Source organism: Bos indicus x Bos taurus, chromosome 24, assembly GCF_003369695.1.
Source record: "Bos indicus x Bos taurus breed Angus x Brahman F1 hybrid chromosome 24, Bos_hybrid_MaternalHap_v2.0, whole genome shotgun sequence".
Classification (NCBI taxonomy): Eukaryota; Metazoa; Chordata; class Mammalia; order Artiodactyla; family Bovidae; genus Bos; species Bos indicus x Bos taurus.
The window spans coordinates 29,804,053-30,361,550 of record NC_040099.1 but is presented as its reverse complement, the minus strand read 5'-3'; the positions used below and the strand labels follow the sequence as shown (position 1 = coordinate 30,361,550).

The following is a 557,498-nucleotide window of genomic DNA, read 5'->3' as shown; positions in this document are numbered from 1 at the left end:
CAGTGTTCTTGCCTGGAGAATCCCAGGGACAGAAGAGCCTGGTGAGCTGCCGTCTATGGGGTCGCACAGAGTCGGACACGACTGAAGTGACTTAGCAGGGTTTCACCAGTTCTCTTATTGAGCACCACTGAATACCAGTAACAATAATGATGATGACAACTTTCTAGTGGCCTAATCTGGCAGACCAGGTAATAAGCATGCTCACAAAATAGTATCTTTACTGCTGTTTAGAGATGTTATATTATATATTTTCAAGTGTGTTATATCATTTAACTATCCTATGCCTGTGAAGTTGGTTTTATTTTTAGCCTCATGGCCTTAGGATCTTGAAAAATATAAAAGTGTTAGTCTCTCAGCAATGTCTGACTCTGTGCAACCACATGGACTGTAGCCCGACAGGCTCCTCTGTCTATGGAATTCTCCAGGCAAGAATACTGGAGTGGGTAGCCATTCCCCTCCCCATGGGATCTTCCTGACCCAGGGATCGAACCCAGGTCTCCCGAATTGCAGGCAGATTCTTTATATCTTGACACATGGACAATACCAGTTGAATGCTTCATTGTGTGTGAAATGAGTTTCCACAACAGAGATTTGTTGTTTGCCCAGTATCCACTTTTTTAAAAAAAAAATTTATATTTATTTATTTGACTGTGCCAGGTCTTAGTTGCAGGATGTGAAATCTAGTCTCCTGACTAGGGATAGAAACCAGGCCCCTACATTGGGAGTTTTGAGTCTTAGCCACTGGACTACAGGAAAGTCCCTCCACTTACTATTTTTACAGCAAAATGATATCCCAAATTCCCTTTGGGAAACCACCATTCTCAGGTCACATATTTTTGTTGTTTAGTCACTAAGTTGTGTCCTACTCTTTGTGACCTCATGGGCTGCAACAGCATGCCAGGCCTCCCTATCCTTCACTATCTTCCGGAGTTTGCTCAAACTCATTTCCATTGAGTTGGTGATGCCATCCAACCATTTCATCTTCTATTGTCCCCTTCTCCTCCTGCCTTCAATCTTTTCCAGCATCAGGGTCTCTTCCAATGAGTCAGTTCTTCGCATTAGGTGGCCAAAGTATTGAAGCTTCAGCTTCAGCACCAGTCCTTCCAATGAAATTCAGGATTGATTGCCTTTAGGATTAACTGGTTTGATCTCCTTGTGGTCCAAGGGACCCTCAGGAGTCTTCTCCAGCACCACAAAGCGTCAACTCTTTGGCGCTCAGTCTTCTTTATGGTCCAACTCTCACATCCTTACACACTTTTAAAAGTTGTCAAATCCACCCCTAGCAGCAGAAATGAGTGTTGATCGGTCTAAAGAGATCCACATGCTCCTTTCTCCTTGGCTATACTGATTGGTTCAGCCATTGTCTGTGTGACCCAGTCACAGCAATGCACAGTGAGACTGTTGTTCTTTTCCAAGGGACTTGAACCTGGAAACATCTGGCCTGGTGCTTTGCTGCTACCTTGCTACCACTCGTAGATCAAGAATTAGTCCAGTGAAGTGGAAGAATGCAGAGTCCACTTGAGAGAAGGGCAAAAATGTGTCTTGATGACCTCAATGGAGCCTAAAGCAAAACATTCTGGAAGAGGGTTCCATTTTGGACTTCTTCCATAAGTGAGCCTATAAATTCCCTTATCACTTAAGCCAGTTTTCATGGAGTGTTTTTTCATATTCAACAGAAAAGCATCCTAATGAGGCAAGAATCTCTATCTACCCTTCTATGCTAGGGGAATTATAGACAGAACTTGTCCATCAAGAGGTTTTTACGCAAAACAAAGGCAAAAATAGAAAACTGGCACATTATGGGCCATTTTATACTTTGAGAAAATTTAAAGACTATCTCTCCAACAAGCACATTCTGGAGAAGTTGCTAGTCACCTATTCTGATATTTGTTCTTGCCTCTTAAAATCCTGACTGTAGCTGGCACATGACCAACTTTTTTAAGAGAGACTTTGTGAGATGCCTTTGGGATTGTGTGGCTTTGTTCCGGCCAATGGGGCTAAGTTCCGGCCAGTGGGTTTTAATTTCAGCAGCTCCTCCAGGTAATTTTCTTAAAAGGTAGCTGGCAAGTAACCTCTGCTTTTCTGTCTTCTGTATTCATCCTACTGCCTGGAACGTGATGTGATAGCTGGAACGTGATGTGATAGCTGGAATGTGATGTGATAGCTGGAACTCTACCATCTTTGTGTCATGAGGTCAGGGCTCAAGTAGCAGAGCTATGAGCTGAAAAGAGCCTGAGTCCCTAACAACTTCAGGAAGCAAGTTATTTTACAGAACTCGTTAGCTTACACCTGAATTTTTACTTGAGAAAGAAATAAACCTGTCTTATTTGAGTTACCATTAGTGTCAAGCCTACTCTTAACTATTATTCCCTGATGGTAGTTCTAAGAATGTGTTTTATAGGAAAGTAAATTATCTTTTCAATCTCTTTTTGATTATCCATGAAACTGAAAACGAGTACAGTCAAGGTATGAAAAGTTCACAAGATGTTGGTATAGTCTTTCCATACAGATTATGTAAATAATTATAATAATATTCAGGTTAAGTTCAGTGTAAGCCGAAAGGATTCAATTCTTCCTACCTGCCCAGTGCTGTGCTAGGCTAATGGGATTTGTCAATGACAAAGTTGTGAATGTAACACACACATTTTATTTAGAGTCACAAACCAATTAAATCACATGTTTGAAGAGAAATTTTGGAGTATTTTAGGAAGGGAGTGAGAAGCAAAATGTTATGCACATTGTAGTTTGGATAAATGTTGTTTATAATGGTATAAACACTGCCTGAGAACCCCTGTCTCATAATAGCTGTGATTCAGATTCTGCAGGTATTTGTCAGGGCTGAAATTAATAAATTACATGGAAATCAATGGATTCAATTCTATTTGCCTCACAGAGGTACTTTACATTGCTGGGTGAATTTGAACAAGAGTAAATATTTTTTGGCATTAAAATTGGGAAGCTTAATGGATGTCATGTAATTTATGAAGAATTTTGAAAAAAAATTTTTTTTTTAGTAATCTCTCCATAATACGTACATAACATCTCAAGTCCCATGTTGAAGAATACTGAGGTAGAAAAAGAAATTGAAAAGGCCATGGGGATTTGTGGTAGGAGAATTTGGGAATGTCATCTGTATCATTTTGGCTTGGAGACCATCATCTTGGTGACTACTACACCTTCAAGGAGACCAAATCAGTCAATCTTAAGGAAAATCAACCCTGAATACTCTTTGGAAGGACGGACTCTGAAGTTGAAACTCCAGTATTTTGGTCATCTGATGAGCAAACAGCTGACTCATTGGAAAAGTCCCTGGTGCTAGGAAAGATTGACGGTAGGAGGAGAAGAGGGTGTCAGACGATGAGATGGCTGGATGTCATCACTGATGCAACAGACATGAACTTAGGCAAGCTCCGGAAGGTGGTGAGGGACAGGGAGGCCTGGAGTGCTGCAGTCCACAGGGTCTCGAAGAGTTGGACATGACTGGGCAACTGAACAGGAGAAAGCAATGGCACCCCACTCCAGTACTCTTGCCTGGAAAATCCCATGGATGGAGGAGCCTGGTAGGCTGCAGTCCATGGGGTCGCCAAGAGTCGGACACGACTGAGGGACTTCACTTTCACTTTCCACTTTCATGCATTGGAGAAGGAAATGGCAACCCACTCCAGTGTTCTTGCCTGGAGAATCCCATGGACAGAGAAGTCTGGTGGGCTGCCGTCTGTGGGGTCGCACAGAGTCGGACACGACTGAAGCGACTTAGCAGCAGCAGCACGGCAACTGAACAACGAACAACACCACCACCTTCATCAATGGGAGTTAGTGGTGGGTATGATTTGTTTGGTTGGTGAGTGTCATTTTCCAAGGTGTGCTGGAATTTCTGGAAGTGTTAGGTATATATACTGTCAGGTGTAAGTAATGCAGAGACATAAGAGAAAAACAAAATAATATAGATATATCTATTTGCCATTGCTGTATAACAAACCAGCCTAAAACTCAGAGGCTTAAAACAATGACTATCTATTTAGCATATGATTTTGAGGCTTAAAACAGTGACCATCTATTTAGCATACGATTCTGGGAGTTGGTAATTTAGGCTGGACTAAGTGTTCGTTATGGAACACTGATGATGGAAGCAAGGTCCGATGCTGTAAAGAGCAATATTGCATAGGAACCTGGAATGTCAGGTCCATTATTCAAGGCAAATTGGAAGTGGTCATTCAGGAGATGCCAAGAGTGAACGTCGACATTTTAGGAATCAGCGAACTAAAATGGACTGGAATGGGTGAATTTAACTCAGATGACCATTATATCTACTACTGTGGGTAAGAATCCCTTAGAAGAAATGGAGTAGCCCTCATAGTCAACAAGAGACCAAAATGCAGTATTTGGATGCAATCTCAAAAATGACAGAATGATCTCTGTTCATTTCCAAGGCAAACCATTCAATATCACAGTAATCCAAGTCTATGCCCCAACCAGTAATGCTGAAGAAGCGGAAGTTGAACAGTTCTATGGACCTACAAGACCTTTTAGAACTAACACCCAAAAAAGATGTCCTTTTCATTATAGGGGACTGGAATGCAAAAATAGGAAGTCAAGAAACACCTGGAGTAATAGGCATATTTGACCTCAGAGTACAGATTGTAGCAGGGCAAAGGCTAATAGAGTTTTGCCAAGAGAATGCACTGGTCATAACAAACCCTCTTCCCACAACACAAGAGAAGACTCTACACATGGACATCACCAGATGGTCAACACCGAAATCAGATTGATTATATTCTTTGCAGCCAAAGATGGAGAAGCTCTATACAGTCAGCAAAAACAAGACCAGGAGCTGACTATGGCACAGACCATGAACTCCTTAATGCCAAATTCAGACTTAAATTGAAGAAAGTAGGGAAAACCACTAGACCATTCAGGTATGACCTAAATCAAATCCCTTATTATTACACAGTGGAAGTGACAAATAGATTTAAGGGACTAGATCTGATAGAGTGCCTGATGAACTATGGACAGAAGTTCGTGACATTGTACAGAAGACAGGGATCAAGACCATCCCCAAGAAAAGGAAATGCAAAAAAGCAAAGTGGCTGTCTGAGGAGTCCTTACAAATAGCTGAGAAAAGAAGAGAAGTGAAAAACAAAGGAGGAAAGGAAAGCTATACCCATTTGAATGCAGAGTTCTAAAGAATAACAAGGAGAGATAAGAAAGACTTCCTCAGTGATCAGTGCAAAAAAATAGGGGAAAGCAATAGAATGAGAAAGAGTAAAGATCTTTTCAAGAAAATTAGACATACCAAGGGAACATTTCATGCAAAGATGAGCACAATAAAGGACAAAAATAGTATGGACCTAACAGAAGCAGAAGATATTAAGCAGAGGTGGCAAGAATACACAGAAGAACTGTACAAAAAAGATCTTCACGACCTAGATAATCACGATGGTGTGATCACTCACCTAGAGCCAGACATCCTGGAATGTGAAGTCCCGTGGGCCTTAGGAAGCATCACTATGAACAAAGCTAGTATAGGTGATGGAATTCCAGTGGAGCTATTTCAAATCCTGAAAGATGATGCTGTGAAAGTGCTGCACTCAATATGCCAGCAAATTTGGAAAACTCAGCAGTGGCCACAGGACTGGAAAAGGTCAGTTTTCATTCCAATCTCAAAGAAAGGCGATGCCAAAGAATGCTCAAACTACCACACAATTGCACTCATTTCACACGCTAGTAAAGTAATGCTCAAAATTCTCCAAGTCAGGCTTCAACAATATGTGAACCATGAACTTCCAGATGTCCAAGCTGGTTTTAGAAAAGGCAGAGGAACCAGAGATCAAATTGCCAACATCTGTTGGATCATTGAAAAAACAAGAGAGTTCCAGAAAAACATCAATTTCTGCTTTATTGACTATGCCAAAGTCTTTGACTATGTGGATCACAATAAACTGTGGAAAATTCTGAAAGAGATGGGAATACCAGACCACCTGACCTGCCTCTTGAGAAATCTGTTTGTCATGAAGCAATAGTTAGAAGTGGACATGGAACAACAGACTGGTTCCAAATAGGAAAAGGAGTTCATCAAGGCTGTCTATTGTCACCCTACTTATCTAAACTTATATGCAGATAACATTATGAGAAATGCTGGGCTGGAAGAAGCACAAGCTGGAATGAAGATTGCCAGGAGAAATATCAATAACCTCAGATATGCAAATGACACCACCCTTGTGGCAGAAAGTGAAGAGGAACTAGAAAGCCTCTTGATGAAAGTGAAAGAGGAGAGTGAAAAAGTTGGCTTAAAGCTCAACATTCAGAAAACAAAAATCATGGCATCCGGTTTCATCACTTCATGGGAAATAGATGGGGAAACAGTGGAAACAGTGTCAGACTTTATTTTTGGGGGCTCCAAAATCACTGCAGATGATAACTGCAGCCATGAAATTAAAAGACGCTTACTCCTTGGAAGGAAAGTTATGACCAATCTAGACAGCATATTCAAAAGCAGAGACAGTACTTTGCCAACAAAGGTCCATCTAGTCAAGACTATGGTTTTTCCAGTGGTCATGTATGGATGTGAGAGTTGGACTGTGAAGAAAGCTGAGTGCTGAAGAATTGATGCTTTTGAACTGTGGTGTTGGAGAAGACTCTTGAGAGTCCCTTGGACTGCAAAGAGATCAATCCTGAGTGTTCACTGAAAGGACTGACATTGAAGCTGAAACTCCATTACTTTGGCCACCTGATATGAAGAGCTGACTCATTTGAAAAGATCCTGATTCTGGGAAAGATTGAAGGCAGGAAAAAAAGGGGAAGACAGAGGATGAGATGTTTGGATGGCATCACCAACTCAATGGACATGAGTTTGGGTAGACTCTGGAAGATGGTGATGGACAAGGAGGCCTGGTATGCTGCAGTCCATGGGGTTGCAAAGAGTCGGACACGACTGAGCACCTGAACTGAACTGACTGAAGTGTTCGTTGTCTTGATTTACTCTTCCTTGTGTATCTATTGCAACCCCTGGGTTGACCAGGCTGATCTTCTGGAGGTTGGATGACTCTCCTTCCTCCATGTGTTCTCATCCCCTCGAAGGTTATTGTGAGCTGATTCCCGCAACAATGGCAGCGTTTCAGGCCCACACACTGGGCCTCCTGTGAATCCATCTTGGTCTAGTCCTCTGTTACAAGCACTGGGTGCTGTTGGGCCTAGTTGATGACAAGGCTAGCCTGTTTGATGACAGAGGCTGCGAGGTCACATTTCAAAATGCAAGGATACAGGGGAGGGAGGATCATGGCCCCTTCTCAATCAACTTACCAGAATGGAGTGTTTTGAGGAGCTGAGGGAAGATAGACTTGATTTGTTGTTGAGCGAGTGAGCAGAGAAGTAAGAAGAAATTAAAAAGGACACATGTAAGAAAGAAAGAAGGGCATCAAAGAACAATGAGTGGTTAAAATGTGATACAAATAACAACAGGGAATGCCAGAAGAAATTTAAGCAAGACAGAAATGTAGATGATGCAAAGGGCATATCTTAACATCTGCAGAGTTATAGGGGTCTTCTGGCTGAGGGCCTAGCAGGGTAATCAGAGCGTTGGTATCTCTGAGTTTCTGAGTTAACAATGCCAGCAGTCTCTGGACCAGCCAAATTGTGGTGGATTTATTATTTACATTACAACTGAACTTAAAAATGAAAACATATGTCTACATTTTCAGTGCTTTGAAAATACCACTGAACATGCTGTAGAATTTTATATACAGTAACAGGATGCAATTTCCCTATCAAATAAAATTGCTGTTTGTTTTCTGTACTCTCTGTTATTATGGAAATTTCACAGTTTATCGGCTACAGTGAAATGAGGAGGCCACTTACATGAGCTACTTTCTCCCAGCCCTAAAAATCCCAGTCCTCCTGTTTACATATTTATGCTAACATTGTTTTATGCTAATGATGTACTTTTGTTTGGTGCTGTTTCAATGCTACACAGCCTGGTGACTCAGTGATAAGGAATCTGCCTGCAATGTTGGAGACTCAGGTTCAATCCTGGGGTGGGGAAGATGCCCTGGAGAAGGAAATGGCACCCCACTCCAGTACTCTTGCCTGGAAAATCCCATGGACAGAGGAGCCTGGTGGGCTGCAGTCCCTAGGGTCGCAAAAGAATCAGAGGTGGCTGAGTGACTAGACAACAACCACCACCACCACCACCTGTGATTAAGAGGAGAAAGGCAAATGTTCTGAAAACTCTTTGATGGAATTGACGGTGAACTGAGATAACTCCAGCAAGAGAACATTTTGGTGGCATCCTACAGTCTCATTTTCCTCCTCTTTCCTCAGTTGACAGTGTACTTCTGAAATGAACAAATAAGCAGTTGCTTAGGGCCCAGTTAATTTTGCTGACTTCTGCAGAGTATGCCTGATTTTGTTCCTAGTGATTGTAAGAGTAATGGTTCTGTATGGTGCAACTGGGCAATTTTGTGAGATACCCTCTCTTCCAAGAGCAATTTAAAGATGCTTCTTCTGCACCCCGCCCCCCTTTTTATTGCAGTGTGACAACAGCCAGTATCCAAATCTTGTTAGCCAATAATGTGATTTCTGAACTTGGCTTCTGGACTAACAATGTTACAGGGTATGTGCCACCAGAGATGAAGTTAATAGTCGCATGTTTTAAAAAATATCCAGTATTCAGGTCTAGCAGTTTCTTTTTTCTTTAAAAGTAGTCTTCAATCTTGTCCTCATTTTCTTATTTGAATTTGTCGTCTCGAGCTTGAGCAGGAGCAGAATCCAAGGCAAGGGGAAATACGGTGGGCAAGTTCTTCCCTGGTTAGGGACCCGGAGGTTGGTTATTTAAACCTATAAGACAGTGCGTAGGGCTTCCCCGGTAGCTCAGCTGATAAAGAATCCACCTCCAATGCAAGAGACCCGGGTTCAATTCCTGAGTTGGGAAGATCCCCTGGAGAAGGGATAGGCTTCCCACTCCAGTATTCTTGGGCTTTGCTGGTGGCTCATAGGGTAAAGAATCAGCCTGCAATGTGGGAGACCTGGGTTTGATCCCCAGGTTAGGAAAATCTCCTGGAGGAGGGCATGGCAACCCACTCCAGTATTCTTGCCTAGAGAATCCCAGGGACAGAGGCTCTAGTCCATGGGGTCACAAAGAGTTGGACTGGACTGAACAATCGAGCACACACTTGTCAATTAATCTTTGTGACTCATGACGTAACCTTTGAGATTAGTTTCTGCCTCTCTCTAGCTGCATGACTTTGGGCAGATATCTTATACCTCTATCAGGCTTAGTTTAATAGTATCTCATAACATTGTGGTAAAGATTAGATAATTACACCGTACACAGTCCTTGGGACATAGAAAGTGCTTAGTGGCATCATCATCATGGTCATTGGCATCACCATTATTTTCATGAATCAGACTACTCTAGAAAGTGAAAGTGAAAGTCGCTTAGTTGAGTCCAACTCTTTGGGATCCCATCGACTATATAGTCCATGGAATTCTCCAGGTCAGAATACTGGATTGGGTAGCCTTTCCCTTCTCCAGGGGATCTTCCTGACCCAGGGATTGAACTCAGGTCTCCCACATTGCAGGGATTCTTTACCAGCTGTGCCCCAAGGGAAGCCCAAGAATACCGGAGAGAGTAGCCTATCCATCTCCAGGGGATCTTCCAGACCCAGGAATCGAACCTGGGTATCCTGTATTGCAGGCGAGTCTTTACCAACTGAGCTACAAGGGAAGCCCCATAAGCCTTCTCATATCTGTGTCCTTATCCTTTCATTCCACTGATCTGGCTTCACCTCTTGTGTGATGTTGACCAGTAGTAGGTGCCAAGTACACAGTATGTACTCAAGTTCTTGAGAAACAAGGTAATAAATCCATCAATCCTAATTACAGTGTGAGTTTTCTTAAAATAACTTAACCCCAATACATTGATAAGTACTTCTGATGACACACAAATGACTGGGAATCAAAGATTTCTTTGCAGAGATTTATTTATGTGTTTGTTTGAAAATCCTAAATAGAAACCAGATAACAAGTGGATCAAAGCCTGATTGCTCTCAGGCCCCCAGGCCTCCATTGCCTTATCTCTGTCTCATCTCCCAGGGCTGTCCTAGAGGGGGCCTCCCTGTGGAATCCGAAGACTCAGAGGAGCCAGGGTGAAAACAATTGCCCTAAAGAATCGTCAAAATGAATGTCTTTACGCTTTTCAGTTTGATTGTTTCAATAATGCTTTTCTTTTTTTAAAGGGCTGTGTTTATAGTTCTAAATGGAATCTCAGGTAAAGTGTTTATCACATCGTTTCTGAAATCTCAGCCACCGCAACGCAGTGGTAATATCCCTGGTTTTCCAGGGAAAGAATCTAAGGGAAAATTTAAAATTATGAAGTGCAGAAAGCACCAAGTTTGTGCTCAGTTGGACTGAAGTCTCTGACTTTTCACACTCTGGTCTCTAATCACTCTATTTCCCAGGACTTCCTGGGGTGTTATCTTATTCCTAATTGGTGCAATCTCCTTAGCACCCCTAATTATACCATCTCTTCTTGCTTTTGGTGATCTCTCTCCTCTCCTTGTTTAAACCCTGGATATCTTTCAAGTCCTAAGACAAATTTTGTCTCCTCTAAGATATAGTTTCCTACTACTCTCTCCCTTATTTAGATCCATGAGGTGTAGCATTTAATTGTTTTGTGTTAGCTTTTTCTTCCTAAATAGGTCACGATCTCCTTGAGGGCAAAGATTATGCTTTTGCCCTTCTAGTTTCTCACTCTGGAGCCTCTCTAAGTGATAGATACATAGTAGGTGCTGATTAAATATTTGTTGATTGATTTCCTGCAGAGGGGTAGATGCAAACTAAAGTGAAAGCATAAACCAAAGCTGTGATCGGAATCTCCCTTTGGGAAGATGCTCTTATGAGAATGGAAAACATTCTACCAAGAACCCTGTCAGCTAATGCTCTTCCTTGAGTGCCCTACTAATGTGGGGGGTGGGGTGGGGTGGGGCAGGGTTGCAGGAGGGGCCATTCTCTCCTGGAGGTTATGGGGCTGGCTATTGAGGGCTTCCAGAGGCATAGAGACTCTGGGGCTCCCGGCATTTGAGTAGGATGTAACAGAAAAAAGACTTGTATATTTATACCTGCACCCAGGTTTGGGGAATGTACATCCCTCACCCACAAACCAGAATGAAGAAGGGTTTAATTCTGATGACTTGCAGCTAGAGCTGAAAAGGGAGGGGATGAGAGAGAGAGGGAGAAAGAGAGCGAGAGAGAGGAGGAGGAAGTGAGTCCTTCTTTGGGGTTAATAATGTTCTCTTCAGTGATTGAGCTTGGCCAGCGGTGAAAGGAGAAAAGTCACAGAATTAGCTCCAATCCCCTATGCATGGCCTCTTCACAATTTACTGAAAGTTTAGAAACTTCTTTCTGGGGCAGACACTGGGGAAGCTGTCCCTAAGCAATTCCTTGTTAAGATTCAAGTTTCCTGGTTCTAAAGAAAAGGAAGCAAATGAGAGACATTTGAGCAGGATTGGGATGAATGGGTGCAGGTGGGGAAAAGCTACTTCTTCCTCTTCTTTGGAGAGAGCAAGGGTGTGCGGGGCTGGAGGTCTGGGTGGGCACACATACTTCAAAGTTTGATTGTGGTAAGAGGCTGAATCATTAAAACCACCACTACAGGCTGGTGCACATGTCCTTCTGCTAGTTCTACATCATATCAATACTGTATAGGGAACTTGAGAATTTGAGGCAAGGGCTGATTGCTTTGTTCGAGACATATGAACAAGTATCTTTTAGTCATTCAATGAAAAGGGGAAACCAAGTATCTTCACGTCTTTGGAAGCTTCCCTGGTGGCTCAGATGGTAAAGAATCTGCCAGCAATGTGGGAGACTCTGGGTTCAATCCCTGGGTTGGGAAGATCCCCTGGAGAAGGGCATGGCAACCCATTCCAGTATTCTTGCCTGGAGAATCCCATGGACAGAGGAGCCTGGAGGTATACAGTCCATGGGGTTGCAAAGAGTCAGACAAGACTGAGTGATTAACATACTTTCAGGTCTATGGAAATTAGTAATAACCTCCCACAGACATAGACACCCACTGTAGTGTTAGGAGAGGCTGGTGAAAAAGCCACATGACTTGGTTGTCCATTGGCTCACTTTCGGTAACTGTTATCTGGAAAGCAAATGCAGATTGCTTATTTATAAGACGAAATGGCCACTGCTGTGGAAAATATAATTCTTAAGTGAAATCTTATTACCATTCTGGGCCCAATATGTTTCCTTTTATAGAATTAATATTTTCAAAATAACTCCTTTGAAATTATAATGGAATACATGGAAAATTTACACACACACAAAGGGCTTCTTTCCTTTATTACTTCTCCTGGATCCTTGATTTTTGCCTCTGCTTAACATCTCATAGGATGATTTCTGTATCTCTTTCTGGACCTCTTCAGATGAGTCTCCTCCAGGGGGTTCTTAGATGTTGTAAAATCACATGTTCCATGGGCACATCTTGGGAGACTGTTGGGTGATACTAAGAGGTGAAGAGCAAATGAGGAAAGAAATGACATTTTTCTTTTTAGCCACATAGCCCAGCATGTGAGATCTTAGTTCCCTGACCAGGGATTGAACCCATGTCCCTTGCAGTGGAAGTGTGGAGTCTTAACCACTGGACCACCAAAAAAGTCCTAGAAATGACATGTTTGGTGGAAAGACAGAGACTGTGAGTGGATATGCAATGAGTTGATGGCTGTTGCCCCTGGTTCCCAGGAGATGTTCAAGGCAGAGAAAATTTCAGGCAAAGTCCTGGTATAGTTTTACCCATGCTCTGCTTGGCAGTCCAGCAGTGGGTGGGTTAGGAGGATCTCAAAGTGGAAAACACTGTCTGATGTGACTTTACCTCATTACCTACGTTTGAGAAGGAAGAAGGCAAAGGAGAAAAGGATGGAGCTCAAAGAGTATAGTGCAGAGGAGAGATAATGAGAGAGAGAAAAGCCTGCCTCAGTCCTCTGTTCATGACTTCAAAAGTCCTCTGGTTTCAGGGTTCTCAAGTGTGGTCTGGAGACTCTGAAGGTCCCTAAGACCCTTTTGGGGATCTATGAGGGACCTACCTTTTTCAGTGACCGGTGTGAGGATGGATTTTCTTCAAATACATTAATTAAAACAACATATTGCATCAAACTGGGGGCTTCCTAGGTGTTGCAGTGGTTTAAAAAAATCCACCACCAATGCAGGAGATGCAAGTTCAATTCCTGGATTGGGAAGATCTCCTGGAGTAGGAAATGCAACCCGTCCCAGTTATTCTTGCCCGGAATATCTCATGGACAGAGGAGCCTGGCAGGCTACAGTCCATAGGGTCACAAAGAGGTGGACATGACTGGAAGACTGAATATGCATGCAACAAATTGAATGCTGAAACAGATATCAGAATCTAGTTTTCTTTTCTTCAGACAGACATTAAAGAGATTTGTAAAAATGTAAAACGGAAGTATTCTTCTTATTAGTTTTTGTTTTGGAAAATATATTCTTTAAAATAAAATTTTATTTAATGTAGTTTATATTAACATGTCATGGGCTTATTGTTTTTTTTAAATAAATGACTACATGAATATTTTTAAATTTTCTGTCTTAATTTCTAATACAGTCTGAATAGCTGGATATCACTCACATAAGCCAAAGCTTTTTGGAGTTCTTATTGTGAAGAATGGAAAGGAGCTCTAAGACCAAAGAGTCTGAGAACCACTTTTCCAGGAAGTAGGATTGCTGCAGGGGCAGTGATCCTTACAGAAGGCAAATACATGTCAGGGACATATTAAGTCTATTAATAGAAAGATCAGTCCTTTTCTAAACCAACACCAGGATTGTACTGCCAAACACAAATGTCCCAGGTAAGTTGCAAGAGGTACTTGTTACAGGTACCTCCAATACTTTTTTCAATACTGAAGCTCCAATACTTTGGCCACCTGATGTGAAGAGCTGACTCATAAGAAAAGATCGTGATGCTGGCAAAGACTGAGGGCAGGAGGAGAAGGGGCTGCAGAGGATGAGATGGTTAGATAGCATCACCAACTCAATGGACATGAGTTTGAGCACACTCTGGGAGATAGTGGAGGACAGGGAAGCCTGAAGTGCTGCAGTCCATGTGGGTTGCAAAGAGTCGGACACGACTTAGCGACTGAACAACAAAAACTTGTTACAAGTAGTTTACTTTCCAGGTTTTGCAGCCCTGTTTGATCCCATCACATTCTTCCTTATTGACTTGAACACAGTGGCACTACCTTCCTCTTGTCTTCCTTCCCCTCTTGCCATCTACATGAAGCGCTCCATTCCACTGTACTATATAAACAGGGAGGTCGTGTACTTGGTCCAGAGGCTTAATCAAGAAATGAAAGCCAAGAGACTCATGTTTTGGACCCCCAACTGACATCGGAAAGCACGTAGCTAATGTAATTAGCAGATGAAGTCATCCCTTAAAAATGAATAATAGTAGTCATTCTGCCATGACGTTATTAATATAAAGAAAAAGAGCTCCCTTTGTATGTCTGTACATTCCTGGCCACTATAGTTTTCAGAGTGAAGCTGGTGAATTCCTCCTTCTCTTGACTGCTGAGTACGTTGGGATGCAGACGAAGCTGACTTTGGAGGGCGTGACCTTACTCTGTGGGCAAATGGGCTTGCAAATCCTGAAATCCAGGGTTTTCCAAACGTACACACTCAGCACAGGCATCTCCGGAAGAAAGCAGGCCCTGCTTCCACGGGTAGACCATTTCACCAGATGGCAGAGACTGAGGGGCTGAGTCACCATTGCCAAGTGATTTCCCCTGAGTTTCCCGGTGAGATGCTTTAGTTATTCTTTCCCAGTGAAGATGGGGACCTCTCTGGTGGCTCAGACGGTAACGAATCTGCCTGCGATGCAAGAGACCCGAGTTCGACCCCTGGGCTGGGAAGACCCCCCTGGAAAAGGGAATGGCTGCCCACTCCAGTATTCTTGCCTGGAATGAGCCCTGGCGGGCCCCCGTCCATGAGGTCGCAAAGAGTCAGACACGACAGAGTCACTAATATTTTCACTTTTCCTGGTGAGGATGAGAGTGAGCAAGCAGGAAGGTGAAGTGTGTTACTGCCCATGTAGCCCCCTCTGCATGGGTGGAAGCTCAGGATACAGGTCTAAGTGTTACTCTCAAACACATGTTCCCTCCAGAGATACCGAGTGCCTTCTCTGTGACGGCTCGTTACCGCGCTACTTGTGTGCTACTTGCTGCTTCTCAGAGATCAGCCATAATCAGGGAATTTCTATTGGGCAGCAGAGGAGCTGAAAGATAAAGGGCCAGTTCATGTGCAGTCTAGAGAAATCCAAGGCCTGCTATACAAGGATGACACACGCGTGTGAGAGCTAAGCCGCTTCAGTCATGTCCTACTCTGTGTGACCGAATGGACTGTAGCCCACCAGGCTCCTCTGTCTATGGGGTTCTCCAGGCAAGAATACTAGAGCGGGTTGCCATGCCCTCCTCCAGGGGATCTTCCCGACCCAGGGTCGAACCTGTGCCTCTTTCATCTCTTGCATTGGCAGGCGGGTTCTTTAGCATTAGCGCCACCTGGGAAGCCGGAAGGGTGAAGGGTGACATCAAGATCCAGCTTACAGACCTGTGAGCTCAGAGTCAGGTCAACAGATCAGCACCTCAGTGTTCTAGACACTGGTCCAGATATTGGTCTTGCCCCCTGGCTACATACTTGTAGGAACCAAAAGGTTAAGTAGCTTGTCTCAGTTTCTATAGCTGGTAAGTAGCAGTCAAGATGTGAACCTAGGAGCCCAGATTCTGGGCATGCAAACATGCACCATCCTGCCTTCACCCTGCAGCCTCATCATTTCATCTAATCCACTTTTATCAAGGGCTTTCCAGGTGCCGGGAGGTGGGTTGGGTACAGTGGAGTCAAGTATCATGTCTGCTTATGGTTCAGAGAGGATCGCTCAGGCCCACCATTGAACTTGGCCCATAATATACAGGGTCTCCACTAGAGAGGGCCCGTGACACCATCATTAACATGCAGCATTATATTCAGCCTGCAAGTCACCTATCTGGTTGGCAACCTCAAGCTACCTCATTCTCAGTTCTCAGACTCCTTTATTATGGGCCGTCCTTTGAAACCATAATCAGAATCCTTCAATCAGAGGCAGTGGTCTTAAAGCAATGTGCACTATTTATGAAACTGCCAAGGGAATGTTCTTACCAGGCAAGGAGGATTAATCAGAGCTTGCTGGTGGCTTTATGTATGATTGCCAGCATACGACAGAATTTCTTGCTTTGCAGGGGTGGGAGACATGGGGGAGGTGGGGCTCTGCAGAAGGAAGGATGGCAACAGAGTCTCCAGGGACAGCATTTTTCTCAATATAGTTCCTCAAAAAATGTAATATATATATGATGACTGTATACAGTTTGGACTACCTTGATTATGGTTTCCTCCAAGAATTCATTATGTTGAAACACAGGCATTCGAGTAAAACGAGAAGAAGGTTTAAACTTGGCATGGTATAAAGGGTTTTTTTTTTTTGGCAGGAGCATAGTTGTGAGAAACAGAGCACTTATTGTTTAGCAAGTCAGGGCCGTGTGCTGGCCAAGGAAATGCTGATGAAGTAGTTACTCTGGAGGGGTGAGGGGTGGAGGGTCTTCAGATAAAAAGAAGAGAGAGAATGGATAACCGTGCTGTGCTTAGCCTGCCCTTCAAGACATCCTTCCAACAGTTGAAGGCAATGGTATGCATGTGCCTGTGTGTGTGGTTAAAACTGGAAACACTGCAAAACCAACAAGGAACGCTAGTGCCCCAACCGCTCCCGGCTTGATGGTATTGTTCTATCTGCTTTGATTGCTATAGTGCTGTGCTATGTACAAGGCATATGGACATTCCTTCTCCTCTGAGTCCCACACTGCCGCCAGACTGCTGCACCTGGAGCGCTCTGAAGGAACCTCAGATGTTAAAACAGTGTGCTTCCAAATAGGGTATTTCTCAAGCATAGATCTCTCTACATGAAGATCTCTCTAGAATGTTTAAAAAAATTAATTAATGTATTATTTTTTGGCTGTGCTGGGTCTTCGTTGTGGCACCTGGTCATTCTCTTGATGCAGTGCACAGGCTTCTCCTTGCGGTGCCTTCTCATGCTGCAGAGCACCAGCCCTAGAGTGTGCGGGTTTCATTAGTTGTGGCACACAAGCTATGTGGAATCTTCACAGAGCAGGAAATTGGTGAATTCACAGAGCATTGGCAGGTGGATTCCCAACCACTGGACCACCAGCGATGTCCTATCTAATATGCTGAAGGTAATGGACTGGTTCCACCAGAAAAGGAGTACGACAAGGCTGTATACTGTCACCCTGCTTATTTAACTTATATGCAGGGTACATCGTGCAAAATGCTGGGCTGGATGAAGCACAAGCTGGAATCAAGATTGCCGGGAGAAATATCAATAACCTCAGACACACAGATGACACCACGCTTATGGCAGAAAGTGAAGAGGAACTAAAGAGCTTCTTGATGAAAGTGAAAGAGGAGACTGAAAAAGCTCGCTTACAACTCAACATTCAAAATATGAAGATCATGGCATCTGGTCCCATCACTTCATGGCAAATAGATAGGGAAACAATGGAAACAGTGAGAGACTTTATTTTCTTGGGCTCCCAAATCACTGCAGATGGTGACTACAGCCATGAAATTAAAAGACACTTGCTCCTTGGAAGAAAAGCTATGATAAACCTAGACAGCATATTAAAAAGCAGAGACATTACTTTGCCAACAAAGGTCCATCTAATCAAAGCTATAGTTTTCCAGTAGTCATGTATGGATGTGAGTGTTGGACCATAAAGAAAGCTGAGGGCTGAAGAATTAATGCTTTTGAACTGTGGTGTTGGAGAAGGCTCTTGAGAGTCCCTTGGACTGCAAGGAGATCCAACCAGTCCATCCTAAAGGAAATCAGTCTTGAATATTCAGTGGAAGGACTGAGGCTGAAGCTGAAGTCCAATACTTTGGCCACCTGATGTGAATAACTGACTAATTGGAAAAGACTCTGATGCTGGGAAAGGTTGAAGGCAGGAGGAGAAGGGGACGACAGGATGAGATGGTTGGATGGTATCACTGACTCGATGGACATGAGTTTGAGCAAGCTCTGGGAGTTGGTGAATGTCAGGGAAACCTGGTGTGCTGCAGTCCATGGGGTCGAAAAGAGTTGGACACGACTGAGTGACTGAACTGAACTGAACTGAACCTGTCATCAAACTAACTTGAACATTGCTGTTAAGCAGCCAGCCACATGAGAGGTCCATATGCTGAGCACTTCGTAGGGGCTAGGGGCTGGTTGATGCTGTACATGGTCCTCTTTGACCCTCATCCCAACTTGCACAGCTGGGTGATGATGAGCCATTTTATAGATGGGAAGAGAACTTTGATGACTTCTTCGAAGTGGGATTTCTAGGACACAAGATCAAGCTGGTCAGATGGCACCACCCTGCTGCTGGGGCCACCCTACTTCCTCCTGTGCAAGCTCACAGGATCCTCAGAGTTCCAAATTAGTGACTTTTACCCCTGGGTTTGGAGAATCCTAGAACACAAGATACTTTGTGTGTGAAAGAGAAGGCGAGATTTGCTAATAAGGATTGGGCATTCTCAAAGGATTTGCCTCCCATGTTTTATTATGAGGTTTTCTTTATTACAGGGAACTTGAAAGAATTTTATAGCAATCACTTGTATACTTATCACCTACATCCTGCCATTAGTATTTTATTATATTTGTTTTATTATCTATCTATCTATCATCTATCCATCCTTCTTTGTCTATGCGTATCTGAATCTGAGGCATTTCAAAGTAAACTGTAGCCCTCAGTGTGCGTGTGTGTGTGTGTGTGTGTGTGTGTGTGTACGCTAAGTCCCTTCAGTCGTGTCCGACTCTGTGTGACTCTACGGGCTGTAACCCACCAGGCTCCTCTATCCATGGGATTCTTCAGGCAAGAATACTGAAGTGGGTTGCCATGTCCTCCTCTAGGGGATCTTCCGACCTAGGGATTGAACCTGTGCCTCTTACATGTCCTGCATTGGCAGGCAGGTTCTTTACCACTAGCACCCACCCAGGAAACCCAGACATCAGTATACTCCTCCCTAAATACTTCATGACACACATATTTAACTAAAGTTTAATTTTGTTTACATCTCTTTCCTTTTGATGTAAGATTTACATGCCATGAATTGCCTGGATCCTAAGTGTGCATTTGCTGCATTTTGATAAATAGGGATATCTGTGTAATTCAACCCCCCCTCAAGATATGAAATATTACCACCGCCTCAAAAAGTTCCTTCATACCATTTCCTGTCCCCCTCACCCCCACCCCCAGAGACAACCCCTATTTAGATTTTCCCACCAGTGTACTCTTGTGTGAGGCTTCTTCCACTTAGTATAATGTATTTGAAAGTCATTCATCCATGTTGTCTTGGGGCTTTCCCGGTGGATCAGTGGTAAAGAATCCGCCTGCAATACAGGATCCACAGGAGACACAGATTCGATCCCTGGGTTGGGAAGGGAGGAGGGCATGGCAACCCACTCCAGTATTCTTCCCTGGAGAATCCCATGGACAAAGGAGTTTGGCAGGCTACAATCCAAAATATTGCAAAGAGTCGGAAATGACTGAAATGACTTAGCACATGTGCATGTCGTCATGCATGGCAGTAGTTTGCTCTTTTTTATAATTGAGTGGTATTCCTTGTATGACTATTTTAATGTTTATCCATTTTTCCATGGGTGGCTTTTTCTCAGTTTCCAGATTTCATGAAGAAAGCTGCTCTGAAGATTCTTGTACAGGTCTTTTTATAAATGTTTTTGTTGCTCTCAGGTAAATGCTTGGGAGAGGCATTCCTGGGCCACAGGGTAGATGTGCTGCTGTGTCGCTTCAGTCGTGCCCGACTCTGTGTGACCCCACAGACGGCAGCCCACCAAGCCCCGCCGTCTCTGGGATTCTCCAGGCAAGAACACTGGAGTGGGTTGCCATTTCCTCCTCCAATGCATGAAAGTGAAAAGTGAAAGTGAAAAGTGAAAGTGAAGTCGCTCAGTCGTGTCCGACTCTTAGCGATCCCATGGACTGCAGCCTACCAGGCTCCTCCGTCCATGGGATTTTCCAGGCAAGAGTACTGGAGTGGGGTGCCATTGCCCTGTACATAAGGTCTTTTTTCAAAGTGGTTGCCTCTTTTTACTGTTTCACCAACAATGCATGATGATTCCGGTCATTTCACCAACAATGCATGATAATTCTGTTTGCTCCATTTTCTTTCTAGTGTTTGGTGTTATCTGTCTTTTTAAATGTAACCATTCATTTTGGTGGGTGTTGGGGAGTACAGTGACTTTGAAGCAGAGATGATGGTTATAATGGAGTGATGGATCACACGCTAGCACAACTAATAGTAGATCTCCTTAGAGTTCACTTAGAAACTCATTGCTTCAGCTCTCTAAGTTCCCGCCAGCCTGTTTTCTGATTGACAGATGGAAGAGCCGGGGTAGTACCGATTTTTAGGGTCATGCTCCTAGGACAATAAGCTCACTTAAGGCTTCTTTGTATAATCTGGATGCTCAGCTTTAACCCTTGTGACATTTCTTAGCTTTGTCAAACTTCTCAGGCTGGATTGCAATTTCTCTTCCTTTACAGAGTTTTCACTCAGAGAAAGGTTGATGGTTTGAATGTCAAAAGAGGCAGGCTTCCAATAAAATGCAGAAAAAACAGTTTTGAAGACCTAGACCTCTCTTTTCCGTTATGGTTACGTCTCCAGCCTCTTCTGAATCAGAACAATATGGAAAAAAAAAAAAAAAAAAAGCAAAAACAACAAAAAGAACAAAAAACAAGCTGGGTGTGAGGAGATCTGCCCTTTGTGCTCAGCTGCGGGGCTGGGTTGTGGGGGGTCATTTCACTCATCTTGATTGGCTGCCTGGACTTCTGGGGACCCTTGGTTTCCTGGACTTTTGGGGGAGGGGCTTGATTTCCTCCCGTGTAGAAGGACCTGGCTGAAACAAATGACATTGAAGGTCTTACTTCTTTTTGAAATTTCAGAAAGACAAATTGGTTCTGAACAAATTTCTCTTTTATTTAAACATTAAGAAATGTTAAAATTTTAAGGTAAAGATGCCACTTAAAATTTTTTTCAAGAGACCGAATACTATTTCCTACATCCCTTCCTGCACCTTAATGATACCCGTATACATTCATGGAAGCAGGTCTCTCTTTTATATTTTGACTTAAAGATTTCCTTAATGATTCTGTGGACTCTTAACAGATGTAGCAGCTGACACTGCTAGAAGGATTCTACCTAAAACTATACAAGTGCTGGGTGAGCTGGTATTTATTTAATATTGGCTCTGGGATCTTTTTCAACAGATGAGGTGTTTGAGGTGGATTCGTTGATTTCCCCCCAACTTTTGTTATTCTATACTGTTCAGTATTATTCTTTTTTAAATTTTTTAATTTTAATTTTCTGACCGTGCTGCATGTGGGATCTTAGTTCCCGGTCCAGGGATTAAACCCACTCCCTGCATTGGAAGCACTGCACCACCAGGGAGGTTCCTGTCTAGTTTTATTCCATTTTATCAAAGTATAATTGACATACAACATTATGTTAGTTTCAAGTGTGCAACTTAATGATTCAATATATCTGTGCGTGCATGCTAAGTCACTCTAATTGTGTCCGACTCTGTGCGACCCCATGGACAGTAGCCTGCCCGCCAGGCTCCTCTGTCCATGGGATTCTTCAGGCAAGAATTCTGAAGTGGGTTTCCATGCCCTCCTCCAGGGGAATTTTCCCAACCCAGGGATCGAACTCCTGTCTCTTGTGGCTCCTGCATTGCAGGCAGATTTTTTTACCGCTGAGCCACCAGGGAAGCACTGCAAAATGATCACCATAATAAGTCTAGTTCCCACCTGTCACCAAAGTTATAAAAAAAAGTTTTTTTTTCTTGTGAGAACTTTTAAGATTGACTGTCTCAGCAACTTTCTCAGTTGTATTTTGGAATTGGGTGGTGGTGGTGGTGAAGAGAGTGTGAGGAGGATGTTTGGGTCATGTTCTGTCTGCAGGCAATCATTTTGGAACAGGAAGGAAGAGAGAGGAGGATATCTAGAGAGGATTGGCTTCAGGGGAAACCGGCAGCCTGAATTTCAGTTTAAACAAGATAAGGGTCGAAGAGATAGAATCTGCCGATAAAGGTGTTTTTTCTTGGCTGCTGTTACTGCCTGAAAGGGCTGGGAGGTTTTCCTGGGTGTTCATTCCCTAGAGGCCCAGGAAGAGAAAGGATCCTGATCACCGAGGGAAACTTCAACTACAGACACACCGCAGTCCCTCAATTTTCCCTTGCTGCAAGGTTTCAAAGCCCCCAGTTCTTGAGCAAACACACCAGGTGTCTCTGTGCATTGGTTGAGATTTTTGGTACTGTAGCAGAGAGCACCGCAGACGATGCTGAAGGTCAAATGAAGGTAGAGAAACCACAAAACAGCAGGACACACCACCCAACTGCAAGCTAATTGGGAAGGAAATGGTTTCAAACTGACAGACTGTGGCCAGATAACTGAAATCTCATCGGGACAAAAGGTTCATGTCACTTAAAGGGGTAGCTTTGCCGACTTAAATTGTGCAAACAAAAGAAATGAAAACCCCCGATGGGATGGGGAGTTCTATTAGCCGATATTACCATCCTTGCTTTTATGCCCTCCTGTGTCACAAACCCTGAACATGTGCTGCGTGTCCTCAGGCATCCATTGGTTAATTTCTTTATTCAAAGTAAGGCAACAAGAACAAAAAGCAACAGCAAACCCCAAACAAATTACATACTGGGGCACAGACGGCATTAAGATGCAGTGCACAATTTTGATGTGTGGGTTTTTAGGAGAAATGTGTTTGGTCTGAAATCGTACATATGTTAAACACTAGAGAAAGTAAGAAGCCGACACTGACTCTTCTGGGAACTAAAAAACACAAAACAAAACAAGAAAATTCTTTAAAGGCATCACCATGTTGAGAACCAGGGATCCTTGATAAAATGTCAGGTGATCCTCTGTAGCCAACAATAGCCATTTGGGGCTCGACTTTAATCAATGTCCCAATAAAGGTGACTGGAGGAGGCTAATTTTTCTATCCTATGGATGTGGTAAAAGTTAATTATATACTTAAGTATATCCTCTGGTTTTGAAGTCCTTATAGAGTGCCTACAAAAGTAACCTTGTATATATTCCCTTATATTTTAAAGCTGAATTGTAATGAGTGAAATAATATGAAATAATTAATGCTTTCAACACTGTGTTTAGTTGGGTTTTCAAAAAAGAAGTCATTAGAATAGTACTCTGTGGTTGACTGAGACTTATCTACATTTTCCATGATGTTAAGGGAAATAGTAAAGTCCAGAAACATTAAGAACTTACTCATGTCACAAAAGAAGTTGAGATAGAGTCCAAGCCAACTGTTTTCTCTTGTCTTAAAAATTAGTTCATGTGTTCTTGTCATGAACTCTGAGAGTTCAGAGTGTTTTGTGGGTCATCAGTGTATTTCGATTAGTATCAGTGATATCTTAATGTTTAATTCTGGTTTGATGACCAGCACCTATGTTTAAAAGAAACAAATATGAGCTAGTATAAGAAAATTATAATCAGTTACTTTTCATTTTATCTTCTGGATAAAACAGTCTTTTCAGAGAGATGTTACAACTATTACTTAAAAAAAAAAAAAAACAGAAAGAAAAAGAAAGTTAAAGTAAAATACTTTTAGCTATTTATACATTTAATTATTAAAAAGATTTCCTTTGTGATTCATATTTATTACTTAGTCACTACTCCACAAGATTTCCCAAACTTAAGAGGATTTAGAATCAAGAACTTTCAAAGCAACATGTTATATTTATAGTGTTCCCAAGTAATCAAGGGACTTTCCCATCTTGTCGAACAAGGATGACAAGTCCACGGCACAAAGCACAATTCTGGCTGTTACAAAGTTTTCATTCATCCTATGGAATGTTCAGGAAAATACCAGGGGCTTGTGAGTGAACTTTCCTTACATAGCTATACTTCAGGTGCCTGACACATGAACACTGGTATTCCCATGAGCAATGTGACTTACCAGTCAAAGTGGATTTTATTAAACTCTAAATGCTGAAATGAGCACCCGCTGTACATGTAAAAGAGTGATTTGAAGGAAAATTACTTACCTGCTCTATATTTTCTTCCCTACCAATTCATCATAGCACCAGAAATGGCCAGTCTTTATAGCCATTTCTCTGGTTTAAGGCCCTGTGTCCAGAAGGTCCTTATTAAAATGCAAATATGCAACTCATCAATCCATTTGTACCTTAGCAAGGATTAGCTTATCAGATCAGAGGAAAGAGATTAGGGCCCCAAGGAATGGGAGATAGGAGGCCTAGTTTGATTGAAAAGGGGGTTAGAGAAAAGTATTTTCAATAGGCCCTCTGCTGTCTTGACCGTGTGACTTTGTGAAGGTATGTTCTATTGCTTTAAATGTACCCTCACTGCCATTGACATTCAACTCTATCTCACTGTCCACTTCAATTCTTATCATTTTCCTGCAGGACTTTCCGGGCTACCTGGGAAGAGGTGAACTCTTCCTATCTGAATTCCTAACATTCATGAGCTGTATTATTTATTTATCAAGTCTTGTCTTTGTTGTAATTATTTTTATTTATGCACATCTTTTTTTCTAAAATAAAGCATTTCTAATTTATTTATGGCTGCCATGGGTCTTTGTTGCTTTCTCTAGTTGCAGCGAGCAGGAGCTACTCTCGATGTAGTGTGTGGGTTTCTCACTGTGGTGGCTTCTCTTGTTACCAGAGCACAGGTTCTAGGTACGCAGGCTCAGTAGATGCCCTGCGGCATGTGGGATCTTCCTGGACCAGGGACTGAACCCGTGTCCCCTGCCTTAGCAGGCAGATTCTTAACCACTGGACAACCAGGGAAGTGTATTTATACACATCTCATTTACCAACTTTGGTGTCAGCTGTGCTCAGAAGCCAGGTTAGTGACCCAGAGGAAGAGAGAGGCTATTTTGGCTGGGGGTGGATGAGAAGCAGCAGGTGCTACCGGTCCATCCAGCACCCCAGCTTCTGTTGTGACACTTTTACGTGGATTCTCTGGATTCTGTCCTCTGCTTCTTCCCTTTAGTATGATGACTCCCTGGCTTTGGTTTTGGTTTTATTGTCCAGATAGTCTTCAATCTCTCGATTTGAGAGATAACAGGCCATATAACTTGTATCCATCAAGCCCTGAATCATTGCTGGGCCATTCTGGCAGGTGGGGTCATTGTGCTTTTGTTCTGATAGGCAGGTCTGCACAACAGATAAAGGTACCACTCTGGGAGTCACTATGGCTCTGCTTCCTTGGTCATAAAAAGATAGGTTGTGGTTCTGTCAGAACACAAGGTATCAGGTTCTGGCCTGATTGAGACTCTGAGAGAATCAGGTCAGTGGAGAATGAGCCAATGTGTGGATGGCAAGTCTAGCTACTCAACCAGTCCAAGACCTAGTCCCCAAAGAAATTGATGCAGGGTAGCCAAAAAAGTAACAGATGTCCAGCTCACCACATAAGTATGTTCACATGATGGGTATTCTACCAATGTCTATTGACTATGAAGTGTTTCCAGGAGATGGAATACAAGGAGGAGAATTCTGGGCATCCAGGGGGCAACATGGGGTCACTAGTTTGGGTATGGAATGGTCAAGGCTATTGAAAGGTGAGAAAATTTGCTCAAAAGGAGATTGGGGTAAAAAGTGTTGCTAATAGTGAAGATCCCACTTCATTTTCCCTGGGGCTGACTCTGACTAACACGAATGTATTCGCTGAGCCAAATGACTCTATAAAAATAATGTGTTTTCCAGCAATTTCCTCTTTTTGGGGGTGACACAGCACACTTTCTGGCTTTGATGAATCATCCAGATAGCAGGAGGCTTTAGTCTGCTTTCATACTAGATCAATTCCAAGCTCTCAAACTGGGTATTATAATTAGCAACGCAAACCTCCAGAGAATCATCTCTGAATATAAAGAAAATATTGCGTGGACCTTATAGAGGATTCTTGTGAGCTTATTCTTCTCCTTTTTTAACTAGTTTTTTGGTTAAAGGTGAGTGAGGAAGTCACTCTTGAGAAGCTTCAGTCTGAAGAGTCATCGTTATTAACAAACATAGGCCAAATGGTAGCAGAATTCTTTTCCCTGTTTAATGGTCCTTTATTAATTAGTTTGCAGTATTACGGAGACGGGGCTTCCCTGATGGCTCAGATGGTAAAGAACTTGCCTACCAGGGCAGGAGACACAGGTTTGAGCCCTCTCATTGTATGAGGGATACATGTATGTATCCCCTGGAGAAGGAAAATTACAACCTACTTCAGTATTTCTGCCTGGAGAATCCCATGGATAGAAGAGCCTGGCAGGCTACAGTCCATGGGGTTGCAAAAGAGTTGGACATGACTTAGCTACTAAACAACAACAACAATCACAGAGAGAGAAAATAAGGCAATATTTCTATGGAAGCAGAAAAATCATCTTTCGGGCCATTTAGAGGCAGTGAGACTCAGTTTGCTGGAGCACTCGGGGAAATGAATGTCTACTCTTCTATACTGGTCTTGAATGTAGTGTGAACACCCTCCAGGGGATCTTTCCAACCCAGGGATCAAACCTGTGTCTCCTGCATTGCAGGTGAATTCTTTACCCGGTGAGCCACAGGGGAAGCCCCACTAACCAGACTGGTCTTGAACACAGAGTGAATAAGTTCTGGAATGGGATGAGTTTCCATGAGGATGGAGCCAAGATGGAAGAAGGCAGAGTCAGGAACTAGAGAAAGGGATGTGGAATTTTTGGTGACATTTTGGAAGCCTGGATCAAACCTTGCCTAAAGGCTACCTCTGTGCACTAATAAGTTTTCTTTTTTTCATAAGCAAGTTTGAAGTGGGTTTTTTTCACATTCAGTTAAGATTTCTAATATTCATAGCATTTAAAAAACATTTATTTATTTATTTATTCAGCTGCACTGGATCTTACTTGTGGCATGTGGGATCCTCAATCTTAGTTGCAGCATGCAGGATGTTTTTTGTGGCATGCAGGATCTAGTTTCCTGACCAGAGACTGAACCCGGGGCCTCCTGCATTGGGAGCACAGAGTCTTAGCCACTGGACCCCTAGGGAAGTCCCACTCACAGTATTTTCTTTTTTTTTTTTTTAAGAACAGGCTTAACCCATGAAACAGATGCTATGATGAGAGCAATACTTTCAAGGATTAAGACTCTCGAAATTAAAATTTTAGGGGCAGCATTTATTTTCTCTTGAGTGATAGCCTTGCTTTTCTTGACTTTCATATAATCAGAGTCCTACTCTGTTTGAACCTGCAAACAAGCTCTAAATGAATGAAATTTCATGTCTGGGCTACTGCGGGTTGAGAGAGGGTTGGGTTTGATGCAGGTGTTAGGACAGATGTATTTTGGCCATCTTGGGCTCAGGATTTCTACAAATAAGAGATGACTCTAGAGAAGCAAGCAGTGTGTTGGGTAAGAAGAGCCCCAGGCAGGAGGCAGGAGAGAATGGGGTTGTGCCTCTATTAGCTTGTGGCTTGGGGGTGAGGACTTGAAGTGCCCACGGCTCAGCTTTCTCATTTGTAAAATGAGGGGCCTAAACTAAATGATCTGGAAGGCCACGGCAGCTCAGAAGATCTATGACTTAATGAATTGAAGCACCCAACCGGCCCTTCTGGGAGGGTGAGAGTTTCTTCCAGGAGTACCCTGATGAAGATGCATTTCCTTGGCAGGAGATTTCTAGGTCTGTGGCTGTCCCATCTTAGAACAGGCATGTTGAGTGCCAATGAACTTTCATTCACATCCAGTGACTGCTTGATTTTTAATCTTAGCCAGGGTCACATTTGCAGCTGCCATTGTATGAGAGGAGAAAAACCATGGATAAAGATAATCCCCCTACCTTTCCATTCATTTATTTAAAGCAAAAAATTGGAAGGATGAGCCGATTCAAATAGGCACTAAGACTTGTCTCAAGTCAAAAGCAAGTTGGTGGCTGGGCTGAGACCAGGGCCAGAGTCTGCTGACACTCAGTCAACTCAGCTAGAGTCAGTCAGCTCAGGAAAAGGACAGCTGAGAGCCCGCGAAAAATGTCACCTGCTTTGGAGACTTGCCAGAGGTTGCTCCCTCCCCCACCACAGTCTCTGCATTGGGAATGGGGAAGTTCCCCCTCAAAGTGACTTCTGTCCCCCGCTGTGAGCAGCTGAAGCAGCAGGAGCTGGCAGAGGGGCCTTTTGCAAAGTTCTTGGGCCGAGAGGGGAGGAGGAATCAGAATCCTCACCAACATCTTGACTCCTTACTTGACTACTCTCTCTATCTGCTCTGTCTCTCGCTCTCTTTCAATTGAGATGTCATTTATGTATCATCAGTTCAGTTCAGTTCAGTTCAGTTGCTCAGTCGTGTCCGACTCTTTGCGATACCATGAATTGCAGCACACCAGGCCTCCCTGCCCATCATCATCTCCGGGAGTTCACTCAAACTCACGTCCGTCGAGTCGGTGATGCCATCCAGCCATCTCATCCTCTGTCATCCCCTTTTCCTCCTGCCCCCAATCCCTCCCAGCATCAGAGTCTTTTCTAATGAGTCAACTCTTCGCATGAGGTGGCCAAAGTACTGGAGTTTCAGCTTTAGCATCATTCCTTCCAAAGAACACCCAGGGCTGATCTTTAGAATGGACTGGTTGGATCTCCTTGCAGTCCAAGGGACTCTCAAGAGTCTTCTCCAACACCACAGTTCAAAAGCATCAATTCTTCAGCGCTCAGCTTTCTTCACAGTCCAACTCTCACATCCATACATGACCACTGGGAAAACCATAGCCTTGACTAAATGGACCTTTGTTGGCAAAGTAATGTCTCTGCTTTTCAATATGCTATCCAGGTAGGTCATATCCAGATGCTTTCCTTCCAAGGAGTAAGCGTCTTTTAATTTCATGGCTGCAGTCACCATCTGCAGTGATTTTGGAGCCCAAAAAGATAAAGTCTGACACTGTTTCCACTGCTTCCTCATCTATTTCCCATGAAGTGATGGGACCAGATGCCATGATCTTCGTTTTCTGACCCAGGTCAGTAGGTGCCCAATATGCTACTGGAGATCAGTGGAGAAATAACTCCAGAAAGAATGAAAGGATGGAGCCAAAGCAAAAACAATACCCAGTTGTGGATGTGACTGGTGATAGAAGCAAGGTCCGATGCTATAAAGAGCAATATTGCATAGGAACCTGGAATGTTAGGTCCATGAATCAAGGCAAATTGGAAGTGGTCAAACAGGAGATGGCAAGAGTGAACATCGACATTCTAGGAATCAGTGAACTAAAATGGACTGGAATGGGTGAATTTAAATCAGATGATCATTATATTTACTACTGCGGGGAGGAATCCCTCAGAAGAAATGGAGTAGCCATCATGGTCAACAAAAGAGTCTGAAATGCAGTACTTGGACACAATCTCAAAAATGACAGAATGATCTCTGTTTTGTTTCCAAGGCAAACCATTCAATATCACAGTAATCCAAGTCCATGCCCCAACCAGTAATGCTGAAGAAGCTGAAGTTGAATGGTTCTATGAAGACCTACAAGACCTTTTAAAACTAACACCCAAAAAAGATGTCCTTTTCATTATAAGGGACTGTAATGCAAAAGTAGGAAGTCAAGAAACACTTGGAGAAACAGGCAAATTTGGCCTTGGAATATGGAATGAAGCAGGGCAAAGGCTAATAGAGTTTTGCCAAGAGAACACACTGGTCATAGCAAACACCCTCTTCCAACAACACAAGAGAAGACTCTACACATGGACATCACCAGATGGTCAACACCGAAATCAGATTGATTATATTCTTTGCAGCCAAAGATGGAGAAGCTCTATACAGTCAGCAAAAACAAGACTGGGAGCTGACTATGGCTCAGACTTAAATTGAAGGAAGTAGGGAAAACCACTAGACCATTCAGGTATGACCTAAATCAAATCCCTTATGATTATACAGTGGAAGTGAGAAATAGATTTAAGGGACTAGATCTGATAGATAGAGTGCCTGATGAACTATGGACAGAGGTTATGTATCATAGAAGCTACCATTTAAAAGTGTACAATTCAGTGGCTTTCAGTGTGTTCCTGAGACTGTGCAACCAAAACCGTGAATTGTAGAGCACTTTCATGACCTCCAAAGAAACCCTACACGCCATGGCAGTTACGCTTCTCTGCTCCCTCCTCCCAGCCCCCGGGAACCACTAATCTACTTTCTGTCTTTACCGATGATTTGCCCTACTCTGGATATTTTATGTAAATAGAATCAGACATTACCTGGCCTTTTGTATCTGGCTTCTTTCACCCAGCAGAGTGTTTTCAATGTTCATCTTTCTTGTGGGATGTATCAGTACTTCATTCATTCTTTTTTTTTAGTATTTATTTATTTTTGGTTGCTCTGGGTCTTCACTGCTGAGAGGGCTTTTCTCTAGTTTTGGTGAGCGGGGGCTACTCTCTAGCTGCGATGCTCGGGCTTCTCATTGCAGTGGCTTCTCTTGTTGCAGAGCGTGGGCTCTGGGGTGCTCAGGCTTCTGTAGATGTGGTGCACGGGCTTTAGTTGCCCATGGCATATGGAATCTTTCCGGACCAGGGATCCAATCCTGCATCAGCAGGTGGATTCCTATCCACTGTACCACCAAGCAAATCCCTTCATTCTTTTTTACGGATGAAAAAATATTCCATTGGATAAACATATCACATTTTATATCTGTTCGGCATTTGATGAACGTTTGGGTTGTTTTTACTTTGGGGCTGTTATGAATAGTGATGCTATGGATATTTACAGGCACTTCTTTATATAAAGAAATACATTCTGGACATACTTCTAGGAGTGGGGTTGCTGGGTCATTTGAAAATTATGTTTAACTTTTTGATAAATCACCAAATCTATTCCCACATAATTTATCTCTTTGTAACCACATGTCATCTTTATTTTTGGCTGGGTTTGTCCTTCCCTTATACATATGTGTGTGTATGTATATATTATACACACATATTTACTTATTTTTAGTTTTATTGGAGTATAGTTGATTTACAATTGTTGTGTTAGTGTCAAGTGTACAACAAAGTGATTCAGTTATACATATACACATATTCATCTTTTTTAGATTTTTCTCCATATAGATTATTACAGAATATTGAGTAGAATTCCCTCTGGTATCGAGTAGCTCCTTGTTGGTTATCTATTTAATCCATAGTAGTATCTATCTATTTGTAAGGCATCCTCAGACAGTCATTTTCCTTTTTTGCATTTCTTTTTCTTGGGGATGGTCTTGATCCCTGTCTCCTGTACAATGTCATGAACCTTTGTCCATAGTTCATCAGGTACTCTGTCTATTGGATCTAGTCCCTTAAATCTATTTCTCACTTCCACTGTATAATCATAAGGGATTTGATTTAGGTCATACCTGAATGGTCTAGTGGTTTTCCCTACTTTCTTAAATTTAAGTCTGAATTTGGCAATAAGGAGTTCATGATCTGAGCCACAGTTAGCTCCCGGTCTTATTTTTGCTGACTGTATAGAGCTTCTCCATCTTTGGCCACAAAGAATATAATCAACCTGATTTCGGTGTTGACCATGTGTAGAGTCTTCTCTTGTGTTGTTGGAAGAGGGTGTTTGCTAAGACCAGTGCGTTCTCTTAGCAAAACTCTATTAGCCTTTGGCCTTACAAATAGCTATGAAAAGAACAGAAGCGAAAAGCAAAGGAGAAAAGGAAAGATATACCCATTTGAATGCAGAGTTCCAAAGAATTGTAAGGAGAGATAGAAAGCCTTCCTCAGCGATCAGTGCAAAGAAATAGAGGAAAACAACAGAATGGAAAAGACTAGAAATCTCTTCAAGAAAATCAGAGATACCAAGGGAACATTTCATGCAAAGATGGGCTCGATAAAGGACAGAAATGGTAGGGACCTAACAGAAGCAGAAGATATTAAGAAGAGACAGCGAGAATACACAGAAGAACTGTACAAAAAAGATCTTCACGACCTGGATAATAATGATGGTGATCACTCACCTAGAGCCAGACATCCTGGAATGTGAAGTCAAGGGGGCCTTAGGAAGCATCACTACGGATAAAGCTAGTGGAGGTGATGGAATTCCAGTCGAGCTATTTCAAATCCTGGAAGATGATGCTGTGAAAGTGCTGCACTCAATATGCCAGCAAATTTGAAAAACTCAGCAGTGGCCACAGGACTGGAAAAGGGCAGTTTTCATTCCAATCCCAAAGAAAGGCGATGCCAAAGAATGCTCAAGCTACCACACAATTGCACTCATCTCACACCCTAGTAAAGTAATGCTCAAAGTTCTCCAAGCCAGGCTTCAGCAATACATGAACCGTGAAATTCCTGATGTTCAAGCTGGTTTTAGGAAAGGCAGAGGAACCAGAGATCAAATTGCCAACATCTGCTGGATCATCGAAAAAGCAAGAAAGCCTCAGAAAAACATCTATTTCTGCTTTATTGACTAGGTCAAAGCCTTTGACTGTGTGGATTACAATAAACTGTGGAAAATTCTGAAAGAGATGGGAATACCAGACCACCTGACCTGCCTCTTGAGAAACCTATATGCAGGTCAGGAAGCAACAGTTAGAAGTGGACATGGAACAACAGACTGGTTCCAAATAGGAAAAGGAGTATGACAAGGCTGTATATTGTCACCCTGCCTGTTTAACATATGCAGAGTACATCATGAGAAATGCTGGGCTGGAAGAAGCACAAGCTGGAATCAAGATTGCCAGGAGAAATATCAATAACCTCAGATGTGCAGATGACACCACCCTTATGGTAGAAAGTGAAGAGGAACTAGAAAGCCTCTTGATGAAAGTGAAAGTGGAGAGTGAAAAAGTTGGCTTAAAGCTCAACATTCAGAAAACGAAGATCATGGCATCTGGTCCCATCACTACACGGGAAATAGATGAGGAAACAGTGGAAACAGTGTCAGACTTTATTTTTCTGGGCTCCAAAATCACTGCAGATGGTGATTGTAGCCATGAAATTAAAAGACATTTACTCCTTGGAAGGAAAGTTATGACCAACCTAGGCAGCATATTGAAAAGCAGAGACATTACTTTGCCAACAAAGGTCCATTTAGTCAAGGCTATGGTTTTCCCAGTGGTCATGTATGGATGTGAGAGTTGGACTGTGAAGAAAGGTGAGAGCTGAAGAATTGATGCTTTTGAACTGTGGTGTTGGAGAAGACTCTTGAGAGTCCCTTGGACTGCAAGGAGATCCAACCAGTCCATTCTAAAGGAGATCAGCCCTGGGTGTTCATTGGAAGGACTGATGCTGAGGGTAAAACTGCAATACTTTGGCCACCTCGTGTGAAGAGTTGACTCATTGGAAAAGACCCTGATGCTGGGAGGGATTGGGGCAGGAGGAGAAGGGGACAACAGAGGATGAGATGGTTGGATGGCATCACTGACTCGATGCACATGAGTTTGGGTGAACTCTGGGAGTTGGTGATGGACAGGGAGGCCTGGCGTGCTGTGATTCATGGGTTTGCAAAGAGTCGGACACGACTGAGCGACTGAACTGAACTGAGTATCTATCTGTTAATCCCAAGTTCCTGATTTATCCGTTTGTCATGCCTCCCTTTTGTGTTTTTTATATCTGTGAGTCTGTTTATAAATAAGTTCATTTGTATCATTTTTTTTATTTATTTTTTTATTATTTATTTATTTTTTAATTTAATAATTTTAAAACATGTGTTCCCCATGTGTGTATCATTTTTTGAGTTAGATTTCACATATGAATGATATCATGTGATAACCACACGCAGTCTTTGGATGGAAAAAACAGTGCTACAATGCTTTTCTTTATATATCTCTCTTAGAGTATGCTCGTTTTCCTTTTGTGCTCTAGTCATTATTGAGTTGGAAGGAATTTCAGCTTTGAAATTAGAAAGTCCACAGATGGTGCCTTCAATTTTCTGGGTCCTTAGTTTTCTCATCTGTAAAATGGGCCCAGGAGTGCTGTGAACCAGGAATGAAACAATGGTCATAGAACTTTTGGCAAAATCTTGGCACTTAGCAGACATTGGCTCTGCACTAATGCCCTTGACCTTGTCTAGGAGAGGTACAATGTCTCTGCGCTCTGTCCCTAGCACCTGGCAGGGTTCGTGACAGTAATATTTGTTCGGTACTTGGATGTTAGTCTTCCCAGGTGGTGCAGGGGTGATTTGCCTGCAGTACAGAAAATTAGGGCTTGATCCCCGGGTAAGGAAGATCCCCTGGAGTAGGAAATGGCAACCCACTCCAGCGTTCTTGCCTGGGAAACCCCAGGGACAGAGGAGCCTGGAGGGCTGCATTCCATGCGGTTGCAAAAGAGTAGGACATGGCTGAGCGTCTGAGTACACATACACTTGGTCACTAAATGAGTGAATGAGGGAATGAGTAAAAGCACACAGGAGCACAAGGATGCTTGCATATAGGTGGTATTCAATAGATGTCAGGTGATGGACTGAATGGATAAAAAAAAGGGGAAAAAAAAGAGGGTTACAAAGGCAGGAAAATCGCTATTCTTAAAAAAGAAGTTTTCAACAGATATATTTTCCCTGGTATTTGGGAGGCTCTGCCTAAGATCACTCACAGGCAACATATGTGCAGCTGTCTCTTCCTTTTTGAAATTAATAGGTCTGTGCTCAGGCTGCTGTCTGTCTCTGTATAGGGGGAAACAGCCTTCTTATTTTTAGAGTAATGATCACGTGACCTTTGCCTGTCTGTCATCACTGGGATCCCAGGAGTGGGAAAGCCAGAGAGTGCCTGTCTGTCTTGCTTGAATGCTCCTGTTTGCTGCTTCTATGCACTGGCATCCCAGGCCATGGCAGGATGCAGTTTCAGACATGCCAGGGACAGCCTGGCACACAAGGAGATAAGACAGTTTAGCTGAACACAAATTGAATGAGTCCCAATCAAAGAGATTTACTGTGTTTTTAAAAAGACACTGATGTTGACTTGACTGGTGGAAAGGTGCATGGCGACTGTGCTGAGTGAGGGCCTTCTGTGAACCATTAAAGAAATGGGGTTTGGTATCTCAGTCATGATTGCCCAGGAATATGGATCAACCTTGTACTCCAAGATTAAGATAGGTTTTCTGGATAGCTGGCACTTTTTAAGAATGGTGCAAGTTTTTGTGACAAGACTTTAAAATGAACAGAAGACAGAGAGGAATCTGAGATGTCTGTTCATGAACAGGAATGATATTTTCGGCTGCGTCTGTGGAACGTCAGGCAAAGTGCAATCATATAGATAACTGGGGCCTCAGAGTCCTGTTGCGGGGAGGGTGGGAAGGAATGGAGGCAGTAGATTCTTACAGATGGTCTGTCCATATTGATCGAGTTCAAATGCTTGCCTCCTCAAATCTTCTTCCTTAGGAAGGCACGCGCATGTGCTTAGTGGATTAGTCATGTCTGACTCTTTTGTGACCGACCCCATAAACTGTAGCCCACCAGGCTCCTCTGTCTATGGGATTTTCCAGAAAGAATACTGGAGTGGGTTGCTATTTCATCCTCCAGGGGATCTTCCTGATGCAGGAATCAAACCCAAGTCTCCTGCCTGTCCTGAATTGACTGGTGGATTTTTATCACTGAGCCATCAGGGAAGCCTTGGGAAGCCGAGACCTGCTTATAAATTCGCCACAGAATTTGTAGCACGGGCTCTATGTGTGCCCTCTTGTTGGCTCACAGCTGGAAGGCTGGGCAGGTGGTAAGGTTAAGGTGTCTTTCTGAGGGGCTGGGCAAGCTGTGCTGGGTGGTGGGTATGTTGTATCGTCTCGATAGGGACCCCATTCTGTACATATGAGAGAACTCAGAGCTGAGGATGAACTGAATTGCTCTCTGACTGAGAAGGTTGCTGCTCTTTTGCTAGCAGCCCTTCTGAGTCTGTGGCTCAGTATGGAGCACTGCCTGGCAGGAGAGGGAAATGGCATCACAGATCATGATGTTTTTTTGCTGGGACCCCATTTCCTGACTACAGTAAGAGCATCTCTGATGAGTTCTCCAAATTGCACTTTGAGCAGACCTGGGTTTTCCCTTGAGTGTTCTCCTGTTGCCTCCTAGGCCCTGGGCCCTGAACTCTCCTTCAAAAGAATCTTGCTTTTCCTCTTCTGTACATGGCACTCACTCAAAGATGTTATTTGCTAATGAATTATGCTACCCAAACACATTTGAAAAACTACTAGCCTGGTGCATCTCTTAAGTTCTCTTCTCACTTTAGTTCCTGAAAAAAACAAACTAAAAATAGAACTACCATATAGCCCAACAGCTCCACTTCTGGGTATATCTGTAGAAGAAAACCATAATTCAAAAAGATACATGCACCCCAATGTTCATTACAGCACTATTTACAATAGTCAAGATATGGAAGCAACCTAAATGTCCATCAACAGTGGAATGAATGAAGATGAAGTACATATATACAATGGAATATTTCAGTTCAGTTCAGTTCAGTTGCTCAGTGGTGTCCGACTCTTTGCGACCCCATGAATCACAGCACGCCAGGCCTCCCTGTCCATCACCAACTCCCGGAGTTCACCCAGACTCATGTCCATCGAGTCAGTGATGCCATCCAGCCATCTCATCCTCTGTCATCCCCTTCTCCTCCTGCCCCCAATCCCTCCCAGCATCAGGGTCTTTTCCAATGAGTCAACTCTTCGCATGAGGTGGCCAAAGTACTGGAGTTTCAGCTTTAGCATCATTCCTTCCAAAGAACACTCAGGGCTGATCTCCTTTAGAATGGACTGGTTGGCTCTCCTGGCAGTCCAAGGGACTCTCAAGAGTCTTCTCCAACACCACAGTTCAAAAGCATCAGTTCTTCGGTGCTCAGCTTTCTTCACAGTCCAACTCTCACATCTATACATGACTACTGGAAAAACCATAGCCTTGACTAGACGAACCTTTGTTGGCAAAGTAATGTCTCTGCTTTTGAATATGCTATCTAGGTTGGGCATAACTTTCCTTCCAAGGAGTAAGCATCTTTTAATTTCATGGCTGCAGTCACCATTTTACTCAGCCATAAAAAGGAATGAAATAATGTCATTTTCAGAGACGTGGATGGACCTAGAGACTGTCATACAGTGTGAAGTAAGTCAGAAAGAGAAAAACAAATATCATGTAGTATTGTTTATATGTAGAATCTAGAAAAATGGTACAAATGAACTTACTTGCAAAACAGAAATAGAGACACAGATGTAGAGAACAAATGTATGACTACCAAGTGGAAAAGAGAAGGGTGGGATGAACTGGGAGATTGGGATTGACATATACACACTGCTATGTATTAAATAGATAACTGTTGAGAACCACTATTAGCTCAGGGAACTCTGTTCAATGCTCTGTGATGACCTAAATGGGAAGGAAATCCTAAAAAGGGAATATATGTATAATATAAATGATTCACTTTGCTGTACAGCAGAAACTAACACAACATTGTAAAGCAACTATGAAAGTGAAAGTGTTAGTCACGCAGTCCTGTCTGGCTTTTTATGACCCTATGGACTGTAGCCCACCAGGTTCCTCTGTCCAAGAAATTCTCCAGGCAAGATTACCAGAATAGGTTGCGATTTCCTTCTCTAGGGGATCTTCCTGACCCAGGGATTGTACCTGGATCTCCTGTGTTTGCAGGTGGATTCTTTACTGCTGAACCATCAGGTAGTCCAATTGGGGAAAAAAAAAAAAAAAATTGGAGATCCAAGTCCCCCAGCTGTTCTGGAAACCCTGATTTTCCTTTTTTGTCCTGATGAGTTTTTGAAATGAATCTTAGTTCCCTGTTATAATGAAGGCCCATTTCTACAACTTCAGAATCTGCTATGCTTCATATGGTCTAAACCCATGGGACTGGGGCTAAGAATCCTACCTGCTTCGATGAGAGGTTTCACGCACATGATGACCTCCTTCAGGAATGGGTGAGCCTCAGATTTGCATCTGACTCTGAAGTCACACAAACCCAGACACTTGTAATTATTCTGGGGTTTCCTGAAATGCCTCTGCCTATCTCACGACATAAGCCTCCAGGGCGATGAGAGAGACTTTTCTTTACTTAAAATATATTGCCTGAGAACTTGTGCAGGAGGAGGGGCTGGTAGGCGCAGCGACACCCTGTGACGGGCTGCCTGGCGTATATGCGAATGAAGTGACCATCTGCATCAAATAATTAGAAGCCGTCTTCCCTGACTGCTCTCCATGTGCCGGCACAGAGGGAGGGGAGGCACCCCTTTACGGCCGCTGCAGCCCGCGGAGGAGAGGCTGGGGTGGAATCACGCATCTTCTCCCACTTTAGGGCACACAACCTGCTGAGCGGACAGGTGCTGGCAGTGTGATGTCCCTGGGCATGGAAGCCGGCCTGTCCTCGGCGCTGACATCTATATCTCCGTCTCGCTGGATTTGAAAACTGACACAACATAAGGACTGTCACTCTCTATTAGATGATCTCCGCGTGCGTCTCTATTGCATTGGAAGCCCTGTGAGCAAATGTCTTGATCACAGCTGCCCTCTCGCTTCCGCTTGAGGGGCTCACCCCCGGAAGTGGAGCAGACCCGGAAGTGGGGCAGAGGTCTGAGTTGGTGACTGGGTTTTGTCTCCTGGTTGTGGGCGCTGTCCCGCATCTGCTGGCCTGTTGAAATGATAGTGAATTGGTTTTTCCTGTTTGATAATTCTGCCCAAGTCCCACCTTCCCTTTGTTAGCTAAATACGGTTGGCACTGAGACCTGATTTTTGCCTGTTTTTGTGCGTGAGGAGCTTTACTTGTTAACATTTGCAATGGTTTGCGGCCCTTGGGAACCCAGATTTCAGCACCCTGCAAGGGTGACTCGGGCCGCCCACATGGTCACTCATGGCTCCAGTGTCTGACGTTGGCCCCCTGCCAGTCCTCTCCCCTCTGGCACCGTTCTCTTGTCTGAGAAAACCTCTGGCAGGGCGACTTCTGGCCTGACTAAGCAGACATCATCAGGTGAGTGTTCTGGTGCAATTTTGTGTAGCTGGGAGCCGAGCACCCACTTCTATTTGAGAGAAGCTAAGAGAGCATCTAAGAATTTTGAATGTGTGTTGTACGGTGGAGAAAAGATGACAGATGCATTTCCATTTGTGCTTTGAGGCAGAATTTTAGAAGGTCACTCGGGGAAAGGGGAAGGACTTCCATTTCATCATTTTAAAATAATGACACATTCAAGTGTGGTTAATGCTTCTGTAAAAACATTGGGAAATAAACAACTTTTTCTATCCATGCATCTATTTATCTATCATCTGTCTTTGTCTGTCTATCTATCATCTATATCCATCATCTATCAATCTATTTATCAATCTGTCTTTCTAAAAATGCAGCACTAATTTAATTTGTCTTTCTGGGTCACTACCTTGTAGGATTTTCCTGGGAAAAGTGGGGGACCTCAAGCAGAACATACGTAGACAAGAAAAATTTATTAGTAAAAAAAGAGTTACATTCTTAATGGGAAATCTGATGTTTGACTTTCAACTCGCTTTAGAGAACACATTAGCTTTTATTATAAGCCTTTTGTTGGCTTTCTGTTTACACAGTTCTTTTACATCATTATGTTATTTGGTTCTTCCAACAAAATTGAGAGAAGACTATATTATAATTTTTAGGTCAGGAGACTGAGCTCTGAGAGATACAAGAAGGTAAACTAAACACGCAAAATATACATATGCATTCAAAGACAAGAGTAGGAATCTTCTTAGTGACCATGAACTATGAGGAATCCTGGACAGGTGGAAGATGGAAAGTGGAAGAAAGGAAACCCGATGTGCAATGCTCACAGAGAGGCACCATGTGGAGGTAGGAGGTTCTTGAAGCGGGGATGCTGGGAAAGATACCACATACCCGTCTGGTGGTAGGTGATAGTTACAGGAGCGAGATCAGGCCTTTTCTCTCGAATGCCTGAAGTGTTCCTGTCACAACTTCTGAAACAAGCTCAGGACACTTTGGGCTTGGCTCCACCTACACAGCACAAACTGAATAGAGATTTGGCAGCCTTTTGTTAATTTGAGCACTGTGCATCAGTGAAGTGTGTGATTCAGGATTAATTACAATTTTTTTTCTGGTTGGTCCCAATTCTTTTCTTTCTTGCTTGAGAAATAAGCGTTATGGCATTGTAATTTACATAATTATAAATTATGTAATAAAACTGACCACACAAGTGTCCAATTCGATGAGTTCTGACAAATGTATACAGTGCGTAACCACCACTGTGATCATGACATAGATATAGTTCCTCAAAAAGTTAAACAGAGAGCTATCATAAAGCCCAGCAATTCTACTCACAGGGACATACCCAAGAGAAATGAAAACATGTTCACACAAAAATTGTGATACAGATGTCTGTAGTAGCATCACCCCAAAAGTTTCCTTTTAATCACCCCCTAGATTTCCCTTGTTTAGCTTTGTAAGCATTCCTCTTTCCCTACCTCTTACATGACAATCACTAATTTGTTTTTTGTCTCTAGTTTTATCTTTTTTAGAGTTTCATATAAACAGAATCATACAGTATGCAGTCTTCTGTGATTGATTTCTTTTGTTTCTCTTATACTTTTGAATTTTATCCATATTGTGTTTTGTATCACTAGTTTGTTCATTTTATTGATGAGTAATGTTCTATTAAATGAATATACTGCAATTTGTTTATCCATTCAACACTTGGTGGACATTTGTATTGTTTCTAGCTTTTGGTTATTATGAAAAAAACTGCTATGAACTTTTTGAGTATGAGACTTGGTACAAATGTATATTTTCATTTCTTTTCAGTAAATATCTGAGGAATTGAGTGATATGGTAGAAATATCAACAACCTCAGATATGTAGATGATATGGCAGAAAGTGAAGAGGAACTAAAAAACCTCTTGATGAGGGTGAAAGAGGAGAGGGAAAAATGTGGCTCAAAATTCAACATTCAAAAAATGAAGATCATGGCATCTGGTCCCATCACGTCATGGCAGATAGAAGGGGAAAAAGTGGAAGTAATGACAATGACAGATTTTCTTTTCTTGGGTTCCAAAATCACCGTGGACAGCACCTGCAGTCATGAAATTAAAAGATACTTGCTCCTTGGAAGGAAAGTTATTACAAACCTAGACAGTGTATTAAAAAGCTTTGTATAGTCAAAGCTATGCTTTTTCCAGTAGTCATGTACGGATGTGAGAGTTGGACCATAAGGAAGGCTGAGTGCCTAAGATTTGATGCTTTTGAATTGTGGTGCTGGAGAAGACTCTTGAGAGTCCCTTGGACTGCAAGGAGATCAAACCAGTCAGTCCTAAAGGAAATCAACCCTGAATATTCATTGGAAGGACTGATGCTGGAGCTCCAATACTTTGGCTATCTGATGTGAAGAGCTGACTCATTGGAAAAGACTGAGATGCTAGAAAGATTGAAGGCAAAAGGAGAATGGGGTGGCAGAGGATGAAATAGATAGCAGCATCAACTCAATGGACATGAATTTGTGCAAACTCTGGGAGGTAGTGGAGGACAGAGGAGCCTGACATGCTGCAGTCCATGGGTTGGAAAGAGTCAGACATGACTTAGAGACTGAACAATAGCAACAAATGGTATGTGTATTTTTAACTTTATAAAAAACTGTTAATCTGTTTTCCAGTGGTGCTCTACTAGTTTGCCTTCCCATCAACAATGAATGAGGGCTCTTGTTTTTCCACATCCTTCTTGGCATTCTATACAGCATAGTTTAACATTTTTAACCATTTTATGGGAATGTAATGGTATCTCACTGTGGGTTTAATGAGCATTTCCTTAAAGATTAATGCTATTAATCATCTTTTCCTGTGTTTATTTGCCATTTGTTTATCTTCTTTTACTGAACTGTCTAACAATTTTTTGTCCTGTTTCTCAGCTGGTTTGTTTTTCTTATTATTGAGTTTCAAAAAACTCATTCAAAAACATTAAAAAAATGAAGGTCATGGCATCCGGTTCCATCACTTCATGGCATATAGATGGGGAAACAAAACAATGAGAGACTTTATTTTCTTGGGCTCCCAAATCACTGCAGATGGTGACTGCAGCCATGAAATTAAAAGACACTTTCTCCTTGGAAGAAAAGCTATGACAAACCTAGACAACACATTAGAAAGCAGGGACATTACTTTGTCAACAAAGGTCCGTCTAGTCTAAGCTATGGTTTTTCCAGTAGTCATGTATGGATGTGAGAGTTGGACCATAAAGAAAGCTGAGCACTGAAGAACTGATGCTTTTGAACTGTGGTGTTGGAGAAGACTCTTGAGACTTCCTTGGACTTCAAGGAAATCCAACCAATCAATCCTAAAGGAAATCAATCCTGAATATTCTTTAGAAGGATTGATTCTGAAGCTCCAATATTTGGCCACCTGATGTGAAGAATTGACTCACTGGAAAAGACCCTGATGCTGGGAAAGATTGAAGGCAGGGGGAGAAGGGAACAACAGAGAATGAGATGGTTGGCTGGCATCACTGACTCAATGGACAAGATTTTGAGCAAGCTCTGGGAGAAACCTGTATGCAGGTCAGGAAGCAACAGTTAGAACTGGACATGGAACAAAAGACTGGTTTCAAGTAGGAAAAGGAGTACGTCAAAGCTGTATATTGTCACCCTGCTTATTTAACTTACATGCAGAGTACATCATGAGAAACGCTGGGCTGGAGGAAGCACATGCTGGAATCAAGATTGCTGGGAGAAATATCAATAAACTCAGATATGCAGATGACACTGCCCTTATGGCAGAAGGTGAAGAAGAACTAAAGAGCCTCTTGATGAAAGTGAAAGAGGAGAGTGAAAAAGTTGGCTTAAAGCTCAACATTCAGAAAACAAAGATCATGGCATCTGGTCGCATCACTTCATGGGAAATAGATGGGGAAACAGTGGAAACAGTGGCTAACTTTATTTTTCTGGGCTCCAAAATCATTGCAGATGGTGACTGCAGCCATGAAATGAAAAGACGCTTACTCCTTGGAAGGAAAGTTATGACCAACCTAGATAGCTTATTCAAAAGCAGAGACATTACTTTGCCAACAAAGGTCTGTCTAGTCAAGGCTATGGCTTTTCCTGTGGTCATGTATGGATGTGAGAGTTGGACTGTGAAGAAGGCTGAGCACCGAAGAATTGATGCTTTTGAACTGTGGTGTTGGAGAAGACTCTTGAGAGTCCCTTGGACTGCAAGGAGATCCAACCAGTCCCTTCTGAAGGAGATCAGCCCTGGGATTTCTTTGGAAGGAATGATGCTAAAGCTGAAACTCCAGCACTTTGGCCACCTCATGCGAAGAGTTGACTCATTGGAAAAGACTCTGATGCTGGGAGGGATTGGGGGCAGGAGGAGAAGGGGATGACAGAGGGTGAGATGGCTGGATGGCATCACTGACTCAATGGACGTGAGTCTGAATGAACTCCGGGAGTTGGTGATGGACAGGGAGGCCTGGCATGCTGCGATTCATGGGGTCGCAAAGAGTCGGACACGACTGAGCGACTGATCTGATCTGATTAAGAATTCACTGATTTCAGTTCACTACTTTTTCCAGTTGAGTCTTGCTGTGCAATCACTGCCTCTCTCCTTGAGTTAGATGGGTAGGCAGGAGGAGGAGGAATGTTAGGGGATGGGGTGGGTAGTCTATGTTCCTTGTGTGGCTAAGACCGAGGAATGAGTCAAACTCGTATTTCTGTAGGCATCTAAATGTCTTTGTGTGGTAGAGAAGAGCTGGAGTCATTACATTCAATTTACTAATGGGAAACAGAGACCCAGAGGGGTTAAGCGCTTAGTCCATGGTTATTTGGGGAGGGTTCAGAGATAGAGAAGACCACAGTCCCCCTAATCCCACTGCTCTTACCGTTGTACTTCCTGTGTGGTCCAACGACTCAACTAAATGACATCTGCTCTTAAAAAAAAAAAATACAGATTTGCCTTTCTAAAGTGAATACATCTCATGAAGTGGATAAATCAATTTAAGATATTTAGTCAAATTAAAAAAACAGGGAGCCATAAAGTTAGTCCTCAAAGCGGAATACAACAGTAGTTCACAATAGCTTCCTCATTCCTCCTGTTCTTGAACTTTCTCTCTGTGGGGGAAAAAATCTCAAAGTGCATTTATCCCAGGGTAGGAAATAATTCATGCCTTTGCAAGATTTGTTACCAGAAGTGTGTATGGAAAGAGTTAACCTTTATTTTCTCAACATTTTGAAGGTGTCACTTTGAAAATTATATATAATCTTCACTGCAAGATAAACTTCTGGGATTGTATAGAGTACAACCATTTCAGACTCGAAACTCGTCTGCCAATGGGGCCTTAGAAACCTGAGAAGCACACTGCTTGGTGTTTTATGATTTTTACAAGTCTCCTGTCATTTAATGAAAGGCAGGAAGAGCAGCTAAATCCTTAAAAAGATCCTTTGATTCAAGACTCCTCATGTGGTTAGTCTTTTCCATGTTATTTTGATCCATACCCAATTTGCAATTAATCAAGTTATATGCCTCTGAATTCTTCAAGGGTTGAAATGCATCATCTGGTAACTAGCAGCAAATTCAATATTAAGTTGCTTCCTCTTAGACTGTGTATCTGTCTGCTTTGTAAACCTACTAAGGGACAAACACTTCTCGTTGACAGGCCAACTCCAAACGATTGAATAGAGGCCATATTTAAATAAAGGTGATTGTAACCTATAAAAATGTAGAGTTTGATTAGGATTAAGGGACAAGCTTGAGATTAGTCCTCTTGAAGAGGCTAAATGTTGTTTTGATGATTCACTCCAATTATTATACTCAAGGAAATACAGTATATATATAATATATAGAATAATATACAATATAATATTATTGCTGTTGTTGTTTAGTCTCTAAGACGTGTCTGACTCCTTGTGACCCCGTGGACTGTAACCCACTAGGCTCCTCTGTCTATGGGATTCTCCAGGCAAGAATACTGGAGGGGGTTACCATTTCCTTCTCCAGGGGATTTTCCCCACCCACGGATCAAACTCTTGTCTCCTGCATTGACAGGCAGATTCCTTACTGTTGAGCCACCAGGGAAGCCACATAATATAATATAGTATAGGAATTATACTTTGCAGCTCATCTGTGCAATAGACTAGTCGTTAGTCTAGTGACCACATGAGTCTGTGGTCACTGATTACTGTCGATGTGGCTCATCTAGACTGAGAGACAGCACTGCTTAGGGCTTCTTTTGGAGTGGTCATTTACTTGTCATCATCAGAAATAGGGATAGAAAGGGAGGGGTCAGCTGCACCAGAGGCAAAGCACTCTTGTTTTTTATTTTTTAAATTAAAAAAAATTTTTGGCCATGATACACAGCATGTGGGAACTTAGTTCCCTAACCAGGGATCGAACCCACACCCCTTGCATGGGAAGCTAGGAGTCTTAACCACTGGACCACCAGAGAAGTCTCACAAAGCACTTTTGGGGATATGTGAGTGCCACAGATGTTTGAAGCAAATAAATATATGGGCCCTGAATTCTTTGAGTTTGTCCCTGAGGATGTTGGTGCGCTTGGTAAACCACTCACCTTTTGTGATCCTTTGAGTTATCTCTGGGTCTTTATCCTCTACATGAATACTGTCCCATAGAAATATAAAGTGGAACACATATATAATTTAAAATTTTCCTGCAGCCACATTAAAAAGGGGGAAAAACACCCAGGTCTATTTTAATAATCTATTTTAACTCAACATACAAAATATTATCATTTGAGGGGCATCAAATGTCTGAAATATGATTTGTATTTATACTTATAGCATCCCTCAAATTATACAAGCTATTTTTATTTTTAAAAAAATATTTATTTACTTAGCTGTCTTGGGTTTTAGTTGTGGCATTCAGGATTTTCAGTCTTCATTGTAGCATTCAGGGTCTTTAATTGCAGCATGAGAACCCTGAGTTGGGGCATGTGGGATCTAGTTCCTAGACCAGGGATCAAACCCAGGCTCCCTGCATTGGGAGCACAGAGTCTTAGCCACTGGACCACCAGGGAAGTCCCCAAGCTACTTTTGAAGTGCTCAATGGCTTGAGTGCTCGTGGCTACTGTCACGATGGTATGGACATTTTGGCCTTGGTCCTCCAGTGAGCAAGAAGAAAGTGTAAACTGGCCTCTAGAGTAAAGAGAAACATTTCATAGTTATGTTCAAGTTTATTACAGATCATATTAAAATGTAAGGATGGACTTCTAAGAACTTTATAAACCTGGATTGATGTGTGTCTCTGGAGATCTAATGGCAGGTAGAAGGGAGAAAATCTAATATTATTGATCACCTAAAATGTACCAAAACTGTGTTAGTTGCTTTGCATGTATTATTCATTAAATCCTCTCAATAACCTATGAGTGTTATAATTGGCCCGGTGAAAATGAATGAAACAGAAATGCAGTGGGATTAGGAAGCCTGTCCAAAATTAACCCAGTGATAAATCAATAGTGGAGTTGGGATTCTTCCTGAGCCAGGTTAACATAATTTCATTCGTCCCAAGATTTTAGATTACCCTGTACCCAAGTAGATTTAACCTCAAATGTGTCCAAAATACCTGACTACAAAGCCCTCTAATACAAATCAAGAAACCATGCACATCATACAATTTCCAATCATAGTTCTTATTGTCTAAGTTTTATTGCCTTTGTTATACATTGATGCTGAAGCTGAGCTCCAATACTTTGGCCACCTGATGGGGTGCAAAGAGCCGACTAAATGGAAAAGACCCTGATGCTGGGAAAGATTGAAGGCAAAAGGAGAAGGGGATGGCAGAGGATGAGTTGGTTAGATAGCATCACTGACTCAGTGGATATGAATCTGAGCAAACTCTGGGAGATGGTGACGGATAGGAGAGCCTGGAGTGCTCCTTGGGGTTGCAAAGTGTTGGACATGACTGAGTGACTGAAAAATAACAACAAAACAACAAATACATTCAGGAAAATGTATTTGAAGAAAAACAGAGATATTCATCTTATAAATAACTAGATAAATAGATAGATAGATGTAGATAAATAAATCACATTTAATGAATGGGGGACACTGCTGACACAAGCCAGTTCTTGTCCTTGAATGACATCAGGCAAGCCTGACATTTGTCTTCTGGTGTCTCCCTGTCCTTTATCAATTAATCTTCTTATCAAACAGCTTTACAGTTTCTTGTATGTTTATTGGTTTCTGAATCTCCTACCAACTGTTTAACAGAGGCTAGAAAACACAGTTCTGACATTTGATCCAGGTTTGTTTGCCAGGATGCTGAACCTGGCTTTCTTTTCCAAATGGCTTGATGTCTGGCATGGTAATCAGAGTCATTTCCCTAGTTGGAAATACCTAGGTAAGATGCATAAAGGAGAATTGGTATGGCCGTGGCTCCTGAGAAGAAAGCATGATGACTGAGGACCTCTGGTCTTTGAAGGGCTTGGGGAGAGAGCAGAGCCTACTGAGAGAAAAACTATAAATCGAGCATATTCAAAATAACATGCAAATGAACGCCAGGTCATTTTGCTATGGAAGGTCAGGTACTGTAAGTGGTGAGCAGACATGCCCTAATTAGTTCAAGATCTTCAAAGGACAGCACTGCGTACAGCCACAACCTAACCCGCAGGCTTTTTTACTAATTCAGAGAGCAGCTACCCAAAGCGCCTTCTCCAGTACTTCCCTGAAAATTCAAAGGATACAAAGATTAAAAGCCCAGGTTGCATTTGAAAATTAAATGTAAAGGAATGCAAACTATTTTTTCTGGTGACAGAAAGTGTGTCTCTGAATTATATTGGTCAGGCTGGACCCCTCACTTCTAGAGATATGAATAAACCCATTCTGGGGCTTCCCAGGTGGCGCTAGTGGTAAAGAACCCACCTGCCAATGCAGGAGATGTAAGAATCATGGGTTTGATCCCTGGGTCAGGAAGATCCCCTGGAGAAGGGCATGGCAACCCACTCTAGTATTTTTGCCTGGAGAACCCCATGGACAGAGGAGCCTGGTTGGCTACAGTCCATGGGGTCACAAAGAGTTGGACGTGATTGAAGGGACTTAGCACGCTTGCATGCTCACACAGACTTTCAAGACTACGTTAGTGCAAAATGTGGTATGCTTTCTAAAGATAGCGCATTTAACTCTGAGACTAGTTTGAAAAGATTACAAGGTGCCACATTTTTAGAATGTTTTCAAAATTGAGAGAGAATAATCAAAAGATGGCTGTGTGTGCTGTGTGTACAGTCGTGCCTGACTCTGAGACTCCATGGACTGTAGTCCCCCAGGCTCCTCTGTCCATGAGATTTCCCAGGCAGGAATACTGGAGGAGTGGGTTGTCATTTCCTCCTCCAGGGGATCTTCCCAACCCAGGGATTGAACCCTTGTCTCTTGCATCTCAGGCACTGGTAGGCAGATTCTTTACTACGGTGCCACCTGGGAAACCAGGATTGATATCTGGTCAGATAATCTGTTGATAATCTAACCAGCAGGACAAGCTTATTTGTTCTAGATATGGTTGTCTTTTTGTATGGTAAGCACTGCTGCTTTTGTAATCTTTGATTAGGAAAAATAAAAACCCAGATAGAATGACCCTCCCAGTTCAAACCAAATTGCCATAGTCTTTTGATGTATAAATGGAATCACATTCTTTAAAGCAGTGATTTTGAGTCACGTGCACCAGGTTAGATTGATTGTCAAATTTGGGGAAGGAAAAGAATTTCCCTCTGGGGTCTACTGGCAATTATTTTTCAGTTGTTTTTGCCCTGCCCTGGAGCATGAAGCCAATATCATTTTTAGGATCAGGTGAGTTTACCCAACATGATCAATTTCCTGTGATTGTCTGCCGCTGTCACTGCGGAGAGGGGAAAGCAGCTCTCCTTGATCACTTTGACACTAAGAGCTGTCATTTGGAAATTGACCAGGACGTAAAACTCTGAGCCTCTAATGACAACCACAAAGAGATCCGGAGACTAATGAAACCGTGGAGAGAGTCAGGGTTGTACAAAGTGAGTTACTACTGACTTATGTTGCCTCCGTTCCCTCTAATGAACCAGGGCGCTGGGTGCCTGGTGTCAACCATTGTGTGTCATGCAACTAGAGTGTTCTGTCAGGACCTGAAGAGTAACACGACAGGACAGACACAGTGAGGATAATGAGTCAGTTCTCCCTGGTGCAGAACATCGCTTGATAGGGATGGAGGCGCAGAAGAAGGCTGCATGTTTACCGTTTGGAGGAGCCATGCAGGTGCTCTATGGGCACGTTCAGACAGGGCTCCTTATCTGATAATTTCCTGGATTTGCAGAGAACTAGGCCCAATCTCATGGGTGAAGTTGTCTTCTTGCTAATTCCTAAGTGCTTCTTATCTTTTTCTCGGAGTCTTGTTCCTTGGTTTTATTTCTGTCCTCCAGTCGTGTCTGTTTACTGGTGTCTTCTGTCCTTCTTCCTGATTTAACATGAGACAGCAAACACTTATTTGGAATTTATGAGATTTCTAATTGTCATCCAAAATCCTACTCTCACGCCTATGCAGTGCACTTTCCACCGACAGCCGGTATGACCTGTAAAAACCTAAGTTACGAGCATGTTGATTAAAATCCCCTACTGCTGCTGCTGCTAAATCGCTTCAGTCGTGTCTGACTCTGTGCGACCCCATAGATGGCAGCCCACCAGGCTCCCCCGTCCCTGGGATTCTGCAGGCAAGAACACTGGAGTGGGTTGCCATTTCCTTCTCCAATGCATGAAAGTGAAAAGTGAAAGTGAAGTTGCTCAGTCGTGTCTGACTCTTCTCGACCCCATGGACTGCAGCCTACCAGGCTCCTTCATCCATGGGATTTTCCAGGCAAGAGTACTGGAGTGGGTTGCCATTGCCTTCTCCATAAAATCCCCTAAAAATCTTCCAAATTCCTTCCTCTCTAAAAGATCTTACAAGATGCAGCGTCCCCTCGGCATTCCAACTTCAGGTCGTCCTCTGCTGCCGTCACTCACTACACTCCAGCCACACTGGTTTTCTTTCCTGCTTTTTGAATCCCTGCCTAGGTACACGAGGGTTTGGAATCATGGAAGTTAGAAGAGTGTTTTAAGAAGGAGGATTCGGCCAGCTGTGCCAAGGTTATTGAGAGCGTGAGTACGTTGTTTAAGAGAATCACACACTAACTTCGGGAACATGGAGGTCACTGGAGCCTCAGCAGTTTCCCTGATGAGAGTAGAAGCTTCATTGTAGTGGGTGGAGGAGAGAAGGCGAGCAGAGGCAACTCTTTTGATGCATTTTGCTATGGAGGCAAGCGGAGAGCTGGGGCAACAGCTGAAGGGGGATGTGTGGGAAAGAGCCGTGATGCTATTTTACTTGCTATAGATGATGGATAACAGAGCACGTTTCTCTGCTGATGGGCTGCTTTGGCAGACAGTCTTTGAGATGCACAGGGATGTGGTGATTAAGAACAAATTCCTCCAGAAGTGGAGATGGGTGATGGAGGGTCTGTTCCTGCACAAGAGCAGTCTCTGTGGGTAACAGGAGAGAGGGCAGATATCAGTGGCAGAGATGTGAGTGGGCTGCCATGTTTGTTTGGGGGAGACAATGGATTTCCTTTCTGATGGCTTTCATTTTCCCAAAGAAGCCTGAGGCAAAGTCACTTGTTATAAGAGAAGGGATGGGAAGGGGTTACTGGACATTAGAGGAGCAAGAAAAGAGAGTCAAGTCCTCTTTCTGGAAAGTGGGAGTGTGAACTACATATAGGAGTGTAGCAGCATTTCCCCGAAGAGTTGAGCACCCGCTGAGGATTTGCGGTCAGGAATTTAAAGCGGAAACAGGAATGTGAGCTCTTTCTGGTGATAGCCAGCAGCTGGGTGTCACACCCAGTCAGCTGGGTGTCACCAGAGTGTGACCTCAGTGGTTGTGGTTGCACAGGCTTAGTTGCTCCATGGCATGTGGGATCTTCCCAGATCAGGGATCGAACCTGTGTCCCCTGCATTGGCAGGTCGATTCCTATCCACTGCCCCACCAGGGAGGTTTCCCAGAAACAATTTTAATCCTTATTATTATTTCCATTCAGAGTGACTGAGGTTAGTCCTCTGAAACTTGCCTCTGGCATTTATTTTCCTTAATGAACTGTTGGTACCCCAGGGGAATTGGGAGATAAGTTCTAGAAGAGCAGTGAAAGGCATGGTAATGTTCCTCCATGTTTTGACCACTAGAGTTTGTAGAATTAATGTTTTGCCAGATGGATAGAAGACATTTTAGGGCTCTCTTAGGCTCTATGATGGTCAACGCTTTTTTTTTTCTCCTAAGTGTTGAAGACCAGTAATAAGTAATAAGTTCCTTAGAAAGTGAAAAATAAACCAGTTGTTTTACTATTGCTCCAGGCCCCAAACAACATGTATAATTGACTTCCTTTCTAATTGCTGTCTAACTTAGTCCTTTTTACTCATATTCAATCTGACTCCCCATGAGTAGAAGAGGAGGATGTAAATCTGTGACAAGAAACCTATGAAAACTCACTTACAAGCAAGAGAATTTAGTATCTTAATTTGCAAAGAGATGGGAAGAGAGTTTTCTCAAGAAAAACACTGCTGAACTACAAGCCAAGTTAGGTCAGACTCTCCAATAATTTAAATACTTCAAACACAGGCAAAGCTAGACTGATTAGTACCATTAACATCTTATAGACTGATTGTCCAAATCCAACACCTGCTTCCTCCACTTGTGCAGCATTTTTAAGAAAATCACAGATATCATGTCATTTTATGGAAAAATACTTTTGTATAGTTTTCAAAAAGATAAAGGCTTTTAAAAAATACAACCAGAATATCATTATCATACCAAGGAATTTAGTATTAATTCCTTAATATTATCAACTATCCAGTGTTTTTATTTCTAATTGTCTCAATAGTTTTTTTTACAGCCTTTTTGTTTATACTAAATTTATACTGTTACTTCTAATTCAGCTTTAGGACAGGCAGGATTTCTAGTCCACCTGTTTGATCTAGTCCTTCTGTCATTCTTGATGATAGACGTTTTCTTGGTAAGAGAGAAATGTTAAAATGGAAAATGAACAAGTCCAGTTTACTCTGAATGCCATCTTTTGAGTGACATGAAGTTTCTGATGGTGCAGGGGCTTCATGGAATTAAAATTTTGATAACTGAAGCAAAGACTTTATGGTTCATGGCATGATAAAACTAACTAGAGACAGAGGTACACTGTTGTCACAAGGAAACAAAAATATATTTTAGGAGCCCTGGAAAATTGAGTTGTAACAAATTCATAGTTTGCACCATTCTGCATTTTTGGTTAACAGGAGATCAATGTATTTATAAAAACATAAGTTACCTCTGTCCTCATGAGAATGATCCCCTTGTCATTTGGGTATTTGGTTTTGATCACTGAGGTCATTTAGTTTTAGTAATTAGTCCTTTGTATAGCCTTCCCTTGTGGGAATAATCTGTCTGCAATCCAGGAGACCTGGGTTTGATCTCCAGGAAGATCCCCTGGAGAAGGGAATGGTTACCCACTCCACTATTCTTACCTGGAGAATTCCATTGACACAGAAGCCTAGTGGGCTACAGTCCATGGGGTCACAAAGAGTCAGACAGGACTGTATGAGTAACATTTTCACTGTCCATGGAGAATTCAAATGAGTCAAGTGTCTAAGTAACATTTTAACCAGATTGAAATCAATAAAAGATATTTACAGGGGAAAAATGGATTTTTGGAAATAATCGGCTTCTAATCTAAATTGATTTCATTGCTAAGGTTATTCAAAAATTATCAGACTATCCCATCGGTTTTTATCAGCCTTCAGGACCGTATGGTCATACATTTAGCTGTCAGTACTATGACTTAAATGAAAAATTATATGGAAATTAAGAAATATGAGGAGTATTCATGGTAAGAAAGAAAAGTGTTCACCTGATCTACTTTCTGTCCTTCGTATTCCTTCAGTTTTTGTCTGCTGAACCCCTAAACTGCAGACTCAGCCTCAATCTGACCTTTAGTACTCACACAGTACTCAGTACTGCATGAGCTGTTAGTCATCAGTCCTCACACAACCTTAGGCTGGAAAGGAAAATTGTCAGAAAATTGTTGTTCAGCACTCAGAATGATTCAGTATGAGGGGACCTGTATACATACTCCACATCCACTGACTATGACCTTGAGCATACTATAATGCCAGGTCTTTGGCTTGAGATTAGATAACTGGAACCCACCGAACAGTCTGGGGCATGAGCCAGGCTGTGTGGGGGACATGATGGCAGGGACGGGACACAGGGGACTTGTGGGGGACAGGACAAGGGGTTTCCTTTGCCTTTCAGGATTCTATTTTTTTTTAATTAAAAATATATGTCTTTATTTGAAAAACATATAAGTTGATTTTCATAATGTATTTACCATAAATATTCAAGTCAGATCAAGCTTAAAAAGGAAAAAAATATATCATTTTTTCATGTGACTTTTTAAATTAAAAAAGCTTTAAATTTAAGTATAGTTAATTTACAATGTTTTAGGTGTATAACAAAGTGATCCAGTGATTATATATGTACATACACACACAAACACACACATACATATATATGTACATATATATTTTTTTCGGATTCTTTTCCATTATAGGTTATTACAAGATGTTGAGTATAGTTCCCTGTGATATATAGTAGATCCTTGTTGTTTATATATTTATATATAGTAGTGTATACCTGTTAATCCCCAATTCCTTATTTATCCCTCCCCCAACCCCACCTACCCCAGGAGCCGATGATTTTGTGTTCTGTTCACTGCTCCTTATTTTCAATTTTTATAACCTGCTTAAAAATCTTTTTTAGTGTTACTGTCTTGCTTTGTTTTCCCACTTCCTTCTTCAGGGATAAGATCTCTACCCTTGAACTCCAACCTCATGTCTGAGTCTCTGCAACCCTCCAATTTCCCCCTCAGCCTTTAATGAGAGCAGCAGCCAGTGCTGAGGTTTCCTTCTGCCCTGCTCAGGGAACCTTGGGCATCTCGAATGTTGATGGCCACCCACAGACCTCCTGTTTGCTGCGTGCCTGTCCTGGCTCCTATGACTGGCACTCTGCCCCTCAGGCTATAGGTGAGGACACCGGGGCCTGAGCTAGGCCAGTAACATGGGGAAGCAAAGTAGTGTGGGGACCTTTCCAAGAACCTGACCTTCTTTTTAAAAATTTATTATTAATTTTTATTGACGTGAGTTCGTGCGTGTGTGCTGAGTAGCTTCAGTCATGTCCGACTCTTTGCTACCCTGTGGTCAGTAGCCCACCAGGCTCCTCTGTCCATGGGATTCTCCAGGCAAGAATACTGGAGTGGGTTGCCATTTCTTTCTCCAGGGGATCTTCCTGACCCAGAGATTGAACCCGGATCTCCTGCACTGCAGGCAAATTCTTTACCATCTGAGCCACCAGGGACACCCTGGACTACATGAAGCCCATGGTAAATGCTCAACAGTGTGAGATATTACTGTTGTAATCAGTCTTATTAGTTCAGTTATTGGATGAATTATTTTCCTTTAGCTGGTTGACATTCATTCAGAGGCGCTGAATATCTGAAAAATGAAAACTTTTGGAAAAGAACATAAAAGATGAGCAATGTCACTATTGAAGTAAGAGGAGAGCTGACATTTCTCAACACAGAAGTCACCGGTGACTGTCACAAGAGCAGTTTAGGTGGAATGATGGAAATGCAAGCCAGATTAGAGCAAGACCCAAGAAAGAAAGAGCCAGAACTCACTGAGTTCTATATAGAGTCAGAGGATGTTCCAGTCAATTGTCACCCAAGCTTCAAGTAGTTCTGCTTGTCCCTGTGGTGACTTGCACCCTGCCTCTCCATGGGCACTGAGCTAGAGGGTATGTCTGGACAGAGGAAGCATCTGTCTTCTGATAAGTCCTTCCCTCTTCTGGTGCCTTCTCTGCTTCTAGTTGCCTTCTCTACTTATAGGTGCCTACTCAGAAAACATCTTCTAGAATGTTTCTTTCTGTTGAACTCAAATCAATTTGTACAGATCATTGCCTGGAGATCAGTTCACCAGGCATACCCAGACACATGCCACCTTTATAGGAATCAGAAATTCCTGTAATTCTCTAGGCAAGAATACTGGAGTGGGTTGCCATAACCTCCTCTAGGGGATCTTCTCAACCCGGGGATTGAACCCACATCTCTTACGTCTCCTGCATTGGCAAGTAGGTTTTTTACTAATCATGTCACCTGGGAAGCCCTGATCCCTTATAGTAACAAATCTAAATCAGTCATAAAATTTGACCAAGGGCTGAGGTTGCTCTTCAGGGGACTACATGGATTGGTTGAAGTCTTTCAACCCAACTGTCCCATAATAGAAGTAAAGTACTTGGCATAATGTTCATTACACATTAATTTCCCTTTCCCCATCCATTGCCTTAGGTTCAGAATAATCTCTGCAAGCTGAGAACTGGGGGCCAATTTCCAGGACAATTTATGCCATGAATTTCATACTCCTTTTAAACTTGGACCACCTCCACCCCTGCTTCCTTGGGTTTGTTTGCCACTAAAGGGACATTATTCCTGCATTTCTTAGTATTTCCACTTCAGGGGGTCACCATTAAAGGCATGAGGACATTTCAGTTAGTACAAAGCTTGGAATTTATTTGTTTGATTTATTAAAAATACACCCTAGCCTCAGGGTCTCAGGGTGTGCATACAAAATACTTCAATTAGATTCAAACCAGCAGCTAAAATTTCCTGTTAAGAAATTGAAATATCAAAAAACAAAAACAAAAAAAACCAATGCCAATAGAGAATGTAGCAAAAGTAGAAGGATAGGCCTGGTGCCATTTTTTCAAGGTCAACAAGCTGGCAGCCTGGTGACCAGGAATGGGTAAGAGCTGCCAAACGGGACTGGCCTCATGTGAGCTGAGTGTCTGCTCAGGAACTTGTAATTTAAAGGGCACTGGTCATCCATTCCTCAAACCCACCCTCAAAAATAAGTAAAACAGATTTTTGTTTTATTTATACATTGTGCTTTTCCAACTAGAGTTCTGCCCAAACAGAGTTCTTTTGTGTGAAATATCACCTTTAAAATAAAATCAGGCAACCTAGGCTAGTTAAAGAAGAAGGACATGGAACTGGAGGAATCAACCTGCCTGACTTCAGGCTCTACTACAGAGTCACAGTCGTCAAGACAGTATGGTACTGGCACAAAGACAGAAATATAGATCAATGGAACAAAATAGAAAGCCCAGAGATAAATCCACACACCTTATCTATGGACACCCTATCTTTGACAAAGGAGGCAAAAATATACAATGGAGAAAAGACAATCTCTTTAACAAGTGGTGCTGGGAAAATTGGTCAACCAGTAGAACACTTTCTAATACCATACACAAAAATAAACTCAAAATGGATTAAAGATCTAAACGTAAGACCAGAAACTATAAAACTCCTAGAGGAGAACATAGGCAAAACAGTCTCTGACATAAATCACAGCAGGATCCTCTACGACCCACCTCCCAGAATATTGGAAATGAAAGCAAAAATAAACAAATGAGACCTAGTTAAAATTAAAAGCTTCTGTGCAACAAAGGAAACTATAAGCTAGGTGAAAAGACAGCTTTTAGAATGGGAGAAAACAATAGCAAATGAAGCAACAGACGAACTAATCTCAAAAATATACAAGCAACTCCTGCAGCTCAATTCCAGAAAAATAAACGACCCAATCAGAAAATGGGCCAAAGAACTAAACAGACATTTCTCCAAAGAAGACATACAGATAGTTAACAAACACATGAAAAGATGCTCAACATCACTCATTATCAGAGAAATGCAAATTAAAACCACAATGAGGTACCACTTCACGCCAGTCAGAATGGCTGCTATCCAAAAGTCTATAAGCAATAAATGCTGGAGAGGGTGTGGAGAAAAGGGAACCCTCTTACACTGTTGGTGGGAATGCAAACTAGTACAGCCACTATGGAGAACAGTGTGGAGATTCCTTAAAAAACTGGAAATAGAACTGCCTTATGACCCAGCAATCCCACTACTGGGCATACACACTGAGGAAACCAGAATTGAAAGAGACACGTATACCCCAATGTTCATCACAGCACTGTTTATAATAGCCAGGACAAGGAAGAAAGCTAGATGTCCATCAGCAAATGAATGGATAAGAAACCTGTGGTACATATACACAATGGAGTATTACTCAGCCATTAAAAAGAATACATTTGAATCAGTTCTAATGAGGTGGATGAAACTGGAGCCTATTATACAGAGTGAAGTAAGCCAGAAAGAAAAACACCAATACAGTATACTAACGCATATATATGGAATTTAGAAAGATGGTAATGATAACCCTGTATGCGAGACAGCAAAAGAGACACTGATGTATAGAACAGTCTTTTGGACTCTGTGGGAGAGGGAGAGAGTGGGATGATTTGGGAGAATGGCATTGAAACATGTATAACATCATATATGAAATGAATCGCCAGTCCAGGTTCAATGCATGATACAGGATGCTTGGGGCTGGTGCACTGGGATGACCCAGAGGGATGGTACGGGGAGGGAGGTGGGAAAGGGGTTCAGGATGGGGAACACGTGGACACCCGTGGCAGATTCATGTTGATGTACGGCAAAACCAATACAATACTGTAAAGTAATTAGCCTCCAATTAAATAAATCTAGAAAAAAATGAATGAATCCACAATTTCCTCTACATTGTTGACTCCAGTCTTCTGAGTGAATGGGCACTTTCTGGAGGAGGAGAGAGAAGGAGATTTGGGAGCTGGGATATCACAGGGAAAGGTAGGGTTGGATGGGGTGGTCTGCTGAATTTGATGTAGGTGAGGGTCCTGGGTATCAGGGCACCTGGGATTCCAGTTCCAACTATGGGAGAAAATTACAAAAATCTCTACACATTATTCACTTGCCAGTTTTGTCTATCACAGAATTAAAGAATCTTCCAAAGAAAATCTGTAGGGTGTTTGCAGGTTCAGTTGGGAGAAAGTCATATGAAAGCTGGAGCTTATTTTTACTCTTGTGATATTTCAGAAGATGAGAATAAATACTTAATAATCTTTAATACTTGGAACAGAATATGATTAACGGGCAAGTGAGATTGGCTGGCACATGCAATAGAGCAGTGGTTCTCAAGCCACATTCACCCTGATGGCTTGCTCTAAGTTTCTGATTTTCATAGATCTAGGGTGGAACCAGCATTTCTTTCTTTTTTTTCTCCTTCCTGCCTGCCTCCCTCCCTCCCTCCCTTCCTCCCTTCCTTCCTTTCTTTCTTAATTGGAGGATAATTGCTTTCCAATGTTGTGTTATTTTCTGCTGTACAACAACGTGAATCACTTATAAGTATACACATATCCCCTCTCTCTTGAGCCTTCCCCACCCCACATCCCACCCATCTCGGACATCACAGAGCACTGGGCTGAGCTCCCTGTGCTATACAGCTGCTTCTCACTAACAATCTATTCTATACATGATAATGCATATATGTCAACGGGGACCAGCAGTTCTTAACAAGTTCCCTGCTGATGCTCTTTGCTGCTGATCCAGAGATGGTACTTTGAGAACCACTGCAGTAGAGACATTTACCTGGAGGCTAGCTTTGAGCAGAGAATGTGCCGAGGATGACAGAGCTGAGGTTTATTTTCGGAAAAGAGATTATAAACTTACTCTGAAATGGAGGACATGTGTGTGTCAGTTTCCTAGGGCTGCTGTAGCAGGAACCCCAAACTGGGCAGCTCAAAACCACAGAAACTTACTGCCTCACAGTCCTGGAGGCTGGGGGTCTGAGATCAAGGTGTCAGCAGGGCCGGGCTCTGTCGGATGGCTCTAGAAGGGATGCCTGCAACCTTTAGTGTTACTCGTAAATGGGTCGCTCCAGTCCCATTATGGCCTTCTCCCAGTTTCTTTTCCAATTATTTTTCCTTTTTGTGGGTTGGTGTCCACAGTTCCCCCTTTTATAGGAACACCAGTCATGTTAGGTTGTTGTTGTTGCTCAGTCGCTCAGTCGTGTCCAAATCTGTGACTTCATATCTTCTGGAGTTTGCTCAAAGTCATGTCCACTGAGTTGATGATGCCATCCAACCATCTCATCCTCTACTACACCCTTCTCCTCTTGCCCTCAATCTTTTTCAGCATCAGGCTCTTTTCCAGTGAATTGGCTCTTCATATCAGGTGGCCAGAGTATTGGAGCTTCAGCTTCAGCCTCAGTCCTTCCAATGAATATTCCAGGTTGCTTTCCTTGAGGATTGACTGGTTTGATCTCCTTGCAGTCCAAGGGATTCTCAAGAGTCTTCTCCAACACCACAGTTCAATATTAGGTTCAGTTCAGTTCAGTTCAGTCCCTCAGTCGTGTCCAACTCTTTGCGACCCCATGAATTGCAGCATGCCAAGCCTTCCTGTCCATCACCAACTCCCAGAGTTCACTGAGACTCATGTGCATCAAGTCAGTGATCCCAACCAACCATCTCATCCTCTGTCGTCCCCTTGTCCTCCTGCTCCCAAATCCCTCCCAGCATCAGGGTCTTTTCCAATGAGTCAACTCTTCGCATGAGGAGGCCAAAGTATTGGAGTTTCAGCCTCAGCATTAGTCCTTCCAAAGAACACCCAGGACTGGTCTCCTTTAGAATGGACTGGTTGGATCTCCTTGCAGTCCAAGGGACTCTCAAGAGTCTTCTCCAACACCACAGTTCAAAAGCATCAATTCTTCAGCGCTCAGCTTTCTTCACAGTCCAACTCTCACATCTATACATGACCACTGGAAAAACCATAGACGGACCTTTGTTGGCAAAGTAATGTCTCTGCTTTTTAATATGCTATCTAGGTTGGTCATGACTTTCCTTCCAAGAAATAAGCGTCTTTTAATTTCATGGCTGCAATCACCATCTGCAGTGATTTTGGAGCCCAGAAAAATAAAGTCTGACACTTTTTGCACTGTTTCCTCATCTATTTCCCATGAAGTGATGGGACCAGATGCCATGATTTTAGTATTCTGAATGTTGAGCTTTAAGCCAACTTTTTCACTCTCCTCTTTCACTTTCATCAAGAGACTTTCTAGTTCCTCTTCACTTTCTGCCATAAAGGTGGTGTCATCTGCATATCTGAGGTTATTGATATTTCTCCCGGCAATCTTGATTCCAAAGTGTGCATCTTCCAGCCCAGCGTTTCTCATGATGTACTCTGCATATGTTAAATAGGCAGGGTGACAATATACAGCCTTGACGTACTCCTTTTCCTATTTGGAACCAGTCTGTTGCTCTATGTCCAGTTCTAACTGTTGCTTCATGACATATAGATTTCTCAAGAGGCAGGTCAGGTGGTCTGGTATTCCCATCTCTTTCAGAATTTTCCACAGTTGATTGTGATCCACACAGTCAAAGGCTTTGGCATAGTCAATAAAGCAGAAATAGATGTTTTTCTGGAACTCTCTGGCTTTTTTTGATGATCCAGTGGATGTTGGCAATTTGATCTCTGGTTCCTCTGCCTTTTCTAAAACCAGCTTGAACATCTGGAAGTTCACGGTTGATGTATTGCTGAAGCCTGGCTTGGAGAATTTTGAGCATTACTTTATAGTGTGTGAGATGAGTGCAATTGTGCGGTAGTTTGAGCATTCTTTGGCATTGCCTTTCTTTGGGATTGGAATGAAAACTGACCTTTTCCAGTCCTGTGGCCACTGCTGAATTTTCCAAATTTGCTGGCATATTGAGTGCAGCACTTTCACAGCATCATCTTTCAGAATTTGAAATAGCTCAACTGGAATTCCATCACTTCCACTAGCTTTGTTTGTAGTGATGCTTCCTAAGGCCCACTTGACTTCACATTCCAGGATGTCTGGCTCTAGGTCAGTGATCACACCATCGTGATTATCTGGGTCGTGAAGATCTTTTTTGTACAGTTCTTCTGTGTATTCTTGCCACCTCTGCTTAATATCTTCTGCTTATGTTAGGTCTATACCATTTCTGTCCTTTATCGAGCCCATCTTTGCATGAAGTGTTCCTTTGGTATCTCTAATTTTCTTGAAGAGATCTCTAGTCTTTCCCATTCTGTTGTTTTCCTCTATTTCTTTGCATTGATCACTGAGGAAGCCTTTCTTATCTCTCCTTGCTATTCTTTGGAACTCTGCATTCAAATGGGTATGTCTTTCCTTTTCTCCTTTGCTTTTCGCTTCTGTTCTTTCACAGCTACTTGTAAGGCCTCCTCAGATAGCCATTTTGCTTTTTTGCATTTCTTTTCCATGGGGATGATCTTGATCCCTGTCTCCTGTACAATGTCATGAACGTCCATCCATAGTTCATCAGGCTCTCTGTCTGTCAAATCTAGTCCCTTAAATCTATTTTTCACTTCCACTGTATAATCATAAGGGATTTTATTTAGGTCATACATGAATGGTCTAGTGGTTTTCCCTACTTTCTTCAATTTAAGTCTGAATTTAGTAATAAGGAGCTCATGATCTGAGCCACAGTCAGCTCCCAGTCTTGTTTTTGCTGACTGTCTAGAGCTTCTCCATCTTTGGCTGCAAAGAATATAATCAATCGGATTTTGGTGTTGACCATCTGGTGATGTCCATGTGTAGAGTCTTCTCTTGTGTTGTTGGAAGAGGGTGTTTGCTATGACCAGTGATTTTCTTAGCAAAACTTTATTAGCCTTTGCCCTGCTTCATTCTGTACTCCAAGGCCAAATTTACCTGCTACTCCAGGTGTTTCTTGACTTCCTACTTTTGCATTCTAGTCCCCTATAATGAAAAGGACATCTTTTTTGGGTGTTAGTTCTAAAAGGTCTTGTAGGTCTTCATAGAACTGTTCAACTTCAGCTTCTTCAGTGTTACTGTTTGGGGCATAGGCTTGGATCACCGTGATATTGAATGGTTTGGCTTGGAAACGAACAGAGATCATTTTGTCGTTTTTGAGATTGCGTCCAAGTACTGCATTTCAGACTCTTTTGTTGACCATTGTGGCCACTCCATTTCTTCTAAGGGATTCCTGCCCACAGTATTATTAGTAATAATAGGTTAGGGTTATTCTAAAGACCTCATTTTACCTTGCTTCCCTTCTGTGAAGACCCTATTTCTGGATAAAGCCATATTCTGAGACACTGGGGGTTAGAACTGAAGCCTATCTTTCTTTGGGGGAATGCAATTCAACCTGTAATATTGTGTTTAACCAATACCATTTCATAGCATCAAAATAATACATTAAGGCCCATATGCATTGGGTACTATTGGAAAATAAATTAACTAGACACAGAAATGTAATGCCTAAGGCAGGCTTTGCTGATAATAGGAGATGTAGTAGAGAAATATGCACAGTTTAAGTATACACACAGATGGCCAGACTTTGAACTCTTCTTTGATTCTGTCCAAAATGGTGAATTGCCACCTTATGTGTGATACTATGGCTTTTGGACATACCTTTATTATAAGTATGTCCTATAAAATCTACATTCTGTACTTCCTTGGCAGTCCAGTGGTTAAGAGTCCACCTGCCAGTGCAGGGGGCTTGGGTTTGATCCCTGCTCCAGGAAGATTCCACAGGCCCCAGGACAAGTGAGCTTGTGCACCACAACTACTGCGCCCTGTGCTACAACTGCTGAAGCCCACACCCTAGAGCCCATACTGCTCAACAAGTGAAGCCACTACAATGAGAGAGGAGTCCTTGCTCGCTGCAATTAGAGAACGCCCGTGCACAGCAATGAAGACCCAGTGCAGCCAAACATAAATAAATGAATGAATGAATATACTCTGTTTCTTAAAAAGTTATGACATTCTATCATAGCTACTTAATTATGTTAGTCTCTCTGAAGTACAAGCTACTTCAAGGTAGGGCTGTGTTTAAATGTATTTATAGTCCTGCACTCTGGCACATAGTAGGCTCTCAAGGCGTTGAATGAAGTCCATAATAAGCTGAGAGCAGTCTGGGATTTGGGCAGATGTTTCCAGGTGCCCTTGCTCACACGGCAGGTAGAGGAAAGTGAGAATAGATGAGCAGAGAGTCTGCTGCTGCAGCCAGGAGCCACCCTCCACAGATGCTAAAGTTCTTTGAAGTCTCCCTTTCACTTTAAAAATTAATGTGGTTTTTGCATGCGAATCCATAACACATCCGTGTTTGTTTTAATACAGAACTAGTGTTTCAAATTACTTAGGTGAATAGTTGAATTTCTCCCCCCTCATTCAACCCATCTTCAGTTGGAGACACGTTGTATCCTGTGGGAGACATGCCATGTTTCTCTTAGGAATGTAGAGACCCCACCCCCACACTCCACTAGGCACCTGCTAAACAGCTGAAGGGGGCTTCCCAGGGGGTTCAGTGGGTAAAGAATCCATCTGTGATGCAAGAAACACAGGAAACCTGGATTCAGTCCCTGAGTCCAGAAGATCCCCTGGAGGAGGGCATGGCAACCCACTCCACTGTTCTTGCATGGACAGAGGAGCCTGGTGGGCTAAAGTCCATGGGGTCACAAAGAGTCGGACATGACTGAGTGACTGAGTACAGCACAAACAGCTGTGAAAAGAACAGGGAAAGCCAGTGGAGTGGGAATTCTATGGGAATGAAACAGGGGACAAGGAAGTATATGGCAGAGCTGCATAAACTCTCGGGGAGTTGACAAAAGAATGCATAAAGGACAGAAAGGATTTGGAAACTATCTTTGGAGAGGGTTGGGCCAGCCTAAAAGCTGGTGGTTCCAGATTCGATTTTCCCTCACATTGGAGATGGCTTCTCAGCAGGTATCATCCCACCCCTTTAAGGCAGTCATGCACATTAGTGTAGGTCTCTAGGCTAGGAATTCAAAAGCAATCAATCTAGTTGCAAAGAAAAAAAAAAACCCCACAACTTGAGGAAGAGTGAGGATGCAGGAGAAATTTGCAACCCATCACATGACATCTGCTGGCAGACTCGGCTCTTACTGTTAGAAGTGATTCTGACACTGTTCTGTGGCAAGAGCTGGTTAGAACTTAAAGTATTTTATGGGTCATAAGACTCTGTGGCTCTATCTGCATGGCTGCCCTAAGGAATTGTCCATTCAGGCCTTCCCCTGTCCCTTCCAAAGCTTGCTTTTCACGAAGAGTGGGCAACCAGAGAAGTCTTCGTCCAAAAACATTATATAATGCCTCCAGGAAATGCCATGACAGTGTACAGCTCATGAAATGGAAACCCTAGCACAGTGACCTTTCTCCCAGATATCCTAGGACACACTTCACACTTCACTGGGCAAACATCTCTCCTTCCAAATGGATTCAGCTCTAAAGATTTCTGCCCTCACTGGGGGCCAGGAGACACAATAGGTTGCAGAAGTGGCAAAGAGTTTTTTCCTTTAATAAAATGATCATCTAATATTTCTACAAGCTGGAAGTATACATGCATTTCATGGTTAAATAGAAATGTGCTGAAAAAAATATAACAACCTAGTGTTTGCCCTGAGGAGGTAATGGTATAAATGATGCACTGCAGAAAGAAAGGAAGATATTCACAATCCTGGTACCCACCTATCATGTTGCTCTATTTTGATTCTTGTTTCACATTAGTATACTAGTTAAGAAGGGCTTCTCTGGTGGCTCAGATGGTAAAGAATCTGCCCACAATGCAGGGGACCTGTGTTCGATCCCTGGGTCAGGAAGATCCCCTGGAGAAGGGAATGGCTACCCACCCCAGTATTCTTGCCTGGGAAGTCCCATGGACAGAGGCGCCTGGCGGACTACAGTCCACTGGGTTGCAAAGCATCAGACATGACTGAGTGACTGAGCACACATACATGCGTGCACATACTAGTCAAGAAAGATGAAAAGTGAAAGTCGTTCAGTCATGCCTGACTCTTTGTGAACCCGTGAACTGTAGTGCCAGGCCTCTCTATCCATGGGATTTCCCAGGTGAGGATACTGGAATGGGTAACCATTCTCTCTTCCAGGGGATCTTCATGACCAAGGAATCGAACCTAGGTCTCTGGCATTGCAGGCTGATTCTTTACCATCTGAACCACCAGGGAAGCCGATTAAGAAAGACAGACAGATATCACGATTTTTGAACATCATCTTGACCAGGTAAATGTCCAGGTGTTACACTTGTTAACCTACTTCGTTTTGAGAGAGGCATATAAAATGTACGATCCGATTCATGCAAAATTTATTTAAGCATGTCAACTTTGTGTTTATTTACTTATGAAGCCTCAGGGTTGATGAGCAACACCAGGAAGAAGGAAAAAATAAAAAAACCTTCTTGCTTCTGGGGACTGTTCCTTTAAGAGTAATTATCCTGCTAGAAATGATGACAATGAATCCTGCATGAGTGTTTATTTTGAAATGACAATAGAATCTATGTGTCCTTGAAAATTTGAATTCCTGTAAGAGTTGTTCAAAATAGATAAAACTAAGAGCCTGGGTGTAGATGTTTCTTTGTGGCTAATTAGTGAACTATCTTTTCTTCTAAACACAAAGAAGACAGGCTGTCTCCAGCAGATTAAAGGGTCAGAAAGTTCTAAGCCAGTTTTTGTCACACTTGGGCAATGCACCTGCTCTTTTTTCAGCTCTATGATATTGACTTAAATTATTGTCTTTTATAATATTGCTCAAATTTATACAGACAGTTCCTGTGCAATTAAAAATGTGTATTTTTAAAAAATAATTGACTAAGGGACTGCACAGATGCCCATTAGACAAAAATCACTAATTACAGTGTTTAAGTCTTTTATATATTTGTATTATTTTTTGTCTGCTTAATCTGACAGCTATTGATAGAGGTATATGTATTGGTTTTCTAGGGCTATGGTAACAAATACCCATAAATTTGATGGCTCAAAAAAACAGAAATTTATTCTCTTATTGTTCTGGAGGCCAGAGGTCTGAAATCAAGGTGATGGCAGGGCTCTGGGTCCTCCAAACCTGTAGGGAAGAATCTGTCCTCTTCCAGCTTCTGGTGGCGCCCAGCTTTGCCTAGCTTGCGGCTGCATCACTTGGACCACTGTGTCCATCTTCACACGGCTGTCTTCTCTGTGTCTGTGTCTTCTCTCTTGTCTTTCACAAGAAGATGTCTTATTGAATTTATTATCAGGGCCCACCCAGATAATCCGGAATGGTTTCATCCGTGATTTCGACTGCAAAGACACTTTTTCCAAATAAGGTCACATGAACAAAGTTTGGAGGGGAGGCAGGAGGGGGCCACTCTTTTGGAAATCTCAATTTAACCCATTACAGCGTAATAAAATTTCCCACTCTGCCCATCGCTTTTCAACTTCTTGTGCCTCTGCCAATATTTATTTCATGTATTTTGTGGGTGCTGTTATTAGGTACTCGCCGGTTCAGGATCTCTCTCCATTAATTGTTTTTTGTTGTTGTTTATTTAAAAATTTTTTTGGTCATACCATGTGACATGTGAGACTTTAGTTCCCTGGCCAGGGATCAAACTCATGTCTCCTGCATTGGAGGCATGAAGTCTTAACCACTGGATTGCTAGGTAAGTCCCTAATTTTTCTTTTTATTATTATGAAAGATCTTCTTTATGCTCTTGCTCACCCCCCCCTTTTTTTTTTGCTTTAAGATCTAGTTTTCTGATATGAATACAGTTTTTCTAGCTTTCTTTAGGTGAGTGTTAATAAATGTTGTATCATTTTCTATGATTTCATTTAACTTTTTGTGTTTTATTAACTTTTAGAAGTGTTTTCTGAGAACAGCTTAGAGTTGAACTAAAACTTTATAAAAACATATTCAAAGTGGAGAATGTGGTACAATGAACCCCCATGCACCCATTAACCAGATTCATTAATTATCAAAATTATATCACATTTGGGCTTCCCTGGTGGCTCAGATAGTAAAGAATCTGCCTGCAGTGCTGGAGACCCAGGTTCGATCCCTGGGTTGGGAAGATGCCCTGGTGAAGGGAGTATCACATTACTTCCCCAATCCTTTAAAAATGTATCTTTTATTTTCTTTTCAAAACTATTTTAAAGCACTTGCTATATATCATATCATTTCACCTTATGTATTTCATATGTACCTCTAAATAATGTGAATATTTTCATTCTTACATAATGGAATACCATTATTCCATCCAAGGAAACTAATAATAATTCTTGGGTATCATCTATACCCAATATACAGTTTAATTCCTCCAGTTTTCTCCTGATTTCTTACAGTTGATCATTTAAATCAGGATCTAAACAAGGTCCGTGTTTAAGCTGTTTGTTACATCTCTTAGCTCCCTTAATATTGAGTGTTCATTTTTCTTTCATGCTCTGGACTTATTTCAGAAACAAGTTAGCTTCCTATAGAATGCCTTGTATTCTGCATTTATGAGGTCTGTGTTTCCTTTGTGATATCATTTATCTTGTTCTACAATCCCTTGCATTTTCTTTGAGTGAAAATGATCCAATATTAGAATTTCTGTCTTTTAACTGGTGAGTTTGATCCATTTATATTAATTAGTAAATGATATTTACTATGTGGATGATATTACTGATATTTAAAATTTATTTTTACCATCTCCTTTTATGCTTTCTATCTGCTTTTTCTTTATTTTTTTTACTAGCTTTTCTATTTTTAAAAATTCCTCACTTTATTCTTTGTTACATATTTGATTTCTATTTGTTTAGTGGCTATCCTTAAAATTTTAAAATAACTCTTTGACCAGACCATATCTACAAGCAATCAATATATTTACCATTTTCTGTACAATCCTTCCTTTCTGGAAACTATAAGCAAGGTGAAAAGACAACCCTCAGGATGGGAGAAAATATTAGCAAATGATAATATTGACAAAGGATTAATTTCCAAAATATGCAAACAGCTCATACAACTCAATGGCAGAAAAACAAAGAACCCAATCAAAAAGTGGGAAAAAGACTTCAACAGACATTTCTCCAAAGAAGGCATACCGATGGCTAAGAAACACATGAAAAGATGCTCAACATTGCTCATTATTAGAGAAATGCAAATCAAAACTACAATGAGATATCACTTCCCACCAGTCAGAATGGCCATCATCAAGAAGTCTACAAACAATAAATGCTGGAGAGGGTGTGGAGAAAAAGGAACACTCTTGCACTGTTGGTGGGAATGTAAATTGATGCAGCCACTACAGAAGATGGTATGGAGATTCCTTAAAAAACTAGGAATAAAATCACCATATGACCCAGCAATCCCACTCCTGGGCATATACCCTGAGGAAACCAAAAGTGAAATAGACACACGTATCCCACTGTTCATTGCAGCACTATCTACAACAGCTAGAACATGGAAGCAACCTAGATGTCCATCGACAGATGAATGGATAAAGAAATTGTACTACATGTACACAATGGAATAATACTCAGCCATAAAAAGAAATGCATTTGAGTCAGCTCTGATGAGGCGGATGAACCTAGAACCTATTATACAGAGTGAAGTGAGTCAGAAAGGGAAACATAAATATTGTATTCTAACACATATATATGGAATCTAGAAGAATGGTACTGAAGAATTTATTTACAGGACAGCAATGGAGAAATAGACATAGAGAATAGACTTATGGACATGGGGAGAGGGGAGGAGAGGGTGAGATGTATGGAAAGAGTAACATGGAAACTTACATTACCATATGTGAAATAGATAGCTAATGGGAAATGGCAACCCACTCCAGTATTCTTGCCTGGAGAATCCCAGGGACGGAGGAGCCTGGTGGGCTGCCGTCTATGGGGTCACACAGAGTCGGACACGACTGAAGTGACTTAGCAGTAGCAGGGAATTTCCTGTATGGCTCAGGAAACTCAAACAGGGGCTCTGTATCAATCTAGAAGGATGGGATGGTGTGAGAGATGGGAGGGAGTTCAAAAGGGAGGGGATATATGTATACCTATCACTGATTCATGTTCATGTTTGACAGAAAACAACAAAATTCTGTAAAGCAATTATCCTTCAATAAAAAAAAACAAATCCTTCCTTTCCTTTCCTTCCTTCCTTCTTCCCTCTCTTTTTTCTTTCTTCTTCTTTCAAAGCTCAACTATGCAATTTTCTAGCATTACTTCTAGGTTGTAAACCATTTCTGTTTTAGTTTAATCTACTATTTTCTAGACTTATTGAAATATCAAAGTAATTAAAAAAAACAAGTGAATGAATATGTGTATTTATATGCACGTACCTCTGCTTTCTTTGGATCTGACTACTGGGCAAAGCAGTGCGGGGTGTGCCATGTGGTGTTTAAATTCTCCTATCATGTCACTTATAGATCCAGTTTTAATGTTATTTCTTGCAAAGTTTTTATAGACATAAACGTGATTGGAGATGCTAAAACTGTATGAAAGTGCTCTATTATATTACACAGCTTTCCCAGTGATACCAAGAATGCTCACATTAATATTTATAAAGAGTATCAAAATAGAAACTTAAAATTAGAAACAATCTTTTATAGAGATCCTTGGATTCCAGAATATTTGGCTGGTTTATGGAAACTGGTTTTAGAAATACTACTGCTTGGCTTAGTCCACAATCAAATTTATAACTAGCTGGTTTTAGAAAGTATTCTCTTCTGCAGATCTAACTCAGATCTTAGTTCCTCTGTGAAACTGTGTGTAATTTGGGAGGGTGTTTAAAAAAATTAAGCCTACCGTATTAGTCAGGATTCTCCAAAGAAAGAGATCAATTGCAAGCAATTGACTCACACCACTGTGGAGGCTGATAAGCTCCAAATCTGATGGATAGGACTGTAGGTTAGAGACTCAGAGAAGAATTGCACTTTGAATCAAAGACCATTTGCTGGAAGAATTCCTTTTTGTGGCTCTGGGAGGTGGGGGAGGTCCTCTATGTTCTGTTCAGGCTTTCAACTGATAGGATGAGGCCGATCCATGTTATGGAAAGTAATCTGTGTTACTTAAATGACTTAAATGTTAATTCCATCCCCAAAATACCTTCACAGAAAGATCCAGAATAATGTTTGACTCACTATATGGACACTGTGGCCCAGCCAAGCTGACATAAAAGTAACTGTCACACTTACCTTATAGTTTTTGTCTATGGCTGGATTACCCATGTGTTTTGCTGTCTGCACTAGACATTCAGGTATGACCTAAATCAAATCCTTTATGACTATACAGTGGAAGTGAAAAATAGATTTAAGGGACTAGATCTGATAGACAGAGACCTGATGATCTATGGATGGAGGTTCATGACACTGTACAGGAGACAGGAATCAAGACCATCCCCAAGAAAAAGAAATGCAAAAAAGCAAAATGGCTGTCTGAGGAGGCCTTACAAATAGCTGTGAAAAGAAGGGAAGTGAAAAGCAAAGCAGAAAAGGAGAGATATACCCATTTGAATGCAGAGTTCTAAAGAATAGCAAGGAAAGATAAGAAATCCTTCCTTAGTGATCAGTGCAAAGAAATAGAGGAAAACAACAGAATGGGAAAGACTAGGGATCCCTTCAAGAAAATTAGAGATACCAAGGGAACATGTGATGCAAAGATGGGCTCGATAAAGGACAGAAATGGTATGGACATAACAGAAGCAGAAGATATTAAGAAGAGATGGCAAGAATATACAGAAGAACTGTACAAAAAAAATCTTCATGACCCAGATAATCACGATGGTGTGATCACTGACCTAGAGCCAGACCTCCTGGAATGTGAGGTCAAGTGGGCCTTAGAAAGCATCACTATGAACAAAGCTAGTGGAGGTGATGGAATTCCAGCTGAGCTATTCCAAATCCTGAAAGATGATGCTGTGAAAGTGCTGCACTCAATATGCCAGCAAATTTGGAAAACTCAGCAGTGGCCACAGGACTGGAAAAGGTCAGTTTTCATTCCAATCCCAAAGAAAGGCAATGCCAAAAATGCTCAAGCTACCACACAATTGCACTCATCTTACACGCTAGTAAAGTAATGCTCAAAATTCTCCAAGCCAGGCTTCAGCAATACATGAACCGTGAACTTCCTGATGTTCAAGCTGGTTTTAGAAAAGGCAGAGGAACCAGAGATCAAATTGCCAACATCTGCTGGATCATCGAAAAAACAAGAGAGTTCCAGAAAAACATCTACTTCTGCTTTATTGACTATGCCAAAGCCTTTGACTGTGTGGATCACAATAAACTGTGGAAAATTCTGAAAGAGATGGGAATACCAGATCACCTGACCTGCCTCTTGAGAAATCTGTATGCAGGTCAGGAAGCAACAGTTAGAACTGGACATGCAACAACAGACTGGTTCCAAATAGGAAAAGGAGTACGTCAAGGCTGTATATTGTCACCCTGCCTATTTAACATATGCAGAGTACATCATGAGAAATGCTGGGCTGGAAGATGCACACTTTGGAATCAAGATTGGCGGGAGAAATATCAATAACCTCAGATATGCAGATGACACCACCCTCATGGCAGAAAGTGAATAAAGAGCCTCTTGATGAAAGTGAAAGAGGAGAGTGAAAAAGTTGGCTTAAAGCTCTACATTCAGAAAACTAAGATCATGGCATCTGGTCCCATCATTTCATGGCAAATAGATGGGGAAACAGTGGAAACAGTGGCTGACTTTATTTTTCTGGGCTCCAAAATCACTGCAGATGGTGACTGCAGCCATGAAAGTAAAAGACAGTTACTCCTTGGAAGGAAAGTTATATCCACCTAGATGGCATATTAAAAAGCAGAGACATTACTTTGCCAACAAAGGTCCATCTAGTCAAGGCTATGGTTTTTCCAGTGGTCATGTATGGATGTGAGAGTTGAACTATAAAGAAAGCTGAGTGCAGAAGAATTGATACTTTTGAACTGTGGTGTTGGAGAAGGCTCTTGAGAGTCCCTTGGACTGCAAGGAAATCCAACCAGTCCATCCTAAAGGAGACCAGTCCTGGGTGTTCATTGGATGGACTGATGTTGAAGCTGCAATTCCAATACTTTGGCCACCTCATGCAAAGAGCTGACTCATTGGAAAAGACCCTGATGTTAGGAAAGATTGAGGGCAGGAGGAGAAGGGGATGACAGAGGATGAGATGGTTGGATGGCATCACCGACTCAATGGACATGGGTTTGGGTGGACTCTGGGAGTTGGTGATGGACAGGGAGGCCTGGAGTGCTGTGGTTCATGGGGTTGCAGAGTCGGACACTACTGAGTGACTGAACTGGACTGTCTCCCGCCAGGGTAGTTTTTGGAATTTAGTAGATGCTGGATACATGTTTATTTAGTAAATTAATATTGTGAAAGGGGAAGCAGGGAAAGAAACTGAAATGTGTTTCAGTCATCTGATCTTCAGATCAGATCAGTCGCTCAGTCGTGTCCGACTCTTTGCGACCCCATGAACCACAGCTCTCCAGGCCTCCCTGTCCATCACCAACTCCCGGAGTTCACTGAGACTCATGTCCATCGAATCAGTGATGCCATCCAACCATCTCATCCTCTGTCGTCCCCTTCTCCTCCTGCCCCCAATCCCTCCCAGCATCAGAGTCTTTTCCAATGAGTCAACTCTTCGCATGAGGTGGCCAAAGTGCTGGAGTTTCAGCTTTAGCATCATTCCTTCCAAAGAAATCCCAGGGTTGATCTCCTTCAGAATGGCCTGGTTGGATCTCCTTGCAGTCCAAGGGACTCTCAAGAGTCTTCTCCAACACCACAGTTCAAAAGCATCAATTCTTCGGTGCTCAGCCTTCTTCACAGTCCAACTCTTACATCCATACATGACCACAGGAAAAACCATAGCCTTGACTAGACGAACCTTTGTTGGCAAAGTAATGTCTCTGCTTTTGAATATGCTATCTAGGTTGGTCATAACTTTCCTTCCAAGGAGTAAGCGTCTTTTCATTTCATGGCTGCAGTCACCATCTGTAGTGATTTTGGAGCCCAGAAAAATAAAGCCTGACACTGTTCCACTGTTTCCCCATCTATTTCCCATGAAGTGGTGGGACCAGATGCCATGATCTTCATTTTCTGAATGTTGAGCTTTAAGCCAACTTTTCACTCTCCACTTTCACTTTCATCAAGAGGCTTTTGAGTTCCTCTTCACTTTCTGCCCTAAGGGTGGTGTCATCTGCGTATCTGAGGTGATTGATATTTCTCCCGGCAATTTTGATTCCAGCTTGTGTTTCTTCCAGTCCAGCGTTTCTCATGATGTACTCTGCATATAAGTTAAATAAACAGGGTGACAATATACAGCCTTGACGTACTCCTTTTCCTATTTGGAACCAGTCTGTTGTTGCATGTCCAGTTCTAACTGTTGCTTCCTGACCTGCATACAGATTTCTCAAGAGGCAGGTCAGGTGATCTGGTATTCCCATCTCTTTCAGAATTTTCCACAGTTTATTGTGATCCACACAGTCAAAGGCTTTGGCATAGTCAATAAAGCAGAAATAGATGTTTTTCTGGAACTCTCTTGCTTTTTCGATGATCCAGCAGATGTTGGCAATTTGATCTCTGGTTCCTCTGCCTTTTCTAAAACCAGCTTGAACATCAGGAAGTTCACAGTTCACATATTGTTGAAGCCTGGCTTGGAGAATTTTGAGCATTACTTTACTAGTGTGTGAGATGAGTGCAATTGTGCGGTAGTTTGAGCATTCTTTGGCATTGCCTTTCTTTGGGATTGGAATGAAAACTGACCTTTTCCAGTCCTGTGGCCACTGCTGAGTTTTCCAAATTCGCTGGCATATTGAGTGCAGCACTTTCACAGCATCATCTTTCAGGATTTGGAATAGCTCGACTGGAATTCCACCACCTCCACTAGCTTTGTTCATAGTGATGGCCCACTAAGGCCCACTTGACTTCACATTCCAAGATGTCTGACTCTAGGTCAGTGATCATACCATCCTGATTATCTGGGTCGTGAAGATCTTTTTTGTACAGTTCTTCTGTGCATTCTTGCCACCTCTGCTTAATATCTTCTGCTTCTGTTATGTCCATACCATTTCTGTCCTTTATCGAGCTCATCTTTGCATCAAATGTTCCTTTGGTATCTCTGATTTTCTTGAAGAGATCCCTAGTCTTTCCCATTCTGTTGTTTTCCTCTATTTCTTTGCATTGATCGCTGAAGAAGGCTTTCTGATCTCTCCGTGCTGTTCTTTCGAACTCTGCATTCAGATGTTTATATCTTTCCTTTGCTCCTTTGCTTTTCACTTCTCTTCTTTTCATAGCTATTTGTAAGTTCTCCCCAGACAGCCATTTTGCTTTTTTGCATTTCTTTTCTATGGGAATGGTCTTGATCCCTGTCTCCTGTACAGTGTCACGAACCTCATTCCATAGTTCATCAGGCACTCTATCTATCAGATCTAGTCCCTTAAATCTATTTCTCACTTCCATTGTATAATCATAAGGGATTTGATTTAGGTCATACCTGAATGGTAGGGAGGCATAGATTTTCTGAGTTCTTAGAAATAATTTATTTGTAATATTGGTGATTACAAAACTCATGGTTTGTTTCAAAGCATGTAATTTTGATACAATTAACTTATACTGAGGGGGCCTGCTACACATTGTATATTATGGTAGGTGTCATTCATGTTTCTCAACAGCCATACTAAGGTATCTGTGTTGATCAACAAATTCTTACTCCCTTTTCCTGGAGAAAGCATGGAATATTCCTTTTTTTTTTTTTTGCCATGCCACATAGCATGTAGGATCTTAGTTCACCCTCCAGGAATGGAACATGTGCCCCCTGCAGTGGAAGTGTGGAGTCCTAACCTCTGGACTTCCAGAGAAGTCTTCTGGAGCATGCTTCTTTGTGCCCTTCCTTGTTTCATTCTGAAAAACCTCTAATATAATTTTAGGGATTGATTTAAGGCTTTTGGGGGGATGGGGTGGAGGAAGCAGTGCTCTTGAATTTTTCCATCTCAAATGCAGGCATATTGAATTGTTTCAAAGAAATCTCATGCAGTTTCCCAAGTTCCTGTGTATGTGATTCTTTGTCTTCCTCGCAGTAGTCCCCGGTGGAGACATTCGAGTATTTAACTAAGGTTCTGAGCTGAATTGCGTCCACTCCAAATGTATGTGCTGAAGCCTTCAAACCCAGTATTTCAGAATGTGATTGCTGGAGTTAAGGTCTTTAAAGAGCTAGTTAAGTTAAAGGGAACTCATTTCAGTTCAGTTCAGTCACTCAGTCGTGTCCGACTCTGCAACCCCGTGAATCGCAGCACGCCAGGCCTCCCTGTCCATCACCAATTCCCGGAGTTCACTCAGACTCATGTCCATTGAGTCAGTGATGCCATCCAGCCATCTCATCCTTTGTCGTCCCCTTCTCTTTCTGCCCCCAATCCCTCCCAGCATCAGAGTCTTTTCCAATGAGTCAGCTCTTCCCAACTCATTAGGGTAGCCTTGATCCAGTACGCATGGGGTCCTTATAAGAAAAGAAGGTTAGGACACAGACACTTAGAGAGAAGACCAAGTGAAGACCCAGGGAGAGGACTGACATCAAGGAAGTATGGCTCGGAAGGAACCAACCCAGCAGACACCTTGATCTTGAACTTCCAGCCTCCAGAAATGAGAGAAAGTCAACTTTTGTTGTTTAAGCCACCAGTCTGTGTTACAGCAACCTTGGCCAATGAAATGACCATGGATTTTTCAAAGATATTGTTTCTTATCACAATCAGATTCTTCTTTTTTATTTTTTCATTCCTTTTGCTGCCAAAACTTGCTCTCCTGCCTGGCTTCTGCAGTCAGAGGCCTTGCAAAACTTGCTATTTGGAGCAGAACATACAAAGCTGAAACAACTCTGAGAGTGAGATGAATCTTGGCTTTGAATCTTTTCTTACCACTGTAAATGGCTACAGGGTTTAGGCTAAAGTATTTAAGAAGGTCCTGGCAGTGCTTTGCATTTGATCAGCAAAAACCATATGCAGTGGTTGGGGTGGGGGGCGGTGTGCCCTGCTCTGTTTTGCTGGATGACTCTGGTGTAATTAAGGATGCCGGTGAAAACCAATCTAATGTTTTGGATCTGGGCAGGGGCCAGTTAGCCGCAGTCTCTATCTGTAGATTGTAGCCAACTTTGCAGTCATTCTTAGGGAAAAAAAAAAAGCACAGGCAGGTCAATGTAGTTTCATTGTTGCACCTGGAAATCTAAAGGAAAATAGCCTACTGGGGCAGTATCTTTGACCTTCTTCTAAGCTTAATAACTTTATTATTGTTAGCAATTTCATGTGAACCACAAGAGACTCCCTTTCTTCTTTCTCCATGGATTCTTTTACTTCAGAAAACATGCAAAAAGTATACATAATCACATGTTTGTGTGTTAGTCACTTAGTCATACCCGACTCTTTTCAATCCCATGGACTGTAGTCCACCAGGCTCCTCTGTCCATGGAATTCTCCAGGCAAGAATACTGGAGTGGGTTGCCATTTCCTTCTCCAGGGGGATCACATGTTTAAGATATATAATTTTAGTGTTTTTCAATACTGACATATGGGGGGGGAAAAATCTTAAGATATCTTCCTTCTTTCTCCAAACATTGATGCTATCTTTAGTTCAGATGATTAGATAATGAACATGTTGCATGAAGAGGGTTATGTGGTCACTGCTGAAATTCTTATGTGTAGTCATAAGACTACTTTTGGATATCTTTTTCAACTTCCTGGATCCTCTTAAAGTTCAATGAAAATGTATCTCTTTCTATCCTTGATCAAACAGCTTAATCTTCCCCTGTCTACGATTTTCAATTATACTGGCTTTGAAAGGTCTGAGGACATTGTATTAAAGACATCGCAAACAGTCTGGCATTATTGTAAGCTGTGCAGACTCAAATCCCGCATGAAACCTAGATCTCAATTTATCATCACCCCCAGGCATGTCTGCATTTTCTATAAACAAATTGGAATTATTTCCCCTTTTGATCTGGATATACTAAAAAATAAATTTCTCATTTTGGGATAGAAGCTTGGCTTTTTTTTTTTTTTTTTTTAAGTTAGTGAAGCTTATTCCTGATAGAACAGTGGAATTGGGAGTCCACCAGCCCTGCAAGTTTCCCACCTCTTTCTTTTAAAGAAATTTTTTTTTATTAGAGTATAGTTGCTTTACAATGTTGTATTAGTTTCTATTGTACAGCAAAGTGAATCAGCTATATGCATACATATATCCCCTCTTCTTTGGATCCTTCCCATTTAGGTCACCACAGGGCACTGAGTAGAGTTCCCGGTGCTATACAGTAGGTTCTCATTAGTTACCTCTTTTATATATAGTATCAATAGTGTATATATGTCAATCCCAATCTCCCAATTCAATCCCCTCCCCTTTTCCCTTGGTATCCATACATTTGTTCTCTACACCTGTGTCTCCTATTCCTGCTTTGTAAACAAAGTCATCTATATAATTTTTTTCAGATTCCACATATATGTGTTAATATACTGTATCTGTTTTTCTCCCTACCTCTTTCTTTAGCTAAAGGAAGGACTTGAGGAAGGAAATTAACCTCAAGCCTCTTTCAGCTTAAATCCAATAGACATCTCCCATGCTGGCAAAGGCAGGTGATAGGGAATCAGAGAGGAGACAATATTAAGTGTTATCCAGGGGACTCCTCGGTTTAAGTAGAGAACCCATCACCTTTAGCCTATCTTTCCTCCATCTTTGAAACCGACATTGTCAGTTTCAGACCAGAGCACATGCAGAGTGGCAGCTTGTGAGCGTATCTGTTCCTTTTCCTTGTTCAGGTTTCATTATCTTTTTCATCCAAGGTGAGCATGAGCTTTTAGGCAGGGCTCAGAAAACAACTGTTTGGCTTGAATACAAGAATTTTCTTACATTCTTGCAGGACTGATTTTCTCCATGCAAAGCACAAAAATTTGTTGTTCAATAAATTTCCATCTCTTCCCCAAGTACAATAAATTTGGTTATTTATCCAAAGTTTTGTTACACTCTCAGAGAGCACTGCATTGAGGTGATGCTTCAAAGGGAGCAGCTTTGACACAAAGAAGTAACATGTTTTTGTTTCCTGGGTTTATTAAAAGATACCTCCTTTAGATCAGAGTCTGAATGCCTGTATGTGGTAAATAAAAACCTGAAATTTTAAAAAGTGAAATTATTTTTTATCCAGTAGAATTCTCTGTGTAGGTCAAAGAAATGCCAGACTTAACAGATGTCTTACACTGTGCCCTGAAGGTCAATAAATTAGAGTTTTGTTGAACCAGGAAGAGGAAGGAATTCCAGAACTTCAGGTCCCCAAATGGAAATGCCCCTTAGGACAAGTCTAAACTAGGGAAATAGCACTGGAGCTCTTCCAAGGCAGTTGGCCCAGTGCAGTGTAACTCATTTCTGGGCCCCCTGAAGCTGTTTGTTGAACTCTGCAGTCTACAACATTACAGTGTCAAAGGGAGTTAATCATTAGCAAGTGTGAATAATGTCAGTGTAACAAGGCATGATTGCAATTCTCTCTGCCTTGACAATGTTTTGCGCGTTTGTCAGAATAAAAAAAACAAAAACAGAGCCACCATACACACATCATGTGACCACATGTGAATGTGAAATGTTGCATGGAATCTGGGGAGCTGTTAACTCACTTTCTAGCATTTTAAATCACCCCTCTCATTTTCCTGGAGGAGAGGATGGTGTGGTATTCTCCAGATGAAATAAGGGTTCCTGACTGGCCTGGGATGGTCCGATCTAGCTCAGGTAACTGATGTTCAGAGAACTGGTCTTTGGAGAAGGAGCTAAAGATGTAGATGTATGACCCTCAGCCTCGCCATTCTCCCTCTCCTATGCCAAAGCCACCACATTATGCTTGAGAAGTAATGTGGACCCAGCTGTGATCCAGAGCCTCATATGCCTCCTGCGTGTGTCCTGGGCTGGGGCATCACAGTGAATCCAAGACCTCTCTCTGAATGAGAATCATAAGTGCCTTGGGTTCTGGAATTCTGAGGTTAGGGACAGGATGAAAAGCAACATTCCAGCAGCACTGAAGGACTGATTTTTATTTTTTGGCTCATCTGAATTCTGATTGAAAAAAGGATAGTCATCCTAAAACACAATCAAGAATTCCAGTAGCCGCTCAACATGGCTCTGCGGTTTGGTTTCAGAGTCAAGGGGATGAAGAAGCACTCAACCAAGCTCACCAAGGTAACAGCTGCGTCCCTCACTCTGGGGAGTTGCTGAACATCAGTTACATGTTATATCTTGGATAGTCATAAAGTTCTTCCAAGAAGATGCACAGGCTTCATCTCTTCCTCAGACCAGTGCCCCTCAGAGATGCCCTTCTTCACTTAATACAGCTTCACGGATTCCTTTTGTTGCTCAGTCCAGAAAGTCAGGGTACAATGAGTCAGCTGCAAATCCCAGGATCTCAAGGTACCTTTCTCCTCTTTCTTCCTGCTGCCATGGGCTTAGTTCAACCCTTGTAATTTCTCTCTTGCTAACTTTCATGATCCTCAAACTCTAACAGGATGCTACTAGAATCACCTCTTTAAAATCAAGACTTGATCCCGGCACTCCCCTGCACATTCTGTATACCCTTTTCCTATGGATAAAGTCCAGCCCTTGGGTTGTTGTTTAGTCTCTCAGTTGTATCCGACTGTTTATGACCTCACGGACTGCAGCACTCCAGGCTTCCCTGTCCTTCACTATCTCCTGGAGTTTGCTCAAACTCATGGCCCTTGGGTACAGTCTGCCATTTACTTTCTAACTAGGGCTTTGCCGCCCACTCTGGTCCCATATTTGTTCTCTGTAGCTTTAAACCACATTCTCAAAGTTTATGTATCATGAACTTCCATACCTCCTGTCTCCTTCAAGCTGTTCCCTCTACCTAGGACACCCTCTATGCATGGCCAGCTTGAAAAAAAGAAGTCTCGAAGAAGCTAAATCTATTCGTAGGTGTATATACATACATACATATACATATACATATATATATATATATATATATATAAACCAAAACACGTGTATTTGAAAAGATACACACATCCCAACGTTAATTGCAGCATTATTTATGATTGCCAAGATATGGAAGCAACCTAAGTGTCTATCAAACAGATGAATGGATAAAGAAGATGAGGTATATACACACAATGGAATAATACTACTCAGCCACAAAGAAGAACGAAATTTTGCCATTAGCAGTGACATGGGTGGATTTGGAAGGGGTTATGCTAAGTGAAAGAAGTCAAACAGAGAAATAAAAATACTGTATGATCACTTATATGTAGAATCTAAAAAATACAATAAAGTAGAGAATGAAAAAAAATGCAGACTGACAGATATAGGGAACAAACTAGTGGTTACCAGTTTGGGGGCAACACTGGGGGAGGGGTGGTAGTGACAAGCTATCGGGCGTAGGTCAGGCTCAAGTGTGCATTGTCCAACGTGGGGAATGTAGCCAATATTTTGTGTATGTGCTCAGTCACATACATGGCTGTGTGCTCAGTCGTGTCCGACTCTTTGCGACCCCAAGGACTATAACCCACCAGGCTCCTCTGTCCATGGAGATTCTCCAGGCAGGAATACTGGAGTGGGTTGACACACCCTCCTACAATATTTTATAATAACTGTAAATGGAAAGTAACCTTTAAAAATTGTATAAAAAATTTAAAAGTTGTTCTTTTACTGCCATTCTCTTTGTCCCCTCTCTTACTACCACCACCTTAAACTGAGTACACCCTCTATATTCCCTAAGTCCCTGTTAATTGCCTATCAGAGCATTTACCACAATGTACTTATGTCTGTCTCCTTTTAGACTATAAGGGTCTGGAAGGTAGAGGTTGTAATCACTTTTTCATCCCCATCTCCTGACACACTGGTTCTGAGTCCTGCAGAAGTTTGTTGAAGGCTAGCTGAAGAGAGCTGAAGGCTAGCTAGCCAGTTGTTAGTGTTTATGTTCAAGTAGATAGACTTAATTAAAAATGTCATGCTCGGGCTTCCCTGGTGGCTCAGTGTTAAAGAATCCTCCTGCCAGGTCAGGAGACACAGGTTTGAACCCTGATCCAGGAAGATCTTGCATGCTGCGGAACAACTAAGCCTGTATGCCACAACTACTGAGTCTGTGCATTTCAGCCCAGGGCCCAAAATTCCTGAGCCCATGTACCACAACTTCTGAGGTCTGCCTGGCCTAGAATCCGTGCTCTGCAAGAAGAGACACCACTGAAGTAAGAAGCCCATGCATTGCACCTAGAGTAGCCCCTGCTCTTCACAACTAGAGAAAAGCCCATGCAGCTACGCCATAAATAAATAAAATTTTAAAAATGTCATGCTTGGTTAGATTGCAAAGTGAAATGGTCCTCACTTAGTAATTCTCAGCCTTGCTGCACTTTGCAATCACCTGGAGATCATTAAAAAATACCAAGGGCAAGTTGGTCTCAGGGGAAGAGGAACAGGTCTGTTTGGGAGCCGTAAATCCAGGTCCCCTTTCCTAAGATTCCCACCAAAGGGCCTGGGGTAGGACGGGACATCAGTACTGAAGACACTCCCAAAGTGATACTAACACGTGCCAAGTTTGACATTCATAATTCTCACTGAACCCACTGTATTAAGGATACATTGGTATTGCTGGTGTCTTTCTGACATTCGTAGCTTTTTCTTCTTTCTACTCTTCCAAATACAGAGACCAAACACAGAGAGTCGGACCAAGTATGGGAGTTGCTCTCAACCCTGGCCTCACAAGAGAATCATTACTCAGGAAACTTAAAAAATACCTATTTCCCAAAAAGAAAGAAGAAAATAAAAAAAACAATACTGATTCCTGGACGTATACCTTTGCTCTTAAAGGACACATTGACTTCTCTGTATTGCTCTGGATGGCAGCCTCCCAGTAGACCCATTATTGCTCTCTGGGGAGAATGATACTTTGTTTTAAAGATTGTCAGGAGTCAAGGAAGGAGAGAGACTGGGAGAACAGAAAGGGGAGAAAAGGAAGGAGAAAAATAATTACATATGACCCTTCATGGGAATGTTACCAATAATAGATTTAGGTTTCATTTAGAGACACTAAAAATAAGCCATGGAAAACTGTTTTCTCTGCATGTTTCTTCGCCACTGACCCTTGTATTGAATGGTAAATTGTTGCAATGTGAACGGATGGTCAAGACTTTACAAGCATTATTTAACATGCTCTGAAATACATTAATTCTTCAAGAGATGGGAATACCAGACCACCTTACCTGCCTCCTGAGAAATTTGTATGCAGGTCAAGAAGCAACAGTTAGAACTGGACATGGAACAACAGACTGGTTCCAAATTGGGAAAGGAGTATATCAAGGCTGTATATTGTCACCCTGCTTATTTAACTTATATGTGAAATGCCAGACTGGATGAAGTGCAAGCTGGAATCGAGATTGCCAGGAGAAATATAAATAACCTCAGATATGCAGATGACATCACCCTTATGGCAGAAAGTGAAGAGGAACTAAAGAGCCTCTTGATGAAAGTGAAAGAGGAGAGTGAAAAAGCTGGCTTAAAACTCAACATTCAAAAAATGAAGATCATGGTATCCGGTCCCATCACTTCCTGGCAAATAGATGGGGAAACAATGGAAACAGAGACAGACTATTTTCTTAGGCTCCCAAATCACTGCAGATGGTGACTACAGCCATGAAATTAAAAGACCCTGATCCTTGGAAGAAAAGCTATGATCAACCTAGACAGCATATTAAAAAGCAGAGACATTACTTTACCAACAACGGTCCGTCTAGTCAAAGCTTTGTTTTTTCCAGTAGTCATGTATGGATGTGAGAGTTGGACTATTAAGAAAGCTGAGCACCGAAGAATTGATGCTTTTGAGCTATGGTGTTGGAGAAGACTCTTGAGAGTCCCTTGGACTGCAAGGAGATCCAACCAGTCCATCCTAAAGGAAGTCAGTACTGAATATTCTTTGGAAGGACTGATCCTGAAGCTGAAACTCCAATACTTTGGCCACCTGATATGAAGAACTGACTCGTTGGAAAAGACCCTGATACTGGGAAAGATTGAAAGTGGGAAAAGAAGGGGACGACACAGGATGAGGTGGTTGGATGACATCACCGACTTGAGGGACATGAGTTTAAGGAAGATCTGGGAGTTGGTGATGGACAGGGAAGCCTGACATGCTATACAGTCCATGGGGTTGCAAAGAGCTGGACACGGAGAGCAACTGAACTGAAATACAATTCTTCTATTGCTACAGATGTTTGATTTTATTTTACCTCTAAGAAAATATTTTACAATTCTGCAAAAGAAGAAAGATTTCTTATATGCCTTGGGATCCCCCTCAAAATATTTAGTGATGAATTTTGCATATCGTGTGTGTGCGCTTAGTCGCTCAGTTGAGTCAGACTCTTTGTGAGCTCATGGACTCTAGCCTGCCGAGCTCCTCTGTCTATGGGATTTTCCAGGCAAGAACATGGGAGTGGGTTGCCACTTCTTCCTCCAGGGTATCTTCTGGGATCCCCTGGTATCAAACCAGTGTCTCCTGCAGCTCCTCCATTTCAGGTGGATTCTTCACCACTGAGTCATCAGGAAAGTCCCTTTGCATGTAGCAAATGCCCATTAAATACTTATTGAATGAATGAACAAAGGTATGTTTGTTCTTGATATTTTCAAAAAGTGGTTTGGGTTCATGCTTTCTGATATTTGGCATCTATAATTCTATGTTTGTGTAGTTGAAAGATTCATGCTTATTTCTTCTTAGTTAATAAAGAGAAATTGATTTTTTTCCCCATAAAACATTGCAAATTTTTTGTCTAGGAGAAAAATTTGGAGAATGGTTCTACATTTTTCAGGTTTAATTAAGAGCCAAATTGGATGTGCTATAGAAAGTGGGGTAAAATATATTTGAGCTACAAATTCTGGGTCCTGATCATTTTCTTACTGTCTTTGCTCACATTTTTCATACTACTCACCCTAAATGGTCATCAGAGCTGGCCACCTAAGAAGAAGATGTATCTGTAGTATGTTAAATCTTTAATTTCTCAAACAGTAGAAAAGTGTTCTAGTCTTTTTCTTTGGCTGCTAATATCTTTGTTAGCAAAGACATATATCAATGATTAACCAGTATTATCTAGTCAATGTGGGAAAATCAATAATTACTAGTCGCTGCCCCCACACCCCCACCCCAGCCCATTTCTCAGGTTTTAGATGCATCTTTTTTAGAGACTGAGGACCAGGAAGGTCAGATTAAAAGTAGCCTTCCCACCCTCTTCTCCAGAGGAAGCAATCTTTCCCTTTCTCTTTCCTTCCTTATAGTGCAAGATGTTTTCAAAAGATACTAATAGTGCAAGATATTTTCAAAAGATACTACTGACTTACCTGAATGGTTTCCCTATTTTTACTCCATTATAGTAGCATTTTGGGGTTCAGACTTTGAAGTTTATAACTGCCTGTGTTCTTGCTCTGGCAGAAAGACATTCTGTCCCTTGGGCACCTTGCTGCTTCACTCACTGTTTTGAACTACAGCCATATGGGTGTGTGATAAATCTGTCCTGCTCAAGAAATCCAACCAGAGCAAGCAGGGGGATCCATCTGGATGCTCTGTGGCTCTCTGAGGGGTGGGCAAGCACCGTTCAGCATCAAGCAGACCATGATCGCTTCCAGGTGTCACCAGAGAACCTCTTAGTGAGGATAGCTCATGTGTGCGCACCTGTCTGCGTAGGTGCTCAGTTGTGTCTGACTGTTAGCGACCTCGTGGACTGTATAGTCCACCAGGCTCTCTGTCCATGGGATTTCCCAGGCAAGAATACTGGAGTGGATTGATTGCCCTTTCCTTCTCCAGGGGATCTTCCCAACCCAGGGAATTTGCCTTTCTTGAATCTCCTGCATTAGCGGGCGGATTCTTTGTCACTAGCCTGAGCTCAGGACACCCTATTCTGAACCTTGATCTCTGGCCACATTCTTTCCTAGTGGGTAGAAGGGAGTAAAGTTAATGGCGGCCCCAGTTCTCACGGGACTGAAAATTTCCAGTTCTAATTGTGCTGCTGCATGTGGGGTACGAGAACTAACTACATGGGCAAACAAACTACTCCATCTCAGTAAGACACTTGGGAGTTGGGAATTTGAGGGGTCATGTGGATTGGATGATCCAGTGTTTAGGCAGTATTGATGGAACCACGAATTCCTGGATTGCCAATTAGTCATCTTCATCCTGGTTCTGTCTTTAATCTGCCCTGTTCAGCATCAGTTATCAGTGATCTGATGAGATCATTCGTGGCACACTGATGGTTTTAGTTGGTTATGGGAAGCAGGATGAATTTAGCAAATACATTCAATGACAGAATAAAAATTAAAAAATACTGTATCAGTGGGTGGAATCTAGCCAGATAGATTTCAATAGGGGTAAATGTAAAGTCTCATGCTTGGGTTCAGCACACATACACACACACACACACACACACACTTGTACTATCGGTGGTTCTTGTCTTCTAAAAGGTGAGGGAGATGTGTTCTAAAGCCTGGACTTGGGTGTGGCATTCAGGCGTGGGGGCTGGGAGTGTAGACGGCAGGTGGCGTTGTCCCAGGGAGATGCTGAATGAAAAACTGGCCAAGGGACTGCCCTGGTGGTCCAGTGCCTAAGACTCTGCATTCCCAATGCAGAGGGGCCCGTGTTCCATCCCTGATCAGGGAACTAGATCCCACGTGCTGCAACTAAGGCCTGGTGTAGCCAAATTAATTAAATATGTTTTTTTTTAAAAAAGGCTGGCCAAGCCACTCAACAGTAATATCCAAAGAGGTTGACGGTGGGGTGGGGAGGGAGCATCAGCCAACAAAGGCAGCCAGATAGAGATCTGTGACGGAGACTCCTTGAAGAGGGAGCAGGAGGCAGGTTGCAGGCAGAGCCCGGGGCAGTTCCTGTGCCGATCCTCGCTTTTATCTGTTGCAATGACCTTAGGCAAGGGTGGCGAGGGAACAGGTAAGGCACCTGTCAGGTGTGGACAAGCATAATTACAGAAAAGGGCAACTGTCTCTAGGAGTAGTGTATAGAAAAAAGGCTCAGGCATTTGAGTTGAAAGCATGACGTGAGTGAAGCTTAGAATGCGGTTGCTGAAATAGCTCATTTGCTGTTAGGCTGCACTGATAAATGGGGAAAGTATTTACAAGAAATCCTGCTCTGATATCACCTAGTGAACTGACCCAGTCCTGGGTAACACACTCTGCAAAGACCATTGACACCCCAGAAAGTACCCAGGAGAGAGGCTTCATTCACTCATTTATTCAGTTAACAATGACTTTAATGTGCAGCTCTCCAGGACTAGGGACGGGGCTTGGTGCTGTGTATTGAGAGATGAATGAAATGGGTGACTCTCTAGAGTCATCCTCTCTAGAGGATGTCTAGAGACAGATGATAAACAAGATACAAACAAATATCCATGTAATTTCAAATTTTATTAAATGCTAAGGATGCAGTGAAATGCGTTTTTGTTATCTATTGTTGAATTACAGTTCACACTAAAATTTAGTGGCTTCAAACAACCACAGTCATTTATTTTGCTCACAAATCTGCCATTTGTAGGCAGGACTACAGTGGGAATAGCTTATCTCTGCTGAAGATGACACTAGTGGTAAAGAACCCTCCTGCCAATCAATACAGAAGACATAAGAGACATGGGTTTTATTCCCGGGTCAGGAAGATTCTTTAGAGTAGGAAATGGCAACTCACTGTAGTATTCTTGCTGGGATAATCCCATGGACAGAGGAGCCTCACAGGCTATAGTCCGTGGGGTTGCAAAGAGTCAGGCACGACTAAAGTGACTTAGTGCATACATACTCTGAGCACAGCATCTGCTGAGGTGGCTTGATGGGGTTGAAGCACCACTTCTGAGACAACTGACACATACTTGACACTGGCTGTTCTTTGGGAGCTCAGCTGGGGTTGTGGCTGAGGACCTCATCTCTATTCTACCTGAGGCTCTTCATGGGACTGCTTGGGCTTCCTCACAGCATGGTGACTAGGTTTCAAGAAACTGCTGGGCTTTTAAGGTCTGGGTGAGAAATGGCAAGAGTCACTTCTACCATATTCTATTGATCAAGCAGTCAAGTCCACTTAGATTCAAGGGCATTTAGTTCAAGAGTGGTCAAAAGCCCAACTCTTGATGAGAAGAATGTTAATTTTTTTTTAAGTAGCCATCTTTGATGTATCACATGCCGTCATTTTATAATTTTCTATCTTTAAGTCCAGTGTCCTAGAGAAGGTTGATTATTGCCTGCAGATTTTTCCTATTATTAGTATGTATTGACATTAGAGGTCATGGGATGTGCTGACTTAGTTGTGAATTTATGGCTTGACTAACTCAAGGGGGTTATTAACAGATTATATGTTTCTCCCTTGCTTATATATTTTCTTTAAGAAACAACATCTTTATTAAATAAGAATAAAACTTCAGGTATCAAATAAATATTTGATAAATCCAAAATTACATATGGATCCTGTATATTTAAAACTTAAAAAAAAAAATCAATAGCCCTATAGTTAACCTTGTTCTTTCATCAGGTACTGAATCATAGGAGGATTTTTTTATGCCCTTGTGGTGGTGATATAATCACTATGTCGTGTCTGACTCTCAACCCCATGGACTGTAGCCCTTCAGGCTCCTCTTTCTGTGGGATTCTCCAAGCAAGAATGCTGGAGCGGGCTGCCATTTCCTCCCTCAGGAGATCTTCCAGACCCAGGGATTGAATCCGGGTCTCCTGATTTATAGGCAGATTCTTTATCCACCGAATGACCAGGGAAGCCATTTTATGTTCTGGTAGATTGTAATCATGTCAGACTTCATATCCAGAGCCCTTGGAAGTGCTTTCTTTGACTATCATGATTGTCAAAGGCATATTAAAAAAAATCATGCTTGCTCAGTTGTTAGCCAAGGACCGGAGGTCTTTTTTGGCTTTCTCATTCTTCCTGTTTAGTTAGCTTCCCCCTGCTGGGTGAAGGAGGAAGCACCTGGTTTAAATTCCTTCTAAAGCAGCTTACTTTCCAGGGATTGCTGGGTAAGTTAACCTTGCTGGGATTCTTTTTTCACAACCAGAAAATGGAGATAACAATACTAACTGGAAAGATGTTTTGGAGGATGTAATACGTTACCTTAAGTGAATCACCTGTGCACGTAGAAAGTACTCAATGAAGTCTGGTCTCCTTTCTCTTCTCCAGGCTCTGACTGGTTGGTGTCTTTCATGGCAAAGTTGTAAGAAAGCCATGTGGGAATGCTAGCATATTTTCAATAGTCCTCACTTCACTATCACCGCCAGTGACTGGCGACCTTTGAAACCTTTGGGGCTGAAACACGATTTTGCTGGTTAAAAAAATTCCGTGCATGGTGACATGCATACACACACTGCACTATTTCTCTCTCTGTTCTCTTAGTGGTGAGACGCAAAGTCTAGTTCACTTAAAATCTTGTTGCAGAGTTCTACTACAATAGAAAACCGGGGCTTCCCTGATGGACCAGTGGTTAAGAATCTGCCTTACAATGCAAAGGACACCGGTTCAATCCCAGATCTGGGAAGATCCTACAGACTGTGGAGCAACGAAGGCCCTGCGTCACAACTACTGAGCCAGTGCTCTAGAGTCTGAAAGCTGCAACTACTCAAGCCCGCGCAGCTTAGAGCTTGTGCTCCGCAATAAGAGAAACCACCTCATGAGAAGCCCCTGCACCACAATGAAGAATAGCTCCCGCTAGAGAAAAGCCCGAGCAGCAACGAAGACTCAGCACAGCCAAAACTAAAAATACATAAACCTTTAAGACAAAACAAAAACTAACCAGAACCAAGTACTTAAACCAAATTTGAACAGAAAGAAGATTGTGAAGCACGTAGAAGCTTTTTCTCCACAGTAGCAAATGTTTCCTTTATTTTCTTCCTTTCGCTGGTGACCTTGTGTTTCCTGCTCTCAACCGTGCACAGGGGAAGGCAGCCCCCTCTCAAGGTCAAGCTCTGACCTTAGCAGACACTTGCCACATGGATCTCAGAGAGCAGCCTGGTTTAGCCATTCCCAAAGGTTTGTTTATTCCTTGGATAGATTCTGTTTGCAACCGGCAGCTCAGGAGAGAAGAGAGGAAGGAATTACCTCGGATGGCTGGAGCGGAGAACTAATGAGGGGAAGGCTCCGGGGCTTTGCCAGTGGGGCATCTGGCTGGAAAATCTGTGGATGAATCAGCACAAGTGGATGCTCGCTGTTACAAAAATGACCAGAATCACATATTCTAGTCATCACTGCTGATGGTATCACATTAGGAGTGAAAAGCTGCTGTGAAAGAATGCTCACTTTTCTTGGTGGTGAGAGGTAGGAATTCAGAAACCTTGGACCAAATCTTTTGAAAGCAAAAGGCCAGTCTTCAGACATCTTTTAAAGCCAGCATTCTGACTTCCAAATGGTAGGCTAGCTCTATAAGCATTATAAATGGATGTCATTATAAAGATGTTAATACCTATCTTTTCTCCTAGAATCATGAAAAGCACTACCCTTAATATAGAATTGGATATTAAAAGCCGTTTCTTATCCATGTGTCCTAAAGCAATCAGTGACATCCATGATTAATTAGCAGGGGTGATTCCTGGAATGCTAATTGTCATTCTCTGATACAGAATCACAACCTGGGGATTCTCTTTTCTTTTTTCTATTTGACTCTGGGTATCCAAATCTAAACATTGTTTGCTCAAGACGACTCATATAATTTACACGCCCAGCAATTACGACTGCCAAATATTTTGTATTTTGTATAGCCAAATGGCAACTCAAAGTCACATTTAAAGGGTATGAAAAAAGAAATCACATTTAGAGCATGATCTTATAAGTTCAGTAGGGAATAGGAATTAAGGGCACAGGCTGTGCAGTGGGACAGACTTTGGAGAAGAATCCAGCTTTCTCATTTCTGCTGTGTGCCTCATTTAACTTCACCAAACCTCTTTTTCCTCATCTGCAGTGTAGGATAGTGATAACAACAACTTAGACAGGTTCTAATGTGGGATAAATGAGATAATCTATAGAAACAGTTCAGCACAGTCCCTGGCATAGGACAGATTTAATAAATAATAGATATTATTTGGGCAAAAATATATACAGTGCACATAATCTTGCTATATGACCTTGCAGAAGATATTTAGCTCCCCCCATTTTATTTTTATTTTTTTTAAAGATTTTTTTGATGTGGACCATTTTTTAAGTCTTGACTGAATTAGTTACAATATTGCTTCTGTTTTAAGTGCGGTTTTTTGGCTGCCAGGCATGTGGAATCTTAGCTCTCCAACCAGGGGTCATACCTGCACCCCCTGCAGTGGAAGGTGAAGCCTTAACCCACTGGACTGCCGGGGAGGTCCTGGCCCCTATTGCATAAATTTTTATTTTCTTATTTCTCAGAGTTGCTTAACTGATTCGGGCTTACTATATGCTATCCTTTATTGGTATTTATCATTTCACATGCCTCTCATTGTCTTAAGTGCTGTGTTATGTCTTAGAAGGAGGGACTGTATTTCACGTTGGTTTGTAATTTCCACTGTGATTAAACTGGTGGCTTGTATACTGTAGGTGCTCATTCAGTGCTGCTTGATGGAAATGGTGGTTGAATAGTAGTATGTGGTGCAAAGAAGCCAAAGGTCAGAGATTCAGGCTTCATGTGCATGAGAACGCTTGAAGTTTGCTGGAGGAAAGAATTCTGTTGTCTTCTAAATTTTTTGGGCACACGGAACAGCATAGCATGTGGGATCTTAGTTCTCCGAGGAGGCATCAAACCTGTGCCGCCTGCATTGGAAGGTGAAGGCTTAACCACTGGGCCACCGGGGAAGTCCTTCATTTTCCCTTTATGGTCAGAGACTTCATTGTCCATCCTGTTCGGTTGTTTCACCCCTTCTTACCCTCATTGTATGAAAACATGCAGATGAATAGATACAAATACATCATTGCTACTGGCAATACATCATTATCACTGATGACTGTCTTTGTTTACAGAAATCTTCATGGTCAAGGAACTTATTACTCTAACTTTGGATAAAGATGTTCAATGACTATCACGCTTTATTTTTATTGTGGCAAAAGATAAAATTTACCATTTTAATTATGTTACATGTTCAATTCTGTGGCATTAAAAAAAAACCCAATCCATTTTTATTTATTTTTGGCACCAGGGATTGAACGGGCCCCCTATAATGGTAATGCAGGGGTCTAACCACTGGGCATCCAGGGAATTCCCTCTGTAACATTAAGTGTCTTAATGCTTCCCAAGTGGTAATAGTGGTAAAGAACCTCCCTGGCAACACAGAGACAGGTTTGATTCCTGGGCTAGGAAGAGCCCCTGGAGGAGGACATGGCAACCCACTCCAGTATTCTTGCCTGGAGAATCCCATGGACAGAGGAGCCTGGCAGGCTACAGTCCCTAGGGTCTCAGAGTCAGACATGACCGAAGTGACTTAGCACACAGGTAGCACACACATGTTGTTGTGCAAACTTCACTATCATCTCCAGAACTTTATCTTTACCAACTGAAACTCTGTTCCCATTAAAAAATAACTGCATTCTTCCCTCCCCTGGCAAACACCATTCTACCTTCTATCTCCATGAATTTAAATACTCTAAGCATCTTATGTAATCTTCTCTGGTGTCTCACATGGTAAAGAATCTGCCTGCAATGCAGCTGCTGCTGCTGCTAAGTCGCTTCAGTCGTGTCCGACTCTGTGCAACCCCATAGATGGCAGCCCACCAGGCTCCGCCATCCCTGGGATTCTCCAGGCAAGAACACTGGAGTGGGTTGCCATTTCCTTCTCCAATGCGTGAAAGTGAAAAGTGAAAGTGAAGTCGTTCAGTCGTGTCTGACTCTTCGAGACCCCATGGATTGCAGCCTACCAGGCTCCTCCGTCCATGGCATTTTCCAGGCAAGAGTACTGCAGTGCAGCAGATGTGGGTTTAATCCCTTGGTTGGGAAGATCCCCTGGAAAGGGAAATGGCAACCCACTCCAGTATTCTTGCCTGGAGAATCCCATGGACAGAGGAGCCTGGTGGGCTACAGTCCATGGCGTCACAACTGGCGAGTTGGACACAACTGGCGACTGACACTTTCACTTTCAAGCATCTTATGTAAGTGGAATTATACAGCATTTGTCCTTTTGTGACTGGCTTATTTTACTTAGCGTAATGTCCTCAAGTTTCAACCATATTTTAGCATATGTTAGAACTTCCTGCCTTTTCAGGACTGAATAATATTCCAGTGTATGTCTATACCACACTTTGTTTATCCATCTATCTATCTGTTGATGGACACTTAGGTTGCCTCCGCCTTTCGGCTGTTGTGAACAATGCTGTTTGAACACGGATGTATACATTTTGTTTTTGAGTAGTATAGACTGTTATTATGTGCTTGCATAACTGTCAGCTCAGTTCTTTTCATGTAAGGATTCATGCTGGTCACCATCCTGTAGTTGGAGAAGGCAATGGCACCCCACTCCAGTACTCTTGCCTGGAAAATCCCATGGACGGAGGAGCCTGGTAGGCTGCAGTCCATGGGGTTGCTAAGAGTCGGGTACGACTGAGCGACTTCACTTTCACTTTTCACTTTCATGCATTGGAGAAGGAAATGGCAACCCACTCCAGTATTCTTGCCTGGAGAATCCCAGGGATGGGGGAGCCTGGTGGGCTGCCGTCTGTGGGGTCACACAGAGTCGGACACGACTGAAGCGACTTAGCAGCAGCATCGTGTAGTGATCCCTTTTCGTTTCTCCCTGAATCACTCCATGAAGTCTTTTCTGCTTATAAGGACTGGTGTCCACAAGACGGGCTTTCCAGGTGGCTCAGTGGTAAAGAACCCGCCTGCCAATGCAGAAGATGCAGGAGACTTGAGTTTAATCCCTGCATTGGGAAGATCTCCTGGAGGAGAAAAAGGCAACCCATTCCAGTGTTCTTGCCTGGAAAATCCCATGGACAGAGAAGCCTGGAGGGCCACAGCCCACGGGGTCACAATGAGTCAGCCATGACCTATCGACTAAGCATGAAGCACATCCGTAACACCTGTGAGTTTGGCCATTCTACCTCTATTCCAGTTCCCTTATTCAGAGAAACACTTAGGAAGAGTCCTTGTTGCTTAAAAATTAAAGCTTGGCAATTGTCTGCTTGGGTTGGGTTTGTCCAAAGAAAGAAAAATGTGAAAAATCAGACAAACTTTAGACAAGCCACAGTCCTACTTGCTTCAGACACATCCTGGAAATGTAACATCCCCCACCCTGGGCCAGCAACGTGCCACCTTCTGAACTGGTATCCAACTTCCACGTTGTTTACAAGGAGAGGGTTCTGGCTTCTCTGATGCTCTGACTCAGAGAGCATATGGTGACCCCAGCTCTGTTGTAAAGAATTCAGAGATCCCAGAATTGATTTTTTTTTTCTTTCTTAAATCTGAAGACCAGGGTTCCTTTGAGCTATGAAGTCACAGGCTCTAGCATTTGCAGACGTCTGGTGCCGGCATCCTCTTGTGCGGCTGAGCCTCCGGAGGAGGAGAACAAACCTGCTCATCTCCCGCTGGTGAGACCAGGGAAGCAGTTCTAACATTTTTGAAAAGAAGCCAAATCGTTCCTCTTTTGACCCTGCTGCAGCTTTCGGGGGTCATCTTTTTGTTTACCGTATGTTTGCTTTTGATTTAGGTAAGTCCTGGTGTTAGTCGTTCAGTTGTGTCCGACTCCTTGCGACCCCATGGACTGTAGCCAGGCTCCTCTGTCCATGGGATTCTCTAGGCAAGAATACTGGAGTGGGTCACCATTTTCTTCTCCAAGGGAATGTAGTAGGTCCTGGAGACATAGCCAAAACAAAGACGAGGAAGTCAAACAAACAAATGGATGCGAAACAAAAGAAGGACTTTAATCATTTCCAGGTATGATCACCCTGATGGTAAGATGACTCTCAGCTTTTTGGGTGACGTTCTGAGAAGCTAACCGTGTTCTACCTAACAAGAGTCATCTGTCGCCTTATCACACACCCAGCAAGTGCCAGGCGCCTTCTGTGCTTTTCTCCCAAGTCCCCCTTCCTCTTCCATTTCCATCTTGGTGGCCTAAGGGACAGGCAGTGTGAGCACAGGCTTAGTGGGGGCCCAGGCATCCTCAGGCGGCCAGTCTGCGGGGACTGAGGAATGTTGGATACCTGGGGGCCTGGAGGATGAATGCCTGGCATGTTGAAAACTGTCAATCTATGGTTCTTGGAAGGATAAATGAATGGAAGAGAAATGTCTCTGACCAGAGATACAAATTGCCAATCTACATCTAACATGAATTTCACTCTGCAGATGGAGAGACTGAGTTATGGAGAGATTAATTGATTTACACGGGCTCAGCCAGCCAGCTACTTAACATCAGAAACAAGACCAGACTTTATGTTTCCAGGCTCAGAGCTGAAAGTGTTTGTACTAGATTTATGCTCTTGCTGACCCGTCCTGCTGATGGCCACTTTGATAAATCATCTCAATTAGAAGCAGATGTTATCATGGTATATCCAGAGACAGGTCTTCCTGGGGTTCCAAACAGGGAGGTCGTGTCTTTTAATGGTTTCCTGTCCCCGTGTGCGGCTGTGTTTGTGCAACTCTCACAAACATACAAATAAGCAGACAATAGTAACAACAATAAAAGCAACAAAACTAGTTCCAGTGGCATTGCAGATTGCAGAAGAACCTGAGGATAAAGTCGTATTCTTTTCCCTAGACTAGACTGTGGTCAGCTTTGCTCGGAAAATGAGCAGTAAGATGAAGAGCCTTGTTGTTGTACAGGGGAGTCAGAAATCACTTACCCAGGAATGGAAGTATCTGGGAATCTTGGTCTGGAAAACAATAATTACAACAACCTTTCTTGCCTTTATGGCATCTGGTACTAACCATCCCATTCTGAGAATCTTGACTTTCGTGCAACCATTTTCTTAAATTATTTCTTTCTCATTTTAGTATTCACACGGCTTTTATTTTCTTGTAATAGCTTCCCTTTTGATTATAAATTTAATACATGCAAATTTTGCAGGAATTTGGGGAAGATGTTTAAAGGTATAAAGATAAAATAAAAATCAATGATCATTCATTACCCAGAAATAATTGTTATTGACATTCTGGGGTATACTCTCCCATTCTTTTATATATATATATTTAAAATTGGGATGTGTTATATATTTTGTTGTACAATCTTTTTTTTTTCTGCTTAAGATACATTTTGAGAATTTTTCCATGCAATTGAATACACTTCTAAAACACAGTTTTGTTTTTTTTTTAAGGGATGCAGTGCTCTCCTGTACATATTTACTCAACCATTTTTTATGATGGAATTAAAACAGAATTCTGACTTATATAGTTCATATGCATATGGATAATATAGCATCTATTTTTATATCTGTAGACTTTCTTTTAGAAATGCATTTATTTTGAGCAATCAAGCATTTGATCTTACTTTTGACTCACTCTTTCCCCTTGGGAAACTGGAATTGGAGCAAAAATGAGAAAAGAAACAAGATAATGACTAAAGTTGAAGCAGTTAATGTTAATTAAACTGTAAAACTTTTCCTTCCTCCCTTCTCTCCTCTCTCCCTTTTCTTCCTTCCCTCCCCTCTTTAATCAACACCAACTGTGTCAGGCAGCGCACTCGCCCACAGAATATCAGTAAGCAAGGGCTAGTCCCCACTTTAATAAACACATGACAGAAGGAGAGGACCGCAGCCTACCTAGTTTCAGCGATAGAGTGGAGGTGGTGGCTACCTGGGATTATTAGCCTCGCAGCAAAGGTAAATTAGGTCACCATTGACCTGAGGTGGTCGTGGAGTGTAGCTGAAAGAGGAGAATATGCACGTGTGTGAGTGTATGTGCGTATGTGTGCACACATTTTCATGGTCCGCATGTGGTAGAGAGGAAGAGGTTCGGATGAGCTGAGTGCCTTTGACTCAGATACGAGAGACTCAGGGCTTCCAATTTCAGTTCCATCCTGAAAATAATAACATAAAATTCCTACTCAAGAGTCCAGAGTTTCTTTACTAGATCAGTCGTGTCCGACTCTTTGCGATCCCATGGACTGTAGCCTGCCAGGCTCCTCTGTCCATGGGATTCTCCAGGCAAGAAAACTGGAGTGGGTTGCCATGTCCTTCTCCAGGGATCTTTCCGACCCAGGGCTTGAACCCAGGTCTTCTACACTGCAAGCAGATTCTTTACCATCTGAGCCACCAGGGAAGCTGTGGTGGGTATGAGCCAAATTGCAAAGTGTTGGTACCAGACAAGAAAATGAAAAAGAAGAGGGCTTGCCGACAGCGATCCCCCAGTTTCTTGCTTTGCTCCCAGGGTCAGACTCTCTTCTCTCTTGAGTGTGCTCCCTCTTGGGGTAGATGTGGCTGAGGCTCACGGCCGGTCATTAAAGAGTCTCTGCTAACAAAGCAATGGGGTGGATGGGGTCTCGGGGTGCTGGCTGATGGGGCAGGCTGCCCACACCGTGGCAGTCTGGCCTTGGTATGGTCGGGATGCGGGCTCCTACAGTGCCCACGTCCCCTCACCTTCTTGCCTGCCCCCAGGCTTCTATCAGAACCAGGCAAGCTTCCCAGTGGCCTGCCAAAATTCTGATTCCATTGAGACCTCTCTTTTGTTGACTTTGGCTCTTAGAAGCCTCATCAAGGACCTTTTCCATTATGGAGCAGCTGATTTTCTCATTTAGTTATATTTGGGGACAGAAATATTTTTGCGGCCATGACTTACCGGCCAGTACAGTGTTGTCTTTGATTCAGTCGCTCCAAATAAATACTCCTCCTAAAAAAGAACTGGATAACTAAACATATTTTTAAAGCAAATTCCCCATAAACCAGTAAAGCAAATATTTTGAGATAGAGATATACACATATTAATAGAAAAATGTTATAATTATCTTTATAAATCTGAAAGTGGTTTAAAATAATGTTTTCCAAAATTATGACTTTTTCAGTAGTTAGAATTTGCCGTATGCAGTGAGATAAATTTTGAATTCCTTTTGAATATTTTGGAAAAACCTGGGGTTTAAAAAGGTTAAATAACTTGTCCAAGGTTACCTTGCCAGTGAGTTCCAAAGATGGAAGTTGAAATCTAAAGGCTTCACTTTTAAACAATTTGCATGTTTTAAAGACACTATTTTGTGAACAATATGCCATGGAACCACAAAATTTCATTTAATACTCATTGTGCCCCTCTGAGTTGTTCTTCTTTTACTCACAGGGAAACTAAGGCCTAAAGAGATCAAGGGAACTGCTCCAGGTGCATGGTCATTGTTTGACTGATCAAGAATCTAACCTTTATTTATCTGGAGGAAAACAACAACAACAACAAAAATTGACTTTTTGAAAAGATACATGCACCCCAATGTTCATATTAGCATTGTTTGCAATTGCCAAGTTATGGAAGCAAACATCTGTTGACGTTTATGTCCATCAACAGATGAGGATAAAGAAGATGTGGTGTATATGTGTCTGTGTATATATATACACAGGAATACCACTCAGACATAAAAAAGAATGAAATTTTTCTATTTGCGGCAACATGAATGGACTCGGAGAGTATTATGCTAGATGAAATAAGTCAGACAAAGAAAGACAAACACTGTGTGATATCACTCACATGCAGAATCTAAAAAAATAAGACACACTAGCAAATGTAACAATAAGGAAACAGTCACAGATATAGAGAACAAATTTTAACCAGTGTGGAAAGGGAAGGGGAGGAGCAGGGTAGGGGGAGGGAATTAGAGGCACAAACTATTATGTGTAAAATAAATCAGCTCCAAGGGTATGTTGCACAACACAGGGAATATCATCAACATTTTACACAAACTTCGAGTGGAGTATAACCTTTAAAAATTATGAGTCGCTATGTTGTTCACCTGTAACTGATATAACATTGTACATCAGCTATATCTCATTTTCCTAAACAAGTAAATACAGTGCCGATACAGGGCCAGGAGATAGGGAAGGGTAGGGAAACCTGGCATGCTGCAGTCCATGGGGTCGAAAAGGCTCAGACACGACTCAGCGACTGAAAAACAGCCTTGCCTGTAACAGCACCTAAAGTGTGTGGGGCAGTCTACTTTAGTGGATCTTGATGCCACAGCTGTATTTCCTGGCAAACTAAAAGAAATGAAGACAGTTAATGGAAAAACATTTCAAAAAGGAGCCTCATCCTCAGTCTAACTCTAATGCTCAGTTGCTTAGTCGTGTCTGACTCTTTGTGACCCCATAGACTGTAGCCTGCCAGGCTCCTCTGTCCATGGAATTTTCCAGGCAAAAATACTGGAGTGGGCTGCCATTCCCTATTCCAGGGGATCTTCCTGACCCAGGGATTGAACTCATGTCTCTTGGCATCTCCTGCATTGGCAGGCAGATTCTTTGAGCCCACAAAATTCCAGTGCACCACAGTTTCTTCTGGAGCCTGTACAGTTTGGAATATTTTTGGTTTCTCAAAACCTACTTTCACCGTTGTTAGTTCTCAGACTTATGGACCCACTGGAAGCAGAAATAAGCTGCATTTGGATGGGGAGAAAAGAAAGAAACCATGAAAAAAAATCTGGGCAGAGTCAGAGAAAGGATATTTTTTTCCCCCCAACCCAATTTTCAAATGATTTTTGAATCCTTTTTTTTTTTTTTTCCTCTTTCGATCAAATTCAGAACATGCTCCATTTATTTTCAAACCTGGCTGGTATAATTTTGTCACGCTAATTCAGATTTTCATAATCTTCACTTAAAATCACCAAATGCGTGTGCCTGGTGTTTGCAACAGCAGCCTGGAGTCGTTTCTCTGGGAAGGGCTGAGGTGATGGCAGGGGCACTTTTCTCCTAAAGGACAGAAAGATGAAGCTACCGGGAGCTCTGACTCAGGACAAGATCCAGAAAAGTAGGACAGCCTGGAGGGTATTTGGCATATAACAAGGTTGAGTTAGATCCCAAACGAAGCGAAATCAAAGCAGGCTGGCCTCCCACTGGAGATGGGAGTCTGCCTGGAGCTGACAAAGCCCAAGCTATAGAGGGGCTTCAGGACAGGAAAGGAAATGAAGACATTCCTCAGCTCCCCACCCAACCTTCCTTCCCCCAGACCCAAAGATGCTCGATCGCATTTCACGCTAGGTGAAAACAACACACAGGCTGCCTGAAGATGCCTCCGTCCACAGGTCATTTGGGCTTGGCCCAAAGTCAGTGCTTTAAATGCACCCTCAAAGGAAATCCTAAAGGAAGTCTCTCCCCTGCCAAGATACATATGTGTGCAGAGCGCATAGATGTGCATTCTGGAGACGAGGAGGCCGGCGAGGAGAGGTTTTGCTTGGAGCACCCCAAAAAAGCTCCTGGCCATGGGACCGGAGAGGGAAAATCTGCGTGTGTGAATGAAGTCTTTGCCAACTGGTTGCTGTGGGGGAACAGAAAATGCTTCCTGGCCCAGAGTAGAATCTTGCAGCCAATGTGGGAAGGGTTGGCCAAGGTTTGCTATGGGAGTTTGCATCCTTCAGGCTGGCAACGTCCTTGGCACCTAGGCAATGAAAGCATCCATAGTGTGAAGCTGCATCTTTACTTATTTGATGGCTGGGTGCTTCTCTGTGTCCAGGTTGCCCCTGGACACAGAGTTTTTATCAACTAAGGCAACTTTGTGAACACAAGCAAATAGATGAAAGAACGGTAATATTAGGGAATGTGTGCTGTGCTTAGTTGCTTAGTCCTGTCCGACTTTTTGTGACCCCATGGACTGCAGCCGGCCAGGCTCCTCTGTCCATGGGATTCTCTAGGCAAGAATACTGGAGTGGGTTGCCATGCCCTCCTCCAAGGGATCTTCCCAACCCAGGGATTGAATCCAGGTCTCCCACATTTCAGGAAGATTCTTTATTGTCTGAGCAACCAGGGAAGCCCAAGAATACTGGAGTGGGTTGTCATGCCCTCCTCCAGGGGATCTTCCCGACCTGGGAATCGAACCTGGGCCTCCTGCATTGTAGGTGGATTCTTTACCAGCTGAGCCACCAGGGAAGCCCATTAGGGAACATGTTATTGTATAAAACGTATATACACATGCACACGCCTACCTACCTTGGTGGTGGTTTAGTGCTAAGTCATGTCAGATTCTTGCAACCCCATGGACTGCAGCCCACCAGGCTCCTCAGTCTATAAAATTTCTCAGACAAGAACACTGGAGTGGGTTGTCATTTCCTCCTCCAGGGGATCTTCCCGACCTGTAGACTGAACCTGCGTGTCTTGTATTGCAGGTGGATTCTTTACCACTGAGCCGCCGGGGAAGGCCACTACCTACCTTGGGATCACAGCTAATATCCCAACAACTAGTATCTTAATAACTTAAGATGGTCCTTGCGTTCAGAAAGATTTTTATCTTTGACTAATCACATTTTAAAATGAAGATAAGCCAGTGACTGTTAGGCCGAGATTTGGGTTTGATTGTTCTGGAGCAGGTCTGGGGTTTGGGTTGTTATTTACCTGTTCCTCTAGTGGTTCCAACATTCAGGTGGGGCTGAGACATCTGTGGAGAAGCACTTACAGGTCATTCTCAGTTACTTCCTGCCTCATTCCTACTGAGCTTAGGGGTGAGTATGGGGGTGGAACTCTGAGTTCAAGCCAGGTTATCATATGCTCTTATGACAGTATTGAGGATTTCTTGTGTATTTTAACATCACACTTTTCAGATACAGGAAATCAGTTTGACCTACTGATTTTGTGGAGCAGGTCTCTAAATATGTTTAAGAGGCTCCACAGCCCTACGTGGCCATGTGGAAACCTTTGGGTTCATGGGTGATGCCAGTTCTTGCTGTAACATTGATGCCAACTCTCCTGTCAGGAGACATACCTCAGATAAAACATACTGGCATCTTTTTTTTCACCTGTGAAATGAAGAGAAAACCAAATATAATCAATATTTGGTGGGTTTTACTCTCTGAGAGAATTCCATGGGTCAGTAATTACCCTTTTCAAATGACCACAATTATATTGTGCTTCCTGTATCTATATTTGTTTGTTTCTATTTCTTTTTTTTAGCAGAGGATGTGGAAGTACATGGGTAACTTGGTCAGAGTTACCTGGCTATGACTGGACCAGCCAAGTCAGTTTCAGATCACAGTGAGTCCTTCTCCCTGGTTCCACGTGGCTCTTTGCTCAAGCCTCAAGAGAAAGACTTATTGACACACAGACTGAGAAAACTCCAAATGTCTTCAAATATTAGGGCATTATTTCTGGCTCATTTGTACAATTCGAGGAGTCTGAATTTATTAAGCTATGTTGCATAATACAGTAGAATCCCACATTTTAGAAGTTATATATGTAATATATAATACATATCATATAAAATAGAATAAAAATATTTATAATTGCCTTTCCTAGGATTAGTGAGTAGATAATAACATTGCATACATGGTCTGGATCCTATAAATTTGAGAAAAACCAATACAGATTTCCCCTATGACATCCTAAAAATTAATCATAGTACAGTTTGGACATTTTAGGTAAGTAGTATTTGATTTCAAAATATTATTTACTTATTTACAAATATGCACATGGTTCAAAATTTGAAAGATGTAAATGATTAACAGTAAAAAGCCTTTCTTCCATTCCTCTCCCAGCTGCCCGTTTCTTCTTCCTGGATTTGCTCAGTGCTACTAGTCATGTCCAACCTAGATAGCATATTCAAAAGCAGAGACATTACTTTGCCAACAAAGGTCCGTCTAGTCAAGGCTATGGTTTTTCCAGTGGTCATGTATGTATGTGAGAGTTGGACTGTGAAGAAGGCTGAGCGCTGAAGAATTGATGCTTTTGAACTGTGGTGTTGGAGAAGACTCTTGAGAGTCCCTTGGACTGCAAGGAGATCCAACCAGTCCATTCTGAAGGAGATCAGCCCTGGGATTTCTTTGGAGAGAATGATGCTGAAGCTGAAACTCCAGTACTTTGGCCACCTCACGTGAAGAGTTGACTCATTGGAAAAGACTCTGATGCTGGGAGGGATTGGGGGCAGGAGGAAAAGGGGACGACAGAGGATGAGATGGCTGGAAGGCATCACTGACTCAATGGATGTGAGTCTGAGTGAACTCCGGGAGTTTGTGATGGACAGGGAGGCCTGGCGTGCTGCAATTCATGGGGTTGCAAAGAGTCAGACACGACTAAGCGACTGAACTGACTGAACTGAACTAGTCTCTTGTAAAGAGAACTTTTATTTATAGTATATTTAAGTAGAAATGGAGGATAAAAAGTCTTATTCTCATTGAAAGCCAAAAAAAAAAAAAGTACTTAGTGACAAATGGAGGGAGAAAATGGCATAATCTTTTTTTTTCCTTCTTGTTTCATTAAGGCAAAATTAACATACAGCACTGTATAATTTTAAGGTATATAGAATAGCCTTCCCAAGTGGTAAAGAACCTGTCTACTAATGTAGGAGATGCAGGGTCAGGCAGATCCCCCTGGAGGAGGGCATGGCAACCCACTCCTATAATCTTGCCTGGAGAATCCAATGGACAGAGGATCCTGGTGGACTATGGTCCACAGGGTTGCAAAGAGTCGGACACGACTGAAGTGACTTAGCACACACACATACAGTATAGTGATTCGATTTACATATATCATGATGTGATTATCACATATTTAGTGAACATCTATCATCTCATATAGACACACAATTAAAGAAATAGAAAAAAATGATTTTCCTTGTGATGAGAACGCAGGGTTATTCTCTTAACAACTTTCATATGGAACATACAACAGTGTCAATTATATTCCTCATGTTGTACAGTCCATCCTTGGTACTTATTTATCTTATAACTGAAAGTTCTTATAAGCTTTTGACAGTCTTTCTCCAATTCCCCCTCCCTGCACCCCTCAGGGACATCATCTCTGACTATGAGTACTGCAATATTTATCACCAAATGACTTTTTTGTTTTTGACTGTGTTGTGTGTCATGTGGGGATCTTAGTTCTCCCACCAGGAATTGAACCCCTGCCCCTTACATTGGTAGCGCAGAGTCTTTAATCATTGGACCACCAGGGAAGTCCTGCCAAGTTACTTAAAAAAAACAAACTTTTAATTTTATATTGGAGTTAACCAATTAACAATGTTGTGATAGTTTCAGATGGACAGCAAAGGGATTCAGTCATACATATATATTATCCATTCTTCCCCAAACTCCCTTCCCAGCCAGGCTGCCACATAACATTGAGCAGAATTCCCTGTGCTATACAGTAGGTCCTTGTTGGTTATCCATTTTAAATATAGCAGTGTATACCTCCAAATGACTCTTTTCAATCTCTATCAATGGCTACTCCACTATCGTGCCTTGTCAGGAGATGCTAAAGAAATAGTTGCTCATTTAATTGGCTGGTGGTAGGATGCTGTCTTTCTTATATATCACACCTTCTGTGTACTTTCTCCTGTTTCTACATCCTCTGTAGAGGGTCTAGTATTAGGCAAGTTGGGCCTCCTGACCTTTGATTTCCCTGCTCCCTGAACACCCACCCTACCTTGACTTGGAGAATCTGGAGTTGCTTGCCTGCATCTCACCACGTGTGCAGTCCGGATGCTGCTTCCGCTCGGGTTGTACTCATGGTGGCACTTTCTCCTGAGATGTGGGGCAGGTGAGGGCTGAGGCGCTTCTCCTGCTGGGTTAAGAGTTGCCTCCTACTTTCCCAGCAGGAAAGAAAGCCCGGTTGCGGTGAGGAAGCAGTTTTTTAGCCACTGCTGCATGTCAAATAGGGCTTCCTATTGTTTTGTTTACCTTCTTGTCTAATTCTGTGATTTGAGTTCCAGGAGGGTTTTGCCAGGTGGCAAATATTCTAAGTGACTGGGAAAGAGGGGAGAAGGGAGAAAGGGCACGAGGGCTCTATCTCCACTGGCAGAACCCTGACTTTCATTCCCTCTCATCTTTTCCTTCTTTGATTTCCTTATTTTCAAAAACCCTGAAGAATATGTGAAACGGGCTGGGCTGGACAGGTTGAAGCTAAAAAAGCTGTTTCCTTAGCAACTGTAGCCGTATGAAAGGCTGGCAAGGATTCCTTGTCTCATTTTTCATTTCATTTTCTGCAGTTCCTGAAAGGAGGTCAGATGCTCTGTGTTAAGTTCACATTGCAGTTTTGCTTTGCGGTACCTTCTGTCTCATAGCTGGGGAAGGCAGAGCTTGTGCAAGTCACTGACTGCTTTTGTTTACTTCAGTGAGAAATGATACATCTACACACATAGTCACATTTTGCAGCCAGTTCTCAAAGAATCATAACATATTCATTGTATTTGTGAAGAGTTCAGAAAGTGTCAGAAGCAACGGATGCATCAGCTGCACACATATTTGCAGGTCATCAGTCTCGAATGAGAGCTATTCTGATTTCAAAGTCATATCAGAATATTTTTGGTAATGGCAAAGGGCACCTTTTTAAAAAAAATTTTTGGATTAGTTCCTCACTAATCGATTCCTCTTCTAAAATTATATGCGAGATATAAAATTGAAGTTTATGGTTAATTTCCAGTTTCCAAATTCAATTCAACAATATTTATTGCCTCTCTGTTTCACTAAGAACTGCAGGGGATAAGCAGATGTGGTAAGATGGTCTGTGCCCTCAAGGAGTTTCAAATTTAGTAGTGGGAATAAGACAAATACGGCGTAATTACAACTACAAGGGAGAAAGTGATAAATGGTGCAATGCGGTGGTTATCGACCTCGACTGCAGATTGGAATCACCCGAGGAGCTATAAAAACACCAGAGGTTCCTCCCCAGAGGTTCTGATTTAATTGGTCTGAGGGGGATGTGCAGCCGGGAGACGGGGATTTCAGAATAGCTTGCCAGGTGATTCAAAGACACAGCCAAGGTTAAGAAGTACTGGCAAAGAGCGTCCAAGAGATGTCTCAGAGGACACATTTTGGCTTGGTTGGGAGCGGAGAAGGCTCAAATGTAGCACTTGAGAAGAACCCTTGAAACGTGGGTGTGATTTCAGTATGTAGAGGAATTGGGGTGTGAAAGGTGATGTCTGAGAAGAGGAGAAACATGAGAACAGTCACTGAAGTGTGAAACCCGGAACCGGAAGTAGGTCTCTATGATCGGAGCGCATCACCTGCGCATGCACGAGCATCCCAAGTACGGAGAACTCAAGCTAAGTGATTTCAGTATGTAGAGGAATTGGGGTGTGAAAGGTGATGTCTGAGGAGAAGAGGAGAAACATGAGAACACTCACGGAAGTGTGAAACCCGGAACCGGAAGTAAGTCTCTATGATCAGAGCACATCACCTGCGCATGCACGAGCATCCCAAGTACGGGAGAACTGAAGCTAAGAGGCCGACAGAAGAGACGGAGGAATAGAGACGTGAGGTAAGTAAGGCAAGAAGGACCCTGAACTCAAGGTGGCACCTGGTTCAAGTTTGGTCTTTCTGCTTTTAGTTGTTCCTCGAACTCTTTGGGACTTTGAGTCTACTTGTGATGGAAGAGGAGTCTAGCGGAAGACGAGAAAAAGAGCTAATTGTGGGAGAAAGTGTGAATTAAATATCTGACAATATCGCCATCTTTTAGATTCAGGAGGAACGTTGAAGATAATTCAGTTATGTTTGTTTTCCAGTAGAGGAGGCCCTAAAGGAACCGACCTGTGACAACTACCTGATTAGTTAGTGAGCTGTCGTGATTCTGAGGTCAGCGGGGTGTCCAGGTGCAGATGTCCAGCGGGCAGTTTACAGGCAGGTTTGAGGCTGAGGAGAGAGGTCAGGGAGAGAAGTCCAGTTCTGAGAATAATTTGCAATGAGGACTCGAGGGCGAGGGAGGCATGTGGAAAGGAAAGGGAGAGTGATATTTAGATGAAAAGAAAATTTGAAACCAACAAAAGAGGCATAGAATTAGCATCTGAGAAATAAAAGGAGATTGAGAAGAACTCAGTGGTACAAAAACCAAGAAAGAGTGTTTTGGGGAGGAGGGGTGCAAGATGCTGTGCAAAGTGCTGTGGGTGGAGAGGCTGGAGCTTCCAGGCTGAGTGGACTCCCCTGTGCTTGGCTTGTCTGTGTAGTGGCTGGTGGGTCATGAATGAATGGCACTGTTGAAGTTACCGCAAGCTCTTTTCCTGGGCTGGAGAACCCTTCTCCAGGTCTCACTTGAGTCATTTTTCATCTATCAAAACACAAAATGGTTGCAGTGAAAACCAGATAGACTCATGTGTTTTTGAGGAGAAGAACAGCCTCAGATTCTCCAATTTCAAGTCAGATCCATGAAAAAATGACATTCCATAATACAACCTTGAAAAAGAAAATGAATAACTTATAAATGAGGCCGTAATTAGCCGTCTTTGCATTGTTTAAGTCATTTACAAGTATAAGCCAACCAATGGGGGTTGTGAGTCTGTGGATAGATTATGGGTATCATAGTTGCTATACAGGTCAAGAGAAAGAGGATGACTGAGGTGCTGGGGGTGGAAAAAAAGGCAAGGACTCTGGATTTTCCTCTTGGGGAATGGAGGCAGCCTGCTCTAAGCTGTTTAGTAGTTTTGCTCAGCAGTGAGAATACCAAAGGGATCAAGGCCCCCACAATCCCCACGGCTGCCCAGAAAGAGAGAGTTTATGAACTGGGACAGAAGCTATCAACAAAAGGAGAAATGCTTTATTTATTATTCACAGCCTGTTGATGTGGGTGGAAGAAGAGAGTGAAAAAGCTGGCTTAAAACTTAACATTCAAAAAACTAAGATCATGGCATCTGGTTCCATCACTTCCTGGCAAATAAATATGGAAAAAGTGGAAACAGCGGCAGATTTTCTTTTCTTGGGCTCTAAAATCACTGTGGACGGTCTGCAGTCACAAAATTAAAAGATGCTTGCTCCTTGGAAGAAGAGCTGTGACAAACCTAGACAGTATATTAAAAAGCAGAGACATCACTTTGCCAACAAAGGTCTATCTAGTCAAAGCTATGGTTTTTCCAGTAGTCATATACGGATGTGAGAGTCGGACCATAAAGTAGGCTGAGCATGGAAGAATTAATGTTTTTGAATTGTGGTGCTGGAGAAGACTCTTGAGAATCTCTTGAACAGCAAGGAGATCAAACCAGTCAATGCTAAAGGAAATCAACCCTGAATATTCATTAGAAGGGCTGATGGTGAAGCTGAAGCTCCAGTACTTTGGCCACCTGATGTGAAGAGCCAACTCACTGGAAAAGACCTTGATGTTGGGAAAGACTGAGGGCTGGAGGAGAAGGGGACGACAAAGGATGAGATAGTTGTATGGCATCACTAACTCAGTGGACATGAGTTTGAGCAGACTCCGGGAGATAGTGAAGGACAGGGAAACCTGGTGTGCTGCAGTCCAGGGGGTCTCAAAGAGTTAGACATGACTTAGTGACTGAACAGAAGCAGTAATTATTCACTAATCTCCAAGGTCCTTGTGCTATTCAGAATCAACATATTCTCTGTAATAAAGGTTTAACAACTTCTGGTTTGACATAGCTGTGCTCATCCACACATGTACAACATCTTTCTAAAGGCCAGGAAGGAGAAATATACCAGAGCCACATCCCCTCCAGTCCTTAGAGTCATCTGGTACACCTCCCACCCCAATGTACGAATTACCTCATGGATCCCTGACAAGGGCTGCCTAATCTTGTGTGTTTCTAATGATGAAGAGTTCATCATCTAATAAAGCACCTCATTTTGTTTTTAAGCGATTTTTATAGTCTCCAGGAAATTTTGCCACATGTTGAATTCTACCTTTCTATAGCATAAGTCTTGCACCTTGTCCTAGGTCTTATCTCTTTTAGAGTCTGTCATTCACCTCAAGCTCTTTCTCTATTAACTATTGAATGTGTATTCTACAAGTGGAGTCATTTTCATTTGCTTTATAATTTTAAAAACAGAAACAAAAATTTGCAGCTTATGTACTCAAACTAAAATTCTTTGATAGGATGTCTATGTCCATTGGGGGCCCTCCAGCCCTTTAAAAGGGACTTTGAAGTCAATACAACATTGGTCACTTGCTTTCCTAGTTAAGCTTAAACAGTCTAGGCTACTCATAGTAGTTTTCCTGAATTAAAAAAATCTAGTGTCTTTGACAAATGTCTGTCTGTGCAAGGACTTCCATTCCTGTGCTAGACCTATTGAATGGAGCCAGTCTACATCATGAAGTAATGGCACCACTTTTTTCAGTGGTGAACTTAGGAGACGTCTGAGCTCTCAGAAAACTTAACAGTTGTCACTTATGGAGGTCCATTTGCACTCAAATCTCTGAACTCTTTTTTCATCATCATCTTAGAGAGAAGGGACCATGCTAAATACTTTTTTCCAGATAGTAAGGTACCTGGTAGTCACAAGTGAGTACTTGGCAAATTCCTGCTGAGTTGACTTGAATGGAATCTGCTTCAGTAGGTTTCCCCTTTTCCCTGAAGTCACATTTTCCTGTGGGAGTACCGGTGGGGTTCCTTTCCATAAAATAAGAAAGACATCTTTTGATAATCTCTAATTCTGTGGGATGTATTTGGATTCTCCAGCAGTTCTTTGCAAGACTAGGTCAAGAATGCTGAGAGATGTTATTCAAAAACATTATTTTTTGAAATTGATAATTCAAAAGGGAGAAAAGATGGGATAAGTAGCTAACGAGCAGACACAGTAGATCAGGAATCTATGTTAGCATGTTCCTCAGGGTAGCAGAAACTCAATCTCTCAATTTCCAAAATGTTTACATTTTTTTTTTTCCAATCTGGGTTCTTCTGGATGTTTAGTATACCTGGATGACTGTTTTCACCCATTCATTTATCAGATAAATTTATCAGATAATTAACACTTTTTTTCCTTTTGGTGACAAGGACGAAGAGATATGAAAATAAGTTGCAAATGACTTTTTTCATGTGTAGTTTTTCAGGGCATTTTTCCTGATTCTCTGACATAAGTATAAATGTAATATGACTTGATATGCGAGACCAATATAAATTAGATGCTACTGTTTGTTTTTAAAGCTTTATTTATTTATTTTTGGCTGTACTTCATCTTCGTTTCTTTGCATGGGCTTTCTCTAGTTGTAGTGAGCAGGGGCCACTCTTTGGTGTGGTGCACAAGCTTCTCATTGCAGTGATTTCTTTTGTTTTGGAGCACAGGCTCTAGGCATGTGGGCTTCAGCAGTTGTGGCTCCTGGGCTCTAGAGCACAGGCTCAGTAGTTGGGCTCATGAGCTCAGTTGCGCCGTGACAGGTGGTATGTCACAGACCAGGGACTGAACCAGTATCCCCTGCATTGGCAGATGGATTCTTATCTTCTGCACCAGGGAAGTCTGACCCTGCTCTTTTTATTTTAACAAATATCTTGATCATATTCAGCTCTGTTACACTGATCCCAATAGGCAGTTCTTGCTAGTATCCCTTGGCTGGTATGGATTCATGAGCAGTACCACCACCACCCGAGTTCCCGGGAACCGGATGCATCTGTAAGTCCCTCTCTGTCCATTCTCGGCAGCCACTCTGTCAATTTACTTAATGATTGTTCCTCTTGGCTTTTTTAGTAGGCATTGATGTACATTAACAGAGAAGGCAATGGCACCCCACTCCAGTACTCTTGCCTGGAAAATCCCATGGACAGAGGAGCCTGGTAGGCTGCAGTCCATGAGGTCGCTAAGAGTCGGACACGACTGAGTGACTTCACTTTGACTTTTCACTTTATGCATTGGAGAAGGAAATGGCAACCCACTCCAGTATTCTTGCCTGGAGAATCCCAGGGATGGGGGAGCCTGGTGGGCTGCTGTCTACGGGGTCGCACAGAGTCGGACACGACTGAAGCTACTTAGCAGCAGCAGCAGCAGCAAATGTACATTAATGGTAGAAGTTTTATGTACAAATAAAATTTGACATGATTTTAAAATGTTGGGTTGGCATTTAGTGGATACTTCTGTGCTTCCTCTGTAAATTGTAGGGCTGTTAATTTTATTGGAAGGCCAGTCCTTGGAAGGAAAGCCAGTGACAAAGTACCTCTCCTGGTCCCCTTAACTTTTTTCCGAGGCATGACTTTTCCTACCATTTCAAAGAAAGGACAGCTTAGTCAATGGCTATCATCTGGGTGTCAGGATTTTGGAGAGGTGAACAAAAGGAAAGAGTGTGAAAAAGAATGCAGGGGTTGTTTAAACAGAAGACTGTAGAGTCTATGACTGTGTAAGAGAGGAGAGGCAGGTTTGGAAAGCAGACATATGAGTTGTGTCTGACTCTTTGTGACCTTATGGATCGTAGCCTGTCAGGTTCCTCTGTCCAAGGGATTCTTCAGTCAACAGTGTTGGAGTGGGTTGCTGTGCCCTCCTCCTGGGATTCTTCCTGACCCAGGGGTCAAACCCATGTCTCTTGCATCTCCTGCATTGGGAGGTGGGTTCTTTACCATTAGCACCACCTGGGAAGCCCAGACATCTGAGGCTTTTAGACAAATTAACAAAACATCCTCTCTCTGGCACATGTTGTGGTGAAGACTTCTTGCGTACAGTGGAGTGTGGCTTGAATCCAGATGTTCTTGAATTTTCATGTGTAGATTTAGATGAGTTTGGGGGAGAGCCAAGGCCTTTTTTTCAAGGTCTATTTCCAATGTCTTTTTTTTTGCCCCCCAAACAAAGCCTTCTCCAATTCTCCTGAAGATGGCCCCTGTCTTTGAATGTCCTAGAGCATTCAGTATCTCATTTTGTTTAGACATTCTCCCTCATTACTCTTCATCGCCTTTGGAATGGATGCCCCCTGAGGGCAGGGCTGACCTCTCATCAGCTGTGTGTCTTCTGCTGGTCTTCGTGCAGGAGGCACCCTCCAGACGCTGGAGTTGAGTTGTGTAGACTGGGATTGAAAGGGTGGGAAAGAAAGCAGGTCAACTCTGAAAGCCTCTTGCATTTTTAAGAGCTGGAGAGCACTCCGGAGGCCACCCCGGGAAGGAGCCGGCTGTGTCATGATGCGAAGGAGCTGCCTTCTTGGATGGCTGTGAAACCCTGCCAGGGCATCTTTAAGCGCATGACTCCTCAGAATCCTCAGTGCTCTTGGGCACAGCTAGACTCTGAGGAAGAAGGTGACTCTGTAGAGTAGTTAGCAAACATTTAACCTCCAAGTGCTGAGGGTAGGAAAGGAGAAAGCCTGGGGGATGAGGCCAGCTCAGGGTCCCCGGAAAATAGGTCAGAATTCTGAGTGGCATCTTGGATGTTTAAAGAGAGTGACATCCTTCTCTAGGTAAAGTCTAGCAGATTGAGTGGGTGTCCTGTCTCTGCTTTATTTCCCAAACCCTTTCAACTATGCTGATCTGTGGAATCCTCCAATAGAAGGATTTTATCTTATTCATCCCTGGGTGCCTGACACTGTGGGAGTGGAGTGGGCAGATCCATCCACTCCAGTTACTACAATAATGTCCATGTTCCTGCTTCTGCTTTGATGTTGTCATTCTGTTAATAAATGCTGACTCTTTAAGGACTGCTCTTGTTTTTGAATTTCTAAACTGCCTAGCACGATGCCTTATGCCAGTTAGGTTTTTAAAAAAAAAAAAAAAAAACACTATAACAATACATTTTCAGTAAAACTATTATTTCACAAATGCTTTAATTTTATATACTAATTAAAAATCAAGAGCTTTCATTTTTGACATTGTACTTAATTTTATTCCATTATTTGATATTTATAAAACATTAATGTGTAAAATGATGATAGTTTAAAAATCATGAACCACCACTTAATCTAAGAGCTATAATGTTATTAAAAACTTCCATTTTGCTGTATATTTTTCTCCTCCCCCAAACTCTGCTTCTGTTCCATAGATAACAATTCCCTTAACACTCCTGTTTATCAGTCCATTGCATTTTATCTTAAGTACAGTTTTATCTCAATGTGTATATGCTTACACAATGTACTATTTAGTTGCATTTGTTTTTAAGTTTTATTTAAAAAAAAAAACTGTCATCTTACATTTAGGTTTCTGAAATTTTCTTTTCTCTACTTGAAGTTACATTTCCAAAATGTATTCATGCTTTGGGAGGTAGTTATAATTCATTAATTTTCATTGCTACATTATATTCTGTGGTATGAAAACACTGTGGTTGTTTCATCTTCTTGTTGATGGGCCTTTGGCTTGTTTATTGTTTTTGCTATTATACTTTATGGATGTGAACCAAGAGCAGTAATTTGGGGGCATATCCACTTAGGAATGAGAGCTTCCTGGTGGCTCAGATGGTAAAGAATCTGCCTGCAATGCAGGAGGCCTGGATTTGATCCCTGGGTTGGGAAGATCCCCTGGAAAAGGGAATGGCAATCTACCCCAGTATTCTTGCCTGGAGAAGCCCATGGACAGAGGAGCCTGGTGGCCTGAGTCTGTGGGGTCGCAAAGTCGGACACGACTGAGTGACTAACACTAACTAACTAACCACTTAGGAATAGGGTCTGTTAAGTGTTTGACCTGGCCAGACACTGCCAAACTGTTTTCCAAAGTGGATTAGCACTTATTCTTCCACCAGCCCGCTATGAGATTCCCCGTGTCTGCTTTTTCCACAGCCCTTACTACTGGCAGTCTTAGCTTTTCTTCCTTTTTCTGTTTCTGTGCTTTATCATGCAGATGAGATTCAGGGTAGATTTTGCAACTTTGCTTGTTGAACTGCATTGATCAGAAGTTCCACAGATGTCAGAGCAACAAAATTTTAGAGCTTGATGGGATTTTGTAGAATAGATTGTCTGAGAGAGCCAAGGACCAGAATACAGGAGGCTTGCGTTCTCTCTCTGTGTGCGTATATACACATCCATCTCTCTGTATCTATATTATCTGTATCTTTATCATCTATAAGGGCTTCCCTGACAGCTCTGTTGGTCAAGAATTTGCCTGTAATGCAGGAGACCCCGGTTCGATTCCTTGGTCAGGAAGATCTGCTGGAGAAGGGATAGACTACCCACTTCAGTATTCTTGGGCTTCCCTTGTGACTCAGCTGGTAAAGAACCCGCCTGCAATGTGGGAGACCTGGGTTCGATTCCTGGGTTGGGAAGATCCCCTGGAGAAGGGAAAGGCTACCCACCCCAGTATTCTGGCCTGGAGAATTCCATGGACTGTATAGTCCATGGGGTCACAAAGAGTTGGACACGATTGAACGAGTTTCACTTACTTATCATCTGTATCTATATATTTAATCTATGCCTATATATTTAATATACATCCATATATATATATATGGATATATATATATATAAGAAGAAGGGAAATGGCAGCCTACTCCAGTATTCTTGCCTGGAGAATCCCATGGACAGAGGAGCCTGGCGGGCTACAGTCCATGGAATCTTAAGAGTTGGACACAACTTAGTGACTAAACCATCCATATATATTTAATCTATCTATTATATCTATATCATTTATTTCTATCTGTATCTCACAATTGTTTGTGTATGTTATGTATTATAAAGAACAAACATATTGATGTGTTAATATTATTGCAGTTACCATGCAGGGAAGGAGGGGAACAGGAAAGGAAAAGACAGATGAAAGTGGTGCAGGCTGGCAGATTTACTAGTCTTTGCTCCACTAAAGGGATTGTGGGTTGTGGGGTCATTACCAATTGGTGAACATCATGCAAGGGGACCCGTGTGTGTGCATGTATTTGTGTGTGTGTATACATGTGAGTGTGTGTACATGTGTGTGAGGAAGATGTGTCTGTGAAAGAAGAGTACAGATGAGAGAAATTTCTGGAGTTTATCAATAATCACAGATTTGGGAAGCTAGAGAAGGCAATGGCACCCCACTCCAGTACTCTTGCCTGGAAAATCCCATGGATGGAGGAGCCTGGTAGGCTGCAGTCCACGGGGTCGCTAAGAGTCAGACACGACTGAGCGACTTCACTTTCACTTTTCACTTTCATGCATTGGAGAGGGAAATGGCAACCCACTCCAGTATTCTTGCCTGGAGAATCCCAGGGATGGGGGAGCCTGTTGGGCTGCCGTCTCTGGGGTTGCACAGAGTCGGACACGACTGAAGCGACTTAGCAGCAGCAGCAGCAGAGAACTGAAGAGAGAAGAATCTAGTGATACTGTCATTGCCCATGCATTCTTTTATGGGTCACTGAGAAATATAATAAAGGACTTGAGTCATCTCTGAAGTCCTGTTGGAGACCTTGACGTGTTTTCTTGAACTTGACAAAACTTTGTGATGGAACCAAATGGAATGCAGAAAATTTCATTATTGTATTTACACATATCCTAAAAACTGGGCTCCCCAGGTGGCGCTTGTGGTTAAGGATCTGCCTGCCAATGCAGGAGACACAAGTGGAGTGGGTTCAGTCCCTCGGTCGGGAAGATCCCCTGCAGAAGGAAATGGCAACCCACTCCGGTATTCTTGCCTGGGAAATTCCCTGGACAGAGGAGCCTGGTGGGCTGCAGTCCATGGGGCCATAGAGAGTAGGACATGACTGAGCGACTGAGCACAGCACATATCCTAAAAACTCTAAGCACAATAGGTTGAAAAAAACCAACTTGTCATGATGATCATTGCCTTGTTCTCACTTAAAAAATAAAATATAAATGCTGTATGCACAAAATATAAGGGAGAGTTGCCTTTTCAAGTACCACTATCTCCTTATAACCAACAGTTCCCTTTTAAAACATTTTTTTAATATAAAAATATAGTATCCACTGAATCCTGGATGTATGTCAACTAAAAAAAGACAGATAAGTAGAAATACTCTTCTACTGAATCTCAATATTAGCTTTTGGTTTCAGGTGTAATAGTGTCATTGTGATCGGCAACATCATTTGAATTTATTTTCACTTCTGTGCATTTTGGAATTCTCCTGTGCCTTGTGAATTAGAGCTCAGTTGTATTTAGCTGGGCTGACACGTCCCTTGTCAAATCCACTAACTCAAGCCAAGTTGTAACAACATTTCTTGATACTCCTCTTAGGGACTATATATCTGTTTACTTATTTAATGTGACACTTCTTTAGCGGCTACTCTTTCTATTTCTGGTTGTAACCGGAAATCCTTCTTTTGTACAGTGAGCAATAAAAAAAAAATCTACTCCTTGGATATTTAAACCACTGCATTCACTTAATACATGTCTCTTTTAACCTATAATAGAGGTATAAAAATATGGGCCCCTGGAGTTTGGGGGAGAATGGATACATGTATATGTATGGCTGAGTCCCTTTGCTGTTCACCTGAAACCATCACAACATTGTTAGTCGGCTATACTTCAATACAAAATAAAAACTTCAAAAAGTGCCATCAGGTTTTTTGGGGCTTCCCATCTGGCACCCCTTGAGAAGCATCATCTTAGATAATGCTCTCAGGGCGACTGGTCCTGTTCCAAGATCTCCCTTTTCATTTATAAAATGTCAGGTGCTGTAACAGAGAGAATCCCTTACCAAACTCAATTTCTGACCTCCACTTACCCTAGAATTCCCTGGCTTGAGAAACTCCATTTTGCACTGGCAATCCCCTTGTTTCTCTTCACAGACGGTTTCTCTGTTGCCTCTCCTTCCACCAATCTGTCAGACAGTCACCGATTTTTCTTCCCTGGCACTGCACTGTTACCAGTAATTGCAGAAACCATTAATAACATGGGTGGGAGGGGGCCAGAGGGAGAGGGAGGCGAGCCACAAAGGGAGTCAGCAGTGTACAAAGCCCACAGGCTTTTCCCTCCCACACATATGATTCACTGTTGTTCCCGCCTCACGTGGGAAAATGTTGTCCTGCTGAAAATACACCTGGAAGGCAGCTCTGCCTCAAAGATATCACATATGCATATTAATAACACACACTTTGTCGTGCCTAGAGTTGTTTTTAACCAAGAGAGCTGAAATACACCAGCCACTTTCTCAGCTCCTTCTGTGCGCTGCTGGATCCCTGAGTATGGGCTCGGGTGGCTCCTGCCTCCAAAAGAGGAGGCACAAGGAGGAGTTCCTTAGGACCGAAATGGAGAGGGAAGGAAGCTTCGCTGGATGAAATTAGTCCATCTTCCAGGAAGATTGAAGGAAGAGTTTCAGCACAGGAAATGTCCCCATGTGTCAACAAGAGGGAGTGCAGGCACAGGAGTGGAGAAGGACCTGGAAAGGAAAGTCAGAGGCAGACAAGAGAACATATGAGAAAAGGTCTTTAAAGATGCACAGTGTTAGTTGCTCCATTGTGTCTGACTCTTTGTGACCCCACCAGACTGTAGCCCACCAGATTCCTCTGTCCTTGGGATTTCCCAGGCAAGAATACTGGAGTGAGTTGCCATTTCCTTCTCCAGGGGATCCTCCCGACCAAGGGATGGAACTCTGGTCTCCTCCATTGTTGGCAGAGTCTTTACTGTCTGAGCCATCAGAGAAGCCCAGAGGTGCACAGGGAAGTCTTAAACCCTGAGATGAGTTTCCACCATCCTGTCTGCCATCTCCCAGTTTGCTGAAGGACTTTGCAGTTTGCTTATATGAGAACAGTTTACCTATTTTAACTGGGATGAGTGGAAGGTTGAATTTCTCAGAACAATTTAGTGTTGTCTACCAATCCAGTTCCCACCCCCTGGGGTCCGTTGCTGCAGAAGCTCAGGTGATGCTTTGGGCTCGGCAGTGAGCCACACTGGCTAATGGATATTTGGCTTCCCTTTGTTAGACCAGCCCAAGATGCTGGTATAGTCTTCCTCAATGGCTTGTTAGTTGGTTGGAACATGCTGCTAATGAGACCATAGTTAATGTCTCTGAAATCTGGTGGTTTAACTTTATGTAGAAGAAAATCTCTTCCATGTTCACAGGATTTACTCACAAGGAGAAGAGCATGATGGATTGCTCAAGAGAGGGCCAGCCTCAGTGGAAAACCATGGACAAAGCCTAAGCTGGTCCTGTGTTTCCTAACACCTATTTCTTTTTTCCATTTTGGAAATAAAGACCCTGTGACCCGTCACTTCTTCCTTCAGCAGTCTTCTAATATTCTCAGTGTTTTTAGACTCTTCCCACCCTAATCAGTGTACACAAGATGGCCAATTGGAGTTCTACTCAGGTCTCTTAAATCAGTGGCCCCGAGATTAAAACCCAGTGCTTTTGTACTTAACATCTTCTGGGTTTGATCCTGGGTTTTGCTTCTAATTTTGACCGTTAATCCTTCTTATCACTGAATGCTTCAATCAAATTGGACAATCCATTAGCCCTCAGACTATTTTCCATTTTTCTTACCTCTGCATCCCTTCTGCTGATGTTACCCCTGGTGGGAACACCTCTCCCCATTTCTGTCTCTGAACATTCTTCCATTTCAGGGCACTGTTCAAATGTCACCAGTTCCAAGAAAAAGTTTCTGTTCTCACAAATGAAGACAAACTCTAAGTGTCTCTTGTGCTTGGTTTGTATCTCTTTTAGGACATGTATGATTTTTATTCCTTCAGTAAATATTAATTAAATATCTAGAAGTGCTAAACACTATGGTACATGGAAAGTCAAATATGAACATATGTAACCTCCTCACGTTAGTTAAGGATATGCTGGTTGCTCCTCTGGGAAACAGACCCCCAAAGCTTAGTGATTTAACATGACAGTCCAACCTGGTGCTACTGGTTGAGTGGAGGCTCTTCTGTCTCTGGTGATTTAAGGACTTTGTTAGTTTTGTCTGTTGACTTTTATCTATTTTCTCTATTATCTGTAATATACACAATAAGTTAGTTGCATTACAAATTAGCCCCCAAACTGTTGGCTTAAGAAAATATTTACTATTTCACAAATGCTGTAGGTCAGGCATTTAGGAGAAGTTTAGCTGAGTAGTTCAGACTTCGGGGTTTCTCATGAGCTTATAGTCAAGCTGTTGTCTGGGGCTGCAGTCACCTGAAGGCTTGACTGGGGCTGGTGGATCCATTTCCAATGACTCATTCATCATCCTCACCAACTGCCCATTGAGTGTACTTATGGCTACAGACTCCAGTAGTCCTGCCTGGTAATCCCATGGACAGAGGAGCCTGGCAGGCTACAGTCCATGGGGTTGCAAAGAATCAGACATAGCTTAGTGACTAAACAACAACAACAATGGCCTGATAGCTGGCTTCCCCCAGAGAAAGAAACCCCAGAGAACACAAGAAAGAGTCTGATTCGATTCCAGAAGTGAGTCCCTAAGTTCAGCTCACCCTCAAGGGGGTGAGAACCAGGCTCTGACTTTCAAGGCAAGGGTATAAAGAACCTATGGACCTATTTTTCTCTTTTGCACTAAGGGCTTGTGGGATCTTAGTTCCCTGGTCAGGGATAGAACCCGGGCTCTTGACAATGAAAGCGTGGAGTCATAACCACTGGTGTGTGTGTGCGTGCTCAGTTGCTTCAGTCGTGTCCAATTTTTGTGACCCTATGGGCCATAGCCTTCCAGGCTTCTCTGTTCGTTGGATTCTCCAGGCAAGAATACTGGAGTGGGTTTCCATTTCCTCCTCCAGGGGATCTTCCTGACCTAGGGATCGAACCTGCATTTCCTGTGTCTCTTGCATTGGCAAGCAGATTCTTCACCACTGAGCCACCAGGGAAGCCCCCATAACCACTGGACCACCAGGGAATTCCCTGTGGACCAGAGCATGGGACCCATGCTCCTTCAATTCTGTGGGGCTCTGTCATCTCCTAGAGCCTAGATCCTTCAGCTTCCAGCAGATGGAAGTTGAAAGCATGGAGAAGGCACTCCAGCTTCTTAAAAGCACTGATCTGATAGTGACACATATGATGACTATTCTCCTTTAAGTGGGGAGTAGTACATGGCCACCTCTGGATTCAAGGCTGACTGAAAAATGCCATCTGGGCTGGGCAATCATTTCCCAGTGACAGCCCTCTGTACCTGCCACCCTTCCCAAATGTTAGCTTCTTCCAGGCAGGAACTGTCTTGTCCTTTGTGTTCCTTATTATACAAATAGCACAGACCTTGTGTGGAAGAGGTGCTCTTTAAATATTTCATGAACAAATGAATCCATGAAGGATGGGATGGTAGCATTATTTTTCTGTATATTTCAAAAGGTAAACCTAGGCTACCTTCTGTCTGGAATCCACATCAACTCTGCTACTTAAATCCTCTTTACAGCTGAGCTGTGGCATATGTGTCTACGTTCAGAACTATGTAGGCATCATGGTTCTCTTGTTATTTCTTATGAATTATTTATCTTCCCTCCTCTGAACTTTCTTCAAATGGCACATTGCAAAGGACTAGTTCTTTACTAAAGAATATTATATAAAGGCAAGAATGTTCAAAGCTTCTCTGCATCACTACACAAACAATTCAAGTAAGATGCTGCCAGATACTGAAGAGATGGGATCACAGGGTAGCAGAGATAAGAAATAAATTGTCATAGCAACCAGAAGACCTGAGTTGGGAGGACTGTACTTCAACTTAAAAGGTAGTTCTAAGAGCTTAAATATACACAAAGAAATGGCTAATTGCATAAAGATGTCATTCAAATACAGAAGAATCTATTTAAACTTTTCTGAGTGAATATAATTTGGAAACATAATGTGGGAAAGTATCAAATAAGAGCATGAATGAGCCTTCACCATAATGTTTAATAAGAACAATAATTTATGATAATTGTTGAATTCTATTTATTTACCAAAAAATAAGATATTGTTCATTTGGGAATTACAATGATGTTGCATGGTTGGTGTAGAAAAATTGAGGTGGGAGGCAGGCTCAAGAGGAAGGGCATATATATATGTATACATATGGTTGATTTACTTTGCTATACAGCAGAAACTAACACAACATTGTAAAGCAATTATAGAAAAAAGAAAATTTTAAAAATGCAGAAAACAAGAAAGGGGATGAAAAAATCACCCTACCACTCCGAGTAATTTTAAAAATATGTTTAATGTATATATAAATATGTACAAGCATGCTATGTCGCTTCAGTTCAGTTCAGTTCAGTCGCTCAGTCGTGTCTGACTCTTTGCGACCCCATGAATTGCAGCACGCCAGGCCTCCCTGTCCATCACCAACTCCCGGAGTTTACTCAAACTCACATCCATCGAGTCAGTGATGCCATCCAGCCATCTCATCCTCTATCGTCCCCTTTTCCTCCTGCCCCCAATCCCTCCCAGCATCAGAGTCTTTTCCAATGAGTCCACTCTTCGCATGAGGTGGCCAAAGTACTGGAGTTTCAGCTTTAGCATCATTCCTTCCAAAGAACACCCAGGGCTGATCTCCTTCCGAATGGACTGGTTGGATCTCCTTGCAGTCCAAGGGACTCTCAAAAGTCTTCTCCAACACCACAGTTCCAAAGCATCAATTCTTCGGCGCTCAGCCTTCTTCACAGTCCAACTCTCACATCCATACATGACCACTGGAAAAACCATAGCCTTGACTAGACGGACCTTTGTTGGCAAAGTAATGTCTCTGCTTTTGAATATGCTATCTAGGTTGGTCATAACTTTCCTTCCAAGGAGTAAGAGTCTTTTAATTTCATGGCTGCAATCACCATCTGCAGTGATTTTGGAGCCCCCCAAAATAAAGTCTTACACTGCTTCCACTATTTCCCCATCTATTTCCCATGAAGTGATGGGACCGGATGCCATGATCTTCATTTTCTGAATGTTGAGTTTTAAGCCAACTTTTTCACTCTCCTCTTTCACTTTCATCAAGAGGCTTTTGAGTTCCTCTTCACTTTCTGCCATAAGGGTGGTGTCATCTGCGTATCTGAGGTTATTGATTATTTTTCCCGGCAATCTTGATTCCAGCTTGTGCTTCTTCCAGCCCAGCATTTCTCATGATGTACTCGGCATATAAGTTAAATAGGCAGGGTGACAGTATACAGCCTTGACGTACTCCTTTTCCTATTTGGAACCAGTCTGTTGTTCCATGTCCAGTTCTAACTGTTGCTTCCTGACCTGCATATAGATTTCTCAAGAGGCAAGTCAGGTGGTGTGGTATTCCCATCTCTTTCAGAATTTTCCACAGTTTATTGTGATCCACACAGTCAAAGGCTTTGGCATAGTCAGTAAAGCAGAAATGTTGCTTCAGTTGTGTCCAGTTCTTTGCAACCCGATGGACTGTAGCCCACCAGGTTCTTCTGTCCCTGGGATTCTCCAGGCAAGAATTCTGGAGTGGGTTGTCATGCCCTCCTCCACAGGACCTTCCTGACCCAGGGATGGAACTCGTGTCTCTTATGTCTCCTGCATTGGCAGGCAGGTTCTTTACCACTAGAGCCACCTGGGAAGCCCATGTATATATATCTATATATCTGTTTCAATCATATGTATATTAAAAATTGAGATTATATATTTTTCATTTAGTACTTTGATTTTACTTACATTATCTCATAACATTTCCCCATTTCTTTCATATTCTTTAAAACATTTAGAATTACTGCATAATGTTTCATAATTTAGATATATCATAATTTTATCTAACTATTGCTATAATGTTTGACATCTCAATTATTTCCATACTTTTGGTATCATAAATAATTCTATAACTAACGTTGTGGTGTAAGCAATATTTGTCACAGAGTGGTTGTTGGATAAGGGTTTGATGAATAAACTACAAGATACAAATCTTTTGGCACATTTCTGATAACTGATATTATGTTCCTAAAAAAGTGAATTATTATCAATTATCTAGAAGATTCGGAGAAGGCAATGGCACCCCAGTCCAGTACTCTTGCCTGGAGAATCCCATGGATGGAGGAGACTGGTGGGCTGCAGTCCATGGGGTCACTAAGAGTCGGACACGACTGAGCGACTTCACTTTCACTTTTCACTTTCATGCATTGGAGAAGGAAATGGTAACCCTCTCCAGTGTTCTTGCCTGGAGAATCCCAGGGACGGTGGAGCCTGGCGGGCTGCTGTCTATGGGTTCGCACAAAGTCGGACATGACTGAAGCAACTTAGCAGCAGCAGAAGATTTATTAAGCTTCATTTTGACTATTTGGAATAAACTTAGCTTCTAATACTTGTGTTGTAGACTCTCCTATGTGTATAAGTAATAGTTTGCAAAACATAGGTGAGGGAGCTGGAACCATCCCGGGTACAGAGTCTGATCGGTCAGAGGCATCTGCTGGTGTCTGGTGTCTTTTCTTACTGCCCACAGGAAAGTCTTCCATGTGTGGGGGGCCTCAGATTTGATCAGGTTGTGATCCGCACAACCATCCTGCAAGGCCAGCAGGCCAATCTCCCCCCACCCCCACCCCACCCCCAGCCCATTTTGCAGCAAAGGAAAGGAGACTCAGTTTGTGAGTTAAAATTCAGCCCAAGGATCTGAAGCTCATCTGGTCTCTTGTTTCTAGAACACACGCCAAAGACCCAAGACCCTTATGTATTGGCTCCTGTTTCTCAAGACAGTCCTCCAAAAATAAATTGGACCAGCATAGAAGGCTAATCTTTTAATTTTATTTTTAAAGGTTTTTTTTAATGTGGACTGCTTTTTAAAGTCTGTATTGAATTTGTTACAATGTCGTTTCTGTTTTATGTTTTTTGGCCACTAGGCAGGAGGCATGTAGGCTCTTAGCTCCCAGACCAGGGATCAAACCTGCGCCCCCTGCACTGGAAGACTAAGTCTTAACCACTAGACCACCAGGGAAGTCCCAGATCTTTTAAATTGTGTGGCCTGTTTCTCATTATTAGGAGTCTTGAGGGACTTGCTATTATGATTATTAACATGTAAGGCTTTTCTTATGACAGTAGAAGTTGTAGCTTTTTCAGTTTTCATCCTCAAACTCTGGAAATGACTGTGACACCTGGTTTCCTTTTGCTATAAGGATGAGAGGGAGAAATAGGCATATAGCAAACAATTCAAAAAAAATCCTTTTTAAAGGCTTCGGCTTAATAGAAAATAGAGCAAAATTTCACAAAACTATTATGGAGGCAGGTTAGCATAATGAGGTCTCAGTGCCTGAAGGAATGCAGCCTTCCTCTGCCAGCCACGTGGCAACCTCAGAGCGGTAGGGAGGCGGGGGAGACTTGTGACCACTCCCAGGTTCATTTTAGGGGAAAACAGGCCGCTTTTGGACTTCCCCATTAGTAACACCTGATTGAACCCTCAGGTTAGGCTTAGAAGATGTCAAAAGTGTGTGTGAATTAGGCGTTTAAAATTAGGTGTCACCACTCTGACTGCACAGTAGAAATGTCTGGGGAGATTAGAAAAATGTATGGGTGTCTGGCCCCACCCTTGATAATTAAAATCAGCATCTCTCGGAGTAGGAGCAATTGTCAGTAGTTTGCGAAAGCTCTCATGTGATTTTGATGTGCAGCGGGGATTGAGATTCAGTATTTTAAACTTTGTGAGCATCTTCTCGCAGGGTAGAGGTGGATGGATAAGAAGATTCAACAGGTGGGCAGATGGGAGGTGAGTGGATGAGAACAGTTCCCCAAAAGTTTCTCTGAATTATTGGGGACAATGAATTTTAAGTATTTTAAAAATTGTGTTAACCCCTCCCTCTGCCTCATTACCTGCCATCACAGGGCCATCTTTTATATCAAGAGGATGGTGTGAGTCTCCATTGAAGATATTTAGGGGACCCTGGGGAAGTAACACAGGCCCCCTCCAAATTACTAACCTCCTCATCTAGACTTCAGACATCCCGTTAGACTGTTTCCCTTGAGGTGCCATTCTTCCCCTGCATTACAGAAAGCTTTTCTAGTGACTAAATTATAATGATTGGTTTACCAAGTACCAACCAAAAAGTTTTGAAATCTAAAAGTCAGACAATTAAGGGTTGAAAAGGCAAATATTTCCAAGCTAGACCTAGGCTTGGAAGCAACTGACAATTGAAATTCTCAAAAATGTCTTTATAAAATAATGTCACAAGTAAGTAGATTGCAAGTCTCATCACCTTTAAACCCAGCGCCATCCACATACAAAGCCTTCCTGAGCTCACGGAAGACACACCTTAGGCTCCAATGGTCTACATTTCACAACTGGAACGGCAAGAAAATAAGCTGTGACTTGAAAAGGTACATAGTGACTCCCTCCCCAGCCTCTGGATCTCAGCACTATGGGCTCAGCAGCCTAGCCTTCTTTGTTTCTGGAAAATGGGGAACAAATGTGACCTGGGCTGCAGCAGCTCCCACCCCTCCCCTGGCTTCCCCACCCTCTCCCCTCCTGGGCTTGTTCTCCATTGTTTTCAATCAGGGCATTATTTTTCTTAAATATCATTTCTCCCGTCTCTGGGGATATTGCATAGAAACTTACTAATGAGAGTCTTATGTGATGTCACCATGGCTCTTGCACGTGTTGGGTGATTTGCTTAGTTTATCAGACATCCAGAAGCGAACAAGTGACAGGCATGTGTGCGAGTATTTAGCATTTGCCAGCATGGCAAGAAATCTTCCAAAGTGCCAGGAGGAAAAGCCAGCTTGTGCCTCAGTTGCTCGATTTTAGCACCTCTTGACCTCATCATCTCACTGTTTTGAGGCACCTAACTTAGTGTCATTGCAATTGCTGTGAAAACAACTCTACAGGAAGTCACACCACGAAAAGGAACACACCAGGTGGCCCCTTCCACAGTGTTGCTGTGGTGATCCCTTAACTGAAAAAAAAAAAAAAAAAAAGCTTCACTACCCTGTTATTCATCCTCCATCCCCAGAAACTTTGAATTTTATACACACACACACCACACAGACACATCTGATATTAAAAAAAAAAAAAAAATCAGAGTTGTTGATGCAGAAATGACTTACTTTCAACACCTGCCAAGGGGTGGAGCTGCAGAACCACAGACCACGGTGGTACTGCGTGTTCTATCCCGTCAGGACTGCTTTCATCCAGGATCTAGGCTGCTGCTGCTGCTGCTGCTAAGTCGTGTCAGTCGTGTCCGAGTCTGTGTGACCCCATAGACGGCAGCCCACCAGGATCCCCCGTCTCTGGGATTCTCCAGGCAAGAACACTGGAGTGGGTTGCCATTTCCTTCTCCAATGCATGAAAGTGAGATGTGAAAGTGAAGTCGCTCAGTCGTGTCCGACTCTTTGTGACCCCATGGACTGCAGCCTACCAGGCTCCTCCATTCATGGGGTTCTCCAGGCAAGAGTGCTGGAGTGGGTTGCCACTGCCTTCTCCGAGGATCTAGGCAGATTCACCTCTTTCTTTTCAAATTGGAGTATAGTTGATTTACAATGTTTTGTTGGTTTCATGTGTACAGCACAGTGGTTCAGTTAAACATATACCTATACACACACACACACACATATATATATATACTTTTTCAAATTCTTTGCCCTTATCAGTTCAGTTTAGTCGCTCAGTCATGTCTGACTCTTTGTGACCCCATGGACTGCAGCACATCAGGCTTCCCTGTCCATCACCAATTCCCAGAGCTTACTCAGACTCATGTCCATTGAGTTGGTGATGCCATCCAACCATCTCATCCTCTGTCATCCCCTTCTCCTCCCGCCTTCAAAAATTTGTGCTTATAAGTTATTACAGAATATTGAGTATAATTCTTGGTGCTATATAGTAGGTCCTTATTGGTTATCTATTTTACATATAAATATATCTACTTTATTATAGATATATCTTTTTCCATCCCATCAGTACTGTGTTTATCCATGATCCCTTGTGGTTCAGATGATAAAAAATCTGCCTGCCAGGCAGGAGATCTGGGTTTGATCCCTGGGTTGGAAAGACCCCCTGGAGAAAGGAATGGCAACCCACTGCAGTATTCTTGCCTGGGAAATGGGGAAACAGTCCATGGGGTCGCAAAGAGTTGGACACAACTAACACTTTCACTTTTAAACAGATCTACCTTTTATCTCTTTTCCTTACTTAGTTTTAGGTTCTTAGCCTTTTTCTTTCCTGGTGCATTTACCCTGATTATAAATGGGTGTGAATCCCTTCACAATTCATCCCTGTGATAAGATCTGAGGGGGAACAGGTGCTTAAGGACTCAGCCCTCAGAGAATCCATCTTGTTAAGACAGGTACATGAAATGTAGAGAACTAAGTGGTTAGGGAAAACGGTGATGCAGAAATTGTGCATCAGTTTGTTCACTTTAACAAGTTTGGTTTTAAACTTTTGTGCAGGGTTGCTGCTGAGTTTAAAATACAGGGCGATGGGGAAATTAAAGGTGTCTGGAAATTTAGCCTAAAATTCCTGGATTTGAAGGGACACAGGCAAGCCCAGACTTTTCTTGTTTTTGTTTACTAAGCATATAGCAATGTTACGTGCTTTTTAGCTGTCATCACATCTAGTTGGTCCTTAATCTGGATTTTAAAATTTAGAAGCATACTCAAGATCTTCACTACAGGGACCCCTCTGGTGGTCCAATGTTTAGGAGTCTGAGCTTCCACTGCTGGGGACTAGGGTTTGATCCTTGGTCATTGAACTGAGATCCTGTTGGCCAAAAAAACCCAAACAAATAAAACCGAAAAATGATCTTTACTAGAGCCATAAAAAATGAAAGCAAGGGTAATCTTTGTAACTGTGATGAAGGTATTTATGCTCTTATTGCATTAAATTAAAGAAGCAACGTGAGATTTTTTTGTGTGATAAAATCAGAAGCAATTGGTGTCACCATTAGGTGGCGCACTCCAGCCACCGATTGCTTAGGCTTTATGGAAGCAAGCGGTGCCACCTAGGCGGAAATTCCTGGACCCTTCCACCTTTCCTTTAACCATTTAAGATTGCAAGAAGACAATCTGTGTGGAAACCGGCAGCAGGCATATTTTATGCTCCTCTGACACTTTTTGTTTTAACATTTGGCTTCTAGCTGCACCGACTGCTTCTCTTTGGCCCCACGCGGTTTCCAAGCCGGCTGCCTCCGCTGCCTTCGTTTTCCTTTCTGCTGCAGCAGCATTTGCACCGGCAACGGCACAGTGCATGTCAAACCTGCATTCAATTTGGATTGAAGTCTCTATTTTTTTTTTTTTTTTGTATTTGCAACATTTGCAGTGGGTTGAGAGAATGAGTCTGATGGGAATTGAGTCTGGTGAAGAGAATGAGTCTGGTGAACAGTGTTCTAGCATCCCATCCCTGCCTGTCAACGTTAGGCAAAAATAGAAAAGAATAGTTAAAAGGAGAAATCATGGCAATTATTAGGAGTCTCAGCATCTGCTAATGGAACACTTTTCCTTTAATCATGTTCTATAATGTGCAACCTTTACTTTCCCGGGTCACACTGGCTACAAGGACCAATTCCCCAGTGCAGTTAATAATAATCAGGGTGGAGATCACTGTCTTTGAGTTGCCTGCCTTCCTCCTGGAGGTTTCTGGTCACACTGGCTCCTTTCCTTGGCGGGCTTTTCTCTTCACCTGGCATTCTTTACTCCAGCGTCTCACTCAAAGTAGAGACTTTAAAAAAAAATTGGAATATAATTGCTTTACAATGTTCTGTTAGTTTCTGCTGTACAACGAGGTGAATCAGCTGTGTGTATGCATATATCCCCTTTCCCTTGGCCCTCCCTCCCATACCCCTGCCGTGACTCTCTAGGTCATCACAGAGCACCGGAAGAGACTTCTCTGCTGCCAATAATCCGCCTGCTGCTCCTGTTTTTTTTTTTTAAATTAATTAATTTATTTTTATTGAAGGGTAATTGCTTTATACTATTGCATTGGTTTCTGCCATACATCAGCATGTATCAGTCACACGTACATGTATGTTCCCTCCCTCTGGAACCTCCCTCCCACCTCCTGCCCCTTTCCACTCCTCTAGATTGTTCCAGAGCTCCGATTTGAGTTCCCTGAGTCATACAGCGAATTGCCACTGGCTATCTATTTTACATATAGTAGTGTATATGCTGCTCTCTCCATTCATCCCACCCTCTCCTTCCACCCACCCACCTGTGTCCATAAGTCTCTTTTCTGTCTGCGTCTCCATTGAAAGTGAAAGTGTTAGTTGCTCAGTTGTGTCCGACTCTTTGTGGTCCCGTGGACTGTAGCCCATTAGGCTCCTCTGTCCATGGGATTCTCCTCTGTCCACGTAAGAATACCGGAGTGGGTTGCCATTTCCTCCTCCAGGGGATCTTCCCAATCCAGGGATTGAACCTGGGTTTCCTGCACTGCAGGCAGGTTTTTTACCATCTGACCCACTTGGGCAAGAAGCTGTTGCATCTCCATTGCTGCCTGCAAATTTAGGTTCATCAGTACCGTCTTTTTAGATTCCATCTCTATACATTAATATATTTGTTTTTCTGTTTCTGACTTACTTCACTCTGCTTCTGTTGTTTTTGTGGATCCGTCGCTTGTATCATTGAAGGTGCTTTTCCTGGGCTCCCAGAAGGTTGACCCTGGGCTTTCAGGATCTTATATCCCTCTTACTCTAGGAACTTGGAGCACATGCCCCAAGGCTGGATTGGAGAAGATTTATTTCAGTGGCAGCACCAATTATCAAACTCAGAAGTGTCCCTTGTCACCAGCAGGCAAGAATAAAGCCCTGGCTTCTTGAGTCATGACTTCTTCCTGTAGCCATATGGCCCAAGTTCAAGGATCTTAGGTAAGTTACTAAGCTCTCTCTGCCTCGCTTTCCTCAATTATAATATAATATTATAATAATATGGAGAAGGAAACAGCAACCCACTCCATTACTCTTGCCTGGAGAATCCTGTGGAGGAAGGAGTCTGGTAGGCTAGAGTCCATGGGGTCGCAAAGAGTCGGACACGACTGAGCGACTTCACTCACTCACTATTTATAATAATAATATAATAATTCCTCATTTAATTCCTCATAAATAATATAATTTCCTCACATAATAATATAAAAAAAGTTCATCACGGGATCAGCTTTTCAGTTGTTGTGAGGATTAAATGATTCAGTGCATGTGATGGCTCCTCTGTCCATTGGATTCTCCAGGCACGAATCCTGGAATGGGTTGCCATGTCCTCCTCCAGGGGATCTTCCCGACCCAATTTTACAGTGCCTCAGGAATTGACCCTGGGTCTCCTGCACTGCAGGTGGATTCTTTACCGCTGAGCCACTGGGGAAGCCTTGCAGCTCTAAATTTCCTTTGTTAAATCAATCTGAGTTGAGCTTTTGGTCACTTGCATCGTAAAAGTCTGTCTCTATTGTTATGATGCAACCTAGTGAAAACATTCCTATGATAGGAACACATCATGGTTTCTTAACATCAAATTGGAAAATTATTACTGTTTCATTGGTATTTGCTGCTGCTGCTGCCAAGTCGCTTCAGTCGTGTCCAACTCTGTGCGACCCCACAGACGGCAGCCCACCAGGCTCCCCCGTCCCTGGGATTCTCCAGGCAAGAATACTGGAGTGGGTTGCCATTTCCTTCTCCAATGCATGAAGGTGAAAAGTGAAAGTGAAGTCACTCAGTCCTGTCAGACTCTGGGGGACCCATGGACTGCAGCCTACCCGGCTCCTCTGTCCATGGGATTTTCCAGGCAAGAGTACTGGAGTGGGGTGCCATCACCCTCTCTGTCATTGGTATTTAGATGCCCTGGAATATCTAAACATTGTAAAGCTTTGTGTATTTACATATGACCTCTCTTGATATGCAAATCTAGAGAGGAGTCATTTGTTAAATTGTGTTTCCAGAAAGACGTTCATCTATCAATTAGAAAATGGCCTTGAACGTTTCTAAAGTAATTCGCCGCACATAGATAAAGCTCGTGAAATGTTTAAGAAATTAGGTTTTCTGGATAAATGAATTTCTGATTAATTGAAATTAATTAAAGCTCTCCCCCTCCAACACACGTGACCTACTAGTTCGTCTCTGTAGAAAATCTTTGTGAAATGTATAAATGCACTTTCTTTCATTAGTAATTACAGTATAGTGAGCATAATTGCATTTTTGATGATTAAGAATTTTACAGTGCCTCAGGGTTATGAGAGTATAAATTCTCATTGTACAGTATTTTACATAGAGAAATTCAGGGAACTGGGCTAAATATGGATTGATCCTGGGATATTTACTAGACGTTTATTTTTCCAAACCTCCAATATCTACTTACTAGATTTCATTATCTTTCATTTTTTTCTATAAAAAATAAACATGTGCAAAAAGTTTAATAGAGATTTTGGTTAGCTGGGCTCTTGTTAAGGAAAATTTTGTTTTATTTTTTCAATAAGCCATTTAAGCACAGAAAATTTTGTTATATTTTTTCAATAAGCCATTTAAACACAGTAATTGCACACTAATTTATTAATGTGGAACAAGATGGAAAATGGAAAATGTGGGACAAAAGGGGCCTGACATTGACAATAGGAGCTTCAGTGATGAAGTTACACTGGGGGTTGAGTTTAACTGTGTAGAGTCTCAGAAATGACCCAGGATGTTCAGTGACTGTGAGTTCAGGATCCCAGGGCATCCAGCATGTAGGGATAATGGTTCATTCTTGTCAAGCGTTTTTTGTAGAGTGGAGGCCCAGCGGTTCCAGATCTTTACATATCCTGTGGCTCAGCCACAGTCAGGATGTATAACCAACTCACGGTTGGTTATATAGGGAGTTTGACATGGAGGGACCACATCCAGGAAAAACTTACTGTTCGTGGCAGTCTTTTCTCCAGGTTCATTCTTTCTAGTTCCTTTTCATCACTAGACTGGTAAGCTGTAGAAGATTCAGAGATTTGGAACCAAGGCCAGTAGTTCCTTTATTCCCATCGGAGGTATGATTAATAGTCAGAGTCAGAGATCAGACGTTGCCATAACATCATGTGGAGTCTTAAGGGTTGAATTGTGTCTCCCCACCCCCTTCTGTTTTCATATGTTGAGGTTCTCATTGCCAACACCTTAGAATGTGACTATATGTGGAGATAGGGTCTTTAAAGACATAATTAAATCAAAATCAAGCCATTGGGGTGAACCTTAATCCTATATGAAGGGCATTTTTTTTTTTTAATAAGAAAAGATTAGGACATCCAAGTACAGAAGGAAGATTATGTAAAAATCAAGAAAGAAGACAGCTGTCTATAGCCAAGGAAAGAGACCCCAAGAGAAACAACCTTACAGACATTTTGGTTTCAGACTTTTAGCTTTCAGATATCCTTAAGGCATCCTCGTATATGTATACGTATATCTTTAAATAAAGACCTTTTCTCAGATATTCTCTTGTCTGCCTCTGATTTTCTTTTCTAGATCCTTCTCTCACTTGTGTGTGTAGTCACTTCAGTCATGTCCGACTCTGTGTGGTCTTAGGACTGCAGCCTGCCAGGCTCCTCTGTCCACGGGATTCTCCTGGTGGGAATATTGGAGTGGGTTACCACGCCCTCCTCCAAGGCATCTGTGTGCCTTTGTTTCCTCTCTTATTGATACATGGACCATTTCCTGTGCTGAAACTCTTCCTACAGCTTTGGTCTTCCTGGAAGATGGACTAATTTCATCCAGCAAAGCTTCCTTCCCTCTCTGTTTCATTCCTAAGGAATTCCTCCCCATGACTCTTCTGTGTCTCTGCTAGGGGCAGGAGCCATCAAAGTCCATGCTCGGGAATCCTGCTACATACAGAAGGAGGTGAGGAAGTTGCTGGTCCATTTCAGCTTGTTTGGTTAAAAACAACTCTAGGCACTACAAATCATTTCTGTGGTTTAAACCATTCGTCTGTGGCACTTTCTTATGGCAGCTTAAGCAAACTAATACATGGAGTTATTCAAGAAAGGAGCAGGCCAACCATCAGTGTGTGTATTCAAGGATGGGATGGAGAAATTGTACATCAAGGCAGAAGGATATGAAGACCTGTCGTATCATCCAAGAAGCAAATGTCAGGTTGCACGACATGGAATGTTGCTGGCTGGGGATCAGAGGTGGTTGTGGGTCCTCCCCTTTGTCTCCATCCCCTTGAGGTTGCAATTCTCCTCTTTCTACTCCCATTCCAAATCCAGTTATCAAGAGGCCATATTCTGCCACAGTTCAGAAGCTGGCATTGAACACGTTTTCAGTTTGTTTTCATATATTTTTTTTCCCCCAGCCTAGTCTGTCCTTTGCTAGGGTCATCTTTCATGTGAGTTGATGTTATTGACCTACCATCTGCAGGGCATGTACGTTGAGTTTTATTTACAGTAGCGATGATGAATTAAGCTTGAGTTAGTGAACTCACCAGCCTCCCTTGGGAAGATGGCTTTGCATTTGTGGAGAAATAACAGAGGTTTCCTGGAAGAGAATGTATTTGCTGGAGGACTGGTAAGATTGAGACACAACCTATAATTGGGGGGACTAACTTCTCTTCATGCAAAGCTGCTGCTTTTCTCCTTTAAAAAAATCAGATTTAACCTCAGTCATGCCTCAACAGCACCATGCAATGCTCATTTCGGTTCTAGACAAAACCTTTTACTTCCTGAGTCAATCAGCCACCACTGAGCTGAGCACTACAGGGATTATAAAGATGAGTTCAACAGGGTTGGCAATCTCAACATCCCACAGGGGAGACAGATAGGAGTGATTCTAACATGAGAAAGACTATGAAATGAGCTATAATAAAAGTATGAATGGATTTCGTTAAGAGGAACAAAGGAGGGAGAGGATGTTTCCAACTTAGAAGGCATCTGGAGGAGGAAGGGATATCAGTTGGGCCTTGGAGGAGTTAGAGATGTGTAATAGACACAGACTAGGGAGGCGAGAACAGCGTGCACACACACACACACAGGCTGGAGAGAGCAAGGCCTGCTCCAAAGCAGAGAAAAATCCAGTGAGACCGTGTGTGGGTATGTAGTGGTCAGGTAGGATGGGAGGGGCTGTCTTAAGGGAGACTGGAGCTGGAGGCTGGGCTTGGCTGTGGATGGCTCTGACTGCCAGATCAGAAGAAGGTGGGGAACCAATCAACATCTTTGGAAAAAGGAGTTGGTATGGTTATACTGATTTTAGGAAGATCATTTTGGAGATAGAGTGGGTGGTATGGGTGGGAGTTGGGGAGCATGACAGACTGAAACTGGAGGACCCTGACTGGCAGCTACTGCAATCCTTCAGATGAGAACTGCTAAGTCATGACCTAGGAAGATGGTGGGAAGGACAAAGAGATATGGACTCAGGAGTTGTGGGGACCCCAGGGAGAAGGTGGTGCTAATGACACTCAGGGTTAAACGCAATGAGGAACCAAGAGGAAGGAAGGAAAGGGGACAAGATTTATTTTAATAAGATGATAAAGAACTTGTTTTTGAGTATGTTTAATTTTGTATGTGTACATGTTCAGCAGGAAAACGATGCTTGTTCCTTGAAGACTAGGTTATGTCTCATTCACCTCAGCCTCAGCCAGAGGCCAAGTTTTCATTTATTTGCTCATTCATTCATTCATCCATTCAACCAATACTGAGTAAATGCTCATTTTGTACTAAGCTCAGAACGTGGCATATAGTAGAAGTAAACAGTTGTTTTTTTAGCTGAACTAAACTGACTCTGGGAGTTGGTGATGGACTGGGAGGCCTGGCATGCTGCAATTCATGGGGTCGCAAAAAGTTGGACACGACTGAGCAACTGAACTGAACTGAAGCTGATTTTTATGGATTCTCATGCAGTTGAGTTGTCATTATATCGAGAACTTCTAATCGGTTGGTTTAGTAAGACTGTTGGTTCCATGGGGAAGGGATATAGGGGTGGAAATAGAAGGGAGAGTGGAGTTCATAGCCTCCATCTATAAAAGTCACACACGGAAGTGCCATGGGTGTCCACCTGCCCTCTGCTGGATCTCTCAGCCCAGAAGTGGACAATGAACACAAAGTCTTAGAGATCTTATATACAGACATTTTCCAAAAGCAGGGGGAGGGATGGAATTAGAGTTGAGTCAGTCACTTAGGTATTTATGCCTATGTCAGAAACCTGTAATTTTAAAGATTACCTGTATTTATACCTCTTGTGTTTTCTTTGTACTTGAAAGCTACCTTTTTTCTTAGGTGTTGGCATTTCTCAAATTCCGTCTGTCTTTGTTTGGTGAGAGACAGAAAAGAAGACCCCCTTTAGATTGTTTTCTTTCTTGGGTTGGAAGTTTATATGGAGAGCATCGTACTGCAGGGGCTCAGCGGGGCGGTAGCCGGGATCAGAAAGGAAACAAGCACAGTGGGAAGGCAGAGCCTGGGGGAGCAGTCAGCGTCTGTTGCACAGAATCCTTTTCTACCTGGGGTTCCTGTTGCAAAGGCATTGGGGGTTTGTGTAGCGCATTGGATAAGAATGTGGGTGTGGGAATCAGAGCCCTAGGTTGGAATAATCCCAATACAGATCATGTGTACTTGTGCCAATTATTTACTCTCTTTAGGCTTCTACTTTCTCATTTAAGATAAAGATAATAATCATATCTTCCTTGTCTTCTAACATGAAATACTTTGCTTAATGTCTGTGTTCATTTCTGTTTCCCCCTTGAATGTGAACTTCACGGGGACAGAGATTTCTATTTGCATTGTTCTCTGTTGTCTCTCACGTACTGAACACATAGTTACTTGGAGGAATCTCCAAGGTAAAAGAAGCAGGAATGGTGGGCAGGAATGATTAGAAATGTAGAAAAAGAATAAGTTGGGAGATGGTTCTGGAAGCCAGTGTAGGAAAGGGTTCCAGCAAGGGGATGTTGAGCAAGGCTTAATCTTAGGAATCTGAGGAAAGATAGAAAGAGGTAGGCCCCAAAGGAAAAATCACTGGATTTGATAACTAGAAAGATATTGGTGGCTTAGGGAGTCTGAATGTCATTGGAAAGTGGCAGAAACACCTGATAGTCAGTGATGAGAAGTTAGAACTTAGGGCATGGTGACAATGAATTACACCTCCTGTTTGCAGAAGGTTGGTAAAGAAGAGAGGCAGGATGGGCTTGATCTTCAGGGCAAAAAGTGTTCAAGGGAGAAGCTGTATTTTTAGACCAAGGAAGGAAGATGCCCAAGGTGAAGGAGAGACAGAAGATGTGAACAGAGGCAATGACCCATAGATTAAATCTTGGGAGGGAAGGAGGTGGATAAAACCCTGTGGGGGAGGGGATAGAAATTAGCCTTAGAGGACACTTCTGGTTAAACGAGGATAAAAAAGGAAAACTATGAAAAGAAAGGAAATTTGAGGCTTAAGGGAGGATAGTTGAAAGAGTTCAAATGGGAGTCACCTATCATCTCAGTGACTTAGTAGCAAGCAAAGTCTGATTGCTGAAGAACTAATGCTTTTGAATTGTAGTACTGGAGAAGACACTTGAGAGTTCCTTGAACAGCAAGGAGATCAAACCAGTCAGTCCTAAAGGAGATCAACACTAAATATTCATCGGAAGGACTGATGCTGGAGCTGAAGCTCCAATAGTTTGGCCACCTGATGTGAAGGACTGACTCATTGGAAAATACCCTGATGCTGGGAAAGATTGAGGGCAGGAGAAGAGGGTTACAGAGGATGAGATGGGTGGTATAATCAACTCAATGGACATGGGTTTGAGCAAACTCTGGGAGATAATGAAGGACAGGGAATACTGGTGTGCTGCAGTCCATGGAGTTGCAAAGAGTCAGACACGACTTAGCGACTGAACAACAATAACAACAACCTCGAGGTGGATTAGTGGGAGCCTGAGGAAGGTGGGAAAGAGCTGGAAACTCACTAGGGGTCAGTAGAGACATCGATAAGATTGCTCAGTGGACTCGGGCCAGGTGGAATTAGAAGGCAGGGATGTGTCTCGATCTGATCTACTCAGTAATGTGACTCCCTCTCCCCAACCCCCACCAAGGCCCCAAATGGGGATTAAAAGCAAAATGGTAACTGGAATCATGTGAGATGACAAATTGGAAGGAGAATGGAGAGATGGATAAAGGATTAATGACTTCCTGAAAACCAGCCTCCTGAAAGTATGTCTGAAGCAATGGAGCAAGAGTAATAAGGGATTGAGTCACACTGGAAAGAGGCAGGAATTGAAAACCTTGAAAATAAAGACCAGATTCAGCAGCAGGTAGAGAACATGGAAGAGGTGGAAAGTTTGGTGTGCTCATCAGGTCCAGTCTTTCTTCTTATTTTCTCCCCAGAAAAAAGTGTGGAAGTCATGAAGCTGGATGTTTTCATGGATTAACCTAATAAATAACACCCTTTGTACTTTTTGGTGCACAAGTACACATGACTGTTGCCTGCTGATAATAACTCATGGTTAGAGTAGAAAGAGCTGAAGATCTATCTGTAACAAGGAGATGGGAGGGGGCATTATCCCTCATCTCAATCACGATGTTCTTTGAAGTTAACCTGGGAAATAGAATCTCAGTTTGAATTTTCCTTCAAGTTCTTTTTCATACACATGCTAAGTTATGGCAGGTTTGTTTTTTTTTTTTAACCCCCTTAAGTTTTTATTTCTTCTTTCCTTGGCTGTACGGAAGTCAAAAGTGGTGTCTTTCAACAGAACACAAGAGGTAGTCTTATGAGTTGAGGTGCCCTGAGTTTATGGGCTTCGGGTTGGCTGAGTGTTACCGTTGATTCGTAGTAGGTCAGAGTCCAGCTACCTTTCTATCTGCATTTAAGGAGCTGGTCCAGGTAGTAAGTCTCTTTTCACCTTGGCCCAGATAATAAGGTCGCTGTCCATGCTGCTCATATCTAAAAGCCATCAAGGACAAAGAGACACAGAAGCCCACGTTCTCAAGATGGAGGACACAGGCCCTGTCCAGAAGCCACTGGGTGATGCTGCTGGACCAAGACTGCCCACGTTTTTGGGATGCTGATATGAGTCCTTTCTCTTAATGTGGGTACTGCTGCTGCAAGTCGCTTCAGTCGTGTCTGACCCTGTGCGACCCCAGAGATGGCAGCCCACCAGGCTCCCCTGGCCCTGGGATTCTCCAGGCAAGAACACTGGAGTGGGTTGCCATTTCCTTCTCCAATGCATGAAAGTGAGACGTGAAAGTCGCTCAGTCATGTCCGACTCCAGTGACCCCATGGACTGCAGCCTACCAGGCTTCTCCATCCATGGGATTTTCTAGGCAAAAGTACTGGAGTGGGGTGCCATTGCCTTCTTATATAATAATCGTTTTAAGGGTGGAAGTGGCTGAGGTTTCTCTATCACCTCTCTGAAACTTACCAGGTTCTCTCTCTCTCTCTCTCTCTCTCTAGAGTGGCCAGTAACTGCTCTGAGAAAATAGTAGACTAAGAGTGACTGAAGTGAAGCCGCTCGGTCGTGTCCGACTCTGTGACCCCGTGGACTGCAGCCCACCAGGCTCTTCCCTCCATGGGATTCTCCAGGCAAGAATACTGGAGTGGGTTGCCATTCTAGGGGATCTTCCCGACCCAGTGATCGAACCTGGGTCTCCCACATTGCAGGCAGACGCTTTAACCTCTGAGCCACCAGGGAAACTGCTCGGGCTGAAAGGCACCATTGGTATTTGAATAATAGTTTCCATGTTACAAAGAATTTTCACATGTCAAGTAACAACAAACTCATACTGTAGAGCACTGGGAACTATATTCAATATCCTGTGTGATAAACCATAATGGAAAAGAATATATATATAAAGAGTGTTTATGTATGTATAACTGAGTCACTTTGCTGTACAGCAGAAATTAGCACATCATTATAGATCAACTATACTTCAAAAAAAGATAAATTAAAAACAAGCAAACAAATAAGAATAAAACCCAAAGACTTTTCACATAGCAGTGACTTCACATAGCAGTGACTTGTAGTGTAAGCCAAGACATCACATTGCTTACAAAAGTCCATATAGTCAAAATTATCTTTTTTCCAGTAGTTATGTGTGGATGTGAGAGTTGGACCATAAAGGCTGAGCGCTGAGGAATTGATACTTTTGAATTGTGGTACCGGAGAAGACTCTTGAGAGTCCCTTGGACAGCAAGGAGATCAAACCAATCAATCATAAAGGCAATCAACCCTGAATAATCACTGGAAGGACTTAGGCTGAAGCTAAAGCTCTAATACTTTGGCCACCTGATGTGAAGAACCAACTCATTGGAAAAGACCCTGATGCTGGGAAAGATTGAGGGCAGGAGAAGAAGAGGGCAACAGAGGGTGACTGACTCAACGGACATGAGTTTGAGCAAACTCGGGGAGACAGTGAAAGACAGGGAAGCCTGGCGCCATGCAGTCTATGCAGTTGCAAAGAGTTGGACATGACTCAGTGACTGAACAGCAACAACAATAGTTCCTTGTACAACTCTGCTAAGACAGTGATGATTGTGTCTAACGGGAGGAAGCTGTGGGGATCCCAGAAATGAGCCTCTTAGTGGTGTGATTGTAAGGTGGCTCGTCCTTTCTTAGAATCTAAAGGGAGAGTAGTATGAGCAAGACTGTAAAGTTAAAAATGGATGCAGGAATCATTGCTGATTAAATAGAACCAGAGGGATATGAGTATGAAAAGAGAGGATGAAGCCTGAGATGGAGGTAAGGAAAAGTAGGTTATATTACAGAATTCACACTTGGCAGATGTTTGCAGGGGGTGTGGTTTAACCTGGCTATTCCTAAGCATATCATAATAGAAGTTTATTCTATTTATTGGGAAAAAGTTATAAAATGATTAGTTACCTAACATATTTTTTTTCCGATGTGTTATAGAACATATGTGTGACATAGGCAGCTGATGTTCGAACAAAGATATCAACTTTCTCTTTGATGAGTAACTGATCAGATCACATATAGCTGACATACCCCAGTCACCTTCATACAACAGAACAAGGTTTGTTTCAGTTGTTTCGTCATTGAAGGTGGCCCATTAGGACTGGCTACTTGGAAATCAACTTGCAATGGGAGCATTTTTCACTGTGACAGCCAGACGACCTCAGAACTGTAAGCTGCCAGTCTCTGATCTTCTACATAGAAATAGTCACGGCTTCTCCAAATGAAGACGGAGAGGGAAGCATGTTGCTGTGTTTTGTTTCTCAGCTTCTAAGATGTAATAGATTAAACCAAAGCAAGAGTCAGTGTTCCTGATCCTGTCTGTGGTTTGCCTTTATTGTTCAGCAAAAGGAAGCTTCACACATGGAAAACCATATGTTCTATCACTTTTCAACTTGGGATGTCTCATCTGGGGGTGGTTTGAGCCCCCATCCCTCAAGACTTTTTTATGACTCCAAGATTAAAAGACCATACTCCATCTTATTTTATCGTATCTTTTGTGAGAGGCATGGAAATGTAACTCTTAGCGGAGGAGGGAATTGTATGCCATCTGAGCTGGAAACAGATGCTAATGTTAACCTCTTGGCAAGATCACTGGCAAGAATATACACAGTATTTTTGTATCTTTCAAAGTGAGGACGCCCCTGACAATAAAAGCAAGTATAGATTACCTCAATATAACCCCCCCAAATACCATTTTCATGTGTAATATCATAACATTCCTCTTCTTTTACCAAAATCAAACCTTTAGTTGGTTGCTCAAGCAAAAAAAAAAAAAAAAAAAAGCCAATTAAAGTAGGGGATCATAAAAAAAAATATGTTAAACAAATCTTATAGGCATTATTTAAACTTGAAACTCATAATTGTACACTAATTCGCCAACCTTGTGAAGTAGGTCATGACCTTGTCCTTGAGTTGGGACCTGCTGATGGCTGTTCTTCCTTGGAGCTTAAGGACTAGTGATACCCACACAGCATCATTTACAATTTTCAGCTTCAGTTTTTTTCTCTTTTTTTAAATATTTTTTTTCTGCTTGCAGACTTACAGTACCCCCTCTTTTTTTTTTTTTTTTCTTATCTGTGTCTATTTACTTGTTTATTAGTTTTATTTCTGCCTGCACTGGGCTTTCATTGCTGTGCACGGCTTTATCTAATTGCACTGAGCAGGGCTCCTCTCTACTTGCAGCAAGCGGGGCTTCTCCTTGCAGTGGCTTCTCTTGTTGCAGAGCATGGTCTCCAGAGCACACGGGCTTCGGTATTTGTGGCTCATGGGCTTAGCTGCTCTGAGGCATGTGGGATCTTAGTCCGAAGACCAGGGATGGAAACCATGTCCGCTGTATTGGCAGGCAGATTCTTAATTACTGGACCATCAGGGAGGACCCCAGCTTCAGTTTTTTAAGTGAAGGGAGAAATTATAGAAATTCACAAGACAATCTGGTATCAGGATTCTTCTAGTTATTTATGATAACTCGCCTCAATCTCTTACAGTTGTCTTGCTCACATTTAATACAAATGCCTTGTTTTTACTGTTTCTTTGCAACACACTTGATGTGATTTTGCTGCAAGAGATCTTTCGCTCTTTGTATTCATATTAATTCCTTTTAAGAATCTTCAATTAAATTGCGTAATTACAGTAGCAAGTACAAGTGGGAACCCTGGATTTAGGAACAGCCTCTTGCCAAGCATCCAATGCAGGGGTCCAGACAGACTTGTAAGGGTACACTGATGAGGCTACTAGTTGTGAGGATTTGATATTCAGCGGGCACCAAGCAGTATGTTTTACCAAGGGCAATGAGTGCCTCAATTAGTCTTTCCTGATGGGATGGAGGCTGGTGAAGAGAGCGTTTTTAAAAAGCATTCCCATTAAGTATGTGGGCTTCCCTTGTGGCTCAGCTGGTAAAGAATCCACCTGCAATGTGGGAGACCTGGGTTTGATCCCTGGGCTGGGAAGATCCCCTGGAGAAGGGAAAGGCTACCCACTCCAGTATTCTGGCCTAGAGAATTTCATGGACTGTATAGTCCATGGGGTTGCAAAGAGTCAGACACGACTGAGCAACTTTCACTTTCATTACGTAGGTCCCTATAGGTCCATGGACTGGCTAAGAGTCAGACACGACTGAGCGATTTCACTTTCACTTTTCACTTTCATGCATTGGAGAAGGAAATGGCAACCCACTCCAGTGTTCTTGCCTGGAGGATCCCAGGGAAGGGGGAGCCTGGTGGGCTGCCGTCTATGGGGTCGAACAGAGTCGGACACGACTGAATCGACTTAGCAGCAGCAGCAGCAGCATAGGTCCATGGTCAACTCTTTCATATTCTTTTATTGCATCAACATGCAGAATGGCTGCTCTTAGCTCACTCCTTTTACCTTTAAACAATTACAATATAGTATCCTTTAAAATCTGGTCTTGCCTTCAGGAGTTAGTGTGTCTTTATTCAGGCAATAGAACTGTGTAAGTTAATGAAGTCTGTGACACTTCTGAGTGCAGGGTATCTCACATTCCTTTTAGTTTTTTCCTAAAACACATCTGCATTATAAACAATGGGAAATCTCTGTATGCAACCATAAAAGTAAAAAAAGAAAGCCAGAGTGTAATTTAATGTTGGAAATCAATACTGTAAGCCTCTGATTGAATTGAGAGGTAAAGATGACATATATGTCCCTGGGTGGACTAGAAAATGTTGGTGCCTGCAGTCGGTCACAGAATATCCAGTCACACGTGTTTCATTGCCTCTAGTATTTGCCAGCTCTAGACTACACCTGTTCTGACTAATGAGAGGGCCACCTTGACTGGGAGCCCTCTGAACCTTCCCATGGGGCCCCTTGTGCTTATTCATCTCTTGACATCAGCCTTCAGAGTACATGATACAGAAATCTTAAGGAAAGAAAGAGGACTGAAAGGATGTTGTGTGCTCATCTGGCTAAACTCTTAATGTCTGATGATTATATCTGATTTTTAAGTCATTCTGAACTCTATCTGCAACCCTGCTCCCTTTTATCTTTCCTCGGCATCACAACCTTTACTACAAAGCTTATTTCAAGGGAAAACCTCTTAGAATTCAAATCACTCCTGCTTTGTGCCAGCCTGTTTGTTTGGGATACCAGCTTACAAGGTGTCCTTTGAATGATTGCTTTTAGTGAAATCAAAGTGATTCAAGGAGTAAGACTTTGATAACAGAATATGTGTTTTTCACTACTTCATGGGTTCCTTTTGCAACTTGATGGAGTCGCAAATGTGAAAACTGAAATGAATCATTACAGGTAAGAGGATTGAGGCTTGTGACCGGCAGTGTGAACAGATTTCTAAAGGAGCACCAGCAAGGCCAGAGGAAGTGGTCATTTTGTGAGACTTCAGAAGCAACCTGGAGTCAGATCTGTGACTCTAGAATGTTCTCAAATTGGGGTGATGGGTGTTCTTTGTTGTCAGATGCCCTGGGCTACAGCAGGAAGAGTGCTTCATGTCCTTAGGGGGCGTTTGCTTGCTTTTGGAGGGATTCTTAAAGTGGTGGTGACTTTGGGGAGTTAACTAGGGGTTAAGTGGGATGGATAGAAGACCGTCCCCTTCCATGCTGGGTTGGTACCATGGATGCAGGACCCCTTACCTCCATCTGCAAGCCCTCTGGAGCTGGTCCACCTGTGATGGATGTACTTCCTCTTGGTTAGAAAAGGCATCTTCAGCTCAAAACCTACATAATGAAGTAGCCTTACCATTCTTTGCATCAGAGTGAACACATTGTCTTCCCATGACTTAAAAGCAGAAAAAGTCACTGGATGTCCATTTATCACCTCTAATAAAACATCAGATCAGATCAGATAAGTCGTTCAGTCGTGTCCGACTCTTTGCGACCCCATGAATCGCAGCACGCCAGGCCTCCCTGTCCATCACAAACTCCCGGAGTTCACTCAGACTCACGTCCATCGAGTCAGTGATGCCATCCAGCCATCTCATCCTCTGTCGTCCCCTTCTCCTCTTGCCCCCAATCCCTCCCAGCATCAGAGTCTTTTCCAATGAGTCCACTCTTCGCATGAGGTGGCCAAAGTACTGGAGTTTCAGCTTTAGCATCATTCCTTCCAAAGAAATCCCAGGGCTGATCTTCAGAATGGACAGGTTGGATCTCCTTGCAGTCCAAGGGACTCTCAAGAGTCTTCTCCAACACCACAGTTCAAAAGCATCAATTCTTTGGCGCTCAGCCTCCTTCACAGTCCAACTCTCACATCCATACATGACCACAGGAAAAACCATAGCCTTGACTAGACGGACCTTTGTTGGCAAAGTAATGTCTCTGCTTTTGAATATGCTATCTAGGTTGGTCATAACTTTCCTTCCAAGGAGTAAGTTCCTTTTATTTTCATGGCTGCAGTCACCATCTGCAGTGATTTTGGAGCCCAGAAAAATAAAGTTAGCCACTGTTTCCACTGTTTCCCCATCTATTTCCCATGAAATGATGGGACTGGATGCCATGATCTTCTTTTTCTGAATGTTGAGCTTTAAGCCAACTTTTTCACTCTCCACTTTCACTTTCATCAAGAGGCTTTTGAGTTCCTCTTCACTTTCTGCCAAAAGGGTGGAGGACTTATTATGGACAAGGCAAGGCACATGCACGTTTCCATGAACCTTTCATGTATCTTTAGTGATTTAATCATCCCCTTTCTACAAAGGAGGAAGATGAGGTTTAGAAAGATAATGGCCCCACAGCTGGTAAATGGTGAAGCTGGGACTTGCAGTTCTATCTAGTTTTAAAAATAGTGATCTTAACTAGGGGCATTCTGGGGTTTTCCCGAGTATCATAAGATTTACTCAGTATTATTCAAGTTAGAGAAATGAAAGCACATAGTGTTCCATCGAACTTCTTCAGTTCTTGGAAAGGAGAGCAAAATGAAAAGGCGGATACTTTCCCTGATCATATATGAAGATTGTCTTCTATGCTGCCAAACAGATGACATATCATCACCATGTATTTATTCAGCATAAGGACAAGGAAGATAAATTAGTAGCTATTGTCTCACAGATAGGAAAGAGAATGGAGAATGGAGAACATTCTAGAATAATATGAAGTGTAAACTCAACTGAAAGAAGACTGTTCTTGCTTGCACAATAACTGGCACCCACCCTGGTCATCGCAAATGTCAGTTGCTGGGTGCTAATGGTGAACCATGCTTGTCCAGATCCCCATGCCCAGTGAGCTTTCCTTTGGTCCCCTTTGGCTCCATGTTTGGCAGGGGCTGGCACAGCTTCTGTGGTCCAGTTTCTCCATGGCCTTGTTTTCTGAAGCTCTCTCACAGCCCACATTTGGACAGGACGGCCATCCCGAGAAATGAGAGCAATTTCCTTTGCACATATTTGCCAGGGTGTGGCTTAACACAAAGAACGATTTTGTAAATAATTGGACAACATTGTGATGAATGTTTTTAAACAAAACAAAATGAAAAAATACCTGGAAGACAGAATTGCCAAGCTCAAAAGAAATCCAGATGGGTTTTCTGACCTCTTTCTGCACCAACATTTCCTTTATGTTCTTGGAAATAGCTGGAGAGAGTTTTATATCTGTTCACATTTCAATCCTGGGACTTGGAAAGTTTCTCTCTTGTGCCTCAAAGAGCAGCGCGTGTCGCTATTAAACCTGAACTGTCTGGACAGCTGTGAAGATGGAAAAGAAATACCATGCCTGGAACATTTTCATTTTGTTGTGTGTATTGCTTATTGTGCAGCTGGTCTGAATTCTCTCTGCAAAGATGTTATGCAGCTGTTTCTCTGAGGCACAACCTGAGGGCAAGTATCAACTCATCACCTCTCACGTTTCTGATCTCAGCAAGCCAGTTTGGCTTTAACTCTGCTGTGTATAATCACAAAAGATCACAATTTATTGGAATCTTCTTTAGGATACAATATACGAACTCACTCTCAGAAGTTGCTGGAACACAGCATTCCATTCTAAGAGATTTTCTATGCCCCGCCTCCCCCCATGCCATTTTCACAGTTGCCATGGTGACACTTTTGCTCTGATGACACCTCCAGGATTATTGCACCATCACAGTTATTTTTTCTGATAACTATTGTTGCTTCTTGTCATCAACATCATTTTGCCTGTCGGTTCATCACACTCTGATCCTCAACACCTGACCTCTGGGGAACATCTTCCCAAAACAGTTACCAGAAGAGCAATTACCCTACATCAGGTTTATTTATTTTTTCTTTTCTTTTCAAGTTTCCCACCATGTCAATCTAGTCCTTTCAGAATATATGCGTATCAAGTTTGTCCTAATACCAATATGTATGTGGTTTGTTGCCAGCACTTCTTGCTTTTAGAGAAGGAATGTATGCATGCATTCCTGCATGTGTGCATGGGGGGTGTTATACATCTAAAGCTTTCTAATATTACTAAAGGAAATTTTCATTAGACACTGGAAACGAGTTATTTAGGGAACAAGTTTTAACAGACAATTATCTATCAATAATTATCTGCCTCCAGCACTGTGACTCTCCTCGAGGCTTTCTTAGGGTGACATGTCAGTGAGACTCCAGTTCTGCTGTGACACCCTGAGCCTTTGAGATCTTTCTAAAGTTGGATTGAAACCCTACCGCCTCAGGTCTTGAGAGTCTAGAACCCTCATTTTTAAGTCCCCACAAGTCCCACAGCTGTCTTTTTTGTGCTTTCCACCTCTGGGCCCCTGTGTTGATACCAGTTGCTCCTGCTGGATCTAGGAAAACACTGGAGGCAAATTCAGTGTCTTCATCACTTTCTAGGGGAAACTCCCAAGGAGAAAGCTTGCCCTCTTGCCCTCTCTCTCTCCTTCCACCCCTCCCTCTCTCCTTTCTCCTTTACTCTTTCTTCTTTCTGGCTTTCCCCCTCTTTCACTCCCCCTTTCCTGTCTCTTTTGATAGGAGGCAAGGCTTTGAGGATCTGGGGAGTTGCTAGGAGTCACTTCCTAGGGGAGCAGGTTTCCACCATCTGGTTCCCAGCTCCACCCTCTCACCTCCTTTCTTCGTCTCTGCTTGTTACCTTGCCACAAGGCACACTTAAGAATGTCTTCCCCTTGTCTCCTGTGAGGCAGCAGTCCCCAAAAGGAATTCAGTTTTTTCCACTTGGTTTCATTTTGCCCATAGATACATTCATAGCAGGCTTCCCAGGTGGAGTAGGGTAAAGAATCTGCCTCCCAGTGGAGGAGATGTGGGTTCAATCCCTGGCTATAAAATTCATCACAAAGTGTCCATTCTTATCACAAACTACAGCATTTCCACCCATGGGTCCCAGACAGGTTTTTGTCCTTTGTAATTCTTGCCCTTCACACACTGCAAGGATGGGGAGGGGACAGGGTCTTGGTGTGCCTGGCCCCAACGTGAGGTGCACACTGGTGGGTATGTCCTCTCAGCTTTGATCAGAGTCTGGAGTTTGGACCATGAGCCTTCTGACCAGAGCCTTTTAGAAGGATTGGGATCGTTCCTGGCTGGGACAAGGAAGCTCATTGTCTATGTGCCTAGTGCTGTCAAAGCTGCTCTCTCTGGCCCATGTGAAGACAGTGAATCTCCTGGATAAAACAGTTGATCAATGTAAACACATTTTTATTCATCAATTCCCCAACATTTCATCAATTCCCAAAAACGTATTGAAGACTTACCTGTCTCCTGGGCATCAGGGAGACACACATCTGTCACCAAAGCACTGTCAGAATCCTCAAAGAATCCTCAAGGCGTGTGGTGGTGGTTTAGTTGTAAAGTCGTGTCTGACTCTTGTGGACCCCATGGACTGTAACCCACCAGCTTCCTCTGTCCATGGGATTTCCCAGTCAAGAATACTGGAGCGGGTAGACAATTTTCTCCTCTAGCAGATCTTCCTGACCCAGGGATAGAATCCAGGTCCCCTGCATAGGCAGGTGGGTTCTATACCAACAGAGCCACCAGAGAATCTCAAGGTATCATGGGGAACAAATGTGAAACCCAGAAACTTTGTGCAGCCTGATGATGGCGCACCATGGACAGTGCAGAGAAGAGGGCTTCAGAGCAGAAGATCAGGGAGTCTGCTGGGCTGCAGGATGGGAGTGGGCAGTCCAGGTAGAGGACATCGACTCTGCAGTTTGGCCTGGAGGTGGGAAGAGCGTGCGTGTTCAGGAAACGAGGCTTATGATTAGGAAAGAGATGGCAGTGTGAGTGGAAACTCCAGAGCCCTGGTTCTCATGCGAGAACTCATGGAGGAAAGCTGCTTGGATGAGCTGATTCAAACGGACTTATCCTAGGGACAAACTTTCCTTGGATGTAGATTCCTAGTGAGGAATGCTGGCTGCAAGAGTGTTTACTGCTAAATATATATTTGTCCTATGTTTTTATTTTAGTGGTGGGGCTTCCCTGGTGGCTCAGATGGTAAAGAATGTGCATGCAATGCAGGAGACCTGGATTTGATCCCTGGGTTGGGGAGATCCTCTGGAGAAGGAAATGGCTAATCATTCCAGTATTCTTGCCTGGAAAATCCCATGGACAGAGGAGACTAATGGACTCAGGCCATGGGGTCACAAAGAGTCGGACACCACTGAGTGACAAACCCTTTATTTTAGTGCCAAGGCTTATAGTTGACTTTGTGAAGATTAAAGGGAAGAATGATGCAGCTCTAATGGAAAGATCTTTTTCAAATACCTGCGAAACACCTACAGTTTGTACTTTTGGTGTTCCCTAAGATCTCAGTTTTGGGCTGACTGCTATTTTAGTTCTCAAAGTTTTTAGTTTAGTGGCTTAGTTGTGTCTGACACAAAGAGTACCTAAGAAATATACCTTCAGAGTTGAAAGCTTTGTAATGTAGGGTTAATAGTGTGAACTCAGATGTAACAAACACTAGATATGAATTCAGTCTCTCTCTCTCTTAATTCTTAATGTGGGGCAAGTTAAGTCTCACTTTCTCTTTCTTTTTCTCTTGATCTCTCTGGATTTTCTCATGTTTCCTCATGCCACAGAGCCCTTTCTCCTCCTCTTTCACCCAATTAATTCCGATATAACCTTCTGATCTCATTTCAAATGACACTTCCACTGGGGAGCCCTCCTAGATTAGGTCAAATCTCCTTGTAAATGATGTCACAATATGCTGTATCCTTTATTTACTGAATTTCTGTTTGTAGTTGTTTGTTTATTTCTGATTATTTAATTCACGTAAACCTCCAATTTTATACTATTGCTCACCGTGGTGGCCCACTGTTTATCATAGTGTCTGTCACATAAGAGGTATATGATCAACATTTTTGAGCAAATAGGTAAATAAATACCTCTGTAAGAATGAGGACTACATTTTATAATGCATCTAAGTAGTTTGGCACAGTATCTGGTATATCCCTGCTGGCTCAGTGGTAAAGAACCCTCCTGCTGATGCGTGTTTGACTCTTTTGTGACCCCATGGACTGTAACCCACCAGGCTCCTCTGTCCATAGGGTTTTCCAGGCAAGAATACTGGAGTGGGCTGCCATTTCCTTCTCCAGGGCATCTTCCCAACCCAGAGATCAAACCTGCATCTCCTGTGTTGGCAGGTGGATTCTTTACCACTGAGCTACCAGGGAAGCCCAAGAGCATTTGTTAGTTAATAATAAAATAAACCCTTCAGTGAAAAAAAAAAAAAAGTATCGGTTATCAGAATTATTCTTAATCCTGTAGTTTTACAATTCTTTACTCCTAGAGTAAACTGGATAATGAACAATTTGCATGTCTTCAGCTAATTTGGGACTTCCCTGGTGGCTCAGTGATGAAGAATTCACTTGTAATGCAGGAGATGCGGGTTTGATCCCTGGCTTGGGAAGATCCCCTGGAGAAGGAACTGGCAATGCACTCCAGTATTCTTGACTGGAGAATGTCATGGACAGAGGAGCCTGGCAGGCTATAGCCCATGGGGTTGCAAAGAGCTGGACACAACTGAGCAACTGAGCATGAGCAGCTAAGTTCCAATAGTTCTGTTTGCTAAGTTTTGGTAGTACAAATGCTTTCTTTAAGTTCAATATTATGCCCCAGATTTCGATTGAGTGTTGGTTTAAGAAATGGAGATTTTTGAGGTCATTTGTGAAACCACGGACAAAGATTTTCTGCAGTATGGCCATCAGGAGCAGGAGTTTTGGGGGTCTGGATTGTGGTCTTTTCTTTTTAGCTGTAGCCATGGGCAGCTTATCTCTCTGTGCCTTTATTTTCCAACCTGAAAAGCAAGGATGATTGTCTTTCTCACAGTGCCATTATGACGATTAAATTATGATTCATAAAAAGTTTAGGAGAATGCCTGGCACATAAAAAACATTTGATACACGTTAGCCATTATTTTATAAGGACTTATAGGGTAAAGTATTCCTGGAATTTAGTACAAAACTAAAAACTAAAGTAGTAACCCCTAAAGAGTTAGTATTTTTCCTTTTACAACATGGCAGGTTTAATACAGTCCATAGCATTTCCTCTTTTGACTTGATATCAGAAATTTTAGAGCTGTTAATAAATTTAGTATTTATGTGTAGCAAATATCTCATCTCTAAATCGATATACTAAGTACCATTATGTCTATGGTTTCCCTGATGATTCAGTGGGTAAAAAATCTGGTTGTAATGCAGGAGACATGGGTTTGATCCCTGGGCTGGGAATATCCCCTGGAGAAGGGCATGGCAACCCACTTGCCCTGAAAAATCCCATGGGCAAAGTAGCCTGGCAGGCTATAGTCCATGGAGTGATAAAGAGTTGGATATGACTAAGTCTATGTATGAGTGTATATATTAATACATTACTGTCTTAGTTATCTATCCTGTGTCCCTGGATATCTTTTTTTAAAAGTTAAAATCCACCTCAAATTCTTTGTGGGGATTACAAATGATGAATTCTTGAGTTTTATAATAAGAGGTTAGAAAGAAAACATGTTAGATGATATTTATGTCAGATATATTTTGTGTGATCCAAAATTTATTTATAACCCTGCATAAACTTCTCCGCTCCTCTGTGAATAACTAAAAGCAAATTAAGTATTATTGTGGGGATGATTCAGTACATAAATTCTAATTTAATATGTTGTGAATGCTTATGACCATAAATTGCATAATGATTACTGGCAGTATTTGAAAAGTCCAAATTATTTTCCACTGTTTATATCATAGAATCATAGAAATTTAGAACAGCATATTATTTACTTTTCATATTTTGCTTGACCAAACTGGCCAACTTAATTTTCTGTTAATATAGTTTCAATTTCTTCTTAGAAATAAGACAAAGCTACTGTCTTTTCATAGAATTATGGTGCTGAAAGGTCTCTCCAGTTGGGTATTTCATTTGACTCCCTATCAAGGTCAACCTCCCAACCACTTGAAATAGAAGGATAGCATGTTAAAATCTTTTGAAAAAGAAATGTATTTTAAAGATCTTCACCCATAACATCTGTCAAGATTTAGCATTTCTGTTCTTCCTGCAAATTGAATCTAAAAGTCATACCTCTTCTGGGTAGAGAGCAGAGAAAGAATTGGTGACCATTTGTTGTGTAACAGCTCATTGCAGAAAGCCAGTAATGGCCAATTTATTCATTCAATCATCAGCCAGCAAATATTTACAGATTGTTGTTTCAGTGCCACGTGGGTGCCACATTTTCTTGGGAAATCTAGAAGTTGACAGAAAGAGTGGTGAGCTGCTTTGATGCCACAGAGAGAGCATTTCTCTATGTGGCATTTTATTTGCATATTATATATAGAGAGAATTTATTGACTATGCCAAAGCCTTTGACTATGTGGATCACAACAAACTGTGGAAAATTCTGAAAGAGGTGGGAATACCAGACTACTTTACCTGCCTCCTGAGAAATCTGTATGCAGGTCAAGAAGCAACAGTTAGAACTGGACATGGAACAATAGACTGGTTCCAGATTGGGAAAGGAGTACATCAAGGCTGTATATTATCACCCGGATTATTTAACTTATATGCAGAGTGCATCATGGCAAATGCCAGGCTGGATGAAGCACAAGCTGGAATCAAGATTGCTGGGAGAAACATCAATAACCTCAGGTACGCTGATGACACCTCCCTTATGGCAAAAAGTGAAGAGGAACTAAAGAGCCTCTTGATTAAAGTGAAAGAGGAGAGCGAAAAAGCTGGTTTAAAACTCAACATTCAGAAAACAAAGATCATGGCATCCGGTCCCAGCACTTCCTGGCAAATAGATGGGGAAACAATGGAAGCAATGAGAGACTTTATTTTTTGGGGCTCCAAAATCACTGAAGACGGTGACTGCAGCCATGAAATTAAAAGACACTTGCTCCTTGGAAGAAAGCTATGACCAACCTAGACAGCATTTAAAAAGCAGAGGCATTATTTTGCCAACAAAGGCCTGTGTGGCGATGGTTTTTCCAGTAGTCATGTATGGATGTGAGAGTTGGACTATAAAGAAAGCTGAGCACCAAAGAATAGATGCTTTTGAGCTGTGGTGTTGAAGACTCTTGAGATTCCCTTAAACAGCAAGGAGATCCAACCAGTCAATCCTAAAGGAAATCAGTCCTGAATATTCATTGGAAAGACTGATGCTGAAGCTGAAACTCCAATACTTTGGCCACCTGATGTGAAGAACTGAGTCATTGGAAAAGACTGATGCTGGGAAAAATTGAAGGCGGGAGGAGAAGGGGATGACAGAGGATGAGATGGTTGGATGTCATCACCGACTCAATGGACATGAGTTTGAGTAAGCTCCGGGAGTGTGGTGATGGACAGGGGGCCTGGTGTGCTGCAGTCCATGGGGTTGTAAAGAGTTGGACATGACTGAGTGACTGAACTGAACTGGACTGAGAGAGCATTTGCCTGGGGAGAAAGGGCCAGGCTGCACCATGTTAATTCCTACTGACCCAGGCAGATTTCTCGGTGGTAATGAATCCTCCTGTCAGTGCAGGAGACACAGGAGATGTGGGTTTGATCTCTGGGTGGGGAAGATCCTCTGGATAAGGAAATGGCAACCCGCTTCAGTATTCTTCCCTGGGAAATCCCATGGACAGAGGAACCTGGCAAGGTACAGTCGATGGGTTTGCAAAAGAGTTGGACACAACTTAGTGACTGAGTAAGCACACACAGGCAGGGCAGAAGACTGAGCGAAACACTGAAAGCCGGAATACATCCCCTTCAGTTCAATTACAGATGAGGAGTTCCTAGAGATGGCGATTCCAAAGAATTAAACAACCAAAGAAAACTAGAATACAGCCCAGGAGGGGAAAAAAATCAGAAGTCATCATTTACCAGAATCAGAGAAACCAAAGCTACCTAACAGTATTTTATTTGTTGAATTTGGTAGCTCTGTTGGCTTACTTTCTCCTGTGCCTACAGCTTAATGAGCCACTGTCCAAAGGGAAAAGGGTGAACAGAGAAGGACAGAGCCGAAACTAGTGCACCTCCTTTTTGTAAGTCAGGGAGCTGCCAACCACAGACTTTATTGAGGTGGAGAGCGAGTCCTCTTAACTTGGAAGAAAAATTGAGGAACTGCTTAATATGTTGAGCAGGATACTTTCTATATTTGTGGCTCTGGTTTTGTGAATTAAAATGATCATATGATCGTCTTCATGTAAGTCAGCAGAAAGTCAAGGGAATCTGCCAAATTTCCTTCCAGGAACAGGGGATGCATATCGTCACTAAATAAAATAAAGGGACAGAAAAAAGACAGTAATAAAATTGTGTTTTGGTCCCATCAGCACCCACGAGTCTAATGGGTTTGTTAACATGGGAGTTACAGCAGAGACATTTAATGTAGGCTCCAGGGGGTTCTCTGAGGAAGTAACATTAAACAGAGAGCAGAAATCTGTGCCAAGATGGCAAATTAAAGTGTTTTTTTTTTTCAGATTCAAGATTTTAAAGGGGATTTTAATGGGGAATCTCCCAAAATCCCCATAAAACAATTCTAAAGTGATTAAAAAAAAAAGTATTACCCCCAGGGCTTCCCAGGTAGTAGTGGTAAAGAGCCTGCCTGCCAGTGGAGGAGATGCGGGAGACCCAGGTTCAATCCTCTGGAGGAGGGCATGGCAACCCACTCCAGTATGCTTGCCTGGGAAATACAATGGACAGAGGAGCCTGGTGGGCTGCAATCCATGGGGCTGCAAAGAGTCAGACACAACTGAGCACACACATCTGTCATGTTCTTGTGTTAAACCCCAAAGCGTAAGAACAATAGAGGAAGCACTATCTACAAAATTTTGGAACTTGGGAAACAGATGGATGAGTGAGAAAGGACCAGAGAGAATTGAAAGTTAAGTTCTAGGACAGAAAGAAGAAACCCAGCTTCATTACTCAGACTCCACAGCTTAGAAAGGGGTACCACCTGGAACTTCCAGAAGTGGGGTGGTTAGGACGACTAAAATGAGAAGGATTGATTGAAAGCTAGTTTTTGAAGTAGTAAGACTTTCAGATCACCTTTCCAGCTCACTGACCAACAACACTGGCAAGAGGAGGAGGATTAACTTTTTCCAGAGAAAGAAGCTGGGTTAAGTTAAGGGTGGAGATACATCCTGAGAACAGGGGAATAAAGTGAATGTATACAATTCTGGAAGGACTGATGCTGAAGCGGAAACTCCAATACTTTGGCCACCTGATTCGGAGAGCTGACTCATTAGAAAAGACTGTGATGCTGGGAAAGATGGAAGGCAGAAGGAGAAAGGGGAGGCAGAGGATGAAATGGTTAGATAGCATCGCTGACTCAGTGGACATGAGTCTGAGGAAGCTCCGGGAGATGGTGAAGGACAGGGAAGCCTGATATACTGCAGTCCATGGGGTTGCAAAGAGTCAGACATGACTGAGTGACTGAACAACAGCAATGCGATTGAGACCAGCCCCCTGCCTTCCTCCCGTGTTCAGTTTCCAGACTCTATTGTCCTAAAGCAATCAATATGAACTCATGGCTGGGAGTTGGGGCTTTGGGTTGGACTAGCTGAGCAGCTCTGAGCTCTCTCCAGGACTCCAAATTCACTTGTAATGAATCAGTTTCTGGCTTAACTGGGGCTGGATGGTCTAAGATAACCTCACTTACATGTCTGGGGCCTTAGCCAGGATGGCTGGAAGAGCTGACCTTCTGTTGCCAGTGGTTCTTCATCTCCCAGTTTACTAGAATGGGCTTTACACTGTGGTCTCAAGGCAGTGTCCCAAGGAATTGGGGGCTGAAGCTCGAGGCATCTTGAGGCCTAGTCTCAAAAGTCACACAATAGTTGCATTATGCTGGTAAAGCAAGTTATAGGAACAGACCAAATTCAAGGGATGAGAAATAGATTTCACCCCATGTTGGGACGGTTCACATAAATAGAAATGGTATGAGTTCTTATGGCCATCTTTGGAAATAAATCTATCACAGCTTCTTTTTAAGAATAGAGATTATTTTCTCAGATGAGATTAAACAAATTGTTCTCAGACCCTTTCCTAAACCAGTCACTGAAGAAGGTGATTAAATTACCCTGATTGGGTAAGCCTAAAAAAGGTTGACTTCCTAGACCTGAAGACCCATTATTTTCTGATTCTTACTGAAAAATATGTGTAGGGAGTTTGATAGAAAAATAATCAATATCTCTTAGATTTTACTAAAGAAATATAATTTCATTTTTAGAAGATAACCTTTGAAGATAATGATTTAATTTAGAAGATAACCTCTACAAGATGAAAGATATGATTTCATTTAAAAAAGATAACCTTGAAATATGATTTCATTTTTAAAAGAAGTTTATTATTCTCACTTGGAGGGAAGCAAGACTGAATGTAAGTAGACTACATATAGCGTTTCTCAGTCTCAGTTCTATTGAAATATTGAGCCAGATAATTATTTGTTAGAGAGTGGAGGAATGTTCTTTGCATTGTGGGATGTTTAAAATAACCCTGGCATCTACTCATTAGGTGTCAGAAGTTCATCTCCAGTGTAACAGCGAAAAATATCTCCAGACATTGACAAGTATTATCTGGGGATCAAAGTCACCCCTGGTTGGAATCCATTGGGTTCAGAGGCTAATACAATTATGTAGGTGATGATTTCATTGGTCTGAACCAAAGTAGAGGCAGTAGGGCTGGAGGCAAGAAGGATTTAAGAGATCTTAGATTTGGCAGATCATTGAATGGGAAGGGGGGACCACATGCGATGACTGCCATGTTTTGGCTTAAATAACTCTACAGTTTGGCACACACAAGAGGAGAAACAGGCTGGAAGAAATCAAGGCAATGAGTTCAGCTTGGAAGAGGCTCCATTTGAGGTGTCTGAAGAACATGAATGAAGATGTTCAAGAGGCTGTGGAGTAAAGATCTTGAGCCTGGCCCAGCCTCAGATGTACTTTTCTTTGCTTCTGTGATTTTAGAAAAATACATGTGAACTTACATTTAAAAAAATTTGGAGACTTCATATTCAAGTTTGAATTTCCAGTTTGTCTAAAATATTAGAAGCTCTGGCTGCACTTGGTCCAAGGTCTTAGATGACAGAAATCTACAAGCCAAGTTTACTGCAGCAGGTCCCAGACTCCCCAGAACCTTCTTGACTCCTTTCTATCACTTGCTCACTTACCATTTTAAAAATTTGAGTGTAGGACCCTCTTGCCTTGGGGGACATTTCTGCTCTTGGACATCAACACAGATGTCCAAGATGTGTCCCTTGCCATCCCCAGGAAGAAGTTCTGTCTCAATTAAGATAAACTTGCTCCCACTTCTCAGCCTAGATCCAAGGAGTGCGTCACAACTGAAGCAGAATTATTTTTTTAAAATGGCAATGGAAGAAAATAAAATGAGTTTGTTGTATTCAACCTCTCTGCTTTTGTGCTTTTATTTTATTTTTTATTTATTTTTTTTGCTTTTGTTCTTTTAAAAATATATATTTATTTTAAATGGATTGATTGCTTTACAATGTTGGTTTGATTTCTGTCATATAGCAACATGAATTAACTATAGGTGTACATATGTCCCCTCCTTCTTGAATCTCCTTCCCACCTCCCACCCCTCTAGATTATTCCAGAGCCCCTGTTTGAGTTCCTTGAGTCATACAGCAAATTTCCACTGTCTATCTATTTACATGTGTTAGTGTATATGCTTCCACGCTGCTCTCTCCATCCATCTCACCCTCTCTTGCCTCTCTCCTGCCCTTGTCCGCAAGCCTGTTCTCTATGCCTGCATCTCCATTGCTGCCCGGTGCTTTTAAAAAATATATATATATATTTTGGCTAAGCCACGTGGCATATGGGATCTTAGTTCCCCGACCAAGGATCAAACCTCTTCCCTCTGCATTGGAAGTGTAGACTCCCAACCACTGGACCAAAAGGGAGCTCCCTCTGCTTTTGTACATTTTAAGCCAAAATTTGTGCATTCTGAAGGTTACTAAGAAAAGAAAATGAAACAATCAAGAATTCAGGCAATTAAGTGTTTTCCCAACATTAGGAATTCAGTAGTCATAATTTATCACCCCTCATTCTCTCAGTGTTTCAAGGAAACATTTTCCATTTATGTTCATTTGTTTTTCCAAATGCTTCTTAAAATAGCCTTAAATGTACTATTTGTAGGTCAGTGACAATGCTCTTTTAAAACTGCTTGAATAATAGAACAAAATGACATACCTCTTACAGAACAAAATGGGCCATAATAATGTGAGAGAGACCATGTACGAAGGGATGTAATGGTTAGAATTAAAATGACGTCTGACAATTACTTTCAATTTGAACGGAGGTGAAGAAAATCAGAATTACAATACTCTTGTGATTAAACTTGGATGAGATGAAAATGTCATATTGTTTGATGAGAATTTTTTATTAGAGTTCAAAGAATATGAATGATTTAACTACAATGTACCAACACCACAGGGCTGAATACTCTTTATCAGTTTTCCTGACTTTTCCTTACAGCAGATCACTAGAGAAGTGCCAGCCTCTCTCCTTCTTCTGTTCTTCTGCCACCGTTTTCAGAAGATTGGTTTGTGAAACAGCAAGATCCTTTGTGATAAGTTTTGACACTGAAATCCTGTGCCTGCATGCTCAATCGCTTCCGTCGTGTCCGACTCTTTGGGGCACTGTGAACCATAGCCTGCCAGGCTCCTCTCTCCATGGGATTCTCCAGGCAAGAATACTGGAGTGAGTTGCCATTTCCTCCTCCAGGGGATTTTCCTGACTCAGGGATCAAACCTGTATCTACTGCATTGGCAGGTGGATTCTTTACCACTGAGCCACCAGGGAAGCCCCACCAAAATCTTGGAGAAGCTTAATATGGTAAGTCATCTCCAAGATCCTTGTGCTGAGATGAGGCTCATCATTTTTCCTTTTGAAAGAAATACATTATAAAGGCAAGGTTTCTTGTGTGAGATGTGGGGAGATCCTGCTCTCACCCTGCATTTGTTGCTAAAAATCAAAATTCGGTGAGTCCTTTTATTCCATGGGAGGAGTCTAGGTATTTCCCTTTAGCTTGAAATGGCAGCACTGGGATCACAGGTTTGATAGTCACTCTGTTGTGTCCGACTTGTTTTGACCCCATAGACTGTCTCCTCCCAGGCTCCTCTATCCATGGGATTCTTCAAGCAAGAATACTGGAGGGGATTGACAGTTCCTCCTCCACGTTGTCTTCCCATCACAGGAACTGAATCTTCGTCTCCTGCATCGGCTGGCAGGTTCTTTACCGTCTGAGCCGCCAGGGAAGCATGAGGTTTTGACTATTAAAATTGTTGAAGACGATGCTTGTTCAGTTCTCTTTCCAGTACTGATTCCATCATAGGATGATAACTCAGCACAGGGACTCACCTCTGTCTGCACAGGGGCAGAGGCTGTCCTGACAATTCCCACACTGTGGGAGCAAGAAAATAGGAGCCCCTGTCCTCTGACTTTGCTCTTAGTGAGGGACTCCTGTCTCCCCTCCCTCCCCCATGATCATCCTTTTTCTTATCTTTCCCCTTTGGGATCCCTAAATCAATTAACTAATGTTTTTTTATTGGAATATAGTTGCTTTCCAATGTGTTCGTTTCTACTGTACAAAGTGAATCAGTTATATATATCATATTTGTCCTCCCTTTTGGATTTCTTTTCCATTCAGGTCACCATTTGGGAGCCCCAGATTTAAACAAATAGTTCCCCAGTCACTGGTAGTACATCTCTATCCTGTATTTTAAAAGATTTTTGTCTTCTGAAAGTCTGAGTCAAATTAGGTGGGAACTGAAGCTACAGTTCTGAGGCTTGAGCACAAAGAGGTAAGGACTTACTGATGACAGTCATTCTACTCATTCATTTCCCAAAGCTGTTGCCGTTGTAACAGTGTTAGTACTTGGCTCACTCATTGTTATATTTATCTATTTATTTTTGGCTGTATAGCACAGTGTGTAGGATCTTAGTTCCCTGACCAAGGCCTGAACCTGAGCCCTGGCAGTGAAAGCTCTGAGTCCTAAGTGCTGGACTCCCAGGGAATCCCCACCTTTATTATTATTATTTTTTTGCAAATAAAATCGATCCACTTTATAAGCCAATATATAGGATAAGTTATCACATACTATTAGTTCAATTTATTGTCAAACAACATTTTATTGCTTCCTTTTTAAAAATTGTATGTTAAATAAAATTAATAAATAAATTATAATTTATTAAAGCTTTCTATAGGATCCTGAACAAAATAGGTGTGTTAGCATACATATTGATTGGGTGATTAGTAGGTAAAGAAGAACTAAGATATATATTAATTATCTTAATGAAGGGCAGAGAGAAATTGTCAGATTAGGTAAATTAAAGACCAGTTAGGAAATCTGGGCTATTGATAAAAAGTGAGCAGTATCTGTCATACCCCTGTTCAAGAAAAGAAAGTGGGTTTTTGGCTATTCAGTCCCTTTCAAAAACACTTTAAAGTTCAGCTGATTTATTTTTGTAGCATTTGCATTGGAGGGTTTCAGTCTTCCTTCAGAGGTGGTCAGAATGATAACCAGCCGTCAAGTTGTGAACAGCGGAGAGATTCAAACATGCTGAAGTCTAGCATGTAAGAATCAAAGGCTTGGAAAAAGCAGATATGAATGTTGACATGACTGGCGGCCTGAAAACCCCAACCTCAGGTAAGAGACAGTACAGGACAGCTACTAAGAGTTGAGTCTGTGGGACAGACTGCCTGGGTTCAGATCTCACTTCCCCCACTTGGCAGCTGACTTTGAACTATTTACTTACCCATCTTAGACCTCAGTTTCCTCACCTATAAAATGAGAATAATAGCAGTATCTACTTTGTAAGGTTTCTTTACATAGTGTTAAATATATGTCTAGTGCACACTACATGTTGTCATCATTATTGAATTGTGGAAGACCTAATCAGTACCTTTGCAATCAATCCTCATCTCTTTTTTCTGGACCAAATGAAAATCATCTTTAGTGGTCTTTATAATATTTTTGTAAATAAAAATCAATCAAAAAATTTTAAATTACCCAATCTAATGAAACACATTGTAGCAGTCAACTCTATTCTCTTATTTGGGATCTTGTCTAAGATTTGTAATAGGTACTCCAGATCTATAGTACTTAACTTACTATCCCTCACTGATGCTGTATATAAAGATTTCCCCTAGTGTGGAGAAGGTGTTTCTTGCCACTTGATGGCTGATGGGAAATTAGGCTGATGGTTGGAAGAGAGAACTTTGTGTGACTTAGGGAAACAACATGAGGGATTGGGATTAATAGGGATGTGAGTTCCTGGTTTTGCTTTAGCACTAGGTACAATTCTGAGTAGTTTGCTTAACCTCTTTGACACTCATCTTGGGAAATGGGAAAGATAGTAATGCTTGCCCCACAATGAGTTTTGAAGAGTGACAGATTGAGACCAATATTTAGAAAATCGGACACCCCATGTATGCTCATAATTGATAGTTATTCTAATCTGTGCATTTCTCCTCTACCATTTTGATCCTTGGCCAATATTTTTTTTAAAGGAAGAAGCATACAGGCTCTGATTTCCATCTATTCTCAGATTAACTTACTTCTTCCAGACTGGAGAGTTTCTTTCACTCATCCATCCATTCATCCATCTATCCATCCACCCCTCCATCTTTCCATCCAATCATCCATCTTGCATTTACAGAGCACTGTGCTGGGGGCTGTGCTTAGCCACTCAGTCATGTCTGACTCTTTTGTGACCCCATGGACTGTAGCCTGCCATGTTCCTCTGTCCATGGGGATTCTCCAGGCAAGAATACTGGAGTGGGTTGGCATGCCCTCTTCCGGAAGATCTTCCCAACCCAGGGATTGAACCCAGGACTCCCACATTGCAGGCAGATTCTTTACTGTCTGAATCACCAGGGAACCCCTTGTTGAGCACTAGCTATGTGCTATCACTATTCTGTGCTCAGAGGTTGCAAACATTATGCTCATGGTTTCTCAGAGACCTCTGAACATGTGGAGGCAGCAGAACTCAACTAGCTTTTTGGGGTCTTTAATGTCTTCTTGAAACCCAAGGAATGAAGATGTAGAAAAAAACTAAAAAATATTAAGAATTAATTCAGGTGACATACTGCTTTGGACATTTTCCAAGCAGGATAATTATCTAAAATCAAGCTGACATTTATTTTCTAGCTTCCCATGCTTGTTAAAATACTTTTCTTGCTGAAATACTCATAGAGCTAAATTTCATCTAACATCTGGCCATCATATAAATATAGCAATTAAAACATGTCTCGTTGCTTACACATTAGGTATACATTTTAGAAATCCAGTTAGTGTTTTATTCTTTCTAAAGTGCATTTTTCCCTTTTATTTTCTTTAGTGTTTGAGCTAGTTTTGGACTCCTAACTGGAACTATATGCATTCAAATATTTTGCACACACCTATACAGTAAAAACCAACTAGATCAAGGTATAGTGCTTTGTGGTATTTCCTAATGATTGAGATATTCTTTAAGTTATTTATTCATTTATGCAACAAGCATTTATTGAGAGAAATGTCAAGCCTAGTTCTCAGTGCTGAGAATAAGACATAGTCTTAGCCCTTAAGGAGTTTAAAACCTAGTAGGAGAGACAGAAACCTACACAAATGATTTCACTACAATGTGACAAATGCAATAAGAGGTTCACATCCACCTGGCTCTTAAAGGCAGCATTCACCACTCTTCCGATGGGTTGCATGTTACATAAATGATTGTCCTCAATCCTTCCCTGAAGGTCTGTAACCTCTCAAAATTGAGAGGTTCCAACCGAGAACCCAAGGGAGTAAACTGATACTCACTGAGGCTACGTTATCCATCTGGGTAGGCAGAATTTGCCAAATGCCCTGAGGATGGATCGTCTATTTTGCAATACCAGCCTCATTTGAGTCACAGTTGTTTAAGTCTTCACTCTTTGACTCTCTATAATGATAGCTGATATTCAATGGTCTGTTTTGCACAGATGTGAACATTTAGAATTAAGCCCACAAAAACATTTTCACTATCTATATGAGTACCTAACATACTGTGTACTCTGTAGGCTCTCAGAAATATATTTTATTATATGGATTCCACAACCATTTCATTTGGTGTTGATTGTACTCAAATATCTAAACCTCCCGGTCCTTCTCAATGATGCTTCAAGATGAAATGAGCAAAAGCTGTGGATGAATTTTCAAAATCATCAAACACAATGCTTACCTTTTAAAATATTAAACACTTTATTTGCACAAGCTTAGTAATATGAGATCAACATAATTCATGGAAATCAACCACAGTGCTAACACTTTAATAGATTATTCCAAATATTAGACATTACAGTTTCAATCTCCTTAACATTAGCTCTAACACTGGAATAACATTTCAGTTAATGAATAATTGTGAATATAACCATATGTTCAGTTTATTCTCACCAGTTTATCATGAATTACAATTTTATTGTGATTTGAGTCATAAAAGTGATAAACAATTGTTTATATAGTTTTATAAATTGCATGTTTATTTAATTAATCCTGAAGAGAATCTAGAAAGACATTCTGATGGGTTATATAAATTCAGTGTATTTTTTAGCTCTTGAGTTTTAACATGCATAGGTAATGCTATAACTGCTTTAAAGTTTAATGTTAATCGTACATGTTGCATAACATTTATTTGATCTGTATTTTCATAGGTTATTGTCATTTGACAAAGTGAGCAGCCACAGTTTTAAAGCCCTGGATTACATATCTTGCATGTACTTTAGGGAAGAGGGTTTCAAAAGTTACAGCTGTTTTGGAGTGATCTGTAAAGTACTATGAAAGCAATGCAAATGTACACAATTTGGGGTAAAGAGAGTGTTACATTACACTTTCCAGAGAGTAAACACACTTTTCTAATAATTTTGATGCCATCAACGTATTGGGAAAGACAGAATGACTTTCAGGTATCAAATAGCCTGAGTTTGCATATTCTATAGTGCTTATGATGAGAGTTTATATCAGCTTTCTCTTGTCTGATAAGTTGGTCTGTTGGGCTCGCGTTGTCATTCTTAGCTGTCACAAAGGCAATTTATCTGTCACATGTTCACAGCATGTGGAAACAGTGTCAACAGGCTGCAACAGAGAGCTTCACTGGGATCAATTCTAGTATTTGAATGTGCTATTCTATTTTGGAATATTTTGGTTCATTATGGAGTTTAAATCAGTAAGTGAGTTGCCTGGTTTCATGGTCTAAGAAGAATATTCTGTGCTATCTAGAATCAGACCTCTAATAATTAGATGGCTTAATTCCGTCATGTGCTGGGTGCTGTGCTTAGTTGCTCAGTCGTGTCCGACTCTTTGCAACCCCAGGGACTGTAGCCCACCAGGCTCCTCTGTCCATGGGATTCTCCAAGCAAGAATACTGGAGTGGATTGCCATGCCCTCCTCCAGGGGATCTTCCCAGCCCAGGGATCGAACCCAGGCCTTCCGCAATGCAGGCGGATTCTTTACCATCTGAGCCACCAGGGAAGCGTGTTAGCAAAATACTTCTAATCTTGTAAAATCTTCAAGACTGAGCCAGCACCTACCAACTGCATCAGTAAAAGGATCAAAAGGGGGAAAATACAAGAATATAGGAAAAACATCAAATGGCAGAAATGAAGTGTAAGAATGTTACATTTAAGCAACTATTTAGATACCAGAAAATACTTCCTTCCAGTATAAAAGTTGAGAACTCTTTGAAGAAAATGTCATCTTCTACAATGAAAACATACTTTCAAACTCTGGACCCCCAATTTTAAAGAAAGCCCTGGAAACTTAAAAAATAACTCTTACCCTTTGTACTCCTTTGGCAAACTATATACATTTGCGATGTAGGGACCACCTTACAATTGGGGCGGGGGGCGCTTGTTGTACTTTTCCTTAGGGAAGAGGCGGCTGGCATCGTTTCCTGGCTGGGTATAATTCATTTATGTCCTTCCAGTTTTTTCTCTCTGATCTCTTTTCTGTATATCTGTCAGCAGCACTCTCCTGGGAGCAGCACGATGCACTTCATTAATAAGAAGGGATTAAAGGAAAAAGCCCCAGTCTCTTAATACACTTGGATAATTTGGTGTCATCCACAAGGCAAAAGACCCCTGCTGCATAGATGTCATTAGAAAGGTACAATTTCATTACTTTTTACTGGTAGAGCCTTGAGTGAAATACAAAATATGTTGTCTCATATGCGGGGAAAGGAAAGTGCAGAAGCTTTCATTCGCTGCATGCCCCTAAAATAGTAGAAGGCAAAAATATATTCGATGGTTTTTACATTTATATGGCCTTCCCTTAGTACTCCTTGAACTCATGCTTCTATAAAATATTGAACAAAATAAAGATGAAAAGAAAATTATTTATATCCTTAAATCACAAATGAAATGTATATATATATTTTCTCAACTAACACACTTGTTTTGAATACCTACTATGTGCCAGGTACTCTGCTTGTTGCTGGAAAACAAATGACCAAAATATAATTCATGAGGGTTTTTTTTTTTTTCCAGTGATAGCTTATCAAATGCTCTAACTGGAAGTAAGTGTAAAATTGACTGTATAAGAAGTAAACCATATGGCTGAATAAAAATGATCCTACACCAGTAAACTTGAAGTGTATTCAAAATGTTTCCTTTTTTCCCTTGATGTGTGTGTTAGTTGCTTAGTTGTGTCCAACTCTTTGCAGCCAGGCTCCTCTGTCCATGGAATTCTCCAGGCCAGAATACTGGAGTGGGTTGCCATTCTCTTCTCCAAGGGATCTTCCTGACCCAGGGATCAAACCTGTGTCTCCTCCATTGCAATCAGATTCTTTATCATCTGAGCCACCAGGGAAGACCCTTTCCCTTGCTAACCTAACTTATTTTTGAACTGGCATGTTTGCCTATGGTTGATAGCATTATCTTTTGAGCTAAACCACTCCTAGTTTTAAGCCTTTAATGATATATTGAGCAAACATGAAAAGATGGGCATAAACCATCCTTAGAAATACACCCTAGTTCCTATAGATGCTGTCCCAAGCAGGAAGCAGCGTGCCTCGATGATGGAGGGTGTGGACAGCCACCAAAGGGACCTGGGATTTAGGCACCTGCCAAAAAGATGACAATGGGACTTCTGGGGACTCCCCTGGTGTGATGTCTCTCTTGGAACCTTATGCATTCCTTTCCTAGCACCGAAGAGCATCAGATTTAATAGTGGTCCATTATCTCACTGCAACAGACACACAACTGCCATTAACACTGAAAAGTGACACGCAGTTGGAACTGTGTGTGGGAGAAGAAAGCCCTTGATTATCAGCTATTTACAAGCCACTCTTTGCAGTGATAGGTTTTTGCTTTACTATTAGCTTTTGTTCAGTGAAATCGACTTTTGCAGCTCTTTGTCTAAAACAAAGGCTAGAACAGACTGGGGTTTAGATGACAGCAACTGGCATTTCTAGAGACAATTTTACTGACATAAGGCAAAGCAGTACAGAAAAAAAAAAAAAAAAAAAAAAAACAACCCAAGTTATTTTGACAAACAAATGAGTCAATAATGAAAATTCTTAAAAACCACATTGGGTTACATACAGTATCTCTACAAATGAAAGACTGTCATCTAGTCAGCTTGGAATACAGAGGATTTTGATGTCCTCACCCTTTTATTTTGCAGTCTTGTTGTTCTTGTCCTTCGTGCATTTTAGTTCATTAAAATATCATTACGTGTACAATGAAGATGATCAACAAAGGCACAGTGAAGATTATCAATAAATGTCATGAGAAGTGGGAGGGTAGCAGCGATTGGGGCTGGCAGGACCAGTGTGTACACCTTCTAGAATGAGCAGAGCTTAATAATTAACAAAAACTCAGAACTCAACTAGTTATGTTCTTGTTATCAAAAATATGTCTCAGCTAATGTTTAAGTACAGTTAACCAAAATTACAAACAAAAAAAAAAACCCCAGTTTTGCCAATAAATTAAAAAAAAAAAAGCAAACGGTTAAGTGGTTACAAGTTTAGATTGTTAAACTCATGTGGTGTATTTGAGGACATGCACTGAAAACAGATCATCTGAAACCATCCTACAGATTGCCTTTTTCCACAGGATTTTTGTATGATGGGAAGTTTCCACCCACCCCCATATAATTTTTCAGGTCTGTTTGTCCTGAGTCTCAATAGGTACCTTATGATGTAGATGTTTTATTAGGTGAATAAACATAAAGAATTTTATGAACATTATTCAAATTTCTGGGCTTTAGATCCATATTTACCCTAGAGACAGTGAGGAGGAGGAAGAAATATTATGAACTGAGTTTGGGTTGAAAGTTGGGTATTTGAAATATAAATGAAAACAACTCATTAGCAACGACTCATTAATATTCATTTGCCGAGGTAGTTTAAACATAAGGGATTGCATGTAAAAGAGTTTGTTATATTTTCTCTCTCGAATGTGCAAGACTCTGTGACATACTCTGCATTTTGCCATTGACAAACTGGATTTAAAAGAATAAATACTCAGATGAGGATTGGCAATACCAGTTACAAGGAAGAGGAAATAAGCTGATAGGTTATGTCTGTGTGATAGATATGTCAGGCAAGCCTTAACAAAATCTTGATAGCATTTTAAATTGATTATCAATTAATGTCAAATAGATAAACTAGATACACATTTGCTTTGGGGATACTTCAAAAAGATTTTTTTTTTTTTAGATTTGAAATTCATGATAGGTTTCTTCCAGTCCTCCTTGGTAAATAATGAAATATTTACTGTCTAGACTGAGTAATATGACATGAAACAACAAACCTGCACATGTCTAATTTATAACAAATCTGTTTCCTTAATGGGTGGAAGGAGATCTGAGGACAGTTCTAAGGGCTCTTGTCTGCTTTCAGTGCTGCCTGCTAGTCATACTGAAGACAACACCTCTCCAGATGGGTCTTTCCCTTTCTTCTCCTCCCCCCGGTCAATGTCGATCACGTGCACCACTCCGGGTTTTAGAATCAAGTCGTCGGTCTCTACCTGACTCCTGTTGTCCTCCACCTCCATGTAGCTCCCTTTTGTTTGCTGGGCAGCTTTGCTGAAGGCTTCTTTAAATCGACGTTTGAGTTCAACATCTGGACAGAAGACATACTCATAGAGGCCACCAGCAAGGACAGCTCCTATGATTGGTCCAACCCAATATATCTGGGAGAAAGATGGAAGAGTTATAGAGCGTAAGTAGAGTAAAACTATTTCTCTGAACAATGCATGAATATAGAACTTTGCTGATTTAAATTGAGAGCAAATATGGCATGCATAAAAAGAGACCCTTGGAAACAAAATAAGAAAGCACGTTAAATCTACGTCTGAGATCCATATATTACTAAATAACATTTTGAACAGAAAATAAGAAGACTGTTTCCTCTTTTCTTTTCCTGCTTTCATTATGTTCTTTCCATTTTCAGATAATCCTGAAAGATAGGTCCTCTTTGGTGGTACTATAAATTAAAAAGACACTAAAACTTATTTAACTAAAATAGAGAAAAAATTTTCTGGAAAGTATCAATACTTGTTTTCTTAATATTGCCATCTTATATTGGTTTTCTACATAATCACAATCATGGTACAGATCGTACCACTTGGGGCTTTAATTATTCAGTACAGCATGATAAATGGCATCTGAGGTCTACCACTTAGCAATTTTGTGACTGCTTGCATCCATTACATAACCTCATGAACACTTAATTCCATCAGATGCAAAACAGGAATAATAATAATACACACCTCACCGTTGTCAGGATTAAATTGAAATACTTGTAAAGTACTTAAGAGTTCCAGTTTCATAGTAACTTGCTCCTTTCCATGTTTCCTAGACAATTTAAAGATGTATGGGTCTAGGCTGGCTATAAGTCACTTTCCTTATGTTACATGTTTTTTTTCTCTGAAATTTGGTGATTTGTTTTAAGAGAAAACCTCAAGGTTTATCCATTGATCTTCTTGCAGAGTGCGTTTATCCTCATGGTTCTTATACTGATGACTTGGTGGAAAAATCTGTGCTGAGTTTATGGATGATGGTGAGTAGAGGATTTGCCATCCCATAGGATTTTAATTCAATAACTAGAAGTTTCTATCATATTAGTTATGTGTCTAGAATAAACTAAGTTTTGAGATTGGATAAACTCTAACATTTGCTTTAGAGTACATGTAGACTATAGGATCTCAGACAGTAAAAATCTGCCTGCAATGCGAGAGACCTGGCTCAGGAAGACTCCCTGGAGAAGGGAATGGCTAACCACTTCAGTATTCTTGCCTGGAGAATTCCAGGCAAGAGGAGGAGCTTGGTAGCTAGGTTACAGTCCATGGGGTTGCAAAGAATCAGACAAGACTGAGAAACTAAGACTTTCACTTTCAGATTGTGGAGCATTAGACGTTCATTCAGCAGATGGACTTGAGCAACAGTTGTTCAGTCACTAAGTTGTGTTCGACTCTTTGTGACCCCACGGACTGCAGCATGCCAAACACTGTTTATTGAGTACTTTCTCTGGGCTGGCTGTATTCAGTGCTTAACTTGTATTAACTCATTTTATTCTAACTGATCTTTGAGATAGATATTATTATTATCCCATTTTATGGGTATGAAAATGGATATGCAGAGAGGGTGAGAAGCTTGCTTAAAAATTTATGCTTAGCAAGTGGTTGAGCTGGGATTTCAGGTCTGTCTGATTTCAAAGCTCTTTCGAACCATTATGCTGTTTTCTATTATACTCGCTAATGGTAAAGAACCTGCCTGCCAATGCAGGAGACATAAGAGACAGGAGTTCGTTCTCTGGGTCAGGACGATCCCCTGGAGAAGGGAACGGAAACCCACTCCAGTGTTCTTTCCTGGAGAAGCCCATGGACAGAGAAGCCTGGTGGGCTACAGTCAATGGGGTCGTGAAGAGTTGGACACGACTGAAGAGCTTAGCACAGATACACACACACATGCTACACTTCTCTCATTTGGAAAAAAAAAATCAGATGAATACTTCTGGGTTAAAACACTCTGTGGAAATTAAATTCATTTAGCACCCTCATTGCACAGTCTAAAGAAAATTCAAACTTAAGCTGAAGCGGAACACATACACTTTACAGGGAAATTGTTGACAAAGTGGCTGCAAGAACCAAGTTCCTTATCTTGAACATGAAAGAAATCATGTCAGAGTTGACCTTCTTAATGCCCTTTCAAAGGGGAAATGAGAGCCCTCCTCTAAATGTCTTTGTGCTACATTCCTTTGGTAAGATCTCATTTGGTATGCTCTATTCCATAAGCTCCAAATTCCACAAGAGAGACAAAGGACTGCTAAATAATTACAGTTCCTTCAAAACACTTATTCAGAAGACATCTGGCTGCATGCTCTCAAAACAAATCTCAGTTTCAAGTTGCTATTTCCAAAGTTATAATGCCCCTTAACTTTTAAAATTCATAAAGGTAAAGAATTTTTACTGCTAAAAATCCAGAAAATCCAGAAAAGAAGACTAAAAAATATTATTATACCACACGCAAAATTCATCATTAATATCTTGCTATTTTCATCTATCAGTCTACCTATTTACAGATATACTTTAATTGTTAATTTTACACAACCATTGTCACAAAACGGACATTAGTTTTCAGTAGGATTAAGTGTTATAGCAACAAGGGGAACCTTAGATTCAGTCAACAAGCTAAGGATTTTTTTTTGCCACTCAAATTTTAACTAGTGTATCACAACTCAAATAATTAATAAAAACACATGTTTTCATCTACATTTTAAAGTCCTCATGGATTAAAATTTTTCATTTTTCTAAATTTCAAATAGAAAAATTGTTTGAGTGTATAAGTTGAACTAAAAGTTGTACTTTTATCATAAGATCTATATACTGTGTTCCGTTGCTCAGTTGTGTCCAACTCTTTGTGACCCCATGACACCAGGCTCCTCTGTCCATGGGATTCTCTAGGCAAGAATACTCGAGTGGGTTGCCATTTCCTCCTCCAGGGGATTGTCTCGACCCAGGGATCGAACCGGTGTCTCTTGCATCTCCCAGATTGGCAGGTGGCTTACCACTAGTGCCACCTGGGAAGCCCTGAGATCTATATACTGCGTTTCCATTCCTGTTAATGTGGCAAGTCCTTAGAGACATACATGGGAATTTCAGTGGCAAAATGACCAATTGCATGGATAGTATTGCTGACTAAGCTTTTTCATGGCCGGGTCCAAATCCTTGCTTTTGATCACTGATGTTCATGCTTTTATTTAATGGGATAGATTACTCATAAAGACTTGGTACACTTTTCTTAGAAGTGAAAGCACATAGCAGTGGGGCAGTTTCTTCTCATTTGCAACATAGATCACGGATGAATGCATGTGACTGGGTTAATAACCCCTGTATGCATGACATTAAAACATAAGCGACATCTATTACAGAAAAGAATCTAAAAAGAATATATATATACATTCATACACTTGTGTGTGTAACTAAATCACTTTGCTGTACACCTGAAACTAACACAGAATTGTGTATCAACTATACAGCAATAAAACAAAAAACATTACATTCGTGAATTAAAAATAAAAGGTGTAAAAGAGCATTCACAACATATACATGAAGATAAAAGTTAGCCCCATTTGAAGCTGGCTTATATACACCTATTTTTATTGGTTGTTGTAAGTCAGTATGTAAAAGATCTTCAGAACTGTCACATTATTCATTTAAGGGATTTACATTTCTTTTTGGTAAGAAACAATTGAAAAGAAATCGACTGTGGTATCAATGGATACCGCTGCTCTCTAGAAGCACTGCCCCCACATTAAGTAGGGTAGGCATGAGGTGTGAGAATTGTGTCTTTCCTGAAAGTCACTTATTCTTCCAGCTATGGATATGGTGATAATAGCATAAGCTCTGGCACTATCCATTCCTCACCATCTGCAGTTCACATGCTCCCAGCTCCTATACTGTTAATTGGGTTCATGCTTTTGTAAACAAGAAGGGTAAATATTTTTGCTACGTGCTTTTAAGCATTTCTCTTTTTCTTCTTTTTATTGTTTCGCAAGCATATTATGTATCATTGCTGGGAAGGGTTTACTTTCAATTATTTAAGCATCATATTCACTTCACCACCCTGATTTTAATTTGTTACAGCCAGGCAACCTCCATATACAATATATTCTGCCAAAGTCTATCAGAATACAGTGTGCAGAGCAGCGGTTAAAAAAAAAAGACTATCACTAAAGGCTCAAAAGAGATATGAAATGTTTTACAGCAGATAAAATCTGTCCCAGTCTGTCCCTAGTCTTTATGAAAGATGTAATAAAGTGGTGGTGGTGGGGTTACAGTTGGGTGAAAGAGAAACTAGTGAGCAAAATAATGGGAAAAAAAGCTCTATGGCTCATTGTCCTCAACTTTAGGAAAATAGGAACAATGAACATGATGGTTACCCAGTGGTTCTCCCAATTTCCCATGATAACTGCAGGTCCAAAGGATCGGGCGGGGTTCATGCTGGCACCAGTGTAATTGATCTACAGGGGAAAAGAACACAACTTCAGACATTGCTGAAACAGGGCTACTAACAGGTAGCCTTCATGGCATTATGTCACTGTTGGCCAAGTCAGTTAGAGGAAGGTTAGCAGCCTTAGCAACATTCTCATCACAAAGTTAGCAAAACAATAACCTAAAATGGACAGAAGAGGCTGGATACTAAAGAACTACAGCTGTGAAACGCAACATCTTCAGGCCAGCTGAAGGGCGAGGCTAAACAACGTGGATCCGTTATTTAAAGGAACTTGGAAACTTACTGCAAATAAATGTCCAATTGCAACAGAGATCCCAATGGCTAAAGCTATGGAACCGGTGACATCAGTCCGTTTGGAATCACAGCTGGCAAAAATAGTAAACACCAACTGAAATGTGATTATCAACTCCACCAGGAGACCGTGTCCAGCGCTAAGATTTCCGTGAACCTGGAGACAGAAAAATACTCCATCTGAATTGACAAGAGAACCTTTTCTGTGATAACATATCATTGTGAAAGGCACATTTTATTCCTATAAAAACTGATGGTCAGTTTGAGTCTTCTGTTCCACCCCTGATTGAGAGATGCATCTCCCCCCTCAAAAATAAATACTTATTTTGGGCCAGCACAGATAATTAATTAATCTTATAATGACCAAGTGGGAGTTTGTGCTGAATGTTCTTTTCTACAAAGAAAGCAAAATATGCTACTGCTGCACTTAAGTTATAAAAGAGTTTCTTGAGAGCCTTGTAATTTTATAAGGCAAAGATTAAATTTATTAATTAGGTTTAAATTAATTAATATATACTTCAATTAAAATTTAACTGTGTGTGGTTTTTTAATCAACGCCTGTGCTGAGCTAACAAATGATATACTTAATCAGCTAAGAACAAAACCAGGATCAAATGCCAATTCATTTTTTTGAGTGTGACCCTTGATGTTTTAAACCTCATGTTCATGGTAACAAATAAAACTGTTCCTTCTGCTAGTGAACCAACAAATAATTGTAATAAAAATGTCTTATGTTATATATATAGTCAATGCAGTCACTGGGATGGAGAGAAAGAGGAAAAAAGAACCCAACACAATTTTTGTGCTGCCCAGACTTAGTGCTATTCAAGTCATTCAACAGCAAATAATGACTCTATATGATATATTCAGTGTGGCTGGAATCAGTTTGCACCCCTATCAAGAGTTATCAGACAACCCCTGGGAATAAATTAGCAATTTTAGGAAAGACTCTAAGGTCACCAGGGTGTCATTTAGCACTCCATATAAGCTGCCTGGAGTCCGAGACTGAAAACAACAGCTAAAGATGGTACCGTGGTGACTCCAAGGCCCCCTACCACACTGGGAGGCGTGACCAGGTAGAGAATTCCGGCTCCAATGATGGCGCCCAGGCACTGAGCTGCAATGTAGAAGACAGACTTGGCGATGCTAATCCTCCTGGTGCACACCATGGCCACCGTCACAGCGGGGTTGATGTGGCCACCACTGATGTGGCCAAAGCACTGGACCATAGTCGCGATGCTGAGTCCAAAGCAGAGGGAGATGAGAACCATGTCGACAGGTAGTGGCTTTTCTGCTCCACCCCAGTTGATGGTGGATCCCAGGCTGAGCAGGACAAAAATAAGCATGGCCAGAAATTCCGCAGTGACTGCCTTCCAGAAAGTTTGTGTCCAGACCCCTTTGAAGGCCACCATGATACTCTCTCTTGTACACAAAGGTCCACACTTACTGAAAAGAAAAAGCAAAATTGGCATCAGAAGCTACTGAATCAGAGTCTCCTGAGATGATGGCCAGGCCCTCGGGCTCCCAGGTGGCTCAGTGGTAAAGAATCTGCCTGCCAATGCAGGAGATGTGGGTTCGATCCCTGGGTCATGACGATCCTGTGGAGAGGGAAGTGACAACCCACTCCAGTGTTCTTGCCTGGGAAATTCCATGGACAGAGGAGCCTGGCGGGCTACAGTCCATGGGGTCTCAAAGAGTCTGACACAACTGAGCCACCAAACAGCAGCAGCAGGCCCTCAGTCTTGCCTATTGTGGGGCACCTCCCACCAAAGTTTATTTGCATATAAAGCCTCCCTCAAGGTCATCTGCATACAAAGAAAGGATGCTTCGGGAAAATCTCCTTAGCTACTTAATTATCTCCTTAATTAATAATCAAGAGATTGTCATTCTGATCCCCTTTGATTTAATATCCAAAGATCATCCAGTTTCACTGAAAAATTATCTGAATTGTCCCTAGAAAGGAAAATATCTGGATCAAGTTCCTTAAAGAATTAAGTATATTTACCTTGTAGTTAATTCCCTCTGAGCAACTTTTTACATTTTCAATGTACTTTTTACACGTCATTTCTATTTGGAACCTACGGCCATAAGAAAGAGAGGTCTTTTCCAGTTTTGCACTTTCTGGTTCAAATGGCATTCTGGAAATGGATTTTGAGAGCTGATTGTCCCTTCTCTCCTCCAGTGGAGACTCTGATGAAGGGGTGTTCTGTGAGGAAGCCAGGAAGGCTATCTTTTGAGAATGTCTTTTGACTGATACGGGCAGTGGGGACTCGCACAGCAGAGCTGGGACCCAGAACTGGGACGAGGATGCTGCCGTGCTCTCCTGGCCAGCGTGGGGAGAAGTCCTAGAGCCCGCCTGGTCCGGAGGTCCAGTGCAGGCCGCCCGGGACCAGGAGCGCCCGGGCGGGGCGGCTCCGGGAAGCCCACCCACCCCTGGGTCCCAGGCATCTCGTCCGACACGGGGGATAGATTAGAAGTGCATTCTGGCCTCTGCGGTACTTCTGCAGGGTTGAGGGACTGTCCCTTCTTGGGCTTGACTCCCCATCCCTTGATGTTCACCTCTGATAAAATCCTCCCAGAGGGATCCTGGAGGCCAGTGTGTGCGGGCAGCACCCCCGGCACCCTAGCCGCCAACTGCGAGGGACAGCGACTTGGGGAGAGGGGCGGAAGGCCGCTGGGCGAGGGGAGGGTGGTCAGGAAGACCATGGGCCTCAAAGCAGGAGGCTCTGGAAAGCGGTTTTTCTCTAGTGTCTTCTTGATGGCATTCTCTAAATCTGCCGGTACCTCTTCTGCGGGAGCTTGCTGTGCCTTGAGTGGGTGGGGAGGACTGGTGGGGGGGGACGTGAAGGCTGGGGGGGGCAGCAAGGCAGCCTTTGGGAAGGAAGACCCTCTCTTCCTCCACTGTTTCCCTGCTAATACCTTGGGATCTTCACAGCTGAGAAGGGATGCGCTTTGAGGATATTAATGGCAAGAAATGACTAGGATTCCTCTTGGGGGACAATCATCCCAGTGACCCCGTTTTTCAAGACATTTGCCCTTATCCTTGGTCTGTGATGGGGTAGGAGAGAGTGATGGAATGTGGAAAGCATTTAGTGAGACTCATCCCAGGGGACTATGAAAAGGGTAATGCGAGAAGGTGGGCTTCCCAGGTGGTGCTAGTGGTAAAGAACCCACCTGCTAATACAGGAGACTTGGGTTCCATCCTTGGATTGGGAAGATCCCCTGGAGAAGGGCACAGCAACCCACTCCAGTATTCTTGCCTAGAGAATCCCATGGACAGAGGAGCCTGATGGGCTACGGTCCATGGTGTTGAAAAGAGTCGGAAACGACCGAAGCAACTTAACACACCCAAAGGCAGGCAAGAAAGCCAGGTATTTTAACAGATTAGAGTTATTGCAGTTCTTCTGAGCATGGGCGCTTCCCTCCCCCATCGAGTCCCCAGGATCCTAGTCTGGTTGAGCCAGTGGGTGAGAACTGTGCCTATAAGTGCCAGGGGAACCCTGCCTTGACCTTTAGGATCTTGACTCAGCCCCTGGTTTGACATGGGGCTTTGCTACAGGGCTGGAAAGCGAAACCCATTTTCTGCCCAAGCCTAGGTGGCTCCAGAAGGGGACCAGCCAACTCCGTCTGTCTGGAGCATCCCCCATCCCAGTGAACAACTCTAAGCAAATCATGCAATTAGGAGAAACCCCAGCTGGGAGGACACTGACATCACACTCCCTAGAGAAACAGAAAATAAAGAGACCAAAACAGTGCTTGGAGCCAGGCAGCCAGTGAGGGTGCCCTGGGGGAGAAATGACAATATCCCAAAAGGGGAGAAATTCACAAATTGAAAAAAGAAGTTTCAAAAGTGGCTTTAGAACTTACCAGCAGCCCACGGCTGTAGCCAGGATGGCAGAGGGCTAGGTGCTATGTCAGGGGCTGGTCCTCTGTGGCCAGATTTAGTGGGAAAAAAGGGAGAGGCAGGAAGCTAAGGCAGCCAGGTGGGCAGGACTCGGCAGGTCCCATTCAGCAGCCACACAGGGAGCCCAGGGAGAGGCATGCCCTGGGGACAGGCCGCCTCCTCCCTGCACCCTCTCCCTCACCTTCCCTGCTCATTCTCTGCACCTTCTCCAGAGACCCAATCTCAGAAGCTCAGTTGCTCTTTCAGCTTCAAGACTTTATCAGCCAGAGGAATAAAAACAACCCCCCTCCAACCTCCGAAGTAAACAAATAGACACCTTGAGCATGCCTTTAGTTTTCTTTGAAAATCCGCAGAATCTGATCTCTTTCCAGGGCAGAATGACCAACCTCAGAGGGCTGTGAACCCCAGGGTCCCCTGGCGGCACATACATACCTCTGTCTTGACAAGTGCTCAGCTCAGCTCTTTCGCAGCCCCTCTGAGTTATCTACCGTCAATGTTCCCTTCCCTGTTCACACTCCCTGGAAATGCATCAATACCATTTGTTGTGCTTTTTCCCCTTTTGCTCCAGAACAAAGGGGGTTTGTTGATGTGACCGGGTTATAGAGAGCCCGACAACATTACTTACTAGCCGAACCCCCAGCCTGATCCACTTCTGGACAGCTGAGCCCCTAGATAAGTGATTTTTCTGATGAAAAATACTAGATGATAGATTTACCTCCATAGACTCCATAGAGGCATTTTCTTGGGCTATAGGTCTCCAATATATGGAGGATTTTTGCTGTAAATCATCCCCCTTTTTCTTCTGCCCTCTCTCTGCCTCTCTTATGAGTATGCCCATACCCAGCCCTGGAAGAACCACCTGCCCTACAGTTTCCTTCTAGATTCTGCCTGAGCAGCACACGTATCTGTAATAAAAGAGTCCCAAGTTTCATCTTTCATCCGAGCCTCAGCATTGTTCCCTTAAGGCAAAGAAGGACTTACCCCCACCGCCTCGCTGCGGGTCTGTCACTCATGCCTCCCCCGGCCAGAGTGCAGCGCTCACATTGCCAGCCCCACGGCTCCCAGTGCGCCGGGAGTCAGATTACGGCCACTTGTCTGATTGGGTTTTTGAAGTCTTAGGGGTGGAAAGATTCGGCACCATGTGGCAATCGCCAAGTTATATTTGAACTTGAAATGACTTTCTCTACCTGATCGTTATAGACACAGGACATTTCAGGAACACAAAATGCTGGCTCACCTAATCCTTGAAAATGAGGCTTTCCCCAAATCTTTATTTGAAATCCTCCCACCACAGGGAACTGCTGAGAAATTTTGTTGTTGTTGTTCTGTGTGCAGTCGAATTTGGGCGACTATTAAGAGCACGGATTTGCATTATCCAGCAGTTGAGATGAACGGAATGAGATTCAGGCTTCGGTGCATTTGTTTTTGAGTGGCGACATAGCCAGTGGGTTCTCTGCGAAGTTTTTGCTCACAGAAGCAGTTTTCAAAGTACTGCAGATCACTTCAGGTCCCTTGGAGCCTGTGCAGCACTGATTTGAGTAACAGGATATAAGACTGCTTTAGAGTCTCACCTGACTGTTATGTTAACAATTGTTGGTAAGAAGTAGCAAATTTTAAACAGATAAACGTTGGGTGGCACAAAATTATTGGGAACTAGCTGCTTCTTGTTGTTCAGTTGCTAAATCGTGTCTGACTCTTTGTGACTCCATGGACTGCAGGATGCCAGGCTCCTCTGTCTTCCATTATCTCCCCAAATTTGCTCAAATTCACGTCTGTTGATTCAGTGATGCTATCTAACCATCTCATGCACTGCTGCCCGTGTCTCCTTTTGCCTTCAATCTTTCCCAGCATTAAAGTCTTTTCCAGTAAGGTGGGAACTAGAAGTAAATTTAATATCTAGAAACCCAAGGACAGGACTGACTTGACTGCACCATTTTTGGGGTCCAGTGAAAAGTGAATGCAGGACTCCTTGTTGAAAAATTATTAAGAATTTCCAGTTTGCAGCAGTAGGATATGAAAGGAAGTACGGGACCCTTCTAAATGCACAGGTTGTGTGCCGGTGAGGCAGGCCCGGCTAAAGAGTTTGGTGAGCTCTGGAAGGTCTGACAGTTAGTGCCTGCATTACCATCTCATTTTTTTCTTTCTTAAAATGGACCACAGGTACCTAGGACTGAAATAATCATCATCCTTGATACAGGGCACTCTGTCATCACTGGTACATTTATGGCCCTCTTTTATTTTATATTATTTTAATTAGTTACTTTTTAATAGTATAATGATCATCATACTGGCAACTAGACCTGTGATAATAACTCACTATGGGACCCTCTTTATCCCCGCCCTGCTTCTCTACCTACCATCTCATTTCACATAGGAGCTTCCTTTTTTCCCCCAGAATGGACTGTGGCAAGAAAGAAATACAGGAGAGAGAAGAAAACGGTTATGTTTTCACATCATGGTTACAATTTCTTGTTTTCTTGTCTCTTTTGGATACTTGAGAACTGGGAATGGTTGAAAAGCTCTCATGAGAAAGAGGGATTACAATTTTGAGTGTGAATTTCAGAGGAGCTCTTTATTTCTGTTTCCAGCATTCTCAGATAACAAAGATTGAATTTATATCCTTTAAGAATGTGGCTGCATACTGATGGCTGTTCATCAGGGGTTTCAGCCTTTGAAAACACATGCAAGTCAGAACAAACTCTGGTAAGAGGGCAACAGAGAATTTATGGCAATCTGCAAAGAACACTTAAAATATTTCCTGTTCATCCACCTTATTAGGACTGACTAGAATGCATTCTTTTTTTTATATAGCTGAGTAATATTCCATTGTATATATGTGCAACAATTTCTGTATCCATTCATCTGTTGATGGACATCTAGGTTGCTTCCATGTCCTATTGCGAAGTTGGTTGTGAAGTTGCTCAGTCGTGTCCGACTTTTTGCAACCCCAGGGACTGTAGCCTGCCAGGCTCCTCCGTCCATGGGATTTTCCAGGCAAGAATATTGGAGTGGGTTGCCATTTTCTTCTCCATGTCCTATAGCTATTGTAAAAAGTGCTTCCATGAAGATTGGGGTACAGGTGCCTCTTTCAGTTATGGTTTTCTTAGGGTATATGCCCAGTAGTGGGATTGCTGGGTCATATGACACAGTATTGTAAAACAATTATCCTCCAATTAAAAAAAGAACAACAACAACAAAAATTATTTCCTGTTGATTGTTACAGCTGTTTACTATTCAGATTTTTGAATGAGATTTTTTAAAGGTGCAAAATGTTCTTTTTTTTTTTTAATTTGAAAACTTTGATTTGGACAATGGGTCAGAAGTGCTTGTGAGGTCTTTGAGTCCAAGGAACAGTGCTGTGAGGTTTAAGTTCTTCCTTGAGAATGAGGCCTGTGGTGCTAGCCACAGAAACCTACCAAATGTGGCATTGTGTAGGGCTGCTGGTCAGCAGGAGGACATTTTTCAGGTCCACCCTTTGTAAGTTGCACTCGGCTCATTAGCATTCACTCCATGGTGGTGGCAGTTCCCGGCACCATTTTACAAAGTGCCAACAGAACTTGGTTACCACAGTTTCTCAGACCCTTTCCCTTTCTTCTGGCTGGCTGATCACTGCCCTGGTAGAATGTGTTGACAGTCCAGTTCCTAAGCGATGGCTGTTCCCATCAAGGGAAGGGCCACCCTAATTGGCATCAACTCACACTTATTAGTACTCTCAGCAGAGAGGTTCAGAATTGACCAGGGATTAACCCTTCACTTCCTGGAGGTAGTTTTTCTTTTCAGATATTCTTTATTATCCTTTCTATATTTGAGATGGTAATATTGACCTTCCTATGCTACATTCAGTCTACCTACTTCCCTGGCTTTTCTTTAAACTAGGGATAGAAACTTCCAATAGGACTGTTTATGGCAATGCATGCAGGATACAATAATGAAAGAAATCAGCTGTATTGGACTTACGATCGTGCAAAAAGTATGAGGTGGGAGCCCTGGTGAATATAAGTAATAGCCTCTAAGTTGACCTGTTTTGAACTGGCTTAGGACTAGAATCAAAGATTTGAAATCTAAACTTTTTTCCCCCACTGGTAACCTTAAAAAGGCCTAAATTCATTTAAAGATGGAATAACAATTTATTGATGAAGTTTTCTTGACTTTCTTACCTTTAGGAAAAGGATGGTAACCTGGGACATTGATTTAAAATCAGTCTTGTATGTCAAGCAAACTTGTGAGTTTTTAGTTAAATAGCTTTGTGAAGTTGTGAGTCAGTAACATATGAAAAAAATGAAGGCATGATAAATGTAAATTACAAGTACTTGACAAAAACTAGTGGATGAATGCACTTTGTTCCTAATTTTTAATCTCTTACATCATGTTGTTATCCTTGGGTGCTGATGTATATCTGTGGGATTTGTAGACCCCTTTCCCCACCCTGGCCCTCAGAACTTTTAGTATTTCTTCATGTGTTCAGAGATAGAAGACTAACACAAACATACTAAAAACGCCAGCAAGGCCTCAGGATCAGATAGGAAGTGTCTCCAGGCTGGCAGGGACAAGACTCAGTAGCAACTCACAAATCTCATCTTCCTTTTCATGAATCTCAGCGATAGGAATCCCTGCAGAGCACTTATGTATCAGCAAGTTCATTAAAAACAAACAAAACAACAGCAGCAGCAGGGCAACCGCAGGCACAGGCACCACAACACAGGACTTCAGTGGAGCTTTGTTCGCTTTTCAAAGAGGTGTTACCTTATTATTGTTACAGTAAGGCAGAGTGGTTGCTGGAAATATGGCTCACCACCCAAAGAGAAAAATAAAGATAGCAATCAAAAAACATAAAAGAATCAAAGAAAGTTTGACTTGCCTCCCTTTCTCGGTGAGGTGAAACTGACAAACCCTGGGTCTTTGCACCGGTGTGGACCCTTCCGCTCTATCGCTGCCCCTCCCCCATCACCCCTTCAGTCCAAGTTTTCCCGTTCATGATAGCCGGTGCTGTTTCCTTGATTCAGGTCCAGGCCGACCCTGCTTTGGCTGGTGAGTTGTACTCTGCTGACATTTAAGGCAGGAATTCCCTGGGAAAATAGTCAAGAGATTCTTTTGGTGCCACTGGCAGGGTTCCAAAAGGTTTAGGGTTCCCCTGTCTAGGCAAATGGGCAGAGAGAACGGGAGGGATGGAGAGAGAAACAGAAGGACTTTATTGAGTGACTGTGTTTCATCCGAAGCTTGTACAAAAAAGCAGAAAGGTGGTTGGATGACAATGCTTTTCTTAGCCCTTATCCTTTACCCAGCTTCTATGAGAGTTCAGAGTTTGGTTTGGGCGTTTTAAAGGCTGCTCAGACATCCACAGTGGGAAGTCAGTTTTCTCGGAAGCAAAGGACTTTGGGATCTAATGGGTTGGATCAGAATGTTTGGAATGGTTAATAATCTGTAAAGTGTAGTCTGTAGTAGTAATTGTTCCAAAATGTAAATTAAATTTGAAGGTTTTAAGAGCCAAAACAGCATTTTGGCAGTTATCACTTATACAGAGAGATTCAGAATCCTCATGTTTTTAATAAACTAAGAAAGATAATCCCAGTTTCAAGGAAAGAGCAAAATGCTTAAAATTCAAGGGGCTCTCACAGGAGGAGTAGACCAAAAAACAAGAAAAATAAAAGAAATGCTTTTAGAATAATACTAGAAACAGAACATTTTCTAAGAAAGGAGAAGAAAAGGTCATAATCTGTGACCATAAAAAATACAATAGACTCTCAACAGTTTAGTTACTTAAGAATTTTCTCGGATGAACCTTATGATTCAAACAAAGTTTTCTGTTTCTTTCCTGAATGATCATTCATACTACTCTTTAACCTCTGTACTTCCTACTTCGTTTTCTCATATAGTCAGAAGAAGTCTATGTGTGAAGAAATTCACAGGGCCTCTTAGAGGAGTCAGGTATCACTGATGGTTTCACCACTGCCTAGGAATATCCAGTGCTACCCCTCGGCCCATATGCCTGTTGTGGGGGACCGTGCCGTGGCCACACCTTGTCAGCTCCTCTAGGGAGCCACCTGAGGTGACCCTTCCATCTTTAATCCCTTTCCCTTCTCTCTGCCACATGATTCTCTGTTTCTTCTTTAAAAATTCCTCAGTATTTATTCCCTCCAGGAAACCTGCCCTTTGCAGACACACTGGCTCTCATCACTTGAAATATAGCAACCTATGAACCTATGTGAAACCCTACAGTTTTTAATAGGCAATGTGTCTGTATTATTCAGCGGTGTTTTGACGCAAGTTTACCCTCTCTTCTTGATACGAACTGAAGCTGTGGGCTATATGCTGTGCTTAGTTTTCAGTCGTGTCCGACTTTTTGCAACCCCAGGGACTGTAGCCCTCCAGGCTCCTTTGTCCATGGGGATTCTCCAGGCAAGAATATTGGAGTGGGTTGCCATGCCCTCCTCCAGGGGATCTCCCCAACCCAGGGACTGAACACAGGTCTCCTGCATCACAGGCAGATTCTTTACCATCTGAGCCACCAGGGAAGCCCAAGAATACTGGAGTGGCTAGCCTATCCCTTCTCCAGGGAAATTTCCTGACCCAGGAATCGAACTGGAGTCTCCAGCATTGCAGGTGGATTCTTTACCAGCTGAGCTACCTGGGAAGCCTTGTGGGCTATATATATCATATTAATTTCTTACAGTGATGATGATTATGATGGATGGACAGTAATGATTTTGGTGATGATACCATTGTGCAGTGGAAGGATAAGGGGTAAGAGCTGCCAGTCATAACTCAGTCACTTAATTCTTATTGGCTGTACGCCACTTGATGTTTCTGAACCCTGGTTCTTCATCTGTGAAATGGAACAAAGCATTTTATGTCCTCTCTTTTTGTAAAGTTGTTTTAAGTCCAGATGCCCTCCTGACCCATTCTAGTTTTAGACCACCTCATGTGTGCTTGCTTGGGAATTCCATTTAGGAATTTCCCAAATTCCATCACAGAATTGTCCCCACCATACCAGAATCATCTGTTTACTTGTCTGTAATTGAAATCAGGGCAGAGAACACTCTCAATAATCATAGTAATTAATTAGACTTGGTAATTAATTGCTGTATCCTCAGCCTGTAGTATATCTCCAAGACACCCTTTAAAGACTGAAATCATTGTGGAATAAATAAATAAGTGAATGAGGCTCAAATAGGGTGATACTAGCAGGAGAGTTTTGCCAACAGAATTGATAAGTATAAATAATGATCATAAGGATGTTTACGATAAAAAGGCATTGAGTTATGTCAAGAAATTTATCTGTGTCAAACCTTGAAAAAGTAATTTTTCTTGACCTAATTTCCCCATTTATAGAATGAAATGGTAACTCTTTTCTAACTCAAGTGAAGGCTTCCCTAGTGGCTCTCCGGTAAAGAATCCACCTGCCAATGCAGGAGATATGGTTAGATCCCTGGGTTGGGAAGATCCCCTGGAGAAGGAAATGATGACCCACTCCAGTATTCTTGCCTGGGAAATCCCATGGAGAGGAGCCTGGTGAGCTATGGTCCATAGGGTCATAAAAGAGCTGGACGTGACTAAGTTGAACAGGACAACAACAACAACTCAGGTAAAAACCTAGAAACAGTAAGTTTTTAATGTATGTACAGTGCTAAAAGTATTAACATCAGTGTTAACATTTTATGAACTTTATATGGGCATAAATTATTCCAAGACCACATTTTGGAGTTTAAATCAGAAGTAATATTTTAAAAAACCTCTATCTTATGGATAAATCCAAAATATCTCAGTGAATTTTATTTAAAAAAGAAGAAACTGCCTTTATGTTATCTGCTTATTAGCTTAGTAACTCTTCAGGGATGATACTGACATTTATAACTCTCACATTTCCACCGAGGCTGAGTATTGCTGGAAAAATAATACTGCTGGTATTGGTCATTTTACAAATTTATCATTTCCAGAGTAAACTTGGGCTTCCCTGGTGTAGCAGTGGTAAAGAATCTGCCTGCCGATGCAGGAGATGTGAGTTTGATTCTTTGTTGGGAAGATCCCCTGGAGAAGGAAATGGCAACCCACTCCAGTATTCTTGCCTGGAGAACCCCATGGACAGGGGAGCCAGGCAGGCTGCAGTCCATGGAGTCACAAAAGAGTTCAACACAACTTCGTGTCTAACAACACCACCAACAGAGTAAACTTGCTCCTCAGTGTCACTCAGCAATCCTATTGGTTCAGAGGTATCTGACTCTCATTCTCCTGTCAGGAAAGAGATGAAAATTGTTTGCAACCAGGGACTTTAGCAGAAACAGGAAATGACTCTGGCTTTCCTAAGCAAAGTGGACTTCATTGAAGGGATGGGTGCGTGCATGCTAAGTCGCTTCAGTCGTGTCTGTCTCCTTTTGACTCCCATGGACCATAGCCTGCTAGGCTCCTCAGTCCATGGTTTCTCCAGGTAAGAATACTGGAGTGGGTTGCCACTTCCTTCTCTAGGGCATCTTCCCAACCCAGGAATTGAACCTGAGTCTCTTACGTCTCCTGCACCAGGAAGCAGATTCTTTACTACTAGCGCCACCTGGGAAGCCCAAGGCAGGGCCAGAAGCTGGGGCAACACCTGCACCTCAGCCGCTGGGATGTCTGCTGTCCTGTGTTCTTTTCTTCGTGCATAACTGCCCCAAGGTATAAAGTCCCAGGACCCAGCCCTGGATATGAGTCAGGGAGAGAGATGGCTTCTGTAGAGGGAAGAGTCACCAGCAATGATCCTGCTACCAAGGCCACACACAGTGAGAAGAAATCATGGTGGCAGCTAACACTTCTATAGATACTCGTTTGGGCCTCACTTTTTTTTTTTTTCTGTGCAAGGTAGGATCTTAGTTCTCCCACCAGGGATCGAACCCGTGTCCCCTGTGTCGGAAGCGTGGAGTCTTAACCACTGGACCACCAGGGAAGTCCCCGAGCCTCAGTTTCTACCATCCCTGACATCCTCTCTTCTTTCTGGTCATATGAGACTGTATTAGTCTGTTAGAGTTGCCATAGCAAAGAACCACAGACTGGGTTGTTTAAACGACAGACATTTATTTATTTTCTCACAGGCTAGAAGTCCCTGCCTAGATAATTCAGACTTTGTTCTTTAAAATTCAAGTTTTACTTTCTCTATTAAACCTTCCCTGTTCCTATAGTTTTGTCTAGATGCCATTTCTCTTATATTTCACAGCACCTTCTAAAATAGCTTTGTACTTCTCCGACTTCCAAGCATGTGAATACAAATTCCCTTTACATCCCTCCCTAAGAGACGCGGGTTGCCCCAGTAAGAACGCATGAAAACCAAAGGCTTTATAACCAGTACTTGACAAAAGATACTAGGAATTGTGCTTGGGGTTTCCAAACAGGGTTGCATTAGTTATAATTACTGGGCTCAGTGGTAAAGAATCCGCCTGCACTGCAGGAGAAGCAGAAGACTTGGTTTGATCCCTGTGTCGGGAAGATCCCCTGGAGAAGGAAATGGCAACCCACTCCAGTATTCTTGCCTGGGAAATCTCATGGACAGAGGAGCCTGGTGGGCTACAGTCCACGAGGTTGCAAAAGAGTCAGACACGACTTAGTGACTAAACAACAACAAGTTATAATTACACAGCTGGATAGTTCGTGGCTTACAGCTCTGTCTCTAACTCAAGAAATAAATTCCTTGGGGCAGAGATTATGTGTTAGTTGTTTTTGCAACCCTGGAAAATAGAAGACGGTCAATACATTTTGGTTGGTTGGATGAATAAATAAATGAATGAGGAGTTTACAAAAATGGTTTCACACATTTTTCAGTATGTTTATGAAATAAGCAGAGTGTTACTTCTCTAGTTTCGGTCTAAGTTAGTGGAGAATTTAAGTGACCCAGAAGGTCAGAAGTTAATCAAACCAGATTTGTCCTATTATATATATTATACAAGTGTATTTTTTAGCTACTGTGGGGCTGTTGGCTGCTCTTTAAGCATATTCATTCTGTCAGGGTACAAGTGTACCTTTTGATTTATTTAAGAGATTTAAATGGAAATTTATGTTTTGATTTTCTTTTGAAAATAGAATAGTTTGTGGGAAAATTGGCTAATTTTGGGATCATTTGACAAAGTATTTTAATAAACATAGAGTTATATCCTTGTTAACTGGTTAGATTATTATTTTTTTTTACTATACAGTTTTTTAGATTATTAGTTTTTAAAATAACATGTTTATTTCTAATTGTAGTGACTTTTAAAGGTTTAGGGAACCAGGAACACCCTGACATAAAGAACTATGTTACCCATTGATATCTGAGAGGGATTAGTCCAACAAAGTGTTGTAACAAGGACTAAACAGTTTTATAGACATACTCAATATATAGTTTATAGTTTTGTTGTGATATTTTTCCACGTACAAGTCTTTATCATCACCCAAGGGGGCATATGAAAATCAGTTTATGAACTTTCAAGAGCAATACAATTCTTCTTTATTATTATTATTGCTAATAATCCCATTTAAAAAATAGAGCTTGTTGAGTAAATGGAAGAGCTCTATGATGCCCTGGTAATACCAACATTATTCCACCTCCATTAGTGGGTCCTGTCGCACACCTCACAGAATAAGTATGCAGACTTCATATACCCTTCTCACTCTGCACAACATTTTGAGTAGAAAAAGACAAAAGGCCCATTGGGTTGTCAGAATATCTCTTTCTATTTGGAAAAAGCTCACCAAAATCAACCCTCCGTCAACCGCAATTACCTACCAGAGACCATTAACCCTACTTTCCCCTGTGTAGCCAAATACCCTTAAAAAGATCGTTTCCATTTGTTGTCTCTTTTCTCATGCTTTATCCTTTGCAATCTAATTTTCTGTTCCTGTCGCTCCCTGTGAACTGCTCTCCTCGTGTTCTGGGGCCTCCTCTGTTGTGTGACTCTAGAGGAAATGCTCCCATCCTTACCTCCCTTGACTCTCTGCAGTTCTGACCCTGCCCACCACTCATCCATCATCATAATGTGCCAGGTCTATGCTAAGTGCTTGACACGAGATGGTTTATTTAATCTGGGTGGCATCCTGATGATGGAGCTCTGATTATTATTCCATGTTACAGATTAAAACAAAAACAAAAACCAAAAAAACAAGTACCTGAAGTCATACAGCTCACAAGTAGAAGTGTAGAGTCTCAAACCCAGGTCTCCATGACCCCAAAGCTACAGGTCTTACGCACCACAATCTACCCCCTTCTAGAAACACCTGCATCTCTTTCCCATGACATCATTATTCAGGTTTGTTGTTATCAATTTCTCAAACCTTTATCATTTCTGTTGTACATTCACTATTTTTTTTCCATATTGAAATCAACTTTTCACTGCATATATATATATACATATACACACAGTTGACCCTTGAACAATGTGGGTTTGAACTCCATAGCTCCACAAACATGGATTTTTTTTTCAATAGTTAACATTACAGTTCTACATGATCTGAGGCTGGTTGAATCCATGAATATGGAACTGTGGATCCGGAGGGTGAACTGTAAGTTATATGTCCACTGATTTTCGACTGCTTTGAGGGTAGATGGCCTTAATTCCTGAGTTTTTGAAGGGCCAGCTCAGATTTTTGCTCAGAACCAATCTGTGCAACAATACCATCCATCTGATACACTGGCTAGATTTTTTAAATGTGTATGAATTTCAGTATATAACTTTCAGGAAAGTCCATTCTGTGTATCACCTCAAGCCGTCTTGCTCACCATCAGCATATGTATGCCACCTCCATTGTGAGCAGTGACACTATTTTTGAGAAAAGAGGTAAGGAAGAGAGGATTCAGGAGGAAGTGCCTTCTGTCAAGATGGAATGAAAAGAGGAGGAAAATGAAGATTTGTGTGCATCTCAATTGATGGTGGTAAAAAATGGTTGGCCCTTCAGGCCACAGAGGTTGAGGAATGTTTGATAGAACAGCACAGAAATCATTACAGAATTAATTACTTCGGGATAAAGGATGGTGTTTTTCAAGTGAAAGGTGCGGGCCCTACTGTCCTTGGGTATCTGTTATGCAGATCAGAGAGCAACTGAAGTGGCAGCGGTACTGGCCTCAGACCCTGCCAATAGGGCCCTGCCCTGGACCCCTGATTTAGAAGGCTCTGCCCCAACTCTGTGGAGAAGGCAATGGCAACCCTCTCCACTGCTCTTGCCTGGAAAATCCCATGGATAGAGGAGCCTGGTAGGCTGCAATCCATGGGGTCGCTGAGGGTTGGACACGACTGAGCGACTTTACTTTCACTTTTCACTTTCATGCATTGGAGAAGGAAATGGCAGCCCACTCCAGTGTTCTTGCCTGGAGAGTCCCAGGGATGGGTGAGCCTGGTGGGCTGCCGTCTATGGGGTTGCACAGAGTCGGACACGACTGAAGTAACTTAGCAGTAGCAGCCCCAACTCTGAGTGCATTGTCCTCCTCTGTACAAAAAACTTCTCTAGACCACAGGGTCCATGACTGGGACTCTGGAATTCTCTGCTCTCAGGGTTTGGGCTGGCCTGGCATCCCTCCCCTGACCTGGATCCCACTGCTGATGTGCACAACCTTGGTCCCAATTGTGCCCAATGAATGGCTGATTGTAGGTATGTGTGTATGGAGCTTGAACAGTGGGGTCCAAACTCATGCATATGATGCTTCTTATGGTATAGCATAGCACTATGGCTGGGAAGATTATGGGGGACCCTGTCATGCAACTATCGGGGGTAGACTTGATTACCCCAGAGTCAGAGAACTGAGCCAAGGAGAGAGAAGTGATCCTCAGAGAACAGGAGCATCAGTCCAAAGGGAACATGTCCTGCAAATTCCACCATGAGCACCTTTATTTATCAGTCTCTGGAAGGAAGAGAATTAGCTGGCATTGTGCCAAACATCATAATGCAGACTCTACTTAAAGTAGGAACTTGTCTACTTAAAAAAGACCAAGAGATGGAGTGTTACATACGATTAGTACCAAGACAAGATTCACTTCATGATGGAAGTCACCTTCATGACCATTTTAATACAGAACCAATTGAAACATGCTAAATGGGACATGGAGCGACAGCAAAAGTAGTGCAAACAGGGTGACAAAAAGGGGCCTGACTGGGATGAACCTAGAAAATCTTCCCTCACCTGCGTCTGGCTAAGATTTCCCCCAATTTTTTAGAAAAAAGAAAATAGAAGTTCACATAGAAACTATACTAAATGTTGTTGCTCTTTGTTTCAATCAGATACAGATATATTGAACAGACTCCATTTTTCATGTCTTTTGCAAGGTGCTGATATACATAAAATAGTATGAAAATCAGTTCCTGAGGGAACTGAGTGGGAGAAGAGACTTCAGGTGGAAAAGACTTAAGACAGCCAAGATCTGGATTAATTTGTCTAGGAAATTTGCTAGGGAAGGGAAATGAGATAAATAATAAGCTTTGGGTCAGTTGGGAGTGCATTATAAGTTAGCATGAATTTGTAGGGAGGCCAGCAAGATTCTGTGATTTTCTTTAGCAGTGATCTGCTGTCAGGGAAGGAGCAGGAAAACTGAGTGGAGGTGGGTATGTCAAGTTTGGCACAGAGATAGCTTAAAAAAATAATCCAGGTTCAGTGAGAACAGCACAGAAGAGGCTGCCATGCCACTTGGGCTAACTGTCATCATCATAATCACTAACTTTTTTTTTTAAACTATATAATACTTCCTGTTCTTAAGTCTTTATTTTGTTCTATTTTTTATTTTTTAAATTAAAAAAAAAAACCTTTTTTGCAGTGTGGCATGTGGAATCTTAGTTCCCTAGTCAGGGGTGGGACCCATGCCCCCTGCCTTGGAAGAGCAGAGTATTAATCTCTGTTACGTCTTTAAATGCATCATTTCTGGACTTGGTAGAAGTCATGTGACCACAAGAAGGTTAGTAAGCTGGGAAGAGTGGAACGGCAAAGTGATTCCAGGGCTTGATGAAGATTCCAGAAGTTTGTGTCCAATTGCTTCAACTTACTCTGGAGATGAATGGAAATTTCAGTGTGAGGAATTTAAAGATTTGATGATCCCAGAATGAACGTCTGAAATAGAGTATAGTGATCTTCTCAGAGAGACTTCCCTGGTGGCTCAGTGGGTAAAGTATCCACCTGGAAAGCAACAGGAGACTCAGAAGATGTGGGTTCGATCCCCAGGTTGGGAGGATTCCCTGGAGGAGGAAATGACAACCTACTCCAGCATTCTTGCCTAGAAAATCCCATGGACAGAGGAGCCTGGTGGGCTACAGTCCATAGAGTCTCAAAGGAGTTGGGCATGACTGAAGGGACTGAGCACGCATATACTATCTTCTCTGAAGGTTGTTTAAAAACTGAATGCATCATTTTGGCTGTTTTGGAGTATTTTAGATGTGGCCTTGTTTGGAAGTAGGTTATAAACAAGGTGATCATCCCAGATCCCTTCCCATCTTTAGGGATGTGAAATTAAGCTGGCACCTTTTTGTTTTGTTTGGATTTAGGCTTCTACTGATAGAGAAAAAAGTGATTTATTTAGAATTGAGAAGATAGATTTTCAAACAGAATAGTTTGGCTACCTGTGCTGTGGTTGAGAGCTGTAGCTGTCTGTGAAAGTATTTCCTTTATCATGTGAAAAAAAACAAAAAACAAAAAAACAACCCAGTCCAGATCAGGTTCATCTTTTATTTGGTTAAGATTTGGTAACATGGCCATATTTGAGGGGAATTTGCTATCCTGTGCAGAAGATCTTAATTGGCATTGATCATAACTAACTTTCTGACTTTTGTTATAAAGCACATGGGAAAAAAGAAAGAGTTGAGCCTACCTGGCTGGTTTGCTTGTTTGTGACTATGGAACAGTCCTAATTCAGATACCATGAAAGTCAGCGGACCGTGCAGGCAGAATCATCTGTGAAGTCAATTGTTCATGCACAGCAAAACTTGCTTTCAATTACTGAAATCAATTTTTCCCAATGCCTCAAAGCAGGGACCATTCTGAGGCCTTTGAAAGCAATTTTTCATATTATTTCTTTGCAGACTGACACATCACTCTGCTTTGTAACAGAAGAGCTGACTTAAAGCGGTTGGTTTGCTGCTATGGCTAGCTACCTCTGCCCAGGATCCCATGATCCTCTAGACCAGCAGTCCCCAACTTTTTGGCACTCAGAACTGATTTCACGGGAGATAATTTTTTAATGGAAGGCTGGGGAGGGGATAGTTCAGGCAGTAATGCAAGCGAGGGGGATCGGATATAAATACAGAGGAAGCGTCACCCACTTGTCCACCACTCACCTGCTGTGCAGCATAAATTCTAACAAGCCAGTACCCATCTATGGCCTGGAGACTGGGGACCCCTGCTCTAGACTGTTCTGTGCCATATGGTGGTACCTACCCCAAGACGGCTCTCTAAATAGATGTGGGTGATTAAAACTTAAGTGAATTTATGATTTGAACCAAGGAAATTTCTTTCCCCAATATTGGTGCCCATGTAACTGCGCTGATTCCTTAGTCAGTGTGACTGCTTGGAAGATTGTAAGAACCGAGCAAATGACTTTTAAAGAATTTTCATGTTTTACATGTGTAGGTCACCTACTTGAAACCTTTTTTTCCCGGTTTAAATTGTTTTCTAACTAATGTGTTATGTGTCCATGGATAATCTTGAAACTGTGAGAAAATTATTTTTTTCTCCTAGTGATAAATACTGAGTTCACTGCATTTCTCAGAATACAACATTGATCATTGGTAGCCAATGCTCATCTCTCTAGTCCTCTTGTCTAGAAAGATTAGCTTAATATGGAAAGGAGTATGTGTGTGTGTGTGTATGTTTGTGAAATAAAAGGGAAATCCACTGTGCTGTATGGTTAGTTTCTAGATAAGTTTTGTCTTGCAAGTGATAGTTTGAAAGTACTTGGAATTCTTGGATTTACTACAATTTAAAATCTGTATTCAGGCACACTGCTGTTAATACTGAAACTTTACAGTCTCAAGTTTGAACTCCAATAAGCCCATATCTCAGAGCTTATAAAACTGTATGAAAGATGCCCTGAAAGATATTTCTTGGCCAACCATGGTGTGAAATGGAGAGCTGGAGGTGGGGGAATTGGGGATGGTTGGGAGGAGGGGGTCCCAGAAGACAGTGTTTCCTGAACATAGGAAGGTCAGCAGGGCTCATGTAAATGATGCCACTTTCTCCTTGTTCACATAATATCCAGAAGCTGTGCTGGTTAGTCAGAACTACTACCTTGGTTTTCAGAGTGCTCAGGGGTATATGTACACTGCCATAGAGAAAAACTTTCTTGAATATATAGTATGTGCCTGGTACTGTTATCCCTTCTTAGTTTTTTCTTGCTTTCCTTCCATGTGTATTAGCCATTTTTCGCTCCACCCCAGATGAGATCTTATTTTCTACCTGCGCATGAATTGGCCCTGTTTGTTTCCCCAACATGCTAGGAGCTGTTAGATAAGCTCTTTCTTAAGCAACAATCATTAAATAAGTATCATTAAATAATCTGTGAGCCATGATTCCTGCTCATGAGTTGAGATAAATACATGTCAAACAATGAATAACATCATTTTTCAAATTACTATTATATGATGGCATAACAGAAGCAAGGTTGCATATTATAGACAATGAGTAAGAAGGATGTATCTGTGTTGATTTGTTATCAGATCAGAATCTGGTGATGTGTTAATTGAACACTTTCTTGGTTTATCCATTTGGACTACTTCTACTGAGGAAATAAAGACAGAAAAGATGAATGGGCTTCATTTTACACTGATACTGTGGAATAGAGAGCCCGGGCTGTGTAGCATGCTAAAAATTACGGATGAACCATTTTTAGATCAATTTGGATGGCTGCGTTAGAGCATCCAAGATCCAACCAATATCTGTCACTATCTTTACAGCATATGAGTGACTTTTGTTGAGGTGTGTCGTTGCAAACACTGCCTACAAGGCAATTCATGGACAGGGTTAAAGAGAAGGTACATGTTAAGAAGCTAAGTTGCCCTTGGAGAGAAGTGGTGAAGTGATGTTGTGAGGCTTACTGGTCACAGTCCCAAATTTAGGATAAAAAAATTCCCCTTTTGTTCAGCATTCAAGTTGGGTATTTGCCCTGCAAGAGACAGTCAACTGCTGACTTTACTTGAATGTACTTGGAAAGAGAAGGACTTAAACTAGCCATGAACAGAGAAGAATGCCAGGTTTTCTGGAAACATCGCCAAACCCCAACAATTTCTCAGAATTTTCAGAGGCGCCAGAGGAGTGTTTGCATTTCAATGGAAAAAGTTCTGAAGCTCTGAAAACTATTGTCAGTTTAGTTTTGCATTGAAAGGCAAAACCATTGCTGTGAATAAGGCACAGAAGCACTTGCTAGAGCTTTGTCGAGAATTATAAAGGGGACCTCTGGGAAATTTTAATTGTTCAACCCTTTGCCACAAACCAAGTCAAAGAGGATTAAGTCATAATGACAAATAGAAAATAAAAGTACTGTTAACTTTATACAGAAGTGCCCAAAGTTTGGAGTCGCTTTCCACTAGCCTGGGTTAGAAAGAAAGGCAGAAATTTCTAGGTTTAATTAAATGTCATAGCAACAACATTGCAATAATATAATAATACTTCTCATAAGTACATACTCATCGTAAGTATTTCATCTTCTCACACCTACAGGTACCTGGTTAGGTGGCTTGGAGGTGATAGCATTTATGAGAGATCATTTTTGAGAAAATATAATACTATTTCCAGTTGAAATATGGGAGGGTTTTTAAGTAGACCTATAGTAACAATAAAAAGTAAACAAAACTATTTTATGTCTAATTCTACCTCAACAAGCTTGAAGGTCGCACTGTCCAGTAGAAATATAATGTCAGCCAATAAAATTAAACATTTCTAGTAGCTACCAAAAAAGTAAAAACAAACAGGCAAACTATACCACTGTACTTAATCCAATACATGTAAAATAGTATCATTGCAATATGAAATGAATATAAAAATTAGTAATGAAACACTACATTTTTTCGTTCTGTTTAAATTTTGTATGCATTGAATGCTTACAGTCACTTTCCATTTGGAAGCTAAATAGTCATTGGAAATACAGTTGACCCTTGAACAATTCAAGTCGGAATGGCCCAAGTCCATTTATAGACAAGTTTTTTTTTTTTTTTTTTAAATAAAAACCTACGGTACTGGACGAGCCCAGGTTGGTTGAATTCCCCAGTGTGAAACTGTGGATACGGAGGGCCAGATATGAGCATCCATGGACTTTGGTGTCCATGGCGGGTCCTGAAACCAATCTCCAGCAGATGCTTAGGGATGACTGTCCTTGGCTGGTGTTCAGATGTCTAATACTCATATTTGAAAGAGTAGATGAACAACTATACTTGAAAAATTTCCTGAATCGAGTAACAGTTTTTATTTTAAACTGATTAAAATGAAATAAAATTGAGAAATCCTTTTCTCAGTGTTACCAGCCCCATTTCAGGTACTCAGGAGCCCACATGTGGTTAAGTGACTACTTATTAAATGATGCAGCTCTAAGAAGTTGCTCAGTTTTTAAAAAGTTATTATGCTGCAGTTTTATTGTTTCAAACATTAGCTAGTCAAGTGAGCATCTGAAATTGACTTGCTATCTTTTTACCTAAAAATATTTGGGAGGTAATACAAACGTTGTATGAGCTTTGACCTATTCTTTGTTTAAGGAATTTGTTTCTCTGTTTAATATTAAGTGTGCATATATTGCGAGCAATTTCCAAAACCTTGAGCAAACTTGGCCTGTGGGGCCCAGGGAGTCACGTGGCTGTGAGGTGCAGTAGCTGTGGGAGGAAGATGAGGAGGTAAGGCAGGTTAGAAAGAGGGACGTTCTCCCACCAGTCTCAGGAATGTGAACATTGCCTTTCAGGTAATGTGACATCACCACGTTTTATGAGTATTAAAATAATGCTTCTTTATTATAAAAATTAACAACATTCAGATAAGCCTGAGAAGATTACAGAAGCCATCCATAATTCCACCACCATGAGGTAACCTCTGGTAGCAATGAACATACTTCTTGGTAGCTTTATGAATCTGTTTAGACAATGACTGTTTTCTAGAGGGTATTTTACAATCCAGGGGTCCCCAGCCTCCGGGATCTAGTGCCCAGTGATGTGAGGTGGAGCTGATGAAGTAACAGAAATAAAGTGTGCAATAAGTGTAATGTACTTGAATCATCCCCAAACCATCCCCTCCACCCTGGTCCACGGAAGGATTGTCTTCCATGGAACTAGACCCAGGTGCCAAAAAGGTCGGGGAGCAATGAGGTCCTGTCCTGATGGCTCGTTGGGAAACTGCTCAATCATGAGTTATATCTCTGTCTTATAAATACTTTCTGTTTTAGTATTCAATCTTTTCAGATTTAAGACTCTATCAAGGCTAGTTTAAATAGTTTCTTTGAATAAGACGACTCTAGTTAAATACTCAGTCTTCCAGATTTCTGCTCCTTTCCTTCCTCTTTCCAAAATGACAACTGACTGACTCTATGAAGCAAGTCACTTACCCTTCTGGCAGTGAGCCTGAGCTCTGCCTCAGAGGGACTGTTCGTATCTACTTACTAGTGACTTCAAGATGCCCCCGGTTCCTCTGGTTTCTTTTTTCTTTTTTTCTAATTTTACCTTCATTTACTCCTTTATAAAAAAAAAATTTTTTTATGGAAATATAGATGGGAATACCGAACCACCTGACCTGCCTCTTGAGAAATCTGTATGCAGGTTAGGAAGCAACAGTTAGAACTGGACATGGAACAACAGACTGGTTCCAAATAGGAAAAGGAGTACGTCAAGGCTGTACATTGTCACCTTGCTTATTTAAGTTATATGCAGAGTACATCATGAGAAACGCTGGACTGGAAGAAACACAAGCTGGAATCAAGATTGCTGGGAGAAATATCAATAACCTCAGATATGCAGATGACACCACCCTTATGGCAGAAACTGAAGAGGAACTAAAAAGCCTCTTGATTAAACTGAAGGTGGAGAGTGAAAAAGTTGGCTTAAAGCTCAACATTCAGAAAATGAAGATCATGGCATCCGGTCCCATCACTTCATGGGAAACAGATGGGGAAACAGTGTCAGACTTTATTTTTCTGGGCTCCAAAATCACTGCAGATGGTGACTGCAGCCATGAAATGAAAAGACGCTTACTCCTTGGAAGGAAAGTTATGACCAACCTAGATAGCATATTCCAAAGCAGAGACATTACTTTGCCAACAAAGGTCTGTCTAGTCAAGGCTATGGTTTTTCCTGTGGTCATGTATGGATGTGAGAGTTGGACTGTGGAGAAGGCTGAGTGCTGAAGAATTGATGCTTTTGAACTGTGGTGTTGGAGAAGACTCTTGAGAGTCCCTTGGACTGCAAGGAGATCCAACCAGTCCATTCTGAAGGAGATCAGCCCTGGGATTTCTTTGGAAGGAATGATGCTAAAGCTGAAACTCCAGTACTTTGGCCACCTCATGCGAAGAGTGGACTCATTGGAAAAGACTCTGATGCTGGGAGGGATTGGGGGCAGGAGGAGAAGGGGACGACAGAGGATGAGATGGCTGGATGGCATCACTGACTCGATGGATGTGAGTCTGAGTGAACTCCAGGAGTTGGTGATGGACAGGGAGGCCTGGCGTGCTGCGATTCGTGGGTCGCAAAGAGTCGGACATGAATGAGCGACTGAACTGAACTGATAGATTTACAATGTTGTGTTAATTTCTGCTGTATGCACAGTGATTCAGTTATACGTGTATATACATTTGTTCACATCCTTTTCCATTACGGTTTATCACCGGATGTTGAATACAGTTCCTTTGTTACACAGTAGCCGTCTCTTCTTCTGAATCATGTATTGGTACCCATGCTGGAGTGCCTAGTCCTTCCCATTTGTTTCCAATAATAAGTCTGTGTTTCCTAGTGGTTTCTTCATCTCAAGTCTGATAGTCCATTTATCCTCTCAGCATCCTTGTGGCCCCCTCTGGATTCCCTCTAGGTGTCACATAGGCTATAGCGAGCCAGAAATGCTCCCTCAGACACACCTACTATCCACCTTCCCCTGCTGCTTGGCTGTCGCCCATGTCCTGCTGGAGATTGCTAAAAGAAAGGCATTTCCAGGAGACCTATTGCCTCCTCCCCAAGTTCCCAGGTCTAGGCGACTAACTTCTGGCTCATTCTACCTCTCTCTGCTATTTGTGCCCTTAAGCCTTTGGGCAAGAAAGAGTGGGCTTAGTTCCTCTATGTCAGCAGTTCTCAAAGTGTGATTCACAGATCCCTGCGAGTCCTTGAAACCTTTTCCAGGGGCTCAGAGGATCAACACTATTTCCATAAAAATATTGAGAAATGACTTCCGCTTTTCACCGTGTGACATTTCCACTCATGATGCAAAGCAATGTAGGTAAAACTGCTGGCTCCTTAGCACAAATTGAACTTGAACTTAGCACAAATTGAGGCAATGGCATTGAACTCTATTGGTATCATTGTATTCTTAACATCACACAGTAAACACACACACACACAACCTCAAGAGACAAAAAAAAATTAAAGATAATCTGCTAATTTATTTCCCTTAGGAATGTCCTTGATATATATATATATATATATAATTTCAACTTTCAATTACACATTTTTGGAATTTTCTATGTGGCTAACTAGCAAGTACAAATAAAATATTTCTGATTTATGTTGAAACATGATGGGTGTTCTGAGAAAACACACATGTAATTATTTGAGTTGTGAACTGAATTATCAGTTTTTTTTCCCCCATGGAACCATTTTTACTTGAAAGAACAACTGATAGACAAACTCTGAGTAGTCAGAGTTGCATTTCTGGTGGACATTTTCTCAAAAATGAATGAAGTGAGTCTGTCATTTCAAGGAAAGTAATTGGAAGTATTTGCTGCCACTTTGAACTTTCAGCCAAAAAGTAGTTTAGAAAATGTGTATCACCACCAGTGAACCTGACTGCTTCCCCGCACTTCAACATTTTTCTGATGAGATGTGTGATGATGGTGATTTTTGATATTGTACAATGAAATATGTCAATGGTAGAAAAAAACTCCGTAACTCGGCAAACTAATATTCTCCAAGTGATCAATGCACGATGTTTAAAATCATGCATAGGTTAAAGATTCATTCGGAGTTCAAGATGAATGAATGAACTCTAACGTAGCAGTGTGAATGTTCATTGATATGGGATCAAATTCCAAATTGTAGCTCGCATTTAAGAAAGTATTAGCTGTTGAGTTTTGACATAGTATTAAAAAAGAATATCCATGCAAAGGTCATTAAAATACTCCTTATTCTAGATACATATGTATGTGAAGCTGGATTTATTTTCTTGTACATTAACCAAAACAATATGCCACAACAGATCAGAAACAGAAGAATCCAGCTGCCTTCCTTTAAGCCAAACATGAAATAGATTGTCAAAATATAAATAACTTCCTACGCATTCTTTTGAAGTTGGAAAGGTTTTTTTTTTTTTTTCCCCCATGAAATATGTAGTCTATTTAGTGTGGTAGATTTATTATATCTTAGGTGAATTAATAAATATTTTACAATGCTCTCAGTTTTAATCACTAATATGATATCTAAGCTTGGGCTACTATAACAAAACATCAGAGACTGAGTGGCTTAAACAACAGACATATATTTCTCACAGTTCTGGAGGCTGGAAGTCCAAGAGCAAGGTGGCAGTGTTTGGTAAGAACGCTCTTCCTGGTTTGCAGATGGGCATCTTCCTGCTGTATACTTACATGACAGAAAGTTCTCACATTACTCTTATCATGAGAGCCTTGCCCCCATGACCTAATCTAACCCTAGTCACCTCCCAGTGACGTTACTCCAAACACCATTGCATTGGAAATTAGGTCTTAGCATAGGAATTTTGGGAGAACACATTCAGTCTATAGCATATGGTTACTATCAATAGATGTAATTCACATGGTCTTCTCAAGTGGAGCCAGTGGTAAAGAACCCTCCTGCCAATGCAGGAGATATAAGAGGTGTGAGTTCAATCCCTGGGTTGGGAAGATCCACTGGAGAAGGAAATGGCAGCCCACTGCATTATTCTTCCCTGGAGAATCCCATGAGCAGAGGAGCCTGGCGGGCTACAGTCCATAGGGTCACAAAGAGTCAGACGTGACGGAAGCAATGTAGTACACACGCAATCCACATAAACAAATAACTGTCAGTAGTTAAAACAGCAGAAATGATTAGGGTCCTCAATAATTTTAAAGAATTGTGAAAGTGCTCTGAGACCAAAAGTTCGAGAACCACTGCTCTCTCTTTGACCTTGTTTTTATTCATTTTGAGGCAATTCTGTGATCTAGTCACCAATCTGGTTTCTTATACTTAGAGGCTGGTTGGGAGCCATAGGGGACTTCCTTGGTGGCTCAGATGGTAAAGAATCTGCCTGCAATGTAGGAGACCCAGGTTTGATCCCTGGATCAAGAAGATCACCTGGAGAAGGTAATGGCTACGCATGCCAGCATTCCTGCCTGGAGAATTCCATAGACAGAGGAGTCTGGCAAGCTACAGTCCATGGGGTAGCAAAGAGTCGGATACAACTGAGTGTAACACACTTGGGAACTAAAGAACTTTTAAAAGTTAATCCTTGTCTTGGCAAAGAGTAGATTTCAAGACTATTTCAAAAATTCTGCTTTAATAACCAAAAGCTGAATATTGCCTTTGTATTTCTCTTCCTGTTTGCTTTTCTTCTTTCAGCCAGAACAGGTCTCATCCTAGGTACTCAGCTCCAGTCCTGACTGTGGACAGGTTCCAGACACAAAAATGTAAGGAAAAAGGATCTGACTGTGTTTCAAAAACATTACCTCAGTAATACACATTCAAAAACATACACACAATATTGAAAAACTTAAACCCTATTATGCAGACTCATTGATGATTCGCCCCTCTCCTTTGTCATGAGCACATTTTCATATCATGAATATTCCTCAAAAGTGTGATTTGTGGGCTTCCCTGATAGCTCAGTTGGTAAAGAATCTTCCTGCAAGGCAGGATACCCCAGTTTGATTCCTGGGTCAGGAAGATCCCCTGGAGAAGGGATAGGCTACCCATTTCAGTATTCTTGGTCTTCCCTTGTGGCTCAGCTGGGAAAGAATCTGCCTGCAATGCGGGAGACCTGGGTTCAATCCCTGGGTTGGGAAGATCCCCTGGAGAAGGGAAAGGCTACCGACTCCAGTATTCATGAATATTCCTCAAAAGTGTGGTTTGTGGAGCTTGTACAGTATTCTACTGTAAGATCAGTTCATTAGTTGTGTCTCCTGCCACCAGCAAGGTTTAGACAGAGGGATGATGTTTATGTTCTAAGAAGGTAACTCTAATGACAATACTGAGACATCCAGGGAAACCTGTCAGAAATCTAGAGTCTACACTTGCTCCCCAAGGGAGAAGTTATAAATTTAATCACACACAACATGGTCTACAAAACCAAGATTTCTAAAAGAATGAAAACAAGAAGGCTGTCTCCTCTGATACACCTTTTTTTTTTTTTCAAGATCATAAGAGATATTTGCTGTTTGCTTATACGACTGTTTCTGTTCTCACCAGGCCTGAAAGCGTTAAGTGATGTTCCAAGAGTCCACTGGATTCTAGACTTCCTCCTCCTGCCTGTAGTGGGCAGTAGCATCTCTAGTTTTTTATGATGTGTGTGCTCAATCACTTGGTCATGTCTGACTCTTTGTGAACCCATGGACTGTAGCCCACTAGGCTCCTCTTTCATGGAATAATCCCAGAAAGAATACTGGGGTGGGTAACCATTTCCTCCTCCAGGGATCTTCCCAACCCAGAGATCGAACCCATGTCTCCTGCATTGGCAGGCATATTCTTTACCACTGAGCCACTTGGCAAGCCCAGTTTCTTATGGAATCAGAGTCAAATCCCGTTGCCAGTGGAATGACTCCTTTCTTTGCCTTTTCCTCCACAGTGACAGGAGGAATTCAAGTGTTCCGAAACTTCATGGGACTTATAATTTCTCCTTACTGAAGATTTCCTCTCTGGGAACCAGTAAATCCAGCCCAGCTGTCTAAATTTCCAGGAAATGGGAAACACAAATTCTGCAAATCATTCACTGTGACTAATAAAGAGAGGAACAATCCTTTTTCCACCCAGAGCCTCGTATTTCAGTTACTAGGACACAGCTTTGTCATTCAGTATATACGCTGTAGGACCCAAGGGCAAGGGCTAGAACCCACCTAGACAGGTGCCCTTCTCAAGCCAGTGCCTCAGCTGAGTCTCTTGTAGGCCATTTCATCTTCTCTTGACTATTTCTGGGGAAAGCAATACACGATCAGTCTAGTGGATTTCACGGTTGTGCATACACACCTTCATACCTCACTGGCCATAAATGAATCTCTTGATTGGAGGCAGTGTTGGGTGGGACACATTAGTAGATCAGCCTTTTTGAGTGCCCTGGATGATGGTGCAGTGATGGCATAAAAGACAAACCTACATTTGGAATAGACAGGTGGTGCAGGAGCCACTGGAGACCCAGGATCCATCCCTGGGCCTAGAAGATCCCCTGGAGTAGGAAATGGCAACCCACTACAATATTCTTGCCTAGAAAATTCCATGAACAGAGGAGTCTGATGGGCTACAGTTCATAGGGCCACAAAGAGTTGGATGTGGCTGAGCAACTGAACATACACACATAGATTCCAGGAGCTCAAATTGTTGCTCCCTCCAGAGTGGAACAGGACCAGTACAATCAATGGATGACAAGTAGCTGCCCGGTCTTTGCTGCAAGCAGAGAGGGCCATCAGCAGTGGAAGGAACTAGGTCTATTTTGGTAATAGAGAGTCAGGCTGTGGGACCCACGCATTGCTTCCATCCTTGCTATCATGGTCACTCTGCTCATGGGCCTGTTGTACAAGCTTTGAGGAGGCAAAGCTGAAAGGCAAACTGACAGCCCTTCTGACCACGCTGTTGTTGAGAGCTTCCCTTGGGGTGAATGCTCCTGAGACGAAGATCTTCACGCATTAATTAGCATTGTTTGTGCTGTTCCCATATATCCACCTATCTTCTCTGCACATCTCACTTTCCTTATTCTTTCAGCCTTATTGCTTTTTTTTTCAGGCCTTCTTTAAACAGAGTTGAGCTACTTAGTGGTCTCTTCTTAGAACTGATGGAGCAGCATCCATGCAATAGAGACAGGTGGCATGGGAACAGAAATCACTGGTTTACCACCCATTCACATGATGTGATTTACTCACACCTAGATCTGCCAGATTAAAAACAGAACATTTCTGTTGTATATTGGATCACTGCTGCACATATCTGATCTTACAACCCTGTGCATCTGATAACACCCCATTTTTTGATAGGAAGCGCCAGTTACTGGAGTTCCCCAGGGGTCCCATGGCCAGGTAGAGCTTCTATTAGGTGCTGTAACCAGTTTCCAAATGGAAAGTAGTCTTAAACTGGCGAAGGCACGGATTTGCTCCAGAAACCCAAGAGGTATGTAGTACAGCTCTTCTGTTGGGACTTTCCAGAAATTCTCTACAGCATCTTTATCCATTGTGGATACATAGGTACCATCAGATACACTGAGTCACGTGGCAAGTGGAAGAGCAGCTTTTGCCCAAGCCCAGGGTTGCTTCCAAGTTTTCTGTTGGTCTGAGCTTCAGCTGAACTGACAGTCTCCTGGGTATCTCCCAACATGGACCATACCAGTGTCCCAAATTACAGGACTGGCTGCCTCTAGAATCCAGAAAGTCTGTCTGTGAACTCAACCTCTTTCTTAATGGTGGGAGATGCAAGGTGCAACCACTTTTCATTTCCACAGATGGAATGCCCCGTATCTGTCAGACTGTTATACCCCCACCCCAACCTTTTATTGAAGTGGGATACTCCTAAATTTTCATGGGGCTTATCTCTCTATTGCACACACATATCTTCTTTGCAACCCCATGGACTGTAGCCTACCAGGCTCCTCTGTTCATGAGATTTCCCAGGCAAGAAAATTGGAGCGGGTTACCTTTTCCTCCTCCAGGGGATCTTCCTGACCCAGGGATCGAACTTGTGTCTCCTGTATTAACAAGTGGATTCTTTATCACTGAGCCACCAGAGAAGCCCACGACATCCAGAGAACTTGCCATTTCCTGTTCTATTGGGCAAGTTAAGCTGATGATATCAGTGTAAGTGAGCCAATATGATGATTTGCAGAATGCCAAGTTAATCAAAGTCTCTGCGGAGCATACTACAATGAAAGACAACAGAATTAACACAGCCCTGGAGCAAGACAGTGAATATTCTCTCTCTTCTGTGTGAAGGTGATCTGTGTTTGATCTTTTCTATTGAAGGAGAAGAATGCTTTCCCTAGATCAGAGTCTACAAAGCATGTGTCAGAGGCAGTGCTGATTTGTTGCAGTAAAGATACCATGTCTGGCCAGCGATCATCTGGTTCAGATTACAGTAGCCTTTGAATAGGGAGGTGATGGAGGGCATCACCCTTGCACCCTTTAGGTCTCTGAGGGCTAATCTAAAACTCCTCTTGGGATGTGGTGGTGGTTTTGGTTTAGCATGTTGGTCAGGGATGGAAGCGATTTTAGGGGATTCCACTCATTTTTTCCTATCATAATGGACAGGACCACACAGCTAAGGGGACCAGTGTGAGACATTATGCCACTTCTAAGGATATCTATTCCAATTACAAACTTGGAGACAGAAAACACAAACACAGGGTAGGTCTGTGAACCCGTTGGACTCACTGGAAATTAGATACAGGTTGAATTTCCATTCATCGCTAGATCTCCATAAGCCTCTACTCTTACTGGAGGAGCATAATGGGATTTGGGGTCCTTAAGTATCAGTGTCACTTCAGACCCTGTATCTTACAGATGTGGAAAAGTCTGGATATTTTCCTAATGGGTACTTGTCTTAACAAATGGTGGCAAGTCACTTTTTGAAGATTAGGGGAATATTTACCATGTATTCTTATCATAGCTTTGCAAGGCCCTTTCTCGAGGGGATAAGAGTTTTGTTTGGACCAAAAAGCTCTGTCTGTAAACCAACATAGGTCTGGAAACTGCACGAACATCCATGATTTTTCATTGGGGCAAAGGTATCACCATCTGTTCTCTTGGTGTCAAGTTTTTTGACTACATAAACTGAGCAACATTGTGATCAGTTGGCCATCTACCTTACCTCTACATTCAAATGACCTATCTATCTATTAACCATTGCTGCAGATCACTGCAAATCAAGCCCCCTGATGACCACCCCAGTCTTCTTGTCCATTATGGAACCACATCTACTTGTTTCAGAAAGTCCAGTGTATACCTAGCTTCTACAACCCTCCACACCATCATCCCCAGCCGTATTATAGAGTCTGGTTCTCTCACAGCATCTTCAACTGTCAATCCTACCTTATGGAAGATTTTCTTGAGCTTCTAAAAAATGCTGGCATCTACTCACTAGGGCGTTCCATATCACCTTAGAAAAAGGAGTGTTTTTTGATTGGTCCTGGTTAACACAGTCCAGTGGTGAGTTCCATGGTTTTACACATTAAGTCCATTTTAACAATTTCCCATCTGGAGGTGTCTGACCCCTTCCTTGGTGCTGTGCCAACAGTTCTGGGATCTCCATTGTATTTTCTGTAGGCCATCAGCATACTCAGCATTCAAGGAACCATACCAACCAACTATTAGGATTAGCTCAAGGAGCCTTTGCCAGACAGCCTGGGGAGTTCCAGCATGTGCATAAGTTACCCTATCCGACTTTGTCTTTTCTCTTGTCCCCACCTATCCAGCACCCTCAAATTTCACTCTCACATGTGTTCCCCTGATTCCTGCTGATAGATATTGGTGATGCTTTCAGCATGCAAACTGTTTTGTACCAGAATGTCCCCTCTTGGGCTGTGTTGACTTTAGTATCAGCTGGAGGTAACAAGGGAGTAATGAAAGTTCTTGAGAGAAACAGGCTTCATCTTATCCCTGCCTTCAGTGTGTTTCCGTGTGATCCTCATGGAAGGTGAGGCTGTTGTCTGGCTGGGTGTTCAAGGCTCTCCAACTCTCCCATGTTAAGAACTCCCATCCCAGATCTTAGTGTCCCAAACAGGGCCTTCACCTTGATATAGAGGAACAATTGAGGATGTGTGTTCAGCTCAGCCACCATCAAGACTTGATCTTGGGCTGATTTCTCAGCAGAATCTACCTTGATGCTTCAGGAATTGAAAGTTTTCTTCAAAACTTCCACAGGCTCTCTGGCTTTGAAAGAACACCCTGAATTGGTAGTAGGCCACCCAGAGTCTATCATCTTTTCTCTTCGAGGTTTCAAACGCTGTTGAAAGAAGCCAGCCTCCTCCACAAACCCTTATACTTATCATTTATTTCAGTGACTCTCCTTCCACTTGAACCTCATCTAACCACTAACTATCCACAGGTAAAAGACTTAGCAATGGTCTTCAGGCCACCTGAAGAGACAGGCACCCAGGGAAGAACCATTTGATGATGGAGGCAGAGATTGGAGGGATGAAGCTGCAAGATTAGAAACGCCGAAGTTTGGTGGCAATTGCCAGAACCTAGGAAAAAGTCATGGGACAATTCTCCTTCAGAGTCTCCATAAGGAACCAATTCTGCAGAAACCTTGATTTCAGACTTCTGCCCTCCTGCACCTTGAGTGACTAAATCCCTGTTGCTTTAAGCCACGCAGGTACTTTGTTACAGCAGCTGTGGGGAACTAAAATACATCCAGGTTCCTAAGAAAGCAGCATCTGAGGCAGAGGTTTTATATGCTCATCCTGGGCTTCCCCAGTGGCTCAATGGTAAAGAACCCATCTGCAAATGTAGGAGACACAGGAGACGTGGGTTTGATCTCTGGGTCAGGAAGATCCCCTGGAGAAGGAAGTGGCAACCCACTCCTGTATTCTTGCCTGGGAAATCCCATGGACAGAGGAGCCTGGTGGGCTACAGTCCATGGGATTGCAAAAGAGTCAGACACGATTGAGACACACCAAACAACAACTACCCTGTATCAATACAGTCAGTACAATCCCAGGGAGCTGAAGTGAGGGCCAGCACAGGGAATCAGGGATGGGATCATGGCCAGTTCAGGATATGATGTCTAGCTGGTTGCCAGGAGAACCACTGGAAAGAAAATGTATAAATAATGTCTCAGTACTGCCTGTTGAGGAAATAAAGGGAGAATCATATGTCCACTTGGACACACTTCCCACTGATCAAAAGCTCTTTCCATCTGGTATTTCTTTTTATGATTTTTTCTTGATGTGGACCATTTTTAAAGTCTTTGTTGAATTTGTTACAATACTGTTTCTGTTTTATGGTTTGGTCTTTTGGCCATGAAGCATATGGGCTCTTAGCATCCCCAGCAGGGATTGAACCCACACCCCCTGCGTTGGAAGGCAAAGTCTTAACCACTGCACGGCCAGGGAAGTCCCCTCATTTGGTATTAATTCTACTTCTCAGGCGGTGCTAGTGGTAAAGAACCCGCCTGCCAATGCAGGAGACATAAGAGACACAGGTTCGATTCCTGGGTCAGCAAGATCCTCTGGAGGAGGGTGTGGCGACCCACTGAAGTATTCTTGGTGGGAGGATCCCCCGGACAGAGGAGCCGGGTGGGCTACGGTCCATGGGGTCGCAAAGAGTCGGATGCGACTGAAACAGCTGAGCACTCACGCACGCACAGACGCCTCCACGTAAAGGCTGCGTATGCATTGGTGCCCGCTGTTCAGAAAGGCTTGCAGAGAGGAGCAGCGTGCTTATCTGAGAAGATCGAGGCTCAGCCCGCTCAGGGTGCGGAGTTAACGGAAAGAAAGGGGCTGAAGATGATGGATAGAATAGGTTTTCCTTATTTGCTTCAACACTGTGGTTAGGAAGCCCACTATTTTAAATGATTATTCTTATTGAAAAGAACCAACCCTTGAAAGTCTTCTGAACTTCAGTTACGTGTACATTGAGCAAGACATGGTTTCTGCCCTCAGGTAACTTAGAATCTAACAGACTGAAGGCCCATTTTCATATTGTTATAATACAAGTCATGATACGCTGTAAGGGAAAGGGCACAGTGCGATGCTAACAGAAGGGTAGTGTGCGAGATTCGTTCCTGCAATCATTTCTGCAACAAATATTTAATGAGTGCCTTCTCTGGGGTTACAGAGATGAACAGGATAAGGAATTCAGTGTACTGGGGGAACCAGACACATACAGAAATGATTAAAATTCTGCGAGTGCAAAGATAGAGATACACATAGGATCTAATGGGACAATAACAGTAGTTAAAGTTTATTGAGCACTTATCAAACACTTTACACAAGTTTCCCACTTATTTCTCACATTGACTTTATAAGGAAGGTATTACAGTCCTCATTTTTCATATGAGAAAACTAACATTCAGATAAGTTAAATAAATTGAAGAGATCCAAAAGTTTGAAAGTTGAAGACATGGGATTCAAAACCAGTTCTTAAGGATGACAAGCCCCAGGCTCTTAACCATCATAGCATCATAACCATGTTGCCCAGTAACACAGGCGCAGAGCATCTCCTCCAAGCCAAGGGATGGGGGGGGGGGGGAATGCCTCCCTGAGCTGAGGTCAGGGATCAGGAGGTGAGTGATCCTCCAGAGAGGGACAGGATGAGTAAAGACCCAGGAGGCAGGACACCACTCACTGTCAGGGGGCCACAGCCATTCTAGGTTGTTGAAGAGGAATCGGGAGGCGGGAGTTGGCAGAAAATGTGGCTGGAGAAGAACTGGGACCGTGGAAGACACTGCGCATGTGTTAGGAGACAAAACTGGATGATTGAAGCCACTAAGGAGCTTTAAGTGGAGAAATGCCAGGCTTGGGTTTACTTCTCTGAATGAATACAGCAAAATAGAGGATGGCGTTGAGAAGAACAAGAGTGGGAGACCATTTAGAATGTACTGCAGTGTTGCAGGCAAGAGAGGGTGAGGGCTTGAGCTAGGAGAGTGGCAGAATGGCTGGGAGGAGAGGAGAAGCTGGAGAAGCATGTAGATGGTGAAGTTAGTGCGCTTTCTCCTGGCTAGGGGGCGTCAGCGCAGGGAGAAATCTGATTTGACTCCTGGATTCCCCTCGTGAGAGAGGAGATGGATGATGATTACATCAAATAAGGAAAAAGCAGATTTGGGGGCTAGATGATGAGTCTAACTTTAGTCCCGTTGAGTTGAGAGTGCTAACAGGCCATCTAGGTGAAGAGGTCTAGTGGGAAGTTGGAAATCTGAGTCAAGGATCACTCCAGACGTATGGACTGAAGATGGGGATATGGGAGCCATCAGTCTAGAGGTGGAGTTACAGCAGGGGGAAGAGAGATTCCCCAGGCAGAGTGGGTAAAGCAGCTAACTGAGGGATGGTAATGAGGGAAGGAAGGCGTGGGCTCAGAATGGGGGGATGGGAGGCAGCATCGGGTTGGAGGGGGCATGTGAGGAGGCCATTGAAGACAGAGAGGAATGTAGTGACGTGGATGGACCTAGAGTCTGTCACACAAAGTGAATGAAGTCAGAAAGAGAAAAACAAATACTGTATATTGATGCATTTATGGGGCTTCTCTCAGAGCCCAGTTGGTAAATATTCTGCCTGCAATGCAGCAGACCCAGGTTTGATTCCTGGGTCGGGAAGATCCCCTGGAGAAGGAAATGGCAACCTACTCCGGTATTCTTGCCTGGAAAATCCCATGGACACAGGAGCCTGGCAGGCTACAGTCCACAGGACCTCAAGAGTCAGACATGACTTACCAACTAAACCACCACCATCAACGCATATATATGGGATCTAGAAAAATGGTACAGTTGAACCTATTTGCAGGGCAGGTACAGAGATGCAGGTATAGACAAGCAGACATAGAAAGTGGACATGTGGATACAGATAGGAAGGGGAGGGTGGGATGAATTGGGAGATTAGGATTGACATACATATACTACCGATCAATGCAAAGAAATAGAGGAAAACAATAGAATGGGAAAGACTAGAGGTCTCTTCAAGAAAATTAGAGATACCAGGGGAACATTTCATGCAAAGATAGGCTCAATAAAGGACAGAAATGGTAGGGACATAACAGAAGCAGAAGATATTAAGAAGAGGTGGCAAGAATACACAGAAGAACTGTACAAAAAAGATCTTCACAACCCAGATAATCACGATGGTGTGATCACTCACCTAGAGCCAGACATCCTGGAATGTGAAGTCAAGTGGGCCTTAGGAAGCATCACTACAAACAAAGCTAGTGGAGAATTCCAGTTGAGCTATTTCAAATCCTGAAAGATGTGCTGTGAAAGTGCTGCACTCAATATGCCAGCAAATTTGGAAAACTGAGCAGTGGCCACAGGACTGGAACAGGTCAATTTTCATTCCAATCCCAAAGAAAGGCAATGCCAAAGAATGCTCAAACTACACACAATTGCACTCACCTCACATGCTAGTAAAGGGATGCTTAAAATTCTCCAAGCCAGGCTTCAGCAATATGTGAACCATGAACTTCCAGATGTTCAAGCTGGTTTTAGGAAAGGCAGAGGAACCAGAGATCAAATTGCCAACATCCACTGGATCATGGAAAAAGCAAGAGAGTTCCAGAAAAACATCTATTTCTGCTTTATTGACTATGCCAAAGCCTCTGACTGTGTGGATCACAGTAAACTGTGGAAAATTCTGAAAGAGATGGGCATATCAGACTACCTGACCTGCCTCTTGAGAAACTTATATGCAGGTCAGGAAGCAACAGTTAGAACTGGACATGGAACAACAGACTGGTTCCAAATAGGAGAAGGAGTACATCAAGGCTGTATACTGTCACCCTGCTTATTTAACTTACATGCAGAGTACATCATGAGAAACGCTGGTCTGGAAGAAGCACAACCTGGAATCAAGATTGCTGGGAGAAATATCAATAACCTCAGATATGCAGATGACACCACCCTTATGGCAGAAAGTGAAGAAGAACTAAAGAGCGTCTTGATGAAAGTGAAAGAGGAGAGTGAAAAAGTTGGCTTAAAGCTCAACATTCAGAAAACTAAGATCATGGCATCCGGTCCCATCACTTCATGGCAAATAGACGGTTAAACAGTGGAAACAGTAACTGACTTTATTTTTCTGGGCTCCAAAATCACTGAAGATGGTGATTGCAGCCATGAAATTAAAAGACGCTCTCTCCTTGGAAGGAAAGTTACGACCAACCTAGATAGCATATTAAAAAGCAGAGACATTACTTTGCCAACAAAGGTCCATCTAGTCAAGGCTATGGTTTTTCCAGTGGTCATGTATGGATGTGAGAGTTGGACTATAAGGAAAGCTGAGTGCCAAAGAATTGATGCTTTTGAACTGTGGTGTTGGATAAGACTCCTGAGAGTCCCTTGGACTGCAAGGAGATCCAACCAGTCCATCCTAAAGGAGATCAGTCCTGGGTATTCATTGGAAGGACTGATGTTGAAGCTGAAACTCCAATGCTTTGGCCACCTGATGCGAAGAGCTGACTCACTTGAAAAGACCCTGATGCTGGGAAAGATTGAGGGCAGGAGGAGAAGGGGATGACAGAGGTTAAGATGGTTGGATGGCATCACCGACTCAATGGACATGGGTTTGGTTGTACTCTGGGAGTTGGTGATGGACAGGGAGGCCTGGCGTGCTGTGGTTCATGGGGTTGCAAAGAGTCGGACACACCGGAGTGACTGAACTGAACTGAACTGAACCATGTGTAAAACAGCTAGTGGGAAGCTCTTATGAAGCATAGGAAACTCAGCCTGGTGCACTGTGATGACCTTGATGGGTGGGGTTGGGAGGGAGGGAGATACCAGAGAGAGGGGATATATGGATACATAAAGCTGATTCACTTGTACAGCAGAGGACTAACACAACATTGTAAAGCAATTATACTTCAATAAAAAAGCAGAGAGACAGAGAAGAATGGATTCTTCAGACACTGCAAATAGTACGAACAAAATTAGGAGAGGAGCAAGGAATGTAGTTTGGCTGGATAATAATGGGTCTGATGCCTTTATCAGGTCATACTGGATAAAAATTGTATTGTTGAGGGTCTTAAAGCCATGGAATGAGAAGCTGGGAGCAGAATGATGTTGTGGGAAGTTTATTTTCAAAGTGTGTAGAGTAGATTAAAAAGAGAAGCTCTATGTACAAAGGACATTATTCAGTTTTAAAAGAAAGGCAATTCTGACATGTCTATAGCATGGGTAAGCCTTGGGGACATTTTACTAAGTGAAAGAAATCAGTCACAAAAAGACAAATATTCTATGATTCCGATTATATGAGGGACTTAGAGTAGTCAAGAAAAGGTAGGGATTCCCTGGTGGGCTCAGATGGTAAAGAGCCCATCTTGCAATGCAGGAGACCCAGGTTTGATCCCTGGGTTAGGAAAATCTCCTTGAGAAGGGAATGGCTATTTACTCCAGTATTCTTTTTTATTAATTTTTAAATTTCTCATAATGGTATATATTTAATGGTGTTTATCATTAGTTACTGTAATTAAAAAAATAATTTTTAAAAATTGGAGGCTAATTATAATATTGTAATGTTTTTTTGCCATATATTGACATGAATCAGCCATGGGTGCACACGTGTTCCCCATCCTGAACCCCCCTCCCAACCCCCTCCCCATCCCATCCCTTTGGGTTGTCCCAGTGCACTGGCTTTGAGTGCCCTGTTTCATGCATCGAACTTGGACTGGTCATCTATTTCACATATGGTAATATCCAAAATCACTGCAGATGGTGACTGCAGCCATGAAATTAAAAGACGCTTACTCCTTGGAAGGAAAGTTATGACCAACCTAGATAGCATATTCAAAAGCAGAGACATTACTTTGCCAACAAAGGTCCGTCTAGTCAAGGCTATGGTTTTTCCTGTGGTCATGTATGGATGTGAGAGTTGGACTGTGAAGAAGGCTGAGCGCCAAATAATTGATGCTTTGGAACTGTGGTGTTGGATAAGACTCCTGAGAGTCCCTTGGACTGCAAGGAGATCCAACCAGTCCATTCTAAAGGAGATCAGCCCTGGGGTTTCTTTGGAAGGAATGATGCTAAAGCTGAAACTCCAGTACTTTGGCCACCTCATGTGAAGAGTTGACTCATTGGAAAAGACTCTGATGCTGGGAGGGATTGGGGGCAAGAGGAGAAGGGGACGACAGAGGATGAGATGGCTGGATGGCATCACTGACTCGATGGATGTGAGTGTGAGTGAACTCCGGGAGTTGGTGATGGACCAGGAGGCCTGGCGTGCTTCGATTCATGGGGTCACAAAGAGTCAGACACAACTGAGTGACTGATCTGATCTGATCTGAATATACATGTTTCAATGCTTTTCTCTCAAATCATCCCACCCTCACCTTCTCCCACAGAGTCCAAAAGTCTGTTCTTTATATCTGTGTCTATTTTGCTGTCTTGGAAATAGAGTCATTGTTACCATCTTTCTAAACTCCATATATATGTATTAATATACTGTATTGGTGTTTTTCTTTCTGACTTACTTCACTCTGTATAATAGGCTCCAGTTTCATCCACCTCATTAGAACTGATTCAAATGTGTTCTTTTTAATAGCTGAGTAATATTCCATTGTGTATATGTACCACAGCTTTCTTAGCCATTCATGTGCCGATGGACATCTAGGTTGCTTTCATGTCCTGGCTATTATAAACAGTGCTGTGATGAACATTGGGATACACGTGTTTCTTTTAATTCTGGTTTCCTTGGTGTGTATGCCCAGCAATGGGACTGCTGGGTTGTATGGCAGTTCTATTTCTAGTTTTTTAAGGAATCTCCACACTGTTCTCCATAGTGGCTGTACTAGTTTGCATTCCCACCAACAGTGTAAGAGGGTTCCCTTTTCTCCACAACATCTCCGGCATTTATTGTTAGTAGACTTTTGGATCGCAGCCATTCTGATTGGCCTGAAATGGTACCTCATTGTGGTTTGATTTGCATTTCTCTGACAATGAATGATGTTGAGCATCTTTTCATGTGTTTGTTAGCCATCTGTATGTCTTCTTTGGAGAAATGTCTGTTTGGTTCTTTGGCCACTTTTTGATTGGGTCATTTGTTTTTCTGGTATTGAGCTGCATGAGCTGCTTGTATATTTTTGAGATTAATTCTTTGTCAGTTGCTTTGTTTGCTATTATTTTCTCCCATTCTGAAGGCTGTCTTTTCACTTTGCTTATAGTTTCCTTCGTTGTGCAAAAGCTTTTAAGTTTAATTAGGTCCCATTTGTTTATTTTTGCTTTTATTTCCATTACTCTGGGAGCTGTGTCATAGAGGATCTTGCTTTGATTTATGTCAGAGAGGGTTTTGCCTATGTTTTCCTCTAGGAGTTTTGTAGTTTCTGGTCTGACGTTTAGATCTTTAATCCATTTTGATTATTTTTGTGTATGGTGTTAGAAAGTGTTCTAGTTTCATTCTTTTACAGGTGGTTGACCAGTTTTCCCAGCACCACTCCAGTATTCTTGCCTGGAGAATCCCATGGACAGAGGAACCTGGCAGGCTACAGTCCATGGAGCCGGATATGACTAAGCAACTAACGCTTTCACAGAGTAGTCAAATTCAGAGAGACAGAAAGTAGAATGTGGATACCAGGGGCTGGGGAAGGGGAGAGGGAGTTATTTAAATACTAATGGGTAGGAGGTTTCAACTTTGCAAGAGGAACAAAATTCTGGACAGATGGTTGTGATGGTTGTATAACAACTGGATATACTTAATGCCACTTAAAAATGATTAAGATGGTAAATTTTAGATTATGTGTATTTCACCACAATTAAGAATTAAAAGAGAAAAATAGAGAAAAAAAGAAAAGAGAAGAGTGGTGAGGGGTGGGGATTTTTCTAGGGGCAGTTTCTAATGCTAGTGTGACTAGAATTGCATAGGGAGCAGTAGAACTCATAGTGGGAACATTAAAAGGCTAGGATTGTACGTCAGAAATGGTCAGATGTTGACAATGTCATGTGGTTCAACCTCACAGAGAGGAAAGGAGAGACATGCTTTAACGAAGTCATGAAATGTACATTCTTAACCATTTAAGTTAAATTGCAAAAAATTTCCTGAGGCACTTGCTTTCAAACTAATAACATAAATAGCAAATATTTTCCATTTTCTATTATCTTAGGTTGATTTGAAAGAGGCTTTTTAGTTTTTATTGGAGAAACTCAGAGTGCCTTTGCATAGGTCAGTGTGAAGTTGAGTTGCCAAAACTGCCCTCAGTACACATTTGTCTTTTTTGTCTCAAAAGGAGAAAATTTCCATCTCCCCATTTGATCCTGAAAGCCTTCAAAAGTCTGGGCAGTGCCAGGCTGTCCCCATAACTCACTCATTTCAGCTCTAGTTCTTGCAGTTGGCAGCCTTGGATGCCAAGTTTCTGCTTCAGCGCTGGTCACAATCCCATGCCGGACTTCGGTACCAACACCTGCTGATGCGTCTCTCAGTAGAGAGTTTTAAACTTTTCAACAGAGCAGCGCAATGAAAGAAGCAGACTTTATTATCACCTGTAATCAATCAGGATATGAAAAAAAGAATCACACACATATAAGTGGTGCTCCAACTTTGCTGTATATAAGGCTGATCCCAGGAGATTGTTAAAAAATTTTCCAAGTGAATTTCAGGAGATTCTGATTTAATGCATTCTGGGTGTGCAGTGCGGGAGACCTGGGTTTGATCCCTGAGTTGGGAAGATCCCCGGGAGGAGGTCATGTCAACCCACTCCAGTATTCTTGCCTGGAGAATCCCCATGGACAGAAGAGCTTGGCGGGCTACAGTCCACGGGGTCACAAAGAGTCGGACACGACTGACTGAGTCACGGAGAATGCATGCATGCACACACTAAATAGGTTGCCAGATTTTTTCAAAATAGGAGGAATTTTTGCAGGAAGGTCAGGGACTGACAGTCTGGGCGCATCAGTGTGAGCCACTTTTTGTCCCTAGATGCCCAGCTTCTGGGGACATGGGAGAATGACTCATCTCTGAAGGGGATGGGAAGGACTGCTGTGGCCAGGGGGACCCAGTGGTTAATACAGAAGGATGCCAAAGAAAGGCACCGGACTTCTCCCAACATCTTGTTGTCAATCAAAAGTAGCTTATTTGAACAATGAAATATTGTTTGGTCATCCCACTGTGTAGAAGACCAAAGGACAGACAGCATTTTGAGTGAGGATAAGGAAATCCAGAATATGATGGCCTCCCAGAGTGCAAAGCACAACTATAGACAAAGAAAACGTTCAGAAATTCCTTTGGAAGCTTAGTGGACAAAAGAACACACATTTTCAAGCAGGGGTTAAAAAGTGGGACACTTAGGGGTCGGTCAGGTGAGGTAAGTGAGTGATGATGGTTGGGTCGTAAGCATGAGCAAGAGAGACCTCCAGGTTTGTCAAAAGGACTGACCTGGATTCTGCATGTTTTCAGGCAGGCAGGTAGGCTGCAGGGCAACAGAAATTACCTACCATTGATGAAAAAGTCCCAATTTTAAAATGTTGCAGCTAATTCAAATATTAAATCAAATGCACTGTAGGTCAAACCAAACATATCTGTGGCCGGATCTGGACTGGAGGTGGTCAGTATGTGGTCTTAGCAAGTGAGCCAGATCGTGGTGGGAAGCTGGCTCTGGGGCCAGTCATTAATCCCCTGTGACTCTCAGTTTCCTCATTTACAACAGGATGAGTGGGATAACACCTATTTTTCATATTTGAGGGGATGGATGAACATACTCTTCATGTAGTTAAAGTGAAGGTGTTAGTTGCTCAGTCGTGTCTGACTCTTTGACCCCATGGACTGTAGCCTGCCAGGCTCCTCTGTCCATGGGATTCTCCAGGCGAGAATACTAGAATGGGTTGCCATGCTGTCCTTCAGGGGATCTTCCCCACCCGTGGATCGAGCCTGGGTGTCCTGCATTGCAGGCAGATTCTTTACCATCTGAACCACCAGAGAAGCGCATAGTTAAGTTAATGTACATATTTTTCCAGGGTCTGCTATCCAGTAAATGGCTGTAAATGGCTCTTATATTGACCAACATCATACATTTTTTTTTCAAAATTTCCTCTGCAAAACTTCATAAATATATAATCTTAGAAATGTACAAGACTGCTGTATGCACAGCTATACTTTATGTTAGGATGTGACTGTTAGCATAGAAAAGGCATGTGGCTTGGGTCGCTTCCCCCAGTTGCCCAACTCTGGACCCTTCTCTTTAATCCATTGGTCCTACAGATAACTGAAACTTGTAAGGCAGAAATGTACACATTAAACACTAAGAGAAGCGGTAGGTGAACCTTTACACGACATCACAAAAACATTTATTAAAGGAGCTCTTTCCATGCAGCGCTTTGCTGGAAACTATGTGAAGTGAATTAAACAGACACACTCTTGGAAGACTAAGACACATACCAATGACGACAGAGACTCTGTATGCATATAAAGAGGGATATAGCAAGTGAACAAATTAATGAGGCAAAAAACAAAAAGGGAAGGAATACCTGCATTCATTGGTAAAATAAGAATCTGATGCATATCAGGAGAAAATCGTTCTTTTTCTGTTGATAAGAGTGCTCATAAAGAGATAAGATTTGAAAACTGAATAATCTAAAAAGATTCCTTGGTGAGTGAATATGAAATAAATGCCCAGAGAGAGAGAGAGAGAGAGAGAGTATTTCAAATAGAGGGGAAGACCTGAGCAGAGGCTTAGAGATGTGAAAAGAATGGGATTCTCTGGTGGCTCAGGCAGTAAAGAATCTGCCTGCAATGTGGGAGGATCGGGTTCAATCCCTGGGTAGGGAAGATTCTCTGGAGAAGAGAATGGCTACCTGCTCCAGTATTCTTGCCTGGAGAGTCCCATGGATAGAGGAGCCTGGCAGGCTACAGTCCACGGGGTTGCAAAAAGTTGGACACGACTGAACGACTAACATGTTGACTTTAAGTGGATTTGAAGAAATTTACCTGGAAGAATAAGATCCTGGTGAAGAACCAAGATGGGAGCACGGAGGCAATTCTGAGAGTTTAATGATGCGGGACAATAGCCTTCTGCTGAACTGAGAGCTGGACTTCCTCAGGTAGAGTGCCCCACAGACCCAGGGAAAGTCTACCTTCATCTAGCTGAGCACTTATTTAACTTGACTTTTTCATGGTGGTTTTCAGTTGGTTTAAGTCAAACTGCTCCTCTGTTCTTTTGTACAGTCTTCCTGAGTCAGTTTAGGGTTATCGAAGCTAAACTATTTTTGGGGATAGGCAATCAGAATGGCCCAGCAGGTGAAGAATCCACCTGCAATGCAGGAAATATAGGAGTCATGGGTTCCATCCCTGGGTTGGGAAGATCCCCTGGAGGAGGAAAATTGCAACCCATTCCAGTATACTTGCCTGAAAAATCCCACGGACAGAGGAGCCTGGCAGGTCCATAGGGTTGTAAAGAGTCACACATGACTGAGCACCGAAGCATACACACACAACTACCAAACTAGTATCTGGGGATAGGCACTCAGGAAAGAGACCAGCATCGTTGATCAGTTTTTAACAGTAGTTGTGGAACTTTCACTTGACCGACTTGCTGAGCAAGGCCATCTTCAAAGGCCATCAAGTGCCGACCTATGTAAAATTGGCTGAATTCCCTCCCTCTTGGACTATATTCCCCTTGACCTTACCTACTTCTGGAGCTGTTTGGATTTTCATGTCAAAATTACATTTTGTTTGTGTTAGGCTAAATTTGTTTCAAGGACTTTTTTTCCCCCCTCTTTATAAAACATTGTGACTCATGATCAGCTAGGAATAAAAAAAAGGGAGGGATAGGAAGCCTAAATTTTTATAAAATCTTTGAATCTGTTAGCTTAACTTAGCAGGAATAAAGAAATAAGCTGATTTGAAATGTCAAAAAAGTTTCTGGGTGCCAATATATATTTCTTGCCTTTGGCTGTTCTGAATATAGGTAAGAGAACACAATCAATCAGCTACATAGTACTGTACTATAGGTTTATAATACTTTTCACATAAATAATACATGAAACATAAACACAAAAATAAAGCATTTTTAATCTTACAGTACAGTACTTTGAAAAGTATAGTAGTACAGTACAACAGCTGACATACAGGGGCTGGCATTGAGTGAACAAGCAAGAAGAGTTACTGACTGGGGGAGAGGGAGGAGGTGGGAGATGGTAGAGCTGAAGGGTTGTCAGCAACAGGAAATGGAGGGCAAACAGCAATTTCACTCATGCCTGATGTTGATAGAATGCACGTTTGGAGTTTTGAAAATTCACACTTGAAAGCTGTATGTAGGGGACTTACTGTCTACTATTTTAAGAAGCATGTTTGGTAGTGGTATTTTCTGGTTGAAATCATTCTCTCACCCTACCTAATTACCAGTCATGCCTCTTTAAAGCATACCCTATTTTAGTTTCCTTTATTATATATGGGAAGGGGGTGCATATAACAACATCTATATTAGATAGGTAGCTCAGCTGGTAAAGAATCTGCCTGCAATGCAGGAGACCCTGGTTTAATTCCTGGGTCAGGAAGCTCCCCTAGAGAAGGAATAGGCTACCCACTCCAATATTCTTGGGCTTCCCTGGTGGCAAAGATGGTAAAGAATCTGCCTGCAAGGCGGGAGACCTGGGTTTGATCCCTGGGTTGGGAAGATCCGCTGGAGGAGGGTGTGGCAACACACTCTAGCATTCTTGCCTGGAGAATCCCCATGAACAGAGGAGCCTGGCAGGCTAGTCCATGGAGTTGCAAAGAGTCAGACATGACTGAGCGACTAAGCACAGCACAACTTAGATTGACTATGGAGATTAAGTTAATGCATGAAAAGCACTTAAGTATTGAATAACTATTAGCTATGATTATGAATATTATTATTAACAATTATGATTAAGATTGAGACCCTAACGGTACGATCCTAACAGTAGGACTAAATTATGTTAGCCATGGTCTGAGGTGGTTGCATGCATGCTAAGTCACTTCAGTCATGTCTGATTCTTTGTGACCCTATGAACCACAGTCTGCCAGGCTCCTCTGTCCATGCGATTCTCAAGAATACTGGAGTGGGTAGCCATGTCCTCCAGGAAATCTTCCCGACCAAGGGACTGAACTCCCAGTCTCCTGCATTGGTAGGTGGGTTCTTTACCGCTAGCGCTACCTATCTACCATTAAATGCCTTGGTCAACCATTCTTCAAATATCAGAACACTTTGGGGATGTTAGCCAGGGGCAAAAATTTCTGCTTCACCATATTCTATAAGACCTAGAGTTTTAAAGATGCCCCAAGGGGCCAGATGAGCATTCAGAGTAGGGAGATGTTTACCGTAACCCAGCCTACTAATTCCAACTTCTACTAATTCAGCAAGCGATCTTTTCAAAGAGAAGTCTAGTATTCAAAAATTCTCTGTGTCTGCTTATAAATTCCCTGCAGCTAAACACTAATACACAGTGTTTGGGAGATAACACCTTTTTGAAGAATAATTATTCCTGAAAAAGTGTAAGTCTTTTTTTGCACTCTGTAATTATAAATGATGTACAACTAGTTCTTGAATTGCTGGATAGTTATAGACTGTGAAGTTCAATAACAAGTTGAGTGTCAGAGTGTTGGGTGTCCTGTGTGTACATCTCCATTGAAGTTGGTGGCAGTTTCTGGGCACAGTCACATCAATAATGCCCATCCATAGGTAGTTTCGGAGAAGGCAATGGCACCCCACTCCAGTACTCTTGCCTGGAAAATCCCATGGATGGAGGAACCTGGTAGGCTGTAGTCCATGGGGTCACTAAGAGTCGGACACAACTGAGTGACTTCCCTTTCACTTTTCACTTTCATGCATTGGAGAAGGAAATGGCAACCCACTCGTGTTCTTGCCTGGAGAATCCCAAGGACGGGGGAGCCTGGTGGGCTTCTGTCTATGGGGTCACACAGAGTCGGACACGACTGAAGCGACTTAGCAGCAGCATAGGTAGTTTACCAGGTTAAATAACTGTGATTCTGGGTGTAATTGCCCACTTGTTACCCTAAGAGTAATTCCAGACAGGAGAATAACAGAGTGAAGGGGCCTGTGTTACTGCTGCCCATAAAAATAAATAAGATCCTTAGGGTTTAATTAGAGGACTAACAGTTACACCTAAAGCATGCTAATGTTCGCATGGGAACATTGGACATCTGGAAGATGAGTCCAGATTTGGTCACTTGCCTGTAGGAAACTACATCCAAGAAATGGTGAGTGTCCAGTGCAGCAGCGATGCTCACATTTGGCATTTTTACACAGGCAGATATGACAAAGGTGAACATAAGCTGGTCTGAGAGATACAGCAATTCAGGGGAGATAAATGGGACTGCAAGGAGATCCAACCAGTCCATTCTGAAGGAGATCAGCCCTGGGATTTCTTTGGAAGGAATGATGCTAAAGCTGAAACTCCAGTACTTTGGCCACCTCATGTGAAGAGTTGATCATTGGAAAAGACCCTGATGCTGGGAGGGATTGGGGGCAGGAGGAGAAGGGGACGACAGAGGATGAGATGGCTGGATGGCATCACTGACTCGATGGACATGAGTCTGAGTGAACTCCGGGAGTTGGTGATGGACAGGGAGGCCTGGCGTGCTGCGATTCATGGGGTCGCAAAGAGTCGGACTCAACTGAGCAACTAACACGCACGAAAACACAAATGGGAAATGTATTTAAAATCCCAGGATTATGGCAGCTTCTTTGACCCTAACACAAAAAGATGTCATTTAGAAGGAAGAACAGGTACATAAAAGTGTTCTTCCTTCATAATAACACACATGGCCCCAGGAACTCAACCACACAAGATGCCGGCTGGCATCAGAGAGTCCACTGAAGAAAAGAATGTCTACGGGGCCTCTAATGGTTACAGAGGCTCTATAGAAAGGGCCAGGAAAGGAACTTTTACAGCATAACAGCTTTTTTTTTTTGGCCATACCTCTTGGCGTGGGGGATCCAGCTCCCCAACCAGGCATTGAACCCACGTCCCCTGCAGTGGAAGCGTGGAGTCCTACCCACTGGACTACCAGGGAATTCTCAGAAGAGCTTTGATACAGAGCACTGTGTATCATTTTCTTCCTTTCACCCCTCTGCTCTACCACCAATGCCAAACAATCATATATATATATATATATATATATATATATATATATACACACACACACACACACATAAATGATTGTGCATATATATATGATTGCATATGTATATTATATGATTGTGTGTATATACACAGAGTATATTCCATAGTTTCAAGCGCATTAGAGATGCTAATAAGAGACAGGATCCTCATTTCCACCTTCTTTCCAAGTTATGAACAGAAAGGTTTTTTGTTCTTTATATGGTTTCAAGAGTAACTTTGAGAAAACTGCCTCTCCCCTTTATATCAAACCCATGTAAAACAAGTTTTGTGTAGTTTAGGCATAAAATGTTAGGCTTCTTGGCATATTTTCTATTCTTTCGCTCTTTTCCTCCATAAAAAGCTAAGCTCAGTGTCTCTAAGTGACTGGGAATCCTCTCTACACGGTATAGCAAAATCTAAATGATACCATTTAGATGACTCGAGTAAAACTCCTCAAAGACAGAGAGCACAGCTTAAGTGCATGGTTTAGAGGCAAGAGTAAATGGAGTGGAAAAGTAGTAAAAGTTGGGTTTTAGAAGGTTTAGTACTTACGATCTGGCGGCCCATTGCAGTTCCCCTCTCCTCAGGAGACAGATGGAATGGGGCACGCGAGTGTTAAGAGGGAATCAATTCATGAAAACTCAGCCATGAAATGGAAAGTCAAAATGAAATAAGCATGAGTGTAGCTATATTGGTCTATTAATATTCAAATATTAATACCTCCTTTTCTTTGAGAGACATTGCTCAATATTTACTGACAAGAAAGAAAGATAGTTGGAGGAGAGGAATGTATTCAAGAAAAGTGTTTAAACAGGGTTTGAATGTGTGGTTTGCTTAACTCTGTGTAATTGTCGGCCAATTAGATTTCCCATCCAAGTGCATCTACCACTTCAGGGTCTCTTGGAAAAAAATTTCCAAAATGCATTACAGCTTTTCATAGGGGTGACACACAGTCTTATTTTCCTAAGACTCTGACTATTTGAATACAATAGTATTTGATTCTGTTAGAGAATAAACATGAAAAATATTTTGTTTATGCATAAGCCTATTAAAAAAACGTTTCTAGGGGCTCTCCTGTTTATTCTGTAGAATGTAATCTATCTTTGAAGTGGTATATTAGTTTTTAAAAAATCATTCCCAAGCTGAATAATTAGACAAAAGCTATTCTTAGAGTACATTCCCATCTAAAGCTATGCACATGATGCTTTGATTCAAGTAATATTCTTATAAAACTTTGTTATTGTTTGAGGTCTATATTCAGAGTGGCAACTTTTGTTTTTGATGCTATTCTTATAAAACTTTATTATCATTTGAGATCTATATTCAGAGTGGCAACTTTTGTTTTTGATGATTATTCCATCCTGAAACAATTTCTCTTCTGCCCAATTAAACCAGAATAAGGAGCACATTTGTATCTGATGAAGGTTAAACTTCTCCATCTTGGGCTTCAAAAGGGAAGACCTTTAGTGATGCCATTCATTTTGTCTCTGCAAAAGGGCTCAAAAGAAAACAGAATCAGTTCCCTTAAGTTTTTCTGGAAGAGGAAGGTTGCTTTTGTTGCTTTGATCTTAGCATGTTGTGCATTTTTTATTGGCTGTCGAATATAAAAAGCCATCGCCTCATCTGGTTTTTCTGCTATATTCTCATATTGTAAATCACATAATGCCTTCCAATTTAAGTAAAACATTCTGGTCCAAAATGCCATTTCAGAATTGATTTATCATTACAGTTGATGGAAACATTTCCAGGGGTGTAAGAAAACTATCCAATGTTTGATTCATATGCCACAGACTGCTAAAAATATCTCCATGCGCTTTAGACAACAGATTCCAGGATGGAGACATACACTCATGCTATTTTCGATCGTTTTTCCTACCCTTGAAAGAGACAGTTGTAGCTTATGTAGCAGCTGGCTGGGTTATTGCTTCTATAATATAATCCATAATGCAAAAGCAGCTCTTTTCCAAACATTCTAGAGTAACTGAAGTTGTTTACATGTCTCTGTTAGGTAATTTTCCTATAACTTTGTGCCAATTGGTTTCATACTATTTGGTAAAAATCTTCATTCAATCAAGACAACTGCACTTAGTTAAATTTTTTTCATAGAGAGAATTATAGGAAAGTTACAGCTAGCTGATTTGAGGCCATCGGCATAAAGTCAATACAGAGTTTTAGAAAAAGAAAGCAGACTACAAAAATGGAGTTGTATAATTAAACATCAAATAGTCTAAGTAATAAAAGTCATAGATTAACTGTCTCTCAGTTCTAGTCAGATCCTTTAAATACTGTCCCACCACCTGAGCGTTGGTTCTTTTATCAGAAGAGTGCCTGTCTTTAAAGTTGGGAAATTTCAGTTCTTTTGGAGCTCCGATCAGCTGTAAAAAGTAATTGGCGTCTTCTTCCAAAGTTTCAAATTTCCCTACAAAATCGTAGTGGATCAAACAGGGATAGCAGAGTTTGCTGACCTTTTCCCAGTGAATGTCCATTCCTACTGGACGATGCGAGTCCAGCAAATAATGGATGAACTCTCTGAACTTGACTCCAGATCCATTATTTAATGCTTCTTCACAGGCATTCGGCCGATATTTCTTTATAATTGCCTTTCCAAATACTGGATGGTAATAACTATTGGGGTGTTCAAATTTGTCCCTAAATGCTGACACTAATCTTTCCATGGGATCACGAACAAACACAGCTTTGGTGTAGGTGTTTAAACGACTATAAATCCCCTTTAAGTCAAAGCTGTCTAGCTTTTTCAAGTGCTTCCCGTAGTGAACAGCATCATGGGAGATGTTGTACGCAGAGGGGGCCAAGCCGTTGAGCACCATCAGAATTCTCTTCCAGTTGGAGCAGCCAGCCTTGGGTACTTCACAATACAAGATCTTGTGTTTATCCTCTACGTAGATCCTGGAGACCATGTGAAAAACATGGGATTGAGGACGACTCACCCCACCATATTTCTTGCAAAATTCCTGAAGGAAAGACCTACGTTTTTCTTGAGTTGCATCGATTCTCTTCCATTTGCTGTCTGTGACTAAGCTTTTATTTAAAGGCTGAATGTCTACCGACCAATTCGTTTCGCTGAACTTCCTGAAGAGGATCTTTGTCCCTTGCTGTTTTTCAATCAACTGAATTGTTGGTGACCCTGGGTTCCTGCTCAAAGCTGGAGCCTCTCCTTGGGAGTGGTTGGTCTCCGTGAAGACCCTAGTAGGGCTCTTGGAGTTGAGTAGATTTGCCAGTTTATCCTTGGGATCCTTGAGCATGTGGGACTTGGGGTTCTGTTAAAATAGAGAATGAGAAATGTTGAAAGAACATTCACAAATATGGGTATATTGATAAGGAGCTTAACATTATTGTTTTAAAATGCTATCCAGGGGGTCACATTTCATGTAAGCTGCCAGAACAGTTTAGCAAAGCATGAAGAATATATGGTTCATAAGCTTCTTAATAGAAAATGTAACAAGGAAAAATGGTATCCGGGCATCGCTTTGAACCAAAGTTTCATATTGTACAGTGTATTTATTTGGGTTATTATTATGTTATTCATTTAATATTCATGTGGTGTATTACTTTAATAGATTTTCTCATGCACAATTATCTGTACATTATTGGGATAAAACTATTAGTTGTTTAGAATGTATTTATTTGGCTATGACAGGTTTCAGTTGCAGCATGGAGGACCTTGTTCCATCATGCAGGCTCAGTAGATGCGGCATGGACTTAGTCTCCCCATGGCATGTGAGATATTAGTTCCCTGACTGGGGATTGAACCTGCATCCTCTGCACTGCACGGTGAATGCTTAACCACTGGATCACCAGGGAAGTCCTCAAACTACTGGTTATTGATTTGAATCTATGGTCACAGTAAGTTTGTTATTATTTTTGTACCATCTTTGTATTCGTGGCTGTCAATTATATAATCTTGTGCATGTATGAGTCTTAAGTCACTTCTGTTGTGTCCAACTCTTTGTGAACCTAAGGACTGTAGCCCGCCAGGCTCCTCTGTCCATGGGATTCTTCAGGCTAGAATACTGGAGTGGGTTGCCATTTACTCCTCCAGGGGATCTTGCTGACTAAGGGATCAAACCTGCATCTCTTTGTGTCTCCTGCATTGCAGACGGATTCTTTACTGCTGAGCCACCAGAGAAACCCTCATACAATCTTACAAAATGCAGAAAAAGTATACACAAGATAGAAAGGAAAAAGCCCTGAATTTTCTATCTTAACTTTGCCTGTAATGCAATAAAATATAACTCCATCATTTTGTAGGTCAATGATTCTTGAGCTATTGAAGTGTGTGACCTTCAGGCATTGACTTAGTGCATCTGAATGTAGATACAAAATGTAGCTGCATTTGGATTGAGATTTTTGTTATTTTTTGGGGGGGGGACATTCTATAATGTGCAGAATATAGCAAGGCCAATTAAAAAAGTCTAACGGCCACTTCAGTTTTCCAGGCACTTGCAAAAACTGATATATAATTTTTTCCCTTTGGAAAATGTTTTATTTTTCTAAAATTCATTTATCACAATAATTTCATAGTATCATACAGTTCCATTCATGTATGAGACCTTCCCTCTTTCCTAAGTGAAGAAAGACTAGGGAATCCAGAAATGTCTACTCGATGTCCTGCGATACAAAACTGTATCAAAAGTAGGATGAGAATTTAGTTCTTTTGGTGGGATGGTTCAGCCCACTTACCGTCTGTTCTTCATCTGAATATATCCTTCCTACAACTCTCAGAAGTGACTTGATAAAAGAAGTCTTGGGAGACAGGGTTTACAAGGTGGCTTCCTCTGATAGTGACACAAATTTTAAGAACCTTGACTTTTACCCTGGGTAAACTACAGAGGCTTTGGAGAGTTCTGAGCAAAGAAGTAACATGATCTCACTTGGACTAGAAAAGGATGGCTGAGGAGACTGAACTGAAGCTATACACGTGGGGTTGTCAGCAGGGTATTAGAAAGATGAATGAAAAAAATGATGTGTTGGGGGACTGAAGCATGGGACTGCCAGCCTAGGGGGAGGAGGGAGTGGCGGGGAAAGTTTCCTAGCAGACTTGTGTATCTATACCTAGAGGGAGACAGCTACTGATATAGATGGATTTAGCATTTTGTTCTCAGGGTCGAGAACAGTCTATAGTCTCTAGTAATTATTTGTTACATGGAGGAAGGAAATGTATGACTTGGCAGATTAGGTCTTCAAGGATGATTAGGAATTTTCCAGCAAATGGAGCAAAAGAGCAGAGGAATGAAGCACTGTATATGGGAGCCACCTCCAGGCATCACAGTCCTTCCATTGGCTGAGCTTCAAGGAGATATGCTTCTTTCTGGTGGAAGAAGGTTGACTGAGTAAGCCCTGACCACCATACACCAACTTATGGAACTCCATAAATTAGTTGCCAAGACCCACCACATCACTGAGCCAACTATGTGGAGTTTCAACTCTAAAAGCATTTGTCTGCCATCTTCTCAGAGACTGCCAGGGTGACCTGAAAGCTTTGAGTCCCTCTTTACCCTGATCAACAACTTGTAGTCCACAAAGTTTTCACTATAACATAAAAGTTGACTTGAGGTTTTGAAATGGAGCACGACCCCATGGTTCTTGCCTCCCATGTCCTCTGCTGGCCTTTTGTCTGTGGAAAAAATTTTTGCCAACAAGTAAGTTTAATCAGGGAAGTAAGAACATGAAGAAGGAAAAGAAAACAGTCAAAGGTGACCAAGCAATAATAGTTTAGTCAGTAAGCAAAGCCAAGGACTTTTAGATCCTCCTCAAGGGCTACCCAGGCAGCCTGGGTTCGACCCCTGATATGGGAACTAAAAGTATTGTTTGGGCTTCCCTGATAGCACAGTTGGTAAAGAATCCTTCTGCAATGCAGGAGACCCTGGTTCGATTCCTGGGTCAGGAAGATCTGCTGGAGAAGGGATAGGGTACCCACTCCAGTATTCTTGGGTTTCCCTTGTGGCTCAGCTAGTAAAGAATCTGCCTGCAATGCGGGAGACCTGGGTTTGATCCTTGGGTTGGGAAGATGCCCTGGAGAAGGGAAAGGCTACCCACTCCAGTATTCTGGCCTGGAGGATTCCATGGACTGTATAGTCCTTGGGGTTGCAAAGAGTTGGACACGACTGAGCGACTTTCACTTTCAAGGGCTACAGATAATATTCTGAGCCATAACCTGTGAGCTGTCTTATAGATACTGAAACCCCCAGTTTCAGTAGGGTTTCACTGAAGTGAAGAAGTCAACCACATGATGACCAGACTGCAGCCATGATGTAAGCTGCCACAATTCTGAGAACTGGCCTCAAGGAATTGGAAACAACCTGACCCTGGAACTGAAGATTAACTGTACCTAAAACAATCAAGATGACGCTAGTCAGACCATTGATGACCAGTTTCAAGATGACTGTCAAAGCTGACTATGCTGTTTCTGCATATATTCCCCCCATCTATAAAAGTTCTTGCCACCTGATTGTCTTGGAGGGGGGCGGTCGACCTTTGGACAGACACCTGCCCACCCCCCAGTCCCTGTTCCCAGCATCCAAAATAAAGCAAACTTTCCTTTCCATCAGCCTGGCCTCTTTAATGGCATTTGAGTATCGAGCAGTCAGTCCCCACTTTTGGTAACAGTCTGAAAGATCACAGGGTCATTCACGGTGGCACGGGAAGTACTGAGCATAGCCCTGAGATCAAACTGCCGCTACATTTCTGCTACTACTGCTTCAACTCCAAGGATAAGCAATAATCGCTCTTATTATTGTTTTACTATTCATCATTGTTGTAATAGTATTTCATCCCAGTGACCTAGTGAATTTCAAGGCTCCCCAGTTGTCCATTATTATCCAGGCTGTAATTTGTGTGTCTACAGATGGCCCAATTAATTCTCTCCCTGCCCCATTAACAAAAACAAAAATGAAATCAGCCCTCTGATCGCCCTCTGGACCTTCTGCTTGTGGTCATCAGATTTCCCTTTATTCTTCAGGGACTTCTGGAATGTTTGCTTTCCATGACTTTTTCTGATGACTCTTGCACTTTTTCAAGTAGATGAAACTTCACTTCTTTATGCCACTTGTCTCTCAGGCCAGAAGATGGGGAGCTGTTTGCTTGTCCTTTCTTGTAGCTTCCAGGACACGCCCCCAGCCTGCCCTCCTGCTTCTGGGAAGCACCTGGGTCCTGCTCCACCCCCTTTTCCTCTCCCTATCTGGTCACCTGCTTTTTCCACTGACCTTTCCACTTCGTGCACTGAAGACTTCAGCTCCAGGCTCAGACTCTGCTTCTTCATCCCCACTTTGTCATCATGTGTAGTGACTCCGACACCCAATAAACTCTCTGCTCCTTGACCATCTCGCCTTTCACAGAAGCGTCTCCACTTTACATGGACCTTGCTATTGCCAGAGTCTGCACCACCTCCATCACGTCTCTGACCCCTGGCATCTAACCATCCAGTTAGTTCATCAGGGCTTCCAGTTCTGCAATTCTATGAACACTTATCACTATCTTATTCAAGCTCTTAGCAGCCAGCACGCCTGGTGACTCTCAGAAGTCATCTCTGTAGGGAGGTGTTCCTTGTACACCTTGTTTAATTTGTGTTCCTCTCTGAGATTTTCTCTCACTGAACCCTGCTTATTTTTCTCATACTACTTATCATGATATGAAATGATTTTACTTACTCCTATGCTATTTCCACCCCATCCATCTCTCTTGCCCTAGAATATGACTGCAGAAGTCTCATCTTTCTTGTTCTTTGTTGGATCACTGGTATCTAGCATGTTACCTGATGCATAGATGACCAATAAATAATTGTTGAATGAGTAAATGTGATTATAATTTAACAATGGGCTTCTAAGGAGTCATTTTTTGACCTTGTTGAAGAAAACCAGAGCTAATCAGAAGATCAAGGTTAACTTAGATAAATAATTGACTGATTCTTGTTAAGGGGCCGAAAATCTGTATTCAAACAAATCTTTGGCAGAAGAGAAAACAAATAAAAGAGGCACAAGGAGAGCTGCTCATGCTAAAGTAGGTGTGGAGGTGGGACCCTTACCGGCCTGCCAGATCAGATTGGTTCAAAGTCACTCAGTACTGCCTGGGAACTCCTGGCGGCTGGCCAGCCATCTGGACTCCCAGGCCTCACTGTGACGCCCTGAAACAGAATCTGGGGAGGAGGCTCTTGATTCTAATTTACTCTACATACAGGTGTGCTTTCCTGCTAAGTCGCTTCAGTCATTTCCAACTCTGTGTGACTCTATGGATCATAGCCTGCCAGTCTCCTATCTCCATGGGATTCTCCAGGCAAGCATACTAGAGTGGGTTGCCACGCCCTCCTCCAGGGGATCTTTCCAACCTAGGGATCGAACCCTTGTCTCTTACAGTCTTCAGAAGACTACTGGTTCTTTACCAGTACTGCCACCTGAGAAGCCCAACACAAGCAATAATGGCAGTTGGGGTGCACTGTACTGGACCATAGCAGTGGAAGGTGAGGAAAAAAAAAAAGAGTTCATCTCATACCATTCAGGAGAGAGATTCCCAAATATGCCAAATGCGAGTATTTCAGTAAGCAGAGGTAAATGCTTTACTGTAGGCAAGGTGTCATGTCGGCCCTAACATGGACCAGTTGAAATACCCTTCACAGATACCCACTTCCCTTTGCTGGAGGTCCGTATTTCTCCAGACACTTTCCAATCACCAGTATGGCTGGGGAGATGACTGCACAAAGGAAAATTTCAGTGCTCATATTGACTTCAGTCTCCTACTGGTTTACTGAGTATCAATCTGTTTCCTTAGCTCTGATCAAATCAAGGTATGAACAAAGGCTTCACTCCAGGCACCCCATGAGGCTTCTGGGTGAATGGACATGAGACCCTCTCCCAGCAACGCCTCATTTCACTATCACTCACCTTTATAAAAATAATTACTAGGATCTTGTGACATCCCTCCTCTCCCCTCCCACCCCTGCCCTGCCTCACTCTACTTGCCTTTAAATCACAGCAAAGACTGAGGGGTTTGGACCACTAACAGAAAGGTTAATAGTATTTTTTTTTTTTTTTTTTGGCTGTGCTGGGTCTTCACTGTGGTTTGCAGGCTTAGTTTCCCTGCAGCAATTGGAATTCGAATTGCCCAACCAGAGACTGAACCTGAGTACCCTGCATTGGAAGGTGGATTCTTAACCACTGGACCACGAGGAAGTCCCAAGGTTAATGGAATTTTAAATTGGAGGCTTAAACCAATGAATTTCCATCATGATGGTGATAATAACAACAGTAACAGTAATAATAAGAGGAAACTTACATTCCCATTTTCCTTCAGGGCACTTGGTTCAGACTGTCCCTAAAGCAAATGCATATAAAGTCAAACTTATCCTGTTCCTCCCCAAATTAGCTCCTCCTGCACTATCTTCTATTTCTGAAATGGTTCTAGTACATTCTGGTCCCCACTGACAGAATCTGAGAGATGCTTTGACAATCAGAAAGTAAATTGGTTAATTTACATCTCATAAAGTATTTCAAAAAAACTTTTCTTTTGTACTTATTATTTCTTAATTGGAGATATTCTTTAGTAGCCTCCTAATTGGTTTTCCTGAAAATTACTGCCAAATTAGTCTTCTTAAAATATTTTATTTTTCATCCCTTAAAATCTGGAACTGGTTCAACTACAGATATGGGGTAGGAAATGGCAACCCACTCTAGTATTCTTGTTTGGGAAATCTCATGGACAGAGGAGCCTGGTGGGCTACAGTCCATGGGGTTGCAAAAGAATCATATATGACTGAGGGACTGAGCACACACCAACATATAAATAAAAGTCTTATTTCCTTAGTTGGCATTGGCAGCCTGTCACCACTGGATCTCTGCTCACTTAGTGGTCTGCTCCTTTCCTGATGTGTTCTGTCCTTTACTTGTTTCTAGCAGTCTCTCAGCATCCCCTATCCATGCTCTCCCCCTTTATTGGGACTTTCTGAATCTCCTAAGCTGAAAGTCCCACTTTCCTCATTAAAACCACCCAGGTCTCTAGAGAGGGATTCCACTCTCTTTGAAACAACTTCAGCACTTAGTCTGTACCACCTGTAAGGAAAATAACTTTATTCCAGCCTACACTGAGATTTGATCGTCTCACTGGAGAAACTCTTTTCAGACACAACTAAATTGTAAACTCTGACATAAAGCTAGGGTTTTCCAAGTGTGCCTTTAAAGAGTGGATATTACTGTAAAATTAGCTGAAAGACATGTAACCACAGATGAAAAAAAGAGTATTAAAAGAAGTGGAACAAAAATTGTGGAATATACGTGAACTCTGCAGTAAATGTGAAAGCCTCACTCTCCTTAATTTTTAAGGTCTACTGTACCTCTATGAAGTCTTCTCTGATCTCCAACATTTAAATTAATTGCTCTTCCTCTTTCCCTCTCAAAGTCATGGAACCCCTACTATACATCAGGCACTGTGCTAGATGACAGTGATGCAGTGGTAGAGAAGACAAATGTGGTCCTTGACCCTGTGGAGCTGATATCCTTATAGGAAAAAAAAATCAGATAATTACACACTTAATTAATATATTGCCACAGTGGCAAAGGCTCCAGCAGGAAGCTGTTGGAGGCTGGGAGAGCAGAAATGTGAGTGCAGGGTACTAAGATAAGTCTGCTCAGTCTTTGAGTCGGGTCCTCTGTTTAGCACTTTTTGTTTCTTGCCTGGAGAATCCCAGGGACGGGGGAGCCTGGTGGCTGCCGTCTATGGGGTCGCACAGAGTCGGACACGACTGAAGCGACTTAGCAGCAGCACCAGCAGCCGTTGGTTGTTATAGTTGGTTATTTAGGTGACTAGCTTTCCAATTTATTTAAGTTTATTAAAGGTCAGAGTACAGTCTAATTTTTTTACCTCTCCTTTCTGTTTGCACCCATTCCCACTAGTGCCTTTTTATTTTAGATTTTTCATATTACATTTTCTAAGTCACTTTCCTGAATATATGGACATTCTATTATGTGATTGAACTGCTTTTTTAAAAATTTATTTTTAATTGGAGGATAATTGCTTTACAATATTGTGTTGGTTTCTGCCATATAACAACGTGAATCAGCCATAGGAACTACTTTTGCCTTACTTTGTCCTTTTAAAATTTATTTTATATTGGAGTATAGTTGATTAACAATGCTGTGATAGTTCCCGGTGCTCAGCAGAGCAACTCAGCCATACATATACATGTATCCCTTCTCCCCCAAACTCCCCTCTCATCCAGGCTTCCACATAAAATTATACAGAGTACATTCTTATAAATCTGTATTATTGCCATAAGTATCTGGAATAGTATTTTGCATAAACATATGTTTTGATTCAATGGAAGCAAAAGCAATATCATTCCTGTACTTTCCGTTTTTCAGGCAACTAACTTACATTGGCTTTATGCTGTCATGAGTTTCAGTTCTGCAATACTTTATCTGCTATTGTGAGGCTGATGGAAACTATGTGCTCAAGGATTTTGAGCATTCATTTGATACACATTGAACTTTTGCTGTATGTTGTTCTTGGCATTGTAGAAATGGATGAAGGAGATAAAATTTATAGTCCTGTGAGGAAGCCAAAGTTTAACTGGGTTGATTAAAAAAAGCAGCTTGTGAAAAAGTCGTGACAATTGCCATAATGAAAGGATGCATAGGGTATTTGGGGAACAAAGAAAATAGTACTTAATTTTTCTCAAGAGCTGTTTTGTGGGGCAAATCTCACAGAGGAGGTGGATGCCTGAGAGTCTAGGAGGATGACTGGGAAGCTGACAGGTGGACCAGCCAGGATGGGAAGGTACCATCAGGGGGACTCTTGGGGGACCAGATTCAGATAGGAGGAGAGGCAAGCAGGTTGGAGTCATCCCAGGAAGGCCTTGGGCCCATATAGAATCTAGACTTTGCCATGTAGGTGACAGGGATTTTTGAAGGCAGGGACTTAGAATGAATATTCTGTAAACAGCAGTGGCAAGAAGGCATGCCTGGAGAAAGGGGATCGTCTAGAAGACAACTGAGACTGTCCATCAGGAATTCTTAGGAGAACTCAAACAATGGGGTCAAAATGAAGAAGAAGGAATTATTTGGGGCCAATTTAGGAAACTGATCAGACTGGGAGAGTGGCGGTAAAGGAAGTAGAGAGAATGGATTCCCATCTCCCAGAGAGAGGACACAGAAGCAGAGGGTTATGGGAGGCTGGGGTGTGGGTGTGGTGGGTACTTTAACTATCTTCAAGTTCAGGCCTCTGGAGTTGGAGGTGCCTTGGGAAATCTGTCAGTATCGGGACTCCAAAGCTGGGTGTACAGATTCGGGAAGTGTTGGCTGGTGGAGGTGCTAGCTGAATGTATGGGCTTTGAAAGTATTTCCTAGATAGAGGGGCAGATGATCACAGTGTCTGCTGTTTACTAAGTGCCTGCTATGTGCAGACCCATTGCACACACCACCCCCTACTGCCATGAGAATCTTCCACTTCCGCTTTTCAACTGAAGAAACGGAGCCTCTTCACTGAACCTGTTTAAGGCACACAGGGCTTTAGCACAGGTAAGAGCCCTGTCCCAGGAAGCAGTCAAGGCCCTGTTTCCTCGCCATCCGCTGCCTAGTAGCCCGAAGCTACGTGAGCCCTGGCAACAGCCACGCCGACTGTGACGGCAGCAGTGACTCTGGCAGGACACATTCCATTTGTCCTATTTGGCTAAGCATCTGCCAGACCCAGATCAGATTTGTCCATGTCAGCATCTTTGAGTGACACACACGCCCCGCTGGCTGAGTCGCCGGCAATATTTGACAACTCAGCTTTACTCAGGGATGCCTCTTCAAAGCCCGCTCCAACCCTCTCAGTCCAGAGCGGGCGACCCACACTTTGGTGGTACCGTGGGCTAATAGGGCCCTGTGTTAGAGGGTGGCCTGGGGCACTGGATCTTGCCCGGGGGAATCTGGGGGTGTGCCAAGAGGGATTTCTTTTCAGGATTTCAGGCTGAGAAAGAATGCAAAGGAAGACTGTAAGCCATAAACTCACAGCAAAGCAGGACAGAGAAACAAGAGAATAGAGTGGGTTACCTAAGGAGGGGGTCAGAGTGAACAAATCACGGACAAAACAAAGTGATGATCGATCTGTTTCAGTGGACGGTGGTATGGATGGTCTTCTCTCTCCACGCGTTGTGCTTATGCGCATGCTCGGTCGCCTCCGATTCTTCACAACCTCAAGGAGTGTATCCCTCCAGGCTCCTCTGTCCATGGAAGTCTCCAGGCAAGAATACTGGAGTGGGTTGCCATTTCCTCCTCTAGGAGATCTTCCTGACTCAGGGATGGAACCTGAGTCGCTTACATTGGAAGCAGTGTTCTTTACCACTGTGCCACCGGGGAAGCCCTGATCTCTTCAGGTATTAAGATAAACTTTATCACCTTCATTTTAAGAATATTATTTCATTAATGATAATATTTGAAGCTTTTTTGGAGGTTTCCAAAAGACGTAGTTTCTCCTGAGTATGACAATTTGATTCAAGATGTCATTGAAATGGCTGCTACGACGTATCAATGGCCATAGACAACTCCTTTGGTCTCCCTTTCTTCTCAAGGCCAGGTGTGAGCGGCACTAGTCCGGATCATTTAGTCTGAGGCTGGGGGCTTTCAGTCGGAAATACTTCATCCTCCAGAGCTGGTACGGAATGAGCTCCTGCTGGACTGCGAGGATCACGGAGGGGCGCCTGCCCCCTACAGCCCAGCCTTGGTAACTGCAACTGTTCGAACGGAGCCGTGGGGAGTGAAGAGGTGGGGAAGGAGGAACTGGGGACAGTCCAACCCTTCCTGTTCCTTTCTTTAGGCAGAGCCCCAGACCAGGGAAGCAGCATTTACCTGGGGAACTGTTTCTTCTCCACCCACTACAGAGTCACTTGAGCCCCTGGGACAGCAATGCCCACTGGCAAATAGCAGTGACACCAGCAGGGCTGGTGATGACGTCCAACCACACTCCTCTTATATGGAGACACTGATGGACAGGATTCTGCCTAACCTACTTACAGAGACACCGCTCTCATCAAGCAAACAGGCGAGCATAATTCTCTAAAGGTCCTTCAGACACTGCATCCTTGCCCCCCTCCCCTTGCTATGATTCTATAATCTGTTTCTTGGAAGGAATAAACACGTGTTGACATACCTTGTTCAGAAACAACATCACAGTCTATAACTCCATTATTCCCCATGCCAGAGAATACTGCTCAGGGCAGGAGGAAGGAGGTCTCAGGCTTCACACTGGGGATTTTCTTGGGCCCTCCCATAACTGTAGCCACTAACAACTAGACTATAGCCAATACTGTAACAGGATGAAAGTGGATGGATGAGCATCACTCACTTGTGAAACCCACAGAAAAGGCGGGCACTTCTGGACCAGTTATCAGACCCAGGGGAAGACTCCCTTGCATTACCTGAGACTCATATATTGAGATTCCTAGGTCCAGACCATGCTCCCTCTTGAGCAAGGGAGCACGATATATCTATATATTTGATATATTTATACCAAGTGGCAGGGAGACTGTGAGAGCTCCAGTCTCCTTTAGCTACACTGTACCTGCTAGACCAAGGGAAAGGATGGGTGGGGAGGGTGGTTTGGGGATGAATATTGTCAGAGGGCTTCACCTGTGTCACGTGCTGCTCAAACAAGTGTATCCTCCCCCAACTCTGTCAGGTGGTTATGCTCACATTCCCATGAGACTTACTCAGTATCTTACAGCTGGCAACTCCTAGAGCTAAGGTTAAGATCCAGGCTTGTCTGACTCTTCCGTTTGTCATCATACAGCACATGTTTACCCCACAAGGCTCTCAGTGCCACCACGTCTTTATTTAGAAGATGATGGAATTTCCTTGCTCTGAGATTCAACTGAATATTATCTTTTGTACTGAGCTACCCTGAGGTGGCTAGATGTATCTATGTCAGCTTCAAATAGACTGAACAGTGGACATCGCCAAGCCTTTGATTGCTTCTCTTCTCCAATTTGAATTAGATAAGTTGGGTACCAAGAACTGATGCTCTACTGGACAGTCCCAAATAATTAGCTTGATTGAGCGGGTCCTGGGCTCTTGCTTCTAGAATATCACGATGTAACCATGATGCTGCCTGGACTTTGGGGTTTCCTTTTATGCTGCATAAAGCACACAGAGATATTGATCATCTGCTTAGCTTTTATGTCTCAGAACGAAGCTTCTTATCTTCACAGCATCTTTATTTCCTTTTCTGCTTCTACACTCCTGTTAGACACACCTATCCAGGCTTGGTGGTTTTGGAGGGGTTATGTCTTCACTCCATCCCTGGTGGCCTTGTTAAGAAAACTTATTTTATATTATTACAGCATTTCAGCGACTGTAAGTCTGGGAAAACTGTAAGTCTGGGAAAACTCATCATGGGCACTGCTGAGCTGTGTGCCTGGATCAGGGATGAAAGGAGGAAAACAGAAGGTATCTTTCAATTCCTGGTAGACTCCCAGTGACAAGTGAACCTGGTCCCCATGGTTTTTATTGAGACACTGGCTCTATGATGCCGTCTCCATTAGGATTTATACGTTGGGGATAAATGTCCACTTCTTGCCACGAGTAAAGGGATGCCTGAGTGTTGAGCTGCAGCATCTTCTACCTCCCCAGACCCATTAGCAGGATCGTCTCTACTCCGGACCCCAGCATAGAACTCATTTTCAGTAAAGTCTAGTTTCCATGTTCTAAGTTGGTAATTTATCAGATGGTTGGCCCCAAAGACAGAAACCGTAAGAGTTTTGTGTATTGCATTTTGGTTATTTCCTGGGGGTCCTATTGCCCTCCAGGCGGTGGTCTGCAAGGTAACTGCTATCATTCTGCTCTACTAATCTCCTCTCTTACCTACATCCAATTACTTTCCTGTTGGATGTCTTCTTTAAGGTATTTCCAGCTCCCAGCCCCGCGTGGTTACAGAATGAGGAAGATAACCATGGAGGCCCACAGGGCCCCAGAGCACTTTGCACAAAACCCCTGAGAGCCAAGGTAGGTTGTGAGACACACATTTCACACCCCTTCAGCCAGACAACTTGTGAAATGGGACGGAGACCAGACTTAGTAAATTTTTATCCTTTTCATGCTTTACTGGTAACTTTCAGTTGACCTTAAACCAGTACTTTCTACCAAATCAATCTCCCTCACTGGAATAGGACAGCTAACCAATCAACCTGGGATAGTTGACTCAGCCTCCCCAGAGTAAGAGAGATAATGACGCTGATTTTATGGAGTTATGAAAAATAAATGGGACAAATACACAATGCTTGCCATGTACATATTAGACAAAAGGCTGAGAAGTGATCTGGCGTGTGGTATATACTCATTAAATGTGATTTTTAACCACGAATCGTCTTCCTGCAGTAACCCTGGGGACCTTGCATGAATCCCTGTCTCAGGTTGTTAATTTGCTTCCCACTCCCAGACACCAAACTCTTCATTTTTTCTCTAAACTGTTCATCCCACTATCAGTGTATCACCTGTGTGTGTGTGCTCAGTTGTGTATGACTCTTGCAACCTCATGGACTGTGGCCCACCAGGCTCCTCTGTCCATGGGATTTCCCAGGCAAGAATACTGGAGTGGGTTGCCATTTCCTCCTCCAAGGGATCCTTCTGACCCAAGAATCAAACCTGTGTCTCCTGTGTCTCTTGCACTGGAAGGCAAATTCTTTACCTTGGCCATATATTTTTTTTTCCACACCCAGACTATCGGCATAGCCTGCTGGCAGAATTAAGTGATGCATTCATTTGATGAATACTTATTATAATCATTTAATATGTGCCCTGTTTAATGGCACTGGGGACAGAGGACCAGACAACTCTGACAAGGGTCCTGTTCTTAGGATACTTATATTCTTGTGAGTGAAGGCAGATAATGAACAGATAAATGAGCAAAAGTTTTGATGACGATATGCGTGATGTAAAATAAACACTGAAACAGAGATTGTGGTAGAGCATGGGAGGCAGTAGAGTGGAGAGACCCCATGAACTAGGGCTCTAGGGTCTGGATCTATTTGTGGAGAAGCTGCTCGAGGTGGGATCTGAATGACAAGAAGAAACCCCAGATCTGGGAGTCGAGCACTGCAGGCAGGGTCAGTGAGGGCAAAGGTCCTCCAAAAGGTCCTCCAAATAGGAACGAGCCTGGTCAGGCAAAGGGACAGAGGGCAGGCCAGCGTGTTGTTGTGTAAGTGAGAAGGGCCCAGGCTTCCCTGGTGGCTCAGTGGGAAAGAACCCGCTCCACCAATGCAGGAGACCCGGGTTCGATCCCCAGTCCCGGAAGATCCCACATGCTGAGGAGCAACTGAGCGCACGTGCCACAGCTATTGAGCTTGTACTGTAGAGCCCAGGAGCTGCAACTACTGAAGCCTGACCCCCTAGAGCCTGTGCTCCTGCAACAAGAGGAGCCACCGGGATGAGAAGCCCTCACACTGTAATTAGAGCGTAGCCCCCCTTGCCACAACTGGAGATAAGCCTGCACAGCAACGAAGACCCAGCTCAGACACAAATAAATAAATAAATATATTTTAAATTAAGGGCTCAAGAACACAAGATAAAATCAAAGAGGAAGGCAGGATCACATGCCATAGGAGCACCAGGTCAAGGAGAATTTAGGATTTAGGTCATGGAAAGGAAGTAGGATTTTATCAGAGGTGTACTATGAGCCATTGGAAGTTTTAGATAGGAGGATAACATGATGTGATGGACAGTGCATGAAGCTCAGTCTGCTGGCCAAGTGGAGAATGGACTGGGGGCTGCAGAGTGGAAGCAGAGAAGCTTGGAGAAAGGTTGGTAGCTGCTCAGAGCTGATGGAGTCAAAAGGAAAATACAGGATATAGTTTCAAAATCCTACATTGATTTTCCTAATTTTCTCAACTCCAAAATTTTCAGTGTCACCACATTATATTTCCTGCTGAATCAAACCTGAGAAACTTTGGTTTTCAAGGTTCTCCCCGATCCTTCCCTGGCCACTTTTCATGGCTTGTTGACTTCACCAAACTCTCACGCTGCCTGCTTTGTGTAGTTAATAAGCAAGGGAGTAATAACACACTCTCTGTGCAGCATTGATGGTGTGTTCATCTTCTCTTTCAAGGCATAAGTTCCCTTTAGAACAGGCTCTCTGCTGATCCTTCCCTCTACATCCTCCATCATATTTAGCACTGCTCTAAATGCAGGGTATGTGTGGAAACTGCTTACTGATTGATGAAAAACACACATCACAAGCATTCGTTTCTTCAGGATTTCTCTCGTATGAACAGGGGTGATTATCTGTCAATATTCATTGCACCATTGAGCCAATATGCAACACATGAATCATCTCGGAGATCAGCAGATGAAGCTTTCTTGTAATCTTTCCATTTTGCTGAGATAATTTCACTTGCTTCGGAGTTTATGAGGCCATAAGTGGCTCCCATCTGTTGATGAACATATTTCTAAGAGTCATTTAGTCTCAAGTATGAAATACTTGAGGGGAATTAAATAGTAACTTTTATATAAAGTGTCATCTCAGTAACAGAACCAAGATTGGAAGCATGTGTTCAATTTTGGTCTTTCATTTTCAAAGCTTTCGGTCAGGCAAAGAATTAATTTCATTTGTTTACAAAGCAGATTATGCCTAATAAAATCTATTTTGTTTATGGTCACATTTTAGACAATCCATTGCCTTAGCAAATGAGAGAAATCTGATTGGCTAATTAGTCAACATAGTAAATTTCATTATTCCACATACACAGAACATTGGCCTAATTGAATTATCCAGTAATAGTATGAAGGATATATTTCCTTTTAATACATTTTGAGCAAGGCTCATACCAGTGATGAAATAGTGAAGAATCTTGTTTATTCCATCCTTGTTTTGATGATCAACCACAGAATATAACATAAGACTTCTGTGGATAATAACTTTTTCCATATTAAGGAAAATAAAGCAAGGTAGCAGCTTTCACTGGGATCCTTACTGGTACTCTGAATTTTCACCAATTGTCTGTGCATCTTTTCTTTCCTGGAAACTTGTTCTTTGGTAAGTGCTACTTTACAAAAGAAAGTTTCAATAGAATTAGTTTTAATTTATGCATTATCAAAGAGATAGTTTTGATCACGTGCTCTAGTTATAGGTAGAAAAACTATCTCAGATACTTTCTTTCACTCCTGAGGTTCTGATGAGGACTATCTCCTCAGCAAAATACAGAGACCCATAAAAGTCTATAAACAATATCAGAGTTGCACATGGGATATGCCGTGAGGGGCCAAAACCATTTATATAACATGGATTCTACAGAATTTGCATTGTATTAATGACACTACTAATTATTTTTTTCTTTCTGGGCTTATAGAAATATTTATTGTGGTCAAATGTTGTAAATAGTGAAGTTCAAACTGATAAAGACAAAAAAGGATCATAATTTGTAAATACAAAGGAAATAGCCATTTTAGCATCATTATAGAGAACAGAGCTCAACTTAAGCTATCTATAAACATTATCTTTAATCTATATACATTATAGAAAATTTCTGATTCCTTGATCACTATTTATTTCTTAAAATACATCTTTATGTACACAAACATTTTATTCAAAATGATGACTACTTAAGTGCCTCTTTCACACAATTTCAGAATATATCAAGTTTTCACTTGAGTCCTTCATTCAGTGGTTTATCATGAGAAGAAAGAATAATATGGATAACATAGTTTAAAGGTAGATTTAAAAAATGTTGTATATGAGAATGTATACTCAAACATGATGACAGATAGACTCTTTGGCCCATCTGATCCTAGTTTTAACCCAAGAAGTAAGAGACTTTCTGCAGGGAGGAGGTGTTTTGAGTTTCTGAATGTTGATGGGTCTCCACTACCTGCTCCTGACTTGTAGAACGTGGTTACGGAGGTTAGTTGCTATGTGTTGAGGAAAATCCCAAATGATGGTGCAGACCATTTGGCTCATAACATCTGCTGAGCTGAAAAACTGCAGTTACCCAGTAAAACTCATCTTCAGGTATGTGTGTGCATGCTCAGTCGCTTTAGTTGTGTCCAACTCTTTGTGACCCCATGGACTGTAGCCTGCCAGGCTCCTCGTCCATGGGATTTCCCAGGCAAGAATACTGGAGTGGGTTGGCATGACCTCCTCCAGGGGATCTTCCCTACCCAGGGATTGAACTCGAGTGTCCTGTGTCTCTGACATTGCAGGCAGATTCTTTACCCAGTGAGTCATCTGGGAAGCCCCCATCTTCAGGTGCTAACAAATAGGAGGGGGTATGATTAGAAAACTCAAAACAGAGGAGGAAAAACAGGAGAAACAGATTGACTAGAAATCCCTTGTGGAATCAGTTTCCCTGGACTGCTTAGTGATAGCAACTTAGGTGGTAAGATTAATTTACACTAGATGGTAAACTCACTGTTTTCATCCTTTTTAATAGGAGCAACATTTCCAGCAGTTTAAGAATCCATATTTTCTCACATGATTACATAGACAGTAACACATTATGACTAGCAGTGAAAACCTTATGAAAGAGTTTTCAGAAGTAAAGTACTTTTCTGGAAAACTGAAGAGTAAGAGAAGATTTCATAGTTGTTAAGAATACACGCTTCTATTTTAATTCTTGTTTTATGTCCATGATAGTTTGGTCTGGGCTCCGCTGAGGAAAATTGCCAATGGGCAACAGATTATCCCAATGTACACCTTTCTTTTTTTTTAGCTTTAATCTCTTTTCAGGTGACAAATAACTTTTCTCTTAGACTAGATCATTTGATTTTTTCACTTAATTAAAAAAGTAATTTAATGCTCATCAGGAGTCCCAGAGTATGTGCTCATCTTGATAGTTAAAGCATTTAAAAAGAAGCTTTTTAAAAAAGATCTACCACACCATAAATATCTGTGTTCTAGAATCTCACAACCAATTGCTTCAGTACTGGTGTTAAAATTGGAGTACTGCTTAGGGTGGTCATACGTGGAATCATCTAATTAATAGAACTTTCAGAACAAGTAATAGGACAGCACAATAGCAAAAAGAAAGGATTTCAGAATGCGATCCATCCACATAGATTCAGACTCCAGCTCTACCACTCATCATCTGTGTGCTTTTAACTAAAGACACTTAAAGCAGCAGAGAACAGCGGCTGGTGCTTACATGGTTGGGTTGGATTGCCAGCTCCCATCCTTGATCTCAGGCAAGCCTCTCAAGTTCACTAATTTTGACTCCTTGAATTTGTACCTGCCTTCCAAGGTCACTGCTGTGAGGTTTAAATGAGAGAATTTTATGTATAATACCTATGCATAGGAAGTTCATTAAACACTTGGTAATCATATTACTAACTAACACTGTCTTCAATTGTGTCCAACTCTCTGTGATTCCACGGACTGTAGCCCACCAGGTGCCTCTGTCCATGGGATTCTTCAAGCAAGAATACTGGAGTGGGCTGCCATTTCTTCCTCCAGTGGATCTTCCTGACTTCCACATCTCTTGCATCTCCTGCATTGCCAGGCAAATTTTTTTTTACCACTATCACTACCCGGGAAGCCTAATAATTATGTTAACCATTGTTATTATTCATTTAGTGCTAAGCATGGCAGGACCTGAAAAAGTACTAAATCTTTCAAGGGTGTTTCCACCTGTCGAGAAAGGAGATTAAAATACTCATCATCCTAGGCTTGCTATGACAAATAAACAAGTTACTGGAGCAATTCTTGGTCACAATTATACAGAAACAATCTAAGTGTGAATGATCTCGAGTGAGAACAGGTGAGTGAGAATTATCTCATGTCTGAATTGCTAATAGTTCTCGCAGTGTCGCTAATAAACTGTTTTCCTTGTTCCAATCAGTATTTTTTCTATGGGTTTTCATGCTTTTAAAACACCTGAGGGCTGTCTTCTCCTCCCTCTGTTTGTCTTGACAATATAGTTCCAAAGACTATGTTGTCTTTTTCCACTAGACATCCTTACTTAGTGCGTTAACTTTCTCGGCTTCCAATAAAAGAGGTGAGTGCAAGCCCTTTGACATTTACACCTGGGTATCTTCCTGATGTGAAGCCTTGTGACCTTTCGTACAGCATGTCTTTCATAAATGCCTCTTTGTTAACCATTAGTGCACCACTTTTGGATAATTTCAGTCTTGCTTTCAGGTATTTTAAAAAAGACTCATACATTGAATGGTTTTTTAAAAGCACAACTTCCAATTCTAGAAGGCAATCTTAGAAGAGAATGAGGGGAATGGGATCTTTACCTGTTGCATTAGCACTGAACCTGCCAAGAGAGACGCTCTGTAGGTCAAAGTTGTCTCCTTGAGTGCATGGCCATTTTGATAAGAATAGTGCAAGGTAATGTAATCCCACTTTAAATTTAGAAGTTGTAAAGTTCACACGACACTGAAAAGAAACAGCAGTGAATGACGGTGCCGTGCTTACAGTCGAGAAAAAAATCTCAGGGGCCAAGTCTTGATTCAAGCAAATGTTCAGTGTTCTCCAGGCGGTTATGGGATGTGGAAATAAAGGTGGGGTCCCCTTGCTCTTTGATTCTTGTATTCCCCGACTGTGTGACCATCATTTGTAGAGACTATGGGCAGCCTTAGCTGCGCCTTCTGTTTTTGGTTTAGAGTCCTGACATGGGAGGCAAAGGACAATGCCTGGTTTCTGCCTTATAAGAGTCAGTGTAGTCTGCCTGCATCCAGCAGTCCCTCTGGTTTCTAGGATAATAAATTACTGAGTGAAAGAATTGACATTCAACCAGCAATTGGTCAGCAATTGTTCAAGTTCTAATCGTGAGCACAGAAATGAGCCAAACATGATTTCTTTCCTTTGGTGCAATACTGTTTCATTACAAAATCACATAGGAATATCCATAATTAGAATATAGAGTAGAAAATGCAAGGACCTATGCCAAAGGGGCAGAAAAATAACAGGAACACGGAAGAAGGAAAGATTACTCTAAGCCCTGAGATGAGGAAAGCTTCATGGAAGAGATGATACGGGTATGAGGTGCTGGAATATGAGTAAATGTTGTACCTGCAAAGAAAAGGGTGGGTATATTGGTGGAACAACTTTAAATAGGGCACGTTAGCCTGGCGGGTTATAGTCCATGGGTTCACAAAAAGTTGGACATGACTGAAGCAACCTAGGACACACGCATGCACATTAGCTCTATACACAGGAGAAGAAGCTCTATACACAGGGAAGTAAGTCCAGGGAGGCAAGGGGCATGCTCTCCAAAGCAGATCACAGGGCCATGGATAGGATTTTATCCTATAGATGACAGGTGAGTGGGTTTCATCTTGGCTTTTTATTGGAATAACATGTTGAGTTTTAAGTTGTAGATGTCTGATTGATATCATATCAATAACATTTATGGGGCCTAGAGCGGGAGGATGAATGGAGGCCCATGCACTGTATGTCTAAATATTCAAAAGTTTTAAAGTAAGTGATACTCAAGACCCTGCCTTTGTTTTTATCCAGGGTCTGCAGTCTGTCCCAAAAGATCACTTGGGCTTGGAGGCTAAAGAAGCTCCCTCTCCCTGAGGACTACCCTTCCACAGGGGTCTGAGTGGTCCTTCAGGAGGAGAGTGGGGCAGAAACTGGACTCAGCTGGGGACTCCTAGGCAGCGTCTGGATCTGTTCCCACCAAGGACAGGATGACGCAGGAAAGCTCATTAGGTTCTGGGAAGGGCAAGTTCCCTCACTTCATGTCTCACTTTTCTGACCTGGGAGTGTCAGGCAGCTCTAAGTACCACCCAGAACTATACCGCCCACTGCACCCACCTCCCAAGCAGAGGCGAGGGCGGAAGTACCATTATGGGAGGATCGCTGTCTGCCTATACATCCTCCCACTTCTGGGGGGTTGGGGGTGGGGTGGCTACCTGGAAACCGAACCAGCCTTTCTGTTTCTCTGGTTTCAAAGGGCACAGGCTAGACATTGTCATACTGAGTGAAGCAAGTCAAACAGAGAAAGACAAACATCATATGACATTACTTATATGTGGAATCTAAAAAAATGGTACAAGTGAACTTATTTACAAAAGCAGAAACCGAGTCTCAGATGTAGACCACAAACTAATGGTTGTCAGGCGGGTAAGGGGAGGGAAGGGGTAAATTAGGAGACTGGGACTGCCACATACACTCTGCTATGTATAAAACAGGTAAGTAATAGGACCTATTGTAGCACAGGGAACTTGACTCAATACTCTGTAATGACCTATATGGAAAAACAATCTAAAAAAGAGGGGATATATGTATACCTATAGCTGATTCACTTTGTCGTACAGCTGAAACTAACACGACATTGTAAACCAACTATACTTCAGTAGAAGTAAGAATCTGCCTGCAACGCAGGAGACCCAGGTTCGATTCCTGGGTCGGGTTTGATCCCTGGGAGAAGGGAATGGCAACCCACTCCAGTATTCTTGTTGGGAGAATTCTATGGATAGAGGTGACTGGGAGGCTACAGTCCATGGGGTCAAAAAGACTCTGACACAACTGAGAAACAAAGCAAAATAAAAAAAAAAGTATTAATTCGCCAAAGGTTCTAATGATCTACTATCCAAAAGGCACAAACAGAAAGTATTCTATTTACTACAAGTTTCAATTGCCTACTAAATAAAAAGGCAATTTTTAAATCTTAAGTCAAAAGGTTTTATTATTCCCATTCTGGTACTGACCATTTGCTACTTTGATTTGGAAGGTATTCTGGGTAGTATTCTAAGGTATTATCTTTAATCTACCATATTATGGTAGACTACCAAAATTATGGGGAAATCTACAGATTTCATCTCTACAGGGCGCATTTTTCAGAGAGAAAATCATGGTATCATTGAACTGCCAAAGGGACAGCTGAAAAAAAAAAAATGGGTCATGCATTCATCTCATTCTGCCAAGCGGTTCACTGCTCATTTTTGTCCTCTTCTCGTAAACAAGCTGCGTTAACAAGTTACTTGAAAAAAGCATACTAATTTCCCCAGTGAATTACACAGGAAAGAATCCAGCGTTCCCTCCAGAGAACTCAAATAGTTGTTTGTTCTCTGAGCTCAGGTGTGGTAAAATAGCCATGGGCTAAAAATGCATGCTGGATATTAGCCAGCAGGCTAGAACTTTCCCTCTGCTCCAGTCCTGATTTCTCACGTTGGTGTGCAGCTTGGAGATTGCTTAATGGGGAAAAAAAATAAAAAACAAAAAACCAACAACAGGACTTGATTTTCAATTTCAATTTAATTACACAATCTATAGTGCCTAGTGGGGAAGGATTTCGGGGCAAGATTAACGCACACCAGTGTTCCATTTTACATTCCTTTCTGATAAAGAACTCTGTATTGATTAGCCAAAGTGAGTATATAGACATGTTTTACAAGAGTCAAATTCTTTGGGTATCAGAAGGGGAGTGTGGATGAAGAAGGACAAACTTCCAGTTATAAAGCAAATAAGTCTTGGGCTGCAATGGACAGCACAGTGATTATAGTCAATCCTATCATACCGTGTGTTTGAAAGTTGCTAAGAGAGTAAACTCTGGGAGTTGGTGATGGATAGGGAAGCCTGGCGTGCTGCAGTCCATGGGGTCACAAAGAGTCAGACACAACTGAGCGACTGAACTGAAGAGCATAAATTTTAAAAGTCATCACAAGAAAAAAAAATGGTTTGTAACTTTGGATGGTGACAGATGGGAACTAGACTTACTATGGAGATCACTTCAGAGAATAAACAAATATAGAATAATTATGTTTTGTATATACTATACAGACTAATGTATGTAATCAGTATATTGTTAATATACTAATTATAACTAATATATGTAACTAATATAATGTTATATATCAATTATACCTCAATTTAAAAATAATTAAAAAGGAAGTGACTTCATTTTACCCCAAGGATACTGGATTGAGTAGACTATCCCTTCTCCAGCGGATCTTCCCGACCCAGGAATGGAGCCAGGCAGGGTCTCCTGTGTTGCAGGCAGATTCTTTAACAGCTGAGCTACCAGGGAAGCCCAACTAATATAATATACCTAACTAATATAATGTTATATGTCAATTATACCTCAATTTAAAAATAATTTTTAAAAAAGTGATTTCATTTTGTGGCTCTTTGCCAGACTTTAGATAAATTAAAGGTATAAGATGGCTTTTATAAGAGGTATAAGATAAATTAGAGGTATAAGGCCTTCCTTGATAGCTCAGTTGGTAAAGAATCTGCCCGAAATGCAGGAGACCCCTTGCTAGGTTGGGAAGATCCCCTGGAGAAGGTAAAGGCTACCCACTCCAGTATTCTGGCCTGGAGAATTCCATGGACTGTATAGTCCATGGGGTTGCAAAGAGTCGGACACGACTGAGTGACTTTCACTTTTCAAGATGCCTTTTAGAATTATATTCCCAGTGCATTCTTTTTTGTTGTTTATTTTGTTCTTTTTTTTTAAATTACTTTTAATTGGAGAATAATCGCTTTACAATGTTATGTTGGTTTCTGCCATACAACATCGTGAATCAGCCATAAGTACACATACAACCCCTCTCTCATGAGCCTCCTTCCCACCTCTGACTCCACTCCTCTATATGGTCACAGAGCACTCCTGGTGTATTCTTGAGAGTGGGGAGCACCTCCCTATGTGCAAGAAGAAAGAACAGAAATTCCATTGTAGCATCAGAAATACCAGCTGGCAGACACTGATTGAACAATACACCTATCTGTCCTGAAAATGACTACATAACTAATACACTCAAGACCCTTACCTCTGAAGACTAAAGAATTTCACTCTTTTACTGGAACCGGGAGACATGATGCTTTTATCTGGCACCAAATCCATGTTTAAGATTATGAGTAAATATTTGATGTTCTATTCTAGTATCTACATCCTCGATTAGTTTAGCCAAGGGTACAAAAGAAAGAAAATACAGGAAATGAAAATCTACCCCTGAGAAGTAGTCTTAATATATTTCTTGACCAACTGTTTTACCTTGTTAATAAAGAAAACAGTTCTCTTTATAAGGAAAAATGTTCCCTCTGTGACTTAAATAAACAAAACGGTAATAATGAACTTGACTGGTTAACTGTTGCTCAACCTCACCAAGCCACTTGAGTATATACAAACAACTGAAATACAATGCTAAAGACACTAAGCTCAATAGGCAAATAAATATTTGAAACGACTAACTGACTTTAACATTACATGGGGATGGCATTTTCAAGTTTTTAAGATGGCTGAGACTGAGTCAGTATTTACAGCTCTATTCAAAAGCAAAATGGTGCCCAATAAGCATTACATTTTGCCTACTGAATTTGCAAGATAGGAGGTCAGTCACAAGGAAGGACAATTTTTAAAGCCTGGTGAATTACAGGACGTCTGGCACAGATTAGGTAGAGCTAGGGAGAAGGCAATGGCACCCCACTCCAGTACTCTTGCCTGGAAAATCCCATGGATGGAGGAGCCTAGTAGGCTGCAGTCTATGGGGTCGCTAAGAGTCAGACATGACTGAGCAACTTCACTTTCACTTTCCACTTTCATGCATTGGAGAAGGAAATGGCAACCCACTCCAGTGTTCTTGCCTGGAGAATCCCATGGATGGAGAAGCCTGGTAGGCTGCAGTCCAGGGGTCGCACAGAGTCGGACACGACTGAAGCGACTTAGCAGCAGCAGCAGCAGCAGGTAGAGCTAGAACTTAATTTGGTTGGAATGCCAATGGGAACCAGAATTGGAATTTATTTTGAAGTCCGTTAGGAGGAGACGTTGAAAAATGTACCCTTGACTGGTATAAATGCAGATGAACCATTCTTCCCCTTGACAAGGATGAGGTGACAACAACAAGACTTGGAGATGTGTGTCTATGAATGAAAGCTGTGCGTGTTTTGCCGCAGGCCAGTGGCTGCGTCCCCTGGGTCTAGTGGCAGCACTGGGAAACACTGCAGCCAGATTGGCCCATGGGAAGAGGGTGAGGGGGGGCAAGCCTGGCCACACTTGGTTTGGATCTATGGCTGCATGTCTTAAACCCCTTAAGCTGTTGTACAGAATGACTCCATCTCCTGGTAAATATAAAAAAATTAATCAAAAAAAGACTGGATAAGAAAACAGTGAAGCAGGCAGGAGGACACTAGCTACATGTGGGTAGAAATCAGAGACCAGATAGAAAACCAACTTGTACGTTTCTGCGGCTAAGGCTTTAGTTCTTAACTGTTGGGGAGGGAATGACTGGATGAATTAGAACTTGAGAAAATCACTGAGGACAGTCACCTTAGTTAAGGGAGAAGTAGATAAAAGTATCTCTTTGCAGCCATGATAGAATCAATGCAGAGGTCATGACATGCTCTGAGGGCTGCTTACATCAGAGCTGGCAGAGTCCATCCTTGGGAAAGATGGTGTGGAGGGGAGGAGCGAGGTGGGGGAGACAGGAAAGTGCACGATCACCCATATATGATCAATTTATTTGTTCTCAGAACCAATAAGGTGTATTGCTCATACCCAATAACTAGCAATGCCTCCTTTTAAAAATATTTACAAACGCTTAATTAATTAGTAACATTTGAAGCAAAATTCTACATCCTGGTTTATGAGAAGTGAGGAAATACCTGGTTGGTGATATGTTCCTGGATTTTTTCTCTAGTCACTGAAAAAGAAAGCAAAAAGAAAGTCAGCATTAGTACTGGTCTTGCTCTGTTCTCACTCAAAATTCAGAAAATGAAAAAACAATTAAAAAAAAAAAAAAAGTAGGCTCTTCAATCCAGCCACTGTCACAAAATACCAGGGCCAATTTTGGAGTTTCTAGATAATAATTACCAATTTTCTTCATTTTTAATGGTACTGCCCAATTGGACACTCTTGATATGTTTCGGTATTTAGATGTCTTTTGTCAGATAATATGCAGTGTATAAGAAGAGTGTATAAAGAAGAGTGTTTTTTGGAGGGGGGACTTGCCTTTTGAATTAGATCACCAATGTGGACAAGAAGAGAGGGAAGAACATTCAGGAAGGAGAGAGCATTTTGGGTCCAAAGCAGGGAAAGGAAGCCAGCACGGCCAAAGTGAAATAAGGGGAGGTGGGGTGGTGTGAGATGAAGCTGGACAGACAGGCAAGAAACATTTAGCAAGAAAGCTCATGTAGACCATTTTGGGGAGATTGATGACCTTCCCCAAAGTAGTGGGAAGTCAGTTATGAAGGGAGTGTAGCCCAGGGTGTGAGTAGGCCCACTGGAATGCCTGGGTCAGCTGTGCATTTTCAGAGGACCACTCAGGGCTGGTTGCTACCTGGAGGATAGACCAGAGGTGGTGTCAGGGGCGGCAGCAGCACCAGGAAATCTTAGTTTTATTTCCTTAGGAACAAACTGAAATCTGAAGGAATTCCAGTGAAAAGTAAGAGGCCAAACAATCAGATAATCATAAACTAATCACAATGTCCCCTGGACTCTAGAAAATGGAGTAGATAGTAACCTGACATCTAATTTACAGCTCTGTCATTTATTAGATTTAGGGCCCGTTATGCCTGGAAAATCCCATGGATGGAGGAGCCTGGTAGGCTGCAGTCCATGGGGTCGCTGGGAGTCGGACACGACTGAGCGACTTCACTTCACTTTTCACATTCATGCATTGGAGAAGGAAATGGCAACCCACTCCAGTGTTCTTTCCTCGAGAATCCCAGGGACTGGGGAGCCTGGTGGGCTGCCGTCTATGGGATCGCACAGAGTTGGACCCGACTGAAGCGACTCAGCAGCAGCAGCAGCAGCATTCAATGTTCTGGTCCTGTCTGGTCATGTATACCAAAGAGTTACTAGTGTTTACCCCTCACCAGATTTGGGAGGATTAAATAAGTATGATTTTTGCACACAAAGGATAAGAGAAAGATATTCCAGGGAGTGGGACTGAAAGAATAAAGTCTCAGAGGCAAGGAAAGGGTGTATTTGGGTGAATCATGAGACATTTTGAAAATCTGAAAGTCTGCCCAGCCAAACTGGAGAGACAACAGTAAGTGCAAAAGACCAGAGGTCAAAAGGACCAGATATTCACATGAGACCAAAGTGACTGGAGGGTAGAAAGGGAGAGGAAATGACTCAAGCACAGTACATCTGTTGTGTGCTTTATTTCTAATCTAATGGCTGCTGATCTGACAGGCTCTTTCAAATGTTCAGGTTTTAGTTTAATATTAAGGCCTCATACTAGTCAAATGGGCTTCCCTGGTGGCTCAGAGGTTAAAGCATCCACCTGCAATGCTGGAGACCTGGGTTCGATCCCTGGGTCAGGAAGATCCCCTGGAGATGGAAACGGCAACCCACTCCAGTATTCTTGCCTGGAGAATCCCATGGGTAGAGGAGCCTGGTGGGCTACAGTCCACAGGGTCGCAGGGTTGGACACGACTGAATGACCTCACTTTCTAGTCAAATGGCCATCATTGAAAAAAAAAATCTACAAACAATAAATGCTGGAGAGGGTGTGGAAAAAAGGAACTCTCTTGCACTGTTGTTGGGAATGTAAATTGATTCAGCCAAAATGGGGAACAGTATGGAGGTTCCTTAAAAAACTAAAAATAGAGCTACCCTATGACCCAGTAATCCCATGCCTGGGCATAAACCCTGAGGAAAGCATAACTCAGAAAGACACATGCACTTCAGTGTTCACTGTAGCATTATTTATAGTAGACAGGGCATGGAAGCACCCTAGATGACCATCAACAGACGAATGGGTAAAGAAGTTGTGGTACGTATATACAATGGAATATTACTCAGCCATAAAAAGAAACAAAATTAAGTCATTTGTAGAGATGTGGATGGAGAAGGCAATGGCACCCCACTCCAGTACTCTTGCCCGGAAAATCCCATGGACGGAGGAGCCTGGTGGGCTGCAGTCCATGGGGTCACTAAGAGTCGGACACGACTGAGCGACTTCACTTTCACTTTTCACTTTCATGCATTGGAGAAGGAAATGGCAACCCACTCCAGTGTTCTTGCCTGGAGAATCCCAGGGATGGAGGAGTCTGGTGGGCTGCCGTTTATGGGGTCACACAGAGTCTGACACAACTGAAGTGACTTAGCAGCAGCAGCAGCAGCAGAGATGTGGATGGACCTAGAGACTGTCACACAGAGTGAAGTAAGTCAGAAAAAACAAGTATCATATATTAACACATGTATGTGGGATCTAGAAAAATAGTGCAGATGAACCTAGATCCAGGGCAAGAATGGAGACAGACGTAGAGAATAGATATGTGGACACAGGGGCAAGGGGGAGGGTGGGATGAATTGTGAGGTTAGGTTTGACGTATATACCCTACCATGAATAAAACAGAATGCTAGTGGGAAGCCGCTATATAGCCCAAGGGAGCTCAGCTCAGTGCTCTGTGATGACCTAGATGGGTGGGATTGAGGGGTGGTGGGAGGGAGGCTCAAGAGAGAGGGGATATAGGTATATATAGGGCTGATTAATTTCGTCATAGCAGAAACTAACACAAGACTCTAAAGCAATTATACTCCAATGTAAAAAAAGACCTTAGGGGCTCTTCTCTGGCCGGCCCACCTCTGATGATTCTTGTTTATTTCTTTCCCAGCATTTATCACAACTTGCATTTATTTTGTCATTTGTACGTGTGTTGCTTCTTTGCGCATCTCCTTCTACACTATAAGCATCCTGTGGTCAGGGACCCTGCCTATCTTGGTTTATTTCTTTTTTGTCTTTCTATTTTCTGATTTGAGACTATACTACACAAATTCTGGCAATAACATTTTATTAACAAGACGAGATCTCTTATCAAGAAACCACGTTTAAAAATAGAGCAAGAAAAAGTAATAATGATTTTTATGAGGGGGCTGGTTTTATTACAAGTTGAAGAGCACTAAAAAAAGGTTTAATTTCCTACATTTTACAGCAGTGGTTACTAACATTGAAAGAATGTGGGTCCCTTTAAAATATCATGACAATTGCTTATAATTTTGTTATTTATTAAAATTCTTTTATGTACATGCGTGCTAAGTCGCTTCAGTCGTGTCTGACTCTTTGCGACCCCCATGGACTATAGGCCACCAGGCTCATCTGTCCATGGGATTCTCCAGGCAAGAATACTGCAGTGGGTTGCCATGCCCTTCTCCAGGGGATCTTCTCAATCCAGGAATGGAACCCATGTCTCCTAGGTCTCCTACACTGGCAGGTGAGTTCTTTACCACTAGCCCCACCTGAGAAGCCCCAATGTTTTATGAAGTGTCTATAAATTCAACACCACCTAAAAATGAGTCTGTACCTTTTAAAGAGATCGATTTTCTTCCTGTATTTTATTTCTTTTTTAGATTAATTTTTTGGGGAGTCTAGTTGATCCATCTTATTTACTGCTGTATCGAGGGCCCGGTGCTGGCACACTTGAGGTATTCAATGCAAATTTACAGAATGATTGACAGCGTTTTCAGTCAGGGCTGGTTTGTATCAGTTCTCACATTTTAAAGGCAGCCGTTCCTGGCTCTTGCTCTTTAGTGAAAGGAAAGATTCAGGGGTTAAAACTCATTAGATGAACCGTATGAATGCCTGAAGTTGACTACTAATAAATTCTAGCCCATACCAAACACTTGGTTTTGTGATAGCCACCATTTTTGTCTTAGTTCCCAGTTGATTTCCCAAGGATTTTAAAGTATCCTAGTAATAGTGATATGTCTAATCTTCCTTTCCCCCTCCTTTAAAATATAACATTTATAGTAGCCTTAGGGCTTCCCAGGTGGCTCTAGTGGTAAAGAATCTGCCTGCCAATGCAGAAGCCACAAGAAATGAGGGTTCGATCCCTGGGTCAGGAAGATCCCCTGGAGGAGGGCATGGCTCCCCACTCCAGTATTCTTGCCTGGAGAATACCATGGACAGAGGAGCCTGGTGGGCCGCAGTCCACGGGACCAAAAAGAGTCGGATACACCTGAGTGACTGAGTACGCAGTAGCTTAGTTTTGTATTCCTAACATGAAAGTGAAAGTCACTCAGTCATGTCTGACTCTTTTCGACCCCATGGACTGTAATCCATGGAATTCTCCAGGCTAGAATAGTGGAGTGGGTAGCCATTCCCTTCTCCAGGGGATATTCCCAACCCAGGGATTGAACCCAGGTCTCCTGCATTGCAGGAGGATTCTTTCCCAGCTCAGCTACCAGGGAAGCCATACATGTTCAAGACTGTGGGAACTGAAGTGAAGGACAGAGAGTTAATTCTAGATAACTCATAACACCAGGTTTTATGCTTTTCCTGAAGGCTAACAGTATTTTAACTGTTCCTTTAGTTTGAATTTACCCAAATTTCCACCATTCTCTTTCACTAAGCTGCTATTTACCAAAATAAGGCTTCTCAGCATAGCTACCCAGAAGACTCAGGCTTCTCTTTAATTGCATTGTGGAATCAGGGGCTTTGAGGAGGGTGGCAACCCCAGGGCAGATTTGACCCAAGGCCCCCAATTACAGGCAGGAACCCAAGACACAAACCTGGGCTGTGTGTCTTGGGATGTCAAGACAGACAGGCTGGATGTAAGTTTCCCAAGCAAAATGTCACAATGAGTCCAGGATTCAGGGCTTCTATGCAAATATGGAAGAGGTGGATGATAGCAGGTGACGTACATGGCAGGGAACACATCCGTGTTTCAGAGGGACTTAGTTCCACGTCATGAACAACTCAGGCAACAAGGCAGGAGCCACGCTGGGGACTGAGGGATAAGGCAAGGACTGATTCAGAAGGCAACAGAGTAAGGTTCCAGTTACTAAGGTCAGAAAGTCAGTTGAGGATCATGGGGACTAGAGCCAGACAGACCATTACTTGAGATACAGCTATTTAAATATGAGAAAAATGATCTCCTCCCTTGAGCTGTTAAGACTCTAATAAATTAAAATATATAATTACATTATTATTTTGTGACTGTAGTGGTTATGATTGCAACTCATGATAATTTTTTCTCTTGCTCACAGATAGTCTTAGCCTGGTGGAGATGTAAATGTTCCCTGACCGAGACAAGAAAAAAGGAGGGAATCCCACTTAAGGAAAACTGAAGTCGTTCCCCAGTTTATTCAAATCGTATTTGAGAGAGAGGAATGGAATTCAGGGGATAAATTGTAACTGCATAAGCTTTTGCTAATAAAAGATTAAGAAGTATGTGGTTTAGCATCTTTTAATTATTTTTTTCTAGCATCTTGAATATACAATGTTTGAAATCTCTGGTTGGATCAACATTATTTTGCTCAGAGGTTTGTGGACTTTGCATACTGATTCTTTCCTGTTTCCAAGTACATTTGCTTTTAGGCTATTTTTATTCACTTTAAAGGAATTTTAATAACTTTCTGTTGACAGCATGGACAGCTGGTCTTGAGAATTAAAGAAAATTCACTTGCTGACTGAGGAAGGAAGTGACATCAATGAGCTTCTAAAGTCAGCCCAGAGGGGGAAATTGGCTTGTGAGAGAGTAGCCTTGCATGGCACTGTATTTATCGAGCGATGCCTTGAGATGCAAATTGGTGTATCAATCAAACCTATGGTGCCTACCTCCAACCAACTGAGTGCAAAGAGAAGGAACATTGCCCCGCAACACTGAGGAGGAAAAGGATGAGGGATATGGGAACCCAGGGGCGAAGTGAATTATGGGAACTCACAATCCCCTCTCTGGGCGGATGCTTCACTCACTGTCAAGCCTCAGTTTCTTTGTCTAGAAAATGAGTTTGATGTAAGCTGATGGTTGAAGTCAGTCCATTTCTGTGACAGATGGCTAATGAGACCGTGTACTAATATATACGGTAGAGATATTATCTCACCACTTTGTCCCAAAGAGTGCTATCAATCACTTTTTATCTCTCACTAAGAGCAACCTAGAAAGAGAAATCTTTAAGTGTCATTTGTAGCTACTGGGCTTCCCTTATGGCTCAGCTGGTAAGGAATCTGCCTGCAGTGTGGGAAACCTGGGTTTGATCCCTGGGTGGGGAAGATCCCCTGGAGAAGGGAATGGCTACCCACTCTAGTATTCTGGCCTGGAGAATTCCATGGACTGTATGGTCCACAGGGTGGCAAAGAGTCGGACACGACTGAGCAACTTTCACTTTGTAGCTACTACCTTCGTTCCTTGGTATTTTTAAAATTGGCATTCATTGTGTATTCTACTGCAGAAAAAGGCACCAAATCTGGAAGACACCAAACCTGGACTTTAAAGACTAATGACAACGGTAATAGCAATTATCATTGTCGTCATAATGAATGACTTAATTCTTCACCCTTTTAGAGACCTGCCCTCTGGAGCTGCAGTATCCATTTTTCAAAGGTCACTGCGGTGCAAGTGGAATGTGTGTGTGTGTATGTGAGGTTTGCATCATGTGGGTGTACAGGTACGTGTATATACATACACACACCTGTGCAAAAGACAGGCAGAAAAGTACCTTAATACATTTTATGGTTATGAGCTGAAAAATAAAATCTGCTGATTATTTCTTAGCTCAGTTTATAAAGTGCTTGAGTGCTGGTTCAATAAGAGTTAAATAATATGAGTTTGATTTTGCAATCTAGAGTCAATGGGAATTTTATTCATCCCAAGAGATAGATGCATTCAGGCTGCCTTCTTTTCCTTGTCTATAAACATATTTGGGGTATTAAGCTAAATTTTCAAATTTTACAAGTATAAATAGGTAACTTGAACCATTCAAAAAATATTGGTTAAGTAGAGAAAAGAAAGGATGGGCTTTCAACAGCCATAGTCTTCAGGCTAAAGGATTTTCAGCTTATCCTCAAGCAAACTAATCCTACAGCAATATTTTAATGAGCATCTATTATGGAAATGGTGTTCCAGAAGTATAGAAGAAAAGTAGAGAAAGCAAGATGATCACCCCACAAAATGACAGCATGTAATCATGGAGCTGTAAAGGATTTATCAGTAATTGTATAGGTAGTCAGATCAAAAGGTATTTAAATCTTGATGTAGTAGTAACGGCAATGGATTCACCTTCAGACTTTTCTAGTCTTGGTTTTGCCCCTATCAAGCTGTATAGTGAAAGTGAAAGTCACTCAGTCGTGTCCGACTCCTTGTGAGGCCATGGACTACATAGTCCATGGAATTCTCCAGGCCAGAATACTGGAGTGGGTAGACGTTCCCTTCTCCAGGGGATATTCCCAGCCCAAGAATAGAACCCAGGTCTCCTGCATTGCGGGCGGATTCTTTACCAGCTGAGCCACAAGGGAAGCTGTTGGCATTTAGTAAATAACTTCACTCCTGTAGTTCTTGCTTTTTCTTCAGAACAGTAATCACAATGTTGCAAGTATTGATGGTCTCTAAATTTGTCTCTAGTTACTTAAATTCTTTGACCTTAAAAAGAATGAGGGAGATTGAAAATTTCCATAGAATTGGCACAAACAGAAGACAGCTCAAGAGGGAGGGGATACATGTGTACTTATGGCTGAGTCACATGGTTGAATAGCAGAACCTAACACAACACTGTAAAGCAATTATTTTCCAATTAAAAAAAAGTAAAGGATCATTTATTAAAGTCAAAAAGAAAAAAGAAAAGAGGTCATGTTTGGTGGAGGAACCTGAGGAGGCTTCATAGAGGAGACAGCATTTGATCTGGGTAGTTCTATTAATAAAAATAGATTGGAGGAAAGGTTTTTCACCTGAAAGGAAAATCACAAGCAAAAGCGCAGAACCAGGAAATGTATGGGGTGTGTACAGGGTAGTGAATAGGACTTTTTGACTTTAGTGAAGTCTGTATATTAGCAAGTAGTCAGAAGCAAGGCAAAATGTGTGTGATGGATCAATATTAAGGAGGGTCCTAAAAACTTCAGGAGAAATTTTGACCTTTATTTGGTAGGAGAGCCCTAAAAGATTTTTGAGCCAGAGAATGATCAAAACTGTTTGAAGAAGATGAATCTAACAGTGCTATCACTTGAGGATGGGAGACATTGGTAAGGAGATGGCATGCTAAGTCGTCTCAGTTGTGTCTAACTCTTTGCGACCCTATGGACTGTAGTCCGCCAGGCCCCTTTGTCCATGGGATTCTCCAGGCAGGACTACTAGAGTGGGTTGCCCTGCCCTCCTCCAGAGGATCTTCCCAACCCAGGGATTGAACCCGTGTGTCCTGTGTCTCCTGCACTGCAGGCAGGTTCTTTACTCCTGACCCACTGGGGCATAATGTGGGTGAAAGTGAGATACTCTGTGTGACTAGAATGGACTTCCTTCTGCTGGGGGCTGGGCAGCAGGGCAGTGGAAAGAAAAGAACTAAAGATGATCAAGATCTTGAGCTCGGGTGCTTGGGAGAAAATGCTCTTAATGCAAAGGTGGAAACAAGGAAATAGGGACAGTTTAAAGAAGCAAATTTGGTGAGTAATGGTGGAGGTGGGATGATTAGCTCAGTTTGACCTTTGTTAGGTTTAAAAACACCAGGAAGACATCCTGGAGGAGGCAGTAAGTGAGATCAGGAAAGAGGTCAGTTTCCAGGCCATCTTCCACAGAGAAATGCCAGGGGGAGCTACTAGATGCAAGACTCTTTTTAAAATTTACACAGAGAAATAATGACCAAATTAGAACTTTGGGAAACAGTTGTGATTTATTTATATTTGATTATGCCTCCTTAAGTAATGGAATGCAAATTTGACATCATCTGTGCTGTGCATAAGAGATGCTGTCTCTGAGCTAACCCAAAACTTAGTGTCAGGAACTAGCAAGTTCCAGGTCCAGAGCTTAAGTCCTCACTGGTCCCGGATTTGAGTCAAAGGCTTTGATTCGGACACCAATTCTGATGTGTTTCTCCTTTAATACAACAAACAATGAACTGAATTCTCCACAGATACTGACTGGTAGGGTTTCCCAAGTGGTGCTAGGGGTGAAGAACCCACCTGCCAATGCAGGAGATGTAAGAGAGGTCGGTTCGATACCTGGGTTGGGAAGATCCCTTGGAGGAGGGCATGGAAACCCACTCCTGTATTCTTGCCTGGAGAATCCTATGGGCTGAGGGCTTGATGGGCTATAGTTCATGGAGTTGCAAAGAGTTGGACACGACTGAAGCGACTTGGCATACATGTACATACTGACTGACTAGTTCACAAATTTAACTCAATTCTGACATTACCTCCCTGAAGATAGAGTCAGATTCTGCAGGTTAAGGGCTCAGTCCCAGATGCCTGTATCCACACACCAGTCCCACGACACACACGTGTGAGTGCACATACACACACACCTCACTTCAGATGCCAGCTGCAAGTCTAGCTTGTCCATTGGGCTTCTGACCTGCCAGCTATAGATCAGAGATCCTTACAACCCCTCCCTGAAGTTTGATCAGTTTTGTTAGAGTGGGGCTCATAACTCAAAGAAACAACTTACTAGATCACTAGTTTGTTACAGAAGGATATAACTTGTGCATGCATGTGTGCTCAGTTGCTCAGCTCTGTCCAGCTCTTTTTGACCCCATGAACTGTAGCCTGCCAGGCTCCTCTGTCCATAGGATTTCCCAGGCAAGAGTAGTGGGATAGGTTGTCATTTCCTACTCCAGGGGATCTTCCCGACACAGGGATCGAAACTGCATCTCCTGCACTGACAGATTCCTTACCACTGCGCCACCTGGGAAACCTTGATATAACTCAGGAGCAGCCAATGGGAGAGATGTACAGGGTGAGGTATGTGGAAGGGGCACAGACCCTCTCCGGGGGCACAATTCTCCCTGAACTTCCACTCCTTCTCCAACCAGGAAGTTCTCTGAACCACATCCCTTTGGGCTTTTCTGGGGGTTTCAGCACATAGGCACCATTGATTAAATCACTGGTCATTAGTGATTATACTCAATCTCCAGGTCTTCTCCCCTCCCTGGAGTTCAGATGTGGGACTGAAAGTTCCAACCCTCTCATCACATGGTTGGTTCTCCTGGCAACCGGCCTCCACCCTTAATTCAGTTCAGTCGCTCAGTCGTGTCCGATTCTTTGTGACCCCACGGACTGCAGCACACCAGGCCTCCCTGTCCATCATCAACTCCTGGAGTTTACTCAAACTCATGTCCATTGAGTCGATGATGCCATACAACCACCTCATCCTCTGCTGTCCCCTTCTCTTGCCCTTCAATCTTTCCCAGCAACAGGATCTTTTCAAATGAGTCAGCTCTTCGCATCAGGTGGCCAAAGTACTGGAGTTTCAGCTTCAACATCTGTACTTTCAATGAATATTCAGAACTGATTTCCTTTAGGATTGACTGGTTGGATCTCCTTGCAGTCCAAGGGACTCTTAAGAGTCTTCTCCAACACCACAGTTCAAAAGCATCAATTTTTCAGCACTCAGCTTTCTTTATAGTTCACTCTCACATGCATACGTGACTGCTGGAAAAACCACAGCCTTGACTAGACGGACCTTGGTGGAGGGAGGGGTCCAAAAATCACCTCATTAATATAATAAAAGACATCTTTATCACTCTCATCATTTAGGAAATTCCAAGGGTTTGGGGAGCTCTGTGCCAGAAAGTAGGGACAAAGACCAAATACATCTATTTCTATTATACATCACAACATCGGCAAATTGTAAGTTCTAGGAAAAGAAACTCAGGATTATTCCCTTTTTTATAAACTGAGACTTAATGAAAGTTTAGGATTTTTCTAAGGACACCAAACTTAGTGATGGTCAAGAGTGAGGCTTAGCAGTCAGAATTTCTGGGCTTGATTCTCAATTTCTCTACTTTCTGTCTAGTTGGCCTTGGGGAAAAAACAACCTCTTTGAGTTTTCTCATCTATAAAATAAGGATAACACCTATAGTATATAATCATTTTTTGTAATTCAGCAGGTTAATATAAAGGCCTTAGCACACTACCTGGTATCTGTCATGACTCACATCACAGGAGACTCCAGCTAAGGATAATAAAACCAGATTGTTTAAAGCCAAGATGGAGTAACAAGAATTTTCAAGAGAGCCAAGTATCCTATTCTGGAATAACCAAGGAGTATGGGAGAAAACTAGGGTTAATAAGTATTTTCAGTGTCAAAAAAAGAGATGAAAGAAAAATTTAGTCAAATTTAAATGATTAACAAGTAGTCAAACATCTAAGAGTTTCAGCTTGGCCAATGCAAATGCGTGCAATCCTATTTTCACCTTAAGGCATAATTGCATAGGCAGATATCCAAGTCCTGCCCTTGGCCTCCAGTCCCCAGCCTGCCACACAGAGGCACAGGACAAAGAAGCCTGCAGCCTTGCCCCTGGTGTGGGTGGAGGGGCCAGCCGACACAAGGACTTCCCTGGAGAACTGAGGGGTGGGGGCGTTGGTGCTCCTAGTGAACTGATTCTGGTTCTCCAGCGATACGAGCTTTGAGAAGAAGAATGTGCACAATTTCCTAGGTACCTTTTACCACTTCTTCGAGTGAACTATGATATGGCTCCTGAAAAGACTCTCTCCTTGATTAGACTTGAATCAGGTTCCTCTGACCGTGACCTGTGTCGTCTTCTGCCAGCCTTGCCCAGTCTTAGCAATAATCCTACTGAGTCCCCTGAAACCTTGATCCGTGATCAAGTTCCTCACCTGTAACTTTGAGGTGTAAGTCCTTGGCTGGCCTTTAGCTAGAATCCTGTTCGGTCGGTTTAGCAAGAATCCTCCTACCCTTAAGGTCGCCTCTTAGTAATTTTCCATCCATTGACCCCATACTCTGCTCACTGGCTGTAAGTCCCTACTTGTCTTTTGAGCCCATCCCTCTCTTCTCTTACATACCCTTATTGCAACAGTCCTGAATAGAGTCTTCCTTGCCATCTTAACAAGTGTCGGAAATATTTTTTCCTTCAACACACCTAACATTTTATCATTAAATTCATTTTTTTCCTTTATATCCATCTCGCTTGTCCAAAAATGACTTTTTATTAATTTCTTGTTAAGTTTGCAGATCCCGTGTGCTCGCTAATTCTAATTACTCCTGGTGGTATCTTAAAGCCTTAGTATACAATCAGGGAAACTGTAAATCACACAATCCATCAATGCCAGACCCTGGACTTCACAATGTCATTTACAGTAGGATCTATAATCTTATTAAAAGTAAGGTCTCCTCCTGCTACCTTTGAAAGCGGTAAGAAATATGAGCTTAGGTTTCAAAAGTCAAATATAGATGTTTGAAATGGGGTTCTTTTTTTCTTTCAAATTCAAGCATGATTTTTTGTTTAAATGCTGAATTGGGATAGCTGATTTTTTAAAGGTAATTTTTAGAGTATTAGAGACTACAGACATTATGTGAATTATATGAATTATATGACTACAGACAGTATATATGAATGTTTTCCGATTACCTTTTCTATACATCAACACTTAACCAGTCTAGGCTGGAACTAGTTGAAGGGATTGTCAATAGGCTGTAATAGTTAGTTTATCTCCCAGCTCTTGGTACACAACGCAAACATATCTGAGGAGGGGCGGTTTGGATAGAGCAGATTACAGTTCTGCGGAGAGAAAAAGGGAAGCTGTGCCTTTGTCAGTGGCCCCTCTGTGTGATCAGTGGGTCGTGCCGTGCGGACGGCCTGTGGTTCAGGCAGCAGAGACCACACGTCAACAGGCAGCTCTTGGTGGCTCCACGTGACATCATTATCCCCAGGATCAATCTACTAGACATGATCCTATATCATATCCATAGGAGGGGGTAGACTTGTGATGCTTATGTTTTTATTTCATCTCCTTTACATTTTGGTATTTTTTTTGGCATTTTAGGGAATTTTGTCATGTTTATTTATACATTTCAGAGGTTCTAAGTATATTATCACACTTCCACATGCAGGGTAGGGAACAAGGGAGTAAGGGGGAGTGGGGACGGTAGTAGGCTAGCATAGGGAGGTGTCATAAATTCAATTCTGTGGTGAGAACTTTTTAACACCCAGTTAAAAAGTAGAAATAACAAAGGTGAACACAATCTATGGTTGTATCATAGCCATTTCTTCTTTAATCAGATATTTATTTCACACCATTAAAATCAACTAGGGGGAAATAATTGAATAGTCATTTAAATTATAATTGATTCCCAGCTTCTTGCCTTTTGTAAAAAAGGATTTGGGGGGCTTTAAAGCTCACCATGTTTTTTCACTTAGCAGGGAAATATGTTGCTTATTCTGTTACAATGGTGACAGAATAATTTTCTTTTGCTTTGCAATTTTTCCTTTCTATTTGGAAAATATATGTGTCTGATTGAATTTGGTTGGTCCCATAAAAGTAGTAATTTAAGGAAGTAACTTAAACTCATGAATCCCTAAACCATTTTATACACTAATTGTCATATAATTTTTTATTTTAAAATCTCCCATTCTTTTTTTTTTTTTTCTGGAAAGAACAGACAGCATAATTCAGAGTTTTATGCTAAAAGCAAATCATACTCATTCTTGTAGAATGAGAGTGCAATGCTGAATGCTTGCATCACTATAATTCTTCTTACATTTAAACATGCCCAAGTGGCTTAAGTAAGAATTTAAGGTGCCAATTTCTCTCTCTCACTGTTTTGCCCATTCCATCCTTTTCTGTTAACCAAGTTAGGGTCAATACTATTTTGGTAGTTTGAATCACCAATCACAGTCTTATACAATTAGAAAATTCTTTCTCCTTGACTTGGATTAAATTCACTACTTGTGAACATTTTTTTCTTATGTTAGACAATATTTACATAAAAACATGATGATGATTCTTGGCTCCAAGAGCTGAATCAGGTTGTATTTCTTTTGTAATAGCCCTGACATTGGGAAGGGTCCATTTCATTATTTATCTTTATGGTTTATATTCCAAGAACAAAAAGCATCACAAAGAAATTATAAGCCTGACACTCAGCAGATTTACTGTCATTAGTAACAGTGGCATTATAATCTTGAAACTACTGAAAGTATATTGTAGGAAAAAGACAGTAAGTAAGTATATTCTTAGGAACTCAAGTTTTCAGTGTAATTTTCAGAGAAGGGACAAAGGAAGAGGGATTCTAAATTTGAGTTGAAAATATATGAAGCCATCATTTAGGGAAAGCAAGCATCCTTAGCAGCTTGTTTAACACCCAGGTCTTAATTTCTATGTGCTGTGAAGTGAGTGAGTGAAGTCGCTCAGTTGTGTCCGATTCTGCGACCCCATGGCCTGTAGCCTACCAGGCTCCTTTGTCCATGGGATTCTCCAGGCAATAGTCCTGGAGTGGATTGCCATTTCCTTCTCCAGGGGATCTTCCCGAGCCAGGGCTCGAACCCCGGTCTCCTGCATTGTAGACAGACCCTTTACCGTCTGAGCCATCAGGGACGCCCTATGTGCTAGTCCTCATTAAAAGGAACCAGGGCTCCTTGTAGAAGCTGATTTCAGGGTTGCGGCAGGGAAAAGATAGCTTTTTGCTAGCAATTAGGAGAAGTACTCAAAACAAATGAAAGTGAAAGTGAAAGTGGCTCAGTTGTGTCTGACTTTTTGCGACTGTATAGTCCATGGAACTCTCCAGGCCAGAATACTGCAATGGGTAGTCTTTCCCTTCTCCAGGGGATCGTCCCAACCCAGGGATTGAACCCACGTCTCCCACACTGCAGGCAGATTCTTTACCAGCTAAGCCACAAGGGAAGCTCAAAACAAATGAGGTCGTACCAAAAAGACTCAGGAACTAGCTGAAACAGTGTTTTGCTGTCCACATTAGGAAAAATGCACACCAAAAAGCAGAATGAATAGAACCGACTGTAATAGACTGCATGGGAAAAAATCAATGAGTTCATAGTTGTCCTCCAGCCTAAGGAAAAGGGAGAGAAAGTGAAAAAAGGGAAAGTTTCTTTATTAAATAATGTCATCTAATAAATGTGGAAGAAGTGACAGAATTAAGGAAAGATGTTTAAAATTTCCGTGTCAAGAATATTACTGCCATGAACATATTATTCCATGGATCTTTCAGTAACTGAGAAGGAAAAATGTACTTTTAAAATAGAGAAATCTACTGTCTGTACTTTTAACAAAGTGATCAAACGTGGCATCACTAATAGTGAGAAAAGTGACAACACAGCACGAAATAGAACACTTCCCCACGAGGTATCAATGCCCCAAACCTTCAATCTGGTTTGGGCTAACTGCCAGTTTACTGAGGAAAGGAAAAATGTAAACTATTTTATGAGAAATGCTCAGAATGCAGGCCATCCTAGAGACAATGGACCTGGAATCCTAAACAACTCATACATACTTGGGGTTAAAAAAGAAGGCAATTGAATTTAGTGCTAAGCATGGCACAGAAAAGATCTGAAAACTAATGTTATTGATCAGAGTGTCTTTCTTCTTCTTGTGGCCGCACTGGTCTTAGTTGTGGCACGTGGGCTTAGTTGCTCCACGGCAGGTGGGATTTTAGTTCCCAGACCAGAGATTGAACCTGTGACCTCTGCACTAGAATGGGAATTCTCAGCCACTGGACCACCTGGGAAATCCCAAGGAGAGTTTCTTAAGAATGGTGGGAGCTGAGGCCAAATATCAGTGACTTTGGACGTGAGAAAATGAAAATGGGAAGGATGGGCTCCACAGACAAGAACTTTGAATGAAAATGAAAGTCATAAGATTGAGTCAATGCAGAAATATTAATGGAACCAAAGGACTTGAAAACAGCTTTGACTGAGACCCAGGAACTGGCCGTAAAGAAGAGGTTGGACATATTGGAGACAGTACAGGAAAATTTGAGCAACAGGTCCTGGGTGGGCAAGTGGGCAATACACCCATCCAAGGCACAGACTTGGCCTTGAGCAGGAGGATGAATGCACATCCCCTGATACCGAAGGAAGGGAGTATGCAGGGTGTACACTGAGTCTGCAGGGACAGTGAGAAGCTGAGAGAGTGCATGCCTGTGGCTTCCATTTCCTCTGAAAATCTGGTAAGGCAGTCCGCAAAAAAATGAGAAGAGTGAGGATTTAAAGGTGGCGGGGAAGGGTGAGGATCATCATGAGTAGGAATCGGGACACTGGGACACTGGGTGGTGTACAGACCTTCCTCATGTTGGAGAACATGATTTCCAAGTGACACTCAGCCTCCCTGTGGGATGTTCTCCATCTTTCAAGCAGATGACATGAAAAGAGTGTTCAAGGACTACACGTTTCTGAAGAAGGGGAGATCTGAAGATGAATGTGAAGGCTCAGGCTAGGTTATGAACGAAGGGGGATGAAGAAAGAAAAAAAAAACTGCAGAGAATGGCAGCAAAATGGCAGAGATATCTAAGAGGTCAAAGAACAGTTAGGTGGGCAAGGAGTGCCCTGAGATAATAATCACAAGATGAAATCAGAGATCCTTGTTTCTGATTTTTGAAGCAGAGCAGTTACAAGTCAAGATCAAAGTTGTAGCCATGGGAGCTGATGACTGAAGCTGAGCAGAGATTTAGCTCATGGTAGCAACGAAGTGTCCCCAGAACCACAGAATGTAAGAGTTACATGAGCAGGGCCTTTATTCCAATTTCCACCAGAAGAACTTTGAAAGCACTTTTGTCAGTGAAGGATCCAATTTTGGTTTAGTGCCACTTTAAAAAGTTTGCTTTACTCACCCATGACTGATACAGGCAAAAACCACCAAAATATTGTAAAAGTAATTATCCTCCAATTGAAATCAATAAATCCATTTTTAAAAGTTTGCTTTACTCAAATTTTAATTGTTTTCCTTAATTTATTTTTATCCAAGTAAGACAACTGGGAAAGAGTCAACAGTGAAACATGAATTCCCCTTACAGGGTTTATTCTAAAGAAATCCTCAGGGCAATATATGAAACTGGGTCAGCTTGTGGGCTCCAGGCTGGGCAGGAATGAACTTGAGAACAACTAAGGAGAAACTCAGACAGAACTGGCAAAAGAAGTTCTGGTAAAAGCTTTCAGGGGACTCTTAGATAGCCAGTCAAAAAACGATGAAATGGATATAGTTGCTGCTGCTGCTGTTTAGTCGCTTCAGTTGTGTCCGACTCTGTGCAACCCCAGAGACGGCAGCCCACCAGGCTCCCCTGTCCCCGGGATTCTCCAGGCAAGAACACTGGAGTGGGTTGCCATTTCCTTCTCCAATGCATGAAAGTGAAAAGTGAAAGTGAAGTCGCTCAGTCGTGTCTGACTCTTAGCGACCCCATGGACTGCAGCCTACCAGGCTCTTCCTTCCATGGGATTTTCCAGGCAAGAGTACTGGAGTGGGTTGCCTTTTCCTTCTCCAGGGGATCTTCCCAACCCAGGGATCGAACTCATGCCTGCTGCATTGCAGGAGGATTCTTTACTGCTGAGCCACCAGGGAAGCCCTCCTTTCTAAACAGTTTCTCTTGACCTTCTCTCAACCTGAGTGTGGCCTCTGCTTCCTTTGGGACACTGACTGATACATGGTGGCTTTGGCCTGCGGGCTGCATTCCAGCTGGGCACTCACAGCGCTGAGGACAGGAGCATAGCTTGGGGTTGCCGGCAGATCCTCGGGGCACTGGGATCAAGGCCACGGTGGCAAATACCTGGAGAGGTGTCTGATGGAGTGAGGAGAAAACTGGCAGGTGGCAAGTGATAGATGGTAGTGTGTTTATATCAGGTAGGACAAACTCTGAAGACTTCTAGAAATCATTATTGAGATGGAGTGGAGTCAGAGAAACATAATTGGTTTTACGATGATAAAGCTTTTGGTTTGTCTGTTTGTTTTAAACTCTCATGCTGATGTTTTTAGGGAAAGACCCATCATCACTTAGATGAGAAAAATCAAGGCTTCAAAAAGTTGATTTGCTCATTTATTCATTCAGCAAATACTGAGGGCATAATAAGTACCAGGCAGTGGGCTGAGAACAAAGAGTGAACAAAATGAACTGAAGCCCCTTCCCTGAATGAGCTAGGTGCATTCGAACCCAGGCTTGCTGCTGTTCAGTTGCAAAGTCATGCTCCCACTCTTTGTGACCCCATGGACCGCAGCATGCCAGGCTTCTCTGTCTTTCACCATCTCCCAGAGTTGGCTCAAACTCATGTCCACTGAGTCTGTGATGCCGTCCAACCATTGCATCCTCTCTTGTCTCCTTCTCCTTTTGCCTTTCTCAGCATCAGGGTCTTTTCCAATGAGTTGCCTCTTCACATCAGGTGGCCAAAGTATTGGAGCTTCAGCTTCAGCATCAGTCCTTCCAATGAATATTTAGGGTTGATTTCTTTTAGGATTGACTGGTTTGATCTCTTTGTGGTCCAAGGGACTCAGGCTGTCCGACCTCTAAACACAGTATACTGCTGCTGACTCAGGCTGCCTCCTTTTTAAGTATTTGACAAAGTCTCGCTTTGTTGAAACATTACTTTAAAGACCCCCTCCTCCACCACTTCTTGGGACACCACAGACCACGGAGCCAATTCTGCCTCTTGTCTTCCTTCAGACTCATACTTTTAGTTAAGCCTGGCAGTATCTCCAAGCCCCTAGAACTCTGCAGCTTGGTTAAGTCATTACTGGGACTATCTGTAAAAGCTGACACTCATGCTTACGACTGAGTCATTGGGTCTATTTGTAAGAACACAGAGAATGAAAAGATTTGCTGCCTACAAGCTCCCCCAGCTGTTCAAATGGAAAAACTTCACAGAGCCCTTGGGTTGAGTGGCACAGATTCAAGCTTATATTTTTAAAGAGGATTAAAACAAAAAATTTAGTGAAACAACTCTTTGTCTCGTCATCCAGAAGCACCTATTACAACTTAAGGAATATCCTGTAGCCCTAGAATACAATGACGACAGGCACAGACCCGCGTGTCAGACAGATCTGGGCTCCAGTATCAGTGCTTCTATTTACCAGCTGTGTGACCTCAGATGCTTACCTAGCATCTCTAAACCTTTATTTTTTTCCCTCCAAAACAGGATTATCTGAGTAATATCTCCCTTAGGAGGCTTTCCTGAGGACTGACTGATATAACGCATGGCACATACTTGGCACAGCTCCTGTCACATAGCAATTCCTCAATAAATGTAGCCACTTCTATGAAGTGGGCTTACCCAGTGGCTCAGTGGTAAAGAATCTGCTTGCAGTGCAGGAGCTGAAGGAGATCTGGGTTCGATCCCTGGGTTGGGAAGATCCCTTGGATAAGGGGATGGCAACCCACTCCAGTATTCTTGCCTGGAGAATCCCATGGACAGAGGAGCCTGGAGGGCTACAGTCCATGGGGTTGCAAAGAGTCAGACACGACTGAAGCGACTTAGGAGCATTATTAAGTGCCTTATCTCTTTGACTTGCTACCACATTAGGGAGGGAGTGGGGAAATGGTAACACAATCCAAGTATTTTTTTTTAATTTATTTATTTTCAATTGAAGGATAATTGCTTTACAGTACTGTGTGAAGTTGCTCAGTCGTGTCCAACTCTCTGTGACCCCATGAACTATATATATAGCCCACCAGGCTCCTCCGTCCATGGGATTCTCCAGGCAGGAATACTGGATTGGGGTTGCCATGTCCTTCTCCAGGGGATCTTCCCAACCCAGGGATCGAACCTGGGTCTCCAGTATTGCAGGCAGACACGTTACCCTCTGAGCCACCAAGGAAGCCCAACAGTACTGTGTTGGTTTCTGCCAAACATCAAACATATGTCCCCTCCCTCTTGAACCTCCCTCCCACCTCCTTCCCCATCCCACCCCTCTAGGTTGTTACAGAGCCCTGGTTTGAGTTCCCCGAGTCATACAGCAAATTCCCATTGGCTGTCTATTTTACACATGGTAACGTATGTTTCCGTGTTCCTTTCTCCATACATCCCACCCTCTCCTTCCTCCCCCTGCACTGTGTCCATAAGTCTGTTCTCTAGATCTGTGTCCCACTGCACGCATGGTAAGTTGCTCCAGTCGTGTCTGACTCTTCGTGACACTATGGGCTGTAGCCCGACAGGCTCTGTCCATGGGACTTCCCAGGCAAGAATACTGGAGTATGTTGCTATTCCCTTCTCTAGAGGATCTTCTCCACCCAGGGATCAAACTTGGGCCTCTGGCACCACCTCATTGCAGACAAATTCTTTACCACTGAGCCATCGGGGAAGCCTGTGTCTCCATTGCTGCCCTGCAAATAATTTTATCAGTACCATCGTTCTAGATTCCATATATATGTGTTAGTATATAATACAATCCAAGTATTTGAAGCCAGTGCAGCAAAGTTCTAGTTTTATAAGAGGAAAATTTAAGTAAATTGAGCAAGAAACCATAAACTACATTAACATAAGAGAAATGAGATGTTGATGCAACTAATACAAGTTTGACATTTATTAAAGTTGCAAAGCTTTATAAAAAGTGGAGAGTGAATCTAAGTCCATATCATGTACTTTTATGCCATTGCTCACATTTAATATAGCCATTAAATGTAATAATTTATGGATATACTTAGAGGCAGCTCTTTTCTTATACCCTTCAGTTAACCCCCTAAACATGACATTGTTAGAAACATTGTACATTCCTTCTCAAGCTCCCATCTGGTTACTGGACTGGAGTTTGAGGAAGGACAAGCTCCTTGTGCTTTGGTGTATTTTGATCTGTTTGTGCCAGTCCCAGGCAGGGAGAGGGGAGAAAGAACATTTTCTTCCTCCAGAAACAAATATGCTCCTTTTAGACTTCAAATTTCTTCTTCCCATTTAGTGCACATTACTTATAGGTGTTTTATGTTTCTTGATGCATTTGCTGTAAGCAAGAAAATCAAAGCCAGGAGGAGAGCCATGGAAAATCTGGTGCCCCTTATGGCAGGGCTTTCTGGGTGGTACCAGTGCACGGGGAGGAGGAAACAGGTGTGCCAGGATGCTGGCGCCGCCCCCTCCCTCCATGGGTCCCAGGTTTCTGGGCCCTTTGCGTGCCCCCTCCAGCAGCATGTGTACTGCACACCAGTACCACCATTATCAGACTTCCGTGGTGGCTTAGCGGTAAAGAACCCTCCTGCCACTGCAGGAGACGCAGGTTCAATCCCTGGCTTGGAAAGATCCCCAGGAGAAGGAAATAGCCACCTTCTCAAATATGCTTGCCTGGGAAATCCCATGGACAGAGGAGCTTGGCAGACTACAGTCCATGGGGTTGCAAAGACTCGGACACGACTTAGCGACTAAACAATAACAACCGCCATCGTACCAGGTGTGTGGTGTTGGGCATAGGATGGAAAGCCCTGTCTCGGAAAAGGGGAAGCTTTGAGCAGTGCCCTTTCAGAACAAGGTCAAAGGAATTGTGCGGGTTGATTCAGTAGTTCCCAGTACGGTACAAACAACCGCCACGGGAAAGACGACGCAATGAACAAACGTGCAAGAAGAGTCGTAATAATGGGAGGCCATTTCCTTACTGGTTGACGGGCAAGGCCAGGTCAAGATGGTGGAGCTTTAGTATAGAAAATAAGAGCATACTATGCGAAGTCACCTCAGTCATGTCCGAGTTTGCAACCCCATGGACTGTAGTCCACCAGGCTCGTCTGTCCATGGGATTCTACAGGCAAGGATACTGGAGTGGGTTGCCATTTCCTCCTCCAAAGGAATATTCCTGACGCAGGGATCAAACCTGTGTCTCCTGCATCTTCTGCATTGCAGGTGGATTCTTTACCGCTGGGTCTCCGGGGAAGCCCAGAGAATAAGAGACATACCTCCTTTTCTGTTGTCTCCCTTCATTACCCCCAGTTGACCAAAGTCAACACCTTCTTGGGAAATTTATTAAACAGTGTAAAATGTAATACAAGGGCTCACTCTTGGTTAATAGCACTGGCCAGGCATTTGTTTGGGTTTAGAACTTTTCCCATATGCAGCAACACAGATGAACCTAGAGAGTGTCATGAGTAAAGTAAGTCAAGACAAAGAAGGAGAAATATCGTATGACATCTCTTGTATGTGGAATGTGGAAAGAAGTGATACAGATGACCTTGCTTGCAATACAGAAAGAGACTCACAAACTTAGAAAACATGGTTGCCAGGGAAAGGGATCGTTAGGGAGTTTGGGATGGGTATGTACACACTGCTGTATTCAAAATGGATAACTAACAAGGACCTTACTGTATAGCACAGAGAACTCTGCTCAATGTTAGGTGCCAGCCTGGCTGGGAGGGGGGTTTGGGAGAGAATGGATACGGGGGTACGTAAGGCTGAGTCCCTCTGCTGTTCACCTGAAACTATCACAGCACTGTTAATCGGTTATACCCTAATATAAAACAAAAAGTTTAAAGTTTGAAAGAAAAAAGAATTTTCGGTGTGGCTGGACTATGACCCTCAAGTACTGCTGCCTGGGTGGCGGGTCACAGCCTGTAGAGGCGCTGTGCCACTTGCCATGGGTTCACAAAAATCCTCGTCTGAGGTAGCATGTCCTGGTGCCTAGGGGGTGTTATTTCCACTTGCAAGAGCGGCCTGCTTTGGCGGGAGGGCACCCAACTTATAATTACGTGAAGATTTGTGAGTGGAAACACGAGAGAACTGGCAGCACGTTACCCGCCCACTCCAGTGGCATCCGTGCTTTTTATAGGCTGGCATCCCCAGGCAGAGGGCCACCTGGCTCGCCCTTTCATTTGACCTTGGCCTGCAGCATGTGCTTTGGCACCCACAGACCCGAGTTCAAGTTTGAGCACTGCCATTCATTAGCTGTGCCACCTTGGGCATGTTATTTAACATCTCTAAGCCACGGACTGCAGGTCAGAGGGACGTGGATAATAATAGAACTGATTTCATGATATTGCTGTGAAGAGTAAATGAATAATATGTACCAAGTGCCTGGAAGAGCTTAAAATAGGCTCACTCTTTCTTTAGTCCTATAACGGCAGCAGTGCTATCAGAGATGGCTCTTCTATCAGTATAAGCAGATGCAGATGTTGAATAAGGACCCCTGAATCCCAATGCTGAATTCAGATCCCTGAATAAAGTCAGGGATCAGAAGGCCTCGTGACCTAGTGGCAGGTCTGCCGAAGGACCCAAAAAAGAAACATCTCTTAGTAGAAAAAAATGACATGGAAGGAATAGGCAAAGGACAAAACCCCTATGGAATCCTGATCTATCAGCCAGTGACAAGAGATTGGCAATGAAAACAGAACAGATCAGTAGATGGTCTATCTTTTTCCATATGTCGAACATTATATGGACTGGCAAAAATATATTCTAGTTTATTCAAAATGCCTCTTTTATCCTTCTCAACTAATTGTCTGGTTTCTTTCTAAAGTTTCTGGCATTCCCAACTGATCTTTTAGGGTGGGAAGTGTAAGTTAAAAAAATTGAATATTGTTAATCATTTTGAATAAGGATTTTGTTGCTGAGATGCTTTATAAAATACTGCTGTGACAGCTATTACAAAAAAAAATCAAAGAAAAACTGTAATTGATAGGATACTTTCATTTTTGTTTTTCTAAAGAAATTTCTTTTAAGTCCTTGGAAAAGACCAGGCACAGCAAAAGTGAGTCAAACCTTGAAAAGTCTGTTCTTCTTGTAGGGCACTCTAAAATCAGAAATACACATTCATTTTAAGTTACAAGAATAGTAATCTAGGACTTTGGGGATTTAAGACAACTCATTTCCCTGCTTTAAATTCTTTTGAAATAACAAGGCAAGAATATATTATAAATATTGCATATAGTACTTCTTGATTTGAATCAAATCCTTGATAAAACGGTGACACTGGTTTAGAATCTCCCTCTTTCACCAAATGTGTTCACTCATACACACATGTATGTGGATGCACACATACACCCACATATAGCTGTTCATTACTATTTCCACTGAATTAACCACAAATCTTTCTGTATGTCATCGTTTCCTCAGCTGTCTCATGAGTTTCCTAGTTTCCTTGGTAATGTTGGAAATGATCCTGCCTCAGTATCAACTGGACAAGTGAAGGCCAGCTGGCTATCCTGAGGCATATGAATTATTTTCGTATATTAGGTTCTCCCTGGCTGACTTTAGATGATAAAAGAAGACTTTAATTTTTCCTCTCTGAATAAGATTCCTAGAAGTTATTGCATAAGTTTAAAAGATTCTGGAAATGTAAACAAATCTTTTGATGTTCCAGTTGGCAGATGCCTTGCACTGGTCTAGGATTCACATAATTTTAATCCAGGAATAATCAAGCACATCAAAAGTGAGTCACACCTTGAAAAGCACATTCTTCTTGTGATGCACCCTAAACCAGAAATATGCATTTGTTTTAAGTTGCAAGAACAATAATCTAGCACTTTGGAGACTTAAAACAATTCATTTCTCTGCTTTAAATTCTAGTGAAACAACAAGAATTTGAGGGATAGGTCATAAGGGCAGAGTGACCTAAGTATTGAGGGCTTTATCCTTTCTCTTACAAAATTCTAGAGGTGGTCGTATTCACTGTGAAAAAATTTCCAATATTGAGAAAAAACGAAGTGAAAATTAAAGAGTGTCACCTCATCCTCAGTATTATTCATTCCCCATGGGCAGCCGGGGTTACCAGCTTCCTGTATAGTATTCTGAAAGTTTTTGTTGTATATTCAAGGATTTTTATGCTTGTCTTTTTGCTTTTAAGAAATGGGTCATGCAACATGTGTGGTTAAGCAAATTATATCTTTCTTTTATTTAGCAGTATATTGTAAACATATACTGTCAGTCCACACAAACATACTCCATTTTTAATAACTGCAATTTTAATAATTGCATTGGTGTCTACTAAATAGAAGTCCTGTCACTTTTTGGCAGGAAACTATTGTACATGTCAAGAAATTTCTTAATCGCAAGCAATTTGCCAATGAACTTTCATCTTCATGTGCTCATTTAAGTATATTCTGTAGGTTAAGTTCTTAGAATGAGAACTGCTTGGCCAAAGGGCGTAGATTAAAATTTTTGGCTGCTATTGTCAAGTGACCATAAAAAAGGTTAACAAATTTACATTCCCACGAACAGTGTATGATAATGTGTCTTTCCCATATCCTTAGTCTATAAGGTTATCAAACTTTGAAATTATTGTCACTGCTATTTTGTGGCTTTAATTGGCATTTAAAAATTTAGGAGTCAGATTAATTTTTTTAATGTAGACTAATCATTTCTGATTACTTTCTTGTGAATTTTCCATGCATTTACTTTTCATGTACAGTAGTCCATTGTGGGACTTTCCTGGCGGTCCCATGGTTAAGACTTCATGCTCCTATTTCTAGGGGCATGGACTTGCTCCTTGGTTGGAGAACTAAGATCCTGCATGCCATGTGGTGTGGCTAAAAAGAAAAAGAAAATCAAACCCTATAATAGTTCATTGGACATTAAAGAAATCAGATATTTGTGTGACAAACTCTGAAGGACTTGTAACTTTCTCTGTCTTTTAACTTGGATCATGGAAAATATTTTGTGCGTGGATATTTTTACTATTTGTGAAGTTAACTTATTAAATGTTCCACTATACTGCATGCATTTCATGCCATTCTTAGAAAAGTTTTTCCTAATTCATAGCTGTTCTTAAAAAATCAGCTATTTTTTCCCAGTATTTTCATGATTTTTTAATTTTTAGATTCTTTACATTTAAAATTTTGATATGTTTGAAACTAATTTTGGTGCAATGCTTTACGAAAAGACCTCAATATATTTTTCCTTTCAGATGGCTAGCTAGTTTTGCCCAAATGATTGAAGAATGCATCTTTCCTCCACTGATTTGAAATGCCACCTTTACTTATACAAAATTGTTGCTGCAGTCGCTAAGTCATGTTTGACTCTTTGCGACCCCATGGACTGCAGCACTCCAGGTTCCCTGTCCTTCACTATCTCCCAGAGTTTGCTCAAATTCATGTCCATTGAGTAGGTGATGCTATTTAACCATCTCATCCTCTGCTGTCCCTTTCTGCTTCTGCCTTCAATCTTTCCCAGCAAAATATCCACATGAATTCAAGCCTCCTCTCAAATCTGCTCTGTTGATTCCTTTGTCTATTGTTCAAATTCACACAGCTTTATTTTGTAATGCTACTCTCTCCTTTTTTGGCTGCTCTGGGTCTTCGTTGCTGTATGAAGCCTTTCCCTTGTTTCGGCCTGCGGGCTCTAGAGTGTGGGCTTCAGCAGTTGCGGTGCTCAGGCATAGTTGCCCCCCTGCATGTGGGATCTTCCCAGACCAGGAATCGAACCCATGTCCCCTGCCATGGCAGGTGGATTCTTATCCATTGGACTGCCAGGGAAGCTCTAGTCATCCTTTCTTATTCCTTCTTTTTCCCCCTGTTAATTCCAAAATAATATCAGGGTGGGAGTCTCTACACAGACTGAAGGTGACCTCTGGTTGTTAGTGTATATTTGGCAGTTGGGCTCACACATAAAAAAAATTTTTTTTTCCAAAATAGTTTCCAAAAGACGACAGGGTCAGGCACTGTCCTAGGCTCTGAGGACAGCAGTGGAGAAGAATGAAAAGGTCCCTGTTCTTACTGAGCTGACGTTAGAGAAAGTGGAAGGAAATAAACAGTAAGCAAATCAACAAATATGCAATGTAATATTGTGCCATGAAGTGGAATGAAGAAAATAAATTAGGTGATGAGATAGTGAGGGGAGGAGGGAGATATATGAGATCAGCTATTTGGGGAAGGTTTTCAGAGTGATATTTGAGCAGAGCCCTGAGTTAGTTAAGCTTCAGTTTATCATATCTAATTTCATTCTAACTAGCTTGACCCTGATGCTTCAGTGTCTAAAATAGAACCTGCCATCTTTACCTTAAAACCGGCTTCCCTTTGGTCTTTACCATTTGGACCAGTGTTATCATTTAAGTCACCAGACCCTGAAACCTTCGAGGCCTTTCTGCTTTTCTTCTTTTTCCAAGACTGTCTGTTGGTAGGACAAGAGCACCTTCTCCAGAGCGTCTTCAATGTTGGTCTCTTCTTTGTCGTGGCCGTGACTGGAGCACGTGTTTCCAGTTTCCCACAATGAGATGAGGCATCTGCCTTCCCTGGTGGCGCAGATGGTAAAGAATCTACCTGCAATGCAGGAGACTGGGGTTCGATCCCTGGGTCGGGAAGATCCCCTGGAGAAGGAAATGGCTACCCACTCCAGTATTCTTGCCTGCAGAATCCCATGAACAGAGGAGCCTGGTGGGCTACAGTCCAGGGGCTCATGACTGTAAGAGTAATACACGGCCGAATCACCAACACACACTATCTGCCTCCAAACCGGTCTTCCTGCCTCCACTTTTCAGCTACTATCACCTGGCTGAAATATTAACATCTATGGCTCTCTGATAAAAGCCATTGATCTGCTGGTGGAAAGTATTCTGCCTTCAGAATGACACAACAGCCATCTGCACCTCAGCCTCAAGATCCTGCAAAATTCTTGAGGGCTGCACAATTCTCAACTCTTCTTTCCAAATCAACATTCACTCTATGACAGGGACTATTCTAAACACTGCATGTTTGACTCATTTAATCCTCAGAACTCATTGAGTTAGGGACTATTATGATTGTCATTTTACAGACAAGGAAGTAGAGGGGCAGAGAAGTTAAATGACTTGTCAGAGTCAATTAAGATACCTCATGGGAAGCCAGGACTTCAATCAAGGAAGTCTAACCCTACAGTCTGGCTTCTAACCATAGTGGTATATGCTACCTTCTAATATTTCAAAACAGGATCCTGCTTGTGTGTGATTGATACTGTTCCTCTAGGCAGGAATACTCTCTCCTGGTGCTATTTCTGCTTGTCCAAGTCCTCATGAAATTAAAAGTCGCTTGTTTCTTGGAAAAAAGCTATGACAAACCTAGACATCATATTAAAAATCAGAGACATCACTTTTCCAACAAAGGTCTGTATAGTCAAAGCTATGGTTTCTCCAGTAGTCAGGTACACATGTGAGAGCTGGACCATAAAGAAGGCTGAGTGCAGAAGAACTAATGCTTTCAAACTGTGGTGCTGGAGAAAACTCTTGAGAGTCCTTTGGACAGCAAGGAGATCAAACCAGTCAATCCTAAAGGAAATCGAACCTGAATATTCATTGGAAGGACTGATGCTGAAGATGAAGCTCCAATACTTTGGCCACCTGATGCGAAGAGCCAACTCATTAGAAGAGACCCTGATGCTGGGAAAGGCTGAAGGCAGGAGGAGAAGGGAGTGACAGAGGATGAGATGGTTGGACAGCATCATTGACTCAATGGACATGAGTTTGAGCAAACTCTGGGAGACAGAGAAGGACGGGGAAGCCTGGTGTGCTGCAGTCCATGGGGTCGCAAAGAGTCACACATGACTGAGAGACTTAACAAAAAGTCCTCAAGGCCCAGCTCAGGTAGCCTCCCACCCCCACCTGTAACCAGTTTACTTTCAGTGGCTGTCTCCACCTCTGAATTCCCAGAATTATAATTTTAACTAATTAAATAAAAATGAAACTTCAATTTTATTCAACAGCTGTGGTGGAGGTGGCGGCAGGGCTGCAATGTACACTGGAGTGTCGGGGAGGCAATTGCATTGAATAAGGACTTGAAGGGGGTAAAGGAGTTAGTAGCGGCTATGTGGGAAGGAGGGTTCTAACCAGAAAGATACCAGCAGGAGCCCTAAAGTGACAGCATCTCTGCATGTTTGAAGAACATCAAGGAAGCTAGTTGGGGCAGGTGAGGTGGCTGGGGCAGGTGAGGACAAAGGGACTTGGAATTGAGGCCACATGGTGCCTTCCACTATTCTTGCTTTTACTCTGAATGACCCAGGGAGCCATGGCAGGGCTCTGAGCAGAAAAATGACATGATTTCTCTTAAGTTTAAGAAGGATCTGTGTTAAGAATGAACTGTTGAAGGGTGAGAGGGCTGCCATGATCACCCAGGTGAGAGCTGCTGGTGGCTCACTCAGGCTGATGTCACTTTTTCTTGCCATGGACTCTTGATTTCAGACTTCCTTTGCGGGGGATATGTGTGTGTATGTCTGTGTGTGTCCGTGTGTGTGTGTGCACACACTCGCACTCAGTCATGTTTGACTCTTGCAACCCCAGGGACTATAGCTGACCAGGCTCCTCTGTTCATGGGATTATCCAAGCAAGAATATTGGAATGGGTTGCCATTTCCTTCTCCACTTTTCCAGTTTTCATTTCAAAGGTTGCATAGGGACTGAGAATGAAATCTGATTTCTTCTCATGACTCCCATGATGGCCTCTGCCTTCCTCCAGCTCCACCCTTTGCTACCTGCTTTTTGCTCATGAACTCTAGACTCCACTGGCCTCCTTCTGCTCACTTGATGACCTCAAATTATTTCCAGCCTTGCTGCATATCTCCTTCACCTGAAACACATACTGTCTCTCCTTCTTCATGTCTCAGTTCAAATGTCTCATGTGAAAGAAGCCTTCCCTGACCAGGGAGCATAAGGCACCCTCTTCTAGTTTTTCTTGGTCCCTGTCCATTTACTTCCTTCGTGGCTCTCATTACAATCTGCCCTTCTATCGCTTATTGAATTCCTTGTTCATCACCTGCTGCTGACCACTGGAATGTAAGCTCTGTGACCAAACAGCTGGGAGTGGTCTGTCCTGTTCCAAGTGTAATTTCCAGTGTCCACAAGAGTATTTGGCAGAATTAGCTACTTGACAACAAACGAATGAAGAGTCCCAAGGGGTAAGTTGGAGTCAGTGAGGCAAGGATGCAGGTCAATGGATACATGGTCCCAGGGGAATTCAAAGAGATTTTTGAAATAACTCATAAAAACTTGAGGAGGTGATGCTTTAGATGGTGAATTGCTTTTTGAACCCCAGACTGGCTCTGAGCATGCTGGGCACTTAACATATTCTATTTTAATGATCTGTTTTTGTATCTGTTTCCTCTACCAGGGGCTATGTACTAGTCTTTCTTTTATGCCTGATGCCTAAGTGCTCGACAAATACTTTTTGTACCAAACTGTACTGACTGCTCATGTCTTCTAACTCTCTCGTGCTGAGTTCTCTAATTAGATCCTTATTAAAAATAAAATCTTATGAATCTTGTTGGGTCTTTGTGGAAAAAATGGTTTACACGCATGCCATGATCTTTGGGATACATCGAGATGTTTCTAATCAAGCCACCATCTGGACCACACATTATATTAACTCAGTTTTGTTGTGTTCCATCAATTCATGACAACATTACTAAATCTGAAGTATAGGATTTGAACTACAGTCTGTGACCTAGAGTTCCCTGAGATGTCTATTTCCTTTTTGAAGTTTTAAAGCCAATATGTTTTGAAATGAAAGAAATAAGGAACTAGTACAATGAAATCAGGGTTTAGGAACAGGTAGTGGACATTGGTAGGCATTAGGAGGCATGGCAAATTTCTCTGACCAGTGGAGCATGGTTAGTAACTGAGACACAGTTACCCTCCATTTTCTCCATTGACATCGTGCAGCCTGATGGGCTACTGAAAAGAAGAGCAAACATCTTGACAGGGGCAGGAAGGTGGGGAGGAGATGGAGGTGTGAAACGTTTTCTGATTGCTCAGACTGAGGTTGAGTTGGTTCCTCTGAACATGTGTTAAAGACTTTAGTACTGGCTTGAGCTTTTGTTTTAGCTTAAAACTTTATGTCCTATGTTTGAATGGTTTATGAAGGCTCTCAAACACTCCCCAAATCCTCTGTCTCATCTGATCCTTCCAACAACCCATCAGCAGGTGGAACTAGAATTCACTTCAGTTCAGTTCAGTCACTCAGTCGTGTCTGACTCTTTGCAACCCCATGAATTGCAGCACGCCAGACCTCCCTGTTTATCACCAACTCTCAGAGTCCACCCAAACCCATGTCCATTGAGTCGGGGATGCCATCCAACCATCTCATCCTCTATCATCCCCTTCTCTTTCTGCCCTCAATCCTTCCCAGAATCAGGGTCTTTTCAAATGAGTTAGCTCTTCACATCAGGTGGCCAAAGTATTGGAGTTTCAGCTTCAACATCAGTCCTACCAATGACACCCAGGACTGGTCTCCTTTAGGATGGATCTCCTTGCAATCCAAGGGACTCTCAAGAGTCTTCTCCAACACCACAGTTCAAAAGTATCAGTTCTTCAGCTCTCAGCCTTCTTCACAGTCCAACTCTCACATCCATACATGACCACTGGAAAAACCATAGCCTTGACTAGATGGACCTTTGTTGACAAAGTAATGTCCCTGCTTTTTAATATGCTGTCTAGGTTGGTCATAACTTTCCTTCCAAGGAGTAAGCATCTTTTAATTTCATGGCTGCAGTCACCATCTGAAGTGATTTTGGAGCACAGAAAAATAAAGTCAGCCATTGTTTCCACTGTTTCCCCATTTATTTGCCATGACGTGATGGGACCGGATGCCATGATCTTAGTTTTCTGAATGTTGAGCTTTAAGCTGACTTTTTCACTCTCTTCTATCACTTTCATCAAGAGGATCTTTAGTTCTTCTTCCCTTTCTGCCATAAGGGTGGTGTCATCTGCATATCTGCGGTTATTGATATTTCTCCTGGCAATCTTGATTCCAGCTTGTGCTTCTTCCAGCCCAGCGTTTCTCATGATGTACTCTGCATATAAGTTAAATAAGCAGGGTGACAATATACAGCCTTGACGTACTCCTTTTCCTATTTGGAACCAGTCTGCTGTTCCATGTCCAGTTCTAACTATTGCTTCCTGACCTGCATACAGGTTTCTCAAGAGGCAGGTCAGGTGATCTGGTATTCCCATCTCTTTCAGAATTTTCCACAGTTTATTGTGATCTGCACAGTCAAAGGCTTTGGCACAGTCAGTAAAGCAGAAATAGATGTTTTTCTGGAACTCTCTTTCTTTTTCAATGATCCAGCAGATGTTGGCAATCTGATCTCTGGGAACTGGAATTATTCTTTCCCTTTTATTAATACAGAGGAGGATAGGGAAGCTCTGAGCTTCAGGACAGAGCTGTAAGGTGGCAGAGGTGCCAACACGAGCCTTTGAATAGCACATCTATTGGGTCCCGTCAACCTGATTTTTCTATTTAAATCCATTGTTTTATTAGATCAGGTTCTCCGGAGCCAAGGTTTCAGGTGCAAGTGATATAGTGAAGATGGGCTCCCAAGAGAAGCCAATAAGGGGTGGGGGAGGAAGATGGGGAAAGGTGATTCCAGAAGGGCCAGACTCAGGTTGTTTCTTGGGGGAGGAGCATCATAGGGCATAAGTAACATCTCAGGATTTATTGCACCTTGATCTTTTTATTGGACTATAGTTATTCTACAGTGTTGGGTTAGTTTATGCTGTACAGCAAAGTGAATAAACTATATATATATACACATATCCGGGCTTCTCTGCTGGCTCAGCAGTAAAGAATCTGCCTGCAATGCAGGACATGCAGGTTTGATCCCTGAGTCAGGAAGATCCCCTGGAGGAGAGCATGGCAACCCACTCCCGTATTCTTTCCTAGAGAATTCCATGGTCTAGGGAGCCTGGTGGGCTACAGTCCATAGGGTCACAGATCAGATAGGACTGAAGCAACTGAGCATGCACGCATACATGTATCCCCTCTGTTTTGGATTTCCTTTGGCAAAGGAGCTGGCCTTCTCTATTCCCAGTGACTTCCATGATGGACATCAGTGGGTGCCCCCCACCTCCTTAGAAGAGCACCCAGTGACTGGGAGCAACCTTCTAAAGGGGGTTTGTTAGCAGTCAAGCATACTAAAGGGGGTCCAATAGTGTACCCTAAACTATGCCAACCAGGATGATTAAATGAGCTGCTGTAAGTGAGATCCATGAAAGCAACCCAGCATTTTTCAAACGCTACACAGATATAAGAAATCATTTAATTCTGATGCATTCCTAGGGCAGACTGATCATATGGATTCTTTCTTTGAATCAGAATCAGAGCCGCAGGAGGAGCATGGTAGGCTGCAGTCCATGGGGTCGCTAAGAGTTGGGGACGATTGAGCGACTTCACTTTCACTTTTCACTTTCACGCATTGGAGAAGGAAATGGCAACCCACTCCAATGTTGTTGCCTGGAGAATCCCAGGGACAGAGGAGCCTGGTGGGCTGCCATCTACGGGGTCGCACAGAGTTGGACACGACTGAAGCGACTTAGCAGCAGCAGCAGCCGTAGTCATCCAACTCTCCTCCCAAGGAATCTGATACAAAGATGCTTATTTAGAACAAGTGGGTGTGGAAAAGGTGGATGTTGTCTCACCGAATATACAGAAATTAATTTTATTCACTCATCCCACTCTGACAAAAGATCAAGCATAGAGACCAAGTGGTAGTGATGTGGTGACTTAGTTGCTAAATCGTGTCAGACTCTTGTGACCACAAGGACTGTAGCCTGCCAGGCTCCTCTGTCCATGGGATTTCCCAGGCAAGAATAGTAGAATGGGTAGCCATTCCCTTCTCTGGGGGATCTTCTCGACCCAGGGATTGAACCTGAGTCTCTGGCACTGCAGGCAGATTCTTTACTGCTGAGCTACCTGGGAAGTCCCAGAAACCAGGTGATTTAGCCCCAAGTCACAAAACTGGTAAGTGGCAGACCCTGAATGGGAAGCCAGGTCTCCTGACTGTTAGTCCAGGGTCCCTTCCAGGTCCCCACATGCCACGAAATCAGAAGCAACCTTGCTTTCCAGCTGGGCAGGGTTGAGGTGAGGACCTGGGAGGCCGGGGGTATTCTCTCCCTGGACTCTGGTTGTCAGCAGCCCTAGAGCCTGTCCAGACACAGATAGAAGACTCTTGCACATATTTTTAAGTCCTCCACCATAGACAGGCTCTCATAGGACCAGAAGAGAAGCGCTGCTGTGACTCAAAGTCAGAGGCTGCCTGGCACGGCAGTCACAGGTACACAATCCACATCTCACTGGAATGGGAAACCATCCGATCTGTAGGCAGGAGGAATGGGCATTGATCATGAGTTTAGAAGAGGAAAAAAAATCCATCTCCTCTATTCTCCACCATGCAGCCCTATGAAGTGTTACTGCTAGTTGCCTGGGTTAGAGGCTTTATTCCACGTACCCTTCCCCTCCTTATAAGGGAGATCTTATTTGAAGGGGAGAATGAGAGGGAGATGAGAGATCTGCGGAGCCCTGTGCTTCAGAGCATGTTCTCCAGGCCCTTTCAGTCAGTGTGACATGGTGGGCCTGAACCATGAACATTCCCCCTGGGAAGTCACAGAATCATCTTAGGAGAAGTCCAACATGCATAAATTTCGTGAATTTCTATGGGAAATGTGCAACTCTACAGAATATACGTTACTTGTTAATATATAAAGCCAGTGAATTTGTACTGAAGTTAAAAAAAAGAAGGTTAAACTGAACCCAGATGGACACTGTCTAGACGCTCGGGTTAGAGAGATTGGGTCAAATACGGTAGCAGGCCCTAAAGCAGTAGCTTGCTGCAGGGAGTACAAATCTATCTGCATTTAGTCTAAATGTAGAGTGACCTTTCACTACCAAGCCTTGAGCTTCAAGTTGGCTGCAGTTATTGGAAATCACTTCCAAAGGTCATTTGCAAAAAAACCCCATAAAAAACAGTAATATAGATTTAAAGATGCCTCCCATATATGCAGAAAACCAGGTCTGCAATGCTGGTCAGAAGTAATACAGGGGAATCATTGTTGCAGTGATGAGTTTGGAAAATAATCTAAAAGGTCTAGGGCGACACAGATTGGGCAATTTCATTTTCTCTCTTTATCCATCAGTAGAATTGTTCCTGTGTGTATCACTATGCTATTTACCAACACTTTATGGATGGCAGAAAAATAATATGCAGCATTATTTAGGAGGGAGTTATGGAAAACCGTTTTGCTTTCATCAGATGAGGAATAATCTTACCCTGTAGCCAAGCAGAGAACATTACAATGAGTAAAATTCCTCTTTTCATTCCAAAGGGTGATATTTATATGCAAGATGTCCAACATGTCATTAGAAAATTTTCAAAGGGCATAAAGAGCTGAAGTCACTAGGGCATGATTACATGTGCCACCTTAATAAGTTTTTTAAAAAATCTTCATTGGGTCTGCAGGAGCTCAAATACACTCTCCCGTTCATCAGTGATGCTAAATGAGGCCCCTTTTCAGACATAGCTAAAGGAGAGCAGGTATGTGCATGTGTTAGAAATAACACACACTTTGATGATTCTCAAAGACATCCTCTTTTCTCATGCTTTTTTTTTTCAGTGAAAAATGATGTTTAATGTGTAATATCAAATTATTTTTCTTGAAGTCAAAGCAGAACTGAATAATAAATTACTCTGCTGTATTTAATTAGGCATCTCTTTGTCTCAAAGATTTCCTTTCCCCTCTTCCTAACCAACCCCTCTTTCTTTCCCATTTCTCTGATGTTTCTGTGTTAATATTTTTTTTTTGCTTTCTTGTGCTCCAGAATAATTCCTTAAGGACAATGACAGCATCTATTCAGATGATTTATTCAGGATGCATATGTTTATTAAGTATTAAATCAGAGTATTAATAATCTTTTTGTTCTTTGCCCCAACAAAAATGTATGGAGCATTTATTGTATGCCAGAACCCTCCTAGACACTAGCGCCCACATAGGAAATGGCAACCCACTCCACTATTCTCTGGGAAATCACATGGGAAATCCCATCGACAGAGGAGCCTGACGGGCTACAGTTCACGGGGTCGCAAAGAGTCGGACACGACTGAACCCGCACGCACACACAAATTAAAAATAAACCTCCTTCTCTTCCCTCACGAATGTTGGTCTGCTTTTGTTAGTTGAGAGCTGCCTTCCATTTGGTATTTGTGACCTGGAATAACACGCACTATATTCAGAAGAAATCTGGGTTCCAAGGTTGCTTCCAACAGTCACCAGCCTTGTAACCGGAGGCAAGAAACCATCTAAGTCTTACTTTCTTCAACTGTAAAATGAGAAAAATAATAGCGGTCCTATCTACCTCACAGGGCTGTGGAGAAAATAAAAAGAAAAAACTTAATGAAAATGCCTCATAAATTTTAAAGTGTTATGCAAATTTAAGGCACTAATGCATTTAGTAAATGGCAGATTCAATGGCTGCTCAGTGCTAAGTAAGGTGGATTCTCTACAAAGAGATGAATCTAAGAGAGGACAAGAATTTTCTAGGTGGCTTATGTAACACACCCTATGTGTGTGTGTGTGTGTGTGTGTGTTTTAAAGTATGGGCCATTATGTCAGGGTACAGAAAGGTCTTTCATTCTTGAGAATGTTATCCTGTGCAGTTGTGTCCTGGACAAATGGCCATTCTGTTTTGTTGTGAGAGTTGGACCATGAATCATTCTCCTATATAATGTGAACACTTGGTGCCCTTTATCTTCCTGAATGACAACTTCTTGCATCTTTTTTTCATTATAAAAGCAATATGTTCATAATTGAATACTTGAGAAAGACCAAAAGGGGGAAGTGATGAAAACACCACCTTCCCAGGTGGTAGTAGTGGTAATAGATCCACCGGCCAATGCAGGAGATGCAGGTTTGATCCCTGAGTCAGGAAGATTCCCTGGAGGAGGAGATGGCAACCTGCTCCAATATTCTTGCCTGGAAAACTCCATGGATAGAGGAGCTAGTGGGCAATAGTCCACGGGACTGCAAAGAGTTGAACATGGCTGAACGACTGAGCACGGCATCACTATCCTTAGAAAACCATGACTAACACTTTATTTCTTTGCTGTCTCTCTCTCCTTCTTTTTTTCCCTATGCATGTATTTTTTTGGTTGGTTGGTTTTATATAATTGTGGTCAAATTGCATATCCAATGTCACAGACTGTTTTTATTTCACACATAACATTATAAAATAAGAAATTTTCTCTGCTTCCATTTTCTTTCTCCCCTCTTGTCATTCAAAACTCAAGTTCTGCACCATCCTTTTTTGGCAGCTTAACATGTTTGGCTAGTTTCTTGTTTGTTTTGTTATTTAAAAGTTTATTTTATTGAAGTATGATTGATTTACAGTGTTAATATATGCTGTACAGCAAAATGATTGAGTTATACATACATATACATTCTTTCTTGTATTCTTTTCCATTATGGTTTATCACAGGATACTGACCATAGTTTCCTGTGCTATTCAGTAGGACTTTATTGTTAACATGCCCTGCTAATTTGATTTATGTGGATCTCAGTTACATTCTAATAATGTGTTTAGACCACCACTGGAGACCATTTCCTACCTGTAAGATAATTCAGTCATCTGTATTCCCCAGTTTACCATGAACTACTTTGAGGAGGATTTGTGTATACCTGACTTTGTGTACACAGACCCTAGCTCAGTGCCTGGCATAGGTTGTTCTATAAATATTTGTAGACTAAACTACTGAATGTTGAAATAAAGTCTTGGCAAAATCATGAGTGTCTGCTCTTTAGTCCTTTAGTAGATAAACTATAGTTTCCTTTAAAATCCCTCTGTTGCTAGTTTTAAGACTGTAACTACAAATAACTATGTCACTGACGTTCTTAAATATATTTTTTCATACTTCGTATTTTTTTAAAACTAAAGCTTCAAAGAAGGTAAATTTCAGGTGTAAACATTTTTTTTACTTTCGACGTATATTTTCTGATTACTTTTGAAGAGGTGGCATCTGTTTTCACCATTTCTAGTCTATCTTAATTTCAAGTGATTGCAGCCATGAAATTAAAAGACGCTTACTCCTTGGAAGGAAAGTTATGACCAACCTAGATAGCATATTAAAAAGCAGAGATATTACTTTGCCAACTAAGGTCTGTCTAGTCAAGGCTATGGTTTTTCCAGTGGTCATGTACAGGTGTAAGAGTTGGACTGTGAAGAAAGCTGAGTGCGAAAGAATTGATGCTTTTGAACTGTGGTGTTGGAGAAGACTCTTGAGAGTCCCTTGGAGTGCAAGGAGATCCAACCAGTCCATCCTAAAGGAGACCGGTCCTGTGTGTTCACTGGAAGGACTGATGCTGAAGCTGAAACTCCAATACTTTGGCCACCTGATGCAAAGAGCTGACTCATCGGAAAATACCCCAATGCTGGGAAAGATTGAGGGCAGGAGGAGAAGGGGACGATTTCCGGGAGCCAGCGTGAGGAACTCCGCCCGTGGCAAAGGTCATGAGGAAGGAGGCTCGGCATACGCAAAGGCGGGATCGAGCCTCAGGAGTCCCCCTGGAAATTCTCGAGCATCTACCCCCAAAACCAGAGCCTGCCTACTTTACTGCTTTGTGCTCTCACCTACACCTCTGACTTTATGGGGGGCTGTCCCCCACCACCTTCTCTCTGAAAAAGAGTTAACTTACAGCTCCAGTTAATAAAGTTCCTGGGCATGCCAAGGGTGTTTCAACCTACAAACTCCTTTGGAAGTCCTCTAGCCTGCCTGAATAGGTTCTTCCGGCCACATGTGATTGTTCAGAGCCTCCCAACCGTGAGAGGCATGAGATGTTCTAAACTGTCTAAATACAGATTCCTTTGAGCAGTTAAAAGATTGATTAGAAATTGTATTGGTGAAGGGTTTTTCACTTCTTGGGCCAATGTTTGCTGCTAAGTTTCCATATCCCTTACCTACTGTGTCCCTGGCAGTGTATTGATTGATATAATTGGTGTATAGGAATGTAAGTAATAGCTTTAATGTTTGTAATCTTGGACCCTTGAGTTAATTCTTTTCTTGTTATAGCACACCACACCTTTGCCCTATAGGAATGCAACTTTATCTAATGCTTTTGGAGGGTGGCACCTGACTTTAGAATAATCACCTTTAGAGAAAAATAAGTTTTCTGAAAAAAGGATCTTAAAATGTTGACAGGCCTCCTGGCCAGAAGATGATGTAAATCACCTAAACTTTTGCATATGATAAGTTTGCAGGAAGAAAGCCTGGCTTGCTGCTGACTCTACCTCTTCCCCTATTATCCTCTATGCACAACTTAAGGTATAAAAACTACTTTGGAAAATAAAGTGTGGGCTTTGTTGACCGAAACTTGGTCTCCCCATGTCGTTCTTTCTCTCACCTTCTGGCTGAATTCCCATATGGGGCGGGGAGGCTCGTCAAGCCTACTAATTCTGCCTGGGCTTCTAAGATCTGATCGGGGAGGCCTTAGTGTCTCCTCTCCTTCGGGAGAATGGGAGGACGCCTGCGGATTACGTAGGTGACGCAAATTCCTTATTTTGGAATTTTATTATTTTTCCACGTAAACCAAGTTATTCAGCCTCTTTTCTCCACTGAATTTCCTCACTGAGCTATCCTTATTTAACCACTCTTTATATCCTTAATTAACGTTTAATTAAGCAGTTGTTTCCTGATCCTTGCCGACGCCGTCCCCGCTTCGAATTCCCTGGATCCACTGGGGCTGGACCCTGGCAGACGACAGAGGATGAGATGGTTCGATGGCATCACCGACTCAATGGACATGGGTTTGGGCGGACTCCGGGAATTGGTGATGGACAGGAAAGCCTGGTGTGCTGCAATTCATGAGGTCGCAGAGTCGAACACGACTGAGCGACTGAACTGAACTGAGTCTATCTTAGCATCTATTAAGACTTCATTAAGGGACTCCCTGGTGGTCCAGTGGTAAAGAATCTGCCTTCCAATGCAGGGCGATGAGGGTTTGACCCCTGACTGGGGAACTGAGATCCTACATGCTGTGGTGCAACTAACCCTGAGTGCCACAGCAAGAGAACTCTGTGTACTGAGCCTGAACACTCAGCACAGGAAAGGAAAAAAAAAAAAAGACTTCATTAAGACAGCACAGATATTTCTTCCTCCAGGAAGCCTTCTCTATTTCCCTACCACTTTGACCTATGCAGCTTAGGTTAGCCTTCTCTGTACTTCTATATAACCCTCCACTGTATATTTATAATACTTGAATACAGTTATGTATTTACTCCTCTATCTTCCAGATAAGACTATAAGCTCTTTGAGAGCAAGAAGCAAGTTATACTAATTTTTACAGTCCTCAGTGCCTGGGAGAATAGTATATTCTCAATATATTCTTGTTGACTGCAAGTGGCTAGTGTTTAATCCAATTATATAATAACAGTGATCTATAAATAAAGATAATAATGACAATGATTATTATGTACTAAACATAAGGTGGAGGGCAGAGAGATAGAGAATTAGTGGAATTCTTCACTTCGGAAATCTTGACAGAATTCATGTTCAATACAGACTCTAATGTCTGGTTATTCAACAATTAACACACTGGAGTCAGGAAGTTTCACAATAATGACTTTTCCCTTCTCCATCAACCTGCCTTTATTCTGTTTCATACATCAGACTTCCTTCCTCTAAACATTCCGAGGGTTTACTGCTTCAGCATGCAGATTCAATTACTGGTAGAACTGCCTAAGGCAAGCAGCCCCATCAGGTCCAAATCTGTTAAAAAAGAAAGTCCACACTTCTCTTGAGAAGAAAAAAGGATCTTATAATTTATAACAGTTAATAATGAATATTTTATCAAGGGCAGAAAATGAGCAAAGCGGTATAAAAGAAGTTATAGAATTATCTCGTAGCGACCCATTGGCCAAAACAGGAGCCTGGATATTCTATGTCTTAAATCCGAGTGCAGAAAAGATACACAAGATGAAGGGATCTTAAAGAATATATGAAGTGCCCTTCACTTTTTTTTGGTCATTCTTCAAAATGCTGATCAATCCTCATCTATATAAAAATGATCCTTCCATATTTAAGGAAAATTCTGTGCTATTGATAGCAATAGACTAAGGCCAGGAGGCCCTTTTTTCCTTCATTTCTACACACATGTTCATAGCTAAGTTGGAATACTGGATTTTTTTCTAGTTTCCCAAATTAAGAAGTGGATTGGAAATTAGAATTGGTTGCAGACTGAATTTTATATGTTAAAGAAAAGCTTTTGGTTTAGGAGAGAAAAGGATTGGGAGTTTGGGATTAGCAGATACAAACTATTATATATAGAATGGATAAGCAACAAGTTCCTAATGTATAGCACAGAGAACTATATTCAATATCCTGTGATAAGCCATAATAAAAGAGAATATGAAAAAGAATATATTTATGTATAATAGAATTGCTTGCTGTACAGGAGAAATACACAGCATTGTAAATCCAACCAAACTGCAATAAAATTTACAAAAAAGAATAGTTTGCCTCAAGACCAAACTGCTAAAATAAATAAAAGATTTTGGTTGTGAAATAAATTTTTTTTAAGCATTGGTAAGATAAAACTAAACGCTCCTTTTTTACAGGGCTAAAAACATAAATACACCTAACCAGGGCAAGTCATTCATGTCTAAATGCTGGCTTATCAACCAAAGCTTGCCTGTGACCCATGCAGATATGACGTATATTCTTCACAATGAGGTACCCATCTCCATTCCATTCACAAAAAGTAGTCAGTCAAGTCTGGCCTCAATCGACATGTGAACTGCTGACGGTACTGAGCTGTAGCCAAGTATTTGCTAAGTGGCATGTTTAGAGTGAAGCGCCATCAATCATTCAAGTGTTACTAATTTCCATTGTAATGAGCACTTGAGAACGAACAGTAAGTTCCTTGTTCAGGAATACATGTGCGATCCTGCTGGTGAGCACCGGTAAACATGTATTCTTGCTCAGACTCTCAGTGCTTGCCTCTGGCACATGGACTTGGAGGTATGATTTCTACGGGTAATTATCCCATATTGTTTTTGTTCAGTGCTTTGTCGTTAACAAAGCCTCCATGGTATAACCTCGCAGATCCAGTAGAAGAGGAGGCCCGACAATTTAATTGTTATTATTTCAAACACTTAAAGTTCATATTTTAATTTTTTAAAATTGGGGTATAGTTGCTTCGCAATTCTTTGTTAGTTTTTGCTGTACAAAGAAGTGAATCTGCTATATGTATACATTTACCTGCTCCCTATTGGGAAGCCTCCTACCCCCATCCCCGCCCCATTCTATCCGTTCATGTCATCACAAAGCACCAAGCTGAGCTCCCTGTATTCCCTAAACATGTCCCTATATAGCAGGTAGGTTCCCACTAGCTATCTTTTATCTAATTTCTGACAGTCCCCCTATCTTTGTCAGCAAATTCAGTGGACTGAGCCAATGTTCTAAATATCTGTTGAAGCCAGTCCCTTTCCTAACCACCCCCTCTCCAATTCTGTCACAGCCCTAATGCAAGTTCTCATCAACTCTCTCTTGATCGGTTTTAACATTTCTTGTAACTAGTCTTCTGCACTGCAGTCTCCATCCTCCATTTCCCACTTCCCAATCAATCCTCCACACAGCAGTCAGAGTGACCTTTAGAAAAACAAATCTATTATGTTATTTTCCCTCCTTAACATCATTCAATGGCTTACAGCTGCCTTCAAGATAAAGTACAAACTCCTACACAGAGTAAACAAGACCCACAAGGCTTTTCATGGGCTGGCCTTTGCCCAGAGGCTAGATTCCAAACCTCTAAACATTGAAAAGATTGTGGTGGCTCATTTCCTGGTTTCTTCATCCATATGTAATTAACAAAAAGAGAGGAAGAAGCCAAGAAACACCAAACGCATATGGATGCTGTAGTTGAAATGGTTTCTTAAAACATGTCTGATTAAAAAAAGTTGGAGACATTTATCAAAGCTAAATACCTCTCAAATTGTCCCCCTGGTGCTCCTAAATTTTTACTGGTGCTCCTAAAATTTTGCATACTTAGCCAACTAGAAGATCTAGAACTATAGATGTCTCTCCAGCAAAAAACATTCAATCACAAGGAACAACAGCAGTAAGAAAACTCCACTTATGCCATTAAATAACTTGTTCATTCAATCATTCATTCATGCATCCATCCATTCATTCACTTATGGTGAATTCACTGTATGCCAGGCACTGTACTTGGCCCTGCTGGGGACTGGGAACGGATGAGGGATGGGATGCTGTCACTGGCTTCAAAGGGCTCACAGTTTAGAAGAGGGAGGGGAAAGGGGTGTCAGAGTCCTTGAGAGCTTCCAGTTTTCTTTTGAACACCTCTTGTGACAGGTCCCTTAGTGCTCCTTGCCTCCTTGAAGTCTCTATTCCCTGTACCTTGTTTTACAATTACTTTTCCAAAAGAGAGTCCTTTAAATATTTATTGATTTACTCAAAAATTATAGAATTCCTTTCCCCATGAGAACTCTGTTCCCCACTCAAAACATTGCATTGAACTCCTACACATGCCACACGCTGGGAATGCGAAGTCCCTGGCCTTAAGGTCATCCCAGCCTAGTGGCAGATACAGGGAAGCAGACGGACAATGACTAAGCAGTGTGACAAGAAGCATGACTGGTGGATCGCATCTGGAACTCTGTGTGTGCACGTATGTGTAAGGGGAGAGAGGATCTGAGCCCAAGGGAGGTATTAGTCAGGCTACAATCTTGATGGGGATCTGGGCAGAGATTAGCACCCACCTGGGGGTGTGACCAGGCACGGCAGGTTACAGGAACCTTTTGTAGTGGAGCATGACTGGAGAAACTGCAAGCCCTGCACTAGGGGTGTGCGCCAAGTTTTGTGACCCGGAGAACTCATTAACACACTGTTGTTTTCTGGGTTCCACTTTCTGGATTTCTGATTTAGTAGGTCTTACGTGGGGCCTAAGAATCTGTATTTCTAACTAGTTTCCAGGTGATGCTGATGTTATTGGACTGGGAAAAGCACACTTTGAAAATCACTGCCACAGACAATTAAGGAACAAATCACAAGAAATTTTATATATAAAAATCATATGTACCCTGTATATAAAAGTATAGATACATATGCATATATACATACACATATAGACACACTTACCTATGTATATATACATGCACGCACACACATGCATATACATGTATACATGTATATACACACATGTATGTGTGTGTGTGTGCCAAGTCGTGTCCAATTCTTTGTGACCCTATGGACTGAAGCCTGCCAGGCTCCTCTGTCCATGGAATTTTCCAGGCAAGAAGACTGGAGTGGGTTGCCATTTTCTATTCCAGGGGAATCTTCCCAAGCCAGGGATTGAACCTGCATCTCTTGTGTCTCTTGCATTGGCAGATGGATTCTTTACTGCTGCACCACACGTGCATATACATACACATATATATAGAACTACAAGGCTTCATAGTTATTCCAAAGTGAATGCCTTTTGCAATGCAATGAATTGTTACTGAAGCCTGCTATGTGCAAGGCATTATTCAAGGTTCTGTTCTTTTCTAGGGTCAACCCTTCTTCTTTCCCGTGGTTCTTAATCCATTTGCTGTCTTGGTTTTCCATAACAAAATGTAATTATCCCTTCTGATGACAGTGACTTAAGCACGCCTTGAAGTCAAAAGACCTGAGCTTAAAACCAAGAGATTCATACCTTACTAGCCATGAACAGTGGGAAATGTATTTAATTCATCTCATTGAGCATTTATTCATTTATAAAGTAAGGAAACATCTATCTAATAGAGATTTTCTGAGGATAAAATGAAGTATCAACTTGCACACTGCCTGCAGCATAATCAATGCTCAAAAAGTGCTAGTCCAGAAAGAATGAGCCTTTCAATTAACTATGCTACAGCAATTGGTTACTCCTATTTTGACCCCTACTTCACACCAACAAAAAAATTAATTCCAGATGGGTTGTGGAACCGTCTGAGAATGGGAAACAATAAAGCTTTTAGAACAAAACATTGGGTAATATCTTCATGAACTTGGAACAACCAACAGTTTCTCAAACAGGGCACTAAAGAACCAAATCATAAAAGAAAAATGTGAAAAACTTGGCTATGTTAAACTTAAGAACTTCTGATTATCCAAAGACATAATAAAGTAAAAAGGAAATCCACTAATAAAGAGAAGGTATTTGCAATGCATGTATCTGACAAACAAATTTATATAGAACTTCTATAAATCAGTAAGATAAAAGTCAACCACTCAGAAAAATGGGAAAGACTTTGAAAAGGCACTTTATAAAAAAGGATTATTAAATGACCAAAAACATGAAAAGCTACTCAACTTCATCAATTACCAGGGAAATAAAAACTGAATAAATACATGCTCACCAGTATGGCTAAACTTAAAAAGCAAAAAATGTCAAGTGTTGATGAGGATGCTGGACAAAAGGAATCTCATACACTAATAAAGGACAGTATTTGTATAACCACCTTGGAAAACTCTTTCTAATTATTATTGACCAAAGTCGAGCATATGCTGTTCCCACTAAATGCAAACATCATAGAAATTACTTCGAATAGTTTTTTTTAAAAAAACTTTAAATCGACATTCAAAATCTAAGCTGGGACTAAGCACATGCTAGTTTTTAACTTTAGAAGGACCCTGAAAAGAGAGTTGCTTTCCTCTGTCTTCCTCTTATTAAATGAAAACAGTCTACTGTGTATCTTAACTGCATTTAATTTTAGTTCTGTAATTATTTAGCTGAGGTTGTGTTTCCCTTATTTCTGTTGAAAGTTCAGTTTCCTTTTAAAGAAAGAACTAAAAAAATCCAAAAGTTATAAAAGACCTTGTTTTTAACAGTTTTAATAAGAAGAAATTATATTGTTAATGGGTAATGCCCACCTGGAGATAGAGCCAGATTTTCAGGGCTCTGCTCACATATTTGATCCCCAAGGACTGGGTCTGAGTCCAGCCTGAGTCCAATCAAGCTTTGTGCAGCGTTGCATCCTGTGATGTTCATGAGCCCTGTCATGCTGTGGGCAGGCCTGGGTGGCAGCACAAAGAGAGAGTTCACAGTGCACTGTCCATACAGCCTCATACTTTGTGCTTATTTATCTTAAGCACTATGTTTGGTGTTTTAAAATATTTATTTGGCTGTGTGGGTTCTTAGCTGCAGCCCATAGGCTCAGTTGTCCCCAGCATGTGGGATCTTACTTCCCCAACCAGGGATTGAACCTGTGTCCCCTGCACTGGAAGGCAGATTCTCAACCACTCGACCATCAGGGAAGTCCCCGATACTTTGTGCTTATGCTCTCATCACTTATACTCTGTAAAAGTGACTCTTAGCCAACAATGTCCTTTTAGGGGAGGCCTCTGGACACAGGAAGTGAAAGAGAGGAAAGGTCTATTCTTCATCAATGCTTTCATAAAGATGGTTAAGAGTTAGGGGAGAAATAATCGTACAGAGGACAGAACCAAACTCCATGGGCTAGAGTGGCTGGAAGGGAGGAGGTTGGATTACTGCCCCAAAGATGTTAGAGACTGGGCAGTCCAATAATGTGCTAGACGGACTCAAGAATGTCGACTCAAGTCAAAGGACAACCTTGGATTTCTAAGTGTCTCTTGTTCCTTGAGTGTGTATGTATGTAGTGTGTGAGTGCACACCTGTGTGATTACGTGTGTACAATGTGTCAGAGGTTCTATCTATGTGTACATAGCAGTGTGTATATACTATGCCTAATCTCTGAATTTGACTCTATGCTGCTTATTAGACAAAAACTAGAAGATTGGTTTTTTTTTTTTTTTTCTAGAAAAACTAGAAACTTAACTGATTTGGGCCATATTTTTCTGTTGTCAACAACAATCCTTTCAAAAAATGTCCCCCAAGTGTCAGAAAAATATACAGAACTTAAAAAAAAATATTTTAAACATCTCAGCAACATGAGTCATTGCATAGGTCTTGAATTCTGGCCACCTGAGTTCCAATTTTCCTTTTCCACTTGTAGGCCGAGTGGGCAAGTTGCTTCATTCTATGAGCTTTACTTTTCTGGTCTCTAAAAGGGGGTAATAGCAGACTTTACTGACCAGGTCATAGACTACTCAGGATCTACCCCCAGAACCACTGCTCAAGAAATGTGAGCAACCATGAAGAAGTGAAAGAGATTTCCCTAAAGTAAGTAGTTCTCTACGACATAACTATAAACACAATTCTAAATAGAGGAAGTCTAGTCTTCAGTTATAAAACCACAATGTTTCATATTATCTATTACAAAGCACAGCAGTTAAAATGCAGTCTACCTTTCTAAACCATCTGTGAGAGTTTGGTCACTTATTATGACATTGTTGTTGTTGTTTAGTCATTAAGTTGTGGCCGACTCTTTTGTGACCCCATGGATTAGACTGGCAAGCTCCTCTGTTCATGGGATTCTCCAGGCAAGAATACTGGAGTGGGTTGCCATGCCCTCCTCCAGGGAATCTTCCTAACCCAGGGATTGAACCCAGGTCTCTCGAATTGCAGGCAGATTCTCTACTGACTGAGCCACCAGAGAAGCCCATCTGTAGTCTACTAAGAGCAATACCATCATGTCTAACAAAACAATGCACATACCTTAATATAAAAATTGTTTATTGCTAAAAAAATAAAACACATCATCTGAGCCTTCAGTTCAGTTCAGTTCAGTCGCTCAGTCATGTCCGACTCTTTGCGACCCCATGAATCGCAGCACGCCAGGCCTCCATGTCCATCACCAACTCCCGGAGTTCACTCAGACTCACATCCATCAAGTCGGTGATGCCATCCAGCCATCTCATCCTCTATCGTCCCCTTCTCCTCCTGCCTCCAATCCCTTCCAGCATCAGAGTCTTTTCCAATGAGTCAACTCTTCGCATGAGGTGGCCAAAGTATTGGAGTTTCAGCTTTAGCATCATTCCTTCCAAAGAACACCCAGGACTGATCTCCTTTAGAATGGACTGGTTGGATCTCCTTGCAGTCCAAGTGAATCTCAAGAGTCTTCTCCAACACCACAGCTCAAAAGCATTAATTCTTTGGTGTTCAGCTTTCTTCACAGTCCAACTCTCGCATCCATACATGATCACTGGAAAAACCATAGCCTTGACTAGATGGACCTTTGTTGGCAAAGTAATGTCTCTGCTTTTCAGTATGCTATCTAGGTTGGTCATAATTTTCCTTCCAAGGAGCAAGTGTCTTTTAATTTCATGGCTGCAGTCACCATCTGCAGTGATTTTGGAGCCCCCAAAAATAAAATCTGACACTGTTTCCACTGTTTCCCCATCTATTTCCCATGAAGTGATGGAACCAGATGCCATGATCTTGGTTTTCTAAATGTTGAGCTTTAAGCCAACTTTTTCACTCTCCTCTTTCACTTTCATCAAGAGGCTTTTTAGTTCCTCTTCACTTTCTGCCATAAGGGTGGTGTCATCTACATATCTGAGGTTATTGATATTTCTCCCTGCAATCTTGATTCCAGCTTGTGCTTCCTCCAGCCCAGCGTTTCTCATGGGGTACTCTGCACATAAGTTAAAAAAGCAGGGTGACAATATACAGCCTTGACGTACTGCTTTTCCTATTTGGAACCAGTCTGTTGTTCCATGTTCGGTTCTAACTGAAGACATTATTTCAGTGAGCCTTCAGTGAGTCGTAATCTTTTTACTGGTGGAGGGTCTTGCCTGGAAGTTGCTGGATGGTGACTGGTCAGGTGGTGAATGCTGAAGGCTGGGGTGGGTGTGGCAATTTCTTAAAACAAGACAATGATGAAGTCTGATGTATTGATTAGCTCTTTCTTTCATGAATAATTTCTCTGCAGCATGCAGTGCTATTTGACAGCATTTTACCCACAGCAGAACTTCTTTCAAAACTGGAGTCAGTTCTCTCAAACTTGGGCTTCCCTTGTAGCTCAGTCAGTAAAGAATCTGCCTGCAACCAGGAGACCTGGGTTCGATTCCTGGGTCAGGAAGATCCCCTGGAAGAGGAAACAGCAACCCACTCCAGTATTCTTGCCTGCAAAATTCCATGGACAGATGAGCCCAGCAGGCTGCAGTCCATGGAGTCGAAAGAGTCGGACATGACTTAGTGACTAAATCATCATAGAAGCTCTTAAACTTTTCCACTGACTTATTCACTATGTTTATATAGTATTCTAAATCCTTTGTTGTCATTTAAATAGCATCTTCACCAGGAGTAGATTCCATCTCAAGAAGCCACTTTCTTTGCTCATCCATAAGAAGCAACTCTTCACCCATTAAATCTTTATCATGAAATTGTAGCAATTCAGGGACATCATCAGGCTCTATTTCTAATTCTAGTCCTTAACTCCTCAAAGTCACCCATGAGGCTTGGAATCAACTTTTTCCCAAACTCCCATTAATGTTGCTATATTGTCCTCTTCCCATGAATCACGGATGTTCTTAATGGTATCTAGAATGGTGAATCCTTTCCAGGAGGTTTTCAATTTACTTTGCCCAGATTCATCACAGGAATCACTATCTATGGCAGCTACAGCCTTACAAAATGTATTTCTTAAATAACAAGACTTGAAAGTCAAAATGACTCCTTGAACCACTGGCTGCAGAATGGATGCTGTGTTAGCAGGCATGCAAACAACATTAATCTCATTTTCATCCATGCCTGCCAGCCCTCTTGGGTGACATTGTCCAATGGGCAGTAAGAATTTTTTTCTGAGCATTAGGTCTCAACAGTGGGCTTAAAATATTTAGTACACCAGACTGTAAACTAGGTAACTTGCTGCAGCTTCTGCGTCAGCATCAGCATTTGCAGCTTCACCTTGGACTCTGGAGCTTCCCAGGTGGCACTAGTGGTAAAGAATTCGTCTGCCAATGCAGGAGACTGGAGAAGGCAATGGCACCCCACTCCAGTGCTCTTGCCTGGGAAAATCCCATGGATGGAGGAGCCTGGTAGGCTGCAGTCCATGGGGTCGCTGAGGGTCGGACACGACTGAGCGACTTCACTTTCACTTTTCGCTTTCATGCATTGGAGAAGGAGATGGCAACCCACTCCAGTGTTCTTGTCTGGAGAATCCCAGGGACGGTGGAGCCTGGTGGGCTGCCGTCTATGGGGTCGCACAGGGTCGGACACTACTGAAGTGACTTAGCAGGCTTAGCAGATGCAGGAGACACAGGAGACATGGGTTTGATCCCTGGGTCAGGAAGATCCCCTGGAGAAGGAAATGGCAGCCCACTCCAGTATTCTGGAAAATTCTGTGGACAGAGGAGCCTGGTGAGCTATCGTCCATGGGGCTGTAGAGAGTCGGACTCTGCTGAGCAACTAAGCACTGCACAAACTTGGACTTTGATATTACAGAGATGGCTATTTTCTTTTTGCCTGGGAAATCTCATGGACAGAGATGCTAGTTTCAAAATAGTCGGAAATGACTTAGTGACTAAACAAGAGCAAACAACATTTTCTTCTTAAATCTCAAACCAACCTCTGCCAGCTTCGAACTTTTCTTCTGCAGCTTCCTCACCTGCCTCAGCCTTCATAGAATTGAAGACAGTGAGGACTTTCTCTGGATTAGGCTCTGGCTGAAGGGAATGCTGTGGCTGGTTTCATCTTCCATCCAGATCACTTGAGCTTTCTCCATATCCACAATAAGGCTGTTTCGATTTCTTATCATTTGTGAGTTCACTGGAGCAGCACTCTGAATTTCCTTTGAGAACTTTTCCTTTGCACTCACAACTTGGCTAACTGTTTGGTGCAAGAGGCCTAGTTTTCAGCCCATCTCAGTGTCTGAAATGCCTTCCTTGCTAAGCTTAATCATTTCTAGCTTTTGATGTAAAAGCAAGAGATTTGATTTAAAGTGTGACCTTTCTGTTCACTTGAATGCTTAGAGGCCACTGTAGCTTTATTAATGGGCCTAATCTCAATATTGGGCCTCCCTGGTGGCTCAGACAGTAAAGAATCCACCTGTAATGTGGGGATCTGGGTTTGATCCCTAGGTTGGGAAGATTCCCTGGAGGAGGGCGTGGCAACCCACTCCAATATATTTTTTTAATATTTACTTATTTTTTAAAATTTATTTGGCTGTGCCAGGGTCTTACTTGTGGCATGTTGGATCTAGTTCCCTGACCAGGGATCGAACCCAGACCCCCTGCATTGGGAGCCCGGAGTCTTAGCCACTGGACCACCAGGGAAGTCCCCACTCCAATATTCTTGCCTGGAGAATTCCCATGGACAGAGGAGCCTGGCGGGCTACAGTCTATGGGGTCACAGAGTTGGACACGACTGAGCGACTAGGCATATAGCAAGCTCAATATTGTTGTGTTTCAGAGACTCGGGAGGCCCAAGGAGAGGGAGAGAGACAGCTAAACAATCAGAATACACACGACATTCACCCATTAAGTCCAGTGTCTTATGTGGGTGCGGTTCATGGCACCCTGTAACAGTAACAATACGAACATCAAAGATCACTGATCATGGACCACCATAACAAATATAATAATAACAAAAACTTTGATATACTGGGAGAATTCCCAAAATGTGACAGAGAGACAGTGAGCTAATGCTGTTGGAAAAATGTCATGGATAGACTTGCTTGAACACACGGATGCCATAAATCTTCCATCTATAAGAAATATAATATCCGTGAAGTAAAGCAAAGCATAATAAAATAAGATATGCCTGAATAAAGAAACCCAGAGAGGCGATTAGGTAGTCAGTCACATCAAATGGGAAAGAATTTCCTATAAATGCTGGAAATTCCTGGATACCATGTGGAAATATACAGGGAGGACTTCTTAGGCCATGCTCGTTCCCTAAGCGGATGGGGTGTGTTGCCCAGGGCATCGATGGAGCTTTCTCCGGGCGGCTGAAGATTTTGGCCACTCCCCAGTCTCCATCCTCTCAATCTGGCTGTCATTCCATCTGAAAGAACTGGAGTTACTTTTCACTTGGGAGAACATAATAAAAATCAGTTCTTCACTACTAAATTAGGATGGACAGCCCTTCTCTAGGGAAGAAAAGCAATAACTGATCACAATAATGAGATTGTGCAACAAGCTTTGAAAATGCTTAGCCCGCATTTATACAGAACAGGATATGCTTACACTTCAGATACAGCCATCAGATTTATGCTTCAGAGATACCGCGTAGGTAATAAATACAAGCATCACACTCTACTGAAACCACTTCGCTTTTTTCAAAAGATAAAAATAGTATTTGCTTGTTCACTTCATATTAAACTACAGTGTTCAAAATATTCCACTTTGGATTTTCAAAATCAATTTTGGCAGGATTAGCCCATAATACAATGATTCATTTTCCAAAGGAAATACCACCAGTGATGCACTGCACTCTCAAAAATTGTGTTCCAAGCATGATATTAGATTTTTATTCCATATCATCAAAACTGACTTTTCTGGGTCTCATAAAGTGCATTTCCAAAAGTAATTAAATGTTTTATAAGGTCAAGCTCAATATTTAATTTTAAATGTAAACAGAACCAAAATTTTAAGGGTTTATGTTAAGAAAACATTGGGAGTTAGAGAAAATGAAAGGATTTCATTATAGTGTATCTTTGTCTATATCTTTAGAAAGTTGTATTTTTCTCTTTAACTTCCTACATTTTAACCAAAGGGATAAACATTATCCTGCCTTTCAGGGTTTTTATAAGTATTCCAATTTATAAAATATCACAGAGGTAGTAGTAGTATAGTTATTGTCATTTAAGTAGAAGGTAAGTCTATTGATAAAATTAAAATAAAGATCCAAAAAACATGTAATTAATTTAAATGGATACTTAAGGTGTTGCGTGAAAATAATGTGTAATGACGTAAAGCTAATTATTTAGTGGCAGGTTATAAAATAGAGCAGTTGTTATAAAATAGAGCAGTTGTTATAAAATAGAGCAGTTAAAACAGGGGGAAAAAAGAGGCCCATAGGCAGGAGAACAGCAGAACGAAATTAAACAGAAGACAGCTGAGGGCGGCCTCAGGTACTCGGCAATAATGTGCTTGCGAATGCAGAGTTCCAAGCTGTCTTTGTTGGTTTGGGGAGCAAATACAGAATGATACCTTCCATCTTCCTCCTACCATGCCTGGTGGATCATATTACTGACACCTCCATATTGATCTAACCGTGCTCTCCAGATTCAGCCAGACCTCTAAACCGTCTAACCACATCTGCTTCACTCTTAGTTCCACACATGGAACTGTGGATTTGTTGGACACCTTGCTGCTGCGTCGCTTCAGTCATGTCCGACTCTGTGTGACCCCATAGACGGCAGCCCACCAGGCTCCTCCGTCCCTGGGATTCTCCAGGCAAGAACACTGGAGTGGGTTGCCATCTCCTTCTCCAATGCATGAAAGTGAAAAGTGAAAGTGAAGTCGCTCAGTCGTGTCCGACTCTTCGTGACCCCATGGACTGCAGCCTACCAGGCTCCTCCATCCATGGGATTTTCTAGGCAAGAGTACTGGAGTGGGTTGCCATGGGCTTCGGCAACTTCTGCAAGGAAAAAAAAAGGCAGTTGTGCAGGAGTCTTTTGAGAAAAACATGATGTATTTGATGGCTGAGGTGTTTACTCATGAACGGATCTTTCAGAATTTTAATCTGGGCCTGTTTTCACATTTCAGAGAACTCAAATGTAGAAAATCCAAAGTGATTTAGCTATTCTTTCAAAATTAATTAACCAAGTGATATTTAACTTGAAGGACTTCTCAGGTGAGTCAGTGATAAAGAATCTACCTGCCAGTGAAGGACACAGGAGACTCGGGATCAGTCCCTAGGTTGGGAAGATCCTCTAGAGAAGGAAATGGCAACAGACTGCAGTCTTCTTGCCTGGGAAATCCCACGGACAAAGGATCCTGATTACAGTCCATGGGGTCGCAGAGTCGGACACGACTTAGCAACTGAGCACACACACATGCACACATTTAACCCGAAAACACAAAGATGAAGAAACCCTACCACAGGAGGCCACAACCTAGAAAAATGGTTGTAAAACCTTCCTCATTGTGCAGCACTAAACTCTCACCATCATGCATTCACTTACTTGCTCTTTCTATGTATTTATTGATCTATCATCTATCTATTATCTATCATCATCATCATCTATCAACTACCTAGCCTCTAACATTGTGGTAGAATATTTTGAGCTCATAAAATTTATTCCACCCCAGAACAGAGAATTAAAAAAGATAAAAATTACATATAAGTGGAAGTTCTAGTATTTCCTTCCCCAATATATTATCGTGTATACCTCTTGAGGTACAAGCAACTCACTTAGGAGATGGCTGCCTGAAAGGGATATAAAGACATGTGAAGAGACAACATAAGAAGGCATAGAGACTGAAGCAACTAATCCACTGGGAGAACTGGCAGGACATCACAGTGGAAGTAGAATTATAAACTGGTTTTTTGAAGAATGAACAGGATACAAAACATAATACAGGAAGTGATGATGTGTGAGTGCACGTGACTAGTGGATCATTTTTGACACTGATGTTTTTCATATTTGTTTGATTATTTATTTAACGTCATTAAACTTTTTATTCCATTAAAATTCTATGTGGAAGCCCAGAACGTAATATAAATAAAAGCAGAATTGCTCTGGTTGAAACAGGAAGTGGAGTCCAGAGAGAGCACCTGTTTAATGCTGAGAAGGTTCTGTGAAACTCGGAACTCCAGACTACTGTGAAAAGCCACAAGAGAGTTCTAAAATGAATAATTTTAGACGAGAGAGTTCCTTAAACAATGAGTTTCTCGGCTTCCTGGTGGCACTAGTGGTAAAGAACCTGTCTGCCAGTGCAGGCGACATAAAGAGTTTGATCCCTGGGTCGGGAGGATCCTCTTGAGGTGGGAATGGCAACCGACTCCAGTATTCTTGCCTAGAGAATTCCATGGACAGAGACTGGTGGGTTACAATACATAGAGTTGCAAAAGAGTTGGACATGACTAAAGCAACTTAGTACACACTATATTGTTTACAGTTTTGGAGAGTATAATTGTGATGTAAATTTGGGGAAAGTGAAATTTAATCAATTTATTTCCTTTAAATATAGGTGCTTTTTTTTAACCTTCCCTTGTAGCTTTATTTTTTAAATTAATTTATTTTAATTGGAGGCTAATTACTTTACAATATTGTGGTGGTTTTTGCCATACATCATCATGAATCACCCATGGGTGTACATGTGTCCCCCATCCTGAACCCCCCTCACCTCCCTCCCCACCCCATCCCTCTGGGTTGTCCCAGAGCACCAGCTTTGAGTGCCCTGCTTCATACATCGAACTTGCACTGGTCATCTATTTTACACATGGTAATATACATGTTTCAATGCTATTCTCTCATATCATGCCACCCTTGCCCTCTCCCCCGTAGTCCAAAAGTCTGTTCTTTACATCTGTGTCTTTTGCTGTCTTGCATAAATACAGGTGCTTTTATGCTTACTTATTTATGGCACACAAGATACCACACAAGATACCAGTATAAATGCCAAGTTTCCAGTTTGTAACCTTCCATTAGAAGTTCCTGAATTGAAAAAAATATCCCCGTGACACGGTAAAGAATCTACCTACTATGTGGAAAATCTGGGTTCGATCCCTGGGTTGAGAAGATACCCTGGAGAACAGAATGGCTATCCACTCCAGTATTCTTGCCTGGAAAATCCCATGCAGAGAGGAGCCTGGTGGGCTACGGTTCATGGGATGGCAAAGAGTTGGACCTGACTGAGCAAATAACACATACATACTGAATGTAGAGATTTATAATTTGGATGTGCATTTGATTTGATAAAATATTTTTCTTCTCTAGTTCAAGAAAATGAGTAAACAGAGTAGTAATTATATTTCATAATGGTCTATTCACTTAACAAACATTCATCGAATGCCTGCTTTCTGCCAGGCACTGTGTTGGGTCTTGTGAAAACATGTGAAACTCACTTGTGGTCCAGTGGAAGGAGGCAGGCAGTTAAATATAGTAGAATGACATCGAAAATATACACATATAAAAATGTATATGTGATTGTCAAATAATAATACCACAAGTCATGCTGAAATTATACTTTACATATGTACACCGTTATATACTGTATAATGGTATATATCATAATTTAGACATACATTATTATTAAACATTTTTGCTGTGTTTTATATAAAATTGGGTCTCAACATATAATATTATGTGTTCTATACACTTTTATAATTTCTTTGATTAATAGTGAACAACATTTTTAAATTGCTTGTTTCCATATTGTTTTAACTCTCACTGATTAAAAAAGATCTACATATTAGGATTATTAACTCCTTTCAGTTGAATGTTGTGTAATCCTATTTTTTTTTTTTATTATTTTTTTCCCATCCTGAACCCTCCTCCCTCCTCCCTCCCCTACCATCCCTCTGGGTCGTCCCAGTGCACTAGCCCCAAGCATCCAGTATCGTGCATCGAACCTGGACTGGCATCTCGTTTCTTACATGATATTTTACATGTTTCAATGTCATTCTCCCAAATCTTCCCACCCTCTCCCTCTCCCACAGAGTCCATAAGACTGTTCTATACATCAGTGTCTCTTTTGCTGTCTCGTACACCGGGTTATTGTTACCATCTTTCTAAATTCCATATATATGCGTTAGTATACTGTATTTATGTTTTTCCTTCTGGCTTACTTCACTCTGTATAATAGGCTCCAGTTTCATCCACCTCATTAGAACTGATTCAAATGTATTCCTTTTAATGGCTGAGTAATACTCCATTGTGTATATGTACCATAGCTTTCTTATCCATTCATCTGCTGATGGACATCTAAGTTGCTTCCATGTCCTGGCTATTATAAACAGTGCTGCGATGAACATTGGGGTACACGTGTCTCTTTCCCTTCTGGTTTCCTCAGTGTGTATGCCCAGCAGTGGGATTGCTGGATCATAAGGCAGTTCTATTTCCAGTTTTTGAAGGAATCTCCACACTGTTCTCCATAGTGGCTGTACTAGTTTGCATTCCCACCAACAGTGTAAGAGGGTTCCCTTTTCTCCACACCCTCTCCAGCATTTATTATTTGTAGACTTTTGGATCGCAGCCATTCTGACTGGTGTGAAATGCATCCCAGGGATGCAAGGATTCTTCAATATCCACAAATCAATCAATGTTATACACCACATTAACAAATTGAAAAACAAAAACCATATGATTATCTCAATAGATGCAGAGAAAGCCTTTGACAAAATTCAACATCCATTTATGTAATCCTATTTTTAGACAAACTTTGTGTTAGTATTTCTGATATCCAAATCAGCAATTGGCAGCACAGTTTTTCAAAGGAATAATTTGTGGTCAACTTTTGAATAAACTAAAGAGTTTTCCCTTGGTTTATAAGGTGCTTATTTTCCCAGAAAATTTAGTATCTCTTAAGATAGCAAGCTATGGTTTTTACAGTTGTCATGTTTGGATGTGAGAGTTGGACCATAAAGAAGGCTGAGAGCCAAAGAATCAATGCTTTTGAACTGTGGTGCTGGAGAAGACTCTTGAGAGTCACTTGGAGAGCAAGGAGATCAAACCAGTCAATTCTAAAGGAAATCAACCCTAACTGTTCACTGGAAGGAGTGATGCTGAAGCTGAAGCTCCAATACTTTGGCCACTGATGTGAACAGCCAACTTACTAGGAAAGATTTTGATGCTGGGAAAGATTGAAGGCAAAAAGAGAAGGAGGCGGAAGAGGATGAGACAGTTAGATAGCATCACCAACACAATGGACTTGAATTTGAGCAAACTCTAGGAGATAGTGAAGGACAGAGGGACCTGGAGTGCTACAGTCCATGAGGTTGCAAAGAGTTGGACACGACTTAGTAAGTGAACAACAATAAAAGATCGCAGTAATTTTTTTGTGTTTATATCTCAAAGAGAGGTGGGGTCTTGGACCACCAAATGATAAATATGTTTTTCAAGTGCAAGGATTTCAGAAAGCCACGCATAACTGGGGTCACTTTCTTTTTGGACGGAATGGACCTGTGCATAGAAAGGCTATCTAGCAGTATTGGTTTCTATTGACGAAATGTCAGTGACCTGCATTTTCTGTGACAACAGAAAACTATCCTCAGAGACTTTCAGAAAATCTTCCCTGAAGGTCATTTCTCCCCTGAGGAAATCACTACTCTGCTGAATATAGTTAGCTCCTTCTGGTGTATATATTAAAGCATATTATAGGGCCCTGCATTAGGACAGTCTGCTTATAGAACACTAGTCCAGACACTGCTCTTTCCACTCATGGACCACTGTGGCATTTTTAGGAGCCAGGAAGTAGATGTGATACAGAAATGCAATCTATTGCTATAATCAAGAAAAGCAAATGTTCTATCTTCCTAAGGAGAAGTGTTAAGGAATATTAATGATTTTGTAAATAAATATATAAAATGTGAAGGTAAGTCAGCGGAGTAGGGCTGTGTAAGAGGAGAAGACAAATGGCAAAAAGGTAGAAAAATAAGATTCTTTTCCCAAGTCAAAAACAGAAGTTAATTTATTTATTATAATTCAATCATGGGGGTTGACTAAGCTGGATGGACATCTTAGGATTTAATTTGGCTTGAAATACATGGAAACAGGAACATATCCTAAAAATAATTTTGAAATTATTTTATTTTTTATTAATTTTTAAATAATCTTGTGAAAACTGGCATCCGAAGTAACATTTTTTGTTGGTCTGAACAAAAAGTTTATTTAAAGGGTGAGGACAAGGCTGGGTGCCAAGGATGGCTGATTGAAATCAAAGCTTTAGAGTAATCTGCATAACAATTACACTAATCATTTTCCTACTGGAAAAATTGATGATGTGTAGACTTCCCTATGACCACATGGTGAGTCAGGGGAGCAAGGAACCAAATTCACGATTCCCAGTCCCAGACCACCATTTCATTATTCAAGAAGACCTAGATCTATCGCTCATGGGGGGTTAGCCAAAGCTCACAAACTAGGTCGGTGGGTGAAGTGTTTCAATTTATAGGATGAAATGATGGGCACAGACCTGGTAAATTGTACTTGCAATTATTTTCTTAATTATAACTGCAGGGTAATTTCCACAGATAGGGTGCATAATATAGGAAGTTTTTTTCCCCTTCACATATAAGGAGTAGGGCAATTGAAGGTCTCCCATCTTTGCTCTGCTTGAGATATCCAATATCTGCTAAATACAGACTTCATGATTTAATATACTTTACAACTTTTTCACACGCCAAGCAAAAGAAATGGTGAGTTTGGAAAAGAAAATCAATTAAACTGGTTGTTCGGGGACTTGTGGACCAAAGCGAGCTCTCCTTTGGCCACAACTTTCACTCTCGAATCTGTGGTTTTAGTCTTGCACACACACCACAAAAGGTTTTTCTGCTTGTTTCTGTGCTGTCAGAGGCTAGTGTGTAAGAATGGGGTTTCTTCCCTCTTATTTCTCCCCATTTATTCGATTAGTGTGATAAACGATTCTCCTCTGGCATCAGATAACATGCTGTCTATTACTATCAAGTTTAGGTAAAACAGATCCTGGAAACACATTTTATGAGTTTCTGAAGGAAATAGAGATGTGAGTGTTTAAAAAGGAGAAAAAAAGAAAATAAGCCACAACACAGGAACAAAACTAAAACTGGAACTCAATCTAACAGCTAATGAAAACAAAGAGGAACAATAAAGGGGGAAAAACAAAGCCAGGCATAATGGGAGGAAAAATGAAATGAAAGAGAGAGGCTGTAAAAATGAAGACCAAGGAACTCTGGGCCACAGAGGAAGGGGGGCAAACACCCTCAGGGCCAGATTAAAGGAAGGGATGAGGGCAGTGGGAAAGAGAGCAAGAGGAAGCCACAAAGGGGGCTGAGGAAGACCAAGCTCTTGTCCCCGCTGTTTTTTGTTCTTTCGTCTTGTTATTTTCCCCTTTCATATCACATTCATGCTTCCAGCGGTAAAAGACAGAGAGGGAGAGAGAAGACAGGATTCCTGACCTCAAAACTATGCCTGTTTTATTTTATTATTTTATTTAAAAACTTTTTATTTTATATTGGAGTACAGTCAATTAACAATGTTGTGATAGCTTCAGGAGGACAGCAAAGGGGCTCAGCCACACATTTACAAGTAGCTGTTCTCCTGCAAACACCCTCCCATCCAAGCTGCCACGTGACATTGAGCAGAGTTCCTTGCTGGTTATCATTTTAAATATAGCACTGTGTACATGTCAAGCTGCCACGTGACACTGAGCAGAGTTCCTTGCTGGTTATCATTTTAAATATAGCACTGTGTACATGTCCATCCCAAACTCCCTAACTATCCCTTCCTCTCACTGTAAATGCTCCTTCTCCAACCAACATGGCACTTGAAAACAGTCCATCAGAAGGTGTCCTGAATTCTTACATCCCGAATCAGGTATTTTCTCCTCTCTTGAAAGGTAAATGTCAGTAATTGTTCTATTTCAGCAAGTATTTTTGGTAATGCTGATTTTATATCCCTAAGTGCCCCCTAGTGACAAGGTCCAATTTCAAAATCTCTTTCACTGTAATTCTGTCTAAACATTTCCTTTTCCTAGCACAAATGTTGCTGTCTCAGGGACAAAGCACGTGACTTATTATCAGTTTATTTTAATTAGGCAGAGAAAAACGTTTCTTGAGTAGCTGTAGGATGCTGTAATAATGAGTTATTTATAAATTAACTTACAAATTGGAAAAAGTGATTGTCCCCTATTATAAGAGCAGTTTTCCCTCGGTTATACTTATTGGCATGATAACCCACTCCAGTATTCTTGCCTGGAGAATCCCATGGAGAGAGGAACCTGGCCAGCTACTGTCAATGGGGTTGCAAAGAGTCAGACATCACTAAAGCAACTTAGCATACTATTACAAAACAAACGATTTGGGAATGGGATTACTCACATCCCCCTCCACTAAGTTTTATTAAGACTCAGATTTCTGCATAGTTTCTTTTCATTCATCTTGTGAAACAAAAAAAGCAGAACAGACAAGAGTGGCCTGTCTCTTTATAACTCTTTTCCAGTTATGCTTTCTGATCACGTCTGCTAGCCCTACAGACTGTGTGGTAACTAAGAAGAAAAATGTTACTTAGGCCTAAATCCTAATTTAATAACTTTCTGTGGAATATGGGACATGCTATGTAATTTCTTTAAATGTCAGTTTTGTATCTGCAAAATGGGAATAATAATAAAAGACTCATGGGGATTAGATAAGATATTACAAATTAAGCTCTTAGCAGCGTATCTGCAAATAATTTGTTGTTAAGTCGCTCAGTCATGTCCGACTTTTTGCGACCCCATGGAAGCACACCAGGGTTCCCTGTCCTTCACTATCTCCTGGAGTTTGCTCAGACTCATGTCCATTGAGTCAGTGATGCCATCCAACCATCTCATTCTCTGCTGCCCCTTCTCCTCGTCCTCAATCTTTCCCAGAATCAGAACCTCATGAACAGTATGAAAAGGCATATATTTAGGGGTACTTTGGTGGCTCAGATGGTAAAGAATCTGCCTGCAATACAGGAGACCTGGGTTTGATCCCCCGGTTAGGAAGATCCCCTGGAGAAGGGGATGTAACCCACTCCAGTATTCTTGTCTGGAGAATCCCATGGACAGAGGATCCTGGTAGGCTATAGTCCATGGGGTCACAAAGAATCAGATGTGACTGAGTGACTACACTTTCACTTTCATAAATGATAGTTTTTAAGATGTGTAGCCCAAGAATCGACACAGACCAATCTTGTGTCTTTCTTCTCTCTCGAAAGATATCTGGTAGAAACAATCTCAATGCCCTGAAGCACAGTCACAGTGACCTTTAAATAGATCATATTTACTTCTAATCAAGGCTATTTTTAGATTCTCTTTAGAATCTAAGTGCTCAAGAGCTTAACTACAACAGTCAACCTACCCAGCTCTGTTGTATCATATTTAACAAACTGAATAAAAGAGGCAAATGGAAGATATTAAAACTTTTTCTGTAGATCCGTTCACACCTTTACAGATTCTTGTCTATATCATTCTCATTTTATCCATGAGGAAACTAAGACAACACAGGTCATATATGGGGAAGAAATGGGGAAGGGACAGCCCGTTTGGGGAAAAATTCAAAACCTCCTGGAAGGAGTGGGTTTCCCATGTACAAACTCCCACACTCCTTCCAGGAGCAGGACCCTTAAGAACAGAAGGGTGTTCCCCTTGTAGCCCCTGAACCACTATTTTTGATGGAAGTGTGTTCAACTTCTTAGTCACTTCTGGGGTAGAAACAAGGGTAGGGAACAACCACTCGGTTGATAACTGATCTTGAGTGAGAATCCACATCAATTTCAGTATAGAATTTCTACATCGACCTAAGAGGAATTTCTTCTATTTCTTGTATTCAGAATTTTTAGCTTCAAGTATTTGTTTGCGCTCTCTATACTTGCCCCCATTCTATCTCCATCCCCTATTTGTAGACCTCATTAGAAGGAAAACTGATTAGCATGAAGGGAAAAGAATCACTATACACTTGGAATTTTCTCTCTGATGTAATCAGAATAATAGACTTTAGCCAATGCCCTGAAGAGGTGAGCTGCTCTAGGCTTTATTAATTTCTCTTATTTATTTGCTCAAGATCAAATGCTCATTGATGAATCTGTTTTCAGAGATGTTTTAAATTCACACCCCAGGCCTGCAGAGGGTATGTTATATTCATAGAAGTCAACCAGTTTCAGTGAATTGGGGCAAGTAGGTATTTTCATTGTTCTGAAAACCTCTAACAGTGCACAGATTGTGAACTGAGGTGAAACGGTGTTCCCTGTCATATAAATTTCTATTGTGATTCTATTTGGCCTGTCTTCATATCCATTCACTTGATTTTAGGTATGGCTGAGATATCCCCGGTTCTTTATCCCCATAACACTCTAGTGTGCCATGTTTATAGAGAGCTGCAACAAGCGTTGCTAAAAATTCTTTTCTATCCCCAGTTGTAAATTTCTTCTTTTACACTAAAATTTGTCATCCTCGTCCCCTTTCCAGATTCAAATGACTTATGTGATTACTTCTCAGCCTTTCTAGGATTGCTGCAATTTTAGAAGTTACTGCAGCTCCAACTGTCACCTAAAAAGGTGCATGGAATGGTCTGATCTCACTGGTCTGGAGCAAGTCAGACTAGCCAAGACAAACTGTTTGAGTAGCTTCAGCGCTGGTGAACAGGACACTGGTGAGACAGTGTTTCCTGAGTCGGGAAACTTCTGATAATATCAAGCATGACTTCAAAGTAGGCAGGAAGGTACGTGTTTAACACTCCAGTCCACACTCAGTGTGTGTGTTCTCGTTTATTCCAAAGAGCTAGCCTCAACCTCTTCAAAATCCAAGTCCAGTGTGTACACCCTCCATTCTACTAACAGAGTCTTCTCAGTGGAGAAACTCCACCTATGTTCTCATCCACCAAAATGCTAATTGTTGATGATATGTTACCTCTGGGCTTAAGCATTATCTTCAAGAATGTCAGGAAAGGACTGCCTTCTATTACAGAATAGCTTGGGCATCAGAGAATAGGTGGGGGAAATATATTTGTGAATGTGGAGTGCCTTTCAAAAATAAGGTAAAGGTCATCTAAGTTTGACCTTGCCTTAGAGAGATGATGAAACATTGGTGGATTCAAATTCTTCTTGGATGCTCCTCAACAGCTAAGCAATCCTTCGATTTAGTCATACATTGATGCTGTATTTGATTTACCTTAAATAGGGTGCTAATTTAAAAAAGAAAACTACTTTTATAAATTTTTACTTTATTAACTACAGAATACTGGCTATACATGTTTACATATCTTGTACATGGAAACTATTAAATAAGAAAGTGATAATATAAAAGGCCAAGGCCATGCAAAAGAATCCATTGTTACTGTAAAATTTAAATCAGGATAATGTACCTATATATCTATTTATTTTGGGAGTTATTAACCTCATAAAGCCAGGAGAATCAGAACCAGAAATGTCAAAGTTCAACTATGTTAGAGGTATCTAGGTTATTGAGATATACTTTCTATTGTGCTTGGAGAAGGAAATGGCAACCAACTCCAGTATTCTTTTATTTTATTTTTAAACTTTACAATATTGTATTAGTTTTGCCAAATATCGAAATGAATCTGCCACAGGTATACACGTGTTCCCCATCCTGAACCCTCCTCTCTCCTCCCTCCCCATACCCTCCCTCTGGGTCGTCCCAGTGCACCAGCCCCAAGCATCCAGTATCGTGCATCGAACCTGGACCGGCGACTCGTTTCATACATGATATTATACATGTTTCAATGCCAGTGTCCCAAATCTCCCCACCCTCTCCCTCTCCCACAGAGTCCATAAGACTGATCTACACATCAGTGTCTCTTTTGCTGTCTTGTACACAGGATTATTGTTACCATCTTTCTAAATTCCATATATATGTGTTAGTATACTGTATTGGTGTTTTTCTTTCTGGCTTACTTCACTCTGTATAATAGGCTCCAGTTTCATCCACCTCATTAGAACTGATTCAAATGTATTCTTTTTAATGGCTGCAACTCCAGTATTCCTGCCTGGAGAATCCCATGGATGGAGGAGCCTGGCAGGCCATAGTCCCTGGGGTTGCAAAGAGTCGGACACGATGGAGCGACTTCACTTTTCTATTGTGCTTAGTCGCTTCATCATGTCTGACTCTTTGTGACCCCATGGACTGTAGCCCACCAGGCTCCTCTGTCCATGGGTTTCTCCAGGCAAGAATACTGAAGTGGGTAGCCATTTACTTACAACTAAGTTTAAAATAGAACTTAGAAAAGTAGAAGATGAATGAGGTCAAAGTTCACATTTGTAACACTGCACATAAACTTCTCAATCTGCACCACATCTGTGAAAAGGAAAACACGGGCCAGCAAAACTCATCCACTTCAGAGAGATGTAGCCTGGTGAAGCGCGCACTGTAACAGTTGGTACTGACTCCTGTGAGCTACTGAGTCTCCAACCAAATGGAAGTAAAGCCCTTTGATATTCAGTGTAAGAATAATGCAATGGATTCATGGATTTAAATTCCTCCTGTATTGCTTATTGCTCTCTTAATTCCTCTTTGTAATTTAGAAAAAAGCAGAGAATCTGCCCAACACTCTGTAATGGTCTATATGGGAAAAAGAATCAAAAAAGAGTGGATATATGTTTCTGTATAACTGATTCACTTTGCTGTACAGCAGACACTAACACAATATTGTAAATCAACTGCACTCCAATAAATAATAAAAAATTCATCATGAACTACAGTCAAATACTGTAAAAAAAAAAAAAAAGGAGAAAAAAGCAGAGAGCTTACAGCCTTCAAGAAAATGGGTTAAGACTAGCACCAAAATAGAATCAAAATTATTTCTATATTTTATGCAGATTTTTCCTTTTAAGATGGAAAACCTATCACATGTAAACTTGGAGTGGCTGGGAAGTAGATTTCACAAGAGAGAAAGAAAAAGAGAAGGTGCATCATTCATTCATTGAGACCTTCCGTGTATTAGAATCCACGCTAGCTGATGAAGGTTCAGGGATGAATACAGTCTGGTGGGGAAGATATAGCACAGAATTATCCAGATAATCATGAAATTACAATTGTGGTAGCTGATAAAAGGGAATAGAGGACAGGAAAGAGCAGGGACAGCAAGTCTAGTCAAGAGGACTTGGAGGGATGAGAGAATTTCCCAGAGGATTTTATCTGAGCCCCAAGGCGAAGTGTGGAGATGGGCAGGGATGGCTGGGATGAGGAGGGCAGAGAATTTCAGGGATAAAGACAGCACATGAGAGAACAAGCCTATGGACACCAAGGAGGAAAGGGAGGTGGGTGGGATGCATTGGGAGACTGGGACTGGCATACAAACACCACTATGTACATAACAGATAACATAATGCGAATCTACTGTACAGCGCATGGACCTCTACTCAGTGCTCTGGGATGACCTAAATGGGAAGGAAATTTAAAAAAGAGCGGATGTATGCATATACATAGTAGGTCCATTTTTCTGTATAGCAGAAGCTAACACTGCATTGTAAAGCAACTATACTCCAATAGAAATTAAAAAAAAAATGAGAACAGCACATGGTCAGGAAGGAGCTTTTGTGATGAAGCTGCTAAGAGAAGCTCAGTGCAAGAGAGGGACTGTCAGAGGTGGGTAATAGGAAGTAAGGAGACGGGTCTGTAGGAAAAGGGTAGATAGCACAGGATCATGTAGAAGGCTGTGCTTTTTTTTTCTAAGGACACTGGGAAGCCTCTGAGGCATTTCAACCTATGGAGGGACACACTCAGATCTGCATTTGGTAAAATTCATTCTGGCTGTGACGTGGACAGTGGGAGAGAGAGGAGCCTGACCAGACATGGGGAGAGAAGTTAGCGAGCTGTTTCCAGAGACAGTGAGATGGCAAGTGAAGAAGCCCAGAACAAGACAGCACCATATCCATTCTGCAGGTAACACTGATAGGAACCGAGTATGAGAGCTGAAGAAGAGGCCAAGCGTCAAGTCCCACATTTTCCACGGGAGCAACTGGGTGACATTTACTGAGATGGGGGATGTTGGAGGAGGGGCAGGTTTGAGGGAGATAGAACAATAGCACCCCATAGGCAGAGGGTTAGATGTCTCTGAGGTTCTGAAGACAAGTGGAGAAGAGAGGCTGGCTTATAACAGGGAAGGAAATCACTAGGGCAAGGGGAGAGGCTGAAAAGCCAAGTGGACCTGCAGGCAAGCGAAGAAAAATCTAGTGTGTAAAATTCAGGTGGAAGAAAACAGATCCTCAAAGGGATGGAAGAAGAGCAGAGAAGGAGGAGGAAAAGCCTTTTTTTTTTTTTTTTTTCAAGGAGAAAGCAGTAAGATGAAGACAGGTCAGGTGGAAGAGGGGCTTCCCAGATGGCACTGGCGGTAAAGAACGCACGTGCCAATGCAAGAGACGCAAGAGACATGGGTTCAGTCCCTGGGTCAGGAAGATCCCCTGGAGGAGGGAAGTCGGAAGAGGGCACAGGATTTGGAAAAGACCTTCTTTTCTTTTTTAAAGGAGAAACTAGAGCATTGTGAATACTGAAAACGAGCAGCCATAGAGAGGAAGAGCCTGAAGATTCAGGAGAAAAGGAGTCACTCATTCAGGGAGGTTTACGGGAGGACAATACAGAGAGGACCGGAGCAAAGGTTGGGACTCACCTTGATGCAGGTGCATCCACTTCCTCCTTCCCCCATAGTAACACGAGGAGAAGCAGATGGGAAAAAAGCAAACTGGCTGACAGATTTTGCATACATATCTGAGCTACTTCTCAGCGGGTAGCCTCTGACTTCTCTGAAACACAAAGCCAGGTCCTGCAGTGACAAGGAGTGATTTGGAAGATGGGGCTGGTGGGGGGTGGGGGGAAGCAGTGTGTGAAGTTTCAAACCAGAGGAGGTTATTTCAGAGAATGACCTAGCTAGAGAAATAATTCGGAATGGTCAAGGAGTCCTTTTAAGTAGTTTTAACAACAGTGAATCTGTTGGAAGCTGGAGAATATCAAATGTTGTTTAGTCGCTTAAGTTGTGTATGACACTTTTGCAACCCCATGGACTGTAGACTGCCAAGTTCCACTGTCCATGGGATTTCCCAGGCAAGAATACCAGAGTGGACTGCCATTTCCCTCTCCAGGGGATCTTCACAACCCAGGGATCTGTGTCTCCTGCATTGCGAGAGGATTCTTTACCATTGAGTCACCTGGGAAGCCTCAATATAGAGAGAAATTGTAAAGCACCATGCCCCACTTACACTTTCCCTCTTAAACATGCTACATTAAGACCAATCTCTAGTTCTTTTGGTGATTGTGATTCTCCACAACTTAATAACCATCACCAGACGGTCAATACCAAAATCAGATTGATTATATTCTTTGCAACCAAAGATAGAGAAGCTCTATACATTCAGCAAAAACAAGATGGGAGCTGACTGTGGCTCAGATCATGAACTCCTTATTGCCAAATTCAGGCTTAAATTGAAGAAAGTAGGGAAAACCACTAGACCATTTAGGGATAACCTATATCAAATCACGTATGATTATACAGTGGAAGTGACAAATAGATTCAATCTGATAGAGTGCCTGAAAAACTATAGACGGAGGTTCATGTCACTGTACAGGAGGCAGTGATCAAGATCATCCCCAAGAAAAAGAAATGTAAAAAGGCAAAATGGTTGTCCGAGGAGGCCTTACAAATAGCTGAGAAAAGAGGAGAAGCTAAAGGCAAAGGAGAAAAGGAAAGATATACTGATTTGAATGCAGAGTTCCAAAGAATAGCAGGGAGAGATAAAGCCTTCCTCAATGATCAGTGCAAAGAAATAGAGGAAAATGATAGAATAGGAAAGACTAGAGATCTCTTCAAGAAAATTAGATATACCAAGGGAATATTTCATGCAAAGATGAGCACAATAAAGGACAGAAATGGTATGGACCTAACAGAAGCTGAAGAAATTAAGAAGAGGTGGCAAGAATACATGGAAGAACTATACAAAAAAGATCTTCATGACCCAGATAACCATGATGGTGTGATCACTCACCTAGAGCCAGACATCCTGGAATGTGAAGTCAAGTGGGCCTTAGGAACCATCACTACGAACAAAGCTAGTGGAGGTGACGGAATTCCGGTTGAGCTATTTCAAATCCTAAAAGATGATACTGTGAAAGCGCTGCACTATTATATGCCAGCAAATCTGGAAAACTCAGCAGTGGCCGCAGGACTGGAACAGGTCAATTTTCCAGTCCCAAAGAAAGGCAATGCCAAAGAATGTTCAAACTACTGCACAATTGCACTCATCTCACATGCTAGCAAAGTAATGCTCAAAATTCTCCAAGCCAGGCTTCAACAGTAAGTGAACTGTGAACTTCCAGATGTTCGAGCTGGATTTAGAAAAAGGAGAGGAACCAGAGATCAAATTGCCAACATCCATTGGATCATCAAAAAAGCAAGAGAGTTCCAGAAAAACATTTATTTCTGCTTTACTGACTACGCCAAAGCCTTTGACTGTGTGGATCACAACGAACTGTGGAAAACTCTTCAAGAGATGGAAATACCAGACCACCTGACCTGCGTCTTGAGAAATCTGTGTGCATGTCAGGAAGCAACAGTTAGAACTGGACCTGGAACAACAGACTGGTTCCAAATTGGGAAAGGAGTACATCAAGGGTATATATTATTACCCTGCTTATTTAACTTATATGCTGAGTACATCATGTGAAATGCCAGGCTGAATGAAGCACAAGCTGGAGTCAAGATTGCTGGGAGAAATATCAATAACCTCAGATATACAGATGACACCACCCTTATGGCAGGAAGTGAAGAATAACTAAAGAGCTTCTTGATGAAAGTGAAAGACGAGAGTGAAAAAGTTGGCTTAAAATTAACATTCAAAAAGCTAAGATCATGGTATTCGGTCCCATCACTTCATGGCAAATAGGTGGGGAAACAATGGAACCAGTGGGAGACTTTATTTTTTGGGCTCCAAAATCACTGCAGCCATGAAATTAAAAGACATTTGCTCCTTGGAAGAAAATCTATGACCAACATAGACAGCATATTAAAAAGCAGAGACATAACTTTTCTGACAAAGATCTGTCTAGTAAAAGCTACTGTTTTTCTAGTAGTCATGTAGAATGTGAGAGCTGGACTATGAAGAAAGCTGAGTGCTGAAGAATTGATGCTTTTGAACTGTGGTGTTGGAGAAGACTCTTGGGAGTCCCTTGGACTGCAAGGAGATCCAACCAGTGAATCCTAAAGGAAATCAGTCCTGAACATTCACTGGAAGGACTGATGTTGAAGCATCTGATGTGAAGAACTGACTCATTAGAAAAGTCCCTGATGCTGGGAAAGATTGAAGGCAGGAGAGAAGGGGTCAACAGAGGATGAGATGGTTGGATAGCATCACCAACTCGATGGACATGAATTTGAGCAAGCTCCAAGAGTTGGTGATGGACAGGGACACCTGGGGTGCTGCAGTCCATGGGGTCACAAAGGGTCAGACATGACTGAGCAACTAAACCGAATTGAACTCACAACTTAATAAATAATATGGCTTTGAAAGGTGCATTTTGATTAGAAGTTTCAAAGTTTTAGGTGGAAACACTTAATTGCAAAAAGTGAAAATAACTGCAAAAAAATGCTGTGAAACAAGCTCCTCGACTGGCCAGCAGTCATACCTTGGTTCAACTTCCCCAGACCCATTCTCCTCTATTTGCTTCCTTCCCTACCTCCCTTCCTTGCTCTCTTACTCCAGTAGAGAGTAGGGAGTCCACTTGACTCCCAGCATGGTGCTGAACTTGCAGGAAGGAGTCTGTAATACTGGTATTTCTAATTGTAACTTTCATGCCCATGAAGAGAGTCCATCTTCAATGGCCTTTCAATCTTGAGACATAGAGCTATGGCAGGTTCTGGGATTTTTCCCTTTGTTTTCTTTTTTCACTTTGTCAAAAATACTGAAACTCTAAATTGGAGACCCAGGGAATCACTTGTAAGCACTCTCTCCCTCTCTTTCTGTGCTCCTCTCTGTCACACAGAAGTATGCTCCTACATTTGAGGTAGGTTTTTGCTCTAAATATCAGGTGAAGAAAGGACCCCCTGTTGGTTCAGCATTCTCCTGCAACTTGCATGTGTGTGTTGAAAAGGATCTTAGAGACCATTTTATCTCCTCTCTGGCTTGGATTGCACTCCATGTTACGGATGAGAAACTTACAATGGTTTAACTTGGAGCCCCAAGAGGCCATTCCTGGAACTGATGACCTTGGTCATCTGTGAACAGGGTACAGATCTGAAACCTAGGATGTTAGTTCACATAAACCCTTCTGAGATGGGTTCATCTTTTTCTTTGCCCACAGACTCTAGCGTGGTACTCTGCATGCATTATTGCTTAATGAACACTAGGTAATTTGAATTTGCTGTTCAGGATCCTTCAGTAGCAAAATGATCTTTGGATCAATGGAGGTTTCCAAGTCACCATCACACTAAGATCTAGGTTTTAATATTATTTCCCTTCCTTCAGTTTAGAATGGAAATATTACAGAAAAATGGGTGAAATAATGCCAGTGAGTATGGTAATAAATTCTGACATGTGGCATGCAATCTGTGAGGGGATTCTTTCACTTGGTCCTGTACTTTGGGGAGTAATGGAGTGGAAAATTAAATTAAGTAAAATAAGCTGTTATTATTCCGTGGCTCTGTTGAAAAGGGTACCATCAAATACTTTTAGATACGTATCTTCCGAAAGCAACTTCTGAAGTTTTTTCACGTTATTGAATTGTGAAAAAGTGTTTTCTCATCTCTTTTATGTTTTCCTTTTCCTTTCTTTTTGCCTTTGGTAGAATCAAATCCATGGTAACTTACTTTGGGTTGCCTCAGAAATACATATTTAGATCAGAAGCCTTCAAGGTGAAATCCGAAAGTATAGGTTCTAAATTAAGTCAGAGAAGTAACAAGGTAATACTTTTATTGTTTTCATTTATATCACCCTTTAACCTCAGATTTCTGTGCAGGCTTATATGTCTTAGATGTTGCAGATATTTCTATATTTGCTTGTTTCTTTATTTAAACATAATTATATCATATTTGATAATTAATTTTATTTATAACATGCCCAAATATACTTTTTTCTTTTCACATGAAGTAAATTTATCCATCATCACAAAATGATAGTTGACAGCTGAAAGCAGGACCTAGTATCCTTGGCTTTTAGCCCAGGGATTTAAGTGATGTCACCTTTCATGGTCTATAATGTTTTTCTCATTTTATCTGTCCTCTTCCAGGCTAGTATTGTTTTAGTGGCATATGAAGAAAGACATCCCTTTCTCCTTGTGCACTTGACTAAAGTAGTTATTGACCATGTATGAATGGGACTTGACTTTCAGTAATTGTAAGTGTCATTTAAGAGAGACGTTTCCTTATGTTCTGCAGGCACAAACTCAGGGCACGTGGAATGGGAGGAGGGTGGGGTTTGGGGTCCCACAGCCACAAGTTTTATTCTAAATCCGCACCTACTATCTGTAGGCTGAAGACAGGAAAGGTAATTCCTCTTCTACAGCACATCATTCACTGAAATAACACTGTTCTCAGTCGGGTGCCCAAGTAGCATTCTTAGAAACATGTTTTACACGTGTATCTTTAAATACTTCCCTACAAGAAATTAGAATGGTCAAAACATCCATGAAACAAAACAAAATACTTTGTCCCCCTGCTCCAAAATTAACCACCCACAACTCTTTACACACCATTATTTTATAGAGAAAATGAGGTTTGGAGAGGTCAAACAACCTGCCTGAGGTCCTACAATGGACTGGAGCTTGAGCCCTGTTCTATCAGATTCTAGAGTCCAAAGGCTTGTAACGCCCAAGGGAGGGAACAGGAGACAGCATCAGTCTCAACGCCAAAGGAGGAAGGTTGATGGTGGGAAAAATGAAATAGAACTAAGCAGTACCCATCTTTTACCTACATGTCCTTGTTCAAGGTCACCAATTAATCGAGAAACAGGTGGTTTCCAAGCATCTGATATGGGAAAGGCAGGGAATTGTAGCCTGTGGCTGTTTGTCAAAGAATTATAGACTACGAAACTTGAAATTAAATTAGACCACATGCCCATGGAAACTCCAGTGTGCAAAATGTTAGGCTAGTCCTGTAGTATAGATGTTACCCCTGTAGTACTCCTCCATCAAGGCTAGGATAGGGGAGTCTTAGCTGTAGATCAAATTCTTTTACTTATTGTATCATCTTGGGAAAGGTCATTTAAACACTGTTTATGAAATAATGGACTGTATGATTCGACTAGTAAAGGCTTATATGACACATGTGATGTATCCAATAACAGCAAGTGAAATGGTGTTCATAATTTCTCATTCCATGAATATGTGCAGCATGTGAAGTGAAGTGAAAGTCACTCAGTCGTGTCTGACTCTCTGTGACCCCATAGACTATACAGTCCATGGAATTCTCCAAGTCAGAATATTGGAGTGGGTAGCCAGTCCCTTCTCCAGGGGATCTTCCCAGCACAGGGATCGAACCCAGGTCTCCTGCATTGCAGGTGGATTCTTTACCAGCTGAGCCACTAGGGAAGCCCAAGAATATTGGAGTCGGTAGCCTATCCTACTCCAGTGGATCTTCCTAACCCAGGAATTGAACTGGGGTCTCCTGCATTGCAGGCGGATTCTTTATCAGCTGAGCTACCAGGAACACTTGCCAAGTCTGTGCAATAGCTAATTTTCAGTACATGTTACATATGCTGAAACCACTGTTCATCTCAAAGCTCTTTAACACACAATGTTAATACATTCATAAATTATTAAGCTGTTTATCCTTCTAATATTGTATGAACAGTTGTTAACTTAAATATACTTTTATAATTTGATTTCTTGTTTGGCATGAAAAAATTAGCAAAGTATTCAGACAAGAAAACCACAGCTTGAGCTTGAAGCCCTGGATATAAGACATGAAATTTAAATATATTTGTAAGTATCTGAGACTATTTCACTCTTCCAACAGCCACTAAAGATTTAACTCAAGAAAGAGTTTGGTTTAAAAAATTAGTAATCATCCTTACAGTACTATGCAACTGACATCATTATTCTGAATTTCTCTAGTTGCTCCTCTCATTTGAATATATTACCAGCAAGTGTTGTCTGATATTTAACTTATACACATTTTGTTATGATCACTAAAGACTAAAACTTTCACTTTAAAGTTTCAATTATCTAAATGACACATTTATTCTTTGAAAGTTAATCTCTTGGCACAGAGCCTTCAAATAACAGTCATGGAGCAAATGTTAGCTAATTCAAATTTATCAAATTGGTTGTCAACTTTTGCTTTTATGTAAAAAAGCACACCCTTGGTAATATCAATCCCTTGGAAAAGTTGATGAAACAAAAATTTTAAGTTCAAGTGTGTTCATAAAAGTAAAAAGCTGTGACTGCAGTAAGCAGTATCATAAATGAAATATGTAAGTGCAGCAAATATTAAATACTAAGATTCAAGAACTGTGCTACCATGCCATCATTCACAAATATGCAAGAACATGTACACTTCATTAAAGTCAATGGAGTGTACCCATTCATCTTGGCATTATTCATAATTGAAACACTTTCAATTTTAGTTAACACACACAAAACTAATTTAAAAGTCAAATGAGGAAATTAGGTCTATGTTCCCATATTCCAATTCCACAGCAATATCAACCAGCCAAATTTAGCCCTAGGAGGTATGAAAAAATATCTAATACAGTGAATGGAAAACCTTTCAAAGAATCACAGATCTGTTGAAATTAACCATTTTGCAACCAACTCAACAAAAATATATTTAGTGTTGTAAAACAGCCCTCAAACAATTGTTATGAAACAACTGAGCTTATCTATAGATTCACTTCTGGATTTCAAGAGCAGTGAATCAAGAACTAGAGTATTAATGTAAGAAATACAGCTCATTTCCTAAATAAAAATAAAAAAAAAAAACTATACTGAACAGTGATTGAAAACTATTTTCTGCACACATATTATGAAGACCAGAGGGGATCTTCTCCTGTTTTAAATCTTTATTTCTGCCATACTCTTCCTATTTGCTTTTCCAGTTTTCACCGTTCTTTTAGTATCTCTCTTTTTTTCATCTTTTGGTTTATTGCTTTATCAGCCCCCACTGTGCATGTCACCAAGGACTCTTTCCTTCATCCTTTGGTTGTTTATCTCTATGTGAAGTCTTTTGTCTCCCATCTCTGAAGTTAACTGTTCCGGAATATTTATTTCCATCTGAGCTTCTCTCTCAAACTCAGTTTTATTTATTGTCATTTGCAGATACTGAAGTGAAAGTGAAAGTGTTAGTTGCTCAATTGTGAACCACTCTTTGTGACCCCATAGACTGCAGCCAGGCTCCTCTGTCCAAAGGGTTCTCCATGCAAGAATACTGGAGTGGGTAGCCATTCGCTTCTCCAAGGGATCTTCCCAACCCAGGGATCAAATCCAGGTCTCCTGTATTGCAGGGAGATTCTTTACCATTTGAGCCACCAGGGAAGCCCTTACAACTAAAGCTCAACAACAACAAAAAAGGTGTTAAAATTCCTTGACTTTCCTGCTAAAACATTTTTGTAACTGTTACATTCAGGCTTTTTTGCAAGCTCATAACCCTGGTACAGTTGTTCCTTGGTACACAGGAGGGAACTGGTTTCAGCATCCCTATGGAATAGGGGCCCTGAAATAGATACTAAAGTCTGAGAATGCCCAAATCTGTTATATAAAACAGCATAGTACAGTCGACCCTCCACAAACACCCCATGTTTAGTCATTCTGACACCTTTCTTTCTGAGGGTTCCGGTCTCCTCAATATGAGGAAACATTATCTTATATTCTTCCAAGTTTAAACAATCACCAGAGAAGGAGTTGTGTGCATGTCAGTGTAGGGAGCGTGCATGCACCCATGGGAGAGGGTAAGGGGGACGCTTATCAGAGAAGAGGAGAGGGGGACTCTGCTGGACCAGGTCAGGGCACAGAGGCAGGGAGAGGATGCTGGCCTTGACCCTGCAACCAGATCATTCATCTGCCTGCCTACAGCCACGTTGTAGCTTCCAGCTGCAGCCCTGCCTCTCTAGAAGACTCTATTGGGAAAGGTACATGCTGGCAAATCATATTTTATCTACACTTCCCAGAGGCAGGAAATAACTTCAAATGGCGGAGAGAGTCACATAGGAGCTCCGCTACCCCACAGCAAACCTGACAATGGAGAGAGGTCTCTGCACAACAATTCTTGGATTCCTGTCTTCCTTTCCTTTACGACTCAGCACAATGTACACAAATTTTTTGAAACTTCATTTAGTGGAATTTCCTGCTTCTGGTTTCTTGCTGTTCAATCCACATTACCTGCTTGAGAATGATCTATACCTGGCTGGTGTATGGGAAATGTGGTGTCCCACACATGGTCTCATCCTAACTTCTGGACATTAATTCCTGACTTTGCCTCACCCTAATGCTGGGACCCTGACCTTCTCCCTACTTCTTCACTATGTCTGTGCAAGGCACCTCATGGCCCTGATGTGGGTTCTAAGTTTAAATCCCCTTGGTCAGCATGTCCCTCTCTGCTCCATGTGTCTATGGACCTCCTGTCCTGAGAATTCTGTTCAACAGACACCAGTGAGTGATCCCCTTATCCCAGGCCACATGCCATCAGTCATCACTTATCAATATAAGTTGAGACTCTTCAGAGACTCCAAACAACAGTAATATAATTAATAATCCCTTATTCTAGCTATGAATACCCCATGTTCCTTTTGTGAGGAACGTGGGCTTCAGCTGTAAGGTAGAACAGTCTTTGTCAACTTAACTCCTGACCGTAGTCAAAAGAAGCCTTTCCATGACCTTGCTGCTGGTCTTACCCTGTCTCTCTCTTCTGCTCACTGCCCCTACCCTAGCCTGGATTACATGGCTCTTACCTGCCTAAGGCTGTCACCTGAGTGGCTTGGCTCGTAAGACTGTTCTTCCCCACGTGGCTGGATCCCTGTCAACCAAGTCTCTGGTTAGATGTCACCTGCTCAGGAAGGCCTCCCTACAGGTGGTTCCCCCTGTTACTTTTATTGGTGGTGCCCTGTAATATCTGCAGAGCATCTAACAAAAATTTTAAACAATACCTGTTTACTTGACTCTTCTCATTCAGGTAAGAAGCACCAAGAGGTGGGTACCTGGTCTGCTTATTCACCACAGCGTATCCAACATCTAGCACGTGTACGTGTGTGTGTGTGTGTGTGTGTTAGTTGCTCAGTCCCATCTCTTCATGACCCCATGGCTATAGCCCACCAGGGTTATCCATCCATGGGATTTCCCAGGCAAGACTCCTGGAGTGGGTTGCCATTTTCTTCTTCAGGGGAATCTTCCTAACCTAAGGATCAAACCCTTATCTCTTGCATTGGCAGGTAGATTCTTTACCACTGAGCTACCAGAGCTTCCTGTTTAAATTTGTATCTTTTTCATAATATATTGCATGTATTTAAAATATTACAAATTTTGTGTATTTTAATCAATGTATAGATAAATGATATTATTTGGAAAGTCTGATAATTTGCTATCATCCTTCTTCTCCAGAGATAAGGATAAAGAATAGGAATAGCATGGTTGGGCTCCTTGGAGTTAAAGTCATTGCTCAAGGACAGTGAATAATGCTATAAAATCACTTGTACTCTAAAGATCATTATCTAAAGTCATTATCATACACAGGACATTCAAACCTCACATTGAGATTTCTTTCCTAGTCCTTCATTTCTAACAATTCTCAAAACACCAAGACTTACTTTCTGTTTGTTAGAGAAAAAGAGGATACATCAAGGAGATACTTGAAAATTAACAAGTAGTCATAAATTTATAAAAGTACAGAGATAGCCCTGTGTTTCAGTTATTATAAACATGCCTCTTTGTTTGCCTACAAAATGTCCTTATTATTATTCTCAATGTTTAAAGTTGCTATCATCACTTTTTGAGTAAGAGCAGACTATGTTCACAACCTTAAGGTAAACAAAGATTTCTTAGGACACTAAAAAGCATTAACCGTGCTCTCTGGCTAGTTTAGCTGGTTCTGGGTCCAGGTCTCCTGTGCTTTAGAAATCCCTTCTTCACTGGGCTGTCAGTCTTCTCACTTCTTTTCAGCTTGGCTTCTGCCCCAGAGACCTCTCCTGGGGTCTCAGCTCCCTCCTTGCCCACGTGTGCAGTAGGTCCCCAGCCTGGACCCCTGAGTCTGCCCCCTGGCCCGCTGGTCCCCTGCTATTCTAACTGCCTGCGACTCACTTTCACAGACAATGTTTTGTCGTCACCCCATATCCCTCCATCAATCTCCCAATCTGACTTCTTGTCCTTCTTCAGTAACATGACTCCCGTTTATCCAACATCAGATCTCAGAGAGGCCCAAGTTCAGTGATCTGCCTTTAGGTATTTAATACATTCTTACTAATTCTACCTCTGCTGTGAATTAAATTGGGCTTCTCTGGTGGTGGCGCCGTGGTAAAGAATCTTCTGGCCAGTGCAAGAGACATAAGAGACGCATTTCGATCCCTGGGTCGGGAAGATCCCCTGGAAAGGAAATGGCAACCCACTCCAGTATTCTTGCCTGGAGAATCCCATGGACCAAGGAGCCTGGTGGGCTACAGTCTGTGGAGTTGCAAAGAGTTGGACATGACTGAGCACACAGCAAGAATACTGGAGTGGTAGCCTATCCCTTCTCTAGCAGATCTTCCAGACCCAGGAATCAAATAGGGGTTTCCTACATTGCAGGCTGATTCTTTACCAACTGAGCTATCAGGGAAGCCTGTTTACAACTATCAAAACTCACTGAGTCAGACAATTACCTGTGTATTTTATTGTATATAAATTGTACTAAAAAATTAAAAGATTCTTTTATTTAAAACAACATTAACACTAAACATCATTCAGAGTATTTGCTTATTTTCCAGGCATGAGAAATATTAAGAAAATTCTTATTTTATTGAATTTTACATAACTGGTTTATAATGTATGATGACTATAGTAACTTATCCAGTTTCATTAGATTAAGCCTCAATTTGTTGTGAAGTTCAAAAACATAGAGAAGTACCAAGAGAAAAAAAAAACCCCACCTCCCAAACAAACAAAAACCCTTGCTCTGAACCAGGATTACATTTTTAAAGGTGAATGTCATTGCTACAATATACCAGCAAGGGGAGCAGTTACACTTTGAGAACAATTTCATCCTCTCACCACTGAATTATTCTATAGGGCACTTTAAAGAGACCAAAAATTGACTTTTGGGTGTAGCCACAATGGAAATGACAGATCATTTTAATGCAAGAGAAAAAGATTGGAAACCTTGACCCTCTAGATTACTTTGCACCTCAATGAGAAGGGGAAAAACAGATCAGCTTATTAAAAGAATATGTTCATGAAATTCAGGTACCAGAAAAAACATTTAAAAGAACAGCTAAATTAACTGTGGGCTGCCACTTTTCCTTGGTTAATCATTCCCATATGAGAATAATAATGTCTGTCCACCCCCTTCTCCCACAAGAGAAAAAGACCCCCAAGAATGCCACTCTTCTGATGGATGTGGACAAAGCAGCATCCATTTGTGTAGAATTTGCAAGCTGTTCGAATACTGGAGTCTGTCTGAGCATAGGCAAGGCTGGCAAAGGGTAATTTTTTAAAATCCTGAAGCATAAAGGCTTTTCAGTTGAGATGGTTACGCCATGAATCTGAAGGTTTATGTTGCATTTTTTATATATATCACTGTGCTCATCAATTCTTATAAGATTTGTAAGGCTTAATGCTCAGCTAAGCTGAGGAAGCCTGTAGAAAAGTCTCTAACTATCCCTTCCTGTCAGGTTCGGTAATCCTGGATTTACAGAAAAGAATGTTCTGGCTGACAATGGCAAGCATGTCCCCCAAGGCACATGCAAGTGAAGGGCTTGGTAGGGACACTTACAATATGGGTAACTGCCCCCTTTACACTCTAACCTGCATAGTAACCCTGGCCTTGATTCTAACATCATGTGTGGTGTGTCAGTTGCTCAGTCATCTCTGACTCTCTGCGAGCCCATGGACTGTACCTGACCAGGCTCTTCTCTCCATGGAATTCTCCAGGCAAGAATACTGGAGTGGGTAGCCATTCCCTTCTCTAGGGTGATCTTTCCAACTCAGGGATCGAACCTGGGTCTCCTGCATTGCAGGCAGATTCTTTACCATCTGAGCCACCAGGGAAGCCCCTCTCATATCATGGCACCTTCTCAATTCTCCTGGTTCCCCAGAGAAGCTGAGCACAGAGGACACAGCATTATGTGCCCTGAAAAAGGCCCTGAGCCATGCCCAGGGTTGGGGATGGATTCCCACTTGTAGGAAAGCCGTATCTCTACATTCTGCAGTGCTCATGCATCCGAGCTGTGCCTTCCTCTCTGGGAGTCAGGTGAACCCGAGAACGGTGGGTAAACAGAAGCAGGAGTCCCTTCCGGAACTGTGTAGGAGAATGCACCAACAGAATGCAGCTCTAGAACGTGAGCAGATGTGTGCGCTGACTCTACATGGGCACCTGCAGGGGCACCAGGAGCAACTCTTCCTTTAAAGTCGCACTTCACTGCAGCCCTTCCACAAGGGCAGCCCTCTGTCCTAGGAGAGGAGCCAGGGCTGGACCTCAGCAAGAGGGAACGCTAGCAGCATGGAAAGGGCATCACCCATGAAGGTGGGTACCCTCTGCCTGGGACATAAACCCTGCCCAGAGATTCTCCTTATGAAAATCCAAGGAACACTTCTCAGTTCAACGTCCCTAAGAAAGGATTTGGAATTACTACTCCCACTCATGAAATAGAAGGAAATCACTTTTTTCTCCTCCAGTTTCTATAAATGGAAGTCCAAGGAAGTAGAGGGTTCAGAGTAAGAAGATTCAAGTTTAGACTCTGCCTTGAACATTTTCTCCAGACCCCTAAATCTGTGATGCTACAATCTGAACCATATTCTTGCTGGCAAAGAGTCATGGGGTTGCTCCACACTGAACTAGCATTTCATTACGCAGCAAAGGAGTTTTGAAGAACAACGAAGCAAACAACCAAGCAAACATAGAAATGAAGAGCTGTGGCACACACAGTCCTAATTTTGAGCTTGCCACTGAATGGACCTGAGTTTTGAGTTCTTCCAAGTTGGACATAAAACAAAAGACTGTCTCCCAAGAGTTACTAAAACCTGTGAGATGTATCAAGTGTAGAGATGAAATATAAAGGGAAAAATAAACAAAGAACCCAGAAATGGGAGACATGCTGGCTAGAGGAAGAAACAGAAGCAAGATGTAGTTAGAGCAAAAGACATAAAAAATAGAGATGCCTGTGTATGTGTTTAAAATTTTAATTTAATTTTTCATCGCTATATAGTTGACTTACAGTATTAGTTTCAGGTGTACAATACGGTAATACAAATTCTTATAAATTGAGCACCATATAAGATTATTATAATGTTACTGACTGTATTCCCTGTGATTTGCTCATCTTATAACTGGTATTCTGTTGTGTTTGTTTAAAATGAAAGGTGAGTTGCTCGCTCTAGCAGATCTGCTTGCATATAAACCAGGAAGGAATACTTGGCAGTTGTAGAGGGCACATTGGTCTGGTTGACATGGCACCAGGTGATTAAAGCATATTCCAGAAAGGGCTGATGTGTGTTTGTGTCAAGTGGGAAAATCCCAGCCTGAAATCCAATCAGAAGAGTTGTATGGGGCTTCCTACTCTCGAGGAGGTAGAGATGGGCTACACTTCAGCATGGCTCTTGCCCCGTAGGGAAGGGCTGTGAGGGGGGAGTGAGGATGTTATGTGATCTAGAACCATCTATCTATCCATAGGTGACTGCAACTGACTGGAAGGAACGTATAGGAAGCAAAGTACTTCGAAGTGAATTCTAGGTGACTCCCTGTTGGCAGTCACAGGAGGGTGGGCTTTGGGAACCAAGTCTGAGCGAGAAGAAAGAGCTTTGAGGTTACCCACACTCTAAAGAGTCTCAGCAGCTGTATTTTCACAGAAATGTAGAGTTTTGTCTGAATTTGACAGGGTTTTCCTAATGTTTCAATTATTATTCATGAGAAACGCTGGGCTGGAAGAAGCACAAGCTGGAATCAAGATTGCCGGGAGAAATATCAATAACCTCAGATATGCACATGACACCACCCTTATGGCAGAAAGTGAAGAGGAACTAAAAAGCCTCTTGATGAAAGTGAAAGAGGAGAGTGAAAAAGTTGGCTTAAAGCTCAACATTCAGAAAATGAAGATCATGGCATCCGGTCCCATCGCTTCATGGGAAATAGATGGGGAAACAGTGGAAACAGTGTCAGACTATTTTTTTGGGCTCCAAAATCACTGCAGATGGTGACTGCAGCCATGAAATTAAAAGACGCTTACTCCTTGGAAGGAAAGTTATGACCAACCTAGATAGCATATTCAAAAGCAGAGACATTACTTTGTCAACAAAGGTCCATCTAGTGAAGGCTATGGTTTTTCCTGTGGTCATGTATGGATGTGAGAGTTGGACTGTGAAGAAGGCTGAGCGCCGAAGAATTGATGCTTTTAAACTGTGGTGTTGGAGAAGACTCTTGAGAGTCCCTTGGACTGCAAGGAGATCCAACCAGGCCATTCTGAAGGAGATCAGCCCTGGGTGTTCTTTGGAAGGAATGATGCTAAAGCTGAAACTCCAGTACTTTGGCCACCTCATGCAAAGAGTTGACTCATTGGAAAAGACTCTGATGCTGGGAGGGATTGGGGGCAGGAGGAGAAGGGGATGACAGAGGATGAGATGGCTGGATGGCATCACCGACTCTATGGACGTGAGTTTGGGTGAGCTCCGGGAGTTGGTGATGGACAGGGAGGCTTGGGGTGCTGCAATTCATGGGGTTGCAAAGAGTCAGACATGACTGAGCGACTGAACTGAACTGAACTGAAGGTGCTTATATATATACATCAGTTCAGTTCAGTTCAGTTGCTCAGTTGTGTCTGATTCTTTGCGACCCCATGGACTGCAGCACCTCAGGCTTCCCTGTCCATCACCAACTGGAGTTTCAAAGTACTGAAACTCCAGTTTCAGCTTCAGCATCAGTCCTTCCAATGAATATTCAGGACTGATTTCCTTTAGAACTGACTGGTTTCATCTCCTTGCAGTCCAAGGGACTATCAAGAACTTCTCACAGTTCCAAAGCATCAATTCTTTGGTGCTCGGCTTTCTTTATAGTCCAACTCTCACATCCATACTGGAAAAACCGTAGCTTTGACTAGATGGACTTTTGTTGGCAGAGTAATGTCTCTGCTTTTTAATATGCACTCTAGGTTGGTCATAGCTTTTCTTCCAAGGAGTAAACGTCTTTTTATTTCATGGCTGCAGTCACCATCTGCAGTGATTTTGGAGCCCAGAAAAATAAAGTCCATCACTGTTTCCACTGTTTCCCCATCTATTTGCCGTGAAGTGATGGGACCAGATGCCATGATCTTAGTTTTCTGAATGCTGAGCTTTAAGCCAACTTTTTCACTCTCTTCTTTCACTTTCATCAAGAGGCTCTTTAGGTCTTCTTAACTTTCTGCCATAAGAGTGGTGTCATCTATATATCTAAGGTTACTGATATTTCTCCCGGCAATCTTGATTCCAGCTTATGCTTCATCCAGCCCAGTATTTTGCATGATGTATTCAGTACATAGGTTAAATAAGCAGAGTGACAATATACAGCCTTGACATACTCCTTTCCTGATTTGGAACCAATCTGTTATATATATTTATTTATATACACACATGCATATATATATATACATGTATATATATATGTAATTGGGATACAGTTTGTTTTACGATGTTATGTTAGTTTCTTCCATGCAATGAAGTGATTCAGCTATATGTATACATATAGCCTGGGATATAGTGCTTCCCAGGTGGCACTAGTGGCAAAGAACCTGTCTGAGAATTCAGGAGACATAAGAGATGCGTGTTTGATCCCTGGGTAGGAAAGATCCCCTGGAGAAGGGCATTTGCAACCCACTCCGGTATTCTTGCCTGGGAAATCCAGGGACAGAGGAGCCTGGCGGGCTATAGTCCATGGGGTCACAAAGAGCCGGACATGACTGAAGTGACTTAGCAAGGAAGCACACATACATATATCCCCTCTGTGCTGGACCTCTCCCCCCCTTCTCCACTCCATCCCATCCCTCTAGGTCATCACAGAGCACCAAGCAGAGCTCCCTGTATTATACAACAGGTTCCCACTAGTTATCTATTTTACACATACTAGCACCTTGAATTAGTATATTCTTCTTGAATATATTCACTCACTGCATGAAGCAACCAAATTCCCCATGGAGGAGTGTAGCTCCCATTAATTAAAATAGTAGTCCATAATGAGTGAGGTACAGCCTATAGTTTCTTTATTACTTCCATTTGGCATATGAAGGACATTCTCCAGCCGTTCAAATCTCTCTCCGAGGGAAGTTAACTGTCAAGGTAGATCTTGGTAATTCTTTCTTGGGGTCCCCAGTGCTAACTAAGAATTTAAGAGGACACCAGACATCATCCTCTTGGCTGGTAGGATAACCAACTTCCAGGTATGGGAGAGGAAGTGTGGCCCTGCCTGCTGTACCCAGTGAATCCTGTTCTAAGGTCTAGAAGGGGTGCTGATGACCTGAGGGACAAGAAACACGCAGATGGGCTCTTTTTTACTTGGTTCAAATGCCACTGTTCTATTCCAGGGGAGATAGAAATGTTTCTCACTGTCTCGTGTGCTAGGGAAAAATGAAAACTCAAGTGGAAGAGAGGCTGGGGTAGGGACTGTGAGCCAAGGGTGGTCAGTGAGAGGGTAGGAGAGGCGGGCAAGGGTCTGGCGGGTCTCTGAGCAGACAACTATGTCTGGAGCTTAGCTGGTAGGACAGTAGACAACCTTGGCCTCTTTGGAACTCAGCTCTCTTCCTTGATAATGACCAGAGCCATAGGCTCACAGGCAGCTGACCCTTAGAAAACACAGTCTTCTGCCAACTCAGGGTAGAGGCTGGAGAACAGGTCCTGGAATATCAGTCTCCACGCTTCTCAGACTGGAACTCATCAACGTTCTCAATTGTTCTCTCAATGACACAGTGCTTGCTTTGACCTTCCCCGACTCAGGCCATTGAAACATCCCTATTGGCTGCTCTGGGACACATAAATATGACTGTACTTGCAAAATCATGCTTTCATAAAGGGTTCTTAATGCTGCTTAAAAACCACTTTCACAGGGCTTCCCTGGTGGTCCCGTGGTTGAGAATCCACCTTGCAAAGGAGGGGACACTGGTTTGATCTCTGGTCCAGGAAGATCCCACATGCTTCAGGACAACTAAGCCCGCCCATGTGCCACAACTCCAGAGTCTGTGCCCTGGAGCCCGAGAACCTCGACTACTGAGTCCATGCATCACAGCTACTGAAGCCCACACACCCCAGATCCTGTGCTGCAAAACAAGAGAAACCACCACAATGAGTAGCCCACGTACCACAAAGGAGTAACCCCCTGCTCTCTGAATCTAGAGAAAACCCAAGTGTAGCAATGAAGACCCAGCACAGTCAAAAATAAATAAATATTAAAGGAAACACTTGCACATGTCCCTTTCCAATCTTCATTCCTCATTCTGTTTTTTCTGTCCCCCTGGAGACAAGCTCCTATTCACAGATGACAATCATCTCGCAGCTCTCATGTATAGAGCACCTTTGTATGAATATGTTGTACAAGCTTGTCTTCAATAATCGCAACAATCCATATAAGCTGTGTACTGTTATCCTCATTTTATAGACGAGAGCTCAGTAAGTGAAGCCAACACTGAAATGTACGTGGGTTATGTGATCTGCCCATGTTACATGACTCACAGATTCTGGAGCAGGGATTCAAACTTGTGCCTTTCTAATAGGCATTCCACACTCATCCAACAGCAAAACGGAAAGAAGACTGAAGCTCTCAGACATAAACTCCCTCGAATCTCTTTGTATACACCTTCAAATGTTTATTTATTTATTTATCTCCCCTTCTCTCCTCTAAGAAGGAGAAGCCTATTCTTGAAAGTTCTCTCAATTGTCCACAGTTTAATCTATTCCCATTTCTCTACATTTCAGCTTTCTACAGACAACTCTCAAATTTTTCTGTGAGCTCCAGCTGGTGTTTCCAACCTCTAAGGAAGGGCGTATCTTAGCAATATACCATTCAATAGACCATATATTGTTCCCCACCTCCTCAGCTCTCCACCTCAAACATGTCTGCTGTTTTTCTTAAGCAATCCACATATTCTCTATTTCCATATGTTGCTCACACTGATTTGAAATGTCCTTTTCTCTACTTGTAGACATTGAATTTATGTTTAAAGAATGAGCTCCAGTGTTATACCTGCTATGAATATTTCCCTAACTTTTTAGTCAAATTTAATGGTATCATCTCAGTGTTCCCTAAACACTCTGCTTATAAGGATAACACATCACTTATCACATGGGAAAACTGTCTCCATCTCTGCTTCAACTTACGGGCTGCCAGCACAGTGTAGACAAGAAGACAGTTTTATTAATCTCTACACACCTTGAAGCAATAAGCACGGCCCTTGGCTAAGTGTTTGTTGTATGAAGGAATGAATGGTGATTTGGTTACTGCTCTGACTTTTCAACATGCCACAAGGAGGGCATGATATGATTTGGGGGTTATTTTTTTCTCCCCCTAAATCTTCACTATCATCTTGGGAATTTGTCTTTCTTGCTTTGTGAAAATACGGTTTTAAATTTTAAAAAAATTCCTTTGGTATAAAATCACAGAAAATAAAAGGGAATGCTACATCATTTTTCTTGTAAAAATAAATACATGACTGTCATCCAGGTGATCAATGTTACAGATAGGCATTCAAAAAATTAAAATGTATATCTGTCAGTTTCAAAAATAAGATAATAAGAATTGATCCTCTTCTACTAACAAACATTTATGTCCATATATAACACACAGTACATTTCAGTAGACTAGAATACTGAGTTTGGGGAGGTGGGAAGAAAAAGGGGACGTGATCCTGAACTACAGAAGTCAGATTTATTGAAAGCAATGCACTTTTATTACTTTCAATACTCTAATCTGCCAATAACGCCTGTCTAAGGAGAAAGCCACTAAATGACATGCATCCTTGTTTTACAGCTGAATCTTTTTGCCTAAAGACCACCGTATGTGCCAAAACCATGAAAACAATTATTCTTTTAAAATAGGTTACAGCTGTTTTCTCTGTTTCTTGTATCAAGCCCATTCCATGCTGACAATTCATAAGTAAATTTCATCTTGGTCTGGGTCAAACTGTCAAAAACTGTATAATCAAAATACCTGAATGAAGAAGGTTTTACTGAATTCTTAGAGGAAGACATTTCTGGAAAATAAAGAATATAGTCCAATGTCCCAGGGAAGTGTTATAAAATAAAAATAGGTAAAATGTGAACTTTTTCAAATAAGGTGGATATTAATTATTCATTAAGCTAGATATAACTGGAATATATCTTCAAAGTCTATGATTTCCTCTGTAAATTTATTGAGGGCAAGGATCATGGTTTGCTTGCTTTTCTCCCCTATCCTCCAAGACTTTATAAAACTCAAATGCCACCTAGGCTGTGCTTTCTGGTGATGGATCATCAGAACAGGTATTTAAAAGTGACGCTACAGGGTTTTCAGTTATTGTGGCTTTGGGGCTTCCCTGGTGGCCCAGATGGTAAAGAAACTGTCTGCAATGTGGGAGACCTGGGTTTGATCCCTGGGTAGGGAAGATCCCCTGAAGAAGGGAATGGCAACCCACTCCAGTATTTTTGCCTAGAGAATTCCATGGACAGAAGAGCCTGGTCAGGTACAGTTCATAGGGTCGCAAAGAGTTGGACACAATTGACTGACTAACGCTTTTGCTTTGCTTGTCTAAAACTACCTGAGACCCAAACATTATGGAGAGTTTACTCACTGATTCTGGGTGTAGATCGCAAGTAATTTACAGGTTCCCATCCTAGAAAAGAAGAGACAGGAAATGCACATATTACCATCACCTGCAAAGACATTTTAAGAAACTTTCTACATTGACATACCTCAAAGTCTCTGATATTTTATTGCTAGCCAAGAAAATCATGGGAAGGGAGAGGGTCATGATATAGAATATGACATCCCTGTGTTTCTAGGCTACTCAAGTGGTGGCGGGCTTGATATCACATATTAAGAAACTTGGCATTACCTTTAAACTTTGCCACAGAAAAGACAGCTTTGTGCCTATACCTTCTGCCTCAGAGAAATCGAGCTGGGACTGCTAGGGTAGGCGGAGATGGAAAATATTCATCTTGGGATTTCCCTGGCAGTCCAGTGGTTAAGACTTTGCCTTCCAGTGCAAGGGGTGAGGGTTTGATCCCTGGCTGAGGACCTAAGATCCCCACATGCCTCATGGCCAAAACACCAGAACATAAACAACAGAAACGGTATTGTCACAAATTCATTTCAAGGAAGAAAATTTCCTTGGATTCTTTGCATTCTACTCCATAATCTACCAAGGTGTTGATACACAATTATAGTTTCTGTTTAAAATTTCTGAGTACATGGGATAGATCTGTGCATAAAATTGATAGCTGGGATAGAAACACCATGTACATCTTCTGGTATGGAATATCCAATGGCCCACTCTTGGATAACTTGGGCTGTGAAGCTTGAAAGAGTAAATGAACTGAAGTCTAGGATAAAAGGACAAAAGCTTTTTGAGGGATGAGATCCTATGGATATTTTTATATCATCCAGAGATACTGGAAGTTAATTCTATAGTGAAGAGCTCTAAGAAAGAAATCTTGAGGGTTCCCTTGAGCCAACAATTTTTCATCCTGATAATCAAGAAGGACGACCTTTTCTGCCAGATGAAGTTGCTCAATGTAATATAGAATATTTCTTCTGGTTTAGTCATCTCTGGGGAGAAGTGAATCTCAACTCATTCTGAGAACAAGTTGAGGGAACCGCAAGATGGTAATTATATGGCTATTCAGACTTTTTGCTTTCTAGATTACACTGGTCCAATTCCTCTTTTAAAAAAACATATTATAACCATATAATACGTAGGCTTCCCACTTCCCAGGTGGCACAGTGGTAAAGAATCTGGCTGTCAATGCAAGAGAGCAGCAGGAGACATGGGTTCGATTCCATGTCAGGAAGATCCCCTGGAGGAGGAAATGGCAACCCACTCCAGCATTCTTGCCTGGGAAATCCCATGGACAGAGGCGCCTGGGGGCTACAGTCCGTGCATGTGTGCTAAGTTGCTTCAGTTGTGTCTGACTCTTCGAGACCTCACAGACTGTAGATAGCATACTGTCTTGTTTTTCAAAAATATTCCTTTCAAAGTATGTTGATAAAATTTGAACAAATACTTAAGAATGATGAAGCTTATACATAGAATGGTAAGCTTAGCTCTCTGGTCCTGCTCTTCTGCTCCATTTAAAAAACTTCCTATCAGTGTAATTCATATATAATATTGTTTCTCTAACCTAAATTGAAAGAAAGATTCTATCAGTGCTTGTTTGCATAATTATTCTTTCATCAAATTTCATTTGTGCTAAAATATACCAGTTTATAGTTATGTCAATTAATGCTATTCTAGTAATAACTTTATAAGGGAAAAGAATCTGAAAAGGAATATATATATTATATATATTTAAACTGAATTACTTTGTTGTACATCTGAAACTAATACATTGTAGATTAACTATACTTTAATAAAATGTAAAAGAAAAAATATAAAAGTAAACAAAAATTTAAAAAGGTTTTTAATATGCTATTCTATCTTTAGAATGATTAAAAAATACATATAAACAATATATTGAGTTGTAGTATCATGAGTTTCCTGGGATAAGGTATCAGCAGTGCACTTGATTTAGTAATTTCTGCATTTTGGATGAAGGCATTTATAAGTCATTTGTATAGCTCATCAATAAGTTATAGGTCTTCTGGTACAACTGATCCTCAAGGGTTGGAACTTGATATGTAATCCACTGCTTCGGCTCACTTTGATGCGATTGAAACTCTCTATTTACTGATTCACCCATGTAACAATAGCATGATTAAGGTCACACTTGCGTGGCTTGGTGATAACAATATTGTTTAGGCTAGGACTCAAAATCTTCCCTCATTCAAAATTGATTTTATCCGGCACATCTCATTGTTGATGTAATCTGTCACGTAACCAGGGAAGGAAATTAAATTGAAGTGGAAAAAATGGCTATTCAAAGAGTCAAATGCAGTTGCTTCTTTATCTCTTATGATATTCTGCTAAGCAGTTTACTGATTGCATGAGAAATGGTTCTCATCAGGTATTGCCTCTAAGCCCTCAGGTTTATGATAATCAAGTCATTTCCTTTAAAAACGTGGACATGGTGGCCTCTTTCCCCATCTCTGTGATGGCTCAACTAGAAAGGTTATGCCAAGGTCATCTGCCAGTTTCTTTTTTCTTTTTTTATTAATTGTAGGAAAAAAACACATTAGATCTATCCTCAGTAAATTTTAAAATATACTGAATGGTATGTTGACTGTAAGCTGAGCATATCTCTAGAACTTTTTCATCCTGCATAACTGAAACTCTATAGCCACTGAATAGTAATTTTCCATGCCCTTCTTTCAAGCCCCAGGAAACTATTGTCTCCCAACTTCTCAAGGGTCTCAGGAAACCTGACCCTGGGGCCTAATAATAAGATTATATTTCTGGGCAGGATATACTTTGATGTTCTAGTTTGGCTTTCACTCATCACAGACTGATGGAACAACATACTGGTTCCAAATAGGAAAAGGAGTACGTCAAGGCTGTATATTGTCACCCTGCTTATTTAACTTCTATGCAGAGTACATCATGAGAAACGCTGGGCTCAATGAAGCACAAGCTGGAATCAAGGTTGCTGGGAGAAATATCAATAACCTCAGATATGCAGATGACACCACCTTTATGGCAGAAAGTGTAGAACTAAAGAGCCTCTTGATGAAAATGAAAGAGGACAGTCAGAAAGTTGGCTTAAAGCTCAATATTCAGAAAACAAAGATCATGGCATCTGGTCCCATCACTTCATGGGAAATAGATGGGGAAACAGTGGAAACAGTGGCTGACTTTATTTTTTGGGGCTCCAAAATCACTGCAGATGGTGACTGCAGCCATGAAATTAAAAGACGCTTACTCCTTAGAAGGAAAATTATGACCAACCTAGACAGCATATTAAAAAGCAGAGACATTACTTTGCCAACAAAGGTCCATCTAGGCAAGGCTATGGTTTTTCCAGTAGTCATGTATGGATGTGAGAGTTGGACTGTAAAGAAAGCTGAGCACCGAAGAATTGATGTTTTTGAACTGTGGTGTTGGAGAAGACTCTTGAGAGTCCCTTGGACTGCAAGGAGATCCAAGCAGTCCATCCTAAAGGAGACCAATCCTGGGTGTTCATTGGAAGGACTGATGCTGAAGCTGAAACTCCAATACTTTGGCCATCTCATGCGAAGAGTTGACTCATTGGAAAAGACCCTGATGCTGGGAGGGATTGGGGGCAGGAGGAGAAGGGGACGACAGAGGATGAGATGGCTGGATGGCATCACCAACTTGATGCACATGAGTTTGGGTGAACTCCAGGAATTGGTGATGGACAGGGAGCCTGGCGTGTTGCGATTCATGCGGTCGCAAAGAGTCAGACACAACTGAGTGACTGAACTGAACTGAACTGAACCACAATAACAGCTAACCTGTACTGAATTCTTGTTAAATATTAGACATTATGCTGAGCACTTTATGTGAACCTCATCTAATCTAATACCAGAAGAATCCCTTGGAGCATGACCTGGACTTCTGCTTATGGAATAAAACAATGTATTTCTTTTTTACATAAACTGCACCTATCATCATTATCATCATCTACATTTCCTAGTTTCAGTCCCATTAAAGTGGATTGAGAACTGAAAGACACAAAGCAAAATCCTTTTAGATTTGAGTTTTTTCCTAATATTTTACCATTTTATTTTCACACCTGATTCTGTAGCATTTTATTTTTAGTAACTCAACTTTGAGTCTTACCAAAACAGCTTCATAGAAATAGCAACTGTTTTATGTATCTGTATGTCATTGGTTTTATATAACTTAGAATTAAATAGTTATATTAACAGATACAATGGGGACAAATACAACTAATCTTGGTCCATATTCACCCTTACTGGTGAGATCAGAAGTTACAGGTGGGCTCAGGGGACAGCAGGTGAGACCCTGGTGGCCAGCTGGCTGGAAGCATCAGTCAGTAGATTATATCTAGGAAAGGGAGAGAGTTACTCAGTCAGGGAACTCATTTAAGGAAGCTAGTTCAAAAAACTTTTATTGCACTTGATACTTTAAGTACGCATTACTTTGATAAAAATCAAAAGATAATTAAAAAGAATAGAAGCAGAAGGACAAAGAGAGTAAGTTTAGGGAGCTTTCCCAGGATGAATACACTAGAGTTAGAACTGAATTTGGCTCCAGAATTCAGCCTCCAAGTCTAGCAATTCAGTATTCTTTCCCTCCATCCCCTGAACCTCAGCACAGAGAAAACTCTGGAGGGTTGTGTGGGCTGTTACCACTCAGGAAGGGGGTTTGAGACCACTTGCGCATGGTCAGCAAGAGAATACAGTAACAGAAGAGAGAAGAAGCCAGAAAGTGATGAGAGTCTTAGAAGTTTGCAAAAGAAGAAACCTGTATAGAGAACAGTCTTTTGGACTCTGTGGGAAAGGGCGAGGGTGGGATGATTTGGGAGAATGGCTTTGAAACATGTATAATATTATATGTGAAATGAATAGCCAGTCCAGGTTCAATGCATGATACAGGATGCTCGGGGCTGGTGCACTGGGATGACCCAGAGGGATGGTATGGGAAGGGAAGTGGGAGAGGGGTTCAGGATGGGGAACACATGTACACCTGTGGCATATTCATGTTGATGTATGGCAAAACCAATACAATATTGTAAAGTAATTAGCCTCCAATTAAAATAAATAAATTTATATTAAAAAATAAATAAAAATAAAATATATAGTACCAAGAAAAAAAAAAAAGAAGAAACCTGTGATTGTGTTAACCTTAAGTTAACCCAAGTCTTTCTTGATCTTGGGCCTCCCTGGTTCAAAACAAAAGGGGTTTCAGCAAATATATTTGGCCAACTGATACTGCCAACTATTTTCAGAACCGGTTTTTGCAGCTCTGAAATTGAAGAAACCCTGAAAGGGCACCCCTCCCTATCAGCAAACGATAAACAACACAGAAGAACCGCTGACCCAATGGCCCCATGGGAAGCCAGGTGTGGAAGCAAACTTAGTGGAAATCTGTGATGACAAATAGCATTTAAAATGAAGTCATTTGAATCTCAATCCCACTTTCTTCTAAGCCTTGGGCTTTATGGTTTCTATTTCCATTAAGTCTTTCTTTGAGTAAGACAGCACTAGTTTTGAAGAACTTCCTAGCCTCTGGTAAAAAAGAAACAAATCCAAAATGGATTCACTCATGCTAAGCCCATGTCACCAAGCAGAAACTTAAGACTTAACCTAATTGTAGCTTGAATTTCCCCCAGGAATGTAATCCTAACCGGTCAGTTGGGAATTTTCTGGTCAGCACTGATGACGTAATTAGCCACAGAGACCCTTTTCATCCACCAAAGGAAGATGCTGTAATCTGATCCTTCCTTATCCCTTCCTCTTTCTGCCTAAACAACCCTTCCATCTTGTACAGCTCCCTCAGAGCTCCTCTCAACTTGCTACATGGAATGTTGCCCAATTCCTGAATTGTTTAATAAAGCCAATTAGATCTGCAAATTTACTCGGATGGATTTTGTTTTTTAACACCTCCTGGAAGGGATGATTTTAATAGCTGCTTTAAAATGCCTCAGAATGGCTTATGCTTCTCCATTAAGTATTAATGATTTCCAGTTTATGTTAAATGCTTCCTATGTTTTTGTCCTTGGCATTTCCCAAATTGTTTCCTTCAAGAAGAACATTAGAAAGGTATTAAGATTTCTATGACTTCATAAGAAATTCATAAGAAGGTTAAGATCGCAAGTGGCTATCCTTTCCATAAAATTATGCTAAGTGGTGCAAATGGTTCAGACATGGGACATCACTTTTATGCACTTTCAAAAACAGCTACTTCAATTTTTAAATGATGTGGCTTATAATTATTGCGATCATTGGGCTATAAACGCAGTTGAGATTTACAGTCTCCTTCATATAAAACAGTATGTCATTTCAATATCTTTTGGGAAACAATATTCGTGTTCAGTCGCTCAGCTGTGTATGACTCTTTTGTAACCTCTGAACTGTAGCCTGCCAGGCTCCTCTGTCCATGGGATTCTTTAGGCAAAAATACTGGAGTGGGTTGCCATTTCCTTCTCCAGGGGATCTGCCTGACCCAGGGATCGAACCTGTGTCTCCAGCATTGCGGGTGGGTTCTTTACCACTGAACCCACCAGGGAAGACCAATTATAAATATTTGTTTAATTAAAATGTATGCAAAAATAAGGAGTGAATGGGTAAACTGTTTATTTCGTTTTCTAAATATTGCAAGATTAGTTAACTAAAGGAAATACACATGAAATAGAGAAGTAGGGCAAGAGCAAATATCCATGTGTGTACAGAGCACTCCTTTCCAGGAGCCCCGCTCTAGCCGACGCAGCTTCTGTGCTCTGCCCTTGGCTGAGTGTGGGCTCCCCTTGCAGAAGCCCCAGCAATTTACAGTATGAAAGTGAAAGTCGCTCAGGTGTGTCCAAGTCTTTGCGACCCCATGGATTACACAGTCCATGGAATTCTCCAGGCTAAAATACTGGAGTGGGGAGCTGCTCCCTTCTCCACAGGATCTTCCCAATCCAAGGATCGAACTCAGGTCTTTGCATTGCAGGCAGGTTCTTTACAATCTGAGCCATCAGGGAAGCCCAAGAACAACTGGAATGGGTAGCCTATCCCTTCTCCAGCGGATCTTCCTGACCCAGGAATCGAACTGGGGTCTCCTATGTTGCAGGCAGATTCTTTACCAACTGAGCTAGCAGGGAAGCCCACTTTACAGTATGCTTTGTGTAAAACAGAGTACAGATCTAACCATATGCAGTGAGGCACTGAGAGACAGGAAGAGCCCAAGCAGCAGCCTGGAAAACGAGAAGAGTGCTGAAAAGGGGCACGTCTGACTCTGCAACCATCCCAGGGGAAACCACCGAACTCCGCTTTGCTGAGCCCTAATTCCTCACCTACAAAATGTGTCCATTTTGGCTTTGGGATTCTAGGAAACGGGGCAGTCACCAAATTTTTCCTATTTATGTTCTATTTCTTCAGCCGTGCCCCCATAAGTGCTGTCATATACATCGCCTCCCCTGATGGTCACTGCTGTCTCTTGCTGGCATCTTACCCCGCCTCACTCCTGCCAGGCCATCTCGCAGAAATTTCACCCCCTCTCCTGTCTCTCACTCTCCCCTGTACTTGATTCAGTCCCAAGTATATACACAAGCTTAGCTCTGACCTCTCCTGAACTTCAACTCTGCTTCTCCAAATTCTAGCTTCCATATGGGTGTTCTATTGTTGGATCAAATGCAACCAGACTTGAAAGAAACTCGTAATCCTTTCCCCCAAACCACAGGTCCCTCTGAACTTGCATGTGTGTGTCTATTATACAGACTTCTCCGCCAGTCAGGCTTGCAAACCTGACATTCCCCCTCATCTCCTCCCCACACCCGTCTCCAGACAATCACCTTCTGATCTTTTCTTTCTACATCTCAACACTCATTCTCTTTTATATGAGCCCCCCCATCAATCCCGCCAAGAGCCTGAGCACATCAAAGTCTAGACTATTGCAGTGGTCTCCAAACTGATACCCTAATTTCAATCTCCACCCTAATATTTATTTACCAAATTAATCATGTAAGAAATTGTTTTGCTCATGCTAATCTCCTCCTCTAAACCTCTCTTTGCTTCTCACTGTTACCAGATCTCATCTAACGCTGCACTCATCCAGTGCTCATTAAAATAAGATCACTGCTTATGTGCAACTCCCTATACAAGGCCACTATTTTCCCTATACAAGGCCACGTTCATTTCTAGTCCTAAGTCTGAAAGAGCCAACTCTCTTCCTTGTGTTTGACAAAGTCCCATTCCTTCTTTAACCTTGATGACCTCATCTCTCTGTGTTTAGGATGATCCTATTCTGAACTTTAGTAGTTATTGCTCATTTGGGATGCGGGCAAAGCCAGGAGCAAAGAGCATGCCAGCCTAGGCACTGATGGATGAAAACTCATTTGTTCCTTGACCTGACCTGGTAAGTACTAGATGCTTATTCCCCCTTTACAGGTGAAAGCACAGCTCAGAGAACTTGTCGAGCTCACAAAGCTGCCAAGTGTTGGATCCAAAACTAGGGGGATCCAGCCACAGAGTGCAGGCTCCTAACCCTTATGCCACCATCTACAGAAGCCTCCTCTGTGATAGAAATCATTGTGTCAGGTGTCAGTCCCACATGCAAGCTCATTAAGGGAAAGCACTTTGTACTCTGAACCCCTGACTAGAACACAGAGATGCTGGCTGTGAGGATGCTAAAAGGCGCAGGAAGCTTTTAGCGGTAAAAACAATGGCAAACCTGCACAAGGTCTGCCCTGCTTAAAATACATGGAGACACACACCTTCCTTCTTGAGCTTTCCTATGTTCTCTTAAAAGCACTGCTGCATATTTCACAGGTCAGAAAAGGGGTAAAAGTCATAATAAAAATACCTGGTACTTTTCCATGTTTCAGAATGTCAACCAGACAATGAGGAAAGATCTTCGAATGCTGTAACCTTTCTCCTTCACTATCTTTTCTTCTTTTGTCATTCTCTCAACAAATATTTGTTTCATGCACATTACATGCCAGAAAAATAAACCTCTGGGTGTTATTAACATTTACATCCCAGATGCTAAAAGACAGAGGCAAGCAATAAAAAGTAATATTAAAAGTGATGAAATGACTCCTAAAATGTATTGTGATCACAGCATAAGCTAGACATTAGGGACTTGACAGGTATTTTCTCCCTTAGTCCTCTATTATTATCTCCATTTTGCATATAAGGAGACTAAATTGAGAGAGAGTAAGGTCATATGACTCCCAAGGGACAGAGGCTGGATTCCAGCCCTGGTCATTGAAGACTAGAGCTTGCACTCTTAACCTTAACTTTGGAGTAGATTCAACTGCAAGGCATGCAGAGGGCATATGCAAAAGCAGTTTCACTTCCTTCGAAAAGGGTCCCACACAGAGTGTCGGGGGTCCCACACACAGTGTCGGAGTCCAACAGGGATGCTCTGAATGTCAGCAGACTGCATCCAAAAGCAGGTGTGTGACTTTTAACAAGTTACTCTCTTGGGGCTTTATTTAATTCATTTGTAAAATGAAAAATTAGCAGCAGGTCATCTCTGGACTTCCTCCCAAACACGGATCTTACACAATTCTAGAGCAGCAGCCGTGGAGCAGTGAGAGTTCTCTGATTTGGGAGTTAAAAGAACTAGGCTTGTTTTAATAACTGGCACCCTTCATCAGAGCCCCCAGCACAGGGCTGTGCATCCATCCCTTCTGGCTTGTCTTCTGTTGACATCTGCCTCGAAGACAATCACCCAGCCAGACAGCATCTGGAAATACAATGATCTGCTCTCTTAACAGATTTTTAAGTGTACAATACGTTATTGTTGACTATAGGTACAGTGTTGTACTGCAGGACTGGAAAGCATCTCGCTTGACCGAAATTTAATGCCTGGAGATTAATAACTCTTATTTCCCCCGCCCTCAGCTTCCAGTGACCACCATTTCATGCTTTGATTCTATGACTTTGACTATCTTAGGTACCTCATGTAAGTGGATCATGTAATATTTTGTGTTTCTGCTATTTCACTTAGCACAAAATCCTCAAGCTTCATCTTGTTGTCTGTTGCAGAATCTCCTTCTTTTTAAAGGCTGAATAGCATTCCACTGTATGCATATACCACATTTTCTTTATCCATTCATCTGTGAATGGCCATTTAGGTTGTCTCCACATCTTGGCTATGGTGAGTAATGCTGCCATGAACATGGGAGAGCAGATATCTGAGATCCTGATTTCAATTCTTTTGGGTAAATACCCAGAAGAGTGATTGCTGGACTATATGGTGGTTCTATTTTCAATTTCTGAGGAAGCTCTATACTGTTTTTTCATAGTGATTGCCCCAATCTGCATTCACACTGACACTGTGTATGTAATTACCTAAGAATTCAAGATCAAAGTCTCAATTTCTGAATTCTTTATTGCCTTGTTCTATGGCTAGGTGTTTTGCTCCTTGACTGTGAGACTTGCACTGATGTCCAATATTCCCTTGTTTTAAGTTCTTCTTTTTTCCTTTATTTTTTGGCCACACCATGTGGCATACAGGATCTCAGTCCCCCAACTGGGGATCGAACCTGCACCCCCAGCATTGGAATCATGGAGTCCTAAGTGCTAGTCTGCCAGGGCAGTCCCTCCCTCATCATAAATTCTAGCTGGAAAAGAGCTAGTCTCATAAAATAATGTACCTGAGTTGGAAGGGTGTTCACACCATTCCCTCCCTTCTGTGCATCTTTGGGATTGTTTTGCTAAATAGCATGATCCACAACAAGCCTTTTATTTTCATCCGAAATACAGACTCTTTATGCTTTTGACCTACAGACTTTCTTGGAGTAATCTCATCCACTCTGTTAGCACTGATGATAACTACGTTTATATCACTGACCCCCCACATGTCTAAACTGTGTCTCTCACCTGAGCCTCAGGCTGAAATAAGAACGTGCTCAGTGCACATGCCTGTAGGTCTCCCCAAGCAATAAAACTGTGCCTCCTCCAGTCTGAAGTCCTCCTCTTGTAATCATGCTCCTGGCCCAGTGCTCACTCTCCAGGACTAGTGCCCTCAGTCATCCTTGGAATTCCTCTCAAATCCCTCACCCTCACTTGCTATTAATAACCACGTGCTGTCTATTCTTTCTTCAGACTTTTCTTAAATCCACCCACTTCTCCAGCCTCATTGTCCCTTCCCCAGTTCAGGCTGCTATCATTTTTTACCTGGATGATTGCAGTAGATCATCAACAAGTGTCTTAGCTTGGGTAGGTAACAGTGATCTCAAATTTAAGTTATCCAAAATAGAGAGCTCCTCTTAACCTCAGCTCCTCACTTTAACATTATCCTCACTTTCTTGCGGTCATCGGAACTGACCATGCAGTACCTCTCAGGTCTGCACGTGTTACACTATTCATACAAGTTCTCTAAAAAATAGAAACTAGTCACGTCTTAGCCTTGGTGTTTACATTTCTATTAATATCAGCAAAGATGAACCAAAAGTTTAATCCTGTCTTCTATCTTAAGTGTAAATCTCTTATTTTTCACTTAGAACAAATATCTTCTGTTGACACTGTCTCATGAGTGACAATGCTACATTTGATACTTTGTTAGTAGAAAGAATATGACATCTAATTTATACTGCATGGGATCCTACTGTATTGAATCTGGGTACAAAAGATTCTCCAAATCTTCTGGAGAGAAAAGATTAACAATGCAAGCTGATCAGGGGCATCTATTTCTGCCAACAATCATGTTACTTCAAAACAGGAATAATGAAATCCATCTTTCAGATCATTTAGTCTTTGACTGACTTTTACAATCTCTCAATAACTTTACTGCCAAGTTTGCATGTTTCCTGAAAAATTCACTGAAATTCACAGATTGTGGTTATAATTAGAATACTAAGAATAGGACATTATTGGTTCTTCAGTGTGAAACCAGGATCTAATCCAGATGTGTCAGTAAGTTGTTATTTAAAGACTTCTGCTATGGAGTTAAAAAGTAATCATTTGATTATTTCTGTTTTATTTTTCAAATGTGGAAGAGGAAAATGATTTTTTCTTATTTCCTTGATAAACACCAGAAAGGTAAACTGAATTCTAGGAATGCATTTACATTTTACCTTTAAAAAATACTGTACATTTGAATCAAGATAAGGAAAGGAAGAAGAAAGAGAAACTCTCTAATATATTCAACAATCAAAAACATCATCCTCTGATTTAATCATAACCATTTATGTATTGGGTATTTTAGGTCCAAAATTATTTTAACTGAACCACTGTCATGATTTTGTAATACCTGTCATTTAATACTAAAAAAACCAACAATAGTTACATATAAATTAAGTATGAGTTACATATTTTTAATATGGGGCAATTTTTTTTTGGTTTATACTGATTATTCTATAAACATGCTGATTAAGGATATTTTGAATGCTATCACTTGGCTTTTCACAAATTCTCTTCTAATTCCCAGGAAGTCAACACACAGCTGTCCTCTAGCAAACAATGACCACTACTGTTCGTTGCTGCTGAGAAGGCCTGGCTATAGCAGACCCTGGGAAAGCATGCAAACACTTGTTAGGTTCATTTTGCAATTAAAAAAAAATTGAACATTCCATGAGAGACTGTCACTCATATCCTATTATTTTCTAAAGTGCAGAGGCCCCTATACTAACGGCAAAAAAAAAAAAAAAAATTTTCTGATAAATGTGCTTGATTGCAATTAAAAGAGATGCAACAGAGAATCGTGTTAAAGGTGTGAGATAAATGTTAATGACATCCTGCATCTCTTTTCAGTTGAATCCCCCAATTATTTCTAAATGTGGACTCCCATTTGCAACCCCACAGAGGCAGGCAGGAGAGGAATTGTTTATTAAAACTATTTTTTTCCTTGTATTTACATGCATTTAGAAGGTAACAGCAGAACGCTGAAAATCAACAAGCACCATAAAGACAGAATTATCAAAGAAATACTGATTTTTGCACTTTGTTTTAAATGTTGCAGTGACCTGAAAAGGTATTATAATATTTGTTATCTCTTTAGGCAAATAGACTCATTCCAAGGCAATCAATGCAAACATTTCATGCAAAGATGGCTCAATAAAGGACAGAAACGGTATGGACCTAACAGAAGCAGAAGAGATTAAGAAGAGGTGGCAAGAATACACAGAAGAAGTGTACAAAAAAGATCTTCACGACCCAGTTAATTACAATGGTGTGATCACTCACCTAGAACCAGACATCCTGGAATGTGAAGTCAAGTGGGCCTTAGGAAGCATCACTATGAAGAAAGCTAGTGGAGGTGATGGATTCCCAGCTGAGCTATTTCAAATCCTAAAAGATGATGCTGAGAAAGTGCTGCACTCAACATGTCAGCAAATTTGAAAAACTCAGCAGTGGCCACAGGACTGGAAAAGGTCAGTTTTCATTCCAATCCCAAAGAAAGGCAATGCCAAAGAACGCTCAAACTACCGCACAATTGCACTCATCTCACACGCTAGTAAGGTAATGCTCAAAATTCTCCAAGCCAGGCTTCAGCAATCCGTGAACCATGAACTTCCAGATGTTCAAGCTGGATTTAGAAAAGGCAGAGGAACCAGAGATCAAATTGCCATCTGCTGGATCATCAAAAAAGCAAGAGAGTTCCAGAAAAACATTTATTTCTGCTTTATTGACTATGCCAAAACCTTTGACTGTGTGGATCACAATAAATGAAAATTCTGAAAGAGATGGGAACACCAGACCACCTGACCTGTGTCTTGAGAAATCTGTATGCAGGTCAGGAAGCAACAGTTAGAACTGGACATGGAACAACAGACTGGTTCCAAATAGGAAAAGGAGTATGTCAAGGCTGTATATTGTCACCCTGCTTATTTAACTCATATGCAGAGTACATCATGAGAAACGCTGGGCTGGATGAAGCACAAGCTGGAATCAAGATTCCCGGGAGAAATATCAATCACCTCAGATATGCAGATGACACCACCCTTATGGCAGAAAGTGAAGAAGAACTAAAGAGCCTCTTGATGAAAGTGAAAGAGGAGAGTCAGAAAGTTGGCTTAAAGCTCAACATTCAGAAAACGAAGATCATGGCATCTGGTCCCATCACTTCATGGCAGATAGATGGGGAAACAGTGGAAACAGTGGCTGACTTTATTTTTTTGGGCTCCCAAATCACTGCAGATGGTGACTGCAGCCATGAGATTAAAAGACGCTTACTCCTTGGAAAGAAAGTTATGACCAACCTAGTTAGCATATTAAAAAGCAGAGACATTACTTTGCCAACAAAGGTCCATCTAGTCAAGGCTATGGTTTTTCCAGTAGTCATGTATGGATGTGAGAGCTGGACTATAAAGAAAGCTGAGCAATGAAGAATTGATGGTTTTGATCTGTGGTGTTGAAGAAGACTCTTGAGAGTCCCTTTGACTGCAAGGAGATCCAACCAGTCCATCCTAAAGGAGATCAGTCCTGAAAACCCAGGACTGATGTTGAAGCTGAAACTCCAATACTTTGGCCACCTGATGCGAAGAGCTGACTCATTTGAAAAGACCCTGATGCTGGGAAAGATTGAGGGCAGGAGGAGAAGGGGACGACAGAGGATGAGATGGTTGGATTGCATCATCGACTCAATGGACATGGGTTTGGGTAAACTCCAGGAGTTGGTGATGGACAGGCCTGGTGTGCTGCAGTTCATGGAGTCACAAAGAGTTCGACAGGACTGAGAGACTGAACTGAACCGAAAGGTAATCAAGATTCATCTATCATGGACCTGAAGGCAAAATTCAGAAAATACCATCCCACCCCCTGTACTTCCCCCAAACAATCAAAACAAATAATTTTTTTTTTAAAGTGTGAGATTTCTCTCCAACTGAAATACAGCTCCAGTGCTTTGCCCTTAACTCAGAGTCATAAATAATAAATATTCTTTTAATAGTTCTTCAACAAATGAATGAATAAACGAATGACTTCACTTCCAAATGGAATTAGGATGCAGAAATTTATATGCAGAACTAATGAAATCTGTGCTTTAATTTATGGATAAGGAAGTGCTCATGGATCCAGGTTGGCTAGAGTCAATCCTCTGTACTTCAAATGCATTGTGTAAGGTTCTCATATCCTTCTTCTGTGTGTTTCCACTTTTCCAGTTCTCTCCTGCCCTCCCCTTACAATTCCTTCCATCACTCTCAGGGACCTCCTTCCTTCATTAACTCACAGAGCCATTTTCAGTGTGTGATAATTTAACAAGGCCACTTGTTTCTTCATTTGCTGAACCAATAATGACTTCTTTCAGGTCCGTGGGAGGTCCCAGGGACAAAAGAGAACCATACAAGCAACCTTTGTCTTTGTTTTCAATACATTTTCCCATTTCATCCAAAAACCTAGTTCAGAAACCAAACAAATAGAACCTAGCACCAGCAAGAATCTTAGTCTCTGCACAGGCATTCCAGGACAGGGCTTGCTGCTGATACAGGCTCACTCAGTGAGACCCCAGTGCCATGACAGTGCTTGGTAGATGGAACACATTCAACAATGGAGAGCTTGCTAAGTACATTTAGGAGCTCACCCAACAAATACATATTCAGCACTTACTAGCACCAGGTGATAAGGCTACACTGAGCTGTCCAGCAGAATTTCCATGATGATGAAATGCTCTGCTCTGCACTGTCTTCTGTGGTCGCCCCGGCCACATATGGCTATTGAACACCTGCTGTGTGCTTAGTACAACTTAGGAAGTGAATTGTAAATTTTAATTAACCTGAATTCTAACTTAAAGCTGAATGAAAAGATGCTCAACATCACTATTAGAAAAATGCAAATCAAAACTACAATGAGGCATCCCCTAACAACAGTCAAAATGGCCATCATCAACAAATCTACAAACAATATATGCTGGAGAGTGTGTGGAGAAAAGGAAAGCCTCCTACACTGTTGATGGGAATGTAAACTTGTACAACCACTATGAAAAACAGTATGGAGGTTCCTTAAAAAACTAAGAATAAACCTACCATATGAGCCTGCAATCCCACTCTTGGGCATATATCTGGAGGAAACCATAATTCAAAAAGATACATGTGCCACAGTGCTATTGAAGCACTATTTACAATAGCCATGGCAAGGAAGCAACCTAAATGTTCACTAATGGAGGAATGGATGAAAGAGATGTGGTACATATATACAAGGGAATATTACTCAGCCATTAAAAAGAACAAAATAATGCCACTTGCAGCAACATGGATGGGCGCAGAGATTGTCATACTGAGTAAAATGAGGCAGATGGAGAAAGGCAAATATCATATGATATCACTTACATAAGTGGAATCTAAACAATGGTACAAATGAATTTCTTTACAAAACAGATGTAGAAAACAAACTTATGGTTATGAGGTGGGGAAAGGATAAGGGAATAAATTGGGAGACGGTTCAGATTCTCAGTTGTGTCTAACTCTTTGCAACCCTATGAACTGCAGCATGCCAGGCCTCCCTGTCCATCACCAACTCCCGGAGCTTTCTCAAACTCACGTCCATCAAGTCGGTGATGCCATCCAACCATCTCATCCTCTGTTGTTCCCTTCTCCTCCTGCCTTCAGTCTTTCCCAGCATCAGGGTCTTTTCCAATGGGTCAGCTCTTTGCATTAGGTGGCCAGAGTACTGGAGTTTCAGCTTCAGAATCAGTCCTTCCAATGAATATTCAGGACTGATTTCCTTTAGAATTGCCTGGTTTCATCTCCTTGCAGTCCAAGGGACTCTCAAGAGTCTTTTCCACACCACAGTTCAAAAGCATCAATTCTTTGGCACTCAGTTTTCTTTATGGTCCAACTCTAACATCCATACTAGACCATTGGAAAAACCATGGCTTTGACTAGACAGACCTTTGTTGGTAAAGTAATGTCTCTGCTTTTTAATATGCTGTCTAGGTTGGTCATAGCTTTTCTTCCAAGGAGCAAGTATCTTTTAATTTCATGGCTGCAGTCACCATCTGCAGTGATTTTGAAGCCCAAGAAAATAAAGTCTGTCACTGTTTCCATTGTTTCCCCACCTATTTGCAATGAAGTGACGGGACTGGATGACATGATCTTAGTTTTCTGGATGTTGAGTTTTAACCCAAATTAAGAGACTGGTATTGACAAAAACACACTAGTATATATAAAATAGGTAACACTAATAATAATGACCTACTGTATAGCACAAGGAGCTCTTCTCAATATTTTGTAATGACCTATGGGAAAAGAATCTAAAAAAGATTGGATTTCTGTATAACCAATACACTTTGCTATATAGCAGAAACTAACACAACATTGAAAATCAACTATAACATAAAAATTAAATCAAAGCAGTGTACAACAGTTTTCTATTAAACACACTTTGTTTTTTTGGTGGGACTACATTTTTCCTTAACTTTTGTATCATATGATCTATTAATTTTCATTGTATGCCTGGCAAATGCATAGTTTCTAACATTACATTTATAATTTTAATATTGATTACATTTTCAAATGCTAACATTATTAATATACTAAGTTAAATAATATATTCTTAAATTAATCTCATCTATTTCCTTTTACCAGAGAAGGCAATGGCACCCCACTCCAGTACTCTTGCCTGGAAAATCCCATGGACAGAGGAGCCTGGTAGGCTGTAGTCCATGGGGTCGCTAAGAGTCGGACACGACTGAGCGACTTCACTTTCACTTTTCACTTTCATGCATTGGGGAAGGAAATGGCAACCCACTCCAGTGTTCTTGCCTGGAGGATCCCAGGGACGGGGGAGCCTGGTGGGCTGCTGTCTATGGGGTCACACAGAGTCAGACACGACTGAAGCGACTTAGCAGTAGCAGTAGCATTTCCTTTTACTCTTTAAAATGTGGCTATTCAAAAGTTTGAATTTATATCTATGGTTTGAATTGTATTTCTACTGGACAGGGCTAATCTAGAAAAAAGCAAGAGAGAGGGAAGAAAACCAAATAAGCAAACAAATAACTGTGAAGCCTAGGAAATCCTATAAATCTAATAATTTTTTCTGCCTAAGTTAAAATCTTATAGGGTACCATATGATCACAATGAACTGTGGAAAATTTTTCAAGAGATGGGAATACTAGACCATCTTACCTGCCTCCTGAGAAATCTGTATGCAGGTCAAGAAGCAACAGTTAGAACTGTACATGGAAAAACAGACTGGCTCCAAACTGGGAAAACAGTGCATCAAGGCCGAACATTGTCACCTTGCTTATTTAATTTATATGCAGAGCACATCATGCAAAATGCTGGGCCAGATGAAGCACATGCTGGATCCAAGATTGCTGGAAGAAATATCAATAACCTCAGATATACAGATGACACCAGCCTTATGGCAGAAAGTGAAGAAGAACTAAAGAGCCTTTTGATGAAAGTGAAAGAGGAGAGTGAAAAATAGGCTTAAAACTCAGAAAACTAAGATCATGGCATCTGGAGCCATCACATCATGGCAAATATATGGGGAAACAATGGAAACAGCAACAGACTTTATTTTGGGGGGCTCCAAAATCACTGCAGATGGTGACTGCAGCCATGAAATTAAAAGATGTTTGTTCCTTGGAAGAAAAGCTATGACCAACCTAGACAGCACATTAAAAAGCAGAGATATTACTCTGCCAAAAAAGGTCTGTATAGTCAAAGCTATATAAGTTTTTCCAGTAGTCATGTATGGATGTGAGAGTTGGAACATAAAGAGAGCTGAATGCCTAAGAATTGATGCTTTTGAACCGTGGTGTCTGAGAAGACTCTTGAGAGTCCTTTGGACTGCAAGGAGATCCAACCAGTCCATCCTAAAGGAAATCAGTCCTGAATATTCATTGGAAGGACTGATGCTGAAGCTGAAACTTCAATTCTCTGACCACCTGATGAGAAGAACTGACTCATTGGAAAAGACCCTGATGCAGGGAAAGATTGAGGGCAGGAGGTGAAGGGGACAATAGAGGATGAGATGGTTGGATGGAATCACTGAATTGATGGACATGAGTTTTAGAAAGCTCCAGGAGTTGGTGATGGACAGGGAAGCCTGGTGTGCTGCAGTCCATGGAGTCCCAAAGAGTCGGACACAACTGAGTGACTGAACTGAATTGAACCATATGATCCAACAATTTTAATTTTAGGTATATACTGAAAAGAAATGAAAATGCAGTCTTGAAGAGATATTTGTCCCCTCATGTTCATAGTAGCATTATTCAGAATAGCCAAAAGGTGGAAGCAACCCAAGTGCCTATTGATGGATGAATGGATAAACAAAATTCATTATACACATTGAATAGCATTCAGCCTTAAAAGGCAAGAAAACCTTGACACATCCTGGAGCATAGACGTATCTTTGAAGATATTACGCTAAGTGAAATAAACCAGTTGCAAAAAGACACTGTATAATTCCATTTATATGAGGCACCTAGAGTGATCAAATTCATAGAGACAGAATGTAGAATCTTATGGGATGTAAGATTTAGTGCCCTTCTAGGTATTGTGACTCACTGGAAAAGACCCCGATGCTAGGAAATATTGAAGGCAAAAGAAGAAGGGAGTAGCAGAGGATGAGACAATGAGATAGCATCACAGATTCTATGGACATGAATTTGAGCAAACTCTGGAAGATAGTGGAGGACAGAGGAGCCTGGTGAGCTGCAGCCCATGGGGTTGCAGAGAGTCGGACTCGACTGAGCGACTAACACTTTCACTTCACTAATAACTCCATGGTGAAGATGTATAAGCAAATGCAGGTCAGCAAGGATAGATTCAAGAGACAGTCTGTGAGGACTCAAACAAGATAAAGATGTTGAAACAAATACCATGGGCTGTGGTCAGGATCATCATCTATAAATGGTTCAAACGGAAGCCAAGACACTGATGATCACATGGAACAAAATCTAATTATTTTTTCTGAAATCAGTCATGTAGTAATTCATGGCCCTTCATTAGCCCCTCAGTATAAATGAGTTGATCAGATTAGTGAGCTGTTTCTAAAAGAGTCCCCTGGGCTCTGGTTTCCCCCCACAATATCTACCTCCCTTCCTGGTTCTCTCTACTTCAAACCAGGCTTTGCCTCTCTCAGAGTCCCTGCAAGAGCCACTCAAGTCATAACCTCACTTCTGAGGTGAGCCGTCTACGGGCGTTTCTTGTTTCCTTAGAGTCTCCTGGCTTCTCTCCTGCCCTCTAAATCCTCTTATCGGGGAATTTTCAGTGAGATAGTAGGACAATTTATACGATTGATTACTGTATTACTCAGCTCAAATGACTATGTTCCCTGTAGATGGTTTTCAGTGACAGAGCATACAAGTATATCACTCACAGCTGATTAAAATGTTTGTGATCATTTCTATGGAAAAAACAACAAAAAAAAAGAAAAGTTGGGCATCTGTTCTTTTGGTTAGAAATACAGATTCATTGTTTTCTCTGTGGGAAAATCAGGTATGACTTAAGACTCTGCTAACAAGAAACCCTCAGGATCACCTATTCTCTATTTCTGTGGGCATGTTTAATCCTCTGCCAGTATGAGTGCCAGTTTTAACTAATCAAAATATGCACTGACCTAGAATGCTCGGGAATGGAGCAAATCGGGTTGGATGAAAGTGTAATTACTATTATACTGACTAATACACACACCTCGGATGCCCTTTGATGCAACTTCCACAATAAATTCAAACTAGCATGAGCCTAATTTTATTGAGAATGGCTTTGGCTTATACTGCCTTAATGAGCTCTATCATATAACTCCTGAAAGTCTATTTTTACTTGAGTCTCTTTCCATTTTAATCGGCAATTCCCTGTGGGCTTTCCTACAGAATGTTTAAGATGAAAGAGCGAAGTAATTTTTGGCTAACAAAATTACAAACCTTTTCTTCATTTCTTCTTCTGGATGAAAGGAACACATTGGTGGTTCAAGAATCAACCCAGATGAAAGTTCTTCTTCCCTTCTACAATGAGCCACGCTGCTTTATTTTGATGCAGCTAAAGAGGATATTTCTTCCCTGTCACCTAAAGAAACCATGTTTCCGGTCTCAATTGTATGTAAATAAATCCTGCTCTGTGTACCATAATAGCAATCCAAAATAAATTCACAGAGGGAATTTCAGAGAGAGGTTTTTATACCCGCACTTTGACCATGAAGGGTGATGCAATTTCTCCCACATTAGCTATTTGTCGTTTCAGATTTGTTTAATTTGCATACACATTCTGTTTTAAATGTAGTGTTATGAAAAAGAAATTTAGGGATTTTCAAAATAAAGCGGCACAGCTGTTTTGTTATTCAGTCTCCATCATAAATTCAACTAGCTGGAAAGTGAAGCCTGTTTTAAAATAAACTCTTCAGGTTTCCTTTTAATGAATAGCCCGTGTGTTCGTCTTCCATTTTCTGGATGGAAAAATATATCTAAGATACTTATTTCACTTGATGATAAATATTGTTATGAAACCACAAAACCCAGGGAATGTTGGTTATTTTTTAATAACCAACTTTGGGACTTTGCTGTCAATCAGATGGAGACCCAGGACTGTGCTTGTCAGTGTTTAACAGCTGATTCTCCAGGAATAAGCAAACGAATCAACCAACCCTGGTTTGCCAGTTTCCATGGTGCAAATCCTTCCACCATGGCCAACTGAGGTTATCTACATGACCTCCCTGAGCATACAGTGGGAAAAAGATATGTACAAACCAGTTCTTTCCAGGTATCTCCCCATATAACTCAAGCTGCTTCTAGCAATCCCCCTGCTTTGAGGCCATTTCTAGCTCTACCAGTTGACACATGAGGTCAAAGCAAGTTATTTAACTTCTCTACATCTTGGTTTTCTCATTTTTAAAATGTTGACCATAAACAAAGTTTACAGAGCCATTTTGAGGGTAAAGTAAAAGTCAGTGAGTGCAGAGCCTGAACTAGTAGGTCTCAGTAAACAGGATTCCCTGACGTAATGACTTAACGATTCTGTCTCTCTCCCTGCTCCTTTTTGAAGGCAAATTCTTCAAAAGAACAAGTGAGTATTTGTTTTCATTTGTTCTCTACTTTCTCCCTCAACCCACTGCTACCTGGATTTCACTAACAGAGCTCCTAAAAAGTAATTTCTTTGTGGTAACCAGGAGATCTTTTTTCTCTCGAATCCAATGAACATTTTCCAGGTGCTTATTTTATTTAACTGCTCTGTGGCATTTCACATACTTGACCAATTTCTTCTTCCGTCTTCCTCCTTCTCTTGGATTCAGAGACAGAGGATCCTGTTGATTCCCACAAGACAACACTGATAGATCTTTCTTAGGCTCCAGCCTCTGGCTTCTTTCACTGTGTTCTTTGCTCACGTTAGGGATTTACCAAGGACTCACTCCAGGCTCTTTTCTTCTTACACCCTCATTTCCCTTTGGGCAGCTTGTTCATAGCCAGGGCTTCAACTCTTATCCAGGTACTGACGGCTTGAAAGGCAAGCCTATGTCTCAGACCCCTCTCTGGGGTTCCAGTCTTGTAATGTCTGCTGCTTATTTAACATTCTTGACATTTCTACCTTCATATTTCATACATCACACTACAATCAACAAAGATATAACTCAGTTTATCATTTTCCCCACCAGATTTGTCCCTCCTCCAGTGTTCCCCACACAGGATGCACTATTCACCTTAATTCTTAGTCTGGAAACCTAGGCATCATCTTCCTCTACCTTCCATATCCAACCAAACAGGCCAATTCTGTCTTGTAAATGTATCTGCATTCATTTCCTTAGCGCCTTCGCTAATGACACTGTCTTAGTCAAGACCCTTCAGACCTTCACCCTTCCATTCTTATAACTAAAGAGATATACTTTCTGATTTCACTGTCTCCAGTCAATTCTCCTTCTAATCCAGACTTCCTCTGGAGGATTTTTATAAAATGCAAATAGACTATGTAATGCCTTGCCCTTCATCAGCTCCTGATATCTGCTGCATAAAGTCCAAACTCCATGGAAGGGCAAAATGGCCCTTGTTCTCACTATCTCATGCTTACTTTTCTGACCACATTGCTTGTCTTAGTTTATTTATTACTGTGCTACATCCAGTCTTACTTAACCACAAAGCTTCCTTCAACAGGCCGTGCTTCTTCTTGTCTTTGTCTTCCTGGAAAGCCAGCCCTTTCGCCTTTTCCACCTCAGTTCAGTTCAGTTCAGTTGCTCAGTTGTGTCCGACTTTTTGTGACCCCACGAATCGCAGCACGCCAGGCCTCCCTGTCCATCACCAACTCCCGGAGTTCACTCAGACTCACGTCCATCGAGTCAGTGATGCCATCCAGCCATCTCATCCTCTGTCATCCCCTTCTCCTCCTGCCTCCAATCCCTCCCAGCATCAGAGTCTTTTCCAATGAGTCAACTCTTCACATGAGGTAGCCAAAGTACTGGAGTTTCAGCTTTAGCATCATTCCTTCCAAAGAAATCCCAGGGCTGATTTCCTTCAGAATGGACTGGTTGGATCTCCTTGCAGTCCAAGGGACTCTCAAGAGTCTTCTCCAACACTACAGTTCAAAAGCATCAATGCTTCAGCGTTCAGCCTCCTTCACAGTCCAACTCTCACATCCATACATGACCACAGGAAAAACCATAGCCTTGACTAGACGAACTTTTGTTGGCAAAGTAATATCTCTGTTTTTGAATATGCTATCTAGGTTGGTCATAACTTTCCTTCCAAGGAGTAAGTGTCTTTTAATTCCATGGCTGCAGTCACCATCTGCAGTGATTTTGGAGCCCCAGAAAATAAAGTCTGACACTGTTTCCACTGTTTCCTCATCTATTTCCCATGAAGCGATGGGACCGGATGCCATGATCTTCATTTTCTGAATGTTGAGCTTTAAGCCAACTTTTTCACTCTCCACTTTCACTTTCATCAAGAGGCTTTTTAGTTCCTCTTCACTTTCTGCCATAAGGGTGGTGTCATGTGCATATCTGAGGTTATTGATATTTCTCCCGGCAATCTTGATTCCAGCTTGTGATTCTTCCAGTCCAGCAGAGTAGCCATCATGGTCAACAAGAGTCCGGAATGCAATCTCAAAAACGACAGAATGATCTCTGTTCGTTTCCAAGGCAAACCATTCAATATCACAGTAATCCAAGTCTATGTCCCAACCAGTAACGCTGAAGAAGCTGAAGTTGAATGGTTCTATGAAGACCTACAAGACCTTTCAGAACTAACACCCAAAAAAGATGTCCTTTTCCACCTAGTGAATTCCAATTATTTCTTTAAGTACCAGCTCAAATCTCCCCTCTTCCATGAACCCTTCTTTGATATCCTCATAACACCTAGTATGTGATTCTCTAAAAGGCAAACTTGATACTGGATTCGGAGAAGAAGATGGCAACCCACTTCAGGATTCTTGCCTGGGAAATCCCGTGGATAGAGGAGCCTGGTGGGCTGCAATCCATAGGGTCGCACAGAGTCAGACACGACTGAAGTGACTTAGCATGCATTCATGCATTTGAGAAGGAAATGGCAACCCACTCCAGTATTCTTGCCTGGAGAATCCCAGGGACAGAGGAGCCTGGTGGGCTGCCGTCTATGGGGTCCCACAGAGTTGGACACGACTGAAGCGACTCAGCAGCAGCAGCAGCATACGGGATTATAATCATGTCTATGCACCTGTTTTTCTCACCCAGCTGAAAGTGAATGAATTGAAACATTAATGCCATATCTTATTCACCACTTCATCCCCCATATCAAGCACAAAGCCTGGATCACAAAAATATTTAGCAAATTGAATGTATCAACTTATAAACACTTCCCCAGATTTATTCTCTTTCCCCTTTGTGGTACCAAATGAGATGGAATCAAGATATGAGTTTTTTTTTTTTAATTGAGATCTAATTGACATTAGCATTATATTAGTTTTAAGTGTACAACATAAAGATTCAGTATTTGTATATAGCAAAATGATTACCACAATAAGTCTAGTTAACGTTTGTCACTGCACAGAGTTACAGGTTTTTTTTCTTTTTTCCTTGTGATGAGAACTTTTAAGATCTACTCTCTTGTTTTGTTGTTGTGGTTGTTTTGCTGTTTAGTAGCTAAGTCATGTTGGATTCTTTGCTACCCTACGGACGTAGACTGCCAGGCTCCTCCATCCATGGGGTTTCCCAGGCAAGAATACTGGACTGGGTTGTCATTTCTTCCTCCAGGGGATCTTCCCGACCCAGAAATCAAACCCACAGCTCCTGCATTAGCATGAGCATTCTTTACCACTGAGCTGCCAGCGAAGCCCTCTACTCTTTTCAGTTCAGTTCAGTTCAGTCGTTCAGTCGTGTCCAACTCTCTGCAACCCCACGAATCACAGCACGCCAGGCCTCTCTGTCCATCACCATCTCCCGGAGTTCACTCGAACTCACATTCATGGAGTCGGTGATGCCATCCAGCCATCTCATTCTCTGTCATCCCCTTTCCCTCCTGCCCCCAATCCCTCCCAGCATCAGAGTCTTTTCCAATGAGTCAACTCTTCGCATGAGGTGGCCAAAGTACTGGAGTTTCAGCTTTAGCATCATTCCTTCCAAAGAAGACCCAGGGCTGATGTCCTTTAAAATGGATTGGTTGGATCTCCTTGCAGTCCAAGGGGCTCTCAAGAGTCTTCTCCAACACCACAGTTCAAAAGCATCAATTCTTCGGCACTCGGCTTTCTTCACAGTCCAACTTTCACATCTATACATGACCAGTGGAAAAACCATAGCCTTGACTAGATGGACCTTTGTTGGCAGAGTAATGTCTCCAAATATGTAATATAGTATTATTAAATGACAAGAGCTTTTGTAAAGTCTGAACAAGTTAGGATGATATGCATTTTCAACCTTGATTCTAACTGGAAGACTGATTCTTAAAGTGAGAATAAAACATGTAGAATATTACAAAATATTAAAATCCAAGAAGTGTAGGCTTTTCAAGAATGACAGTTCATTTAAAAACATATTTGTCACAACATAACCTGGCTGATCGGAGAGGGCAATGGCACCCCACTCCAGTACTCTTGCCTGGAAAATCCCATGGATGGAGGGGCCTGGTGGGCTGTCGTCTCTGGGGTCAACTGAACTGACTTAGCAGCAGCAGCAGCAGCAACCTGGCTGATAACTCCATATGTTTAATGTTGGTCATCGATAATTAAGACAATGACAAACTAGGTCTCCTCATGCTTATTTTTGAGAGTTTCTTGATAGTGTATAAGAACTATGACAAAAAGCACTACAAAAATAGTAACAGTGCAGATAAAAATCATGCTAAATATGCATGCACTTGAAAATTTGTGTTCAATAACTGAGTACCCAGTAAGAAAGTGAACATGCTATTCCCACACAGATGGAAGGATTTATTCAGCATCTAACACTTTTAAATCTGAATGACTGCATGTACAATGTATGTTTAAAGTTTTAAAAATGAGATGCTATTGCTGTTTTACAACATTTCAAAGAAGTGAAAAGCCCAGTTAAAGAGTAAGTAGCAAGAACTGAGCTTGTAAAACAGATGTTCTACCATTTGCTGAATTTCCAATAATAAGTTTCACCTTTGAGTTGAGAGAAAAATAACACTGTTCTTTACCAGTAACTTTTCAGAAATGATGCAAAGGAAAAAAATTCTTAAATTTTTGTGATGCTCTAATGTCGTAAATGGGACTGGTGATGGAAGTAAAGTCTGATGCTGTAAAGAGCAATATTGCATGAGAACCTGGAATGTTAGGTCCATGAATCAAGGTAAATTAGAAGTGGTCAAACAGGAGATGGCAAGAGTGAACACTGACATTCTAGGAATCAGTGAACTAAAATGGGAGAATTTAATTCAGATGATTATTACTACTATATCTACTACTGTGGGCTAGAATCCCTTAGAAGAAATGGAGTAGGCCTCATAGTCAACAAAAGAGTCCAAAATGCAGTACTTGGGTGCAATCTCAAAAATGACACAATGATCTCTGTTCGTTTCCAAGGCAAACCAATTTATATTACAGTGATCCAATGCCCCAACCAGTAATGCTGAAGAAGCTGAAATTGAATGGTTCTATGAAGACCTACAAGACCTTCTATAATGGACACCCAATAAAGATGTCCTTTTCATCACAGGTGACTGGAATGCAAAAGTAGGAAGTCGAGAGCTACCTGCAGTAACAGGCAAATTTGGCCTTGGAGTACAAAATAAAGCAGGTCAAAGGCTAACAGAGTTTTGCCAAGAGAATGCACTGGTCATAGCAAACACCCTCTTCCAACCAAAATCAGATTGATTATATTCTTTGCAGCCAAAGATGGAGAAGCTCTATAGAGTCAGCAAAAGCAAGACCAGGAGCTGACTGTGGCTCAGACTATGAACTCCTTATTGCAAAATTAAGACTTAAATAGAAGAAAGTAGGGAAAACCACTCAGAGAAGGCAATGGCACCCCACTCCAGTACTCTTGCTCAGAAAACCCCGTGGATGGAGGGGCCTGGTGGGCTGCAGTCCATGGGGTCGCTAGGAGTCGGACATGACTGAGCGACTTCACTTTATTTTTTCACTTTCATGCAATGGAGAAGGAAATGGCAACCCACTCCAGTGTTCTTGCCTGGAGAATCCCAGGGAGAGGGGAGCCTGGTGGGCTGCCATCTATGGGGTCGCACAGAGTCGGACACGACTGAAGCAACTTAGCAGTAGCAGCAGCAGGGAAAACCACTGGACCATTCAGGTATGACCTAAATCAAATTGCTTACGATTATACAGGAGAAGTGACAAATAGATCCAAGGGACTAGGTCTTATAGACAGAGAGTCTGAAAAACTATGAATGGAGGTTCATGACATTGTACAGGAGGCAGTGATCAAGATCACCCTCAAGAAAAAGAAATGCAAAAAGGCAAAATGGTTGCCTGAGGAGACCTTACAAATAGCTGGGAAAAGAAGAGAAGCTAAAGGTAAAGGGGAAAAGGAAAGATATACCCATTTGAATGCAGAGTTCCAAAAATAGCAAGGAGAGATAAGAAAGCCTTCCTCATGGATCAATGCGAAGAAATAGAGGAAAACAATAGAATGGGAAAGACTAAAGAAGTCTTCAAGAAAATTAGAGATACCAAAGGAACATTTCATGAAAAGATGGGCACAATAAAGGACAGAAATGGCATGGACCTAACAGAAGCAGAAGATATTAAGAAGAAGTGGCAAGAATACACAGAAGAACTATACAAGAAAGATCTTAATGACCCAGATAACAACGATGGTGTGATCACTCACTTAGAGTCAGACATCCTGGAATGTGAAGTCAAATGGGTTTTAGGAAGCATCACTACAAACAAAGCTAGTGGAGGTGGTGGAATCCCAATTGAGCTATTTCAAATCCTAAAAGATGATGCTGTGAAACTGCTGCACTCAATATGCCAGCAATTTTGGAAAACTCAGCAGTGGCCACAGGAGTGGAAAAGTTCAGTGTTCATTCCAATCCCAAAGAAAGGCAATGCCAAAGAATGTTTAAACTACTGCACAATTGCACTCATCTCACACGCAGCAATGTAATGCTCAAAATTCTCCAGCCAGGTTTCAGCAGTATGTGAACTGTGAACTTCCAGATGTTCTAGCTCGATTTAGAAAAGGCAGAGGAACCAAAGATCAAAGTGGCAACATCCATTGGATCATCGAAAAAGCAAGAGAGTTCCAGAAAAACATCTACTTTTGCCTTGACTAGACCAAAGCCTTTAACTGTGTGGATCACAACAAACTGTGGGAAATTCAAGAGATGGGAATACTAGACCACCTTACCTGTTCCTGAGAATTCTTTATGCAGGTCAAGAAGCAACAGTTAGAACTGAATATGGAACAACAGACTGGTTCCAAATCAGAAAAGGATTATGTCAAGGCTGTATGGTAAAGAATCGAGCTGCCAATGTAGGAGACATGGGTTTGATTCCTGGGTTGAGAAGACACCCTGGAGAAGGAAGTGGCACCCTCTCAAGTATTCTTGCCTAGGAAATTTCATAGACAGAGAAGCCAGGTGACTACAGTCCACGAGGTCACAAAGAATCAGACACAACTCAGCAACTTAACAATACCACCATCTTAAATGAAAAGAATGCAAAGTCATTTTGAAACATTCATTATCATCCCTACTGATAACTCCATTCTCTGGTCCATTAGGACTATTCTTTACTTCATACTTAGCTGAATTTGAAAGTGTTCTCCTTTTTGGAAAAATTGGAATAGTATCTGTTTAACCGATGGTGTCTCTTGATAGTCTAGCTTAGTAAGCCTTGTAATATCTCTTTTTCTAAATAATAATTTATGAAGCATTTTTCTCTGCAAGAATTCTTCTTTGTGTTTTTGTTGTTTTCTTCTAAAAAACAAGAATTCCTAACCTCAAAAGGGGTTTTTTTTTCTCCTAAGAGAAAAGTAACTTCACACTCCATAGAGTTTTTATGTAGAAATCTATGGAATATAGCTGGTTATTTTTTTCTATTTTTTTGATCAGGACAAATAGATAATTGTTGATGTTGGGAACTTGCCTCCTGGCATTTTTCTATTTACCATTTCACCTCCATATATTTTAAATATTCTTTACCAACCCAAACAGCCAAATTTAGCTTTGATGTTGCTGGCCACATTTTATGAATTTGACATGGGTTTCCAAATTCAATGTCAAGATGCATATGCTTTGAATTATCTTTTGAAAATGGCTAAGCTTACCATAGCTTTTGAAAAATGGTATCAGGTTATCCATACTCTCTTGTGACTCATTCCTGGCTTATCAAAAAGAGCATCATACTTGAAACTACAGCCAGGGCTGCAATCAGGACACAAACAACTTTCTCCCACAAGAAGCTAAATGGACTATAGAATAATTTTATTTCACTGTCTTTACTAAACAACTCAGTCTAAACTAACAAACTTTGGGACATGATTCATTCAGTTACATAATGAAATATGAGCCATTTAGGAATTTTTGTAGTGTTGATCCGTACGCAGATTGTAGAGCTATTTTAATAAAGAACTGACAGTAAGTAGAATCAGACACAAAATTGAGAACCTTAGGAATGATCCAACCAACTTTTCAGGAATTTCTTATCAACATCTCTTGCATACAACAGAAATTAATACTGCATCATAAAGTAATTATATATACTCCAGTAATAAAATTTTTAAAAAACTACTATAAAAAAAAAAATCCCTTGCAAGTGATGGCCCAACTTCTGTAAAGTGTTACTCACATAAGTTTATTCTTCCCAGACCTGGAGAAGTTTCCTAGTTAGGAAGTTATTTCTTTTTTTGAGTAAAAACACACCTCTGTAACTTTCATCTTAGTGCAAGATTCTTTAAACAAAGAATTAACCAACCCTACTCACTCAGTAGGGCTTCCCTGGTGGCTTAGTGGTGAAGAATCCAGCTGCGGTGCAGGAGACCGCCTGCAATGCATGTGACACAGACTGGATCCCTGGGTCAGGAAGATCCCCTGGAGGAGGAAATGGCAACCCACTCCAGTATTCTCGCCTGGAGAATCCCATGGACGGAGGAGCCTGGTGGGCTACAGTCCATGGGGTCACAAAGAGTAGGACATGATTGAGTGACTTCACTTTCACTTTCTTTCTTTCTTGCCTTGGAAACCCCACCGACAGAGGAGCCTGGTGAGCTACAGTCCAAGGGGTTGAAGAGTCAGACAACTTAGCGACTAAACTACTACCATTACCAGTCACTCAAAAATTGAGGGTCCTGGAACTCCCTATTTTTCTCTACCATATTTATTCTTCTAAATTCTTTCTCCTGCAGCTGGGAGATGGACCCACTATAAGCAAAAGGGTGCTGGGTTGTGCTTAGCTGCTCAGTCATGTCCAACTCTTTGTGATCCCATGGACTATAGCCCACCAGGCTCCTCCGTCCATGGAATTCTCCAGACAAGAATACTGCAGTGGGTTGCCAAGCCTCCCCCCAGGGGATCTTCCCAACCCAGGGATTGAACCTAAGTCTCCCACATTGCAGGCAGATTCTTTACCATCTGAACCACCAGGGAAGCCCCAAGCAAAAGGGTGTACTGTCTAATTCAGCAGACAGGACACAGAATCTGAGCAGAATGGAAGATAATGAATACAAAGAAATCCAGGCAGGAAGTAAGAAGCAGGAGTGCCTATGATGTTATTGGTATCTCAGGCACATGCTTTACAAAGATGCAGACATTCAGAGAAGAACCACAAACTGAACATGGTTATACTTCTGGCCACATTGGCAATGGTTATGTCTCAGTTTTGAAAACTCAGACTGTCTTTACGAATGCAGATTTCCTGAGGGCAGGATTTGTGTTCTTTGAAACGATGAGGAGCCAAAATATTTTCCCCAATAATTTGAGCTCTGTGTGTCAGTTATCCTTGACTTCACTTCCTCACAGAAAGTTTCTTCCGCTTTCTCACAGAAATAGAACATACTGACAAGCTGCGGGATCAGTTGAGGCAAGTTAGCTCCATTAAAGAAGGGAGTTTCCTCAGAACCCTGGTAATCAGTGTTTGCCTTAAAAAGACGGTCTAATTGTTGAAAAATATTTTACTAAGCAAGAAACCTAACACTTTGTTGAAATGATTGCACTTTGATTTGGAAAGAAAGCTTAGGAGGGTGGGACTCTGGGAAGAATAAGGAATGAAGAAATCTGAGTTCTTCTCTTGTCTCTGTTGCTAGTCCCTTATGTCACCTTGGTCACGCAGCATATTAGAACCCACAAGCATGGAGGGGACTTAAAGAGGCATCTGGTTTAACACTTTGCCCAGCTTAGCTTTCATCTCAACAATAAAGTTTCTTTACGCCCATACCTACAGGATCATAGCAATAGCGGTTCAGAAACAGTATAAACAATTTTCCCCCAAGGAGCAATAATGGAGGTGATCACATCTGTGAGGACGCCAGACACTTTCTTGACTTCACTTTTTTTTTTTTTTTGGCATTCATGATAAGGTTTTAAAAGAGCCACAGGGAGAAGGCAAACAATAACATTTAAAAGGGAAATCGTGTCTAAGATGAACCCTAACAATGGGAAGGAGAAAAGAGACAGGGGCTTAGACTACTTTAACATTTTTGGTTTTGGATTAACACAAATTTTGGCTTTCTGTTGACTGCATTGTTTGCAAACATTAACACATCATTACCAGATCAGAAAAAAAAAAGGAAGTTGAAAGAAGACAGTATTTGGGAGTAACATGTTGGTGAAAACTTAGCAAGGAAGGTGGGAATTCCCTGGTGGTCCAGTGCTTAGGACTCCATGCTTCCACTGAAGCGTGCGAGGGTTCTATTTCTGGTCAAGGAACTAAGATCCTGCATGTGGCAAGATGTGGCCAAAAAAAATAATAATAATAATAAACAAAAATAAAAAAACACTCAGTTAAAAAAAATAAAATAATGGTTAAAAAATCTTAGGATGGGTGGTGGGCATGGGTACATATGCCAGATTAGAATTCTCTGTGAATACTGACAATTTTCGGGCACTGGGAACTGGAAAATTGCCCTTATGCAAATATTTACTTGGCAAATGAAACTTTATCTTACCATACATGACTTTAAGCCAAAAGCCTAGTGATGAAAATATGGAAATGTCAAAATGTATTTCTGTATCAGATAGCAAATATTGGCCCCTACTATGTGCAATGGCACTGTGCCAAAGCACCATTTACTTCTGCATATATCTTAGGATTTAGAAGTGGAGAAATCTTAAAATTCCTTCAAAATGTAAAGACTCTTCTTGCTTAATTGACACCACCCTGAAAAACATCAACTACATAAATGACTTCAAGAAAAATAATTAAGGTTCACAGATATTTAGGGAAATGAAACAGTTGTCAACAACTACAACCTTCACATTTTGAAGTTGGTGGTTGCAACACTTACTTTTTAAATAGGTAATCATGGAAAAATTGAGTAACATGCCATCTCATTTTCATCTGAATAGAAAGGTGGGATGAAAAGGACATGACTTATGTGAAAGTGAAAAAGCAAAATGTGTTCATTTATTTTCATTAATTCAAAGTCAATCAAGTCTAGATTTATAAACTACTGCATTTTTAAGGTGAGTTTTTGAATATTATAATGCAAATCGGTTGTGTTTTTTTTCAAGGTGGAAGTAAAAACATGACATAAAGCTGAGGCCAATTAGTCAGCATCTTACCTGAAGTCGCTCTTTGTTCTCTTCTCTTCTCTACTTTCCCTGCAATAAGAAGTGGCGGATCAGTTGCAATATGCAGCTGTGAGAAAATGATGTAACTAAGACAGAAGCCCAGTTTATCGCAATTTCCAGACACAGTCACTAGGTCAGCCATCTTCAACATTTTTCCCGAGATGACTGGGCACAGAGGAAAGGGCTGAACAATATTTTCAGATCAATTTACAAAAGTCAAAAATTAATGAATATGCATTAAATATGCTGCTGGGTTTAAAAAAATCTTGTTAGAGCCATTTACTCAACAGTAAAATTAAGAGTGCAAACCCCACCCATAGGACAAATCCCCATGTTCCATGTGCGGGTAAACACGTAACTAAGATAAGACCGTGCCCTCTTATGACCTACTTGGGAAGATAAAGGACAGAAAATACGACATGAAACAAGATGCGCCCTCAAAGGGCATGTGCGTGTGTGCGTGTGTGCTCAGTCATGTCTGACTCTCTGCAATGCTGTGGACTGTAGCCCACCAGGCTCCTCTATCCATGGTATAAATGTTTAAAATACTAGAGGGTGAAATGATTAGTTTTAAGAAATAAAGGGGTGCCCATGAAGTTATGGAGAATACTTAACTTAAAAATCAAATATGGAGTATTTGATTTGAACCTTGAAGACATATGTAATTTGGGGAATTTTAAATAAGGAAAGGATTAATTCTTGACCAAAGAAATAGTATAGATTCTGTGCATGCATACATGTATGCTATGTCACTTCAGTTGTGTTTGACTCTGTGACCTTATGGACTGTAGTCGGCTGGGTTCCTCTGTCCCTGGGATTCTCCAGGCAAGAATACTGGAATGGGTTGCCATGCCTTCCTCCAGGGGTCCTTCCCAACCCAGGCACTGAACATGAGTTTCTTACATCTCCTACACTGGCAAAGTGAAAGTGAAGTCGCTCAGTCGTGTCTGACTCTTTGTGACCCTATGGACTGTAGCCCACCAGGCTCCTCCGTCCATGGGATTTTTCCAGGCAAGAATACTAGAGTAGGTTGCCATTTCCTTCTCCAGGGGATCTTCCTGACCCAGGGATCAAAACAGGGTCTCCTGTACTGCAGGCGGACTCTTTTCTGTCTGAAATCCCATTGGCAGGCAGGTCCTTTACCACAGGTGCCACCTGGGAAGACCTATGGGTTTTGTAGGACAGGGCTGTCCTACAAAACCCATAGGTCACCTTTAGGACTTGCCTTAAGAACTCAAATGAACAGAGTTTTGCATAGGAGGAGGGCTATCTGAGAAGTTGGGCAAGAGGTTGAGTATGTCAGTGGGAGCAAAGAGGAGGGAAGTGATGGGTGCAGAGGAGACGGCAGGAAAGCAGAGCTCACAGGGCCCAGGGGTTTACAAACTGTAAGTGCAAGGGAAAAGGAAAGGTCAAAATGAATGGCTATCTAGGTGTCTCTGGGTGTGGTGATGCAATTCAGGGAAACGGTAAACATGATGGGGACATGGGAATGATGAGTTCAGTTTTAGGCTTAATGAGTTTGAAGTGCTATGGGGACTTGGAGCTTGGGAGGGTGATTGGAATTGAAATTACAGACGTAGAAAATGGCCATCTTAAGAAGGTGGCTGGAACTGAAAGGGGAAATAGAAACATACAGGCAGACAGAACAGGGAAAGGTCCCAGAATGAAGACAGGGACCAAGAAAGCAAAAAACACGATTTGTGCTTTGTGATGGAGGATGAGGAGAAGACAGAGGAAGCAGAGGTCCACGAGACCAACCGAACAGAGTCAGGTACCACAAATAAAGTTTTAGGAAGTATGGAATGGGGCTACCAACAGCATCCGAAGCAGCTGAGTTCACGAGGTTGTTGCTAGACTGTGAGAGAGAAGTTTTAGCAGAGAGAGGGTGGGGAACATGAGAGGCCTTGAAGGTCTACAGAGTACTGGGTGATGAGGAAGATGAGGCCGAGGAGGAAATGACTTGTCCATGATACCTGCCAAACATGTGTGAGATGGGGCGATAGTTTGAGCAGGAGTTAGGTCAGGTTTCTGGGATACCTTAGCATGTTTATGAGCTTAGATCAGAAGGTTGGCACCAGGGCAATGGTGTGTGTAAACGCCCCTGTTGAGGTGAGAGCCTTGATTCTGTGATGGGTAAGTAAAGGCTACCCTTCTAGCCATCACTTTCTTGTTAGTTATTAACTTTTCACAGATGGAGCTGGTTACTGAGAGGTTATGGAAGCTGCATGTAAACTTCCCACAAGGCCTTTAAACTATAAGGTGGAAAACATATAAGCCTTCTCTTGTGTAGCTGCCCGAAGGGGAGAATTTATTTAACTGGCATCCTGATTAATTTCATATTCTATTCATTTGAGTGATTCTCAGAGTACTTGTTTGATGTAATTTGTTTCAATGATTCAAATAGATAAATGGCATTAATAGCACATTTAAAGGTTTCATTCATTACCAAGTGTGATGCGATATCTCCTCATTCAAGATTTTTATTGGGCAAGCCACTATGTATGCTTGATTATAAATTTTTGTATACTAGGGGCCTCAAACATTTTCATGAATTTTTACAAAAATGTTATTCAAGTCCTGAATTATTAAAAAATAATTAAAAAAAGACATTAAAAACTATTCTCATTGGAGAGTCTTTAACTTGTATGAGTCATAAATCCTGAAAGCTCACAATGAATGTACTGAAGGTAAATAATGGGTTATGGTAGACAGTCTCGAAGGTGATCCCAATGATCTTCTTCCCTCCTCCAGGCATTTGTATCCTTGTGTTGTCTGCTCCCACACTGAATCAGATTGACTTGTATAACCAGTAGGATTTTGTAGAAATAATGTGATTTCCAAGGCTGGGCCTCAAAAAACATTATGGCTTCTGTTTTGTTCTCTCTCAGATTACTTCCTTGGAGAGAAACCAGATAATAAGTTAAGAAGACACTCTTCCTAAGGAGAGACCCATGTGGCAAAAAACTGAGGTCTCCTGTCAATACTACTGAGACCTCCTGTCAATAGCCAATGAGGAACCGAGGACTCCAGAACAGCCAATGTGCAACTGAGGCCTCTAGCTAATAGCCAATGAAGAATTAAGGCCTCCGGAATGGCCAATGAGCAACTGAGGCTTTCAATTAGCAGCCACTGAGAAACTGAGGCCTGCTGCCAGCAGTCTTTATCGACTTGCCAGGCTAATGAGCAGCCCCTTCTGCAGCCCAGCCCCAGTCAAACCTTCACATGGTTGCAGCTCAGGACACCTTGACTGTAACTTCATGGGAGACCCTGACCCAGAACCACCCAATCAGCCACTCCAGAGTTCCCCACAGAAACTGTGACATGAAAAATGTCTGCTGCTGTTCTCAACTGCTAAGTTTTGGGTAAATTGTCATACAGTAATACACAACTAATACGATGGGATAATTTTATTATGAAAGTTTGGGTTAATTTATCAATTAATACAATATGCATGTGTGTGTGTTAGTCACTCCATTGTGTCTGACTCTTTGTGACCCCATGGACTGTAGTCCACCAGGCTCCTCTCCGTGGAATTCTCCAGGCAAGAATATTGGAATGGGTTGCCATTTCCTTTTCCAGGGGATCTTCCTGACCCAGGAATTGAACCTGGGTCTCCTGCATTGCAGGCAGACCCTTTACAAACTGAGCCATAGGGAATATGCATTAAAGGATGTTAATTTTTGCAGATAGATCAGTCTCCCTGCCTTTCTCATCTGTAAGGTAGAGATCAGAGCCTGCTTATCTGGAATGTTGTGAGGATGAACTAATTTCATATGCAGAGCCAGCAGGAAGTGGAGGTTACATACAAAATACTGGCATTCAAGGTTTCAGAAGGGAGGCTGGAAGGCATTGTTGATAACAATTTTTCACTGAGATGTCAAACAGTTCTCTGCCCTTATGACATATGAAAGGGCTCTGTAAACTGTGGCATTCTATATAAATGTTATGTATTAGTTTTATTATGATATTAGTTCTGGTATAGGAAACAGATTTCTGTTCTTAGTTACATATACACTAAACTTCAAGTTAGAAAAATAAACACTGGATAAATAAGACAATCTTATATTTATCAAGAGACACAGAGATTACACCACTTAACTGTAGATAAGCCTCTAGGTTTCTTTTTAAGTCTCTTTATCTTGCTCTGTATGGGTGACTGTATCTCTCAGTGTTCACCATCACTGGGAAGAGATGATGCCGAGACCTATGTCTTTAGCTCCAAAGTCCAGCTAGGTGTTAGGTCCACTGGAAATATCTATATCTGCATTTTCCACTTCACAAAAGTCCTTAAGTCAAATCATTATATTCCCCTCCAAAACTGCTTATCTTTAGTGCTATCCTGCTCAGGCAATTGGACATAAAACCTAAGACTCATCAGCTCCTGCCATTCACTCACCCTCAGACCGTTCTGTTCTCTCTACAGGGCCTATCAGAGCTGACCTCTCCTTACTCACTGCCACTGACCTGGTTCATAAACTTGATAATTCTTCCTGGGGTTATTTTCTATAGGCTCCCAACTGATTTCATCAGTTTTATGGATGGTTTTTCCATCCTTGTGGTTTGATCCCTGTTAAAATACACATTCCCTCATATGAAACTGATGACCCTGGAAGACTTGGTCATGACCTACCTTCTGCTACAACCCCTGAAACACCGTACAGAATACTGACCAATTATACCAGGAATTGGACCTCCCCCTCCAACTCCCTGTGCATGATGTTTATACTTCCTGGAATATCCTATAATGTCCTTCCTGCCCATCAAAACTCTATTCATCCTTCAGAGCTTAGCTCAGATGCAGGCCCTTCTGTGATGTCTCTGGCTTTGTGTCACTCCCCCCAACTTCCCATTCCCTGCAGAATTAATCGCCCTTCTTTCTATGCTCCTTTAGCCTTTGGCTTCCCTCATAGCTCAGTTGGTAAACAAACAGCCTGCAATGCAGGAGACCCTGCATTGGTTCGATCCCTGGTTGGGAAGATCCCCTGGAGAAGGGAAAGGCTACCCACTCCAGTAACTGGGCCTGGAAAATCCCATGGACTGTATGGTCCACGGGGTTGCAAAGAGTTGGACACGACTGAGCAACTTTCACTTTCACTTTTGCCTTTTATTTGTTCCTTTGCTACAGCACTAACTCCAGTGTTTGGTTTATAATCAGTTGCGTGTTTATTTCCCAACTTTACTGTGTTTTCCTTTAGGATAAGAGGTGTATCCTGTGCCTCTCTCTGTCTCCTCATGCCTCACAGTGCCTGGAGCACAGATGCTTGGGATTGAGTGGACATAGAGTTGTGTAATATCCCAACCCTCCTTAAATGCTAAAGAACACAAAATCAATTTTAGTGTTGCTAACATTGAGTGCAAGTACAACCAAGAACAGAGCTTTTACCGGGTATCTACATTACAACTGACAACCTAGGAAACTATTACATTAGAAAAGTGGGTGATAAATTAAGAGAGGCTTTCAGAATAATGAACATGCATTTTGCCCTAGTTGTGCTTTATTGTACCAGAGACTCTACTTGAAGAACAAAACATTAAAGTATGGTGCGCACCTTACTTCTCTCTAAAGCTGGATATAGGACTTCACCTGTGAGGAACCAAAATGGACAGTAATCTCATAAAAATGGAATTTGAAGGGTCTAACTTTTTTCTGAGAAAATGTATTTAGTTGAATATTAAAATGGCACATCTCATGATGATTTATTTATATAAACGGAGTCGATATTTTTAAAAGCTGTTTTAGACTTGGGGTTGATATGGTTTTAGGGAGTAACATTAAGTATATACCCACTTGTAGCACATTTCAGTACTTCATTACGTAAGTAGTTCCTTAATTGAAGTAATGGTTTCTGGTCTTTTCAAACAACAGGCACATAAATGCCTAGCCAGTAACGACTCACCAATAACAAGCAGGGCATTTGTATCACAACTCAGAATCTTATGTCACTTCTAATGAAAAGAAAATGTTGTGCATGCATACATAGGTATTTGTATGTATGCATATATACAAATAGTGGGTATACATGTATATATATGTACACATGTGCACATACATATGAAATGTATGTCAATATGTACACATACATAGAAGGCATTACATATATGTACCTGTGACAAATCCTGTAATTTTACAACCAGACATAGTCTAATCTCCAAAATATGCTCTTTCTTCTACCTGCTTCCATGGGTGTGTAATAAAGTCTGTCATAGAATCTTATCAAGCTTCCCTTACTGCACACCAATTTCTCAGGCGCCAATTCTGAGTGTGTGTTCACTCGCAGGCATTTTATCTGCCCTGCTCTGAGAGGTATTATTAATCACATCCTGTTGCTAGGATACCTGAGAATGTTCATTTATGTCTGATGTTTCTTTGGCAAAATGCACCATGAAGGAGGCATAGAATCATGACAAGGAAAATTACTGTGCACATGCTACTCATTAAAAAAAAAAGCAGAAAGGGCAGGGAGAGTAGCATAGCTACCAGATAATATAATGTGAACTCTTATGAATTCTTTTTTAATACCATTTTGTTTCACTTAGCTTTTAATGGAAAAATGCTGGCAATATTTCTAGATAATGACAATCCGTAGTACTTCTTTACTTCTTAGGAAAAGTGGAAGGAGGTAGGGTTTTAATTTTGTTTACTTTAGAGAAGGGGCTTTAAGATTACTCGCTTTGGATGTCTCCATGAGAGATGGGGTTACTAGGTCACAGTGCTAGTTGATTTGCAGAGATAACCTAAACCCCAGGTTACCACTATTGGCATGTTTAGCTATCTTAATGAAAGACATATGAGAAAAGTAATCTACAGAATATGCATTTGGGTAATGGGAGAAAAAATACCTTTATCAATATCTCTTAAAAAATTACTGTTGTTTTGGATATTAGTATTCCAAAAATTCTAGCTTATCTTTGGAACATGAATATATAAAATTCACCTAAATGCAAGATTTTCTTAGTCAATCTCTTCCCAGAGGAAATGGCATGATATAGTGAAATAAATGCCGACTTTGGTGTTAGATGGATTGACTTCTTGTCTTAACCACTGGTACCTATGGCTATATTAACCCTGGGAACAAATCATAGAGGATTTCCCCAAAACTTGTTTTTTTTCTGTTTCCTCCTCCTTTTTCCAGTACGGTGTGTGTGTGTACAAGGTGTGTGTATACACACACATACACACACACACCGTACTGGAAAAAGGAGGAGATATATGTGTATATATATATATATATATATACACACACTATCTGTTTATTGATACACTATCTATCTATTTCTACCTACCTACCTCTTATATTTCAACTGAAAGCAGAAACAATTTTGAGTTTTACTTCCATTATTTTTCTAAGTGGTATTAACAGAGTTCTATTATTGTAATCATGCTAATAACTGTAGCTAATGTTTATTAAACAATATCTATGTGCTCACTGCTGTTATCAGCACATTATATATGTTAATTTATTTTATCTTCACAGTATTATGAGGCTTGTATTATGTATTATGAATATTTTATTATGTTTATGAATACATAATTATGTATTATGAATTTTAAACCTATTTTCAGGTAAGAACACATGGTAGAAATTTCTTAAATAACTTTGCCAAATCACTGACTTACTAGTGGCAAATAAATAATGAGAGGACAAAAAATAGTTGGGGTGAAAAGGTAGGGAGGAGTAAGGAGTGCGATATCAATCCGTAAGCTGTACATAATCAGTCTCTAGGTTTGAAAGTTAGCTTGAATAAATTATTTTTAAAAATATTTGTATAGACTTAAAAAACTAGCTGCCTATTATTTATCAAATTATTTGCTTGAATGAATAAACTGCTTATTTTAACTGCTAAGTGCCTGATCATAGTATTTCAGGAGCAGAATGTCAGAAAGATCTTCAGATTTTGAACTTTTTTTTAGTAGATTAGTATTTATTTAGTTGTTGTTGTTGTTCCATCGGTAAGTTGTGTCTGACTCCTTGCGACCCAATGGACTGCAGCATGCCAGCCTTCCTTGTCCCTCATCATCTCCCAGAGTCTGCTCAAACTCATGCCCACTGAGTCAGTGATGCCATCCAACCATCTCATCCTCTGTCGTCCCCTTCTCCTCATGCCTGCAATTTTTCCCAGCATCAGGGTCTTTTCCAATTTATTTAGTACCTACTATGAATTTGGCACTCTAATAACACTTATAAATCTTCACAATAAGCTGAAAGCTATTTTAGGCTTGGTATTATATGATGTCATGGGAAAATATTAAATATAGAATATATATCCATTTATATATTACATTTCAGTGCTGAAGTATAGAATTACTTCCAAGATTGGAGTGATTGCTTCTCATCTTTTAAAACCACAGGTTCATATATGGCAATCCAATGACGTCTCATGAATAATGAGCAGGGCATTTGTATCACAACTCAGTATTTCATGTCACTTCTATTGAAAAGAAAATTTTGTGCACACATATAGTTGTATGAATCTCCCGACTCAAGGATCGAATCCGGGTCTCCCATGTTGCAGGCAGATTCTTTACTGTCTGAGCCACCAGAGAAGCCCATGTATGTTTTCAGTTCAGCCACTCAGTCATGTCCGACTCTTTGTGACCCCATGGATTGCACCACGCCAGGATTCCCTGTCTGTCACCAACTCCTGGAGCTTACTCAAACTCATGTCCGTTGAGTCGATGATGCCATCCAACCATCTCATCTTCTGTCGTCCTCTTCTCCTCTCCTCTTCAATTTTTCCCAGCATCAGGGTTTTTTCCAATGAGTCAGTTCTTCGCATCAGGTGGCCAAAGTACTGGAGCTTCAGCTTCAGCATCAGGCCGTCCAATGAATATTCAGGACTGATTTCCTTTAGAACTGACTGGTTTTATCTCTTTGCAGTCCAAGGGACTATCAGGAGTCTTCTCCAACACCACAGTTCAAAAGCATCAATTCTTTGGTGCTCAGCTTTCTTTATAGTCCAACTCTCACAACCATACAAGACTACTGGAAAAATCATAGCTTTGACTAGACTGACATTTGTTGGCAAAGTAATGTCTCTGCTTTTTAATATGCTGTCTAGGTTGGTCATAACTTTCCTTCCAAGGAGTAGGCGTCTTTTAATTTCATGGCTGTAGTCACCATCTGCAGTGATTTTGGAGCCCCCCAAAATAAATTCTCTCACTGTTTCCATTTTTTCCCCATCTATTTGCCATGATGTGATGAGATCAGATGCCGTGATCTTAGTTTTCTGAATGTTGAGTTTTAAGCCAACTTCTTCGCTTTCCTCTTTAACTTTCATCAAAAGGCTCTTCAGTTCTTCTTTGCTTTCTGCCATAAGGGTGGTGTCATCTGTATATCTGTATTACTGATATTTCTCCCAGCAATCTTGATTCCAGCTTGTGCTTCATCCAGCCCAGCATTTCTCATGATGTACTCTGCATATAAGTTAAATAAGCAGGGTGACAATATATAGCCTTGACATACTCCTTTCCCTATTTGGAACCAGTCTGTTGTTCCATGTCCAGTTTTAACTGTTGCTTCTTGACCTGAATACAGATTTCTCACTTATAAAAATAGTAGGTATACACATATATATGTGTGTGTGTATGCATATATATATTGGGGGCTTCCCTGGTGACTCAGATGGTAAAGAATCTGCCTGCAATGTGGGAGACCTGGGTTCGATCCCTGAGTTGGGAAGATCCCCTGGGGAAGGGAACGGCCTCCCACTCCAGTATTCTGGCCTGGAGAATCCATGGACACAGGAGACTGGCAGGCTATAGTCCATGAGGTTGCAAAGAGTCAGACCCAACTGAGTAACTTTCACTTCATGCATATACATACATATAATGCATTACACATATGTGACATAATGGAGAACGAAATGGCAGCTCATTCCAGTATTCTTGCATGGAGAAGTCCATGGACAGAGGAGCCTGGAGGGCTACATACAGTCCATGGGATTGCAAAGAGTCAGACATGACTGAGTGAGCAACACACACACACAAACACATGTGACATACATCCTGTAATTTTACAATCAGACATAGACTAATTTCCAAAGCATACTTTTTCTTCTAGCTTCTTCCATTAGTGTATAACAAAGTCTGTCATGGAATCTCATCAAGCTTCCCTCACTGCATACCAATTTCTCAGTCGCCAATTCATGGAGTAGATTAAAATGACTTCCATTTTCCAGTGAAGAAAGAGTCTCAGAATATTTTTTGAAACAGGCTCAAGATCCCAATTAGTGACTAGCAGGATTAGACTATGAACCCAGAGATTTGCACTTTTTTCTGAGCAATATAAGTAATTTGGGGCAGGTCTGTAGAATGGTGAAGGGCTCTTCTGCTTAATCAATGTGCATTATTTACCCTCTTTAAATTGTATTTATCTGGAAATGGGGTTAATACTAGTTCCTACTTAGGGTAATTGTGAGGATTAAACAAAATTTTAATAATAATATAATTTAATTTATATTTAAATTAAATATAATTTAATAACAATCCCAAATGTTTTGAGTGTATAATACAATCACATTTATAAGGTTCTCACTTCACTGCCTGGGGAATAGCAATGTAACGTGTCGCCAGGTGCTTCTCTTTATGAATGTTCCATGTCAGGTGTTCCCTGGTAACATCCAATATTTCTAAATATTCTCAAGGTCAGTGGCTTTGTTTACAGAAATATTATAAAGTTCAGCCTTGGAGTCGCACAGAGTTGGGCACGACTGGAGTGACTTAGCCTCTAGCCTCAGCCTTGGAGAGTTTCTTGATATTTTTACCATCACTTCTGTCTCTCTTGCTTTCCCTTAGAATTTCTAAGTGAGAAATAGCTTTTTACTTTGGTGAATTCCTTTTCTCTCCTCCTCATGTTGTAACTCTTTCCAAATACAAACTGGTTTGATGAAACACACAATGACATGGCAAGACTCTCCCCAACTGCAAGCTCAGATGACATGATATTAGAGCCCAGGGTGTGTGGTCCAAATCCCTGCCCATATCTGGTACTGACCAGCAGCTATGGAACTGTCAGCAGTCTAATGTGACCTAAATAGAAAGGGAGAGCTTTTCTAGAAACCAGAGGACCTCAATGCCAGAGATAAGCAGATGATACCTCTCTAATGGCAGAAAGCAAAGAAGAACTGAAGAGCCTCTTGATGAGGGTGAAGAGAAGAATGAAAAAGAACTTGAAACTAAACATTCAAAAAACTAAGATCATGGCGTCTGATCCCATCACTTTCTGGCAAACACACGGGGAAAAAGTGGAGACAGTGACATATTTTATCTTCTTGGGCTCCAAAATCACTGTGGATGGTGACTGCAGGCATGGAATTAAAAGACTTGCTCCTTGGAAGAAAAGCTATGACAAACCTAGACAGCATATTAAAAGCAGAGATATCACTTTGCTGACAGAGGTCCATCTAGTCAAAGCTATAGTTTTTCCAATACTCATGTATGGATGTGAGAGTTGGACCATACAAAAGGCTGAGCACTGAAGAACTGATGCTTTCAAATTGTGGTGTTGGAGAAGACTCTTGAGAATCCCTTGGACTCAAGGGACGCAAGGAGGTCAAACCAGTCGATCCTAAAGGAAATCAACCTTGAGTATTCACTGGAAGAACTGATGCTGAAGCTCCAATACTTTGGCCACCTGATGTGAAGAGCTGACTCACTGGAAAAGACCCTGATGCTGGGAAAGACTGAGGGCAAGAGAAGAAGGTGACAACAGAGGATGAGACAGACTCAATGAACACGAGTCTGAGCAAACTCCGGGAGATGGTAAAGGACAGGGAAGCCTGGCGTGCTGCAGTTCATGGGGTTGCTAAGAGCTGGACATGATATAGTGGCCGAACAACACTGCCAGAACTTACTCCTTAAAACAAATAGTAAGATCTTGAACAAGCAACTTGACTTTTCCAAGATTCAAAGGTCTCTTTAGTTAGGTAGGTAAATAGTACGATTTTAAGTACTATACTATAGGGCAGAAACAGAGGCGCCACTGTAAAGACCAGAAAGTCGAAAAACAACAAAGACCTGTTGTATTGCACAGGGAACTCTGCTCAATGTTATGTAACAACCTAAATGGGAAGAGAAGTTGAAGAAGAGTAGATACATATATATGTATAATGGAATCATTCTGCTGCACACCTGAAATGAACACAACACTGGTAATCAACTATGTGTGCACGCATTTGAAAAGTGAAAGTATCAGTCGCTCAGTCGTGTCCAACTCTTTGTTACCCCATGGGCTGTAGCCCTCTAGGCTCCTCTGTCCATGGAATTCTCCAAGGCAGGAATACCGGAGTAGGTTGCCATTTACTTCTGCAGGGGATCTTTCGGACCCAGGGATAGAACCCAGGTCTTTTACCATCTGAGCCACCAGGGAAGCCCTGTGCATGCATTTACTCCAATATAAAATAAAAAGTTTAAAAATGACTGTTAAACACTGCATGGTTTCTGTTTGGTTAGTTGTATATAAAGGCAGAGGAGTTTATTATTGACATCTGGATTTATGCTGATGCTGAAAGGGTATTGGCCTCAGTAAACACTGTGATGAGCCTCTGTGCCGCTGTGGACCCTCTGCCGTCCTCCAAGTTTAGATAAACTCCTCTTGCTCTTATGTCCATTTCTATGCGCTGAGTTGATGTGTCGCTAGGATGCTTAGGTAGAGAGAGCCGTTATGAGCACACTGCCTGCTGTGAGCTCCAGACAGTGTGGACTGAGCCACAGAAACTGGCCCTTCAGAAACATATCAATACCAATAGATCTGGGCCTCCGACGTTGGCCGTCTGCCTTGGCAGGGCTGACACTCCATCTGCGCTCCCTAGCTCCGGGGTCTGCCATCCGTCATCGTGTGGAGAAAGCCTGAGAAGAACTGAATGCTCAAAGATTCTTCCTGGGCTGACCCCTCTGCAGAGAAATAGGAAAAGCTGTAGGAGAAACAACAGTTTAATGTTCTCTTGGAAATTTTCAAGTACAGAATATCTTCCCACTTATCCACTTAACAAGCACGTGATTAATGTGACAAGCAATAGTTCCTTTCAGATTCCCAACACTGGCCTGGGTGAATTAAATCTTAGAGTAAACCTTCTGATATTCAGCACCTCATTTTTGAAGCAGTTTTTTATTGGCACAGAAGTTTTTTTGGTAGACTTTTAGATGCTGAAGTCAGATTAGGAAAATAAAAATAAAAACCAAACCCAGTGATAGCCAGGTCTTAAACATCTCTGAAAAACGGGAATGCTAGTTTTACTAATATACGCTTCAGTTAGTGACCAAAGCAGAGATGTGTGCATTTGCACTTTCCTTTGTACAATAATATGTTTCTTGTGCATTAGATGTGAATAACTATTCTTAAATGACAGAATATTCTAGATGTCCTTGGAATCTTCATTATATAAAAGAAACAGGAGTGAATTATTTTGCAAAGTAAAGCATATATTCATAATATACTTATTGGGCTTCCCTGGTGGCTCAGCTAGTAAAGAATCTGCCTGCAATGCAGGAGACCTGGGTTCGATCCCTGGGTTGGGAAGATTCCCTGGAGAAGGGAGCAGCTACCCACTCCAGTATTCTGGCCCTGGAGAATTCCATGGACTATATAGTCCATGGGGTCACAAAGAGACACAACTGAGCAACTTTCACTTCACTCACTTCATACTTATTCACTCCTGTGCTAGAATAACAATGACCTTGCTTTAGGAAGTGGAGTCGATTTTCTTCCTACTGAACTGTCCAGGCCTTCATAAATTGCTTAAAGAGTAGATTACACTGGAACTGCCAGCTTTTTGGCTTGGGACTTGAAAATCAGGTAGCTCTCACTTTCCGAGTCTGATATTTGCTCTGAGAAAAGCCCTTGAGACCACCATGCTGTGAGGAAGCTCAAGCTAGCCACACCTACAGGCCTGGTGGAAAGCAAACTGCCTGAACCAAAAATGACCAACAGCTACTGTTCCAGCCATGCCAGCCTAGGTGCCAAACATGTGTGGTGATGACGCCATCCTGGAAGTGGATTTTCCAACTCCAGTCACCTGAGTGAACACCACATGGAGTAGACAGATTGCCCAGGAATTTTACAAATTCCTAACCTACAAAACTGCAAGCAAAATGAATGTGTGTTACACCACTAAGTTTTGGCATACTTTGTTACACACTGAAAGATAATAAAAACAGCTCCTTTTCTATTCTGATAGCAGGAATTATTGAGGTACCGATCAATATGAGCTGCCCAGGTGGCTCAGTGGGTCAAGAATCCACCTGCCATGCAGGAGATGCAGGGGACACGGGTTCGATCCCTGGGTCAGGAAGATCCCATGGAGGAGGGCATAGCAACTCCCTCCAGTATTCTTGTCTGGAGACTCCCATGAACAGAGGATCCTAGTGGGCTATGGTCCTTAGGGTCACAGAGAGTGGGACATGACTGAAGCGACTAAGCACACACACACACCTATCAACACATATTGATTTTTTTCCCACAAAGCAAGGCTCACCTAGATTTCTTCTTTCCTAAGATGGCTTGTTCAACTATACCTATAGATATGTTCCATTATTTTAGCATTTAAACTTATTGCTTTTCACAAAAAACCCTGTTATTAGTAACAGTGTGGTTAATTTATGTAGAATCTATGTAGATTAATATGTACTTCGGTTTTATAAAAAGTATTACAATATCATCCTTTGTCCAGATTATCAATCAAAAGTAAAGTGGCGACTCGCCCATTACATAGCGTCTTTTCAGAACTTGTAAACCATCAAATGAGGCACCCATTTGAAACAACAACATTTAAATATTCATCCAGGCTTCATAAACTTTCTCGTTTATGGCTGGAATTATACAGAAACCCTTTGAACCGAACCACTGAAAACATTCAACAGCCATTTCTGCTAAATAATTTAAAATTATCTTTCTTACCCTAGGTAGATTTACTTTTAAAGGATAAACTGGTAGAATCTATATTGAATTAAGAGCTTTAATATTATTTAGGGTTCATTTTCTGTATGAAGGCAACAAGGGGAAACATTTCACTGAGAAAGGTAATGATACGAGGCCAGTCAGACCCAACGCTTGTGAAGTCGGAGTTGGTTCACTTTAAACACAATTTATTTGGCTCACGGACACAGTCCTGCCCAGCTTTTCATTTGAAGGAAACGAGCATATTTCACTACTCTCTCATCCTCTTAATCATCTCCTCATTAGCCTGTGAAGAAAGCTTTTCGAGGCCAGAGGTGAGCTTCATTTTACTCTTTGAGATGTCAGCACCATTTTCATTCCCTCTAGCCCCGAGTTTTTTCTTTTTTAATCTTTAAAAAAATTCTCATCATACTCATCTTTCCTTCACACTGACCTGCATCAAAGGTTTGGGCCTCAGACATTCAGGGAAGCTCTTATTTCATGGACAGAAGGAAGACAAGGAAGAAAGTGTGCTTAGATGAGTGGCTATGGATTTACTGTTTTCAGGCTTTGCAGCATACTTCGTGATCTGGCAGAACTATCCTCTGTAGAGCTGGTTGACTACTCAAAAGTTTACAAGAAAAGTTGTTAATGATCTAGTCCATTTTATGTGTAGGGGAAGAGGCTCACCAATACTTGGGTCCCTCAGAGAAAGCAATGAGAGAGAAATGCTGTTGAGCCCCTGTGGTGTGATGAGTGGGGAGTTCAGCACTTTATGTTTGCAGCACACTGTAAAGAGCGAGCAGAGAGGGGGATGGACCTAGAGGCTGTCATACAGAGTGAAGTAAGTCAGAAAGAGAAAACGAAATATCGTATATTGATGCATATATGTGGAATCTAGAAAAACGGTACAGAGGATCATAGGATCAAAGCAGAAATACAGACACAGATGTAGAGAACAAATGTATGGATACGAAGGGAAAGGGTGGGTGTGGGAGGAATTGGGAGATTGGGATTGACATATATACACTATTGGTACCATGTACAGAATAGATAACTAATGAGAACCTACTGTATAGCACAGGGAACTCCACTCAGTGCTCTGTGGTGACGTAAAGGGGAAGGAAATCCAAAGAGGAGGGGATACGTGTAAACGTTAACAGCTGATTCACTTTGCTGTGAGCAGAAACTAATACAACAGGGTACAGCAATTAGGTTTGTGATGTGCGCTCAGTCGCTCAGTCGTGTTCAACTCTTTGTGACCCCACGGACTGCAGCCCACTAGGCTCCTCTATGGGATTTTCCAGGCAAGAATACTGGAGTGGGTTGCCATTTCCTACTCCAGGGGATCTTCTTGACCCAAGGATCAAACTTGGGTCTCTTGTGTCTCCTGGATTGGCAGGCGGATTCTTTATCACTCACTAAGCCATCTGGAAGCCCACAAAGCAACTGTACTTCAATAGAAATTAATTAAAAACAAAAAGGTAAACAAGAAATTCACCGTCAAGGGAAGGGCTGTGGAAAGCAGAGACTGTCAACTGGTACAATGGATGCAGCCTCCTGCAGGGGCTGGAGTGGGCCTTTACCTAATAACAGAGACAGAGCGGAAGACACTCCAGGAGGGAAGGGAAATAAATATCATCTGAACACCTAAGGCAATAAGCTATTTTCCGGCAAAATCTTTCATTGATGTTCAGTGTGAGATGCTGATTTCAGAAAAAGCAAACCAGGCACTGAGAACGTGGAAAGGGAAGCTCCCTTTGATGCAGTTTACCCAGATAGATGGGGCTTCCCATGTGGCACTAGTGGTAAAGAATCCGTCTACCAATGCAGGAGAAGCAAGAGACCTGGGTTCGATCCCTGGGTCGGGAAGATTCCCTGGAGGAGGGCACGCCAACCCACTTCAGTATTCTTGCCTGGAGAATTCCATGGACAGAGGAGCCTGGCAGGCTACAGTCCATAGGGTCACAAGTGAAGCGACTTAGCACGCAGGCACCCAGAAAGACAGGAAGAGCAGCATCCCCGGAGGAGGGCACAGGCCAACACAGGAAAGGAGTGGGAGCACTGAGAGGAGTCTTCTCACCAGCTTCAGCCACTGCAAGCTTAGATTTGCACAAGACTCAGAGTCTGGCACTTCTGGGGAGGGGAATGACTTCTAGCTTGTTTACTACGGCAGGCACAGCTGAGTGCCTGCCCTCCAGTCATGCCCCTCTTGTTCCATGCTGGTACTCGGCGCTCCAATCACATGGATGACACGGATGAAACATGACTGACATAAAGTAATCATTGTGGTCCCATTCCCCTTGCTTTAGGTGGTCATTTGACATTTCTGGCCAATGACATGTCAGATGAATTCTTTTCAAGAATTTCATGGCAAGGTTTCCCATGCCAATAACAAATGACAGGTAGGGGAAAATATCACATTTTCTTTCAGTGGCTGTTGTTGCATCTGGGAATGATGCTTGGGACAGGAGGATAACACCACTCACTGCAAGGACGACTGAAGGGGACAGATCCCAGGAAGGTGTCTCAAAGGCTCTGAACTCATGTACCACGGAACCACCCCAGCCCGAGATTTCTTTTTATGGGTTATCTAACCTTTTTGTGTTTAAGTGACATTTTTTAGGTACTTGCAGCTGAAAGCATCCTATATTGTATACAGGTCAAGCACAGAATAATGGTATCCAATGCTAAATAAACTAGGGAGGCAAAATAATTATTTAGCTACATAATGAATATTGTTAGTTTCTCAGTTGTGTCCAACTCTTTGTGACTCTATGGACTGAAGCCCACCAGGCTCCACTGTCCATGGAATTTTCCAGGCAAGAATACTGCAGTGGGTAGCCATTCTCTTCTCCAGAGGATCTTCCTGACCCATGGATCAAACCCTGGTCTCTTGCATTGCAGGTGGATTCTTTACCATCTGAGCCACCAGGAAACTCACTTAGCTACAAAGTCTATGCTAAATGAACTAAAATTAAAATCTGAGGGAAAGGTAAGAGCATTTTAAGCTAGTTCCAGGAATTTGGGGTAAGGCTGCTCCCCCGCTGGGACTACACTTGAAAGGGTCTGGTCTTGCACTTTTCCACACAGGTCACCTCACACAGGAAAGAAAGGACCAGCATGTTTGCCCACAGATTCCATTGCTTACCTGGACCATGCACTGAGCACCTGGGATGCCAGAATTTCCTGGTCAAACATCCCTGAGGCCCTACAGGGTCTGTATGGGCTTTCTGCTCAGATTAGAACTCTAGAAGGTGCGGGGGGTGGGGGGATGGGGATCAGACTGCACCATTGGTACCAGGCTTGTAGCGGGGTGTTCAAAGGATGCTTGGGGCTTGGCAAATATGTGTATAGACTGGTCCCAATGCATGTGAGTGAGGCCCTTCACAATGCTGGAGCAGCTGTGATGGAGGCTTAAGAAAACGGGCTTTCCGCTGGCTCTCCTGCCCCAGATGCAGCAATCACAGGGCAGGCCTGTCATGACACAAACACGGAGTGTATTTCTGAAGAATGCACAGAAATGTGCTGTGCTAAGTCGCTCCGTCCTGTCTGACTCTTTGCGACCCTATAGACTGTAGCCCACCAGGTTCCTCTATCCATGGATTCTCCAGGCAAGAACACTAGAGTGGGTTGCCATGCCCTCCTTCAGGGGATCTTCCTGACCCAAGGATCAAACCCATATTTCTATGTCTCCTGCATTGGCAGGCGGGTTCTTATACCACTAACGCCACTTGCGAAGCCCACACACAAATGATGAGCCTGTAAACACAGCCTCACTGAATTCTCACAACAGTCCAAGGGGAGGAAGGGGAAGGTACTTTATCAATAGCTTATAAATGAGGAAACAACAGAGGCTCAGAAAGGTGAATTTGCCTAAGTTTACCCAGTAAAGGTTAGATTCTGGATTTGAATCCAGGACTTTAAAAGATCACACTGTTTACCACATATGATTCCTCAGATTTTTCTGTACAAAACCGAAAGATACAGATTATATTAAATTAGCCTTTTTATTTGTAAAGTTTCCATTTCCTATCCCCAAAATTCTTAGCAAAGCTTACTCTAGGTGGGTAAAATACAAAAATGAAATCCAATCAACTTCTTTATAAATCAATCATTGTTAAATTTATCTGTGTATCAAAAACACTAAGGGATTGGGGGCAGGAGGAGAAGGGGACGACAGAGGATGAGATGGCTGGGTGGCATCACTGACTCGATGGACGTGAGTCTGAGTGAACTCTGGGAGTTGGTGATGGACAGGGAGGCCTGGCGTGCTGCGATTCATGGGGTCGCAGAGTCGGACATGACTGAGCGACTGAACTGAACTGAACTGAAAACACTCTTAATAAACACTATATGCTGGGATAAAGTAAATAAAGTGGAACAGGGTAGGCTTTTTCTTCTTGCATGGTCTTATAAAATAGAGACGATCCACTGTCATTTGTATAAAACGTTCTCTGAAGTTTTTTGGAAATGGGTCAGTTCTATTCTTTTTCCCTTTGTTGTGCAAAATATGTAAGTTTTATTTTCCATAACGTTATCTGAACTGGTTGCTTACATAGCCCCAATCTGTCACTTTGATTTTAAATTCCCCAATTCACTATCTGTTACAGATTTCTGAAAAAAAGTTGCAAGGTGATTTGCATTTTAGGGGGTAAATTTTAGTTTTTTTTCCTTCCAGTTGAACCAACCATATTTAAATCTGGGTGAGGGCAGTGGAGGGGAGGCCAGCGGGGTTGTAGACCTTTCTAGTGTTGCTTTCACCTTTCCTGGGGCTGTTCTGGAAAGGGAGATGTCATTTCCATGTGTGTACGACCCACTTATGGGCTTCCCTGGTGGCTCAGTGGTAAAGAATCCGCCTGCAATGCAGGAGGCCTGGGTTTGATCCCTGGGTCAGGAAGATCTCATGAAGGAGGAAATGGCACACTCCAGTATTCTCGTCTGGGAAATTCCATGGACAGAGGAGCCTGAGGGCTACAGTCCATTGGGTTACAAAGAATTGGACACCTCTGAGCAACTAACAAAACAATATGACCCACTTATACTCTCAGGAATACCTAAGAGATTTCTCCTAGAATGCTGAACATCTATAGAAAACACTTTGATAACTTTTTTTTTTTAACACCGCTGTGACACTGACAAATATTTTGGAGAAAAAAAATCACTCCTGAGTATTAATAGGCAGGGTAACATCAGTTCCTGAGAAACTGGTAGGAAATCCTGAAAAAGTGATAACACAGATACAGAAAACACTCTTTCATTTCAAAAGATGAACAAAATCTTACAAAATCCAGATCACACAGCTGTAACAGCCACGCCTTAAAATGAAGAAAAAAATCAGGTTGTGAGTTCTGCCATCATTTCCAGAGTCAGCCTGATGAAGCCAGGTTGCTGTGTCTGGCTGGCTTCCAACAATATCTACCCATCCGGATGCCACCAGGATTATTAACACAGTCGCACAAATCTTATTCCTAAGATTCATTTTTGTGGTGCAAAGTACCATTTGGGGTTTAAACCAAATGACCAGGATAGCTTCAACTCAAGACAGTTCAAAACCTGAGTGTCCAAATGATGGCCCCATGGCTCGGTGAACTATTCATCTAAAGAAATACGGTTGGTGCATATTTTTATTTTCTTGCCATTTCAGAAATATTTGACAGAATTGCATATGACATCATAAACATTTCAAAGAAGCATGGAATGTAGAGGTTTCTGGTGTTCAGCTGATCATGCCTCTGGTGATGAGGCACATTTTCATTCTCTGGCTGGTCCCCAGAGACTTTCGCTTAATCCCGTATTCAAGAGGACACTGCTCGGGGTGAGGCTGGCACTCACGGGTACATGTTCACCCGACAATGCACACACAATTTGAAATAGACTGCCGCTGGCATAGGGCAGGAGGAGAGGAGGCCAGAGCTGCTGGGCTATTTGTCATCTCAAGCATTTCAAGCGTTTGCACACCACCTCCTTAGCAGGACACATGGGGTATGTGTCCCCTGGCAAGATGTTTAGTGAACACAAATAAGGGCTGTAATGTATCCACCCGAGGGGAGAGACAAGACCCACCACTGGAGCTTTTCTTCCTGCATTTAAGGGACAGAAAACTCTTCAATAAACATCTTACTATTTCAACCTAAAGGCTGAATAAGTCCATGGAATTGAATTAAAAAGATATGGCTGATTCATGTTGATACATGGCAGAAACCATCACAATATTGTAATTATCATAAAAAAAATAATAAAAAAAATAAAAACAAAATAAAAAAAGACATGAAAATTGAAAAGGTTTGCTGGTGATATATACTCCACAATCATTTGGTCTGACTCTGGTCTGCTTTCAAAGGAATACAAAGGTCTTTGGGGTTATTTTTTCCCAATTCTGGAAAAACAAGAATTTTAGACCTTATTTTTATCATCTTGCATTTTTCATGACCATTGTGTGAAAATAAACATGCTCTGAAAATACTTAGGTAACAAAATAGGGTTTGTTATTAAAAACAAAACAAATGGAAGCCGCTTTTTGTCTTCCAGGGGAATGGCAGAATGCCATTGCTAGGGAAACTGGTTCTTTAGGAAAATTCCCTGGTGCCTTAAAAACCCATTTTGGTTATGAAAGTGAGATTTCTGGGATAGTTTAGTTGAGAGCATGCAGAAAAGGAAGGGTGGATTTTTCTGTATAATGATATAAGAGGAACTGTGGAGCTATTCATTAATTATTTTTGAAAGGTTAAGTAACTCTGAAGAAAGTACAAGGAAAAATGGTCTAAAAAGGGAGGGGGCAGGTTCAGGTTTATATATGAATATAGGGATCGGTTGGAACCTAAGGAAAGATATAACCAATAAGCAATTCCCTTTTAGGAAAAGGCCAACAAACGCGTAGAAACACAATGACTACTTTCAGTGTAAGTTGTTTCCAATTCTGTGGCGTGCTGAACTCCATTCTCTGAACCACCAAAATCAATGAGTTAGTTAGGCATGATGGTGTGGCGTGAGCACGGCAAACGGTTTTGGACGGATACACTGTGTGTGTGGTTCTTGGAGATACAACATGGAGTATGAGGCCAAGAACAGAATGGAAGAGCTGATGAGCAGAAGAAATGATAAGCCCCCTGGGGTGGACAGAGGAGGCTGGACTTTGCAGGAGGTGAGGAAGGAGTCTGCTTACTTGGTTATCACAAGAATGGTCAACTTGTGACATATTAACATTGCTGTGTTGGTCACTCAGTCATGTCCAACTCTCTGTGACCCCATGGACTGTAGCCTGCCAGGCTCCTCTGTCCATGGGATTCTCCAGGCAAGAATACTGGAGTGGGTTGCCATTCCCTTCTCCAAAGGAGTTTCCCAACCCAGGGGTCAAACCCGGATCTCCTATATTGCAGGCAGATCTTTACCATCTGAGCCACCAGTACCATATTTAAAATGGATAGCTATAGGAAGCCGCTGTATGGTGCAGGGAACTTAGCTCTGTGCTCGGTGATGACCCAAAGGGGTGAGTGGGAGGGAGGTCCAGAGGGAGGGAATATATGTATACATACAGCTGATTCACATAGTTGTGCTGAAGAGACTAATGTAACACTGTAAAGCAATTATATTCCAATTAAAAATTTTAAAAAAGAAGAGTAGAAGAATTTTGAATCTGGGCAAGGAAATAAAAAGAGTTTCTTAAAAACTATAAGAAAAAAAGGCTCTCATATGCAGGATGGATAACAACAAGGTTATCTGTTGTATCTACTGTATTTAACACAGGGTGTATATTCAATAGCCTGGGATAAACCATAATGGAAAAGAAAACGAAAAAGAATAGCAGAAACTAACATGACACTGTAAATCAACTATACATTAATAACATTTTTAAAATGCTCCTAGTTATTTGCATGCTTTGATTATTAACTGTTGGGTGTTAACAGGCAAAGTAGGGGGAGGACTTGCATTTGGATCCTCATTCTCACACTTAAAAGTTACAGGATCTGGGTTGACTGCTCTCCCCTATGTATTTCTATCTTCTCATGTTCAAGACAGAAGAAATAATACTAAACTCTTAGGATTATTATAAAAATGAGAAGAAATGCTAACTATTATGTTCTCAATAAAATGCTAAATCTAAAGTCACAACTTTCAAGCCACAGTAAAATAAAAATCAATATGATTCCAGTAAACCTGGCAAGATTCCACTGTCCCCAGAATGCCTGAACTATTCACATACTTCCTGTATTCATTATTTAATGAAGTGCCTTAAATAGTTCTGGAGAAGGAAATGGCAACCGACTCCAGTATTCTTGCCTGGAGAACCCTGTGGACGGAGGAGCCTTGTGGGCTGCTGTCCATGGGGTCACACAGAGTCGGACACGACTGAAGCGACTTAGGATGCATGCATGCATTGGAGAAGGAAATGGCAATCCACTCCAGTATTCTTGCCTGGAGAATCCCAGGGACAGAGGAGCCTGGTGGGCTGCCGTCTATGGGGTCGCACAGAGTCCGACACGACTGAAGTGACTTAGCAGCCGTAGCAGCAGCAGCTTAAATAGTTGGTGATGATATTTCACACACAATTTCATTTAAATCTAATTGTCTTTTTTCATTAATGATGTCTCATATATTCTAAATTATTTGAATTTCATATGTGTATTTATTTGGTTATTAAAAAGATAAATAGAGTAGCCTCTAAAAAGATTAAGATAGCTATAAGTTGTTATATAACACAGGGAGCCAAGCTTGTTGCTCTGTGATGACCTAGAGGGGTGGGATGAGGGGAGAAGAGGGAAGGTCCAAAGGACGGGGATATATACATAGCTAAGGCTGGTTCTCATTGCTGTATGGCAGAAACCACATGATATTGTAAAGCAATTTTCCTACAATTAAAAAATAAATTCAGAAAAGATTAAATAAGTCTCATTATACTTTGCAAATATCATGACTTCCAGGAAATCAGCATGTTCAGTAAATATCTTCAAATCTTACTAATGATTATTTCTAATAACACCTTACATTTTTGTAGTGGTTTCTTTTTCATGTGTATGATCTCTTTTGGTCTTGAAGTCTCTTATTTTTTTGATCCATTTTTAATTGGAGGATAATAACTGCTTTAATTATTGTGTTGGTTCCTGCCATACAACACCTTGAATCAGCCATAGGTATACATGTGTCCCCTCCCTCTAGAACCTCCCTCCCACCTCCCTCCCTCCCACCTCCCACTCCCTCCCACCCCTGTAGATTATCACAGAGTGCTGGTGTGAGCTTCCTGAGTCACAGAGCAAATTCCCACTGGATGCCTCTGATTTTTTGTTGTTATTGTTAAGACTAAATTTTCTATGTTCAAAACATTAAATTCAAGTAGTATGATTCAACTTTCTAATTGCCTCTTGAAGGTAAGTACCATTTATCACTGTACCACCTGATCAATATTTTCCTAGTTCAACCAAAGTTTCAAATTCATATACTCACCTATGGGAATGTTCCTTATTGGTTATTTGGTTGGCAAACTGTACTGACATGTTGACATGTTACCACTGCTGCTGCTGCTGCTAAGTCGCTTCAGTCCTGTCCGACTCTGTGCGACCCCATAGACGGCAGCCCATGAGGCTCCCCCATCCCTGGGATTCTCCAGGCAAGAACACTGGAGTGGGGTGCCATTTCCTTCTCCAATACATGAAAGTGAAAAGTGAACATGAAGACGCTCAGTTGTATCCGACATTTAGCGACCCCATGGACTGCAGCCCACCAGGCTCCTCCGTCCATGGGATCTTCCAGGCAAGAGTACTGGAGTGGGTTGCCATTGCCTTTTCCATGTTACCACTACAGACTTTTTTTTTGAAATCTATTCAGTTCAATTTTGTTTAGGAGATTAAGCATCTCTTTGGAGAGCAAAATACCTAGATCAAAACTGACACTGCATTAAATTTACAGGGCGATGCTTTCTGGTTTGGTAGTTATGCTTCAATAATATTTTGTGGCAGTAACAACACACTACTATCTGACATTTTCCTCCTCTTTAGAAATCTAAAATGGAAGAAAGAAAACCAAAAAAATATAAAAAGCCTTCTTACAACAGGGTCAAGGAATTCAACTATTGATACTAACTCAATTTTATTAATTTCAAAGCAGTGATAGTACCCAAAATATTTCTTTTCCATTTATCATTTTTATGAAAAAGTCAGTGTTTCTAGTCGTCCACCCATCTCCATTTTTCTATAGGTCTTGAATACCACTTTATACAATTAGAATTTAAAAAGGAGTAGTTATAGTGAGCTTAAGAGTGTTAAATCTAATATATGTAGATTGGCAGGCCGCTTGATTATTCTGGGAATATCTATCCAGTTTTTAGTTTATGAAGCCCCTCTGCCCCTCAATCATTTTACTGCAGCAACATTAGGGCATGCTCTGAAACACAAAGCATATTTTTTTTTATAATCTGTGAGAAAACAAGCAAGCTATAACTATTGCATATTATATTACTTTGGGGACTCTTTAAAAATGATCCATTTCCCTCTCTTCCATACTCAGAAGACTCTCATAAATGATTACTTCTCCAACTCTAACTGTTTGTTTTTCTCTCTCAACCTCAATCATCCCCCTACAAGGAACAATAATGAAGTGATAATAAGATCCCACAGACAACACAAATATTTTGTGGAAGTTAATCTGGAGAAAGTAAGAGGAATAAAGAGAGACAAGGATAATTTCTTTATGAGATACAGTTCCAATTATTTGTTTTCTAAAAGTGGTTTCTGACCACTGAACAAAGTTATGCCAGTCACACTCCAAACTGTTGAAAAGCTTCAAGATTTTCTGCTCCTTTTAGATTCACGAATGAATACTGAATGTAAATTAGTGCCATGTCCCCATAGTCCCTAAGCTCTCTAATATACCTTGCAGTCCCCTAAGATATCTTCAAAGCTCAAAGAAGCAGTTATGCCACGTAGAGCACAGTCTTGTCTTCACTTCTCTGGCTCAATATGCTTGTGAGACAACTTCAAGCACTTATAAGAACTTTTTATAAGCCCTTCACATGGAAAAATAAGAAAATACATAACTTTTTAAGAATCAGAATGAAAGATTAGGAGTTCAGGATTAACAGATACGCACTGAAGAAAGTGCAAGTGTTAGTCCTTCAGCTGTGTCCAATCTGTGACCCCATGGATTGTACAGCCTGCCAGGCTCCTCTGTCATGGGATTCTCCAGGCAAGAATAATGAAGTGGGCTCCATTCCCTTCTCCAGAGGTTCTTCCCAACCCAGGGATCAAACCAGGGTCTTCTACATTGCAGGCAGATTCTTCACTGACAGAGCCACCAGGGAAGCCCTAGGTATACACTACTATATATAAAATAGATAAATAACAAGGACCGACTGTATAACACAGAGAAATCTACTCAAAATTTTGTAATAACCTATAATGGAAAATGATCTGAAAAAGAATACATATATATATATATATATATATATATATATATATATACACACATGTGTGTATATATACTTGTATAACTAAATCACGTTGCTATATTTGAAATAGGGCTTCCCTGGTGGCTCAGACAGTAAAGAATCCACCTGCAATGTGGGTAGACCTGGGTTCAATCCCCTGGAGAAGGGAATGGCTATGCACTCCAATATTCTGCCCTGGAGAATTCCATGGACTGTACAGACCATGGGGTTGCCAAGAGTCGGACATGACTGAGCAACTTTTACTTTCACGATTGAAATATGTGAAACTATTCACTTTCATACTTGAAACTAAAACATTGTAATGTTTTAACTTGAAACTTAAAACATTGTAAATTAACTATACTTCAATAAAAAAATTTAAAAACCAGAATGATATAATTTTTTCCCCAAAAGCCAATCTTATTCCCACATTCATATTAAACACAAAATCAGCATACTGTACCAAGCATGAACTCATGATGGATTATAGATGTCAACTCTTATACAGATATCAGGACAATAAGTCTGCTATACGTGAGTGAATGTACTCTAGATCATCTGTTGATATCCTAGAAGTTATAGGCAGTGAGACTAATTTCTAAATTTCAGCTATACTAATTCACTGTGATTTTTTGATAAACCTTCCTTAGATTGCTACAATGAAAAACAGAAGTAAGACAGGAAAATGAAGATTAAGCGGATACATGAAAACCCTTTTGGGGGACTACCCCACTGACGAGAAAAGCACCAGACATGAATTGCAACAAAATGAATACTGATCTAACTCGAATATCAGTAAACCAAATAGCGTAGTTCCTATTTCAGTCCAGGAAGAAGTACAAAACAAATTATTTCAAGAATGATGAGTTAAATAAATCAGGAGAACACAGCCTGGCACTTAAAGCGCCAGTGCCTTTGAAATGTTAGTGACTTTAAAATCAATTATTTCATGGGAAGAAGTTTCTTGTCTCAGCACTCTCTGCCTATCTTGGCACGTAAAGAGTTAATAACAGAAAAGCTAATGTCTGCTAGAGAATAAATCAAATAATGATAGTTGTCTTAAATTATATTTAGAACTCTCTTATAGCTACCATCTGCCCAAAGTTTGACAATTAACACTGGTCCCAGTAAATTTATTTCTCAGAAGCAGTGGGCTCACATCTGCTTTAAGGACTTCATGCTTAACCTCTGCTGCAGCTGTCTTAAATCCTTCAGTTCAGTTCAGCTGCTCAGTCGTGTCTGACTCTTAGTGACCCCATGGACTGCAGCATGCGAGGCCTCCCTGTCCATCACCAACTCCCAGAGTTTACTCAAATTCATGTCCTTTATGTCGGTGATGCCATCCAACTATCTCATCCTCTGTTGTCCCCTTCTCCTCCCAGCTTCAATCTTTCCCAGCATCAGGGTCTTTTCCAATGAGTCAGTTCTTCCCATCAGGTGGCCAAAGTATTGGAGTTTCAGCTTCAACATCAGTCCTTCCAATGAACATTCAGGACTGATTTCCTTTAGGCTGGACTTGTTGGATCTCCCTGCAGTCCAAGGGACTCTCAGGAGTCTTCTCCAACACCACAGTTCAAAAGCATCAATTCTTGAGCACTCAGCTTTCTTTATAGTCCAACTCTCACATCCATACATGACTACTGGAAAAACCATAGCCTTGACTAGCTGGACCTTTGTTGGCAAAGTAATGTCTCTGCTTTTTTTTTTTTTTTTTTAATGTTTATAGCAGCTTTATTTGTGATAGCCTGGAAAACTGAGAAAACAAAAATGCAAACAGATGTTTTTCCATGGGTAAAGGGTTAAACTGGCATTTTCACACTATGGAATACTGTTCAGCAAAAACATCTGTTGATACAAAAAACTGGAATGGATGTCTCTGCTTTTTAATATGCTGTCTAGGTTGGTCATAGCTTTTCTTCCAAGGAGAGAATGTCTTTTAATTTCATGGCTGTAGTCACCATCTGCAGTGATTATGGAGCACAAAAAAATAGTCTCTCACTGTTTTCATTGTTTCCCCATCTACTTGCCACTAGGTGATGGGACCATGATCTTAGTTTTCTGAATATTGGATTTTAAGCCAACTTTTTCACTCTCCTCTTTCATTTTCATCAAGTGGCTCTTTAGTTCTTCTTTGCTTTCTGCCATAAGGGTGGTGTCATCTGCATATCTGAGGTTATTGATATTTCTCCCAACAATCTTGATTCCAGCTTGTGCTTCATCCAGGCCAGGATTTCGCATGATGTACTCCACATTTAAGGTAAATAAGCAGGGTGACAATATACAGCCTTGACATACTCCTTTCCCAATTTGGAACCAGTCTGTTGTTTCATGTCCAGTTCTAACTGTTGCTTCTCAACCTGCATACATATTTCTCAGGAGGCAGGTCAGGTGGTCTGGTATTCCCATCTCTTTCAGAATTTCCCACAGTTTGTTGTGATCTGCACAGTCCAAGGCTTTGGTGTAGTCAATAAAGCAGAAGAAGATATTTTTCTGGAACTCTTGCTTTTGCGATGATCCAATGGATATTGGCAATTTGATCTTGGTTCCTCTGCCTTTTCTAAATCCGGTTTGAACATCTGGAACTTCACAGTTCATGTACTGTTGAAGCCTGGCTTGGAGAATTTTGAGCATTACTTTGCTGGTGTGTGAGATGAGTGCAACTGTGCGGTAGTTTGAGCATTCTTTGGCATTGCCTTTCTTTGGGATTGGAATGAACACTGATCTTTTCCAGTCCTGTGGCCACTGCTGAGTTTTACAAAATTGCTGGCATATTGGGTGCAGCAGTTTCACAAGACCATCTTTTAGGATTTGAAATAGCTCAATTGGAATTCCGTCACCTCCACTAGCTTTGTTCGTAGTGATGCTTTCTAAGGCCCACTTGACTTCACATTCCAGGATGTCTGGCTCTAGGTGAGTGATCACACCATTGTGGTTACCTGTGTCATGAAGATCTTTTTTGTACAGTTCTTCTGTATTTTCTTGCCACCTCTTCTTAATATCTTCTGCTTCTGTTAGGTCCATACCATTTCTGTTCTTTATTGTGCTCATCTTTGCATGAAATGTTCCCTTGGTATCTCTAATTTTCTTGAAGAGATCTGTAGTCTTTCACATTCTATTGTTTTCCTCTATTTCTTTACATTGATCACTGAGGAAGGTTTTCTTATCTCTCCTTGCTATTTTTTGGAACTCTGCATTCAAATCAGTATATCTTTCCTTTTCTCTTTTGCCTGTAGCTTCTCTTCTTTGCTCAGTCCTTATGGCTTTATTAAAAAGTCTTAATAATGTTTGAACAAGGGGTCTTACATTTTTATTTTGTTCTGAGACCCACAAATTAAGCATTGAGTTCTGACTGGGTTAATATAACAAGCCTATTCCCACATTTGTCCAATAGGGAAGATATAATTTTGATCATGTTTCCAGGCATAAAGGTCTTAAACAGCCTATTGCCTACCAGGTAAACATGAAACTCCTTAGCCTGTTATTCAATACCCTTCAAGAAGTGGTTCCAATATCTGATTCCACATTTAATTTATCTGATTTCATTCATTCTTTCATTCATGCATTTGTTTAATGAAGATTCAGTCCTACTCCTCCAGTAACTGTGAAGAAAAGAAGTATGAATATGTCCTAACTTATCTGTGTCAGAGGTAAACGGCATTTCTTGTAAATTCCCCAACAGTCCTGGTTTTCTGAAATCTTTGCATTTGCTGGCTCCTCCTGCTTGTTCTTGGAGTCGTACCCCACCCTTATCCACCTGTGTTCCCTGTTGTTGTTTCATCGCTGAGTAGTGTCCAACTCTTTGCAACCCCATGGACTGTAGCCTGCCAGTCTTCTCTGTCTGTGGGATTTTCCAGGCAAGAATATGGAGTGGGTTGCCATTTCCTTCTTCAAGGGAATCCTCCCAACCCAGGGACTGAACCACAGAAACTTGGGTTTGATCACTGGGTTGGGACTATCCCCTGGAGGAGAGCATGGCAATCCACTCTAGTATCCTTGCCTGGAGAATCCCCATGGACAGAGGAGCCTGGAGGGCTATATAGTCCATAGGGTCGCAAAGAGTTGGACACAACTGAAGTGACTTAGCACGCACCTGAGAAGCCCTTGTTCTCTGTTACCCGAAACAAAATTTACCAGGTTTTTCTTGTACTCCTTGGTAGGCTGGGCCAACAGTAGGTATTGATGAAAGTTTGTAGAACAAAAGAGGGGGGCACCCAGACTCTAAGCCACTGTCCCTCCCCACTGCCGTGCGGGTTCCTATGCCAGCTCCACGGGGCCATTCTCTTTGTCACCATTGCCCTCCACAGTCCCAGCTTCGGCTGCTTGGCCTCTGCCGATTGGTCCTGGCTTCTGGGCTCCAGCAACATTACTGTCCTCCTAGTGCTGGTGGTGGTGGCAGTGCCCTTCTGCTCTCGAGCATCTTGGAGCCCCACTATCCACTCCTGGGCTTCCCTGCTCTTCTAGAGCCTGCAACACCATCATAGTTCCTTTTTTCCTAATTGGATCCTGGTCTTTTCTTTCCTGAAATTATGTCTCCTTTCTACCTAACTTGCTCCTTGGAAGAAAAGATATGACAAATCTAGACAGTGCATTAAAAAGCAGAAACATCCCTTTGCCGAAAAGGTCTTTATAGTCAAAGCTATGGATTTCCTAGTGGTCATGTATGGACTTGAGAGTTGGACCATTAAGAAGGTTGGGGACCAAAGAATTGATGCTTTCAAACTGTGGTGCTCAAGAAGGACTCTTGAAGAGTATCTTGGACAGCAAGGAGATCAAACTAGTCAATCCTAAAGGAAATCAACCTTGAATATTCCTTGGAAGGATTGACTCTGAAGCTGAAGCTCCAATACTTTGGCTACCTGATGCAAGAGTTGACTTAGAAAAGATGCTGTTGCTGGGAAAGATTGAGGGCAGGAGAAAGTCGTGACAGAGGATGAAATGGTTGGATGGCATCACTGACTCAAAGGATATAAGTTTGAGCAAACTCTGGCAGATAGTGAAGGGGGAGGAGTCAGACATGACTTCGCAAATGAATGATAAAAACAACCTAACCTTTCATTCACCCTTCAGGGCGCAAGTTCAATCTACCTTTTCTATCAACAGTTCTTTTGTAATACTTACAATGTTTGAACTTATTTGGTAGCTGCTTATGCAGATGTGTCTATTGTCCTTGAGCACAGGGATATATCCTAGAGTAAATGAGATTTATCCTAAGACAAAGCTGTTCCCTTACCAAGTACTCAATAAATTCCTTGTTGTAATTCTCTAAATATAGCACTGAGTCTTATGTACTGTATTTTTTTCAACTCAAAAATTTAATTTATAGTTCTTTGTGTAGAAACCAATATTTCCAAGGAAATATCTGCATTGCTCATATGAGTAAAGTGCTAACAAATCAACTGCCAGGACAAAATGGACTGTGAATTATTCATATGAAAGTGACATCATTGCTTGAAGACACAAATAACAGCCAGCATTAATATAGTCATAGAGATCTTGGGGGGGTGGGTGGTGTCCATATTTTCATGATGCCAAAACTCTATTAACTATAGACATCTTCACAGTTAGTGTAAACAGTCTCTGAACTTGACCTTCTTTCTGCCAGACATACATTTAACATATGGCATATTTGATTATCCACGGGGCATATTTGATATGTTAATGTATCTCCTCTATTTGAAGATGATGCTTTTCCTGTTTACCATTATGTATGAGCCTGACTGTCAGGATGCATGTCTACTCAGTAGTTATTTCCATATTGCCTCGTGTGAAGACTGTTTTTTGATTGGGCTACAGCTGGGCTTTTGAGAGGCTGTTTTCAACTCTTGCTCTTAAGCTAACAGCACGCTTGTGAAGTCTCTGTTCAGAAGAAAAGCTCTTCCATCTTGGTTTGAAATGCGCCACCCTCACCTCCCTGTACCTGTCGCCTTCTAGCAATCTGTAGTGAAGCTTTATTGTCTGAAGTTCGGATACAGAACATCCTTAAAGCCTTCCTTAATCTTCAGCAGTTCCCTTTCTTTGAGATGTTGTACGACTAGGGTTGTCAACAAAAATTTCATTATGGGTTTGTTCCAGTGGACTTAGGATAAGCATGGAAGGCAGACCCTCTAAATGCCAGAGGGCTTAGCAATATCATGGTAATATTTACCATAAATGATGAAATGGTTTAAGTCTGTAAGGGGACATCTGAGATACAGAGGCTGAAGCTGCAGACCTGGGTGTCCTCATAGGTGACCTGTAGCTAAGATACAGCCTTGACACTGTGCCTCACAGATAAGCCAGTTCTGCTTGGCCAGATGTTCAGCCCCACTTGGGCCCAAACCCACAGTGATGAGATTCAGGGAGTCAAGTCAGTTTGTCCAGGCAGAGAGGGACAACCCTTTTCTTTTTTTTTTTTTTCCCCTTTTCTTAACAGAACAACAGGCAGTATTGCTCTAACCCAAGACTTGGCAGAAGACTCTGGTCCAGTTTATATCCTTAAATTAAAGCAACTGATGGAATGAGTGGCTGGCAGCTTTCCATAAGAAGTGTACTTACTGCTCCTGCAGTGGGCTCTCTTTCTGTTTGAGAAGTTCAACCCAACTTTGCCCACGTTTGTACTTTGTACTTTGGCTTTGTACTTTACCACTTTGGCACTAGTGGTAAAGAACCCACCTGCCAATGCAAGAGATGTTAATATGGGTTTGATCCCTGGGTTGGGAAGACTCCCTGGAGAAGGAAACAGCAACCCATTCCAGCATTCCTGCCTGGAGAATCCCATGGACAGAGGAGCCTGCCGGGCTACAGTCCACAGAGTCACAGAGTCTGACATGACTGAAGCGACTTAGCACTGCCTAGATTTTAGCAACTCAAAGTGCAGGGGACAAGTTCGTTGCCATAAGATGTGAAGAATCTCAGGCCACACTGCAGGACCTACTGAATCAGAAACTACATTTTAGCAAGATTTAAGTAATCTGTAAGCACAATTAAGTTTGTAAAGCACTATCTTAAATGACCAGGTGACTATCTCTGAAAGAGCACCCGGGTCGTGTCATATTGGAAATGGGAACTTTGTGCTTGTAGGTAAACATATAGCTGGATGAGGACGGTGGAAATCACAGTGATCTGTCTCATGATGTTCTGTGTATTCCAATCGGCAGGGGATACTGAGGCCCCAGGAGTGGAGGGAGAGGGCTATCCAGGCAGAGTGGAGACCTGGTTCCAGATTTTCCATGATCTCCTCTGAGGACGTGCTGAACCTGAGAATAAAGTCCATGCTGAGTTAACAGGTTAGGCGAGCATGTGGGGAGTGACCGGCAGAGGAGCAGGGAAGTACAGGGTCTCAATGGGGATGCGGACACCTCAGACTGAGTAGCCTAGACTGCAAACAGTTCATGGAACACGGAAGTGACGTCATTAGAGACAGGTAGTCAGTTAAACTAGCCCTGGGACTACAGAGAAGTCAGGAACCCAGACAGAGAAGTTCCTAGGGACCACCTAGAGGGGTACCCAGGCAGAGAGGGGACTGTAGGAAGGAGGACCCAGGCGGCCATTCCTGGATTGATGGGGATTCAGTCACCACTGCGGCTCATTCACTTCTGCCCCCTCTGTGGTCCATCTCTTCAGGAAGCTGTGGCTTCTGATAAATTTCATGTATCTTTTGACACTATTTTACTTACTTTTCATGACTAAATCTATTTCTTCCTGTATAGGGGGCAGTCCATCATATTTTCTATTTCTCTCTGTTTGCATTTATTATCTCATCTTGTCTCATTTTTTCTAATCTCAGTTGTGTCCACAACTCTATGAAGAGGTGCACATATAATTCATCCTTGATATGTCGAAACTGATTTATAACTGTGACACAGAACCACTCGTCTCACCGAAGGTAGCATATATGGTGACAAAGTTAAGAACAGCACACAGATATTCATATTTTACCCTGGCACTTTTGAATATGACACCTAGATGTTTACCATTCCCTTCAAATGTGTGAAAGTTTATGAGACTAACATCCTTAAGTTATGAAGCGTGGAAGCAACTTTCTCCCAAGAGCTATGTTATTTTGAAAACTGATTTATTTTGTCCAGCCTAGCTTGAAGAATCTTTTCTGAAATTCATCTCATTTTCTTTTTTATTATTTATCTCCCAAATCTAAATCCACAAGTATACTATCTCTTCAGTAAATGATGGGGTCTTTAATGACTGGTATTTGCTTTTAAACAAAGACAAAACTATAAAAATGCTTTCAAGTTAATCAGATTTTGTAACAAATTGGCATTTAAAAAATAGCCTGAGGATATGGTGTTTTGTGTGTTCCTTTGCAGAAATGAATACAATGGAGTCAATTAATGTTATCTTTTTTTTTTTGGTGACAAACTGTGGCTTTCTCTGATGATGACCGAAAAAGACTCCCCCTCCAGATCTTCGCCCCCGTACACCAAACCTTGACATTCACGTAGTGCTATCAGCTTGCCTCCGAGTAAATGGATTGGGTGGTTTGTGTCCTGATGTTGGTATTCTACTTGCACAAAACACAGACACTATTTTCTGCTCCTAGCTTTACATAGCAACAATTATTATTTAATATTGTCTGTTTTTTTTAACATATTGCTGAAGTTAGAAGGGAGAATATCAATATATAAGATTTATTAAATCCCTAATATATTATTAATACATAATAACACATAATTTATATTATGGCTTAGTGGTAAAGAATCCACCTGCCAGTGCAGAACACTGAGGTTTGATCCCTGGGTTGGGAAGATCCCTCAGAGAAGGAAATGGCAATTTCAGTATTCTTGCCTGGAAAATCCCGTGAACAAGAGGAGCCTGGCAGGGTCCAGTCCATGGGGTCACAAAAGTGTCAGACATGATTCGGTGACTAAACAAAAACATGTAACTATATAATATAGTTTATATAGCATTAATATAATAAATTATATATATTACCTAATATCTAATACACATAAATCATATATGTTTATGTACTGAAAGCACAACTGTAATACATAAAATTTGACAGCTATAATGCAATCATTGCATATAAGAAATAAAAATAATGCTTTAAAGAAAATGTTCACTCATCATATATATTTTTTTAATTTTTAAAAGGTAGGAAGTATAGATTGAAAATTATTGATAAGTAAAAATGAAGCGTTCCCAAACTGCTGCAGCAACTGCCTCTTTGCCTAGCATATATTACAGTTCTTATAAGAGGTGCTTTTTTTTTCACTGACATTTTATTAGTTACAAGAAGCGACTCATATTTGTCATAGTCATTTTACGAACTTGTTCAACCAGATAGCAAGTGTACTAAATCTCCACTTCTTTATAAATGCAAAGAACACACACACACTCACACACACACACAAAGAAATCCTTATTTCCAGAAGGATACCAAAGAAGAAAGGATAAAACAAACTCCAGTCTGCCAACTGGTCTTATCAGCCTCTGATTCAACATTGAGAAGATATATCCTATCTGACTTCAAATGGTCTGACAACCAATTTACTTCAATTATCCTTTTTTTAAGGTAAAATTCATGAGAACATAGATGACTAGACCATGATAACATGTAAAATCAGACTATACCAGGAGTGCTTTTTGTTTCTAATGAAGCTTACAAATCTCACTTATCAGGCATCTGTTACTCATTACAAAGCAGCTCTTCCACACACACACTGACTCCCACAAGTGCTAAACTTCTTATGTATTCTGTCAGAGTTGGAAAATACTCTTCTCAAATGTATGGTGTGAGGATGACGAAAATTAATTACAAAATATCTAAATATTTAAAGATCTGCCGTATTTAAGGATGTCTTAGGGTACCCCACTCCAGTACTCTTGCCTGGAAAATCCCATGGATGGAAGAGCCTGGTAGGCCACAGTCCATGGGGTCGCGAAGAGTCAGACATGACTGAGCGACTTCACTAGGGTACCTAAAAGCTTGTTATGGATGCCTAAATCCAAGAAGCAAATTTTAAAATCCCAGGAGATCCAACAATTTTATTAGCACTCGTGCCAAGGCCACGGCCCTCTGCCCAGCTCCTGATAGAGACCTAAGTCCACAGAGCTGAAACCCGAGTAGCCCTTGGAAGCTGTCCTGCCATGGCAACATAATTTACTGTGTCATTACCACTGTTCCCTTGTCCTCAACTTCAAAGCATGCGGTATCCAGGTGATAAATGATTGAATCTGACATTTCTCAGCTTTCAAGAAGTACTCTGGTAAAAGGACTCAGCTCCTTTAACTAAATGTGCAATTTCAAGACAATAGACTCTATTTGAAAAGGATTACATTCCTGAGAGTTTAGTTAAATGACATAATTAGACATTTTACGCTCTTTCTGATATGGGACAATTTCAGAAGCAGTAGCAGTAACTGCCCTATTTAAGGCACCAGATTGTTTTTAATGCATATGTCTACATGTGTATGTAATACAGGTTCACTTTAGTAGGCTTGGCTTTTATAGGTCTCAAAAGTGTACGTTAGTTGCTCAGTCACATCCACCTCTTTGCCACCCCATGGACTGCACCTCGCCAGGCTCCCTTGTCCATGGAATTCTCCAGGCAAGTATATTGGAATGTGTTGCCATTTCCTTCTCCAGGGCATCTTCCCAACCTAGGGATAGAACCTGGGTCTCCCGCATTGCAGGTAGATTTTTATTGTCTGAGCCACCATAGGCCTCAAAGGTTCCATTTAAAAATTATTTTCAAAGAGGAAGTCTCAAGAACGCTCAGAATGTTTTGATACCTGACCAATAAGTGGTCCCTGGGATAGGTGTGGATCAGTGTGGCAACCAAGAGCTGAATGCCAAGGACATCACAATGGACAGACACTCTCCCCAGCCCCAGTCCTGTGCCAACTCCTGTTTAAAGCCAGTGAGTGTTTTTTGTGTTTAGCAGAGCAATTCCAGGATAGATACCTGTCTACAGTTAACACAAGTGACTCCATGCTTCCCTGTGCATGACCTTGGGGTCTTGCAAATGTGATTCCATTGAGAATATAAATCCTGCCTGGAAGCTTGCATTCTAGGCACCAATCACTCTTTCCCCCACAATCAGGCCAATAAGGTGTCTGAAAAAAAAAATTAGTACAGAGGTTGTTCCATATTTTCTGCACACGGTGGGAAAAGGAGACAAGAGCCACATGCCCAATGAGGGGGAAGGAGGTGAACAGAAAGGGGAACCAATTATTTAGCCACACATTTAGCCCTTAGGAGAGGTGATTTGTCAAACAGACTCTAGTGGCCTTAATACAGAGTATAACTGCAGACATTGATCAGGGAGTTCTCACTCTACTGAAAGAGGCAGTCCATCTATGTTTTATACCATGTTCTTAGAAGGTGCATAAAATTCTGAATTTATAGCTTCACACGGTTCACTTAACCTACCAAGCTAGAGTTTATTGACTCATCTGTATGGAAACTTTGGAACAAATTTTCTTATAGTTATTGGCGGTACCAATGATGTTTCTTCATCTTTACCAATGTTCAGAATTCATCACATTAACAGAAACAAGAGGAGTTATGGTCATTTTAATTACCAAGTGGATGAAAATCAAGGAACATTCCAAATGCCTAAAATTCTGATGGGCAGACTTGAAATGTTCTTAGAACGCTTTAAGTTAGACACTAAACACATAAAGTTGAATATACTGTACATATTGGATTATATAGTTTCTTTTCTGTAGAGTTAATTTCTGCTCCATGGTGTTTTGATAAGGCGAAACATGTTTTGATAAGGTGAAATACCTTCTTTATCTGAATCTTCCACAGCACTCAGCACAGAGCTTAATAAATCCTGTTCAATGAGTCCTTGAACACAAAAATTCTGTTTCATAATAGATAATGGTGTGGATAGTAGGGGAGGGAGCCTTTGTTTAGAGATTCTTATTGCAGCAAAGAAATAAACTTCTTTGGGGAAAGCCACCATGATCTACTGGTTGTTACATTTAGGATTCCTTATTCAAAAATTTTACAAGATGATTCTACAATTGTTAGGCTAATCTAATCACATAGAGATGCAGTGATTATGTCTTTATGAATCCTGCAAATTTTTAAGTCCATATGTCTAAAATGTAAGACTGTATAAATATTCATAACTGGCTAAAAACAGGCAAATAATGTATCTTGCTCATATAAAGATAGAAACCAATACAACATGGTAGAAGGAATTCATTACTTTGTTCAGTATTGTTTGTACAAGTGACAGTTCTAGAGTATGGTACAGAGGCCAACTGGATCAGAGCCTGGTTCTCTGGACGTGCTCAGTGGCTTGCGTAAAGCACCCCCAAACAGGTGCCAAAGTCCTCATTCAATTGGCCCCAGAGACAGAGTTTCCTGCCCTAAGGCTCTTGCCTCCTCCAGTCTCCACCCTCCGGTCACCTCCTGCTGGAGAGCTGGAACAAACAGGCAGAGTGTGCCCTTCTTTGACCTCAACTGGGAACATATGTGTTGCATGACACAAAGTTTTGCCACTCTATATTCATCCCCATGTGACATTAAAAGTGCCACAAGTATTGATTTGGGGATTATAAATAATTTTCAGCAAGGAGGCACATTTGCATATTTAGAACTCAAAACTGATGAGGATGGACAGTATTTGTAAACCTCGCATCAGTACAGGTCATCAAGGTTAGGACTAAATTCAGGGTGGCTCAGTTCCAAGACTAAGACCACATAGACCTGAGCTTCCCCAAGTTGGTTTCCCCTACCTGCTGTGGCAAGGCCTCTGGGAATGCTTTGGGGGCCATCCTGACCCCTCCGCTAATGTTTGCATTCAACACCATGTTTATCCTCACGGTCTACCAGCACCTATCAAAATGGATGATGGGCTTTCTTCTTGGAAAACATTAAAAGATTTTTAATGTAAGTGAAATATTAACTTCACACTCTAAATTATAGAGTTAGTTACAGATAGGTTTACCCAGGTGGCAAAGTCATAAAAAATCTTCCTGTCAATGCGAGAGGTGCAAGTGATGTGGGTCTGATCCCTGGATCAGGAAGATCTCCTGGAGAAGGAAATGACAACCCACTCCAGTATTCTTGCCTGGAGAATTCCATGGACAGAGGAGCCTGGTGGGCTACAGTCCATGTGGGTTACAAGAGTTGGACATGACTGTGCACACATGCGTGTGCACACACACACACAAACACAGTTACAGATAAATTCAGGATGGTAATTTGCGGGCACTTCAGTTAAAAAAAAAAATCTTGTTTTCTGATAATTGCAACTGGAGAAATTTTTCTTCAAATGATCTTCCAGAGTAAAGGATATCATTAGTTGAAGAAAGTGGCTCTATCACAATGTGTGGAATTTCTCATCAGTTTTCTCTCTTAATCCTCTTTGATGACTGAAATTTGTATGATGAAAATTTTGCATTTGCTTTACTTTTTCATGTCACCACAGTCTAACGGTTGTTACATTTAGGATTCCCTACACAAACACTTTACAAAATGATTCTACAACTGTCACGCTAATGTAGAAGAAAACACAGAAAACTCACATCAGGACCTATACCCCATGGATGAATGTTAAACACTGTACTAGTTTGCTATTGCTCCTGAAATGACCTATCACAGACTCAGTGGCTTAAACAACATAAATGTATTAGCATAGAGTTCTGTGTCTAAAATATGCAGGCAGGGCTGTGGGGCTTCGGAAGGTGCCCAGGGAGAATTCTGGCCTTTGGAAGCTTCTGGTGAGTGCCACTGCCCTTGGCTCCTGGACTCTCCTTCATCTTCAGTCAAAAGTAACATTGCTCTGACTTCTGCTTCCACCCCTCCATCTCCTCTGACTCCAACCCTCCTCTGTCCCTCTTATGAGGAGCTTTGTGATTATCCAATTGATCGGATAATCCAGAATGATCCCCCCATCTCAAGGTCACAACCTGTTTTGCCATGTATGGTAGCATATTCACTGGTTCTGGAATTGTCATATGGACATCTCTGGGGCCATTATTTATGTGACCACAAAACTAACCTGGGTTCTCTGGTGGCTTAGTGGTAAAGAACTCATCTGCCAATTCAGGAGACTTAAGAGACATGGGTTTGGTCCCTGGGTGGGGAAGATCCCCTGGAGAAGGAAATGGCAACCTACTACAGTATTCTTGCCTGGAGAAGACCATGGACAGAGGAGCCTGGGGTCTACAGTCCATGGGGTTGCAAAGAGTTGGACACAACTGAAGTGACTTGGCATGCATGCACAAGTGTTATACATAGTTCAAAGACACTGAGGCATGGTCTCTACAGTTAAAACTTGCAATCTGGTCAGGAACTGGTGAATACTACAACAGCCAGGGAGTTCAGAGAAGGAAGAGATTGGTTACCAACTGACCAGAAGAATCTCAACTTGTGTAGGTAATACCTGCCTTTTCTTTATTTGTCCATTCTCTGGAAATGCCATTTCCTTCTCTTGTACTTGGCTGACTCCTGCTCATCCTTGAAAATTCAACAGTCACTTCTTAGGAGACACATCCTTTGATGCCCTAAGCAGAGATGGTACTCTTATCATGTTAAATAAATAGTTTAATTAATTGCATCTCTCACCAGACACCCTGATGACTCAGTGGGTAAAGAATCCACCTGCAATGTAGGAGACACAGGAGATGTGGGTTTGATCCTGGGGTCAGGAAGGTCCCCTGGAGGAGGAAATGGCAAGCCACTCCAGTATTCTTGCCTGAAAAAGTCCCATGGACAGAGGAGCCCGGCAGCTACAGTCCAAGGGTCACAAAGAGTTGGACACGACTGAGCCACCAAGTATGCATGCACATCTCTCCCTAAAAAGAGGTCTTGTCTTCTAGAAACTCTTGTGCTTCTTTTTTTCATTTCTGTATCCTCAACACCTTGTGATGATTTGTGTACAGTAGACACATGGCAAATATTTGATAAATGAATTAATGGGGCGGGCATTGGGCACAGAGGACATAATGACTGATTATATCGTCTTGGGCAGTGAGGATGTCACGTACAGTGAGAAGGTGAGTCACTCACTGAAGCTGGGTGGAGGGCTTTTCCAACTAACTCATGGAGGAGAGGGAGGTTGGGAGGAAAACCTAAAGAGAAGTCAAGGATGAAGCTCCTCTTGGAAGCCTGGGTAAGCAGAGAGACACTCATGGCCATCTATTATTAACAGGAATAATACACAAGGATGGGGAGGTGGAGGTTTGGTGTGGAGTCATTATGACTTCTTTCTTGGCTTCATGAATCTAAAGAGTTTAAGGCAACAGCTCACTGAGATGAACAGAAAATGGTAAGGTGGAATTTAGGAGAAAACTTGGGGTAGTGTTTGGAATTAATCTTCGGAGGAGTAACAGTATGAGCTACAAGGGTTGCTTGAAGGAAAAGACAGTCAAAAAGAAAGAGAAGAAGGAATCAGAGACAGAATGTTGGTGAGTATATTCGGAGGGACTTAGCTGAAAGGGCACTTTTAAAATAAATCAACAGCAGATGAAGGATGGAGCCACTGTTCTCAGGGGGACTGCTCATCATCTCTGAGCTGCTAAATGGCAGGAAGCGTGTGTGTACTTGGCCTCACTATCCTGTGGGGATGGTATCTGATTTCCCAACTTTCCTAGATGACACACCTGCTGAGGGCAGGGGCTTATCTCTGCATCTCTGTGTCTCCCAGATGCTGGATTCTGCTCTTCACACAGTATATTTATCAAGAGAGTAATAAATGAGTACGATTCAAGTGTGGTGGTATTTTTTAAAATATTTTTTTAATCCAGTTTCTCCTGTTTGCCGCAGGTCCTGGAATGGAAAAAAAAAGTGGGGGGGGTGCTTACAAAGGAGCTTAAAGACACTGTGCACAGGCCAGAGGCTAAAAGCACACCCAGTGTTCTCCGTCTTGTTTGCAAAGCGGACCCGTGTGCAAACACTCTGGATGTTGCTCAGCTGAAACTTCCTGCTACATGATACCTCTCGGGTTCAAATAAAGGACAGAAGTCTGCACTTAATTAAAAACATAAACAGGAGCTTTCTGTTCCACGATGAGATTTAATCCTAAAGTCACCTGCAAGTGTTTATCAGTCAGTCTGAATACCCCTCACAGGAGGTAGTCAGTTCTCAAGTTACTAGACATACATATGCTTCAACAAAAGGTCTACCAAGTTTCCCTTAAAAGTGGATCTCAAAACGTTAAAGACTAACATCGCTCATAGAACAGGATTCAAAAGATTGAAGACAAAGGACATTCATATATTTTAACATGCAAACCAAAAAAATCTGCTTTTTGGTATGTGTGTGCTTATGTGCTTAGTCGCTCAGACATGTCTGAGTCTGTGCAACCCCATGGACTATAGCCTGCCAGGCTCTTCTGTCCATGGGGATTCTCCAGGCAAGAATACTGGAGTGGGTGGCCATGCCCTCGTCCAAGAGATCTTCCCAACCCAGAGATTGAACCCGGGTTTCCCACACTGTGGTGGATGCTTTACCATTTTAGCCACCTGGGAAGCCCCTGCTTTTTGGTATAGTCATAATAGATACTTGAAAAATTGATCAAAATGTTCATGCTTTCTAGTTAAGTATGAAAGAAATGACAATTTATTAACTTTAGTAAGTTGTTTTGCAGACAATTCTCAGAGCTAGCACTCATTAAAAAGATCTATTATTTATTGGCTGCATCGGGTCTTAGTTGCAGCAACGGCTCCCTAGTTGCGTCGCACGGACTCCAGAGTGCAAGGGCTTCAGAGCTGCGGCGCATAGGGTTAGATACGAAGGTAATTAGATACTAAAGCATGTGGGATCTTAGTTCCCCAACCAGAGATTGAACCCACATCCCCTGCATTGTAAGGCAGGTTCCTAACCACTGGACCACCAGCGAAGTCCTGCTTCGACTCACATTAAGGCAAATATTGGATGGAAAAACATACAAGGTGTAGATTGTGTTGCTACCACACCCAAGTAAGTGCACATTCCTTTCCAGCCATGCAGCGATCTTTCCACGTGTGTTCTGTGACAACAATCATCTAACTGGCCCATTAACCTTTTTAGCTGATTTCTCTGTGCTCAAGGTGGTCCTATGAATGACAAGAAAACTGAAAAATAAAATTAATGGATGAATTACACTATTCAGGAACTGGGATTAATTATTTCAAAGCAAGCCAGTTTCTAAGCAAAACTTCTGGGCAAACATTTCAAAAGCTTTTCACAGCTGGTTCCTACTGTCATTTCCTTGAAGTTTTAGCAATAAGTGGAGAAAAGACCACCGTGGGCATCTTTCTGCCTGAGGGAGCAAGATGACAGTGTAAGAGGAACACATTTAGGCTTTGATATGTCCAGTTGAAAGGGCACTCAGGCTCCAGAGAATTTTCTCTAAATGCTTATTTTGTGTGCTGTGTGCAATTTGTTGTTTAAATCCCTCTAGGAACCAGGAGATTTTCAGATGCGTTTTAGGGAATGGTGATTTTTCAGGGTGAAACAATATCATACTTCGTTGGTAGATGTGTTGGATCAAGTGTTAGAAAGGTTATTAAATCCTACGGTATTGCTTCTTTGCAACCCAAATGATAATGAAGGCTTCTTAGAGAAATACAGAACCAGTGCGAAGAGATTGCTTCAAGCAAAGGTATTAAATCGAATCTGAAGAATGATCACTCTCTATACTCATCAACTCTCACTTAGCTCAGCATTAAGCTTGTTTAAATAGAGACGGGAAAAGAAGTAATACAATATCTTTTCTATTTACCACTCATCCTCATATGTAGAATTGTGACGAACTTGTTCTGCATGATTAAAATTTAACATCAGTTATAACTTATTTGGCCATGAATTGTTCTAGGCTCATTCTGAGAGAAAAAAAAAAGCACATGCAAACTCTGGGTGAGAGGAAACATTTCTTTTTGTATTACACAGTTGAGATACATACAACTCATGATCCCATTGTCTCTGAAGATGTGTTTTTCTGAGAGAAATTATTTTTTGCTTCTAAGATAAATACTTTTCAAAGACATATTTGATGGAAAGTGTTCATCCTTCTCTGTGAGAAAAACAGGCCTCCCTGAGAAGCAGGCCAATCTGTTAAATGACTGATTTACACAAAGCCAATTCATCAAAAATCAATCTGTTGAATGACCCATTTGCCAATTTTTTTCTGAGTGTTAATTTCATCACGTCTCTTTAACCTCTTTTCCCACCAGCTTATCGGTTGGCCTTAGCTAATATTCCTTTGGCAGGTTTCAAAATTCAGATGTCTAGAATCTCTGGAACTTCTGCCTCTGGTCTCCTGTGTTCCCACCACACCTGTGATTTTTTTAAATCTACCCTTACACTTGCCTCAACTCCTACCTCTGGCTCTACCAACCTGTTCTGGACCTGGTTTAATATGTCTACATGAAATTGTAAAGTAAATTTTTCTTGGACTGCAAATGTGGTGAATTGGCCCTTTCCAATTAACTTGTGGAAATGGTTTTCAGAAAATTGATTTGGAACCCCCTAAACTACCCAGGGGGCTTCCACGGTGGCTCAGTGGTAAACAATCTGCCTGCAACGAAGGATCCTCCAGAGATATGGATTTGATCCCTGGGTAGGGAAGATCCCCTAGAGGAGGGCATGGCAACAGACTCCAGTATTCATGCCTGGAGAATCCCATGGACAGAGGAGCCTGGCCTCTACAGTCCATAGGGTCACAAAGAGTCGGGCACGACTGAAACAGCTTAGCACACACACACACATGCAAACTACCCAGGGCTTCCCAGGTGGCTCAGTGGTAAAAACATCTGCCTGCAATGCAGGAGACGTGGGTTTGATCCTTGGGTTAGGAAGATCCCCTGGAGAAGGAAATGGCAACTCACTCTAGTATTCTTGCCTGGAAAATCCAGTGGACAGAGGAGCTGGGTGGGCTATAGTCCATGTGATTACAAAAGAGTCAGACACTGACTTAGTGACCAAACAATAACAACAAAACTATCCAAAAAAATCTCAGAATAATAATATCCCTATTGAGTGCTTTCTTTATGTCTGGCCCTTCATAAGTATAACATCATGGAATTCTAATAGTAAATGAAAGCCTTTTCTAACATACAAGAAAACTGAGGGTTAAAATAATTACATAATTTTCCCAAGGTCACAGAGCCATTAAGCAGCAGAATCAGGATTTGAATCCAGCCTATCAGACTCTAAAGCTAGTGTGCTATATATTAAACTAAACCACATTTCAAAACAGTGTTTTTAATAAAGGTGATAATTACTTAAAAAAACATGAAATAATTTCTGACATGTTTCCTGATGGGCAGCCCTGAAGAAGCCGAAAATTGGGTAAAGGATGTGTATTTCATACACTTTCAGAAATTCAAAGCCTTAGTGAATACTCAAATGTGTAAGATAAGATTTTGACGAGTGTCTACAAATGTCTTTGCAAAGGAAGAGGAGGTGTCAGAATATGAGAGCTGGGTGTGTGTTAAATCCCTTCAGTCATGTCTCCAGGCAAGGATACTGGAGTGGGTTGCCATGCCCTTCTCCAGGGGACCTTCCCGAACTAGGGATCAAACCCAAGTCTCCTACAATGGGAGGCGGGTTCTTTACCACTAGTGCCATCTGGAAAGCCCTTGAGAGCTGGATATTCTTTCTTAACCAGAATATGAGGTCTCTTAAAATGAGCTGGTTGGTCTCTTAAATTTTCTGTACAAGATTTAAATGAAACAGAAAGCAGACCCTTAGGAAGTGATTCATGGACAGCAAGTCTACTATATGAAGCAGGAACTGAGGTGTGTGTTACACTGTCTTGAAAGGATGTCTATAAAGAGTGGGAGCCCTCCATGCTTTCTACTTCCGCCATAATAAGACCCCACCACAATTAACTGGAATATCTGGAAGTCAGCTCTCTTGGACTGGCCTCTATTCTCTTCCCCAGAGGCTATTTTAGAAATTTATGTTTATTGACATCAGAAATGTCAGCACAGGGCTGGTAGGAAAAGGAGAAAAAAGACTTCAATGAGTCGCCAGGAAGCTTGTTTCCATCGTGTCATTCCCGCTGTCAGTATCCGTCACTTTCAGTGCTCATCTAGACCCGACATTTGCAGAAACACCGGCAAAATCACCTTCCTGAATGAGCTTCTTTGCCCTTTTGCTGAGTGTCCTTGCCCTTTTGGTTGGTTCTCCAGTAGCAGGCGGGGGCAAGTCACTCAGTCATTCACTCTTAATATTTACCGAGTGCCTTCTTTTTATAAGGAAAGTGTCCTGGGCATATTTCACTTCAATATTCTTAACGGATGCTGCTTTGCAAATTTATAAGAATTTGAAATGTACAAAACCATAACTTAGAGTGAATATATCTTCACATGTGCCTGCCCTCCCCTGCTCCAAAGACTCCGAGAATTGCTAGGAACATTTTCACACAATGACTTTTGGGATTAAACCATGAGTATCTAATAGTATTATTGGCTAATAAGTTTAGTTAGATAACTTTACTAGTATCTATCTTCCCAAGGAATCTAATGTCCACAGCAGTCCCCTAGGGAATGGCATCTGTGGAAAAAGATTGTGTGTGTGTGGCGGGGGGTGGGGTGGGGTGGGGGCATGGCTGCCTATCAACCTCCTTCTTGGTCCCCAGACAGAACCCAAAGTGACCTTTGTGTTAACGGGCAATCTCCTGACATGTTCAAGTATTACAGGACAATCATGTTAGAGATTCTTCAACGTTCAATTTCTCCTACTTGGTGACTCTTCAAGGACAAATGATCATTTTCAGAGACTTGGGAAGCTTTTGGAAACTTATTTATGTCCTTTAGGTATAACACAGGCTCCCACTTTATGATAGTGATGATTCCCCCATCATCTCAGAATATGTCATACTCAGAATTTTGCAGACTGCTGAGTCCATAGTTTTGGACTCCACCTAAACAAAAGCAAGGAGGAATTTACATACAGAAACAGGAGAACCTTATGAGCAAGGAAGGGATTGAAAAGAAAGGTGTACTGGGCAAAGCTGAAGGACACAAACTCCTGAGAAATGTCTTCTTTCCATTCACATTACACTTACCCATAATTCACAACTTGTCCATTTACCTACTTATGGGTAAATAGAATGGAAAGAAGACGTGTTGTTAATATACTGAGTTACAGCCTTTTGTATTCCATTTCCAGCTTTCATCACTTTTTTTGATGCCTATAGGCTAGGAAACTTCCATTAGGAGGAGAAGGGGGCTATCTCTGCAAGTTGCTCCTAAACTGAATTCCATCTTTGAGATGCACAGGTTTCCAAACATGCTACGGAGAAGAGCTGCCACGTAGGGTCTCCGAGACCTGGCACTATGGTTTAGAACCTTTCTGAATCCTAATGCCTAGGTCAGTGGGCTGGTGGCTGAGAAGTTCTCAGTCGGCCCTTGAGCGCCTCCGTACACAGAAGTAAGAAGAAGTTACTCCTTAGTCACTGGCTGCAATAAAGTGTTATTATTTTACTGGATAATAAAACATATCAATTCATAGTCCGGTTAATTTTCCAGTTTCCAACTTCATGCTATTTGCGGCATACCAATATTCCACATAATTGTTATGGCAACCCACTCCAGTACTCTTGCCTGGACAAAAAAATTCCATGGACAGAGAAGCCTGGTAGGCTACAGTCCATGGGGTCGCAAAGAGTTGGACACAACTGAGCAACTTGACCTCTTCCTCTTTTACTCTCTTTTGTGTTTTTTTAAATCAAGGAGATTGTGACATGATTAAATCATGCTTTTCAAACTGAAAAGGCTAATGCCTTTATGCTAAGTCAGAATCAAACATAAAGAAGCTTATATGGAAGCATGCCGATTTTAGGTTAAACATACACTGGAGTTATCTTCACATTGGGAGAATGAAGGGGTGCTATGGAAGCTATTTTCTTCTTATTTTTATTTGTATGTTTCTTATAAATGTATTTGGGCACTATATGTGAGAGTGGTTGCTAAAGTCGCTTCAGTCATGTCTGACTCTTTGTCCCTCTATGGACTGTAGCCTGCCAGGCTCCTTGATCCATGGACTTCTCCAGGCAAAAATACTGGAATTGGATTGCCATGCCCTCCTCCAGGGGATCTTCCTGACTCAAGGATCGAATCCACATCTCTTACGTCTCCTGCACTGGCAGGTGGGTTCTTTACCACTAGCAGCACCATAAACACATAGCTAAAAAACCTTATTTGCTCTAGAAGATAGAATGAAGGGTTGGCAGTGGGGCAGACATAATCCTCAAAAACAGAGACCCCTTGACAGAACTGGGCCATCTCATCACATTCACTGTGGGGGTTTGGAACAGGGGACAACATTACTCAGCATTGTTAAATAAAACAGAAAATCTTATTCAAAGAAAATCTTTACTCTCATTTGTTTTTAGTATGTTTATTTCCCATGTTGCCAATGTACTGAGTTACAGCCATCTGTACTCCATTTCCAGCTATTATCACTTTAATATACATATATATCAAACAAGACCTTTCTTATATTCCAAGATTCATAATAAATACTGACATGAGAAAAATTTAGAAGTCTTGTCTGCCAGGTGATAACGTTAAAGTGACAGCAGCAAAATGCCTATGACTGAGTTCTCAGTTTCCATTACGAAATTGTTAAGGAGATTTAGCAATCTCCTCTCATAGGTATGTTTATCTTGGTATTGATATGTATTTATACAGAAGGTAAGCAATGAAAATTACAGATGACATTTCATTTTGAATATGCCAGATTTGGATTTCAGGAAGCTAGAGATAAAAGAATAGCAGAAGTGATCTACCATGTCCTACATTTATACCGTACGGGCCAGACACAATGCTTGAACTTTGAAATTTCAGTTAACCTTCATGGCAACCTGATGAAGTCCAAGCTACAAGTCCAAATTTATAAGTGAGTAAAATGAGGCTTGGACTTCTTTGGTGGCTCAGATGGTAAAGAATCTGCCTGCAATGCAGGAGACCTGGATTTGATACCTGGGCCAGGAAGATCCCCTGGAGGAGAAATGCCTACCCACACCAGCCTGGGAAATCCCATGGACAGAGGAGCCTGGCTGCAGCTCAAGGGCTCGCAAAGACTTGGACATGACTAAGTGATAAACACTTTGACTTCTTTTCAAAATGAGGTTAGGTGGCTTACCACAAGTCATATAGTCAGCAAGTGTCTAAGACAGGACTCACACCTGTTTTCAGATATAAAGCACATGACTGTCTCCATATTTTGAATAATATTATGTTGCCTGATAAGATAATTGCAACCAAATAAGATGAGGTGATTTGTACAATTTTTACAGCACAACTAAAACCCAGGTTTTCTATTTCCAAGATCTGCAATCTATCTACTACACTAACAATAGGAGGCCAATTTATATTATAAAATATTTTGAGAGTAGATTCCCTTTAACATAAAGGATACTAACTCACAACTTCAAAAAGCATATGCAAATCTTGGTTTTCCAACATTGAATAAGCATTGGATAAACAGTAGGACCAAGGGTTTCTTAATGTACAACCACATATTTACAGTTAAAAAACAAGAGCTACTCTGAAGGAAAAGCAATGTCTGTTGTAATTTTTTCATGATTTTCCAGTCTGACATAAATGCCAATAGAACAGTCTTTTAACTAAAATTAAGTTGAATGGAATTCAATCATGAGTGAAATTTCTGGTGCTTTAACTCTATGGGCAATAAATGTGAAATTGTAACATGTTAAGGAAATCAATATGGTGGCCTAAAAAATCTTTCCCGCAAAATTCAGATTTTAAATACTTTTAGCAAAAACAAGCAGGAAAAAACCACAGTACATCATTCAGATCCAAGTTGTGGAGCTTGAACAGCAACTAATATACCCAATCCTTTGCCACAGTCCAGGATTCACCCTAATTAATTTTAGCATCTCCCATTGGTTGATACAAAGGAGATTGCTGCAGACAACCTTTATCAGCCAAGTCAGGTATATTTTTCTATCTGTGAAGAACACTGCTTGTTTTAATTCACCTCCTTTAAGAATAGTTTGCACACTTGTCGAGAAAACTATAGGAAAACTTTGTTCCCAGACACAGATAAAGTCTTGTTCTACATGCCCTAATCTCTGGTGATTTATTAATGCCAGAACCCAAAGCCCTGAAAAGACAAGCACAATTGATTTCCCTTGCATTCTAGTAACTAGAAAACACTAATCTCTAAATTACTGTTAAACCTCAAGTACATCAATGTGTAAGATGTAACCTATGCAATGTTAAATGTAAGATTAACCACAAAATTTGTGACTCCCCCAAAATTAACTTTAGCTTTAGCATTTGGGAGACAGAGCTAAAACATAATTAGTTGTTTAGAGAAATGGTGAAGCAGTACTGAAAATTCTGAAAACCACCTTATTTTCAATGCATAATTACTTTCGAATACCAGACAGTGAAGTTAACACTTCCACAGAGATAGAAAAATAATTTTTTTTTTGTTTTAAACATCCTTTTCTTAAATATCAGTGCTTCTATTACACAGATGATGTCATTATAAGTGACATTTCTGCTAGCAGAATTCCCAAGGTTTTTCATTGTCATTGCAAAGGTTTTGAATTACCTTTCTGAGAAACTCTAATGTATTATTGCAAAATTATATTAAGTGTGGATATTCTTAGACTGAAGATATACAGTGCCCTTAGTCTTCATGTCAAATCAAAATAGCTCCAAACTTCCAAGTCTTTAGTAATCAGATATCACTGTATTTAGAAATCATACTATACAGTTGATGCTTTATAATTATTTATGGATTAAATTAGAATCTATTGGAAAATACAAATGGCTTCAGGAGGGACATGTAAGAAAACTCTGCTGAAAGGCACAGATGCTGTTGTAACTGGGCTTATGTATCATCCGCATGGATTGAAGAATTTTTCCAACACTTCAGTTTGTGTCTGCATCTGTATATGTGACCAGAGAGTAGTATCAGTGTTTCTTCAAGTTTGATACTCAAGATTAACATTAGGAGAGACACAGATGACCAAGTTTAGTATGTGTAGATACAAACTCATTGGATCCTTTCCAGAGCTGTGGATGGACCTAGAAACTGTCATACAGAGTGAAGTAAGTCAGAAAGAGAAAAAGATATATATTAACATATATGTGGAATCTAGGAAAGTGGTACAGATGCACCTATTTGCAGGGTAGGAAGAGAGATGCAGATGTAGAGAACAGACGTGTAGACCAAGGTGGAAGGGCAGCTTGGGATGAACTGGGAGATTGGGATTGACATATATACACTACCATGTGTAAAACAGATAGCTAGTGGGAAGCTGGTGTGTAACAGAGGGAGCTCAGTTTGGTGTCCTGTGATGATCTAGAGGGGTGGGACAGAGGCGTGAGAAGGAGGCTCAAAAGGGAGGCGATACGTGTATACATATAGTTGATTCAGCTCGTGGTACAGCAGAAACTCACACAACATTGTAAAGCAAGTATGTGCTATGTTCTCAGTCACATCTATTTGAAGCCCCATGGACTGTAGCCCACCAAACTCCTCTGTCCATGTGTTTCCAGGCAAGAATACTGGAGTGGGTTGGTATGTCCTACACCAGGGGATCTTCCCAACTCAGGGATCAAACCCATGTCTCTTGAGTCTCTTGCATTGGCAGGCAGATTCTTAACTACTGCAAGTATACACCAATCAAAAAAAAAAGAAAAAGTCCATTAAACAATTCAATTAGTAAAATTTCTGTACTAATTTATGGATATCTTTGTTTAGGATGACTCTAAGTAAGCATCTTATAAATGAACTTGAGGAAAAGTGTTAGTAATTTACAGTACAGATAGTACACTGCTAGAAAAAAACTGTGATGCTTAATGCTTGAGAAATAATGGCTATGATTTTCCCTATTTGGAGATTCAGTCTACTTTTGTCCAGTAGCACTAATTTCGGGAAAATGACTACTCTCAATAATAAAAAAGAATAAGATTAAATCATTTTCACTCCATCCTGAACAGTGAGTTTTTTTTTTTTTCTGTGAGTATGTAGCATTCTTTATTGATGAAATATGGAATATTGTTCAGATAATAATTAACAACTTCTTGGACAAACATATTATCACATGAATATTTGATGTTAACACATTATTGATGGGGGATTTTTGCAGAAACTAATGCCTGCGGCTGGTGATTTGTTATGTCAGTGAACACTGAAACACTCTGGTCAATAATGTTTGGGTAACAAAAAACATATTAATTCATCTCTGGCCAATAAGTTGGTAAGCTTTAGAGAACTTTATTTACATAAAAGTACTCTTTTCCTTTGGGCAAGATTAGGTTCCCCTGGGATATAATTGCATGGGGCTTTCCAGGTGGCTCAGTGGTAAAGAATCCGCCTGCCAATGTAGGAGACATGGGTTCAAACCCTGGGTTTGGAAGATCCCCTAGAGAAGGAAATGGCAACTCACTCCAGTATTCTTGCCTGGGAAATGCCATGGACAGAGGGGACTGTCCAGCTATGGTCCATGGTGTTGCAAAAGAGTTGGACACGACTTAGTGATTAAACAACAACAAAACAATACTTTCACAGCACACTGGACTGTTCACTCACAGAAGTGCTCTCAACTATAATATTTATTTGTGTGATTATTGGTGTAATGTCAGGCATCTCCCCACACAGACTCAATGCTTCACTGAAGGGAGGAACATTGTCTGTTTTATTTATCTATTTATTTAAAATTGTTTTGGCTGTGCCTCATGGCACGTGGGATCTAGTTCCCTAGACCAGGGATTGAACCCATGCCAGCGCACAGGAAGTACAGAATCAACCACTGGACCACCAGGGAAGTCCTGTTTGTATCTGTTTTAGCCAAAGCTATGCCCCATTGCTTAACACAATGCCTGGGATTCTGCGCTTTTTTATTTTTTTAATGTACTGGATTGTAAAGCACAATCTGTTTGTGATTATCTAGAAGTAATGAGGTAAAGCAGAGCAGTTATCAGTCTGTACAAAGGGTATTTTCTCGTTAAAAAGAAGAATCCTCAGTCCAGATAATGTGATAGGAGTCAAACGTGTTCTGTCATTGGCCAAGTCTGCAGCTGAATATGTACACAGTGGAAAAATGATGGGAAAATTGCCATACGCATAATGAATAGAATCTTGGAATTCTTTGTCTTGAAAGCACCTTAGAGATACCTTCTCTAGTCCTTTCCCTTTATGGTAAAGATGACTAAACCGAGGTATAGAAAGAGACAAGTAATTGCCTAAGTTCACATAACAGGACAGTGGAAACAGCCAGTGCCTAATTGTGGTCTCAGTGTCCCATGATGCTTGGTCCCTCTGCTCTGGGCTCTTTCTCAGCCACGAGTCCCCTTTCTAAGTGATCAGTCTCTGTTAACCTCTGCCTGTGGGGAGAGGGGGCACCACTGGTTCAGCCTCACGGCTCCCTTCAAGATGCTGAGGCACAAGGTTCAGGGCTCAGTCAGATCCCTCCTTACAAACTCCTAAAGCCCAACTGAGATCATTGGAAATCCACTGTCAGAAAAACAGTCCCGTCTGATAATCCATATTGCAAATAATCTGCATGTGGCTGAAATGGTTTCCACAAAGGTGTAAGACCAAACAAAGGGACTGTTAAGTGGGGCTGACCAAATTCAAGTTCATCCTTTGATATGACCATTTACAAGCAACAAGAATTGTTGGAAAGCCTTGGACTCCTTACATGGGAGAATACAGATGCCTTTGGTGAGTCAAGCCAAGTGGCCTTTTGTATTGCAGATTTTTTTAAATCATCAACTGCTGGTCATTAACAGACTTCAAGGCAATAAATTACTGTAATTGTGATTAGTGTTTTTCTTGCTCTCACATGGCTGTTTGGAAGCATTCTTGTAACAGGTACAAAGAAGCCAGAGGCTCATTTACCCTGAACTGTATTACACGAGTTTCAGGATTTTCTGAAGCCTCACTTGTCAATATTACCTGATACAAGGGAACGAGAATACAATTTATTTTAACAAACCTGAGTGCGTACTTTGTGAAATGCTCCTTGAACAGCAGAACACGACATTTAAATTTTTCTTTCTATTGGACTTTTAATAACTATTATCATTTTAAAAGCTCATCACCACTGTCTCACCTCCATACCCACCATTAGAAGAAATACACACAGTGCACCTATTAAGAGCCAGGCACTGTGCTGAGCAACCAACGAAAAGGCTTCATTACAGGTAATGTAATTAAATTCCTACATCTCTCCAAGATGGTCTTTCAAATCACAGAAATTGAACTGAATACATTGGGATATGGAATCACAGCATTGCCTGATTCTTCATGGTGTCTGAGTAAAAGGTTGTGTGCCTAATTGGTTTACAGATGCAAGATTTCTTGCCTTCTGCTGTCCTCAATGGCACAGGCTCTTTGCTTGCTTTTCATGGGTAGAAATTTATATTAGAAGTTGTTACTTTAGCATTCTGTGTGCTAAAAAATCAGTTTTAATGAAGATCTTCTCCTTAGGCTATTGTTAAAGTCAAATTTCACTCAGGCAAGAGACGCCACTGGGAAGCATTCACTCAGCATCTAGAAGATGATTCTTGGAATATGTCATTATGATAGTCTCAACCATACTGGTACTGACTTGGGTGGCACATCTCTAGTGAATAAGAAATAGCTTTGGCTAAGCTACTGATTCTGACTATTTAAACTTTGAAAAATGATTGATAGTGCTTCGAGACATGTATTTCCACAATCTTTCAAATCTAATTTTGTCAACTAGAGTGAAGCAAGGGGCAGAGGAACCACATAAGGACAAATAATTATATCCATTATTATCTAGAATGTGGTGCCTTTCTGTGCTTTTATCTTGCTTCCTTGAAGAAAAATGAAATCCTACTCAGTGCCTGACCCATAGTAGGCACCCAAGGAACTCAAGATACAGTTGTTCAGTGAATAAAAGAAGCAATTGCTAGTGATTTTAAGCAAATGAACTATCACCTTTCAGTAATTCATGGGAATGAAGTTTAACTAACTCAAGGTTCCTCTTTTCTTCCCTTCCATCCTTGCTTTTTCTTCTTTCCTATTTCTTTTTTCTTGCTAACAATACCTGAAACAGAGAGACCATTTGAGGTCTTAGAAATAAAGGGATGTTTTAAAGAAAAAAAATTATGATCATGAAATTAAACACAAACTTCCATTTCTCTTCAATCAACGAAGTTTACAAAACAGACAGAAATGATTAATATTGAGTTTTTCAAGGTCCTATACCTCTTCCTCTCCTGAGATGACTCACTCTGCTTACTTTAAAGAAAACAAAGGAAGGATTAATGTCTATCTTTGATTGGCTTCCTCTGCCCTGATTTCTAAGAAGAGTTTTGTCTTTGTCAGAACAATCTGAGGACTCTTCTGTGATTCTGAATCTGGAGAATAGATGGAGAAGTACATCAAATAAAGGACCAAGAGAAAGGAAGGATTTTGCATGTTGTTTATAGGGAGAAAGTTTTGGAGGTCCAGTGTATGAAGGAAGCTCAAGCAGCCACGAGGTAAAAGAGAAGAGAAGGGAGGAGAAAGGAGAGAGGACAGAAACTTTTAAGAAGTATCACTATGTACAATGAATTAGCACCTCTTCATGTAAGAGACTCAATTTGACATTGAAGTTTTATTTTAATTTCTTGGCCTACTCTTTTTCACATGATGCTGTGTAAAACCTGGTCCAGGTGGTATGTGCTGTGCTTAATTGCTCAGTCATGTCCAACTCTTTGAGACCCCATGAACTTTAGCCTGCCAGGCTCCTCTCTGTCCATGGGGATTCTCCAGTCAAGGAGTGGGTTGCCATGCGCTCCTCCAGGGGATTGTCCCAACCCAGGGATTTAACTCAGGTCTCCCACATTACAGGTGGATTCTTTACCATCTGAGCCACCAGGGAAGGCCAAGAATACTGGATTGGGTAGCCTATCACTTCTTCAGGGGATTTTCCCAACCCAGGAATCAAACTGGGGTCTCCTGCATTGCAGGTGGATTCTTTACCAGCTGAGCTACCAGGGAGGCCTTAAGAGCAATTACAGAAGTCTGATTATTTGAATCAGAAAGGTTCTGTAGCCCTCAACCCTCATACATATAAAAATCTGCAATTCCAAATTCAATGTGATAGAGTAGACAATGAAAACTCAGAATGAGACTTTAAAGTATAAGGATAAACATATTTCCAATGTAGGAAAATTGCAAAACATTAATGGATACAAGTTGTCAAAAATATAAAGTTTAGCATTCTAACTCACTTTGTAAATTTTACATTTTACTTCAGCAGAAGCAGGCTATTTTGCTCATAAAACTAAAAAAAAAAAAAAAAGAATGTCTAGAGGAAAACTTCTTTTGATGTAGCTAGAAACTCAAATAAATTCTTGAAAGATTAATCAATGCATAAATATCTGGGAAACTCAGTCACACAATTGTTCTTAGCGATTGGTCTGGATCATCACCCAAAGTATTGACTGCCCGAACTGCGTATTTTTCTAGCAGTTTTGTTTGCCTCTGAGGAAGCAGAGACAGCCCCACACTAAGGGTAAAATTTGCTGAGCTTAAACAAAATCATTAACTAAGGATCATTCTTCTTCATTTCCCCTCTTAATGATTAGCTCCATTTGAAAACCAGCCCTCTCATTTTGTTAATGCTATTATTGGAGTTGGATAAATTCACCGACCAGCTTAACCAATTTATTCCTATTTGTAATTGCTGTCTTACAACAGCTTTCTTATTCCCTGAGACTTTGCATATGACCTTAGGAAAACACGTTGATAACTTGCATAATAAAACTTATCTACTAAATTTTGCATATATGATCAAATATTTTTAACTATGCTGAATGAGATATTTAATATTTACAGCTTGGTTTCTGGCTAATGGTAAAAAAAATGCAGGATGAAAGCTTAAAATAAAGATTGCTTATTTACACAACACATTCTTTTGCTATGCAAGTTCTATGTTAAAATTTGAAATAATACATTAAGAAATATTCTTTTTAATCATTTTTTTTTTTAATTTGGCTATGCTGCTCAGCCTGTGGGATCTTAGTTCCTCAACAAGGGATTAAATCTGTGCCACTTGCCTTAACCATAGGAACAGCAGAAAATTCCCTCTTTTTAAATTTTCATAAATTCCATGATTGACAATTTATCAACTATTTACAGCAGTTGACAAATTTGCCTACCTATTTAATACCCTATTTTCCATTAAATAACCTTTTATTACCTAGATCTTTCTCAAAATTCAAAAGGAAAAAATAATCCTGGGATTTTGGTTATACAAATATCAGAGTAGGTCACCCTACCACATGAGTGGGTGGGTATATATTTGAAAACAAAGCTAAATAACTAGTGACTGGTATGACTTTGTTGTTGCTCAGTTGTTAAGTCATGATGGATCCTTTGTGACCCCATGGACTGCAGCACACCAGACTTTCTGTCCTTCACTATCTCCCGGAGTTTGCTCAAACTCAAATCCATTTAGTCAGTGATGCCATCAACCATCTTATCCTTTCTCGAACCCTTCTCCTCCTCCCCTCAATTTTAGGATCTTTTCCAGTGAGTCAGCTTGTGGTATCAAGTGGCCAAAATATTGGAGCTTTAGCTTCAGCATCAGGCCTTCCAATGAATATTCATGGTATGGCTTAGAGATGACATTAAAAGATAAGGAAGATTTCCATGGGTGAGAAAAGCCTCTGGGAAGGAAAGGCAGAAGGTCTTTGGGGGAATTAAGGATATGAAGACTAGAATAGCAGAGTGGTCTTGAAAGATAGATAGTGGCTACACATTGAATTGTATTAAAACTTGCCTATGGAATCTTGAGTTCTGGTTCATAGGCAATGGAGAGTTTTACTGGAGTTTTGGGCAATGGTATGAGAGTCGGACATGACTGAGTGACTTCACTTTCTCTTTTCACTTTCATGCATTGGAGAAGGAAATGGCAACCCACTCCAGTTTCTTGCCTGGAGAATCCCAGGGACAGGGGAGCCAGGTGGCTGCCGTCTACGGGATCGCAGAGTCGGACACAACTGAAGCGACTTAGCAGCAGCAGCATGAGAGTGACTTATTCTAGGAACATAAAGGAAGATAACCTTTGCAACAGTATCATAATTAATCTAAGAAAAACAAAAACAAAACAGATATAGGACTTCCCTAGTGGCCCAGTGGTTAAGACTTCGCCTTCTAATGCAGGGGGTACGGGTTTGATTCCTGGTCAGGGATTTAAGATCACACATGCCTCCTGCCCAGAAAAACGAAATATAAAACAGAAGCAATTCAATAAAGACTTTAAAAATAGTTCACATCAAAAAAAGAAAGAAAAAGAACGGATCTGCTCAGAGTCCCTCTGGCTATGGTTGCTCAGTTTCAGTTCACTGCATAGCAATGCAGCATGGGTACCATCTTGACACCCGGTTTTTATTTATCAACAGCACAGAAGATTCATGTTGAGAATTTTCTAAGGACTCATTGTTTATGAGTCAGTTTTTTCAGTTAAATGCTCACTAAAACTATACAAGAAGAGAGCTATATAACAGATGCTGTAATTCTACAGTGGACAGGCAGGTTTCAGGAACAAGCTGGAGCTAGATAAAAAGGTTGAACATTTCAGATTTACACTGTGCTTCTTAACCAAGTGTTTGCTGCTGCTCCAAAGAATAACTTTCTTTTTCAAAATAATGCTATTTTTTTAAATCAAGAATTATCTGAATAATTTGGGAAAAACTCAGAGGAAGGAGTCACGGGGAGTGTAGAAAAAATTATGCCCTATTATTTCTTATCCAACCAAACAGAAAAATTCACTATTAATCATAAATATGATGTAACATAAAGATATTATACTTATTAATGCACTTCTTATTGGGATATATGTCATTTTTTCACAATTCTGGTCTTTATAAGGTCCAAGGGAGCATAAACTTTATTTCTCCCAGACAATTTTAAACTCAAACATCTTTACATTATGTCCTTGTTACATAAAACTTTGATATTTAGCATTCATGCATGCATGCTCAGTTGCTCAACTGTTTCTGACTCTTTATGACCCTATGGACTGTAGCCCACCTGGCTCCTCTGTCCCTTGGATTTCCCAGGCAAGAATACTGAGTGGGTTGCCATTTCCTCCTCCAGGGAATCTTCCTGACCCAGGGACTGAACTTGTATCTCCTGAATTGGCAGGCTGGTTCTTTACCACTGAGCCACCTGGGAATCCCCTTTGCATTCATGAAAGTGAAAGTGAAGTCGCTCAGTCGTGTCCGACTCTTTGCGATCCCACGGACTGACTGTACCCTACCAGGCTCCTCCATCCATGGGATTTTCCAGGCAAGAATACTGGAGTGGGTTTCCATTTCCTTCTCCAGGCGATCTTCCCAACCCAGGGATTGAACCCAGGTCTCCCACGTTGTAGGCAGACGCTTTACCATCTGAGCCACCGGGGAAGTCCCCTTTGCATTCATAGATATGCCAAAATACATGATAATTTTCAAGATGGTTATGGGATAATTATAGAGTAAGGAGGTCAGAAGTCTTGAGTTGTATTCGTAATAAGATGCCAATAGTGTTTCTAGCAAATCCCAGTACACAGCAAGATTTATGTAGCAAATAAACTGAGCATGTGAAAGCAGATAATATCACAGTGTCAAGAATTCCTGCCCACACCTGGGACGGCCTCCGGCCACCTGGGAGCTCAATCTCATTAAGTAAGTCGTTAATCAAGGCACAACTATCTTTTTACAATTTTCTTTTCTCTTACAAGCCCATGGGACAGAGCCTCCTGGTTCCTGGAATTTGATGTCCCTCTTTATCCTGGCAAGTGTCATTTGTTCATAGTGTGAAGGAGGTGGGTTATTTTAAATTTTGCTGAGAAGCTGCTCATTTTCACCTTAAATTTAGACAGCAAAATACTGAGTGATAGATCTCCTGCTCTGGACCAAGATAAGCATGGGCATGTGGCCACCATGGAAGACGATGCAAAGCCTTTGACTAATCTGGCTGAGATCTGCATCTTAGTTAATTGTTTGGTCCCAGGGTAGCACTGATGGCTTGCCGATTCCAGCGGAGCACACGGCCACCTGTGCCGGGGGCTTCTCCAGCGCTGGACTCTAATTGGTGCTGACGCCAGGTGCCTCCCTTCCATCGCCTTCTATCTGAATCAGTTCATCATCGCCACTTCATCTGTCTGACAGCAGCTCCTGGAGAATTCAAACATTGACTCTGACAACTTTTGTTTTTAACCTCAAGGCTGTGCCCTGGTTGCCTAGGTGAATTTGACAACTTGATGTTTCTCTCCTTAATCAGGGAAGGCTCAGGACCGTAGACTCTGAGCCCTTGGCACCTGTGAGAGAAGTTAGGGCTTCATGTGTTACCCATTAGCGGGAGGGGAAGCTCCCGACTGAGGAGAGACATGGGGTGGTTGAATTTTCTTTACTTAGGTGGAAGCCAAGTTGAGTAGTTTATTACCAGGGTCGTCCGGGAAGCAGACAGAGGAAGACAGAGCTCCTGCCTCAGGGTTTAGAGACATTAAAATAAATCCTGATTGCAAAAGTGTAAATGTTCAATGTAGAGTTTTATGGCCTAGTTTTTGGTTTGGATTGTTTGCTTTCTGCCACCTGAAAAAAGTTTTGTTTTGCTAATCTGCTCTTGTCCGTTCTATGTAACTTTCTCCCACTTAGCCTGGGCTCTGCTGTTTCTTCTTGCTTCACACCATGCCTGCGTCTGACATATCCTCCCATTTCCACCTGATGTTTTTTTTCCTACCTAAAATCCTTCTGTTCCCTTCACAGGTTTCAGGCTCTCTGACATTTCTGTATTAATTAGGCTACTTTGGGCTATAACTAACAGAAATGTCCAACTCGAACTGGCCAAGACATGAAGATATTTATTTTCTCACATAAGTGGAAGCTCAGGCCCCAGGCCAGGTACCATCTGGGCCATATGTCATCATGGAGTCAAATTTCTTCCAGTTCCCTGCTCTGACCATCACAGTCTTGGCATCCTGATTGAGGCGTGTGTTCCCTCATGGTCACAGATGGTCACAGGATGGCCTCCACTGTTTCCAGACTGCACGTCCAGAAACAGAATGTCTCTGGGGAAAAGAGACGGGGCGGGGGGAGGCCCTGTTCATTCCCTATCTCACGTCTTCCAGTAGATATCCTTTTATGTTTGGGGGGCTAAATTTAAATCATATGCCCATTCCATCACCCATGAACAACCAGCGTAAAGGTGACCTTAGACTAGTGGTTCTCAAATTGTAGCAGCATCAATATCACCAAGGGATTTGTTAGAAAGGCCAGTTCTCAAGCCCCACCCAAGGCATACAGGATAGGAACTCAGCAATCTGTGCTTTAACAGAGCTTCAGTGATTCTGATCCAAGTGCAAGTTTAATTTCCACCACTCATCTGGGGTAGAGTGGATTTAGGAGTCTACTGCTATGACCTTGCCAATCTCTCTCGTGGAAGAGGACTGAGTTCCTGAAGTCATTGTTTTTTAAGAACTGGTTTGTTCCCAGGTGGCTCAGTGGTAAAGAATCTGCCTGCCAACGCAGGAGAAGTGGGTTCAAGTCCTGGGTTGGGAAGATCCCCTGCAGAAGGAGATGGCAACCTACTCAAGTATTGTTGCCTGGGAAATCCCATGGACAGAGAAGCCTGGAGAGCTGTAGTCCATGAGGTCACGAAAGAGTTGGACATGGCTGAGTGACTAAACAACAAAGTTTTAATTTTGCATTTCTTCTGTTATATTTATCTCTAATTACATATTCTGTTCTCTTTAATGCTACTATAAGTGGAATTCTTAATTCCACTTCAGATTGTTCACTGCTTATTTGGAAATACAAATTATTTTTGTATATTGATTGAATCCTAGAACTTTGCCAAACTCACTTAATTTTTTTGTGTGGATTTCCATACTTAAGATGGTGTCATCTGTAAATAGAGATATTTTTTTTCTCTTTCAAATCTGGATACCAAATTTCACTTTCCACCAACATTTCCCGATTTTGAAGACTCTTTTTTTAAATGACCAAAGGATAAGGGACATACTCAAATAATACGTGAAAAATGCATGTTGTTTTCAAATTACTTGGATATTTAGGATAGGAAAAATTTTATCTACCTTATGTTAGACCTTCTGCTAAGTGCTCCTACATTATTTAATGTGTTTACACCAGCCTTGGAAGCAAGTATTAATAATCCATTTGATGGATGAGAAAACAGAGGTGGAGAGACTCAACATCAGGGAGTTTGAAATCTGCACACAGAGAGGGGATCTGAACCTGAGCTGTCTGACTTCAAAGCCAGACTTAGAAACTCTTTCAAGTAAAAGTACTCACCAAAATATCCTAGGAAGATATTTAATTAAAAGGAAACAAAATAACAGCAACACCTGTAGATCCACAGTTGGCTGTGGAGAAAGCAACTCACAAAGTCCCCAGAGTCCTGCTCAAATATGCACTGCCCTGGGCCTTCTCCTTTCACTTAGCCATGGAAGATGCACCTCAGTTCTTCCCAAGGAGCCCTCAGTCTTGTCAGAATGGCCACTATTCCTCTGATGGTTCTGTCCCCCACTATCCACCCCACCCACATAAAAATCTCCAGGTTTATATAGTTTTCATATCATAGTTTTCAATTGTAATGAAAATGTTAATGATTTCTGTTGGATAATTAATGAAGTGGATTAAGAGTTAGGTTTTATATGTATTTACATGAATGTGCCATGATTTGGGTTTAACAATTTCCTTTTATCTTCTCATTTTGGAACCAAAATCTATGCCTATCCGCACTCAGACACTGTCATGAGTTCTTGAAAAGATCATAGACTCTGGGAATGGGGCTGATGAGAGTTGCCTTTGGATAAAATCACAAACTCCATTTCATCTCCTCTTGGATCCAGAATTTCTAAGTGATTGACCCACCCAACCAACTACATCTACCTTCTTGTTTTAACTAACAATGTGCACCCATCACCTCATGGAGTTGATAAGACTAGGAGCACATGCAAAAAAGACCTGCTTTTCATTAAGTCATTCAGCCACATTACAGAGAAAGATATGCCATTCATTGAACGATCAGAAAATATTTTATGGTTATATAAGAATCAGTTACCTTTGAAGCAGGAATGGGAACCTTTTGGAATTCTGCTTGATGCTTTTTGTTTTGTTTTGTCCTGGGTGCTAGTTAGGTGTGTGTGCACTTCGTAAACATTCATCAAATGGGATGCTACTATCTGTGTACTTTTTTGTATGTTTGTTATACTTCCATAAAAGTTTACTTAAAAGTTTTTTTTTTTTTTAATTTTGAACTTAGTTTAAGAGCTCCTAGTAATCTGAGCATCCAGAATATGGGGGTCACGGTTTGATGACTACTGGAGTGAAGTCTCGTTAGGGACTTCCCTGGTGGTCCAGAGGTTAAGGCTTCACCTTCCAGGGCAGGCGGTGCAGGTTGAATATCTGGTGGAGGAGCTAAGATCTAAGATCCCACATGCCTCATGGCCAAAAACCCAGAACTTAAACAACAGAAGCAATATTGTAGCAAATCAATAAAGACTTTAAAAATGGTCCACATAAAAAATGTTTTTAAAAGTATTTTCCAGTGTAACGTTTTGTGAAAAAAGAAACAACAACAAAATACTTCAAGAGCATTCTATCCTCTCTCCTGTACTTAGCTCTTGTTTCTCTGGCTAATGGCCAGTTTACTTGCCCCTTTCCTGTGGGTCCCCAGCTATTTTCACAGTTTAAGGCTCTGTTTACTTAAGTCTATACTTAGCTTGCAGGTGATAATTGCTTCCTTATCAGTTGTTTTGCTATTTGCTCTCTAAGCCTGTTCTTAGGTTCTCTCTGCCTTTTTTCACTTGTTTCTCCTTTTAGAAATCCCATCCAGGGAGATGTCTCCTTAGGATTTATTCCAGGCATCACTGGTTGCTTAAAGGAGACTCCCTTTACACTCATTCAACAGAATTATCACATATTTAATATGTGATCAGGCACAGTACAGCATGCTGAGAATACAGAGGTAAATAATCAGATGTGGTCACTCATTTATAATTTAGTGGGAGAGAGCAATACCAGACTATCAAACAGTCACATGAGTAAATGAACAATTTCCAGTTATGGCAATTGCTCGAAGGAAAATTACAAAGTGCTGAAAGAGAGTGTATCCAGGGAACCTAGTAAAGATGGGTAGATCAGGGAAGGCCTCATGGAGGTGTTAATATTAAACTTGAGAACTGAAGTGTAAGTGGTAGTGAGTGGGGAAGATGGACAGGACTACTCTAAATAGAAGAAACAAACTTCAGAATCACTGTCAGGTTTTAAGCTTTACATTTCATCCTAAGAAGGTTTGTTAGTCAAAAATAAAACATGTCTTTCTACTATAGCTGAAACAGATACAGAGGAAACAGATGCCTATATTAAGAGTAGATTTTGAGGGAATTCCTTGGTGGTCCAGCGATTATGAATCTGCCTTGCAAGGTAGAGTACTCGGGTTTGATCACTGGTTGCGGAACTAAGATCCCACATACTGCAGAGCAACTAAGCCCTTGTACCGCAACCATCGTGCTTGAGAGCCCCAACTAGAAAGCCTGCGCACCTCATGGAAAGATCCCACAAGATGCAGTGAAAATCCCACAGGCTTCAACTAAGACCCAACATAACTAAACAAACAAATATGTAAGGGTAGATTTTGGAAAGGGGTAGGGGCTTCCGCAATGGCTCAGCGGGTAAAGAATCTGTCTGCAGTGCAGGAGACATAGGAGACACTAGTTTGATCCCTGGGTTGGGAAGATCCCCTGGAGGAGGGCATGGCAACCCACGCCAGTATTCTTGCCTGGAGAATCCCATGGACAGAGGAGCCTGGTGGATTCCAGTCCACGGAATCACAAAGAGTCGGACATGGCTGAGTGACTAAGCACTACAGAGAAAGCAGTGGCTGAAGGAGAGATCAGAGTCACTACCACTCAGCCTCCTCCCAAATGCTCTCTTCTTGATCAAATAGGACCATTTTCATGACCAGATGGCCACAAAGATTTTAAATATATTATTTTTTTTCTTCATGTTCATTACTACCACTTACCTCATAACTAAAGTCCTCCGACCCCTAGCCATTCTGCTTCCTGCCTGCTCTCAGGATCAGTGGCTCTTGAGCCTGTCACTCATCAGAATCACTTTGGCCATTATAAACTGTAAGGTTCCCCCACCAAATTCCAGAACTAGTGAACTGGGATGTCCCAGGGTGAGACTCAGGTAATCCACATTTTAACAAAAGGTGCTCCAGTGATTGTAATATGAAAAAGGCTTGAGAAACCCCAGTATACTACTAGCTGTGTGCCCATGGTCAAGTTACTTACCCTCTCTGTGCCTCAGTTGCCTCAACTGTAAACTGAGAATAATACTGGTATCTACGTCATGCAGTTATAATGAGTATAAAAAGTGGTAGAGAATCCTGACTTTGGGTAACATACCTGGATAAGAAAGACAATCACTGAAGGGAATGCCAGTTTAGGGACTTACACAACTCAGGATTGTCCCATAGACAGAAGGACTTCCATCAGATCATCTCTGGACATCACTTTGTGAGCATCTTTAAGAGCTGGACAACTCCACCACTAGAGTTGAAGGTGGTAGCATGAATATCAGCTACAGTTTAAAAATCTGCCTTCATGCCTTCTTCTGCAGTATGAGCTCCACAATCCCCACCTCCTTGATTGGCACAAAGCTGTCAATTATCAGACCATATTTTCTGTGAGCCAGGGGAAGGTTAGGTTGGCTGGTCTGAATATTTATGTCCATGGACACAGGAACCGTAGCAGAAGACCTTGCAGGATGGATCAGTCTATTTTCAGTAACTGATGTGGACACCAGGGGAGGAAGCAGTCTCTTCTTTGAAACTGCAATCACTAAGGATAGTAAAAGACTGGGATCTCCCATGGGTATCTCTGCCATCAAACTCAGGCACCTGCTGAGGAAGCCACCATGCATTGGAAAACAAAGCCAAGAGAGGAAGCCAGAGATGGAGGGAGTCCTCACAATCAACTTGCTAGAACTCTGGATCTTGCTCGTTCTGACACCATATGACTTACCAAGCCTGGGCAGAGACTAAGAAAGTCTCCTGTGCAATGTATCTATCTATTCGTCCACTGGTTTTACCTACATGGAGATGGATTTCTGTCACTTGAAACCCAGCATTCTGCACAATACCCTTTGATGTTTTTCTGACATATTTGTAGTCAGTGTGGCTTCTTCCACAGTGCTGTGAAGTTCTGTTTGAGAAGAAAAGCTAAGATTACCTCCAGCTAACAATCCCAAGAAGCAAGAGCAGGAGTCTAGATGGGAGATGAAGGCAGGACTGTCATTGCTTCAGCTCTCTATTTTACAATTACTGAAGAGCAAACATCAAGGGCTTCCCAGGTGGCACTACTGGTAAAGAATCTGCCTGCCAATGCAGGAGACCTAAGAGACACAGGTTCGATCCTAGGGTCAGGAAGATCCCCTGGAAAAGGGAATCCACCCTACTATTCCTGCCTGGACAGAGGCAGGGATAGAGGGCATGCTCCTCCATGGGCAGAGGAGCCTGGTGGGCTACAGTGCATGTGGTCACAAAAGAGTCAGACACAACTGAGTGACTGAGCATACACACAAACATACTTAAAATGAACTCAGATAAATTTCAAAGTTTAAAACGATTTCTTATTCTGCACTGATCAGAAACTCTGTTATTGCCAATATATGATCCCAGATAGTATGGGTTTATCTCTTCCCTTAAACAAAACAACCTTAATAAAAATGCTATCCCTACAGCTTCAGTGAGAGTCTGTGTCTTACAGCAAAGCTTGGCAATATTGCATTCTATTGTGTGTAGAACTCTATTCAAAGCTACATCGAATACAAACTGGAATGGAGTTACAAACAGCATTAAAAGTTAATGAAAAACCACCTTTGTATTTGCCGAACAATAAAATAAGTAGGAAAGGAAATTAATTAGGTTAGGCTAGTTACAGTTAAGACTTAGGTAATTATTTTGAATTTGAAATTTAGTTCATTCTCCCCTCTCCTTGATGCAATTATCCATTACACTTACTACTGCACATTTTCATGTCAAGCTAGCCAAAACTCCAAAATAAAGAGGTTGGGACTGCAAGAGAGAAGAGAAAAGAGGCAAATTTGACACACATGGAAGCAAAAGAGTGCAGGAAAACATCAGCATTTATTGCACCATCTATCACTAAGAGTGTGCAGGAGCGCCATGCTATCTTTATTTGGTCATAGGATAGAAGATATGAACCCCGTACATCTTCAGTGTGACTCAAAGAAGCAAGTGCTGGAAGAACCGAGTTGTAAGCGGATGAAAACACCAGTGTTTCAGAGCTGAAAGGAAACGGGAACAGCAACTGGTATAATTCCCTGTGTTTTAGGTCAGGAGGCACATTTGGGTGGGCTGAGGACCCTGGTCAAGGCCACACAGCTACCCAGGTGGAGTTTCCTCAGTGCTAATTGGTGGTTATTTCCCTCTCTAAGATATACAGCTATCAGGAAAAAAACACCCAGATCAGAGAGTGTTCTTCCATTAGACATATTTCTCAGACTCTCTAATACAATTCTGCCAGACGCTGAGTATGTCCATTCCACTTCTGCATCCTGGAATTGCAGAAAGGACCACAGGATGGGTTTGGGGATGACCCACATACTGTGAGATGGATATGAGCGTCTGATGACAATGATGTTTGGGTCTCAGAAATTGGTGTCAATTCAGGGCCCTGGTCCTTGCACACGTGTGCTCAGTCGTGTCTGTCTCTTTGTGACCCCATGGACTGTAGCCCACCAGGCTCCTCTGTCCATGGGATTTTCCAGGCAAGAATACTACAGTGGGTTGCCATTTCCTACTTCAGGGGAATCTGCCCAACCCAGAGATTGAACCCGAGTCTCCTGCATTAGCAGGCAGGTTCTTTACCACTGAGCCACCTGAGAGGCCCTCCAATTCAGGGCTTATGTCCAGTAATTCCCCCAAAGACTGATCATTTCCTTTTCCCTAAGTCATAGTCACCTGGGTAAAAGGCCATAGTATCCAGTGGCATCTTAATGAATCTTTTGTTTAAATGAAAATTTACATTTGTAAAAGATAGTCCTTCATGCCATAGAGCATCATGTCCTAGGTTCAGTTTGGTTCTACAGAATCAGAAACAAAACAAGATGAGAAGTCTGGGGAGGGCAAGGAGGAAATGTCAGAAACAAGGGGAGACTTACTCATTTCTCCAGGACACCCTATTTAGTCCTCAGAACTGCTGGGGAGCAACTTGCCCCAAAGCAGACATAAATACTGTGTCAAGAGAAGAGCCATTTTATGCACTGACATCAAGCATAGGCCATTGGGGTATGAAAAGGTAGCCAGAATCTGGCAACAAGGCCACTCTTTGCAGACCACCATCTCCATCCCTTCATGGATCACAGCCTTGTCATGGCAAAGGGGCTTGCATAACTTGATGAAGCTATGAGCCAAGCCGTGCAGGGCCACCCAAGACAGACAGGTCATAGTGAAGAGTTCCTGCAAATCATGGTCCAATGGAGGAGACAATGGCAAACCACTCCATTATTCTTGCTGCGAGAACCCCATGAACAGAATGAAAAGGCAAAAAAGACATGACACCTGAGGATGAGCCCCTTAGATCAGAAGGTGTCCAATATGTTACTGGGATGAGATGCTTAGATGGCATCACTGACTCAATGGACATGAATCTGACAAACCCCAGGAGATAGCAGAGGACAGAGGAGCCTGGTGTGCTATAGTCCATGGAGTTACAAAGGGCCAGCTTAGCAACCCAACAACAACATCTCCACAGCCACAGGAAACCTTGAGTCTGTGTGTTTCAGAGTGGGTCAGGCCGGTTGATACACTCAACTGTCGTTTTTCACAGACCCCCCTCGCCCCCCAATCCCCACCCAGAATCCTCCCTCCTCCTTGCAGTCCTTGGCTGTCCATGACTCTCATGAACATTCCAAGAATACAAAGGCAGACAGACAGATGCCCTTATAAAGTCCTATGAGCCTTGAAAGCGAAAGTTGCTCAGTTGTGTCCAACTCTTTGTGACCCTATGGACTATACAGTCCATGGAATTCTCTAGGCCAGAATACTGGAATGGGTAGCCTTTCCCTTCTCCAGCAGGTCTTCCCAATCCAGGAATTGAACTTACAAAGGAGGTTTCTGGAAGGAATGGCAACACAATTGTTTGAAGTTGATGTAACGAATTACATAGTAGTGCTACTCACTGTACACCCCCAAAATGTAACAACCCAAAGGGTCCTCAAAGTCAAAACTGCATAAATGAATATTTAAGAGTTCCAGATGCTAAAAATACACCTGAGATCTCATTTTCTTCTTAATCAGAAATTGCTTCGGGGAAGAAGGCTCTTTGCCTTCTGGAATCCAACATCAGCCAAGTTAACTTGGCATCTTGGCAAAAATCAAGGATAACCTGACTCTTGCCAATTGTAAACAGAGAGCATAGAATTCAAATGTAAGAGCTACAGAGGAGGAAAAAGCTGCCTACCTGTTGTTGTGAAATGAACAAGACTATTTAAATTTTATCAGATATTGCCTTAGTAGAATTTGAATATGGTCAGATTTTTTCTTTTTTTTCAAATGGACATCTGTCATTACAAACTCAATCATGTTAATGTGAAAATATTTCAGAAGAATGAGAAACAGAATTAAAACCTGTTAAACTTTTTCAGTACTACTAGTTTTCCATTTAAGTGCATCACCATTTTTCCCATCTATTCTAGATTGCTCATAAGTCTCCACATTTCTACCAAATCTCACTTTTTGGATGTGGGATTTCAGGTTGCAGTTATGTCATTTTCCCTAGCTCAGGGTTAGTGGAAATACCTTGGAGCCAAAGCAAACTCGGAGTCTCTACTTAATTTTCTTCCAGTGGTTCGGTGAATGGACTTCTGATTTCTGTTGATTATGGAATCGCTTCTGGGGATGGATCTAAAATGCAGCCACTGACCCTTAATGTCAATCATAAAATTCTGGGTCCAAAATTCAGGGTCAATTTCATTGTTCACAGTGTATTTCTGGTGGCATGATCATAAGCAGCCCGACTGCTTTATGGATTCACCTCTCTCCTGAGCAAACTTAAAAGAAGGCTTAGTAAAACCTCCATTGGTTTATTGAGTGTATAAGGGCTGCCACTCTTGTCTTCTACTAGATATTCTTTGGCCTTATTCATCTGTGGGCTTCCCTGATGATTCAGATGGTAGAGAATCTACCCGAAATGCAGGAGACCCGGGTTCGATCCCTGGATCTGGAAGATCCCCTGGAGAAGGGAATGGCTACCCACTCCAGTATTCTGGCATGGAGAACCCCATGGACAGTGGAGCCTGGTGGGCTATATAGCCCATGGGGTTGCAAAGAGTTGGACATGACTGAGCGACTAATGCTTTCACTTTTTATGCATCTGAAAAGAATTCTAGAACTGAATTTTGAAAGTTAAAAAGTAAGAGTTTCTTAATATGACTAAATACACCTTTCTTAGCTAATTACTTTGTGATGGGTCATGTAATCAACAGAAATCATGGAGACTATCTTATGATAAAAATCATTTGTGTCTTAAAGTAATATTTTATAGTACAAGAAATGCAAGATTGTGTGAGCCTAGTTTATATGAGCTCATAATTCATAATAAATTGGTTATAAAATTAATCTGAAAGCTGTTCCCAGGACCATGAAATAGATAAATATTCATGTCTATTGTTTTTCATTTGCAAACAACTATTAATTGTCACTTTACCCACACAGCACATAATAAGCATTCTGGAATTCTACACTTATCACTGTGATGTTTTTATTAAGAGTATGTTAAGGTATTTGCACACGTACTCGACCACAGCACAGAAAGCTGGATATTTTGCCTCTGTTAGCGTTCCTACTCTGACTAGATCAGAACCATTTTTGATGTCAATTTCTGGCTGTCTCAATTTTTAAAAAATTAATGAGGAAAATTCTCTCCCATCAAGAATCGTTACTAAATATGTAGCCAGCTGCCACCTACAGAACAGTTAAATATCACCTTCAAAGAAGAAAAAGGCAACTGGGCAGGGTGTATTTTGTTCTATCTCTAAGATGGTCCTAACAAACAAGAAACTTCCCAAGATGCTGGCTGTCAATGTCACTGGTGGCAATGCTGCCTGCACAGTCTTCTTTACTTCTTTTAAAACTTTTAATTTTATATTGGAGGATAGCCGATTTACAATGTGGGGACAGTTTCAGACAGACAGTAAAGACACTCATTAGCCATACATATATACATGTCCCCATTTTCCCCTAAACTCCCCCCTCATTATGGTAATATCTACAGCAACCAAGCTCACAAACACAGCTAGAAGGTTGTGGCCACACCAAAGATAGGTTGATATACTGTGAGTCCTGCAGAAACTGTCAGCTCTCTTGTCTCTGGAATCTCGCCCCCAATTCTTCCCATTGAGCTCTTTCCTGGGGTCTCTTGTGTTCCAGGCACAATGGGTCCTGACCCTCAATGAGGCTGCCAGTTGGGGAGACAGACATGGAAGCAAATGTTTACAACTCAGGCTGAGTCAAGTCATGGGAAATGGGGATAAAAGCTTGAGAATAGGAAGGGGGCACTAGTGATGAGTTCTGTCTGCTGCATTAGCACAGAACCATTTACTTTCAGTCCTATATATATATATATATATATAAAACTCAGTATAAAAGGACAGAAGCTGCTTCGAGGGTTTCAGCTTCTGAGCTGGCACTAATGGTAAAGAATCCTCCTGCCAATGCAAGAGACACAAGAGATACAGGTTTGGTTCCTGGATCTGGAAGATCCCCTGGAGGAGGGCATGGGAACCCACTCCAGTATTCTTGCCTGAAGAATCCCCTGAACACAGGAGCCTGGTGGGCTATGGCCCATAAGGTTGCAAAGAGCTGGACACAACTGAAGCGACTTAGCACTTAACAAGCAGCATGAAATGGGACCCTCCTACAAATTAGTGGAGCATTAGTGAATATTACAAATGCAAAGCCTAACTTTGTGAACCCCAATGTAATGAGAAAGTTTGGAAAAGTCATTGAAATAGTCAGAAGAAAGAAGTCTTATCTGAAATTTTCTTTCGTGATGACAGTAAAGCCTTCCCAAAGTACAGGTGTCTTTAACCCCCATTCTGGGGTAGCTTCGAGCCTCTTTCCAAGGAGACTGCCCAACAGAATCTTCTATTCTTTAACACCGAAGACCCCACCACTCCCACCCTCACCCCACTTCTCACCCCAGTTTTGGTTAAACTGATACATAAACCTCTGGTGGTGGTGGTGGTGTAGTTGCTAGGTCATGTACAACTCTTGCGACCCCATGGACTGTAGCTTGCCAGGCTCCTCTGTCCATGGGATTTCCCAGGCAAGAATACTGGAGTAGGTTGCCATTTCCTTCTCTAGATAGATAAACCTCTACCTCTGGCTAACCTGCTAATTACTCACTACTGAGTACTCCCACACACATAATAAACTTTTTTCCTATTTAAGGAAAAAAAACCCCAAAAACCTCAGTATAAGTTTTGGCAATCTGTGACTCAGGGAAACAGAACACTTAGTGAAAAATAAGGTTCTTCTTTTCACATTTTATTCCTCTTTAATCTGTGATGATCTGGATATCATGAAATTTCCTATCAAATCTCTTGGATGCTTGATTTACTCTTGAAAGGTATGTTCCCAGAGACCTTGGTTCTGTACTCTTGAACTTTCTTTTGAAGTCTGTGGCTTTTACAACAGTCAGTTCTTCTCTGTGCAGATTTTTCAACTGGAGAACAGAAAACTGTGTCTTTCTCTCTCTCTTCATAGACTATATATGTATAAACTATATATATAAACAGAACATATCTATATGTTCCTGGTGATGCATCTGGTTGCTAGACTTCGAGATTGGGTTTGAGGATTGCTGTGTTCAAGCCGCTTTAGGAAACAAACCAAACACGCGAAGCGTCCTGAATCCTCTTCTATCTCAGGGGAAGAGGAAGAGCACTGGGCAAAAAATAGGAAGTTATCGGGCATCATGTTTTAGTGCCAGGTCTGTTGCTTCCTGACTGTGCAAATGTAAGCCTCTTGGTTGCTCCTCTGTACACGGAGGAAGCTGGGACTAGATGATGCTTTGGTTTTTGAAATTTATTTTTATGAGGAAAACTAGACAGTCTGAACTAGGTGGTATTACATACTGAACCAATAACCCTAACAGGAGCTAACTTGCCTATCACCATGACTTATTTAGTGAGTGAGGTCTTTGCACCTATAATCAAAGTCCACACTAATGACTGGTAGTTATTTGAATTGATTCTCAATGAACTGCTAATCACCCTGTTGATATTTACCAATAAAGCAAGCAGCCCTGTACCTGCAGGTTCTATGTTTTATATTTGTATCTTTCCATTCAGAATTCTGAATGGAAATCTGTGTGCTCAACTGAAATTTCTATGTCTATTTAACGTACTAGGAGTATCATTAAACATCTGTAGTGTTTTAAGAAGTCCTAATTTTGATTTGCAAAAGCTGAAAAGAATATATAAAGTAACAGAATCTTAAAGATGATATTATGTGAACAGAGGAACCTGGTAGGCCACAGTCCATGGGGTCAAGAGTCAGACATAACTTAGTGACTAAACCACCAACCACTCAGCCACCTGTGATTTGCTTCTCCCTGTAGACTTTTTCTTAACTCTCTATCCCGCCTTCTGAGTCTCCTGTCTTCCTGCGAGCTGCCTCCTGCATTTGCCCCATATCCCAGAAGCCACACTACTAGAAATTAAGAAGTAATTGTCAGAATTGCTTAAAATCTGCAGAATTTGAATAATACTCAGTGGCCAAGGTTTTCTACAGAGTTGATCCAATCAAAGTAGATTTTTATAAAATCTAGTAATGACAGCTGAGAGAATAAGAATAAACATGGAATTTAGAGGGTGCTGGCGGTATATAACAAAGTGAAAATTGACATCAGAATCTGAAAGTGGGTGACAGGCAGGTGAATGAACATCAGTGACCAACATACAAGTTCCCTGCCATTGGGAACAGAGGTAGAGCATATGTAAATATATAAAAGGAATGCTTACGGATAGACTAAGTGTCATGAAATAAGCTTTAAGAAGTAATAAACAGGTACTGGTAGATACACCATCAGAGTATGCCAACTTTATATAGGATGTTGAGAGAAGGTGATATTTAAGCTATACTGTGAAGGATAAGGAAAAGCCAGTAATGGAAACAGGGAAGGAAAACATGTTCTAGGAAGAGAGAAGAGCTAACTCAAAGGCCCTGAGACGGGAAAAATCACATAAAAGGAAGACAGGATATGGAGATGTCCAGAGGGGAGCTGTGGGAGCAGATATTCATTTGATTTAAAAAATGGTTGCAGCTCTCATCAAAATCAGAGGAAGTGACTCAAACAAGTGACTTTTAAAAGAAATGAGATTTTATTTTCCCGAGGATATGATTGACAGTAAGCATAATGTCTTTCCAAGTTATAAGTGGCTTTGCTTCAGGTCAGGTATAAAAAGATCCCCTGAGAGAAAATAAAATTTCAAAACAGAAACATCAAAATGAGGAAGAACAGCCTGATTCTGAAGGAAAAGAATATACTTTCTCATCAGAGAGGTGCAAGAGAAAAGAATTATGCCAATCTAGTCTAAAAGTCTTCACTTTCACTTTCCACTTTCATGCATTGGAGAAGGAAATGGCAACCCACTCCAGTATTCTTGCCTGGAGAATCCCAGGGACAGGGGAGCCTGGTGGGCTGCCGTCTCTGGGGTCGCACAGAGTCAGACACGACTGAAGCGACTTAGCAGCAGCAGCAGCAGTCTAAAAGAAAAACTTTATATGCCACAAAATATATTTAGTTTGAAAAAAAGCAATACAGAATCTTGTTAGAAACACCAAAGCATAGAGGTCAGTTTGCCTATAAGGTCCTGCATCAACTAACTGTCTGAGAAAAAAGAATAAGGTGGCTTTACTTTGTCTAAAATCAGAAGCTTATAGCTACTAACTATAAAGTTTTCATACCAACAAAGGAGTGTTGAAATATAAACTGGGCCTACTGATGTTAACTGTACTTTTGCAAAACAAAAAATTAAAAGTAGCCATACACACATGGAAGATTTGAGTAAAATCTTGGCTTACAGAAAGGTCACATCATTGACCAAAATGAACATATACTTTAGACCAATCATGTTCAAGATTGGAGTCTTACAGAGCCTGGATTGGTGGTAATGAGTTTTGCAAAGGTGAGATTATAGCTATGTGATTCTTTTATATGCTGCTGCTGCTGCTGCTAAGTCGCTTCAGTCATGTCCGACTCTGTGCGACCCCAGAGATGGCAGCCAACCAGGCTCCCCAGTCGCTGGGATTCTCCAGGCAAGAACACTGGAGTGGGTTGCCATTTCCTTCTCCAATGCATGAAAGTGAAAAGTGAAAGTGAAGTCACTCAGTTGTGTCTGACTCCTAGCGACCCCATGGACTGCAGCCCACCAGGCTCCTCCATCCATGGATTTGCCAGGCAAGAGTACTGGAGTGGGGTGCCATTGCCTTCTCTGTTTTATATGCTAGGTATGATAATTTATAGCTAAACAATTGACCTTATATGTTAATGCTGAATTTTCAACTAAATTCAGATATCAGTATTTAGTGTAAATCAGAAAGAAACTAGTAGAAAAAAATGTCATTAAAGGTATGAAAGTCAAACAAGTTTTTGTTTAAGGTAAACATTTAAAAATAGTATCAATTAAGAGCTAAAACGTTATTGGTCCTGCCAAAAACAAGCAATCTTGAAAAGAAAGCTGGAACAAAACTATATTACAAGGTTATAGTGACTAAAACAGTACAGTACTAGCATAAAAATAGACACATAGATGAAAGAAACAGAATAGAGAGCTCAGAAATAAACACCCAAGTAAATGGTCAATTTACGACAAAGGGTCTGAGACTATACAATGGGGAGAGGACAGTCTCTTCAATAAATGGTGTTGGGGAAACTGGTCAGTGACATGCAAAAGAATGAAGCTGGACCACTACTTTACACCATACACAAAAAGTTACTCAAATGGATGAAAGACTTGAACACAACACCTGAAATCGTAAAACTCTTGCATGAAAACATAGGCTGTAATGTCTCTGACCTTGTAGATAATTTTCTGAATCTGTCTCCAAAAGCAAAACAAACAGGTTGAACTACATCAAACTAAAAAGCTTTTGCAGGGCAAAAGAAACCATCAACAAAATCAAAAGGAAACCTACTGAACAGAAGAAAATATTTGTAAACCAAAACCCAAATATATAAACAACTCATACAACTCAATAAAACCCCAAACAATCTGATTTTTTAAAAAATAGAAAATCTGAATAAATATTTTTCCAAAGAAGACATGCAGATGGCCAAAGGGGCATGCAAAGAGGCTCTGTGTCCGTCATCATCAGGAAAATGCAAACCAACACCACAATGAGATATTGCTTCACACTTGTTATAATGGCTATCATCAAAAAGACTAGAAATACGTGTTGGTGAGGATGCAGAGAGGAAACCCTCATGTTACTGCTGGTGGGAATGTAAATTGGTGCAGTCACTTTTGGTAAACAGTTATGAAGTTTCCTCAAAACATTAAAAATAGGACTACCATATGATCCCATGTTTCTATTTCTGGGTTTTTATCTGAAGAAAATGAAAACACTAACTTGAAAAGATATATGAACTCCCATGTGAGTCTCAATGAACTCCGGGAGTTGGTGATGGACAGGGAGGCCTGGCGTGCTGCGATTCATGGGGTCGCAGAGTCGGACACGACTGAGCGACTGATCTGATCTGATGTTCATTGCAGCACTATTTACAGTCCCGAAGTCATAGAAACTCGTATTTATTGGCATATATTTTTTTAGGTTTCACGCATATTCAAAAACCATCACAAAGCAAGAAACATGCATTCTATAACCATTTCGACACCAAAACCCAGAGGAAAATATAAACTAGGCTGTATAAGCCTTTAAATCTCTATGGTCGGATCAAACATTCAAGTAGTTTCAGAGGGGTTTCTTTCAATTAATTTGTTCTAGTGCTTTCACAAGCAAGTTCATAAAAATGTGGAAGAGAATCAAAATGTACAAAACACAGATATAAATGATTCCAAGGCCTTAATGAATCCAGGAGAGAAAGATTGCTCATAGCTTTGGTTTTGTTTTTATATTACAGATAGGGACTTGTAGGATGGCTTTGAAAACCATCTTGAAATAATATGAAATCAGCAAAATTTTATTAACTCTACTAATTTCAGACTCAGATTTTTTTTTCCCTCTAAGTGTAATGTAAAGCTGATGACAGCTCATCGGTGTTATGCAATGTATTTCCTTTGTCAAGGTGAAGAAATGTTGGTTTACAGAAAGAAATTGAATGTAATTTTAAGCAATTTACTTTTAAAGATGAATACAACTATTTAGCAGAGGATATTTTAAGTAAATGCAAAATAACAGCTGACTGGCTGTATGTCAAAGACTAAGATATATTTCTTTTGTATTCAGCCTATGTTTTTCCTATATGGTATATTTTGCAAAAAAAAAAAAAAAAATCCCACACAGCATGATTATTTTTCTACCTTTTATAAAAGATAGAGCCTGTTTATTCATTTAGTAGATACAGAAATTTGGTCTATAATTGAACTCCTAGTACTCTCGCCTGGAAAATCCCATGAATGGAGGAGCCTGGTGGGCTGCAGTCCATGGGGTCGCTAAGAGTCGGGCACGACTGAGTGACTTCACTTTCACTTTTCACTTTCATGCATTGGAGAAGGAAATGGCAACCCACTCCGTTATTGCCTGGAGAATCCCAGGGACAGAGGCGCCTGGTGGGCTGCCGTCTATGGGGTCGCACAGAGTCGGACACGACTGAAGCGACTTAGCAGCATACAATGGAATAGGCTTCCCTCATAGCTCATTCAGTAAAGAATCCATCTTCAATGCAGGAGACCCTGGTTTGATTCCTGGGTGAGGAAGATCTCCTGGAGAAGGAAATCACAACCCACTCCAGTATTCTTACCTGGAGAATCCCATGGACAGAGGAGCCTGGTGGGCTACAGTCCATGGGATCGCAAGAGTTGGACACGATTTAGCAACTAAAGCACCACCATACAACACTTTGGCCACCTGATGCGAAGAGCTGACCCACTGGAAAAGACCCCTGATTCTGGGAAAGATTGAGGGCAAGAGGAGAAGGCGTGATGGGATGAGACGGTTAGATGCCATCCCTCACTTAATGGACATGAGTTCGAGGAAACTCAGGGAGACAGTGAAGGAAGCCTGACGTGCTGCAGTCCATGGGGTCACAAAGAGTCAGACACGACTTAACAACGGCAAACAACTGACAGGTGAGAGCTGGGAGAAGAACGTTCCAGATCTGAGACTTGGTTTGGTAGAGAAATTGTGATGAAGCCGGAAACACTGGCCAGGGAATTAAGGTGAGGCTGTGGAGCAGGAGTTGGCCCCACCCATGGCTTTGCAAGCTCCAGGGAGAAGTTTTTGCTAAAGGGACTGAGCTATCACTGAAAAGTTTTAAACATGGGAGTGTCATCGTCAGATTTATATATTTAAAAAACAGGTTGTGAGAATCAAAGGTTGATCTTTAAATTGTTTGTAAAGCTGGCATTCTGATTCTGCAATGACGGGGTCCTTCACTCTCTCTTATTACACATACAAAACAATTATGCACCACACCTTTTGTTACTTGCTGTGTTTAGCAGTAACAGTCTACGTAGAGAAAGAACATCAGATTGCAAAACAGTCTACCTAGAGAAAGAGCACCAGATTGTAAATTTCAACAGCGGTTGGGGGGTAAAAAATAAGCCATTGTTGTGATTTCTCCTGAAATGGCCCTCCTGGCTATTGCACCTTACACGGGCATGTATCCTTTCGGATCTGGTCCTCTGCTGACCCTGCTCCTAATTTGACACTGCTCCTTCTAAGACTTTTATCTGCTCAGCAGTTCCATTACTGACAATTGATTGGGCTCTTTCTCCTGGTCCTAACTCATTACCTTGCCTCATAAAGAAGGACCAGACTCCTGCCTGTCAAAATGAACTGTCCTTTTGTACCAAAGCCTTGGCCTGGACTCAAGACCATTTTCCCCCTTACAATCCAAGAGACTATAGTCTCCTTGAGAACAGGGGTTATATCTGCTTCTCAATTACATCTCCTGTTTTCATCACAGGGCTTGGCATCTCCCATTGTTACATCTTCAATAAACGCTGTTGAATGAATGAATGCCCTGACCTTGGGCAGCCTGTACCGATCTGATATCACTCTGGACCAGAATTCTCCTGTCTGCCACTCATCACTCTCCTTCCAGTGTCTACACTGTGAAGCATGATGGCTCTGTGCCAGTTAGACTCTCCCAACTATTTTAACCAGAGCTGAAACTGAGCCTTTTTTCCTATCTTAATCATTTAAGGCACAAGCTTGGGATTGTTTTCCTCAAACGTGGCTGAGTCTTAACTTGGATAACTCAGAAAAAAAAAACCAAGTCTGCAGATACTCTGCATCATTGCCAGGATATTAGCAGTAATAAAGCTCACATCCATTGGCCTCACTGCTTGCCAGGCACCATGCTAACTGCTTTGTAGACATTGTCTCCTTTGATCCTCACTGCAGCCCTACAGGGAAAAGATTATTACCCCCATTTTACAGATGAGAAAATCAAGGCTAGAGTCACAGAGCTAACAAGGAGATCTGAGATTTTCAAGATTCCTCTGAATGTAAAACTTGCACTCTTTAACAGTTAGGAGAAAAATGTACAAAATAAAACTGATAATAATACATCCACATACTGAAAATTAACACAGAGAAACGCATAAATTAATTGATAATGGTACTGAAAAATGGATGCTTATCTGAAACTCTTTGTTGTATAATTGGATAGATTCTAATTTCTCTGTCACACATTTTCCTTCTTTGCCTCCAAAGTATCTGTCTATTCATAATCTTCTATTAGTACACAGAGCACATTTGAGATTTTTTTCATAATCTTCAAGCATTTTATTTTAATAAGAAGCAGCCCAGGAAAACTAGGAAGGCAAGAAAACAATCATATCTTACTGGATTTTAAAAGCCTCAAAAGAAAAAGTGTATGAAAAGAACCTAAGAGCTCTTATGGTACAACTGAAATGTACATGAGATCAAACCATCCAGAGCTTTAAAATCTGCTCTACTTACAGAGGAGCAGACATCTTCCAAAGTGCTGTGAGTGACAGTTTTAAAGTGTCCAAAACTCAGATTTCTCTTTACCATCAAAGCACACATTCAGGTATTTTCTGACTTAAAGAGACTGCCTTAAAAATATGAGTGATCTTCCTCTCAAACCAGGGCTCTGTAAGAACTTAGAGGGGTGGGAAGGGGTAGGGGATGAGACAGAGGTTTCAGGAGGGAGGAGATATATGTATAACTATGACTAATTCATGTTGATGTATGGCAGAAACTAACACAATACTGTAAAGCAATTATCCTTCAATTAAAAAGAAATATTTTTTTAAAAAATGTGTGCTGTTCCTGATGTTATCTGAAACAAATATAAAATATACAGCAAACTGTCTACCTAGAAAACTACAGAATTATAATCTAGGGACTAGCCTAGTGTAAGGCAAAACTCCAGATGAAGTCTTACTGAAGAATAATAAAACATTTCTTCAGTAAAATAGTTATCTAAAGGAATCCTGGTTCTAATGTTCATACTCACTGTCATGAGTAGATTGTGAAATATTATGTAATTCACTTGGGATATATTGAGAATAAGAGAAAGTACTTCTAGCAAATCACAAGCAAAATTTAAGAGAATAAATGGGAAATGTTTTAGCAGCTTATCTTCATTGGGGACACTAATTTCCCAACTTGAAAAATTTATGAAGTCAAGAAAAATTTTTTAAATTTTGAAAAGAATCTAACTTGTAGACGAGAGTACCTTCGATGAACTTATAAATATAGCTTAGATTTACCAAGTCAGTGATTTTAAAACATAGACATGTGTACCCCAATGTTCATCGCAGCACTGTTTATAATAGCCAGGACATGGAAGCAACCTAGATGCCCATCAGCAGATGAATGGATAAGAAAGCTGTGGTACATATACACAATGGAGTATTACTCAGCCATTAAAAAGAATACATTTGAATCAGTTCTAATGAGGTGGATGAAACTGGAGCCTATTATACAGAGTGAAGTAAGCCAGAAGGAAAAACACCAATACAGTATACTAACACATATATATGGAATTTAGAAAGATGGTAACAATAACCCTATATACGAGACAGCAAAAGAGACACTGATGTATAGAACAGTCTTATGGACTCTGTAGGAGAGGGAGAGGGTGGGAAGATTTGGGAGAATGGCATTGAAACATATAAAATATCATGTATGAAACGAGATGCCAGTCCAGGTTCAATGCATGATACTGGATGCTTGGGGCTAGTGCACTGGGACGACCCAGAGGGATGGTATGGGGAGGGAGGAGGGAGGAGGGTTCAGGATGGGGAACACATGTATACCTGTGGTGGATTCATTTTGATATTTGGCAAAACTAATACAATTATGTAAAGTTTAAAAATAAAATTAAATTAAAATAAATAAATAAAAAATAAAACATAGTATCAGTGATGTATTATATATATGTTTATCTTTTCTGTTTTTTTTTTTTTTGATTAGGAGGTTCTTTTAGGACTTAAAAGGCACAGGAGAACCTGGGCATGGATCATACTTTGAAGATGCTTAGCTCTGTATCTATGGACATGTCGCTTAAAAGTTTCAGTTTAAAGTCTCAGCTCCTTCATCTGTGCTCTAGGGGGTAATATTATTCACTTTTTCACATTCACAGAGGCAGTGTGTAGCGTAGAGGCATGGATTTTGGAGAGGCACAACCTGGGTTTGAATCCTAGCTTTTCCTTTGCATCTCAGCCTACACATGTGGGGCCCTGAATATCTGCCTGAGCCTTAGCTTCCTCATCTACAAACTTAGAATATCATGTCCAGTGAGATATCAATAGGATAAGGGAAAACATCTAGCACATACTAAGTTTTCAATAAATTGTAGCTATTGATGTTCCTGGATAAGTTTTGTAAATTGCATTGTATATGTCATGTTATTATACAACTAGACTGTTTTTTCAGATGTTAGGTAGATTCTTACTGACAGACTAAATCATAACATTTCTCCATTAGTCTGTATATATGAATATATTTTCTTTTCCAAATTGGAGCTTTGTTGTGACATTTTTCTCGAGAAATTCATTATGAGACTATGACATTAACAAACCTCCTAATAATGAAATTCTTGCTTCTTCCTCCATTGCTGCATTCCAGTCTACAGTCAGCAATGAGTTTTAATTCACTCATTCAACAAACACCTACTGAAGGCTTACTATGTGACAAGATCTATGCTAGGAATTATATTGCCAGAGGAATTAGCCTATTTATTTTATCACAGATGGTTTCATTCAATATTGTTTAAGTTATTATGATAAAATATTGCAGTAATATAGAAAACAGAAATATTATAATGTCTACAATGGGAATTAAAAATAAGTTTTGACAATATGTTACATGTTCTCTAGAAAGTAATCACACGCAAACTCTTTTCACAAGAGTTACCATAGAAATAAATAATTTCAAAGTGTCTATGAGGCTAAACCAAGGAAAGGAATTTTAAAATGGAAACACTTTTACAATTACCATTATTTATGACTTAGTATGGAGTTATCTTTCAGAGCAGATTCTTAAGGGCTTTACATCTAGAATGATTTTCAAATAAGCCACAATTGTAAACAATTAAGGAATTGTTCTGCTTTTACTTTATTTTTCTTAACTGTCATAGGCCATAGGCTATTTCTACCAATGGAAAACAACCGAATTTCACAACACCTACGTGTATATATTTCTGTGGTGTTCTAAAACATTTCTTTGCATCATTATAAACATAATCCACTGTAACAGTAATTGAGTGCCTCCAAAGTGTAGCAAATTACAAACTGAATAATCAATGTATTAATACAAAATGAGTATAGTACTAGTAATCAACTATGGCTTGTGGACCAAATGTGGCCTACCACCTGGCTTTATAAATGAAGTTTTATTGGAACAAAGCCTGATCCATTTGTTTACATAACAATATTTGGCTGCTTTTGTGATCTACTGGTTGTAGATAGAGACAACTGTAGTTGTGATAGAGACAATATAGCCTGCAAAACCTAAAATACTTCCTATATTTTTACTGAAAAGGTTTGCCAACCCTCGCTTTATAATAAAAGTATGAAAGAATTTCTACACCAACTGGAGTATTAATGTAAAAATTTAAAAGGAATTAAGAGAGAGAGTTTGCTGTATACTCAGCTCTTATTAGGCTTGTGCTCAATGCCAGAAGACACATCAAAGGTAGGATGAGTGAGTAGATGAATTCTCTACAAGCAGTCCTTGCTGAAAGGGCTGTTAAACCACTGGCCCAAGATAATAAAAATTCCAAGAATGGTCCCAAGGGACAGAGTTAAATGCTCACCAGAAATGTATAACCATGCTCTCTTTGAGGAGCTGGAGGTTTTGTGTCCAGTGTTTTGTGTTGCTGGAAATCTTGTGACTTTGTATATATTTATAAATACCACAACTTATTTACCTGAAAATGACCATTATAATTAAAAATAGGGGGAAAAAAGTTGAGGTTTTACCTGGGTGTTGTTCTTCAATGCAGACTTGCAAGTACATGAAGAGGAGGAGCCCTGCTACGCCAAACAGCAGCACCGACAGGAAGACTTGTTTGGGGTTCATGACCAATTCAGAGGGTTGCATCTCTCCTTACTTCTGAAGAGCACATGGTTTGGTTTCCCCCAGAGCTTCAATCCTTCCTTTTTCCCTTAAGCGCTCATTCCACAAAGTAACCTAGAATTTTAAAAAATCCACACTGTAGCTTGCTGATGATATTTCTTCCCAAATATGGTGTAAATATGCAGTATATAATGATTTCCCAGGTGGCTCAGTAGGAAAGAATCTGTCTGCAATGCAGGAAACCCAGGTTTAATTTCTGGGTTGGGAAGATCCCCTGGAGAAGGAAATGGCAACCCACTCCAGTATTCTTGTCTGGGAAATCGCATGGACAGAGGAGTCTGGTGGGCTACAGTCCATGGGGTTGCAAAGAATCAGACATAACTGAGTGACTAAAACGTTCACTTTCATGCAGTATATAACTGAGAATTTCCATGAACTTTAATAACACTCAGAAGACAGGAAAAACTATAGTTGATGTCCCTGGAATGGCAATTTTCTATTTTGACCTTTATCTTATCTAAGTAACATGCTGTGCTGTGCTTAGTCACTCAGTCGTGTCCAACTCTTTGTGACTCCATGATTGTAGCCCACCAGGCTCCTCTGTCCATGGGGATTCTCCAGGCAAGAATACTGTAGGGAGTTGTCATTCCCTCCTCCAGGGGATCTTCCCAACTCAGGAATCGAACCAGGGTCTCTTGGATTGCAGGTGGATTCTTTACCAGCTGAGCTACCAGGGAAGTCGCAAGTAACCTGCTATTTTACAGTTAATAAGTAACAGCCTAACATTTAATTAGGGGAAGCATATCAGACTTCAGGTTATCTTAAAATGTTTGTGAGTGGAAAGAAGACTCTCAGAATAGATTTTTGAAAAAGGGATTTTGAAAAACACGTTCCTAGAATGAAGGGGGAAAACACTTCATGTCTTAAAAATATATAGAATTCAAAAATGAAGGGTTCAATCATCATTTCTCTCTATTTTAAAAGTTAAGAGTCTCTGGATGTCCCTGGTGGCTCAGTGGCTAAGAATCGCTTGTCAATTCTGGGGACCCGCGTTCAATCCCTGGTCTGGGAAGATTCCACATGACTCGGAGCAACGAAGCCTGTGAGCCGCAGCTCCTGCAGCCCACCCACCCTGGAGTCCGTGCTTGGAGACAAGAGAAGCCACCACAATGAGAAGCCGGTGTGCTGCAGTGAAGAGTCGCCTCCACTTGCTGCAACTAGAGAAAGCCAACGCAAAGCAACAAAGACCTAGCTCAGCCACAACTAAATAAATAATAAAAGAAATGGCATTTCTTCCAATCCTTCTTTTAAAAACAAAAAAGTCAGAGTCTCCTATTTAAAGAGTACACTTAGAATCCCTCAAAAGGCATAAACGGATAAATATGAAAAGTTCAGAGTTCCATGGCCTCTCCCTCAATTACACGGGAATAGAGAAGTTTACCTCAGATTACAGAAATCTACCTCAGTGATAAAAGGTTACTAAAGAAATATTGCAATGACATTATTTTAAGAACTATCACATTTAGTGGAATCCTAACTTTTTAGTTTTTCTTTTTTAAAGCTCCATCCACTTTTGAGAATGTGATGAAAATATAAATCCCCTCCTTGGAAAAATAAAGACATAAAGTCTTGCGTCAAATGTCAGTATGTTTACGGACCCTCAGTTCAGTCGCTCGGTTGTGTCCGACTCTTTGCGACCCCATGAATTGCAGCACGCCAGGCCTCCCTGTCCATCACCATCTCCCGGAGTTCATAAGAAGCCCTACTCCCTATGAACAGCCATACAACTATGCAGTAGCTTGTATGGTGAGCTCAGGTAATTAGCACCCCATCTAATGAGGCCAAGGTCATGGCACTGTGTCTAAGGCTGGTCAAAGACCTTGGCTCCGTTCCTTGGCCACGTACCACATCTCGTCTTTGGATGAGCTGAATTAATGGTTTCTTAGTGTGAGGATATCACACACACTGCTGTGTCTAAAAATTCTCTCTCCTTTCTCTCCAAAGATGTCTCAAAAACTTCTGAAAGAATATTGATTTAGCCTTTTTAAGAGGCGTTTGGTGAGGTGCCAGGTAAAAGTTAAAATGTGCTGTGGCAGATTGCTAGCCTGCTGAAAGGATAATATTTAGCTATTCTTGGCAAAATCAATTTTCACCCAGATGTTGGGCTTCAAAGGTAACCTTTGAGGTCAGAATTAGACATGGATATGGCAGTAAGATCTCTTGATTAAAAAAAAAGAAACAAAAGAAGTCCACCAAATAGGTAAAAGTGTTTAAAAAAGTTAAAAAAAAGTAAAAAAAAAGTAAAACAAAGTAAAAAAAAGTAAAAAAAAAGTTAATACAACAAAAAGTCATATTATAAATGCATTTCTTCCTTCATATTTTAATTATATGCAGACAGGGCCAGAGTAAGAGCAGTGATTGTCAGAGGAGCTTTCTCCAATCCACTTCTCTAGTCCCTTGAGGAAGGGCAATGGTTAACGTTTTCACATGTACTTTTGAAGATTTCAAGCACTTTCTTGATTTTGGTCCTGGAGGAAGTTTTTAAATAAGTAGAATAACTCAGAGCATGATCGTACTGCGTATTTGGTGGGTGATATTCTGCTCTTATTGGCTTCCAAGGTGGCACTAGTGGTAAAGAATCCACCTGCCAAAGCAGAAGACCTAAGAAACGTGGGTTCCATCCCTGGGTCAAGAAGATCCCCTGGAGGAAGGCATGGCAACCCACTCCAGTATTCTTGCCCAGAGAATCCCATGGACAGAGGAGTCTGGTAGACTACAGTCCATAGGTTCATAAAGACTCAGATAAAATTGAAGTGCCTGAACACTAGCATTTACTCTGCTCTTATATTGATTCAAACCTGAAATATTACGGACTTTCCAAACATATGCAACAAATAGCAGTTCCGGAGAGAGATCTGCAACTTGGGAGCTCTAAGATCAAATCCCTCAAGGAAAACTCCAGGCCACATTATGCACTTGTCCAAATTTCAGGCTGGAAACTTGAGGCATAGAGCTTGCAGTCTGTAATATGCACTTGTCCATATGTCGGCCTGGAAACTTGGGGCACAGGGCCAGTTTCCTCTTTTCTCGATACTGCAGCTAAACAATGAACAGACATCATTCCCGAGTCCACAACAAGATTCAGATAGGAGGAAACCAGTTAGACCAAATCTACTACTAACAAAGAAATAGTTGTTTACAAGGAAAAGAAGAGACTTTTACAATCTGTCTACATAATTAAAACTTATCTCGGAAGAAAGAGGATAGAAGAGAGCTCATAAATCAGAACAGAGCCAAAGACCTGTGGGAAATGGTGGGTGTGAAAACCAAAAGAAGTATTCCTTGGGGGTTCACAGAGGAAAATTATTACCTACGATGCTGGAAAAAAAGATTAAGGATCTGCCCTTCCTTTCTTCAGGAGATGTTGCTATACTCTGACATACCCTCCTGGGTAAGAAGTCGGGAGAAAACCCATAATTGTTATGATGGCAGATGTGAGAGGAACTGAGTGATTAAAGCCACAAGGCAGAAAAGCAATCTGGTGGAAAACGGAGAGATACGTTTGATTTTCTCCCATCTCAGTCCATTAACCCAACACTGGCATTAGGAAATGGCTCTCATTAAACAAAGGTGAGGCACGAGGAACAGCATATTGCTTTAAGCAAACTTCAGGTCAGTTGTGATGGGAAAACACACACCTATTTGGACACCATGTATCTACCTCCATGCCTGTGGAAAAAGTGCAGACTACTGGAGATTGAAATTACTTAGAATAATGCTATTTTATGTACCAGCATTATTCAGCATTTCCACGGTCAAAGGCTCCCTGTATTTTGTTCAATCCTTCCTTTCCTCGCTCATAAGCACAGTACCTTGAGACTAACAGGTACCCAACAATGGGCTGCACTGAATTGAATTTGGAGCTCCAATAATAAGACACAGTTAGCTTTCTAGTTGTACTTGTAAATCCTTAGTTCTAAACTTCAAATGGAGAAACAGACTATTAAAATACTGAAAGGGTCTTTGTGACTTTGTTAAAAAAAAGTGCATATTTATTTTTATTTGCATATCCTGTGGATTTATCCCTAGTAATTAGTAGTGTTAGCAACTCAGTCATGTCCAACTCTTGGCAACCCCTCGCACTATAGCCTGCCAGGCTCCCCTGTCCATGGAATTCTCCAGGCAAGAATACTGGAGTGGGATGCCATTTCCTACTCCAAGGGATCTTCCCAACCCAGGGATAAAACTCGGGTCTCCCACATTTCAGGCAGATTCTTTACTATCTGAGCTACCAAGGAATCCCTAATAATTGCGAAGATATAAAAATAATTATTTTGCTCCAGTATTTCTTTTCCAACACTTTAGAAATTATTCATTCCAATAACCAAGACTACCAACAGAAGCATTTTGGGATTACAGTGTAGCAATTACTAGATGGAGGCAATTAATTTAAAAGGAAAATTGAGTTATTCAGTTCAGCAGAAGCCTATAGTTTTAAGGAAGGAAGTTTTGTAAGGTCAATTTAGACCTCGTTAGAAGAATCCAGAGTCAGGGGACCACTTGTCTCTACTCTCAGCCTCCACAGGACCTCACAGCATTGCTTCTTCCTCTCTCAAAGCAGATTCCCTGTTTTCCATCTCTTTCCCACCCTGTAAGAAAACACAGACCATCAGGGACAAACTCCCTTAATTTACTACCCCACCAGCACAAAGTTTACTATTGCTTGGTTCCACTGTTTGTTTGCCTCTATCTCTGATGAACAAGTCCTCACTCCCACCTCCATCTCTTCTGGGCTGCTGTGAAGTGCAGCTCCATTACTTAGAAGCCTAGGTATCAGTTTGAACTTTCTTATCCAATGACTTCCCCTTCTGTAATCCCTCTAGCCATCGCCCCATTGCTGTCACTCCCAGCAAGCTTAAAGACAGAAAACTCTGTCTTGACTGCCTCTGGTGCCTACTTTACAGGCTTCCTCCACCCACAACTACCCAGGAGGCTGGAGAAGGTACCATGTAGCTCAGAAGTTGTGTAGGGATGGAAAAGTTATAATACCAGGGGTTTCAGTTTTGCTTTGTCTTTTTGCTATTCCAGTTTCCTCTTCTATGCATTTCCTGTTTATATTTCCTTCCCATTGTTCTTATTTTTTTTTTTTTCTCATTGGATGGGAATTCTTCATCAGCTATGAGTATTACAAAAATCTTCCTGTCTGCAACTTCTTCTTTCCTTCCTCCCTTCCATTGCTAGTGGTGTGATTGTTTTATCATGCAGAAGTGTAAAATAAATTTTTTTTCATTTTCCTTGCTGATTTATCAGCTAGGGTCTTGAAAGAACAGATGTGATGTACTCGAAACCAAGACACTGGGAAACAGCTTACAAGGATGTGTTCAGGGTTTTAGGGAAACCAACAAGAGGAAGAGCAGTCTTCAAGGTCAAGGAGCAGCAACCACTCCAGGAAGTGAAAACAGGAAGTAAAGCCATTATTCGTGGAGCCTGGAGAGGGGCCGGGAGGGGAGCTGATGGGACCTGTAGCCTGTTGGACAAGGACACGGACAACACGATGTTGCCAGGTGTTAAGGGAACCAGAAGAAAAACTACCCCATCTGCAATTTCCTCCTGTCCTGAGACTTCATGTCAGTGATTCATCTGGCAAACCTGACTGATGGCCTGAGGACCAGACAGCCTTTTCTGGAGTACAGTACCCTGAACTTCCTAAACCTCAGCGCAGGGAGGTGGGTGGCAGAAATGGACAGCATCCAGCTCAGTTTGTGACTTTTACAAATTTTCTAAGATAATATTTCTTCCCTTCAAATAACATGATTATTCTTTCATATATCCTTTCAGGGATTTTAAAGGTTTTACTTTTCGTAATTGGAAACTTAATCCAATTGGAATATACTTTTGTTTATGCTACAGGCTATTCATTTTACATGGACAACTGTCCAACTCTACTTTGAACCCGCATCTCTTGCATCTCCTGCACTGGCAGGCAGATTCTTACCACTAGAGCCATGTGGGAAGCCCTATTTACTGAGTAGTTTATTATTATTTTAAAACTTATTTATCTACTTTGGCTGTGCAGCACAGGATCTTAGTTCTCTGACCAGGGTTTGAACCTGGACCCTTAGCAGTGAAAGCACAGGATCTTAATCACTAGACCACCAGGAAATTTCCAGTAGTTTGTTATTTTACTATTGATTTTTAATGCTGATTTTGTATATTCAAGTTCCTATCCAGTAGTCATGTATGGATGTGAGAGTTTGACTATAAAGAAAGCTGAGCACTGAAGAATTGATGCTTTTGAACTGTGGTGTTGGAGAAGACTTTTGAGAGTCCCTTGGACAGAAAAGAGATCAAACCAGTCAAACCTAAAGGAAATCAAATCTGAATATTTATTGGAAGGACTGATGCTGAAGCTGAAACTCCAATACTTTGGCCACCTGAATGGGCAGAACTGACTCACTGGAAAAGACCCTGATGCTGGGGAAGATTGAAGGCAAAAGAAGAAGGGGACAGCAGAGGATAAGATGATTAGATTCATATCCACCAATTCAATGCACATGCATCTGAGGAAATTCCAGGAGATAGTGGAAGACAGAGAAGCCTGGTGTGCTAGAGTCCATGGGGTCGCAAGGAGTCATACACAACTTAGTGACTGAACAACAAAGTATGTTTGTGCAAACATATGGGCCTATATTTGAGGAATGGAAAATCAATCTGATTACTGATTTGATTTTGTCAATGGTTATTTATTTATTCATTTCACTTTTCTTTAGTTATCTTTAGAAAAGTACATTGCCTAGACAACTATCATTTCCTTTTAATGTCCAAATGTATAAGCACAGAGTTGTTCATACTATTTTCTTATGACTTTAAAAGTGTCTTTCATAGCTGTAAATATAACCCCGTTTTCATTCTCAGTACAGGATTTGTGCTTTCTTTTACTTTCTTTGGACATTCTTGTTAGAGAATTGTCTGTTTTATTTAAAAGTATATTGCAATGCCTCTCTGTTGTTTTTTGTCTTCTAGTTATTGATTTCTTCTCTTATCTTCATTTCTTTCTTCATTCTGCTTTTTTCTTTAGGGATATCTGGTTTCTTTTTTCCCCCAAAGTTTTTGAATTGAAAACTAATTTATGTATGTCAGATCTTTTTCATAAAACACTTTATATAAGCTTACTAATTTCCTCCAAAACAACTTCTGTTGCATATCACATGTTTTCACATGTAGTATTTTTAGTCATCCACTTTTAAATATATTGTAATTTAAGTTATCATAAACTGTTGTCTTTTATTTTTATTTTTTATTTATTTTTATTTTTTTGATAGGCAAGAAGTAGATTTATTAATATAGGATGCTTATAAGAAATGCAAGCGGGCAGGCAAAGAAGCTCTGCCCTGAGGATTGAGTGAGCTACAATTTTATAATGAAAAAATGGGGGGAGGGGAAAAGACCATCTTCTTCAAGTAGACATAGATGCAGATGTAAGGCATACATTGTGAGCTCCTCCTTCATTAGCTCCTCCTTCTTAATAGGTAGAGAAGTGTCTGATCCTATGAGGTCAAAGTAGGATTATCAAATTACTAGAAGGGTGGTGACATTTTTCTTCCATCTAACGGCCTGGGGCATATCTCGTGGTTTTGTTTATGGTTTTATAGTTCAGTTCAGTTGCTCAATCATGCTGACTCTTTACAACCCCATGGACTGCAGCACGCCAGGCCTCCCTGTCCATCACTGACTCCCAGAGTTCACTCAAACTCATGTCCAATGAGTTGGTGATGCCATCCAAGCATCTCATCCTCCATCGTCCCCGTGTCCTCCTGTTTTGGATCTTTCCTAGCCTCAGGGTCTTTTCACATGAGTCACTTCTTCACATCAGGTAGCCAAAGTTTTGGAGTTTCAGCTTCAGCATCAGTCCTTCCAATGAATATTCAGGACTGATTTCCTTTAGGATGAACTGGTTGGATCTCCTTGCTGTCCAAGGGACTCTCAGGAGTCTTCTCCAACACCACAGTTCAAAAGCATCAATTCTTCAGTACTCAGCTTTCTTCATAGTCAAACTCTCACATCCATACATGACTACTAGAAAAACCATACCTTTGACTAGCTGGACCTTTGTCCGCAAAGTAATGTCTCTGGTCTTTAATATGCTGTCTAGATTGGTCATAACTTTTCTTCCAAGGAGCAAGCCTCTTTTAATTTCATGGCTGCAGTCACCATCTGCACTGATTTTGGAGCCCCCAAAATAAAGTCTGTCACTGTTTCCACTGTTTATTTTTAAAATGGATTTTCTCCTTCTTCAGTTTCCTAAGGTTATTAAGTCCTCTCTATTCTGCTTTCTTTGAATCTAAAGATTTCCCTTTCTGTTTGGTAAGGAGTAATTTAAATTTTTTCACAAAAATACCTTCTTAACAATAAATTCTTCTAATAAAGTTTACAGTGCTCACAGAACTTTAGCATGTTTTAAATATGTGGTGAACAATGTCTTCTCACCTTGGTCATACTTGAGCTTTTCTATTTAATTTCAATCATTTAAAATATATTTAGTATTAGTTATTAAATAATTAATTAAATTTACTGGTATGTTATAAATTTCTGTGTTCAGTGTTAGTCAGCCGAGATCAGACTGCCCACCCACCAACTGTAAAGATAATACATTTGTACTATTTAAGCCACTAAATTTGCTATGATTTTTATAGCAGCAAAAAAACTAATATAGTACATTACCATTACAAAGTAATTTTAAAGGAAAACAGTTTGTGAAATTGCTATGAATGGGTAGCACAATACTGATTTTTTCAAATAGGTTTCACATGGTTTCTCAGACCTGTGTTTCATGGTCCATTTCTGTCATAGCTCCATTGTTCAATGTGTTTTGTCATAAGGAACACAGAAGCATATCCCTTCACTAGACACTAATTTGTAGGTGCTTCCTTATGCATTTTGTTGCTTTGATTTTCTGTGTAATTTATTTAACAGGTACCTTCTACTTTTAGCTATTGCAATTAAATTTTAATTACAATTAAGGTCTATAACAAGACAAGCTTTTGCCCTTCTATTCTTTGTTTTAGAAGAAAAAGCTTTAAACTCATATTTTACATTCTCGTGTTCAGTGTAAGGTTCTTTGCTTTATTTTGGCTTTTGGTTTTGCAACAATAGTCTATTTCTAAAGACTGCATAAGACTAAAACCAAAGGCCCTTGTTTGTATTAAATAGGGGAAAAATAAAAATACCCATACAGATTATTGTTGAATGGACTCTATCTCAGTTCTCATTTTTACTTGTTCCCCCACTCCAAAGATGTCCAAGCATTAAATATGGAAAATACAGAAATAGAGTTATATTAGTTATATTTTACATTTGTTTAAGCACAGTCACAAGAACTTATAGCATGTATTTATATGTCAATCAGGAATCACCAGAATCACATTCTGGAAACCAAAGGTAAACACAGCAGCAAATTCTGTTTCATTAAAGGGTCCCATAAAGATAGAGGGAGTCCTTGAAAAGTTTTTGAGTCCTGGGAGAACAGAATGGCAATTTGAGTGGTCATTTCTAAGATGACTTGAAGGAGTTATTAGAGAGGGATTATGCCAGATGAGATAAGTGATAACTACAGATTGAATAAGGGGGTGGTCAGCAAGTCCAGTGAAATGATTAAATTTTAGTCACCATAGTAGTTAACAAGGTAAGCTAACAAGTGTTAAATAAAAGAAGGCTTCTACAACCTCAGAATCTGTCAATAGATAAATGGATAAAGAAGATGTGATGTGTGTGTGGATATATATACAAACATACAATGGGATAGGTGTGTGTACACACATACAATGGGATAAGGGGGCTTCCCTTGATAGCTCAGATAGTAAAGAATCCGCCTGCAATGCAGGAGACCCCGGTTCCTGGGTTGGGAAGATCCTCTGGGGAAGGGTTAATCTACTCACTCCAGTGTTCTTGGGCTTCCCTTGTGGCTCAGCTGGTAAAGAATCTGCCTGCAATGCAGGAGACCTGGGTTCGATCCCTGGGTTGGGAAGATCCCCTGGAGAAGCGAAAGGCTACTCACTCCAGTATTCTGGCCTGGAGAATTCCATGGATCATATAGTCCATGGGGTCGCAAAGAGTGGAACACAACTGAGCAATTTTCACTTAATGGGATAGGAAATATAAACAAGAATTGAATATTTTTGCAGCAACATGGATGAATTTGGAGTGTATTATGTGAAGTGATACATGGAAAAAAGACAAATACTGTATATTATTTATATGTGAAATCTAAAAAATATAGCACACTAGTAAACGTAACAAAAAAGAAGCTGACCCACAGATAGAGCAAACTAGTGGTTATGGTGGCAAAGGCAGTACAGGAGTGGGGAGTGGGAGGTACAAAATATTCAGTGTATGATATTGTACAACATGGGGAATATAGCCAATATTTTGCAATTAGCTTTAAAATTATATAAAAAAAATAAAACAAATTTAAAAAAAAGATGGCAGGCCCTCCACAATTGGAATCAACTGTGGTGTAACCAATAGAAACGGATCACAGAACCCTTGGAGGCACTAGGGGAGAGCCCTTCATTGCTTCTTCTGACTTCCAGTGGCTCCAATCTCTGCTTCCAACCTCACATAGCTCTCTCCTTTGTTTTATAAGGCTATTTGTCATTGGGTCTGTTGCCAACCCCAAGATAATTCAGGATGAGCTTAACTTGAGATCCTTAACTTAATTATATCAGCAACCCCCCCTTTTCCAGATATGGTTACAGGTTTTGGGAGTTAGAATGTGTCTATATCTTTTTTAGGGTCACCATCCAACTCACCAAGCCAGGCTTTGCCAGGCCACGGTGGCTGTTTTGGAGGCGATTTAATCAGAACCAAACTCAGTGCTTTGGATGGATGGTCATGAGCTGCAATGTTTTCTTTTGCAGTGAATGCGAATGAGAAAGCAGATAGTTCCTGCTGTTGTTGGAAGCCTTCTGGCAGCCCTGATGGAAGCCAGCCTATAGACAAGGCAGCAGAGAGGAAGGCAAAGCTGAGAAACCTGCAGAGAAACAGAGGAACAGCTCCGACTGGACCCCAGAGGGACACACTCTGCCTCCGAATTTATAAATTAGAAGAGCCAATAAAGTTCCTTTATTTTACAGTGTATTACAAAGCAATTCTAAGACCAGTGAGAGAACTGAGGAATAAGCTATATGTTGGGTGTAGCAATTTCAGCAAGATAATAGGAAATAAATGAAAATAATAGTGCTAGCATTTATTGAACAGTTAGACGTTCCAGGCTCTATTCTGAGCATTTTATATTGATTATTTAATTTAATTCTCACAATAACTCTATTATCTCCCCAGTCAGGAAATGTGCAGGACTGGCTCATGTAACCACATGGCGTGATGCAGAGTTCAGTGGGAGGTGAGGCGAGAGGTGGAAGTGGACCACAGAGGCCCACGACATTTGCTCTGTGGACACCAGGGGACAGAGGGCAGGTGTGAAGAAAGTGGAAGGATCAGGTATGCATTGTGGGAGGATCACTGGGAAGCAGGCAGTGAGGAGACAGGATAGAAGGTCAGGAAGACCACGACTGTTCAGGTAGAGGATAGTTGCTGGTTGGGAATCCCCAGGGCAGGGATTGGACTAGATTTTGTTCCAATCCCAAAATCTTTCTGTCCTCCAATTCATACACGTCCTCTAGTCTTTCATTACTGGAGGCAGTTTATCACAGTAGCTAAGTAAGAAAATTCCGAAGCCTGATTGCCGGGTTCAAATCTCAGCTTGATGACTTACTGGTTCAGTCCCTCAACTTATTATGTAAGTAATAAGCTGAAATGCCTATATGCCTCAGTTTCCTCACTCCTAAACTGGGAGAATAAAAGTATTTATCATGTGAGGTTAATGATCTGAAATGCTGATACATAAGAGATATTTAGCTGGAGGAGGAAATGGTAAGCCACTCCAGTCTTCTTGCCTGGAAAATTCCACAGACAGAAGAGCCTGGCGGACTACAATCCACTGGGTCGCAAGGAGCCAGATATGACTGAGTACACAGGCATGCAAGAGATATTTAGAAGAATACCTGCCCCACAGAGGTTGTCTACAATATTAAAATGTTAATATCTTTATATTCCAGATATCTGGCACAGGGGCAGCTACACTGTAGTTAATCAATAAATATTTTTTAAAAAATAAATAAATCAATAAATATTTTTACTTCAAAGGCAGTCTGTTTTTCCTGTTAGAAAGGTTTATTCTTTCAATTCAGGAAAATTCAAACCAATCAATAAACATCCATTAGGCTAGGATGGACTCAGGCTGGATGTCAGACACTGTAAGCAAAGCCAAACAGAGTAAGATTTAACCTCTGCTCCTCATCATGGAACATTTGAACCTAAGCTCTTCACAACTGGTACAAGTTGGTTTTAGTAGAGCCTTCTAGAATAACTCATAACAAATCTGTTCTCTCCTTTATGTGACAGACTTTCCAATTATTGAAAACAATTATCCTGTCTACGCTTAATCGTTTTTACTCTAAGATAAACAATAAATATGCACAATTCCTTCAGCCATTCCTTATGGGACATGGTTTAGGAGTAGTCAATCAATTTAATCATCCTCCTCCAGACACATTCGTGTTTGTTAATGCTTTTCTTTAAATGCAGGGCTCAGAAGTAGATATAATAATCCGAGCGTGATTGAATGGATGGGTGATGTTATGAGAATCAGCACCATAAAAATAATGGCTACACTTGAGAACATTCACAGATACAATGGGAGAATAAAACAGGTTACAGGTTAGAGTCTTAGAGATTCCCTTCAGTTCAAACAGCAGGATAATGGAAAGACCTTCTTTAAAAAAATTTGAAGGAAAGGATTATGAAGTAGGAAACATGTCATAAAGAACATGCAATTAAGAAACTAAGGACATTATTACATGGCAGACTGTAAACAAAACATTTGTTTAATAAATAAATGGAGAGCAAGGATTTAAGAAATGTAGGCAAGAAAATTATCTATGAAACATGTCACCCCCCCCCCCAAAATGGAAACAGTGATCAGAAAAGATGACTACACCAATGTGAAATTATTGAGAGAAGATCAATAGGATTTGGGGAAGAGGAACTGGAAGATGAAAAATTTTTTTTTTCCAACCATGAGTTTGAAGTGCTGGAAGAGAAAAAGGATATGTGCTTTAATGCAGTGCACAGTAGAAAGAAATAGTTCTTACATATACAAATGTTATTCATATACCCATGAACCTTAAATAATAATGAGGTACTTTGGGTGCTATGCATTTGTTTTCTGTTTCAACGATAGCAGGACCTGAGTTTTCACAAAATTCATGTCTGATTCTTTCCTACCCTGTGAACTGTAGCCTGCCAGGCTCCTCTATCCATGGGACTGTCCAGGCACGAATCCTGGAGAGGGTTGCCATTCCCTCCTCCAGGGGATCTTCCCAACCCAGCGATCGAACCCGCGTCTCTTATGTCTCCTGCATTGGCAGGCAGGTTCTTTACCGCTACCGCCACCTGGGAAGGTGGACTTAACTTCTCAATGATAGCAGGACCTGGGTTTTTCATATCAACTAAAGGAAGAAGTTGCTTTTCAAGGAGATAGACCAATATATAAAGGCATTACAAAATCTAGTGAGTTTGGTGGGGCACTATAGCTGAAAAAAGTGACATGATTCGAAAATAGGATAATGTAGACATGGGTGACTAAGAAAGAGAGCCAGAGAATTTTAAAAGCTTCATAGAAATATATTTACTTCCAAATGTCCTCAAAAGACAAATGAAACCCAGCATGTAATTAACTATCATGTAGATATAATATTGACATTGTAGATAAATAATTAAAATCATAGAAAAACAATTCATGATACCTTTGTAAGTGAAAAGGGCAGCTTATAAAACTGCTGGAACATATAGTTTGCTAATTATTGCAGTTCCACCCCTCTCGTAAAACTGTAGGACTGCATTCTGCCTTCCTTATGATTGGTGGCTCAGACGGTAAAGCATCTGTTTACAACGTGAGAGACCTGGATTCGATCCCTGGGTTGGGAAGATTCCCTGGAGAAGGAAATGGCAACCCACTGCAGTACTCTTGCCTTGAAAATCCCATGGACGGAGGAGCTTGGTGCAGGCTACTGTCCATGGGGCCGCACAGAGTCGGGCACGACTGAGCGACTTCACTTCACTTGTCACTAGTGCGAAAAAAACCAACAACAGACAAACAAGAACAACCCTAGAGCGCTGAAGAGGGAACAGGTGGGGAACTGCCCTCAGTCCAGTGGTTTGGGCACTGCGCACTCACTGCCAAGGGCCTGGATTCAATCTCTGATTGGGGAAGTAAGATCCCACAAGCCCCGGGGAACAGCTCAACAAAAGGCAATGGGCAACAGAATGTTAGGAAGTCATCTTGATCTTTCCACTTCTTCTGAGTAAGCAGGATTCCCATTATGATGCTGGCTACAATATAAAACACAATGGATCAAATTGGTATTGAAATATTACTTTTTACTCTAGCAATCTCTGTACTTAATTATGTCCAACACTGAAGACTACTTCTAGTACGACAAAATCCTGCAACAAAAACTTAGACAAATAGTTTGGCATTGCTTTATAGTCTACAAACTGTCTTGATCTATTTTCAAATTAGTAATTTTGTGATGAGACCATAAAACATAGATTGTTTTATTATTACTGTTGTTACTTGATGTTACCTGGATGAAATCTTTTCTCTGTTGTCACCTATATATTACATTATTTCTAAATTCCCTTCTCTGCTCATCCCAGTAATAATAATGCCCTTGTAATAGTATAATAATTATAGAGCATCCTGCTTCCTTACACTGGATATGTTGGGTAGTTATTTTTATTAATAATTAGCCAGACAGTCAAAAACTATTTGGAAGATGACTTTCCCCCCTCACTATACAGTATCTAGACATCTGGTATGCTGCCATTCTATAATGTCTCTTATAGAAAGGATAATATTGCTTTCCATAAAATAGCAAAATTCTAAGGCTAACATAATCCTCTATAAAACACTAGAAATATGTGTATATTCTAAAATGAATATAATTTGTTTCTTATGGATCGCAAAGTTTGTGAGCCAAGCACGCAAGGCTGGCTTCAAGCAATCTCATGCAAATATTTATTAAGTTTTACTATGTGCGCCCTCTCTTTGCTCTTGTTTCACATTCCAGCCCATCTGTGCTTTGCCTGCAACCATTTACCAGAGAAACAACATGAAACAGCAAAGGTGCTCATCTACAAATCTTGGTTTAAAAATGAGAAATAAATTAAACTTGCAAAAATATCTACTGATAAAAATCATAGCATAAGCTCTTAAGGCATCTCCAAAGAACACACCACAAAACTGCTTATATGAAAATATCAAAGTGACTGCCGTAGGTAGTTATTGAAATATGTATAGTTAAATTGAGAAGCCTGAAATGATGGCAACAAAGCAAAGTAGGAATAATATATAACTCTGAAGATTAGAATCCCATAAAAAATGCAGGAAATATGACAAAATATGTTTAAAAAAGAGAGTTGTGAGATTGAAGGCTATTACAAAATTGTGACTAATTAGTGATGCTTTGGGCTTCCCAGGTGGCGCTAGTGGTAAAGAACCCACCTGTCAATGTAGGAGACACAAGGGACACGGGTTCAATCCCTGGATCAGAAAGATCTCCTGGAGGAGGACAGGGCAACTCATTCCAGTATTCTTGCCTCAAGAATCCCATGGACAGAGGAACCTGGACGGCTACAGTCCATGGTTTGCAAAGTGTGGGACATGACTAAAGTGACTTAGCACGCACGCACACAGTGATGCTTTTAATGCTATTATTGTACTGGTTAATTTAAATTAATTTAGTTAACTAAGCGACGAAGAGGATGTCTAGTTAAATCTAGTAAGTGAAAGTGAAGACGCTCATTCGTGTCCGACTCTTTGCGACCCCATGGACTCCTATCAGGCTCCTCCGTCCATGGGATTTTCCAGGCAAGAGTGCTGGAGTGGATTGCCATTTCCTTCTCCAGGGGATCTTCCCGACCCAGGATCGAACCCGGGTCTCCCTCATTGCAGGCAGATGCTTTACTGTCTGAGCCAGTAAAGGGACAGATTAAATGCATGTATTCCTTCCTCAAACTCCAGTAAAATGAAACTGAAAATGGTAGAGGGGGGAAAAAAACCTTGCAAAGACATAAGGGAAGAAATGATTACTAGAAAGAGAGAATAATAAAACTGTAGAAGATAAAATGCAGGCAGAAGAGCGATAACCAGCTTAAAAGACCACAAATGTTGAACTCAAATTATTCCCATAGATACCAACAAGAAGCAAGATGCTGTGTGCTACAAGCCCAGGAAAAGTGAACTAGGTTCCCCAGAAGAGGAAAGGCAATGGTTAACCAGACGAAAAGCAGGGCAAAGAACAGGAAAATATGAAACAAACAAAAAAAAATAGAAAAAAACTATAATTTACATCTTTAGAGAGATAAAAATTGGTTCCATCAAATGGCACAAGGACCCTATATTTAATAAAGAAAGTAAAGGAAATCAGAGAGCAAACAAAAAAGCTCTTGCAAATGAAAAACATAACCAAACTGAAAACTCAACATACAAGTTAGAAGATACATTAAGATGACTTCTCAGAAGGACAAAAAGATAGGAAATTGAACATGAAAAAAAAGTCAGGAAATAGGATTAATCTAAGGGATTCAAAATCTTAATAACAGAAGAGATCCAGGCAGCAAGAACTGAGAAAAGGATCAATGGTGATAAAATTCAAGAAAACTTCAGGGACATGTGTTTCTAGATATAAAGGGATTACTGAGTATTTAACACAATGAATATGAAATAAACACACCAAGGGAAGTTGTATAGACAATTGAGAACACTAAGAATAAAAAAAAGATTCCATGGGTTACCAGAGAGAAACAAATGAGTGGATCACAACCAGATCACATCTAGAGGATCAAGAATTAGAATAACATCAGACTTGTCAATAGCAACTATTAGAATAAGGCAATGGAGCAAGAATGTCTTCAAAATTCCCATGGAAAATTATTTTCACTTAAAATTTTACTAAATGCTACCAAATTCTATTGAAGTCTCAATCAAAGGTGTGGTTAAAAGAAAACATTTTCAGGTAAGTTTTCAAAAAAATTTACCTCCTAACAGGCTACAAGAGGACCCGACAAAGCAAGGCAATAAAACAAGAGGAAGAAATAAGATACAGGAAACAGGAGACCCAGAGAAAGAGAGGGATGATGTAAGAGAAATTTCTGGTCAGTAATGAAAAGATGAAAACTGTGTGCAGATTTTTTTGATGGTGAGCAGTTCAAACTGGAGCAGGACAGAGGCATGGCAGAAACTTTTCAAAAAGATAAAACTTGTAAACTAGCTAATCTGTCTGACCATCTTGACAGAATATTTAGACAGTGATGAAGAGTTTGCTTGAATCAGAGATAAACACTTAGAACATTAAGCAAACGAAAGAGTAAGACATTATTAGGACTTCCCTGGTGGTCCAGTGACTAGGATTTAGTGCTCCCAATGCAGGGGGCTCAGGTTTAATCCCTGGTCAGGGAACTATTAATAAATCCCACATGCTGCAACTGGGAGTTCTCATGCCTCAAATAAGACCTGGCATAGCCAAATAAATTAAAAAAACAACAACAAAAAGATATTATTAACTTCAGGAAGTAAAAAAATACAGGAAAGGAAAATTAGATAAAACTGCATAGTTAATGCTGCAGATAATGAGACAGTCCTGACAACAAAAACACTGAGTATGTATCTCAACAAAACGCTATCTCTATTGGGAGGACAGAGGGGTTTGAAGGACAAGTATGACTATATGTGGCAAGATGAGAAAGGAAAAAGGACTAAGCTCTCTTCTATCATGGTAGAAAGTCAATAGGTAAAGCCAAAAACTAAAACTTCAAGTTCTAAAATGTGGATATTGTTTTAGAGACAAGGAAATACCCCCCAAACATGAAAGTTCACCCATCATAACAGGTAGAGCCAGAATACAAAAAGAAACTTGGGTTTTTCTGTCCTCAAATTACATGATTTCCACTAAACTTAAGTGAGAAAGTAAAAGTGTTAGTTCCTCAGTCATCTCCTACTCTTTGCGACTCCATGGACTGCAGCCTACCAAGCTTCTCTGTCCATGGGATTTCCCAGACAAGAATACTGGAGCAGGTTGCCATTTCCTTCTCCAGGGGCTCTTCCTGACCCAGGGATCGAACCCATGACTTTTGCATAGCAGGCAGATTTTTTTTTCCATTTGAGCCCAGGGAAACTTAAGTGTACCCTTCAAATAAAACTTACTGAGTGATGCCAAAATTATGAAACATTAAAATTTTCTCAAAATAAGCTGATTTACTTTTTTATTAGTTACCAAAAGTCAGAGCTGACTAAATAAACTGAAAACCTAAGAAAGATGTAAGGGGCTACTTGTCTTGAGAAAACATTCCATTTTTCAGCACTGGGAAATACTTTTACATTATTTATCCACATATCTTAGGAACTCACAAATGGGGACATCAACACAGAAATATTCTGTTAATTGATCATTCAAGCAACCACAGAGAACTTTCTTTCCTAGGGTTACAATTTATTCCTGCCATTGCAAAACACATCCTCTGAGTTCCAAACCTTGTCATGAAATGATCTGTTGACGATTCTGAAAGGTCTCATATCCCTGGCTTCTATTGTGATCTTTGATTGTTCAACCTTTAATGACCTCACCCACTTCCCTTTTTCTTTCTTTGGAGTTCTACTCTCTTTTCTCTTCTCCATCCCCCATGAAATAATCAAGTTTCTACAAAGATGAAAGCTTAATCCATGTTTCTAGTTCCAATAAATCACCTGTTCTCATCCCTTTTTCTAAATACTGACTGTACATTGTCCTATTTCTCACAGTTTCAAGATGCCCAAATTTCTTATACAATTGACCCCTGAACAACACAGGTTTGAACTGCACAGGTCCATTTGCACACAGAGTTTTTTTTAAAAAAAATAAATGTAGTATGTGTATTTTCATTCTATCAGATCAGATCAGTCACTCAGTCATGTCCAACTCTTTGCGATCCCATGAATCACAGCACGCCAGGCCTCCCTGTCCATCACCAACTCCAGGAGTTCACTCAGACTCACATCCATCGAGTCAGTGATGCCATCCAGCCATCTCATCCTCTGTCGTCCCCTTCTCCTCCTGCCCCCAATCCCTTCCAGCATCAGGGTCTTTTCCAATGAATCAACTCTTCACATGAGGTGGCCAAAGTACTGGAGTTTCAGCTTCAGCATCATTCCTTCCAAAGAAATCCCAGGGCTGATCTCCTTCAGAATGGACAGGTTGGATCTCCTTGCAGTCCAAGGGACTCTCAAGAGTCTTCTCCAACACCACAGTTCAAAAGCATCAATCATTCTATAGATCTTAATTAATAAAGTTCAGGAGAATATTTGTGTTTAATTAAAGATCACAACATGTGGAATCAGAAAAAGTAGGATTTGAGTCCTGATTCTGCCCATATGGTTTCAGCTTCCTGCCCTTGGGTGAGTCATTTATCAATTCCTTTATTTTTGAGGCTGAGATAGCAGTGTGCAGATTTTTGACTGTGCAAGGGTTGGCACTCCTAACCCTCATGTTGTTGTTCAAGGGTCAAGTGTAATAACTAAAAAGGCCCTTTCTGATCTACCTCTTGACTACTCTTTTAATCGCTCATAACTCTGAAGCCCCTGTTGATTCAGACAGTAAGAATGTGCCTGCAATACAGGAGGCCCAGGTTCTACCTTTGGGTCTGGAAGAGCTCCTGGAGAAGGGAATGGCAATCCACTCCAGTTTTCTTGCCTGGGAAATCCCATGGACAGAGGAGCCTGGTGGGCTACATCTGTGGGGCTGCAAAGAGTTGTACACGACTGAGCGACTGAACACTTTCACACCTCTACTCAAACTCTACTCTCAAGGTGCAGGCTAAACTATTTAAGTTTGTAAGAACTAATTGTATTCTCTTTTGTCCCTGGGCACATGAACATTCTTGTCTTTTTCTTTCAGACCCTCACCAACCTCAAGCTGGTCTCTGTTCTTTAGGACTCAACTTTAAAGTGAAACTCATGGTACTCTCATGCTAAATACACTGCCTTAGACACAGTGAATGGGGTATAAATACGTGTTTCATAAATGAATATAAGGACTTCTGGATAAATAACTTACCTCCAGATAATTTCTTCAGTTCAATGGAAATAATGCTGCCTCAATCTTTCTTAAATACTGCTTATTCAGTGTTTTCCTTTGCTTAAAATATACACACTAGTATATATAAAATAGATAACCAAAAAGGACTTACTGTTTGGCACAGGGAACTATGCTCAATATTGTGTAATAACCTATCTTGGAAAATCTACCTACTAGGCTCTACTTAAGTTGGTAAACATAATTTTGCAACCTCATTTTCTGTTGCTCCCCAATGTAAAGCCTTCTGTCTACTGACTCCTGAGCGCTCCACACTCATCTCTACATCCATCAATTTGTTTTCACTCTTTATTCCATTTTTCATAGGACTTTTCCCATTTTGACTTTCTATCCTACAAAGCCAGCTTTTCCCATAACAGCTTCTTTGAATCATTCTAGCCCATGTTAATGGTAATAGCAACACTTTAGTCATTCATGAAATATATTTTAATCATTTGTTATTTGACAGGCACTGTGTAGCTACTGGGACACAAAAGTTAGCCAAGAGAGTGCAAGAAAAACAAATTAAACATTGGATTAAGAAGTGTGACAAGTACTAAAAGCAAGAGTCAATGTATTGAATACAGGTTATAATGACCAGCAGATCTCCTTTACACATGTTGGTCAGAGAAGGCATCTTTGAAGGGGTGATGTTTAAGGAGATCTGAAGTATAAGAAGGACAACAGTTCAGTTCAGTCACTCAGTCCTGTACAACTTTTTGTGACTCCATGGACTGCAGCACACCAGGCCTCCCTGTCCATCACCAACTCCAGGAGTTTACTCAAACTCATGTCCATTGAGTTGGTGATGCATTCCAACCATCTCACCCTCTGTCGTCCCCTCTCTTCCCACCTTCAATCTTTCCCAGCATCAGGGTCTTTTCAAATGAGTCAGTTCTTCACATCAGGTGGCCAAAGTATTAGAGTTTCAGCTTCAGCATCAGTCCTTCCAATGAATATTCAGGACAGATTTCCTTTAGGATGGACTGGTTGGATATCCTTGCAGTCCAAAACATGGTCCACTGGAGAAGGGAATGGCAAACCACTATATTCTTGCCTTGAGAACCCCATGAACAGTATGAAAAGGCAAAAAGACAGGACACTGAAAGATGAACTCCCCAGGTAGGTAGGTGCCCAATATGCTACTGGAGATCAGTGGAGAAATAACTCCAGAAAGAATGAAGAGACAGAGCCAAAGCAAAAACAACACCCAGCTGTGGATGTGACTGGTGATAGAAGTAAAGTCCGATGCTATAAAGAGCAATATTGCATAGGAACCTGGAATGTTAGGTCCATGAATCAAGGCAAATTGGAAGTGGTCAAACAAGAGATGGCAAGAGTGAATGTCAACATTTTAGGAATCAGCTAACTAAAATGGACTAGAATGGGTGAATTTAATTCAGATGACCATCATATCTACTACTCTGGGCAAGAATCCCTCAGAAGAAATGGAGTAGCCATCAGAGTCAACAAAAGAGTCCTAAATGCAGTAAGTACTTGGATGCAATCTCAAAAATGACAGAATGATCTCTGTTCGTTTCCAAGGCAAAGCATTCAATATCACGGTAATCCAAGTCCATGCCCCGATCAGTAATGCTGAAGAAGCTGAAGCTGAACGGTTCTATGAAGACCTACGAGACCTTCTAGAACTAACACCCAAAAAAGATGTCCTTTTCATTATAGGGGACTAGAATGCAAAAGTAGGAAGTCAAGAAATATCTGCAGTAACAGGCAAATTTGGCTTTGGAGTACAGAATGTAGCAGGTCATAGCACTGGTCACAGTAAACACCCTTTTCCAACAACAAGAAGGACATAGTCATGTGCAAAGATGTGGTGGTAAATGGAAAGAATTCTCCATAGAGTGAATCACGTGTGAAAATACTCTGGAAGAGAAAAGGACTTAGCATATCCTAGGAACTAAAAGAAGACAATATGGCTTGAGCTTGATGAATAAAAGGAAAGCCATCTAAGATGAGCTTGGAAAGATAGGTAAGGTCACCCAGTTCATAAGGGCAACTCTAAAAAGCAACAGATAATGATAGACTATTTATAACCAGAGGAGAGAAAAGATTAGATCTATGTCTTAAGATCACTTTTGCTGCTATATGAGTAATGAACTGAGAAATTAATCAGCCAGGAAGGGGGCTGTTGCAGTCTACAAATATGGATAATGATGACTTGGATCGGGATAACCGCAGTAGAGATAGAAAGAAATGGAAAAACTTCAAATTAACTTTTGAGGTGACACTTGTGATAGGGGAAATCTTCAAAGAAGAGCAAGAGCTCAGATTTGATCATGTTGAATTTTAGTATTTATGATAAAACCAAGTCAAGGTACTAGATAGGAAATTAAATATGCAGGTCATGATTTCTGGGCAGATCAATTTCTAAGATGGGTCTGGTTCTGCATAATCCCCTTCTCTTGAGTCTGAATAAGACCGGCAATTTGATTTTAATTAATAGCATATGAAAAAGGTAACAGACATTGCAGAATTAATGTCCTTAATCAATTGTGTTTGAGTTAATTAAACAAGAGATTACTTCAGCCAAGAGAAAGAAGGAAATCCTGCCATTTGCTATAATGTAGATGAACTTGGAGGATATCATGCTAAGTGAAATAAGCCAGACAGAGAAAGTCAAATACTGGATGATCTCACTTATATGTGGAATCTAGAGAGAGAGAGAGAAGATGAGAATGAGAATAGAATGGTGGCTACCAAAGGCTAGGGAGCTGGAGAAATGAAGAGTTGCTGGTCACACTTGTAAGATGAATAGAGATGGCGACTATAATTAATAATATTGTATTGTTTACTTGAAATTTACAAAGACAGTATGTCTTAGTAGTCTCATCACACACACACAAATTATATGAGATCACGGATATGTGAATTAATGTGATTGTGGTAACCATCCTCACAACAGGTATATCAAATCATCTGTTGTACACAAAGAAAAAGATAACAAAAACAAAAGCATCCTATGGGGGCCTGACTTGATCAAGTGACCTCCTTAAAAGAGGGTTCAGAACTTCCGTAAAGTTAAGAGATAGATACTCCCCTACTCGCCCTGAAGAAGCAAAAAGCTAGCTGTGAATTTCCTTTGGAGAGGGATGGTCTCTAGGAGCTGAGGCCCTCAGACCAATTGCTGTAATGAACAGAATTCTGTCCATAAACTCAATGGGCCTGAAAGAACACCTCAGGCTTCAGATGAAAAACGTGGCAGAGCCAACTGCCTGACTGCAGCCTTGTGGAATCTTAAGCAGAGGATTGTTAGGTTGTTCCTAACTTCACAACAAGGAAAGTTATCAGAGATACACAGAAATCTTATGTAATAATAAAGGGGTCAGTTATCTAAGAAGACATAATTCTTAATGCGTATGTCTGATGGAATTACAAGGAAAAACAGATGAATCCATTTTATAGTTGGAGACCTTAATACTCCTCTATTAGAAATGGACAGATTCAGCAGGCAGGAAATTAGTAAAGACACAGTTGAATCCTGGGCTTCCCTATTGTGTCTCAGCTGGTGAAGAATCTGCCTGCCATGCCAGAGACCTGGGTTCAATGCCTGGGTTGAGAAGATCCCCTGGACAAAGAAAAGGCTATCCACTCCAGTATTCTGGCCAGGACAATTCCGTGGACCGCATAGTCCATGGGGTTGCAGAGTCAGACACGACTGAGCAACTTTCACTCACTCACTCAGTTGAACTCTATAATACCATCAGTCAACTGGATATAATAGATTTCTACACTATTTTATCTAACAGTGACAAAAATACAGTCTTCTCAAACTCACACAGAACATTCACCAAGATAGACCACCTTCCAGGCCATAAAACAGGCATTAAAAAGTTTAAAAGACTAGAAATCATAAAATACAATATCTGTTCTCAGATCAGAATAGAGTTAAATCAGAAATTGATAACAGAAAGATACATGGAAAAGTCCTGAAATACTTGGAGATTAAATATCATACTTCTAAATAAAATATGCATTGACCAAGAAATCTCAAGAGTAATTTAAAAATATTTTGAATTAAAAGTGAAAACATAACACCAAAATTTATAAGATGAGGGGAATTTATAGCATTTAATACATATTTTATCTAAAATCAATTGTTTATGCAACCTCGGCTGTCAGGGCGTGAGTCCTCCTCCATGTCTACCACCCTCAGCGACGCCTGCATTATGGTCGCCCCACCGCAGCTGCGGGCTCTGCTCTTTGTGATCAATGCACTATTGTGCAAGCGCTGCTACCACGCAGCACTGGCCATGCTTAAGGGCTTCCAGAACGGGGCAGTCTATGGAGCCAAAATCCGGGCCCCTCACGCGCTGGTCATGACCTTTCTTTTCCGGAGTGGCAGCCTCCGGGAGAAGCTGCTTGCCAACCTGCAGGCCACGTACACCCACTCCTGGAACCTGGCCAGGTTTGTGTTCCTCTACAAGGGACTCTGCGCCCTGCAGTCCCACGTCCAGGGCGAGACCTACCAGGCACATTCATTCGTGTCTGCCTTCATCGGGGGCTTGCTGGTGTTTGGAAACAACAGTAACGTCAACAGCCAGATCAGCATGTACCTGCTATCCCGCGTCCTACTTGCCCTGTGCCACCTGGGCGTGGAGAAGGGCTTCATCCCTGAACCCAGGTTGGACCCGTTTCCATGGTTCACAGGGCTGGTGTGGGGGCTGGTGCTGTGGCTCTTCGAGTGCCACCGGCCAACCCTGCAGCCCTCACTGCAGTCGTCCACGACCTACCTGTATGAGGACAGCAACGTGTGGCACGACCTCTCGGACTTCCTTATCTACAACAAGAGCCAACCCTCCAAGTAACAGGGCCCCCAGGTGCTCAGGAAGGCTCCTGCACCCCAGTCAGGTGATGGAGGTGTCCAGCCGTGGTTTGAGATTGGCTCCACCTGCTAACCATCCCAGAGGCTCCTACCTTTCAAGATCTGGGGTCTCAGACTCTAACTTTTGTTAGCCCAGGGCTCCATTTGGCGAAATGGAAGCACTGATTATCAGTTCTCATTAGGTACTCTTGAATAGTGAAACGAGCCACCGAATCAGGCTGAGGAACCTTGGGCACGGTGATGGCTGCTGACTCTTGAGAGACCAGGGAAGGTCACACCCCACCCTGGGCCTCAGGGATCATCGAGCCCCGACGAGGGCACTGAAGTCTCTTTCTGGTGGGTATGTTCTCTGACTATTCTTCTGTAAAAGAGAGCTTCTGGCTGATGGGCAGTGGGTTGCAAAAATGCATTTTTAGACAATACTCAGTTCCTTGCCTTGGGTGTTCTATTGTAGAAGCTCCAGTGTTTCCACTGTCCCAACAGAAACACAGTGTGGGACATATGTGACTGAGCTTTTTTTAGCAGCCACAGTTTTTAAAAAGTGGAGGGAATTCCTGGTGGTCCAGTGGTTAGGACTCCGCTGTCACTGCCAAGGGCATGGGTTCTATCCCTGGTTGGGGAGCTAAGATCCCACATGCCACAAGGTATGGCCCAAAAAAAAAAATGCGGGGAGAGAAAGAAGCAGAGGAGATTAACCTTAATTATATCTTTGAACCCAGTATTTCTCAAATGTTATCATTTTAATGTGTATTAAATATAAAAATTAATAAAATATTTTACATTCTATTTTTCTTATACTAAGTCATCAGAATCAGGTGTGTGTTTTACACTTTCAGCATTTTTCAATTTGGACCAGTCACATTTCAGTGCTCAGCAGCCACATGTGGCTAGTGGCTGCTATATTGGACAGCACAGATTAGAACGTTCTATCCTCGCAGAAACTTCTAGTGGACGGTGCAGATACAGAGCTGGAGGACCTGGGTTTGAGTCCCCACTGGACTGCTGTGTAACCTTGGGGAAGGTTCTTCTCAGAGGCTCAGTTTCTACTAAAGTGAGGATAAACATAATAAAAAAAAAATCAATTGTTTAAATTCCTGCCTTAGGAAACTAGAAAAATACCAAGCAATTTCCAAAGTAAGCAGAAGAACAGAAATAATAAAAAAAATAAGAATGGAAATCATGAAATTGAAAACAAGAAATCAGCAGAGTATCACCAAAACCACAGCTGTTTCTTTGAAAAGACCAATAAAATCAGTAATCTCTAGCCAGCCTAATTAAGACTAGTTAAAAGGAAGAGGATACATATTGCTATTATTAGAAATGAAAGAGAGGACATCAGTACCTATCCCATGGAAATTCCAAGGATAATAAAGGAATGTTAGGAACAACTATATGTCTACAAATTTGATAATTTAGGTGAAATGGGCCAATTCCTTGAAAAATACAATCTGCCAAAATTCACACAAGACATGACAATGTGAATAGATTAGGTGTACATCCACCAAAGACACTGTGTCAATAATTAGTAACCTTACAAAACAGAAAGTATCAGGTTCAGATGGGTTCACTGGTGAATTCTATCAAACATTAAAGGAAGAAATTATACCAATTCTCTACATTTTCTTTCAAAAGATAGAAGCAGAGGGAACAATCTCTAACTCAGCCACTGAGGCTAGTACTACACTAATACCAAACAAAGCCAGTATAAAAAAAAAAATTACAGACCAATATCTCTCATAAATGTAGATGTAAAAATATTCAATAAAATATCAGCAAATCAAATCCAACAATGTATAAAAAGAATTATCAATGTATTTCATGACAAGTGGATTTATCCCATGCATGCAAGGCTGATTCAATATTCAAAACTCAATTAATGTAACCCATCACATAAACAGATGAAAAAAGAAACATCACACGAGCGTATCTACAGAAGCAGAAAAAGCATCTGACAAGCTCCAACACTCATTCATGATAAAAACTATCAGTAAACCAAGAATAAAGAACTTCCTCAACTTGATAAAGAAAGATACAAAAGACCTCTGGCTAACATGAGAAACCTGCTTTCTCAGTAAGATCAGGAACAAGGCAAGGATGTCTCCTCTCACCACTGCATTTCAACATCATACTGAAAATTCTGATTAATGCAGAAAAATAAGAAAAGGACATAAATGGTATACAAATTAGGAAGGAAGAAATGAAATCATTATTGCTTATAGATGACATAATTGTGTACGTAGAAAATCTGAAAGAACTGCCAAAAAACTTGTGGAACTAATAAGTGATTATAGCAAGGTCATTGGATATAAGATTATTTGTAAAAGTCAACTGCTTGACTATATATCAACAATGAAAAAGCAGAATTTGAAATTAAAAACCAGAATACAATTTATATTCGCTCAGACAATCATGTCTGACTCCTTGTGACCCCATGGACTGTAGCCTGCCAGGCTCTTTTGTCCATAGGATTGTCCTGGCAAGAATCTGGAGTGGGTACTGTTTCCTCCTCCAGGGGATCTTCCTGATCTAGGGATAAAACTCAGATCTCTTACGTCTTCTGCATTGGCAGACGGATTCTTTACCACTAGCACCACCTGAGAAGCCCACAATTTATATTTTCTATAGTTGTTCAGTTGCTAAGTCTTGTCTGACTCCTTGCGGCCCCATGGACTGTAGCATTCTAGGTTTCCCTGTCCTTCACTATCTCCTGGAATTTGCTCAAATTCATGTCCGCTGAGTTAGTGAGCACTCCTCAATTAAATGCTTAGATACAAATCTAACAAAAGATATCCAAGATACATATGAAGAAAAATGCAAAATTCTGATGAAAGAAAACAAAGAACTAAATATATGGAGATATTCCATGTTCATAGATAGGAAGACTCAACATTCCTAAGATGTCAGTTCTTCCCAACTTGTCTATAGATTAATGCAATCCCAATGAAAATCCCAGCAAGTTATTTTATTGTGGATATCAACAAACTGATTCTAAAGTTTATATGAAGAGGTAAAAGATCCAGAATAATAAACATAATAATGAAGGAGAAAAAGAAAGCTGGACAACTGTGACATTACCCAACTTCAAGACTTAATATAAAGAAGCAGTAATCAAGACAGTGTGGTATTGGTGAAAAAATAGAAAAACTGGTCAAAAGAATAAAATAGCAAGATATTTTATTATCTGGAATAATGTTTCCAGATATCTATTTCTGGAATCCCAGAATTAGATTCCCAGAAATATAGTCAACTGGAACAAGTACGGTGCGAGAGGGTATTTTAGACAAGACACAGTGGAACTGCAGTCTGCCCACTCCACCAGCCCTTGCCATTCCACATCGCTGGCCCTCTTGAAACATGAAAAGCAAACCAGAAAATGACTGGACTACAGACATCAGAAGTGGGCAAGGGCAAAGGGGGTGAGGAATGAGAATCAGGCAAACAAAAACTCAGGAAGTATAGTATACATGAGTCCCCTAGAATAAACTCCTTGATAATGAAATCCAGCAATCCACAAGATAAATCAAAATAACTCAGAAAAGGAAACAGCCATGAAAGGACTGATTCTGAGCACTGATTCATTCAATTTAAGTATGAAAATATGAAATAATTGCATAAGAATAAAAATGTAACAAAAAGTCTTAAATGAGGGAAGGGAACTAGAAGGATCCTTCATTGTATTTTTATTTTGTGAACATACAGTAAAACTGATGGAGGGGTATACAGTTCCACGAAGTGTTATAAATGTACAAGGTTCATAAAAAGAATGTTCATCTCTTCTATATTTTATTTTACTGCTTAAGGACTTTTATAAGCGGCTGAATAGATACCACAAAGCAAACAATCAGGGATTCCAATACAAAACACCAAGAAGACTTCTCAGGTAATGAGTAGGTATTTATTTATTTCTGATAACTGTGATTTTGAGTGTAGTTTAGCACACCACTGGTGACAGGTTATAGAGCTCTACTTTGCTATTTCCTCTGTGATTGCAATGTTTGGAATATATACAAATAGAACAACACCATTTTCCATTGTTTGTTACACTGATCCTTTCTGAGACTTTAGGTAAAATGACCTATTAAGCATCATGAATGAAAAATAGTTACATACTTGGGCAAGAGTTCTGCATTCCATGTGCAGGGAATTCAATATACTTATATCTAGAATTACTCCCCTAAGGCACGATCTCTCACGTGGATTTATTATCAAAAGGTTCTATTTGTGCAAATTCTTATTATCATATGTGTATATTCAATAAACTCAGAGTACAAATAGCTTCCAGCTAATAATTACCTAACAAATTGTTCACATAGCTGTTTGCTTTTAAAGCCAAATTCTCATGGAAGTTTGCTTCTCCTATTGCTGTAAATTCAAACAACTTTTAACTTACATTGTTCATGGTCTTAGAACTTTTTTAAAAATATGAAACAACATATATTAATAGTTTAATGAGATCACAAAATTCAGTTACACTCAGCCCTCAAGTCTTAAAAATGTGTCCCTCTTATGGCAGCATGTGTGTTCACTGTCTTACTACTAAAATGTGTATGAGTAGCTTGGAGTGGGGGGTGGGGGGCAGTTGGGGGGAGTGAGTGGGGAGCTCAATGGTATAATAGCTAAAGCTATTATTACCTTTATTTGAACATAGTCCAGACTTTTAAGAATCAACTCTCTCTCCCAAATAATTTACTATTTTTCCCTTATTAAAAACAATCCCAAGTTTTACCTAATTCTCTGTCTTAATAGAAGCTGAAGTTTAATTTCATATCATAGTGAAATTTAGCCTCTAGCCACTATAAACTGGAAGTATCAAGAAACCGATTCTTGAAGATTTTTCAAAAACTCAAATCTCTTCTGCTTGTTAGAATTTCTAATACTTTATGACTAGCATATCAAATGGTACTTCGGTGGCTCAGTGGGAAAGAATTCACCTGCCAATGCAGGTTCAATCCCTGGGTCCATCCCCTGGAGAAGGGAATGGCGACCCACTCCAACATTCTTGCCTGGGAAATTCCCATGGACAGAGGAGCCTGGCAGGCTACAGTCCATGGGGTCAGAAAGAGTTGGACACAACTGAAAACTGGGATCACACAGACACAAATGAAATATAAGGGAAAAGAGCTCTATTGATAGTTTTACCTTTGGTTTATCTTAAGATACAAGAAGATCTACAAGTCCTTTTTCCATCATGTATCAAGACGCACTATTCCACTTATTCTGAATAAGTGCAAGGTACATATCAAAGCAGTCCTAAATGTTATCAGAAAAGTATTCTTACAGGAAGCTGACCTGAAATACCACATCATATCCTTAAATGATAGGAGGAATATCTTGAATATTTACCTTCAAGTTGAAACTTTTCTGAAAAGATATTATTACAAATTCTATAACTCTTAAATAATTTAACCTCTTACTTTGTGCTTCATACAGAACTGACTCTCAGTTTTGACTAAACAGAGAGCTTTGTGTTCTGATACTTGTAAATCTATGATATTGGGCTCTGATATTCCCAGGTGACTCAGTGGTAAATAATTTGCCTACCAATGCAGGAGATGCAGAAGACATGGGTTCTATCCCTGGATGGGAAGATCCCCTGGAGGAGAAAATGGTAATCCACTCCAGTATTCCTGCTGGGAAAATCTCATGGATAAAGGAGCCTGGCTGGGTACAGCCCATGGGGTCACAAAGAGTCAGACACGACTGGGCATGCAAGCAAAAAATTGGGCTTTAAGTACCTGTTTATAATACACAAACACTAACAGTGCTAGTCTGCCTTCTAGATGATGTACAGCTGAGAATCACACTGGATCCTAAATCCTACTGGGGCCTCGGCCAGATCTATTCTACACTGCACACTGCATTCTGCTACGTTGTGGATCTTTCAGTGAAAGTCACCAGTAATCTTACACTCTGTTTTACAGGCAAGCATGTAATGTTAAGCAAAAACAAGGAAGAAGAAAAAACATATTACCAAGTTGCCCAATTACTCCTTAAAATTTCACTTGTTGAAAACTTCTCATATCTAACAGAAAAATGGGAAAAATACTACTGTATCTAATAGCTACTGATCATATCCTATTCCGTATTATCTCCTATATTGCCACTACATATTTTTTAGGATAGCTTTTTCTTAAGTGTGTAAATATAAATTATGGATAATTATGGAATGCTGAATGAAGATATTTAGGTACTTTGAAGAGGACACTTGACTAACTGATCAATGAAACTGCTTTCACCTATGCTAACTCACTTCAACACAATGTGAGAACAACTGCATCTGTTGGAGAGTTGGTTTAAAATCACAGAATAGTTTACCCAATTTTTATTTTGAAAACCATCTATGGAAAATTAGCAGTACTAGCACAGAATCTTTAATTTGATTAAATAATTTTTAACATTTGGCCACATCTTCTTTTTTCTGTTTCCCATATTTAAAAAAAAAAGTTTTTACCAAATCACATGAAAGAAAATGGCAGAGACCATGAAATTTCATCGCTGAGTACTTCAAAGTATATCTTCTCTCCCAAAACACATTCTCCTACATGATCCCAATAGGATTACAGGATTTAACATGAGTGTAATACTACATATGATCTACAACCCAAATCTAGATTCCTTCCAATTGGCCTAATATATTCTCTACAGTTATTTTATTCTCATTCAGAATCTAATCATGAAGGATATCTTGCAATTAGTTGCCATTTCTTCAGAAATGCGTGTGCATGCTCAGGCTTGTCCAGCTCTTTGCAACCCCATGGACTGTAGCTGCCTGGCTCCTCTGTTCATGGGATTTCCTAGGCAATACTGGAATGGGTTACCAGTCCCTCCTCCAGGGGATCTTCCTGACCTAGTGACCGAACTCATGTCTCTTGCATCTCCTGCATTGGCAGACAGATTCTTTACCACCGAACCACCTGGGAAGCCTGCCCTTTCTTCTAGTCTCTTTTAATATTCAACAGTTTTCCCAGATTATTTTTAGTGACGCTGACCTTTTCGAAGTGTCCAGGTCAGCTGTATTGAAGAATATCTACCAATCTAGATTTGTCTGATTGTTTCCATAAGGTTAGATTCAGGAGAATCACTTCTGGCAAAATAAATTTAGAGGGGACTGTCGTGTTTTACATGTATACTGTATCAAGAGATATAAATGACATCCGTTTGTCCACTCTTGGTGACATCAAGTGTGGTCCCTTGGATAAGCAGGTGTCTGCTTGTTATCATCCTATAAAAGGACTTTTCCCTCCCTGTACTTAATAAACAATCTGAGGGCTGACATGTAGAGTTAGTGTGACCATCCTGTCCCCATCAACCATTCACCCAGGGGTGGATTATCCTTTGATTATTCTTGTAACAGTAGTTGCAGAAAGTGGCTTTATAGTTCTAGCCTCTATTGTAATCTTTTGCTTATACTCTTCAATAACACAGCTTTTCCTTCTGTTTACCGAATCTACGCACTCTATGGGCTCATGGATTCTTATTCAATGTGTCCTAATCCATAACATACATTAATACTTTTTATCTTCAAATGATACACAAGTTCGGCCAGTGGGTACCCCTAAAACCTTGCTCTTATGTCCTTATGTGTGTCTACCTGCTTTTGAGCAATTCCTTGTTTTTTGGGGACAAAATATCCCAGGCTTAACTGATACTCCTCTAAAGTAGTTCAATCAAGTAGGCTTTACATAAAAATAAGACTAATTCAATTTTAATGCAGTGATTTGAATTGAGGCACAAACAATTAGAATAGTACCCAGAACACAGTAGGTGCCAGGCAGTATGATAGGTGTCTTCCTTAACTAGTTTTGACACAGTTCGAAGCTTCTGTGCAATTCATAAAAATTCAGACTTTAACAACATAGATTTTTATGTTGCTCTTTCAAATTCATCTATTTATTATTTTAATCTTTGTTCTCCTTCATTTTGTTTATTTCCACATGGAAATCATATAGATAGGAAAACTCCAAAGGATTTTCTTTTTCTTTTCTCCAATGTGGTATAATCTTAGATCACTGACTAATGCCAAAACATGCACAAACAGCACAGCGTAAATCCCCCATATAGTAAAGCCTTTTACAATTCCTGAATTTATCAAGGGAAATAATGTAAAGAAATGTCTGGCCTTTTTTTTTTTGGTAAAAAATTCAGTAGACCAACCTCATTTTATAAGCAAATGTAGCACTAGTGAAGTTACCTCTGAATGAATCACTGAGAGGAAAGAGAAACTGAAGAAGAGTGTGATATTTGAAGAGGTCACAAAGCAAGTAAAATAGGGGGCCTTGTAGCCTTCAAGTTATTTATTTATGTATTTATCTTAGAACGTGTGGGTGGGTGTGAGGTGTGTGCTTGTGTGTCGTACATGTGTATGCATGTGCACACTGGGGGTTAAAGACAGGATGCCCGGCTAACATTTATTCAACAAAGACTTACTGTACTTCCACTGAGTGAGCACTGCCATGTTTTCCAGGAATATAAGGACCCAGATAACTAGACAGGTCCCTCCCTTAGGAATGAATTAAACAGTTTCATAGATAAATGTGAATTTGCAACTAGCTGAGATGAGGGATGTGCATGTGAACTCAGTTGCTCAGTTGGATCCAACTCTTTGTGACTCCATGGATGGGAGCCCTCCAGGCTCCTCTGTTTCTGGAGTTTTCCAGGCAAGAATATGGAGTGGGTTGCCATTTCCTTCTCCAGGGGATCGTCTCAACCCAGGAATTGAACCCACATCTCCTGTATTGGCAGGTGGATTCTTTACAACTGAGCCACCTGTATACATAAATATATATCCATATTTATAAATATATATTTATAAGCATATATATAGATAAATAAATCCATATTTATATATGGATATATAAAAATGGATACTATATGTATATATAAATATGGATACATGTATGCAAACAAATACAAAACCAAATATACATCTGTGTATATTATAAGGGGATTTGGCTCAGTCTAGGACATTAGCAAGGATCACCTGAGGAAGGGCCATTTGGGTTGACATCTGAGTCAACCAAGAGTGAACTAGCCAATGTTTGGGTACCTGGGTTTATAGATGTGAGAATGGGAGAGAGCAGAGAGACTCAGAGCAACTGGAAGAAAGACAAGCAGCTGAAGTAGAAGGAAGGAGTGGAGATACTGACATGAAACTGGAGGAGCACAATTTTGGTCTTTATCTTAAAGCAACAGCAATCCATTTAGGTGGCATGTGTAGCTGAGGGAGTGACAGTTATCATATTTGCATCTTGAAAATCTCCTCTCATGTTACTGGAGGATGGATCTGGAGGGGGAGCAATATGGATGCCACACAATGGATGGGGAAAGCTGAGACTTGGGTGAGGAACCGAGGAAGGTATGCAACATCCTTTGAAGGGAACAATCAATGACTGGGTGAGAGCTTTGATATGGAGTGGATGGAGAAGGAACGTCAAAGATAAAATCCAGACTGGGAGCTGGGGAATCCTGGGGGTTGAGGTGAGATGGGCAGAGACTACAAGGTTGATTCTGACATATGTTTCATTTGATGTTTAAGATGGGCAGGAAGAAATACAAAGTACAGAGCTGGATTTATACATGGAGAATTTAGAGGGACTTTCAGAGCCATAATCAGGTTTTGTAGAGTGCTCTGAATAAAATATATGCCCGTAATTTCAAGGAATCTTTTTGGACAGCATGTGATAGTTACAGGTTGGGAAAACTAAAGGTGAATCAAAGTTCTAAGGTTCTAGATGAACAACCTCTGCTACTCGAGAGTTCAGCCATTTGTAAATCTATCTCTATTCTAAATGCTGTCATAACTTCGCGATCTGCAAAATCTGGAAATATGATTTGCTAGACCTTTTAGCAAGTGACACATATATATATACATATATGCACATATATATACACACATATAGAAATATACATATATACAATTAGCAAGTGAAAGCTAGCTAGCTATACCAAAGTCACAAAAGTGATAATGTAAGTCCAGAATTAATATTTAAAATATTTAATAATACGTATAACTTGGGCTCCGATCACAAATAACAAGACCATAACAGTGCATTCAACTGAATGCCAAGCCCATCACAGTAACAGAATCTCATTCTCTGATGGGAAAAATTCCTAACTGAAAGTAAAGTAGAAATATTAGAAGGTAAAATACTTCTAATATTTAACACTAGAATAACATTGGTAGTTACTGCTTTTAGTCCAATAATGTCACTAACATCTAAACATATTTGAAATCTAAAACACTAAAGAATCTAGTTATTAAAAGAAATACACCCAGTTAGTGTAGTCATGTAGTAAAAGAAATGTTCAGGATACGTATGAAAATGGGAAAGACAACTTTGCCAATTCAAATGAAGAACATCACACTTACTCCTGCATTGAGAAAACTGATTTGGGGCAGGGGAGAGAGAGAAAACTACCCTTATACTAATCTACTCTCCAAGGGTGCTGTGGGAAAATCAAACTTATTTAGAGAGATATTTCTAAAAATTTGTGCTCACATTTTAATTTTGAAATCACTTGTCTAAGTATGTGATCAATGTCATCATTTTATCTAAATCTTTGTATCTGCTTAAAGTAACCTATTTGTAAGGCCTCCCCAGACAGCCATTTTGTTTTTTTGCATTTCTTTTCTATGGGAATGGTCTTGATCCTGTCTCCTGTACAATGTCATGAACCTCATTCCATAGTTCATCAGGCACTCTATCTATCAGATCTAGGCCCTTAAATCTATTTCTCACTTCCACTGTATAATCATAAGGGATTTGATTTAGGTCATACCTGAATGGTCTAGTGGTTTTCCCTACTTTCTTCAATTTAAGTCTGAATTTGGCAATAAGGAGTTCATGATCTGAGCCACAGTCAGCTCCTGGTCTTGTTTTTGCTGACTGTATAGAGCTTCTCCATCTTTGGCTGCAAAGAATATAATCAGTCTGATTTCGGTGTTGACCATCTGGTGATGTCCATGTATAGAGTCTTCTCTTGTGTTGTTGGAAGAGGGTGTTTGTTATGACCAGTGCATTTTCTTGGCAAAACTCTATTAGTCTTTGCCCTGCTTCATTCCGTATTCCAAGGCCAAATTTGCCTGTTACTCCAGGTGTTTCTTGACTTCCTACTTTTGCATTCCAGTCCCCTATAATGAAAAGGACATCTTTTTTGGGTGTTAGTTCTAAAAGGTCTTGTAGGTCTTCATAGAACCGTTCAACTTCAGCTTCTTCAGCGTTACTGGTTGGGGCATAGACTTGGATTACTGTGATACTGAATGGTTTGCCTTGGAAACGAAATGAGATCATTCTGTCATTTTTGAGATTGCATCCAAGTACTGCATTTGGGACTCTTTTGCTGACCATGATGGCCACTCCATTTCTTCTGAGGGATTCCTGCCCGCAGTAGTGGATATAGTGGTCATCTGAGTTAAATGCACCCATTCCAGTCCATTTAAGTTCGCTGATTCCTAGAATGTTGACATTCACTCTTGCCATCTCTTGTTTGACCACTTCCAATTTGCCTTGATTCATGGACCTGACATTCCAGGTTCCTATGCAATATTGCTCTTTACAAATAGCTGTGAAAAGAAGAGAAGCGAAAAGCAAAGGAGAAAAGGAAAGATATAAACATCTGAATGCAGAGTTCCAAAGAATAGCAAGAAGACATAAGAAAGCCTTCTTCAGCCATCAATGCAAAGAAATAGAGGAAAACAACAGAATGGGAAAGACTAGGGATCTCTTCAAGAAAATTAGAGATACCAAAGGAACATTTCATACAAAGATGAGCTCGATAAAGGACAGAAATGGTATGGACCTAACAGAAGCAGAAGATATTAAGAAGAGATGGCAAGAATACACAGAAGAACTGTATAAAAAAGATCTTCACGACCCAGATAATCACGATGGTGTGATCACTGACCTAGAGCCAGACATCCTGGAATGTGAAGTCAAGTGGGCCTTAGAAAGCATCACTACGAACAAAGCTAGTGGAGGTGATGGAATTCCAGTTGAGCTATTCCAAATCCTGAAAGATGATGCTGTGAAAGTGCTGCACTCAATATGCCAGCAAATTTGGAAAACTCAGCAGTGGCCATAGGACTGGAAAAGGTCAGTTTTCATTCCAAACCCAAAGAAAGGCAATGCCAAAGAATGGTCAAACTACTGCACAACTGCACTCATCTCACATGCTAGTAAAGTAATGCTCAAAATTCTCCAAGCCAGGCTTCAGCAATATGTGAACCGTGAACTTCCTGATGTTCAAGCTGGTTTTAGAAAAGGCAGAGGAACCAGAGATCAAATTGCCAACATCCGCTGGATCATAGAAAAAGCAAGAGAGTTCCAGAAAAACATCCATTTCTGCTTTATTGACTATGCCAAAGCCTTTGACTGTGTGGATCACAATAAACTGTGGAAAATTATGAAAGAGATGGAAATACCAGACCACCTGACCTGCCTCTTGAGAAACCTATATGCAGGTCAGGAAGCAACAGTTAGAACTGGACATGGAACAACAGACTGGTTCCAAATAGGAAAAGGAGTATGTCAAGGCTGTATATTGTCACCCTGCTTATTTAACTTATATGCAGAGTACATCATGAGAAACGCTGGACTGGAAGAAACACAAGCTGGAATCAAGACTGCTGGGAGAAATATCAATAACCTCAGATATGCAGATGACACCACCCTTATGGCAGAAAGTGAAGAGGAACTAAAAAGCCTCTTGATGAAAGTGAAAGTGGAGAGTGAAAAAGTTGGCTTAAAGCTCAACATTCAGAAAACGAAGATCATGGCATCTGGTCCCACCACTTCATGGGAAATAGATGGGGAAACAGTGGAAACAGTGTCAGACTTTATTTTTCTGGGCTCCAAAATCACTACAGATGGTGACTGCAGCCATGAAATGAAAAGACGCTTACTCCTTGGAAGGAAAGTTATGACCAACCTAGATAGCATATTCAAAAGCAGAGACATTACTTTGCCAACCAAGGTCCGTCTAGTCAAGGCTATGGTTTTTCCTGTGGTCATGTATGGATATGACAGTTGGACTGTGAAGAAGGCTGAGCATCGAAGAATTGATGCTTTTGAACTGTGGTGTTGGAGAAGACTCTTGAGAGTCCCTTGGACTGCAAGGAGATCCAACCAGTCCATTCTGAAGGAGATCAGCCCTGGGTTTTCTTTGGAAGGAATGATGCTGAGCTGAAACTCCAGTACTTTGGCCACCTCATGCGAAGAGTTGACTCATTGGAAAAGACTCTGATGCTGGGAGGGATTGGGGGCAGGAGGAGAAGGGGACGACAGAGGATGAGATGGCTGGATGGCATCACTGACTCGACGGATGTGAGTCTGAGTGAACTCCGGGAGTTGGTGATGGACAGGGAGGCCTGGCGTGCTGCAATTCATGGGGTTGCAAAGAGTCGGACATGACTGAGCGACTGATCTGATCTGAAAGTAACCTATAACTGAGTCATAGCTTTAATCCCATTCGTTACAAAAAAGACAAGTTAAGTGAGGTTTGAACTCCTGAAACTAAGGCAGTAGTAAGCGTAACGTTCTTCATTTGAATCGGCAAAGTTGTCTTTCCCATTTCCACGTGTATGGTGAACATTTCTTTTACTACATGACTACACTAACTGGGTGTGTTTCTTTTAATATATAGATTCTTTAGTGTTTTAGATTTCAGTTTAGGGGAGTATTGAGGTCCTAAGGTGAAAGGAGACACTATGATTGGAATGTGTTCTGTTTATTCTGACAAAGAAGGTTTTCTCTTGTGTGGCACTATTACAGGTACAAAGAGGAGGAAGGGCTTCTCTTTGACAATCTTTGCCTCCGTTCTGTGCAAGAGTAAAAAGCACACCAAGAACAGGCAGATATCCCAATAAAACTGCGCTGTCTATAAAGATCTTTGTGTTGCTGAAGTGAAAAAAGCTCCTTATTTTCCTTATCACTGCCACAATCCAACCCCCTCAATTTCATCTTCCCTCAATCCCACTGTACCAGTAGGTTCTTATTAGAAATTGTAACAAAAGTGGATCAAAATGAGTTAGAGGTCAGTTTGAATGTTGAACTATTCAATTGACCAAGAAGCTTCCAGTAAGAATGAACACTATACAGCAAAATAATCATAGATCAAATTGTGTTTTGTACAATTCCCTCATCCCTTTTGTAGCAAAAGCTGCCGCTCTTGACTGGGTAAAACATGCCCTTCTATGTAAAGAATCTTGTGATTGTGTCAAAGCAACAAGTTATTCACACACACATACACATACTGTGATTTCAGTCTTACCTGTTAAAGAGCTTGCATTAAAAACTTTCTTTCTTTCTTTAAAAAGATTAAGTAAAAAAGAGTAAGACATATAATGTTACAAAAGACACCTTAGAGGAACTCACCACGGAATTTAAGGAAAAACAAATCTTCCTTACAATTTGGCAAATTCAAGATGCTTGCAGTAGCTAACACTGAAATGACATTTTCTAATAACTCAGTTCCCAAGAGCAGGTCTTACATTATGGTCTAGTAAACAAACCAGAAGTAAGAAAATTTGAGTTCCACTCTCAATTTCCTCCTTGCTTCTGGGATCCCATACTCTCTCATAAGTTGTGTATGTGGGCAATCTTCAGAAGTCTCTAGTCTCTCTGCAACACTATATATTACACAAGAGGAGATGTCGGTGTGTTTTCAGTGTGGAAACAGCACACAGACAAAACACACCTAAGACAGACAACAGAATTGTCTACACCTCTGCTTCTCTAGCTCAGGGGCAAATAATCCGCTCGCCAATGCAGGAGACATGGGCTCGACCCCTGGGTTGAGAAGCTCCCCTGGAAAATCCCATGCACAGAGGAGCCTGGTGGGCTACAGTCCATGGGGTCACAAAGAGTCAGATATGACTGAGCACTCAGTATATATGAACCCCACCTCCAACTCTCATATGCCAGCACAGGACATACTTAACCAAAGTAATGCAAAATAATTCTAATACAACAGTTTATTTGCATTGGTAACAAATTTTGGCCTCTGCTATGGACATACTTCACAGCACTATGTTTTATGATGCAACTTCCAATACTGGACCAGCGCAGTTCTTTGCTTGCATAAGCATGTTTCAAGGGCATTAAAAATATAATATCAAATAATGCCTCCTTTTCCTATTTTTCGGTGCCTGAAATTTTGTACGTATATAACGTATATAACATGTACATCTATAACATATGCATGCATATACACACATGTGTGTGCATGTATATATTGTCTGTCTATACAGAAGCCTTCAATGCTTTCTGGAGATATGCCTTTACACAAGGTTAAGGTGTGGGAGAAGTAAAATATCCAGCTTATTAGTTTGTTGACATTCACAGTCACCAATAAAAGATAGATTCCTAAGAGAAATAAAGAAGTAGTAAATCTGGGTGGGGGGCTCCCTGGTGGCTCAGATGGTAAAGAATTGGCCTCTAATGCAGGAGACCCAAATTTGACCTGTGGGTTGTGAAGATCTCCTGGAGAAGGGAATGGCCACCCACTCCAGTATCCCATGGACAGAGGAGCCTGGTCGGCTATAGTCCATGGGGTCGCAAAGAGTTGGACATGATGGAGCAACTAGCATACACACTTTATAAAGGTGAGAGAGAGAAAAAGATCAGAACATGAACTTGAGTTTGATGGGCAGTGAAATTTGTAATACTGGTCCACTAAAGGCAGAGACCAGTAAACAATGGGATGGTCCCACTTAAAAGAAGTAAGGATTGGGTGAGGGTATGAAAAATAACCCATGCCATCATAAAAATCTTGTTTATCTATATGTACTGTTTTTCAGATTCTTTTCCCTTGTAGGAATTACTAACACAACATTGTAAATCAACTATAAATATATTTTTTATATAAATTTTATTTTTAAACTTCAACTATATTTTAATAAAAAATGAATAATTTTTTTTTAAACCTGACAATCTTGTTAATCTAGCCCTGTGACTCTCATCAGGGCCAGACTGCCCCTAAAGAATATTTTGGGAAGGATTTGAGGTTTGTCACATCATTAAGGGAGGGGTGTTCTGTTCATTCTTAGGGACTTTTTGATGAAGAATTTCCCCTAAATATCTCAAACAACAGGCTTCCCTGGTCGTTCAGCTGGTAAAGAATCCACCAGCACTGCAGGAGACCCTGGTTCAATTCCTGGGTCAGGAAGTTCCCGTGGAGAAGGGATAGGCTACCCACTCCAGTATTCTTGGGCTTCCCTGGTGACTCAGATGGTAAAAAATCCACCTGCAATGCAGAAGACCTGGATTCGATCTCTGGGTTGAGGAGATCCCCTGGAGGAGGGCATGGCAACCCACTCCAGTATTCTTGCCTGGAGAATCCCCATGGACAGAGGATCCTGGCGGGCTACAGTCCATGGGGTCACAAAAAGCCAGACACGACTGAGCGACCAAGCACACAGCACATCTCAAACAACATGCAGTGTTGCTTCCCAGCTGGCTCAGTGATAAAGAATCCATCTGCCAAGCAGGAGACCCGGGTTCAATCCCTGGGTCAGGAAGAGCCCATGAAGAAGGAAATGGCAATCCACTCCAGTATTCCTGCCTGGGAAATTTCATGGACAGAGGAGCCTGACAAGCTACAGTCCATGGTGTTGCAAAGAGTCGGACACAACTTAGTGACAAGCACTGTTCCCCTGAACTAAATTTGTAATGAATATCAACTTGCAGAATCTGGTACATAATCATAACTAAGCATTTTAAAGGAATTTCCACCAAAACCCTGGTGGCTTACAGCAAGGCTGCAGTGAGTAATAATTCAATCATTTTGTGAAATCTTTCTCCTAAATCTAGAATTAATCAACTACAATATTAATAGAAAATAAACTGAAAAGGGCAGCATCAGCACTGTCAATAATTTCCATTGTGGAAATATTGTATTTGTCTTTATTGATGATATGGTGGGTAGTCTGCAGAGTCCCTTGACATACAGTTCACATTAGTAACAAGGGGGAAACGTCGCATAAAGCAGTGTGGGGATTTTGGTGGAACAGTATTAACAATATTTAGTTTCTCATTTGCAAAATATCACACTTCCACGTTTTCTCCATTCTGACTGTCTATAACGTGACTTGGCATATTTTTCCTACAACAATTACCATCATTTTCTTCTCTCTGTTATCATATACAAATGTCTGGCTTATAAAAGTAGCTAGTGCTACTTTTAGTCTATTCTCCTTTCATTTCCTGTACTCCTTGTATGGAAGGTCTTCTGATGTTTTTATTTGTCTTAAATCCAACTGTATTCATTATATAAACATACAAGCAAGCTTCTGACCTCTTTACTGTGTTCCAGTGAAGTCACCCTTAAACACTAGCACAGTGAAATGCACATTGTACAACAGATTATTTTTATTTTATTGCTCCTTTTCATGACAGATATATTCAGTGATCATATTACTGATGAATTACATTTCAAGACACCAAGGGGGTGACCCAAAATATCTGTTATTAAGAGGAAGACAGGGGTTCCCTTGTGGCTCACTGAATAATCTACCTGCCAGTGCAGGAGACACAGGTTCAATCCCTGGTCTGGGAAGATCCCACATGCCTTGGAGCAACTAAGCCTGTGCACCACAACTACTAAGCCAGTACTTTAGAGCCCAGGAGCCATGAGGACTGATCGCACGTGTCGCAACTATTGAAGCCCTCTCGCCCTAGGGCCTGCGCTCCACAAGAGAAGCCACCGCAATGAGAAGCCTGCACACTACATCTAGAGTTGCCCCCACTTCCTGCAGCTAGGGAAAAACCCGTGAAGCAATGAAGACCCAGCACAGCCAAAAATCAATCAATATATATATATATATTTTTAAAAAGAGGACAAGAGTCTAAGAGGGTTGAGGACTACAGTTTGGTCCAGAGTGAATGACAGTCAATGATGGAAGACAGAAAACCTACAAGGCTCCTGTGTGTCCCTCTGTACCACTTCACTTCCTCTCGTGTACAGCCGACACCCTGATGGCCAGAAAGAGTTAACTCCCCCATCCAGCTACTACTCTTAAGTCAAGGGAGCTGGACGAGGAGTGAGTCCAGTTTCCAGTATCTGCTCTGCCACTAACCACCGGGGTGACCTTCAGCAGCTCACCAGGATGGCTGCGGGCCCCTATCTCCTTAACTGTAACATAAGGGCACTGGAATAAACTGCTCTTAAGGTCCTTTCCAGCTCTATCACAAAATGCATAATTTTGATTCCAAGATTTAGGCACTGCTCAGAAGAAACTGATTCCTTTAATAAATGTATATAAAATAAATCCTGTGGGTGTGAATTATCTTTCCAACCACAATGTATATTTTCAAGTACTCAGTCAAGTTTTCTAAAAAATGTCATGTCTTATGAAAACCAAAAATGCCCTCTTAAAAAAGAAGCGCCCCTACACTTGATAGAGCCAGCACATTTATTAGGAGAACAGAATCACCAATCTGAAGGGGACAGCTACTTTTCCAGTTCCATCCTGCTTACTGCTGTAAAAGTCACAGTTTTATGTTTTGCTTTGAATTCTTGAAATAAAAACGATCTTACCTATCTGCCTAGCCAATCATATATTCTGGCAGCTTTAACCTTCCTCATAGAGGGCTTTTTAAATTGTAATAGTCCACAGAGATAACAATTCAACAAAATCTATATACAACTGAACACTGACCACAGAGGAGGTGTTTAAGAGCAAGTGCTATGGTGTGAATCAACTTCTTGTCCAAGTAACTATTTCATCTACAACCAATTTTGCCCTGGAGCTTTTGAAAAACACAATAGAAATCTGTTAAATTGGCAGTCTTGCTGAACTTCAACTACTTTTATCTACCAGGTCCTCCATAACAATAGATATTCGAGAGCTTCTTTTTGATAAAATTTTGATTTGGAGCCTAGGTGCAGAGAGCAAATGGACCAAATTCCTTATTCTGATGACAACTTGCTATCTTTGCTTTTGAAACATATGCATAAAAATAAGGCATCAGAGTATTACCTTAACATATACACATGTGCATGCTTTAGGAAAATTCCAGGCTTAAGAAAATTCAGTTTGGTGAGATTTAAAAATTAGAATATTTCTAGTTGGTTTTCTGAAGCACCTATTATCTTCTGAAAACACCATAATCACCTCTGTTACATACAAAGTGGGGATGAATTTCTCAAATTTTGATTGAAGGGCTTTTTCTAGGAACACATCTAATCCTTAACACAAATGAATTAAGTAGGTATGGAATCAAGCCTTGGTCACCTGTCTGAGAGTGATATACAATTTACTGCAAAGTTTTCATAGCAGGTTTGCTTGTTTCTGTCACCTAGCTTGTTTCTGGGCAAGTTGTCCACGTGCCCCCCACCTTATAAATCAGTTTTTGCATTTGAGATATGTAAGCTCATTTAAAAATTAACCTAAACCAAACAAAGTAATTAGAAAGGCAACTTGCCCACAGTAACAATGAATATCTTTTTTTAAGTCAAACATACAATACATTCCAAAGACAAATGACTTTTTAAGTAACGATGATTTTGGATTATCTTTGCCTCTATTCCTCTCATTAACATGAATAATTTAGAGTGCTTACTATATGTGATGAAGCTGTTCCCCCTCCATAATTCATTTTTAGTACAAAGAAAAATAAGATGTAACACAGCCTTATGTTTTTCCAAAGGTCTAAATTAGACCATATTTTTTAAAAGCAACTTTACTTTCCAAATTATCTACAGTTTGGGTTCATTCTTTTCAAGGCTATCCTGGGAACAAGTAAGGAGAGTCTTGTGCTTTCAAGGCTAGGGCAGTACAGGGCAGTGTAGCAGGTAAGAGGGCGGAAATCAACCTCCTCTGGCTCCTGATACTCTTCCAAGTAGGCATCAATTATTTGAAAAATGTGAGCAAGACTGCCAGTATCTTTTTTCTTAAAAATATGAAAGTGCTTTGGGACATTACACCCAGATTTGAGTAAAAAGAAATTCCCAACGTTTTGAACACACTGAAGGAACAATATTTTTATTATTATGCAACTTTGATTTTAAGTAATAAAAATATCCTAATATTGCAGTTCCAGCTAAAGCAAACATCCCTCAAATGGGAGAGCATTTCAGGATTGGGCGTAGAAGGACTCAAAACCTCAAATCTTACTTTAATGAGGACCTGAACAAAACTAAGAGTGTGACTCTCTATGCTGATTATATACAAACTCATCCAGATCTCCTAACACAAATCTAAAGAAAACTATGTAGACATATTTTATTCATATCCGATACAATACTCTACATTATGCATACCCAATATTTGTGCAGGAAATAACATGTACATCCTAAGTCTACTTAATTTGGGGTTTGGAATATTACATGAGTCTCCCATTTTGACAATTCTTCCTGGGAAGATGTTATATCCTTCTGGAAACCACACTAATTTTCAGGAGTCATGGGACTGTTTAAGGCACTGCTTGAGAGCCCCTATGCTACCCTTGTGACCAGGAAGAAAAGGAAAGAAAGTCATCAGAAGAGGCCTGCAGCTGTACTAATTCTCAGCCTCTTGCTGGTAACAAAAAGGTGGGGGCCGGGAGGGAAGAGCAATGAGATTTCACTGGCGTATACACCAGCCTTGGCCAAAGGCTTTCCAACTTTTTTGATTTCTTCTTTCATTGAAAATAAAATGAGAGGAGCTTACAGGGTAATCAGCCAAACACAACAGTTGCTGAACTTGGGTCAAGATCAGATACCATAGTAGCTTTAGGGATATTCATGGAAATGTATGAAATGAGGATGTATGTTTTGATACCTGTGAAAATAAACCACTGGGCTTTAAGTGAGTGGGAGAGAACAGATGGTTGGTAATGATTTAAAACATTTATGTTTTTGGACTGTCACCAAGCCTCTGTATTAAAAAATATGGTGTTGTAGTCAATACATATCAACAACTCTCTGCAAGGCTCATTTTCTGAAGGATGCTACTATAATAAAAGACATGAAACCTATATGAGGCCAGAGGAAAATCCTCCTCGTTTTCTCAAGTCATTCAATGCATGTTATTTCTTACGCAAGATATTTGATCAAAATGTTTCTGTGTGATGAGAGGACTTAAATTTTTCCTCAACAGTTGAGTCAACTACCAGCGCTCATGTATTGTATTCTTTTTGGCTGCGTGGGATAGAACTGTAATTTTGTTCTGTATATCTGATTCACGCTGATTTGAAGCCCCTTAAAAAAAAACAAAACAAAAAACCAACAACCCTCTGAGCAATCATAAAATCTGGGAGTCCAAGATACCCTTGCCCATGAAAAACAGTAACAATCTCCTTATCCTCAATTTGGAAGCCAGGCATATGGTATTATAATTATGTACTGGAACCTGCAGGTGCCAGGCCACCCAACTAGGAAGACAGATAAATATCCACTCACACTGTATTTTAGTGTATACACACACACACACACACACACATATACATATGTCAGCCTAAAAGAAGCCTACATCCTGTCCTTTAAACTCAATGGAATTGTGACAAACACAGATAAAATTGTATACAGAGGGATTAACGCAACGTTTGCGGTTAAACTTAAAAAATAAGTACTGCTAAATGATATTCTTAGTTACTAGAAAAACTGCTAAAGGAGAGTCCTATGAAAGCCCCAGAGTCCCTTGGACTGCAAGGAGATCCAACCAGTCCATTCTGAAGATCAGCCCTGGGATTTCTTTGGAAGGAATGATGCTAAAGCTGAAACTCCAGTACTTTGGCCACCTCATGCGAAGAGTTGACTCATTGGAAAAGACTCTGATGCTGGGAGGGATTGGGGGCAGGAGGAGAAGGGGACGACAGAGGATGAGATGGCTGGATGGCATCACTGACTCGATGGACGTGAGTCTGAGTGAACTCCTGGAGTTGGTGATGGACAGGGAGGCCTGGCGTGCTGCGATTCATGGGGCCGCCAAGAGTCGCCAAGAGTCGGACACGACTGAGCGACTGAACTGAACTGAACTGATGAAAGCCCCACCGTGTTTGGATTTGGTCGTGAGAACAGAATGGGGGGAAAGTCACACCAGCGCAGGCTCTGTAGGATTTCCTTCGTAACCCTTTGAAGACCCTGGGAACGGTTCAGGACCGGTTTGCGGGTGGGAGGGAGTTGGGGGTGGACCTGCAGGAAGAGGAGGAAGACCCGCGGCCGCTCCAGCATGGCTCCTGAGAACTTAGTTGGAAATAACTCCTGACAGGTATCAAAAACGACAACCTCGAGCCTCCTAACAGAAACACGCGGATGAGCGGGATGTGGGGACGGGGCAGAAGAGAGAGCGGGGGGCCGTGTGAAAGTGACAGCTGGGGCCACAAAGCCACCGCGCAGCTTCTACTCCCCCAGCCCACTTCGATCCTCCTCCCCAGGGCGCCCCCAACCCCTCGGTCCGGCCCGGCCCGATGGAATCTGGGCTCCCACATGGCCCGCAGCCTCAGCAGGAGTCTCTGCGTGGTCTCGGAGTTTGGGACAGATGCAAAAAGGGGGTACCCCAGCAGAGATGCTCCTCTTGGTGCCAAACACGCCGGAGGACCGGATAAACCGGCAGCACATACTCGAGACCGCTCCTTCTGGTGTCTTCTTTCCAGTCTCGGCCCGGAGCGGGGGCTCCACGCGAACCCCGGGTAGCAGGGTGCCCCGCGGAGCCCAGGAATCCAGCAGACGTAGCTCCCAAGTTTTCAGGCATCCTTCCTCCTCCTCCGGCCCTCCCCAAGTCTTCGCACCCCCTTCATCTCCCGGATCCTCCCTCCCCTCAGCACAGTCAATAAAGTGAGCGGGAGTGGGTTCAAATGGGGCGGGGGTTGGGATTAGAGGTAGAAAGAAAAGATGCCTCCCGCAGAGGTGAAGCACTTGGAAAGGGGAGATGCACTTTCCGCACACCCAGACCTCTCTCCGCAGGGAACTAGCGGCGCCCTGCAATCTCGGTCCCCCTCCCTCCCAATCCCGGACCCCTGCTCCCCTACGCGCCGATCCCCCTCAGGTACCTCGCAGGCGGCGCGGGCAGCGGAGGGCGCCGGCAGGTAGTGCTTTCGTGGAAGCGGAGCTTCGGCCGGAAAGTTCCCCGATCTCCGGGGCAAACTCTCGCGGACTCCGCCCCACCGCGGAGCCGCCGGGTGGGTAGGCAGCAGCGCTGAGCGGGAGCCGGGGATGCGCGGAGCCCGCCGCTCGCGCGCGTCCGTCAGCCCGGCTGGGGCTGCGGCGCCGCCTGGGCTCCCGGCCGCCCCCGCCCCGCCCCGCCCCGCGGCTCCGCCCCCCGCGTCCGCCCGGCACCCGGAGCCCCTCATCCCCCAGACTTGCGCGCCGCCTGCCAGGCCTGCCAGCTCGCCGTCCCGGTCTCCGCCTTCGTCGCTCTCCGTGCGGCTCACTTTGTGGCCTCACCTCTGCTGGCCGCGTGCCCTCTTTCCCAGCCGCAGGGCTCCGGTGCCACCCATTCTTGGTCCAGGGAGTGATGGTCTCTGGCGTTTGTTGCCTAAATCACCTTCTCTTCACCTCTGTACTGATTCAGGTTCTTTCCGAAGTGTTCTAGAAACAGCTGAAGAATAAATCTATAGGTTAGTAGCTTATGGCAAGCTTTGAGTCCAAAGTCTTAGCATTTCTTTTGCCTGACAGATCCATCATCTGTGTATCCACCTATCATTTATATATCTCTATCTACCTATCTGTCCTTTAGTCTTATCCAGCTCTTTGCGACCCCATGGGCTGCAGCCCACCAGGCTCCTCTGTCCATCGAATTCTCCTGGCAAGAATACTGGAGTGGGTTGCTAGTTCCTCCTCCAGGGGATCTTCCCCACCAAGGGAATTAACCCAAGTCTCCTGCATTGGTAGGGGATTCTTTACTGCTGAACCACCTGGAAAGCCCACCTATCTAGCTATCTATCCATCCGTCTATTATTTATGTTTATGTAGTATTTTATACCTAGATCTATATGTATCCCTATGAGTGCCTGTATGCTCAGTTGCTTCAGTGTGTCCACTCTTTGCAATCCTGTGGACTATTGCCTGCCAGGCTCCTCTGTCCATGGGATTCTCCAGGCAAGAATACTGGAGTGAGTAGCCATGCCCTCCTCCAGGGGATCTTTCCGACCCAGGGGTGGAACCTACCTCTCCTGTGTCTCCTGCATTGCAAGCGGATTCTTTACAGCTGAGCCACCACGGAAGCCCATCTATACCTATATCTCTATCTATATATGAAATAATAGGTCAGTAAAGTCTAGGAGGGATATATGAGCCCTGGGTGAATTGGGTAGCAGGTGTGTGTAACACAAAAGGGCTTCTGAAAAAAAGAAGAAGAAGAAGGCAAAGTGGCCCTTTACTGTATCCAAGACTCGGTAGCTGTCTCAGGCCACACACTTCAAAATCCAGCAAGCTGTAGTTGGCAGACCAAGGTTAGAACAGATTTTTTTTTTCTTATCATTAAAAGAAACTTTATTGAAATCTAAAATTAGTTCCAAATATTGTGTAACAACAATTTGACCAAACTAGGACAAATAAAATTAACATAACCCTTGCTTACTTTGCATTCAGATAGTTTTATGCATTAACAAAGAAAAACTAATTTTTTTTTTTTAAAGTAGTCAGTAGCTAAACCTACCTCAATGCTATATCAGAATACATATTTTTTCAAAGAAGATTGTTATCAATCTACATTTTCAGTAGGTCCATTTAAGTGGGTGAGAAATAACACATCTGCTGGTAGTAAACTTTAGTTTGGTGAAGAAATATTATTGCCAGAGTTGTTTGCCTGATTCTGGTTTCTTTTAAACACAGCCTGATTTTTGTTGTTGTTGTTACAAGTTATTAATTTGTTTGTCTGCTGGTTTCTTATTAACAATTAACTTCAATTCCTGCACTGAAGTCCTTACTCATCTCTAGAGTGAACCGTTTTCTGCAGTTGGACTTTTAAAGAAACAAGGTAGTGTCCTGAGCAATATCTAACTGGAAATTGATGAGGGCTTGTTGAAAGAATTAACCGATGTAATGTAGTCATTTTGGGTTTGGTCCCATGGGTGTCATTGCATGTTCTATGAGCTCTTGAAGTTGTAACCATCTATTACATCAGAGCGGTGAAGAAATCCCAGATGGGTTCAGGAGACCCTGACACTAGTTCTTGGCTGCTTCGAGTCATACAATTTCTGTGGTCTATGCCTTCTCATCTGTAAAATAAGAGAGTCAAGCAGGAATATAATTATAACTCTATTATTTGTAAATTCTCCAACTTTTTTGTAACCCCTGGGGGAAACTGCATGGTCAGGTCAGTTCTGATGGAATTTGCCTGATTAATGGGCTTCCAGACTTTCCCATCATTGTGGAATTTTCCAGGCTTTAGAATCTATCTTATTCATCTATTATAACAAATCCAACATTTTGAACTGTGAACTATCTTTCATTCCTACGTCTCTGTCCAAAGCTACTAAAAAATATTTTAATGACTAAGGAATTTGCATTTTGTGAATTTCCATTGTTGGTTTTTAAAGGATCAAAGAATCACCTGAAAAGCATTCCAAGCATCAGTATACAATGGATCGTCTCATGGTATCTGATTATATGGTTATGATACCACATGAGAGTTACATAGTTAAGTGAAAATAGCACCTTCTTAAATTTTTGTGGTTATACTAGTTTAATTTTTACAAACTGCATTATTTCTGAAACATTGGTTCACAGCACGTTTCTGAACTCTCCAGTCTATTAATTTTGTTTAGTTCTTTGAATTTCTTAAAATGTTTAACTATTGATTGTTTCTGGGCAAGTATGAAGCTTATGGATCATTGATCCTTTAATGTGTAGGTTGGTAACAATTATAGTCATAAAAAATTTCTGCATCAAATCCCAAGGTACGTTTGATGGCAAGAGTGCCTTTGTAGAAAGGGGACTTTGTCATTCATAGGTTTATTTGTGAAGTACACACAGTGCACCTATCATTGAATTAAGTATAGGAAATGCAAACTTCACTTTGAAAATAGTGTAACTAGTAGTAGAATGAGCAAGGAAGTTCCCTGGTGGTCCAGTGGTTAAGAATCCACCAGTGCAGGGGACACAGGTTCGATCCCTGCTCCAGAAACTAACATCCCACATGCTTCAGGGCAGCTAAGCCCGAGAGCCAAAACTACTGAAGCTTAAGCACCTAAGAGCCCATGAACCACTACTAGAGAAGCTTCCACAGCTAGAGAAAGCCCTCGCGTAGGAACAAAGAGCCAGTGCTTCAAAATGAAAACCCAGTGCAGCCCAAAAATAAATAAAAGAATGAGCCAAGTGAGGGGCTCATAGTTTATGAAAGCTGTGTGTAAGGAGGATGGGATAGAAGAGTAGGAAAAGAGTAGGGAAGGGTATTTTCCCAGTGTCTCTATGCACACATAAAAAAAAGCTACTTTAAGGTATGAGTACAACACTATTATGGGATACCTCTTGCTCTTTTTGAGTTTGAGTTTTTTAACCATGCAGTTTCTAGCGATGACTTGGCTTAATGAATAGCCAAGATAATAATTCAGCAGAAATGTATTAAGCACAATGTTGAAGGCCATATGGGGGTTGCAAATACCTCTAAACCATCTTATTTATGCCCCCAACTGTTCTGTTGAGAGAAAGCAGAGATATATTTACCTGGAAAGAATATTTTTTTACATGAGTTAATGCAGGATACACCAGAAGCTATCATAATTTCCCTTTAACTTTTCTTGCTCTTATTCCACAGAGCAGAAGTAAAAAAAGAAAAATAATCAAAGAACATCATTTATGTTGATTCACTATCAAGAGAACAAAAAGAACCCCACTGAACCAGGCGGGGGGATGGCAGAACTCTTCTACTAGATGATATTCAGACTTTATCCAGATTTTTCTGGGGGAAGGGAGATCAAAATAAACAACTTTTAGGGGAAAAGAGGCTTCCCTGGTGGTCCACTGGTTAAGACTTCATTTTCCAATTCAGGGGGTATGTGTCCAATCCCTAGTCAGGGAGCTAAGATCACACATGACTCACAGCCAAAAAACGACAACATAAACAACAGAAGAAATATTTTAACAAATTCGATAAAGAATTTAAAAATGGTCCACATCAAAAAGCTCTTTTAAAAAATAAATAGAAAGCTTAATTTAGTGTGATGAAATGGTCAAGAGTACTAGAGAACTGGATTTGTTTCTAATAAGTTGCAGAGGACGATATAGTTAGATTGCATCACTGACTCAATGGACATGAATTTGAGCAAGCTCCAGGGGATAGTGGAGGAGCCTGGCGTCCTGCAGTCCATGGGGTCACAAAGAGTCAGGCTCAGCTTAGGGACTGAACAACAACAAAGTTGGGCAAGCCTGTTCTCCTTGGGCTCATTTTATCCCCATGGAGTGCATGAGGTCATGGAATTCAAAGATCAAGGCCCCAATGATCCTTCCAATTTCAGAACTTCTCTGATATCTGATATCTGATGAAGATCACTTCTTTTGATCAAGCTATGCTGATGATTCTTCAGCTTCACATATCAGTGGATCTGCATAATGACGTCCAAAGTGAATTCTAATCAGAAAATAAAAGGCCAAGGTAAGCTTTTTCTTCAGTAGATGAAATTCAAAACAAAAATGAGAGAAAGCTAGAGGAATGTGGTACTGGTTATCCAGCCTTGATCTATAGGATGCTGGATATGGCACTGTACAAAGTAACACTTCCTCTCTGAAATGTTAGAAGAAAAAATCTTTTTGTTTCAATATCAGGATTAAATAGGAAAAAGACAAAGCATTCAAACTTTACAGACTTGGAGGAGTCTGGGAGCATAATGATTTATTTACTTCCTGTTATACCTAGCACCGTGTTACACAAAGTTGGCAGTTTGAAGTTGACCAAAATTACTGGGCTTCTCTGGTGGCTCAGATGGTAAAGAATCCACCTATAATATGGGAGATCTGGGTTAGATCCCTGGGTTGGAAAGATCCTCTGGAGAAGGGAACGGCTACCCACTCCAGTATTCTGGCCTGGAGAATTCCACGGACTGTATAGTCCATGGGGTCACAAAGAGTCAGACATGACTGAGAGACTTTCACTTTCAAAATTACCAAGTCATGGGGAAATAACAAGATTAGGATCTGTGAACTCTTGTCTTTAACACTTTTTTAGGGGAGAAATTATTTTCCTAAAGAAATCAAGAAAAATATTAAGGACCGGATATATGAATAACAAAAGTACAAATCAAGTATCCAGAAGAATATTGAAAAAAATGAAAAGACAAAACACATGACTGGGCAAAGCATAAGATTAACATTATATGAGGAAAAAATATGATCCTAAAAACTTAAAAACTTTAAAAGAGGTTGGTCAAACAGAAAAACTAAAAGATAATTATAAATGAAAATGAAAGATGTGTTGCCATTATTATTATTTATCTGCTGCCTAAGTAAAGCAATGATTCAAGGTCAAATAAATTAGAATAGTCAGCACCTAATAGTGTTGGTAAATGGAACAGGTCAATAAATATATATTGATTGGTTGATTGAATAAGAACAGCTTGCAGTTATTTTAGGAAAATCAAAGTCACTAGGGGAGTTATGTCTGTAATTTTTTCAACCAAGCAAGTTTGAATTTCCTCTTAAAAATAACAAAAACTAAACCTTTCCAAATAGTCACTTTTAAGTCTTAAGCAATAAGATTTTATAAAAATTTTATAAAATAGTGTTTATGTGGAGAAAAACCTAAATTAGAAACATGTAACATGTGGAAATCTAAATGTACCTCTGTATAAAGAAATATTTTACAACTTTGATGGTTTTTGATAGGCCATAGGATTAGGGAAAACTCTATGTGAAAAATTTACTGGAAAAATGAAATACTTTCCTCTGAACCAATATTTGGACACATACTTTTTTTATTTCCTGACATGAGTTCAGTTTTTGATGTGGTCGGTTAAGATATGAAGTGATCTTGAAGATGACTTCAAGACCCTAAGTCAAAATAAAAAATCACTTGCAGTGGCCTGCATTGATGAGGGGCCTTCTGTACTATAAGTTTCAAAAGTGTCTAGAATTAGGTTAGTGATGGAGTCTTAATATTTTACTAATTAATTCACTAAACAATGGCTGTCTAGGCAGTGTGGGTACTCTGTATTGGTGTCTTGGATATAAAAGTTAATAAAATATAATACTTTTTAATAAAGTGATGACTAATGAATTCAAATCACATATTATTACATTTAGAAATGCTAAGCCTATAGAAAAAAAGATTCACTGAGTGTTAAAAAAGAGCAAAATGGCAAAGGCTTTGAATGATACCTGTTCAATGATTGTGTGTGTGTGTGTGTGTGTAAATTTGTGTTTGAAAGAAAGCAAGCAAGCTCTTAAAAGATTTGATGAAATCATGAGAGTATGTCAATGATGTATCCTGAGATAAAAGATGGCATTTGAGGGCAGAGAGTAATTCTAAATCCACCCCTCCCATGCAATGAAATATTTCCTTGTCCAGCACTGGGAGTGTTTGTGATATACGGTTCACCTCACCAAATCTAATATCATTTCAACCCTGAGGGACACAGACTATGGTGACTATCCTAGCTTTTTCTGAGGACTTCTTGTTGATTGTTCATTCAAAGTGGATACTGTTAACAGGAGGATTTTTGTAAAAATGAAGGTAAATAGTGATTTTTGAAATCTAATGTATAAGATGAAAAAAAAAACATGTAAAATTCAAGAAAGCTTATATCTGGTAGCCTCATAGAATATAGCATATAATATCAGCAATGTATTACAAATATTATTTTCTAAGGTTGATACTCAAAATAGCTGAAAACAGAGCCAACTCAGCTTTAATATCATTAAATTCATGTGATTTAGTTATTTACATCTCACCCTATGTCAACTGATAGTCATTGTTAATACTATTTTGGTATTTAGTATATTTAACAATCTTTTTTCCCCTTGTGTTAAAAAAGGAATTAAATTTTTTTCTCATAGTACTTAGAAAAGAGAAGAAGAAAAAAGTTAATATCGACTAGCTATTTATTTTCTTGCTTTTTGTCTTTGTGAGACCTACTGACAGTGGGATTTAAAACTTGAAAAACTGCCTTATTCTAGGGGAGAGAGGGCTTTATTTCAGGCTTATAATTTTGAAAGTAACTTGAGCCTTAGATACTAAGATAAAAGTAAACAAATTCTGGATAAGATCTCTTGCTTAAATCCACATACACTGGAACATCCAAGAATGAGTTTTCCAAGAAACAATGTGACTATGCAATGCTTTCAAAAAGTTGTCAAATTTAGGTCCACAAGGAATTATAGATTTACTTGTGGATGCGTTAGCTGTTAGAATATTAACAATACCTTAGTGATATGATATCACTCTTCCCTCAAGATCTCTTACCTGTGTCATCTTTTCTTGCCTTTCTTGGCTCACGTTCTATGTTCTAGCTACTCTACTGAGCACTTTCATTCTTTTTTTTTTTTTAATTTTTATTTTTTTTAATTTTATTTTTAAACTTTACATAATTGTATTAGTTTTGCCAAATATCAAAATGAATCCACCACAGGTATACATGTGTTCCCCATCCTGAACCCTCCACCCTCCTCCCTCCCCATACCATCCCTCTGGGTCGTCCCAGTGCACTAGCCCCAGGCATCCAGTATCGTGCATCGAAACTGGACTGGCATCTCACTTTCATTCTTAATTTCAAAACACCAAGATTATTTTGAAAAATTCTCCCCTCACAGATCGTCTGTATTACAGCTACTGAGTCCGTGTAATTTTTCAGTATCGAGTGACACCTTTTAGAAACTTTCACAACATCATAGCTGATACATCTTTATGCTTTATTTTTCACTTTGATTGGAGGGACTATTTAATGAATCTGCACAGAGATGGTCAATTTGCATTTTTCAGACGTATTTGACAGCACTCAGGAAGTACTAAATCACTTATACATAATGCACATGTCCTGAAAACCTTCCTATTATTTGTTTTTCAACCACCAGTAACAGCAAAGGAGTAAAACACCAGTATGTTATCTTTTGAACCGTCCCTATCTCTAGGCTAGCTGTTCCAATACCTTCTTCCCCAGCATAGGCATTCACCCATATCTGTTTGCCAAGTTGACTGGAGTCTTTCATGGGAGAGGAAGGTGAAATGTGTTTCAGCCTGGCAAAAAAGCAGGAAGAAGGGCAAAGACTTTACAGAAAGATATAGAAACAAATACGGCTCAGTTTGAAGACTTTATTGTAAGTGTGATAAAGGCCAGGAAATAACGTGTAAAAATAATGTCCAACAGGCACTCCCTCGCTATGAATAAATTTTTAAATCACCCTTTGGATTAAATGTAATAAAGTGGTATTACTTTTAATTGAAATGACTTATCCTTGGTGGTGAACACAGAATAGCTAGAGCCTGTGGGATGAGCAAAGAGCAGCCCAGAAATGATCTTACATGCGATGAAAAAGCATCACGCAGAGAGGAAGGGAGAAACCCAGTGTTTGTTATTCCTTCCTACTCTCTGCGAATATTTAGAAAGCATATCTGTTGATGGAAAGAACTAGTAAATATTTATAGGTACCATTACCTATCTTAGGTAGCCTGTCACTTCAGCAAATTAAACTGGCCTCTTTTAAACATTTGTTTTTAAAATTTAAATTGTACCTGCGTGAGAAAATTGCTTTTCCTCAAGTCATCTCTTTCTTGTTGTATATTTCTTGTCTGCAGGAAAATAAAATAGAGGACTATATAGGATATGGCATCATCATTGATGACTTTTACCCACTGTATAAGCATAAAGACTTCCCTGGTGACTCAGATGGTAAAGGGTCTGTGTACAATGTGGGAGACCTGGGTTCGATCCCTGGGTTGGGAAGATTCCCTGGAGAAGGAAATGGCAACCCATTTACTTGTACTCTCGCCTAGAAAATCCCATGGACGGAGGAGCCTGGTGTCCATGGGGTCGCAAAGAGTCGGACACGACTGAGCAACTTCATGACTTCACTCACTTAAGTTTAAAGAGTTGCTGGAAACATAATGAAAATGGAATTACAATGCCAACAGAATTAGAGGTAAGAAGGCTTAATAAGACTGACTCCAAATTGCAGGTAAGAGTGTTAATGTGTCAGCACATTCTGAGAAGATTCTTATAAATTGTTCTGGTAGTTCATAATCTCTGATAGCTTCCTAATCTCAGAGAACAATGAAAATGGAAAGAGAATTGGGAGGAAAAGTACATGGTCATACCAAATGTCAATATAGTGCCTGGCCTACTATAAGCAAGCATGAATTATTTATTGACAGAATCAAGTTAAACTTAAAATAAGTTTTATAGAAAAGATGAAATAATCCAGCATTATTTAAGCCATCTTCAAAATTTTTTAAACTGAAAAATATTTTAAAGAAAATGGGCTAAGATTGACAGCATCAAGGATCATAAAATATTCAGTTCAGTTCAGTTCAGTCGCTCAGTCATGTCCAACTCTTTGCGACCCCATGAATCGCAGCACGCCAGGCCTCCCTGTCCATCACCAACTCCTGGAGTTCACTCAAACTCACGTCCATCAAGTCAGTGATGCCATCCAGCCATCTCATCCTCTGTCGTCCCCTTCTCCTCCTGCCCCCAATCCCTCCCAGCATCAGGGTATTTTCCAATGAGTCAACTCTTTGCATGAGGTGGCCAAAGTATAAAATAGACAAAAGATAAGGTTTCTTTTGTCTATTTATTTATCGTATATTTATTGAGCATCTCCTGTGTTCACAGTTGCCCCTCTGGATTGGCTGGTAAACAAGAGAAATAAGATCTCTGCCTTTATGTCATTTACACTCTAGTGAGAAAAGGATATTAAATAAGCATACAAAATAAACGAATTATGTTGTGAAGGAAATAAGTAGGTTTATATGATAGTTAATAGGGGGAAAGGGCACTGAGGTAGAAGTTTAGGAAGGAAGGTGACATTTGAGCCAAGTCCTTAAAGATGGAAAGGAGTCAATTAAGCCAAGAGCCTTGGGAATAGTTTTCTGGGCAGAAGGATCAGAATGTGCAAAATCTCTGAGCTGAAAAAGAGTTTGGTGTATTCAAGGAACAGAAAGAAAACCAAAAGGGCTTTGAGGGGCAGGACAAGTTCCCATGAGCTGAGGCTAAAGACATCAAAGGGCCCCATTCATAGGGAGCTCGTGGACATGATAAGGCATTCACACTTTTATGTGTGGAGTGAAGCTGTTGAATGGTTTTAAGAATCAGATCAGATCAGATCAGATCAGTCACTCAGTCATGTCCGACTCTTTGCGACCCCATGAGTCGCAGCACACCAGGCCTCCCTGTCCATCACCAACTCCCGGAGTTCACTCAGACTCACGTCCATCGAGTCAGTGATGCCATCCAGCCATCTCATCCTCTGTCGTCCCCTTCTCCTCCTGCCCCCAATCCCTCCCAGCATCAGAGTCTTTTCCAATGAGTCAACTCTTCGCATGAGGTGGCCAAAGTACTGGAGTTTCAGCTTTAGCATCATTCCTTCCAAAGAAATCCCAGGGCTGATCTCCTTCAGAAGGGACTGGTTGGATCTCCTTTCAGTCCAAGGGACTCTCAAGAGTCTTCTCCAACACCACAGTTCCAAAGCATCAATTCTTCGGCGCTCAGCTTTCTTCACAGTCCAACTCTCACATCCATACATGACCACAGGAAAAACCATAGCCTTGACTAGACGAAACTTTGTTGGCAAAGTAATGTCTCTGCTTCTGAATATGCTATCTAGGTTGGTTATAGCTTTCCTTCCAAGGAGTAAGCGTCTTTTAATTTCATGGCTGCAGTCACCATCTGTAGTGATTTATATTTCTTGATGCTGGATGTAAATGAACAGCAGTTTGAATTAACACAGAGGTTGTATTATTGTTTCATGGGTTCAAACATCTTTTAAAAATGGAACAATTTCTCCTTGAAGGGTGTTCTCTATAAGGGCCTACCCTTAGGTGTGTGGCATAGTTTATTAATCATAACACGAGGACCCCTTACATCAGTGACGTAGACACACACACACACAACATAAGCAAGTCAATTATTTTTGTGTCTGCTTACATCTTTAACCAGAATCATAAATCCATCTATAGATGTGTGCTTAAATTTAGAATCAGTCCTATAATTAATTCTGGTGATGTTTTGCATACAATTATGAATGGATTTTTGATTTGGCTAATGTGATCTGAAGAGGAAAGATTTCTGCAAATCTCGTTCAGTTGTTATCATTGTCATTCCCACTGAAATTGTGGACCTATTTGAGCTTTTACAACTTTGAAAAACAGCAACTCTGAGACTTGCTTGGTTTTACTCTTTGTTAAAAAGAAAAAACAAAGCACCCAGTAGGAGCTGCACACCCATGAACTGGATCCCACAGACCCTCTGATGACAGGAAACAGCAGGCCCTAGCTCATGGCCCAAAGAATGTTGGCTGTGTTCCTGGTATTTGAGCTCCTTTTTGACTATTTTGCTGTTGCTTTAGTCATGTTATAAAATTGTGGGTTGTCCAAAACCCTGAGGTATCATAATTCAAGCAGTTATGCAGGAAATTTGTCAACTTAAAATTGCAGGAGATGTGATGGGAGGGGGTGTTAGTTAGAGTGGCCTTAACAAAGCACTGCAGACTGGGTGGCTTAACCCACAGATATGTAATGTGTCACAATTTTGGAGCCTAGGAGTTCAAGATCTAGGGTCGATAAGGTGAGTTCCTTCTGAGGTCTCTCTCCTTGGCTTATATACGATCATCTTCCCTACATCTCACATTGTCTTCCCTCTGTACCTGTCTGTAGCCTAATCTCTTAAAGGAACCATAAGTCTTATTGGATTCGGGCTCCCACTAATGACCTTGCTGCTGCTGCTGCTGCTGCTAAGTCGCTTCAGTCGTGTCCGACTCTGTGCGACCCCATAGACGGCAGCCCATCAGGCTCCCCTGTCCTTGGGATTCTCCAGGCAAGAACACTGGAGTGGGTTGCCATTTCCTTCTCCAATGCATGAAAGTGGAAAGTGAAGGTGAAGTCGCTCAGTCCTGTCCAACTTTTAGCGACACCATGGACTGCAGCCCACCAGGCTCCTGCAGGGATTTTCCAGGCAAGAGTACTGCAGTGGGGTGCCATTGCCTTCAAATTACCTCTTTAAAGGGGCTTCCCAGGTGGCTCAGTGGTAAAGAATCTGGGTCAGAAAGGTCCCCTGGAGAAGAAAATGGCAACCCACTGAAGTATTCTTGCCTGGGAAATTCCATGGACAGAGGAGCCTGGTGGGTCCATGAGGTCGCAGAAGAGTTGGACATGACTTAGCTACTAAACAGCAATAACAACAAAAGAATCTCATTAAAGACCTTTTTAAGGTAAGAAATCTGAAAATTTAAAGGAAAGATATTGGGACTACCCTGGTGGTTCAGTGGTTAAGAATCCATCTTGTAGTGCAGTGGATGAGTTTGATCCCTGGTCAGGGAAGTCAGATCCCACATGCTGTGAAGCAACTAAGCCCATGCACCTCAACTACTGAGCCCATGCACTCTGGAGCCTGCTTGCCATGACTAGGAAGATGATGTGCCCCAACAGAAGATCCTTCATGATGCAATGAAGATCCCACATGCTGCAATGAAGAGCGCCTAATGCAGCCAAATAAATAAATATTGTTTAAAAGGAAAAGTATTAACAATTTTTTTATGCAGACTGAACTCACTAAGCTCCACTCAACCTTGAACTTTTCAACTTTCATGCAATGTCAATTTGCAGAATGCCATAGCCTACCCTTTTTGAACTACCTTATTCAATATCTCTAATTTCTCGTGTATGTGTGCTAAGTCACTTCAGTCCTGTCAGACTCTGTACAGCCCTGTGGGCTGTAGCCACCAGGCTCCTCTGTCCACGGAATTCTCCAGGTAAGAATACTGGTGTGGGTTGCCATGCCTTCCTCCAGGGGATCTTTCTGACCCAGGGATTGAACCTGCATCTCTTATGTCTCCTGCATTGGCAGGCAGGTTCTTTACCACTAGACTTGGGAAGCCGCAATTTCTTGTACAAATTAAAATAAAGGCTATGATACCTAGAGACCCCCTTTTTTCCATTGTGCAAAGGAATTGCAATGGTTTCAAGGAAGATGACTTCAAAAGTGATGGAATTATAGTACCATGTGGTGTTTAGATCTAGAGTGAAAAGTTTAGAAACATGCACGGTGGGAAAGGAATATATGAGGCAAAGTAATTTTAACTATTTCACTAGAAGGTCAGATTATTATAAAAAGTTGTATTGTTCATTTAAGCAGTAATTTGAAATTTACTGATTACAAGGCTTGTTCCCATGTGGTAGAATTTTGCCCACGTGAGAGTTCACTGTCTTGATTCATGGTTTAAAATTGTTATTATTTTCCAACTCTCAAAATATTAGATCACAGTGATAGGTATTTTTGGCTTTCCTCTCCACATCCAAATACCACTTCCCCATCCTGCCCTAGAGACCCACTTTGTCAGAGGGCAAGTCTGTATGAACCAAATCTTCAGATCTCCTTGTCTTCTGGCTTCTGGGTAAGTTCTGCCAGTGGGATGCTGGTGCAGGCATTCTACTCTCTTTCTGGATGATTTTCTTAAAAGCAGCCCACATGTTTGTAAATCATCTGCCTACTGAATTTTCCTCAATGTACCCCGTTGGTATGCCATCCTACCTGCATTCCTCTGTACCTAGACAGACTTATCTCCCAAAGAATAAATCTATTTCCAGTTCAATTACATTATTTAGCAGATAAGAAAGCAGAGTCCAGAGATTTCCCTGGAGGTCCAGTGGTTAAGGCTCTGAGCTCCCAATGCAAGGGACATGGGTTCGACCCCTGGTCAGGGAACTAAAATCCCATATGCTGGTCTGTGCAGCCAAAAGAAAAAAAGAAAGCAGTGTCCACTCTGTTGAATTGATACAATCATTCTTTCTCACATTAAACATCTTTACTGGGTGTCTACCATACTCCTGACACCATGTTTAGTGTGGGGGCTGTGAGAGAACGGGGTCTCAAGGAACTGAATGTCTGTTGCGGGAGAGCAAAGGGAGGCAAGGAAACTTCCAGAAGTGGTAACTCAATTCAAATTTGAGGAGTAGGATTGGAATCAAAGAGGAGAAATGAGGGAAGGGAGACTTTTGAGTCACAAGAAAACATATCTGAGGAGGTCCAGGGTTGAGAAAGAGCATGGTGTATTTGCAGCACACAAAATAGCTCAGTGGAGTGAAGGATATGAAGTTTCAAATGTTAGCAGGGGTTTTGTGTGTTTGGGGGCTTCCCAGGTGACACAGTGGTAAAAGAAGCCACCTGACAATGCAGGAGATGCAAGAGCTGTGGGTTTGATCCCTAGGTTGGAAAGAGCCCCTGGAGTAGAAAATGGCAACCTGCTCCAGTATTCTTGCCTGGGAAATCCCATGGACAGATAAGCCTGGCAGGCTACAGTCCATGGGGTCCCAAAGAGTTGGACATGACTGAGCACGAACACCTAAGTGTGTATTGTTTTAAGGAATCTGAACTTTATTCTAAAAGCAATGGGGAGAATGAGGTAATAAGCAAGAGAATAACACCCCAGAAATCTCACACTGGCTGAGCGTGCAAAATGCTCAAGGCTGGAGGCACAGAAGCCAGTGAGGGAACCATTGCATTAATCTAGGCAAGAGATGAGAGTGATCTGAACAAATGCTTGGGCAGTAGGAGAGGGGGAAGTGGAGTGGCGGGAATGATGTAATCTATGGAAAACTTGCCAGCGGTGAAGCAGGTAGCACTGTAATAAACTGAACTTCAGAATATACATAGCTCTGCTTATCAAGAAAAGTTGAACTTTAAACTTATTATAACCTTTCAGGAATTTCAGTCATTTTTTGTTATTGCTGAAACAGCCATTGTTAGAAAGTTCATGGAAAATTGAAGTTGTAGTCTTTAGAGTGATTTGAGTGGGGCTCATTGATTAGTTGGCCCAAAATAAATATTTGCTGGGTGAAATAATCATCTGCCTTTTAAAAATAATTTACCTTTAGTGCTACTAGATTTCTGTTATATGTTTGCAACTTCACTTTATCATTCTAGTCTTAAGAAGAATAAAATCACATAATGACATTAAAAATTAATAATTTACAACAGCCCTATGTGGTGGGTATGGTATTCTTGTAATGAACTTGTAAAAGGTCTTGGTAGATTGTAATACAATTGAAAAAAAATTGCAAATGCTATCTTTATGATCCTTAGCACATAAATATGTTTTCTTTATCTATTTTTTAGGAAGTCCAGTATGCATTGAACTGTGAGTAAGATACTACATTCTCTTTGATAATGATAGTGATAGTAGGGCTTGGTAGAAAGAAATTTTTTATCTTTATTTTAGGACAGAAGGATATTATTTACTAAATTTCAAAGTTTTTGCACTGATTATCACCTTGGTGACTTGAAAAAAAAATTGCCCTAATTCCAGAAATAACTGAAAAAGTTATTAGAAACACAAAAGATCTTCAAAAATATTTTTAATGACCAGGATGTATTTAAGGAAATAACATTTTTAGAACTGTGTAAGATATAAAAGCAGTAAAGACGTTTGAAAGCCACTTCAATTTGACTTGGATTATAAATGTATTCGGACCAAGCAAATCTACATCATTATGTTATTAATCTTCCTCAAATCCCAAAGAAAATAGTTGGTTTACTAAGGACTTACATATATGATTAAGTTAAATATGATCCTTCATAAATTCCTATAATCTTTTAGTTGTAGCTGGCCTGAAGTTGATAAACAGTTACATTTCTGGTTTAATGTTAAAATATTTGCTGGTGGTTACCATGTTTTCATTCACATTTTTTCTTGCTCAATGTGTATTCTGGTCATTTTTGTGTGTTCATTTGTCCCCAAAGAGATTTAAGCGGTGGATAACCTGTTGTGTCCTTGATGACATTATTCGCCTATTTTTTTTTTATGATCATAATTCAGTTCAATTCAGTTGCAAAGTCGTGTCCAACTCTGTGACCTCCAGATCGTAGTCTGGAGGTAGTGGATCGTAGTCCTCCAGGATCCTTTGTCCATGGGATTCTCCAGGCCAGAATACTAGAGCAGGTAACCGTTCCCTTCTCCAGGGGATTTTCCCCACCCAGGGATCGAACCCAGGTCTCCTGCATTGCAGGCAGACTCTTTACCATCTGAACCACCAGGCAGGCCCAATACTTTGGTGGCTAACATTTATTTTTCCATACGCTAGTAGAGAAAACCGTTTATTTTTCTTGACTTTTTTTTTTCATTTTTCTTTTATCCATGAACATTTATGCTTTCAATGATTATATTCTGGAGTACTGGCTCATTTTTGTCTAATATCAGTTTTCCCCATGTGTATGCCTTTATCTACATTAGTGTTTAAAATATTCCCTGTTGAGTTGAATAGTTTCTGTGATAAATGATATTATATACTAAATTAACATGCTATTGACCACTTCTTATATGGCTAAGTTCAATCCCAATATACATGTAATACAGAACTATAGTCAATATATTATATATTTTAGAAAAGAAAATATACAACTTGAAAATTTGTTAAATGTGTATATGCCAAATATTTAGAACCAGTGGACTAGTTATATGACAAACTAATCATTTTACCAAAGCTTTCAGAAAAAGCTTTTTTATATTTAATAAGTTAAATTTTTGGTTTATATTTTATTTTTGCAGAATAGACTAGGTCGTGATTTCTCTTGCCTTTAAAAGTACAAGTGAAAGCTAAATCGCTCAGTTGTGTCTGACTCTTTGTAACCCTATGGACTGTTGCCTGCCAGGCTCCTCCACCCATGGGATTTTCCAGGCAAGAATACTAGAGTGGGTTGCCATTTTCTTCTCTAGGGGATCTTCCCAACACAGGGATTGAACTCAGGTCTCCTGCATTGTGGGCAGACTCTTTACCCTCTGAGCCACAAGGGAATCCCTTAAAAATGAAGTCCTTGAAAATCATTACAAGGGCTATAATGTCTTATAGAAAATCCTGTGGACTCAGATATGCTCCTTATATTCTCAATCTACCACCCTCTTCCATGTATAGAATTCAATTCTGAACTCAATTTCTGGCAATAGCTTTAAAAAGTAAACTGGAATCAAACTATAGAATCTGCATATAAATTGGTAGGCAAAACATAGTTCAACGGTATTCTATTGCTGTGTGACAAAGTATCACAAATTTATCAGCTTGGTACCATATCCACATATTAGCTGACAGTTCTGTAGGTCAGAAGCCTGTACCTGGCACATCAGGTTCTCAGCTCAGTGTCTCCTAGACTGATATCAAGGTGTTGGCTTGGAATCATTCCTATCTGTACCTCGGGGTCCATGTCCATTGACTGAATTCAGTTCCTTGTGGTTGTAGGAGTGAGATCCCCATTTTCTTGCTGGTTGTCAGCCGGGGGTCACTGTTGGTACCTAGAGGCCACATATGGGCTTCTCTAATAGTGCAGATGGTAAAGCATCCACCTACAATGCTGGAGACCTGGGTTTGATCCCTGGGTTGGCAAGATCCCTTGGAGAAGGAAATGGCAACCCACTCCACTATTCTTGCCTGGGGAATTGCATGGACAGAGGAGCCTGGTGGGCTCCAGTCAATGGGGTCACAAAGAGTCAGACATGACTGAGCAACTAACACACAGAGGCCACATACACTTGTTACATGTGGTCCCTTTCATCTCTAAAGGCAACATCAGAGAATCTCTTCCATGTTGATTTCTTATTGCATTTCAAATCCTTCTGACTTCTCTTTCTCTCTCTGTCTGACCTCTGGAGTCACATTTAAAGAGCTCATGAGATTAGACCAGGCCCACCTAAGTGATCTTTTTATCTAATGGTCAACTGATTTTGGTACTAACCTGCAAAATCCCTTCCTCAGCATTCCTTCCATTAGTGTGACATGTACCCATGGCTGTAGTTAAAATGGATAGCCAACAAGGATCTACTGTATAGCACAGGGAACTCTGCTCAATATTATGTAACAACCTCAATTGGAAAGGAATTTGAAAAAGAATAGATATAGGTATATGTATAACGGAATCACTTTGCTGTACACCTGAAACTAACACAGCCTGGTAATCAATGATAGTCCAATATAAAATTAAAAGTTTAAAAAATGAAAAGATTAATAATAAAATAAAAGAGTAACTGGGACACCATATGTGTATATCTGGAACCGGGAAACTTGTGGGCTGTCTTAGAATACTTACCACAGCCAGCAGATGGACTGAAAACTTACACAGCAAATGGCCAGATATGAAATGGTTGAATGGCCATCCAAACTGGCATCGTAATAAGGTAAATCAGAATAGGTTTGTTTGTTTGTATCACTTATGTGAGCGCATCCTTCAGGCAGCATCACTGACAGTGTTAGTAATGTACCATTTTCCAGCTTGGGATGAGTGAATTTCTATTTAATTCTCAGTATTTAGGGTGTTTAGATGGTACAACAGTGTCCTTATATATTGTATTAACTTTTGGAAAAAGGGGAAATTGGGACCGTTGGCATTATGTCAGTTCAATCCTAGAGGTGCCAATAGATCTATGTTCTCAACTTAGGCCTGCAACTGCAGTAAGAGCCCAGCCTACACTCATCTGAATGGACTGTCCCTGACTAGACTAAAGCAGGGACCATGGGAGAATCTCAGACTGTACTTTTATTTCTTGCCACTTAGAAATGAAGCGGCTGTTGGACGGATGTAGTGGCAATCCACACCACGGCGGTCCTGCTGACATACTGGGAACTAGAACGTGTCAGGCCCCACGGCTTCCACTGATGCAGAGCAAGGACAGCCATGCTCTTTCCTCCAGCCTTGCAGCCCCAAAGCCCACAAACCTAAGGCATGGTTTCTCTGACCTGGCAGATTTCTGACTCTCCATCAGGTAGCCAGGGCGTCTCATTATATCTCTGACCTCCAATTTTTGTAATGTTTGGTTACATGTCTAAAGTAAAGTTCCTCAGCATCTTACACTGAGACTGAGTCATGGGGTTTTGCTTTGTTTTATGCAAAGAGCACTTCGGTGGGCTGTGGCAGGACACATGTTTTAAAGAAAGGCTGTGAGCCCAACACCAAAAGTCTGGAAGGAGATCAGGAGGAGGCAGTGATGAGAAGGGAGAGAGGGAGGCATACACTGATGGTATGTGGTGTAGACTGATGGCTGAACTTCAAAGACACGCAAGGAGTAAGTGAGGAACAACAATGTCTGTCTGAAATATATGTATATCACACTTTATATACCAAACATATAAAGTCAGATTGCATCGTTCAGAATGGTGTTATTCGAAAAAACCATCACAATTGTATCAGTCCTGAGCTTGCACTCTGAAATTTTATTTTCTTTAAAGCATCCAGAGTTAATCAGAGAGTGTGCTTATAAAAAACTCAAATGCAACTGTATTTATTTTCAACAAGAAATATAGCTACCCTGACAGAGTAAGACTGAGAGCTCGGAAAGCATACGGAGTATTTCATAGTATTTTCAGGAGGTTGTTGGTAACTATGGAAAGAAGCAAAGTGGTTTATTTACAGACTCACTCCCCCTGTGGCTAGTGGAGGACCATGCTGTGAGAGTTGATTTATCAAAAAGACATCCACCTGACAAATTGCCTGAATCATGGAGTTGGGTTTATCATGACACCCTCTTTCCTGGGCCATTATTAAAGACTGGGATACAAATTTTCAAACTTTCTCTTTGCCCCTTCCCTCATCTATCACCACTATAATTTCCTCCTGAATTCTAGGCACACAATCTTCTTCGGTTGACTCATACTTTTTTTTCCCTAGATGGATTAATATCATTGATTAAGCTCTAGCAACCTCTTTTACCAATTTGTCCTAGTCATGGATGATAGATACACTTAAGGATACTGGATCACATGCTTCCCATATCTTCTCAGCTGCATATTAACAATCTATTCCCATGTTCCAGGGGCATCTTACTATTGCCTTCTGAGATCTGACTCTGATCCATGTTTTGTTTAACTGGAGAGTAAGTGACATAGTCCACAGTATGAACTGAATTTCTAACAGCAATTTCTTTTAATGTGTTTATAAAATGTCCTGCAGTGATCTCTTGCAAGGTGATGCTCTTTGACCTTAGGGAGCCCTAAGAGACATAGCACTAGACACATTTACACTAGAGACATAGCACCTCAAAGAGGACAGATATCTAAGTGGCTTCCAGGCAAAATGGCGACTGAAGGAGGTCTTTTCCTTGCTGGGGTCTGGCACGCTCTGTATTTTGCTCTATCACTCTGCATACACTGAAGTTTTCTTTATTTTGGAAAGCAGCAAGGTTTCATGGATAGATCAAAAACAGATTAACTTTAGCTTTATACTCTGAAAATTAGAACTTCACGGACTATCTCAGAGAGAGCTGTTAGAGAAATTAACATAGCACAGCGTAGATTTCCAAGAAATATCACAAGTAGTTAATCAGTTACCTATTGTCTGGACATTCTACTTGTCTTGAATTTTTTGGATATTATTAGAGCTCAGGCACACACCATAAAACACCTTTATGTCTTAACAGAGGTGATGGGTATGTTTCTCTGAGTGGTGCATTAAGAATCCCACAACCATCCTAAAAATATAGGTGTGCTTGTTTGCTTGAGAAGCTAAATTCTTTTATGTTATTAATATTAGCATAGGAGAACAGGGCATCAGAGGATGAGATGGCTAGATGGCATCACCGATGCAATAGACATGAAACTGGGCAAACTCCGGGAGATGGTAAGGGACAGGGAGGTCTGGCGTGCTGCAGTCCATGGGGTCACAAAGAGCTGGACACAACTGGGCGACTGAACAACAACCGTTAATATTAAATGGGAGTCATGAGGCCATTTCCAAGGAAAAACCTATTTCTCCTATTATTTTTCTCCTAAGTTTCTTCAATGCAATTAAGCTCTTAGTTTTGGAGAGAGAAAGAAAAACTTTTCAAAGGTAAGAAGACAGATAAAAACAAAATACAAAATACTGCCTTTAATATTTTACATATTGTTTCAAATGATTTCGGAGAAGGCAATGGCACCCCACTCCAGTACTCTTGCCTGGAGAATCCATGGACGGAGGAGCCTGGTTGGCTGCAGTCCATGGGGTCGCTAAGAGTCGGACACGACTGAGCAACTTCACTTTCACTTTTTACTTTCATGCATTGGAGAAGGAAATGGCAACCCACTCCAGTGTTCTTGCCTGGAGAATCCCCTGGTGGACTGCCGTCTATGGGGTCACACAGAGTCGGATTTATCCCTATACTGAATACTTAAAACTCATTTATATGGTCCCCATATAGCATCTTAGAAAGTCAATATCTGTCTCTCTCTCCCTCTGTCTGTCGGTCTCTCTTTAACTTCACAACAGGTTTGCAGGATTTTAATACAAGTCATAGAAGTGCCATGTGTAATGTAAAGATGAAACAGGTGAGGTCAAGTGAAAGATAAGTAAGCATCTTTCATTATAAAACAATGAAAGAGAAATTCGAGTAAAGACAGAAAGCAGAATAAAGAACATAAACTAAGCTTTGATATTGATATTCTCTCTCTCTGCATTTCATGGCAATCTATTTATCGACAAAGTTTGCTGACTGACAAAGGCTTTCATGTGAATAAAGTGTCAGAGCAAATGCCTGAGGATTTTGATAATCCATTGAATGGTACTGATCATTCATCAGCCTTAGATCTCCTGCCCCCACCGATTATATAAGCTGAAATATTTTAAATCATTTATCTTCCAATTTATCCTATGAAACTCTTAGTTATAATTCTTCCACTTTTGGAAGGAAATAATTTATGTGCTAAAAAAACCCTATTCTCATTGTGGTATATTCTGCTTTCTAAATAAATTTATTTATCTTACATTGTTATTGTTATAATTATTAAATATAATGCATGCTAAGTTGCTTCATGCTAAGTTGCAGCCATGAAATTAAAAGACACTTACTCCTTGGAAGGAAAGCTATGACCAACCTAGATAGCATATTCAAAAGCAGAGACATTACTTTGCCAACAAAGGTTCGTCTAGTCAAGGCTATGGTTTTTCCAGTGGTCATGTATGGATGTGAGAGTTGGACTGTGAAGAAAGCTGAGCACCAAAGAATTGATGCTTTTGAACTGTGGTGTTGGAGAAGACTCTTGAGAGTCCCTTGGACTGCAAGGAAATCCAACCAGTTCATTCTGAAAGAGATAAGTCCTGGGTGTTCTTTGGAAGGAATGATGCTAAAGCTGAAACTCCAGTACTTTGGCCACCTCATGTGAAGAGTTGACTCACTGGAAAAGACTCTGATGCTGGGAGGAATTGGGGGCAGGAGGAGAAGGGGACGACAGAGGATGAGATGGCTGGATGGCATCACCGACTCGATGGACCTGAGTTTGAGTGAACTCCAGGAGTTGGTGATGGACAGGGAGGCCTGGCATGCTGCAATTCATGGGGTCGCAAAGAGTCAGACACGACTGAGCGTGTCTGAACTGAAGTTGCTTCAGTCATATCTGACTCTTTGCGACCCTATGGACTGTAGCCTGCCAGGCTTCTCTGTCCATAGGATTCTCCAGGCAAGAATACTGGAGTGGGTTGCCAGGACCTCCTTTAGGGGATCTTCCTGACCTAGGGATCAAATCCATGACTCTCCTTCATTAGCTGGCAGATTCTTTACCACTAGCGCCACCTGGGAAGTCCCATTAAATAGAATAAACATAAGTAAACTTCTGTTAAAATTATTGTTTTGGTTTTATATTCTAAGCTTCTGTAATTTTATTTAGGTAGCCAAGGTTTAATATTCACATATATGTATTGTTTTGTTTATGTCATTATTTGCTGTATCTACCAAATAATAATTTTCTGATGCAAAGGAACAAATTAAAAGTAAAAATCTTTGTGTTTCCTCCATCTTCTAATCTAAACCGTAAAAGAGTGCTTCATGCATATATATATATAAGAAGGAGAAGTTACAGGTCAGGTAGAGGTTACCTGGAGAAGGCAATGGCACCCTACTCCAGTACTCTTGCCTGGAAAATCCCATGGATGGAGGGGCCTGGTGGGCTGCAGTCCATGGGGTCACTGAGGGTTGGACATGACTGAGCGACCTCACTTTCACTTTTAATTTTCATGTATTGGAGAAGGAAATGGCAACCCACTCCAGTGTTCTTGCCTGGAGAATCCCAGGGATGGGGGAGCCTGGTGGGCTGCCGTCTCTGGGGTCTCACAGAGTCGGACACAACTGAAGTGACTTAGCAGCAGTAGCAGAGGTTACCTATAGCAAGGTGGAGTTAGTCAATGATAAAAGGAAAATGTTCCAGAAAAAAGTAGCAAATTAATCTTTCCATCAAAATTACTGTTAAATCATAGTAATTACCAAAAAAGATACATGAACACCATATCAAATATTTCCCTTTTTGCCTTCATTTTAGCTACTGAGAGGGCAATCACACAGAATGATATGTATTTTGTGTAGAAGGCTTAGCATGTACTAGTCATGAAGTTGGATGAAACAAAAGGAACTCTCCATCTATAAGTAAGTTTCAGAGAAATCCAAATCTGTTGAAATGGATGTGACTTCTAACCCAGGCTAAAGGGTGTATGCTTCTCAGGAACATGAGTAATAAAAATAGTAATTAACTGAGGAATTAAATAGCTGTTAATTATGAAGCCAAAGATATTTTAGCCAAGCCAACAGGATAAATCAAAATGTCAAAATGCTCAGCAGATGGAAAGAAGTGGTTGGAACTACTAGTCCCTTTGGCAGTTTCTGCTGTCACTTCATGGCACTTCCTGAAGCAGAAAATTACATTTCTTTTAGTTTTTGGAGACGTTTCAGGAGCCCTTGATGTCCATCAGTGAATATTACCCCCACCCTGTGCAGTGCTAGAGATTAAATTTAAAAGAAGCCATAGACAGCCAAGGAACTATGGGCATAACTCCTTCGCTTCCCCTCCAGCAGCGTTCACGGCCAGCCAAGGGAGAGAAACAGAAAGTCTGAGGCCTGGTTTGATCATGTGTGCCCAGGGCCCTCAGATTCTACATGTCTGTGCCTTGGAGTGATGTCCTCATGAAATGTGAGGTAACACAGAATCTCCTGAGGGCACATTTCTAGTGGGACCATAGATTCCCCTATGGACCTAGACCTGATTAAAGTCGTCTACAAAGCCCAAAAGGCTAGCAGGGGCACAGCTACACCTGCTCCTCTGAGATATCCAAGACAGGTTTCGGAACCATACATTCTAATAGCGAATGTTCTTACGATGAGACTGGCATAGAATTAAAGGAATCCAGGAAAACCTCTAGCTTAACTTTCTCATTTTATAGCCAAGGAAGCTTAATCCAGGTTACATGTCTTCTTGTATTGTGTACATATAATCTACAACTCATGAACTATCTTTTCCAGGATATTCGCATATGTAACTACTTTCATAGAAATGATTGAAAACTTTATTGAAAAAGCAGAAAAAATTTTCTCCAGAATCTGTATATCACATTATTGAACTGCTTAAACATCTTTATGGTAATTTTTTTAATGAACAAAGTTACAGATATTGTTAATTCATTGCTCACCTGAAGTTCAGAGTATGTCTTTAAGAATGAAAGATTTATTTCTTGAAGTGATATTGATTTTTTCCATTAAAAATATATGCATTGTTTAATGGCAAATTTCTTTGGGATAAAAGATAATCTGTAAGCTCTATGTAGTTGGAAATTATTCTCTCATGTGGACCCAGTAAGAAGCCTGGTTTCACAACAAAATAAAAACTATAACCTGAATCTACCATAAAATGACTCTTGAAAGAAATGACATTTCTCTTTTCCATGGAGGTAAAAAAGCTGTTGCTCTATGCTCTGGTGAAAGATTCTTTCAAAAATTCATTTGTAATGAAGATTCATTGTTTTCCCAGGTTAATTAGAGAAACATTTATATATCCATTAACCATTATCGAATAGTAAGTATTGAAAAAATGCAAATAACATTTTTAGCCATTAGATTTTAGGTCTTTGACAAAACAATGAAGGAGATATGCCTTTTCTAGAGGGTTCTCAGTACCTCAGACCTCTGCTGGTCACCAATCTTCCTCCTAAAGGAAAAAAATATAGAATTATCCCTCTTCTGCAAGACTGTCTTCATGTGAGGAAACACATCTTTGTAAATAGACACTGTGTGTCTGTGCTCAGTTGTGTCTGACTCTTTGTGACCCTGTGGACTGTAGCCCGCCAGGCTCCTCTGTCCATGGGGTTTCCCAGGCTAGAATACTGGAGTGGGTTGCCATTTCCTTCTCCAGGGGATCTTTCTGACCCAGGGATCAAACCAGCATCTCCTGCATTGCAAGCAGATTCTTTACTGCTGCGCCATGGGGAAGCCGTTAGGCATTATGTATGCAAGTAGACTGTTGTCTTTGTATTTTCTTCCATATCAAGAGCATCAGAGACTTGATTTTTTCTCAGTAATTCACACTATAAATTTATTTACAGAATTTATATCCACTGGTAATAGTGCAAATACTATTTGATCTGAAATATAACTGAAATTGTCTTGTCACAGAACAGTGAGAGAACTGTAGCATTCTAATCTGGATCTTCTCCCCCACCCCTAAAAAAAGATGTACAAAAACATTTAAAATGAAAAGGACAGTCAACCAAGAGAAATAAAATTTTAGCAATGCAGTGAATTTTGGGGTCAGTGGCAACAGTTACATTGCATTACTCATGGAAAAAAAAGCCCAGAGTTACAATTTCAGAAAAATAAATAAAAAGTGAACCTAACTATTCTTTGTTGAAAGCCTGGTTTAGAAAATAAGAGTCCAGAATTGTCTAATCTTTGAGAATTGGAACCAGGTTGAAATGTCAACACCATTGCCATGTTGTTGTGGTCAATGTTTCAATAACCCAATCCACCAGCAGAAATTTAGGGAAACAGACAGGAGAGTCTAACCAGAAAGGAAGTGAGTGGATGGGTGGCTTTTTGGAATCTGATTGAACCTCTACAAATTATTCTGCCGTGGCATGCCTGGCGGCTCTGCCTTCACAAACAGCCAATGTGGCCGAGCATTAAGCTGTCCATCAGAAAAGGGCTAATTATTGAATTAAAAGGAGAAGCTTTACATGACTGCACCATTAACTTGATGACAGTTGAGATATGAGCCAGATCCTTTTGTGTTTGTTGGTTGTATTTGATTTTCATGTGTTTGTTCATTGCCACACTTAGCAGTATTGGGCTGCTCTAGTGTAGAAGATAAAATCCTTTAATACTCTATTTAGAACTACAGGAGATGAAGCTTGATCAATACATTTTATGAATCTGTAAACTATCACAGCGTGGACTGTTCCTGAAGACTTTCCCCTGGTGACATGGCTATATTATTCTGGGGCCAGAGGCTCAAGCAATATTGAAATCCTGCTTGAATTCATCTTCTACAGACCATAAAAGTGACAAGATCCCCAAAGATTTACATTTTTTGTGCTATGGATTAATCAATCTTGCAGGTGGAAAGAGAAGGATCTTGGTGTGCGTGCTAAGACGGTCTTTTCAGCCTGAGGAGAGTGTAAAAAATTAATTTCCTTTTTCTGAGAAAAGTGGTTAGTGAGGGTGACTCATCTAAATCAAAGAAATGCAGTTAAAAGTTTCTTTTTGCTATCTGCCTTTTGATAGATTCTGACAATGATGTCAACGGCACCATAAATAAAGGTCTCCAGAATGCTCAAGTTTATGGAAAATAATTCTTTGACAACCACAAAATAGCAACTGATTTGTTGTTACGGTTAAACTCAAATCCTGATGAAGACATGGTTCTGTTCAGAATTGTTACCAACTGCAGTATTTATTATTGGTGTTCAAAATGTGAAGATTCATACAGATGATTTTGTCCCATCAAATTATCATATGATCTGTCAGAACAGACATGCCAAAATGGACTTCTTTAGCTATCAAATTTTTCATTATTCATCCTCTAAAAATAAAATGGTATTTTTTTGCCCAAGAGTCTTATCAATTATTTAATTGCACTGGAAACTAAATTATTTTAATTTTGCCTTGGAAAGTTCTTTAGCATAAAAATGCCACTGATAATTTTGAAATGTCATTGAGTATTTTACCAAGGATAAAGGATATTTTCTAGAAGTGTTTGACTCACCTCTCCCATCAATTTAAGGAAGTGAAGATTTCCCTGCAGAAAGGAGGGATAATAGAAACTTCTTTCAAGTATTTAGAGAGCTTTAATTCCTTAAACTTTTTAGAAGCATAACTTGGCTGCTGCTGCTAAGTCACTTCAGTCGTATCCGACTCTGTGCGACCCCATAGATGGCAGCCCACCAGGCTCCCCCATCCCTGGGATTCTCCAGGCAAGAACACGGGAGTGGGTTGCCATTTCCTTCTCCAATTCGTGAAAGTGAAAAGTGAAAGTGAAGTCGCTCAGTCGTGTCCGACCCTCAGCAACCCCGTGGACTTCAGCCCACCAGGCTCCTCCATCTATGGGATTTTCCAGGCAGGAGTACTGGAGTGGGGTGCCATTGTCTTCTCTGAAATATCACTGAAATTCAGCTTTATTGCTAAAGATGGCGACTTCTTTGATAATGCATCCTTTATTGTCTGTATTCCTTTTTCTCTTACTTCCTCATTCTTTTCCCAATTTCCTGAGATCACTTCCTAAATAAACTCTAAAAGGCACTCTAGTCCTCACTGTAGGGTTTGCTTCTGGAGGCAGTTAACTGAAGACGTTTGGTACTAGAAGTTAGACAGTGAAGTGATAACTTCTGATGCATCACAGCATCATCTTTCTAAGACTTCAGCTGTGGAATAAGATACAAGATCAAGGAGATGAACTGGCTTCTGAGATACCTCTAGCATTCTGAGAGCAGTGAGGAGCAGTAAAGGAGCAGTGATAATTAGAGAGACTGGCATTAGTTAATTATTGTTAAGTTGAAGTGAAGTTCTGAGGGAAGCTTCAGGTTCACCCAACTGTCACCTCAAGGCATGAAGACATCTGGAAAGTCTTTATAGCGGTGCTTAAAGGAATCCTTATCTCCTATAACTGGAAGGTAGCAGTGGTAGTGGTAGTGACTCAGACGTGTCTGACTCTTTGCAACCCCATGGACTGTAGCCCGCCAGGCTCCTCTGCCCATGGAATTCTCCAGGTAAGAATAGTGGTGTGGGTTGCCATTCCCTTCTCCAAGGGAATCTTCCTGACCCAGGGATCAAACCCAAGTATCCTACACTGCAGGCAGATTCTTTACCATCTGAGCCACCAGGGAAGGGTTTTGCTGAAAATCCAGACCAGAATCTGATGGTAAGAGTAGTGTCACATACGGAACTTCCCTGGTGGCTCAGTGGTTAAGAATCTGTCTGCCAATGCAGGCGACACAGATTTGAAGATCCCACATGCTGAGGAACAACTAAGCCCGTACGCCACAACTACTGAGACTGCATGTCACTACTACTGAAGCGCCTGTGGCCGGTGCCCCACAAGAGAAGCCACGGATGTGAGAAACCCACGCGCTGCAACTAGAGAATGCCCACACGCAACAAAGACTCAGTGGAGTCAAAAATAGATAAATAAAATTAAAATGTTTAAAAAAGGATAATATCACCCAGGAGGCTCAATTCATAGCCTTCTACAGTAAAATCAGAACTCTGATAGGCAATGATTGAAACCTTGAGACCTGAGATGGGGACATTTAGAAGATGCCCTTGAAGACCTTGAACTCCAGGTCCCCCTGAACAACCTGAGCTGGGAGAAGTGGCACCCTCCCCCTTGCCAGAAATGGCAGCCTTCCCTTGTCTGTAGACCACGCAGAGACCCATCTTGGGAAGGTGATTTGCAAGGTGATACTAATCCTCCTCTAGATCAGTTCCCACCTCCCCTTCCTGTTTCTGGAATCCTAAGTAGGATCACATCACAACCTGGCCTCCTATGGGAGGAAAGAGATTGTTTACTGAAAGAGTCACAGGATCTGGCTAAAAGGTCACAGGATGAGCCAAGAGAACATGACTGGGAAGGGATCTTGAGGATGCTGGACTGCGGTGAGGGGTGGCACATAAGGCTGGATAAGGAGGAGCTTATTACCACAGGGGCGCTCTCCCAGCACTGAGAATTTAACATCCTGGTGAGAATAGCTATACTGCTGATGTTTCCTTCCAGTGTGGGGAAAACAATGACAAACGTTGTTTGTCAAAAAAAATAAATAAGGTAGAGATGCCTGGACTTCCTTGGCAAAATGCTGAGGAAGGGATCAAAAGGCTCAGAGAGCTGGTCATCCTAGAACAAATATTACATAAGACCCGAGATCCCACTAGCTTGCCTGTATACATTGGGAGGCCCAGTGGGCACTCCTTTCTTTAAAGAAGTAAAGATTTCACTGGTAAGTAGGGATGCCAGGTAAAATATAGGAGGCAATCTTTGGGGCATATTTTTGTCAAGAAATTATTCATTGTTTATCTGAAATTCAAATTTCATTGGTCAATCTCTGTCTTGGTTTTTTCTTTCTTTCTTTTTTTGCTAAATCTTACAACTCATCTTATCAGGTACCATGGATGAATGGATGATAGGGAACCATGGACATGGGCTCCCCAGTGTCACAGGAGGTGGAAGGATTTCAGAGGAGCAGAAGGCAGGCAGTTGTACTTCACCATCACAGGCAAGGGGAATGGAATTCTGAAAATGGCAGCAGGGCTGGAACGGTAGCCAAGGTTCTGAACAGCAGGAATCTGGACCAAGGGCTCATAGACCTTGGTCTATGAGGCAGGGTCCATGGTTAGCCAATGAGAATGCTGTTTAAGCAATGTAACCAAAAAGGGTTAAGAGTGATTTCAGCTACAGAAATGAAAAATATTGACTCTTTGCCCAGTTTCTAGGCCTGGCCAATTCTCAGACCAATTAAATAGGATGCCTGGTTCCTTTAGGAAAAACTCTCAAGCACCTCAGGGGGCATCAGGAATAGTTTCTCCATGGGACTTCCCTGGTGGTCCAGTGGTTATGACTTTGCCTCCCATTGTAGGGGGTGAAGGTTCAATCCCTGGTTGGGGAGCTAAGATCCACATGCCTCCCAGCAAAAAACAAATAAACATAAAAAAAACACAATATTATAACAAACTCAGTAAAGAATTTTTCAATCGTCCACATTGAAAAAAAATCTTAAAAATATTTATTTAGGAAAAAAGGGATAGTTTCTTGGAACTTCTTCTCAAAGGGACCTGCCACCATTTTTAGAGTACCTAAACCCACGGTCAGAGGAAATAGTCAAATCCTTCTAGGACTCCTGGATTCAGCACTGGAATGGAACTGATACCAGGGGAATCACAGCACCTTCATGGCCCCTTTCACTGGGGCAGGCAGGGTGGGGAGGAGTCAGATGGAAGCTAAATGATAAATGGATTCCTGGCCCAACCTGTCTCACAGTGGGTCTAATGTGTCCACAGACCCACCAGGGTCATTTGCTTAGGCCCTGAGTGCATAATTGAATTTGATATATTTGGCAGCTGGAAGACACCCTGATTTGTTCTCTGATCTGTGAGGTGAAAGCTATCATGATAGGAAAGGCCAAGTGGAAGCCGCTGACACACCCACGTCCCTCCAGGCCGAAAAAGAATGTTGTAAGCAAAGCTGTGTCCTGAGAGAAAGGGCCAAGATTAAAGACATCCTCGGAGACTTGAAAGATCTTCATCATATCTCTGTTTAATTCATCAGTCTCACTCTTGGTAAAACAGGTGCATCAAAAGACCATTGTAAACTTGACTGAGGCTTAGCCCCAGTCTCAGCTCTAATGCCAGATGTTCTGTCTCTATAGAACAAATTATTTTTCAGTCCCCAAAGAGGACAACCAGAAGTTTGCATTCACTCAGAACTTCACTTAGAACTGACACCATATCAATGATCTTATCCCAGGGTTTTGTGAACGCACCTACTCTCTTTCATGGTGCAGTCCAAAAGGAAATTCATCATCTAGACATTCCCCCCAACACTGCCCTGGTCCACCAGACTGATGACAGTATGTTAATTCAGTTGGGAAGCATGAAAGGGCAAGCATTTTGGATGCCCTGGTAAGAAACATTCACACTGGAGGTTAGAAGCTAAATCCCTCCATTAACAGAGGAATGGATAAAGAAGATGTAATGTATATATACACACACACACATATATACATTAATACAATGGAATATTACTCAGTCATAAAAAAGGAATGAAATTGAGCCCTTTGCAGAGATGAGGGTGGATCTAGAGACTGTCACACAGAATGAATTAAGTCAGAAAGAGAAGTACAAATATTGTATATTAAAGCAAATATATAGGATCTAGAAAAATGTAGAGATGAACCTATTTGCAAAGCAGTAATAGAGACACAGACATAGAGAATAAATGTATGGATACCATGGGGGAAAAGGATGGGGGATGGGATGAATTAGGAGACTGGGGTTGACCTATTGATGTGCATGCTTGCTAAGTCACTTCGGTCGTGGTCCAACTCTCTTCAACCCTATGGACCGTAGCACACCAGGCTTCTCTGTCCATGGGACTCACCAGGCAAGAACTCTGGAGTGGATTGCCATGCCCTCCTCCAGAGAATTTTTCTGATCCAAGGATCAAACCCACATCTCCTGTGGCTCCTGCATTGCAGGCAGATTCTTTAACTCCTGAGCCACCTGGGAAACCCATACACTATTGATAATGTATAATAAAATAGACAACTAATGAGAATCTACATAGAGCACAAGGAACTCTACTCAGGACTCTGTGGCGACCTAAATGGGAAGGAAATCCAAAAAACAAATCCTACACACACACACACACACACACACATAACTGATTCATTTTTCTGTACAGCAGAAACTAACACAACATTGTAAAGCAACTAAACTCTGATAAAATTTTTTTTAAAAAGAAGATAAACCTTAGGTTAGGAGATAAGAGGCAGGTGATACAGTGAAATTTTTAGAGGTCCAGTTGCCTGGGGTCCAAAGATAAGTGTTATACCTTTACTCCCCTCCAGATTTTGGAGATAGCACTTACCACACTTGGTGGTAAGTAGATTACATGGAGTCTTTGACACCTTGGAGGGTAGAAATTCGTATTTATCTGGACTGACACGTATTCCAGTGTAGGCCCCTCTTTTCTCTCCACAGCACCTCATCCGGCGCAGCATTCTGAGAGTTCACAGAATGCTGGTGTGTGATCATGAAATCACCCATGATATTGCCTTGGATGAATGGGCCCACTGTACAGGGAAGGAGGTGCAACAGTAAACACGAATTTACCCATCTTTTCCATACACCTCATCAACCACCAGCTGCCAGCCAGAGAGACCATCAGAACGGCCTCTTCAAGTGTTGCCTCATTTTCTCTACACCACTTGCCTTTCTCCTACAAATATAGGCTGGGACCCCTTTCCAGTGGGCTTCCCTGCTGGTTCAGTGGCTAAGAGTCTACCTGCCAGTGCAGGAGATTTGGGTTCAATCCCTGGGTCGGGAAGATCCCATGGAGAAGGAAGTGACAACCCACTCCAGTATTCTTGCTTGGGAAATACCATGGACAGAGGAGCCTGTGGGCTACAGTCCATGAGGTTGCAAAAGAGTCAGACACAACTTAGAAACTAAACAACAACAACACTCTTTTCCAACAACCTGTATCTTGAATCCTCCAAGATAACTGGAATCCTGCAGTCTGAGCTTGTTTTCAGGAGCACCAATCTAAAGCATGGGTGTAATAACTGCATGGGTTCTTGTCATTTTGTCAACATCATTCTTTCTCTTCTAAACATGCCTGCCTTGTTCCACTCCATTTACAGGGCTGCTTTAGCAAAAGCATTTGTCTTCAGCCAGCATACATCAAATTTTCCCGTAGACACCAATTCTTATAATCAGGACACAGGATTTATTAAATTTATTTCAGACTCTGAACTTGACTTTCATTAGGTCTGGCCTGATTTATTTTTAGTGCCTTGAGCCAGTGCTTACTTCCACAGGAAAAAGCATATTGTAGTAAATTAGGCAGGTTTTATGAGGGGCATATAGATAGTCTTGGGTTTGAATCTTCCTAGCTTATTTTATATTAATGCAGGATGAACTCAGTTTGAATATCAAACTCTGAGCCAAGTTTTACTCTATGTATTCTGAGCATAATAATATGTATTTTGCAAGGCTCTTTGCAAACATATATTTAAAGCGATAGCTCAGTGCTCAGCACATAATGAATCCTTAAAAAAGTTCATTTTCCTCTACTGTTCACCCTAGCTCAGTGGATAAACTCTCTCTTCTAACCTTCAAAACATTCATGTTACAGAATAGAAATGATGTAGAGGGATTAAAGGAGATAAAGTGAGGGGAGTGCTGGTACACACAGTAGATGCTCAATAAACCTTAGTCACTTTCCCATACAGTGCTGTTTCCATCTCCTTTAAATTGTCAGACTTTTAAACGTCTTTATCTAGTCATTCCTGGAGAGAAGAACAGCATATTTCTTCATGAGACCTCAGTTCCAGCCATTTCATTTCTGTTTCTTTTTTTAACCCAGCCCCCTGCATTGGGAAGGCAGAGTCTTAGCCACTGGGCCACCAGGGAAGTCCTGAACCATTTCTGTTTTAGAGCAGTAACTCATGACAGAACCTTTCACCCTCATTCCAGGTTTCCCTCATCCCCTGGCTTACTGCATGAAAATTGCTTCTTTCCTTTCACTCAATAATGATCCAATTGGGAGGTTACTTCTCCACAAGCCAGACAATTCCATTTTAGGAAGATGGTGGTGGTGGTGGTAGTGGTTTAGTTGCTAAGTGGTGTCCAGCTCTTGTGACCCCATGGACTATAGCCTGCCAGGCTCCTCCGTCCATAGGATTCTCCAGGCAAGAATACTGAAGTGGGTTGCCATTTCCTTCTCCAAGGGATCTTCCCAACCCACGAACTGAAACCGGGTCTCCTACACTGCAGGCAGATTCTTTACCAACTGAGCTATGGGGGAAGCCCGCATCTTTAGGAAGACAATGGTAAATAAAGAGATGAGATATGAAAGCCAGAGTGACGACATGGCCACTCATGAAAAATTTCCACTGTCAGTGATGGCTGTCCAGTGCTCTGGCTTTCAGGAAAGTGGTCCAGGCTCCAGAATGGGTACATAGGATGGCCAGTGGCTTTCCAAGGATAGAGTGGTGAAATCAGTTCACCCACCTGCTGGCAAGAGTGAGGTGAATTGTCTGTAGTAGATTAAAAAACCCAGGTGGCTCAGTGGTCAAGAACCCGCCTGCCATTGTGGGGGACACACGAGACTCAGGTTCAATCGCTGGGTTGGGAGAATCCCCTGGAAGAGGGTATGGCAACCCATTCCAGTGGTCCTTCCTGGAGAATCCCATGGACAGAGGAGCTTGGCAGGCTACAGTCCATGCAGTTGCAGAGTCAGACATGACTGAGCACATGCACGCAAGCAAGATTTAAAAACAACAATACAACTGATCAAAAGTTGGCCTACCCTCCCTCTTCTTTTTCTTATCACAGATGGCAACAATTCCTAATAATGCTAGTGCTAAAAGCTCTCTGAAAAAATCTTTTGTTGGATGACTCAATAATTACTGTGCTACTCCTGATGGTTTTATTACCCATCCTTTAGTGAACACTGCATTCTGCACAGAGTTGATTTATTGAACCACTGCTTCCATCCACTATACATAAGGATTACCTCCTTGCATTCAGTTCAGCATCCTGGCTCCAAGCTTGTGGTGTTTTTTTGCCATTGTTTTTCGGTCACTATGTCGTGTCTGGCTCTTTGCCACCTGATGGGCTGCAGCACGCCAGGGTGCTCTGTCCTCCACTATTTCCTGGGGTACTTTATAGATTTCTGCATTTAGACAGTAGGTTTGAAATCAACATGCTGGCCCAGGGAAGCGTATAAAGAAGAAGCAGAACTAGAGTTATTTCTGTTCCATCATTCTACATGACCACTGTTGGGGCTCAGGGCGGGCCTCTCCAAAATGTAATAATAGATTGACTATTTTGAATTAAAGTTAGTCAAGGGACTTCCCTAGTCATCCAGTAGTTAAGAATCCTGCCAGTGCAGGGGACATTGATTTGATCTCTGACTGGGGAACTAAGATCCCACATGCCACAGAGCAACTAATTCCATGAGCCACAACTACTGAAGCCTGCTCACCTAGAGCCCGTGCTCCCCCACAAGAGAAGCCACCGCAGTGAGAAGTCCGTGCATTGAAACTAAAGAGTAGCCCTTACTCACTGCAGCTAGAGAAAGCCCTTGTGCATCAACAAAGACCCAGCACAACCATAAATAAGTAAATAAATAAAACAAATATTAAAATAAATAAATAAGTAAATAAAAAATAAATCAAGTTATTCAAGAAATGGCCAATGCAAAAGGGACACTCTGACCTTCCTCTCTGATTCCTTGAAAGCAGGAAATAGATCTCTGGTGTGAAAAGTACCCTCTTCCCCTGCATCTGGAGATAAAAGGGCACCCTTACTCCCCAGAGACAGGAAATTTGGAGCAAGAAGCCTACATAAACAAATGCTGTTACTTATTTATTTTACTACCCCAACCCAGACTTTCTAGATTCTTCACTAACTAACCACCCAAAGCGTAATGCATTTGTCCATGCCTCACAAATGCATTGTTTCTTTGTCTAAAAAGTATAAAAACTGGCTTCTTGGGTCCCTTCTTAAGTGCCAGGTCTATGAGACCTCCATGTACATGAATTAAAATGTTTCTTTTTCTCCTGTTAATCTGTCTTATGTCAGTCTTGGTGTAAGTCCAGACACAAGAACTCAAGGGAAGTAGAGGGAGAAATTTCCCCCTTTCCAACACCATTCATGCTTAAATGTAAAACAGTGAAAGAATAAATGCAAACTGTGAAGTGTGTTACTTTATTTCAGTAAGTAAAACTTGAGGTTCATATGAGAAATGTCTTTGAAATCAATTATTTCCTGATTGTTACTGAAAATCACTTTGTTGTACAGAGAAAAGAGTATTAAAATAAGACCCACTTTGGGTGTCAGATACGTTTTGTAGGCCACTGCAATGAATTGCGATGAATCACAATCTGATGAGAAGAGGACTTTCTGGTTTTACTTTTAATTAGATATACATAACTGTTCCCTGCTTATTTAACTTATACCCAGAGTACATCATGAGAAACGCTGGGCTGGAAGAAGCACAACCTGGAATCAAGATTGCCTGGAGAAATATCAATAAGCTCAGATATGCAGATGATACCGCCCTTATGGCAGAAAGTGAAGAAGAACTAAAGAGCCTCTTGATGAAAGTGAAAGAGGAGAGTGAAAAAGTTGGCTTAAAGCTCAACATTCAGAAAACTATGATTAGGGCATCCGGTCCCATCACTTCATGGCAAATAGATGGGGAAACAGTGGAAACAGTGGCTGACTTTATTTTTCTGGGCTCCAAAATCACTGCAGATGGTGATTGCAGCCATGAAATTAAAAGACGCTTACTCCTTGGAAGGAAAGTTATGACCAACCTAGACAGCATATTAAAAAGCAGAGACATTACTTTGTCAACAAAGGTCCATCTAGTCAAGGCTATGGTTTTTCCAGTGGTCATGTATGGATGTGAGAGTTGGACTATAAAGAAAGCTGAGCGCTGAAGAATTGACACTTTTGAACTGTGGTGTTGGAGAAGACTCTTGAGAGTCCCTTGGACTGCAAGGAGATCCAACCAGTCCATCCTAAAGGAGACCAGTCCTGGGTGTTCATTGGAAGGACTGATGTTGAAGCTGAAACTGAAATACTTTGGCCACCTGATGAAAAGAGCTGACTCATTGGAAAAGACCCTGATGCAGGGAAAGATTGAGGGCAGGAGGAGAAGGGGATGACAGAGGATGAGATGGCTGGATGGCATCACCAACTCAATGGACATGGGTTTGGGTGGACTCTGGGAGTTGGTGGTAGACAGGGAGGCCTGGTGTGCTGCAGTTCATGGGGTCACAAAGAGTCAGACACGACTGAGCGACTGAACTGAACTGAGTTTCCTTTACCCACACATGACATCAGGATGAGATACAAGTATTTTTTAATATAAAAAAATGACAGTATGAAATAGCATCTACACGTAAGTTGTCACAATAATGATGTTCAATTTGGCATTAGTTCAATGACATAAATCAAAAGCATATCACATTTACTCTACTCTCAAAATAAACAAAAAGACTCAGGAGCTGAAAAGTTAGGGAAGAGCTTTCCTTCTGCTGCATGGGCGGTAAAGCATCACAGTACATTTAACCTCGAGACCCTGGCTCCTGTGGATGTACACATAGAGTCGCGTGTCACTTGCTTTGCTATCAATAATTGTTTCCCCAGTAAATCTTTATCCAATCACACAGGACAGAATTCATGTTCAAAATCACACTGGTGTACACAATCATGGGGAGGGGACACAAATAGACTGCAGGGGATTGGGGTCTCACCAACTCCCCCTCCCTACCCCTGTTCTTGGCAAGATCACTTCTCTTATCACTGCTGCTTTATTCTTTGGGTTTTGAGGCTAGAATTTAGGATTGTGTACTTTGTTTTTTGGGCTTCCCAGGTGGCACTAGTGGTAAAGAACCCACCTGCCAGTGAAGGAGATGCAAGAGACCTGGGTTCGATCCCTGGGTTGGGAAGATCCCCTGGAAGAGGGCACAGAGGTATTCTTGTCTGCAGTATTCTTGCCTGGAGAATCCCTATGGACAGAGAAGCCTGGCGGGCTACAGTCCATGGGATCACTAAGAGCTGGACACAACTGAGCGACTAATCCACACATATACACACACACACACACACACACACATGAATACTGTGAATGAGCATTTGGTATTGGGAAAGCAAACGTATTACAAATTAAGGTATATGGGCAATTTCTTTGTTTTTCTTTCTGTATTATTGAATGTATTTATAATTCCCAAAGCACAAAAGTCCCCTCACAGCTGCTCTTATGTATTTATAAAGAGAATTCTGAATGCCAACATAATGTCTAAGATAATACAAATACATAAATAGCATGTTTTCCCTTCATGAAGAAATAATAGCAAAATTTGGTTTCCATGTAATGGTACTATTGAATTTATTTTTAAGGAATTCTGCTTAGGAATATTTTGGAGACCAAAAAGATAAAAAGGAATGCTTATAAACTAAGCAAAGATTCAAAATAATTTATTGTCACATTATTGTTAGTATTAGATTAAAAGGGCTGGAATTGGAATTCCAACCATTGGAATGAATGATGGATGCCTTATTTTTATAAATGCAATTAACTTTTAATTTAAAAAAATGTTTATTTTTATCTATTTACTTATTTTTGGCTGTGCTGGATCTTCATTGCTTTGAGGGCTTTTCTCTCATTGTGGTCAGTGGGGGCTACTCTTTAGTTTCGGTGGGCAGGTCTCTCTTGCTGTGGAGCAGTGGCTCTAGAGTGTGCAGGGTTCAGTAGCTGCAGCTCCTGGGCTCTAGAGCACAGGCTCAGTTTCCCTGAGGCATGTACGATCTTCCCAGACCAGGGATTGAACCTGTGTCTCCTACATTGGCAGGTAGATTTAGAATTAAATTGAAGAAAGTAGGGAAAACCACTAGACCATTCAGGTATGACCTAAATCAAATCCCTTATGATTATACAGTGGAAGTGAGAAATAGATTTAAGGGCCTAAATCTGATAGGTAGAGTGCCTGATGAACTATGGAATGAGGTTCGTGACATTGTACAGGAGACAGGGATCAAGACCATCCCCATGGAAAGAAATGCAAAAAAGCAAAACGGCTGTCTGGGGAGGCCTTACAAATAGCTATGAAAAGAAGAGAAGTGAAAAGCAAAGGAGAAAAGGAAAAATATAAGCATCTAAATGCAGAGTTCCAAAGAATAGCAAGAAGAGATAAGAAAGCCTTCTTCAGTGATCAATGCAAAGAAATAGAGGAAAACAACAGAATGGGAAAGACTAGGGATCTCTTCAAGAAAATCAGAGATACCAAGCGGACATTTCATGCAAAGATGGGCTCGATAAAGGACAGGAATGGTATGGACCTAACAGAAGCAGAAGATATTAAGAAGAGGTGGCAAGAATACACAGAAGAACTATACAAAAAAGATCTTCATGACCCAGATAATCACGATGGTGTGATCACTGACCTAGAGCCAGACATCCTGGAATGTGAAGTCAAGTGGGCCTTAGAAAGCATCACTACGAACAAAACTAGTGGAGGTGATGGAATTCCAGTTGAGCTCTTTCAAATCCTGAAAGATGATGTTGTGAAAGTGCTGCACTCAATATGCCAGAAAATTTGGAAAACTCAGCAGTGGCCAAAGGACTGGAAAAGGTCAGTTTTCATTTGAATCCCAAAGAATGGGCAATGCCAAAGAATGCTCAAACTACCACACAATTGCACTCATCTCACACACTATTAAAGCAATGCTCAAAATTCTCCAAGCCAGGCTTCAGCAATATGTGAACTGTGAACTTCCAGATGTTCAAGCTGGTTTTAGAAAAGGCAGAGGAACCAGAGATCAAATTGCCAACAATCGCTGGATCATGGAAAAAGCAAGAGAGTTCCAGAAAAACATCTATTTCTGCTTTATTGACTATGCCAAAGCCTTTGACTGTGTGGATCACAATAAACTGTGGAAAATTCTGAAAGAGATGGGAATACCAGACCACCTGACCTGCCTCTTGAGAAATTTGTATGCAGGTCAGGAAGCAACAGTAAGAACTGGACATGGAACAACAGACTGGTTCCAAATAGGAAAAGGAGTTCATCAAGGCTGTATATTGTCACCCTGTTTATTTAACTTATATGCAGAGTACATCATGAGAAACGCTGAACTGGAAGAAGCACAAGCTGGAATCAAGATTGCCGGGAGAAATCTCAATAACCTCAGATATGCAGATGACACCACCCTTATTGCAGAAAGTGAAGAGGAGCTAAAGAGCCTCTTGATGAAAGTGAAAGTGGAGAGTGAAAAAGTTGGCTTAAAGCTCAACATTCAGAAAACGAAGATCATGGCACCCGGTCCCATCACTTCATGGGAAATAGATGGGGAAATAGTGGAAACAGTGTCAGACTTTATTTTTCTGGGCTCCAAAATCACTGCAGATGGTGACTGCAGCCATGGAAGTTGGCAAACTTTTTCTGTAAAGGGTCAGACCACAAATATCTTCATCTTTGAGGACCATATGGTCTCTGTGACAATGACTCAACTCTTTTGTAGGAACACAGCCATGGACAATGCATTAATGAATGGATGTGACTGTTTCAATAAAACAGTACTTATAAAAACAGGCAGTGGCTGAATAGCAAGAGGCCATGGTTTGCTGCTTCCTAATCTATGCTGATATTTAGCACTTAGTTCTAAACTAGATGTTTAAGAATATAAATTCTTTCACAAAAATATTAAACCCATGAATAAAAAATTAACTTTCCTTAATATTTCAAAATTGATTATTTTAAATTAAAAAATGAAATATTAATTTTAAAGGTTCATGTTCTGTCAATATCATTTCTGAGTTTTAGACTCAAAATTAAGAAGGCATATGCTAGGAACATGAGATGGATACATATATTTTTAACTGAATACTGTTGATCAATAAATATTAATTAGCCTAATATATTGTGTAAATCATTAACAACAGCCAATAGTAATTAATATCTTAAGAGTTATAAATTATAGCTCTTTGGTAGTACAGTTCTATTAGACCCTATGTAAAGCAATTGTTACCTTTGACATTTAAAGTACTTAAGCATTCCACTACTAGAAGTGGTACTAAGAAAATCACGGAAAAGAGGTAAGCAGGATTCTAAGTTAGGACATAGACACTCCAATGTTAAAATATTCCTGTGCTGTGCTCAGTCGTGTCCAGCTCTGTGACTCCATGGACTGTAGCCCACCAGGCTGCTCTGTCCATGGAATTCTCCAGGCAAGAATACTGGAGTGCGTTGTCATTTCCTTCTCCAGGGGATCTTCCTGACCCAGGGATTGAACCCAGATCTCCCACATTGCGGGTAGATTATTTACCATCTGAGCCACCAAGGAAGCCCAAGAATACTGGAGTGGGTAGCCTATCCTTTCTCCAAAATATTTCTACCTGTGCCCAAAAATTAGCTACCAAAGAGGGGAAGAAGAGATTTTCTTGTAGTATTAGAAAGCAAAGAATGCTCAAACTACTGCACAATTGCACTCATCTCACATGCTAGTAAAGTAATGCTCAAAATTCTCCAAGCCAGGCTTCAGCAATATGTGAACCGTGAACTTCCTGATGTTCAAGCTGGGTTTAGAAAAGGCAGAGGAACCAGAGATCAAATTGCCAACATCCACTGGATCATCGAAAAAGCAAGAGAGTTCCAGAAAAACATCTATTTCTGCTTTATTGACTATGCCAAAGCCTTCAACTGTGTGGATCACAATAAACTGTGGAAAATTCTGAAAGAGATGGGAATACCAGACCACCTGACCTGCCTCTTGAGAAATTTGTATGCAGGTCAGGAAGCAACAGTTAGAACTGGACATGGAACAACAGACTGGTTCCAAATAGAAAAAGGAGTTCGTCAAGGCTGTATATTGTCACCCTGCTTATTTAACTTATATGCAGAGTACATCATGAGAAATGCTGGACTGGAAGAAACACAAGCTGGAATCAAGATTGCCGGGAGAAATATCAATAACCTCAGATATGCAGATGACACCACCCTTATGGCAGAAAGTGAAGAGGAACTAAAAAGCCTCTTGATTAAACTGAAGGTGGAGAGTGAAAAAATTGGCTTAAAGCTCAACATTCAGAAAACGAAGATCATGGCATCTGGTCCCACCACTTAATGGGAAATAGATGAGGAAACAGTGGAAACAGTGTCAGACTTTATTTTTCTGCGCTCCAAAATCACTGCAGATGGTGACTGCAGCCATGAAATTAAAAGACGCTTACTCCTTGGAAGGAAAGTTATGACCAACCTAGATAGCATATTCAAAAGCAGAGACATTACTTTGCCAACAAAGTTTCGTCTAGTCAAGGCTATGGTTTTTCCTGTGGTCATGTATGGATGTGAGAGTTGGACTGTGAAGAAAGCTGAGCGCCGAAGAATTGATGCTTTTGTACTGTGGTGCTGGAGAAGACCCTTGAGAGTCCCTTGGAGTGCAAGGAGATCCAACCAGTCCCTTCTGAAGGAGATCAGCCCTGGGATTTCTTTGGAAGGAATGATGCTAAAGCTGAAACTCCAGTACTTTGGCCACCTCATGCGAAGAGTTGACTCATTGGAAAAGCCTCTGATGCTGGGAGGGATTGGGGGCAGGAGGAGAAGGGGACGACAGAGGATGAGATGGCTGGATGGCATCCCTGACTCGATGGACGTGAGTCTGAGTGAACTCCCGGAGTTGGTGATGGACAGGGAGGCCTGGCGTGCTGCGATTCATGGGGTTGCAAAGAGTCGGACAGGACTGAGCGACTGATCTGATCTGATCTGATGACAATTATCGTTCTTTTTAGGAGAATTAAAATCTCAAGGATTGATCATGAGCAAAGGTAGGCAGCAGACTATGAGTTTTATCCTCAGTCTCCCTTAAAAAAAAGATAAAGGTGTGTACTCAGTTGTCTTCAACTCTTTGTGACCACGCAAACTGTTACCTGTTAGGCTCCTCTGTCCATGGGATTTACCAGGCAAGAATACTGGAGTGGGTTCCCCTTTCCTTCTCCAGGGGATCTTCCTGACCCAGGGATCAAACCTGTGTCTCTTAAGTCTCCTGCCTTGGCAGGTGGGTTCTTTATCACTGAGCCACCAGAGAAGCCCTTTTCATTCACCAAATGCCAGTTTTTCACCTTAGCAATAGGTATGCTATGCCTGCATATCTTATCTCCCATCAAAATCTCCACACGAGAAGGAATCCAATGTTTACAGTATTTGCAATTCTTTGTGAGAGTTTTTAAATGTCTAACTTAGTTTTTCACATTTCAGTTCAGTTCAGTCTCTCAGTCATGTCTGACTCTTTGCAACCCCATGAATTGCAGCACGCCAGGCCTCCCTGTCCATCACCAACTCCCGGAGTCTACCCAAACCCATGTTCATTGAGTCGGCGATGCCATCCGGCCATCTCATCCTCTGTCGTCCCCTCCTCCTCCTGCCCCCAATACCTCCCAGCATCAGGGTCTTTTCCAATGAGTCAACTCTTCGCATGAGGTAGCCAAAGTATTGGAGTTTCAGCCTCAGCATCAGTCCTTCCAATGAACACGGAGGACTGGTCTCCTTTAGGATGGACTGGTTAGATCTCCTTGCAGTCCAAGGGACTCTCAAGAGTCTTCTCCAACACCACAGTTCAAAAGCATCAGTTCTTCAGTGCTCAGCTTTCTTCACCATCCAACTCTCACATCAATACACGACCACTGGAAAAACCATAGCCTTGACTATATGGACCCTTGTTGGCAAAGTAATGTCTCTGCTTTTAAATACGCTGTCTAGGTTGATCATAACTTTCCTTCCAAGGAGTAAGCATCTTTAAATTTCATGGCTGCAATCACCATCTGCAGTGATTTTGGAGCCCCCAAAAATAAAGTCTGACACTGTTTCCACTGTTTCCCCATCTATTTCCCACAGGAAATGACAACCCACTCCAGTATTCTTTCCTGGAGAATCCCATGAACGGAGAAGCCTGGTAGGCTACAGTCCATGGGGTCACAAAGAGTCGGACACGACTGAGTGACTTCCCTTTTCACAGTACAAAAAGAAAAAAATTCATCCTCTGCTAAAATATTTCAGATAGTCACAAAGAAATTGAGCAGCAAATTGTGAGAAAAAAGAATATTTTAGTGATGGCAAGGTAGTCATCTTGGGATCCCTGAGGCCACATCTTTTCGGCTATTGCTTATTCAGACTATGAACCAGGCCAGTCCTGGTAAAGATGGTGTATGGGGTAAATCCAAAGTGTGATTTTTGAGTATAACCTAGGAAAAAAAAATCAAATTAAGAAGTTTTAGAAGCCACAGAGCACTCAATCACAGAACTGTTGTAATCATAGCTCATTGGAAAGTTAAAGTGTGTTAGTTGCTCGGCCATGTCCAACTCTTTGTGACACCATGGACTATAGCCCACCAGGCTCCTCTGTCCATGGAATTCTGTAGGCAAGAATACTGGAGTGAGTTGCCATTCCTTTTTCCAGGAGGTCTTCCCGATTCAGGGATAGAACCAGGGTCTCCCACATTGCAAGCAGATTTTACTTTCTGAGCCACCAGGAAAACCACCAGGGAAGCTCATTGTAATAAGATTTTTTTTTCCTTCTCAAGAAGAGCAGCCACAGGGTACATTGAGGGTTAGAAAACTGTTTTACCAAAGGACACCCAGTTTTACACACGGAAGCAGAAAACTTATCAAATGGAAAGCATTCAAGGATTCTCAGTTGATTGGTTTTAGAGATTTTAGGTTTTAAAAAAAATCTAGGGTAAAGGATTATAGAATGAGACTTAGAAATTTGAAATATTTGAGGCAATACTGAGTTTTGAAATGTTCACCCCAAGTCTAAACAAAGAGCTATCAAAAGTCAGTGTAAGAAGCATAATGCTAAATTGCTCCTATGATAAAACCTGTTCCATTTGCTTCACAGTACACTGTTTCTGGCAAAAGGAAGAGTTTTCAGTATGAAAACTCGGGAGCATTCTGTGAAGGCAAGAGATGCATTGTTTTCAATAAAACACAGTGAAGCTTCAGCTTGGTAATCTGTGTGCAGGAGCCACCTCCATCAGGAAGATCCAGTTCTCTTGTTCCTTTTCCTGTTGGCTGGTATTTTGAGAAATGAGACACATGGCAAGGAGAGGCCTTGTGATTGTTTTCAGAGGCCAAATGAAATGATGCACTTCAAAATAAAAATAAAAGTGGAAAATATAATTTAGGCATAGAACATTCCTGAACTAATTTAATTGTGTATTTCTTTAAGGCAGACAACCACCTGGAAGCAGTCATAACAACAGCAACAGCAAATCGATTTTGGTGAGAAAACTAAGTTAAATATTAAGATCTAATAATACACCGCCTTGGAAGCAGCTGTGAGTTTATTTCCTTTTTAGAACAGTGCTAATAGTTTACAAATGCACCATGTATCTATGATCCCCACTGAAAACAGAATTATTGATTTCTACTAAAAAAAAATAAAAGAGCATAAGTACATGTCTCTAAGGCTTGTAAGAGTTTTACTGTCATATCAAAGATTCTGGAATAGGAAACGGCAACCTACTCCAGTATCTTGCCTGGAGAATCCCCATGGACAGAGGAGCCTGGTGAGCTACAGTCCAAAGGGTCACAAAAGAGTCGGATACAACTGAGTGACTAAACAACAACAACAAAGATATTGCTGAGAACTTTGAGTTTTTTTAAATTTTTATGGAAAGGCTGAGTATTGAACTTTGAAATGATGTTAATTGAAACATCAAATAATGTGTGTCTGAGTATCTGTGTGTTATTTGCTCAAAAAAACTTGGTTTTTCAGACAGGTTTATGATATTAGACCTAGAAATTAGAATAAAGGGTCCCTTGACTCTAGTTAGTACCTAAAGAATTAAGATGCTTCAAAATTTTGTGTTTAAAAAGAAAAATATGCTTGAATCAGGTTTTCCCCATGCCAAATAGTATTGTTTAGTTTTTGGAACTAAGGATGTTTTACACAAAAGTGATCACAGAAGTGGCTGTCTAGGAAAGCTGAGTTTCAGTCTTTGAGCCAAAATCAGCTACTATATTATAGGGCTAGAGAAGATGCTTACATGCTCACTAGAGAGTCAACCTAATTTTTCTCTTTAAATATAAAATAAACACTATGGTGTTATTTAAGTGATGGCACCTCTCTCCAGTCCTCTTGCCTGGAAACTCCCTTGGGCGGAGGAGCCTGGTAGGCTGCAGTCCATGGGGTCGCTAAGAGTCGCACTCAACTGAGCGACTTCACTTTCACTTTTCACTTTCCTGCATTGGAGAAGGAAATGGCAACCCACTCCAGTGTTCTTGCCTGGAGAATCCCAGGGACGGGGGAGCCTGGTGGGCTGCCGTCTGTGGGGTCGCACAGAGTCGGACACGACTGAAGTGACTTAGCAGCAGCAGCAGCACAGTGTGTACGGCTGTATGTAGACAGTTTCCCACACACTATTTACTGAGGATGTGTCAGTACCTACTTTCTAACTCTAGACATTAGGCTCCTGCTTCCAAGGAACTTCCAAAAGTCTGCTTCTAAAAGTCTAAAGTTATAATACAACTTAAATTGAGTGAAGATGGGACAGTGTTATGTGATTTTTATCAGGTTTCTTTCAGCTCTATCTGTAATTGGGGATATGTTAGAAAGAGGCAATGGATATACAACATATCTTTTACAAGGTTTAATTTATTAAAAAGAGTCCAGAAGTAATTAATCTGTAATAGTTCTACAATTAATCTCTATTAATTATCAACTAATTAATAATTTGCTAGAACCCAGGATTTGAGTAATATCAATTTTGCTCTAAAACAAACACCAATTGACCTCAGAAGAATTCCTACTTGTATCAGGAATAAAATATATATATATATTTTTAAAGAAAAATGGTATTTTGCATTCTTCTCAGTGGTGAAAGCACAGTAATTCAAAACTAGCTTTGTATCATGTGAACAGCCATCAATCGTTAAAGAACTCAAAAATGTATTTCCTGTACAATGGGTCAGGCCTAATACACTGTCAAATCACTCTTGGCTAAAAGAGTATGACATTTTCTTCTTAAAACTAAGATGGAAATCTATTAAATTAAGATTTTCTTCAGAAGATCAATTTTCCATTCTTATTTCAATTTGTGGCATGAGTGAAGTATGGTGTTTTAGTAGCCTGAAGATGATGACTCAGAGGGGTGTCTACTCAAGACTTTTCTGACCATTTGATAACAGGCATTTTTGGAGATTGTGGCCATTCTATGGCTCCACGGCCACAATAAATTACAACCTGCCATTTTCAAATCTGCTCTTGGGTATTATTTCATTGGCATTAGCATGAAAATACATTTCTTCAAGATAAATGAATTCACCCTAAGAAAGATGGAAAATTAAAAAAAAAAAAAAACCTCTAGTTCTAGGATATGCCATTCTTTAGATTTAAGATGAGTTGACATCTATTTGCCTCATTAGTTGCTGGAAGCAAGTTGATCAAGTAGCATTTGACTAACATTATGAAATTACGAGCTCTCTTTTAATGACCCTGGTTATGTATTCATTGGCTATATGCTTGTCCTTCTTTATTGGTATACAGATTACACATGTAACATATAATCAATCAAACAATATGGAGTGCTCACATTTCCCTCTGTCTTGAATTAACCTCTGTTTTTCTCCTGAAGACATTTGTGTGTATCTCAACATGTGTAACTGAGTCAAAGGAGAATATAATGAATGTGGAATGGTTAATTGGTACATCAACCAAGTGCATTAGGTGTTATTGTAATCAAATATGAGTCTGTAGGCTGTGAATTTTCAAAATGGCAGAACAAAACAACTTGGAGCAAATAGACTTGGTTAATCCTAATTGCTTTCTTCTTTAAATATAACATGAACTCACCATATGCTATCAAATTCAACTTGTGTTTTATTGGGATACATTGATTGCTTTTGATATCAACTGGAGCAGAAAGTTCCTTACACTAATCTATAAAACCAGTATAGCCAATATTTTTTAAGAAAAATACTGTCATGTGTGAATAATAAAACTGACTAATCTCGGACAAGAGGATAACTCTCGACAAGGGAATTCACCTAAAAATGACTTGATTGTAAGTAAGAAGGTCATACCTACATCTCCAGCACTGTATCCCTGAAAAATAAGCAAACTCTCCCCAAACAAGATTTTGTTTCACTTCGATAATTCTGTTCTTAAATTTCTTCCTGGAATGCCTATGAAAACACAGGAAACACCAAACTAGCTACTGGGAAGGACTGAAATCTGACAGGTGATGGAATATCATCAGAGTCCTGCAGAATTGGAAGTAATGTTGCAAGTCATTTAGAGTAATTGCTTTCTATACCTCAATTATTTCAATACCATTTTCATAATTTTTGCCTATCCCCAACCTAGATGGCATATTGAAAAGCAGAGACATTATTTTGCCAACAAAGGTTCGTCTAGTCAAGGCTATGGTTTTTCCAGTGGTCATGTATGGATGTGAGAGTTGGACTGTGAAGAAAGCTGAGTGCCGAAGAATTGATGCTTTGGAACTGTGGTGTTGGAGAAGACTCTTGAGAGTCCCTTGGACTGCAAGGAGATCCAACCAGTCCATTCTAAAGGAGATCAGCCCTGAGTGTTCTTTGGAAGGAATGATGCTGAAGATGAAACTCCAGTACTTAGGCCATCTCATGTGAAGAGTTGACTCATTGGAAAAGACCCTGATGCTGGGAGGGATTGGGGGCAGGAAGAAAAGGGGACAAAAGAGGATGAGATGGCTGGATGGCATCACTGACTCGATGGACGTGAGTTTGAGTGAACTCCAGGAGTTGGTGATGGACAGGGAGGCCTGGCGTGCTGAGATTCATGGGGTCGCAAAGAGTTGGACAGGAACTGAACTGAACTGATACCCTTCTTTATGAGTTCCATATCCTTGCTATAAACAATTACTGTAACCTTGGTGGCTTGCTTCCTTAATTCTGTAAGTCAAAAGTTGGACACTGGTTTCATGGCTAAAATCAAGTCTTGGCAGGGCTGCAGTACTTTCTGGAGTCCCTAGGGACCAAACCCATTTCCTCATTTTCCAACTTCTAGAGGCCACCGCATTTCTTGGCTCATGGTCTGCCTTCTTCCATTTTCTGAGCAGCAATATTGCATGTCTTTGACTCTGCTTCTGTCCTCATAGCTCTTTCTTTCCACAGCTGAGAAAAATTGTCCTCTTTTGAGGACTCATGGGAATTAGATTGGACTCACTCAGATACTCCAAATTAATATTCACATTTCAAGGTTGTTAACCTTAATCCTGTCTGTTAAGATCACTTTTGCCATGTAAGATAACATACACATTGGTTCTAGTGATTAGGATGTAGACATCTTTGAGGCGTTGTTTTTTTCATGAGTAGCATTACAATTGTATTAGCACCAATCTCAGGCTTTCCTATAGGCAGTGATGGAAGGATTGAAACCATAATTAAAAGGGGAATCTAAAGTTCTCACTAGGCCTGTCAGTGATTTGGAATGCTAGGGCCTTGTAGTGCCAAAATTCATTTCATGACCCACTAATTCTTCATTTGTCTCCCCAAAATCTGTGTCTCGTGTTCTGAGACGCTCACAGGTTCAAGGCTCTATTGGTGCAGGAGGCCCCCTTGATGAAAACCTTGCACCTTGCCCATTCAGTCCTGGGTTTGGGCACTTTTCAGTGATCAGATTTTCAACTGACCACATAGTTCAGTCATTGTCAGTCTTCTTTTTTTTCTAATATACAAACACATTACAGGTGGTGCTTCATTTGAAGATAAAGTATTTCTTAGGGATGTCTACCTATTTGTCCTAGCCCTGTGCTCTGTAACAATACAGAGCAAGTTGAATTACTCAGCAGAGTAGACAGAGAACACATAAGAGTTTAAAAAAAAAAAAATAAATCAGACAATCTGGGTTCAGGACACAGCTCTGCCACTAACTAGCGAAGTATTTTGGAACAACTTTATGTTTTTCAGGTTGAAGAAAGAGGAATGGTAAACTAATATCAACACCTACTGCATAGGACTTCCCTAGTAGCTCAGTTGGTAAAGAATCTGCCTGCAGCACAGGAGACCCAAGTTCAATCCCTGGGATGGGAAGATCCCCTGGAGAAGGAAATGGAAACCCACTCCAGTGTTCTTGCCTGGAAAATCCCATGCGCAGATGAGCCTGGTGGACTACAGCCCATGGGGTTGCAAGAGTCAGACTCAACGTAGTGACTAAACCACCAGCAGGACTTTTGTAAAAATTAAGTGTGTGAATGATATGAAATCTTTTAGGCTACAAACTTGGTGACCATGCAATAACTGATTGTCCAAACTGAAACATTTTTGAGAGTGAAAGAGAATGCTATTGATAATTGTGTTGCTATCATAGGCATCAATAGGTATTGGCCTAGTAACTAGGGTTACAGGTTCATACTCTACGTAGGAGAGTTCATTAATTTTCATCATTACTTCCTGTTTTGCATAGAAGTGCTCTAAATTCAAAGTCAAGTAATCATGCCAACTCTGTTTTTTTTTTTTTAATTGTTGGTTTTTAGCTTAAATTGGTCCACTTCTTTTAAACCTTTCAAGATGGTATGTCACTTAGACTCCTTTTCCTGATCAACTTCCTATAGATAAGGCATGATTTTTTTTTAGTCCTTTCTCGACATCTGCATTTTTCTAGATTTCATATATATGCATTGATATACAGTATTTGTTTTTCTCTTTCTGACTTCACTCTCTATATATAACAGGCTCTAAGTTCATCTACCTCAGTTCAACTGACTCAAATTCGTCCTTTTTAATAAAAGAAACTGAGGAAATGATCCTGTTCACCATTGCAACGGAAAGAATAAAATACCTAGGAATAAACTTACCTAAGGAGATAAAAGACCTGTGTGCAGAAAACTGAAAGACACTGATGAAAGAAATTGAAGATGACAGAAACAGATGGAGAGATATATCACATTCTCATATTGGAAGAATCAATACTGTGAAAATGACTATGCTACCCAAAGCAATCTGCAGATTCAGTGCAATCCCTATCAAATTACCCATGGCTGTTTTCACAGAACTAGAACAAAAAATTTTACAGTTTGTATGGAAACACAAAAATAGCCAAAGCAATAGAGAAAGAAAAAGACCTATAAGAATCAATCTTCCCGACCTCAGACTACACTACAAAGCTAAGGTAAGCAAGACAGTACTGTACTGTCACAAAACAGAAATACAGATCAGTGGAACAAAATAGAAGGCCCAGAGATAAACCCACACACCTGTGGACACCTTATCTTTGACAAAGGAGGCAAAAATATTCAGTGGAGAAAATATAGCATCTTCAATAAATGATACTGGGAAAACTAGACAGCTACATGAAAAAGAACGAAATTAGTACACTTCTTAACATCATACACCAAAATAAACTCAAAATCGATTAAAGACCTAAAATGTAAGGCCAGAAACTTATTATAAAACTCTCAGAGGAAAACATGGGCAGAACACTGTTTGACATAAATTGCAGCAAGATCCTCTTTGATCTACCTCCTAGAGTAATGAAAATAAAAGTAAAAATGAACAAATGGAACCCAATTAAACTTAAAATTTTTATCACAGCACAGGAAACTATAAAGATGAAAAGACCGCCCTCAGAATGGGAGAAAATAATTGCAAGTGAAGCAACTGACAAAAGGTTAATCTCTAAAATATACAAGCTGCTCATGCAGAAAAACAAACAACCTAATCAAAAAAATGAGCAGAAGACCTAAACAGACATTTCTCCAAAGAAGACATACAGATGGTCAACAAACAAATGAAAAGATGCTCAACATCACTCATTATTAGAGAAATGCAAATCAAAACTACAATGAGGTATCACTTCACACCACTCAAAATGGCCATCATCAAAAAGTCTACAACAGTAAATGCTGGAGAGGGTGTGGAGAAAAGGGAACCCTCTTGCACTGTTGGACTTCCCAGTGGCTCAGTGAGACGTAGGTTTAATCCCTGGGTTGGGAAGATCCCCTGGAGAAGGAAATGAAAGCCCTCGCTGGTATTCTTGCTTGGAAAATCCCATGGACAGAGGAGCCTCATGGGCTATAGTCCAAGGGATTGCAAATGAGTCTGACATGACTTAGTGACTAAATAACAACAACCTCCACTGTGGGTGGGAATGTAAATTGATACAGCCCCTATGGAGTACAGTATAGAGATTCTTTAAAAAAAAAAAAACAAAAAAACTAGGAGTAAAACTACCATATGACCCAGCAACTCTGCTGCTGCACAGGTGCTGTGCTTAGTCACTCAGTCAAGTCTGACTGTTCGCGACCCCATGGACTTGACACTCCAGGCTCCTCTGTCCATGGGATTCTCCAGGCAAGAATATTAGAGTGGGTTGCCATGCCCTCCTCCAAGGGATCTTCCCAACCCAAGGGTCGAACCCAGGTCTCTCTCATTGCAGGTGGATTCTTTACCATCTGAGCCACCAAGGAAGCCCATGACTACTGGAGTGAGTAGCCTATCCCTTCTACAGGGGAACTTTCCAACCCAGGAACTGGGGTCTCCTGCCTTATAGATGGATTCTTTACCAGCTGAGCTACCGTGAAGCCCACTGCTAGGCATATACCCTGAAAGTGAAAGTGAAGTCACTCAGTCGTGTCTGACTCTTTGCAACCCTGTGGACTGTAGCCTACCAGGCTCCTCCATCCATGGGATTTTCCAGGCAAAAGTACTGGAGTGGGTTGCCATTGCCTTCTCCCAGGGGATCTTCCTGACCCAGGGATCGAACCTGGGTCTTCCGCATTGCAGGCTGACTCTATACCCTCTTAGCCACCAGGGAAGCCCCTACATGCCTTGAGAAAACCATAATTCAAAAAGACACATGCAGCCCAATGTTCATTGCAACACTATTTACAATAGCCAGGATATGGAAGCAACCTAGGTGTCCATTATTCAGTTTTGTTCCTGAAAGTCAGCAGAATGTGGTGTGTCGGTGTTCAGATTTCAGCTCGGCCCCTTACCAACTTGGGTACATTTCATAACCTCTCTGTCTCAGTGCTCTCATATACCTGCTTCGCATGGGTGTAGTGAAGATTAAAGAATTAATATCTATCTCTAAAGGTCTTAGATTCGCACCTACCACACATAGACATGATGTTGTGTTGTCAAATAGAATAAATAAATGAGGTTACTGTAACTGACATTATTGAACGACAATTTGTGTGTATGTGTGTGTGTGTGTGTGTGTGTGTCTACATTGGACATTGGAGATAAAGCAGTAAATAACAAAGGCATAAAGGCACAGTCCCTGCCCTCAGGGGGCTTACAGGATAGCAGAGACAGAGGGTATTAAAAGAGCATTGCTTAAATTAATTAGTTTCAAGTGTGACTAGGGCTATAAAGGAGAAAAACAAGATGCAGTGAGAATGTTTCACCACACCTGGGGGCCCAACTTTATCTGACCAGTGTAGGCTACAGAGGGACCATATGTCTCCCATGCTGACACTGGAAACATATTAATTAATGGAAAAATTAATTAGCTTCTAAGCAGTTGTGTCAGACTGTGAGCTTCTGTAGAGCTTGTGGCCATCAACACCCTCAGGTCTTTCTTTACATGAGCTGCTGTCAAATGGATCTCCAGTTAAACTACAACTCTTAAACTGATTTTTTGAAAGCCCAAATGGAGATTTCAAATTTATTTTTAACAAAGTTTGTCTTGATGTGTTTAGCCCTTTCCAGTCTGTCAAAATAATCTCTGATCTTGATTCTTCTTACACAGTGTCAACGCTTCAAATTGTCATCTTTAAATTGGTTAAGCATCCTTTCTATGTCTTATAAAGGCAGTTGTAAATGTTCTAGATTTTAGGTCTTTCCAGTTTATTTTAATTTTTTATAGAAGGAAACTTTTTTCTAATACAAAATAAAAAAGATAAGGTTTAAAAAGTTAAAAATCTCTATAATGCCTCTGTGATAGTAATATTATCAATATTTTATGTAATACCATTGCCCTCTTTTATAAGAAGCATATGGCATATATGTTTTTGAAACTATGGAGCACATACCCCATGTCTTTAAATTTTCTTCCACAACACAATTTTAAAATGTTGTGTCATCTTTTTTTCCATCTGCATTTTATTTAACAAATGCTTCAGTTGGAGTTTTACTTTATTTCTATTTTCTTGCTATTATAAATAAAGCTGTGATAAACATCTTTATAGATAAATCTCTAAATACATTGCAAGCCGGGAATTTTTACAATTTTCATAGAGATGTTGTGTAAAACAATGACTTCTACAGTTGTTTGCTCTAGCAACCTCTGTTCCTTGACCATCTGGTTTAAAATCTATCTCAGCCTCCTCCCCAGACACAGTAGCTCCTGATTATCTTTCTCTCCCCTGTTTTCCTCAGAGCACTTATCATAATTTAACATGTTATCTAATATTCTTATTTATCTGCTTCTGGTCTATCACCCCCTCACTAAAATGTAAGCTCTCTAGGGAAGGATTTTTGTTTTGCTCCCTGCTATATTGCCAGCATCTAGTAGTAAGTGATCAATAAATGTCTGTTGAAAGAATGTAAATGGGTCTAGTTTCTTGGGGATATAAAGTGCTAAAATTACTCCATAAACACATCTCCCTTCCCGTTACTCCACCCCTGCTGATCAGTTCTCTGCTGATCAAGTACAGTGTTCCTTTCCACAATTATGATGATAATCTTCACCTATTTATTTTTATGTTTGGCAAAGGATGCTCCCTTTTCCTCCACCCTGGTCTCTGGAGGGCATGAGATCACAGTAAAGCTTGCCTTATATTACTCAGGGATTTCCCAGATAGTTCAGTGGTAAAGAATCTGCCAACCAATGCAGGAGATGTGAGTTCGATCCCTGGGTCAGGAAGATGCCCTGAAGAAGGAAATGGCAACCCACTCTGGTATTCTTACCTGGAAAATCCCATGGACAGAGGAGCCTGGAGGACTAATCCCATAGGGTTACAAAGAGTTGGCCATGACTGAAGCGACTTAGCAAGCAGACAGAAAAATAAATTGATTAATTTTATGACACAAAAGGAAAACTTAGGAAATGTTTTGAAACCCAGTTACATAAAATAGGATTCTCAGAGAATATGTACATTAGACTATATATTTATATTTTTAAATAGAATATAATTCTAAGTAATACAACTGAATAGAATTCTACCATGATGTTATCCTTCCATACTATTCCTCATCTTCTTTGACTTTTAATTATTTTACCAATCTTACCTACTGAAATACATAAAATACTTTCTCTTTCTTTTTCATATCCAAGCTGTGGAATTACACAGGCATAGTTATAACAGTGTTGTTTTTACAGAATCAGTAATAATATGTTAACTTTTCATTTTGTGCATGGCTATTGTTCAGGGACCCATAGCATGAGTGTGTCAGCCTACCAGAAAAGTTTCCTTCTGTAGTGTTTGTATTGGGTGCTTCTGCTGATAATTAGCTACTCTTACAGTTACATCAATTTCAAACTGCTTCACTCTGATAATTTGTGATCCCATTCCTGCTTTGGGCATGTTGGTCGTCTGTCTGAATTTAGTGTGTAAATTCTGAATGACCAACTCTTCCATTCTTTGAGTTATTTTTCCACTTTGTGTTACTGGTGAAAATTAGCAATGATGGGTCAAAGAAAATTTAAGAAATGACTATTATCCAGGCTGCTCCTAAGAATACAAACTATCTAGAGGAAACGAGAAAACATAATCTACATAACATTCATGTATTTGATAAATATTCATTCTGATGAAGAAGGAGATCCCTGGCCCCTGCTTTCACTTTCAGTGAGCTTTCGGTCTTAATTCCCAAACACCTTCCCCCTCAGTGGCCTAGTCCTGAAAGTATTCTTGATGTCATTGCTATCCATGAGGGAGGGTTATCATTCCAAAGCTCAGTTCATTTTCACTCCCTATCAGATCAGATCAGATCAGATCAGTCGCTCAGTCATGTCTGACTCTTTGTGACCCCATGAATCGCAGCACGCCAGGCCTCCCTGTCCATCACCATCTCCCAGAGTTCACTCAAACTCACGTCCATTGAGTCGGTGATGCCATCCAGCCATCTCATCCTCTGTTGTCCCCTTTTCCTCCTTCCCCCAATCACTCCCAGCATCAAAGTCTTTTCCAGTGAGTCAACTCTTCACATGGCCACATGAGGTGGCCAAAGTATTGGAGTTTCAGCTTCAGCATCATTTCTTCCAAAGAACACCCAGGACTGATCTCCTTTAGGATGGATTGGTTGAATCTCCTTGCAGTCCAAGGGACTCTTAAGAGTCTTCTCCAACACCACAGTTCAAAAGCATCAATTCTTCAGCTCTCAGCCTTCTTCACAGTCCAACTCTCACATCCATACATGACCACAGGAAAAACCATAGCCTTGACTAGACGGACCTTGGTTGGCAAAGTAATGTCTCTGTTTTTCAATATGCTATCTAGGTTGTTCATAACTTTCCTCCAAGAAGTAAGTGTCTTTTAATTTCATGGCTGCAGTCACCATCTGCAGTGATTTTGGAGCCCAAAAAATAAAGTCTGATACTGTTTCCACTGTTTGCTCATCTATTTCCCAAGAAGTGGTGGGACCAGATGCCATGATCTTCATTTTCTGAATGTTGAGCTTTAAGCCAACTTTTTCACTCTCCTCTTTCACTCTCATCAAGAGGCTTTTTAGTTCCTCTTCACTTTCTGCCATAAGGGTGGTGTCATCTGCATATCTAAGGTTATTGATATTTCTCCTGGCAATCTTGATTCCAGCTTGTGCTTCCAGCTCAGCATTTCTTATGATGTACTCTGCATAACCCCCTATAGGAGGAGCTAATTACAGCAGAAGCAGCTAATTAAAATGCTGCAGAATGGCACTTTGTCCGTAGATTGCATTCTAAGTAGCTTCAATTGTGTCAGACTCTTTGTGATGCTATGGACTGTAGCCAGCCAGGCTCCTCTGTCCATGGGATTCTCCAGGCAAGAATGCTGGAGTGGGTTGCTGTGTCCTCCTCCAAGGGATCTTCGTGATCTAGGGACTGAAACTGCATCTCTTCTGGCTCCTGCACTGCAGGCAGATTCTTCATTGCTGAACCACCAGGGAAGCCCAAAGACTGGTAAATTCATGGATCACTAAATAATAACATGTATGTTAAAGTAAAAACTTGAATATATTATTACTGCTTCCTTTTGAAGCATTTTTTGTTAATTTTATTGTAGTATAGTTATTTTACAATGTTGTATTATTTTCTGCTCTACAGCAAAGTGAATCAATTATACATATGCATATATCCACTCTTTTTTAGGTTACCTTCCTATTTAGATCACCACAGAGCATAGTAGGGTTCCCTGTGCTATACAGTAGGTTCTCATTAGTTATCTATTTTATATATAGTGGTGTATATATGTCAATCCCAATCTCCCAGTTCATCCCACCCCTGCTTCCTCCTTTGGTAACCATAAGTTTGTATCTACATCTGTGACTCTACTTCTGCTTTGCAATTAAGTCACTTATACCATTTTTCTGGGTTTCCCAGGTGGTGCTAGCAATAAGAATCTGCTTGCCAAAACAGGAGACATAAGAGACTTGGGTTAGATACCTGGGTTGGAAAGATCCCCTGGAGGAGGGCATGGCAACCCACTCTAATATTCGTGCTTGAAGAATCCCATGGACAGAGAAGCCTGGTGGGCTATGGTCCATAGGGTTGCAAAGAGTCAGACACGACTGAAGCAGCTTAGCACACAGGCAAAATTTTTTCTAGGTTCCACATATATGTCTTCCTTGATACAATGATTCTATAACTATTGATATGGATTCCCCACTTGTTTGTTTATAAGTAGTGGAATGAAAACTCTTGATGTAGAATTGCCACAAGTTTAAATGCACAAAATTCACACAATTAAATGTGTCTTTTATTATAAATATGCACAAATCCAAACAGAAGAATTATTTAAAATATGCTTAAATCATTTAGCCATTTAATACTTACAAGAAATTGTTATTTTGGAACTAAGTATTTCATGTGCCTTCTGTTAATTCTTTCTATATCTGAAAAAGATCTCATTTCATTTATTATTGTCTTACTAATTTTTAACATGGCCAAGGTGAGGGGAGGCGGCCAGGAGGAGCAACCCCATGTCCAAGGAACAGTGGTTGCATGGGCGCAGGAGGGCAGAGAGGAGCTGCTCCATCTTCAAGGTCAGGAGGGGTGGCCATGAGGAGATACCCCTCGTCAAGGTAAGGAGCAGTGGTTGCGCTTTGCTGGAGCAGCCATGAGGAGATAACCCACGTCCAAGGTAAGAGAAACCCAAGTAAGATGGTAGGTGTTGCAAGAGGCCATCAGAGGGCAGACACACTGAAACCATAATCACAGAAAACTAGCCAATCTGATCACATGGATCACAGCCTTGTC

The 557,498-nt window shown here is 41.4% G+C and overlaps 3 protein-coding genes across 12 annotated transcripts; 1 reads left to right on the top strand and 2 right to left on the bottom strand.

Annotated features, from left to right (window-relative positions):
* Positions 1-160,498: 160,498 nt before the first annotated feature.
* On the bottom strand, positions 160,499-175,055 carry AQP4 (aquaporin 4). 3 transcript variants are annotated; one of them, XM_027525834.1, is made up of 5 exons: positions 174,951-175,055; positions 171,097-171,511; positions 170,058-170,222; positions 169,701-169,781; positions 160,499-165,450 (listed from the first exon to the last, which is right to left on the bottom strand). In XM_027525834.1, the coding sequence occupies exons 1-5, from the start codon at positions 174,980-174,982 to the stop codon at positions 165,172-165,174; spliced, it is 972 nt and encodes a 323-aa protein (XP_027381635.1). In that variant the 5' UTR covers positions 174,983-175,055; the 3' UTR covers positions 160,499-165,171. The 3 variants fall into 3 exon arrangements, with proteins under 3 accessions (XP_027381635.1, XP_027381637.1, XP_027381636.1); XM_027525836.1 differs by lacking the exon at positions 174,951-175,055 and adding an exon at positions 174,402-174,901; XM_027525835.1 differs by lacking the exon at positions 174,951-175,055 and adding an exon at positions 173,933-174,196.
* A 45,197-nt stretch (positions 175,056-220,252) lies between these two features.
* On the bottom strand, positions 220,253-499,747 carry CHST9 (carbohydrate sulfotransferase 9). Of its 8 annotated transcripts, XM_027525927.1 has the most exons (6): positions 499,541-499,747; positions 451,409-451,619; positions 367,523-367,561; positions 334,544-334,585; positions 247,518-247,555; positions 220,253-222,274 (listed from the first exon to the last, which is right to left on the bottom strand). In XM_027525927.1, exons 2-6 carry the CDS (start codon positions 451,527-451,529, stop codon positions 221,186-221,188), a joined length of 1,329 nt encoding a protein of 442 aa, XP_027381728.1. In that variant the 5' UTR covers positions 451,530-451,619; positions 499,541-499,747; the 3' UTR covers positions 220,253-221,185. The 8 variants fall into 8 exon arrangements, with proteins under 8 accessions (XP_027381728.1, XP_027381731.1, XP_027381732.1 ...); XM_027525928.1 differs by lacking the exon at positions 367,523-367,561 and having other exon boundaries at positions 220,621-222,274; XM_027525930.1 differs by lacking the exons at positions 367,523-367,561; positions 451,409-451,619; positions 499,541-499,747 and adding an exon at positions 338,779-338,867.
* Positions 475,898-476,590, top strand: LOC113882794 (peroxisomal membrane protein 4-like). Its single transcript, XM_027525935.1, has one exon. The coding sequence runs from the start codon at positions 475,918-475,920 to the stop codon at positions 476,554-476,556; it is 639 nt and encodes a 212-aa protein (XP_027381736.1). The 5' UTR covers positions 475,898-475,917; the 3' UTR covers positions 476,557-476,590.
* Positions 499,748-557,498: the final 57,751 nt, after the last annotated feature.

What these genes read in the sequence shown, in the direction of transcription:
- AQP4 (XM_027525834.1), bottom strand. Translation starts at nt 174,982, where the DNA reads ATGAGTGACAGACCCGCAGCGAGGCGGTGGGG. An exon ending in CCCGCAGCGAGGCGGTGGGG is followed by an intron (nt 171,512 to 174,950) that starts GTAAGTCCTTCT and finishes TTTTCTTTTCAG; the next exon opens with TAAGTGTGGACCTTTGTGTA. An exon ending in GGGGCCTTGGAGTCACCACG is followed by an intron (nt 170,223 to 171,096) that starts GTACCATCTTTA and finishes TTCTGTCTCCAG; the next exon opens with GTTCACGGAAATCTTAGCGC.
- CHST9 (XM_027525927.1), bottom strand. Translation starts at nt 451,529, where the DNA reads ATGCAACCCTCTGAATTGGTCATGAACCCCAAACAAGTCTTCCTGTCG. An exon ending in CATTGAAGAACAACACCCAG is followed by an intron (nt 367,562 to 451,408) that starts GTAAAACCTCAA and finishes TTCTTATTGCAG; the next exon opens with GGAAAGTAGAGAAGAGAAGA. An exon ending in GCGATCTACACCCAGAATCA is followed by an intron (nt 247,556 to 334,543) that starts GTGAGTAAACTC and finishes TTTCTTTTTCAG; the next exon opens with TGACTAGAGAAAAAATCCAG.
- LOC113882794 (XM_027525935.1), top strand. Translation starts at nt 475,918, where the DNA reads ATGGTCGCCCCACCGCAGCTGCGGGCTCTGCTCTTTGTGATCAATGCA.